General features: G+C 39.2%; 6 protein-coding genes, 2 long non-coding RNA genes and 1 other non-coding gene across 18 annotated transcripts; 5 read left to right on the top strand and 4 right to left on the bottom strand.

Moving 5' to 3' along the window:
- The first annotated feature begins 7,544 nt into the window (after positions 1–7,544).
- Positions 7,545–90,511, top strand: ANO1 (anoctamin 1). The gene is made up of 27 exons (XM_087742779.1): positions 7,545–7,733; positions 42,237–42,415; positions 46,066–46,392; positions 48,654–48,752; positions 50,325–50,476; positions 51,782–51,836; positions 54,686–54,737; positions 57,421–57,486; positions 57,984–58,039; positions 59,583–59,624; positions 63,142–63,206; positions 63,771–63,905; positions 65,290–65,450; positions 69,237–69,319; positions 71,988–72,059; positions 74,010–74,057; positions 75,187–75,261; positions 76,589–76,790; positions 77,522–77,633; positions 78,232–78,289; positions 78,399–78,499; positions 78,950–79,095; positions 80,574–80,726; positions 82,984–83,036; positions 84,719–84,903; positions 86,718–86,823; positions 87,831–90,511. Exons 1-27 carry the CDS (start codon positions 7,676–7,678, stop codon positions 88,089–88,091), a joined length of 3,102 nt encoding a protein of 1,033 aa, XP_087598905.1. The 5' UTR covers positions 7,545–7,675; the 3' UTR covers positions 88,092–90,511.
- An 11,635-nt stretch (positions 90,512–102,146) lies between these two features.
- Positions 102,147–104,432, top strand: FADD (Fas associated via death domain). The gene is made up of 2 exons (XM_009461495.2): positions 102,147–102,700; positions 103,163–104,432. The coding sequence occupies exons 1-2, from the start codon at positions 102,400–102,402 to the stop codon at positions 103,447–103,449; spliced, it is 588 nt and encodes a 195-aa protein (XP_009459770.1). The 5' UTR covers positions 102,147–102,399; the 3' UTR covers positions 103,450–104,432.
- Positions 104,433–111,051: 6,619 nt separating this feature from the next.
- LOC148057035 (uncharacterized) lies at positions 111,052–119,691 on the top strand. The gene is made up of 3 exons (XR_015701143.1): positions 111,052–112,779; positions 115,052–115,137; positions 118,917–119,691. It is a non-coding gene; the product is annotated as an uncharacterized LOC148057035 (long non-coding RNA).
- A 3,605-nt stretch (positions 119,692–123,296) lies between these two features.
- Positions 123,297–184,884, top strand: PPFIA1 (PPFI scaffold protein A1). Of its 4 annotated transcripts, XM_087742723.1 has the most exons (30): positions 123,297–124,285; positions 125,386–125,649; positions 147,114–147,215; positions 147,877–148,041; positions 148,935–149,009; positions 149,460–149,561; positions 149,811–150,032; positions 150,829–150,975; positions 151,947–152,081; positions 153,170–153,253; positions 153,822–153,953; positions 156,334–156,396; positions 157,665–157,744; positions 158,002–158,134; positions 158,783–159,006; positions 159,401–159,635; positions 163,461–163,612; positions 164,373–164,545; positions 165,336–165,429; positions 171,854–171,935; positions 172,060–172,260; positions 173,103–173,165; positions 173,711–173,737; positions 175,515–175,690; positions 175,797–175,894; positions 177,706–177,881; positions 178,455–178,523; positions 180,529–180,694; positions 181,959–182,029; positions 183,399–184,884. In XM_087742723.1, exons 2-29 carry the CDS (start codon positions 125,386–125,388, stop codon positions 182,015–182,017), a joined length of 3,699 nt encoding a protein of 1,232 aa, XP_087598849.1. In that variant the 5' UTR covers positions 123,297–124,285; the 3' UTR covers positions 182,018–182,029; positions 183,399–184,884. The 4 variants fall into 4 exon arrangements, with proteins under 4 accessions (XP_087598849.1, XP_087598863.1, XP_087598857.1 ...); XM_087742737.1 differs by lacking the exon at positions 173,103–173,165 and having other exon boundaries at positions 123,298–124,285; XM_087742731.1 differs by lacking the exon at positions 173,711–173,737 and having other exon boundaries at positions 123,298–124,285.
- Positions 184,885–187,669: 2,785 nt separating this feature from the next.
- CTTN (cortactin) lies at positions 187,670–216,052 on the top strand. 3 transcript variants are annotated; one of them, XM_087742696.1, is made up of 17 exons: positions 187,670–187,825; positions 191,291–191,374; positions 191,814–191,887; positions 193,254–193,383; positions 196,842–196,952; positions 197,643–197,697; positions 198,224–198,334; positions 199,184–199,294; positions 199,930–200,040; positions 201,278–201,388; positions 203,131–203,186; positions 204,307–204,376; positions 204,926–205,074; positions 212,373–212,462; positions 212,546–212,735; positions 213,646–213,714; positions 214,273–216,052. In XM_087742696.1, the coding sequence occupies exons 2-17, from the start codon at positions 191,291–191,293 to the stop codon at positions 214,407–214,409; spliced, it is 1,659 nt and encodes a 552-aa protein (XP_087598822.1). In that variant the 5' UTR covers positions 187,670–187,825; the 3' UTR covers positions 214,410–216,052. The 3 variants fall into 3 exon arrangements, with proteins under 3 accessions (XP_087598822.1, XP_087598833.1, XP_009459662.1); XM_087742707.1 differs by lacking the exon at positions 201,278–201,388; XM_009461387.2 differs by lacking the exon at positions 187,670–187,825 and having other exon boundaries at positions 191,264–191,374.
- A 4,336-nt stretch (positions 216,053–220,388) lies between these two features.
- On the bottom strand, positions 220,389–225,689 carry LOC148057034 (uncharacterized). Its single transcript, XR_015701127.1, has 2 exons — positions 225,628–225,689; positions 220,389–222,030 (listed from the first exon to the last, which is right to left on the bottom strand). It is a non-coding gene; the product is annotated as an uncharacterized LOC148057034 (long non-coding RNA).
- Positions 225,690–231,362: 5,673 nt separating this feature from the next.
- On the bottom strand, positions 231,363–558,133 carry SHANK2 (SH3 and multiple ankyrin repeat domains 2). Of its 5 annotated transcripts, XM_087742627.1 has the most exons (24): positions 557,834–558,133; positions 548,336–548,555; positions 538,690–538,893; positions 536,877–536,948; positions 536,171–536,279; positions 535,750–535,901; positions 534,803–534,970; positions 531,316–531,432; positions 526,309–526,386; positions 505,197–505,263; positions 484,255–484,305; positions 460,395–460,704; positions 455,956–456,125; positions 443,705–443,818; positions 395,094–395,169; positions 374,514–374,596; positions 372,773–372,897; positions 275,241–275,376; positions 272,507–272,587; positions 268,936–268,956; positions 251,509–251,639; positions 250,064–250,175; positions 246,532–248,944; positions 231,363–235,532 (listed from the first exon to the last, which is right to left on the bottom strand). In XM_087742627.1, the coding sequence occupies exons 1-24, from the start codon at positions 557,842–557,844 to the stop codon at positions 234,959–234,961; spliced, it is 5,595 nt and encodes a 1,864-aa protein (XP_087598753.1). In that variant the 5' UTR covers positions 557,845–558,133; the 3' UTR covers positions 231,363–234,958. The 5 variants fall into 5 exon arrangements, with proteins under 5 accessions (XP_087598753.1, XP_087598763.1, XP_087598765.1 ...); XM_087742637.1 differs by lacking the exon at positions 268,936–268,956; XM_087742639.1 differs by lacking the exons at positions 268,936–268,956; positions 484,255–484,305.
- LOC148057033 (uncharacterized) lies at positions 256,386–265,849 on the bottom strand. Its single transcript, XM_087742674.1, has 5 exons — positions 265,809–265,849; positions 265,093–265,173; positions 262,468–262,638; positions 261,985–262,371; positions 256,386–257,487 (listed from the first exon to the last, which is right to left on the bottom strand). Exons 4-5 carry the CDS (start codon positions 262,061–262,063, stop codon positions 256,628–256,630), a joined length of 939 nt encoding a protein of 312 aa, XP_087598800.1. The 5' UTR covers positions 262,064–262,371; positions 262,468–262,638; positions 265,093–265,173; positions 265,809–265,849; the 3' UTR covers positions 256,386–256,627.
- On the bottom strand, positions 409,025–409,188 carry LOC148057032 (U1 spliceosomal RNA). The gene has a single exon (XR_015702083.1). It is a non-coding gene; the product is annotated as a U1 spliceosomal RNA (small nuclear RNA).
- Positions 558,134–576,716: the final 18,583 nt, after the last annotated feature.

Raw genomic sequence — 576,716 nt, 5'->3', positions numbered from 1 at the left:
TAGCTATATTTACAGATACATTGCTGAAAAGTATGTCGTGTTCAGTCTGACCAGGAAACAATCACTGCTGCATGATTTTATTTATATAGGTTCAAAGCACAATGTAAAAATGCCTATATTCTTTCTTGGATCCATTCAAAAACATGGACATGAGCATACAACCATACCTGATTACCAAGACCAGCACCCATCTGTTGCAGGTGATGCCCTGTCTTGCTAAGATCTGCATACCCTGTCCCAGGTGGATGACTGCATACTAAAACATTCTTCTTCAAAATTTTCTTTCTTGCTTTCTTTCTCTCAATACCTGTCCTGCAGAAACACAGAGGTTTGAGGCTGGAAAAGTGAACACTACTGTTTCTTTAACCAGCTTGTCATCCTCAAAGTTTCTCATTCAGGTCCTTGGATATCCCTGTTTTGGAAAATATTGGTGAATCTCTCTGAACTTGTTATTGACTCACAGCCCTGGGCTCAGTTCATTGTTCCCTTGTTTCCAGGGAGTCTTCACAGAGGTCCCGACAGAATTCATGATTCACATGTTTAAACCACAAACACCTTGGAGATAACTTGTGGATATTAAAATAAATAATGTAACCAGTTTAAAAAAAAAAACCACAACCAAACACACCAAAAACCTAGCAAACACCTGTTACCAGCAGTTGTAACTGAGTATATGAAAGTATAGAATTTAAACCTACAATAGTTGTACGTGTAATTTCACCACTAATGTCTGATGACCATAGAAAGACCTTATAATATTTGTGTGTTACCTGGGAAATAATTGCTGTATGATGTAGACCATTGAGACTTGCACTATAGTAACTAAATTCTGAAAAAGCAGACATCTGATCAAGCGTAATATTATCCAAATATTAGTGCAACAGATTCTCTGCTGTTACACTGCAATCTGGTACTGTTATAACTTCAAGTCCTAACTTGCTACTTTTTTGTAAAATAATGGTCTTAAATTGTCAGCTACCCGTGCATAAAACGCACTTGTGACAGGATCACATACACCAGAAATGGCAGCAGCCTGGACAGAGTTAACAGAGGCCTCAGCATCTTCCCAGCTGCGGCCACGCTGCCAACTGGAAACACCTGAGTGGAGAGGGGCAGCCCCACCACCTGCCCTGCAGGGAGATGGGAGCTGTGGGAAGGGAAGGATCGGATCCCTGAGCAGTCACCAGGGAATAAAAAGGCTTTTGGCTTCTTCATTTGTGGTATCTGGGCTGGATGCTGGAAAGGGAGGTCAGTCTGGGCTCCTGGCTGTGGAGGTGGGATGGAGAGGGAGCACAGGACCATGGTTTGGGGCTGTAGGTGTGATCTCTGTTATCCTGGGGGGCGGGTGGCCATGCGGAGGGGCTAGAAGCACCAGCAGATCCTTCTGGATAATCTCTGAGCTTTTCAGAGTCTAATCTTCAGTGGATATCAAATCTTGAGCTGTTTTGGTGTCATATCTGCTGATAACTAATGAGGATATGAAAGTATTTAGGTCCTGGCATGTGAAAATCATTGCTGCTCATGGCAAAACTCCCATTACTGTTAATGAAGTGTTAAAAACTTGTCTCTTAGTGGGCTGCCAGTCTGTGCCTGATGTTATTCTGCTGTCTCTCTGCCCTGTAGATGTCTTATAGAAGACTGTAGCACGTGGGCTACAGTCTTCCAGTATCCAAGCCACTTAAAGGGTATTAGTTTGAGTCATTGTTAGTGCCTCTTTGTATCTTATAAGAAAAGGCTTTGCTGCTTCTTCTACAAATGGTGCAACAACTGCAGGTTCAAAAAAGAAGTTACAGTAAACACCTAGGCTAAATGTGTGTCAAGGCAGATGGTGGGTCCTATAAATGCAAAGAGTGGCAAGTTGAGTCACAAGTAAATACTTTATTCTTTTTTCCTCTGTATGATTCAAGTGGCAGTAAAGCTATAAGAGTTACCTCTGGTAAGCAATTTTCTTTTTTTAAACTTCATTGCTTAAGACCAAAAATACAAAGGCAGGTCACAGCATGCAGCTGCAGTTTGCACACGGAAGCACTGTGGGATGATTTTTGCTTTGGACTGTACGTGACAAAAAAAGAAAACCAAAGATACATGAAAACTGTTCTTATTTTTCCCATCCTGGTTACCTGAACTTCAGTTCAAGAAAGTAATCAATAGCTGCTGCTAACTGTGAGCCACATGGATCAAAGAGAAGGGAACATGTGCTTTCATGTCTAATGGAAATGGCCATGGACCGATAGACTTGTCCTATAGCAAGAAGGGATTGAGATTAGGATAAACTTTTCTAAATGCAAGGATAACCTTAAGCACAGCACCAGATTCCTACAGAAGCTTGAAACTGATGATGTCAATCTCCTAAAAATGAGCCAGGACATTCATATCAGCAGTATCTTGGGTCCAGCTGAATGTGCTCTGGGATAGAGAGGGGGACTGGATCCAAAGTCAGAAGGTTAAAAAAAAAAACCAACCTGGAGTGGGCTCAGTTTCACTCCCCCACCCCTCCAGCCAGCGCAGCTGGGCTAGCCACGGCTGTCATAATTTCCTTCCATCAGTAGCAAGGGGAGAATCGGAGACCGACTCTGACTCACATGGTCTGAGTCAAATCTGCTCTCTTGCTGTTCCTGTGAACACAGTTTACAGCATCTTCTAATTTAATTTCAAAGTCCTGGCTGGGCTTTTGGTGGTGTTACTTCCAGCTGTAAATTGCAGGGGGAAGAAGTGGGAGGTTCCTCTAACTTCTGTAAAATGACACTTGGAAACTTCAGCAGCATTAATGGGAAAACCCTGTGCATATCCATAGTGGCTAATAGTAACTAGTGAGAGCACTTTGTGGGGACGTGAGAAAGGGAGTAGTCTTCACATACGCAGAAGCAGGGGGTTTTGTCTTCTAATTTTTCTCTGCTCTTCTGCAGAACTTCATTTTTCACTTCTCTTACATTGTCTAAACTTGTGAAAATCAGTCATCCTAAATATTTATTCTTAATTTAGGGAATGTGTGGTCATCCCCAACCCACTTCTGCCATTGGCATGGGCAAATACTTGCAAAGTAGTGGATGTTTTTCACTATAGGCGTTGTTTGATTCAGTCCTTAAACTGCCTTCAGTTTTGAGCATATATTTGGCGTACTAGACATTACTATTTACAAACAGTAACATTTATCTCACTCAGCTTTGGCAAAATGTTAAATCACAAAAAAAAAAAGCAGACAGTGCTCACAAAAGTAATATTTAATATAAGCATGCACAGAAGCACTTGCAAGATTGGGGCATTGATGAAATAATGTTTTTAGCAGTATCTGCTTAATAATTCCAACACAGAACTACCCTTGACCTAAATGAGTTCATAACAAGTAAAATCTTCTGTGCTTTAGGGACATGAGCTCTATAGAAATGCTAAGTGCTATACAGCCGAAGGACTTGCCATGCTCGGAGGTCCAGCTAGCCCAGGACCCAGTGTCTGTCAGTGGTAAGTAGCAAGGAAAGGAGATAAGAAACAGAACATCCTTCCGCACAAATGCCTTTCCAACAACCAGAGGCTTAAGAGCTTACTGAGCTGAAAGTTATAGCCAGACTACTTTGTACAGTAGACACTGCTGGACCTATTTTTCATAAATGTTTCTCATCCTTTTTCAAAAAAAGCTGTGCTTCTGACTTCACTTGTATCGCCTGAAAATGTAGTGATGCTCTGTACCCATGGCTTTGTTATAGTTACTATTATATAATAATTGGCTTAATAATCTTATGGTTTCAGTATATTATGTGGAAAAAAAATCTCTTGCTGTTTATCTTAATCTTGCCATCTGCTAATTTCTCTGGGTATGCCTTAGTTTTTATAGCGTGACTTTTCATCCCCTGGTTCTTTCCCGCATTGCCTGTGATTTTAGGCCTCTCTGGAACCTGATTCTCTATCTCCTATACAACAGATCCATCAACTTTTTTTTGCCTGTGCATCAGCGACAGCCAGGGAGCGTGTTGAGCGTCGTGCCTAAGGCAAGGAGGCAGGGGGTACGCTGCTGTCACAGCCACGGCCAGGGTTTGTTTCACCATCATGTGATTGTGTTCATGCCGTTTCGGGTGGCTGCCAGGGATATGGGCTCTTATCTCCGGATGCCCCAGCCGAAAGGAGAGCTGGAGTGTATCCCTGACTTCACTGCATGCCCCTCAAAAGTGTAAAAGACTTCATAAAAATAGTTCAGAGGCAACTGCGAGGCAGAGAGGTGGTTGGTGGGCTGGTTGGTTTGTTTTGGCGTTTGGGCCGGTGGGGCTGGTGTCATGCGCTGGCATTTTCCCAGAGCGTGAGCACCCCCAACACCCGGAGCCTCTGCTCGGCTCCAAATTGCAGGAGCTGAGAACTGCATTATTATTGTTATAAGGGTACACAGTACATTTTGCAGGAGCAGACTATAAATATTTCCAGCAAGTGCACTTACTATAGGTATGGATGCCAAGCAGCACTGTCTCCTTCTTAATTGTTAAGAAAGCATTTTTGTTTTATTGCGTAGACAGTAGATTCTCCGTCCCTTTACCATTCTTCTCACAAGTATGTGTTGAGATGGCACCCTGGCTTTATCACACGCTAAGAAAGAAAACTGTAGCTGCAGTCTCTGCTTCCTATCAGCTCAACGGCCTATTTTAGCTCATGGGGCTCTTGAAAAGACAAATCATATTTCCTCTGCTCTCGTGCGCGGTCGGACTCTGAGCAGTCCCACTGCTCGGTTCTGTCACTTCAGGTGCAAGAGTGGTCCAGCCTTTGCTGTTAGTCTAATTACAAAGTCTGTACACACGCACAGGGAGGAGCCCAGGGAATATTGACAGGTAAATGAAATAGCGTGCGGAAGCAGTACAGAGTGATGGAGGTCAGGCAGCCTCTGGCCAGATGCGCGATTTCCCCGTTACCTTTATAGCTATTTCCAACAATGGGCTTCTCCAAAGCAGCTAAGGGATCTGCTCGAGCTCATCTAGGGGAGTGGGAAGGAAACTTGTTGTCCTGCCTCTCAGTACTACTGGGTGGAGCGCAGCTTTCACAGAACACCGAGATTTTTCCATTTCCACTTAAATCTGGGCCATGTCAGCCCAGGGCCTTCTAAAATAATACTAGGCAATCAATGTATTTTAATTTTCAGGACACTTTAAAAATAAATGATTGCCCATTAACACTTAAACTCCTGGAATGAGGCAGTAATGTTAGCTTTATTTTTATTTTTTCCATGCGTGGGGCTGGAATACAAGCTTAATTTTTGAAATCCTGCTTGTCAGACTAAAACTTCCTAAAGCTTATTACAAAATGATGTCATCGATCAGCTGGCTTGCCTCTGGCTGGGCTTTCAGTAGAGAGCTACCTGCAGAAAAGGTAGCCTCATCATCCCTTTGATGAAGGCACATGCTGTGCCTGCCCTGTGCGTGTGTACGTCCGGGCTGGGTTCCTACCCCAGCTGTAGTCAGCAGTTGCTCACGGAGCTTGTGGTCATTACGAGATACGACGCTGGAATCCAGCATTATTTCCAGATTTCTTTGAGTTTCACATTCGTAAAACAAATAAATGTGTTGGTCTTGTGCCCACGTTTGGTTCTGTTGCAAATCTCCATCCAAAATAAATTCATTTTAGGCAAAGGAAAAAGAGCATGCTCCCGAGTGCCTTTGATCCCTGGTTAAGCAAGCTGGTAAGTGAGGCTTCAGTTCAACAAAATCTACTTGCTTGCTCTTCTGCTAATAATAAACTAAGTAATACTTTAAAAATAGTCAAAATCCATACTGCCTCAGAAAAGCACAGAAGTTAAAAAGGAGTAAAAAGATACAAAATGTAGCCTAAAAGCATCCTGACTCAGTTTCAAAGCCGCTAGGGTTTATATTCCATGAAAGAAAAGTCTATGTGTGTAAATTCCTTTGTTTATATATTTATCTCAATGTGTTTTCTATCCCTTGTGTCAAGTCTCCAACCAAACCAGGAAAGATGCTTTTACAATTTAAAAAAAAAACCAGTCCCGCAGAGGTATCTGAGCTGTAACCTGCTATCTTTTTGGTAACAAAGGAGAGTTGAGAGTGGAATTAGGACCGTGATCTAAGCGGGAGCAGTGTCCGCTTGCCGCCATGTGGCAGGGAGCCATGTGCCCCTTGCTACCCCCCAGTGGTGCTGGGCACCCCGTTTTCTGAGCAAGGGGAGAGGAGGTCGCTCAGCCCCACAGGCCGACTGGCTGTGGCTCAGCTCACCTTCCTTGTAGCTGGGGGGTGAGTACCACCTGCAAGCTGCCACTCAGCGATGTCCCTTTTGTGGGTGCCAGGGGATCGGGAAGGGCCTGGGCGCAGCGATGGCGGGGTACTTGGGGGCTGCCGGCCAGAAGTTGGGAAGCCTGCTGAGCCTGTTTCCTTCTAGCAGAGCCCTTGCGTACTTCTGTCTTTGAACGCATTTTTGAGGGTTAAGTGCTTGTCTCAGATTAAAAAAAGAGAAAGCAGTCAGGGAATGGTGCAGATAAATCTGCGTCAGTTTTGTCAAAGTGGGTTTCTGCAGCACAGCACGGGATCAGGCAGCAGGTTTGGAGGAGACCAGGGGATCCTTGCAGGGCACTGAAGAGGGGTTTAAGTCCTCAGAGATGGGTAAGCATGGAATCCTGTTCAAAATCCTGTGCAAAAACTGTGGTCCTCCAGCTGGAGGTGTAAAAAGTGGGTTGCAGCTATTTTACACCTCACATTTCTAAAAAAAAAAAAAAAAAAAAAAAAAAGTAATAGGAAGGTAACCTGGTGGTATTCTGCGAGGGTCCGCGTTCGTTGGTGTGTACCGTGATATTCCCAGCATCCCTCGTGGCCCAGGCCCGCGGAGGGGAAGGCACCGGCTGCCCGGGGCAGGCACAGCCTCCCTGGGGAAGGGGCCCCCGGCTGCTTCGGCGGGGCTGGAGGCAGATGCGGCCCAGGTGGGGCAGGGGGCAGTCGGGGCGAGCTGGGCTGGGGGGGGTCCAGCCTCTACCTGGCATGAGGGGAGAGTTATCACCGGCAGCCACAAACGACGGCTTCGCTTCGGTAGCAGGACCAAGACGTGCTTTTTCTTTTTTTTTTTTTTTTTTTTTCCTTCTTTTATTTTTGTTAAACGGAAAGGTGCGGGAGCTTTTAACATTAAAAAAACCAAACAGGAGACGGAGCGGGGAAACGCTTAAACCGCCTTAATTTCAGGGACTGCAGGGGGCCGAGCTCCAGCGAAGCTCGCCGGCGGTGTCCCGTCCCGTCCCCCCGGGCTGCTCCGCGGGCGCGCAGGGCGCGCTGACCTTTCGCGGCCGCGCTGCCCGCCCCCGCCAGCTGCCGCCGTCGCTCCAGCGCCCGCCGCTCCGCGCCCAAGGTCAGGGCAGCCCCGCCGCTGCCGCCGCCGCAGGTAGGCGCGGAGCTCCGCGCAGCGTTGCGCGGGGGCGGCGGGGCGCGGGCGGGCGGGGAGGGAGCGGCGGCGGAGGCGTTCCTCGGAGGGCCGGCGCCCCGCGGAGGGCCGCGCTCCCGGCGGGCCGGGCCGCCCGCTCGGCGCCCTTATTTAAAGTCTGGCCGGGGGGCGGCGGGGAGCTGCGCGGTGCCGCTCGCTGGATGAACGCGCCCTCCCCGAAAAAAGAGAAGGGGGGGGGGAAGGGAGGAGGAGGAAGAGGAGGAGGGATCCTGGCAAGTTGAGTTTGGTACCAAGTGGCAGCTGGGCTGCGGGGCTCGGGTAGGAGATGGATAAGGATGAGATCCACCTGCGCAGGCTGCCGGCCGCAGCGCCCTGGGGACCACGTAAGTCTTCGGCGGCGGGGAAGGTGCGGGGATGCGATGGGGTGCGGTGGGGTGGGGTGGGCGGCCGGGGGTGCGCTCCTTCCCCGGCTGGGAAACGGGCTCTGCGGGCGGCCCCTCGCGTCTGCCCCCCCCCCCCCCCCGAGTGCCCCGATAAGGGATTTATTATTAGCATTTCATCGACTATTTTTAAAAATCCAGAAATAATCTCAGCGAAGTACCACTGAAATAAAATAGCCGTCTCCCCTCTTCCCCCCCACGCCCCCGAAAACGTAAAATAGTGTAAAGTCCTCTTTACCTACATTAATATAGTAATTAAAAGCTTGTCGAACCCTGGGAAGCCAATCTAATTATGAAAAATTGCCGGAGTACAAAGTATATGGAATAAATCCTTGAGTTGATGATTGCTGTTAATTGACACTGTGCCGCGGAAGACGAGTGGGAAAAAAAAAAAAGGTCTTACAGAATGAAATGGGTCTGTCTCAGGTTGTCAGTAATGTTTTTACAGAACTGGCTAAACCATGTATCTCTGTATCATTAACTAATGTGTGCAGCAAAATAAATTATATATATTGGAAGGGGATAATACATTCTTTGGCTGAGAAGTTACAGAATGCTTAGAGCCAAAGAGCAGATCGTTTAAATGGTAGGGGGTGGGAATTTCCTTGGCTTCCCTCTAGAAATAAATCACAGCTCAGTGTCTGTGTGCGTGCATGTGCACCCCCATATGCGTTTATATCAAGGCTCCACGCACGCACACTGTGTGTACAAAATCTTCACACACACACATTGGAACACAAATTTTACAAGCGCTGTTTACTGAACGCATTTTTCTACCAGTTTAGAGACAATAAAACTAGAACTGAGATGCTAACCAGGAACATACTGGAACACACTTGATTATCCAGCTGAATTGTATACAAATGAAGTAAATTTAGCATGGCACCATTTAGAAATTCCATGCTTTACAATCAAAATTCCAAATCTAACTGTTTGCAGCTAAGAATAGCACGGGGAGCCCTTTTCTTTACTCCTTCTTTTTGGATTCCCACGAAAACCGTTATCCTAGAGTCTACTCATTAAATGGCCAAATATTTCACTGGAGTTCAGCCCATTTCTAAAAGAAATGCTGTGCGCTCATCAAACCGTAGGCTAGCCAGAGCGCTCAGAATGAAAAGAAAACTATTTCTTTAATGTCTGACATGAAACAGCTGGGCTTTCTATCTAAATACCGGGGGACAGGGTTTCTGTATGCCACTGATCGTCCCACGTTAACTTATTTATTAAAATTAAGAAGGAGCTCAAACTTTTCAAAACTGAAATGGAAAGCAAGTAAAGCATGGGAAGCTGAAGTCTTGAACAGAGAGATCGGCAAGAGGACTAAATGCTAAAATGGGACTAGAAAGCTCTGCCATTACTCATGGGGCAGGTGGCAATTTATCATGAGGTAATCACGGCGATAGGGTGAGAGTCCTGAGAAACTGTTTGAGTGGCTCTTTATCTTTGAGAAACTTTACATAATATTTTACAGTGACATTCTCTATTTAATTTACTGAATCACCCATTAGCAGCATGAACGCTGTGTACCAGCTTCATTAATGAGTTCAAGGGGCAGTTTTGTTCTCGGAATCGCATGTTTGTATTTCTATTGATAACCTATCCAAAAGAGCCTGTTTGTAAAAGCTGTTTATAAGATGAAACTCCTGTCTAATTACATAGCAGATCCACGTATTGCGGTACAAATCCTATCCAGTTCTGCGGTAATTTTTGCATTATTGCTGGAGAGAGATGTGGAAACGCATCCTTGATGTTTTTACATGGTCTTTATACTCAAAAACCCCCTCCTGCAGACAGCTGAGGAAGTTGCTTGTTACAAGGAGTCGGGGGAAGGTTGGGGTCAGTGAGAGGATGCTAGAAGACAGGAAAATGAAGGGGAGTCTGTACTCCCCTTAGCTCTGGGTAAATGCTAGCAGTTACCTACATCCAAAGTACTATTTGCCTTTTCGCTAGCAAGGAAAAAAGTGACCTCAGTACATTATTTTTGGCTCTTTCGGTGGCATGAAAGGACAGGTGTCCTCAGCTACATCTGTGCCCTAAGGACCCAGACGTCGCAGCTGATGGCTGCCAGCTTTTTTTATGCCGATTCCTTCTGTGTGTTCTGGGGTGACGAGTGCATCTGATGAAGACGGGGAGAGGGTCAGAACCGCGGTGGGCTCTGGGGAAAGATGCTGGCATGTTGGCTTCTGAAAGGACCGCGGTGATACCCTGTCCCTTTAGAGAAAGGCTTAGAGGCACTGGGATGAGTGCTCAGGACTAAGCACAGGACTAGGAGCTAAGTCTTTACCCCCTAGATTTCAGCAATCAAAAATTCCCTGAGTGAACATCTGAGCCCTTTGAAAACCGTGAGAGTTTTTTGTCACCGACTTAAATGTCGTCAGACTATCACCCCAGAAAATGAAACGTTTTCCCCTTTTTCTTCGGAAGACGTTGTTCAATCCGGAGCTGGGACTTCCCGCATGGCTCCATAGGTTTTTCATATGTATTACCCTGCTTCCCATGGTAGCACTGCAGCTATTTCCATTAACAGTGAAACTGATGAAGCATATTAAGCTAATAATTAATCAGAGATGACAAGGGACTAATAACTGTATTGATTTAATTAGGACTTCTTTTCCAGCTCTGTAACTTGCAGTCATGCACATCATTAACTTAATATTTTAATTTGTAGTAATAACTTATTAATTTCTGTGGATGAGCACATACACAGCCGAAGCCGCAGCTCTGACTTTGTGCTGGACTGCAGCCTTGTGCCTTGGTCCACCAAATAGCTGCGGGAAGCGTGCCTTCTCCTGTCCGAGACTGACAGCAAGCGGGGCAGTTTGTCAGTCCTGAGAGCTTGTACAGAGCATCGAGGCGGTGGGAAACGGGGCATTGCGGCGTCCGAGGTGTGGATGCGCTGGTGAGGTACGTGTAGCTCTAGGGCTACACGCTGTGGTTGCATGGATGTGACATGAAATATGGGGTAAAAGTAGCATGCCAGAACAGAAGGCAGGAGCGTAACCCTGGGAAGTAGCAGCATTTATTGGCATCAGGAAGGGAAAAATATCCCTTTTGACTTTAATTACACCCTTTGGATTCTGGTGATTTTGAGAAAAGGAAATGCTTGGGGACGTGCTGTGGTTGGAAAATAAGGCTCGCTTTAAATTAGGATCACTTTGGGGAAAAGGAAGAAAGGGACTGTAACAGGCATGACAAACTTCAGGACTTTACTGTGTGAAAGGCTGATGAATGCTATGTTTGCTCATCTCCCGCCCCCCGGTTTTTAGTGGGGATACTTAGCACTCGCTGGGGCAGGCTTGGCATCTTACGCAGCTGGGTCCTCAGCAAGCCGCCCTCCCGACCAGAGCCTTCTCCTGGAGGCAAAGGCAGGAGAAGCTGTTCTCACGGAGACCATAGTGCTAAATGTATGGCTGTATCGCACTGTACAGCAAGGTTTGTGACTTCTCAGGAAAGAGACCCCGTTAGCCTCTGCACAGAGCTCAGTATCCTGCTCTGTATTGCCAAGGTATTTGTAAATCCTTGCACTGTACCGTCAAAAGGCTGAATCCTCTGCTATATCTTCATTTGCTGCAGAGGGTGGTCAGCACAGAGATGAGATCTGTGCAAGCCAAAAGCACTGAGCAGGCTTCAGAGGAGGGCCTGTCCGAAGTCCTTGGCATTGTCCTTCGGCATGATGATGGGGAGTTTGAAGTACTTAAGCTATCAAACATTCATTTCATATAGAGTTGTTGGGTCACTGTATAGGTAAACCGTTAGATGGGTGAGCTCCATGAACAGAGGCCACCTCTTTTATTTCTTGCAAGCATTTTCAGGGATTCTGAAAAAGTACTTATGTGCACATCCTCATATTTTATTATACAAGCCAAGTTAGTAATAGTGGGATGAAATAGTTCTGCTTACTTTCAGAGAGTGCAAAAGTGGTTTATCTTGGGACAATGTGTGCCGGTATGGGAATGCTTACCTTCCCGACCTCACCCAAGTTTGCTGCCAAACTTGAGATTATGGCAGGACTCGCAGTTCTGTTGTAGGTACAAACCCCAAGAGGGGTTTTACAAATGACAAATTTTCAGGAGTTGGCAACCTACGTGCCTTGCTGGGACCCTGGCACGGTGTTATTTTCAGTGGTGCTAAGTCATCTTGTGCCAGCTGTTAGATCTAAGTAACATAACGGAGTGATGTGAGTAACAGTGCACAACTTTTTTCCGGTACTTTGAAGAGCAAAAAGATAGTGGTGTCTCCATTGTTGCTGCAAAGCAATTTATGGTAAATATAGGCCTTTTAGAAACAACCACAATGGCCGCCTTGCTTGGGAGGCTCTGAACGCGCAGGAAGCAAAGCTCCTCATGCTGGGTTGCATTAGTCACCACCGCTGCTTCATAGGCTAGCCCACAGGCCCTCAAGGGAAATAGATTTTTATTTATTTGGTTTAGCCTTTGATTTGTATCCCTCATCCCTCTATTTCTGAAAGTAGTACTACATCCTGGTGGGAGGGCCAGCCCTTCTCCCTGCCCCCTAACCTCCCTGTATCCTTTAGCCTTTATCTGCAGACAGCTGACCCGTGTCCCTGCGTACATCCTCGCTTCTCGTTCGTTCTGTTTCTTTGTGCCGCACCGCGTGCTCTGCCGTTTCAGCTTGCTTTGTTGTTTCCAGTGTCTTGTCCCCAGAGCAGCGTTGCCTCTCCTCTGCGGCTGGCCCACATGCCAGTGTTTTCTTTCTTCTTCAGACTCCCACAGTTCACATCTTTGAACCTTCTACTGGCAGTCTGTCCTTCCAGCCATTACGGAAACTATTTCCAGATTTGAACTGATAAAAAGATAGTAGTAATGCTAGCTCCAATGCCATTCCTCTTTAGTATCTTTGCCTGCTTACCTTATCTGCATATCTGATTTATTCTTGGCAGCTCTGTGTCTGTGCTAGGACCTGGATGTACATTCTCATTCCGATGAGTGCTGTATTAATAATATATATAATCACTGAAATGTCCTTTCAGGCTGCAGCTCTGAAAAACAGAACCTTGGTTTTTTTTTTTAAACTGACACAAACACCTATGACTTTTTGCACGCGACTGTCAGTGCTCCAAGGGAGATTTAAAATCTGAAACCTGTTAGGAAAAGGCTAAGTGGTTTGCAGGCATTAACTGCTCTTTTTATATCTCATAAATTATTTAACTTATATCATGACATCAGTGATTACAAGATTATTCCTGGCTCCCAATCCTGCTGTGTTACCTCTGCCTCTATTTGTATCCTGTGTAGGGAAAAACTTGATGAATATCTACCAAAATGAGAAAAAAAACCTGTTTTCTAAACACACTGCAAATATTTGTTGCCTCTTGTACATCTTCATTGACGTCAGCTGATGTCCTGCTTGCAGAACAAACTTGGAATATGCAATAGGGACCTGTGGGTTGATAAGTAAGGTTCGCTAAGAAAAATTTTGTCCAGGGAGAGAGAAACACGTTTCACGGCACTCGGTTAGTAAAAAAGGGAAGAGGTTGGCAACTAAATTACATTTCCAGTGCAGATTCAGGACACATTTTTAAAAAGTGAGTAGGAAAAGTGAGCAGATACTGACTTCAGCGAGATCATAGAGGTAAAAGTAATGAATGCAGAGTCCTCTGAACACATTTTAAAACTCTTCTTTTCAACATGATATTGTGGGAGTTTCATAATTGGTCTTCAGAAGAGGACCAGGAGCCAAGGTGGAAGTTTCAGGGCTAAGCATCACTCAAAGTTTTAGTTTTTTACTGCTTTGAATTAAGGAAAGTGGCAGAAACGTGTCCAGCACAGCGTTAACAGTCACAGAAAAACCTATTCTCTATTTATGTCTGATCATTTGTACTATAGCATCTTGGCTGACGACGTACCGCAAGATATGTCAATGAACGTGCTTTGCAATTCTTCCCGGATTTTGGCAGGCAAAGATTCAAAATACGGTATGACTTTATGCTTGTGGTATGATTGCCCAGAAGAAATCTACTGCAGACTGCAAAAGATGGAAGCTTTTATGCAAATACCATTAAATTCATCACAGTGTGTTGTGGCACTATTGTCCTGAAAAGGTTTTCTACTGATGGATGCGTGTTATTTTGGCAACCCAGCAAGAGGAAAAAGAAGGGATGTGTGGGCGTACTGCATTGGCTGCTCTGTTTTTGGGAGCTGAGCATCCAGGTCCACATTAAATCACCTCTTTCTTTGTGGTTAGCATTGGTATGGTCTATTTATATGGAGAAGCTGACCTTTTCTCTTGTGTTTAACCTGGTATGGACGGTGTTGATGGAAGGTGTGTGTCTAACAGTTTGGGACGTACTGGCTGGTGCCATGATGTATCTAAAGGGGAGGTATCAGCTGTAGGACCACTGAGAGGGTAAGACGAAGCAGACCATGTCGAAGCAGCTGTAGGATGTGTGGTGAAAGCACCCTTTCCCGAGGCTCGCTAGTGGAAACTACTACATTATTGTCTGTATCCTGTGTTCCTGGCACGGAGTCTGAGACTGGTCTAAAGAAGGAAAATGGTTCTCTGTGTGTAGTCTGAATGTTGGTATGTGGTCAGCAAACCTCATCCAGATGCTTGTATCTCGCTGCATACTTTTGCATGTTCTTTTTCTGATGAATGGCAAGAACAGGTTTCTAAAAATAAACTAATGGTTTTCCCTTTTTACTTCCTGTGACTTAATATACTTTATTTATCTATATAGCTACTAGTCATCGTCATTCTTCAGCTCACAAGAGTATAAACAGAAATGAGCCTGAGTCAGAAAGTAAGGGTGTGAAAAAGCCAGGCTTTTTCCAGGTTTTTAGCCAGGTGTAGGAGTTGCAGCCCGGCGCTCGTGGAGGGAAAGGGCTGGCTCTGGGGTTGTGCCTCAGGGGTCTCGCACGTGAAATAGGCAGCACGGAGGTGAAAGGCTGCCTGCTGCCACTTTCTGTGTCTTCTTCCAAGGTGGTATGACCTTCCAGCTCTGTGCAAAGAGTTAAAAAAAAAATTAAAAAAGAGTGGATTTTAAAGGTTAGTTTGTCACTAAAATAATAAAACCCAAGTGAGATTCCAGTTAATTATTCCTCTCGCACTACCCCTAAGGTTGATCAGACCAACAGCCAAAGCAACAGTTACTTTCATTTAATCAGCTCAAGCAACATACTTTAACAAATTTAGTCTCCTAGGGCATATAGTCGATTCATCATGCTGCGGATAGTGTGCCCCAAACTAATCCTAAACTTGCATCAAATAGATCTGAAAATAAATTAATGTTATTGGGATTTTTAGGAAATGGTCTCCTTTCTGTGGGGATTGCCTACTAAAATTTAAGGCTGGTCTGTACGACGGTAGTTGTGCAGTATATTACGATATATCATATGACCTTGTATGTAGTGGAAGATAACATAAGATTACACACACACACACACACACTCTATCCATATATCTTTTCTGATCTTGTCAATACATACGTTTTTCACGTTTTCATGTGCACTATGTCTGCTTTGCTGCTTACGGGTAGCTATGCTTCCTTCCCTTCTTTCTCTTCTCATTAGTAACCATGCTTGTTTAGCTTCATCCTCAGCTATTCTTGCTGTTGGATTGCCTGGTGAAAGCAACTGCTTCTCTGAGAACTGGTGTGTAGGGTATTGCAAAAGATTTCTGTGCTTCTAAATGTTGAATTAATTAAAAGGAATCAAACCTTCAAAACCGAATAACCATCCGCCCCGGATCCATGTTTGCAGTTCCTTGGAGTTAAATGAAGGTCTTCTATAAGTAGACAGGGACAGTATTTAGTCCAGAATACGTTGTTGTCACAGGTTTCTGGGGATATGGGTGTCAGCACTGAACTAGTAGGACTATGTTCACAGGCTCTATCAATTTGTCTGTGAACAGTCTTCTAGGGCTTAGTGTTGGCATCGACAGGGACATAGATCTGAAATGTTATTTCATCTTTACAATTGCTGTCAATAATCCATTTGGCAGATAGCTGAGACCAGCTAAAAGGCATGAGAGAACAGCCTAAGGTATGTTGCAAGGACATACTTCAGTTAACAGAAACAACTATTTCTGTGCTACAGATTTGTATTTCAAATTCTGTCACCTTGTAGAAATATTTTACTTCATGTACCCTGAGATGGAAGATGATGTTTGGGCTCTCAGAATAGGAACAGATGCTGTTTCTGAACAATTGTACTTGAGGACATGCAGGAGATCCTCCTTTAGCTCAGGTGGTAGGAAGCCGGGTTGAGAGGCAAAGGCTGAACACAGAAATCACGTTCTAGCCCTTTTGTACATGTTTTAGAAGTACAAAGTATTCCTTTACCCACTGATCTTAAAGGACTTCATAAACTTCAGTGAGCCATCAGGAGAGCCCATCAACTCCTTTTGCATCGCATTTGTTTGCTGTCACAGAACTTCTGTTATATGGCAAGAATGGATATGTTGAATTTGTGGGTTTGACCGGTAACAGAGAACAAGAATTGTTCTTTCAGTTCACTTGAAATGGATTAAGCTGAGAGCAGATAATATTTGTCCAGGATACAACCATGTGCTTTGTGTAGGTGAGAGTGGAAGAAGCAGAGCAGCGTCCATCTGCCCCAAATTAAACGGGGTAAAATTGTTCTAGGTGCTCCTTAGCTAAGAATTGGAGTTTAGACTACCAGGCTGTGCTTATTTACTCTGGTGTTTACTTTGCAGGGGACTGCTGAGTGTCATCAGACTGGAAAACCTGGCCTAAATGAAATAGCTTATTTTTTAAAATTGCAGCTGATCGTTTTCTTTTGGGAATGAATCTGGTCTCTCAAACAGGCTATGAGTAATGACAGGTCATCAACTGCAAGAGAAATTGTGCTCGCCAGTACCATTCTTACACTGCTGTAATGACTTGTCTTGTTTGTGTTGCAATACAGTATTTTTAATCTTAATCATTTAAGTCCATCTGACAATATAACTGAGTAGTGGGATAATAAAAAACAAAGACCGCATATTAATTACCAATGGAAGAGCAGAAACAGGTTTTGGTTTAGATTTTAAACATTCTGTTACATACCAGAGGCAGATAAATAAAATCTAAGCCTTTTAAAGCTAATAGTTTCTAAATGGCACATGAATGAATCTAATTTTTAAACTTTCTCCTTGTAGCATCTTGCTAACAAGCTTTCAGTTAAAAGAGCCGGATTCTTGTTTCCAAAACAAGATCTTTGTTGTCTTGATAATATAAATTAATGAAAGCTTTCCCTTTTCTCTTTCTCTTCAATATATTTTCTCAAAATAGCTCATCGGGGCTGTATCCTGCAATTTGCTGTGCCCTCTGGCCCTCATCCAGCAAAGCACTTACTTAAGCATACAAATAGCCCTTGTTTTGGTGGGAAGTGGGCAAGTGAGCCCCGGACCCTCCTGTGTGTCCCACCAGCTTCCATGCCTCTGTGTTTTCAGGGGAAATCAGCACGCTTCCCACCCTGCATGGTGTTTTCTCCACCAAACATGAACAATGTTTCAAAATCCAGTCCTGATCCTTTATTTGTGCATCTATTGACGAGGTTTTAAGAACTATTTAGTTGAAGTGGAAGATCTTTGTGTTTCAGGTAGCTTCTCATGAACTCTGCTCTGGAATTCAGCGGAGATGTTGACATCCATCTTCATTTTGGAAGAGAAGCACATGTCTAATGGTAGTTGAGGAGTTCAGCATCTCACCAGTCACAGCACTAAATCTTTAAAGTAAAATCCAGTCAAAGCAGTTCCTGGGAGCCTGCGATTGATTTCAGTCCAGCAATTACTCGGTATTGACTGACTCGAGCACATTGTCCATCAAGAGCTGTCTGCAGAGACTCGGTTGCGGGAAGCTTTCATGTTTTGCAGGTGGCAAATAGAATCAGGGACCCTAGCAAACGTATTTCAACCTCAACGTGAACAACTTAATGTTAAAAAAAAAGCATTTAAATCTCATGCACTGCATGAAGGGTGTATACGTGCTGTTGTTTAATAATGAAAGTGGGAAAATAATGATTTCTCATAACCAGGTTATTAGAGGGGAATGTCCCTCCTCTGGAGTTTGGTATTTGCTGTTTTGGTTTGTATTTGGTTTGCTGTCAGACCAAAATGGGGAGCCAATTTCAGCTGTTACCCTTTCCCAAGTTTGATACCGTTGCTCTTTCTGTTTCTTTGTACCACACCCTTTTTGCAGCTGCTTTGGTTTTTACTCTTTCATTTTTAAGATTTGAAAGGGGAAGAAAAAAGGATATTAGAGAAACAGAGACTGAACTGGGTAGGGAAAGTGTTTCAGCCATCCAGAGGCAGGAAATTTGATCTCCTCTGGAACCTGAATGAGTCCTGGAGCAGTCTTGTTATTTTTATATATTTATTTCCCTGTTTGGCTGTTCTGCCTGCTTTTCCCACGTTATCATCAAAGTGGCCCCAGAAGGGACAGTTGTGAAACAGAAACTATCTGTGACTAGAGGAACAAAAACAGAACTTTTGTTAAGCTACAGATGCCTTGGTTTTAGCAAAACCAAACAACTTTAATTGCCATAAGTATTTGCAAATGTTGCCACTCTCTTCTAAATGTGTTTTAATGTTGGGGGGGCGGGAAATGGGGAAAGGCAAGGAGCAATGTCCGTGGCAGCCCCATCTCATGGAAATTTGGGTTGAGCCAGTACACCCGTGGTGGTTTCTCCCTCTTCCTACTCTCTGCCCTGGCCTGAATGCAGATAGGTTTGCAGCAGTGAAGCTAAAGGAAAAAATAGTTTCTTCCCCTGGTTCACATGAACTGCTTTGAACTGGAACAGATGTGGATGTACAGAACTATCTGCTTACAGCAACTGTTCCATTTATAACCACGGGTTTTCTATTCAGGTCTCTTTATCATTTTAACTTATTTTCTGTTTCCACATCCTTTTCCACAATAAAATATTCTTAACTAAATGGGTTTTCAGCTCACATCCAAAACCTTTGCAAGTACTATTCCTTGCATGAACTTACAATGCCAGCATTATTGTTCAGTGACTTTTTGCTAATAATGATGGCCAGTGGAGGCAAGGTTGAGTTTGGGTTTGTGGTATTTGTAAGATGGGGCTCAGAATATCAGTTTATTACCAAATTAGGGCAGAATCCGGAGTCTGATGTAATGGTGATAAAAGCTCACAGAAGGTGTTTGTAATATCTAACTTCCAAATGGCATTTCTGTTAATTTTCTGTTTTGTTGGACTGTATTCAACTTTGGTGTACAACATAAGTTTGTGTGCAACCCAGACCAAAATTGTTCCAGTGAGTACAGATAAGAGATTCAAATTCAACCACAAAAATTTGGATGGCAGTGTTGGTTTTGCTTTGTGTTTTTCATGAACTCCTACTTCGGAGTAAGTTCATTCACTGTTTGATTTGATTAAGTGCTCAATAATTAATTCTGTAAATGCTCTGCTAAGTAAGGAGGTGAGCCCTGCAGTTCCCATTGACCGAGACACAGGGATGTGTCCAGAGATGAAGAAAAAATGCATGTAGTCACAGATGAAATCAGTAGTGGTGTTTGGTTAAAACTGATCAGTTATGCCTCTCCAGTTGTGCGCTCACTTGAGCGGACCATGTGGCCTTTATTACAAAATTAGGAATTCATTTTTTTAGAGTTACTTCAGTTTCTCTGTTCTCTGATTTTCTATGGAAACAGTCAGTTGTTTGTATATCGGAGACTGTATGTGTCAAGTTCTTTGTTTTAGTTCACTGCTTTCGGCCTTGACGCAGAAGACAAAAATTTCATCAAAGTTGTGGACACAGATAGGATTTTAATCTAAACCATATTAAAAGTTGAAACCCTCCGTGACCGTGGGGTTTCTTAGGGTTCAGCCATGAACTGCCTCCCGCAGTACCTTTGGGAAGGCCAGCGATTTTTCTTCGTAATCTGAAGGCACTTTACTCTTCTGGTTGACTCAATACCAACTCTGAAACTGGATGATACAGTCCTGTGAAGCAATGTTGTGTTGGTGTTGGGATACTCTGAGGAACAGTCTAGGAAGGCAGGGTGTCCTGGTACCCCAGGCTATGGATTTGTCACAGCATTGGGTAAGAAATGCTTTGCTGTTGTCAAGTTACCTTCACATCGCTCCAGTTGCATTAAGTTAAATGAAAATAAAACTAGATATTCACAGTATGGAAAAGAGAGTTTCAAATGTACCCAACAACAAATAGATGAAGAAACAAAAGGAAATTTTGTGCTTAACCTGCTCTTAGCAAGGTTAAACGGATAAGATCTCTCTCTCCGTCTGTCAAGCTGATATGTTGTAGATGGGTTTCTGACACACAACTTGCACTCACTTAGACTCACTTAAGCTCTTGTGTAATTACAACCCCGGGGTGCACCTTTCAGTGTGAAACATTTCTCTTGCTCTTTTCTCCTTCCCATTATCCATGCGCTTTCTATTTCAATAGCTGAAGCTCACTTTATTTGCTTGGTTTAATTTTCATTTAAAGTTTCTTCTAAGAAAAAAAATACACATTCAACTGCAAATATTTCTTTAATCTCTTTGAATGTTTTTGGTTATAGTGTATGTTGCCACCACATAGAAAACCCTTTCCACATTATCCCCACAACAGAACTTTTCTCCTCAACTCTCCTAGTGTCCTTGCGCTACCCTTCTGCAGCTTTAATGAGAATTAAAACTTCATGGGAACGTACCCAGTCCACAACCACATGAAAGCTGTGGTCGAAGTCCAGTTTTCAGACAACCCCCAAAGTTGGCCAAGTCTGGTGTTTCAGTTTTGATTTGATATGTTACATAGAAGCCCTACTTGCAACATTCAGCCAAGGCTGGAGAGCAGGCATCAAGTTCCCAAAAGCTAATTGCTGTCTGGACTGAGGCAATATCTCGTTTGTCCATTCCTGTAACTTGTCCACATGAGTTGTTTTATCCTCTCTTTCACCAGAGCAGCACGTAATTTGTCTGGTTTTAATATTGACCAGTAGTAATTTCTTAATGTGAAGAATGTGCAGTGAAGGAAAATCCGTTTACAGTTATTTGATAGATCAGTTCCATTTTTGTTCACATTTGCCAGTTTTATTGACTTTATTTTTAAGGAAAAATAATTACACGGAGTCTGGTTTTAGTCGAGGACTTTTCTGTTTTACGTGAGGAACAGACAAAGACCTGTTGCATCATAAGAGTAAAATTAGGTGGGGAAAAAAGTGTTCTTTCCCTTCAACAAATAAATCAAGTGCTTCCACCGTGCAAGAATATACAGTAATGTAACACGTGTGGGCACTAAGGATAAGCAGACACATCAACAGAGGGAAATCTCTGACAAGTTTTAGGTATGTCACTTGGACATGGGATGTATCTTAGTAGACAGTCTGTCACTTTTATTCCCTAATAACTTTTGACAAGAGACAGATAATACTGCAGAGTTTATTTTAAGGTAGATTGTTTAATTTTGTGTCTGTTCTCTTTCTTTCTTTCTTCTTCTTTTTCTTTTTTTTTTTTTTTTTTTTTCTCCTCTGGATACTTTCCCTTTTTCATACCAAAAAAATAGTGCCTGGGCTATTTGTTAAGTTGGGAGATTTGGGGTAAGTAGCTGGTTATATGTGGGAAGGAAGCAATGGATGCAGAGAGCAGCTGGATGCTGTCGGAGTGTCAGTTCCTTGGCTGTGGGAGATGTGTCCCCCACTCCCAGCCCTCCACCACGTGATGCGTCCCCCGGAGCCGGGCAGGAACTCGGGGGCTACTGGGTCTCTGTCTGCAGGAAAGAGATGTCCCCACGGTTCATGTGGAAGAATACAGCTTTTTTTCCTTTTTTTCTTTTCTTTTTCTTTCTGGATGCATGTTGTTCTTTGGTCAGGGAGGCACTTGAGAGTAGTGGTGAGTGCTCCTGCGCAGAGTGGAGTGGTGGAGGTCAGTCACAGCCGTCGGGTGCCTGCAAGCCCCAAGCCTTCCCTGGCACAACCGAGCAGGCTCCCAAACCGTATGGTTGTTCAACAGTGGATCAGATGTCTAAAAACGCAGATTATTTGAACAGTACCTGTGACCAAAAAGAGATTTAAACATCGGGGTCTCCAAAAAAGAAACGGTTTGTTTGTTAACCGGTGCCTGAGCATGCTTGATGCAGGCAGCTGGTGCTTTGCTGTGTCTCTGCATCCAGCTATGCTCTCACAGCACCGAATACATCCCGAGGCTGAGCACCGCGAGAGGTGCTGAGTGCCCTCGTCTCCCATTGCTTCCCACGGTCAGAGCAGGGAAGGAGCAGTGAGTCAGAGACCGAGCTAGGCAGCTGTGCAGCAGCAGTGGCTCGCTGCGTTCTGGGGCTGGCTCATTTGGGATGGAGGGTTCAGGACCAGAAGAAACGTAAGAGTCCTCTTGGGACCCACGTGGGAACATAAGGGCTGTCCAGAGAGGCTCCACCTGGGAGGAAGAGGATTTTTTTTAAACCTCTTGAAAGCGGGTAAATTCGGGTGATGCTCTGTCTTTTCTAGCTTCCCATCATACACAGACTGATTTGTTATACATCTGTGGCATGATCGATAGATGAGGCATTGGAATATTTACTCACCAAGTTTGAAGGGCACAGAAATTTGCTGTGGGAAACGGGCGCGTTCCTGTAGGCTGGAGCTCCCCCAAGCCACAGTCCGCCTCCAGGCACGTCCCACAGCCTCCTCCAAAAAGGGGGCAAGAAGTCTTAGCCCAAACAGAAAGACGATAATTTGCCCCCGAAGAATTTTCTTTCAGGTTCAAAACAGCCGAGCTCCAGGTTGGTTGGTTAAGTGTTGTTTGAAAGGCTGTTTTTGTAAAACACATGTCATAAGCCCTTCTTAAATCCAATAAGCTCTTTGCATCGATTGGTGTCTTACAGTGGGAGTTTGACCAAGTTTGCGTGAATAAGCATTTCGCTTTGTGTTTTCTGTATTTTAGTGATGTTTTACAGCAGTGGGAGTGTGCAGCATAGGATCCAGGAACTCTTTGTTTAAAAAAAAAAAAAAAAAAAAGAGGAAAAGATCCATCTTGCCTCACTGTATTTGTACAGTAAAATTATGAACTTGGACCATGAGGGTTATAACTGTAGCATTTCTGAGCCCTTGCATCAATAAGTGTTCTGCTTTCCGTTGCCTGTGGCTTTAGAAGCAGGGATCTTACAGCAATACCATCTTTAGTTCATCAGGAGGCTTTGCTCCATTCTCACCATTCTCTTGCTTAAACACTCGATCAATCATTTATGAGTCTGCTGCATTCAGCCTTCACCTTTCCTTGGACTTGGTAGCGTTATTTCTTTCCACCCTAACTTACGCAATAATCTTACAGCTTAAAACAACGATCCTGTCATTCCTTACTCGATGCACATAAAACTTAAACCCAATCAAAAAGTCCAGATAAAAGTAAACAGATGGGTGTGTAGATGGATGCCTAAAGCCTGCTGCTATACTAAAACTTTCTGAGAGCACAGAAGAGAAGCTTATCCTTTAAACTTTCTTTATAATGCTTTATGAGGGAATAAGTTGTAGAATGTTAGCTTTTATTTTTCTAGGAAGGGGCAACCATGAAGTAAAAATCTGTCTGGAGTAAGTGAAATTGATAGTCACCAAAGTATGTGTTACAGTTTGGAAACGTCTGTGAGAGGCAGTCACTGAGAACAGGCCAAAAAGGGAGCCTGAAAGAAAAATTAGAAGGGGGGTGGAATGTTATTAAAGCTGTAATCATAAACAGAGGAGGCACTCTGATATTATTTCTTTTCTTTAAAACTGTGGTGTGAGCAGGAATTGCTGCCTGGGAGTTTGCAGCATGGGATGCAGGAACCCTTTGCTAGGGAAGAGGGGAAGATGTGTGCTGTCTCACCAGATTTATGCATTCAAGTAATGAATGTGGACCATAAGAGTTATGAACTGTAGGGTTTCTAAGCCCTATTATTAGTGTTTTCTTACTCGCTGTAACTCAGCTCCAGTAGGCAGGTAATTGATTAAAAGAAATACGGGCTGCCCCTCCTCTGGAAAATGTTTGACTCCTGACCGGTTCTGAAATGCAAAAATCCTGGTTTGCACCCAGCATCGCGTAGCGTGTGGACATGGTCTATCATCCAGCATGTAGGTGCAAATGTTTTGGAAAGGGCTTTAGAAAAGTATTTCCACCTCTGTTTTCCTTGGTACCAGCAGCTATTGCACCCTGAAAATAAAATGAGAGTTGATTCCTTTGCCTCTTAAGGAAAGGGCATACGCTACTTCTTTGGGTGGCTTCAGAAATGTTGCATTGGAAGATAGGCACCAAAGCTTCACTGAGGTCAAGGGATGGGCTCCGGCAGTAAATAAGTTGTGAAGGTGCTGGGAAGGACCCACCTTGCAGGTGACCACCGCGGTCTGTGACCTGTCACCTGGGGCGAGAGGTTGCCTGTCTGACGGCTCAGCGTGCAGGCAGGAGCAGCAACGGGCTTTCAACGCTTACTCCATGTAATTAAACACTTCGGCAGTGCCAGTGGGCAGCAGCTGTTTTGAAAATAACATGATGGAAACGTGTAGGGACATTTTGGTGGCAGTAAGCCCGTGCATACTTGCAACTGAGAGTGCCCTGCCTCCCCTTTGATGCCCCACTCTGTGCCCTCGTTTCAAATGTCCTTAAGGTTGGCTGTGTTAATGAGAGCTAATTTGCTTAACTTTGAAAAGCTGTAGTTCACGGAGCATGTGTATAACTCAGGGCACATGATTAGTCCCATTCAAAAGACTGGGTCTGCTCACGTGTTACAGCTCCTTGTCCCTGGAGCTGTTACGCACTTGCTTAGTCTCCCTTCAGCAATGTAATTAAAACCACTCTTGTTGATGGGCAAGGAAGACGGGCTCTTCTCCATGCTCTGAAGTGTTTAAATGTAATGGCAAATTTCATAAACAGTCCAATAGGCGCTGGCACGTGTTGTTCGTGAAGGGTAATCCTGACAGCACACGCCGTTTTGTAGTTTATATATAGGGTGTTTTAAAAATTTATGTTAATTTTTTGTGGAGCTCATGGATGTGTTCCAGTTGTGCTCTCTGTGCCCCCAGCTGGGGCTTTCATAGGAATTTTGAACTTAAGAATACAGGAACTGTAGATGGGAAATGGGGGGAAAAATATTTTGTGGTGTTAATACCATTTTCAGATGTTTCGTGGTATATTGAAGATTATTGTGGTTGTTTTGTGACACCTGAGGCCATCAAAGTTACATTGTGTTAGTAAGAAATTCCACTTTCTGTGGCTGGGCTGCAGAGAGTGAAAATGAAGTGTACCACATGGACATTATTTGTTGTGTAAAGGGAGGGATTGAGGGCTGTTGCTGTTGGAATTTTTTCTTTTTTTACTCCCTGTGGTGGCTTTTGCGTTCACTTATTTCATTCAGTTGTGGTCCTAGAAAAACTTACGAAGTCTTCTTAGTTTTGTCTCGGGTGACTTTCTGGTGAAGGGTGTTAAAAAAATACATTTTACTGCTATATGGGAGTATAAGAAAAAATGATACGTTTAGAGAAGCTTGAATGACTCCAAATTTCTGTCCTTTTGCTTTGTGTTGTTATTCCTCATCCTTGTCACTACTGGAACACTGATACTTTTGGAAATACCTTTACAGCTTGGTCCTACAAGTTAGTCAGTAATGAACCAGACCTATCTAGCCTGGGAGATCTTCACTTAGCATCAGCAAGACAAATGGCCTGCTTAAATATGCACAGGTTTGTGTTTTCCTCGGTCAGGATTGATGTGCTTTGCCCTTAGTGCTGTACTTACTTATTTTCAGTTTCTTTATAACGAAGGCCCTGTAGTCAAGTGGTCAGAGCAGGAGCTAGCAGTCTGACCTGGGTGGTACCCGTGACTCAAATTGCACTGAGTCAACACGCATCTCAGCCCATCCAGGCTGCAAACTGAATTATTAAGAATGACTTTAGTGAAGTTTTGCATTTGGATTTAGCTTATGTGAAGGAAAAGTGGTATTAAAGCTGTTGGAGCAGGGGAGTTTTAACTGGAGAGGGTTATTTTATTTTAGGGTTTTTTTAATCCATGTTTGTGTTCTGCTCCACCATGTATTTATTTTAAAATCTAGTTGTGCATCAACACATTCTCAATCTGAAACGTAGATCTCAGACTGAGATGTTTTAAATGTTTGAACTGAATCCAGTTTTGAAGTACCACAGTTATCTAAGAAGTACATCAAAGTTTCCTTCAGTGTTCATTTCTCATTATTATCTGTTCTGGAGCACTGATTGTTTTTCAGTATAATTAGTGTATGTGTTACCATAAGTTCTCTTTCTGATCTTGCATCAAACGTGCTCTCGTGTTTACAGAGAAGAATCTCATCCAGTATCTATGAAGCTAAGTTTTACTATGTCAAAACTAAACTTTTGCCCTGATTCCACAATTTTAGATATCAGATCTGTGTCACTCAAAAGAACTGGTTTGATTTTCTTTGAGTATGGGCACATACGGTTTGCATTTCTATCAAATTCCTCAAAGCACCCAAATGAGTTAACGGTGGCTCTATTCCTCTATGCCACCTTTAGGTTGGCCGTGGCAGGACAGTTGATCGTAGATCTAAAATAAAGCCTGCTGATGCCAAATTGCCCCACCAAAAATGTCTTGGAACTTGAACCAATAAAGTGAGTGTATTTACCCTTCAGCCTTTTGTGTTATGTGACTGTGGAGTTTTGGATCCGGTACTAGCAGCCTTAAATCTTACATTGTTAAACCAAACTTGTTGTTGCTTATCTTCCTGGAAAAGGATGTGTTCCCATGGCTTGGGATGAGAACCAGACAAGTGCAAAATACTTGCTCTGGGTAGGAATAATTAGCTGGTTAAATAGCAGTTCCTCAGAAAAGGGTCATAAACTAAGCATAAATCCGCAATATCTTATGTTGTAGGGAACATGTTGGCATATGCAATAGATCGTGTAGTAATTCTGCTCAGGGCTGGAAAAGCCTGACCTGGAGTACTTTATCCAGTTTCAAGCATCTTTTTGCAAGAAAAATGTGTATCATACAGCCTAAAGCCGAGAGAAGAGCAACAAAAATGAAAAGAAATCCAAGAAAATACGTCTTAGGAGAAAGTAGTGGAAGAGAGGCATTTGGCCAATGGGGTTTGCAAAATTCCATTTGGGTTTCTAGGTAGAATTGTTGTTTGGGGGGGAATATTCATTATCCTTGTCCTATTCTGAGGTGCCCTGTGTTAATGCTGAAATTCCTTTGTAACTCGGAGGGAAAAGTCCATCTTACAGGAGGGGAGAGGAAATAGTGGGAAGCCCTCTGTGCACGCATGGCCTCTGTGCCAGCTGCTTTCAGGAACTCCTGGGTCATCATGTCCAAATCTTTGCTATTTCGGGCAACCACATCACAGAATCCCATTCATAAACTTCTCAAGTACCATTATAAAAATAGTTTGATTTTATTTATTTATTTATTTATTTATTTTCTTTTTTGCCTCCATTGCTCTGATATGACCCTCATGCCTCTGATATGGTGCCTCATTGCTAATGATCGTCTTTGAGTGTTTTAAACGTTAATGTAGTCACATATGCACTTTATTTGTTCTTCATTGCCCTTTGGCTTCTTGAGCCCCCGACTTGAGGCAGAGGAAGAGGGTAATGAAGGGGTAGTTTTCTATTTCTTTTATAGTCATCCAGAAAGACAAGCTGCTTCTTCCATCACTGCCACCACGTCCTCAGTCATTTGGCATCTGTTTAAATTTGAGTTCATGTTTCCGAAATAGGGGGTGATGAGTACTGCAGGCAATATCCCAGAGAAATGCTGCTGTTGCTCTTTCATCTTTACTGGAAGTACCTTGCTTCATATACCCTAAATTGTCATTTGCCTTTTTCTGAGCTACGTCTCACAGAGGGATAGTTGTACTGTGATCAACTGACATGTCAGGAAGGAGTCCTGAAGTATCCTGCAATGGTAGACAGAGCTACCATGTGATGCCTCTGGAGAAGATTAGGAACAGCCTGTGTTTGAGCAGAAACCACGTTCTACGGCACTGAGAGCCCTGATGGGCTTGTAAAGGAATTACAGTCATGGGAAAGATATTTTTGTGGGTGTTCCTTGCAATCGAGAAGGCCCATTGCTTTTGGGCACAGGGTGGACAGGCAGCGGGCGTGCAGTTTGATCCTAAGGTGTTAGCTGCAAGTTGGTTTGACACTGTTTTCTGCTATTCTGCTCTGGGAGCACTCTGCTACCAGTAGTGACTAGAAGTTCTCAACAGAAAGTGTCTCCCAAGAACAAGACATAGGTGGCTATGGGAGTGGAGTGTTGCATTAACTGTTTCTTACATCATCACGAGGGGGCTTGGGCAATCCAGCAACTTGAAGTTGTTACCTATAGTAAAACCAATTTCTGCTTGATTTGCAAGGAAGAATTGGTTTACAAGGTTGTCCCTTAACTGACGTGTGAGAGAGGAGCTGATGAGGTTTTCTAGAGATTGCGCAAGAAAAATCTCAGCTGGATTTTTGGAGGTGAGGGTCATGAGGCAGTAATATAAAGACTCAGAAGATTCCCAGCTAATCACCTTCACCTCTTTCAGTAGAGGGAGTCACACACCTTCATTGTGCACAGCAAGTCCAGTTTCTGAGAGGAGGTGTTTCATACAGGAGTTTAGGCAAGAGATCGGATTTAGAAAACTGAAGAAATGTTTGGTCAGGTGTGGTTTACCACATTGTATGTGGCTATATTTCACATACTCTGAAAAGTCCAGGAAATTTATTGTCACTGGGACTTGAGCCGAAACAGCCTTATATTTGCACCTACAAAGTAAGGAGAAGGCAGAACTGTCAGTACATGGTAAAACCATTAAGTATCCTTCCCCAAACCAGAAGAAAGAGGCTCCAGCTCAAGGGCAGAATGGACTTTGTGCCAGTGATGGGGATATCGATGCATTTTAGGACTGCAGAAGCTTGGCATCCCAGCTTGAACTGCCAGCCATTGCACCCATGAGGACTGTGACCCATGAGGATGCAACCAGTGTACCTCGTTTGGTTCCTGATGATGAAGCAACAAGGCTCTGTTCAGAAGGGCAGAGTTTTAAAAGGTCATGGGTGGAAATTTTTATCTGCTAAACTGAATCAATATTTTGCAATTTGTAAATCTTACAGCTGTGTGGTGTGCCCCAGTGATGTTGGTAGATTAATGAAAGATAAATGGCTGTCTGCACAAGAAGATCCTTTCACCTCCCCTCTTTTTTTCCTAAGGCATACGTTTCCTAAGGCATAGAAGCAGCAGCACAACCAGTCACTTTGGTTGTGCTGCTACTAAGCGTTTCCATATTTAAACAGTACTCCAGATTGTTTATTGAAGTGGGTAAGCGATACGCCATCCAAACCTCTGGGAATCGCACCATAAATTTCCCAAATAAATAGGCATAAGGAGAGAAGCCAAACAGGATACAAGTGCTAAAAAGCCTCAAGATTAGCAAGATGTGTCCCTTTCTGTCAAACCAGCAAGTAATTGTTTTACTATGAAAAACAGCATTTCGGATACAGATTTTTCTACAATTGGCTGATTTTGGTGCTTGGCTTCTTAAATCTTGTTTAAAAGGTCACAGGCTGAGTCCCTTCTAAGAGCCTGAGGGCTGATTAGCAAGCAGAAAGATTAGCAGAGAAAGCACTTGATATTTTCTTGTCCAGGGAGATCCCGATAGGGTGCTGTGGGAATTGTTCCGCAGGCTGGAGTAGGTGCAGTGAGGCATTTTTTTTCCACTGGAACATCATGTTCAGGAGTGACAGGGTTGATCTGTAGATATTTTCTCCTGTGAGAACTGGCACACCAGAAACTTTGGGCTGGGTCAAGTCATACCTATGTTTATACTTCCTCCAATTTTCAGTACCACTAGAGCATCCAGCCTTCCACAAAATACACTTTTGTGATGTACTATTGTGGAACATTAATCAAGAAGACTTTCTGTGTTTCTTGAAGTTTCCTTGAAGCATCTTGTTGGACTGCTTTGTCCAGAGCTGTGCTGTGGTGGCATTCACTGTCCTTCCTGCCTTCAGTCACGAGGGCTTCACAGGCAAGAACCAGCCCTCAGGTAGGGAAGGAATAAGGGATATAAACTGTTGATCCGAGTTATAAATACTTCCTGAAGAAATATAGTTAGAGATTAAAGTTATCAGGAAAGAAGTCTTGGTTTCATATAAACAAAAATCATGCTCGTGTTTAAATTAGGTAAAGAAAATAAATAGATTCAGAAACATTACATGTGTTGTAATGTTGAAATATTCCTTCATGTAAGTACGTGTAGTTACTGACAGAGGTGCAGTCACTACCCGCGGTTCGGGGGCACTAATATCCTTGATGTATGTACTGGTGATGTAAAAAACGCCTGTACTCCACCCTGCTCTCTTCACTGCTGCTGGAGGAGCTGCTCAGATGGGAGCTGCTCCTCAGGGAGGAGGTCTGACATAGGTTTCCCTAACCAAGTCCCCCACCAGTTTGCACCCCCCCGCCTCCCTCTCCCCAGTATATGGTCTCTTACAGGCTGTAAAGCCAGGGTAATTGATTGCACGTGCATTTTATCCCAAGCATGTCTGCTGCTGCTTCTCTATGGCTCCCATATTGGCAAGAAACAAATTTACATCGCTTGGAAGGTCGTCTTGTTTTTCTCAAGGTTTTTATCATGCGAAGGAGGCGACCAGGGCTATGCGTGTGCGTTCGCTCCGGGGCTGGCTGCAGGCGATGCTCTGGTGCCGTTGAGCCAGGTGAGGTGCCTGCCCTTCTGTATGTGTTTACCAAGCACCTAGTGGAAGGGTGCCTTGATCTTGAGTTGGGCTGGAGAGTGACAGTGTGAAAATAAAAATTTGCACCCCTAGGAATTTTTTTCAACCACTGCAACTGGTTCAAATATTTTAAATATCGTATGTCTCAAATTAATGCATTGTGTAATAGCTGATCCAGCGTAACGACACCTGTTCCACCATAACCACTGTTGCTCTATCCCATCACTTCACAGAATATCTTCGATACATAGCCAGTCATAATAAAAAATAGCAACAGCTTTGGGTTCCAGACATCCAAAAGGTTAGTAAAGCAAACGTTTGAAGGACGTTACTAGCCAACTATCTGCATTAGATTTGAAATCAGTCAGAATTGCGCCACCTTCATTTATATTTACCTAGTTGCCCTCTATTCCTTTCAATACCGGTATTGACATCATTACTGTGGTCAGGGAGAAGAACTTTTCTTTCTCTTAATCAGCAATAGATTTATTGCAGGTTTAAAAGCAATCACTTCAAGGTAATTTCTGAAGAGCTTGAATATTGAAAAAAAATAAAAAATACAGAGGCTATTCATGAGACTAGAAACCTAGCTGGCAAAAATGCATCGTGTGTTTTGTAAACTGGTTGAACTAACCAACCAACATAGAGTATGTGTTATTAAAAAGCAATGAAGTTTGCAAATAGCAGTTTACAATATATTTTGAAAAAGTTTTATGGAATAACAGCTATACTAAAGGACAGTATCCATAGAAATTACTTTTCTAAATATTTTGGTAAAACAAGAATTTTTTTTCATGCAGAGTATCGTTTTTCTAAATGTTTCAATGCTTGAAGATAAGCAATATATTAAAGTTTAATTCCATTTTATTCCATTGCTTAGGTTTTTTTCACTGAACTGATAAACATTTACCAGATAAATGAACAGAACATTTTCCTTTTTCCAAAAAAAAAAAGAAGACAGCAAATGAAATATTATTCTGTTAACCAAAACAGAAAAACACAATAAAACCTTGTCTTAAGCTTATAAACTTAATCACACTTTAGAAGAAAATAAATTCCTCTCCTAAATTCTAGGATGAAACCTTGGCCCTCTATAAATAACAAGGTTACAACATCTTCAATGTCTTTCTCAGGAAATATGAAAACAAATAATGTTTTCTCTCTTTCTCTCTCTGCATTGATGTCAAATGCTTGCTCTTGGCAGGAGTTGCCATTTCCTTTCTTACCCAGAATATCTTCAGGCAGAAGATCACCAAACACGTGGATGTGATGCAGTTTGGTCTGCTTCATGGTTGGATTTTGCTAAAGTCCGAGAGCTGTAGAAACAATTAAAAAAAAAATCCTAAAACATTTTTTGGTGGAGCCTTACATTGTATGGTCCAGGAGCAACTGATACCATTCGCTTGCTGGACCATAATGGAACAACTGCAATTTGGGAATTAACAGAATTTTTGGCTATGAAAGAGACATACTGTTTGAAACTATATAATTTCTAGTTTTTTGGTTTGGTGGGTCATACGTTTATGGTGCTCTGAGTTGTTTCCTCAAGGGAGGAGGATTTATGCCTAGTACTAAGGAGAGAGCATTGAGAGTATGTCATAAGAAGAGTAAAGCCCACCTGGTGATGCTTGTAGTTGTCAGTCTCTTTCTGGGGACGATTTCTCAGAGAATAATGAACAAGACAGAAAGGGCTCTCCCTTTTGCTATCTATCTCACACTTTTAAAGATAAAATACTGGACTATAGTTGCCCTTTATTATTTATGGTTTCATTAGTGCATTAGTGTCATACATAATCATCTTAACGATTAGAAAAATTATCCTTTTTTTTGGAGGATGTCTATTTTGCCAAGATGTCTTTGTTTATACACAGGTTGAACACAATGGTCTTTCAAAATATGTCTGTCTTCTGTTCTCATGATATGAACTCATTGAGTTGGGTTTTTTTTGGGGGGGGTGTTAAGTGCCTACATGCTGGCTGTGGACATGACTGCCTTCATGCAGAAATCTCCTTCTTTAAGGGCCATACCTTTGGTATGAATTCTGAGCTCCTTTTGGAAAAGTACTGCTGCAGAACAAACAAGGGCAAGTTAGGAATGAATCCTGGAAATCCTGACAGAGATTTTGGCCCAGTTGCCTGTGACCACCTGCAGCACCCACAGAGGCCTCCACACTCTGCTTCTTTCAGTTTTACGGTCAACAGCAATTTCATGGCAATTTCCTGTCCTTTGGTCTTTGGTAGTAAATGTGGATTGACCAGTGTGCCTTTGGATAATCCAGGCTTTATAGTAAGTCTGTCCCCTGTTACAGTCTTGATAGTAAAGATCATCAAAAGCTCATTAAGGAAGAGACTTGGTGAGCCTGGGCTTGGCGCTGCTGTCAGCTTCCCTGCTGAGGGCCAAACTACAAAGAACGTCTATCTCTGCTCAAACATTTCAAGTGTGCCTTTCATCTGGGGGTCTCGACATGCCTTACCAAGGTACTGGCCCAATCCTTCCTCTTGCTGGCACTGAAGGGAAGCTGGCTTTGCTGACAGATTAGTTTTCTGCTCCAAGAATTTTGCGACCCAAGATGGGAGCACCAGGAATGCTAAGCAGGAGTATCTTATTTTCCTATAGCGTGTGCTCCTGCATCCTCTGGCACAGGGCAAGCCAGCTGGCTGGCATGTGGCACCTTCCCGGAGCGTCGGCCTCTTTGTGGTAGATCTCAGCTCTTAGAAACGAGGAGGAGACTGCCTGGTTGCATAGTCACTTCTTAGGTCTTCTGCCTCTGGTATGCCTCAACTTAGTTCATTAAGACTGGGGGACACAGGGAATGGCTTTCTCATAGATAGACAAGAGCTAATAGAGCTTTTCCCCTTCATCGATTTGCGTTCACTTGCTCAGGGAGAGAGAGATGTTGTTTCAATTGCCAGTGAAACTTAGCAGTTTATTGTCATATAACAATGTTGCTCAGCATCCAAGGTAAAACTGCAGGGGTATGAAGAAAACTTGCTAGAACTAAGCTTTTGCTCAGTGCAGGATTTTGCTTTTATTTCCTCAAATAGCACAGAGCTAGGGGCTGCACTGGGACCTTGGATGAATATCGCCTACCACCACCTCACTATCAAATCGGCTCCACCTGCTTTGGCACACCCAAAGAACGTATAGAACGTGGAGCTCTGCCATACAAAACCTGACCCCACCCAGAGTGACTGGCTCTTTCAGTGCGAACGTAGAAGAGCTGCGGTTACTGAACATGGTGACTGTAGTCAAAAAAAGTCTTTACCAGGTTAGCAAAACCCTCCAAGACATCCATGGCTAAGCCCTTGTGACTTTGATGCATGGAAATTTAAACATAAGTGCAAATGTTTTAAGTTTAGGACTTTAAATGGGAAACCTCTTGGATCAAGAGCAGCTTTGCCAGTAAGTGTGTGCTATGACTGCAGGCCCAGGTTGCAGTCTATGGCTCATAGTTTAACAGTAAAACTGATAATCTTTGGATCCTCATTTTTGCATGATTGGTATAAGGAGCTATTTGTAATAGCCTGGTAAAGGAAAATATATTTAATATTTGAAATGCATTTAGATGTCTTTAAAAGCTGCTGTGAAAGTTTAGGTGTACGTTGTCCTAATGCATACCAATACTCTTCCCCATAATCTCTTTTTTAGTATTTCTTTCCTTTCATCTTACTGCTCCTGTTGGTAACAGCTGCCTTCCCTTGGAACATACAAAGAAAAATAAATAGCATCATAACCCTTCAAAACATAACAAGCAGGATTCCTAGAGCACAGATTCAGTGGATCTTCTGTATCTAATTCATCCTCTTGTTCCCACGATACGTATAACTCAGGATATGACATTGCAGAGTGCATTCAAGAAAGTCATCGGTACGTATTTTGGAACTCAGCAGTAACTCGCGTAAGAAAGAGGATTATGGTCTTTAGTCCTGATGCATTTCAGTGAATCACACAAGTGCTTCTTCTGTCGTTAAAACTAATATAAAATGCAAGAAAATGTTGCAGGAATTATTCTGTATGTGTAGCAAACTAGGAGCAGAATTTTGCTCATTTTGTCTGTTTTGCTATGAAGTGCTATCAAATTACAGAAATAATCAGTAAAAGTTTGCAAAGAACAATCTGTGGTGGACTTGAGTCTGGCTTTAATGCTGTTTTTTGTGGAACAGCAACAGAAGCAAATCTGAAATACTTTTCCAGTGTCTGGTAGAAGTAGTGCTTGATTTAAGTATTTCAGAAATATGTCTGAAAACAGACATACTTAATAGACTGTTAAATAGTTGTTGGTAGTTGGGGGAAAAAAGTGCAATTTATCTTGGGGGGGGAGGCTTTGTGTGTTTTTATAAAGTGTGGGATTTTCCAGGGTCTAAATAAATGGGCAGTATGAGTCTTGTTATGGTAGAATTTATATTTGCTGGTCTGTTATGTGCTGTTGAAAATGCCATTTCAACCAAAATGTTCATTTTACTATCATTATGGTTTTTAGGTGATTTGCTCTTTGTTTTTATATTTCATATTTCACAAGGGTTGTGTCAGGTTAGATGTGTTCAAGCCTAGGGCTACGTACCGCAAACAGGGTAAATTAATCTTTAAAAACAAAAATAGAAGGGCAGAAATAGAAATGATGTCATAGTTGTGTGTCCTTCTAAGCTTCTTTTAACATGTTGCTGATAATAATAGATCAATAAAGCTGTAGACAGCCTTCCAGGAAAGCTGCAGCCCTACTCTAGAGACCTACCATTGATAAGTCAGTACTGAGAAATATAGCTAAGCAAGCTGGTGGTTCAAATAATTCTGCCAGGAGCTGAATTTTCTCCACTCATGTGACAGGAGTTGGTTTTCAGACCCCCAAATACTGGACACGAAGTCTCTGAATGGGCTCTGCCATTCAGCGTAATACGAAGTGCTAACAAAGTTGTCAGCATCAGCTATATTCAGATTGTCCTGCTTTAAAAGTATTTCTATTCTGTAAAGGAAACTGTCCTTCGAATCCAAATTTTATTTCACTGTTCAAGCTTTTTCTTTTGTTAATGGATTGGATCGTAACCTCCTGTTTGCTTCATTAAGGTAATACCCTGTACAGACCTAGGCTACAGCCAAGTTTTAAAATAAGTGCAAAAGCAAAGGAGATGGGTGAGTTCCAGAGTGTCCTACTTAGCATGGTGCTACAGGGGATCAAAGGGGCAGGGAGTCACCTCTCTGCAGGCGGGTGGACAGAAGGCAGCAACATCCCTGAAAGCGTTAATCTTGCCCAGGGGTAGGTCGGTTGCCTTTCACGGCAGCCCTTTGCCTGCCAGGCCAGTCAATGGTGTTAGTGCAACCTCCTGCATCTACAGAAGTAGCGCTGCTAGAGGCAACATCTGGCTGTTCGCAGCTGGAAAGGCGAGGGAAAATTTAAATCAAATGGTTACAGATGTGGATCTAATCAGTGCTTAACTTCTGGACTTTGAACAGAACAAAAGTTCAGAACATGTACGAGCGCTCCTTGGAGAGCACTGCGGTTCCTGACCGGGCTGTTGGTCTCAGGCCAGTGCCTCGTAAACAGGTGTCAGTGTCCCAAAAAAGAACTCCCCTCTTTGCCAGCGGCGGGTATCCTCGCTGGCGTTCCCGTGGCAGAGCTTCGCGGGCCAGCAGGAATGACCCATAGGTCAGGAATGAGACACGCTGGTGGGGTGGCATACTGAGGCTTCCTTGACATTTGCCTTGCCTTATTTTTCCCGAGGACGAAGCAGGGATTTCGGGCTCCAAATCTGGCAACCTTTGAATATATCAGGAGGACAAAAAAAAACCCAAAACAAAAAAGAGGAGGAAGTGATAGGTGAGTCGCTTGTGAGAATTATTTTTTTGTGTTCTTAGCCCAAGGATTAACCTGTAGCTTTGAATTTGGAAGATAGAGGAAGTAAAGAAATGGGTAAGAATGTGCTGAAGGAGGATTCTGCTGCTAGGGGGCAATATATAGTAAGCAAAAACACACTAAGGCGTTTTCTCTCAGTATCTATTAAAGTTGTTGTTTTTCTTTTTTAAAAAGGACCCAAATCCAAAAAATATCCGACATATTGCATACACTAGCATTTCTTCTGCAGAAAGAGCATAGTATAAACAAAATATACAACCTATATTTATGGGGTGGGTGGGGTTTTTTTACATATATATCTATGTGTGTGCATGACTTCCTTAATATGCTTCCTCCCTGTGACAGCAGGGTCATTACCAGTTCTGGGACCTGTGCACACCACTTTTACTTGTTAATTCATATGAAACAAATGTCTTCAGTTTAAGGAATCTAAACCCCCTACACTAGTATTTCAGAAGCTTTTTGTGAAGAACTGGTGTTATGGCTCCTTTAAAATGATTCGCTTGGGGAACTTATCCTGCATGATTCTTAATTTTCTGTTCTGAATTCTATCACAATTTTTATAAGGCAAAAAGATAAGAACGTGGACATTTAAAAGTCTTAAATCACATGGTCTTGTAACTCTCCTGCTTTGTTCTTGTTGAGAACGACTGGAACAGCTAACTCAGATGCCTTTGTGACTTTTTTGTTCTAGCCACTTTCTTAAACACACTCCCTAAAAAAGAAAATAAGGCAAGATAAGAGAAGCCAGCTTCAGCAAAGTTACTGGTTTCAGGTTGAGCAGTGAAATAGTTGTTCGTTTGTTTATATATACTCATGCTGACTTGATGATGCTCGTTTTAGAACTAGCACAGGATGTTTCTGTAAAAACTGTGTTGTGTGAAAGCAATTTTCCATTTCTTTTAATGAAAAAGATATTTTTTGCCTGAGAATATTCAGTGGTTATATGTGATTATGACTATAATATTAATAAGCTAGTTGATCAAGTCTGAGGCTAGTAATGGAGAAAATACACCCATTTCTAGAGCAGATTTTCAGTTCTCGTTCACCTGGTCACCAAAGTCCAACGAAGAAGCATTGTCTAAATGAGTAAAGGTTACAGCACAATGTGCCAGACTTCTGTGGTGGAAAATTTATTGTTAATTAGTTAGTGTTAATTTTTGCAAGAAGAGTTTGAGGACTTTTATAGCTGCAACTGAAGTTTGAACAAAGGATCAGATGTTTGCAAGTTTGAAGCGGTTTTTTATTAATTTAATCTTATTTCCCATATTGTTCAGCAAGAGACTCATTGGAGATTCAGGGGGAGAAGTAACTGGCGCAGACACAAGACATGCTGTTGTAATGCACTTGTCTCTTCTGATCTTTTCATTCACCAGTTTCTGTCCTCGTGCTCTCATCTCTGTGATTTATATAAGTTTATCTACTTTGGATGAATATAATGCTTGCTTATTTTGTACTGGAAACGGCACAGAGCTCATTGTACCTGATGCATCTTACAGAGAAATCATTTCAGAATGGCTAAGATATCTCTAACTTTACCGCAGTTTGCAAGGTCATTGTAGCATGAATTGCGGCTGGTGGCTCAGTGTAATCCACAACATCCCAAAATCTCTGGGAAAACTCCCACAGAGAGCAGAAAGGTAGCTTGAGAGTTGCTGCAAACGTCTATGTCGTCTTTTTCTTGCTCTCCCATGTTACTCCACTCCTAACAAAAAAGGGACAGCTGTTACGAGATGCGTATGGTCACGTACCCTATGGAGCTGTTCCTAAACACAGGTGCTGCCGAAAAGCCTGGTCTTTTATACCAGCTATGGAAAATACAGGGTTATTTACAGCAAATATGGGAATTACCTGGCAGCGCCTGTGCTAAGGAAGGTAGAAGTTCTACACACATCAGATGTTCACTGAATACTTTCTCAAACCTGATTCATAGGTGGGATTGAAATTGGTATCAAACACTTTTTCAGCCTTCTGTGCTCTTACAGAATGTGGATGTTTTGAGACAGGCAAGGAATGCTTTGAAGCGTATCATTTTATATTGTATATTTGGCAGGGTGTTCTGTGATTCATAGCAAATACTGGGAAATGACAAAGCAATACATAATAAAGTGTAAAAGAAGCATCGGGTGGGTCTGAGTCTATGTTCCAGGAATATTAAGAACTTCTCTTGTCTCGAAATCCATGGGTTTCTGAACATCATCAGCTGTGGATACGGAGGAGAAAGGGCTGATTGGTTATATGGCTGTGTTGAAATATGTTGAGCACTTCAAGTCTTTGTTGTAGTGTTTTCTGGTCAGTAAATAGAAGAGAGTGGGTTAGTCAATGTTAGAAGGAAGCAAAGCTAGCAATTTTCACAATACTCTCCTCTTTCAGCTCCCAACAAAGAAATTAAGATGTGACTCTAGCTGAATTAGGACGTTAATGTGCTCTGTGCTTTTCATATTACATCTACTATCTTGCCATAAATAATTCCGAACATGAATTTATTTTGAGATTAAATTATTGTCCTTATTTAATATGATTAACACAAAATAGAGATTCAAGATTTTAAGTCTTTAAAATACTCTATGCCATATAAAAAGATGTTTTGTGTTCTGCAACGGAATGCTTTGACCTCTGCCAAATCGGCACAAGTTATAATCCCTGTGCATTTGTCATTACCAAAGTGGTTTGGATGACTTTACTTAGTATTAAATCCTGACATCATCTTTAAGTATAGAAATCAAACTTCTTGTAATTAAGATTGTATCAATAAAGTTCTCACATTTCACATCTTTTCCGGTAGTCATAATAAACCCAAATTGTATGATTCATTGCTTACCTTAAGTATTTGTTCTTTCCGATATTGCCAGGCTACTGATGTGTAAACAGAAATGTAAATATATGCTTGCGGATGGGTGATTGTTTGGGCTTGCACAATAGTACTGAATCATTTGAGCAGGTCTCCTTGCTCTGTACTATGGCCTTAACAAATGCTGCTCAGAAGTGCAGCTCCAGACCACAGGGAGCTTGTTTGGACTCAATGAAGCTTGCGATTTTCTGCTCTAAACATACTCCGTCCTAATTGTAATTTCTAAACTAACACTTTTCAGTTCACAGGTCCATTATGAGATATACAAAATATACAGATTCATAGTCAGTAAAAGGTGCTTCTTTTCTAATATCCTCTGTAATCTGCTGAAGTAACTAGGTTTTATTTAGTATGTGTGTGAAAGGAGGAAAAAGGAGAGAGGACTTTTACAGCACTTAAGCTATTCCTTCTAGAAGGTTGTTTCAGGCATTCTTCCAAATAAAAATGCAGGTTGTTATGCATACGAAGTTCCAAAAGTTGTTGCATTATTAGATGAGTATTTTACAGCTATAGATTAAAAAGCTGGAGTACATACCATTCTGCAGCTGATCGTGTTTGTATCAATTCCCATGTGTTCAGGGAGCGTGTGTGTGTATGCACGTGTATGTTGGAAAAAGAGAGCATACATGTGTAGAGAATTGTTATAAACATGCTAGTCGCTCCCATGAGACAGCTGCTTTTTTGGCTGCATCTCTGTATTACCCCATAAAAAGCTTCTTTAACTATTACAAATTGTTATTCAAGTCATTTACTGAGTTTGAGGATGCTGCCCCACGTCACAAGTGTGGCATCTTTTCTGAGATAATTACTTGAGAATTTTAAAGAAAAGCCAAGAACAGCAGCACAGATCTGCAGAGATGTGGGCGTTACATGCTGTGCCCATGAAATACGTAAGCATAGTTGCTGCCCAGATTTTATGCAAAGGTGATGGTGTTAATGAGCCCTGCAGTACCTAGGAAAGCAGGCAGCTTGTAGAGTCTTGCTTGGGGCAGCAAATTTCCCAGATACAGTAACTGAAACGAAGATTAACAAACTCATGGTGTTTGTGAGTTATAGAGAAGCCTGACTACTAATTCCGGAGAAGCATGACTTTCATATTAATAATGTTAATCTTACTCTGATAAGCTCAAGAAATGTTCCAAGGCTTTGGCCACGCCTTCCTCCTCTGCTGCTGCAGGCTGTTGTCCATGCTAACTCCTGCATGTCGCCATGAAGAACCTGGATTGCAGGTTCATGCAGTGCCCTCCCAACACTGAAGTTGGGTCGGGTTTCTTGGGGCCATGTGCAGTCGAGCTCTGACCATCTCTAGGGATGGATGGAGATTTGTAGCTTCACTGGGCCCTTTCCCTATCATGTGATCACCCTTATTGTTAAAGAATTAAGATTTTTTATTTTTTTTTTTAAATGTCTGGTCATAATTTCCTTTGTTGCAACTTGCGTATGTAGCCTCCCATCCTTTTGCTGTGCACCTGTGAGAAGAATCTGGCTCTGCCATGTCTGTACCTACTCAGTAGGTAGTTGAAGGCAGGAACGGGACCCCATCGTTTTCCTTCTCTTCTTTGGGCTCTATAAGCACGGGACTCTCAGCCTCTCCTTGTGCACTCGAGCCCCCTGACCATCTTGATGGTCCTCCACTAGACTTGCTCAAGTTTGTCAATATCCTTCTTGTGCTGGGGAGCCAAAACTGGGCACAGCACTCTAGCTGCGGTCTGGCAAGTGTCAAATAAAGGAGAAAATCGCTTCCCTAGACCTGCTGTCTTTGCTTTCTTACTAATGGAGTCCAGTATGCAGTTATCCTTCACCACTCAAGATGATCACTGACTTCGAACCTGTCCACCAGGACCCTCAGGTCCTTTTCTGCAGAGCTACTTTCTCTCCGGTCCATGCCCAGTTTGTGCTTGTGCTTGAGACTAGTCTGTCCAAATCCAGGACTTCATATTTGACTTTGAGTTTCACGAGGCTGCTCTCAGCCCATGTTTCCAGCCTGTTGAGACCCCTTGAAGTGGCAGCCTTACCCTCCAGCTTATCAACCATGCTCCTCAATTTCACATCACCTGCAAACTTGTTGGGGAATGAGATTTTCTCTGTCTCTTCCTTCCACATCATCCCTGAAGTTCAACCAAATGCAGATGGGTAGTTTGGTGAAGAGGAGTAACATGCTCTTAGGGTAAGATACAGCTAATTAAAATGCAATATCTGTCCTCACCTCATCATAAGCTTAGTGGCAGCTCTAGGTAGGAGGGAAATATTTTTCCTAATGGGCTAATTCTGTACAATTTCTGCTGCTATCTGCTGCTATCTGACCCAGAGACAGAGTGTTGAACTAGTTGCAGCAACAGACTGTTGTAATCTAGCTGCTATTTGCTATTAGAGCATGCTCCTCTGCATGTTTTTGTTGTTTGTTTTTTTGGGAGCATTAATTTAGTATCCATTCAAGGCTAAATTCTAAAATTCTTGCTTTATCTTCACTCTTTAGACAAGCAAATACTCCTCCTGTGTGGTTTAAAAAAAGGGCATAATGCTGCAGTATTTTCCTTCAATGTCAAAATGAATCAAATCTTGGAAAACTTTGCCTTCTATTGCTTGCATAAATGCACATATGCAAACACTAGTTTGCATTTTATCAGTCATACAGTCATTCAGTTTGTAGTGAAATTTTTACATGAAATCCTTTACCCCATCTATATACTTAAATAATAAGTGGAAACAGTACAGATGTATGTCAGGTTCAGAGGAAGAAAACCTCAGGTTTTCAAGACTACTTAAATAAGAATGATTCAGTAAATGAGATGCAGCACATAGGTACTTGAGGGGAAACCCACTACTTAAGTTTTCTAGCATGAACAAGCACTTGTTGAAGGAGAAAATGCCTACTGAAAAGGGGAAAACACCACGCCATCTATCGTCACCACCTAGGTAGGGCTGAAGGGAGCTGTGGGAAAGCTGAGAAGGGAGGCACAGAGGAGGGTGGGAGCCCTGCAAAGGGCTCATTGGCAGAAGGCAGGAACGTGATATGTTTCAGCTTGGGTGGCTCTGGGAGGAGCAAGTGTTGGGATTAAAGCGTCTTGATGAAATTGTTCCTTTTCTTTTCAGACACAGACAGTGAGTTTCATGGGGTGGATTTTCTGCCAGAAGATCTCAACGAGGCTCCAGAGGAGACAAGAATGAGGGTGAACAAGAAATACTCCTGTCTACCTGCTGAGGAGAAGGGGATCCACATTATCAACATCCGAGCTATTGAGGATATAGGATATGACCAGCATGAGAGTACAGTGAGTAAAGGACTTGCCAGATGTGCCATAACTGGCATACTGTGCTTTACCCCTTAGCGTATTTCTCATTCTTTCCATTCCCAGGATGCTCTGAAATCCTCTCCCTCCCTTTCTCAGAGGTGCTGTGGAGGATTGCCACCAGCCACAGTACATGCTAATGTACTGGGGTTTCTTCTTTGATATGAAGAAGAGAAGCAAGGGATCCTTGTTTAACCTGTAGCATAAAAAGGGGTTGGCTATTCTCAGAGTAATCAATCCGGCAATAAGGCTGTGGCAGCCTTCAAATCTCTTTGCCCATATAGAGTAGAACAGAAAAAAATGTCTGAAATTTCATGCGAAAGCTATTGTTAACATAGGTAACGTTAAACTAATATTCTGTAGCACACAATAGAGGTTAGATTTCCCGCGTCATTAATTGTGCCTTAGTTAAATTCTTTAACACCAGTTTTAAGGAAAGTTAGTAATATGAATACCCAACAGGATTAGGAGTTGGTTATGTCATAAACACATACAAAGGAGTTTATTTAGGTGAAGGAATTGAGGTGGAGTGGGCTATATAACAGATCTCGCTGGGGAAAGATGTACCTGAAAAAGCAATACTTGATTCACTGTGCTGGTGCTTAATTAGGATGGAGCATGGAAGAATAATTCTGTTAGAGCGTAAACATCCCTCCTGCTGTGGTAAAACTGAAATGTCTTTTCTGTGTCTCATTTGCAACCGAAGGGGCATGAGCCTTACGTGGTCGAAGTCAATGCAGCTCACTCTCTATTTCAGCGTAGCAGCACTGCGAGAAAGGATGTGGCCTACGAGTACCTTTCAGCATTAATACCACATCCTTAGAAGAATCTAACCGTTTCTTTCTTTAAAACAGGACCAACAGGCTTCTTTGAGTCTTTTGGCTGCGTCCCTTTCGCAGTAGGATATAGCTATTCTTATATATTAATAAATTTAGTATCCACAGTGCAGCACCCTTCTCCTAAATTATCTGTGCGTTAGCTTTTCAACAGCAAAGTTCAAAGAAATGGGAAGAAGCTCTCATTCGCTTTCTGCAGTGTGACCTGTCCCCTTCCCAGTGGCAGTGGCTCAAAGAAACAGAGAAACTAGGGATTTTCAGTGCCACTTTCCTCCGCCCAAGGCGTGCTCCAGGAGAAGAGGGGCTGTGGCCAGCACGTACTGATCTCTCCCGAGCTCCCCAAGCAGTTAGGAGCATCTGGCACACTCACTGCTGTCATCTTCAAGAGCCATCTTCGGTCCTGCCCGTTTCCTTTATTTATTAGTCTCCAGAACAGACCAACTTATTGCTGTCCCTCATGAAGTCAGTCCAGTGAGGGTAGGAAGTGGTTGGCGTCTGGGTCTTTTGCCTGTTTTATCTCCCTGCACTTATCTGAACATCTGTCGGTTCAGCCCAGTTTTTTGGAAATTGATGTTTAATTAATTAATAAGATCAACACATCTTTAAAAATTAAATACAATTAGTTATCTTAAAAGAAATCCCAGTGTTCCTGTATCTTGTTTACAACAACTATTTACTCTGAGGCAGCATTATATCCTGAAAATCCAGTTAGTTACTATTTCTTAATATTTTGTTTCTATACAAATTTGCATAACTGAGTTGCCTGCCACAAGCAGACTGTCAGCTTGCTTTAAAAAAAATGTTCTGAATTCACAGGTGCATGCCATTAATCATGAAGCAATCAGAAAATAATAGTTATTAATGGTCGTCTTCTATATTGTAGTTATGCTTAGGAACTACATAGGAATATCTAGATAGGGCACAAACACGGGCAGCTTGTGCCCTGAAGAATGTGTTATTGCCATGGCTAAATAAGACAGATGTGGAGCAGGGGAAAGAGGGAATAGGACAAAGAGTGAATTCCATGGTGGCAGCAAATGCTATATTGTTTTATGATATTTTTATGTATTTGGAACAAAGGGTTTAGGTTAAATGGAAAAGAGAGATGGGATCCTGAAAGAAAAGGAGAGAAAAACAGATAGCAAAGGCAGCTGTGGAGCAAAGCTGTGAGGGACTGAGGAGATGGGGACCTGCAGCCAACCTGGCCATGGGCAGACACGGGCAAGTCAGGCTTTGGAAAGCAATGGATGTTCAGGCATCCCACCCTCGGCAGGTGGCTGCTCCACGCACTGCTGGCCATCTCAGGCTTCTTGCTGTGTCTTATTGCTATGCGCTCATCTGATTACACTTTCTGAATTACTTCTTCAGTGCTCCTCCTCCTCTCTCCAAGCCCAGGAAGATGGGGTTTTGCTGCTTGAATTTGTTGTCCGAGTAAAAATCTTCCTGAGGCAAAAAGGGAAGAACAGACTGTCCCTTAAAGACACTGATTTATAGTTACGGTAGCTGGGACCTGCCCTCCCCAAAGCGATGTTCAGAGAAGTATGCAAATTGTGTAACGTTGGCAGGGTTTTGATGAAGTTTTGGCTATATTGGCTGCGATATACTCTACAGTAAGCTCAGAGGTTGCTCTTTTCATCCGGGGTTTAAAAATTGGACTGTCTTAGAAACAACTGTTTGCAAATAACTTGCATTCACGGTTTTACGTATGAAACAAGCAGAAGGTGTACACATGCAAAACGGGTTTTGACCAATATGATTTGCAACTGATGGCCAATTGCTATCACTTGGAGCACAAGTCCTTTTCCCTCTGTGGAGGCTTAACATTCTTCTGTAAAATTAAAAGCCAGAAAATGTCCCTGGTCCCTGAAAAGCCACTCCTGTGATGAGTATATTTTGTAAAAACAAATGCAAGTTACTAGTGAATTTTCTTTTTTTTTTTTTTTTTTTTAATGGTCTGTGCATCTCCAAGGGTAGAATTGTGATTTATGCATGAGAAGTGATATTGAAAGTAGAAATGAATAATTGTTTGTACTTTTGTATGTTTCTACGGTTGCCCCATGCAGTTTTCAGATAAATGCTTGGACATGAAATTGTGTTTTAAGACTTACATTTCTTGCATCTTGCAACACTTAACACAGCATTAATTCAAGATGGGAATAAAGCCTTTGCCACCATCAGACTGCAAAGCAACACAAGTTTTATAAGTGGGGAAAAAAAGTGATGAACTCAGTAAGCAATGAGCCCACTTCCCTGGCTACGGTCCATCTGCATTTTTGGCCGCACTTCATGACCAGCTGGCTCCCTTCAGTCTGTATCTGAGATGATCTCTTTCTCAGATGATACAAACTTGCAACGATAGATAAGAGAAGTGAGAAATGTTTGCATATGATATTAATCTATTTGTTAGCATTGAAACGCAGATGTCTTGGGTGGAAAAGGACAGATGATCTTAGTGGTGATTAACCCCCAAAGGAGAAAACCAAATCCACCAAGTAGATGACTTATGAACTAGTGTGCTGGTGATTAGATTAAATCCCAGTCATTTTATCTATTTCTTTCTGGCCAATAAAATCCCAGCTGGCTATCAGTAAAATTGCAGGTGTTAACTTGCAAAATTGTTTTGAGTAAGTAGCATGTGGGGGCTCTTTCCATTTGCGTGCTGTTTGAAGATGGGTCATTGTGTGCTCCAGGCAAGGAGTCCTTGGTACAAGGATATGGTCTGTCTGGTGTCCGTCTTAGTGTGTGTACTCATTATGCTTCTCCTCTCTCCTTCTCTCCCCCATTCCCTGCTTCCAGTTATTAAATTCCCTATCCAAAAATCCAGATGCTGACTGCAAATATGGACTCTACTTCAGGGATGGCAAAAGAAAAGTAGACTACATCCTAGTTTATCATTACAAAAAGTCCTCAGCAGGGAAGACACTCACCAGGAGAGTTCATCACAATGATTCAAGTGCCCGAAGCACCAAGCAGGACCAGCCCCTTCCCGGGAAGGGAGTGCAGCTGGAAATGGGGGAAAGCGAACCTCACGTGGATTACCATGAAGACGACAAGAGGTTTCGCAGGGAGGAGTATGAAGGGAACCTCGTGGAGGCTGGCCTGGAACTGGAACGTGATGAGGATGTAAGGAGCCATTTCAAATGGTTAAAGATAAGGAGGGTAACTGGTGGTCAAATCCTGGGAGATGCTGAGCCGTTCCTGCGAACCTGGCTCTGATCAAGGTTACACAAGCTCAACTCTTCCAGAATTTGATTTCAGTTCTGGCAGCAGCGTCCTCGCCCACTGATTTAATTCGCTTCACAGGAATGGGCCGTGGTGTTATTAATGCCCCAATGAGGTGAAGTTTCCTACTTTTCTTGGCCAGGACTCGTGGCACATTCACTGTTGCAACACAGCTTGTTGATGTCTTGCCGCATCTAGAAGTGAGGCTTAAATTGCTCTGAACACTAATCCCAGTTTGGTGGGTTTACAGTGTGCTGTGGTTTGGATCCACTGGTAGTTCCAGTTCTGATGAAAAATACCTGATACAGACAGTGACATTTTTATACCTCAGTATAGACTTCAAGAGAATTAAATTTGTTTGGGAGGTTCTGGTACATGCTCTAGCTCGAGCGCGTGGGTCTGTATTACAGTTTGCTCTTTCCATTCTTAGACATGAACAGTACAGCTTGTAACGCCTTTCACCTGTACCCTGAAAACAGTGTATTCTATTAAAAGACCATTAGACTATATAAAAAATGATGTGTGTGAAGTACTGCCAGTATGTGATTAGTAGAAACAGGCACAGCCGTATTAATTTCAAAGAAAGCTATTACAATTAACTGATCCAACCAATATGCCTGAAACTCCTGTGAGAAAGGGTAAACATTTCTACTGGTTTTATTTACAGGATCTAAAAGTTGAGATTAAATATCTAAACCTGTGATCGGAGTGTTTAAAAAAAAAAATAAATCTGCCACCTGTTATTCACAAATTACAGACATGTACATAATGATATATATATAAATAAAATATATATTTTGCATAGTATAATGCAAAAAAACCTTTCACTTCTCCGTCTCCCAGATGAAAATAAGCCTTGCTTTATGTCAAACCTGCAAGTTGTTGTAGTGAACTGGAAACTTGCCTGTGCCAAGTCATAGATATTTAAACCCTTTGCAAGATGGGAGGTCCCCACTTATGACATGTAATATGATTTCAAATGATGCAGGAAGGGCTCAGGGTTCAAGCCAGGACACCGTAAAAGGGAGAGAACCCTGTTCTTTCAGTACAAGATGTCAAACCAGATCAGGAACGTATAGAGATGAAAGCAAGCTGCAGGGATTTACATCAGCTTCCATATCCAGCACATCAGTGTAGGGGGAAAAACCTGCAATCACTTGGGCTTGAAAAGCATGCCACGAAGTTGCGTTGGAGGCTTTACTAATTGCAAAAGAGCAAAGGTTTCTTAAACAGATGATGTTTACTAAGTCGCTTAAACTCTCTTCAATAAAGTAAATTCAAAGGGGGTTTGGAAACCATGCCTTATGGGGAGGCTGGCAGTTATTTATGTCCTCCGAGTAACTGATTTCTAGAAAGCCAGTGCAGAATATAGCTGCGTGAAAGCTAGTTATTATAATAACTGCCTGAGTTGACACAGCAGCAAGATTAGAAAGATTCATTAAAGTTTCTTTCTGTTCTGTTTGCTGAATGCCTGCTAGTTTGATATCATTTGTCCCATGGCTTTGAAATGATTACTCCCGTGGAGTAAATATGGGTGTATGTGGGAGTGCCAGAAGCAAACCCCCATGTCCAGCCATCTAGAACAGAGCTCAGAGAACTAGAGGGATGCAAGCATATTACCATTAACATTTGTCTTTTTTTTCCCTTTTGTTTTGTTGAATTCTTCCTAGCGGTTTTCCTCATTAAAATGCGTAGTGTTTTAATGCAGATACTCACATCTGTATCTGAGGCTGCTTCTTTCTTACCGCAGTTCTGGTCCTTTGAGATACTGAGCAGCTCTTAGGAGGCAGCAGGGACTCTCTCAGCTCCATTAATTACAACGCACTCACGAAATCATATCATTTGGCTGGGTGCCTATGCTTCAAATTTAACTGGCTTAGTCTGTGTGTGTGTCCATAGTTATTAGCTTTTATTTCCCAAACAAATTTTATCTGTTTAACCTTGTGGTAATTGTTCTGGAAGACAATAGCATTTTTGAGTCACATTTTGTAGCAGCTCAGCACAGAGAGGTGTTCAGTGATTGTCCTGTTAGAAACTAGCTGTCTCAAATGAGATTTAGTGTGTTGGCAGTAATAGACTGTTCCTTAAATATGTATGAAACACAAGGGGAAAAATACTTAGTTTCCTCTCATCAGTAACCTTTTCTCTTGCCTTTTTTTAAGACTAAAATCCATGGAGTTGGATTTGTAAAAATACACGCACCGTGGAATGTATTGTGTCGAGAGGCAGAATTTCTTAAGCTCAAGATGCCCACAAAAAAGGTGAGTCCTAATTTTCTTTTTTCCTCTGGAAGGCATAGTTCAAACGTATGCTCATCTCTAAGCACCTTACAATGTAGACTTTTCCTCCCACAAGCATTTTTAAAATAGTTAACTAATCTGTACAGAAAAATGAGAGTCACAAACTTGCTTTCTTGCTTGGGACAGCAGAAAGAATAAGTGGAAGGAGGAATGGAAATCAAGAATTCCCAGCCGCTACCGCTATGTGTGCGCGATGCGAGTGATTTCACACAATGCCTCATCCTCTCAGTGTGTTTTAAAAGAAGAGGTTGCAATTGATGATGAAATCTATGTGTGCATTTTGGAGGTTTTTTCTCACCCGGAATGCTAGGCAGCTAAAAATGAACATAAGAGTAACAATTTGCATGTAGTGGTCTCGCTGGGTTTAGTGACTCTTCGTGTACATCATTAGTCATATTTGCAGGAGTTGGGACTACTCTACCACAAAATAAATTACCTTTCAGAATATTTGAAATATCATTAAAGAAATGACAGTATATTTTCATCAATTCTAAATCATCTGTGATAGATAGCTACCTGTTCAGTGAGCATAGCTTAGAGATGGATTAATATTTAAACACATACTAAGTGCATGTCCCAGACTGCAGAGGGAAGTCTATAATGGAGCCAGAGACAGTCTCAAAGCCCAGCGTCGTTTATTACAACGCTAAAACCACACTTTTGGTTTGGATTTCATATTAATCCCCATTATTGCCTCACTTACCACCCATTTTAATCAGAAGCACAATTAGATAAAAAAAGCCTGTTGTGATCCTGTGGTTAAAGCTGCATTCCCACAAAAGAAAAGTCAGGGTGGGCATTTTATGGGGCTTTTTTTTTCTGTGAAAGAGGCCACCTAAGCCTGCAGGCATTGCCTGGGAGAAGCGATGTGCCTGAGAACACCCTCAGACCCCTAAAGCCCTATTTGCAGCCAAGCATCTTGCAGTGGGAGCCCTGCCCTGGATCGGCACATCATTTTGGGGGCTCAGAGAGGGAAGCTCTTTTGTGACCTGCTAACACAATTCCCGCTTTTAGTACTACAGAACAGCAATAGACAATTCAAGATATTTTGGTTCCTTTATATGGAAGAGGGGAAACTCCTGAAACCTGCACAATATTCCCAGGAAAGCCCCCTGGGAGAGGAGACCACTTCTGTTGTTTTGCACAAGGGCTCCGTAGCTCCTGCTTTTCTTTGTCCCATTGCACTGAGAAAATAGTAAATGCCAGAGGAGCGGGTGTCTCAGGGGCCAGTGCTGAGTATATCTCTGCTGAACACCCCAGCCTGATTATCAAACATTTGATAATTTGATTTGGAATCAAACACAGGCCGTGCTTTGGCTCAGAGGAAAAGCAATAGGCTTCCTCTGCTTGCCTTGGTTTGACTTTCCCATCCATCTGTGTGTTTCTGAATGTTTTCAAGAAGGTAAGCTATATTCCTCGATAATATGTTCTGATGTATTTACTTCATTGATGGTTTATTCCTTGCAGTTCACTCTCTCTTATGGATAACCAAAAAGCAATAAGCTTTTACTGTTTTTCTCTTTGCCCACTCAGATGTATCAGATCAATCAGACCCATGGCCTTCTGAAAAAGATTAATTCTGTCATTCAAAAAATAACAGAGCCCATCCAGCCAAAAGTAGCAGAACACAAACCTCAGACGGTGAAGCGCCTCTCCTACCCCTTCTCCAGAGAGAAACAGCACCTGTAAGTGAAAGCTTTCTCTAAATGTCCATGTCAACAGGCTCCAGCCTTCCTGATAGCAGCTAAGGCACCAAAAGGTGAAAGGGAAAATGAACGCCAACTCTTTCTTAGTGATTACTGTAAAGAATATTTCCGTTTTGCAGTAAACTTACTTTTTTTTTTTTTTTTTTTGACTCACTGTTGAGGAGCGAAGCTTTGTAGAGCCCCTCTGTGAAATCTCTGTGCTGCTGTTGTGGTATATAATGCGTATCTATGTAACTATACGCATCAACTGTTAGACTGCCAAACAAGATTTATAATGTGGTTTACAATAGTCTTTTTTCCATGTAAAATAAAATGCTCAGTAAAATTCGTAGCCAGAGATGTGGGTTGATAAATTTCAGAATAATTTCATTCATCTGGTGTGGGCAGCTCACACTTGTACTGCCAACCAGGGCTTGACTTTGGAAATGCTGTGAAGCATTCTGTGATAGCTTTGCCATTGATTTCAGATCAGTAAGAATAGCTGTAAACGTGGGTGTAGGAAAAAATCATAAGGTGGGGCCCAGCCAAAGTTTTGACTGCCCTGGATCGCTTTGCTGCTGCTCTTCCTTGGCCGGCATCCCAGAGGAGCAGCTTTGAAGGCTGTGTTTCTGTATGTGCCAGCTGGAACAAATAACAGTCCTAGGGCAGGATTTCTTCACTGTACATACAGGGGTTTTCGTTTTTAATCAAGGGATGCAGAACACTGGAGTTGTGTGTGTTAGTTGGGCCAGTCAATGTATGTGACATTTGAAGTGTTCTTGGACTTGCAGGAAATGTATTTATGTATTTATTTGCATGTAGGATGTTCCTACAGCAGTTGAGCCTGGTGGCTCAGAGAAAGCCCCAAGATGCTCCTTGGCTTAGGCGTGGATGTGCCTTATGCTGTTTGCAGTGGTGGCTTTTTTCAGTGAGACCAACCTGTGTCTTTGCTGAATAAGAGAGGCAAGAGTGGCCTCACAAGGTTTAAGGTACAGACAAAATGTAAAGATTATTAGGAGAAACTCAAGGCCAGCAGTGGTCGGGAATTCAACTTAAATGAGCATCAACAGTCTCTTTGTGCAGAAAAACCTATAAATATATAAAACCAGTGAAACACAGAAGCAGCCTCTTTAAAATATGAGAGTTGGGATGGACTTTCTCCTTAACGAGGTTTCTACAAGCTATTCTTTAATGTTAGCTATGAGAGATCCCCAGGAGACATGAAAATATTGAAGGGGTCAACAAGAGCAGGAAATTACTGGCTTTTTTTTTAACCTAATGGGCTTCCTTCTAATCTTTTAACAGATTTGATTTGTCTGACAGAGATTCCTTCTTTGACAGCAAAACAAGAAGCACTATAGTAAGTACTGTATATAAATAATTTATGGTGGATAGTGCCTTAGTCACGGTGTTAATGGCCCCTTTGCCAGCTTTAGTACAAGGCCTGTTGCAAGTTTGCCTTTCTTAACCAAATGCCAGGGATCGCCTGTGACATCAGTTATTGAAATTATAAATAAAACATTTCCAGCTTTAGCTTATGTAATGAATAGTCTTTGATGCTAACACGTTGCTGCCTTTTGGAAAATCATTTGGATCTTCTTTCTAGTTCACAGTTAATCTGGGGCATAGTTTCTTAGTAGATGTATCACGGGCAAGGAATACGTTTAGATTCTACTGCTGGTTCTGCCACCAGCTACTCACACCCCTGTGACTCATTTACCTTTTTTTAACTATACGTTGCTCTTTTTATAAAATGCTGGGAAATCTCCCAAGACAAATTCCAATGAAATAGCCAGGTATTTACAGGGAATATTATTTATAGTTTTGGGGGGTAATTCTCTAGAATGGTGTAAAAGTGTTGAGGTTTATGATTTTTATTTAACATTATTTAACATTATTTATGATTTTTATTTAACATTAAAGTTTACATGAAGCGAATGCAACAAGGAGAGAAAATTGCATCTTGTTCTGATTGTTTATGCCTCTGGTCACCTCTATTACGCTAGCAAATGTGACGTACACGTACACAGCACTGAGGCTGGGCTGAGCCATTACTGCCTTCGTGTTGGAGGGTCTCTCTGCTCCTTCAGTGCTAGCACGGGACTTTTCCTCTCGGAATTAAACTTCTGCAGTTCCCTTACAGAAATGAAGCCTAATACAGGAATTACGATATCACAAACTACATTTGAGTGCTTCCTTGTGACTTACAGAACAGAAAATAGAGTGGGGGAGAAGGTGTAGCCTCCTTTATAGCCACTGAAGGGGGAACTGAAAGGACAGCTCGTGTGACATCCAGGGCAGTTGGAAGGGACCATGCCAGGCAGCACTTGCTGCAACACTTTTCAAAGTATAACGTGGACTCTTTGCCCCATTCCACTGCTGCTAATCGGTGCTTTGGAATGCGACTGTGAGCATGCTTTTATCTTATATTTAACATTAGCCTTTTGGATGCTAAGTGGTTTCAAAAAGAGCTTATATCGCAATTATAGCTGTCTTTTATTGCTACGGTGATAAGGGGTGTTAGATGTCCAGCTTCCCTTTCCTGCTTTGAAATTCCAGTGTGTGGACCCCATGATGTAGTTCCCCCGTAGCTTGAAGTGCACTGATTTGATGTGAGCGCAGGTTATCAGGGCTAGGTGAGTTTGACCAGGGAAGGCAGATGCAGCAGCACGGAAATGGAAAAGAAAAAGGCAAACACTGAATTGGTTTATTTGCAATAGAACGTTTCCTTTGAGATTGAGAAAAAGCATTGCTTTTGTTTGTAGCCTTTCTTTTATGGATATATAGTAACAAAAACTTGTAAGTACAAGAAACTTAAGGGAGCAAATGAAGAGTTAAAATTCATGACAACAAGCTGTCTGAGAAGGGTAGGAAGACAAAATGGTACCATAGGACAAGAGGGTGAGCAAGCCTAACTGAAAAATGGACTGAAACAAAAGGAGCAGAGGCTGGGAGGAAGAGGAGGGATGGGGTTTTTTTAAACCACTCAAGGAACACGGGGCATATGACAATAATGCTGGTAGTATGTTGCTTTGTTTGAAATCCCTGTAAATCACCTGGTAATAAAAGACGTATTGAATGTGTCCCAGCATCATTTTATCCTGCATGCATTTCTCTTTGTATTCTTGTTTCTTAGAGTTCTGTCCTGCCTCTTTCATATGTATTTTTAAACCACAGTGCAAATATTGACCCCTCCGCCTACTGCAAAATGAACAGGAATCTAGTCACTCCCTGTGAATCTTTGATGAATAGAAACTAAGCCAAAGACCTTTTGCTTATTTAAAAAAAAAAAAAAAAAAAAAAAAAACACCACCACATTGTATAACTGGAAATCTCTCTGTGACAGCCCTTTAACTCACTGGCATTAGAAGACAACAGGCAGATGAGCTGTGGGGCTTGCCTCCTTTGCCCTTGCTCACTTCCCTGCGTGAACTGAGCAAGCAGCAGCCGAGTTAGCACACGGATTAGCGAGCATCCCCAGGGAACCGGTCCGTGACCTGCCAGCCAGGCAGGCAGTGGGCAGCAGGTGCTTTTGCCCATTGTTTTCCTCTGCTGCCCGCTCCCCTGCCAGCCTTGCCTAAGAGCATTGCCGCACTGGAGCGGCGCGGGGCAAAAGCTTGACCGCTCGGGTGGCCTGCTGAGATGTGCAAAGGTTATTTGACAATAAATGCAATAAATCGTAAAATAAATACATCTGTTTTGCCACTGAGGTCACGCAAGCTCAGAAATTTTAAGGTCAGCCTGTGTTAGTCCGGTTTCTGATAAATGGCTGCGTGCTGCATACACATTATGAGGCTGAAGCTCTGCTGAAGTCCGTGGGGCGAAGCCAGCTCGCACCATGGGAGGCGAGGGAGGAGCTGGCCCAGCACACCACCTAGGCTGGGTAGAAGAGGGCTTCTGATCTTTGATCGATGTCTAACATGAGCAAAAATAGCGTTCCTGTTGTGCGAGTGGATAAATGTAGCCCTGTTTCCCCAATCAATTATCCTGATAGCTGGCTATTTAGTTAAGCCTTTCTCTCTTGTACAGATAACTCGGCATGGAAATCTTTAAGCCTTGCTCTCCTGAATACCGGGACTTTTATTAAAGAATGATGACTTCATCGACATCTTGGTTTTGCCAATATTTGAGCTGTACACAAAAAAGATTGTGCTTTTCCCTGGCAGTATCTTAACTAACCCTTTCCTTTCTTTTATTTTACTTCTATAGGTTTATGAAATATTGAAAAGAACGACATGTACCAAAGCAAAATATAGCATGGGTAAGGAACTTTATTTAGCTTTAAGGTCGATATCGTTTTCAGGTATTGAAAATAATTGCAAGTTGTAACTGGCTGTGGAGTTTAGGTTTTTCTCCTGCTCTCTAACTTGATGTATGTGGATATAATTGTTTTATTTGGAAATTTAATTTAACTAATGCAACTGTTTGGAATTTTTTCAAATGTGAATTTATAGATTCGACTCTAAATTAAATGGTAAGTGAGTATATAGCCCTTGCAGATGTTAGTTAGGTCCTTTGCAGTAGGACTGGATGTGATATAAACCAGTGAATAATGCGTGTTCTGCGCTGGTTCAGTTTTACACTCGCTGAAGTGGATGAAATTCATTACCATGAATTTCAAGAACTGCAGTGAAAGTCTACGGATTGGCCCATTCCTTTTACGTAGTAACCTCACGTTTTTATCGTGGGATGGCTTTTCAATGACTTCAGTGAAATGGTCTTAACTGATGACTGCCCAAAACACTGTCCTAAGTGGAACTGAGATTAACCCGGTGGAACGGCCAAGGACTAAGGCATGCACTGAAAGCTGGCCCATCTCTTAGCCCTCAAAACAGTTGTTGCAAGTCAGCGGGTGCAAAGTTTATACTGCCATGGCCAGTAATTTTCAGATTTCAGCCTTAGGGCTTGTGCTCTAAGAACTAAATTAAAATACAGGTAAACATGAACTGCAAATCAGGTCACCTTAAAGATTTGTTGGCAGATTTTCCTGTTCAGCTGTTACACACTTTATTTTATATGTATAGTGACATATAGGTATATAGTTGACTGTGGGACCAAAATTAACAAATAGTTAATGGTAAACCAAATTATATAGAGCTGAATTCTCTCATATCCAAGCTTCTTAACAGACAAGCAACAGAAACAAATTAGTATGAGAAAAGTGCATGAACATGGGAGAAAATGTTTGATAACTGTTGGAATCTGTTATAGCATTCATTTGCCTATAAGCAGTTAAATAAAACAAAGGGAACTTGAATTACAGGTAGTTCTGTTCAATATTGACCCATCAGCTGCTTAGAAATACATCAAATAATAGAAGAATAAGTATGCCAGAAATTATTTCCATGCTTTGACTTTTCTGTTGAAGTAACACCATACAATGTACAATCGTTGAGTCCTTATATACACTAAATTTTGGTGTTCAGCCAGTATTAACAGAAGTACTGCTTCCCTGTAGCATGGGAAATTAAATTAATCTGTGACTTTCAGGACCCTTTTCGAGTCTGGTGCTGGATCATTTTCGTTGGAAGTTACATTTGCACTCTTGAAAGAGGAAGGTCATACAGCTCAGTTTGAATTCCTGCCTTGGAGTTGGTTACTCACTTGATTATTTTTTTTTTCTTTCTTTCTTATTTTTTGGTCCAGAAATTGGAAACACATTAGAGATTAGTTGAATAGCGCAGAGGCTAAAGGGAAGTGAAGTGTTAGGATTCTTGGATTGTTCTTCTACCCGAGACTGGCAAGGTCACACAGTATACCTAATAAAAATGTCATTAGGCCAGCCTGTCCATGGGTATACACAGCATAACTCAATCGGGTCCTTTGTGTTCCAGCGCTGGAATGCTGGGTTACAACCCAGCAAAGGTTGCAAACAGATCTGAGCAAACACAGATAATGCTGAACGTTTCTGCCCAGCAGGAAAAAGGCGGCCGCCCAGTGAACACTGCAGTCTTTGTTATTTATTCTGCGGATTTGTGAAAATGTGAATCTGTCTTCATTGTTAAATACTGATATGTAGAAGGGTACTATGTAGCTCTTTGGTCGGTCACACAGCCCTAGAAAAATAATTTATCTGCTCCCTAGTTGTTTCTGCCAGAAGCATGGAAACATTTGCAGACAATTCATAGTACTGTACAATCTTAAATAGGACTTTGAAAATTACTGATACTACAGGATACTGAGCACTCCTGGAGCAGTTCCTCCAGCAGGTGATTAGTATCTCAGAAATGTTAATGAACTTGAAAAATTCTCAAGAACAATCAAAAATGTCTCGGTGAACCTACAGTGAGCTGTTTCCTGGTTCAGAGTTGCTGTTCCTTCAAATCCAGCGCCACACTCTTTTCTTAGCAATGAACTTGATGGCTGACATGGAGCACACTGTAGCACATAATTTTTCTTTTCTTATTCCAAGTCTTTTAAATCCTCCACGATGCCAGTGGCCAGATTTCTTTTTTTCTTTTTTTTTTTTTTTAATTGGCATTAGTCAGCTTAGCTTTGCACAAAAACAAATACTTGACTTAGCTCTGATTCAGCACCCAAGACTGGTTCATTGAATCCCCAAATGTATCTTCATGGATTACACGACACCTTCAGACGTGGGTAATACTCCATAATTGGAAGTAGCTATATTAATGCCAGCAGCTGCAGCAAGAACATTGGAGAAGTAATGTGCTACAGCCCTCAGAGGTTCAGGTCCAGCCGAGTGACCTTTGGGAACGGTGCAGCGAGCTGCAGTGTCGAAGAGCCCCTCGCTGTTGTGCTCCTCCAGATTCACACGTTAACTTCTCCCCCCGGGACCCATGCTCTGGCCCCAAGTTAAGGAGCGATACCCCACCTGGGAAGGCAGGACTCCTCAAAGTCCCTTATGCCGCATACATTATATAGATGAAGCATTAATTGCTTTCAGCCTCATGCATGTCACTAATAAACGGATGTGTAAACAGGGAAAGGAGAGGGAAGAAAGAAGGACACTACCCTTTTAAATAAAAGACGAAAATGTGGTAAATATGGTAAGTATTCCGCCAAGGTCTTCGCAAAGGCTTTCCCTACAATTTCTCTAATCAATCTGAAATCTAAATTCAAACTTTGTGTGGATGATGCGTGCGTATGCGTGTTCCCATATGCCATCAATTCCAGCCATATTCTTCTTGTGATCGAGCCTTCTGCTACACACTTTCAAATCTGCAGGCTTGCCCTTAAATCAAACTGACTTTTCAGAAAATGTAATTTATTTTAATGACTAATTTCAAGTCATTGGCTTCTAATTCTTGATTCTCAAATATATATGACTTCCTCTTGCTCTCTGCAGTTTCCCATTTCATAAAATGAGTCATGTTTAATAACCTATATGATTAAAAATGAAACTACATGGAAAGGAATGAGATGGCAGAAAAATCATTATCTGACCAAATGACTGTTATTTTGAGGGAAATCTCCAGGAAGGATGATAAAGTGAGACTGTCTAACCTCGAAATCGTAAATAACTATTATGTCTTTATTTTTCAAGGGATCACCAGTCTGCTTGCCAATGGAGTTTACAGTGCTGCATATCCTTTGCATGATGTAAGTGATGTTGGAATATATTTTACATGTCTACTATCTGACACCAAGAAATCCTTAATGTGTTACGTATTAATGGCATCATCCCAAACACAAGTGTTCGGATCCTGACTCCCTGCTCACTTGTATCACGATTGCAGTAACTTCTGCAGGTGGTTTCCATCACTCTGCTCACTTTTAATGAATTCCCCACCTCTGTTCTATGTTTGACGACCACAAGTGACATTTGAACGTAACATTAGAAGAGTTGTTTCGGTGGCTTAGCAAACGAAATGCTTCTGTTACTTTCTGACCTTCTGCTCCCGAGGTCCTTGGCATCGGTGCTAGGAAACATAGTTATTCCTGGCATACCAAGTGGGTAGGTCCCTCATCCACATCCCCCTGGCATCCCCCTTGCAAGTACAGAGACATCAGTGGCTGTGTGTCCGAGCGATTGATTGCCACTAGAGGGAAAACCATAAGCAAGAATTTCAAGTGAGGTATTTTATGGGACTGGATGTGACTGCAGACCTTCTTACTGGTGAAATCTCCTTTTGAGCAGTTCAGTAAGATGTCAAGAGTGTGTTTGACTACAGTGTTCACTGCGAGGATTAGAGGGAGGTAGGGAATTTGGTGGCGCTCATAGCCGAGCTGGGGATCCCCATCCTGCCAGAGGTGCACAGCAGTTGGATGCTGATGACATCTTTACTGAGAGGTTCAGGGTACGACTAGAACTGACAAACACACTCTCTTAGCTAGACCCTAACAGAAAGGCTTGACAGATGTCAAGGGGACATGGCAGTCGTGCTGCTCACGATGTGCTGGCTGTGTGAACATACAAGGCTGTCGAGCCTGGCGCTGGTTTTCCAGCGTGGGATGTGAAGATGAAGCGTGTCTTCCTAGTTTTCTGCTCCCCTCACTCACACTGGTTTTACATGGGATTGCGAGTGCTTTATCTCAGTGTAACTGAGACCAGAACAGCCTCTTTATCTGCTTGATATTTATCATAAATGTCAGGCACTCTTAAACTACAACAATATCGCTTAGAAATCCAGAAAGGTTAAATAAACTTCTCTGCATGTACTTGTCTCACATCTTTAGACAGCTACTGATAGTCTTGTATGTAAGTTATTTATTGTCTTAGTTTACTCCTTTATCGTATTTAAAAATAACTCCGAATTAAAACCTCAAATCTAATCAGCCCTGAGTGTTTGGAGAGTCTGGATAGGGATCAGCTCTCTCAGCTGGTCTCGTCTCTTTCAAGTGGACTGAGCTGAACCCCAAATACTGTGGCAATACCACATCCTTTCCCTTGACATTTTTAGGCCACCTTTATCACTTATTCATTCCTTTTTCCCCAGTGACAGACATTATTACTCTTTCTTAATGTGCCTGACGACAGAAGACAAAGTGTGCTATGACAAATGAACTCCTAAAATACTGCATTATTTTACAGATTGCTTTTTCTGTTTTTGATGCATTAAGTGAGTGGGATACATGGGTATGCAAGATGCATAGCAGCTCTGGGCGCGACTCACTGAATGACGCAGATTTTCTTTTTTTAAAGGGTGACTATGAAGGTGAAAACGTTGAACCTAATGACAGAAAAGTAAGTTGATATAAAGGGGGTTTAATATATTTGCAAGAGTCCCAGCCTGAAGAGTCACCTGTTGGAATCTGGATGTTTGCCAAGATTTCACAGAAAATACCGCAAAAAGGTGCTAAATGCCAAGCAGTGGAAGTACAGAAGTACTTTCCAGTGTTTAAATTTGCCCAAATGTGGTATGGATATGTATAAATTACCAAGCTCAATAATGATACATTTCTTGCCATGTTGGTAAGAGTATTGACAGCATTTATGTGTAACTTCTCCTAAAGTTCAGAATATGTAATCTCAGGCCAGCTCTGATGAGAATATGCTCAGTCATATTCTGGTCTCCATATCTGACATAAATCCTGCTTCACTCCACGGCGAGCTCCGGTCTCGGCACTGCAGCCTCTGCTGAATTCACGTGCTGCTGATCTGGAGCGTGAGGATCAGAACTGGGGGGGAGGAGGGAGGCAGTTGAAAACATAAGGATAAAACGTATTGGGAAAGATAAAGATTCGGTATTTATTAGAAATGAGACATTCTCAGCAAAGCTTTAATGTGCGCTGTTCAGCCAGAAACTGCCCTGTGGATGTATACTGATGCATTGCATCGCTTGCCACATAAGTCTGTGGTTTAAATTGTGTTTTTCTTGTCTGTATACTGAAAGACATTTGCTCACTGTAGTAAAATGAGTAGGAATTATTCTAAGGAAATACTTTGCATAAGAAAAAGCAAGTTTTTCACCCTTTGCAGAAATGTTGATTTCTTAAATGCAGAGCGCAATTACTACGTACTCCCGATCACACTTCTCTAAAGAAGATAGGCTTTTTTTCTGTGTATCAGGCAAAAACTGAAGTAGAGAGGTTACGACCAGTTCTCTCAGGAGCTGCTGCTAAATTTGGGTGCTGTATATGTTGGGCTTTCAGACTTGAAACTGTGCGTTTCCAGTTTGTTCCATGGTCATGTCCCCAAAGAAATGCTGTGGACGTTCAGGTTGTAGGAAAAGCAGATCTAAAGCCCTTCAGGTTGGTCATGTAAAAATAGGCACCCAGAATTAAAGGTCTGCTGGGCCTTAATGGTGCAAATGGCTCATCAAAAGACAGCAACTGTTATTTCCTCCCCTCTATTGATTTGTGTTAAAAATACCACATACCTGTCATTTCATTATTAAGCAACACATTGCTCAACTAAAAATAGGTTGAAAGTCCATGTTTTCTCAAAGCGTCTGGATTATCATCTTTATTACTAACTTTTCAAACCTCACAAATTCACTCATTTCACAAGTTCACTGTGTGTTTGGAAATGTTTACCTTGGCTTTTGACTTCCAGTTCCCTCAAATAATCTTTTGGTGTGTTTTGGCATGTCTCTTCTGGTTTCTTGAAGCTTTCTTTAATCTAATCCAGTGCTAGGCCAGGCTCGTGCCTTTTTTAACAACAAAATTAAAGATTTGAGACATAGAAATGAAGTAAATATTTAGGGCTAGTGCGCTGATCTCCTCTAATCATGTCTTTGAAGCTGTGCTTTGAATATCAGGCTGATAAATGTCAGGATAAATGAGATAATTCATGTGTACTTCAGGCACAAATTTGGTTTGAAGTGTTGTACAAAACTGAAACATGGCACTGATGCAAAATCTCCATAGCTTTGTATTTGCCTGACCAGCTTAGATCACAGAAAAGGAATCTAATTTCCAGCACAAACTTAGCTTGCAAAAATGAAGTAAATAATAAAAGAAAGGGACTTAGCTAGTGCATGTTGAGGATGTTGAGGTGTCCCAAATCATTAATTGTTTCCCAGACATAGGCAGCTGGCCTTAAACTTTTGGAAGATGCGGTTGAAAGAAACCGATAGCAGAACAAAAATAAGATTTGCAAGAATGTTGCTGTTTAATAAAGGCCTGCCTTTAGGTTTCAGTTTCTGTTCTTACTATTGTAAGGACACTAATAAAGACTAATGATTTTGGGTTGCGGAGGGGAAAATCCACAGTCCACTTATATTTTTTGATGTCGTATTTCTGTAAAAGTAAAGAAGTTGTATGTTTTGAATGACTTGAACCATTTGCATGAGAAGTACAGCAGTTCAGCTTGGAAAGTTTGTGTTAATGATTTGGCAGGAGAATTGCACAACTGCTCTAGAAATGCTGTTGGCTGTATGACTTCTCTGTGATAAAACGTGAGAAGTAGGAATGGGTGCGGGCAGCAGCGGGACTGCCAGCCTGCCCTTCCTTGCTTTGCTGCATTTCGCTGGAGAAATGTAGGAGGCTGACATGTCAAGTTTCTCATGATAAAATAGTCTACGGATTTAAGCAATAACATCCTGCTTGGTCTGTTCTTCTATGAACAAGATTAATAATGTTGCCCTCCCTGTAATGATAACTGGTTTAGATCTTGGCTCCCCATTGCAGTTTCTTCCACAGCTGAGCTGGTTGTGCAGCCCTCACCCGCCGGTGGAGGTTTGTGTAACCGAGCTCTGAAATTTTCTGCCTATTTTTTTTCCTTTTTAGCCAATGTTCAATGAAAAGAAATACCTTGGCGGTAATCAGTTAATGCTCTCACATTTGAGAGAGCAGTAGAAGAGGAAAAAGGAAAAAGATGATGTTGTTGCTAGGTGAATTAATGAAATCAGAAGTGACCATCAAAGCATCTCCTTGAAATACCGGTAGTTGGTCCAGGAGCATCCTGCTACCCAGCTCATGTCACTGGGTTGAAGCAGGGAGAGAAGCAGTAAAAGGAGACCTGACTTCACAAGGAGATGTAAAGCTTCTCTTCCCCTGTCCCGCAGAGGAGGTGATGGCTGGGTGGCCAGTGAACACGCTTCGTCTTCTCCAGTATTTTTTGCACACGCACTGATTTTTTTTGTTCACTCTTAGCTGAACTGAATTAAGAGGAAAAATCAGATCTGAGAAGCGTTATTTATATATTTTATGAAGTAAAGGATAAGTTGAAGGTCTCAGAGGAACCTATTTTTGTGAGGGATTTAATTTTATAAATCACTAATGAGGATCATTGTTTTCCTTGGCCCGTATCCTAACCAAAAGGATGAGTGGAAATCATCGTGTTCTTTTAGTTTAAAGCCGAAAAACTCTTAAATGTAGGCTTTGAGGCACCTCTGCACAGCACCTCTTGACGGATGCTGAATATTATAGTTTGTGTAGCGAAAACAAACCAGTTTATTCTAGCTTTCTTCTGTCTTGTAACTCAAAGCATATTCATCTTTCACATCCATTCTGCTCCATACCTCCTATGGATCATAAAATCAGGACTACTCTCCCTGTCCCTGCTATAGTTATCCATCAGTCCAGTTGCTGAAGAGCCTTTTAACGTGCTAGAATTCATCACTGTATTATAGCATGCCAAATCATCAAATTTGTTTTTAATACTTAATGCAGACTGCGTGTATTGGCAGATTATGGGTTGAAACCACAAAGTGGTGAGACCAGATCCACAGCCTGAACTCTGCAGTTTGCTGGGACCAAAGGAGAAAATGCTCGTGTACGCAGTGCTTTAGCTTTTGCCTTGCCTTTCTGTTTTACAGCTCCTGTGTGAGGAGTGGGCGAGCTATGGAGTCTTTTATAAATATCAACCAATTGACCTGGTGAGGTGAGAGTTCAGCCCTTAACGTCGTGTTTCCACAGGCAGCACTGAAGCTGTGCACAGCGATGCTCGTGCGGGCGTCCCTGCGGGGATACTGGCCTCGGTGCCACCCCAGGGGACTCCGGAGAATGGAAAGTTCACTGGGGGAAAAGTTTTCTGTGGGTTTAGAAACACGCTGATGTATCCCACCTAGTGTGAAAGCTTGCAGGGGACATATTTTTGATGAATTTTGTTTGCTTATGGTGAGAGCTGAGACTCTTTGAAGAAAATGAGGTGCTTTTTTAAGAGGATTCGCTCACAGAAGATCCAAAGATACCAATTTACACAGCAGAAACACGGGGGAAAAAATTACTAGTTGGAGTGACTTGCTTTCATGGTGCCTGTATCTCTGGATTAACTCCAAGCATCATGAGAAAGAGAGTCCTCTGAGAAGAAAAAAATTCCCACAGGTCATCAGATCTTAACTTTCGCCATGCTTAATCCAGCTGCGATTCGTAATTTTAGCCATGTTATATTTTAAGAAATAGGAAACATTTCTCTCTCTCATTTCTTTTTTTAAATGTATTTCAGAAAATACTTCGGAGAGAAGATTGGACTATATTTTGCCTGGCTGGGAGTTTATACACAAATGCTTATTCCAGCTTCAATTGTAGGGATTATCGTTTTCCTATATGGCTGTGCAACTGTGGATGAGAATATACCAAGGTAAAATAAATAAATAAATAGATTCTGTTATTGGAGGCCACTAGAAACTCAAAGTAAAACATTAGCTTTCTCTATAAGTGTTTTGTCAGTAATATTTAGGGTGAGCACAGCTGAAACTCTGCCTCCCAGTTTCTAGGGCTTTGCCCTGTGCCACCCGCAACCCGACACCCCAGTCCGTCTTCGCTGGCCGTGGCTTCCCCTGGTCCGTCTGCCAACTGGCGCTTGCCGCAGTACAGTGTGCTCCCATCTCTGTCCCTCCTCACGCCCCACACGCTTCGTCTTTTGGAAGCTGTGCATAAAATGAAGCCACCTCCACACGGCCGGGGGAGCTTGCAGTCCCACCGATTTCTGCTTCCAGTAAGCGATGGAGTGCTACCAAGGGCTGAGAGTGGGCGGCAAAACTGCAGCACATTTTTAAATCGTTAGCATTTATTGTTAATATTACTTGTGGAGTTTGCATTGAAGTACTAAAAATAATTCTTGGCCGGTTGCTCAGGTGGGTGTTGGGTTTTTTTTTCCTAACTCAGATCATTATGTTAAAAGAAACCAACAAAATACTGCTAATGATAGGGTTTAGTGCTTCCCATCATAAAATGCTGAGGAGGGCATTGTGTGACATAAAGATGAATCAAGAATATACATGCCTAAAATAAGCAATTATGGTCAGATTAACAAAATCTTGATATCCTACTGTTTTTAATTTTTTAATAAGTTTTGTATTATAATATTTTTAAAGCCCTATGATTTTGCATTATTTACGCTGCATGCATCATCAGCTGAAGATGAAAATTACATAGTTTGTACAACAAGCATGAGCACTGAGTAACAAAGCAGATAATGGATATCGAAAAATAGATATATTTTTTTTGTTCATTAAAACTGCTTTGTACTGCTTCCAACAGTAGAAGAAAGTCAAAGGGATGGTCACTGTTGCTATTTCACAGCTGGAGTGCAGAGAAGATAAATTGGTTGAACTCCAGTCTCTTGATACTCAGCACTTCCCTTGTACCTTATCTATTGCTGTAGTTTGTATTTCAAAACAAGAATGATTTTTAATTTTTTTTTTTTAACTGTAAGATCCTATAGTAAAAAGCATAGAGCCTTATGCCTTTCATAATGCTATCTCTTAGCCCCTGAAACAGAAGTAGGGCTGGGGATGGAGGGAGACAGCAGCCTCGCGTGAGGATCTCAGCCCGTGCAATGGTGTAGGTTATGGACAGAGCTGCTCGCTGGGGCAAGAGCTGGGCAGCAGCACTGCGAGGGTAGTATCCGATGGTCCTACAGACAAGAAACAGATGCTGCGCAGAGGAGAGAAGATCATCAGAGCATGGAAGATGGAGCCATACTCACCGTGCTTTTTCCGTATCTTGTTGCTTTGTTGCAGTATGGAAATGTGTGACCAGAGAAACAACATCACCATGTGTCCCTTATGTGATAGAACATGCAGCTACTGGAAGATGAGCTCCGCTTGTGCGACTGCTCGCGCAAGTCATCTGTTTGATAACCCTGCAACTGTCTTCTTCTCAGTCTTCATGGCTCTCTGGGGTAAGAAGATATATGCCTTCATGTTAAGTTTTTAATTATTTAGAATACGACAGGAAGAAACAGAAGAGATAAAGTAGTATATTTATACTCAGGCAGTTAATTATATAAAGAACTCTTTCTTTCTTTCTTTTTTTTTCTTGCCCATGAAACTGTCACCCCCAAATTTATATTCTGGACTGAAGGCTAAAATTCAAAAAGTTGCTCAAGATGAATATCAAATGAAATTGTTAAGCATCTGTCATAAAACTGCTGTGTGGTATGTCAAAATTTCATTAGCGGGATTGCACAGCTTGCCAAAAAAAAAAAAAATCTATTTAGAGAGCCAGCTTCCACTTTAGAACATTACAGAAGAAATGTATTAATGTATTCTGGGGTCATGGGGAGGGCTCTGCAGGGAAGTCTAATGGCCGTTAGCGTCTCAGGACAAACCAAGATTGATTCTTGAGTGTGCTCAGAGATGCAATTAAGTTTATCAGCAGGCAAACCTCACGCATGTAGACCATGAGGCGGGAACGGTGGCGTTATAGGTATCTTTTCTGATGCTGACTGCCCTTGTACTATGAGCACATCACTTAACCTTTCTTGGCATGTCTGTAGGACTTGGTTAATAATATTAACCCTCTCAGGAAATCTTTGCGAGAGTGTCCTCAGGAATGGTTATCGAGGGCTTTTCTCCTCCCTGCTGGAGGAGGGATGGGGACCTCCTTGCTTGGGCACCCCAGCACCAGCCACAGGTGCTGGAGGAGTGGAGCCTCCCATCATCCTTGCTGAAGGCCAAGAGGGCCTGTTAAGATAAACGGGACCTGATGGGCTCCAAAAGCCATGTTTGTAACTGGGAGCCCTATACAGAGAGGCGACAGAGAACAGGGAAATGTGCGTTATTCCCCCAGCTGTGAAGTCTGATAGCCCCATGCTCCCAGTGTCGGTGAGAGCAGCACAACATGATGTTTGCCCCTCCTGTACACCTTGTTTCAAGTTAGAAAATAACCTGTTTTGGATTATGTTTAATGCTAAAAAACATAGCCCAAGTTTTTATTTGTGCTAGTATGTAGGGAACCGTTTTTACATTAACGTTCATCTGAACTGATATTAGTACAATTCAACGTAATTCAATGTAGAGCAGTGTCTTTTTGACCAAGGTCTCCATTTGAGATAATGATGTTTTAGATGCAATGCTAAGAGCTCATTGCCAAGTACTGTAAGGAGAAGGACAAGGACGGTCCTGCAGAGGGCTTTGGGAACAGTGGGGAGTTGGGAGCACTTCAGGCTCGGAGGGAAAGCTGGGAAGTGGGGGGATGCTGAACTCCACCAGCTTCATAGCAGAGAGGAGGGATCACTGCCTTACAGATCATCTGGCCATGTAGCATATAGGGAGAAATGTGATATACCCCAAAGCAGGATGCAGTGTCAGAGACTTTAAATAGGCTGATTCTCTCACGTGGAGAGTCAAGTATCGGTTTCGTTCTCCCACATTTACCATTACTGTGAACCCCACGTGGATCTCGGCACATAATGCTCTGTTGTCCAAAAAGTAATGCTGTTTGCCTCCCTTTCCTCAGCAAACAACGGTGGGTCCCTCAATCCATTTTTTTACATTCTTGGTCAAAGGAAGGCAGATTGGCAGAAGCCAGTTTCTGTGCTCTGTACAAAATCAGGCTTAATATCTGAGATAGTTTTGGAGCGGGATGTGAAATTCCTCAAGTTCTTCGGAGTCAACATCAAATTTTATTGTGGTGCAATAGCGTATAAAATAAATGTTGTTTCAAAAAGGTCTTTTTGAATTGGGAAAATCAGAACTTTTTCCACATAGTTTTGAATTTGCGTTATTGCAAATTTCATTTCTAAAGGATTTGTCAAAACGTTTTTTTAAAAAATGAAACGAGCACCTTATTTTTTAAGGAAATAGTATGAACAAAAATTGGCTGTCTCTAAATGTAGGCACACATAGAGTCTCCAGTGCCATTTGTGAGCACCTCTGCATGTAATGAGAAGTTTCATTAGGTTCACGTGCAGTTGAAGAGTTGAGGCAGACCCAAGTAACCTGCTCAGGTGACCCAGGGCATCCTTAGCATAGCAAGAAAATTAGCCCAAGTTCAGGGGTATTATGGTGAGCAACCATTTGGTCAGGCTTTCTTTGTATGGTGGTGGTATTGTAACACCCCGGAGAACTCCACTTACGGGAGCGTAAAACAGCTATAGCAGCAAACTGAGCCCCAGTCAAAAGTTCAGCATTAGACATGACTGTGGCCCAGTGCTGTTTAGTATTTAAATGGCATTAAAAATGTCAGAGAATACAGATAAGAGCATCTGGACAGTAACCTTTGGGAATTTTTAAGTTCCGCTTATGTTTACGGGCCCAGATGAAATATGAAAATGCAGGTACACTTGGCAAAGCAGCGGTGCATCGCTGCCTGGCACGTTCACCGAGGACTTTTGAAATGAGCTGGCTGTGTTTCAGACGCAGTCTTTTCATTTTGCATTGTCGTAAGTTAGTGCCATGGAAGGATTTCTAGTAGCACTGAGAAACACCATCTCATTCGCTTTCTGCATTTGTCGCTCTACGTGGAAGGTGCAGACCCTGGTGCGAGAACTGCCAGTGGTGGGGAGAGGGGAGGCAATTCCAGGACCGTGACACAGACCCTCTTAAGATACAGCTATGGCCATCCCGATTTACAGGAAGCCTATGGCTTGTAAAGGGGCTCACTTGTAAGTTTTGCACGTGAGAGTTTTGCTTGGAAGGCAAAAGAATGTCATGACCGTAGCCTGGTTCCAGTCAGGGTGTCCTTTCCTCTCTTTTCAACTTTCTTACCCTCTCCCTGCCTCCGTTTTTTTCTGGATACGAATGTTTCTGAGCACATCTGTTAATACTCACTGCGGGAAGCTCCCCTGGGAACACCATTTCTTGGTAGACTTGCCTCTTTCATAATCACTTATTTATTATACAGCACTGGTGTATTCCCAGCATCTAAATACATCCTCTGAGAACTCGCTTGGTCTCAGAGGCAGATAGACTGATACAGACCGGGATCATTCGCTGGGACTCAAGAATTGCTTTAACGAGGTTTCTTTTCTGTAAGTCTTCTCCGTCAAAAAGAAAACGGCAGTGTTTCTAATGATAAAAGCCCTTAAAGGCTTCCTCTTTAACAGCCTGCCCACCTGCAGCTTCCACACTGGCATGAGTACTCAGGCTTGGCTGTGATGATTAGAGCTCACCATACTATTATGACCACTAGACAGATGTAATTATAACACTATTAAAATGCTTTATCTTGATATCTTTGAGGAAATAACTATACCATCAGTACAAGGCTAGTTAAATCATTCATATTCTGTATAGATAAAACACAGGTTTGTCTGGACTTAGGAATGGAATTATACGCCGATGAAGACCAACAATATCATTAGTCACACATACAAATATTTAAATAAGTTTGGGTGTCTAACTTTCTTATACCCCTTAAAAAATTGTAGGCATCTTTTCACATGAAGCTGTGGATGTAAATGCCCTTTCTTCTTGCTTGCCTAGATAAAAAGGTTGGCTCCTAGCACTGTTAATCAGTATTTCCCAGACAGACACTGCTGTTGAATAAAAGAGTAACAAAAATGAAGTTAACGTGGCCCGGTATATGGTACGATATTGCACCTGCTGAGACCTTGGAGGCGAGAGCCTGCAGATGTACAGCAGGCGAAGCGAAGCACGGCCAGCACGCCTCTTAAGACAAATCCCAGAGGCTGATGTGATATTTTTGGTAAAATGTCAAAATAATTGTTAAATTGTTGTTTCAGCTGCCACCTTTATGGAACACTGGAAGAGAAAACAGATGCGTCTCAACTACAGGTGGGACCTGACTGGGTTTGAAGAGGAGGAGGTTTGTCCCTTCAGTTCTGACTCTTTGACTTCTACCGTGGCGTTGCCGATAGCTCCTTGCCCCGAGCCCATAGACATTGCCTCACGGGGAATTGCTCTTGGGGCGGTTCCATCATTTAGAAGAAAGGAAAATCCTATGCATGAACTATTTGAGGTTTTTATAGCAAGGGTATGACTAGTATGTCTTGTTGCCATAGAAACATAATTGTATAGCCACAAAATCTAACTTTTTTTGAAGTGCGTAGTCGGGTCACACCTAGCAGCATAGGCATGGAATATACAGCTCAGCCCTTGCTCCTGGGCTGATGTCAGGGTGCTAACAACTTAGGACCTCATCCATCTCACGCTGCTGTACATCAGAAATGAATGTATTGAAGTTGATAAAGTCACAGCACTGTAAAAAAGCACTGAAAAATTCCTATTAACTTTAACGATGCAGGATCAAGCCCTGACTTGGAAAATACCTAAGAAAATATTGCCAGACATGTGGGCTTGGGGCATTGGGAGGGACACGGTGTGGAGGTGTTGGCTTTTCTTTCATTTGCTAAAATAAAAACCAATATCCCTAGACAAGTTTACACTAAATAGCATGAAAGGGAAAAGGGCCGCATCTGTATGAAAAAAGGTCTTAAAAAAATCAATGAAGTTTTAGAACGAAAGGAGAGAAAATCCTCAGCCAGCTGAGAAGCTGTATCCCACCTTTCTGTTTTTCATTTTGTCACTTTACAAAAAAGGAGACACCTTCCTAGACTATAACGCAGTCCCAGCCCCGACAGCCTTGCCCTGGGCTGTACTGCAGTTCAGAGGCGGCGGAGGTGTGCAGGTCCCTTCCATTTTCCCATCGTACATGACGAGTCCTGCTACAAAAACCCTGCTGCGGGATCTGAGCTAGGACCCGCGGGTTGTACAGGCGTTTGCCATTCCGTTTGCTGGCGGGCTGGCCTTTTTTTTTACTGTTGTTATTATTAAAAGAAGTATGTCTGCCCTTGTCGTATCTCTAGATGTTCTAAATAGATACACAACAAATATTGCTCACATGAAACAACACCTCACCGGCCCGGGGTTTAACACTATGCAGCTTGATGAGCCTGGCACAGTTATTGTTCCCCTCACCCCCGTAATCTTTCTGCTTGAATTATCCCCTCTTAATATTTTCGTCTCCTCCATAATATATTTCGGTGCGCTATGGCAGCAGCCTCTATGCCGTGCGCTTTGCTAGATCATACCTATTTTACTGGGAGAGAATATAGGGATTTATTTCCTGGATACTATACTGCTCTTTTATTTTTGGTAACTTGTTGTTAGCATACATGAAAGTAGAAAGGATTAACTGTATCTTTCTGATGTCTATCCCCTTCATGTCTGAGTTCAGAGCTCTACACAGCTAAAACGGCAGCTGTTAATAAAGTGTATTTTATTTGTTTTGTGTAGTCAACTCTAGATACATGGGTTTAGCAAAGAATTTAAGCCCCTCCTATTTCTGATTTGGGTGAAACTTAAGCTAGTATCATGTTAAAGAGTCGGGGTTTCAAGTGATATACTGAAACCCAAAGTGTCTCATCTTCTGGTGGTTTTAGGGACACCTAGTTCATACAATACTTACAGTAATGTTAATAAATGTTGTAGAACATGAGCAGACTGATTTTCTCTGGTAGTGTCTAGCCATCCACTGTACCTGTGTTTGTTTCATGTAATTTTTAAAATATAAATCCAATATGATCTGCAACAGTTCAGTAATCAAATTTTTGTTTTTGTTTTTTTTTCTTGTTTTTCGTGTTTTTTTCTGGTTTCCTGAAGGAGGCAGTCAAGGTTTGGAAAACTTTTTTTTTTTTTTTAATTGCTCCTACCTTTTTTATTACATGTCTACTGATGAATGTCATCTTTTGATCTCCACCTCTTCTTTTTCAAGCATCAGATTTTCTTTAGATCTCCCACTGATTGCTTTGCCTTTACACCCTCCCCCTCTCCACTTGTTCAGACTTTTTTCAACTCCGTTCTGTTTCCCATCCGATGCATAATTGTAAATTCTGAATCTTTTGTGAATGAGTAATTATTGTGAATTCTGAATCTGTGAATCTTTCTGAATCTTTTGGCTGTCTTGTCCTTCTAAGTGTTTCCTACGCCCTCTCCTTCAATGCACACGGGTAATCGGTGGATGCTGTCCAAGACAGGATCAGGGGAAGACCCCAACTGACAGTTTTCTGGGATCCCAAAGCCAAGTATTTTGCATACTGACAGCAGATAACTGTTTCCCTCCTGAGCAGAGGATTGCTGAAATGACAGTTAATGACGTGCAAAATCTGATTTTTATCAAAAAGATAGGTGATTAAAATCCAAGCATAACGTCACGTGGTATGAGCCACGCTGCCTGCAGGCTGTGCTGTATACTCTTATGTATTAAATTGAACCTACATAGCATTGCATGTGGCTGTCTGATAGTCAGTGCAGATCATTCTGCAGTTGCTGCTGTAGAACTGTGAATGATACGGGATTTAACATTTTTTTTAATTACAGTCGACTATCAAATGACATACATGACATACCAAGTGAATTAGAATTCAGTTAGAAAACTTGGAAATGATCAGGAAATCGAGCTGCAAACAGTTCATATGTAGCTGATATAGAAAAGAAATAATTTTGCTTTTTATTAAATATGACTTATTTCACAGGATCATCCGAGAGCAGAATATGAAGCTAAAGTTTTAGAAAAGTCACTGAGAAAAGAACACAAACATAAAGAGGTATGGTAAAAATATTCATTTGTTTCACCCAGAAAAAACTTTGAAAAAGAAGGTCATTATAGCAGGCACTGGCCCAAGACTAAGAAATAGGTAAAAAATAGAGTCACTGCACATTGGGTTTAAATTCCAGATGTCTTCGGTCCTAGCATACGTGGGATACTTGGTGTATGCCAGTGCACAAGACCTGATAAGTCTAGAAATATCTTTAATAATCAGATACAGGAGTGTGGTTTAGGGAAGCTAACTGAGCCCGATGGAAGGGGCGCTCCCATTAGGCCAACAAATCAAGTTTGAGAAAACTGTAACAAACCATCTTATTCTGTGCTAGTATGAGTACCTAAAGCCTCTGCGGAGAGGTTCTTTGTCTTGCTAGACTTTTTTTTGTAAATAAAAGTATTCCTAGAGGATTAATGAAGAGTACTAACACCAATTTCCTTGCCAAATTCCAGCTTTGATAATAACTTTCTGCCTTTTAAAAACGTAACTTCCATTTTATTTCACTGAACAAGGTAGCGCTCATGTCTGCTTTTCACTTGCTTTTTACATCACCATGAAAAAGGTGCTGGCAGTCATCGCCGGGAGCCTGCATCTCGCCCACAGACGGCGCAGTCCCTGTCAGCAGCTTCCCTGCCCTTTCGCTGAAGGCTGTCATTCCTTCCCTCTTACTGTCTGTCAGCAGCAGACCAATTTGCAAAAGCTCCTTTTCTCCCCTGCATACTGGTTTCCACCCTACCAGACGTTATTCCCCCTTAACTGCAAGAATTCAGCCGTTTGTATCACCGCGTTTTTAAACAGAGAAGTAAATGCTCCAGCATAAACAAAATCTGTCAGCAGAAATTCCTCTTTTGTATCTGTTGCCAGTGGTACAGTAGCATCAGCCATGCCCTAAACTGGAATTTTATGAAAACCCTATGAAAATACAACTGCAATAACCACGTTAACATTAAATACGCTTTAAGAGACAACATACATAGATTGGACTGGCGTTAAACTGAAAGTGTCTGATTTTGTCATGTGCTTATACTTGAGTACCATTGGGCCCCTCTTAAAAGACGCTACAAAGGTGACAGTGCTGTGTTCCCGTTAATCTATAGGATGCAGCGCGTAAGCGGCTCAGCGTCACGTGCAATACCTTACTCCCAGCACTGCTTTAAAATCCCATGCAGAAGAAAAGGAATTTGGGTTGCTGCCCTGTTATCTGCTGAATGTTGGAATACAGACTTTGTTGTATTCTGCTAAAAACCTGCGACTCGCCGTACTTTTGGGTATATTAGGAATTCAGGTCTTAAATGTGGAAGACTGTAGGGTAATCGGACAACTAATGAATGGTGGCCTCCAAATATCAGAGTATGAAAGCTGAGCAATTAAGAGAGGATTTTTTTTTTTTTTAAATGGGCTATTTATAACTTTTTGGGCTGTGCTCAATTTGGATGTTACTAATTTGGGAAACGTGAGAAAAGGCGTTTTTTCTGAAAGACTCAGTAATTATCTTTCATTGGGATCTAGAGTGTTAAAGTTCAGATTCAACAGTTGTAAGACAAGTTGGAAATCTTAAAGAAAAAAAATACCTAAAGCTAAACCAGAAATTGCTCATGATTTTCAAGAAAAGTCCAATTAAAAAAAAATATTTTTTTAAAGGAAAAACTTTTTAGACATTCTTTGTACATCATAAAGGAAAAAGAAGGGCACAATCCTCAATTAAAAAGGGAATATCCTTTGCAGGACTGCTTGATCTACCCCAGGATTTGGGGCAAGAGTTTGTTTTTTGTTGTTGTTATGCTTTATTAACCTAAAGCTGAAACACAAAGCCTTAAGCAAACTAATAGAGCATTCACTTGTGACTAAACTGCTATGTACACTGAGTCAGTAGAGAGCATATAGACTAATTTAGCAGTGCTTTGTAATGCTATATTGCCCGATCCTTTTTTTGTTTCCTTTGACTGCCATCAGAAGCATCGGTATTTTCCAGAAGAGACAGCGAACAAATGGAGACAAAGAGTTAAGACAGTCATGGCTGGGGTGAAATTGGTTCTTTTTATTCAAACTTATGAAGAAACTCAAATTATGAGTAATTATGGAAGACACAAATCAATTTGTTTTTGACTGTTGAACCTTTGTTTAATATTCACATTCAGTTCTGGGTTTCTTCCCCCTCCTCCCCTTGTTTCTTCAGCACTCTTTGGGACACTGTTTCTGTGCGTTGGGAATGGCACTGCATGGCTAATCTTAGATTTACCATCCTGGACTGACGTTGCGTTTTGCAGTGGAGCATGGGCCACGTCTTGAAAGAGTTGCTTGCACTTCCTTGAGACATTGTGCATGTAATAAAAATAGAATTTGAGTAATATTTTTATGTTCATTATAACGTGTGCGTCATCTTCTGTAATGTTCCTTTTGTTGTTTATTTTCTGGTGTTTAGAAACAATTCCTGGCATCAAAGTTTAGGAATGACTCTAGATGAGCAATACTGTGCTAAATGAAATTTTCCTAGCCACATTCCGGCAGTGGCTGGTTGACCGGATTTAGGGTATCCTATAAAGAGTTATTATACCTGCGCACCTTAACTCCTATTGGCGTGGTCCATTGAATGCTACGTGGATAGTCAGTTAAAAATCACTCATATTGAAGGAATTTCAAGTCTTATCACGCACTAAAACGAGATCTTCCCTGTCAACTGTGCGTTCATCTTGGAGTTACTCAGTAGCATACTTGATCTGTATTTCAGTGGAACCAGTTGTGCAACTGCAAGGCTGCAAATGTTAACTGGGCAGGGAGAGGGGAAGAAGGAGAATTTTTCTAGGGAAAGCAAAAGAAAATATTTAACAGTAGGAGAGATCTTACTTCATGGTTTATGACAGCCTATTTGCATGTTTCCTTCAAAAAGTATACAGAAAAATCTGGTTATTTATACCCGCAGGGCAGGCGCTTGACCGATTTGAACCTAGATACGGAGTAAACAAATTGCCTGTGTGGAATTGTAACTGTAAACACTGTGTCTTTGCATCTTCTAACTGGTTGTGTATTTGCTAGCCTTTTTTTTTTTTTCCCCTTCTCTGTTTTTGTCACATACGCAAAATCACACACTCCATCTTTATTAAATGTACCCTTTTTTCCCCCAAAATTTTAGACAGATAAAGAAAAGCTGACATGGAAGGATCGTTTTCCAGCCTATTTAACCAATTTTGTTGGCATTATCTTCATGGTAAGCATCACCCGGCAAAACCTGAAATTTATGTTACTGAGTTGTTGTATGGAACAGAAGCAATGGAAATGTTAGTGAAACTGTGACAGACTTTATCAGATTGGTGTGGTTCGCAATGGCTTTTCCCCAGTGAAAAAATTCAAACGTTTTATTGTTTTATAATCTAAAACCTTTCCAAGAGCTCGAATTTCTACTTTACCATCTCTTTCCAGTAAAGAAATACGAATACCTAAATAGGGTAGGGAAACAACAGGGTATGGAAATGGAAATTACCACCACCATTGATGGGATGAAACTTCAAAAGTAGAGCGAGTCCTCTCAGAAAGTAGTCGGGAAGTAGAGAACGGCCTCATTTTTATACCAAACTTTTTTGAAAGAAATGATGTGGCCAACTGCAATCCTGATTCCAAGGATTTTTACTAAATCAGTCAAATTTGGGCTTATACCATATAACAGGAGAATTGCAAACAGAGCACTTAATTCAAGAAAAAGGTAAAATAATGATGAGAGCAGCCTTTTCCTATCTGCTGATAAAGCATCAGCATTTAACACAAATTTTGAAGGAAATAGTAATTCAAGACATGGAACAGATTGGGAGATGAATAAAAAAGCTTAAGCCCTTTCCAAAGGCAGAATACACCAGACTAACTCAGTTCATTTGTTTTTTTAGGATGGGGATTCTGTTTTGGGGTCGGTTTTTTTAATATTTGTGTTTTCAAAGAATGAAATGCCGTAAATCTAATCTTCTCAGCTGAAGAATCAGTACCTTGTAAGAATCACGTTTGAAAATTGTTCCTCTATTTAAGCAATGAAAAATTGAGTAAGATTTTGTGCGTCTTCATGTTGCCAGAAGTGTGTTGATTTAATCAGATTTAATTTCAGTTTGGGATTATGAACATAGCGAACCTGAGTAGGGTTTTCGAAGGCTTGTGTGCAGACTTAAACTGAAATACTCCTCTCTGCTTCAACCCCGCTTTTCTTTTATAATAAAGCAAATACCATGTATATATGCTGCTGCTGTTAGAGCTGAAAGGAAGCCCACTAATATTTTTAATATAAGCAAGTAGTTTACATTTAGGTGTCTTTAAGAAAAGCCTTTTGCATGTGATTGTGGCATCATTATATCATTTTTTTCATGTGATGATCACATTACTAGCAAAAGAGGATCTTTTCCCACGGTTCAGCAAAGTGATTGGAAGCCTTAATGCAGAATTGGGTGGACTTGGGATGTGGCCCAGAGATCCCATTTTTAAGGTCATTGCTAAGTCCCAAGCAAAGTATTTATAGTTAAATCTTTCATAAGAGGCTGTGCTATTCTTGTTTGCAGGTTGGGCTGACGTTCGCTATAGTGTTTGGAGTCATCATATACAGGATCTCGACTGCAGCGGCGCTGGCAATCAGTTCCACTCCCTCGGGCCGGTCAAGCGTTAGGGTCACCGTCACTGCCACTGCAGTCATTATCAATTTGGTTGTCATCATCATCCTGGATGAAGTATACGGCTGCATCGCAAGGTGGCTAACTCAGATCGGTAGGTTTAAATCCTCAACTGGTATTGGCTAGAGTGATTTTAAAGGAGAGGCCCCAAATGACTGGCTTTCGTGATTAACTTCAAACTGGTGAGCAAACCCAGGAAATTCAAATGTGCAGCTAAAGGTCTAACCACCTACTTAAAAAGATCAAAGTGCACACGGATTCAGCTTTATTTTTAAAGTTTTTCTTTCAGCAGTGGTAGTACTAATCACTAATCCAGTTATGGGCGACAGGGATAGGGGATACAGCAGAAATTCCGAAACCTAATCTTGAACTTCACTATTCTATGTCACGCAATTACTATTTTTATTTTCTGCCATTTTTATTTGGCGTAAGACATGTTGAGAAATACAAAATTGTGAGTGCAAAAACCTGTAGAAAAAATATTTTTTAATCATTTCCAAAAAGCATCAGTGACAAAAGGTCCAGAAATCTTTCCAGATAAGTTCTTGACCATCTGCAAATGATTGTCATGGGGGTCAGCCAGATGTGGAATGAAACTGGAATTACTGTTGTAACACACCTGAACGGTGGGATCCTCAGCAGATTGACCACTGACCTCAGTGAGGCCATATTGCTTTGATATATATACACATATATTTCTATAAATATATACCTCTTTGTTTAAAAGATGGCTGATGTTTTCCAAAGTCCACATTTATAAGATCTTGAAATGTTGCAGGTAGGATAATTGCTTAATGTTTCTTATCCGTGTCACATTGGTTCCAGAGGTGCCAAAAACTGACAAGAATTTCGAAGAGCGGCTGATTTTTAAAGCTTTCCTGCTGAAATTTGTCAATGCCTATACACCCATTTTCTACGTTGCTTTCTTCAAAGGCCGGTGAGTAACGCAAGAGGCTGTTCAGGGTTTCAGCTTGTTGCTTATGAGGCAGCTGTATTTGGACAATAAAGTAAATCTGGTTTAAAAGCTCCCCAGTATTGACCCAAAAACTCTGCAGCCTCATGGGATAAAGCAGGGACCTGGTACTCTGCTGTTTCAAATTTGTTAACGATAACTTTGCGCGTTCAGGTACAATCCCCCATCTATTTACCGTTGTCTGTTTACCACTCATAACTTTATATCATAGCAAGTGTCATCTCTTTTCTTGCAACCAGCATGAAAGCACAGGGCTAAAATAAATACTCCACATGGCACGTTCTGGCTAATGAAGTGAGGATTACCTTAGAGGATTTCTGCCAAGGTGTGTCTATAATATTGTAGGACACAAGACTTGCAGTTTTACGGAGTTGTTTACTCAGTAAATAGAACTTAATCTTTAAAACAAAACCAAAGATAATTATTCTCGTTCACTTTTTCAGGACTAAACATTAGGTGGTCCCACTCAAAGGCATAGAATTTGACGTAAATGACTTCAGGAATCAAATATAAAAAGTATAAAATACACATGAAGTTTCTAATTCTAACCATTGTGCCCTAGATTTGTTGGACGTCCAGGAGACTACGTCTACATTTTCCATTCTTTCCGAATGGAAGAGGTAATTGCATTTTCACCCTGTCTGTGATCGCGCTGGGTGGGAGCACCATCGTCCCCTGCCACAGGGATGCAGCCGATGTTCTGACTGCCGTTTCCTCTGTCCACCCTAGTGCGCTCCAGGCGGCTGCCTAATGGAGTTGTGTATCCAGCTCAGTATTATCATGTTGGGCAAGCAGCTGATTCAGAACAATTTATTTGAGATTGGCATCCCGTAAGTAGCGACTTTTGTTTGTCTGTTTGTTTTTAAACACGTTTTATTTACAATGCATGCAATACACTCTGTATCCACCGCCCCTTGACGTGAACATGGTTCATAGGCTACCTGCAAGATTTTTGCAGGAAGCCTTTGTCTGCTGTATGCACAGACCTGCACCCTCGCTGCAACTGCACCCAGCAATGCAGGCGTCTTTGAAAAGTGGCAGGCAATCTGTTGCTTTCCTACTGGCTAGCAAGAGTTGTAATACTGAACACGTGATTCAATTATAACCGTGTTTCACTACCTGCATATGCTGATCCCTGATACTTTTAGCATATTGTGGCTCTTGCACAGTTTTTATGAAAATAGGTATGGAGCTTATTGTGTCTGTTAATGTAAAATAACTGAAAAATGGGCGCTGTGGCTGGAATGGCACGCTAACCGAATCATCTTCATTTCCCCCAGAAAAATGAAGAAATTTATACGATACATGAAATTAAAGCGTCGGCGTTCTCTAGACCATGAAGAACACATGAAAAAAAAGCAGCGTTATGAAGTGGACTATAACCTGGAGCCTTTTGCTGGACTCACCCCTGAATATATGGAAATGAGTGAGTGAGGTGGAAAGAAGGCATTTAAAACCATAATTATTCTGACTAATTGGGATGGAGAGCTGCGGGTTTTGAACGGTAGATTTGGTGGACAGTGGATATGAGGCATAACTTTAATAATTAAAGTGTAGAGTCTCGGCCTGTGGCATGTTTCAGCCAACCGCTGGCTGCTTCAGGGATGAACTGTGCTCTCTGCTGTTCATGAGCCCTTACTTTAGCTCTACATTGTAGATATTTTCTTTCAAGCCATGTGCCATGTCGCTGTCAAGTTTCAAATGCAAATGATTAAATGGCATAAACTTGAGATTGTGAGGCATATTTTATCATCAGTTGCACCCTACATTGGAAATAAGTTACTTAATTCAGATTTGACAGTTTCCACTGCATATTCTCCAACCAGATTGTTTCTCTTTTCTGAAATCTGGACTAAATCTTCTGAGAGACATACGTGCCTGTAGACCAGGTTGTACTTGACAGATCACATATAATTGTTTTTTAAAGTAATGTATTATGTTGAGTGAGTGATATGGAAATTAAGCACTGGATATCAGCTCTATATTGCTGTGGCTGTACAACTACATTTCTTTTCCTACTTTGAATCTTGGAAAGGCTGAGAACTGTTCGACATAATTCTGTCTGCTACAGTATCAGACATTCCTGAAGGATCTGTCTTAGAAGAGCAACTTTATTTAGCATTTTAAGGAATGACTAGGCAAAAATAGTGGTAAAGGATAATGAAGTATACGAATACCTAAAATTGGCATGCCCAGTAAATGCAAAGGCAGATTAGAATATCTGATGACCTTGATGTTCAGAGTAGTAGAAACAGATCAAAATTTAATGGTACAAACTACAAGGTCATGCTGTTGGTTCCTAAAAATAAGGAAAGATGCAGTTAGCGAGATCAGCAGAGGAAGACAAAGATGGGGCTCTAACTGTACCAGGATGGGTATGACATTGATGTGATGTCCTCATCAAACAAAAGCAAATACGATCACAGGTTGTAGGAAGCAAGTTATTCCCAGTAAAGGCAGAGAATCAGGCGTGTCCCTTTTGAAGCCCATACGTTTCTATTCTTTGGAAGAGAAAGCTTCCAGTGGGATTAGTGAGGGCTCAAAACCTGCCGGGTGGAGCATGGCAAGTTTATGTAGGGCTAAGACGGTCGCTGCAATAATCCCACTCCTTCAGATCACTCCTGTGCCAGCCTTGCCCAGGGCAAAATCGTTTTAGGAGCTTCCCCATCCTTCTGGTCACTTTGCCTTGCCTCAGCAGCCCCAGCTTTTGCAAGAGGGGCAATGGGCCCTCCAATGCCCGAATGGAGCAGCAGTCAGGCGAACCACGCCTGATGCAGACAATGTGGTTTAGTCTCCCAGCAAGTGTCATCTTGTTAGAATTTGGGGGGATGGCACTGATGAGATGATGCATGCATTCGATAAATACCGACCACAGCCATTGAAATGGTTGCTTTTTCTTTTCAGTTATTCAGTTTGGATTTGTAACTTTGTTTGTTGCATCCTTCCCGCTGGCGCCTTTGTTTGCTTTGTTGAACAACATCATTGAAATCCGTCTAGATGCAAAAAAATTTGTTACGGAGCTGAGGAGACCGGTAGCAGTCAGAGCAAAGGATATAGGTAAGTGCACGTTGCTATTGTTATCCCTGTTTGTTTATTCCTGGATTGATGGCAGGATACTATTATGCTGAGTTAGTTTCATTAACAGGAAGATATTTATAGGAAAATTCAAAACATTAGACTGTGGCTTAACTGTGAACTGTCATAACTTATCAAGGCTTTACTTTTAAAATAGAAAGACCAGAGCTTTAAATTCAGATTAATATTTTATTAAGTAAACAATATCACTTTTCAAATCAAAATGATCAATACAATAGCGAAATATCTTGCATGGTTCTGCACATCAACAGTTCTTCCTGGCAATGCAGTTTTCTTGCAGAAGCAAAAATTTCTGCACTTAATAACTCTGGACTGGGCTGGAGAAATACACTTGGGAATGAGAGGAGACTCAAAAGTCTGTGTGTAAATGTATCCCTTCATCCCGACTCAGCATGAACATCAGAAGGGTGAAGCTTGAAAGTTGCAGTGAATCTAGCTGGAACTGGGCTCTGCGGTTGTACGGTGACAACAGCCCGGTCCTCCCCTTACTGCGGGGGGCTAACAGCTCTGCGTATACGTAATGAGGAAGCTATTTCTCCCAAACGTTGGTTACTTACGAGTAAAAAGGTCATTAAAATAATTGTTCATATTACAGAGCCAGTCAGCAAGAGCAGAGAAGTTTATGATCTGTTACCAAACTCAGTGTTCATTCTGGTACTGTGTAAGCAGAGTTTTTCCTTGGGCTCATCCTTGTGCCCTAGGATCACCCTAGAGTTGAAGAACACATCACGTTTTGTCATGCCATTGCCTTTACAGTGACGTTGCTTTTGCAGTGTTTTGTGGCTGGCTCATTTGATGCTGCGGGCTAAGGTTTCTCGTAGAGATGCTGAGGGGGTGTTGGTTTTTTGGTTGTGGTGGGTTTCTTGAGGGTTTTTTTTGGTTTTGAGAGGGTGTTAATTACAATTTATTGCAATTCAATCCCACTCTTGTGGGTGAAAGAACCCGACTTCTTTCAGAGACGTCCCGAAGTCAGAGACTGTGAGATGGCCACAGACAAACCAGACAAGATTTTAGGGCAGGCGTCAGCAGACTCAGGAAAGGGAGAAGGTCCCACCTGCTAAAGGCAGTGGGTAACCGCTGGCAGCAAACAGAAGTCTCTCTCTGCTTTCACTGACACTGCAATATCTTTTCCTGAAGTTCAATCCTGTACTCTGTCCAGGCTGGCTTGTGTACACCGTGCCAGAAGACCAAAGCTATATGAAGTATGAGGTAGTTATCAAGCAAAGGATTCAGCCAGGCTGGAGGAGTCTTCCAGGGATGTCACCCTGTGTAAAGCCTCCCACACCTTCCTTCCTCCTCAGACCCAGAACAGGAGAGTGGCTCATCAGGGCTGTAACCACGCGGATCTGGTAGCCGCCCTGGATTTTTCCATCAAGACTGAATCTTGCAGTTTGAGTACTTTAACTAAGGAGCCATTCTCAAGCTGTCACTAATCACCAGGAGGCTGTTAGAGAGGCCAGGCACGAGGGTGCACGACCACGTATGCTAAACCAGCACTTTATGTAGACTTCAGAGAAGCTCTTCCGTGAGGAACGGGATCTGGAGATGGGGAAGGGGCAGAGCTGTGGGACTTCACACATCATCCTCAGACTAAATCCAGAGGCATTGAACCTGAGTCACTGTGGCGTTGGTTGATATTACATCTTGTGTGCACAGAGCCCATGCTGAGGAAACCCGTATCTATATGGTTTCCAGATGCAAATGGAAAAATCCCATCGAGTGGCTCCACTGGAGCTTTGCTTTCTCGAAACTGAGGTAGGATCAATAGTGATGAGAAGGTGTAGAAACAGATTCAGATCCTTAAAACTGGTAGACCAGTACATTCTGCACCCCATGTATGGAGGTTCCAGCTCCCTATCTGTAGCTTTCTTATTCTCCTTAAGCATTTGAGAAGTTTGAATGAAATGTCATGATGTTTTTCTTTCTACCTATGCCGGCATTCCTCTGTCTCACACTTGCCTTTCTCCTCCTCAAAGAAGCTTTTAGCTTAAAATCTCTCTCTCAAAAAAAGGTGCCTAAACATAGCTTTGGAAGACAGAGTTGGGCTCCCTTTGCTTACAGGTCATTAAATTAATCTCTTATAATTTGTTCTTTTTTTATTTAAAATATAACTCTAGTTCAGCACAGTCATAAGTGCTCCTAACACTGTTCACTAAAAATGTAATTTATCTAATTTTAATGACTGGAACAGCATTTACATGTTTGTCTCCTTCCTTAGGAATCTGGTACAATATCCTCAGAGGTATTGGAAAGCTTGCTGTCATCATAAATGTAAGTAATTCGGCATGAATAAAATTTTAATTCAATAGGCTGGCTTTTCCATTCTGCTCCATTAGTTTTATTTCAGCATAAATCCCTTAAAATCAGGTGAAAGTATATGGTTTAGAAATTTTCTGAAATATTAGAGAATTGGATGCAGTGTTTATTTTAAAGTTGTGATAGTAGTAGCAATAATATAAAATAGTAAGTAGGCACTGCAGCTTTTTTCCAGAATGTTTTCATAAAACGGTTTTGCCCTTCAAACAAGACCACAGCTGCTTACTTTTGCTTTTTTGAAATACTATCACTAAGATGATGTATTTTTTAATTTCAATGCTAAAACCTATTTAGGGTCCAGTAGTCAACTGGTGGTGAATTAGTTCAGCTCATCAGAGCGCAGTGTCCCTCCATTGAAAATCTGGCCTCGGACTGCATTGCTCTCACTCAGATAGCTCTGAAAACCCATGAAAATATTTTTGTTTACTTCAACAGTGAATATCCCAGCCCTTAGAAAATTTTAGCACGCCTTAATGTATTCATTTATGTACTTATCTAACATTCTATATGAATAAACATCCACAATGATCATCCTCATTGCACCCCACCTGGGGAAAGATGAACAGAAAAAAGCTGAATGATAGCTGAAAACATGTTTGCAATGCAGCAAAGCAGGGGCCGTGTAGGGCTGATGGCCACGTGTCCATGGGCCTTCTCAGTTTTGTTGCCATTATCCAGGCTGGAAATCCCTTCATTTTGCCCACAGGTGTCTATTGTGCTATAACCAAACCATTCCTTTGGTTATTTGGTATGCTGCCTTAATTTGTCTTTACCATTTCTCCTCTTTTCCTCTGGAAATAATTTCTCTATTTTTTTTCCTCTTTTCTTCCGTGTAGTCTTTCTTTGTCATTATCCGGTGTTATTTTTCACTCTTTGATCTATGTACTACCCTCTCTGTCATAAAATAAGTAAAACATTTTGTACTGCGTTTGTTCCACATGTACATGAGATTTACGCCAGTGAGAACATTTCATAATAATGATAAATGAGAAAGGCTAAAGTTATGAAGAACTCGGCTGAATTGGCTGTCTTGCGTTTTCTGTATGATGTTTTTAGAAAACCTTTTTAAATAACCAAATAAAATGCAATTGTTGTAACCATAAAAATAAAACTGGGCGCAGCCTGCTCGTCCTTTTATCCTGATGGAGTTAAAAAACCACATAGAACTAATAATGGCCTTTTGCAATGCAATGAGAATTTAAAGAGTCAATTCACTGTCAGTTGTTTGCAGAACAGAAAAGTACTTGGAAATCCATCAGTTGGACCTTATACAATGCATCAGGGACAAGCTGTGACGGGGGGACGGGGAAACAGTGCCGTGTTTTGCTTTCCTCTGGTGCTGGGGGGTACGGCCGCTTCATCCTCTGGGGAGTTCAAGTTGTTATCCACGTAGAAATCTCAGTCGATGTGGCACTACTCCATCTAATATTCTGCAACTCTGAAGACTAAGCAGTGAATACTCTCTCGTTGCAGCCGTGAATACTCCATTTTTAGGGCCCCGTGGGCTTCAGTGTCCCCCGTTGTTTTCTGAAGCAGTCCCTGAGTTGCCTGAGTTGTTTGGGCAAGACGTACTCGAGTATATTATTAACTGAACCACTGCCTGAATATTGCGCTCACTCTTTACTCTTATGGCTTAGGCATTTGTGATCTCATTCACATCCGACTTCATTCCACGCCTCGTGTACCTGTATATGTACAGTGAGAATGGCACCATGCATGGCTTCGTGAACCATACACTATCCTCTTTTAATGTCAGCGATTTTCAAGCAGGAACAGCTCCAAACGACCCCATGGATCTTGGCTACGAGGTTCAGATATGCAGGTACTCTCTTGACTGATAACTAATTTTAAGTATTTTCACAGCTGACTAAGAATGGGACAAATTTCTACATTCCTGGGGCAGGTCCCTTGTATTTTCAATACCTTTTTAGCACCTTGGTAGCCTTTTATATCAGATGGATCCATTGCCTTGAACATCTTGGCTTACATATTAAGCAACACAAAACCTGAATAGGAAGTACTGATTATTTTGGGAAATAGAGATTAGCGTTGTTAAATTCAGTGTCTGTTCATGCAAAAAATTTTTATTATTATATATTCCCTTTTTCAGGAGAGGAGATAAACAATGATAAACAGCACAATGATGCTTTAAGGGAACAAAACGATGTTATTCTGATGTCCTATTGTTGTATCACATGCTATTGTATAATGACCATGACTGCATGGTACACCGCTCTTTTTTTTGTCCGGTTTCTATAGCAATTCCTGATGAGAGTAATAGCATCCTTATCTGCACTGGAACTTAAGATCTACTTAAGTGTCAGCGTACAGGAAATCTGCCTGTAACGATTCCTACATATTCTTTTCATTTTTAAAGAAAAATTATCATTGCCTATTTCAGCTTATGAAGCAATCTAGGTCAGTGCTGAAATGCATGCTTTGCTTAGGCTTCCTTAGATATGCATCATCTTCAAAACAAACGTTTTAACGCTTAGAATTGGGGACCAAAGCCAAATATAACAGTGAAAGCAGTTAGACCAGCAAAACTGAAAGGGGGACAATGGGGGTACGAAGAGGAAGAGGAGAGCAAGGAGGGAAGAGACATTCCAGGGGAGAAAAAAAAAAGAAAAATTACTTTGGTATACATATACTAAAAATTTAGACAAACTGACCAGGGAAAAAACCCACCTTTATAATCGAATTATTTTTTAATTTATATTCTTTATGATTTTCAATAGTGCAAGTTAATCTGCTGAAATGACTGCTAAACAGAAAAATGACTCTGAGATGAAAGAAAAAACCAACCAAAATTGCATATGTATTAGCTTTGCTTGCTTTTACTTTCTCCTGCTTTCCTTCTGGTGGTCTTTGGGCGCAGGATAAATGAGGTTGGCAAACGTTTTTAGCACAGAACTTACAGAACGGAAGAGTTAAGTGTCATGGTCCGACGCAAAAATGCCCGGTTTATTTGCTTTCGAGTCACAGCCTCTTTCTTCTTCCCATCCCATCATTTCTTCCATATTCCAGGGATTTTTAAATCATTTGAAAATAGGGAACCCTAATTCTTTCAAAATATTGACAGGATGCTGTGATTTTAAATTTAATATATTTTTCTTGGTCCCATTTCTAAGAAGTTATTGTTGATTAGCTCATAGATTTTCTGTAAGGCATACCTAAGGCAGAATTGTCACCTTCTCTCTATATGCCAAAATTTAGCTGCGATCTTTTCCTACTCATGAACAAGGAGAACACCACATAGCATAACGCACTGTGGATCTGAGATCAGTACATTGTCTTTAAAATTAGTCTGAAAAATATATAGGGTTTTTTTTTTTTACCAATCTTAAAAGAAAATAAATCATCTAAGCTGTGTAGTTTACTCCACCTTATACACAATTGATATTATTTGTACTCATCCAAGGGTATTAAGATTGAAAGTTTAATTTTGAGTAAAACTTGAAGGCTGTGGGAGGCTTTCAGCTGTGTCTTGTTTCTGAGAGGTTAATGCAGCCTCATGCTGTCATAGTGAACTTGCTTTTAGACGGTTCGATTTGCTGTTCGACTGTCGGGTATTAATTCCTCATGGTGCTAAAATTTCTGAATGACATCAGTGATTTACTGTGTCTTGTTTTGCAGATACAAAGATTATCGAGAACCCCCCTGGTCCGAAAACAAGTATGACATTTCAAAGGATTTCTGGGCTGTCCTAGCAGCAAGATTAGCATTTGTGATAGTTTTCCAGGTAGGTTATACTGCAGGCACTTTTTATATAGGAAAGGAAGAGAGTCCTGTATTTCTTCAGCTACATAAGGCAAGCCACCTTTGGAAATAAGTTATTAGGCCAAAGAAAATACCTTCTTTCTCAGGTGTTTCATGGAAAAGCAAAGAAATTTGCCCATCCTCATTCACCCTCTTCCTCCCACCCACCCAGGCCCAGGTATATCCCCAGTGGAAAAATTCATTCCCAGGGATTCCCTGAACTGGTTTGATGCAGAAGCAACGTAATGACCTTAGTGAGCAGCAAAGCACAAGGCTGATACTAATTAGGTCCCACCAATTTCTCCAGTAGGACATCAACAAATTCACTGAGGCAGCATAAATTTCATCCAACTGATTGCTGGACCTAGCCAAGAAATGAAATTTCCAAAATTTCTCAGTTAGAGTTTATCTCACATCTGAACAAGAAAGCAAAATCTTGTAATTTTTCGCTAAATGACATTATTCGATCCCAACAGTTATGCTGGTTATTGTGACACAAGTGTTTTAAGTCTGCCTTATCTAAACAACTTGTTTCAAAACTTTTATTCCTTTTTTTTTTGTCAAGATATGTATCTTTTTGTGAAAGACCTCCCTTGCATTGAATCAAGGTTTTTAAATCAGAAACATTTCACTGGAATGTATTTTACCAACTTTCATCATTTTACTTCTTGCTATTTGCTTCTGCCGTTCTGATGTAAAACTCGTAAGCCATTTATCAATGACAGTGTTTCCTTTGGACTTCTAAATGGCTGTGACAGTATTTGTACATAAGCCATAGAGACCTGTGCCTGTCATTTTTCTCTACTGCTAGCACGAACAAGAAGTTGAGGCAGGTTTGGCTCAGTATCAGACTTGCGACATGCAGCTGAGGCTGACTCAAATATTGTCCTTTCTTCATTCTTAGTTCCTACGTACACCAAAAATGGCCCCTTCCCCGCATTCATCCTTTCATGTGACCTTGCTGACATTTTCTCACAATTTCATTTTCAGAACTTGGTCATGTTTATGAGTGACTTTGTTGACTGGATTATCCCAGACATTCCCAAGGACATTAGTCAGCAGATTCATAAAGAGAAAGTTCTCATGGTGGAGGTCTTCATGAGAGAAGAGCAAGGAAAGCTGCAAATGCTAGAAACCTGGAAAGACAAGGACAAGAGAAAAGGTGAAAACTGTAACAATCACAGCCCCAGACTCTCCAGGAGCCGCAGTGGGAGCTTGTCCTCCTGCCATTCGTATCCTCTTGATGTATAGAAGAGGAGGGAGTTGAGTATGTCGGGGCATTCCACTGATACACAAGCCATCGGGTAAAGGGCAGGACTCGATTAACGGACAACCTGGTGCATGTTGAAGGATGTGCTGCCATTTTGCTCCCATCTTTGTGAGAAATGCTCTTCTTACAAACATGGAGGACCACGTTCTATTTCTGATAACGTTGTTTTTTCTTTTGCACAAGCAGTAATGCAGGGAATTTTTATATTTCATCGATAGATAACACTATTGACGTTGGTGTGCATTAATAAATGCAGGTACTTAGTACGTCTTGATAGAGATATTCTCTGAGAATTTGACCATAGCCTATTAATTAACTAACTAAATAAAGGTAAATTTTAAGTAATAATAATACTACTAATTTAAAATATTTTTGGAACCCCAGGCTTGAATGTCCGTGGGGTAGCTAGATAACCTATATGCAAAATCAGCTTTAGAGTGTGCCCTGGTATTCCTTTTGGCAGGAGAGAAACCACGTAAAGCCTACGAGACTGACTTGCTTTCCAAGACAGGGTTTAGCTCTGCTGGCAAACCTCCGTGTTTGAACCTGCAGGTCTGAAATAAGCAGAGCTCCCGCTGAGCTTGAGAGTCAAATGGGTGCGTGGGGCACTTGTGGCAATCTGCTGTGTACCCGAGACCTTGACCGGGGCACTGCTCTCTTCAGAAACATCAGAAAAGTGAATCTGGAAAAGTTCTTTTTTACGAATGAACGACTGATGTGGATGAAGCTACCTCAGTGCCCCAGGCTGCATCAGCTGTGTTTGAGCAGTCCCAGCGGCTCCTCGCTCATGGCCAGGCAGCAGCAGCACAATTTCGGAGATCCTCCCAGCAGGCCGATGATCACAGAGCATTTCGTTAAATGCCCTGAATTAACGAGCACACGTAGAGCTCCAGTGACTCACACTGCCCTGCCTAGTACTCGGTCACTATCGTTGCTGAGGAAATTCCCTTTTCCCCATTGTTTTAGCACATCCCTTCCTTAGCCAGGTTTTTCTCTGTAGCCCTCTATCCTCTGCAGGAGAAGGGAGTCTGCACCCGTTTTTCACAGCCAGTTGCTCCCGCAGACTTTCTGCTGTTGAATGGCATTTCCCAGAGGCTGTGCCGGAGGAGTAAATCCAAAACATGTCCCACTTACTGTCTTCAGTGGAAGTTTTGCCTGCACCGGGGCTACAGGACCAGACATTGTTAGTTACAGGACTTTGCTTTTGTCTTAAAATACTCTATCTTTTGTACAAGGAGCTTCCTAAAAGTGCAAGTCTAAAATCCCTCCTTATGAAGCCTAGCTAAATCCCATCAGTATGACTCCTTTTAAGCATAGTACATTTTAGTTTTGCTTTGTCAAACAATAAGCTGCACTTCCAAATAATATTGGTGCAATTAACCTCATTTCTTTTATTGCTTTGTCTTGTCCATAGCACTTGCATTACAAATATAAAACTGAAAAATAAAATAAAAACAAAAGATTTCTTTAAAGTCTAACTACTGTATGGTTTGTTACAAAACCAAACGTCAAAAGACTGTTTTCAAGAGAAGTTAGTTATTTCTTTTTTCCTTTTCTTTTTTCTTTGCCAAACTAATTTAAAGATTAATGCTAGAACTTAAAAAAAATGCCATATTTTGCTTTTGATGTATTTATTTGTTTTAAAGTATGTGATAAACTCGATATTTTTCTGTAGTCTGTCCAAAGAAGGTACCAGAAAAGAAACTATGTGGAAGAAAGAAAATTGTATTAACCAAATATTCTTGAAGCTTATTTAAAATATTGATCCAACCAAAGATTTTTATTAATAAAGGGCTTATATTTTGTTAACTCTTGTTTCTGTTGTATTTTGACTTGCAGGAATGTCACTATTTTTAAAATTTGCAACTTATGATAGCTTACTACTGTAGGCCAAATCCTGCCTGATTTATTCACACGATAAGCATAACGCCTGGTAGTAAGCGTTTACCAGCTCAGGCCCACTGACTGCAATAGGACTGTGAGTGGGAATGAATCAAGCAGAATTCCGTCGTACATCTTGGTGAAAAAGTGCTCTTCCTCTCATTCCTTGGTAGCCCAAAAGATCCAGAAGCAAGCCAAACATGAACTACCTATTCTGAAGAGAAATCTTAGGGAACTTCCTCAAAGGGAATTTCATCTGTAAATACTTATCCGAAAGTATTCCCAACTTAATACTGACATTCCTGTAAATGGTAGAGCTATATCCGAAACACATACTTATCAGAATTTTTCATTATTTGCTGAAATCATGAAATAGTAACAGTTGCTTTTACTTTCTTCTTTTGTACAGTAAATTGTTTGAAATGGAATTTTGTATATAAAAAAATGTATTACTACTTAGATAACTATAGAACTCTTTCATGGAATCATTTTTTAAGAAAAGCAAATATATACTAAATCTGTTTTAGTTTGTTTTTTTTTTTTTTCTTTGAACACTTATTTGAAATAAACTTAAATATGCAAGAGTTTCTCCTGTGGGACAGGTTCTGTTCCCAGTCCTCCTCCTGCTCCGAGTGTGCCGCTATGAGTACTGTTAGATTTGAGAAATACAGTCATTTGCCTAAAACTGGGTCTGCGGTGCCCCTTCCAGTGCTCCTTGTGTACTCCGCAGGGGCCAGAACTGATTTGTTTGCAGGTACTGACTCCTTCATTTATAGACATCTTCCTAACAATGTAGATCTTGTGTTGTAGCCGCTTCAGATACCCTCTTGGAGATTAAATGGATCCCACCTAAGATGCATCTGTCTCCACAGACAAAGGGGGATTTGGCTTCTAGCACAGACGTAGACGGCTGCACCATAGACACTGAATATTAAGTGATGGATCTTAGCCTGGGAGCTTTAATTTTCTTCTAATTTCAGTCTTAGGCATTTAGCAGAACGTAACGTTTAAGAGCTTTCACTAAGACATCTGAAATGGGCTCGTAACGAGAAAGAATGCTGTCTGCTTTGTTCATTTAAACTGAAAAATGTATTCATTATAAGAAAAAAATGAAATGGTAAAGCTAAAGGAATGAAAATCAGGGATTCCTTCAGCTGTGTCTTGCAGAATTCAGTTCTGAGGGGAAGCAGCCGAGTAGCAGAACGGCCACAGTGTGTCTGTCATGCTTTTATTGCCTTGGGGGACCTGTGCAAGCAAAGCTGGGCTCAGAACCTGACGTGCCAGTCCCAATTTTTTCTCCTTCTCCCATTTAACTGTTCTGTGAGAAGGCAAAGCATGAGGTTTCGTATCAATTCTCCCTTTCTAGCCAGCAAACGTTAATGCTCTAACTAATGAAATTTAGTTAGAAGGTGGGAATTCTGTTCCAGGATAATGGACGTGAAAACCAGAAGCAGGTAAATCACTGCCTAGGTGGTAACTGGTTTGCTTTTGTCAGTTCTTAAAAACAAACTAGTAGATACGAGCTCATTAGATATAATGCCTTCCAGAAAGAGATTTGCACTGCACTTGTGGTACTTTTCATGAAAGGTTTTTTTCATATTTGTGATGCAAGTAGAAACAAATTCTGGTTTTGCCAATAGCAAATCTGAGACAGGGTTATGCTAATAAGGATTCACTGGAAGAGGGGGGAAAAAAGAAAGTTAATACAGAGAAGCAGGGATCTGGAAGTGGCCAAGAAATAACTGAAAATACCTCGATGTGACTCACAGCTACCATATGGGTCAGGTTTGACGAAAGAGAGCAATATCAGTATTCGTGCAAATACAGCTGAATTCTGTATTGATTTGACAGTATCTCCACGATGTGCATTCAGCCTGTTCTTGGCATGCCTCTGCCACAAAATTGTAAGTACAAAACCCCATTTCCCAGCCCCGCTTTGATCAAGAGAAAAAAAAAACAAAAGCCAAACCCCACTGTATCAGTGTATTAAACAGGAAAATCATTATACCGGTTTACTTAGCCCAAGAGCAAATACAGACAATAGGAGGAAAGATCACAGCTGGAAGTGGCTGTGTAGACCATTTTTGAACCATTGCTAAAACACGCCGTTTGCTTTTTGCTACCCCAAGTCCGTGGCAAAGACACACCTTCAGCTGGCGCGTCCGAGGAGGAAACCGTACCCACCCGGTGGTGGAGACAGTACGAGTCTGAATCTTCTGGATTTCCATGTCACCGTGTTTCTAAGATACTGTCTTACAAATATTTTGCCGTCTTAAATAGCTTAAGGGTGAATAAGCCTCAAGTCAAGGCACAGACACATTTCTATTTTTAGACTCTCAGTGCTCTCTGGTCCTGAGCTGTTAATGATCTTTTTGGCTGTTGAGATTTCCAATAAGCAATAATAAAACAATTTACTTTTCATCTTGTTACCTCAGGAGTCTGAACTCTCCTGAAGTTTCATAGATCACTTGAGTCCATTTCTATTTTCCTATGAAGTTTTCAGAGTAAACAACTCTTTTTTTTTTTTTTTTTCCTTTTGCCCCTGAAGAAATCATGCCTTAAAATTTATATGGATTCCATTCAAACTCTGGTTCAATTCTTTTCACATTTGAGTACTATTTATTCCATGACCAAACACAATATGCCATTTTTATTACAGCAGAGAAAAACCAAAGTTCTTTTTTTAATCTCTTTCTTTTTTTAGCCCAACAGGCCTTTCTGAAGAAGAAACGAACTATTAATGTGGCTTCGTTTTAATTTTAAGCTCTTTCCTTAATTTTTAATACCACGCATGCCACCTGATTCGAGGCCATCTGAAGCCAAAGAAAATACTTCCTTTGACTCCCTTTGACTCCAGCACACTTTGCATGAAACTAAGCATTGCTTATCGAATGACTGGTTCCACTTATAATAAAAACTCGTGACGCTTACTTTATGGTACTTTTAGGACCCAGAGCGTCAGCTAAAGCCAAAAGATATCGATGCAGAAGAGTTGTGCAAGCAGTAGGGTTCTGCATGCTGTTGTGTTATGTTTCCACAAGGTAAAGGGCTCAGAAAATCAAAGGCATGACAGAGTCATGTGAACTTAGTTACACAAGTTTGAAGGTTCTGAGGTCATAGCTTTCATCTTGCTTTAGTACCACCCGCGTAAGAAAATTCATGCCGAAATGGGAAATGCATCCATCACAATGCTCATGAGAAAAAGAATCAAAACACAAAATACTTAGCAGAGTGCTTGTGCTGAACAAACTTAAAAGCATAACAAAGTCTGTTTTTCAGAGCAAGAGTTAAATGCAGGTAGTTAAGCAATCGTTCTTAGAGCAGAAGACAAGGTTATTCCCTATTTTTATTTCTAAAGGAAAAAAGAGTGGCCATCTTCTCTAGCTGAAAGATAAGAGATGGAGCCTAGGGAAAAGGTGCAAATAGGGAAGGGAAGAAGAAAAGGCTTTTGATGTTCTCAAATCCAAGTTAGCTGGCAGATCAGCCACAGAAGTTGTTTTTCTGGAAAGAGAATCGCTTCTTAAGGCGAGGCCATCTTGTAAGTAGGTTATCAGGTAGCGTTTGCCAATGTTTTTGTAGCTATGTGCTATCTCATCCTGCCAAGCGGTGCAATACTGTTGATCTCGTGTTCAGATGAAAGCTGGAAGGCTTCGGGCCTTTGGAAGGAAATGTATGAAAACGGTGTAAGAAATGGAAGACCCCTCCGGCATCCGTGAGGCCTTGGTGACTATGTCCTCCCCACTGATGTACTGAACTGCAAATAATACCATGATCCTCGGCAACCGAAAATAAACAGTTTTTCTAGGAACACGCTTATTTTTAATGTTGATCAGAACGATTTATAACCTCTCACATAGCTTCCAACATTGAAGTTGGGCCCTGGTTGGTACAAGCCCTTTGGTTCTGTAGTAGGTAAGTCTCTCGTGCTGCAAAGGCGACGTGCAGGTAAGCGGCTGATCTGCCTGCGCTGCCTGCCTTGAACCGACGGCAGCGTTGTGGCATCGTGGCACGGCACTCACAAGCATGGAATTCCCATCTGTCCTGGTAGGAGCATGTAATTAACTGAGCAGCTCACATTGCTTAATGTATTAATCTTCAAAATACATCTGTAGGTAAAGAAGGTAGGTAATTACACGTAATTAACCATCCAGTGGGAATGTAATAAATGTTAGCAGGCTAGACTACTCCAGGTTTGCTGCACGACCTCTCGAGTCTGCAAGAGATGGTGTGCGTAACGAAACGGCTCTGCAATCGGGTGGATTCTGGGCCACTCCTGGAGTTGTTGAGGTATTTTACTCTACTCAGGCACTGTTGGGAGTGGGAGGGAGTTGGGAGCAGGGAAGGAACAGGGAAAGTCCTGAGAGTAAATTAATGTAAAATTAAATTTCAGCTACATCTTCTTCCTGGCTTCAAAGAGTGAAAGTAAAACCAGGTGTCAGTTCTGAAATTCTACTAAACCTCTTCACTTTTCTCTTTTTGAATTTTACTTCCGAAACCAAATTTCTCCGCATCTTTATGATGCTTGTCGTTTAACTCTGACCAAAGAGAGCTGCAGAGCTAAGCTGGTAATCATCTCTGGGTCTTCTTGTGGGTAAGAAATGACAGTGAACCGCTTCCAGGTTCAGGTACTTGGCAAAGATGTAATACAGGCTACTTCTGCTTTAAAAAGCCTCACTCCAAAATCGGTGAATAACAGCAAAGCTGTATGTTTATATATATTTGAGAGACAAGAAAGGGTGAGCTTGGGTCTGATCTTGTGTTGCAAGTCATTTAATTTCAGTTGTATCTCTGAGTAAGAGCTTCTCAAGGAAAAAGAAAAGGCAGTACATGAATTTTTTTGAGGGTAGGCAGACAAAGCTGTGGTGTGTGTAACTTCCTTAGTTCTTCTAAAGTGTACAGACTGTAAGGAAAAGATATAAATGCTATATATTGTATTATATTAATCCAGTCTTCTCTCCGTCATTCACAGACTTTTCACCTTCGGGAACAAATGCAACAAGTTTCCATTATCTTTGTGTATGAAAATGAACTCCAAATTGTAGCTTAAGACTAACTTGTATCTGGCTCTGACCACAACGCTGCGGACTAGCTCCAATTAAAGTGTTTCTTTAGAGAGCAGAAAATAATACTCCGTACTCCCCCCCCCAAGAATCAAGGCAGGGGGATGACGAAATCAGATTTGCTTATTATATCTAAAGCCCTGTGAGTAACTAACCTAGTCATATCCTGTGTCACTTAATGGTGGCATAAAACTATTCATGTTTTAAAAGGAAATGAGCGCTCGGGATAATCACCGTACTGCGTTCGAGCAGACAAGGCACTCCCTCTCTAATTGGATTTGAAAAAAAACTTACACCTTCCAACTCCAATGATGGTGAGATAATGACTCAGATGGAAAATACTATACTGGCACATTCCTGAAGGGAAGAACAAAAATGCACTGATCTTTCCTCTAATGGGTAATTCTGCTGCCAGTCACAAATACCTAAGGTAATACTTGTTTTTAGGAAAAGTGTCCCCCCACCTCCTGGTGTCTCATTACCTCCAGTCACTGTAGTGAGCTCGCAACACCTGAGTTTAACTCAGGAATCAAGCAAGCGTGGCCAGGCGCATGCAGATATACTTATTAAAGCGAAATTTTAGTAACTCTGGGAGGCATTTAGAGGCCAAGCTGTTTTCTAGTCTGTGACAAGGCCGTTCTGCGGGCTGGATGCAGAGGCATGGCTGGGAAAAAGGTTACATTTTTCACACCACTTTCGTGACCACGACCAGGTCCAAAGCAGAGTCTGTTAATGCAGAAGAGATTCGAGCTGCAATATCCACAGACCGAAAAAAAAAAATTCCCTGCCGCTACTTTTTCAACTGCAATGCTGTGTAGCAGGCAATTGAGTGCTGCTGTACTCAGTAAGGAAAGGGAAAAAAACCCTTCCTTAGGTGGGAGGATGAAGTCCTGTGGTACAGGTCTATTTGCATGCTTGTAAGAAATACTTCCAAGTGGTGCAAACTAGTGCAAAATTGATCAATTTTCTGCGAAATAATTAATTTTAAGTTATCCTAACCTTTTTTATCGTTGCTCAGAATATTGTGTTTTCCCATGCAAAGAAGGAGACCGAGGAAAAACCCCTCCATTTATTTTCTATCCAAGAAAATAAATCTTAATGTGGTAAGTATTTACCTTTTCATGTTTTTATTGGGCTTGGGAACTGGCAATACAGCAGCTCAGGAAAATAAAGAACAAATTTATATACTCTTCAGAAATGAATTAGTATTAGTTTTCAAGCCTGGCAATCAGAACCACTGGGTTATTTAGCAACTTCCAGTTCGTATCTTAATTTCGTTTGCTTCGTTCTCAACCAGTCACCGAGCCCAGCGCTGCGCGATGGGGCACAGTCCCCAGTACGGCTTTGAGAGTCGATGGGTCGGAGCGAGTGTTGGATTCACAAACGACTTAAGTACAGTGGCTCTTCACCACCCTAAGGGCGGTGGTTTTGCCTTCAGACCCACGCCAGTATCTCTGCGCGGCACTGCGGAAGACAGGCGTGTGGATGTGCTTTGGCATAAGTTAACGTCAGATTTGGCACCTCCGTATCATATTCTGCCGTAGGTTTATCTTCAGGAGGAAACGGCTCAGAATAGCTGCCTCACGTGGCGATTCTAAGGTAATCCTCAGAGAGCGGACACTTCCAACGCTCTGCAGGTCAGCTTAGTCTAGTTCCAGCAGGGCCTGAATAAAATAGAACTAGAAAGGGCCCAAAAAGAGATCTAATGATCATTCACTACTATTTGGGGAGGTTTTTTATTTCCTCCCTGGCTTATTTCACAATGACATTCCTGTGCAGACAACCCTCGTTTTCTGTTTTCTCTGTTCTCCTGTTTTTCCAAGTGCAAAATTGATGTTGCAGAGCTTAAGTAATAAATATGGTTTAGAGGAACGAAATGTGCTGGTTTAACATATACACATAGCTTTATTGACATGTGAAATGTTTGTCTGAATGATTTCATACTCACATGGTATGATGAAAATTCACTACAAAAATAGGTAAAAAGTCAAGTCAGAGGTTTTTAGCTGGAGAAAATAAACAAAAGTCTACAATTTACCCTTCCCCTAAAGTTAAACTAACTCCTTCTGCCAACAATAACACAACAGAACTATATCAACAGAATTATATCAACACTTCTGTTTCAATATTAAGTTCAAGCATCTGTTAACAACTTATTGCTTGTTGTTGTTGTTACTTGGCCAGATCTTTTATCTGTATACAACCTATTCGTGCCAGAGTTCATTTTCTTTTCAATACTTATTTGCTTTTCCCACACTCTGCTTCTCATTTTTTCTCTCTTTCAACCCACAATAATTTGACATTTTTATAGGCCCTTTTGTCATGGACAGTTTTCTCCTAGGATCCTAAGTCTCTTCACAAATAGTTTCTTTACTAGAGCACTTCTTTCTACGCTAGATGTTATAGCAACAGAGGTAATATCTGACAAAAGCAACATGGATGGATCAATTCATTTGCAAAAGAAAATGCAGAAACTGTCATTTCTTTGCTGAAAAACATGCATTTTAGGATTTTGCAAACAATGGATGAGAAGCATTGAATAAGTATATTAAGAAGTTTTATAGAGATCAGTTTATTCACCGTGGGAGTAAAAAAGCAAGCAAGCAAACAAACAAAAAAATCCTGTTACTGCCCAACTTAACCAATAGGGAGGGGGTTGCATTTTTTTAATACTGCTCTTATCTTGAAGACAACAAAGAAAAACTGAGATGCTCTAATTCCCTTCAGAGAGAATGGCAGTTATAAGTAGTATATAATTGACTGGACCTCAAAAGAGAAACAATTTCTCAGCACTCAGACAGGATTAGATATGTCCAGTCCACGCCAAGAAGGTTGTCCACCCTGTGTCTCAGAACCGTCAGGGATGAGAATTTAAAATTCACCCTGGGTTATTTGCTATTGAATTGGCTGATAAGTTAGAAAAGATATCAAAGCTGCTTCATTTAAAACCACTGTGGTGCCTAAATACTCCAGTTTCTATGGACTTAGGCAACTAGAAACTGCATCCCATCGTGTTTCTCATTCCTCGGTCAAAAAGGCAAGAGTACCCCCCTCCGTAGCTGCAGAGCTTTTGAAAGCACCGTGCAGTCCACCTGGAGGGTGTGCATCTGCATATAGGTTTCTCTTATCACGACGGAATGCTTTGAATTTTGACGCCACCTCCGCTGTATGGATATTCCCCTTTTTGCTTCCACTTGCTAAAAAAAGAAACAAATACCCCTTTGGCAATTCTACCTCCCCCTTGACAATCAGCCCAGCCAACCTAATAAGTGCCACTAAGCAGCTTGTAAAGAAACAGCAGCAGACCAGCGAGCTCTCCTTGACTTGATTCCAGTTTCTGCCTCTGCAGACACCTATTGACTATCTCTTCATCCTGCATATTATTTAAAGCAACTACACCATCAAGTCTGTCAAGGTATAGTCCTGATCCATTGAGTCCTTCACATCTCTGCTCTGTAAAACCAGACAGGAGCTCCCACAGAAGCACGTCCTTTGCACCTTACAAGCCCGGGAGCAGAGCTTTACCCTCATACAACAGGACTGAACTAACAGCAGTGATTTAAGCTTTAAACATACCAAAGGTAAGCAAAGTAGGTATGAAGCAGCAGGTATGTAGCTCAGAACAAAGGCAAAAAAGAAAAATACATGTGTTAACACTGGAAACTCTACTGGTGCATGCAGCCCGCACTGTGGGCCTCAGAAAGGAGAGCGATTTCTTTGAGTATATGCATTACTATCTCTGATTTGAGCATGCCATGTACTGTGCTGAAGTACCTATGTTGCAACCAGCGTCTGAAATAGCTAGATGAAAACTGGTTCTGGTGTGTCAACAGCATGCTGCAAGCACATCCCTTGTTAGAGAAGAGGGGCTGGCTGAAAAGAGAAGGCAAGCTATTAATATTTACAGAAAGCTATTTGTCATATCAAGAGTAAGTTGTTTGACAGTAATACAGTCAGCAAAGGTGGACTCAGCAACTCGTATACTTATTAATGAGCACAAATAGCGAATCGGATTACATCAGAGGGATTGCAGCGCCTGCAGAAACTGTCAGACACTTCCACAACCCCACAGCAGATCGGAGTACGATGCGAGAGCAAAGAGGGGCCAGCCAGAAGTCTAGCTTGCCTCGGCTGGAAAACACAAAGCATCTTCCAAAGTTTCCATGCAAAATCTTCTCAGTCGCCTGTGGGTCAGTACAGCCGCACACATTTTACCAAAACGTTTACTGTTCAGCGCACGTGGCTGAATATACCGCTTTTTAAAGCAGCTGTTTAATAAGTCATGAACCCTCCCAAGCAACCTTTCAGCCGCCCCACGTTCTTTCACGCGACGTGACGGTGCACAGGCCCCGCGAAGGGCAGCCACACGCTTCGCCTTTGCGTGTCCACGGTCTCTAAACGGGTGTTTGTTGCCTGAATGTCCTGACGTAATGTAATCTGAAGGCTCGGCAGAAATCAATTTTTTATTTGCTCTCTTTGCCGTCCTCCTCCAGCCAAGACCATGAAGTCAAAAAGCTCAGTTTGAAACACTCCCAGGCTTCGAGCTCCCTCTGCAGTATTTTGCAAGGAATCGTCTTGCCTCAAGAAACCTCTGAATTATTTGGTTAGGAACTGGATCATTCATAGCACTTAAATTTCTGGGAAACTTCCACTGAAATCTGAGCTGGCCTAATAAATCATTTCTATTAAGTTTTATTCTGATGTGGAGCAGTTATGATCTGTTGACCTTGGCATAATACTTTCTTTGCTAAAGCCCTGTGAACTGCTTTCAAAGAAAATAACTGGAGGAAAGCAAGTTGCTTGGGTATTTTCATCTGTGAATGTGTCAAAGTTAGAGTTAACGGGTCAGATTCAGACATAATAAAAGGGACTACTAAATCACTATGCCAGGCATTAGGAGTGAGTTTAGAAGCATTTAAGCGATGATTTATTTTATTAATTAAATGATGATTTGTATCTTTTAGACTCCCTTAGAATTACATTGATGTACGGAATTGCTTTCACACCTCCTCGTACATCAGTGCTGAATCTGGCTGCTAAGTTCCTATGAACCTATTAAAACCTCAGTTGATGTTGCTTTCAATTGTACGTCAAGGGATAGAGAATAAAAGTATAAATTCTGCTGATTTAGACTTTCTTCACACAGACTTGTCTCTGACTTTGGCCAGCTGCCCTCACCAGGCACAACCTATGCACCATGTGATTTGGTTCCTCTTGTTTTGTAGAGTCATCTTCCTTGGCAAAATTAAAATGAGATTTTATTTAAATGGATTTTATACTTCTTATATCATTACTAGGATTTACATCTGCTTTCTAAATTAATTCACACGCTGCAAATATATTTCTCCTTGGCATGACACTATCCTTTTTATTAATGTTCTCTCCTTCAGTACAAAGTATATTCAGGGCTGCAGAAAGAAAATACACCTCTCAATGCAGGCACATCTCATCGCAGCTCAAATTCTTAGTGCCAGTTCCTCTCACTATTTACTTTACCATGAAACCCTGGCACAGGTTAATTCCCTCCAATTCGCAGCATTTAGGGACTACACAAAAATATCTCTTTTAAACAGGTTTTTATGTTTCATCTGAGAGACTGGGAGTGTTATGCACGTTAGCTGCTGTTTAAGGCTGGCATGATTAGGTGACCTGTCACCTTTCCTGGATGAGGAACATAAGGAAGGGGAAAAAAAAAGAGGCTGATGGAAGTCCCAAATTTGTTGTGAATGTTTGGATTATCTCGTTAAAAATCAAAGAAAATATTGCTAATGCTATAGCAAAGGAAATGATTTTAAGGGAATGCTCACTTGGAGGAGATGAGGTTGTCCAATATTCGTATAACCTGGGAGGATTATATGGGAAACAAATCAGTATGAAATACATGTTTTCTTCTACCCTTGTGCCCACCGCTGTGGATGCACAGATGGGCTTCATGCGTGTAGCCCGTTCCATATACTGGCTTTCTTCATCACGTGTAAGACCAGCTCTGTGTAACAGACTGGGACGGGATGCTGAAAATCTGGCGGTTTTATCTACGGAGGGCTTGCGCCTGTGGGAGTTTTAGAAATGTTTTGGGAGTAGGAGTTGTTCCTCACGTTGGAATGTGAGACCGGAGAAGGAGATGCGGAAAATGGCAACGCTTAAGCTCGTGTATCTGAGATGGCAATCTTTTTATGACAAGGACCATAGGTCTATTTGCGTGTTGCAAGAACAATAAATTAAAGGCTGTACTGGAAACAATTTAGCAACGGGGTAGCTTGGGGAATCACCATGCCAGTGTTCGCAGAAGGAACAAGGAAATCTCTGAACTACCTACACCTGCTCTGAAAAACCATTACGGTTTTTCTGAACTTTGGGGACCTACAAAACAATAGGATGAACTCGAACTTTCCCATTTAAGAAAAGCTGACAACCTTTCACCTTGTATAAAAATTGCCTTTAAAATAGAAGGACTTAACATTTGCCTAATTCTTCCCTTTTAAAGGTCAGGAGTTATTTTATGTCACAATTAATCTTTGTGAGGAAGAAAGCCCAGGCTGCAAGCCCCACGTTTCCAGTGAAAGGTGAGGGGTCTCCAGGGGCGGCCGAGGCCGCACAGGGAGGGCAGAGGCCGCTTTCCCGGGCAGCTGCCAGGGACGGACACCGCGGGAATCGTGTCTCTGTGGGAGCGGGGCTCTGAGGTGCCCTTTCTTGCTCTTTGTCAAGCGAGTCCTTTCATCCTTGTACTGCCCTCCTCTTACCCTTTCGCAAAAAAACCCAGAAAGTAACCCTTGTAGGTATATGTGCTCACAAGAACACAATAATTCTGTATTAAACGGGGAACCTACAGTTCCCCCACCTTAGGGCTCGGCCCTGCTCCTCCTGCATCAGGAGACCGGCCGCGCCGAGCTCAGCTCCCACACGCGTTTTGTATTCGGCATCACAAAACAAGCCCGTTCGCCTCCGAGGGTTTTTTTAAACACTGCGCCGTTCCTAAAACCAGTCTAACGGGCAGCGACGGCGGGAGCCAGCCGTGACAGGGGTGTCTGCCCGGGCGCCATCTTAGGGCGGGAGGGATGGGGGCGGGGGGGAACCCGCCGCCGCCGCCGTCACGTGACTTCCGGGCAGGGCTGCCGCCAGCGTTCCGCCATCGCCGGGGCCGGGCCGGGCCAGGCCAGGTCTGGTCTGGTTTCGTCTCGTCTCGTCTCGTCTCGTCTCCCCGCGTTCTCTGGCCTCCCGAGAAGTCACTCTGTGAAAACAAGAACGCAAATCCGCCCCCGGCGGGCGGGAACGGGGCTCCGCCAGCCTTTCCGCGCGGCCTGTCTCTCGCCCCGGGCCTGGTGGTGGTTGCGGTGTAGGCGGCGGCACCATGGATCCGTTTTTGACTCTGCTGCACTCTTTCTCCTCGAGTTTGTCGGACACAGAGCTTTCTTCCCTGAAGTTTCTCTGCCGGGGGAAAATTGGGAAAAGGAAGCTCGAGTCTGTCCAAAACGGCGGGGAGCTCTTCATCATCCTTTTCGAGCAGCAGCTGATTGCAAGCGACAAGGTGTCGTTTCTTGAAGGCTTGCTTGAGAGCATTAAAAGAGAAGATTTGGTCTCACAGCTAAAGCAGTTCGTAGAGGAACGAGAAGCTAATGCTCCTGATGATCAACTAGATGTGCATGAAAAACGTAGGTGGATTATTTTTCTGATTCCCCTCACCCCCCCAAGCAAGCCCAGTACATCTGTACGCATTCTCTAGCTGTGGGTATGCCCCACAGCAAACACAGCACGGCTGCCCTCAGCTGCCTGCTGTAGCTGAGCCCATTGCTAAGGGTGTTTCTGCTACTAACTGCTGCACCGGACTGTGCTGTACCCTGGAAATATACTGTGAGGGCAGCATATGCTGCAAATGGCTTTCCGGAGTGAAAATTTTTTCCCTTTTTATATCAAATGGTCACTTGGAAATCCTGCTGTGTACTTGGGATTCCGAGTATATCCAGCAGCTTTTCAGACACAGTATGACCTTCAGTATGTCTGATGCGGCAAGAGTGGTAGCATTTTGTTAAAAAAAAAAAAAAAAGAAAATTAAAAAATTGTCTCCTATTTCTTAGTAAAGCCACCATTAACTTGATATATTTCTGCTATTTCAGGTCTGCAGGAGGCAGCTTTTGAAGTCATATGTGAAAACGTCGGGAGAGACTGGAAAATGCTGATGCGAAAACTTGGCATTTCTGAAGTGAAAATGGACAGAATAGTGGCAGCCAATCCATTTAATTTGAGAGAACAGTTGGTTCAGTCACTTCGAGAGTGGCAGAAATGGAAGGGAAAAGATGCAAAGGTGACTGACTTAATAAAAGCTCTTCGGGGCTGTAATTTGAATTTGGTGGCAGACAGAGTTGAACAGAAGCTCTTGCTGCTGAACACTGGAACCAGGTGAAATCAATGTAAAAAACACTTCCGTGTCCCAGGGATACGAATGAAAAAACTAAAAGTGCCTTCTACTCTTCTGAACCAAAATCAATATCATTGGTTCTGTTGCTTATTCTACTAGTAATTTATGTGCCTTAATAGGCTGATATGTGGTTAGATGAAGATGAACATAAAAAACAATTCCTTTGAGGTCATGCTTTGTAGTTTGATGCTTCCCTTAAGAGATTTTAACTTTTAGAAGACCTAAACTCTATTCTGTAGAAATTCCCACACCTTTGTTCTACCACCCACCTTGAAAACAGAATTTGCGTTACTGTGGGTACTTTTCAGATGTATCTTCTCTGAAAATACATTCATGGGACACTTCTGAGGCAACTGTAATTTAAAATTTCATGGCGAGGTTGGATTTTTTTTTTTTATGGCCTCTCATAACAGTAGTCTGAAAGGAGGAAGGAGTAGGCCTCTTAGCTGTGTACTGGGTTTTCTTTTTGAGCAGCGTAAGATAGTATCTGCCATAATTTGTTGAATACATTTGCTCTCCATAAAAGGATACTAAGACAATTGTAACCTCAGGCCCTAAGGCTGCAGTGTAAGAGGGCTAGTAACTATTGTGGTGGCTTTTTCTTGGCAGAAAATGTGCCTGGGTTGAAAATGAACTAGTTGAAATCAAATCTCTATATCAAGTGCCTTCATCATCCTGAAGGAAATGTTCCTCTGAAAGTATCAAAGAAATTGTGTAGGTCTCACAGATGTTTACAGCAGCCTCTTTTTACTGTCATGAATGTTTTAAGATTCTTTAGTAGGAACCCTTTCATAACGTATATCACAGAGTCTGGTCATGTCTGCTGGCAGTTGCAGCTCACCTCATAAGTAAGCTGCAGTTATCTGTGCTCTTGGTAACAGAAGTGTGTACTGTAACAAAAACCTAGAAAACAAATTGGTTTCTTTTTCGTGGAGGGATCTGAAAGCCTACTGAGAGCAAAGACATAGTACTGACTTTCATCTAGTGATACGAGGTGAAGATCAGCTGTCTTTCACCACAGTTTGTTCTCTTCAAAGGCTGCTCCAGATCCAATAGCTCTTCCAAGTCCTTCGCAATTTTTTAGTTCATTCCCGTTCCTTTACATTTTTTGAAAGTGGTTGTAAGCAACTTGCAGAGGAAAGAGTTATGAACGAGACCAGATTCAGTTTTCAGCCTTAATTTGAAACAGACTTCAAAAAATGGCCTTCACGCCTAAGCTAAGACTGGAAAAATTGCACAAGCTTCAAGACGTGCAGGGCTGTAGAAGCCTCTGGGGACTATCCCCTATGCGAGGGGGAAAAGTTCTCTGAAATCATTATTGCTTGATGAGTAGGATTGTTTGTTACTGCAAACATCCTTCTAACTACATAGATACTTGAAGAGGAGAGGCTTCTTTTTTGCTACTGTACCTGCATGACTTGTAGCTCCTTTGAAGTTCTTTTTACATGGTGCCATTACTGTGAAGGCCGGGTGTCAGCATATAATATACCACTACTCTACATAAATGTTGTGATATTGACGATTTCCAAGTTTTTGTTGCAGTTGGTGCTTCTAGTTTAGACGACGACACTTGAATACTCGACTGTAGTTAATGGAAACTGCTGTAATGTGAATTTACCTTTTCATTAAGGTTTTTTCTTAAGTGATTCTCACAAGTATTTTTCTAATTGTAGCATATTAAATATCAGTGATTGTATGCAAGCAGAAGAGCAATGGGTAATACAGACGTTCCCACTTGCCTGCCCTTCAGGTGGGTACAGTTCTCTTAAGTACCTGCTCCAACGCTTGTCAGAATCGATTGTCAATTCCCGACTTCCAGTAGCAGATACAATGCTGCACTTCAGCTAAATGACTAGCTTAAAATGTTCTTGCTTCATAGATAACAGTCTTCATTCTACAGTATTTAAAGAAAATGATTACTTCAGACTTTTTCCCTTTGTGCCTCTAAGCAATCGTTGTGAGCAGAGTGGAGTAGAAGTGAAGTTAGCAAGATGAGTTATGTTTGTGGTGAAACAGCTCTGCAACAGTTCCAAGTTCAATCTGTCCAGTAGCATGTTTTTCATATCCACTTGTAGTAAGTGTTCAGGTTCACAGAAGACACATTTATCTGGAATATGAAAAGAAGTATACTGCCTGCTGCATGTAACCAGGATATTTTAAGAATCAATAGGAATACAACTTGTTAGTTGTCGCCAAATGCTTATCAGCCGCAAGCAATATTCTGCCTCAGAAGATAAAAAACTCTTGCTTCTTTAAGATTTGTACATAGTGGATGTTTTACTGCATATGAAAGCAATGACCTAGACTGCATCAATCTGTGCAGTACCTCAGGGCCAATTAAAAGCTGGTTTTATTACAAATTAAAAAATTGATTATGTGAGAACAAAATCAAATGGAACAAAGGGAACAAAAATTTTTTATTGGGCGGAGGGGTAAGGGAAAAGGGTGCAATTTGTAAGGAAATGTGTTGTCATCCAGTTAGCAATCTTTTCTTTTCAAATTAAGTCTTTTGGACTCAAACATATACCTCTTTTTATAACTTGAATTAAGGTTTTATATTGTATAATTTTGTGCACATTTCATTAAAAAATACTTCCTTAAACCCAAAAGAAATCGAGCTTTTTTTTATGTTATGAGATTGCTGTCTATCTAATTGGGAGAAGGTATATATTAAGGACGCTTTTAAAGCAAGGAGTGGTGCTAAACAGGCATTACTTTACCAATGTCCTTCTTGGAACATTTAAAAAAAAAAAAAAAAAAGCAAAAAGCTTTGTCACTGAATTTCTCAGAAGTGCTAAAAAGGCTATAGCTTTCCTAGCAGGAGTAGCATTTGAATGCTGTCACTCAGGGAAGCGTAAGAAAAAAATATTCTCTGCCAGCCCTCAGGAGCCTAAAATTGAGTCGCAGCGCAGCATATACCTGGGAGACAGGCCACCTGTGAGTAAGTCCCTTACAATTGTTTTCCTTATTTTTCCTCTGCTGGTCATGCTGCGGTGAGGATGTTGTATTTGTTTTTTAATTAAATAAAAACATAGCTTATTCTAAACCTGTTTGGGCTTTTAGGTGGTGTGTTCAGAAGTTAAATTGACGGAGGCTTCGGTGTTCTGTGAGGTATATACTGGCACTGAAGCGTTAGCGCGCGCTTAAAGCTTTGAACGTGTAGGACAAGTAACTGAATTACCCATTTTATCAAATTCTCTATGATACTCTGCAAGAGTATCTGCCTGTGAGGAATTACTAAAACCTTTTCCTTCTGGTCTCTTGAGAGTCTTGTTTCCTTACAGTCTTGAGAAAACAGCACATGAAAACATGTTGAGAGTAAAAAGTGTCATCTCGGGAGAATTCTCGTTTTGGAGGATTGTCTTCCCCTGTCGCTTCACAGTCCCTTTCAGTACTTACTTGCCATTTCCTATGATTTTTGAAGATATCAATTATGTATCGCATATTAAGTTTTTTTTTTTAATTGGATTATTTTCATTACTGAGTTAAAAGCGGTTTTCTAGACTTTTAATTAAAAATTCCTTTTATACGAATTGGTTGTCATGAATGTTTCCAGTGCAATGCTTTGTTTTCCTTTTTCTCCATTCTCTAAACACAGGCAGCTGTATTTCCTCCAGCCTTTGTTTCAGCCCTAAAATAATTGGCTACTTTCTGAAATCTAATTGCTTCATTTAATTGTCTAACGCAAAAAGCTTAGTAACGTGGTGTATCTCCGAGCTCTCTCTGGCACTCAGCATGTTCTTAATTCAGGCTTTTTGGCAGAGTATTTTTCAATTTAACTTTATTTCTAATCGCTGTCTTTGTTTCTTTCACGATTATCAAAAGGTAGTTTGTGTTACTCTTCCCATTCCCTGCATCCATCACCTATGTCCTTAAAATGCATTCCAGCAAATATTTTTCAAAGCTGTTTTCCCTCTTTGATTTATTACTTCTTTTCTCTGCCAGTGTTTTTATTGCACAGATGCACTGGTAGAATTACAGAAACGAGTTCACTGTTTCAACTGTATGCCATAAAAACAGAAATCGTGGGGGTGAGATGTGGGGCAGGGGAAGGAGTTTGCAGTAAAGGTTCAAGAACTTTTGAAGAATCTTATCTTTGTAAAAATTTTCGTAGCTGAGGATTACTTAACATGAAGAGGGTGTGTTTCAGTGGGTTCTGGGAACTGTAAGTTAGAGAAGAGGAAGCACAGCTTTGCTCAGCTGCCACAGAAGTGCAGATCAACGCAGGCTTCTGCGTGGGAACCTGCATGGAATAAACTTACAGGCACTCTTAATTATTAAATGGGCATAAGTTTCGTGCACGGAGCTATTTCTGCTACTGTTTCATTCTTGGTAGCATTACACACTCATTTCTTAAAACAGACTAAAAATAAAACAACGCAAGTTTGTTCCTGTAAAATTTTGTATAATATGTTATTAAAATATGTTAAGTTACTAACACTGGTTGAGTTTAAATTTGGCAATTCCTGTGATTTGATCAGCGTTGGAAGTTGAAAACTTTTTCCAAACGTGTTTTTCCAAATACGCTACGTGCACAGTTCTTGCGTGGCCGGTAACGTAGCTTTCCTTTCTTTCAGCTTGGGGTTTAGTTTGTCAAAGAAAAGGGTAATGCCGTGTTTCTGGCAGGACACAGTACTTAAGACCGCTTTCAAAGTAACCAGCTATTGTAGCCAAGTTAAGGTTTTTGTATGTATTCTCTAAGACTCTGAAGAGATTGGTGTATAAAAAATAACATCTGTAAAAGAGGTTTTGAGGATTACATCTCCAATACGATGTAGTAAGTACCTTTGCTAAGGAAAGCAGCTTAATGTCAACTTTGTATGTCTAACGTTTCAAAAAGTTGTCAAACTGGCATTTTTATTTGCTTCATAGTGTTCAAGCCTTCAGACCAGGCTCTTGTGCAGTGTGAAGTTACACAGAGATAAAATTCACCATTGTCACCAGAGATGTAAAAAACATCCAGCTGGGATTTTCTGTGGCAGGCATGTCATTTACAGGGGAGCCTGGTTTTAGAGAACCTTTACATGAAGCAATAATCTTGCAATTAAAAATGTTCACAATTTTTATAATGTTGTTTTCTTTTCCACTTCTTAATTCCGTCATTCCTATTGACCCCAGCAGGACTATGAACTTCCAAAAATAATTTAATAAATGAGCACTTCTTATTGTAGTCTAACTTTTAAAAGGGTTTTAACAGCTGTTCTGCAAGCGTACACACTACCTGTGGCAAAGATTTGTCCAAAGGGATGTATGAAGACTGCGTTTCTGTACAAAAGGTAAGTGATTTTTGTATGCAAACCTGGTACCAGATTTTAGGTACAGTGAGCACATAAACCATGAGAAAGGTTTGGTATAAAAATTAAGCTACAAAACTTTTCTTGTCATTAATGTCTTGAGGTTTTGAGTATTTACAGGCTTTTCACTTTTGAGTTCTACTCAAAATTAGCTCATCTTTTTCCCATTCTTTTCCAGAATTTGTAATATTTGGTTTTTTTAAAAAAACCCAACATTTTTTTAAGGACGTCTGTTCCACGTCTGTTAAATAAAAGAACTAAATATGTGAACCATCGAGCTAAATGCTTATCTTTTTTTCCCAACCAGTGGTCTCCCTGAGAGGTGCTTCCCGTCGCTTCTAGGCACGTTGCCAAATTTTGAAAAAAAGTTGCAGAGAAAATGGGAATTAAAAGGGTGCAGCACCTGGCAGGTCTGGGCCCATGGTTTCTGGGATCCACATCCTTTTTTTTTTTTTTTTTTTTTTTTTTATGTTATGCTCAATGTGAGCAGAATTTAGTCACAGCTTCCCGGCTGTGAAGTCCCTAATGCAGGAAGCCCTGGATAGCCTGAATTACCCCCAAAGCCATTATTCCCATGGCAACCGCCATGCACGGCAGTACCCGGGGCGTGCGGCTGCAGCACGCTGCCTTCTGGCTACCCCAGCAGCTGAATCATGTTTGGAAGCTGTTACTAATTGTGAGATTTGCTGCAGCCTCCGGTCGGTGACCGTGTCAAAAATGCAAGCTCCGAATGCAGGAATGTAAAATGAAATTTCTTGACTGAATTCTCTGCTTTTGGTTCCACCGCCCCATTGGGACAGGGCGTGCGAGAGAGCGCAGGGCTAGAAATTAAGACATTACTTTCAACGTTTTTCTAACCACCAGTTTAGCACATGGTGCTTCCATTTCTGTATCCAGGTTGAACGGTAAAACCCAAACTTGTGTGCCTAACTGCATGTTTGTGCATGAAGTAGCTAATATATATGCAGATGAATTAAAACTAATTAGAGCTAAAACCAACAAAGTGTACATTTCTAGCTAACGGCTACTTGCAGCTCTGTTATATACCACCTAAATAAGCGATTCACTGTGCACCTGCTCCTACAATTTTCTGTAAAATATATACTACTTTTTACAAAAAAATAGCACTTTGATGCTAAAGAACTTCGTATCTCCATACAGTACATGTGATTCTTTAAATCGAAATGTCAGATTCCACATCTGGTCTGTGAATTTTACAGGATATTAAATGTTATGGTACATCTTAGATGACTGTATTTATAACGCCCTTCAGTCCGTACAGTATTTTTTCCTTTCATTTCCTGGAACTTCATCGTTACCAGCACTCCAGCTCTGACTCACTTCGAACCTTTATTTGCAAGATTGAATGAAACCGAATGAGTAAATAAGGATTTAAACCCCTTAGTTTCACGACATAGATTAACATAATAAAACAGTAACATGAGTAAGTAGCTTAATGTGAGCAAGAGGCACGCACAAACCGTGTACGTTGATTGCAAGAGTAACTCTGTGGATGGGACCCTCATTTTCCATCCTGCATTCAGTACACGAATAAAGTGTAGGAAGGAAGGTGTCCAAGGCGCTTCGGTGCTCAGCCAAAATCCCAACCAGTCCTTGAGCTCCTCAGCATACATAACCAATGCTTGTGCTCCCTACAGCCTCTGTGGGTAACTAAAAGCAGCTGGAGCATGGCATAGGATACTCTGATGATGATTTTCTCCCTAGGAATATCTCTTCCTTTATACTCATGTTGCTTAAAGTGGGAATGGACACGGGCATCCTCGTCAGAGTGAGAAATCATCAGCCCTAGAAATTCCTGAATCTCCAGTTATCATTTCTAACAGATAAGCTACTGAGTAGTGTGAAAGGACCAGATAATTTTGCAGCCTGAAAACCAAAGCCAGATTTCACCTGTCTTTACTCCTGTGACTTAAGGTTTGCAGAAGTGTATAGATCAATAGCCTTGAAGTAGATAACATCACAAAAACAGCTGGAGCACGTAACCAATTTTAGTATCAATCAACACCTTTGAAAATCCTGAGTTTGCTTTTGCACATAATGTAATGCCATTGTTTGTGCATTTCCTAGGTTAGCATTCTTACTGTTTTGTAGAGTATTATTCTTAGGGATGCTTGCATTTAGGTTGAACTGAATTTTTTAAGGGTGACTGTTTTAATAATCGGTGACTCAAACAGGATTGTGCCATGTCTTCTGCCAGAAGAGGCCTCACCAGCAAAGTCTGATGGCTGTTACTCAGGTCCAGATTTTGGGGAGCTCAATTTGTTTTGTGAGGTCTGAGAAGTTCTCACAGGCTAATTCAGAGGAATTGGAGAAAGAATTATGGAGCAATTAGATCACAGTTTCTTTTATTGAAACAGTACCTGAAGTGCCCCATAGGCTTGTCCCATTTTCTCCTTTAAAAAATTACTTTCATCCCCTATCTCCCTCCTGCAAACTCATACCCCCCCCCATCATTAAATGTTGAATAATTGTAACACACAAGCCTGAGGAAGGGCAAACACTGGTTTTCTTGGTAGTTTGAAGAGGGCTTTGACATTTCTTGAATCATCCCTCGTTATTCAGGCAGCCTGTTGCAGTGGTTTTTAATGTAGTCAAATAGGATAAAACAACCTCAGCTAGGGAAAAAGGGGTACTGATGGAATTGCCACAGTACCTGTAAGCAGGTCAGGGAACATCCTGGTTTTGAAACGTTATCGTGCCAAATGTTAGAGCAGCAGTGGCCGCTTCCTCTTCCATGCAAAGAGGAGTCATGGGAAGCTGCTGGCTGAAGAGTGCTGCCAGCTTCTTTCTGTCACGTATTTTGGTACTACAAAGGTGGCATTACTAAAGGCAGATGAAAAAGCCTGTAATCACACAACCAAACTGAGCCCTAGGAGCTGAAAAACCCTTCTTTTATACACTCGGAAACCTTGCTAAGAACTGGTGTATGCAGGCTTTTCTGCAGCATTTTAGCTGCAAACTGAGAGAGGTAAGAGATGCTACCTCTGTGAGCATTTAAAATTGGGACTCAAGAACCTTCCCCATTGCGGCTACTGGCCACCCTAACCTTTCTGCAGAATGTGTGATAAAACAACCCAATCCAGCAAAACATCACTGGATTTGGTACCTAAAACTTTAAATTGTCACTGCAGATTTTGGCTGGCATAAAAATTGATGGTTCTGTTTACAGCAAAAATCTGGTACTGCAGAACTTATTGTCATTGCATCACTTATACTGAATATTCCCCTTATTAGATGAATATCCACGGACATGTAGCAGGTAAATGCTGAATACTTATGTGAGGAACATTACCTTTTGCACACCGCTTAAAGATATATTAGAATCAAACTTGTGCCATGTTATTTTGGTGTGTATATAGCGTGTGTATACATATGCATACATACACACACCCTTAAGTAAAGTTATTTGATATAATCTGGAAAACAAGACTTTCCTGACAGGGCTATTTCTCAATACTGCTTCTCAAACTTATGTCTATCACTTAGAAGCTGTATACTATCTGCAAAGAAATAATATCCCTGTGACAACCCCCAGGAGCAGCCCTAGTTTTGCTAGAAACAACTGTGTTGTATTTCTGGGCCGACACTAAATATTAAGTACGAATTCAGGGCCACCTGCTGCATCTTCAAGATCAGGCAGAGCAAAAGTGGTTTTAAGCCACTGTTTTAATCCACAGATTTAAATGTAAGAGTTGGCTGAATTCCTAGTATACATTAGAGCAGTCATCGGTTACTGTAATTTTCAGCATTTTCCTTCAATCTAATATTTTGGGTCAATACAAAACCTGTGATGCTGACATGAACGCTCTGTTCTCTTCCCTGTTACTTCTGCTCTTGCAGGCAGCAGCTGTAGACACCAAAGAAATTATTTAACATAAATTATTTAACAGGCACAGTGCAGTTTAGAAACGATATACCTGACCAAAGTGAATGGAAGAATCCTTCCTTCTCGTTCTGCAGACAGTTTCTGGTGCCTCTAAATGACTGCAGCAGAAGTTAGGTGAGTCCCTGCCATTTCAGTCTTTGGCTTCACAGGTAAAAACTACAAAGAACGAGCTGGCGCCAAGTTCCTCGACGGCTTTTGTGGCAAGGGCAACAGTTCACTAGACCGAAACGGGCAAATTAATCTCACCTTGGCTAGACTTAATATTTCACATTTGTATATGAAGAAATGTTAATGATTCCTGGAAGTTTTAGGCATCGGCATTTAAAATGGTTTAAGGGACAAAGGGAAGTTGTAAGTTTATTTGGATTTGTGAGAGGATCTGACCTGTGTTTGGAGTACTGATTGATGGATTGATTGATTGTATGTAACAGGAAAGGAAAAAGTGACCAATATTCCTCTAGCTCCTTGTTCAAAAGCCTAAGTGTATTGTGGCAGCTTAGTTTACAGGCCTAAGCTAGAACCTGTTCGTGAGTCAATATTTATGTTGACTCTTTTAAATGTGAATTACAATGCAAACAGATGGTATGGTCAAAGGGTCTTTAATATGATCTGTGTTCAGGAGAACAAGGAATTTAGCTTTGAAATAAATCATTTGCCCTTCTTGTTATGGCACAGACGAACAATGCCAGGTCTGCTCTTTTTTCTCTTATGAGTTATTCCCCTTTATATCTTACACATGGCTTTCAGCCATTTCCTAAATGTTGGGGGTTTTTTTTATTCTCACTTTGTTTAAGGATTAAGTGATTGATGTGGCTTAGGGACAAGACAGCCACAAGGCTTTTTCAGCTTTTGTCCACCTCCCTAGAAATAATAATTTCTTAACCGAGAGAAGGCAGAGGACTACCTTTCATGCCTTTTTCTCGTTTTTTTCTCTTGCAAGCTACACACCATGTAATCTTACTTTCAGCAGCTAGATTGTAAATGGCTTTTTATTTAATAACTGCCAGCATTAATTAGTTGTAATTTGATAAAAGCTATGTAAATACCTCCATACAAAGGAGCAAGGCATTCGGGCAAACAGAAAAAGGCAAACAGAAAACTCGAGTGACTAAGAGTATTATCTGGCACAACATAGGGACAAATCTTTTCTTGGTAGCTAAGATGAGTCAAAAGACTACACATGAAGACCTTGGTGGCAGCTGAGGACACGCTGGATCAAACCTCAGGTGAAGGTAGTAAACACACTCCTGTAAGAAGCTTGAACTCAGAGGAGTGACCCACAGGGATCAGTCAAGAAGCACAACCTGCTTTATGTAAAGTCTGACTCCAGTTAGAGCAGCCAATATGAACTGTGGTGTTCACGCTCATAAATGCCTGTATGAGGGTGTGCGTGGAAAGAGTCCATTTTCACTGTTACCCCTGCTATCGCCGCTGCCATCTCCGCAGGATGCCGCTCTGCCATGAGTTTCTGTACACACCGCTGCAGCGTGGGTACCGCTGTACGCACAAAGCCAGGCCTCACTGGGGACTTGGCACTTGTGTCTTTGGGACAGACAGAAAGCCATGTTATGCCAATATCAAACAGGAGGTTAATATAATTAATTATGGCAGCATTAGCTTCAGTTTCCAATGTTAAGTACTGCTCAGCAGTAGCTATCTGAAGCTGCATATGTCTTGCTCTGTTCTTAACAGCCGGTATCTTTTTTCTAGAAGGGGATGCAGAAATTGGCCACTTCAGTTGAGCTTCAGTTGTATAATTGAGAAATTGCTATTGAAGTCAGGAGAACTAGGTATTCTCTCTGGAAGACATAAGTATTGTACATAACAATTAATAACATTGATGGAGGAGATTTTACTAAAGTACACAGCCTTTATAGCTGAGAGGAGAATTACTGGTATTTAGACTCTCTACTATGCATACTGATTGCGCTGGATCCCCTAAACTTCTAATTCCAAGGGCTGCAGTGATTGCTGCATACAATTTCATGCATGCAATGTGCGTGTAATGAAAGGTATGTTATCACTTGAAATCTAGTCAGTTAAGGATTAAAAATAGGCTTAAGTGCTATATGAGATCTCTTTATTTTTTAAATGCTTTTATCTGCTTTACTACAGTAAGAACGACTAATAATAGAGAATCCTGAGTACATAGAAATCATGGTCCAGTTTGCTTAGTGCCTACTCCAAATCCACTTGAAATAGTAGGAGCCTTTGCATAGCAGACAAAGTGAAAAGAAACTATTTTTTGCCTTCAAACACTGATTTACAGGAACAGAAGTGTTACTTCACATGCAAATCCTTTTTACTCTAGTCAGACTATTTTTAAAGCTCATTGCATATATTGTTAAAATAATACAATCTTTTACTATTTTTTTTCTCTTAACAGGTCTCTAAAAGCTGAAGCCTCGATTTTGAAATGATCCGCATAGAAACCAGCTCCTGTTCTCTCTTGGGGTCTTGCGAAATAAACAGGTGAAAGGCTAAATGTCTATAAAGCTCACTCTGGGATCAGCGCATGCATATACAAGGTGTTTTGGAATAAAAAGAACATAATTCTTTTTTCTTGGTAATTTATTTTTTACATATCCTGGGAGATTGCCATGGCTCTGAAGCTCTAGGCTCCAGTCTTGCAAATACAGTAATTTAATCCCAGAGTAGTTAAAATTAACAAAACAGGCAAACCTTGGACTGCTTAATCCAAAGCAATGAAGCTGATAACAGCACTGCTTATTTCTATGGATATTCATGTTCATTTTACTTGCTTTCCTACAAACAAGCTGTGCTGTTTCTCACACGTATCCAGCATCCCAGCCCAGATTAATCTCACGCTGGTTTAGACATCTAACCGCGGCTCCCACGGCAGGAGTCCGGCTGCCCTAGGCTCCCTCTGTAGTCAATGAGAAGAGACAAGCATCTTGAGCGGGTGATTCATGGACCACACCAAAGATCTGAATCACGCCCATGGAGTGGCTCTCTTGCTCCACTGATTACAGGGACAACTGGGGGTAAATGGGTTCATGATGTAGGTGGTCAGCCAGGTGGAATGTATCCAAACCTGTTCTAGTTAGTCAGGAGCTGCATTATCACAGCTGCTTCTGAGTTCTTGACTCCAGAGAGTTTCTTCTTCCCATATTATTCACAACTATGTCACATGAATCTGGCCTTTCCTAAAAGCATTCTTTAAAAAAAAAAAGTGTAGCTAAATAATGCACAACCCTATTGCCCTGAAATTATAACTGAATGCACTTTTAGGTAGATATCTTCCGTAATAGTTCCAAACAAACTATTTGAAGATGTGCTGAAATCAGTACATTCACTTAGTGTAGACTGCGTGTGCATCAGATATTAGGGGTATATTTCACTCCGGATTGAAAGAAATGGTACTTTGCTTTAGAAATTCTTTCTAGCTCAAGGGGATTTCTGCCACTGTAAACCCATACAAAAAAGACAACAGCTGCAATAATTCTGAACTGCAAATTGCACAACTAAAGCTGAAACTAAGCTGAAAAGCTTTTCAAGTTCAGCGGGTTTGTACTTGAGTGGGCATATCCAGTTTTCGTTGCAGGAATAGCAGCTAAATTTGGAAAATACTTATGGTCTTGACATAGGTATGATTCCCATTAAAATAAATAGTGTAAGTTCATCTGGTCTCTTAAGAGTTTTCTGCATGTCTCCAGTTTTCTGTGTGCTTTGTCGAGTGTTTTGTGGAGACTTTTCTTCCTATCAGATGCACTAACTCCAACTCAAAACCCTCTGAAATTTCAGAGCAGTCAATTCTGATTTGATTTACAGCTGCCTAAATCTGACATAGATCCATATAGACCTATATTATATAAATAAAATGTCGATGTAAAGAACTGTGTCAAGGCATGGTTTCTAGACGTCATGGCTTCTGTTGCCGAAGGGCTGACACATTTACTAGTGCACTTATCTTTATATACGGGCATAACCATTAATTACCTCCGTCCTCTTCTCTATAGGCCACCTTCCAGCCACCTTCCCCTCTCGTTCCTTCTCCCTGAGGCAAAGAGTCTCTTCTGTCTAGCAACCTCTGCAGACATTTGTTACGGTAACAGAATAGTTCAGGTCACATCTATCTACTGACAAAAGAATAATCAGTGCTGTTGGCAAAAATCCTGTTCTTTCATCTATTCATTTCGGTACAAAATGCCTGAAATGTGTTCAGAATGCATTTTGCTGATAAGTCATTAAGTCATCTATAAAGCACAAAGAGTAAATAAGGTACTGTGGGCTCGACTCAGAAGGAAAAAAAAAATGTGTAGGCGATCCTGGACTATTTTCAGCGGAGGTTTTGTGCTAGCATAGGGTGGCTTTGAGGCTCACAAAGGAAATTTCAGTACAAATGAACACGAAGCGCTCTGTGGGCAGGATGCAACCCTGCGCTGCTGTGAAGCGAACGGAGGAGCGCTTTGCTCCTTCGCTTTCTGGTGAGAAGCTCTTCCTCAGCAGCAGGTGTTTGTCCTCAAAACCACCCTGCCGGCAGGGAAGGCAGCTCGGCACGGCCGGACCCCGACACCTCGCCGTGCAAAACTCACTGGCAGGAAGAGGTTGCTGTTTTGCTGAGCTTGGATAAACATTAGGATCTAATTAATCATGTGACAGGAAAGGAAAGCTTTTTTTTTTTCCCCTCCTCCCTGTTTTTAACAGCTTTCGTTTGAATTTCATCATGGGGTTTTGAGGTGCAAAGAGATATTTAACCTGGGTCTCTGAACTGATTACTTTGCTGTCAGCTGATTTAGAGTGTGGCTCTTTCTGGACATGTCTACAAGTGTTACGTCTCCCTAAATGACATGGACGGGGAGCCAGACCTCTTGCTGAACTTATAAAAGAGATATCATACTCATTTAGTTAAAAAGACCTGAGCTGCTAGTGCTCTTGATGTTGTATGGTGTATCTTGGGTTACATGCCCAGGAGGAAGAAAAAAAGAAACCGTTTCCTTGTACTACAAAGTAAATCGGAATGCTGAGAAATATTTTGGTAGTTTGCAGTAGATACCTGGGAGTTCTCCTGACTTGATTATTCCATGTGTATTATGTCCAACACAGAGAATTATGCAAAGATCTGATTATTCAGTCATGTTTGTGGCATTTGAAGCCCTGACCGTATGCTGATCCAGTCTGGGCTATGGTGGACTGCACACAGGGACAGCAATGGCTTCAAAATCAGGCCTTTCAGATATTTTTGAGGCGCCTCAGAAATTCTGCTGTATCCACAGTCTGGGCTTTGAGTGTAGCATTCACAAAGCGAGGTGCTTAACGAAGGCATTTGCAGTATGTCATGTGGGAGGCATATTCCTTAACTAGGATATTCTGGATTCAAGTTCCCTTCTGGCCTAAGCCATCCTTTCGGGCATGAATAAACACCTAGCTCTTTATACATGAGGAGCCAGTGCCTCCCTTTCATATAGCAGACATTTGTATGCCATGGGAACTCTATTCCCACCTGAGGCTGAAACCCATTTTTCAAGAAAGTGCCTAACCACTGACATTTCCATCTCTCCTCTGAAACTTGTGTACAGAGTGATACATGATTTGAAGGTGACAAAGATAAAGGTGACAACTCCTTGAGGCTGAGGAGGGTCTACAGCTAAAGCCTCTTAGATAGGAAGTCCAACCACAGATGAGAGGAGCTGGGAAAGTTGAATGCGAGAGTGTCTGTGCCTTGTTAACAAACTGGTTGAAGTGAAGATTAATACATAGAGTTCATTCATATTTATTCTCCATTTCAGAATTGTGTGGTAGGTTCTTTGCTTTCATAATGAAGTGTGATTATAGTTGGTAGTTGGTACGACTACTATTTTTGGTTTTAACCATTCAAAGACAAAACAAAACTTAGTTTCAAAAGAAAAAACAGCCATGTTCCAAGTCATCCCAAACTGAGAGAAAATGTAATGACATCTTGAGGATCTGGGTGAATAGCGAGGTTCACTTATGAATTTATTCTATATAACCTGGGTCTGAGATCAGTTAATCTGACTGGATGTATTGCAGTGTCCAGTTTGATAGAGATTCTATCAAATTCTATAGAGATTCTAAATTCTGTGCCTATTACGGTGTTTAACCTTTTGCCCTCACATTCACAAAGTCTCCATTTGACTCATATGTTAAACAAAAATCAAATCAGGCCAGATTCTTTCTACTAATGTTATTGCTTTTCATTTTTTATGTGTGATGAGTTGAAGTGAAATTGTGTTTGTTCATGCAGCTGTAAATTCCACTTTATTTTTCAGCCTTGTTTTGGTTTTGCTTGAACACTTTATTTTGAAGATGCTGCCCGGACAGCTCCTTAGACTGAAGTCCTCTTTATCCACAGAAGTGGTACAGCAAAAGTAATCGAGATGAAAGGTGAGGATTTTGCCTTTCCTGGCATGCACTGTCCACCTGAATTCCGACGTGGAAGGACTTCCTTGACTTGCAACATTGATTAGGCAGAGCCAGGTCAAACAGTTTCAACCCATTTGAACTCTGACTCCCAAAGGATGAGGACAAAATAATGAACACTGTCCTATCTGTAAAGGTATCTCATGACTCCATCGCCCTCACCACCACCCCTGACGCACCCGAGAAACATATTTACAGGGAACAAAAATTCAGACCGCAGTTTAGGAAGGGGCAAGGCACAACCTATAATGAAGGTGAAGTCTGCAGTGAAGACTTGGTGCTCGGCAGTGACCCTGCCACAGGGAAAACCTCAGCACTGGGAACCAGTTGCTTACGCTGGCTCTCAGATTCAGATCTCTGCTGCCATGCTGGAACTGTTCATTGCTTGTCAACTAATGGCAACAAGATATTTCCCTTAAATTCTTGAAAATATTTTGAAATGGGTAGGTTTTGTAGATTTTCAATTTCTTTTCGAAAAGTAGTTATGGTCCCAATCCTACAAATTGTTCCCTTCGGAATTCTGAATAAAATTCTGAATTCTGAAATAAATTTCTGAATTCATTGAAGCAACTGCAGTGTGGAGACTTCGGCTGGGATGAAATTCCAGGCTCTTCGTTGTCAGTGGAAAAAATGTTGCTTTTCTGGTAATAAAGAAGCCTAAGAAATACCTGATTGCAATCAGTTGATGGTAGCTTATTTTAGCATACTTTAATTGTTACGCCTGCACATTTTATTTAAAACTTCATCATGCAATAGTTCAGGCAGTATAGTTCAGTTGCAGGTCTCCATTTGGAGAATGATAGAAAAATGAGCATTTCTTAATATACCTTTACCAGTTTGTCTGTAAAATATGGTTTTCCTCCTCTCAGAATTAACATGTAATGCTCTTCTTTGCTTCAAAAGTATTTTTTGTGCAAGTGTAAGCATGAAATCTAGAAACTGTATAAACTGGACCTAGAGCAGAGCAGTGGATGTAATGTCCGAAATGGCTGTTCTGCCAGTACAGGTGGAAAGACTATTTTGCCTTCAGGGCATTATCTGAAGAGCTGGTGTCTAGACTATTATTCATAAATGATTTCACAATGAAATCAGTAATTTTCAATATTGAGGGCTTTCTGCTAAAAATTAAGCAGGCTGTCACTTTGATACTAGACTTGCAGTATAAGTGACAACAAAATGAAGATGGCAGGGGGGAAAACTTTAATCTTGAAAAAAGTTACTATAATTTTTCTTAAAATAATAAGCAAGAGGAATTTCTTTGATTTTTTAAAACGCTTTTCAGTTTTTAAAGTCTCACTTTATTAGATTGGTATCAGTTTGACTTATTTATATTTTATATTACCCTCCTAAATATTGCATTATAGAGGAAGGAAAGAATTATCTGAAACCCTAGTCTGAGAGGTAAGGAGATACCATCTCTGCTCTTCTGCCAATACATTTTCATGCTATGTATTTGCAACCACACTTAGAAAACTGGATTTATTTTTCACTTGCAAATGAAGAGTTTAAGTATTTTTACTAGTGGTTTGCTTAACTTTTCAACAAGCAGGTCAAGCTGGCAGGGTATTTTTGTTTTCTTTAAAGAATCAGACAAAATCAGCACCTGTACTGTATAAGGAATACAGTCGTCGATGAATTGCATGCGAGTTACAGAAGACAACTTTGTTGATGCGGGTAAAGAGAGAGTTTGGGGCAATGAAATAGAAGCATTTATCTGTAGAAATGTGCTTAGAAATAAAGAGCTGATTACGTTCAAGGTAATCTTCAGGACCTAGTTTTAAGCATTAAGTAACTACCTTCATTTGACACCCAGAAATACGTTGCTATGATTCATAAGCATGGCCCAGATTTTGCTGATAGTTCTACCTTAATGCGAATTCTGTGAAAGAAACCCTCAGTGTGGGTTAAACCCTCAGTAGCAGGTTGAAGGAGAGGGCCAAGTGGATGATGCCTTCCTTCCTCCCATCCCATGATAATTTTAAGTAGTTTATGTTAAAATCGAAGCTTATAAGTTTCTAAATATATCAAAGCTTATAAATAATAGCATTGAGCTTTACTGAGACTATTTGACAGCACAGGCTAATTCATAATATTGGGAGGTTTCCTCAGGAAGAGGACAATTGATTTGGGAATTTTTTTTGCTACTCTTTCTATATCGAAAAGTCAGATCTCAGTATTTATTCAGTTACACTTCAATGGTGTATTACTCAGCGTTAAACCTGTGCTACCCAGTATTTGGCAGAACTCGTGATTTGAATGTGCCTTATAATATTTGGCTTTTTCCTTAAAGTTCCACCTCCCAGAGTCATGTGATTATATCCAAAACTTCAGGAGGGGAAAAAAAAACCCTAGACCTCATGGCTATAGAGGAAAAGCTTAAAAATGTGGCCTGAATTCACCCTAAAGGCTCAAATACCAAAGGGAAAGAGCACAATGTAGTAAATTCAAATTGTAAAGATTTTCATATTTGGGGGAAGAAAGAGTGACTCATTAACAATCCTTTCTATCCAGTGCTAGGTGTCGATATGTTGTGTTTACAAATTAAGTGTCATATAATCCAGTCACAAAACTGCACAACCTCCAGTGCAGGGACTGCTGCTTTTTGGCATGATGTGCCTCTGTCTGTGTAACTGGCCCATGATGCTTTTCAGAGCTTTCCACTATAGAAGCAAGAGTAGGGTCCAAAATGCAAATGCTTTATTCATAGTACTGACACAAAAAGAAGAGAGAAAAGAGATATTTCTAAGCTTTGCCTACAAACTCCAACCTTACTCAGGTGCATGGAAAAAATTTTAGCAACACGATCATCCAGGAACAGAGTAAAAGCTGTATAAACACAAGTGGAAAACATTTATATGCCATTTTGGAAACAGCTTACACAGGAAAAAAAACAGTTCTTTTGTCAGTGTAGCCAAAGCCCGTTTCCTGTGGGGAATAAGCTACGCCGGCGAAGTCACCCCTCGCTGGAGCTGTGCTGGGGACACAGTGCCACCGCGTCCTCACAGGGCGAGGCGGGAGAAGCCTTCGTCGCCCACGCCGGGCCTTTGGACAGCACACAGACCTTCTCTGCATTCGTGGTGGAAGACGGCTCATTACACCGCTTCAACTGTTGTTCTCTGTGGCCCGCAGACCCAGTCAGGCGTTGGCTCCTCCAGCTGCTTTACACACCAGAGAGCCGCTAGTCACACCGTTAAATTGGTTAAAACCATCACCTCACAGCTCTGCCAGCCGTAAGGCTTGAACACATGGCCTACCACCACCACCCGCCAAATATTTTTGAGTGCACGCTGCAAGGGTGCAGGTGGAGGGCACTGGCGGTGGGCTGAGGCCAGGGGAGCAGGTCCAGGATGAGAGAGCAGGCCGAAGCGATGGGAGCGGGCTGAGGGATCGGGGCAGGGCCCAGCTCCTGCTCAGCTTGCGATGCCCGCAGCAGGCAGCACGCTGTAGGCAGGAGCGGGCAGACCCGCCTGGCAGGGCCATGCCGCGACACGCAGGCCCGGGAAGGACTGCGATTGCGGGACGACTCTGGCACAGGCAGCGGTGATGACTCCGGTCCTGCCCTGTTGCTCAGCCCTCAGCGAGCACGCCTCCTACCCCGGGGCTCTGCTCCAGAGACGTGGCAGCCCTCCTTTCGGGCGGACACCCGTGGGCGGCGGGAGTATCGCTTGTAGGGGAAGGGAAAGGGCGCTCGCCCAGCCCGGGGGAGCGGGTCTCGAACCCGCGGCCCAGGGCGGTGGGGAAGGAGGGCAGGAGCGCCCGAGCCTCCCCGCGCGGTGCATTCTGGGCCCCGCACTGATTTATGCAGGAGCCGCAGAGGGCGCCGGGAGAAGCGGGAGGCGGCGGCGCTCGGTGCTGGCGCGGCGGGCGGGCGGGCGGCGGGTCGGGGGCCGGCGGCGACGGCGATCGGGGCTCTCCGGGCGCACGGGGCCTTTGCCGCCCCTTGAGGCCGCGGCGGCACCGCCGGGCCCAGGCCGCCGCGGGACGCAGCGACACCTACCCGGCCTCAGCCGGCCCCTCGCCGGCCACCACGGACGTGGAGGCGGCGGCGGCGGCGGGCGGAGCCGGGCCCGGCCCGGAGGGACGCGAGTCCTCCCGCCGCGGGGGAGCCTGCCCCGCCGCTCGGTAGGGGCCGGAGGGAGGGCTCGCTCGGCCCTCGCGGCGCCGGGGCCTCCGCGGCCGGGCTCGCTCCTCAGGGGCTGCGCGGAGCCCGAGCCGGCTGTGCGCGGGCTGCCGCCGCCGCGGGGCCGCGCTCCCGGCGCCGCTGGGGCCTCGGGCGGGGGGACGGGCCGGGCCCGGCGCTCCCCGTGAGGCGCGGCGGGGAGCGGAGAAGCCCCGTCTCCTCGGCCAGCAGCTTTGTTTGTCGGGCCCTGCCGCGGAAGAGGAGCGGCGAGAGCCGGGCGGCGAGGTACCGGTGCCCCCGTCTCTCTTCGGGGCCTTCCTCCCCCGCCTGTGCTTCCCGGGCGCTGCCTCCATTCCCGGCGGGTTTCTTCCACCCCTCTCGGCTGGATATCTCGGCTCCGGAGCATCGTCGGTGGGAGCGGCCGGAGCGAGAGCGGGTGGAGGACTAACACGGGGGAAACAACAGGTCTCCCTTCGCCTCGCCTTCCAAAGCGATACCAGCGCCTTGCTCTTGGGATTATAAATGTGTGAACTAAGACCCAGGAAACTGGAAGGAGAGCCTCCCGTTGGAATTAACCGAAGAGAAAAGAAGGGAGGCTTTTCCAGATCCTGTACGAGAAAGCTCATGCTGTTTTCCCATGCTGCCCATACTCTCTTTAATAATGTGATTGTGACCTGAGTGGAATTTATGAGCGATGAACTATTGAAGCTTATTGCACCACTGCATCAGACTACATTTTTTTTTTTTTTTTCCTCAGCACATGATTCCCCCATCCCAGCTGTTGCAGGACCTCTGGGCTGGTAATAGAGGGATGGGAAGCTGAGACAGTTTATTTTCATATTCTTCTTTTCTGGGGACTTGGCTAGTTAGCTGAAGCTGCTGCTGCTTTTTACTGGATCTGCTCTTTTCTCAGTAGGTTTATTTGTTTTCATGTGCACGGAGTGTTTCAGTTAAATAGACGTTGGACTAGAGCTGAATGGATGCTTTGCAATCTGAAAGGTTTTTTGGGGTAACAAAAAACTACTAAAAACAGAGAAGAAGTGGTACTGCAGGAAACCTGGGGCCCGTTTTCCAAGCCTTTTTATTTTATTGAGCAAGGTAAATAATGTAGTGGTGTTGAAAATACAGTTTATTGTAATCATGCATGAAAATGTTATAAAGCACTTCAGGCTGTTCCAAGCCTTTCAAGGGACTGGGAGATCCCACTGTAAGGGTCAGAATAGGTTTAATTGTTCTTTAAAATGTTTAGATATGAGTGTGAAATTTAAGGCTGAGAACAAACTTTGGTACCTGAGAGGTTGAGAAAAAACACTTTTTCTGATTTGCCTTAGGTTCTTGTAGGTTTGTGATGTTGAGAGAGGCTGTCTGAGGAACTTTGGAAGGCTTAGTGGCTCACTGAGGGTGAGCAGTAATTATATTAGTGTTTTTTCTCCATGCTTCTTAAAAAACTTGATGCCCTAGCCTCTTGTAAGGATCTGTTAGGGTCTCCTAAAATTTAACAGTACTACAGTATTTACGTGGGCATTGTTAATTGTATTCATACTCTGCCTTGAATTATTTTTGCTTACCTTCACTTTTGTTATCCACAGTGACAGCTGCTACGACTTCATAATGAATTTTTTGCCTTTTATCTTCCTTTACCTGTGTATGTTCTGAATTGGACTATTTGGATTTACCACTAATTTACATGCATCACTTTTACCATAGACTTTCCACAGCCAGCATAAGCTCAAAGTACTGTTTTAGATACTATCTTTGTATGTTTCAGGTGTTGGAAGAAGCAGATAATGATTCTCAAAATATGCAGTGTAATCAGTTACTGGTTTAAGTGTATAATTTTTGGTGGCATGCTGCGTGCTTATCTTTGTTTTTTAAAGATCTCAGCAGCAGTTTACTCTTAAAAAATATAAATCCATTAAAATGAGATCGCAGTCTGAAACGTAGCTGTAAAAATCTGGTTTTGCAAGAAGGCAGAAGATTCTCATTATGAAGTGATGCCTTGATTAAATTGTATACCTTTTCTCCTGCAGTCTTAATGAAATAGTGGCAAATGCTAAGGTGTTGGCAGCCTTTGCTGATGCTATCATTGGGAAAGCTAAGTTGGTATTATGGGTAGTATCCAAAGTTCCTTTGCTTATCCTGTTTAGATTTGTTTGACTTCAATTTATGGTCTTTGTTTTGTTTTATTTTGTTTCAAGATGATGTGTGAGGTGATGCCAACCATCAGTGAGGCAGAGATTCCCTCTGGGGGAAATGGAGGCCATGGTTCAGGTTCCCCGTTACAGTCAGATGCTGATTCCCATTTTGAGCAATTAATGGTATCCATGTTGGAAGAAAGGGATCGCCTTCTGGAAACACTAAGAGAAACTCAGGAGACGCTAGCATTGACCCAGGGCAAGCTACATGAAGTTGGTCATGAGAGAGATTCCTTGCAGAGACAGCTGAATACTGCACTTCCACAGGTATGGATGTTTTGAAAGGAAGGTATCTTTTGATAATTTTTGTATTCTTTGTGGTTTTTTGTTGGCTTCTTGTATATTTATTTTACTGAAGAGTCAGGTTATGTTAGGGGAAGATCCATCTAACTTAGTACTTTCCTGAAGGATCTGTTGATGCGTGCTTGCTTTGAGAAAGATATAAAAGCAAGGCAAGCGGGGAACATCAGCCCTTTCCCTCCAGTATGCTTTCCCAGTTTCTGGCATTTCTTTGGCTTAGCTTGAGCGTGAAGTCTTATCTACATCCTTTTGTTTAATAGAACTTGATGGACTTTCTTCTGTCACTAGTGTTTTTTTTTTTAATGTTGTTTCTAACTGCCTGATTCATTCACATGCTTAAGAATTGCACACAGGCCATCCTGGGAAAGCAAGCAGGTCATTCTGGTACCATTATGGACTTTGATTTAAAAACTTGAAAAATTCAAGACTGCAACCTTGTGAATACATGCTGAGTTGTCATGGCAGTGTAGAAGTCCGAGTGTGTTGTTTAACTCATGTAGTTCCTTTTGGAGGGTTTGGATTTGTTTTGGTTTTTTTTTTTTTGGTCTTGCTAGAAGTTACTAATTATTGACTTTGGGAGGATGCAGTGTACCAACATACAGCCCGTAGTGCTAAATGTGTTAGGGCAGTAGTGCGTAGTTAGGAAAGGTGATTGGTGTCTACAGAACTTCTCGGGTTTTATCCATTCTAGTTAAAAAGAATACAAATGAACTTTGAACACTTTGAAAAGCAGTTGATTGTAGGCAAAGCAGAGGCCGCTTTCAGGTGTCAGTTAACTGTTGATAGCCTTATGCTTTCTAGCATGGTTGGTGGTTGTCCCAAGTATGTCATGGTGATGTTATACTTGCATACGTTATTCCAAGAATACTTACTATTTTTACAAACAGTTACATATCCTTAAATATTGTAGTTACTGTTTATACACTTTAAAACAGTAGTTTTAAATACTTCTGTTTCCACTGCTCTCGTTATAATGTAATCACTGTATGACTCTTGGTATGGTAATCGGTACTGGCAGTTACTCAGGGTTAGAAACTAAAAAGTAATACATGTTAATCTAGTTGTGTTACAGTGGTATGATGGAAATCAGAGTTTCCAAACCTTTGCTGCTCCTTGTGTTAAATCATGTGCTGCAGGCAAAAATCATTCTTTGTTTTTTTTGTTGTAATAATTGTGGCTTCTCTTTAGCCACTATTTCAGGTCTGCTACATTAATGGATGCCATTAACCAATTGTATGATCTGTAAACTGTTATACTTGAATTTGTGGCTAAGTAGAATCACCCAAGCTCTAAACCGTACTGTTCCTTTTTTCCCTTTCCAGTTCTCAGCTTTCCTTCCTAAATCTAGTAAGCTACTTACATGTAAACGTTTCTAAAAGATTAATGCAGTTAAAAAAACAATTCCCATTTTCAAGAATGTCATAATTGTATGGTTTCATGTGAAATCTGTAGGAAAGCAAGTCTCACAGTTCAGCTGAGAGAGAAATTTTACTGTAATTTTCTATAAATATACAGCAGTGTATGGATTTTTGCAGGCGGCTGTTGAAAAATGCTGTTGTCATGGTGTGAAAACTGTGCCACTTTTGTCCTCAGTGGTGCTTAGGCTCAATGGTTGTGGAAGGTGACAATTGATCATGGTTTCCAAAGTAAAAGTATTTTATTATTCTTGCTACAATCAGAAATAACTTCTGTATTTGACAAGTTTTTGTTGTTGTTATGGTAAAGAGTCAGTTACTTCATAGGTGTAAATTTCTGCTGAGGTGAAAAAAAATTTTTTTTTTTTTAATTCTAAATAAGCATTCACTAGGAAAACTTTGTGGTGACTGTAATATTTGAAACTATTCAAACTTTTTAGTTAATTATTTCAAGCTGAGCATTCTTTTGAACTGCTGTCTCAAATGACCCGTTCTTTAGCTGTGGATTTCAAGGAGGGGTAGAAGCAGGATAACTTGAAATTTACTGACAACTGTACATTTTTTTCAGGAAAGAAGGGATTTAGTAGTCTACATTTTTTAAATTTTTTTATCATAGTCGTTGCTTTCAATTTAGTAGAAAGAGATGCGAAGATCAATTTAACTAGTTGTACAAATACTAGTATAATTGCAGAATTACTAAATCACTATGTAACCAATGTATCATTTCTCCCTCAGGCTTGGCATGTAGCTTGTAACATGTCTTTGTAGTTGATTTTGGAGTACTTTATCTTAAGGAGTATTGAACTGAGTTGTTTGTATGTGCACTTTTCCTGTTTTATATATTTAGCTGAATCAGCCAGTTAGACCGTTCTGATGCCTGATGGAAACTCCTTGTATAAAAGAAGGAATGCCAGATTGATTGCTTCTGTACTAAAACTACTTCTCTGTTTTTAGTATGAAGGCACTCAATTTCTAATGGCATCTGTGTACGTAATTCCTTACATTCACCAAGTTTCTGTGTATAGGGAAGAGGCTCGTACTGGTATGTATGTAGGTACAAAATGGCAAATCGGTGCTTGTGTGTTTGCATGTCTTGTAGATTATAAAAGTAAATGCAATTTATTCTGCAGCAATGGTGCACATTCTCTGAAGTGTCAGAGAAGTAGACTTTTCTAGTATGCTTGTAGTGTGGTGGTCAGCTAGTAATTTAAAGACATCAGTTCTAGCTCACATATCCCAAATAGCTGTTTCAGGTGTAAGACGACTTTTGTGTGGATGTCTAATTCACAGAGAGGAGAGCATTCTAATCTTATATAGATGTGCTTTATCTGTTACATTTACAGAGTAAAACTGACAAGTTTTTCTTGTATGGACAGCTGGAAATGAAATATATCAACATTGCCTTGATAAAATAACTGGATTCTTGGCAATGCTTTTTGTTTTCTGGGAGTTACCTTCTATTACAGATTACCCTAGTCAAAGTGTACTCTGACCTTGGAAGATGAACTTGATGAAATCAAATTGCTGTGCAAGAACTTAAAATTAATGTTATTCTTCCTAGAATTTTTCGCAGAAAAAATGAAAATGAAGTTTTTACTTTGAGAACTTAAGAGAACTTTTATTTTTAATGTAAACACATTCAGTTATGATTTAATTATGGTCTTAGTGGATTTAATTATGCCCTGTATGTGCCTTCTAGAGTGTGTTCTACACAATTCAAGGTTTGTGTACTTAAAATTTGTAAGTTAAAAGCGTACAGAAAAACATGTGAAACCTGTGAAACATACAGGATGCTACTGCATGTAAAAGTTAAATTTTGGACTTAAGGTAGATAAGGTCCAAGTGACCACCAGTTCTTGCTATTAAGGTGTTGCAGGCTTGGGTTCAATTTGCTGGTAGAACTTCATGTGGAAGCTTCTGTAAATGACAACAGCATGCTTGTTTTGGGTGGAGAAGACTAGAGTTTAATTTACAAAGACTCTGGTACCTAGCACAAATAAAAGCAAAGTTGATGAATTCACAGCTCTTATCGGGATGGCAATTTTAATATGTATGTTAAGAATTTTATAAGCTGATGTACAAATATTATGCTTACATAGTACAGCAGTGCTGTTATTAAGATCCATCTTAATCTTGTGCTTCTAATCTTTTGGTCTTAAATTTATCATACTTTATTTTCATTTCTATGCAAGGTACGTAAATTAAAAGTTAAAAGTTTTTTCTGTATTTGTGATGGTCGTGTTCAGAATTTCTGTATTTGGCAAAGTATATGTAGGGGCAGATGAGAACCTTCTGTCAGAGGCTGTGTGTGTCTGTGTGTAAATAAGAGCATTTTACTGTAATGTGGAGTTAAATGTGGAAAAAAAAAAACAACCCAAAACCAAACTTGCCTATAATTTTGGTTTGGCTTTGGCTTTACTAGGTTGCCCATTGTATCTTAAAGTGAGTCCCCAGCAGGCCATCTTTAGTTGCATTCTATCTATAGTAAATATTTTATCACTACTGCATGCTTCAGTTAAAAATCGTTTGTCTGTTTATATTTGTATTCAATTAAATTCAGGTATGTTTCTATAGAATGATCTTCCTTAGACAATCTCAGAAATACTGTTCGATGTCTCACATGTGAGAAATATCTGAACACTTGGCCTGAAGACTGCCCTGGTATTGTTTTATAATTATGAACTTAAGGATTTAGTCGCCATTTTAATAATGGTGTTATTTGGATTTCCTCCAGAGAAGTTTTAAATAATACAGGATGTCATAGATGTAGAAATGAGGTTTTGTATTGTACATAATATGAAGAACACAGTTGCAGAAAGTACATTAAGTAAAGGGCTTGCCAAACTTTGCAACAGCTGAAATTTCCTTAGCATTTTAAGTGCAACTCCGTTCACAGTATTCGGAACAGTTCAGCCTTGAGGTGACATAGCTTATACTTCTTGCTCCAGCAAGATGTGGTACTGACTTCTAAATAAAAGCCATTAGTCTCAGCAGTGAGCCTGTGTGTCTAGAAATGATAGAGATCCAAAAGGATTTCAAACGTGCAAATGTGTGTCAGAGCAAACATATCCTCCACTTCTCTCATCCTGTTCTGACAGCAAAGATGACTCTTTCTGTTGCTTTTTCAGACAACTGTAATTTTAGTCTTGTCTATGTTGAGTTGCTAAATCTTACTTGCCTCTTACTGTTAGTAAATTACTGGATAGATTGGTCTTTATCTACACTAGTTTAAGTCAGGTGGAGATAGGAGTTAATGTTTAGAATTCTTCACTGACTATATCAATAAACCTCAATTTCCCTAACATTTCTTTCTTTGCCAGGCATAGAAACAGCCAACTTTTGTCCAAAACCTTCAGAATATGAAATTATCTGAAAGTATGCTCTATGATTGGGCAAAAAGAGGAGTAGCTACACTTCAACAGTATAGTGGAGTGTATTGAGGACCAGGTCTCTAGCGTTTGTTCTGACTTCTTTGTTTCTCATTTAAATATGTTTGGGTGAGTTTGTTTATTGAAACATCCCACCCCTGCCCAGCAGACGTCTGCTTGCCTATTGTGAGCAACTTGCTGTTTATACTGTGCTTTTAATTTAGGTTATCTTGATTTATAAGTAGACCTTTTAGCTAGATTAGATTTAGAATTAAAGTTTTCTTGTATTTCAAGGTGAACTTTAGTCCTGTTATGATGTCCCATCAATCCCTTTAATAAAAAGATTTTATGAAGTCTAAAACTGTTGTTTTTGTTTTCCTTAGTTTATTTGTAGGAAGAATGTTTTGGTGACTACTCAGAGATGCTTTTTGTTTGTTTTTAATAGTGATTTGTGGATGTAGCCCTGAAAGATGAGCTAGTGATTATTTTTTCCTCCTCTTCTGTTACTATGTACAAATGTCTGATAATGGGTTTATTAATGTTTGGTGTGCTGTAGTCTAACTTGCAGTCTAACAAGCAGGCTGTATATAAGCTTGGGTGAAAAGAGCTGTAATCGAGCTGTTTTAAAAATATATAGTATATTTAGAACCAGGTGAACTTCACATATATACTCGTCTATGCTAACTTGCCTGTCGCTTCTTGTACAACAGGTAGTGTTTATTTTGGTATTCTGAGAATTCTTTATCTGCAAGCCCTTCTGTTTTTTCTCTGTTCTTTTTAAGAGTATAACTAAAAACAACTTTAAAGATGTTTGTTAGCAAGACTTAAAGATTCAGTGTGGCTACATAGTTCCAATTCCCATCTAGATGTTTAAAAAAAAAAAAAAGGAAAAAACTCTTGGATTTTTTTTTTTGTAAGATCAATATGAATTAAAAACACATTCCCCCCCCCGCCCCCCCGGTCTTAGTGTTTTAACATTTTAACACACTGGCTTGTGACTTTGATTTCTCCTTTCTGGTATTTATTTAGGAGAGATGAATGTTGGTTTACTGGCTATAGGATTTGATCTTAGAGTTAAGACTACACATTTGTTTGTGTTTTGATATATGTAGATGCCTTAATGGTTAACAATGTCGTGGGAGAACTTGAATCTTTGGAAAGAGCATTTTAGCTGTCTGTCAGTAATTTTGTTTTTTGCACTTCATAAGTTGGCACCGTGTCCCAGTACACAATATACTTCACACTTTAACTTGATTTTGCTTTTTTAACTTTCCTGCTTTAAAGGAATATGATAGAGGTCTTCATGTAAGCTGCTTTTAGCAATTTAGGCAGCTTAAGTCACTTTAAGTCTGTAAGGCTGACTGGTATCTGTTGACATATATTAGAAAATACTTACCACAATCTCTTGCACATATGGATCTCAGGCTACAAATACTGAGAAGGGATAAATATGTGTTGTGTGCATCAGGTAATCTGGGTGTTCGTAACTTTCCAAGTGTATTTTGTTGTAAGCCTGCCTGTGGGTTCTCCAAGTGTCAATGGGGAAATGTGTGGCAATTCTTGCCAGGAAAAATGTTTTCACATTCTCCAGGCTGAAAGAATTATTATTTTGCTGTCGAGTGGAGTGGGTTTTTTATGCAACTTGATTTTTTCACAGGAGTGCATGGAAATACCGTTTCTGCATTTTGTAAACTCCAGATAATTCTGTAGTGAGCTGAATACATATCTGTAGGTCGCTTGAGGAGATTACTCTCCTAGTTCATATATTCCAAATTGGAGGAGTACTGTGATTACAATACTTGTTAAAGTTAATGCTCAGTTTGATTCTGATGTGTTGCTTTCTTGTAGGTTCTCTGTAAATTGCTGTGAATAGTTGGTTAACTTGTTTTTTGCCCATGACCTTTATCTATTTCAGACTTTACCTTGGGTTTCATAGAAGCTCCACTGAAAATCAGCTCCTTTTCTTCTGATCGGCATGACAAGGCTCTGGGGCCCGTTCCTTCAGTGGCTAGAGCTGTAATATTTTTAAGAGCTTTGTTGCTTAATCTTCTCTTCTGCTTTTCCACAGTGGCTAGCCTTGAACTTTGCTCATGTGTTTGTGTTCGTGTCTACTCAGGATATGGTTTTTGAGGATGGTAGTGAAAATCTTAACGGGAATATAATTTTGGTTGCATTTAAAATATACTATGACTTTTAATGGGTACATATGAATAAGAACAGTTAACATGTTTTCCCATAGTTCATCTCTCTTATGGTTATGTTTTCAGAAATATAAATTTTTAGAAATAGTATTTTGTTTTAGAACTTCTATGAAGCGTTCCAAGTTTCCTTAATGGAAAAGTCCTTACGCTACCAGTGTTAGGCATAATCAGATATCTTCAGGACAGATCTTAAACAAGGACCATCACTTGTTCAAAGGGCCGTGTGGACAAAAGCTTGAAAAATTCGACATGCACGTCCTCCTAGTTTTGTTGAGGAGAAAAAGACTTCCACTTGGAAAATAAGCAAGTCTTCTCTATTTGTTGCAACAGGAAAATGGGCAGCGTTTGGTTCCCCCCCGCCGTAGAACAGTAGTCTCTATTTGGATATGCTCTGAGCCATGCTGTGTTGTGCCTTACTCCTATTGCTAGAACATGGTAGAGTTTGGTATTTAAGTCTGTTTCACATCTAATTGTCTAGAAATATTCTGAAGCACAACGCTTGCTTTTTTTAATCCTTCCTCCCATATAAGTAGGTATCAAATTTGGTTCTGTTCAGTTTAATTTGTGTGTAGGGAAACATTGGTTTTAAACGCATATTTACCTTTTTTAAAGAATTGTGGGGTAGAGTATCTGGTAAAAATAAGTAAAGACTGTAGACCCCGGGTTAATGAACTCTTTACTGTCGAAAGAAGTGTTTCATTTTCCCCCACCTCAAATTTACAGAACAGCATACAGTATAAGGGTCTAATTATATAAGCTTAGGTAGCTGAATAATTTACATAGTTTAAAAAACCCAAAACAGCACAAAGTCACCTTAAGATATGCAGTTTAAACAAAGAGTTTTTGTGTTGACCTATACAAAGTTTCGGCTGACTCGGTTTATGGTTAAAAGATCTAACTATGGATGTTCATATAAAGAAACTACCTTGCAGTTGGTTGAAATTTATTGATCATTGTCTTCTCACCAGTGGCAGTTTCCTGTAATGAGAAATGGTGTTTATTTTGAATTACTTGAAAAGGAATTTCAGCTGCCCAAATCCTTGGTGTAAAAGATAAAACTTTTTTTCATGTGGAGAGGGCTCGCTCAGTAAAGAGGATCATAAATTCCTGTTATTTTAATGGTACTGGATCCATGGTTATCTCAGTAAATAGTAATCAGTTTTACTAACCTGGTTTAGTATTGTTTCTGAATTTTCAAGCATGAGCATGAAACAAGCCACTGAAAAGGGAGAGAGAGATCTGAAAGTGGAATTGCTTGTTTGTGTTATTGTGTGCTTCACACAGAATGCTTGATAAGAAAGTTTTCTCTGTGTAAATTGTTTTGAAAAAGAAAACTGGGGGAAAAGGGAGTTCTGCTGTACACGTCTGAAAGGATCTCTGTCTTGATCAGTGGCAGGGTTTAAATTGTGGATTTGTGGGTTTTAGTTGCGGATTCTCAAATGTCTTATGTGAACCTATCATAAAAATAACTTAGCAATATATACTTTTGCCAATAGGATGTCATAGTCAAAACTCTCCTTTTCTTTGCACTCCTATCCATAAATGGGGAATCTGCTAGCTGAAATGGCGTTCTGTAACATGGTGGGGTTCATGGGTCTCCGTTAACCTTGCTGAATGAGTAAGACTGCCCCTAAATTCTGTTACTAGCTGTGCTTTTCACTGTAGTTTGTGCTTGAGTAAGACTTGTGGATTTACTGTTCCCAATGGGAACCTGAACTCTGTGTAATTTTATATTCTTTTAAGGTTCTGTTGTGTATCGTATTTAAAGTCCTGACTGATGTCTCATGCTTGAGTCTCTTGTTTCTACTAGGATTTAAGACGTGGGCTACCTTTTTGTGTTTTAATTTGGAAACCCAGAAGTAAAAGAAACTTTTGACCCAAATCAAAGGTCATTTAAAGATTTAAATGGGATTTTGTTGTTCAAAGAGCTACCTGTAGTACTAGAAGTTCTTCAGATAATCTAATTATGGGTGTAAAGGCTGACTCTGCACCTGAGAGACCAAGGTTGGAACAGCAGAGTGTGTATGGAGGGCGGTCTTGGATAGATGGGTGAATCTGGTTGGGGTTTTTACATGTTTATGCGTGTCTTAAGTAAACTTCTAACTTCAGAGTATCTTTTCTAAGCTCTCTGTATTTGCTGTATTACATTTGGGTGAATGACTAAAAGTTTGGTTTAGATAATTTCAGGGATGCTTCAGGATACCACTGTGAAATTGTTTTTTTGTTTTTTTTTTTTTTGTTTGTTTGTTTTTTTTTGTCCCTGAGTAATATATTTTTCATGCAGTATTATCACCTTTTTGTAGTTCATGGGGAAAAGGCTTGGAAGGTCCTAACATTCTTTTAGCTGTGTGTTGAAGAACACGAGGCAGGTGCATCTAGTAATTTCTTTCTTTTAGAACATGCAGCTTGAGTTTTCAGAATGTCTTTTGAGGGTGTGGTTCAACAACATTATCTTCCAAAAGCTGAGCCTTTGTTTTAAGAAATCTGGAATTACTTGACTTCATGTAAAGTGGAAATGAAAAAGCTTTTTTAGGCTTTTAGCTTTCACTGCTTGTCCATGGAAGCTTGTCCTTTTCCCCTCCTGTAATTTTAGTTATGCTGATACTTACCTTGGTGTAACTCTGATCCCTTGTTGGAACTGTAGTCTTTGGAGACTGCGTAACACTCTTCTGTATTTTGTCCAATGGTTATAGAAGATCAAGTCCTGGGAGGTAGTAGAGGAGAAATGGGCCAAGCATGTCTTTTGTCTCAACTGAGTAGGAGGCTGCAGGGTTTCCTGGCTGCATCATCTTTCCCTTTTGTAGCCCAGTGTGGAATAGGAGCTTCTTCCTCTCCTCAGACCAGGTTCCTCACCCGATCCATCTTTTACTTCAGCATATGTTACTGGTTACAGCATATTAACAGACTGTCCTCATCTCGTCTTTTTTTTTTCCTTCCCTGCCTTTTAGCATTATTCGTATGCCTGGTTTTGTTCTGTGATGTAATGCACTTTTTGGGTTCACGTAGTTATGAAGTTTGGAGCTGTTGATTATGGATATCTTTTGTGGCAGACAAAAAAATTACTTTGAACATAGAAAAAGCTCAAAAAACCCCCCATAAAACAACACTTTCACACTTTATCTGTGTTGCTGAGTTAAGCTTTTCTGTGTTTAAATATCAGACTTGTCTGTTGTAAGATCTGAGACTCTATTCTTTCTGCATGGGCATTAGAGTTGCCTTTATTTGTAAAAATCAGGCAACTTTTCCATGGAATGGTCCAGTTGCATTTAGTTCAAATATTGCAGATTTAGATAGTTTTAGCTTCAGTTAGCGCAGTAAATTCACTTAGTATGTAAACTGGGGTGACAGAGTACAAAGAGAAAAACAAAATGTAAAGAGCCTGTAAGTTGAATTTCCTGCTGAAGGCATGTATCTGTCCTCATCAAGTATTACTTGCTTAAACAAGTTTGAAATTATAAGACCGAACTGTTCATCACTTGGCAAAAAAAAATAAATAAAATATATATATAATAGGAGAGCACTGACGGGGGACGTACATGTTGATGCTTGTTTAATGAGGATGGCTTGGCCAGCCTTATTAAGATATTCCCAAGCACTCCCTTTAAACATAGTGTGAAAAACGTACTTTACAACTAGTGGCCACAGAACTAAACCTGACAACTAGAGGCCAAGATGAATAATTAGAATAGGGCAGGGCAGTGCCTCAGCTGCTGCTTACAGTTTTTGCAAGCAGAAGTATCTTGTCACTGAAATAATCATGCATGAAGGATCTTGTCCTGGGTCTATTTCTAAAAAATAGTGAAATATTAGTCATGTGAGGATGAATTTTTTACACATGCTAGAATGCATTATTTAGGATTAAATAATTTTTAATTCATAAAAGTCATAGGAATTTAATATTAAATGTCAGCTGAGCCAGAATTGTGCTATTTCTTGTGAGTGCAGTATGTTTGGAGTTGATATACAGAAAAAAACATATTTTTTTTTTTTCCTTGCCCAAGGAAACTGACAGTTCAGTGTTGTTTACACCTTAAGATCTCGCTATAGCTTTTGTAGTAGCTGCTTAGCCTCCATAATGGGGGGGGGGGGGGGGGTCCTAGGAAAAATACTAAACTTGTTAAATTTGCCTAGCATATCTTGCAGTTTTTTTACGGTTTGGTATTTTTGAGGAACATTGTATATGGTGGAATCCTGTATGGGATCCCAGGAAATCTTGACCAACTTTATGTGGAGAGGAGGAATGTCAATGAAATCTCTATAGTGTCATGTTAAAGATGGAGACTGGTTTTGTCCCATATCTGGTCAAACTGGTAATGCAAGATTCTTCCTCTTTAATTAAGTACAACTGTATTCTCCTTTTGCCATAGTGGGTATGGGTGTGGGTAGGTTTCTTCACTGACATGTACTCCAAAAATGGAGATGCCTAAAGCTATAACTAAGAAGTTGTGCTACTACTTACTGTATTAGTTACTAATCAAAATAGACTAGGCTGGAGTGCAGGAATGTGGTAATTCATATTGTGAAACCCTTAGAATTCACTGATTCAGAGCGTAACTGAGAGGCATTTGTTTTTCTGACACCCCCTGAGTATTGTAAACTTATTTCTGTGTTAAGGTAAACTATTCTTCTGGAATATTTGTACTTGGACTGGTACAGTATTGGAAAGGATTACTCTGTTACTGACCAGTCTCAACAGTCACAGTTCTGCACAAAGGAGCCAGACACATCCCAAGTTGAAAAGCCTGTTTTTCAATGATGACTAAACTTTTCCTGATACATATTTTAGCTGATCTTGTACATTTTTCCAAGCTGAACAAGCTTGGTATGGTTTTGAATACTTTTGTGCCATATATGCCCTTTCAGGGGACGTATTCACATACATTCAAGAGCAGCTAAGGTGGAACTCTGCATAACCATGACAATGAAAAAATTCTAGCCATGTGATGGAAGAAGGTTTTCTGCCACCACTGCACATGAATAGATGCTACGTTTCATGCAAGTCTGAAGAGCACTTCTGTGTTTCCTATGCTTGCTGCTAGGCAGCTGTTAGCTTACAGCTGTTGTAATGGTTCTGCTTTTGGACTTCTTTACTCAGGAGAGTCACAATGTTGCCTGAGTAGGGACAACATTTTCAAAGTATTTTTACAAAGACAAGAGAAGAAAATAGTGTTTCTAGTTAGTGTTCAATATTTGTTAGTCCTCTGTGCATGCTGTTAAGTTGCAGGGTTCATAGAATCATAGAATGGTTTGAGTTGGAAGGGACCTTTAAAAGTCATCTAGTCCAACTCCCCTGCAGTGAGCAGGGACATATTCAACTAGGTCAGGTTGCTCAGAGCCCCGTCCACCCTGACCTTGAACATTTCCAGGGATGGGACATCTACCATCTCTCTGGGAAACCTGCTCCAGTGTTTCATCACCCTCGTTGTAAAAATTTCTTCCTTAGATCTAGTCTGACTGTACCCTCTTTCAGTTTAAAACCATTACCCCCTGTCCTATCGCAACAGGCCCTGCTGAAAAAGTCTGTCCCCATCTTTCTTATAAGCCCCCTTTAAGTACTGAAAAGCTGCAATAAGGTCTCCCCGGAGCCTTCTCTTCTCCAGGCTGAACAACCTCAACTCTTTCAGCCTTTCTTCATAAGAAAGGTGTTCCATCCCTCTGATCATTTTTGTGGCTTCCTCTGGACCCACTCCAACAGGTCCATGTCTTTCCTGTGCTGAGGACCCCAGAGCTGGACGCAGGGCTCCAGGTGGGGTCTCACCAGAGCAGAGGGGCAGAATCGCCTCCCTTGACCTGCTGGCCATGCTTCTTTTGATGCAGCCCAGGATACGGTTGGCCTTCCGGGCTGCGACAGCACATTGTCAGCTCGTGTCCAGGTTTTCATCCACCAGTACCCCCAAGTCCTTCTCCTCAGGGCTTCTCTCAATCCCTTCATCCCTCAGCCTGTATTGGTGCCAGGGGTTGCCCCGACCCAGGTGCAGGACCTTGCACTTGGCCTTGTTGAACCTCATGAGGTTCACATGGGCCCACTTCTCGAGCTTGTCCAGGTCCCTCTGGATGGTATCCCATCGCTCAGACATGTCAACCACACCGCTCAGCTTGGTGTTGTCTGCAAATTTGCTGAGGGTGCACTCGATTCCACTGTCTCTGTCATTGATGAAGATATTAAACAGTACTGGCCCCAGTATGGACCCCACTTGTCACCGATCTCCATCTGGACATTGAGCCATTGACCAGTACCCTCTGGATGCGACCATCCGACCAATTCCTCATCCACTGAACAGTCGACCCGTCAAATCCCTGTCTCTCCAATTTAGAGAGAAGGATGTTGTGGGGGACCGTGTCAAAGGCCTTACAGCAGTCCACATGGACGACATCCATAGCTCTTCCCTTGTCCACTGATGTAGTCACTCCATCATAGAAGGCCATTAAGTTGGTCAGGCAGGACTTGCTCTTGGTGAAGCCATGTTGGCTGTCTCGAATCACCTCCCTGTCCTCCATGTGCCTTAGCATAGCTTCTAGGAGGATCTGTTCCAAGACCTTTCCAGGCACAGAGGTGAGGCTGGCAGGTCGGTTGTTCCCAGGGTCTTCCTTTCTACCCTTTTTAAAAATGAGCGCAATGCTTCCCTTTTTCCAGTCCCCAGGGACTTCACCTGACTGGTGTGACTTTTCAAATATCATGGAGAGTGGCTTGGCAACTACATCAGCCAGTTCCCTTAGGACTCTGGGATGCATCTCATCAGGTCCCGTGGACTTATTTATGTTCAGGTGCCCCAGGTGGTCATGAACCTGATCTTCTCTTACGGTGGGAGGGACTTTGCTCCGCCAGTCCCCATCTTTCCGTCCATCCACTGGAGAGGTGTGGGAGGAGAGGTTGCCAGTGAAGACTGAGGCAAAGAAGTTGTTGAGTACCTCAGCCTTCTCCTCGTCCGTTGTACCAGTTTCAGTCTTGCTCATTGGGGAGTACGCTTTCTTTGACCTTCCTTTTCTGGCTGACATATCTGTAGAAGCCCTTCTTAGTATTCTTTGCATCCCTTGTCAAATTCAGCTCCAGCTGCACCTTGGCTTTCCTGACCCCATCCCTACACAACTGTGCAGCATCCCTATACTCTTCCCAGGATACCTGTCCCTGCTTCCGCTGCCTGGGCATTTCCTTCTTGCCCTTTAGTTTGACCAGCAGGTTTCGACTCACCCATGCCAGTCTCTTGCCTTCCTTTCCTGATTTCTTTCACCTTGGTTTGCCCCCCGAGTTTTGTTTTTTTTTTTTTTTTGGAGAAAGCCTTTGGGAAAAAGTAAGTACTTTGGTATAGTTGTTCACTGGTTTGATACGTAATCTTTGATACACATCTGTAGCTTTAAAAGTAGTTTAAAAGTCTCTGTTAAAAAGGCTACGGTGAAAATGGGTAGTGTCCACTCTGGGTTAACTGAAAATATACCCTGTGTGATCTACCATACTTTGAACAAGCCTCAGATGCTGGCAGTGATTTGTTATGGTTGATGAAAAGATTAACAAACTAGCTGGAGAAAAAGTATGGATTCTTAATCTTTCAACAGTCGCAAGGCTAGTTGCCCTACAGGAAGATGCTTGGCAAACTGCAAGTTGTTAGACAGCAAGAAGGGTAACTGCATGAACTTTTCTGACTTATTTAAACAACTTCATGTTCTCTTTCCTTAATTTCACAGACCTACAAAGAGGCTGCAGGATGCAGCTGTGGCTTAGCATTGACTTCCAGCGTATTACCAGCTAACAGTCTTGTAGATACCATTTGTTGCATATATGACTATTTCAGTCATTGTGTTGTATGTAGGTCTAATTAATGGTGGAGCTTGGAAGATGCTCGGAGGTCAGCATGTGTACCTTGCAGTGCAAAGTATGGTATATAATCAGTGATTGTTGGCTCTCCAGTGATGCACAAAGACACACTTTTGCATGAGGCTATGGCCCTAGTCTTGAATACATAACTGTTGTATGTTATGTTGTATGTATGCTTGTATACAGCACTGTTTTGCTGGGTTTAGAGAAAATCAAATGCAAGAGTATAGGCAGTAATGATTTTGCTAGTCTGGGTGGTTTATACAGGCTGTAGTTAATGATTTGAGCGTAGGTGGCTCCGGTTCGCCTGTCTCCGACCTGTGCTTTGCTCTGTGTACTGGGGTTTACAGGCTCACTTTCCAAACTGTTGTAGCATGTATAAAGTTTGAGCATTGATTAATGTGGCAAGGGGAGCACCTGTGATGCTTCAAGGAGCGAGAGGCTGAATCCAGCCATGTTTGGGTTCCAGTACTTTTACCCCCCCCACCCCAAATAGGAAATGTCTATCAGAAATGTGTTAAATCGGGGAAGGGGACATACAGGAGGGAGAACGTGGAACTGATGTGTTTCTACTTCCCTTCTCATGTTACTTCTGCATTCCTCTTGCGAAGCTGCCAAATACCACCCTTCATTTATGTTTTCTTGCATGTCAACATGCAGCGCTTCCTGCAAGCTCCTAGCAATGAAGCCTGGATTTAGTGCTTTGTAGTTCAGGCTCAGTGAACGCTGCATATAAATTTAAGCAACTCACTCAGGATGGTAATTGGAAACCTATTTATTACCATGGAGACTTGGCTTTACTGTGAGCTTTTCCATTTTGCTATTGGACATATGTTTGGTACCTACTGGCTGTGAGTTAAGAGTTCTTTTGCTCATTACTTGTCAAATGTGAGGCAGTTGATTGTACTTTCAGCTCCAAAGTGGACTGGAAAGAGAGAGTTTCATTCCAGAGCGATAACGTTATGCAACTGTAAACAGTTTAAAACTTAATTGCCTGTTTAGGATCGAGCAGCGCTCTAATGGCAAAGCCTAGATAGGTCAATCCAAGAAGTAACCGTGAAGAATACCCTACTAAAAAAGAGGGCTGGAATGATAGAAAGTTACTCAGGTTTAGTATTAGTCACTGACTGTCAGCTGGCAGCAATATTCACATCAGTGTTTTCATGCAGTGTTACAGTTTTTGCTAGAGGAAAAAAAAGGTATGCTTTTTGAGTTAAGGAAAACATAAACTTCTGAGAGTTGACCAAAGGTGGTATTAAACATCTTAAAATATCTCAATGCCACTAGTTGGAATGTGAGAATTTTTTTAATAGTAAAAAAATCTGCACCTGTGTTTTGGTAGTGGTCTTTTGAATTATGAAACATATTATACATAAGGAGAAACAGGAAAGGAGGTTGATGCTTTAATGATATTATAAGCCACAGTGTATTCTCACTCTGGCGGGTAGTTAGCTCTAGTTGGAAAAACAGCTACTTCAAGCATGACAAACTTTTCAGTGCTCTGAAACACAAGAGTTTGACATAACCATATTTTAATATTACTTGAAGTATTTTCTTACATTCTCTTTTAAGTTGTTTTTGAGAACAAAAGATAAATTTAGTTCATAGAACCGATTCTCTTAATGCTTGAAATAAGCTTTATGTTTCCAGGTTGGAAAATCCAGGCTGCTTGATACTTAGTGGAAATTAATTTCACTAGGTGAAAAACAAAATATTTTTCTTTACACGCTCTAGGCTGATTTTTCCCTTTCCCATTAGCACATGCCAGAGATACGGAAAGGTTGAGAGCAATCTGATTTATTACGTGGAACAGGGAAAGCACAATTCGTGTTGGTTGTTGTTTCTTCTGGATTTGTTGTTAAAATGTGTGTAACTGCGTTTTCTTGGAAGGCTGGATTTAATTATTAAACCATGTCAATTCTTTTCAGTTTTAACTCTAAAGACCCTTTAACTATTTTATAATTCTGATGGTTAGCTTAAAAAAACAAAACCCAAAAACAACCAAACAAAAAACCACAAAACTGGTATGACTTAATGGGTACAAAAATTTGCTTGCTAGGAACTTCCAAATATATTGGGGATATTGGTCACTGTGTGCTACCTGAAAACTGTTAGGCTTAAAATGAGGTGGCTATGAAATACCCTGTTAAGCTTAGATATTTAGATTTTCTTTGATTGTTTTGTTTAAGACTGTATATTTGTCATTTTCATGCATGCATCATTTGGAATAATTGTGGTTTATATGTAGTGTAAATAACATGACGGAAACTTACCTCAGATTCCATTGGTTTCTCATCCCTGATGGCCTGCACTTTCCCTGGTTGTTCTTCTCATGCTCTCTTCAGCCTCTCAGATTTTTGAGTGGGTTTTTTGATATGCAGGCTACAGGACATAATGTTAATAGTAAAACAAAATATTACTTGGAGACGAAACAGAGAAACTCCACTCACATTTCTCGTAGAGATGTTCCTAAAAATGCAACAGTTGCATCTTCATCCTTGTATTGCCAGAAGATACTACTTTCATAGTGTTTAATAATATTTTCTTTGATGAATTTAAAATATGTTTCTTTTCTTATCTCTCTTCATCCTTTAAATAAGCTTTCTGGTCATGTTGTTGCCTGTAATCCATGATTCCTTATGCGCTCAAGAATGGTGTTGCGTTTTATTGTGGAATAAATTTTTTTGCTTGAGCAAATTCCAGGCAAACTTACAGTTCTTTTGTCTGTAGAGCCTCCCTAATACACAGCTTATGTTAATAGACTTTCAGGGATCACCTCTGTTTCTTTCAAGTTTTTCCCTAAGTTAAATAGTCTTTCCTGTCACATAGTATTTATTGGTTTGTAATGTACTATCTGTGGAACCTATAAATTACGCTTGTAATAAACATGTAGAGAGGTGGGGTTCAGTCTCTTCTCCCCAGTAACAAGTGATAGGACGAGAGGAAACGGCCTCAAGCTGCGCCAGGGCAGGTTTAGGTTGGATATTAGGAAAAACTTCTTCACCGAAAGGGTGGTCAGGCATTGGCACAGGCTGCCCAGGGCAGTGGTTGAGTCCCCATCCCTGGAGGTATTTAAAGGACGGGTAGATGTGGTGCTTGAGGACATGGTTTAGTGGTGGGCTTGGCAGTGCTGGGTTAACGGTTGGACTCGATCTTAAGGGTCTTTTCCAACCTTAATGATTCTATGATTCTATGAAGAGAACCGTTCCCTGAAAGCTGTAATATTCCTGAACCGAGATTTTGCAAGTAACCAAGTGGCTGTCACCTCAGACATCAGAAATGTACGGGCTTGACAGCTAGGCACTAGTTGATCTAACTTTTGGAAGGATGTTTATGTTGTGCCCTCTAAAATACTAAAGGTTGAAGGTCAGTTCTCAAGGTTGATGTAGAAGAAACACTATTGCTTTAAAAAAATCATGGAGTTTGTGGACAAAAAAAACCCCAGAAAGTGTATTACTGAACAACAACAAACTTGTTTTCTCTTAATTTAGCTTTTTCTTGAGAGTATTTATTTCTGGCAGCAAGAGTGTCATATTTGGAACATTCAGTTGGTTCAGAAAGTTACTTTCTTCAGTAAACATTTCAATTTAGTATAGAGTACAAGTGTTTGTCAGTATGTTCTAATGAATATTTACCTAGTATATTCAGCCCTCTCCGACTGATTCTTGTAAGTGCTCTGAAGTGCTTATTCTGAGTCCCATTCTTGTCAGTCCTCAGAGCCGGGTATTTATTATTTTGATGGCAACCAGAAGCAGAGCAGAACTTGGATCTGATGTTCTCAATCTTCTCCTTAATTACAGAAAAGTAATACAGCTTTGTGGATAAGTAGAAAAGTTTCTCAGGATTTTTCTTTTTCCTTTAATTCTTTCTGTATATTCATCTAATGCCAAAGAAGAAATTATGAGACAACTCAAACTTTTTTGAGATGATAAAGTTGCAAGTAGTTTCTCTTCTTTTGAACTGCTTGAGGAAATCACAAATTGTCTACTGTTGAAGGTAAGTATTAAAACTAGAAAGGACATGTCTTTTGGCAGTGTCAACTGAAACTAAAGACATTCAAGTGTTTTTTATTAGGCAGCTTAAGGGACTCAAAGCAACTATATTTTGTCAAAGCAAACAGCAATGGAGGTATTACGCAATGCCAGAAATATGTGTCAGTCTGTTTATGCAGCAGCAATATAAATTCCTGTGTGCATTGTTCTTTTTTGGGTCATCTGACGGTGTGATGGTTCGTGTCATAATTATGATATATTTGTGCTACAATTTATATTTACATGGAAGTATGCAGTGGAATAGAACTGTATGTACTATAATCACTTGAAGAGCGAATAGACTTCCTTTCAAATATACAGCTGTTTTTCAGAAGATGAAGCTCATACATGTCTTAGATAAGAAAAAAGTATATTAGTGCTATACAGTGATTTTAAGTTGAGAAAGGATGACGAAACAGTGTCTGGTGGTTTTTACTGCTTTCTTTATCCTGTTCTCAAGTCTTGAGGTAGAGACTGGAAAAATATAGAATGTTCCATGTCAGCCCGATGTCCCTTGGAGAATTGTGTGATGTCGATGCTTGTAAATTTTGATGGTGGCATTTTGAGGTTTGTTTTAATTATTTTGAAAAGGGCAAAAACACCACCAAGAGAATAAGTTCATGTCAAGCTCTTCTGTGAATACTATTATAGATTATTATATATTATAACAGACTGTGAGTCTATTAGTACTTCTACTAGTTTCAGTAGTACTTAATTATCAAATACATAAAGATAGATAGGGAAGGCCTGTGAAGAACTGCAGCTTTGGAAATGTGTTCTGGTTTACCTAAGCTTGTATGGGAGCAAAAGGGATGTGTGTCATCAGTTGCCTGGGAGCCTTGGAAGCTCCCACAGGTGGGATATTGAAAGTACAGGAAAAGTTTGGAAACAAAGGAGTGTTCTGCAGGGAAAGCTCATAGTAGAATCAATTTTTCCGGCAGCTTCTGTGAAGCTGGAAGTAGGTTTTTTCCTTTCTTGGTTTTCCTTGCACTCAGGAATGTTTTGTAGTTTGTTTTGTGAGTTTAAAAGTTCCAGTAGCTGTATTTATAGACCAGGTTGTTTTAATAAGTGTATTTCCAGGGATTTTTACTTGAAAACACAGTGTATTTCCCCAGTATGTTGTTCTTAGTTCGCCATTTGTCTTGTTCATCTTGTCTTGATCATTGCCAGTTCAGCTGTACTAATCTACTGTTTATTAGACATGACTCTTGTTTATTAGTGTTTTCCTCATTTTAGACAATAGGGAGGACTAATTTATTTACTAGTGTTTCAATGGTTTCTTATACAAGTGCTTCTGAAGTGTTCACTGGCCGTTGGAGTGGCCGATGCGTATCTGTTTTCGCATCCTAAGTTGCATTGATGACACAAGAGGTTTTTTTCCTGTTTCTTACAAAGCCTTCTTTCTAAAGCACGGACTTGTTCACATTCATGCTTACTGTTAATAATCTGAACCACGTTAGAAATTCTTACAACTTAAATTTTACCAGAGTAGGGAGGTAGATAAGGTTAGGCTCAGTACTTCCTTATAAATGTGGTGTATAGTTGTATCTTTTATTCTCTCCAGAGCATGCTCACTGAGTTGGTGGAAAGTTTAAATGCTTTTTATATTGGGTATTTTTAGTGAGGCTGTTGAGAGAGTGGAAGTAGTTTAGGATGTAGTGGCTCTTTCAGATGCTCAGTACAGTTCTGTCTTCCTGACAGAAATGCAAAAATTTATAAATATATTCTTTGAATTTGACTAATCGCAATGTTCAGAAATGTTCAAATAAACATGCCATAACTGCTGTGAGTTAGCTTAATTCCTGTTCCCTGATGACTTTTCCCTCTATGTAGTATTTCACTTTGGTTCAGTTTTGTTTGGTGAAAGCTTTATTGAATTTGAAGGGGAAGCCTTCTGAGGGCTTTGAGCCCAAGGGCTTGGCTTCTAGAAAATTCTGATTCTAATCCTCTGAGATTTCTAGCAGGACTGTAGGGAAAGGATTGTTTAAGTTCCGTTGTGTGAGATTTGGAAGTAGGTAAAATGAAATCCCTGTATGTAGCTTAAGTGGATAAATACCTATAAAGGTCCGAGTCCTCCAGTGGTGAAGCTTCAGGGATGCTCTATTACTATGAAGTAGTAACCTATGTGTTCTGGTAGATGCTAGGGTTATGCATTGTCTCTCACAATTAGATGAAATTAAATACTGCCTTGAAATTTGCCATGTTTTGCTGGGTTCTGTTTTTGCTTAGTGCTCTGTTTTTTTCATGTCTCCCTCAGCAGTCATAAAAAAAACCCAAAAAAACAAACAACCCCCAAAAAACCAACAAAGTGCATTACAAATAAGTTTTTTCCCTTTGCTTACCAGGGATACCCCAATGCAGATAAGTGCCTTGAGAGACAAACGAGTTCTCAAAAGTACTGGTCAAACATCTTTTATCTTTACATTTGACAGTGTAACGGTTTTAAGTGTTTGAACTTAAGCCTGCTTAGCATGACTAATACAACTGTATTGGCTTTAGACATCTGAAACGAATACTTCAAGAAATAATGTCAAGTGTTCATATGAATCTGCTCTCACTGTATCCTGATATTTGATGTGCTTATATTTCTGCCTGGTTTATTTCAGGAATTTGCAGCGCTTACGAAAGAGCTAAATGTATGCAGGGAGCAGCTGCTTGAAAGGGAAGAAGAAATCGCTGAACTGAAAGCAGAAAGAAATAATACGAGGGTTAGTTCCTTGCCTTCTCCAAGATTACCGTTGTTAAAGCATCCAGCTACATGGAGAAAAGCACTGAATGCTGAATTTGAAAAGCTAAAAGTATTTTTTCCCTGATATTTGCACATGAATCCCCCTGGAAGTGCGAATGTGTGTTGATTAAGAAAGTTTGGAAGCTTATGCACAGCTCCAAGTACTGCTGTGCAGAATCAGGAAAAGCTTGTAAGACTGCACTGTTATCTGTCATTCAGCTTTCTTGTTAAAGTTTTGTAATAGTACAACACCCGAGATCAGAGGAATTGAGCGGGCAAACTGTAGCGATCTGTTCCAGCAGCTTGCACTGCTGCCAGCAGAACAGTTGCTCTCCGATGTAGAGCATTTCCTATGTGTATCCTTCTGACAAGCATGCAGTTCCTCAGATTGGTGGTGGAACTGAAAAGACCTGGTTGAGTAGAAACCTCATTAAAAACTGGACTGAAAGAGAGAAGTAGGAAACGTGTTAGCTCTGATATGACTTTTAACACTGGTGAAATGTTAAAAACAGGTCCTTATGCTGGATGCAGTAGTCTTTGGCTCTCAGATTTGAAGTTTAGAACTCAAAACTTGATGTTTTAGGAGACAATTATGCAGAACAGGAATAAACATTGTTCCTTTTTTTTTGTTGTTGTTTTAGCTATTACTGGAACACTTAGAGTGTCTTGTCTCCAGGCATGAGCGATCTCTCAGAATGACTGTTGTAAAGAGACAAGCTCAGTCTCCAGCAGGAGTTTCTAGTGAAGTAGAAGTTCTCAAAGCACTAAAATCTTTATTTGAACACCATAAAGCCCTTGATGAAAAGGTAATGAAATATGGTAGCTAACATCTTCTCATCCTGTCCCCTCTTTCTTCTGTCTGGACCATGCAGTTGTTCATACTAAAGTTGTAGAAGTCAGGTTCTCAGAACTTTTCTCTGTATTAAGATAGTAGCTTTGCCGTAACTGCCCTCCTAAATTAATAGTTGCACTAAAGCAAGGTGCTGTAGGTTATTCTAGTACTTCATTAACTGTGCTAATGTCAACTAAGTGTAGTTCAGGGGCAATATATTTGTTGTAGGAATGCATACATTTGCTTACCTGTATAATATCAGGATTTAGCCTTCTGATTATGTAATACAAGAAATGGAGTAGAGAGAACAGGAGGAGAGGAATCTGCTTACACTGTAGTATCAAATAAAGCTGAATTAAAGGAACTCCGCCCTGTAGTTGTGCCTGATGTTGGCAGCAGGATATGCAAATATTATTCACAGTAAAGTTTACTGTGAATTTTGCTGCCAGCTCATAGTTTGCCTAACTTTTGTGACCCTTGTATATAAAGCCTGGCAAATTATTTTAAGCAGAATTCTGTCTCTTCTTCCGTGTTGTAAATAAGCAAAAGCATACACACTTTGTGCCTTACAAAAGGATAAGCAAATTCTGGATATGTTTAATTCTTGCCTAAATGTACAGGTCATGTTGAGATCTGATTTGCTTATGACAAAAAAGGAAAAGCTAGATTTTAAGATACGCATTGTTTCTCTAGAAGGTTTTTTGTAGCATATGTTGTAATTAGTACTGACTCAAGATTAAGGAGGTTTCTAAGTGTAATGGAAGTAGTGACATTTATTATCTGAAAGGGCATGGCAGCATGGCAATAAGTGAAATTGATTTCTTTTTAATTTGAATTATTTCAAATTATTTGAAATTACTCTTTCAGGTAAGGGAGAGGTTACGAGTAGCACTTGAAAGATGTAGCTTATTGGAAGAAGAACTAGGTACTACGCATAAAGAGGTAGGTTTCTTTTTTTAAGTCTTCATGTATGCATTGTGGGTGTTTAGTCAATATTTGTACACAGTAATTTATTCAGTTATTAAGGTTCACTTTCACTTCTTGGCTTTGAGTTCCCCGCCTGCTCCAGATGGGATACCTATAATTTTTAACGTAGTCACTGTGAAAGAGCAGGAAAAGAAAAACAAAACAAAAAAAACCCCTAACACCCCCCCCCCCCCCCCCCCAAAAAAAAATCCTAAGAAAGAGAGTTCCTGTGGCTTTAAAATGAGAATTTTTGTGTTGTGATGGCATAAGTTTTTGAGTGCCTGTGCCATATTTTATTAATACATACCTCGCAGTAGAATCAGTAATTGTTGTTTTGCTCCTTTGCTTTTGCAGCTGTTCCTTATATTATTAGTGAGAAAGGAAATGACTTGAAACATATGTATATAAACTCTTCTTTTCTTTTAGTTAATGATTCTGAAAGAGCAAAATAATCAGAAGAAAACACTTCCAGATGGGATGCTGGATATAAATCATGAACAGGAAAATACACCAACTACAAATGGGAAGGTACAGCTATTTACTTCTTTTAGCTGATGTCTGATTTTTAATCATTAACTATAATATTTTAATTTGAAACTATAATAAAAGATTTCTGAATGATCATTTAAGTAAAAAGTCTCGGTTACCACAATTTCAGTGGTAGTCTATCCAATAATAAAATTATCTTGGGGGAGGGATGTTTACAGGTAAGTAAGTTTGTTTTTCAAATTTCTATGTAACATGCAAATACTTTTTTTTTTTCTTCCTGTTTAATAGCGATCCTCTGATGGTTCTTTGTGCCACGATGAAAACCTTGCTAAAGTGATTGAACTCCAAGACATCATAGATAAGCAAAACAAAGAGCAGACGCAAATGAAAGAACGCCTTACTGCTTTGTCTGGCAGAGTAACAGAGCTGGAAGAAGATCTTGACACAGCTAGAAAAGACTTAATAAAATCTGAAGAAATGAATACAAAGTTACAGAGAGATGTACGAGAGGTGAGGAATCAACTATCAAAATTTGGGTAGTCACAACTGCAACTGCTTTATACAATTTCAGTGTCATTTGTGCTCGGTTATACCTTTATACTTTTGAATGTTTTTGGTTTGATAGGTGAGAAGAAAATTGTTTAGAGCATGATGGTGCTATTTTTTGTTTAAAAGAGCAGTCACTTAAGAAAATTTGTCTTCAGAATAAATCTATGACTAACTAGATACTTCACAGATATATTAAATTTGACATTTAGCATTGCGAACTTTAACCTGTTCTTGAAAAGATGCTTGGTCTAGTCAAATTCTAAGCTTATTCATGAAGTTTAAAGTTTTTATTTTTAAAGATGTACATGGTTGAGAAATCATTTTAATTTCAGTGGTGTGATTAACACATCCTGTTACTGATCCATCACTAATCTCCAAGGTCCTATGTATTGCAATGTACTATATCCTTATTAAATAGAAAGGGAGCTTAGTTAAATCCGAGAACACTCTCTGACCATCCCCAGGAAGTAAAGATTTGCTGTGTTTGTGCCGTTGAAAAGCAGATCTCTGGTGTAATGTAATAAAGACCAGTCTTTTTAAGTATTCACCGTTTTAGAGAAAAAAAAAAAAAGGCATTGAATGTGTAAGCCTAAGTGAGACTATTCTTTCTACTTCATTCTTTTTACTGAGAGAAATAACAGAGTATATCCAATTTTTATTTTTCTATTATTATTTTTGATTTGTGGGTTTTAACCCCCAATTTGATCACTAAATAATTATCCCTTACATTCTAAATTCTGTCTTGTGTCTTGCATAGACGATGGCCCAAAAGGAAGACATGGAAGAGAGAATTACAACTCTTGAGAAACGCTACCTCGCTGCACAACGTGAAGCTACATCTGTGCATGACCTCAATGATAAACTTGAAAATGAAATTGCCACTAAAGACTCCATGCATCGACAGGTTGTAATTTGAAATAAGATAAAGTACATTTTGCTCAGTATAAAACTAATGGAAATAATTAATGTTCATACTGTACTAAAGCACTCTTCTTTTAGGAAGATATCACCTCTAATGTTGCTATTGTTAGCGATTGTTTTTCAGTAACTGGAGGGAGTGCATTGTACAAAGTTTTACCCTGGAAATGAAGACGAGACAGTTTACCGGAGAGAGAAAATAGTTTTAAGCATTTTAGTGCACTTGATCATGGTGCACCAGGGCTGTTTTCCCTATTAATTGTGGATTTTTAAGTTATTATATGTGTATCCAAGCATCTTTAGTTTCGTATGTGAGAAATTACTCATTCCAAGCTAAAACAGTTTTAAAATTTGTGTAGGGTGTAGTGATTTTTATAGCCTATAATAGAAGTAAATGTTGCCTTACTGCTGGAGGAAATTTGACATACGCTTGACATGAAGTAGTCCAACTTAAAACCAGAAATGTTTTCTTAGCCAGTCACTTTCTAACTAGAGGAAGCCAGGCAACTCTTAGCCAACAAGAGAAGTCCCTTTTAGTATGATTTTTAAAAGAAGTCGTACATACTTTAAATAAAAATAAATTTTGCGGTAACATGCATAGTGTTATTTAAAATATGAAGCAATTTTTTCCTTGATGTAACTCCGTCTTAGCACAGCCTTGACATTGAAAATTCACAACTTAGTTATGGTATGGGAAGCAGCATAGAACATGTTTATTTGGTGATATAGTTGCTTTCAGAATACACAAAATTGACTGCAGAAAAAAATTTGTAGAGAAAAAAGTCCTCTCATGTAATGAAGGGAAGGATGCCACATCTTTTGATTATGAAACCAGTTTTGGACAGTTTGTTCTCCATAGGTCTAGTAAAGGCAGTAAGCTGTATCCTTACCTTCCTCTTTGATGAAAATTAATTACCATTTTAACACTAAACGTTTGCTGACCATAATCCTGTGTAGAGTGAAGACAAAAACAGGCAATTGCAAGAACGACTGGAACTAGCTGAGCAAAAGCTGCAGCAGACTTTGAGAAAAGCTGAAACTTTGCCGGAGGTGGAAGCTGAGCTGGCACAGAGAGTTGCAGCGCTTTCAAAGGTGAGTCAATTGGACAGTGTCCTCAAGACTCTCTTCTTTGTTGGTGTCCTGCTACAAGAAATCTATTCTTAAAGTGTTGCGTTTGTTACATTGGGTTTCTGGTTTTCCTCCAACTAGTTCAGAAAATGTTTCTCCTTTTCTTCATTTTTCTGTTCATCTCTATGAACACACTCTAATTTACTTTTTTTTTTTTTTTTTTAAATTTCTGCTCTTTGGAACTTGAGCAGGTTTTCTGTTAACTCTCTTACATTATGAAAATGTCTCTCTGAATTATTATTTTGTTGCTTTTTATTAGAATTCATTCAATAATAGGCATAAAGTCTTCTAAAACAAGAACTATTTCTGAAGGGGAACCCCAAATTTCTTCCACTGTTAACCAAGTGAGGAATAGGGGGAGAGAGAGAAGTAATGGTACTCATTAATATTAAGATTTTTAGAAGACTACAAATGGAATAATGAAGTCTGAAGAGTTATATGTAGTAACTACAAATGAGCCTTTTCAAGTGTGTGTGTGTGTGTGTTCTTTTCAAGTCTCAGTTTCATTTCTTTCCCTGTTATCTTTCCTGTCCCTAACTGGCTCTGTAGTCTGACCTTTTGTCTCCTGGGAACTCAGCTGCTAAAGATGCTAAAGTATTGGAACTTACCACCAAGCTTAGGAAGGTAGAATTTGTATATTAGTCCTTGTTTCTGCTTGCTGCTTTCTGCTTTGTCATGACTACTAACAAGGGGTCATATTGTGTAGGCTAGTGAGGAAAAGCTGAAAATGCTTTTTTTATTTTTTTTTAAATTTTTTTTTTTTAATTCTTGGGGATTTGAATGAACTTCTGCTGTTGCAAGCTCATTTGCAAATAGTAGTTGGTTCATCATACTTAGGGGTGACAGGCTTCATCGTTTTGTTACTTACCATATGAGCTCTTACTAGGTCCTTTCAAGTGACAGAAAGGCATCTGTTCTGCATTGTGTATTACCATAAATGGCAGTTGCGCAAAGCATGTTAGATATATTATTGTGCTTCAGTGTTTCTACGCTTCTGAAGCCTTTTTAAAAAAAAAAAGAAACAAATTCTAATTTTGTTTTCAAATTGACAGGCTGAGGAGAGACATGGCAATATAGAGGAACGACTGAGACAGATGGAAGCACAGCTAGAAGAAAAGAATCAAGAACTGCAAAGGGTACCGTACATATTTTTGGCAAAGATACAAAGCCGAAAGAAAGAATCTAATCCCCTTCAAGGCTGTCTGCCATTCAGGAAAACTGTTTTTATTTCTCATCTCTAAAATAAAGCCAGAGTTTAGGCTGGCTGATAGGTGGGAGATCTGAGCCACTGTACTATGGCTAACCTTAAATCTCAAGAAAAAGCTGGAAGTCTCCAATCAGTTTCAAGTATGTTTGGAAATGCCTAATTGCTAGTCATATTTTCTGATCAGGAGGCAGATCAAAAACTTGCTGAATTAAATGACTATGGAAAAATTGGTTCCTAGGTTATAAATAATGGAATCGCTTTTTCTTGAAGTGTGAGCTCAGATTTTCAAGCTTGTGATCTTGAAACAGTTACTAAAGTCTTAAGTGTCTCTTACACTCCCTTACAGAGTCAGGGGGGTACATGCGGTATTCCTTTGGAAAAATATTTCTATTAAAAAAACACATTTGGATTAAAGAAAGCTTACTGTTTTTATAACCTGGAAATTGTTATAGATATTGTGAATTTAAAGTTATTTCAGCAGCTTTTATGTATCCTAGGCTAGACAGAGAGAGAAGATGAATGAAGAGCATAATAAACGTTTGTCAGAAACTGTTGATAAGCTTCTGTCTGAATCTAATGAAAGGCTTCAGCTTCATCTCAAGGAAAGGATGGCTGCCTTGGAAGATAAGGTAACAAATCACATTCCAACATATACATTAATTAGAAGTTCAACATTCTGTAGTGATTTGTGTATTTTGCAATGTGTCTGTAACTCTAACTTCAGTAAATGAATACTAAATCCTTATTAATAAGTAGTTTCTGCTAAGGCTGTTTTCTAGTGTGGATTTTGGAAATAAGTTCTTAAAATGCATTTTTTTTTTTTGAGACTGTGCCTGAGCATTGTACTACAGTGTTGAGCAGACATCTTTTTAAGAAGCTTTATCCTTTCTTAGTTGACTGGTGTGGACTGCATAAATAGGCTCATCTAGTGTAATACAGGAAGTCTAAAGAATTAGGGCTAGAACTTTGACCTTTTCAGTTCAGTTTCTTTTATTTCCCACTGCTTTTTTCCGTACTAGTTACCCTGAGTCATTGTGGGATTCTTGCAAGTTGAAACAATCTTGCATTTTCTTCCTGGTTAGATCATTTTGAGACAGGTTATATGAATGTAAATGGACTGTTCCCTGGGTTGTCAATGCACATCGCAGTGCCTTCCCCTGTATTCAATTCATCTTCTAACTTGTGACATACTTTACTCTGTTTCTTTCCCTTCTGCTTTTGGATCTAGGTCCTTACGGATTTTTCTTCTATGTATGTCTTTTAGGATTCCCTTATTCTGCATCAAACAAAGCAGTGTCTTCTAAAGTAGTACTTTGCTTGATGCTGACTTTGAATTGCTTTGTCTTGGATTAAAAAAAAATACTTAGTTTCTTTTACTGGAGGGTGAAATGACCATCTGGGGAAATGTTTCAATAAAAGCTGAGTGGTTTTTGTTTCAAAGTCATGGCAATAAAATGCTTCAGTTGCTATATATAATGATGTATTCAGACTTCAATAAATGTTTACTTTCTCTTGCATTCATGTCAACTCAGTTCTTATCCCTAAATCATCAGTCAGGCACCTGACATGTCTTTCCAGAATTCCAGGACTGTGCTCCCCTCAGATCATTACAAAGATTTAGTTCGGTCTTTTCTCTGCTTTCGCACTCTTGGAGCTGAGAGGAATCAGGTAGTGCGGAACAAATGTAGGTCCTACTGATTCTCGTCCTTTGAGTTAATAATAAAGGTGCTTATCATCTGGCATCTAAGGCTGCAAACTTTGTCTTGTGGTTTTTAGTTAACATCACAATTTTCAAGATCACCAACTGCTCCTAATGCTTCAGAAATTCTTGTTATGGGCCTTTTTATGACATCAGCAAGGTTGCTCTAGCAGTCTTTATAAATTCAATTTCTGAAAAACAGCTGACTGCATTTTTTTTTTTTAAATGCTTGAATATTGGGAGGGTGTCTTAGGGTTGACACTAACTCCCCTTTACTCTCCAAACCCTAACTATGTTCATGATTAATGAGGAAAATCTAGTTGTCCTTCACAGTAAGTAACAGCTTCTAGAAAAGTATTCTTTCTGTGGCTTCCAGCTCATTCTTTTATGATAAATTGGGAAGAAACATGCAGGTAAAATTTTAAGATTTTCTTCTGATCACTTGGGATTTTTTCCCGGAATGATTTATTTGTTCATGTATGAAACTTCATTACACGTTTAAGATGCAAATAATGGTATTACTTACCTCAAGGAAATATGTGTAGGAGAAAGTCTTGGCAATGGTGGAAAAGGAAAAGAAAGTGACCCAGTTATAAGTTTCCTATTAGAACGGGGAATCGCTGAATTTTTTTTTTTTTTTTTTCTTGGTATCACATGCTACAGTCAAATACAGTAGGTGAAATTCTTTGGTTGTTGTTGATCTCAGATGTTTCTTAATTCTCAGATGATTCTTAGTCCGAGTTTGGAAACTGCTTTGAGATTGTAGTAGTCATAAGTATTTATATTTACTGGAGTTGTTTGGAAGTGATGGTATATCTGTAAAGAGGACAGCTCTGGTGTTAATAAAGGCCTGTAAGTCAGTGAGTGTTGCAGTTCTGGAGGTACAGTACATCCAAGAAATTACTGTATAGTAATTTTGTAAGTCAGGCAAGTGAAAATAAAACGAAAACCTGATGATAACAGCCAGTAATGCCTTAGTAACCACTCAGTGAATTACTTTGAATTATTTTAGCTGCCTAATTATTCCTTTTTTTTACCAGTTTTGTCAAACAGAGCTTTAAAGGGCTGGTATTGGTACTGAATTTTTGTGGAACTTGTGCTATTACTAAATCCATTATTTAGAGGGCTGTACACCTGAAAGGATAAACCTTCAACTATAATCAAAGTGAAATGATGTAAGCAATAAAGTATCGGTAACTTAAGATGCATCTGTATAGTGTTGACTGAAATTTTTTAATACTCATCGTGGTTATGGTTTAAGAGTTGAAAGCTTGTATAAGTAACGTAATTTGTGATACATTTTATTTTAGAATTCACTTCTTCGAGAAATTGAAAATGCAAAAAAACAAATAGAGGAACTTCAGCATGAAAAGGTATAGTACACATTTCTGAAATATGATATTGGAAAATAATTGCTGCATTGCTATATAGCAGGAGCAGATTTGAATTCCCCCATAAAACCTAACATTACTTGGTCTGTTTAAAAGTAGGGAGCTGTTATTGCTCATTTTACGGTATTGTGTGCCTCAGCTTTATGATGATTTTACAGGTAATATGCAGCTTTTTACTCAAAGATTTAACACACTTCTGAATATGTAAAGTGGCTGGCTATATTGGCAATTTGCCAAAGTTTGAAGATTGCATAAAGTTGTTATACTGTTGTATGTATGACCTTGAACAGTAAAAAGAAAAGAGAAATACTTATAATGTTGGGTATTTTCCCATAAGTTTTTTTTCTTAAAGCATTGGGTATCATGAAATGCTTGTTCGACCAATAAAAAATATTTAAAGTTTTAAGTATTAGTGGTCAGGGAGAGAAATATTTATTAGACTTGGCTGTTCCTTTGCAATAGCAGCTGTCTGGTGTTTTGCTTGTCCTGGAGCTGACAAGTTCCCTTCTTGAATAATAGTGGTGGGGCCTTTCATTTCTTTGCATCCTTAAGCAGTGGCAGTTGATTTTGTGGTCACGCTATCTGTTCTGAAATAATACTTGTTATTGCTTATTAAATCACAGGTGTACTGCATCTCCCCAAATCATTCTAGTAAGTAGCTAGGCCAAACTGTATAGCCTGTGTTTCTGTAATAAAATGAAGAATGCATTCAGAGCATCTTGCAGAATATGCTTTCAATTTTTGTATGTGTAGGCCAGCAGTTTTCACACAAGGCACAGATGTTCATCATCAGCCATTTTTAGTAGTTTTTCATTGTTTTCTCATTCATTGGATTTCTCTGTTGTTAAATTTTGAATTTCTAGAGTATGTAAAAATGTCCAAGTTAAGTGAATGCATTTAGAAACTTTGGTGCACAGAGCTTGAAAAATCTTGTTTCTTATTATATATTATCACTGAATATAGTAAAGTTAGTAATATGTGAATTTTATTTAATAGCTGCTTTTAAAATATACATTGTCATTACCTAGTCACGGTGTAGAGAGGCAACAGAATTATTCTTGGATGCCCTTTTATGATGGTGTGGCATTGTTTGTAGCAAAAATAATTTTTTAATAATGTTTTAAAAACTGTTATTTCTGAATTTCGTAGAAATGAGATCAAATAACTAAATGCTAGTTTATAGATCAGTATTTGACACTGATTTTTTTTTAAAGCATATTGTTATGTGTTTTATCTATTTATTTTTACAGGATCAACTTGTATTAAATGTTGAAGCATTAAGGGCTGAAAATGACCAAGTGAGACTCAGAGCCACATCACTTCATCATAGGTACCAGAACTTAATTGCAGTTCAGTTTTTTCTAATTTCTTTAAAGTCACTTTGCTAAATGTAATTTTGTCTATTATGACTGAAAATACCTTAGTCCTAGCTATAGAACATGTTCTTTATAGAGTATATAAGGCAGTTTTCATACTGCATAAAAAAAAGGCACTGATGGGACAGTAGGAATCATTTGGGTGGGTTTTTTGGTTTGTTTCCCCCTTTCCTCTACCTTTGTAAGGATGAAACGTTTCTTTGTGTTCTAGCCGACCAGACTTCAGATACCCTATGACATCTTCGTCTGTGGCTGACAGTCATACAGACTCCTATGGCACCTCGTCAGTGTTAAGGCGTCCCCAGAAAGGACGTTTGGCAGCTCTCAGAGATGAACCTTCAAAGGTAATAGAACTCTGAAATTAAAATAAAAATAAAACTTTGGCAACAAAGTAGATTAGATGAGGCTAATCTATTGCAAGGAGTTTATGGAATAGGAGTACCTAGGAATAAAACTGCTAGATTTTGTGTCGTGTTTTACTAGCTAATGCACAGCTACTAGTATCTTTAATTGTTAACAAATGCAAAATTGGGCTTTTGAAGCCCAATTTGTTTTAAGTATGATAAGCCTGTAAAATATAATTTGAAACAGTCCTACTTTTGTGCCTGTATACTAATCTATCATGTTGCTGTTCTGCATGCAATTTCAAGTCCCTTTCAGGACACATAAGTACATAAAGCTGATTCCAAAATTCTCATTGGATTTGATAGCAAAATTCTGCCATGATTTAGAGTGTATATAGCCAAGATATGTGATGTTTTAATTTATTCAATGTGGCTGTCCATTTTAAAATTTCACTTAACTGTAAGTTGCAAAGTTTTCTACATTATAGCTTTTTTTTTTTTACATTTCTCTAAACATTGCTGTCTTGATGGATGCATCCAGCATGTAAGTGGGCTTTTTAAAAATTATTTTAAACATCTTGAAAAACAGTAGAAATGTTATGTTTTTCCCGATTGAGTGTGGATTTTTTTTTTTATTAATTCTTCTAGGTTCAAACTCTGAATGAGCAGGACTGGGAGCGAGCCCAGCAAGCAAGTGTATTGGCAAATGTGGCACAAGCGTTTGAAAGTGATGTTGATGTGTCTGATGTTGAGGATGATAGGGAGACTATATTCAGTTCAGTTGATCTGCTATCACCGAGTGGTCAGGCTGATGCTCAGACTTTGGCCATGATGCTTCAAGAACAGTTGGATGCAATCAACAAAGAGATTAGGTATGGTCTATCTGCTGTTAAGCTTTTGATAAAAATGAATTTCTGTGACACTAGAAGTCCTTTTTGTGTGGTTACTCGGAAAATGGTCGTTGCCCATTCAGTTTCCTGGGGGCGGGCTGACAGAAGTAACTAGTTTGCTTATGCCTAAGTACCCTTTACAGGTTGTCTGTCTTCAATCCCATTTATGGAATGGATTGTGTATTACTAGTTTGACAGAAATCCACGATGGTCATAGCAGTAGGGTTTACCACTTTTTTCAGATTGGATTAGAAGATTTTTCAGTGTAGCTGTTTTGTCTGCCAAGTGCTGCTTCTTTCTAATGCCTGAGTCAGCCTTTCTGTTTATATGGCGCTTGTTTGAATGTCATGTTCCTTTGAAACCTTTTTTCTTTCAGACTTATACAAGAAGAAAAGGAAAACACAGAGCAGCGTGCAGAGGAGATTGAAAGCAGAGTGGGTAGTGGAAGTTTGGATGCCCATGGCCGATTCCGGTCCATGAGCTCCATTCCTCCTCCCTATGCAAGTGGTTCACTTGCTGGTTCTTCCCCGCCTGGCAGTGGCCGCTCCACCCCAAGGCGGATCCCACATAGTCCAGCTCGGGAGGTGGACAGACTAGGTATCATGACACTGGTAAGTATCCATTAACTTCAATTTTTCAGAAGAGTGTTCCTTTTCTCTAGGAAATGGGTTGTTCGATTTCCCCTTCCTCTCCTCCTTACTCAGCTGTATTTTTCCTTTCTCTAGGTTTTTCTACTGCTTCCTTTCAACTTCTATAAAAAGTGTAAGATACAGTCATAATGATTAGGAAAAATGTTCAGAACTCAAGTCTATTATTTGGTCAACATCTCGTGCCTAAGTATTCCTTCTGTTGTTACAGTCTTTTCTTCTGACTCCTCTTCCTAGAAGAAATAATGTTTTCTTTTCACCCCCTGGTACAGCAACTAGTTTCTCCCTCAGCTTTAAACTTCATTTTCAGCAGTCAACTATTCCACTAAATACTCATCTAAAAATTGATTTGCATATATTGCATTAATCTGGAAGATTATGAAGGTATCACAGCTGTTTTAACACTAATGAATGCTAGTGTCTTGTTTTAGGCTATTAAGACTGGTAGGTAAAAGAAATATCTGGTAGACCTAGTAGCTGATGAAGTAGTAGCTTGGGCATAGCAGTTCAGCACGTAGAGAAAGATGGATCCATTCTTTTGACATTCATATCACTGCTTAGAAAAATTAATCTTTCTAGGAGCTGCTTTATGCATGTAAACCTATCTGTAAAAACAAGATACAAGTTTTCCACTTTTTTGTTTTTACATAAATGTTAGCCAAACCTAAGTTTCTCATATTTGGAATACCTTTCACTAAGGAGCATCTTGAATACAGGTATTTATTTGCAAGCGCTCTCCAGCAAAAGCTCCTTGTCTAACTTAGCTCTATATGCATTACTTTGTCTCCAGATTTGCATGTGCATCGGGAAACTGTACTTATTAGTTGTACATGCAACACCATACTTAGTACACCTTATTGTCTTGGATTACTGCGCTTGTATCATGCCTATGCCATACCAATCAGTAGACAAGGAATGCTATCCATCACTGTAAGAGCAGGTGGGCTGTAAATGACTGACTTGGCTCATTTGGGTCTCTTACACGAGTGTTTAAAACCAAATATTTCAGCTAACTACTTTTGTTGGCTTTTTAAAATGAATGTGTACGTATACCAAAAAGTCTACTTTTTTCATAAAAAGGAATCATTTTGGCTTTCTTGCATTTAAAAAAAAATAAATCATTATACTAGCTCTAGCTGTATATCCAGGGTCAAGCACACTTCTTTTACAGAAACTAAAAAATTTCAAAATGTGGAGTGCTTCATATTCTAACTTTTCACAGTAATAAGTAGTTAAGCTAAGAACTTCTCTCATAGAAAACCATATACAAATTTAAGTACCTATTTTCATGAAAGCTAGATCAGAAGAATGTTTTATGTTACATTTTAACATAGCTGAACAAAAGCAAAATAAATAAGTTTACTTTAGATCGTAAGAATTGTAACTCAAAGGCACTTGATCCACTGTTTGCAGTTGCATTTGTCTGACGTTTTAGTACCTTGCAACTGATTTGTGACAGCACGAAAACAAGAAGCTGTGCTTCTAGAATTGCAGAACAAGAGTTTTGTAGAAACTTCTGGAATGGCTATTATGAATTATCAGACTGAATGAGTTCTTGTGGGGTTTTTTTCGATGTTTGAATAGAAAGGTGCGTTAGTTTATTAGGATGATGGCAACATCAGCTTCATGCTAACTGTACTACTGGTGTTAGGCAGTTCAGTCAGCTGAATACCCCTCATGATTAAAATTAATTAAAAAAACATCAACGTGATAAATTGTGAAACCTACAGCTCTCTTGAACAGTTCTCGTGGACAGTTTTCATTCCATATGGTAAACATTTTCATTTTTGTGGTTTATGAGATTTAATAGATGAAAGATCCGGCAAGGGTAAAATGAGTCTGCTGCGCTTTGTCTAAGAACTTGAGGAGGGCCTACGTGATCTTTAAAGGTCCCTTCCTACCCAAATCCTTCTATGATTCTGTGAACTTATGATTTATTAACATGATACTCTATGGTCAGATTGAACAAAACTTTACATATTAATGCAGTGTAGCTTGCATGTATTCTAAATCAATAATTATTAAAAGTTGTCGTTTGTGGGAGGGAAACAACACACAAGTCCCCTGCCAAACTTCAAAGGGGACTGACTTTATTTTTCGTTATGGTCTTTTGAAATAATTTGTCACCGAATACAATGGTAATTATTAAACAAATTATCTCAATTAAACTTCTGTCAGCATCAGTCTGAATAACTTGATAACTTGTTTATGTAACTCAGGGTCGCTGCCTTGCTCTGTGCGCTGGCAGAGGTGGGAAGTACCGAGCAAGTGAGAACCGGTGGCTTCTGGAGTGGATGGAGGATAAAATAAAACCGGTGGTAGTCTTGCTCAGACATTCCAGCACTTTAAACATAGTAGAAAGAACAGAATACTGTCACTGTATAGAAATCAGCTATTGCTGGCCCTCTGTCTTTCACAGTATTAAAGTCTGGCTGCTTTTTATGCTATGTAGGAAACAACAGCAGAAATTGGTAGGGTGTGAGGAGGGACTAGTGCAGACAACGCATTAAGCCTGCTATGGCTGTCCTGTAGGTTATATAGTTCAAGGCAAGTACTTGACATAAGACTGGAAATCCTCTCACCTTTTAAAAGCAACACCTTATGCCCCCATGTACTTCACTGTTTTTTCTTCCTGAAGATAATGCACGTTTTGTGTGCTAATTTGCCTGTGGTACCAATACATTGAAGTATCTATGGTACTTTTTTAGATAACCAACTGTAAGTCTTGGTTATTTTTTTTGCTTTGTTTTCCCCTCTTCAGGGATACATTTAAGTAATCTGTGATTTGAAGAATACTTCATACTCTGTATCTTTCTCTGTGCCATTGCTGTGATTGTTATTTATATTCTCCCTAATATATTTTGTCTGAACTAGTTGTTTCAGTTTACAGTAAATACGACTTTTCTAAATTTCTTTTCTTTGCATGCATCTATCAGCCTAGTGATTTAAGGAAACACCGTAGAAAGGTAAAAGTCTTTAGTTTATTTACGGGTGTGCACCTTCATCTCCTTCCCCGTCCCCAAAGTCATTAATGGATAACAGGAACATTAAAAAAAAAACATTTGCAGGGCAACCCTTTAATAAAGCAAGATTATATGCTCTTTGATATTTAATGTAAAATGGTTTATCATGTTAACATAAGTGGGGGTTTGTTTTGTTTTGTGGGGTTTTTTTGCTTGGTTTTTTTTGCTGGTGTGGGTGACTGTTGTGTTGCTTTCTGTTTGTAACCACTATTTTGCAGTCTTCATGAAACAATATTTAATTTTAAAGATCTATTAGCACACACACAAATAAGTCTTAGTTTATGTTATTCAAACTTTGAGATAAGCCATAGCCACAGGTATGTAGAAACTGACTTCACAGAATTGATAATCTTGCTAATGATATGTGTTTAGACAAACAGTGAGAATCAAGATGCCTTATTTTCACAGGACTCTGGTTTTCTGTCTTTTGTGCTTGCTTAAACTGAAGTTGGGTATATTAGTTTTATGATGCTGAAGACATTACTTTAGTTCTTAGCTCTATGAATGAATAAAAGATGAGTGCTACTTGCTCATTTCACTAGCTAAGACTGAAATTTAGTAGTTTGTCACTGAAGGTAACAGAAAATCCAGAAAGAAGTCAAACAAAAAATAGGCAACTGCAGAATGGTAAGGGCAAGAGTAATCCTTTAATACTGAAATAAGTGATTTTTTTTTTTTCCTTTCAATATTTTGTGTAGCGTTGATATTGTGTTCGTGTTTTGGCATTTCCAACTAACCCCTCAAGTTTTCATTCATTTTCTGTTAGTCTCCAGCTTCTAGAGAAGAGGTACGAGATGATAAAACGACAATAAAATGTGAGACATCACCACCTTCTTCACCTCGATCTTTGCGTTTGGACAGAGTCCAAAAAGGAGCTTTGCATACAGTGAGCCAGGAAGATATCAGGGACATAAGAAAGTAAGTAGCTGTGAATAAGTCAGAGCTACCAGTAACTTAGTAGTGCAGATCATCAGAATAAAATCCTAAAACTGCAAAGCTGTTCAGCCTGTAGGATTTTAGTTATTGAAGTGTTTCTCAAAAGTAGAGTATGAACACATAAATGGGTGACTATATTACGTAAACAATAAGAATACAGATTTTATTAAGGATCGGAAATGGCTTTATGTGAAGAATTCTTCTGGTACTCAAGGTCTGCATTAAGTTTTTTTTGTGTTTAGGAAATGAAAGATGCACAATTCCAGTCGTCTTTCAAAGGTTGGAATTTAGCTATAAATTTAGAAATAAGTTACAAAATTACCATCATTTTGATTGACAGATGTTCTTTTCAAAGTGCCTAAGTATCTGAGATGGATTCCACTCAAGTTTTTCAAACTTCCATTGTCTGCCTCAATTTGTCAGGAGCTTGTGTTGCCAACTTTGGCCTCTCTGAATTGCACTTTAAACACTTTTTGTAGTTCCATGCTATAGTATATAAATATTATATCCCTTCCTTTCTTGCACGATTTAGTTGTTCCCACTGTTTTTTCTGTTTAATTTTATGTATTTCAGTAGATATTTTTTTTTCATGACTCATTAAAAGGTGAAATTAGATGTCATTAGTGAGTTACTGAGCTTTTGTTAACTTGCACAGAAACCTGAACTTGTCTCTCTCAATGTTATTCCAGTGAATTTGTTGTACATGTGCTCCTTTGACTCCTTTTTTTTTTTTTTTGTAAAGTTCAACAGGCTCACAAGATGGGCAAACAAGTAATCCTAGTAGCAGCAATAGTAGCCAAGATTCCCTTCATAAAGCTCCCAAAAAGAAGGGGATCAAATCCTCTATTGGCCGCTTGTTTGGCAAGAAAGAAAAGGGACGACCTGGACAAACAAGCAAGGAAACATTAGGACAAGGTTGGTTTGCCTTTTTTTTTTTTTTTTTTTTTGCATAACAAGAGAGAGGGTGAAAGACTGAATTTTATGATGTATGTATCAGTATGTGCATATTTGACTGATTATTTTGATGCTGATGTACAGCATTTTTTGGAACTAGTGACACTGAATCTTCTGGTAGGTCCTTTTGTGAGTGTAGGATGCAAGCTCAGCTAGTCAGGTGTTGCTGTCATTTAGTCTCATCTAGCCAGGTTATTGCAACTTATTGAACTGTTATGGCTTGTTTTGTGAAGCAAAAGTTTCAACTGTATCTTGGAATTGAAAGAGGCTTTTGCTAGTTTTGACACCAACAGTCACGTCTTCACTTTGGACCCAAAGGAATTCCCTTGAAACGAACCCAGCTGGCTTAGTAGATGCTGCAGTTACCTTTCTCTCTGGCACAATTCTTTGCATAAGAATCAGGATCCTTGATGTTGACACCAACCATAAGTGATCTGGGAACACTGAGAATTCCTCTTACAGGTGGCTGAAACCTCAGGTTCTCAGTGTGACTCCAGCTGGTTTTAGACAGCACCTATTTGAGTCCTTACCAATCTGACTTTCCTATTTTTATACACCATTTTGATGGGTGTTAATTCAACTAGAAAATAGTGATAGATGGGCTTGGAGGTTTGGCTTTGGATGTTTCTGATCGGTAATATTAAAAAGGATTAAATACTTTTGTTCAGGAAAGCAGTAGTGATTTTTGAGTTATAACTGGCCAGAATTGAGAAGATAACAAGACTGGTTTTTGGTTTGTTTTTTTTCGTAGTTGGCATGGCAGAAGCAGATAGTTCCTCTCAGGATGCATTAGGTCTCAGCAAGCTTGGAGGTCAGGCAGAAAAAAACAGGAAAATGCAGAAAAAGTAAGTTATCGAATATTTTCAATCCTCTGTTGTTAAGATACTGCTTTGTTTAAAAAGGCTTTGTTTTCCTTTTTGTTTTGTTTGTTTTCAGGTGTTTTTGCCTAGTGTGGTGTTATGGCTAATAAGTCTCTGTAGAATTTTTTTTTTTGCTATTGTTTTTTCCAGAACATTAATAGTAGCATAGGTCGTGGTAAGTTTGAAATGAATTTCAGTGCTGAAAGCTTATTGTTGAAATGCTGTAATAAACAAACTTGGAGATAAAAGTGGACTCTTATCAAACATTCCCCCAGATTTGTTATATTTAATACCTGCTTTGGGTTTAATTCATTGGGAAGATTTCCCAAAGTTGTCTTTGGCTGTTACTTGCTCCAGAGTGTGAAAGAGTTGACAGAGTGAAGGCGTGAGATGTTCTGTACAGATGTCCTTCTGTATGCATTTGCTGGTTCCTTTCTAGCAGGTGACTCTGAAAGTCTTTCCTTTTGTGTTGCTAACTGCTACTGTGTTGACTATTTTTTTTTTTTTACTTCTGTTTGTCTTGACTCTATCATATATTTTAACAGCTAAAATCTTTTTTCTTTGCGCCATATAGCCCTGATTTCCTGTTTTTTTAATAATTTCTGACTATTTCCTTTTTTGTGGCACCTTTTAGATAAGCAGTTACCTTGTCCTAGTCATGAGAATTTTTTCAGTGTGTGTCCAAGACAATCTTTAGTTTAATGTTCACCTTTTGAGTATCTATTGAATGCTTTGTTGTTCCCAGGCTTAGAAGAGATGAAGCAAAGACTATAATCATAGGTGAACAATAGATATTGCTACTAGTAGAAATCTTGGCTTGATGCTTATATGGTAATACAGGAAACACTTACATTTGTGTAAGTAGGATCAGGCATTCTTTGCATTTTTCCACCCAAAGCTGAGCCATATACCTTGAACTTTTGTTGCTTCTGTTCTGTTCAGCTGTCTTTACTCTGTGTCAAAAAAGCTGACCAAGATCAGACCTGTCTTGCTTTTTTACTTCTGAAGACAGAATAGTGAATGTTGAAAAGAAAGCGTGCTTATTTTCTCCTTGCGAGAGAGATTTCTTGCAGTACCTAAGTTCTGTTAACAAATAAGAATAATGCCTGGTGACTGCTAATGAAAAGCAGCAGTGTGTTGGTTTGAAAAGTCAGAATGGAATGTGGTTTTGTTTGTATAACAGAATGCTCAGCTGTTTTTCTTCAAACTGTTACACTGAAGGCAATCGTACATTATTATGATCTGGTATTTTCCCTTTTCTACAGGGCTTTAAAGTCATACTACATCTTGTTTGGATAAATAGTTTTAGTCTGGTCATATCTAAATAGTGGTAGGCCTGTTCTTTGAACAATATAGGTCTCTCTCAATACCAGCAACAAATTTCATTCTAGAGTAAAACAATCTATACTGTCTTGCTTTAATAAATGCAAAAAAAGAGGTTGCAGATAAATCAGGACTTTTCTTTGTCAACATTCTGCCTTTCAAAAATGTACTGGTATTACTTAAAGTATACCTCATGGCTGCATGTTGTTGGTTGCTTTAAAAGGCAAGTGTCTATATTAGACAAATGAAAACTTTTAGTTTGAAATTGCCTTGCCTACCTACTAAATTTGGGTACGTGCTTATTCACAGGAAGATATATATGATTCAGATATTTCAGTGGAAGTGGGTATGAAACAAGACTGTGTTGATGAAGATATGTATCATAACGTTTAGTTTTGTTACTCTTAACTGCTGAGAGCGGCAACCGCAGCAGGGCCCTTTGAACTTCCATGAGAAGCAAATCACCATTTTAAAAATCCCAGCAATGTAGTTTAATCCAGCTGTTTCAGAATCCTGACAGGTATTCTGAACATAGGCAGCAATGTTATCATAAAGTGTCAAAGATCCCTTGCTGCATTCTTGAGATGTTCATTATAAAAAAGAAAAAGCGGTAAAGCTGCTCTGAATTGCTTTTCGCTTTGATATTGGAGGAGGGTGGGCTTAAAACAAATTCGTGAGGCTGACTGTTCACTTATAAAATCCTGCGTTCAGCGAAAAGAATTCCAGTTACCTGAATGCTTGGAACAATGACAGCTAGTTCTATTTATAGTTGTCTCTAATCCCTATTTGCTTGCTTATCTTCCTGATTTCTGCATGCATGCGCACAAACAGACCGAGGGCCGTATTCGATGTCTTCACTAACAAAACCCTATTTATAGTTACAGAATTAAATTACAGGATATGTTATTTGTCTGTTTTTGTATGCCTTTGAGTTCAGTTTAATCCTAGTTTTATATTTTTCCCTCATTGTTTTATTTTCCTTTTGTTTACCATTTGATGTGGTAGTGCAAAATCAGGGTAAGTTTATATTTATTTTATTAGGATTGTTGTGAAATTATGATAACTCTCATTTGGATTTTTTGGCAATATATTAAAAGCTCTAACTTCTTTCAAAAAAGTCTAATTATAAGAGGAGATACTAGGTACAAAAGAATTTATTGTGAAAATGTGTTGCTGAAATAAATCCAGTGTTGTCTAGTTCACTGTGAATGCTAGTTCAATGTCTTGTCTTAATTTGCATGGTGTGAATTTTTATAATGGAAATATTAAACCCTACTTAGATGGTATTAGTTTTGTAATTTGGGTTTTGAAAGTTGTTCAGCAATAGTAGATGTTTGTGGCAATTCATTTCCAAGGTAGATATGTTTCTGTAAACCCTCGCTCTTTGTTTACTGAATTTAAGTTGGCTTTAGTGTTTTGTTCATGCTGTTTATCTTCTTTGTGAGTTGTACTGTTGACAGTGTTTGCCACAATTATATTTGTGCTTTTCTGTGTACAACGCAACAAACTGAATACTGTATTAATCAAAAAGGAAGGCAACCCTAAATTTAAGATAACTCTCCTTAAAAAAAGTTACACACAAAGCTTATTACACACCTGAAATCAATATACGATAAGGATATTAACTTCCCACTGATGCTCTGCCTGGAATCAGTCTATTTTCATCTCATGTTTTGCTATTGTTGCCGTTCAGTTTTACATCTGGCAAGTCTGTCATTTCCAGCAGTATCCCGCTCTTCACCACCTTCCCTACACTGTTTTCTCTACTCTAAACTTCTTCCAAGTCAGTTATCTTCAGTTGCATCCAAGAAATCTGGAATGCAGCATTCCCCCTTTGGCTACAAGTTCTGGATTTATCCATTCCCATGCTGTCTTAATACAAGGACAAAGTGGTGTTGCACGGGGCTGCTTTATTTTCCTTGTGGGGTTAGGGTATGCTTGCCTGCCAAGAGCCATTCTAAATACAAATACTTCAAATGTTTTTTAAAGGGCCTTGTGTGTTCACTACTATATCAAGCACCTGCAGTTTTGACATCATTTCTCATCCCATATGACCACAGTTTCTTTGTTCTCCACAGCTGGTGTTAGATGCCTTTTGACTGTGTCTAATGACAAGTGTTCCCCTCTTGCAGCAGCACATTTGGTCTCCTGTTCCCAGTGACGTTCAGCCAACTTTTTATTAAGTCTGTAGGCACCTATCCCTTGTTTTTTATCACCTAAGAGTTATTCCAGTAGCCAGCTATTCCTTTGACATTCTTTTATCCTTCATGGTGCCAGCTTTATGCCGTCTGTTAACACTGCCAACACTACTGCAATATTCTTTTGTTTTTCCTTACAAAGATATGAAGCTGGATTTTGCACCCACTTCTTAAATGGTGTAATTGGATGGCCTGTGAAACTAAACTGGCATGTCAGCTGTGATCTTCATATAATCTGATCACGTGTTGCTGGAAGGCAGTGAGTTTCTTGGTGAAGTTGGAAGGGAATTGTTAGAAAAGTGAAGTTCCCCGCTATAGGGGAAAAAAACCATTGATGCATCATTTGCAGATAAAACAGCAGCTGCCTTTGAATTCTTCCCATGCCTGTGCTACGTCTTGAGCCTTGTGCCTGTGCTACGTCTTGAGCTTTCAGTTGAATGATTTCCCGTGCAAGCGAGTTTCTGTCTTTTCTTCCATGTGAACAAATTCCACAATTAATTTTCTACTTCATGGATGCGTTCCTCTTAGGATCCATTGAATAATTTCTGCATGAAGTTATCTCATAAACATTTTTGGTTTTGTTTTTTTCTATTTCTACATGTTTGCCTCCATCATATAACACTTCCTTCCAGCCACACAATGGTTTTCTGCATACAATACCACCATGAGTTTAAAGTTTGCATCATAACCTCTCCTTACGCTTTTGATACATTCCCTGTACTGCTCATGTCCAAGTGATTTGCTTTTTCGTGGTTAACTTGAAGTATGCAGGGAGACTTAGAAACCTAGCAGAAATTACACTGCAGTTTTCTGAATTACGTACAATACCCCAAGCAGCTTTATAAGCGGGGGGAGGCAGTGATTACATGCTCTTGTGGGGTCATCCTAGTTAAACCTCAGGCTGCTTTGGGCATGTCTGTGCTCTTTCATCGCTTGTGGGCCTCCCTCACTGCACGGTCATGTTACCACAACCACCGAAAAGGAAGACAAAGACACCAATTTTGAAGTTAAACTACTTGGAAAAAAACATTGTATTCCTTTCTGGAAAATACAGTATTAAGCATTTTATTCTGTTCTTACCAAGCAGTATTTTATAATATGTTATTAATTTATTTCCTCATTTTTTTTAATGCTTAAACAACAAAGTGAAGCAAAACTGAATGTGTTCAGGGCTAGTGATTTGTGGGATTAACGTAACGTGTTCCGTGGTAGCAGGAAAATAGCTGATCCTTTATTCCTAATTTAGAAATACACGTATCTTTTTGAAGAGTACAAATATATATTAACTTTTACGGTCTTCCCTTCTTTGTTAGTGAAATCTAGCTGTTGAGCTGCTAACGGCTGAACGCTATTTCCACCTTAATTGTTGGGTCTTAAAATGAGTACATTAGAATGGTTATTTGTAACCAGTTACCTGGCAGTTCCTGCCTTCCTCCTCTTTTTTCATTCCTAGGCAGCACATTTAATTAGGATAAAGGATCGGGAGGTTCTTCTAGAATAATAGGAATTTATTGACATGCAGGTGGAGAAGTACTATCTATTGATAAAACAGCTGCTAGTATATTTATTACCTCATTCATTACTTTTTATGTTTAGTTATCTACCAATATAACATGAGGATCCTAGGTATGCTGGCATGTCTGAAAGAGCTGCATACTGCATGTCTGTTTTGCATTACTAGCAAAGCAAGCTACTAGTCTGTCAGTAACCCCTTTTCAAGATGTCTTGTGTGGTAGTTTTTTTAATATCTGTAGCTTTTAAATATTTTATCATCGCAGATGTATTTAACGATCCAATTCTGAAGGTGAGGAGACTGTTTGTTTTAAATTATGACTAAATTATAAATACGTAACGTAGGATCCTGAATCTGTAGTATTGCTGCTTGTCTTCTTAATTCTACAGTTGCAGGCATGAATAAAAAGCATAAAACAGTAAAAAGTGTCCAATGAGGTGACGTTGTTTTTTCTAAACTTCTGAGGAGAGTGAGTGGAGACTTAACCATATACAACTAGCTTTCAAAGGCAGCTTAAATATGCCTTTTTCAGACTTTACCCGTTTTTGCGGACAGACGTATCCAAGCAACATTGCATGCTAATACCCATAACACTAGTTTTTTTCCCTTGGTTTATCAAACATTTTTGGCAGCAATTTATAGGGATCTTGTGAGCTTCCATTGTTTCTGTAAGCTGAATTGTCAATATTAAACTTCAGTCTCTTCTGTTTCAGAATAACAAAGGAAATGGTGTCATCATAGGAGATGAAAGCTGAATTTCAGTACACAGCCTTTCAGAATATAATTGCCAAAGCGTGGCGCTCCGAATATAATGCTTGTCTGAAGCTGTGCCCGAAATTCTGACAGGCTTGCTGTTGCAGACTGAAATTCACCAATTAAATGGTTACTGGCCAGTTTCCAGTCTTGACAGCCTGATGGACAGTACCGTTTCGATGGCATGGGTATCTGATGTACTCATACACTTCCACAGGTTTCAAATCTGCATGTTGAGGAAAAATGACTATTTTGGTTCAGTCTAATTTGCTGAACAGAAAATTGCAGCAATTGAGAATCTGACTGACAAATAAGTCTGACATCTCCACTTTGTGTTGGCAGCGTTGGTTAGAGCGTCAGTAGCGGTTTCAGACACAAATTTCCGAAAGGCAAGACCCAGCATCTCTGCCACTCTGAAATTTCCTATCCAGTTCAGCTTATGTCACTATGTAGTCCTTGTACGTGTGCTGTGGCTGCCTTAGTATGTATATCATATAAGGCTGAGAAAGGAAGAAAGCTAACTATTGGAAAGAAGACAGTAAAATGAATGCAGTGTTTAAATTGTAACAGCTAGTTATAACCAGTTTCTCTTTGTTATTAATAACTATTTCTGTAATTGTAGGCATGAGTTGCTTGAGGAAGCCAGAAGACAAGGTTTACCTTTTGCACAGTGGGATGGGCCTACTGTGGTTGTGTGGTTGGAGGTAAGTGGTCCTTCCAAAATAAATAAAAAATAAAAACCTCAATGTACAGACGTCTAAAGAATTTAAGGTTTTGGAGCCAGGAATGTTTTCCAGATTCTGCTTACTTCCTTTTTTTGTGTTTCAGCTGTGGGTTGGGATGCCAGCCTGGTATGTGGCTGCTTGCCGAGCAAATGTGAAAAGCGGTGCTATCATGTCAGCCTTGTCTGATACAGAAATACAGCGTGAAATTGGAATTAGTAATCCTCTGCACAGACTGAAGCTGAGGCTGGCCATTCAAGAAATCATGTCCCTAACAAGTCCATCTGCCCCTCCCACCTCAAGGACGGTAAGGAAAGTGTTCCGGCAATAAACATCTTTTAGAACCATTAGAATTTCCAAAAATTCTGCCATAAACATGTAACTGAAAGGATTTGAGCGTCAAATAAAAATTTCCGGAAACATGAAATTGTAGAGAAACACATTATTTAAATATAGGATGTTTCTTCCTTTCATGGAAAATAAATGAAGGAATAACTACATTTTATTTCTTAAGGGAAAGAGAAGTTTATATCAGTGTAAGTATATAATCCAGAATATTTGGAGTATGTGTTATTTGCCTCATTTTTTGGCCTGAGAAAAATTTATAATACAGATGAAGTATACATGTGCGTACAGAAATTTGTAAAATAGTTGGAGGCTCTTTTAATCCATGTATAAGGCCATTAACTCTAAATAATGATTCAACCTACATAAACGTAGGAGTCCACCTGTCTCTCTTTACTATAGTAAATTTAGACACTTAAAGTTAGTGTGACTTCCCTCTCGTGAGTCTGCCTGCCCTGCGATCTGAAGTTATTTCTGAGATTCCTGGGATCATGTACTAGACTACAAATGCATTTTTCGGATCAGAGCAGTGTCAAGTGTTTGCCCATTAATTACATCAGTGTAAGCTATTTATCACATTCAATTTTGTTAATATCTTTGAAGAAAAGTGATCCATGTTAATAGGCTTTTATTCCATGCCATTACTTTCAATACATATACCTGTACTTAAGACTTTAGAAACCATTGCTTTTGCCCATGCCTGCTCCTTACGTGTACCGATTGCTTATATGTTCTGCAACCTCTCCTCTTTGTTACTGCTTTCCTTTCACTGGATGGGATTGGTTCCCTGTGGGGTCATATTAGACCACGGGAAATGTCTGGGTAACACATGAAGAAATGGAAAATCTTACAGCCACACAACAAACGGTTAGTTTACAGTGTTGCCACTTCTGTTCTTTAGAGTGCTTTTCCCACTTTTTTGAACATTTGAATCAAGTGTCTTTTGGTCTTTTTTTCTTTTTCTTTTTCTTTTTTTTTTTTCTTCCCCAAATTAATGCATTAAAATTCTGGATCATTGCTGCTTCTAATTATTAACCTTGTAACCTGCATCTTGATAGTGGTTTGGTTTTTTTTTTTGTAGAAGGGGGGAGAAAATCAACATTAAGACTGTAAACAAAACTCTTTCTGATCCGTAAAATGGAGCTCTGACTTGATTAACTAATAGACAAATTGAATTACTTGCACAGAAATTTTTTTCCTCCGGAAAACTTAATTAGTAGATGGGTTTTGCAAACTCTCATAGGAAAATGAGTGCCTTGTATATTTTTTTACAATGCATGATGCTTGCTTTATCTAGTTTATTTTTGGTATGCAGTAGACTTAGTCTTGCAGTGCATCATTAACTTTGATCTCCTTACTAAACTGAAATACTAATGTGTATGTGTTCTTTTGCTTTTCTAACCACGTAACAGGAAGATGAGGAGGGCAGCTGGGCTCAGGTTGGAAACTTTATGTAATATTATAGACTATATGTAAACTGTCACAATAATTAGAGCATGAAAGAATCTGTTTTTCCTTTATAGCAGTTTCTTTTAGTGGCTCTTGGTGTGGCTTGGGGATTGGGAGAGGGGGAAACTACAGGCTTATCTCTTTATAATACATACTTGGAAGATACACTTTTATATTTAGGTGATTTAAATATTTTAATGTTTTCTAGAACTTCCAAGATTTGGTGGTTCATCATTGAACATTTGTAAAATACTTTGTTACATAGTACATCACAAAAAAAGCTATGCATAACAATTTTGAATAATAAGGCTGTTAAGAGAATATTCAGAAATCTTTGTTAACATTAGCTTTCTGAAATATTTGTCGTCTAGCTTATGAATCACCAAAATGAAGTTACTCTTTCTTAATAAGCATTGTTGTATTCTATGTATGGAACATACTAGATCAAATTTTAAAGTAATTGCATGACATAAAGTGTGTTTTGGTGGAGGCTGGCTCTCTGGGAAGCCAGAAGCCCAACAAGAGTATCTGCTGTGTGCAGAAAGTCCCTGTTCAGCCCGGCCTCTATCACAGGTGTGCTACCAGACATACCGAGCCAAGATAGTTAAGTAGATTTCTGTGCACTAATTCTGTAATCCTCCTTGATGAATTGTTTCCCCTTAGAGTGGTGACAAATCCTAATTGTATTTTCAGGCATTGAGATAGTCACGTATTTTATACAGGGATGTAAACAAAGGCAGGATTTGCCTGTGACCCGTATCTTTGGACAGTATAGTCTCTTCTTGCTTGGCTGCCCTCCAGCTTAAACCTGTTTAAGTCCCATTAACTACATCTCAGATACTCATTTGCAGTTTGTCAATGATAACAATCATAACTTGCCTCCCTGTTACACGAGTAACCTGCTCTTTCAGTCTGCTACCTAGCGATGGCTTGAAGAAATGCACTTCTATATGGCTTTGCTCCTTTCTAGAAGATCCTTTCTCTAGAGAAGAAATAAAGCTTTTGATTTTTAATTGCACAGTAAAAATGAACTATTACCCTTGACTTTTGAGAAAAAACGCCGCTGTTTTTCGTTGCTCAAAGAATGATTAAATGCATAGTTACAAACTCTCTTCTTTTTAAAAGTTTTCTCCAAAAAATGCCTGATGATTTGCAGGTCAAAACTGCAAAAGGATTTTTGGGGGTTTTTCTTGGGTTTGTTTTGGTTCATTTTTAGGATAAGGACTAGCACTTAGAATTGCTTGTTCTTCAGTAGTGGGTTTTTATAATTTTTTTCCTTACTTGATTGGGATCAGTTTCTGAAAACAGCTAATAAGTGTATTAAAAAAAGCCCTGCAGTTATTGTTTTGATATCTTGTATTCATAGGGTCATGTGAAAAATAAGAAACCCCCCCCCCCAGTTTTCAAGAGATACAGTATTTTTAGCATCTTAACAAAATGAAATTCTATGGCTCTTGCTATCAAAACAGTATAGATCAGTCTTTTTTATTTTTATTGGTTTTTGCATATTTTTTCATACTCTTCAACATGAAATAAATTAAGGCAGTTTTACTTGCTGATCTGAATATCTAAACTTGCTTTTCTTCATGAGGTTAACTTCTTCAGCAAACATCCATGTAGTATTCAGTATTTTTATTTGCTTATCTTTACAGGCTAAAAATTAAGTAAGCATTGTTTTACTTTTTCCTTTAAAATATGTTGTCTAAAAAAGCTTTTCTCTTATATTTCTCATTTTAATAAGCTTATTCCTTAATCTTTTAAAAACAGACATTAGCATACGGTGATATGAACCATGAGTGGATTGGCAATGAATGGCTCCCTAGTCTGGGGCTCCCTCAGTATCGCAGCTATTTCATGGAATGTCTTGTTGATGCTCGAATGCTGGATCATTTAACTAAAAAAGATCTGCGTGGGCAACTTAAAATGGTGGACAGCTTTCACAGGTAAATAGATTTAAGTTGGAGACCTAACTTACAGTAAATGTTTCTGATATCTGTAAGTGTTGTTTTTTTTTTTTTTTCCCTAAACTTGTTTTTCTTTTCTAAACAGAAACAGTTTTCAGTGTGGAATTATGTGCCTACGAAGACTGAACTACGATCGAAAAGAACTTGAAAGAAAAAGAGAAGAAAGCCAGAACGAAATTAAGGGTTAGTGCATTGTCTTGACCTCAGTCTAGTTCTAACGTGTTTTCACTGATCTGCCTTAAAATTAAAAAAAAAAAAAAAAAAAAAAAAAGGCATTAGAAGGAGTAATTACTTCTAAAATATCAAGTGTTAAATACAGGAGATGTTTCTGGATGTAGACCCCAAACAGTGAATTATGAAACGTATCATTAAATCATTTGCTCATGCAGAGATGTGCTACAAATGCAGACGTTTTTTAAACTCTTACTGCTCTGAAGTTTGAAACAAAACTAAATATTTTAGGAGGATGAGGGTTTTGGAAAAGTGGGGGAGGGGTTTGTTTGTTTGTTTTTCCTGTTTTGACATAAGAACTTCGCATCTATGTGATTTTATTGTTGCTTGTGGCTGGTAATTTTTATTACCCAGCACTTTATGAAAAACTATCCAGGTGACTTAGGTATTTATATCTTCAGAATCATGGTGATTATTGAACGATACAGGAGAAAAAAAAAAAAGCAAGATTGGGAATTCAAAGTATTTTTCAAGACTTCCCATAGAAATTTTGTCCTCTGCCTAATATCAGAAGTCTTTCTGACATCATGGACTAAAATTTTAAGATTACCTTGTACACAATTTGCTTAGGAGGCTCTGTGCCCGCTCTTCCCCTTTCCTTTTAAAGTGTTAATACCTTTTGGTGGTTATTCTACTAGTTGTGCCTGAGAACATTCCCAGGAATTGCAGCTAACTGCCACGAAACAAGCCTGTGTTGTGGCTGGTAAGCCTTTTTTAGCCTCCTAAATGCCATGGCTGTATCTGTTGCCTATAAGGAGTCGCTCCTTGGAACATATAACTCTTGAATGCCTCCTGGGAATTGTTTGGGAAGAGTGCTAGTTGGCGTAGGCCAGAAACATGCTGTGGATCATTGTAACTGTTCAATTGGTATAGACATTCCTGAGTAGTATTAAAAAACCCCTACTTGTAAGAACATAGTTTTTGTTTTGATGTTTGGGCTGAACATGTAAATGCTGCTTTATGATGTTTTTCCTTGATAAAGTTCTAAGATGAGAGTATATTGACTGTTGAACTGTTAGAGCATGAAATGCCTTCCAGCAAACTTCAAATACGTTTACTTTCCACTTCAAATTTATGACTGGAAAAGTGTAGTAGTATGCAGACACAAGCTGAAGGTAAGTCTGCATTACTAAAATGAACACCTTCAGAACTTAAACGTAGATAAGGTTATAAAACTAATAAATAATAAAGCTTTAAACAATAATAAATAAAGATTTCTGTTCAAATTCAGTAGGAAGTGCATGAGAAACTGCTATAAGAATTTTCTTTTGAGTAGTAACTTTTTTTTTTCCAAAATACTGATTCTGTCTTGGGTGAGGTCCAAGCCCCTAAGTGGCTGTGTAAAATAGAAGATCCTGTCTTCCCCATCTGCATGAACACTGTGCCCAGCTGAATTTCTCAGAGCTGTGACTGTAGCCTCCCTCTGTAGGCAGAGAGGAGATTGAGCGAGGACTATTCCTTCTGGGTGCAAGGAAAGCTACTGTATGGAAAGGATCCAACACTGAGCGTTGAAGTCCAAGCATGAAGTTTTGTTGCCAATTCAGAGCGTTTCATGCACACCAAAAAGGCAGGGGCAGACTGGATCGCAACCTAAATGTTAAATAACACAGTTCCTTGAGGACTACTACTTAACAGCATTTATGATGAATTGCGTATATGTGAAAATCAATCCCAACACAAGCATACAGATCAAGAAAGGACCATGGGTTTTTTGTTCAGAACAGTTGTATTGTTATAAATCTGGCAACTCTTTTTCTCCATAGATGTCCTTGTCTGGAGCAATGAAAGAATGATGCATTGGGTAGTGTCCATTGGTCTTAAAGAATACGCAAATAACCTTATAGAGAGCGGAGTTCACGGTGCACTTGTGGCCTTAGATGAATCATTTGATTACAATGCATTAGCTCTCTTATTACAAATACCCACTCAAAACACACAGGTAAGCAAGAAGTACTTACTTTAAGGCCGATAGGATTTTCCTCCCCTCTAGGAACCTTAAAAATGGAACTGAATGGTTTTTCTCTTGGGTAACTGCATGTCTTTCTCTTCCCAGCTCTAGAAACTTTAGAAATGGAAAGTTGTCTGTAATCCTATAAGAGAAAAACATAGAACTACGCTTTTCTTACTGTTTTCTAATTGTTAATGACAGTTCTGGTTGATAAATTTGCTTGAACAAAAAATATTGTTTGAATATACTCCTCATAGCCCATCTTCACAACATTAGTCTAAAACTCATTTTTGTTGTTTGCTAGTTTTTATTCCAAAGTAATTAAGTTTGAGTCAGAAATTGTGAACTTTCATATCACAACAAAGGGCAGGGGGAGCTGTTAAGTCCTCCTTAAACTTTTAATAAGTTACAGCTTAGTACTTGAAAAGTTACAATTTATGTTTATTAATCTGATAAGAAGGTATTAAACAATTTGGGTTATATTAAGTTTTAAAAATTACTATAGGTTACTAATTACTAATCTTTTGGAATTAATTTCCATTTCTTTTGTATTATAAACTTCAGGCTCGTGCTGTTCTGGAGAAGGAATTTAATAACCTTCTTGCTATGGGCACTGACAGAAGACTTGATGAAGTAAGTTACTTGAGCTGTTGACCCATTTTGTGGTCCTGGGAACTTTAGCAGAGCTGCTAAGTGAAAGAATTTAGCATGAACCTCTTTCAGCTATTGACAGAATAGCGACAGAAATCTTAACTTGAAATTCTTTGTCTTCAAGAGTTTCCGAATATGGCAGGTTTTGTGTATTTGGGTAAGATTGCTTTGAATATGAAAGTATTGAGATTATTTGCAAGGGGTTTTTTTTGTAGCTTGCATGGTTAATGTCTAATAGCAGCACTTTGGGCTGAATCTTCTATCTAAAATGTGGGAAAATTAGTGACCAGTGTTGCAGATGAACAAGCTATAATACAGAAGGGCACTGTATAGCACACTTCAAACCTTTGTCCTAACAAGCAGTATTTCAAATAATTTCGAGTGTTTTTCAAGAAAGCTTGTGTTGTTAATATCTGTTAATACTGGTATAGATGACCACCAGGTATGTTTGCACATCAAAGTAATTTCTGTCGGGCAGCCTGTGATCTCGCAGTGTACAAACTTCATTCAAATGTAATGAGTGTAAAACTAACAAACTAGGTGTGAGACTTTTTTGTAGACCCTGTGAACCCATAGCAGAAAGCAGAGTGTTACATATTTAACCTTTTGAGTTGTTCTATGCTGTAACGTAGTGAACAGTTTCAAGCTGGTGTTACTTCCCCAAAGAGAGTCCTAACCCCGTGCTACCTCTTCTTTAGTGCTAATGGGAGGTTATGTAGTAGCACATGGAGGCAAAAGTGGTTCAGGTCAAGACTAAGGTGTCAAAACCCTAACATGGTTAACCAGGTGAGGGAATCAGTCCATGATATCTGAGAAACATTTGTGCTAGTATGAGGAAGAGGATGGGGGACGGTGAAAGTGCTGGCTTAAACTGCTTTTGGAGCAGTGAGGCGAAGCATACACCAGTATGTTGAGGAAGAAGGCTGCTATGACAAACCTGGATTGGGTTTGTGTTCCTCTTTTGCTTAATGGACTAGTTGCAGCCCTTTTGTGGCGCATCCTGACAGCTCTGTTCTCAGTATGCATCTCTACTAAGGTTTTAATAACATCATCAGAAAGCAGCTTGATGGTTTTCTAAGGTACTTTCCCTTAGTGATTTCAAACCGCAAGAGAGCAGCATTGAGGGAACGGTTGTTTGTTCTGTTCTAGCGGCACAGGGCAGTTCGCTGATCGTGAAGATCTCTTCAAATAATGCAGGCACTTGTCTCCTAATTCTAAAAGGGGATAAATTTTAGGTAAAATGGCATTCAAGTGATTGAACTGTTTCTAAAGGTGAAGTTGGCAAATGGAGCTGCACAATGGGTATATTTGCACTGACATAATAGACGTTTTTGGAAGTGGGACTTAAACTGTTCTATTTAGTAAGTGCAATATTGTATTTCTGAAGTGGAATATTACTTCAAAGATGCAGATGTATTAATGGGGGGAAAATGTACCTGGGTAATTACAAGTTAAGTTTACCCAAGTGCTTAAGCAAAACACTGTGCAGCAATATAGTATTTACTATGCTTTTTCCTCTCTATCACTTCCTGTAATTTGTAGCATGAGAAAGCACGATAGCTGTATCATCATTCCTGTAAGACAGAATTGAAGGTTAAAAGCAATTGTTCAAATTGAGCCTCTGTATGTCAGTGTTCCCAAAGCAGTTTTTATGATCTGCTCCACTCCTCGTATCCCCTAAGAATGAGTGATGTGACACTTACGAATTACTGCAAATCATGAAGTACAAATATTCAAAGTACAAAATGTTTTCCTAAATGTGCCAAGCACGTGAATTTCCATAGTTACTGAGCTGAAGAGCCTACGGTCTAGCAAATGAATACAGATTGTTGTAAATGAAGACCTCTGCTGCTGTTGCACCTGAACCGTTCTGAAAAGTTAACTCATTCGGTGGTGATACATTTAGTTAAGATTGTCAGTAATCCTTTTAATGTCAGTAACAATCCTACATTTTTTGAATCGCTAATCATGTTTATCAATATAACAGGATGATGATAAGAGCTTTAGGAGAGCACCTTCATGGAGAAAGAAGTTTAGACCAAAGGACATAAGAGGTTTAGCTGCTGGATCAGCAGAGACTCTTCCTGCAAATTTCAGAGTTACAACCTCAATGTCTTCACCCTCTATGCAGCCAAAGAAGATGCAGATTGATGGTATTGGTTTTGTATTATTTTAAGCATGAGGCACTTTTTTGCTTGAGATTACAGGGGAATTAAGTTCAAGTTACCTTTTTGCTGCATAAAAGCATCTGCCTTGTGCATGGTTGTATATATAACACTGTGTTTAACCATAGGGTGCTTTATAATTTCAGGAAGCTGTAATAGGTGTGGAGTTTCTTTAGACTTTATTGGAATAACAAAACGAGCATTTTAGTTAGAAATAAATTTGTTTTAATCTAGGAAAACAAAATTCCATTTTATGGAAGTCTTTCAATCACATGATGCATAATTTCTAATTAGCAGCAATTAGACCAATGTAAGTACCACTTCTGAAATGCAGTAATATGCATTAAAATTATGTGAGTAAACTCCCTCAGATAAATTTGAGATTATTAAAACTTGAGTAAAAGGTGCATTACCACCCTTGCAGTGGTCACTTAAGTATTGATCATACTTGAAATCATTATTTCATTCATTGCTGTGTACTTAATGATCTATATGTATATGTGTGCACACACAGAGATATGTATTAAGAAGAAACAAACAAACAAACAAAACCCAAACAAACCACAAAAATCCCCAGCTGGAAGTGGAAGGTGATCACCTGTCATGTAAGGTGCTTAAAAACAGCCTCTTCATTATCATGAGAATAAACTTTTACTTGAATTTGGTTTACGAAACACAAGTAAAAATAAATGGAAAATTTGTTTAATTGGAACAGACAGGATGAGAATTTCAGGATAATCTGCCAGAGTTGTCTCAGGTTCTGAAAATTGTATTTATGAGTAAAGCTCAAAGAAGCAACCTTTGCACCTGATGTTACTCTCTGAAATGTGAGCTGTTTTAAATCTTAAATATTGTCACTAGCACAAAATATTTTCCAGAATTCATGTGGAAAATTCTGTAAATTAAAGTAAGTGAATTCTTTACCATGTAAAACCTCTTTCTTTTTACGATATTAAAAAAGCCCAGAAAATAAAAATATATAAACTATATAAAATAGAGAATAAATTACTTATAAAATTACTTTTGCCAATTTCTGCGTGCTAGCTGGCACGCAGACTTTCTTAGAATTATTTTTGTTAGCCACTGAAACTAGAAGTGGTCAATATATAAAATGTAAAATAAATTCTGCTTTTCTAACTTGTAACCTTAGATTTGGGTGAGTACAGTAGCTATAATCAAATTGCTGTGAGATTTTTTTGAGAACTAACATGCATGCTGTGTTCTGCATGTCTTCCCGTGCTTCTTGAAATAGGCAGTGTATCAGGAACACAAAGATTGGACTCTGCTACAGTAAGGACCTACTCCTGTTAAAGCCTTCTCCTGGTGAGTAAAGTTGATAGGTATAATAGTAAAGCAGCTATTTATGAAATAAAGCGTCAGGTATTTTAATACAGTGAATTTACAGACTTACAAAACTGTTTCAGTTTTTCAGGGTAGATTGTTATATAGAAAATCTGGAGCTTATTTCCTACAATGAAGACTATGAGTGTTTAAATATTTACTTTTGTAAATACTGTATTCTTTTTGAAGTTTTTCTTTAAACAGCCTCAAAAAGGACCCGTACTAAATAGCTGTGTAGAAAGTGTTGAAATCAAAGGTTGGATGAAACAGCTAGTGAAAGTGGGGAGGGGGGAAGGGAACTAAATTAGGCATATAAAGGAAAGAAAATAATTTAGTGTGTGACACTGCAGTTCAGATTATTGATCTTTCAGAGTCTTTGCTTGGTCAAAGTTATCCTACTACAATATACTTCAATATTGAATTGTTACAGGGGTAATTGCATAGTTTTCCAATTCTTAGATACTTCATGCCACTGTGATTGCTTAGGCTGTCGGGTTGGGTTTAGCTACCCGCAGCCTAAATTTGGGTAGCTGTGAGCAGTGCTGGCAATAAAAGGCAGCTTGATACCACAAGGGTGTTTAACACAGAATACGTGTATTCTGGCTTATGAAAGGTATGTAGTCCTGTCTTACTCCAGGATTTGGAATGATTTTTCTGCAGCCCCTGCTGTATTTGCTCATGGAACAGTATTTCTCTTGTTTTGCAAACAAGTCTGGAAACTAATTTTTTTTACTATATTGGATTAAAAAAAAAAAAAAATCCTGTGAATCTTTCTCTCACTAGCTGGTGTCTTCCATGGGCTATAAATTGCCTGTCCCTTCTGCTTACAGCTTCTCTCCTTTCTTCTCACCAGTAACATCCCTACCAACTCCTGTACGGGCTGCCTTTTCTTCAAATTCTGAACCTGTTTGCATATACAAGTTTAGTTCTAGGGAGTTCTTACGTATGAAATGTTGAGAAGGGAAACTCTTGCACATAGCAGCTCGGATCATGTGGATCTGTCAGTTCATAATCTCAGGGGCTATCTTAAAATTTTTTTAGTTTCAAGACATTGAAGTTTTAAGTCTTCCTCTCCCCCAAATTCTCCCCGCTGTTTCAGGATCTTCTGTAGTCAGATGAGCTAGGATAAAAGCTTAAGAAGCAGAAATATTTGACCTCATGTGCTTTATTTTGCCTTGCAACTGAAGATTAGAGAAGGCAATAAAATTGTATACATCATGGCATGGCAATAATTCGATGCATGACCGCTACACTATTGAGCTGTTTGTGAGAAACTTAGAATGAAATGTTTTTAAAAAAACTGCTAATGGATTTTTTGTGTGTTTTTTGTTTGTTCTTGTTGTTTTTACAGTTTACCCACACTATTTCTACCGGTGATATGCAGCATTTTGAACATTTGGAACCCTTAACCTGTTAATACTTGTGAAATGGACACTTTGAGATATTTTATTACAGAGTTTTTAATTAGCAAATAAATTCATGAGTACTATAGAGAAAATATTTTAGAATCTAAATGTTTCTTATATTTATGTGTCTTCTCATTTATATAGTTACTTACTTTTTCTGTTTCTATTCAGTCTACAAATCAAATCATTGCTGATTTTTTTATTCTAATTTTAGTCTTTCCAACTGAATGTACTGTAATGCTTGTATGTATATGTCCCTATAAGTAATATAGGGTTTTTGTAAATTATGCAGTTACTGTAATTATCGTTGTTTTTTAATAATGAAACTGAAGGTGAAAAGGATTTTAATACCTTTGTAAAAGTATCATGCCACCAAGCAGTATATATTTTGTCTTTTGGAAATGTTAGCTTAGATCTGAAAACAAGTCCAGCTTTTTTTCAGGTAAGCATATGTTGTTGTAGAAGGTATGGTACATGATTGTTCTTCTTTTCAGAACTGTACCTTTCCACAAAGAGGATTTGTCAAGTAGTGGGAATTTGTCTTTATTTAAAATATAACTTGTTTTAAATGCTGGGAGGAACTATAACACTACGGAACACGTTTTAGAAGTGATTGACTCGGTCATAACACTCTCTGCTGTATTTGTATAGCGTATCTTCACAGTGACTGAAAACAAGCCATAAACCGAGAACTGTTTTTTATTTTTTTTTTTTTCCTTAACTGAGGAAGATAGACTTCAAAATAATTCCTGGGCGTAATCCACAGGCCACAGAGAGTTTTTGTCCTAGATCTGTTTGATTGAAAACACTTGTGGAAAGATGCTGGGGAAAGTAGTTTTAATGGACCAATCACGAAGCACTGCAGTCTCCTGTCAAATGAGTAGCGAAAGATGAAGGTACAAGGGGCTGAAAACTAAAGCAGTGCAACTTCTAATAAAGGCCTTACTTTTCTTATGTAAGTCATCTTTTGTGTTTTGTAAACTTGTTCTAAAGAGTTGTCCAGACTTCAGTTTTGATGGTTGTAGCCATTTTGGACTGTGTGAGTAGAAAATGTATCCAACACTTGCAAATGGCATATTAAAAAGCCAGCAAGAATCTGTTCAGATGGTGCATTATTTATTATGCAACAATATATATAGCATGTCTTTTTTTCTTATTTTGTTTTCCACTTTTAACTTGCTTGTAAAACTGAAATTCATTGTTACTGTTCTGTTTTTCTATTAATCTTTTGTGTATTTTCAGATTATGTAACAATATGTACAGTCTACTTTTGAACTATTTTTATCACAGTATTATTTATTGCTTTCTTTCAATAAAGTACTGATGCATTTTCCACTGCCAATAAAACACTATTGAAAAGCTAAGCTCTAATTGTATGCAGGCAGATACTTTTGCGGTGAGTGGATAGTGTCAATAAAGCATCTTAACGATTGTGTGCTGCCCTGTAGATCTTGTTTCAAATGATGACTTTTCTCCAGTAGAAAAGTGTCCCATTAGATGTGATGTTTTCTTTGGAATTGTTCAAGTTCACAGGCGTTAATCGGTTTTTGAAAACCAGTTTTCATAAGAAAACTGCTTTATTGCCTATTTCTACTAGTTGTTAGAGCTCTGATTTACTTCTAAAAAACGGTAACAAAAACTATCACGCAACTTCAGTGTACTCTGGTCCACGTGATGAAGATTGAAGTGCTGCTTTCTACAGCAGCAATGGTTGCTTTGTTAATAAAATGAGATTATGACTATGATGATATTTGGGGAGAAACATAGGAATCGAGGGAACCAATACAAAATTGGGTCACAATAGGGCTGTTTATGTCAATTTGCATATATTGTAAACCATTTCTTGTGTAGAAAAGAAGACAGAAGGATAAACTTACAGAATAATCGAAGCAGTAGTGAAGCGTATTTCATCATGTCCTCTAGATCAACAGCAGGTTGTGGAATGCATGGAATGGAGAAATATTGTGATTGATGCTTTAAACATTGTTCAATAATGCATCTCTGTTTGTCTGGCTTGTCTATATGAGTTGCTATCTGATCATTTGCAGTCTCTTTTATATTTTCAGAGAATCTATCTTTCTAGAAAAAGCTAAAATGAAACTGCAGAAGGAGATCCTGACTCACTGTTCAGCTGAACTTCACTGTTTAGAAAAAAATTGCATAGACGTTTCTGGTCACTGATGTGATAGTAGGTGTTCAAAGTCATGTATTGTTGCTTCTCAGAAGTGAAAACAACGCGGAATAGACTTGTAAAATGTGAAAAGAAAATACGTTTATTATTTTAAGGCTGTAAAACCTTAACTGTTATGGAACAATGGAATTGACATGAGAGCTAGAATAAATGAGTGAAATAGAAAAAGCTTTCACGAACTGGCAAAACTGTGTGTTGACTTCCTTCTGAATTATACAGCAAAGCTCTCGGAGAAACTGAGAAAAACGCTTCTCACTCAATTTTAATAAACCCCCCTTGGAAAGAAAAACGTGCATGGGCATGTGTAAAAGGCATATGGATATTTTACAGGAATCTTTGAAGCTTGGTTAAATACAACTTTTTGTAAATTCCCAAATGTCTTTAAAGGCTTTAGTTGGAAAGAGTGCTATAAAAATTACGTGGTTTAAAATGTGAGAACCCTTTTTATCTGCAATAAGGAGGTGGGAGAATTATCTGAGAGAACTTTAAACTTCTGATTTTTGCATGTTCAGAGGACAGGGAATCTCAAAACAGGTGTTACAACTTCATCTTTCTCCTTTCAAACTGATGTAGAATTAAAAGACAAGTTGCTTTTGCAGTGTCTTACGGACAGTAGTGATTTATCGTGCCAGAACTCGGAGCAGAGCACATGGGAAGTAGTTCAAAGCAGAATTTATGCTTGGAACTATGTAGACAAAAGATTGGGGTGTCAGCAAAATTAATTTTCAGGTAAATAAAAATTGACGCAATGTTATGTTTGAAGAGTTATTTGAAGGGTGATATTTTTGTTGAAACTGAAGAGTTACTTTGCCTTTAAAAGGAAAGTGTTTTTTCCCTTGATAATTCCATTTTCAGGGTTGTCGTTTTGGTGCACTGCTTAAACAAGTTATTCTGAATTTTATTAATTTCATTTTTTGTTAATAGTAATTTTTGCAAAACAAAAAAATTGTAGTCTAATTTAGGTAGCAGCACCTTGTGGCTTTATATGGCATGTAGGAATGGATGGATGAAAAGTGATATATAAATGGGGTTGGTATTCCTACCTGCAAACAGGGACAGGTAAAGACTCTCCAAAAGGGCACAGCAACAGAGCCAGAAGTAATGCCAGAAGGATCAAGGTTCTCCGAGCCTGCTTTCTCCTGTAGCAGACTTTAAGAGTAAGTTTAGGCCAATTTTTAAAACATGCTACATTCAGATTATAGGGTAAATTACCCTATGTTGAATACAGAAAAAAATTAATTGAGCCTATTTATACTGTGAACTGACTACGTTTGGCTTTAGGTGACTGGAGGAAGCTGTCCCACTAAGACTGGGAATTAGTAAGTCGTGTTCCTCCCTCCAAAGCTAGTGAAACTGTTCACCTGGATTTTTTCCCCTCTTACCGTTTATTACAGTTTGAGTGTGTATATTTATTTGTAATGTTTTTTTGCCAGAAATCTGAGTCTGTTTCCCCAGATATAAACAAATATATATATTTTTATATATATATTTATATATCTTAGATTTTTTTTTTTATATATAAGATATAAACAAATAGTGGGCAAGTATTAACTCTTGAAGTTCTAAGGCTGTGTTTTAAAACCCCATTGTTCTCCTTTTGGCATCTGTTTAATTTAGATAACCCCGTGAACAGGCAAATGTGAACCTTTTGCCCATTGATAAAGAGATGGAAACCCCTCAGGATGGCGTAGTTGCAATTCCCAAAAGATGACGGTGCAAAAGTGAGTATTAAGATGCCAAAAAAAAAAAAAAAAAAAAAAAATGTTCAGAACGATACCGAGTCCGCTGCAGGCCTTTTTTAAACTCCTGACGGTGCATTTTTGAAGTAGTAGTGCTTGGTCATCTAACTCTCCCCAGCGATAGGGAAAGGAGCAGCTGCAAAATAGATTTTAAAATAGATGTATCTTCCCCCTCCTCTTTTATTTTTTTTAAGCCTGGGCGGTGCTCGCCCCCGCGGCCGTGCCGGCAGCCGCCTCCCGCGGCGCGGGGGCGGGGGCGGCGGGGCGGGGCGGGCCCCTTCCCACCTGGAGCCGCCCCGCCGTGCGGGAAGAGGAAGTGGGAGCTCGGGAGAAGCGGAAATTGCAGCAGCAGCCGCCGCCGCCAGCCCGGGAAGCGCCGGCGGGGAGCCAGGGCAGCGGCGGCCGGAGGAGGAGGAGGCGGCGGCAGCCGGCGGGCGGCAGCGTAAGGGCGGCGGGGAGGGGGCGCGGGGGCTTCGCCGTGCCGCTTTGCCCGCTGGAGGAGCGGGGCGGCCCCCCCACGCCCCCCTTTACCGGCGGCGCGGAGCGACGGGAGAGCCCCGGCGGCGGGGGCCGGCCGGCTTTGTCGGGCCGGGGAAGGCGGCGGCGGCCCGGCCGGGAGTGCGGCCGTGCCCGGGGTCCTGCCGGGCCGGGGAGGGGGGCGCGGCCTCTCGCCGCAGGCCCGGCCGCCCTGCGGGCCGGTGCGGGGCTTCTCCCCGGCCCTCTGCCCGCGCAGCTCCCTGAGGGGGCCGGAGGGCGCTGCCCCGGGCAGCCGGTGGCTCTGGTGGGGAACGGCCGAGCCAGGCTTACGTGACTCCGTCTCTTTCTTTTCTTTTTTTGTTACACTCTGTAAAGCTGCCCGTAGCTCAAAGGCCCCAGAGCTGGTAACTCGAAAGAAGAACAACCATCTGCTGTAGGACTCTCGGGGGGCTCGGAGAAGGCAGTGGTGGTGAGGGGGAAAGGGGGTGAGCCGCACCGTGGCCTGCGAAGGTCGGGCCTGAGGTTATCGTCGTGTACCCAGAAGAGAGGGATTTCCTTGCAATGTCCTTTTTCTCTGGTGCCCGACGGTGCTGCCGGGGGGGGGAGCGGCAAGCTGCCGGGGCAGGCTGCGGTCCCCAGCAGGTAGCCAGGCCAGGCTGCGGTCCCCAGCAGGTAGCCAGGCCAGGCTGCGGTCCCCAGCAGGTAGCCAGGCCAGGCTGCGGTCCCCAGCAGGTAGCCAGGCCAGGCTGCGGTCCCCAGCAGGTAGCCAGGCCAGGCTGCGGTCCCCAGCAGGTAGCCAGGCCAGGATGCGTCCACAGTGCCTCCATCGAGCATTGGCGTAGGCTTAAAGCTGCTGCTTGGGTGTCTGGGCTTAAAGCGTTGGCATCCCCCTTTATTCCTTCCCGGAGTTTGTCCGTAGGCCCTGGGGAAGAGGGGAGTTCCCAAGGGTGCCGCTAAAGGTGCTGGGTAGGATGCTGTGACCGCTGATTAGTCATAACAGCGGTGAAGAGCAGAGCTGGCCAGATACATTCAAAGCATATATTTAGCCTCAGTTTGCGTTTGAACCGTAGCGTTTTCTTTTTCCTTCAAAAATTTGACCATGTGAGTCAGTGACTCATAAATAGATCATATCTCTCCACATTCTGCTTTGGAAGAGATGCTAGAATAGCAAGCTGCTGCGGAAACCGGGCTTATTCCTGTTAGCTCCCCACCAGCAGTCGGAGGTCTTGCCTGAGATCCCTTGTTACTAGGCTGCTTTGCTCCCTTTTGTAATTCACTTTAGAGAATGCAGGGTTGAGGTGTGGAAAAATGTTGGCGTTCATGTGCATAATTTAGGAAGAAATGTGGTGGATTCTGGATTTTGTAAGGGCGTGTGTGTGAAATCCTTCTTTCCTTCATTATTGTTTGTGAGAGTTTGAGGAGGAAGCAGAGAAATCTAGACTTAAGGATCTAGCTTTTGTTCTTTTAAATGCCCAAGCACAGCTGAATGCACAAAACAAACAAAAAAAAATTCAAATTAATGCTTGAACAACTTGGGGGAAAAAGTTGTGTTTCGTCCAACTTAATACATAGAGTAACCATATGTAGATGTACCTGTGCTTCAGCTCTTGTTTAGAAATGGAGTTCAGGTGATTTGCACAGGGTGGTGCAGCATGAAGGGAGCGACCATAGGTTTGCGTTTCGTTGCAAAGTTAGAACTTGGACCCCACGTCGAGTTTCATTATTGAGCTGGTTTGATGCTGCTTGCCAATGCTTTTTTTTTGGTGAGAAATTTGATTTGAAGGCATCATGGCAAACTGAAGAGTAGGAGCACCCGAGACATGATCGCGTGAGAGAAGCCTTTAATCAGGATGTTCTAAGGAGAATGATAAAATACCAACGTACTAAAGGTTTTTATTATAAACATGTAGTCTTGTAAGTTTTCTGGATATTAAGTAATTTAATAAATGCTAGTTCCTTAATTGCCATAGGAATTTGGAGATGGGAGACCTGAAGAAGCAGAAGGGAAAATGTGCTGCTACCGTGTCAGGATGTCACCTGCTCTGCTCTTACAGCCTCCTTCCAGGCCGCTCAGTCATTTGCCACCTTGGTGTTTAACCACCAATTTTTCAGTTGCTTTTGTTCTTGTTACCAGTCCTGAAATTTCTGCAATGCTCCATAAAACTGGCTTGTCGGTTTATTCTGTCAGGCTATAGAGCAAGCGGTGTTTTTTTTCTCTGTGCACTTTACCGATGGATTATTAGTTTTGCATTTGAAAGGGAGTTTTCATTCCACCTACTGAATTCTGCTTGAGTGAAGGAAGTAGTCCATGATAATCATCCTTATAATCTGTTCTTAATTAGAAAGATAAAGGTAAGTGGACAGAATGATGGTATGTTAAAGAACTGAACTCTAGTGGAATAGTGATGAAGAAAATAAATCCTTCCTGTGACTTATGTACCTGAAAAAGCTGGGAGAACCCAAAGCTTTTTTTGTTCTTTTTGTTTTGCTTTTTAGAAGTTATTTGTTTTGATTTACCTAGAATAAAGGGTATAAAATACAGCTACTAGGACTAGGCAGGTCAGGTATTCTGCTCACTAGTCATGCTCCAAAGCGTTAATTAAAAGTGTCCAACTTGTTACTCCACTGAGGATAAGGTTTCCAGAAAGTGAGATGCCCAAAATCATTAGCCACTTGTGCTGAATGTTGTTTCTAGATGTTATTGCTTGCCTTTTTATGAGTTTTGCTTCATGCTGTCAGTACGCCAGCACTCGCTCTCTGTTTCTCCTGAAAGTCAGACAAGACACTTGAGTTTGTGTATGTATTTTACAAGGGATTATCTGGGAAACCCAGTAACTCTTCTACTCTGTTGTTGCAGGCAGGTGGACTAATGTCTACATTGCATGCAAATTCTTATAGTTGTTTGAGTTTCTTTCATAATGCTGAAACTCATTACACAACAGAGGAAACATAGGTTATACTGCCTAATAAACAATATCGTGCTCATCATTAACAATGGCTGGGGAAAAAAACAACTATTCCTATGCCTTAAATATATGCATCAGATCTAGAATTAGTGACAGTCTTCGGAAGTGGATGTTGGTTTGGAGACCTCTTTGAAGAGAAGTCTTTCAGTGCAGCGAATGAAGAAAAGACATATTAATTTGGGCAAGGAAAGACTTCCTTGTTCTCTTTGAAATCATGTCAGTGATTGCTCCTAACCTTTTTGCAGTGCCAACAGGAAAACTAAAAGGGGTTTTCAAGCCCGCTTGAGAAGGCAGCCTAGGAGCCAATGGTCAAATCTACTTACACTGCAAATATAGCCTCTGTTTATGTGGTTAAATAACATACTTTGAGAATTTTGGATTGTGTCTCCATCAACTTACACATAACATACAACGCGTTGACATGTAACGGGAGTGTGACAGTGCTGCTTCTGATGGTGTTGCAGATGTGGAAGGCTACTGCAGGCCACACCATTTCTGTCAATCAGGATGACGGAGCTGATGACTGGGAGACGGATCCTGATTTTGTGGTACGGCTTTTGAATTTTATTGACTCAGCAGAAGTGTGTTATGTAACGCTAGTTAAAGAGTAATTCTTCAGGGCGGGGGCTATGTCTCAGCAAAATGAACAGATAGGAGCAAGTTCCTGGAAGGAGGGAGAATTCAGGGTTTGTGCTTGCGAGTGATTAACAAAACTACCTTTTCTTGGCTGGGTACTGCAAGGAAGTCTGTACGGAAGAGATTTGCGTCAAGAAGCAGCAGCTTCTTGGGGCTGAATGTGTGCTCCGTGCATTTCAGCAATGGACAAAGCACAGGGCTTGCAGCAGAAGAGAAGTGAAGGTGGTCTTAACTGCTTTTCTAATTCTTCTGATCTCACTGACAGCTGAAGGCTTTTGCTGTCAACTCTAAAGTGCAGATAACTAGGAATGTCTTTGGGTTTTTAACTCTTTTTATGTGTGTCCTTTGCAGAATGATGTGAGCGAGAAAGAACAGCGCTGGGGAGCTAAAACTGTGAAGGGATCCGGCCATCAAGAGCACATCAAGTAAAGCAGCTCTCTTTTTAAATGTATTAATAAGTCACAGTCCCAGGCGACTTTTAATCAACTCATGTTCTCGGTTACTTGTATCTTCATAATTAAAACGAGTCTCTGTAGAAGACTGATTATTTGCCAGATTGCTCGTCTTTCAAATATGTTAGTATCTTCAGATTTGAAATTAAGATCTGAAATGTGGTGCAGGGACTCCTAAATCTTTCTTTGTAACTGGAAATGTTATTTTTTCCCGCCTCTTTATGTCTGGAAAGTTTCTTTGTTCTGTTTTGGTGCAAGGGCCAGTACTGCGAGGGGAGAAGTTTGTGTTGGGTGACCTGAGCAGCTCCAGTTTGGTACTTTAAGGATACATTTGGTTCCTTAATTCTTAGGCTTTGCTTAGTAAACTGCTATCAAACTCATAAAAATTCTGGCAAAGTAATAAATTGAGCCCTCTGGCAGAAAAGCAAATGAATGCATCGCAGAGGGCTATGTGAGACTGAAATGATCCATCTGCTGAATCCCATACTTCTTACGAAAAGTGGCTAAGACTTAACTTTAAAGCAGTTTCAGGAAATCTGTGATTGTGATGCTCATTTTGGTTTTGCTTGTGTATTGCTGGGACATCAGCCCTCGTGGTATAAAGCTAAGAATAAATGTCACCATTGTTGTGAACGGGGAGAGACTGAACTATGCGGTTTACCTCAGGGCTCAATTTTATTCTGCCCTATTTGGAGTGCAGTGGGGACGCCTACTGGCTGAATTACGCCTGAGGAAGCTTTAAACTCGGGTGGAAAGTGTTTTAAGGTACAGATTACCATCTTGATTTGTCCTTCTTGTATGTAGCCTGCACTACCGTAAGTTCAATTCCTGCGTATTGCCAGGGAACACTTGGGGAAGAAGAGGTGCATGTCTCCTTATTTTGCATTACAGTTGTGTCCAGAATGCTGAGTTAGAATTAGAGTCCCGTTACCATAGGGACTGTATGATAAGAGATGATCCCTATTCTGAAAAGTTGCCATCCAAATAAAAAGCGTTGGAAAGAACTGAAATTAGGACATGAGAAGAAAGTATGTTTCAGACACATAAATTCTAGGTAGTTGATTGTTCAAATAGCAAAATACCCTTCCACGTTAGTCTTAAAACCAATGCTCTCTGGGTTTTTTTTTTTAGACAGTGTTTTGCAGTGGAATAAATTTTGTTTCGTAGAATACGAATGAAGTGCTCTGTGCATTGAAAAAATGGAAAGGGCTTGAAAAATACAAGTTCTCCAACTTTTAATTAAGATGATATTTTTATCATCTTTTTATTTTGCATCTTTTTGAAGTTATCTTCTGAAACTTTCTTAGTAAAACTTGCTGCTTAATTACTGTCTTTAAAGTATTCATCAGCTGAGAGAGAACGTATTCCAAGAACACCAGAACCTCAAAGAGAAGGAGCTTGAAACAGGACCAAAAGCTTCCCATGGCTATGGAGGGAAATTTGGCGTTGAACAAGATCGCATGGATAAAGTAAGTATGAGTGCTTTCCTGGGATGATGATGTAAGCCTCACCTTGCCTTGCCGGTTGCCAGCACAACTATATATGTGAGTTAAGCTTGTTGAAGGTGCAAAGTTATTCCAACTTTGCTAACTTTGGAGACGCAGAAGCTCAGATCATGGCATAAGCTATATACAGTGGTGGCTCATTTTGAGGGCAGAAGCGTCGCTGTTACAGTGCTCGAACAAGAACACTTGTAACCACTATTACCCAAATCTGTCAGGCCATTGTGGTCTGTTCCGTAATTAAATCAAGATGCTCCTACAGAAAGAATTGAACTAAAGTACCTGAAGCATCAGGAACAAGTATTTCAGGTGGCAAATTAGGCATCTGTGAATGATGAGGAGAAGTTCTGGGATGTGCAGTAGCCCCACATGTTTTTGATGCTTGCTCTGTCTTTAGAGCAAGTATACTTGCTTATGTCCTGGGTGGATTCCCCTGGAGTCAAGATTCAGGTTTCTAAAAGTGTATTTCTAAATTAAGGAAGTACTTCATGCATTAATAAATCCAGTATTGTTTTTATTTCGATGCCGTGCCAGCTCTTTTATATTTTTTTATATATATATATGTATATATATATGCCAGCATATAGAGGTTGTCAAAGAATGAAGAAAAGAGTGTGCTTCTGCTTTTAAATTAGAGGGCAGCTCTCAAACAGTGGTAAACTGTGAACAGTGACAAGTAATCCAAGTATTGAAAAAATCATTGTACTTCAGTCAGATGGTAATGTTTTACATAAGGACTTGATGGCTGTTTCAATTACACTCTATTAACAAAAGTAGTGATTCCATTAGCTATGTGATAATTAGACAGGCATATCAACTTCTGGCTAGTTTCTTTCATGTACTCTGTTAAAATAAGAGCCAAACTGTTTCCTGAATAAGAATGATTTCTCTTTCTCTCTCTTTCTCTCTCTTTCTCTCTCTTTCTCTCTCTTTCTCTCTCTTTCTCTCTCTTTCTCTCTCTTTCTCTCTCTTTCTCTCTCTTTCTCTCTCTTTCTCTCTCTTTCTCTCTCTTTCTCTCTCTTTCTCTCTCTTTCTCTCTCTTTCTTTTCTACTAATTTGACAGCCTTAAATTTTTGCTGAATTCCTGTATTCCAGAGTAAATTGCTGCATAATTCTCAATGGGCCTTTGAAATAGTCTAAACTAACCTTTGAATATGAGAAAGGAATTGCTGAGCAGATTCAACCATTAGGCCTGTTCTGCCGCTGCGTAGCTCTCTAGTGTCAGCAGTTTATCCCTCACCTGTGTCCATGTGAAAAAAGAAAGAAACAAAAGTGAGTAAAGTTTCTTGTAGGCCAGAATTAATCATCAGGAAAAACATGATGGTCATGCCCATCTGACTGATACTGATGGCAGGAGACGTTCATAATTTATTTTTTTAATAAAGCTTTCTTCCTTGTAACTATAGTTCTAAAACCTTATCACTGAGATCTCTCCTTCACAGGTATCTGTGGCTCTGTGCAGGTGTGCTGGTATTAAGGCTTGACTCACCTGAAGTAACTGAGTTGTTGATGCAGCGTTGTTGATGGTGCAGGTTTTTGCTGCATTTAGGACAAAACCTTGATGCTGACTTAAAATGAACAGTTCCATCATTTGATATGCCAGACCTCCATAACTGATGTAAAATGTAGCAGAGTATTGTGCTGAGGAATTAGGAGGGCGATTTACTCCGAAACACAGATTTCCAAGAAAAATCTTTTTCTAAGTCTTTTCTAAAAAGGAATGTGTTGCAGTGCTTGGGATTTGATGAAATGCAGAAAGTTCTGGTACCACATAAAGAGAACAACGTGCTTAAACCTTACCTACCTCAGTTGGCATAACAAAAGAGGGATCATGTAAAACCACACAAAACCTAGGATTTTCAGAGCATGTCTTCCATAAATGTAATGGGTAACGGGAAGAAGAAAGGGAGGTAGGAGCCTTTTCTGTCCCATTTAACAGTTACTCTGCTATGGAACATCTGCAAAATGAACAGGAGTATGACTGTTTCAGTCAGGAAAAGGAAGGAGCTTGTATATTGCTTGTAAGTTAAGGTAATGTCCTATTATTGACATCCTTATTCTGTTACCTGGCAATTACTTCAGCCATTAGGTGCGGTAATGTTTTGCTTTCCTCAGTGATGGGAATGTTCCCCCCCAGCACCTCTAAAAGCCAAGTTACTTACGGTTTCTAGACACCTTGTGTCCTCAAATTAATTCACCTTGGTCCAGCTGCCTGCTGCTGGTACGAGATAAGCAGTTTCTCATTCCTCAAAGGTCAGAGCTTGGGGCAGGTGCTTGGAGGGTGCTCTCCTGCAGCCGCAGATGCCGACTGCCCCGCGCACAGGGACTGGTGCTGGAACCTGCGGTGCTGCAGGTGGTGGTGCTGAGTCAGGAGAGGTGCTTGTCAGAGGGTGCAGCCTCTCAATCTGGACACGGCTGCGTGCTGCAGGTTATAGGGTCGTCTTTTTCTGCCTCTGACAGGAACTGTATGCATTTGAGCAACGTATTCAAATGTTAAAGTGGCAAATTGCAAGTTGCTGTGGCCAGTGCTCCGTTTTGGCACTGGACAAGAAAAAACCATTTTTTGGCTATGCTATGCAGCACCCATCAAGGTGCTAGGCTCTAACGTTGATTCCAGGATGTAGAAGGGTATCCTAGCACTAGGTTAGTGTAACACTAGCAAACGCTATCTCAATGTACTTTCAGGTGTGTAATTACATATCCTTGTGTCTTACCTGAAGCCAGTGCCAGTGTGATGTAACTGCACCTCGGCTTGCTGTGTTCAGCTTGGGTTCCAGGGACAGGCTCAAATTGGAGACTGCAGGGCTGGGATGCCTTTGGCATGGGAGCTCTGTCTTGATGTGGATGCACCGCTTCATGTTGCAGTGCCATTTTGCAAGTGAGGAGAAAGTATAGAGAGGAGATACCTTATTTGGATTTATGCTGAAGATCAGGGTGCCTCCTTAAAAGAATGTCAATGGAAAACCTAGCTGTAGTTGTATTTGGTTGAAGTCTAATATCAGCTAAAACAGATCTGTAGCTATGTGTCTAAATACAAGGCTGTGTATTTTATCTGGAACTAATCATTATTTTATATCCTGCGTGAACGCCAACAAGATCCCATCTGTATCTTTCTTGTTTTCATTCCTGTGGTTTTGAAGTAAAAATATAGAGCATAAAACATTCTTTATAAAATACAGTCATTGCTGTCAGACTCTTTCTTGGCACTTCCCTTGCCGAGGCTGCATTGGTAGCATGGCGACCGTCTTGTAAAGGCTTCTCACGTGAGCAGCAACTTCCAAGGAAGTTAGTTTCAACAGGAGGAGTGGCAGTGATGCATGTTTGTAACGAAGCTTATCCTCACGTTACTTGGTTGCAGTGTTTTCTCTTGCATACAGAACTGTATAGAAGTGCTGCCTGTTTCTGAACTTTCCAATTTCTTTTAGTCAGCTGTTGGACATGAATATCAATCCAAGCTTTCTAAGCATTGCTCCCAAGTGGACTCGGTGAAAGGGTTTGGTGGCAAGTTTGGAGTACAAACCGATAGAGTTGACCAGGTAAGCCATTTCATCTTGTACTGCACGTGCTCAGTGTAGTTGAGTTTTTCATTTTGTACGTACAGCTGAAAAATTCCAATATCTTAAAATGCTGGTGTGGTCTGCTCTTTCTGCTGTATTTGAAGCTTAGCAGTAAACTAATACTGACTGTTACGGAGATAAATTCCTGTTTAAAGCAAAACAGAAAAAAGCCCTTATGAGAAATCGAGTTGAGTTGAAAAGAAAACTGAAAAGAGATGTTAAACTATGCCTTTTAGCCAGGCTGTGTTCTTTGATGAGGATAAAATCAGCATGAATGCTACAGAAGGAGGTATTTGGGGGATGGTTTGTCCTGTATCGCAACAGGAGCTACTGGGCAGGATAACTGGCGTCCTGTTCCAAGACTGTGTAACAACCCCTGCGTGGAAATGGTGAATTCCTGTTGTACTGAATTGCTGAGCCTGGCAATGTTGCTAGTACAATTTGCTTTGGCAAGGGATGACAAAAACCCTTGCCATGAATACATGTACTAAATTATCATGTAAATGAGTATGGCCTATAAGTTAATTAGGTATTTTTGCTCCTGATCAAGAAGGTCAGAGAAGTATGGAAAGACACAGGAACTTTCCGTGCTGTTTGTCCACCGAAGTGCATGCAGTTTTTCTACTAATATCTAACTCTGTCACACATGCAATTTTATTTCTCTTCCAGTCAGCTGTTGGGTTTGAATATCAGGGGAAAACTGAGAAGCATGCCTCCCAAAAAGGTAAAGTGGTGAGGTGGTTGCCTCTGTAGACACACATTTTTTATAAATCATAGATCAGATCTCTGTTCTTTCACTGTTTGTAAAAGACGTTGTTTAGTGAGGCCTCCACATGCCGTTCTCAATGAATCAAATGTTGAGGGGTTTGGGTGGGAGAGAAGATGAAAAAATGAATTTCAAAGCAATTTCATGAGTTGATGAGTTTTTAAGACAAGGAAATAGCCTGTCATCTTGAATCTTACTTTTCTTTTAGAAGTGAGGTTCAAGGACATTTTAGAAAGACTGGGAGTTGTTCTTTGCTGTATTGCACCCTGTTGGAAACAGGGAGTAGATTTAAGAGGAACCGTCATAAACTACAGGACTGTTGTCCATCTTATTTTCTGTGTTTAAAATTAAACTTCATTTTGTACGCTGAAGAATTATATTTCAGTTCTGAAATAACTTTTTTTTTCTCCTCAATTGCTAGGATATGATGTTTCTATTAAAAGCTTCTTAATTTCATTTTTATTGTGCTTTACTCTCAATGCAGACTACTCAAGTGGTTTTGGCGGAAAATACGGAGTACAGGCTGACAGAGTGGACAAGAGTGCGGTGGGGTTTGATTACCAGGGTAAAACTGAGAAACACGAGTCACAGAAGGGTGAGTAGACACACATGTTGCTGGGTTCTTACTCCGATGTAGTAAGCATTCATGATAGGTAGTGTTGTAAAATACTAATTTTTTACATCTGTTGCACTCCTGCTGAAAGTTAACACTGAATAGAAGTTACATTGCCGAAAACTTTGACTTCTCAAAAAGGAACCTAAAACATAGGTTCTGACTGCTTTTGACTGATGATCCAACTGCCATTACTTTGAAAGCAGGGCACACAGGTTTGGAGGTTTTTTGCAACTTCTTTTGAAAAGCTGTAGATTAAGACTATAAGCAGTTTAACCGCAACAGAGAAGGGTTTCTGAAAGAATCAGCTGTTTGTAGATTAAAACATTTATCAGAGTTAGTAGTGTTTAGAGTTAGTATTGTGTTGCTAATCAGGTTTCCAGGAATATCTGATCAAAAATCGACCATTTTATTGAAAATTTTTGACATTTTTGCCATCTGTTTTCTGTTTATCTCAAAGAAATGTTTGCACTGTAGAAATGCTAAAGTGAAGAAGGGGGTGTTTGTTTAAAAGCATCCAGGCTGTTGCTGACATGGTTTTTGAAGTTCACTTTGCTATAACTGTCTTAAGAATTTTATCAAGGAGTCAAGTAGCAGAATTGCTGATATTGCCCAGCAGTTGAACTGCATATGATGCTATTTTCTTCTCCATCCTGAGACAATGTATTCTGAAGAATTTATGACTTCAGTGTCTGCAATCGAGATTAACTGGGGATGTCAGTGCTTCTTTTAAAACGTAACGTAATGTAGCAGGTCTGATTATCACAATTTTTCAAGGTAATATTTTGTTATTGAACACTTACAAACAAAATTCTTCACTCTTATCTCTAGATTATTCCAAGGGCTTTGGTGGTAAATATGGTGTTGACAAGGACAAAGTGGACAAAAGTGCTGTTGGCTTTGAATATCAAGGCAAAACGGAAAAACATGAATCACAGAAAGGTTTTTATTATCTTATTTAAAAATACTAGTTCAAATCAATCCACCTTTTAAACCTGCAAAAGAATATTTCATTTGGGTTTTTTCTTTGTGGTAAATGTGTGTTTGCCCTTTGTGTATGCAGATTTTTATTTCCCGTAAATGAAAAGGAAGGCATTGTAAACTGTCCCTGAGTTTCACAATCTGATTTCCAAGGGACCTTATGTCCATATGGATGTTATTGAAATAAATTGAAAACAAATATTGGAATAAATATATAATTGCACAGATCTATGGTATTCAGAGGTAATATCAAGTCCTTCATTATTTATATATCTACGTTGCACATTCATATATATGTGTGTGTGTGTTAATGGCTTTAGGTGGAAAGTGCATCAAATTCTTCAAATCTCAGAATATTACTGAGTCTGTATGCTGTAGTCTTCACTGGATTTGTGGTGCTTCCTTGCATCGTGATCCTAGTTACTGAGTGGGTATCCTTCCCCTCTGTTGAAGTAGCGTAGCAGGAGGAAAAAAGAGTGTAAGATAGTATCGTTAATGACAGGGCAGCTTATCCCATACCATGTTACTGTTTTTTTGTTAAATACTGTTTACAGTCATAAACTGCAATAATGTTTTCTGAAACTTCATGCATACAGATTATGTAAAGGGGTTTGGAGGCAAGTTTGGAGTGCAGACAGACAGACAAGACAAATGTGCACTTGGCTGGGATCACCAGGAGAAAGTGCAGCTTCATGAATCCCAGAAAGGTATATCAGTTCACAATTCTTTCCCAGTCTTTCTGACTTCTCTCATTTTGACTTTTCTTTTCCCTGTGTGGACCCTCCTCCCTGGTATCGTTGGCCACAACGTCACAGTAGCTGACATGAATCTCCTTTTTCTGTGTCTGAATGATTTCTGTGTATTGGTTGTACTGGTGTCTGCAAAGCAGGTTTAACACATGTGATACTGACTCCCTGAAAGTTCCGACTTAGTGATGAGTTCTCAGTGGAGAAGCTTTATGAGTCTGCAGGTAGCCTGGATTATTTTTTTCCTTTTTCAGTTGAGTTGTGCAAACCACAAATTAGCAATTTCTTTGTACTTTCCACAAATAATCTCCCTTTTCTGGTGTCTGTTATGTATACCCCTGTTTTCACGTGGGGGAAATCTAATATCTAACGCTGTTTTTTCTCATTGCCTGTGAGGTACCTATTCCTATGAAATACTGGTACCCAGAAGAAAAGTGGCAAAATAACGATTGTCCTGAGCCCACTGCCTGTCACCACTCTAACTTAAAGAAATTAATTTTTATTTTTAAAATTAAAGACATTAAAAGTGGTCCTCAGAATATTGTTCTGTTGTATGGTCCAGCAGATTTGTTGTGAGAGGATTACCTGAAGCCCTTTTTTTTGTGCCCTGATTTTATACCATATAATAAAATGGCTGTCCTAAGGCAGCAGTCATAGCTCTTAGCTGAGAGCTTTTTTTCCTCAAGCTGTACGGCAGCAGGAATATTCCTTCTTCCTTTAAACAGTGCTGTGTAGGAATATCTGAAGGATAGTCTCTGTGGACCCTATTTTAACACCTCTTTAAAAGTCAGATCTGTAGTGTACAAATGTTAACCACGCTAATGAAGGAAGCTCATTTTATTCTGTTGTATCCTTTTGTATCTTGTTTTGGTGAATATAAGAAGTGTGTGTTTGTGTTCATAATGTTGATCAAATGCAAGTGCATTATGCAGTATGTATGAAAAATGTTGAGAAGTGCTTTTTTCTGTGACTTCAGAATGGTGTTCTTACATCTGATAAATCACGTTGACCTCTTCTTAATCTCAAGTGGCAACTTCTTTTGAATTTACTCTTACAAAAGTGTATTGAGTTTTTTTTTTCACAATCCCAAATTATTGGTAATTGAGAAATACTGCAAAATAAATTATTTTCAGTGTCTCTGACTAAACTTCTTTATTTTCCTCCCTTCATTTTAATTTATCACATGTGGCTTTTTCAGACTATAAGAGTGGTTTCGGAGGGAAATTTGGTGTACAGACAGAAAGGCAGGACCCATCTGCTGTGGGGTTTGATTACAAGGAGAAACTAGCCAAGCATGAATCTCAACAAGGCACCGTTTTCACTTGTTACTTTCTTAACAGTGCAGCCACTTCTCACACAGTCTTAGATAGTTGTCTGAGTAGATTGATGCTAGTAATGTGCAGACACTTTCTTGCGCTTCTATTCCTACATGATCTAGCAACGTTCTTCCATTTTACTCTTAAAATGTTACATAAAGCAAGCCTGTATTCAGGAAACAGATACCCAATGTTTAGTTAACAGCTCTACAACATTATGCATTTAGTTAATAGCTATACATACAGTGTGATAATAATGACATTAGTATGTCTAGTATTATTAGTATGATGTTAATGACGTCGTGCTTACCAGTTTTAGAGTTTAAATGTGAAGTTTTGCCTGGACAAATTGGTGGAAAAATATTCAGATAAGGACCATGCATGTAACCGTTAACAAGCAATGGGTTATGGCAAGATCATTTTAAAATGATTGTAGTCTTTAAAATAAGAAGTAGGGAATGTTTGTGGTTCTTGGGTGAGCAAATACTGTTATAATGCTCTCTTTATTCATTGTGAAATAGTTGGGGTACAAACCATGAATTCCTGGTTTTCCGTTATCTTAAAGTGAGAAGTCTGGATCAGGAAAATGTAAGTGTAGTATATTTATTCTGGCTGAAAATATATACAAAGCTGAAGAAAATGAGGTTGTTCATTCTGATAGCAAATATTTTTCTGTGCTACAGTGACACAAATTCAAACTTTTAGAGTGTCAGATGTGCCTTAGCAGAGCCCAAGTACAAACAGTAAAATAGCTGGCTAGGGTTTTGGGGCTGAGAGGAAAAGGAGGCATTGTAATTGTATTCCAGGGACGTATAGGAAAGCCTGTCCATTTACAGAGTCTAAGGGCACATTCCTACAGCTCACTGCCACCAGAAGGAGGTGTTTTTCCAGCCACACACTCTTGCTGCTTCTGTTGTGCTGGCTCTGGTGCTCGTCAGACATTTCTCTGAGTACAACTCACTAGAAAGAGCAGAAAGCTACCCTTTTTAGGGTTGGTTTGTTGCTTTTCTTGTTAGTGCCACTAGTGAGTTAAACTGATCTTGGAGTATAAAAAGTGCTAGAGTCAGCATCAGGTGAGAGTAAGAGCGTGCAGCTCTGGGGTGCTACGGAATAGCATGGCCACCCCATTTCTGCGGTGGTGAGTTGTTGCAGGCTCGTGCTGACTTGTGGAATTGCCCCTTTCCATATGTAGAGCAGGAGTTATAACCAATGACTTTAATGTTCATCAGTTGACTATCACGACCAAATCCACTGGAATGAGCAATTTGTTATATTTTCCTACCATTCATAGAATTTACCAAGTTAAAGAGAAAAAAACACCTCTGTGGTCACCGAAGACTGGATATCGCTCCTTTGAGCAAAGCAAAATGGCTTAGGTTATATGATTACTGCAGAGGGCTAAGAATTGGTGCTGTGAAAGGCTGTGTTACAGAAGTGATGCATTAGAAGGGCTCATCCCTTATTCCTTGCTTGATACCTTATCAGTCCTCAGCTTAATGTTTACTCAGAGAATGCATGTGGCCCACAATCTGTCATCTGCTGGCGTACCTGAAGGCTCTTGCAGTTATGTATCCTTTCTGCATCAAAAAACAAGTTGCATTTTCTTTGGCGGCTGTCACTGTATCTCTGCATGCGGCTGAAATGGCTATTTGCATTTGAAATGGCTATTTGCATTTGGCAGAAAGATAGGAGGGACAACAAGCTTCCTACTCTAACCTTTTTATGCTGCTTTTAGATTATTCGAAAGGATTTGGTGGGAAGTATGGTGTACAGAAAGATCGGATGGATAAGGTAAGTTGCTTAAAAGACCCGTGACATAAGTAGTCTGTAGGGATACAAAATAGTCTGGTTAGATCTGTACTGTTCAACTCTGTTTCTGGGTACTTCTCCAGTCTAACAGTAGAGTTCTGTGCCTTTCTAAATCTTTATACATGCAAGTTTATACACACAGAGCTGATGCCAGTTTATACACACCTGTATGTGTGTACATATGTGTAGTGTATATATATATATAAGTGGGGAAAACTAAAGCATGGATATGAAAGAATAGCAACATTTATATGAAGGAATGAGAAAATCCATTAATTCCACAATTTCAGTCATGTCTTCTAACAACTAGCTAATGGCTTGTACCTTGAGGATATCCTTTTAGCGAACTGCTTAAAATAGGTGTCTGGTATCTACCAGCTTTGCCTACTTTGATTATCAGGGACCTTCTCTTTAGGAGAATTTGTTTTAGTATTCTGTAACAGTGAAAGATAGGGCAGCTGATACCCCCTTTCTACCTCTCCATTTTTAAATTTGGAAAGCTAGAAGATTAAAAAGTCCTCACTGAGATTTAGCTACTGAATAAATTTGCTCTCAGCTTTGTGTAGGACATTTAAAAGTGAGAAAGTAGAGGAGTTTGAAAGTCAGTAGGATTTTTTTACTTGTGGCTTCAGGACTCAAGACCATTCATTTAAAAAATAAACCTTGTATTTTGAATACTGTTCTCAAAATACTCCCTCTGTTTTAACAATATCTGCTTCTTGAAGGGAACTGGACGCTTTTACCGTGGTAGAAATCCTGCACAATGTGGATTAGAACAGCAACAGCTAAACAAATGTTTAGGACATTGCCTCATTTTTAGTTCTGATGAGTCATCTGTTCGTAAACTACGTTTTTTTAATTAATAGAATTTAATGTGTTTAAATCTGTCCCTGAAGATTAATTCTTATATAGTTTGACTTACAGAAAGGATTATTCCATTTGTGGAAGAAAGAATCAAGTGTTGATTCTTCCTGATTTTGTTCTGGTGTTCTGAAAAAAGCCATAGGGGCAATGTCATAATAAAATGTCACAGATTGAAGCTGTCTGAATGTCTTCATGAATTTGTGTTTTTTAAGTGCACTCTTTTTCTCCTTACTGATAGAATGCAGCAACTTTTGAAGATATTGAGAAACCAGCATCAACTTATCAGAAGACCAAGCCAATAGAAGCTGGTAAGGCATTGGCCCCAAATCCTTTCGTTGGCGGTGGTAACGTTCAAAAGCCCAGGATATTAGTGTTGATGTAGAAGTACTGAGTAGGAAGCATCTAGAGGGAACTGCTGTATTTGCAGGTCTCTAGCAACCGCAACTTTCTCTCCTTCCTCCCTTTAGAAGTTGTTTTGGTTCATTGGCTTTTGGTTTGTTTTTTTTTCCTTGAGGGTCATCAGAGTTGAGGAAGGGAGAATAAAAAGCATCAGAGTGGAGAATAGACTGAGTAGGGGAGCAGAGTGGTAGACACTGTACCACGAAGGAGAGGAGAGAGAAGTGTTGAAGAGGTTTTTATGCAAGAGAGAAGTGGTGCACAAGAGGTTTGGACTTGGAAGGGGAGAGGGAGAAAGAAAGAGAGTAGGACTTTCCTGAATGGGCTGTGAGCTCAGAGAGCAGAAAAAAAAAAAACGTGTTCAACCCTAGCACGAATTTGTACCAAAAACTCATTCCAGGCTACCTTTATACAGAACCATAAAGAACAACATTTGACTTCAATTTTTTTAAATGTTACAGTTGCTAATAAAACAAGCAGCATCCGAGCTAACTTTGAAAACCTAGCCAAGGAAAAAGAGCAGGAAGACCGAAGGAAGGCAGAAGCTGAGAGAGCACAAAGAATGGCCAGGGAGAAACAAGAACAGGAGGAGGCTCGAAGGAAACTGGAGGTCAGTAAGAGTCAAATCCCATTTGAGCCGCATGTCTAGTGTGTTTCAATGCAATGTTGGGAGAAAAGAGAATCTTTTTAAGAAAAGATACTTTCCTTCTTTCCAGCTGGGTTTTACAGCCCTTTGTGTGTATATGTGTGTTTGCCTGTGTTTGTACCTGTGCTTTACCTGTTTGCGATTCCAGCCATCTATCAACATGCACCATATGTATATCAGACATCAGATGGGGTGATGGGGTAACACTTAATAGTGTATAGGTTTTCTATTTAGCCTATCCCAGAATACATATGCTAGTCTTGAGCACTAATCTCTGCAGCCTGACCTTTTCCTACTGTTGCCTTTTCGTAATGCCAGATTCCCTTGAACATGGAGGTGCTCATAAAGGGAGAGACATGTGGTCTCTGAAAGGCCCTATATGTATGCTTGTCCGAGAAGTTTAATACCACGGTGATAGTTGGTGATGCTGGTTTTTTGGAATCAGTATTGTGGAAGATGGAGGTGGTATCACCCATTGGTATAGCACATGCCCATGAGATGAGGGGAAATAGTCTTCCAAAGTTAACTGAATCTTAGTTTGGAAATTAAGAAAATTAGTTTAGCATTGACATGGTTAAAACCTTCATGATTTCTGTGTTATTCACAAGCAAAATAATTCCAGGAAGTGTTTAGTCAGAAACTACATCTTGTCTGCTTTATAGAATTTGCATATCTGGTGAAACTCTGCTGCTGTGATGGAAGGACTAGTGCGTTAATTGTAACTTGTCCTTCATGTCTTGTTCATTTGCTTTGTTACACGATGCCTGAGATGCCTTATCATCAGTAATCCTGAGGGCCTGCTCTCTGCAGCTGTATAATCTTTCATGCGAGCTGCTGTAGCAGTGTTTGTCCAGAGCCTCTGTGGCAGTTTCCCTTGTGGTCCCATGCTGTTATTCTGATTTCATGGCCTCACACTTGTAAACTCTGATATTATGGCAGGGAGTGGGAAGCAATTGATGCTGGTGTAAGAATAGTCCCTCTTTTCCCGTTCTCCTTCACTGCTTGTTTTACAGATATTAGTTTATACTAGAGAAGACTAAACATAGGACACAAAAAGACTGTAGTCTTTTAAATTCTGAATAAATGCTACTTAGCTGTACACGTGCCCTGAGACTTAACAGCGAACCAGTATGCAACACTGATGGCAAAACAGCATGCTCCAACTAGTGCTAATAGTGTCCCAAGCAGGGATAACCACTAGGGGGGTTGAGTGGGTCCTGAGGAAAAGTGTATAGGACCCAAGGAGATGCACGGGAAAAACAGTCATCCTCATCATCTTCATCATTTCCACTTGCTTCGCTGAAGAGACCCTCCCAGAAGGGAATGCTTGTCTCGGACCCTCGTCACTGCTCTTCCTGGCTTGCTATGAGGGAGTTTTCCTATTTCCTTCCTTCTTCTCTCTCTCTTTCTCCTCTTTTGTTTTTATTTTCTGCCAAAAGTATCTTTCATTGTTAGAGCCAATGTATGCCACTAGCTGCAGACACCACTAATAAATCTTGTTGCATATGGACTTGTCTCAGCATCATCTGTGAGACATCTGGCATCGAAGAAAGACTGTCAGATGGTTTCTCAGATCTGTTTGGTCCTTCGCCTGACAGCAAATGGGGCAGACTCAATGACTGCTTTCTCAGATGTGGTAGATACTTCCCCTTAGCAGGATGCTGCTACAGGATACCAGGGTGTGGTGTTCATCCCATTCCATCAGTATGGTCTCATTCATCACAAATTTAGACTTGGTGTAAATAATTTGTTTTACAAGTATGAAAAACTAAATGCATGGTAGGCTTACAGTAACCAAGCTCCGATCTTCCTAAACTAAGAAAAATACAGCAGTGAAACTGCACATTACTTCACATTAACTAAGGCTAGCCTAAACCAGCATGCCTGCTCACGGCAGCACTCTCGAACCATCTTATTCCTTATTCCTTATGCCAGCAAAGCATCTGTATAGTCACACAGAAGTGGAAAATTAACCCTAACAAATAAAACATCTAGTTAACCCAAATCTCCTGCCCGGTTTGTTGGTTGGCTTTTCAGCTCTGCTGTTCACAGGTGTGCAGGCCAGCGCTGCTTCTGAAGTAGCTCTGCAGTTTTGCTGTGCTGAAGCTGCATGGCTCATGTATCTTGTGTATAGTTTGATTTCTGAAAACCACTAACTTCCTTTTGAGTTCTGTTTGAAATTTGGGAAATTCCAGCTTTATAGAGTGAATCAAGTCTCTCCATCTAAAATGATGCTGCTTTTTTTTTTTTTCCCCCCTTTCAGCTTATTATCTTTTTTGCCTTATGGCTTCAAGATGTACAGTGTGAGCATATGTTCACTGCATACATGTATCATGAGATGAATGGGAACTCATCTTTGTGTATCAGTGATTTCTTCTAATGCTGCTTTTCGTCCCTGTGTACTTTGTGGACTTTTAATACCTTCCCCCCAACCACTATTTGGGTTTCTTTACTGTCCTGGAGAAAAACATGTTACACCTTTAATACAGCATCTGCCACTCTCTTAAAGCTGGGAGAGGAAGAGATAAAGAGCTGAAGTTGAGAATTCAGTCTTTTCTATTTGATAAGGTCAGCAAGCCTGCTCCAGGGTTCCACTCTGTTAGTCAGCTTGAACCGCTCTATGTCATTCTCAGCATTGGCACCAGCCTCCAGCACTGAGCCACACAGAGAAAAGCTGAATGTTTGCCTTGAGGAGAGTCACTTGGTTCCCCTCTCCTCAGAGCAGTAAAGCTGAAATGCATCCAGTCCGTACAGTTGCTCTGGGAGCTCTTCAGATGAGAAAAGTTGAATGCTTCAGCCCGTATTCACTCAGAGCCACAGCAAAATGCTGTCAGCATGTGTCACCACCTTCTTCTGGTGTTGCCGTTCAGCTGGTAGCCCCATCGCTCCTGTAGCTTTTGCCAGGCTGTCTCTGTTCCTGAACTACAGTCCACTGTTCCCAGCATGTTTCAGTGTGTTTAAGCTTATGCATTGCCAGTATCTAGGTCTAGCACCTGGTTGTTTCCCTAACAAAGTGATTTTTCGTTCCTCATCCTCCTCTGTCCTTGTCCTTGCCACCAACGCTGCAACTCTAGTCAAAGAGCTGTAGTCCCTCAGCTCTGGGGTCTGTTCCATGGGGTGATGAAGAATGGGAATGAATACTCTTTTTGGATACAACCCAGGGTCAACCTTGAGGTATACATTGCTCTTGAAAGTGCAGCTTCGCTCCTTCTTCAAGAGATCTCCCTTTTCTTGGCACTTGTTTTCCTCTGTCAGCACATTGGATCTGGATCACGTTAGGACTTGTGCCTTATAGCAAGCAGCATTGCTGTCTTTGAAGGATTTAATTTAGTAGATGCTTTTACAGTTCTCCAAATAAGGAAGAACCATGATATAGGTTGATGGATATCACGAGTGTTGCATTGTTAATAAGGCCATTCTGCACTCATGAGATCACTTTGGACAGCCCTTGCTTCCAGTTACTGCTGAGAATTGCTAAGAAGTATCGGTCCCAAAGGAAAATGGACTTTCTCAGCATTCATCTTGCTCTTTCATTTCTTTCTCTGAGGTGCATATTTTCACCTGGCAGTAACTCCATTCCATCATCACTACTACTTCTTCATGCTCAGGCAAGGTGTCTGGTGGTTTAAGAAATTCTTAGTTAGCCTGTCTGAAGCTTCTTAGGTCATCCTCAAGATGCTGATGGTACTTGCTAGACAGCACTCCTCAACCAAGGACTGTTAGTTCCTTACTTTGATTTGGTTGTTTCTAGAGGATTCTACAAAACACCAGTCCCTGTAAACATTGCAGTCCATCCTTGAACACCTGGGTCTTAAAGTGAATGTTCTGAAGTAAAGAACTTGACTCATTATCACAGAGCAGTTACCAGATGGTACGAGTTCTCTTGTTGCAGGATCCCAGGATGCTTTATCCTTAACTCTTAGGCAACTACCTCATGAAAGTGTCTCTCTCCTAGGGCATGTGGCAACTCTGATACCTCATACTGATCTTTTCTGTACTTTATCGATGTTATTTGCTCTGCACCTTTGCTACAAGCAGGTCGACGTTCCTCAAGATGCAAAGAGGTACTTCAGGTGGTGGCAGATGTGTCTCCAGGGGCATACCCTTCACGTTCCCTCTGTCTTGACAAGTAGGGATATCAGTATATTCTACAATACCCTGTGATTTCATTGGACCACAGTTGCATTTTCACAAGGAGCAGCAGCAGCTATGTGCCAGTGCTCTGGAGAGCTGGTCCATTTGGAGGACAGAGCTTTTCTACTTGGCTTATGAGCAACGACGGTATAATATGGTTTAGGAGAGATCCTCTGTTCCCTTGAGGCAGAAGTTGCCCTAAGCGATACATGTGGGGAGACCATGACTCTGAAGTTCCCACGCGTCAGTCCTTCAGGTCTGATAGATGAGCTGTGTTGCAGTCATCAGCGAGAAGTGGTAAATCTGCTCTGGTGGCCCTGTGAATTTTTTGAAGGGTTGCACAGCTGACACAGAAAGTATCGATGCTTCTTTTTCAGAGGAGGTTTGTGTCCAGGCTTGGTCTTGGGTACAGCCCTGAGACTGGCCAAGTGGATGGGTGTGTGCATTTCTCCGGGTACCTCTGCGGCCAAGCGCCATGGTTAGGGTAAGGCAGGACAGCATCCTTCTGGATGTTGTCCTGTGCATTTTGGTCCTGGGCCTTCTTTGCCTTTCAGTGACTTCTTCAGTTCTCTCAGCCTGACCTGTGTAACAGTTTGTCTGTCTCACTCATCTCAATCTTGAAACAATCCACTTAGTGCTACAGATGCTGAATGGCTCTCCGTTAAGACTATTCCTATTCCAACTCAGTTGGAGCCGTTTTTTTTTTTTTAACCAGTAAGGAGGAGATGGCTGGTCATATGTATCTTGCCAAAGTAGTCAGGCTTTCTGCTTAGTATTCCCTTCCGTTGCATGGGTTTGTAGTCTGGCCTGAGTAGGGGAAGAAGTTCAGCTTCTCCACTAGCTCTCTTGCCATTCATTTTGGGTGATCATATGCTCATAAGTAAGATCTGTGGATGGAGGGTGGTGAATTTAGGCTTTTGTTACCCATTTCAGGTTTTCATTGAGGTTTTCTCCTGCTGAGGAAACAGTTCTCCAGAAGGGTTTAAATGTAGTAACACAGGTTCTCATGAGTCATTGAACTGTTATGTCTTCCCCCCTGCCCCCCCCTTTCTCTCTCAAAAATGACTGTCTTTCTTTACTGTTATTTTTGTTGTAAGTGTGGGTTAAATTCAAGCCGTTATGCTTGATTTTTCTTGTGCTTCATCAAAGATTCTGTTGCCTGGACACATTTGAAGTTTTTTTCCAAAGCTGGTATTTAAATTTCACCGTAACCAGATGATTAATGTTCTTCCAGACTGAACATCTCCATGGTTAATTGTGTGATTCTGCAGACACTGAGGGAGGGAGGACAAGGTTAAGGGGAAACTGAAATGGCACTGGCTGTGCTGCCCCTTGCTCACAAGCCAAGCATGAAACGGGGAGGGATGTAAGCACACCATCCACAGATACTGTAAAGGTTGGGGACAGACTTTGACTTAAGTGAACTTAAGAAATAAAGTGAACTTCCTTGCACAGACAAAAAGTTCTCTCACTTTAAGAAAGAACGTGGGCATACGTACTCCCACAATGGGAATGTACATATGGACTGCATTCCTTCAAGAACCCTGTTTACTGGTAATCCTTTTTCTGTTTTGCTTTTCACATGTCACATAGTCAAATGGTGTTCAGGGAGCTCTTCTTTAACTGCTGGTTTGAATCAGGGGGTGCCTCGTGATTTAGCTAGCCTCTGCGACCTTAGAGAACAAGGCAGGATGCTCTTTCACATGGAGCATTTCTGTGTGGAAGAAACCCAGCCTGAGGGGGGACCATGCAACTTAAATGCTTTATGGCAATTATGCTGTGGCTGTCCTAAACTGTAGTCTGGATTGCACAGACCCATTTCCTAGGACAAATTATTCAAACCGTTGCCATGTTTGACATTGTTAATGGATTGATACTACTTTACTTGTCCCCAAACTTAGATTTGACTTCTAATAAACACTTTGCTGGTGCTTTTTTATCTGTAGTACAGGAGTTAAAAGTGGGGGAGGACTGTTTGCATCAGGACATATTTTTTCCAGAGAGCACAGCACTAAGCTTTGAATTGTCTTCAAAGCTGGCTCTGTTCTCAAGACACGCTCTGCTTGCTTTGTTAGATGTATTTTTCCTGAGCTGTGACAAAGGAAAGGAAGAATTTTTTTGTAACAGAGTCCTATCACTTCACCTCTGGACTACAGTTTCTCCTGAGGATCCTTTGGGGAGTTACAGCTTGATGGACCTAAACAACTGGAGTGCACAGTCTCCCATAGGACCTATTCTCTGTTCTTTTTTACAATAAAGAAGAAAGTTTGGCCCTAGATCCACAGTTTTCTTTTTCCCTATCGTAGAGAGGCAAAATGAAATAGCTAGCTTACGGTCTTTTTTTTTTTTTTGTGCAAGTAATGTAGCATTTCTTGTGCTATGGTATCCTGGCTTCCGAATGAATGGCTTTCTAATGATGATCGTGGATTTGCCCTCTGATTCACAGGTGGGATGGCACAGCATGAAGTGTTTGAGTCCAGAACACTTGATTCAGATCCACGTTCTTTGTGTCACAGAGTACAATAACAATACTGCTTTTATCTCTACCACATACAACTCTTCTGAACGTTTGAATCCCCTCATTGTCAGTATGGAGGACTTAATTTTGTCCGAGCTATTCAGTCTTTTGCCTTGGCAGGTGTTTTGCAGACCTGCAAGAGCTTGCAGGACCATTTTTCATCAAAGGTAATATATCAGTTGTATAATTAGAACGTGCAGGCTTCAGGTTCTCTAAACTTATGCTAAAATGGGACACGAGGCCCAGCCAGCTAATGAACAGAATGAATATATTTAACACAGAAACCCTGCAGCTCCTATGGAGGCGTGCCAAAGAACATTGGGTACTCTGTTTTTAAACACATGTATGCATACATACTGCGCAGGTTTTGTTTCTTCACTTTTTTCTCTTCTGCTTTGCTGTATTTCCGAGGCTTTGTTGTACAGCCAGTCTAAACCTTCAGGTAGGTCTAACGATCCAGCCAGTCCAGTCCTCTTCTGCTCCCTGCTCGCATCAGTTCATTGCAGAATATGCTGTCTTTCTTATTGGAGAAAAAAGAAATTATTTCTTGTTCAGTGTCACGACATCAGTGATTAAACTGCACTGAAGTTTTTCTTTGTCTTCAATTTAGGAACAAGCTAAAGCCAAAAAACAAACTCCGCCGCCATCTCCTACCACACAGCCAGCTGAGCAGAAGGCACCCTCAAGCCCAGTCTACGAGGTTTGTTAGAATCACTTTCAGTACCTGGTTTTTGATCCTAAGTGTAGGAACCTTTTTACAAAACCTCACCTGTATTTCTGCAGGACGCAGTTTCCTATGAAGCAGAGTCTGCCTACAAGAATTCCAGCGCAACGTATTCAGCTGCGTGCGAGCCAGAATCCGGCTACAAAGCTGCAGAGTCGGACTACCAAGAAGCAGTTAGTCAGCGAGAGGCAGAATATGAACCAGAGACTGTCTATGAAGTGGCAGGGGCAGGAGACCAGTACCAATCAGGTAGAGTGTTTGTTTCTGATATGAAACCCTTTAAGATAATTTCCTTGGGCAACGACTTAATGAATAGTTGTGCTGATAGCACACTGTCCTAGTTTTCTGAAGTCTTAGTCTGATGAGACTTTTTAGATTCTCCGTCAACAAACGTTAATTAGGAAATTAAGATATGGCTAGAGCAAGGTTGAAATTACTTAACCTTTGTGAAATGATGTTGGAATAATTACAGTGCTCTCTAGAGCGTCAGTTCAAAAAGAAATGTAGGGGTAACCATTTCCACCCTGTGTAATGCAGCTCAACTTGAGAAGAATATGGAGATTAAATGCGTGTTGAGCCAGTGCTGGCCTACCAAGCAAAAAATTCTGTCAGCAGTTCTTGGACTTCAAAATTGATGTGATGTGTTCTGTGCCTATGAGGGAGTGGAGTAAGGGTGTCTGAAACTAATGAAACTGAAAGAATACATTCCCATTGTATGAATGAATTCCCATTTTTCTCATCTCTTCTGGTTATTAAATGAGGGGTGAAGAACGAACCTGCTTGCTCTGGTACGAAAACCTAGAGATTTTAAACAGGCCCTTCCTCGCCCCCAACACGCACCCTTAACATGATATTAAGTAGTCTCTTAGACACTGATCTTGCGTTCAGTTGTTCTGTCACATTTTACAAGGCTGATCGTTTTTATTTTATACTGTATTAAATGCCTACTTGTGAATGCTTCCTATCAGGCTTTAATTGTGTGTGATTTAGGGAAAAATCCATTTCAGAAGGCACGTCAGCACTGCTGAAAACTTGCATAGTTTGTTACCTGCTTCCTGTGTGGGTTAGCGGTAGAATTAAAGGAGGAGCACCATAGCAAAGAACTCGGGGTGATAGGTAGTGTGGTTCATGCTTTTAATTTGTTTCTTCTCTCTCTCAGAAAATGCTTATGACGAATATGAAAATGAACTTGGAATTACAGCCATAGCCCTTTATGATTATCAAGCTGGTAAGCAAAGCTCTTGTTTTTAACCTTGTCTTTGGAAACTCTGTTCCGCACAGATATGTCTGGATTTTTCCTTTCATCTTGTAGTGTCTTGTAGTGATCTATGAAATTAAGATATGAAGAATTAGGAATTTAGTGATTTAGCAATAGCATTGAGACACTTTTGAAAACTACTAGCCACTGTTTCTGGAAATGGTGGGAGTTCTCAAAATCTTTTTTAACGGAGTGTTAACACTCTTGGTAAGCCCATGGCATTATGTAGTCATTTAAAATCTTGACAGGTTAATTCTGAGGAGAGATCAAGAAAGTAAAGTGGTTCTCAGCGTGTTAGGCAGCAATTGTTGCTCTAAGTTAGAAATGCACTCAAAATGCAGCAGGTAGGAACCGACTACCTCATCGCTCCAGAGCATGAGAAAGCGTCCGTCTTTACAGATTGTTGTTGCCCCGTGCCCTGATGGGAGAGAGGGAGGTGATGGTGTTACTTTTAGCGATGGTGGGTTGATAGGTGAGACGGTGGACTGCTCTGGTGCGAATACTGAGCCTCTTCAACTCTCTCTCCAGCGGGTGATGACGAGATTTCCTTTGACCCAGATGACATCATCACAAACATAGAAATGATCGATGACGGCTGGTGGAGGGGTGTCTGCAAAGGCCGATACGGGTTGTTCCCCGCGAATTACGTGGAGCTGAGACAATAAAGACTATTGTCTACTGGTTATGCCTTAATTCCCCAGTCAACAAATCTGACTTAATACACTACAAATCATGATGCTTTTCTGAGGATGGAGGGGTATATACATATTGCTTTTATATTTAATACTTTGCTGATGCTTTTTAAAATGTTTATGCCACAGAAATCGCTAATATATTGTAACTACTATGTTCTTCACTAAGGCTCTTAAAATGATTTTCATGCATTTGGAAACGTTTCTTCTCTGCCAAATTAGCAATTGTCATAAAAAGCCTTTTTGAGGACAGTTAGCTGTCTGTCGTAATATTGCATGTTTTACTCATAAGTGAGCAGATTTACTTAGTGTTTAAGTCTAGTTAGTCTTCCACTAAATGTTTTCAGCTAAGAAAATCATGGCTATGCAGGTTATTTGCATTTCCACTAAGCGGGAGTGGGGAGGACTGGGAAGGTGCATAGTTTTTTTTTTTTTCTTTTCTTTTCCAGATAGTGTGTGAAAAAGCAAAGAGAATGAATGCTTGAAAGTTGCAGTTAAACAAATACTGTCCAATATTTATGGAATATTAATGTTATGAAGGAAACAGTCTGGTTACTTTTTCCTTCTCTTTTAAAGTGAAGTTCCTTGGCTCTTGCATTGATTATTTTTTTTCCCTGATCCTGCTCTTCCTGTCCATGTTATCCCAGAGGAGGGCTGCAAACACTCTAGCACTGATTATCCCGAATTCCTTTACTTTTTGGTTTTGTTTCGCCCTCCTCTTTCCCAGGAAAACTTGAAAAAGTTACTACACAAGCATTGAGTCACTCAGTGAGATTCCTACTTGTTCAAAGGGCAACTGGCATCCCGATCTGTGTGACTACCTGCAGGAATAGTCTCGTTGCTTTAAACGGGAGAAAAAAGGCAGGATGGAATCGCAGTTGTGTTCTGCGTGCAATACATCCTTCGTTCACACAAGGAATGGCCTGCTGTGCAGTAATGACATTTTATGTAACCATATTTGAGTCAAGGAATGCTAATACAATTAATTAGATTTAAAACCCATCTAAATGATCTCCATTTTTAAACCCTACGAGAGCCAACTATACTTCTTGTATGTTCAACAGAAACTGCCAGTAACGTTCTACTAAACAACAAAATTAAACCTGTTCTTTGCCAAAACTAAAACTGAAATTCTTGTTTTTCTAGAAAGCTTGACTTCACTGCAGAGTTAGGGTCCCTACCAAAGATAGCAAGTTGCATCTAATAGTGCACATGTTCAATGTATGTACTGTCTGTTTCCACCTTCCGATCAAAACGGGAATGGCAGAACTGGTGTAGTAGCTAAGAAAGAACGCAAAGAATTTTTATAAACTGTAAATTTGGACCAACGGAATATAGAAGACCTGTATAAAATGGTAAAATGTATAATGTATCTACAAAGAAGGCATCATGTTGAACCAATTCTTGGATGGTTGGGACAATCCTTAATGAATGTCATATGTGTGTCATGATTATATATATATTTTTTTTTTCCTTTCCATGGTCTCATTTCTGTGTTGTATTTGCATTACTAGGGTTGGGTTTTATATGCAGTTTATTTTATCCAATTTTGCATAGACACCTCATAGGGATATGATTTTTGTAAATTAAATATTCAATAAACTTTTTGAACCATTTGCATGGAATATTTTTGTATTTTTAAATTGCTTTGTCAGTCTGTTACAGATAGTTCATCTTGTCTCAAGCTTATCTGGGACCAGCTTGCATACAAGTCCTGCTTCCCGCGGAGCTGCCGCATGATGCTTGGCGCTGTCATGAAGGGCACCTACTTTCTTCTAGGTTGCTGCTGCCTTCCATGTACTTCCCTTTCTCACTTGCGTTGTCTTTTACTCCTACTCCCATGTGGAAATATTTAGATCAAAATTAGACTTTGGGTGAACTTAAAGGAGAAAAGCTTTAAAATTTTTTTTTTTTTTAAACATCTTAACATCAGGATCTGTTTTGTCTTTTGTTTTATGTGCCTGTTACTTCTGCTAAAAATACCGGTGAGCTGTGGTTTTGGTGAGAAGAGTTGCTACTGGCTTTTGGGAATACTGATGGCTGCAGGACACTGAGTGCTCTTGAAAACACGGCCATCAGTTACAGTCAAATAAACTTCTACATCACTTTAAAGCTGTTCTGCTCTTGTTCGTGATAAGGATCCTTAGGTCAGGTGCTTTCCAAAGCTTTGCTCCTGTAAGCCTTGGCCGCAGAAGGGCATCCTGCCTTGCTGTCTGAGCAAGCCCATCCTGTACAGTTTCTAATCCTGAACTTCTCCGAGAATCAAATACTTGATTCTTTGACAATGCGCTGCTGGAAATGCTAAGAAAGAAAATCCTAACACCCTTTTTCTAATTATTTTTTTAATGCTACTATATTAACAGGAAATCCAAAGTTTCAGAGCTCACTGCCACGAGTCCTAAAATAGTGAGAGCCGTTGCTTTAGCAGGTAACTAAAACGCGCGACTTGAGAAGAAAACGTGCACGTACAGGTAGGCTTTCTGCACTAGAGGGGGTGGAGGGTGGGGTTATTAAAGCTTTCCGCTGCTAAAGGCAGCTTTGAGGGGGCCGGTGTGGGCAATGAGCCTGTTGGAGAAGCCCCTGAGCCCTCCCTGGGCTCAGCCTGGTGGCAGGATGGGGCTGGCGGGGAGCCTGAGCAGGTAGGGCAGTGCCGTGCAAAGGGCAGCTGCTGCACTAAAGCCTTTCCATGTTTTTTGGGTGAAGGCGTGGGGTATGGCTGCAAGGTCTGGGGACGGGGGCTGCTGCTGCCAGAGGCACTGAAAGGAAAATGGGCCCTGAGGAGGCTGCCACAACGCCCTGCCTGGCAAGAAGTGAGCTGCTAGCAGGGAGGGGAAAGCTCAAAGGGAAAGAAGCAGCGGCACTACGCGTGAACTCACTGCGGGTAGTCTTCATAAACAGCATCGTGGGGAAAATACCGCGGTCCTGTGTCCATCTCCTGTGTCAGAGAGTAAGACAGGGAGGAACTGAGTTACTGGAATAACAAATCAGGTGACACTATCAGCAATATTACGGGTATTAAGTCTTGGGAGCTTATTCATGGATTGCCTCACCTAGTGGAGAAACTTTCATCTCTAAGCTACCAATCTCACTATCACAGTGTGGCAAGATTTTCTGTACCAGATTGATTTGGTATCTTGTCGGTGTATTTGGGTAGCAGTGTTGTGACTGTACGCGTGCTACTATGAGATTAGATGTAGTCAAGTCTTGAAGTTTTAAGATCACTCTTAGTCATCAGCAGTAATTGCTCACATCACCCGAAACGCTTGCTCCTGGGAAAAACCATCCCAAACTATCTGCATTTACCATCAGAAGGGCTGGCTCAGCCCTCCTCGTGGGTAACTAATGCGAGCAGCAAGCAAGCCCGTTAACTTCTGTTAATGGGTGCCTTACTGATTCACCACCTGACTTTGGGCAAGCCATTTACTTCCCTGGCACCTTGAATTCATCTCGTTGCTTGTTAATGCAATCCCGTTGTCTCTCCCAAGCATTGCGGGGCTTCAGCTGCCAGAAGGCAGCAGCGGCACCGATGTTATTCACTGTCTAATCAATTGATGATTTTACACTTCTGAGTGTCATTCTTGTAAATTAATTATAATTAAGCACATAGTAAGAACACTTAAAGTGTTTTTATATGTAAACATTTTATAGTATAATATTTCATTTGTCTATTTCTGTAATAATTGTTAGTGACAATAATGAGAGAAGGACATAGTTTGAAAAGCGGTTACGTGGGAGGTGGAGAAATTCTCACAGACACGAGATACCCTTGACTGTCCCGCGGCAGAAACTGCAGCTGCATTAAATTCCCCCGGCTCGGATCCCCTGCTGCAGGGCGCTCGTGGCCATCGATAGCATGGATGGAAAGGTTCACATCATACAAACCGATGGTATTTCCCTACATGCGCACATTAGTCCTGCTTTGTGCCTGAGGATCTTCTCATGTTAATTACAGGTAGCTAATTGCCTTCTTTTTACTCACTGAGTAAATTGCGTGAATCAGATCTGCCTTTCCTGCTGGCAGCAACTTTACTCTCGCGGAGAAAGAGCTCTTGGCTAACGCCACATCGCCAGCCAGCATCTCTCGTACGACGATGGAGGTGCCCTACCCATCGAGCAGGTCACGCAGAGGCCGGCTCAGTAACGGGAGTGATGAAGAGCCCCTCTGCAGCGCACAGGGTTAGCATCTCAAAGTCTTTTTTAAGAGCCTGCCAGAGCTTTACCAATGCATTTCTCGGATGCATTTTATCAAGCCTCTCCTTAAGCGGCTGCTTTATTTTTAGTCTGCACAGATGGCAGGCTTAAGAGGATGGTGAAGAATGCGCCTGCATCCAATTTATTTTATATAAAGCCTCGAAGCTGTGGAGTATTTTGCTAGGTTTTTATGCGCAATGGGCCATTACCAACATGTTAATTTTGCCTAGATTTTCAATAGCGAGAATCAACCTAACCGGTTTTTGACTTTTAACCAAGGAAGGGGAGTGGGAGGCAGGGGAAATTACAAAATGAAGCACAGGGAAGTTCCTCTGAAGGGGTGGTTTGGCTTAGATAAAAATGCATACCAGCAAAATTTTATATTGCATGTGGTCTGAATGTCCTCTGCAGTTTTTCCTGAACCTGGAAGGCAGGCTGTCACCATCATCTCAGCATATTCTAGCTCTCAAGTCCCTTGTCTATCAAGTAGAGCAAACGCTAGTTACCAAGGATATTTATCTGAAGCACCTACTTTTAGACGAGTGCTTTTGCAAATGCAGGCTTAAAGCCACCTATGATTTTCTGAGAGGCTTCAGCCTATAACAGGAGCTTCCAAAGCGCAACCTGCAGATGGTTAATGCCCAACCAACCAGTCAATTCCTTGTGGCATGAAGTTCAAGAACTGCTGCCATCTCCTGTAGTTAGTATTCACCTTGCTGCAGGCTTTCTACATTTTTCAGGGATGTGGAGCCTTCAAGAGTCAGGCTCCAATAATGTAGGCCTGTCATTGCATGCTTGTCCATATCTAATTATCAACAGGATGCTAAAGATGCAGTGCTTAATTTTTACTAAATTTGAAGAAGCTTCCTCAAGTTCTCCTCACGTTGAACACATTGCTTCTACCGTGATTTATAGACACTGCTATCAAGTTAGTTGGCGAAAGGGAAATTGATGTATTAGTCCATGGAAAGAGGAAAAGAACAAAAAAATCGATCTCAACCATGCAATGCTAAGTGTGCAGAGTACTGCCTTGGATGGCTTCCAAAAAGGGAATTTGAATTGATCAAAATAGCTCTGACATTTGTCCCAGAACCTGGGAAGCTTGGACAGAAAAGAGGCAATGCATCTTCAACTGCCTGGAGCAGCAAGGGAACTTAAAGAGAGGCACATGGTGGTCTAGTGCAGCTTGCCACAAAAAAATCAGTTTAATGGCCATTTTCTAAAGGCCACATGGAGGCAGGCAAAATTAATTTAACAATTGCTGTTATTTAAGTAGCCAAAAAAAAAATCTAGCTGATTCAGCTGTTTCCATTATCTAAGCCCACTGGAAATGAGAAGCAGGGGCTCCCTGCGAGAACAGGAGCTGGCAGCTACCTCTTGCATTTGAGCTGGCTGCTTGCATGGCAGCCATCTATCTATACGCTTACCTAAAAAGAAAGAAAGAGACACTGGTACTTCAGAGTTAAAAGTACCAGCTTGTTAGCCCTCAGCTGAGGCATGGTGCCAATCTGCTCCATAAAGGCACCAAAAAGCAGAAAATCACACAGCTGCATGGTTAGATCCCATCACCTCATCTCTTTCTGGAGGCAAAGGAGGATGGCCAGATCTCAGTTGAAGAGGCAAAGGGTGGCTTTCGGTGTCCCTGTCCTCCGCCAAGCTCTGCCGGCTGCTGCTTGCGGCTCAGCCCAAAGCTCAGGGGATGCCTACACCCGTTTTGGCTGACCATGAACTTCTAGCAGAATTCCCACCATAAAAATAAGGATGATCCTCAGAGTTAGGCTCCCACGACTTCCCAGGTCAGCATTTTCAGTGCTGAATTCCAGATTCGGGGTTCTAGATGCTGAGGCTGAAAATTCAAAGCTAAACACAGTTAACAAATTATCTAGATGGCAAGCTCCACTGCAAGAGGAGCCCTAAGTGAAGCATAAACTTCAGGCTAATGCCAAGTCAGGAGCTGGGGCATCACAAAGAATCTGATTTAATTGATTTTAAAAGGTTTGTAAGGCCTATGGCTACAAAAGCTTTAGAGAAGTTGTGCAATTTGCTTTCTTGTCTGTTTTGGCAATGAGGCCGAAGAGGCTAAATAATTTTTAAACCTTTGCTCAAACTAGTTGTGAAAGTGTCAGGTAAAAAGCTTTATCGTTTTTATTAATAGCAATTTTTCTCACTGTTTTGATGCTAGTAAAGCTGTCATCGAAGAATTATTAGAACTTTTTAACTGGATAAAAAAATGTTTTGCTTCAACAGCATCCGTGATTAGAGGCCAGGCCAGGCAGCAGTCAAATGTAGGAGCTCACGTTGGAGGCAACGAGGCAGGAGCAAGCACGATGCCAGCACCCACCCCACACCCGCATCATTCCTCTGGGCGGAAAAATTTTAAAAGTTACATTCTTTGGTGAATTAATGCTCAAAATCTTTAGCTCACAGGATGACTCTAGCCTAAAAGGAGTCCGTGGTAATTTTATAGCCCTATGGGGTCATTGATTAGTGTTCAAGCGCAGTATGAATTACTGCATGAACAAATTACTCCACAGCTGCTGGGTTATTCAGTGGCATCAGAGCTACCGTGCTACGAAGAGCAGGACTGCGCCGTCCTCCACAACTCGTGGCAATGCTCCCTCACCTCATGAGAGTACAGGAGCAGTATTTGCCACAGTCACAGAATGGTTTCTCGTGTTAACAGCCTTCAGATGGTCAAACTTGGAAAGCAATATAGCTCTTGGACAGTGCATAAAACTTTGCTTGGGTGCAACAGCATAAGATAGGAACTAAAAACACATCAAAAGCGAATTTGTTTGACTTAGAGCAAAGTTGTTACACTGAGGCTTATCTTTTCGTTACAGGTGCTGCTGTCCCGTGTGCCTGAGGTCTTTGATGCGACGTTTTTGCTGGGGAGGTTGTGCATGACACCACCCTGCTGTTCGGTGCCTCCTCCCTTTCCCCAGCGTGAGATCACCTCGCCTGGCCGCTGCTGCGGGTGCTGCAGGGTGTAAGTGTGCGCCGTACCTGCAAGCTGTGTTCGTATTGGGGAGTTACCATCTCAGCTGCTGGCGCGGCTAGGCATTTCGCACAAAGTACAGCATTTACTAACTTGTCTGACCTGTTTCCTTCTTCAAATAGCCGGGCTTCTCTGGATGCTCAGTTCTATCTGCTCACATGGGGCTTTTTTGTGTTGAAAACGCTCGCCGTAAATGCAGATGCTGTTACAGCTGTTTGGGTGACTGCTTTAAACTGCACTTCTTTTCCCAATTGTCCTCCCAGTTTTCACACTGTGATCTGAAGAAAGCTCCAGGTGATAAGCACAATCCTCTCTGCATCCCTCTGCGTGCCAGCATCCTCTTGCAGCGTCTATGGTTTCTGATTTCTGTGAACTCCTGGCCGTGGCTGTGCTGTCCTGTCCTTCCTTGGCAAGATAAGATCACGATATGAGTATGATTTAGATGCTGGCAGCTAGCAGGGCTAATACAAAATCCCTGGGCAGCGGTTAGAGATATCTCTATTTTCAGATGGGTAGACCGTTGCTGGATAATATCACTGTGAGAGAAAGGTCAGCTGAGCCAGTTCTACCTGCAACTGTTCAAATAGTTTTGGTTTTTCATAAGCACTTTTGGCCAGCCTTGTAGTTGATCTCTCTGTTAGAGAATATTTTGGATCATATTTACATCTACAGTGACCTATGACAAGTAGTTGCTGTAAGTGAAAGTGATGTTGTGTTGATTTTTGTCAGGAAAGTCCACAGCCTAGCATTTAAGGTAAAAAGATGTTAAATTAAAGGTCTGGGTTTTCTGGAATAAAGCCTACAGTGCCCATGCCTAGTGCCAGTAATTAATGGCCTTTCTTTGAAAGCAAAGCATACCACAGACTAAACTTCAGGCAGGTGAGCAGAACTACAAAGATGCTCTTAAATTTGTGTCAGGTGTTTTGTCAAATCTTGGACAGGAATCACCATTTGCTGAAGCTTTGGAAGAAAGGGAGCTGCTGAGTGCCGGGGCCAGAGCCAAGGAGCAGCTCGTTGTTTCATGGGTAGGCTCATCCTCTCAACCACCATTACCAGAGCTCTCATATTTCATGGTAGAAACCAAGAAGAGCCAAGTTACCCTCTTATACAAAACCAAAGGTAAGCACTTTTATATGCAAGATCAGCTCACGTTCCTTTGCCTGCCATACTGAAAAGCAGCAGGAGAGAGTGGCTCTGTCCCCAGGTGACATTTCTCAGGTCTGTTGGCCATCTTCTCCTTCAGCATGCCATTCCACACCCTAGCTCACCCACTTAATTTTCTTCAGCAATGTATGCTCAGTTAACCCACATGGTACTAGATAATTCTATGCTCATTTACATTTGTACTGCTTCTAACATTATTAATGTTGCTGCTAGTCAAGCGTACGTGTTCATCTGTGTCAAACAGCTCTGGACATTGGCCTACACACATCCCAGCCTAATAAGCATTAGTAGCTTTATGCTCGAGTTCAAGATCAATTATTATTCCCAGGCACACAGAACGCTGTTACCATTTCTGGTAAAATATAAACTACCATATGTATCATCTTACCCTGAATTCGTCTATTTATGCCAGCTAGAAAAAAAATGTTAATTAACTTAACCCCCTCTTAGGGCTCTGGCTCCCTTGTGTTTGCACAACAGTTCAAGAAACCTTAACGTGGTCAACAAAGCACTGAAAAATAAAGGCAATCAAAATCTTTCTTAATGTAGCAATATAAGAACTCAAATACAGTCTGGTAGCATTCCAAGTTTATAATAACATTTCTCTGCTAAATATTGGGTGTTATTTCTTTGCGGTCTGCAAACAAATTCTCCAGTGAGCTCCTTCTACCTGAGTCTACTGCTTTTAAAATTTCATTGCTGCTAATTTGCACTTGAATAACCTTTTCTTTCTCTAAGCCTTAGATGTTAGTTTTGGCCTTTGGCTTTTCTAGCTGAAAACTACAAACAGATCCAAATTCAAATGTTCCTACAGCATTGAGGTTGTAGGTATCCATATTATAAAGAAAATGCTCTTTGTATTACAGGACTCTAAACTCATATTAGAAATGGTCGATTAAATCCCACCCTGTATTAGCCCTGTTGCACAGACATTGTTGTTCTAGCGTTTGTCTCTGAATTTCATAGTTAGGTGTATATGACAGTACAAATGTCCAACCCTGACCAAATTAAGATCACCGAAACATAGGCTGGAGCGGTACCTACTAGCCTAGGTAGTAATTAAAAAAGACAAATCATAATTGAAGTCAGGATTCCAGCAATGTACACGCACTCATGAAAAAAAGCAGCAGCAGGGGTTTACACCTAACAGAGCTTGGCTACAGCTCCAACGCTCCCGCTCTGGACAACTCCTTTAGCCACCGCTCTCCACAACGTTTACTCTGTGTGTAGCACCTATCTCCACACCCTCGCCACCTCTTCCTCCCGCTCTCGAGAGCGGTTCCGTTTCCCCCGCGAGCGCTGCGCGGAGGAGCAGGGCCTGTGCTCAGGCTGTAGCTCTGCAGCCGTGGTGGGACGCGCCCAGCGGGTCCGCGGCCAGGTCAGCTCGGCTCAGAAGAGTCCTCTGCTCACTTATACGCATCATTAAAGTTAGCTAATACATGGGGTTGTATGGATTTTGGTTGGTTGGGTTTTTTTATTTAATAACTCAGATCATCTGCTAGTAATACCATTCCACTGTGTCTTACCACCTAGGATGCATATACTTTTCCTGCATATAAAATGGTTTTGATCTATGCCCAGAAGTATTCACTTAGGCAGATCATTTTTTAAATTTTTGTTGGGAAGCAATCACAGAAAAATATTTAATCTGAAGCAGAAAGCACTAGCAGAAAAATAAGGAATATCATATATCCAGGAAGAACAAGAGATTAGTCAGGAAAAAGGAACTGTCCTGAGTAAAAAAAAAAAAACCAAAAGAACAGCGATAGCTGACCAGCTTAGTGACAGGATGGTTTTCGTTTTTGAGTGTTTCCACTTTTCTCTTCATTAATGTAAGTAACTGTCAGCCACCTGCCTACCTCTCTGCTTGGCTGAATTCCCCTGTGAATGCTGTCCCAGGTGACAAACGCACTCAAGTGCTTCTGCAAACACTGCTCGGATCTCCGATAGTCTTGGTGCACCATCGCTCTTAGCGCGCTGCAGAAAAACGTCACCAAACAAGCCAGCACTCGCTGCATCTCGATCATGCAATGTCCCACCAGTCTTCCCAACTCAAATTACCCAGCACAGCTTCTCCAAAAAGCACTGAGACTACTAACGGGGCTGGTTTTCCTCTTTGCTCTGCAGTAGGCGGTGTTACAACCCCAAATGTTCAACAGTTCTTAGACTTAAAACCAACCAAACCAGAATGAGTTGGTTTTCTTTTGTGGGAGGTTTTTTTTGAGCCTTCATTTACAGTTCAGGGATAAAGCTTATTCTTATAATAAACCCAAGAGTCTCAAATAATTTGAGTACTGAAAGCACAAGTTTTACCTAAGTGAGCAAATACAATGAAATATTGCCACTATCCAGCTGGATGACAACACTGATATCCTTATTAATAGGTTACTCTGTCGCCCTTTAGGGGACAGTAAATCATCCACAATCGCACCTTGGTTTCTGTTTGTTTCTGAATATGGCTTTAGCCTTTCAAATCTCTGAAAATTATTCTTCATAGGATTTGTTACTGTGGTTAACCAGACAGTATTTTTCCTATCTGATGAAGAATCCTCCAGTGAGGAAGTTTCCTTCATCTGTTACTTAATGGTGGAAAAAAAATAAGAAAAATCAATGTTTTGCTAAAAATTAAGCTTTCAGGCTTTATGGAAATTGCTACAATTTTTCTGCTATCCTTACATACAAGCTGAACTAAAAACCCAACCCCAGTGTTTGCCCCATAACTTCTATTCTAAGGTGAAGGGGGATGACACAACCCAGCACCAGACAGCTTAGAGGATGAGAAGAAAGCAAACAAACAAAAATATTCAAGCAAAATAGGTTGAAATTAAAAATCCTTACCCTTAAACAGTGCAAGGAAAGGCTGAGACTTCCAGCTCCAGAGCTCTGACCCCAGCTCTTTCCAAGGAAGAGATGAGAACCACCTCACTTCATGGTCCTCTTTTATGAGCCCGGGGCTGAACCACACGGCCAGGCAATAAGCAATCAATCAAGAGGGGGGAGGTTGAAATGGCTCGGAATGGTGCTCAGGTGCCTTTGGTTGTCATCATTTATGTTCTCGTTAACAGGGTGCTGGCAAAGGAACTGGTGGTGAATCAGCCCTCACCAGATGCAAGACCATCACTTTGATTTCAGTAACTTCCACCTAACATGAAATACATCTTGCAGAGAGACTGGCTCGCTCAGGTGCTTTGACATAATAGAGAAGGAAGCACGGTGCATGGCCGTGTCGTGTCTACCTGGGTGCAACTATGCCGATGCTTGGGTGCAGCCTCCCAGGAGAGCCTTGCCCTTCCCTGGGCGAGGGTTAGCACACCCTCCGTCCGTCCTGGTGACGGGAGGGCACCCTGTCACCGAGGGACGTGTCAGAACAGAGCCAAGGCCGCAGAGCCAGCTAACAACATCTGTCAAGAATAGCTTACATTCGTTTCTCTTTAATTCAGGTAATAAAAAACCTGGTGTTTGCTGTCCTGGCTTTTATTTCTTACAGAGATCTAGGATATGATGGTAGCTGTGATGTAATACACATAAAAACGCCCAGCTACAGTGGGCAGGGTGTGAGTGATGCCAAGCTCAAGTCTTTGGCTGTTTTATTTATTTCTTTTTAAAAAAAGAACAAAACAACCCCTGAAAACAAACAAAACCGGACGGTGAGGAATAACTGGTAGGGCGCTTCCTAACAGCAACATCAGGGCCGGATGCTTGGTTCCCCAGCTGCATAATCTCGAGTTTAATCCCTGATGAGTTGCAGCTCAAACACCCACTTTTTGCTAGCCAGAGGATGCGCTGCCGTGCAGAGGTGGCAGGATTTTCTCTTTCCTGAGCAAACCCTTGCTAGTACACGGCCCCTCTCCCCTGAAGTTTATTAACGCTGCAGCCTAGCGTTAGGTTTTACATCTCTTAGATACATATCCTAGCTTTTGTTTCTCTGCTCCAGTGCTTCATCTAATGCTTTGGTATTAATCTAATTATTATTTTTTGATGTAAAATATATAATCACTTCCTGTAGCAGGCGTAGTGGTCTATGGCAGCTGGGCTTCCCAGTTGCCAATCCCTCGTCTCCCGCCCTGCTCTCTGATGAATAAGCCTCCTCCGGTGAGCTTTTGCAGCCTCTCCTGTGCCAAAAGATTTGAAATCCCACAAAACGAGGGCTTCACATGGAAGGTGCCACCCCTCAGCCCGCAAACGCCTCAGCCCAGTGAGGAGCCACTGGTTCAGAGCCTCCATCCATCTTCTCCGCTAAGGGGGCTTGCCCCTGGGGTAGGCTGGGCTCCCACCACCCTCTTTTTCCCAGCCCAGCCCGTGGCTTCGGCAGAACGGTTTGCACAGAAGGTGCCCCGGGGTAAACTGCATGCCGTGAGAAACACACACAGGACTGCTCCTGAATTTATGACCTTTCAGCGCCTGGGGTGATGAACTCCCACGCTATTCCTTGTAGGAGACTATACCACAGCCCCACTCTTCTCACAGTTAGGACTTTCTTCCAATCTGAATTTATTCATTGCCAATTGGTAACATGTTCTTCTAGCACCGATGTTCCTTTTAGCTAAAAATCCCTCTCCTGGCTGTTCACCCACTCATGTGAGTGGGAAAAGCAGACATCTCATTTCAGCCTTCTATTTGCTCGGTTAAATACACCGAGTCATTTTAAAACCTGCTGTAAGCCCCCAGTCGCAGCATCTCGCTAGCAGCTGGTTCCCACTCCTATCCCAACCCTACCCGTTGCAGATGAGCTCCTGTGAACGCCCTCCAGCCCACTCATATTAATACAACCTTCGTTCTTGTTGAAAACGCCTTGCCTTTTTCATGGCTATGTATTGTGTGTGTCTTCATCAAGACAAAGTTTTCTCTTCCTTTCTGACACCCCCAACAGATCAGTCCTACGGGCTCACGGCGAGAATTTCCGCGCGGTGCATTTTGTACAAGCAAATTTTCCCTGTTTCCATTGCACTGGTCTTTCAAGTGTATAATATGCTATATTGATCTTCCCTGCGAATAAACCAGCCTTGTCCTCAGCACTGACAGTTAATACACACAGTATTAGGTCTAGTATTAGACCTTTAAAGGTATTAGACTCTTTAAAGGGTTGAAGATAGATTGCCTAACTGCACTAAGGCAGTAGGAGCACACCCATTTGAGAGAGAAATGACTAGAAGGCAAGGTGTGCAAATGATCTGCTTGGAATACACATAGCAGGCGAGGAATTTTTCTCTGAAAGAAAACTTCTCTCAAAATTGCAAAGTATCTTCTGCAAGTCACCTACCCTTGTTTCAGGTCTTCTCTGTAATGCAGAAAATTAGCATGATGAGAGATTTCAAGTGACCTCAGGTGAAAGGTACAGCATGTAATCTGTTACTGGGTCACTGTAAAGTCTTACAAGTGGATTAAATCGACCTACAGAATGTTGCGCACGTTAAAACTAACATCCACTGCTTTGTAAAGAAAGGAAATTGCTGAGACAGAGCAAGTGGAGAATAGGGGATACAGCACGGCTTGAAGTAAAAAATAAAATTCTAATCACAATATTATTTTGTGCACAGCTGGACACAGAGCTCAAGTTTGACGACGTTCAGATATAAAAGAAGTTATTTTTGTTCATTTTTCAACACTGCTTGTGGACTAATAAGTGTATCACACTTCAAACTGTGTTTCAGCCACCTTTCTATCTGTTCTCCTCCAATGAGAGATCTAGAGAGCTCACCTTGACTTCACCACTGCACATCTTAAAAGGTCTGATACCACCTTCAAATAAGACCTCAAGGTGCACCAACAAGGTCAGAACAAAATGAGAAATGAATGACATGGTCACAGTAGTTCCTCACGACACCTTTTCTAGGGGCGGGTTCGGTAGGGACTACCATGCTTGGCAGGTCTCAAAATTCATTATCGACAACGGAGCGCCCGTTTAGGGAGCTGTGAATTCTTTACACCATGGTAATGAGGCAACGCTTCCCTCGGGATTTGTTTTGAAGAACGTCCTCAAGGAAACTGAATCAAAAGTTTCAGAAGGCTGTGCAGCAGAGAGGCTATCTCCTCTCCCCCAACCCTCAGTTTCAGCTGTTCCAAGGCTTTTTTTCAGAAGTTACAAGAAATTGCTTTAAATGGCTTTAAAGTATATAAGGAAGCTAGGCGATCAGAGACAATTAGGTAATGCAAAAATATCAGTGGAAAAATAACCCATTAGAACATGAATTACATTTTGAGATTTCTGTATATTGTATTCTCTTCAGATTTTCAAAGCAAAAAGGTACACCGCAACATTGAGTCCAATACATTTTTAAGCACATGCAACACTGGTGTCCTATTTGTACATTGATTTCTAATGCTGTCCAAGAACCTTTACATTAAAAGCATACAAGAACTCACGCACACGTGCACGTACTCCTTCTAGCATTAGTCCTGAGGCAAAAACTAAATTTTACTTGAGGAAGCACACTTCAGTTCTGGGAAATAACCCCCCGGCTATTCTGAACTGATTCCTAACCTCAATACCTTGCACTCTTTTGCAGTTTGGATCTGCAATATCTGCTGTTCATCGGATTGCAATGTTTGAAATTGTTCAGAACAGTCCAAGATTTGCCGCACTGGAGACAAAAACTACATTCCCATTAAAAAACATGCTTGATGCAGATGAAGGATCATATGGAGATGCTAACGTTTAAAACATAAAATTGATAAAACATAACCACGTATAAACTAGAAAACACATTACAGTTCTTTAAAGATTTCTCATTCAGTGTATAATTTGTGTCATTATACAGTCAGCCTATTTTTTCTGACTTAAATATTCAGGCCAACTTACAATCATAAAAAATTTGCTAAAATGACTTCTTGTAGAAAGAATGACAATCGGTTAAAATACATATTTTAAAAGATCTTATATTGCTCTGAGACTATGTCCATCAAATTCCACTAGATGTCAGCGTTATAGAACCAGTTTGTTACAGCCTTCAAACCGTAAGTCCACTTGGTTTTTTTATTACTGTTACCTTGTCTGTGAAATACAGCACATGTCAACTACACGGATTACCAAGCAAGTATTTATGGTAGGAAACTGAACCCAGCACAACGGTCTCGTTCAATTCTTTCCCCCCTCATTTACTTGATTTGAATAGAGGACTTCAAACCAGTCGCAAAATGCCAAAAATGTTTCAAAATAAGACGTAAATCATTTCAGTTTTTCTAACCATTTTTCCTAATGCAGCGACATGGACTTCTCACTTCAGAAACAGCACTACAAGCTCTCTTTGCCAGGTACTATAACACCGTGAAGATAAAGCTCTTTATGTTAAATACAGTGTAGTTGATCCAGGTTGAAAACTATAAGGCACGTACTTTTTTTTTTTAAACCACATGTTCTGAAGTATTGTTACTATTGTGTTATTCTGGATGGCCCATCATAGCTACTGTGTTGGTTTTTTTCATGGTTTTGAACAAAAGGAATGGAAGACCACAAAATGCAGAAAAATACAGAAAACCAAGGACGAAACAAAACACAACACATTGATACAATGTACACTAAACCAGCAATGATTAAATCTTCTCATTTCTTTGACCAACAAAGCGTTGACAATTGCAAAGCATTCTTTGTTTTGCACTGTAAATACCTGACGTTATTTAGATACACAGCTGTTTATCACTGGATTGCCACAATACCTGAAATAAAAAAAGGCTGTTTTTTTCTTCTATCTTTTTTAACAAAACAAAGCTGCCCGGTAATTGTTGTGGGAAAAATATGAGAGAAATAATAGGTAACCACAAAAATGATGAACTAGAACAACATCTGAGAAGAGAAAAATAGTTAAGGAACATATGAAACCAAATGGCAACAGTTCTAGGCATTTATTCCAATATCTTAGAAAATAAAAATAAAAAATATTCTTCATTGCATCACCATTTGAAGATAGAAAAACAAATTTTTAGATTAAGCCAAAGGAAGATGTGAATTGTTTTCTTTTCTCCCCCCCCCCCCCCCTTTTAAGCCTTGTTTATTCACAGTACAAACATACCCTGCTGGTACATTTCTTTAGCCACAAGACGCACACAGGCTGACAAGGAGCGCTGCTTCCTTTGCTCCTCCGTAACGCTGCTCTGCCCCACAAAAACTCCAGCCCCCCCCAACTTTTCAGTGCCTTCTTAAACGGCAGAGCAGACCCGCAATCGAGTGCCTGATACGACCAGCAGCGCCGAGCTGAGAGCATGCATCCCCACACACACCCTCAGCCAAGGAAAAAAAAGATTCCATGATTATTTGAAATCCACCTTAAGGCAAACAGACACGTTATTTTTCTACCTCTTGCTGAAAAATGTTACTTGTCAAATTTCAAACATGAATCTGAAATTCAGGAAATGAACTAATGGTCGGCATAAAGAATGCTTTAACCAAAAAAGAAGAAATAAAAAGGAAAAGTTTTTCCCAACAATAAATCAATTATTTTGCCTTAATTCGATCTACATTTCGTTAAAGCATTTTATGCGCTTTCAATAACATCAGATTGCAAGTTTTTTGGCAACTTTTTTTTTTTAATAAAAATTCAGACAGTGTTCTCTGTTTGCAATCAGAACCACAACCTTAGTGCAATATTATATTTATTTCTTACAGTAATTTTGGTTGCCATACAAGAGTATTAAGGATTGGGGAAAAGTGCAAGTTACAGGAGCTTGATTTTTTAATCAGTCGAAATAAGAGGAATTAAAGCACAAAAATTACAGCAACATAGATAACGTGAACACAAGTTGTTACACAAACTATAGCGAGAAACATATTAATATCTAGAAAAGAAAAGAAAAAATGTAATGGAAAAATTATCAATATTTGTGGCTCATACACATAATCATCGCCAGATCAACTGGGTAATGCTTTTTAAGAACTGAGAAAAAAAATCACTATTTTTATTAACTTAAGTACCACAAATAATTAACTTTTGTGATATGTAAATTCTGTAAATCAACAGTCACATCTAGTCATTTTATAATATATGAATTAAACTTAAAATGTTCTCAGACACCTAGGGAAAGGAGTCTGTGCAGTTATACACAATTTACATCTTGTAAGATTTTGGTATTGTATACACAAATATTACAGAAACTAGGCATGTAAATGCAATTTATTTAAATTACAGTATATAAACAAAAGTTGATCCTAAAACCCAGAATATCATAACGTATTTCATAGATCTCTAACAACTTGGTTTTCACTATCATAGTAGCATGAAATAAATGGGTCTTCTCTCCTCCCCCCAACATTTCCAGACTGACGAAAATACTCGGAGGCAACGTCGTATCTGTTACTATTGCTTTCTGCAGCAAAATCATCTCAGAGCTAGAGACCAATTCATCTTGGCAGAGGTGTATTTTATTGGTGAAAGTAGGCCCTCTCAGGTCTCCTTACCTTTACTTTGTAAGACACAATGTAAAAATAAACTATTTCGTTAGCTCTTTAATGTGTTAAACCTCTTTTCTACTAATTGTATTGTACCTATTCTTTCAGTACCTGAAAAGATACACGAGCAAGAAACACACCGGTGTAAGAAAGGGATTACCATCAACCGCAATTTACCGTGTATGTCAGCACTTGTTCAACGTAAATTCAACAAGAAGGTTGTGATTAAAAAGCAGCTTAAAAGTCAACTTCTACATTTTCTTTTACTACCATATTTTCTAATGTATTTTCTGGCACATGTTATAGAGGTAATATCAACTGTACCCAAAGAAATAAAAAAAAGAGCATGGCATTAGTGGTTTATTTACTGAATTCTGTCATATCACCAAATGGAAGACAATGATGGCTAAATTACCATTTTTACACTTCTTGAAGTATTTGATGGCCTCAAGTTGCCTGTATCGACTATCTGAATGAAACTGCCATTTTCTACAACGCCTATGGAAAAATTCAGTACTCTTGGAAGTAAAATGCCTTAGTACTTGCTTTTTATTACAAGGTTACTTGGAACTTTCAAATACAAATATAGCGTAGTAACAGATGTTAAGTCAAAAGATTTGTTGTTCCGTAAAGGGGGCAGGAGGCTAAATAAGTTGCTTTTTATGAGTATCCAATGCGTTGGTAACTATAACCACTTTTGAAGAAATATTCATCCTCCTTTGTAGAAGTTCTAGCAAAGATAGAAAATATAACACAGCTCTGCTGGTTCAGATGCATCCAAATGAGGTTGATTTTAAAAAGGTCAAGACTTTATAATTATTCCACAGAAATAGTAGTAAACCACAAAAGTTTTTTTTTTTGTTTTTAACTTTCTAGCACTGAAGTGGCACAAAGGCTGCCCAGTAGACCAGCCACTTATTTTCTTAAAATATTGTGCTTATAAACTATCTGTACAACTATTTAAACTTGCAGTAAAGAAAGATATTTAAAATGCTAAACTTTATGTACTCATACTAGGGCTGTTGCAGACCTAATTAGACACTTGTTTGTGAGCAAAAATAATCACAATAAAAAAATTAGAGATAGGCTGGACCATATCAAGGACCATATCAAGGAAAGAAAGTTCAGGTACCTTGCAAAATGTAAGAGAACCTGAAAGTATGGTAGGTAGGCAGTCTAGCCATCCACGCACAATTTACCCACCTTGAACATCTTGAATATTATGCTAATAAAGACCTAAAAAACTCACAGATATTAAGAGGTGTTAATTACAAGGGGAGTTCAAACATGCAGAGAGAGACTTGTTAACTTTAAAAAAAAAGAAAAAGTCAGATTAACCAAATCTGTGTGTTTCCCCCTGCTGACTGAAGTCTCCTGGAAAGCTCTCGAGCTCTGCTACCCTGCCACCCAGTCCATGCTCGGCCGCAGCCGCCTGGTTTCCAGCAGGGTGCATGCACCTCTCCTGCGACCTCACTACCAGCCGTGCAAAGAAATCGCTGGAGGCCGGTGGGCAGCGTCCAGCTCCCCCTGAAGCGCTCAGTCTGCTGTCCTTGTCAAGAAGCCAATACCTGTTAACAGTGATAAAAATGAGAAACTGGATACCTACCCAATTCTCCTGGCCCTTGGCACACAGGCACTCTGAGACACTATATACCTCTTTCCATCTTGGCATTACCTTTTTACCTTTTCCGTTTTTTTTTTTTAACAAGTTGAAACATTACCATTTCTGCTAACAGGCTGAAATCCCTCGCTCACTTAAAATACTGGCAACCTTCCCACTGACTTCAATGGGAACATTCATCTATCTTTTTCTTCTTTCTTGGCCTGATGTTCAAAATAGCTAAGCACTTACCACTCACTGAATTAAACAGCATCTCTCAGGGTTCAGCATATTTGCGTATCTGACTGTGAAGTCCAAAAGATGCGTCTGTACATAACCCCAAATTTTTACTGGCTTGTCGAGTTCATATTGTGACTTAGCAGTAGTTTAGCTGGTTGAAAACTGGGGGTCTCAGGTTCAAACTAGCTTCATTTTGTTGTACCTCTAAGTGTGCATTCCTCCTCAGTTTCTATGCAACGTCTGCATCGTCTTACAGGTCAAGTCAATGGAGCATGTATTGAACTTGTTCTGCCACCTTGGAAGAGTGCTAAGTATAACTGCAGAAATAAAGAAATACCAGGTAAAACAGAGCAAGGTTACCTTTGAATTAATTCCAGCAGAACAACCAGCTTCACTGCCAACAAATCAGAGAGCTAAACTAGAAAAAAACAGTAATATGAACTCCTGTACCTGCCTTAATATTGTGCCTCTGCTACTAATAAAAATGGGTTAGAATGGTAATGAAGCAATCTGTCCTCTTAAAATGAACTAAGGGTTGGGGAAGGAAGCCTGCTCGGAGACTGAATGTCAAGAAGACAATATAGTGCTTTTCAATAAAAAATGAAATGCTTGCAATTTTAAATTGAAAGAAAAGTGGTATGTAATGGTTCCAGCAGAAGGGCATTATCAAGATTTTTCAAATCAATGTTTTTGAAGTTAACAATTTTCTCTCTCTCTCTCGTATCTCCCCACAACTTTGAAATAAAATGGCCCCACTCGTGTAACATATTTAGATTTATGTTTGGGCATGTAGCATACAGTCTGCATTACCTGAGTACCAGGAATTAAACTGTTTTCCCCCTCCCCCCCAAATTTTGCTGGCACTCGCAGACAGACAAGGCATTTGGGGTATTTCAGTACCAGCCCATCTCTAGTTATCAACAGAAGTTTGTGAGGCAAAATAGCTATTCTTATCTGTCCAGCAGCTGTTTCAAAGCTCTTTCTATGTTCATTCTGTGCCCAACTCTAGTCACTCCAAGGTCTATCAGATCTTCCTTTTGTAGATTTGGTAAATGAGTGCCATCTATTTCATTGTCCATAAATGTTTCTTTATGTTCACCTAAGTTTAGACTTTCCAACCAATCTGCCACATCTGGTTTAGTCCACAGGTGGACAGGCTTAGTTGTAAAAGGCTTATTTGAGATTGGCTGTTGTAATATTGAGGGAGAAGGAGACCTGCTGCGCCCTGTGGTCAAGCCAAATAAGTCCCCCGAAGGGGGCTGGCTGGGTAGGCTAAATACATCGGACAAAGTTGGAGAAGGAGATGAAGCTGAAGCAGAAGCAGTCAGAGGAGCAGGCATGATGTCTTTATTAATCTCTGTTGGTGAAACCACAGGGCTTGGAGCATGTCTTGCTCCTGAGGTCCTACTGTCATAGTCTGGGGACCTGCTCTGCAGTGTGATCGGCTGGCTGGTTCCAGGTCGGACAGTAAAAGTGATTGTTGTACTTCGTGTACCTGAGACAGTACTCATGACTTCCGTGCTCCTGAAATTGTAAACAGACATGGAAAGTTAGATATATCAGCCACCTGCTGAAAGGTTGTCCATATCAACACGTGGTAAATACGGTTTTGGAATGCTTGAATATTTTCATTTTTTAATGAGCAATATCAGGTTAAAAGTACTAAAACAGTATCATTAAATCTTTCCCATAAAACAATCATCAATGGTAAGCCATAGTTAAAAACAAACCCTTTGCTTATGAGCAGTTCAGAAAAACACCTTCCAGAGCACATTCTTCCTTTTTAAGGCTACACCAAATTAACTCAAGGTTAAACAAGAAACACCGAGCAGAATAAGCACACGGGCACTTTGTGCTCCCCATGAAGTGCAATCAGGAGTTGATCTTCCCTCCATTGTATGGAGGGGTGGGATCCTTCGTTCAGTTTTAACCTACCAGTTTACACACTGTTAGATAACACAGCTAGTAATAGTAGTTATGGAGAGTATTGAAAGCATATTACTAACTTGGATTTTGGATCTTTGTGCATCTACTCAGTGATTTTTAGGGTATGTTTGTATTCCCATTCATTCACAGAACAGGCTCCACAAGCTCCCCTTATTTCCCTTTCTGTTCAGCTGGTCTTTTCGTGCTTTAAAACTGAAGCAGTCCTTCTAAGGTTCATCAAAGGACTTCTGTGTCCATTTCCTTCTACACAGAAATTACACTTTGGCAGGTTCACTACAAAACTTAAGGAGATAAAATTCTTGTTACTGTGCATGCCCAGAGGTGATGTAGTTGCGATTAAGTCACCGGCACCTCTCTCTTGCCTAAATGAAATTTCAGATTACAAACTAAGCAGGCATGAAATTTGCTGAGAGCCTAGCTCCGATGCCAAGGCTGACAGGGTGGGTGAAGGAGCAGACGAGTCTGCTTTCGTCTATTGGCTATAAAAGAAATTTAGAGGCAGAAGATCCAGGTTCAGGTCTGCTCATATCATAACACGCTTCACTCCGCAGCCCTTACTTCTCATCAGAAAACTCTGCCAGTCAGCCTGTGCACTTCAGGATCTTCCACTGAACCCTTGGGTGCCTGAAGCTCCAGAGTTTTTCATTTTTAAAATACCTTGCCAACTAGGAAAACCTTCAGACAACTAATTTCAGGCACTTCCAGACCAAAGGAAGGATTTGTTTATCCTTGAAGTGATGCTATGGACTCCAGAGAATGATCTGGAGGATGCCGTAGTTAGATTTCTAAACCAGACCCTGACCAAAGCCCTCTGAGTGCCAGATTGCCACTGGGCCTGACCCGTCACAGCAGAACTGAAGATGACTTGGGTGCGCGATGTCAGATACAAATGCTTTCATTAATGCTGCAGATTCACCACTGTGCAGAAAAGATCTCACAGAGCCAAAGAAAGAGCGTGGTTCTGGAGCCCCTGTATTTAAAGTGCTGTTATGGCAGAAACTGCGGTCTCTCCCTAAGTCACTGCTTAAAGATTTTGTGTTAATTGCCACCAAATGCATCTGTTCTCTCTGAGGTATGTCCCTCACCACCGGATTCGCTTTATAAATGAGAGGCCCTCTCCTGCTCCTCTGCCCTAGGTAATCACGATGGCTTTGCTCCTTCCCGTAGGGTACTGCGACCGCTGGGAAGGAGGTCGTAGCATGTAGGGTTATCCTGACTCACGGGATCTGCCCCCCAGTGCAATGCAACTGTGAACGCCTACGGAAGGGGAGTGACTTGACTTTGGTTGCCCACATCCTGAATACAAGAGTGGTTAAAATTTTAAATAAAAAGATGGTGGTAGCAGCATTTCCTCGTCATCTACCCTAACCCGCTCCCCCTGTGAAGTACTCATGCCTTACCAGAATGAAGAAATGTAGGCAGCTAACCTGAGGCAACGATAGCAGGCTATTAACCCCTTTCTCTCATACGAGCCTTACTGCAGTCCTGGTGGTACAGAACTGGAGACCTTCTTCAGTGTTTCCTTGGTTTGCTGCTGGCTGTTGTGCGCCCTGTTAGATGCATACTCCTCGCATCACGTCTGGGGCTTTGGCACATAATTAACAAACCTAGACATCAGGTAACCTACAGCACCGCTACACCGAGATTCGGAGCACGCTTGTGTCACAGTGAGTCTCATTCAAATAAAGCTCCAATACCGTGTTATTAGAAAAGCACTAAGAATAACTTTTTGGAGAATGTACGTGTTATTCACATGAGCAAGCCCACTGATTTCCCACAAATTGTTCCATATATTTCAATGGGAACAGAGGGATCTTTTTGAGAGTTGAAAGATCAGTACTTCACTTAAAACACAGTAGGAACAACACTTTGAATACTTATGTCTTTGTAATTTAACAAAGAAAGGAAACACTTGGCAAGGTTTTGAGTGTTTCCTGTGATTTGTTTGGAGCTTAATGGCTCTCATTGTCTTCCAGGACTGGAGCTAAGCATTCTTACAAATAAAAAGTCTACGGCAAGAAACTATTAAATTTCACTAACCAAGGGAAGCAAGTTATTTCTACCTACTTTAACTTAGCATTAGGAGTCTCACACACTTTAATAAGGCGTGATATAATTTTAAATCAACAAAAAACCTGCTTGGAAAATGGTTGGGATAATGCTGTCCTAGTGATTGCGAGAAGAGCAGGATGAGCCTCGTATAAATGCGGAAATGTCTCCCTATCTCTTTACTTGCAATTACCCTTTACTTAACTTTCCTGTCTTGCAAATACTAGAAATTATGGTTTTGTATTCACACCCATTGCAGTAATATCAAATGGACGATGAAAACCTATCTTCTATTATGCTAGATGCTGAAAGATCACTTCTGTTATTTGACGGACAACTCCAGGCTCAGGGTACACTTTCTGCTTTGTAACTCACTTTTGCTGCATCTTCTCTGTATGGTTCCTTTCATAGACTCCCTGCCCACCCTTGTTCAGGAAATCATTGCCATGGTTCCTTTAAAGAAGGAACCAATTAAGCCACTAAATTAAATTAAGCCACTAAATTAAGCCACTAAAACAAAATCCCCAAAAGTAAACTGTGTGCTCGTATTTTAAGTGTTCCTTAGACTAGTGTTACCTAACCTTCTCCGACCCAGGGGCAGCAATACCTGGCGAGCAAAGCAATACAGGCAATGTTGTACTTTGCGTTCTGTCAGCCTGGATCAAAGTAACGGCTTCGCATGGCTACAAGCAATGTTAAAAGATCTGTGGGCATCTTGCTTTCTTCAAGCCGTAGGTTCAGGACTACTGACTATTGAAATACATCTCTGGAACACAGATTAGAAAATTTTTTATTTTAGCTGACTAATGAGGTTTTAATACCAGCTCAGTTTAAAGCCACATCAGCACTAAAGCTTTTATAAATATTAACCCTTTTATGAGAAAGCTCAGAGCACTTTGTTAACATTAACAGACTTGCTCCTACAGCAACACACCTTCTTCAAGAAAGTTATTAGCTCTGCTACACACTCGGGACCACAGACAAGTGACCATGCCCCCACTGCTGCAACAGCGGTCTTGTTTAGGACAAGTTTTAACCACAGCAACTTGAGGTCTCTGCTGCCTGCAAAATTATTCGGCAACCTGCGAGACGGAGTTTCTGTTTGGTTCCCAACTGCTGTGCTTCAGCCGGCTCTGCTACCCGCTCCACAGCCTTCACGGCACAGACACAGCCCTCGTGAAGGTCATGCAGAAGCCCACAGTTGCATTTCCAGGCTTTCAGTTCAAAGTCTTGAATTCCAAGATTCATTTTTTCTCTTTCTTTTTCCCTTCTCTCATCTGCCATGTCAACTCCAGGTTATAGAGACTGCTGTACTGTAATAGTAACCCAAAGAAAAAAACATGGCATATTTGTGTAACTCCTATACATCCTAAATTATAATTTGTGACATCTCCAGTACAATCTGTGATGCAGATACAGCCTTGAAACCATCAGCTGTCTTGCATTTTACGGCTGATTGGTATCCTGGTCTATAAGGAGCAAGCACATTCCAGCTGGAGAGCAGGCATGTTTTTGTTGTGTTGTGGGTTTTCCAAATTTTTAATAAGAGCAATTTCTTATGCCTTATTTGATCATCTGTTATACTAAACATATTAAATCCATATTAAACCTGCCTAAACCCAAATTTCATTTTAAAAAGGTGAAAAGTCTGATCATTATTTTAAATAAAATTTGCTCTGTTAGAATCAGCATATGGTAGTAATTTATAAACATTTGCTGCTGTAAGACTGCACTGATTGCAATGCCCATTATGTTGCCTCACATTAAAATCACAATATGTAATTCCTATGTCACAATGATGCGGTCTCCAAGTATAAAAGCCATCAACACAGCTTGCAGGCAAGAAATTCTTTTACATTTTAAATTACATTTGCAGGACTCAAATTTACTGTTAACTTAATATCAGAAGCAAATCAGGGAAAGATGGCACGCTGCAACAGCTCCTGTGAGCCTCCCATGTAAAAAAACAAAAAACCACTCTGCTCTCATGGGAGCTGTTTTATCCTGCAGCTTGAGAAAAGACTTGCTCTTTCTGACAAAGCTCTCCCATTGTGTCAGAGAAAAAAATCTTTACGACCAAGAGAACCAATGAGTGAAATGAGTCCCTATACAGAGATACTGAGAGAAATTAACTTTTTACAGATTTGTGAGAACACACAAACCCAAAACTTTGCCTTCATCTCTTATAATATTTTTACTTCATTTTTGGACTGCCAAAGGAAAATTGTACGGTAGGAAAGTAAGACAATAATTGTCTGTTTTGGGGGAAGATGAAGAACAAGGGCTGATGTGATGACTGGCAGTATACAGAGCTTCTTATAATAGTGTTATTTGAGTGAGAAGAATTGAGAAATGATTAGTGTCTGTTGCAAGTAACGCTGTTCAGTTGGAGCGAAGAATAATCATTAAGGTCTGTGGGAGTCTGTTCAAGAACAACAGCTTCCATGGGAATGGCACAAATGTCTGGAGACCGGCAGTAAGGGAATGGTGCTGATGAGGGGCAGAGGACCAGCAGGTGGCCTCAGCCCTCTCTCCTTGGAGAGCTGCAGGGAAAAAGGTCAAGGGAAGCTGGAAGGAGAAAGGGAGAAATCCCACAGCTTCCAAGGATGAAAGACTCAACAGTGACGACCACAGCGATCTTGATCATTTCGAGGGCTAGTTTGTCTTTGAGCCTCACACAGGTATGTAAAAATGCACTAATCATCCCTCCCCACCCCTCCACCCACCCCAAAACACCTTCCAAAAATCCAGAAGAATTTGGGCATATTTGAAAAAGCATGCCCCTTATTTAGGTGCTCAGGCATCAGGAATCTGGTCTTATGTGCTCATGTTATAAAAACATTTGCTGAATACTTCTCTGATGAAAGTGGCTTTTATTTCAGCTCGAGATGACATCCTATTTCTGGTTTTAGAATGGCTACCATTTCTGGATTAGGATGATCTAATCCACATCGCGCTTTGTAACAAAGCCAACACCAAAATCACTAAAATGCAATAACAATGAGTGAGCGTTAAAAAGAAGCAGAATGTACAACACAGAATACTCTGTGCTTTATGGTCGTCACTTACTTCATGGCACTTCAGCATGACCCTCTTCTGACAACAGCAGTCATGAGAGCAAATAAAAATGACAAAATGGAATGACTGAAACACTGCAAAAATTACTGACAAAGCAAGCAATCCTGTGAAACTGGCTGAAAAACAGTTAACGAAATGAAATGAATCTAATGGGACAGCAGTAAACTGAAAAATCAAGGCTTGAGAATTATCCCACAAGATACGTATTTCATCATCTGCAACACCCAGACATCCTTTACACTAAACCAAATGTAGGGTCACTCCCTATGCAGAACTCACTTACTGAGTTCAGTTCTGCCTCACCTCGTTGTGAAAAAATAGGAACTTTTCCAGATAGTCATAAAAAAAAAATGCAGAGATGGACAAAAACCCTGGCCATAGGCAGTTTCACTTTTAAAACTTGCTATGCCAACACTGTACAGGTTATTTTTCCTAGAGGACTTGATCCTGCATGGTTAAGCATCCTCCATAACTCCCACGTTTATAATGAGCATTTCCCAGTACCAAGAGTGACGCCCAACCTGCCACAGAAGCCATGGGGACATTGTGCAAACACAGCCGGAGAAACATAAGCACCGTTTGAAATAGAAATTGTTTCTCCCTATGGCAAAGCTATCGATCACTTTGCTACGGTGATGGTAGAGAGCAGCAGCAGTTGCTGTTCATTATTCCTTATTAGTACACCGGAGTCGTGGTGGAAGGATGCTGTTTTCACTGGGGGCTGTGGTTTTTTTCTCCTTCGCAGCCACTGGCTCTATTCTGCGTTAATCACGCTGACATTATTCAGTCGATCTCGCAGGCTTGCACTTGATCATTACGTTGCTAAGCGACTGCTGGGTTCAGAGACAGAGCGAACACTCCTCCCTTAACCTGATAAAAACCCCTGCATTAGTCGTCTTCCCATTTCTTTTATCAGCTCCATATAAAAGTCAGTAGCCTCTTAAGTGAATTTATAGCACCGCTATATTTATAGCATCATGGTCGATACTGCAGTTATGCCTCCCGTCCTCCCCGCTCTGCTTGCTGACAGCAGAGCATCACCTGCCAAGCCGCAGGGCTCTCCCGGGCTGGGTTTTCCCATCTCTGTACCTGTGCATATGCAAATTTGGAAATGGGAATCATGATCAAAGGTCATCATTAGGGATTTAGCGCTGGGTATTTGGGTTAAATAGAGCCCCGTATCCAACCACCCTCAACCTTTTCTCTAAGGAAGGATGGGCAAAAATGGAGGAAGTGACAGTCGGATGTTGTGGCCGGACTACATGGAGAGACCAGATAAAAACCTCTATCACCAGGACTGATCTCCAAAATTTCCTAAAGTAAATAATGGCCAAAATTGGGAGTGGGATTAGCTCCGGTCTAGAACCTTCTGATCAAACCTTTTAATTATGCTTCTATTAGTACAAAGTAAGCAGGCACATCCTTTCGTTCCTTCCTCTTTTTCCTATCCCTACCAGTCCCCTTTTTCCTATCCCACGGCTGGTCACTGCCGCTGAGAAGCAGATGGTTTCCAGTCAAATGTTTGCATGCTCTATTTAAAAAACCTTCAAACTCGGTGTCTCCATAAGAACCATGGAAAACTATAAATACACCGTGTAAAATTATTGCTAAACCAATGTGCAGAGAAAAAAAGCAAGTCTAGGGTCATTTTTTAATGTAATAATTGAGAGAGAAATGCTGCTCAGTACTGTAGAACAATGTCTTCCTAATCCTCATTTATCAAAATCATGAAAGAAGATATTTTTATGGGTTTCTGTAGCAAGCCATTACCCAACTATCTACAATTTAATTCATCGCTATGCTACCCTAACGGGGTAATTGCCATGAGTGAACTACAATTGTATGTACTGGCTGTGCAAAAGTAACTCCTAGTGATATTTAGAATTGCTGTCTGGGCTATAACTTCATATATGTTCCAATGAGCAAATATGTATTTTTAATTTCATCAGGCTGCTAGTGCTGTGAACATAACCCAAGCGAGCCTGTGAACAATGTTCCTATTTATAACACTTCCCAATACTTCTCTTTGGCTGAAGGATATGAACAGGCGTACTCATTTTTTATCACTTTTCCTTTAGCAGAGCTAACGAGTTGTTCTTTAATTTAGCAGAATCCCTGCTTTCCATGAGCTAAAATTCCTTGCTCCCTTTCTAATGCTACCTCACAGAAAAGGGCTACAAGCTCTACAATTGGTTGTCCTAGGATTTACAGTATTAGAAAAAAGTCAAGAAACTCTACAAATTTTAGCTTGAAAATTTAAATATTAACTTTAATACTTGGAATTTTGGCAAGATGGTATTCCTTGGTCATAATACTTGACAGCTTTGTGAAAAAATGTGTCAGTCGTGCAATTGGGCTAGAAAGGCTGTACTTAACTTTTTAAAGGATAAGGCAGGAGTAAAAGCAGTAAAAAAAGCGCCTTTGTCTGGGAAGCATTTACCATGCAACCATCGCTTCTGTGCAGGCACCTTTGAGAACGGAACTGAATTTAATGCAGACAGTTCAGGGCATAAACATACGTAACGCAACAAAAAGAAATTGGAGCATTTTCTCCACTGTGATAAATTCTGCTATTAGCCTTTTGCTCCCTCTTTCACACTCTTTATCAAGCTCAGAAATCAATCCTCTCTCATCCGTCCCCGGAACGTGGCGCTGGTTAAGCTGAGAGAGAGGGGAAGGTGCCAGCCTTGCTCCAGGGGCAGCCGGGAACGGGGCGCAGCACAGCCAGGCAGACACCACCTGACAAACCACCCCTGCTTTACAAGCAGGGCTTCTGAGTCTACAAGTGATCTTCTCAATTTACATCGCTCTACCTCACTCTTGTTAAGATGAAAAAGAATTGCCTGCAGCACCTTTTAAAACATACTTTTAATATCTGTAGATAGTTGGATCTCTTCTGCTGTCTCTGATCTATTACTTAGCTTAAAAAAGAAATCCTGAGTGACCTTTTCTGATCATTTTTAGTATCTTCAATTCACCTAATTTTCTGGAGCTCAATTAAAAAATAATGTAATTCCATCCATTTTGAAAACAGAAGGAAACAAAATACAGCCCTCTTACCTTCCGTTCCCACCAGGAATTCTGTGGAGGTGTCATTTTCTTCCACAGTCAAATGGCAGCCAAGAGTTTTGCTGCTCTATGCCACTGTCGACTTTTCTTATTTATTACCTCATAGGTCTTGCAGTATTGTTAGATCCCAAGATCCTCTCTCTAGTTTGCAAAGACTCCCCCATTTGGGTTTACTTTTCAGGAAAGAAGTAGGATTTCAGCCACATTGAAATAATGCTTTGTGTGGTTTGGTTTCCAAATTGAGTCTCTGTATTCCATAATGAAGACTATGTAATTTGCCAAAGCTGAGTTATAAGAATTAAAAAAGCTAAAGGACAGAAAAGCAACATAACTTTCTAACACTGTCCAAGTCAGACTTTTCTCTAAAATGTAACATATATGGGACTACTCTTGCTTACATGATAGTTTGCTTTTCTCCAATGAAGTGATAGTTTTCCAAAATTTTTTCCAGCCTTTATACTTGTTTAAATGACTTTTCACAAAAAAGATGTATCTCTCTTTGCTTCTACTTTTCATTTTCCTCTCAGTAATGATAATACTTTGACATATTTACAGTTCATTGTAGTTGCTAGCCTCAATTATTTTCTAATAAAATAGGGACACTAACGATCTCTGCTGTAACCTGGAAATAACTATCAGTTTAAATATAAAAGATGATAAATAATATTATACATATGAAGCTAGAGGCAATACGTTCATATGGCTTAACAAAGAAAGATGAGCAAGGTCTAGCAAAAATAGTATTCTTGAAGACATAAGAAAAATAATATGAAATGAAATTGTCAGAGACATCTGCAAGACAAGACTTATGTAAATTCAAGCTTAGTGCACAAGTATTGATTTTATGCTTGCCTGAGGCATTTTCAAATGTATAGTGTTCAGTTGCCGTGCTAACTTTGTTTAAAGACTCTCTTCATCAGGCAGCCAGTATATATTGTTTTTCTTGTGCAGTTTTCATTGGTTTTTGGTTTTGTTTTGTTTTGTTTTGTTTTTTTTTCATATATTAAGGCTTTTCCTGTACAGACAACTCAATTTCTACTCCATTTAGTCAAGTGCCACTGACAGGAATTCCGGAATTGCAGTGTTTTTCTTCCATCTCCATTCTAAAAATTGTATAACCTCCATGCGTCCCTGTCACGTTTGATGACTTCCACCTTGCAGGAAATAATATAACCACCTGACGCTGAGGCTTTTGATCACGCTGTTTTCTGAATAAGCAATTATTTGCAATTAACAGAGCCACTCTTCCCCTAAAACCAAATTATCTTCATGCATGCAAAGAACAGTAGCTTTTCAAAGGCCAAGTTAGTTATTATCCAGTAGAATAAAATTGACTTAGATGGTATCTTTTTAAAAAAAACAAAGTCAGCACTGCATTTCTGCAAAAAATGCATTTCTATGGAGCAGTCCGGGCCAAACAATATGCAATACCTCAGTAAAAGGTACATTTAACTGCTGTATGTAAGGCCAAACCAGTCCACAACACAAAAAGAAATACCTCAGGCTCTCAATAGAACTAACAAAATTACCTTTTTTTTTTTCGTAAGCGTGGATTTCATGATATTATATCCAAATTCCACAGACACGTGACTACACAATTACTTGTACATTTACCCAATGGTGTCTGACTACGGTAGGTTACTTATCACCTAATTACCTTTCAGAAACCACTTATATGCAAATGCATTGCACTACACTACCAGGGCTGCTGCTGTTGGGAGAAGGGAGCCATCCCCTTGAACCTGTAAACATCAGAGACTATTCACTAATGAGCGTGCACGATAGCAAGTAAGAACTTAAACCCCATAATACTAAGTGGTAGAGATGCTAAATTAACTTTTTAGTAACAACATGACTAGTGCAAAGTGATTTCGATGAGTGATTTTCTAAGATAGCATTATACTTCATGATAAAGTGGGTTAGCAGAGGTATCGGCATGAATCAAATGACACCACACAGTGAATGTGAAGTAAGCCTAGGCAAAACCACTTTTTACCTGCTTGAAGACAAAATAAGTTATGGGACTGAACAAAAATTAAATTATCACCACATTTTAAAAGAAAAAAAATTTAAGAGAAAAGTACTACTTAAAAAGAAATCTAAGTAAGAATGAAAACAATTGAAAGGTTTGTGGAAACTGTCTTTGAAGTTAGAGAAGACTGAGAAAGCTCCTATCCTATGGCGTAGACTACAGAAATGTTGACAATGTAGGAAATCCTTCCCCTCTGTAAAACTGTTTGTCATAGATTATTCATTAGGCAAGCATATACAATAGAGAGTACATTCTTCTTTAATCTATGTGATTTACAGGGGAAGTTAGGGAAGGAATGGAAAAAAAATCAAGCCTTTATTATAAAATTATTTGGTTAATTACATTTACCTTGTACTGAGACTTGCAGTTTTTGTTCCAGTAGGTGACTCCAATCCTTCCCCTGGCTTTGAGGATTTCTCTCTGTTCATTTGCTGGAGTATTGAGTTCAATTCACTAATAACATTAGCCTTTGGGCCTGAGAGAATTGGGCTTTTCACCTCCGTCATGTCACCCCATAGCTTAGATGTCCTTTGGGGAACAACTTTAGCCATATTGGGCTGTGCACTGATCGGAGGTGGGGGCGGAGCGGGAGGAGGAATAACAAAGCTGTCTACAGTTTCTTCAATTAGCGCGTCCTTGTAAAGTGCATTGCTTTTGTTGATTATGGGCTTCATTTTTGGCTTAGGAGGTACTGGGGGTTTGTCCACCAGAAATGTTTGCCCATCTGCATAGACTGTACAAGTATCCACGTTCTCACCCCCTTCTGAGGATAAGGTAGAGATGCTGGACACCGTTGAGATAGTGCTGGTTGTCTCTAAGTGATGGTCACTACTACTTCGACTGTCTACCTCCTCAATCCCAGAGTCAGTGACGTTATCAAAGCTGTCAGGGGGTGGCAGAAAGGAGGCAGGCAAACAGTTTGAAAGACCCACTTGCTTTTTACTGTCTAAGGAATTTGTTGACTGACTGGGGGCAAATGGTGCGGGTGAAGGGGTGCCATTTTTTCTTTGCTTAATCAAGTCTGTTAGAGCTGAACCGGGAGCTGCGCGGTCATCGGGGATATCAAAGCTGTTGGCAAACTCTAAGGGGGGTGGTAGTGGCTCAGTAAAAATAAACTCTTCATCAATATCAACTGATGCTAAGGGTGGTGGAGGGATGCGGAACGGCAAGATGACAGGGTCGTCGACAGAGCTCGCTGCTACAATGGTTTTGCAGGGAGATGCCGGTGGCTCGGGTGCAGCAGGCACGTTCAGCTCACTTTCTGCTTCCTCGCTCTCCTGTGGCCTCTCTGGCGGGGAGTTTTCAGGGTTTGGTTCCATTTCAGCTCCCTTTTCCTCTTCATCTTCAGGCGTATCATCTGACTTTGCTGTATCCACCGTATGAACCATTAACAAGCCAGCTGACTTTTGCTGTGAAGTATCCACAATGTTAATCAACATGTTTTTCTTCTCCTCAGCTTTCTTTTCTTTCCCTGCATCTGCTTCGTACTTGTTCTCAGTCTCCTGCCGTCTCAATGGGCCACGAGTATTTTGCCTAGTGACAGTAGCAGTAACAGGAAAAGTCGTTTCAATATTGGGTCTCAGCTTTGTATCGATGTAAAGTGGTTTATTAAGGTCAGCTTTAACAGCGTCTCCTTTGCCGGGAATCTGCTGTGTTTGTTCTTTCATGGCTCTGTCCCTGGCAGAGAGAGCGAGGGCTAGTGGTGAGTTTGGATCTAATAGCTTTCCCGTGACCGGGTGAACGTAATTATCTGAGCTGGATGCATTCGTGGACTTAGCTGCCACTGTACTGTTTTCAGTACCTTTCGTTTTGGATGAAGCATTTAATGTCCTTGAATCACTTTGATTGCTGGGTTCACTGCTATTAAACAGATTTTCAGGCTCTCTAGGTGCGGGAATCGGAGACGGTGACATAAGCTGTCTAAAACCATCTTCACTACTAAACATTGCTTCATCGGTAAATTTAGATTGCCTCATACGTGGTGTTGGTGGTGTTAGTCCAACATCCTCATCTCCTAGGTCTGTGGAAAGGAAGGCTGGAGAATTACGCCTTGCCTCCAGCCTCTTTTCCCTGTCCCTCACTGCTCCAGCAATGGCTGCTGCAAATGGACTGCTGACACCTAAGCTATCGTCGGGTCGGAGTTGCCCAGGTTGCTCTGAAGACTGAGGATCGATTTCCATGCTGCTCCCTTGGCTGCTTTTCCCACTGCTGCTGGTGGATGGCTCTTTCACAATAATTGTCGGGATTGGAATAGAGCAGGTCTTTTCTGGACTGTCTTCGACATTGGATTGTTTCACCAGCATCCCCTTCCGCCTCGCTGGTTTGGCCGGCACGTAAACTGCTTTGCTTGCAATCTTCCCAACCTCAGAATATGGGTTTTCTGGCATCTGACCTCTCTTGTTCCTGAAATTTGCCTGAGATGCGGCACTCCGACTGTACAGGTCTTCAGAGTCCAGAGAGTATCGGTCCAGTTCTCGTCTGAAATAGATCCCTTTGTCCCTTATCATTGTTCCCACATTCTCAGGCCTAACCAAAGAAATTTTTGAACCTGAATTCTGATTAAATGGAGGTTTAATAGTTCCATAGCTCCTTGATGTTGGGGATTTGGGAGAGTTGTACAGAGAGGGAGAAGGTGGTGGTGGTGAAGGAGGTAAGGACTGTGGTGGTGGTGGGATATCTTCAGAGGTGTCAGGCATTGAAAGACTTCTGGTAAACTTCAGCATAGGAGGAGCCAAAAACTGCCGTTCTTCCTCTGTTATTCCTAAAAATCAGAAAGTATATTTAAAACACTGTCTTCCACTGGGATCCCTCATATTGTATCATTTCTGTATCCAACCTCAAATGCCAGGGTGCACTTCACGTGACATGATGCATATGCAAAATTATGAACGAGGTCTTTTGGTTGATTCCTACCATAAGCATTCTTTCTTGTTGAACTTCCAGAGACCCAGATGCCAGAATTAAAAACGATGCTACAGAATTTTAATTAAACAGATCATTGATGTGTAGGCAAATGTTTTGGTTTTATGTATCATCGAGGTAGCTGTAGAGAAGCACATTTTCTTTGAAAATTATTGAACAGGGAAGACATTCTGTGCAGAAGAGTAGTTTATGCCTTACTCTAGCACTCCATAAATGCATATAATAATGCAACTTAGAAACCTAATGAATTTTTAAGATGCATTTGAAACTTAGCAAAGGGACTGCGAAGATACTATTGGGGAAAAGTCATATAGTTTCATTTCAAAAGATGATATTATATTATTGCAAATATGGCTTTTAACATAAATAAACTGGATAATATTGGGATAATTTAGATGCTAATTTTACATCAGCATAATGCATTTCTAAATTGATAAATATCACTACTATGATTACTACCAAGAACAAAGCAAGCCCATATTTGGTCTGCTCTTTTTTTCTCTTTTGTAAAATCATCTATTGTTACTCTTTGGAATGAAAAAGAAGTGAATTTTATTCAATCAATCGATCAATAGGGATTCCTTTGTAAACTACACAGCATTACAACGCTTTTGCCTCAAAAATAAAAAAAAAAGGAATAATATTTTGCCCTAGGTAATGCACTGCAAAGGGCTTGTACTGATTTTTTTTCCTTCTCACCGCCTTTCCTTGTTAGAGGGAACATCCTAAAGAAAGGAATTAAATTATAATTCTATAATACTTGCCTACTGCCATCAAAGCAGAATGTGGAAATTATCTCATCTTACACACAAACTTCTTTTCTCATGAACTTTGTATAAAAATTAAACAGTCATTCACTTAGATAAAGATGTTGGAGAAATATGCTTTAAGAAAGAAGCAAAGTTACTAGAAGTATGTGATTAATGCACAAGCAAACTATACATGAGAAGCATTTTACCTATAGATTTTTGTCTTCTCATTGTACCCCGAGGTATACCCAGAAAAGGACCTTGAGGACTCCCTGGTACAGTGGGCGTCATCACAGCAATACCCTGTCTCTCATACATGGACTACAAAAAAGCAAACAAAAAACCCCACAAGCATTAAAGCATGCAAGTCTTTCTCTCACATGTAAATAACTCTTCTGTCATATCCGCTAACCCACTATCTCTTTTAGTTAGAATTCTTATGGAAAATAACAAAGTTGGTATTATTTTGGGGAGGAGGTGAAGAGAAAGGGAAGGCTGGGCTTTATTTACATGTTATTAAAATGACAACAGATGTAAGGGGCGTTAGTTGAAATTATTTACAAGGAAATATGTTAAGTTTCCAGCACGTTTTGTGTGCTGTAAGAAAAACGAAGCATAAGTAATTGCATTTTGTTTCATTCGCTTCCAAAACTTTAGCCACACACTGCATGGGCATTAACGTTCAGTCTGCACCCAGCTGTATGCTCTCTTCACCTCTGAAGAACAAACCTGCCCTTCCACAGGCTCAGGGCATCTTGCGCAAGGTTACGCTGGCAGTCAGCATCTCAGCTAGGAACTGAGGAATGCCACCTGAATCCCAATGCACTCAGCTGTCCCTCCTTGTAGGGCATCACAAAACTATTTGTTTTCTGCCTCTTAGAATAGCCTTAATTTCTTCCATCCCAAGCCGCTGAGAACAGCAAAGTGCTTGTTCTATCAGGACTGATGCTCTTTTGGAGGGCTAGGTAATAGAACAATACATCTAAAATGCAATAAAACCAATTATTTTTTCACGTGCAAAGTTCTGTAAGAGCAAGTTCTGCAACTAAGTAATCCAGTTTCAGAGTTCTGGAGTTTAAATTTTTAATACATGCTATAGTATTAATGTCCATTCTTCCCTTACACATCATCATGTATTATTTAATCAAGATATTATATATGCCATTAGGAATAATAAAAAAATGCAGTAGGAGAAACCTTCAAATTAGTGGAAATTGTGTGGCTGCACTAACTCTGGTGCTGGAACTGAAATAGCATACCTTGACTTTCAGCAAAGTTTTTTAGCCTGGGTTTAGTGTCGTACTGACACCTTCAAGTTCAGAAATTACTGGCGTCTCACCAGCTCAGATTACAGGCAGAGCAAGTCCACATCTGTTTGAATAACACTGAGGCAGCAATGTGTTGATGTGACGGTCTCAGAATAAATATAAGGATATGAGAAAAGTTTTATAGGGGTACGTAGACTTTTCTGTTAAAAAACTATTATTAGAAATACAGACTAGACCATGCCTTAATGTTACAAGACAATAAAAGTAAAGTGATTACATAAAGCATTGTTTGTAAATTTGTTTCTCTTGTATGCCCTGCATGCTGCCAAAAGACCCCCTCCAGCCAGTTTCAGAAGCGAAAGCAGTACTTCATAGCTATCACTCACATTCATATCTGTAGCTGAGGGAAAACATCTACTAGAAGGCCGCTGTTTGATAGTTGCCACTCTTGAGTCCACAGTTGCATTGTCTGCAATTCTTGATGGCTTGGAAACTGGAACTATTTCATCCACCTTATCTGTAATATAAAAGTATTCAGTAAAATAAATATCATTTGTCCAAAACCGGAAAATTTAAGTATTGCAAGGTCAAAGGAAGAGATTTACTTTTCAAAAAAATGCAAAGAAAAAGTTTTTTTGGCATTTTAACAAGGCAGCGCTTGAGCATCATAAGTCGTGCAAGCCGAGCACTTTTTATTGCTGCTACATAACATGCATGCTTTAGTTTTAAGCCTGCATGCATTTAATGTTTACTTAGTGTGACTCGAAAAACAATCCTCTTCTTCAAACCTTCAAAATGTGAAGGAAGAATATCTATATAGAAATGGAAAGAAGACCTTTAGAAATAATGAATCTGTACAGCACTGTTTCAAATAGAGATAAGCAGACTGTACTTAGTCATCAGAATTTCAGTGATATTTTGGACAATGACAAGTATTCCAGAAGTGCTCTTTTATGCCTATTCTCCTTAAATAATCACATCCTAATTTATTCACACTCTTCGATTATTAGATTAACTGCATCATTGGTTTAAATGAAACTTTCATATGTATTTTCTATTTTAATAACTGCACAGTCTGGGAATGTATTTAGTTGTGGTCAGAAACAGACCAACAGGCAAAGTCCAAATCTGAACAAGAACTTCAACATTTGGATTTGGGATTCTGATCTACTGTATGATGTGATCATAAAACATAGGAAAAACTTTAATCAAGATCTTCTGAAGTTTAGAGTGCTAGTTTTAGCCCCGCCTCCAACTTTGGTCACAAACAAGGTTCATCAGTATTTAAATAACATTACTCCCTCAGACTGAAGACCTCAAAGTACCATATAATAAACTAATTATAGCCTGACAGCTCCTTTATTGCCACTTACTATGAAACTAAGGCATGGAGAAATTAAATGACTAGCCTAAGCCAGCAGAATAGTTGGATTTTTGAACCTGTACTAGAATCCAAACTTGAATCATACCAATGCGTTTCCTTACTATGCCTTCCATTGCATTTGCTTTCCTAAGAAAGCACAGACTGCACTGTAACATACTAATTTAGTGTCTTTTCCTTTGAAGTTTCACCAAAGTAAGGATTAGTTACATAGCCTGTGGTATTTATGTGAGTGAAATACCTTAGCCTGGCTCCTAGGCTTCCACACTGTGAGTCAGAGCAATGTTACTTTTCAGCAATTAGATCCATCTCCCAAATGGCTGGTTATTTGCTTCAGCAAACAAGGATAGCTACTTCATTAGGATCCCAGAGACTTAAAAAACCCCAGGTTTTTGGTGGTTTAGAGATGGTGTTACTATGCCAAGTATCAGATTTAGGGATTTAAGTTTTACCTCTCACTGGAGAGCAGCGCACTCAGGGCCCTGGATATGGATATGGATGGGAATAAGGCAGGAGGAAAAGAGCTTTTGATGCCTCTAAACAGTAGATCTGGCTGATGCAAGGATGATATTTTAAATGGGAGAAGAAGACAGGGAAGAACTTTTAGCCTTCTGGTTAGGAAGAAGGTTGTCCTAGAAGTGGATATTTCAGTGTCACAGAGGGTCAGGGAGCAGGCAGGACAGGAAAGGTTGAGCAGAATCAGTAAGCTGAACACTGTTGAAAACTGTCTCACAAGAGTAGTGTTGCTGTTTCTTTTCAATTGAAGTTAGCATTCAATTCTTTTCATTGGTCTGCTTTATTTTTGTGTGTTTTAAATCATCCAGTGGAAGGAGAAAAGGAAAAAAATTCTTAAAATCATCACACGTATTCAAAAATAAAACAAACTTCAAGTCACATTTCATAAGACTTTGTAACACAAACTGTGAACTTCAGAAAGAAAAATATCTGCACTTCTGCTCAGCAAAAGGCATCAGAAAGCAATGGTGTAACCATGAACATTTGACCTATACAGCAAAAATATGGCTAGACTGTAGAATCGTACTCAGGGGATCTATCACCAAGAGCTTCAACTGGGCAGAGATTTCCTGTTAAGTCTCTCCCACCCTTTTTATCATCCCAGAAGCCAAACAACTGGTTTTTGGGATACAGAAAGAAGGAAGTTTTGGGAACTGAAGCACTAGGTACTCAAAATCTGTACATAAGAAATATAAATATACCATGTAAGAACTGATCCCCTTTATTTTTAACAGACACATGTAACCATATACCCATTCAGACAACAAAAAGCTACAGGGAAAGAGTGATGAGGCTATGACAGACACTTGGAAAGCATGAAAATATTTGTTTGGGGATGAAACATACATACCCTCCAACTGCACTGATTTTGCTAGACAATGCTAGAAGTCAGATCCTACTTTTGGATCTGACCAAAATATCAGTTGGTACCAATCCTTAATACCATCTACTATTCCCAGTTGGAAAAAGCTTTGTTTTGTGTAAGTGTATTGCAGGTTTCTTGTCTGTAGACGGGTTGTCAGTCCTCCTCACCCTATAGCTGCTCCCATTCAAGTGGTGCTTTGTGCCTTGCCAAGTCTAGCTAAAGCACTGAGAAATGGGAGAGGAGAGAAGGTTAAAGCTTAAGCTGCTTTGCAAGGAACTCTTTAGGGGTTCCTCGCGTAGTATTTCCAGTGGCAGCACTGCTACCTCTGCGAGCTTCTTCTTTTGCTCTACTGCTGTTGATCAGAAAGTAGAGTTGATCAGAGGTAGAGTGGACGTTGTAATTTTAAAACTACAACAAAAAAATTTGAAGCTACAGGAGCAGCCAGTGTGTGGAACGAGATTTATTCTAAATGGCAGCAGCTACATGGCGGGTCCTGCAGAATACGTCAAAATCTTAGCATCTGGCCACAACTGCACCACACTTTTGAAGTGAAAGCACTCTGTAAAGTAATAACATTCTCACTGTATTATCAAACGTGCTAATTAGGCCAAGAAAATTAACTGGCTGAATTGTATAGCTTCATTCAAACTCATCCCAAAGAAATAAGACGTAAGCATATTGGGACAAACTTTCACTTGTCTTTGCCTTTAACTAGGCTGTTCATATCCACAGCACCAGTGTGCAAACCATGTATGCACCAGAAACACATGTTCAAAAGGCCGCACATAGTGGAATAATTTGTCAGGCTTACTAATCGGCTTCTCTCCAGCCTCCTTGTGATCTTAAATACTCTGCAGCATGCATTTCTCATACCAACGAGAGGGGAATCTTAGAAGCTTGTGTTGGAAATTCTCTGAGGATACCTTTACAAACAGTTTTAACAAAAGAGATAGATATAAAAAAGCCACAGAATGGATGCAAAAATTTGCACCTGGTGTGAGGTGTGTCGACAGTGTGGCCAAAGAAGCACGCCTTCAATGGTATTCTTAAAAGGAACGCAGCTGGATGTAGGTGGAAGGGAAGAAATAGTCTGTAGTGGAAAAAGCCTACATTGGAGGTTGGCCATGCCAGCTGCATTTCATCGTTAAACCGGTCGTTTAGTAAAGTACAGCCACAAGCACGCACGCACACACACTTATAAGGGAGCAATTTGTGGCTGACTGGTAGAGTAACAAAATACTATCTGCTTATTTTGAAGAACTTCAGTCTTGCAGAAAGACAGGGAAGAAGAATCTATGGCTCACTGGACAGAGAGCGCAGCTCAGCTGTAATCATCGAGAGGATTTTTAGGCCTACAATGATTCTCTAGTATTTGCCAGAGGAGGAATTCATCACTGCTTTGCCATATAAAATCTTCTGAACCTTTACGAGAAGTTACAACGGTATGTTGAGAGTCAAACACAGGAGCCATGCTACACCTGTGATAATTAGTTACCACTGCTCAAGGGGCTCCTGGTAACAGCATCCTTTCGGAGAACTGTCAGGGATACCACATGTATAAGCCAGTCTGATGCCTCTGCATGCATATAGCAATTTGAGTGCCACTATATTAAATTCCCCCGAGAGAGGCAGCACCAACAGATATAAAATAATTTATTGCAAAGTGCGTTTCCATCTCCCCTGAAGGTTACCAATTGCACCCATGCACTGCTCAGGGTGCCAGCCCTCAGGAAATTAGATGGCCTAAAGGCACAGACAGGAGTTGCGTTTTATCAACATGTAGGTCATCTCTGATGAAAAGCTCTTAATCACAGACATAGTAGCACAGTACCCAACAGCATGTCATGACTTTTACATTCTCAAGAGGTCTGGCTGCTAGGCAAGTTGCTTTTTTTCTTTTTCTTAAATAATTAATATCTGTGATAATTACAGGGGACAGACTCCTCCTAATAGATTTGTTGCAGGAGATGGCTCTTATCCCCGTAGAACACATTGCTTAGTGACTCCTGTTTCAAATCCCCAGACTCTCTCAGAGGAAAAATTATAATGCTGCCCATCAAACCACCAGATCCATCATAAAAGGAGCTTTGAAAATGAGAGTCAGGTGCCTAGATAGATCTGGTGGCACATCACTATACAGGCCCCAAAAGAGAAATATGAGGTATGATCCTGGCAACATTACTTATTGTACGACATAGCCAAGACATGTGGATTAGCTCCACCGAGGGTCTTAGAAAGTGAGCTGGTCAGACCCACAGAGGATAAGAATGATCATGATCCGGTACAGGCTAACCCCAACACCTCAGGCTGGCATGCCAGAAACACCAGGCAAAGACTGATCGAACACAGTTTTGGAGGCGAGTATTGCCAAGACCTGTATACTTACCACCAAGTCCAGAATGCTTGCTCAGAGGGGATGGGATAATGGAGAAAGAAAACTCAAAAAACAGCTGCCTCAAGAAATGACTTGTATTTGTAAGAAAAGCAATGAATGCCTGGCACAGAGTAAAAAATGCTCGTATGAAGTTAAAGTGAAAGAACAGAGGCAAATGTTCTTCAAATACCAGCAGCACACATCGTTAACAGTGCAAATATAAACTACAAAATGTTAGACTAATCTAGTCAGCCAGAATACAATGTTAGCCAATGTAGGAAATGGTTGAATTCTGCCACTGATGGCCTTATGGCTAAGAATTAAAAGGACAGGCACATTAAAAAAAACCCTAAAAATCCTATGGTGTGGTTATTTTTTCTTCCCTCCCCCTTTTGCCTGGCGTGTAGGCATGGGCAACGAGGCCCTCTCGGTTATGGCTCTCTGCAGCCGGCCACTGCGACAAGGCAGCGTGGCCTGCGGTGGTTCTCGAGAGTCGCTCGTCCCTTCGGCCCCTGGTAAGCACACAGTGGAGGATGCCACTGCGTCCTCACCAGTCCATGTCGAGGCACAGGTTAACTCGACATGAGGGGTGGCTCTTTGGGAGATGCGTGTTTCAAGGACCTGCGTCCTTGGCTGCTTGAGGAAAGCTAAGATCTCTGACAGGTAGTTATGGATGGCTCTTGTGGAGGTAGCCACAATGCCCAGCTGCAGCTCCATACGGCCCATGGACTGTGACATGAGACCCATGGACTGTGCATGCTCCCTCTTGATATTTTCCAGCAGCTGCACAATCCTACTGTTGGTTTCCATCAACAGCTTCTCTCCCTCTGTTAGCTGGGGCTGCCCTCTCCAACCCCGATCCCTAGGGACAGGCTCAACACCGCGGTGCTCTTCATTCATTTCATCATTTCCCTCCTCCTCAGGAGAGTCACTTTCAAACTGAGGAGTCCTACTGAGTGACTGATCCCCGGGAGACTGTATGTCCATGGTACACTCCGGAGTCCGCGCTGGTGTTTGAAATCCCTCAAAATCCTCCCCAACGTTGCTGTGCGTTTCAGACGAGGACAACGGCCACTGCCAGCTCTCTGTGGTCCTAGCCGGTGAGTCTTCGTCAGAGGCAGGCACCGAAGATTCCTGTTCTTCGGCCGGTGTGGACGGCGAGCTCCCTCGGAGACGGCTGGCTTGCCCCGAGGATCCAGGAACCTCCCCATCTTGTTCCCCAGTGACATCTGGCAATCAAATAGAGGAGCAACAACCACTGTATCTGAGGCCAGGCAGATGGAGGTATCTACATGCATTGGACAACACATAGAAAGAAGCCAGTTGGGAAGCCAGAGTGTATGTGTTTGGGCAAACGGAAGGGCGGACTAAAGTTTAGTGACTGCATTGGGCACGTGGCAGTTGACGTTATCAACGGCTTTTGGTATAAATGCACACTGTCCTGTACCCATAACACACACAGCCATGCTGCATCCCAAGGCAGGAACTACCAATTCACCTCATCGTGACTGTGACAGGAAATGTCCGTGAACCTATCAAAAAGCTCACCTATGCACTGCAGTGGTGTCAGTCAGAAATCCCTGGGACGAGCTCAGGGCCAAGTGTCCAATTGAGCTTCCTGGGGTGCCAGATGTGCTCCACCACTGGCTGAGGGCAGCCCTTTGTTGTTCTGAAGCACTGCTGGCTATCTTCGCTTTTGTCCGACGTCTCACGTCACCCCCACCCCCAGTGCGCTCTCTCCCAAACCACTGCTGCAGCACGAGGGCAGCCGTCCACAGCATTTATCCCGCGAGCAATGCCCTCCCCAACATTTGCCGGATTTTCTTGTTCTTTTCTCCAAACAGTAGGTAATGCTATCTGAGGGCATTGCTCGCCAGGATCTCATAGTCTTCTGAAAATAAACTTAGTTTTGCCCTCCCCTGGCTACCTCTTCCCTTGCCTGAGGGCACATGGTGGAAATCTGGGTGCAAGTGCTTCCCTGTGGCAGGTCAGTGTGCAAAGAGGCATTGTTACAGACGTTAATGAGGAGGATATTACGTATGTGCTTACTCTAAATCCTCCCCTACATAAAATGCACTCCCAAAGGCTAGAAATGGCTAAGCTTTTTGCACCCACAGCAATCACGGGCTCATAGTAGAGCGTGATCTGCCCAGCACCATTCTTGATTACGTGAGTCAGTGGCCGTAACTCTCACCCTTTCCATGCTTCAGATAAAAAAATGAGTCCGCTTTGTTTTTTTTGGGGGGGGACAATTTGGTCATCAGAAATTAATCTGGGGCGGTCTGGCTAAAATGTTGCAGTAGGGTAGCCCAAAGAGCCTGCATTCCTCACACTCAGGCAAGGGATACGTGAGAGAAGCGCTGTTGTCGGGAAGACTGTGACCTGAACAGCAGTGGCTGACTGTTGCTAGCTGGCTGGCTGTGCTGCTCACGCTACAGTGGTCTGAATGCCAGATCAGTGTCATGCCTACTCTCTGGCATCCCAGCCTTGAAAAATGTTATTCTTCAAGGATTAATTTCTGCTCTTTGAAATACTTGAGATGCTGCTCTTCAGACCTCAATTTGAAGCTGTAAGCTTACATCTGGAAGGTGTTGCTGAGGTCATGTTAAATGCTACTTCTGGTTCTGTTTATGAATCAGGGTTTTTTTGTTAGATTTTTATTTTTTTTATTTTATATGGTTTTAAATGAAAGCTCCTTCTGACAGACCCAAGGATCCCTCCTCCTATGTATCAGTCCCTGTCTACCCTAATCCTAATGTGGCACTCATTATTTCTACACCCAAGTGCCTCCAATATTATACTGCTCTAAAAGGGATTCTCTGTGGCTTAATATAATTATGATTTTTTTAAAATGCTAAAATAATGGATATGATTTGTGCATTTAGTATATTCACTACTTCAAAGTATTCACATTCAAAGTATTCACGTTCTGTCTGTGTCTGGCTGGACTGTCCAGTTGCATGTTTTATGGAAAGTGAGGATGAGATTGTATTTGTAAAAAGGCATGAGCTCCTTATGAAAATGAATTTTAGGGACAAACTGTCATGCAATCATTGGCTCTTCCACTCCATGGAGATTTGAAAGGGGCCGTGTATCAACCTAACTGTAATAACTGCTTCTTCCTTTGCAATTCTTCTCCCCCTTTGCCTAATACAGCCGTAGCTGCAATCCTTCATTAACAAATCTCTCTTAACAACTATAGTGTAGGACCATGAAGTTATCGCTCAGCATTTTCGTATTTGAGTACACATGAAAAAAAGAACAAAAAACCAGGGGACCTATTTTTACCACACATAGCAAACACACATTTCAGTTAAATTCTATGGAATCGGAGAAAGATAAGGGATCATAAATATTCATTCTGGTAGAGCCACTGGTCATACAAAATGTCTTTGTATTTCTTTTGCCATGTCATCAGAAAATTCCCCGTATTTGAAAACTCCATTTTCCTGACAAGTGTTCTAAACAGAGCCCACCTAGCAATTGGTAAGTAACAGAACCAAACTAAATTAGAAGTAAAAAACTGAAGCAAAACAAAATAAAAAACCTCCAAACCCCACATTAATTTATGAATATTTCTGTAAATAGTATCACTGAGTTTAGTTTGTTCAGATTCAGGGGGATCATAACACTTTTGTTATTTGTGCATGTTTACACATTTGCCAGAGGCTTGCGAAAAAAAGTTTCTCTGAAAAACATAATAAATTTCTGCAAAGTTCCTAATTCTCTATAAAAATTTACCAATTGCTATCTTCCTAATCAGTATTTTCAGCCTTTCAGAGCTGAAAGAACAGCATCTGGCATAGGTGACCAATAACACAAATGACAAATGTACAAGCAAACAGTCTGTGAAAACCCATGGGCAGAAAGTTAATTGTGGAAACTATTGGCGAATACTTATGAATAATGAATACATTCACAGGTTTTAGGATAGGTTTGTTAACTTGACTAGCAATGAAAAGGAGGAATATTCATAACTGTTATTATTTGTAACAAAGTGTTCAACGACTCTAGCAACTCCGGTTTCTGGAAGCTTTGTGAAGCATTGACGTAGGGCACGGGGAAACCGAGGGTGCGTTGCAGGCATGGCCTTACACAAGCTTTCATTCACTACAGAGCAATCATGGGAAAACTGCCTGAAGGTCAATGGCTGACATCACCTTGATGAATGTGTCAGTCTCTGCCCAGTAAATCCATTCCTTGATGACCAAAGGTCGCCCTAAATTCAGACCGGATCTTAGTAAGATGATTGCACCAGCAGCTAGGTCGGTGCTGTGGAAAAGGTGTGCCAGTTACAGTAGGGGCACTGGAAAACTTGGTTTGGCCAGAAACTGTCCATATCAGCCAGAGAAGAGCCTGACTGCTTTGAACAGCTGCCGACACTAGGATTAAAGCTGGCTGAAAGAGTTACCTCAACTAACTGCCTTTGCCTCATTTCCTTGGCAAAGGGGTGACTTCTTAAAAAAAAGAAAAAAAAAAGAGAGGGCACTAAGACTGTCAAGTCAAAATTGGCTATGGACCAAACTATATATCTACATGGTTGATCTTACTTGGTTGTTAATTGGCTTGAAAAAGAATCCCTCTCTTTTAAAACCAAGCTTTAAATACAGTGGGTACAAAGAAACACAGCTAGCTTCCTTAGGTGTGAAGCAAAGGGAAGAGGTCAGATTCTCTGATCTTTCTAGTTGTTTCCACCTTACACACCATTCCTGCATGCAGCATTTTGCTCACAGTGATATATACGACTTACAGGCAAAATAGGTCACTTGTGTCTTTTATAGATATCTTTAGATTTATACCTAGCGATACCAGCCAACAAACTGGCAGTCTCCAGAGTCGTGACTTGCTTCATGTTCCTAGCCTCATGTCCCTTGCTCTGACAGGGCATGACTCCCATTTTGATCCTTAAATGGCCAAGTAAGGGAATCAGAAAGGAGCATGCATATGGGCTAAAGGAGATATAAACATCTGGAAGTCAGTGACCAACTGCACTTTAACTTTAGTGTTTGATCACTGAGAGTACTATGCAGCTATTTCCAAAAGTCACATGGGACTCACAGGTTTCTGAAGACTGTTTTTTGTTTTATCTCACTGATTCTGTTATGTTTAAAGAAAAAACGAGATCTGTTATTAAAGTGGTCCATGTAATAGTAACTAGTGAACCTTCATAAAAGTCCTGGCTATCTTCCTTTCTTTCCTGTTAGACAGGTCCTCTGTTTCTGCAGCGAAGCCCGTAGCTGGCTGCCTGGACGGGTGTTTGCACTGGCTGATACAGAGCTTGGTCTGATGTGGTAGATCAGCAATTGCTCCTGGTGGCCACAGGAGAACTGCTCCATCTTTTGTGCCTGCAGGGGTGATCTGTGGTTTGCCCGATCCTGTTCTGAACATGGTGATTAGAAGCCAGGATTATTCCAGCCTTTAGGTTCATTAATATGTCCACCATTTTGGAGCACTGCTATACCGTGCTGTTTCTTTGCACCACAACATTCATTACCAGTGAGAATCCTTTAAGTTTGTTATTAGACATATTTAGGATTGTAGCAATTATGGGTTGAGATACACAGAGAACTGAACAGTCGATTCAGCTGTAAGGATAGAGGACTGAGACAGAGGCCAAGAACAGAGCAGGGCTTTGGATATAGACAAACTTTAGAGACATCAGAGGTATTTCTTTAACTTTTGTTCACTGAAGAACATTTGAGATTTATGCCTGTGTTGTGCCTTACCTGCCACTTGGACTGGCAGTTGATCCCTCCCCTGAGATGTGCTGCTCTTTAAGAATCCCTCCTTTTGAAATCCCACCATTTCTGTTTCACCTCTGCTACTGGATCGTTGCCTTTTCCATTATCTTTCCTTTTCAGATTCCCCACCAGTGGAGCTGGACGTGAGGGGTGGGGTACCGTCTTCCTGCTGACAGGTAGGTGGAGATGTTCCTTGGCCACAACAAGTGGGCCAGGAGCTCAACAACAGCGGTAACACAGTTGGGGAGCTTCCTGGGACCTGCCTCTGCTGCTCTGGACCTGGGCCTCTGCCTGTATCTGCATCATGCCTCCTGGGGTGGGTGCATTTTTCAAACTGCTTAGGTACCAAGGTGATAGATGCCTTGTAAATACCTAAGATAGATACAGACAGAAACTGTACCAGGCGCAATCAGTTATGCAAAACTTCATACAATGCCAATTGCACCTATATGCTGTAGTATCACCCACCTTTTCTAGCATCTGCAGTCAACCACAGTCAAATATGTGGCACATGTATTTTTCCTTTTGAAAAGTGATGGGAACACAGGACATTCATTCTTCCTTGGTGTCAACAGGTCTAGGCACATAGCCCTTAATGTCAGGTACTGCATATGCACATATTTTGTTCCATCGCCTTCCCTAAATATGAGTTTGCAAGTTTAGTTTAATTTCTTTCATTAGCCGATAAAATTTGTTTCCTTGTCAATAATCTGCAAAAATCAGTTACTTAAGCAGTACTAAAACTAAAGGGGTAGTCTTTACGTGTGCTTATTAAAAATGCAGAGAGATTTGTTTAAACTACACAAAAACATGGCTGTGGTGTTGCTTTTATCTTATGGTTTGATTTTTTAAATTTCTTTTAACTATAAGTACCTTGTTTTTAACATAAAGACCAGGAGTGATAATGCATATAATTGTAAGTTTGCATGTCTGAAAAAAAATAAGCATCTAAACCAAGTCAGTGCACTTATTTACATTGTATTCCTTTCAGATTTTTGTCACTTCCCATATATATGCAAAAGACCTTGCCCTGCTTAGTTTGTAAAAGAATAGCTGGGAAGTAACTTGATAAATATTTCAGGGTGAATGTCTGTGGGTGGGAGGGAACTATGTAAAGGACAATTTGGGTAAACAGTACGTACGGGAATCTAGACAACGCTTTCAAAGAAGCAGATGAACAAAATTCTAGAACAGCTTTCCAATACTTATGGGGTGGTAGCAGAAAGATGAGAACCTACTGATTTCGAAAGAAAGCTTGATCAGACTATACAAGTTCATATGTCGCTTGTCATAGAAGCAGTTGTACTTGATGAATAGATCTCTAGTGGTTCTGGGGAAAAACAGGTGGCTCCTATTTGCAGACGGTGAAAAATGGATCTCTGTCACATTAGCTATGCCCACTGAAAACTAATGTCTTTCTTTTTAGCTATTCAAATAGGAATAGATGTATAAAAATTCGTCAAAGAACAAAAGTAGGTAAAGTATAACTAGGCCTTCAACATACTGCTAAGAATTTAAAAAATAACCTTAGCTAAAGCGTTGTTTCAGAGTAAGATTATTAAAAGTTAAGATTCAAATCCAAATTTGTTGTTTATGATCATATTTAGAGGAAAGAAACAGCAAGCTCAGCCTACAGTTATGTCATGTAAATGTATAGTTAAAAATATTCAGAAATTGAATGATTTGAGTTTTCATTTAGACAATTAGGCTAATCCTCATAAATCTGCCACCACAAGCACATTTTAATCTGGAATTAACTTCTCCCTGCCCCAGCCCAAATGAACAATTTGCAGGATTGTGCTTAAATCACAATGCCAAAATCATATATTTACCACACTGCAAACAACAGGCAGAGAATATTACTTTAGCGGTTAGTATAATGAGGAAATAACAAAAGTGCCTTGCAATACAGTCAAAAACATAAGCCATTTGAAACACTTTCCTTCTATGAAAATCAAGTAAAAATACTTGTATGTTCTCTGGGATACTGTAAACTCTACAAAGTACACTAAAAATCCAAAAAAGGGAAAATTATGTAAAATAAATCAGTAAAACATAAGAACTGTTTAGTGACTAAAATTAATCATTTAACATTGAGTATCTATAAATACCATTACATGATTTATGAAAATGATTTGTATGTATTCACAATAAAGAACTATCAAAACTTTCTTGAAAGAAAGTCTTGTTTGTGTTTCTAAGGCTGAAAATATCTTCACATTAGTACATATAAGTCACATTTACATATCATAATCACACCATCAAAAGTAATTTTAAGGAAGGCAGAAAATTGATATGTTCAAATTCTTTCTATAGATACAATTTTCAAGTACCAGCTCTTTAACAGTATGTTCAGTTAAAGAAATAATTATACAGGCATATAAAATGCACCTGCAATCCTGAAGCCTTACAATTCAGCCTACCTTGAAAGAGGAATGGTCATTGTCTAACAGTGGTTTCTGTTTAAGAACAAAAACAAAGCAGAGAATATAGTCAATACCCACTCCTACCCTGCAAGCCAGGTGGAATTTAAGTGGCACTCTGATGTTCTGTTTAAGAGACAGCATTTGAAAATTTGGCCTAGTCACAAAAGAAAGACAATCAACCGAAAGAAACCAAAAAGAAAGGTGGAGGACCTAAGACACTTGCAGCCTTCTCTGTTCTTACACTTACTCTCATGCTTCCACACCGAGGGGAAAAACCAAACAAACTATGATGAATTATCTAAAAGCATTTATTTTTAATTATATTAGAAATTAATTAACATGGGTATATGAACATTTGAAGAAAAAAAAAGAGAAATAGCAGCAAAGGGAGTTTTGAGATGAGGGAGATAAGTCCTTCATCTCCCTGGCTCCTGAAAAAGAGAGAGAACACATTAAAAGTGTTGAAAAAGTTTTCCACTGCCCTAACTGTACTGTGTTGGGAAACACATGCAATTTTTACTGTTCCTCAAGCACTCATGATTTGGAATATGTGGTTAGACATTCAATTAATAATATCTGAGTATAGCAAGTGAGATTCACATATGGCAATGTATTTAATTCATCTGTTTCCAAATGCTACGAAACCCACATTTTCTTTAACACTTACAATTCCTTTTCCAACTTCTTTTATACCATTGTCTTGTTTGGCTGATGCAGAAAGGTTTTGAAAACCTTTTCAGTTACTGTCCTGTAGTAAAGAAAAACGAGCATCACGAAAGGGCGCTACATACTCAAGAATAAGCTGATAAATTCAAAATAATACTAGTGTAAATGAGAACACCCACAGAGAGACTCAACTGACCTCTGCTCAGGATTCCCAGTGTTTTCAAAATGTTAGTTAAAGCTGCCCACCTCAAGCAACATAAACACTGGTTTGAAGAAGTGTTTAGTACCGAGAGTTACCTGTTAATTTAAGATGCTGTGCCAAAAGTTGCTAATCACCACATTGCCAGCTAGGTGACAAATTTTTTTCAGTGGAAAACATAGGGTTAGCATTGTTCTCCTTGAAACATGCCAACTTTCAATACTTTTCTCTTACAAAGTGTTTTAAAAGCATATATGTTGTAGGCATGGGCCTAATCCTATACCTTCTTACGCTGCTGTGGACTCCCCACAAGTTACACTAAAGTCATAAAACCTGTAACCTTGCTACATCAACAAAAAAATGGGGCCCATGTTTTTTCACACATATACTTCACAAATTCCACCCAGAGTCACTGCTTTATGCTTGTGAAAAATGACAACCTGATGACAACCTTTCTCTTATTATTATATTGCTATCTCATTAGAATTTCAAATATGTAATGCAAATCAATTACTTACAAGGATACCCTTGGAGAATTCTTCATTAAGTCTGATGCCTCTTGCTCTCGTCTTCTACAATACAGTGTCTGGTGAAGATGAGAAAACCTTCTTCCTACATAGAAGCGCTGCAGATGCTGGAAACTATCAAAGGAGTCGACGTTGTGAGTGCTGTAAAAGTTGCTTTGATGGTATTTCCTTTGTTTCCTGCAGACAAATCTCCATCATCAACTCCACCACAGTGAAATAAAAAAATGAATTTTGAACCCAGACGTCTTTGTGAGTGGCTTCTTCAAACATAACATAACACTGTAAGGTAATCCGCTGTTTGGCATTCATTTATATATATTTGCTCTGCAATTTCATTGTTTCAGATGCCATTAGAATGTGCCACCTTTGAAACAATGGACAACAGGAATGGGATGAAGTGTGAATGCTTATTGCAGACAGAGCTAATAATATTTCTTTTGAATGCCATCAACTGATATTTTTCTATTGAAATGCCACTAAGACTTGATGCCAGGTAACAATATTCTGTGTTGATGATATCACAGTTATTCTGTATCTGAGAGGTGGTACTAGGATCTAAACTGTTCAAAGGAGGAAAATCCTACCTTTGTATTTGGTACTGTAGCCCACATCAAAACCCAAAGACCAGTATCAACACATATCGAGGGATTATTTTATCTTGCTTACCATATCAAATCTAAGAACAAACAAACCACTTCCTAGCTCACAACCAACACTTGTGTGACACTGTCAAAGCAATATTTATTAATGCAGAAGAATTATTTATCTTGTCATTCCCATTTCACTATGAATATTTAGCCTGATCTATTCTTAGTTTTGTACTGTCTCTTAGAGGATTTTTATATTAGGTTTTTTAAAATTAAACACTGTCCATTTTAGCTTTCACTGAAATTCCCAAATTACTCACTGAATCAAACCCATTTCCTGGAAGTAAAAAAAAGCTTAGGAGCATGAAACTTTTAAATCATGTATCTAGACATTTACAGATTTTAGTTTATGGATGTGTTCCTTAAGTATCATACCATTTAAAATTCTCCATCCACAAGAAGTTATCGATAAACAAGTCAAAACAAAAACTGAAGGAAAAACCCTTTAGAAACAAGCTTTTCATGAGCCACATAAACTTTTTATGAACAGTTAAATTTATTATTTTAAAATATTAATTTTGAAACTCTAATGACACCTATTTTATGTAGTGATGATGAAAATTATGACCCAAAAAAATGCATTGGGAGTTTCATAAATTTTCTTTTAATGTTTTAGAGTATTTTCAAATCTTCATTTTAATTTGCTGCATGAATATTTTGGTTATTCTTCAGTATTAATGGGCTAACTAGACATTACCTAGAATTATATTTTAAGTACTGCCCTCAAAAAATTGCTGCTACAACTAACTGTTAGTTTACACGTTGCCGTAACTTGCTCATTCAACAATTCTTGAAAACCTACAAGTCACAAAAGAAAAAAGAAGGCATCTTCCCCCTCCCCGGTATCCCACAAAATCCAGAAAGTAGTTTTACTATTGAAAACAGATCCCCTCCAAACACACATTTTGAAGCTGGATGCTATCTCTCCAAGTCAGGCAACTACAGTGAGCAGAAAGTCAGTGGCACAGATGAAGTACAGTCTACGTTTTAGTAATTCGTGCTACGTAACTGCAGCAAAATGATAGTACTGCCCATGCCATACTGCTGTGAACCTAAAGATTGTATTACCTATCTCTTTAGACACAAATGTCATATCTTCTATCCTGAATACAAAAAATACAGCCTATGTCCTTCCCTTCTCCTGTCCTCCCAATGAACCAGAACCCCTCTCAAAAGGCAACCAACAAAACAGTCAAACAGAACCACGAAAGCCATTATTTTTATCTTAATGCCTCCCTCATCTATGGCCCAAAAAAATGAATTTTTGGTTGACAGAAGACGCTACAATAACAATGTAAATATTTTTCATATGCTGCCAACACATATTTTTCAGAAAAATACCAGTAGCAATCTGTGAATGGAGAATAGAAAATATCACTAGCTGGAACCTCTGTTAGCGACCTGAAAGGAGGTCAGGAAAGAGCAGAAAAATAAAGAGTGGAAAATAACCTGATTTTGTCCTGTTTAATGTTAAAAAGCAAAAGCTTCGCTGTTGAGAGAAGACACTGCCTACAGCCTAGCTTTCCTTTCCGTGACACTGAACTTTGTCGAAGAGCAGGACGTAGACTGTTTTACCAGCTATCCCCCGGGGGCTCAGGGAGGTTTGAGACTCTTCCTTGGGCTAGACGCCATGAGAACGTGCAAATGACACAGTCCCTGCTCAGGAGAGCTTACAATCTAAGAAAGCAAAATGACATAGAGGAGTATGGAAAAATACAGCTAAACACAAACAAACTTTGTATACATGTATATACAGTTACATTTATAAAATCTAATAAAATAGCACCACTATTTCTACCTGCCCCTCTGCCTAGCCATCGTTACTTAGATGAGTGCTTAGTAGGGATCGTAGGGGAAGTGGGTCTTTAGGAGAGATTTCAAGGAGAAGGTAGTGGCCTTATGAATCAGTTCAGGGAGGGCACTCCATGCATACGGGACAGCGTGGAAGATGTTCTATTGAAAACTTAAAATTGTGCAGAGCAGCATTTCTCCAGGTCAAAAGTTCAAGTGTTGTGTGCAAGATCCCTGTTTCCTGAGACAGAGACAGTGTGGTTATGGGAGTAACATTTGGCCATTAGAGAGACAAGCGAAATCACTAACGGAGGACTACACTGAGGATATGTTACTGGCCACATATTCTCTGTGGCTGCCAGGTGGCACAGTAACTGTGAGGAGATGATATGGAAGGGTTTGGAAAAGAGTTGGATACAAAGAAGGAAAAAAGGCAAGATGAAGGAAAGGAGACAAAAGGAAGAAATGTGGGGAATATTTTCAAATGTAGTCTTCTGTTTGAGTTCTTAGTGTGTTTGCAATTTATTAACTAAATAACTAAAAAACATATACAATAATTAATGTACGTTTGACACCATAAAATAAACTGGACCATATGCCAACATTTACATTATGTTATTATCCTTCACTATGGAAAGGTGAGAAACAGGTTAAACAAGAGACAAAATGCTTCCCCTTACCCTTCTTCTTCCGTACTGAAGCTTGGAAATAGAAAGGGAATGAACTGTGAATCAATTCTGAAGGTAATTTTTATATGCTAAATCCTCGTCTGTCATTTTGAGCATAAACATTTTTCTTCCATCTGAGAAGTTAGTCTCTCCCTGCTAGCCTCTACTATGCATGTATCTATCAAACCGCAGCAGATAAACAGCTTGGCAAAAGCACAGTTTATCAGGGTTTATTCCTTAACTATGAGAAATTGCTCCCCTGCAGATACTAGGGATACACGTACAATTTTTTTTTTCCTAAATTCTTTTTTAAAAACAGTAATTGGGGTAACTTATTGATACCAGGGCTTTCAAACTATGATAATACTTTGCAGATTGAAGTGGAAAGGAATCATTAGCACATGCTATCTGCCATATTTTAGATTAACTCATTTGAAAGAGAACAACTGAGATGGTCTGCTCAGTATTATGGAGGACAGAGTAGCTAAAACCATGTCAATAAAACCATAAGTAGAGTTCAGAGCCAGGCAAAGGAAGCGACTGTAAAGACTGCATGATGTATAATTTTTTTTTAAAAAAATGATGTTGTTTAGCTTAGCTAGGAGAAATTACAAAAATATATACTCTAAGGGAAAACAAATGGGGGATTTCTATTTATCTTTTTCTTCTATTACATAACAAGGGACAGTCAATAAAATTAAAGGCATCACATTTAAAACCAATAAAAAGGAAATACATTTGTACACAGCACATAATCAGCCTGTGGAATTCTTTGCCACGAGACATTATTGAGACCATGAGCTTCTTTAGTTCAGAAAAAAGATTACACATATATATTGATGAGAACATCCACAGTGTTCATCTATACGTACTTCCTATTTAGTTTGCATATATATGTTATGAAAATGCTTATTCATTAGATAGTTTAATGGATTTAAAAATGTGGGTGTTCTCATAGTTCATACAGATGTCCAATATATACACATATACATATAAAGATATATAAATTATATATAAATACACACATACAATCTGTGTTTTATGTCAGAAGACAACTTTTAACTGATGATAGTAAGAACATTTTCTCTTTGGAAGCTTGTTCAGCTGTTGTGCAATTTAAGAATTCTTGTTCCTTCTGATAATAGCCCTTTTACAGGGCAAATATTAAAATAGGTAGACCGCAGACATTATTTATAACAGTAGTCATATTGTTTGCTAGGGTGGCAAATGTTCAGCGTATTACGGAATTGGTATTTACAGTCTTGTTTAGGAAGAAGACAAATTTCTGCCATGCTCTAGCGTTACTACAGCTTTATTAAGGGACACACTTCTGGAACATGCTTCAGGACTATTCTTCAGAATAGTAAAGTCTTGCCACTGTAATATTTGCCCCATCTGGATAAAGATATGGATGGGAAATGTGCTTAAAGATTCAAGTATGTCCCATGGCTGCTAGTCACAAGAGTTGCAGTGATTCCTTGCAGCCGATGAGAATAAATAGCAGATCAAGTACTATAACCTGAACAGGAGGGTGAGAAAGCTGAAATACGATGGCCTTCATTGCAGAGGTGACTTTACTATTAATAAGCTATTTTCCTTATAGAAAAGAGTGCTGCTTCTCTCTGCTTTAAGAACAGTATCTACTATGTAAGATTGAAAAGTAAGAGAAATAGAATACCCTCAGTTTGAAAGCGATTTGCAGAAGGGATAATGAAGGGCGAAAAATGGTGCCTAAGTATTTCTGTCCCCTTGGAAAAGTTTGTTGATAAGCCAGCCAAGTTTTACAACCTCCTAGCACTCTATGAAAGGAAAACAAATCAAAACACCCAAATCCAAAAAGTGTCTCCAGAAATAATATTTTACATTTTAATCCTGGAAGAAAAAGTATGGAGTATTCACAAACTGTTGAAACCTTTAGTCAGGCTCCTAAACTTCCTCACACAGAAAAGTCAAATTTTCTGAGATCTGTTAGAGCTAAATAATCAGATTGTTTCATTCAGTCTTATGAGGAGCAGCTGAGGGAACTGGGGTTGTTTAGCCTGGAGAAAAGGAGGCTGAGGGGAGACGTTATCGCTCTCTACAACTACCTGAAAGGAGGTTGTAGCGAGGTGGGGGTTGGTCTCTTTTCCCAAGAAAAAAGCGATAGGATGAAAGGAAACGGCCTCAAGTTGTGCCAGGGGAGGTTTAGGTTGAATATTACTGAAAATTTCTTCACCAAAAGGGTTGTCAAGCATTGGAACAGGCTGCCCAGGGAAGTGGTTGAGTCCCCATCCCTGAGGGTATTTAAAAGACGGGTAGGTGTGGTGCTTAGGGACATGGTTTAGTGGTGGACTTGGCAGTGCTGGGTTAATGGCTGGACTTGATCTTAAAGGTCTTTTCCAACCTAAATGATTCTATGATTCTATTATTTTGGTCTTCATTTGGTTGTTGTACCATAGAGAAGACAGTAACCACTTCAGCACCCCTTTGTTGGTAAGAACTCCCACTGAAGCTATGTGACTTGACTCACTAAAGGATGGATGGGGTCCATCTGCCCCAGAAAACATTGACTTCCAGGGGAAAAAAAGTGGCCACAAGGCTTTGATTCCTTCCAGTTGGCCTTCATATGAGTCCATGCCACAAAAAAAAAAAACCGATTATAAAATGTAAGTATTTAAATCAATGTAGGATTACATGGAAAAATGGTTTTATTATATGATAGACTCTATTAGTCTGCAATGAGGGATGTGGTTTGTTTTTATACCCAATTATCACTTGCTAAACACACTGTTCTAGTGTAATACCCATATATAAATATGCAGTGGGCTTTTCTCTCTGTATATATGGTCCATCCATAACATATTTACCAGGCTAGCTGCAGAAATTCTACTTTTTAATGACCTAACAGATTAAAACCAGGAAGAACAGAACTATTACCTTCCTCACTTCTAGAAAATAAATCAAAATTCCCAAAGAATTATGCTCATCTAGAATGTGGATGATCAAGCAAAGGAATCTACAATCACATTTCTTAAAATTAGCAAATAAAAGACTGAATGCTCAATACTTTTTTATTACCAATAGTGAGAAGAATTAAGTTTATATCATGCACAGAAGTCAAAGTGATATGATAATATGCACTTTTTCAGATCAGAGTCTAATGAAAACAAGTTGAAGTTGAAGCTGCTTTAACACTGTCAGCTTTTTAACAACAGCTTCTGGCAGCTTACCTTTATCCACTAATGAGAGGCCACAGAAATTTAAAATAAAACAATATTAGATGAACTGAAAATTTAGAAAGCAAAGCTAACAAAATATGATACGGCATTACTTTTTAGTAGATGTGCCAAACTTTGATGATGCATAAAATGTATCAACATTCTCTTGCGTAGCAGTAAAGGCACAAGTTTAAACAAAAATTATTCATGCAAATCATGCATATTTGAACTTTCCAAAGATGCAGCATTCTTAAAACCTTTTCTGTTCTATATACTGTACACAGTGCCGTTCCTTTTAGTCAATTTAACATATATACACACATATATATATATTTTTTTTTACATTTCTATTATGCCAGCATGCTTGTCAAAAAACACTTTCTTACCAAGCTCTTCAAGCTCTGAGGTCATTGACTTAGACCGCAAGGTCAGTGCAGTGGTTGGAGCTCGCTTAGGAGGTGGTGGGGCTTTGCATTAAACAGAAGGATATACAGTGTAAGTAAATACTCATCTCTAAAACACTGTATTCTCATACACAATTTCGTATTTATTTAAAAGAATATGCTACATTAAATAAGGTAATAATAAATACATGCATAGAGAGGGAAAAACTCTGAGATGTTTTTCATGTACTGAATTTCTATACCATTTCTACTTTTAGTGTAGGTTGTTTGACACATCAGCAAGCTTTTATGTAACAGGATACATAGAAACATTTAAAGCTAAATAACTGTGCACTTCTGTTTTTCAGTAAGAAAAGACTTTCTAGAGAAAGTGCCTCACAGCAGTTGTGCCCCTCCTTCTAAGAAATGTACATAGCTAAAAACCTCCTGGAAACCAGCCAATCTCTGCCAGATTAATTTCATCTTTGAAGAAACTGTTAAATCTGAGAAATACAAGAAAGAAGATTCAAATTTATCTTAATAGTTATGGAGAGACTAGGGAAAACAGGTGATCCTCAGAATAAATAAGATCTGAAAATATCAAGGCAATCATCTAGCACAGAAACTAAAATCCAGCAGGTGTTTTAATATCCTGATAACCAATGTTTCTGGCGGTCAGAAAGGAACGTAACATCAGAAAAGATTATGCCAATGTTGGTAGGAAAGTTGGAGATTTCCAGTAAACAGAAATGGCTCTGGGACACAAGGAAAAATTAAGTGTTTTGGTCCATACTATATACATCAGGCTGCACCATTTTGACAAAAGGTGGCAAAGCAGTTTGAGGGCAAGAAAGAGTGATGGAGGAAAGAAGTAGACAACGTTCTTCCCATATCACCTATATCCACTATGTCAGCGTCATCCTTTCCCTGTTAAGCTCCATCATCTTCTTACAGAGGCTTGAATGACAGTGTGTCACAAGAATGCGAAAATATAGCTCAGGTTCAGTGCCAGATATGAGGCTGTGTAAGTACTGCACATATTAACCTCTGTCTGAGGTCTGCCCTTGCCCAACTAGAGAACTGACAACAAATCTGTGAGGGCAACTGCACAAAATACTGGATTGTTAAATGAGGCTGGGTATCTGACACTGGCCTCACCATAAAGGAGACTGACGGCAAGAAAACCCTTCCACGCAGTTCTTAAGGTACAATGGCCATAGCCAGGTAACAAGAAAGGCTACTAACTCGCAACAAAAAGGGATAAGATTCAAAAGTGAATGTTTCTGGCAAATAACGCATTATCAACAGAAGGCTCTGGAAAGATGACAAAGAACTGGGTTTGTTTTTGTAGAAGCAGCTTCCCTTTGGGTTGCATACAACAGCACCTCTACTTAAGGCCAATATGACACATCCCAAAAGGCAGAGGTGAAAGGTTTGTTAAAATGTGTGAATAGTAATTCTATCAAGCTAAAATAATGCAGGACCATGTTTGGACATTATTCACTTTAACATAGCCTTTTTTTCCCCCCAAGGTGCTTTATTTGTTTTTAAAAAATAAGCAGTAGATGTCAAGAACGCTCATGGTGTAGCCAGAATGTTTTACTCCTGGACAAAGAGGGAGCCCTCAGGTGCCAGCTTCTAGCATGCTCTTGTGTTGAAGAGCCAGGCGGCTGTGAGTGACAATTCAAGAAACTGGTGGGAGGAACAGGAATTTTCAAAAATGTGATGCTGCTGTATTTAACACTAGTTAGCAGCAGCAATCTGTTCTGCTTAATGGTAATTATGAGGGCCTAATGACTTCCCAGAGTAGCTTTTATCTGAGCAAACTCAGGGGTATCTAAGGTGAAGGAAATAATAGTGCAAAATCCATTCTTCTTCTGTCTTTTCTTTTGGTGAAGTTTTGGTGGTGTTTTTTGGGTAGGTGGGTGGGAAACACTGAAATTTTTAAGGGAGTAGCCCAATCTTATGATATAGATTAATCCCCACTAAAGTTAATATAAAAAAAACGCCTAGGCTTTTAAACTGGAAAAAAAACCTTTTCTTGTTTGTATCCAGACAATTCTTTCCCAAAGTTTTTGTGGCACAGGATGCTATACTAACCTCTCTTGGAGTAGCTGCTTTCTTGCTAGCAGCCAAGTGGCAGAAAAAGCAGCTGTAGATGTTTTCTGCTTATGGGAGGAGGAGGGATTTCCCCTGGCTGGAACAACCCCTCTACTTTGAATTCATCTAGAGGAATTTTCCCATTACAATATACTACTTTTTTTCTAACAGAACTTCAGTCTGAACATATTGCTTAATTTTCTTCTTACAGAGGTCCTTTCTAAAATATGTTTTGCAAAATCTTAAGTTCTCAATGATTTCAAGAGGAGTCAAACTAATGTCATCTCAAGTATGCTTGGAATTAATTCATAAAAGATAATCTGTTCTTTGTGCTTTTTCTCTCTCACTGCTGCAAGGAATTTTACTACAAGATCTTCAAACCTATAAATGTAAAAAGATCCATAAAGATGAAATTTCATGGCATGCATGACAAGACAATGTTACCCTTTTTGCCACGTAGTAATGCATAAGTTAACAGAATTAAACTACTCTAAATTAGAGAAGGGTATTTCAAATTTTAAAAGTGAAATCTGTAAGTCAGAATTTATAAAACAGTAATTTTGCGTCCATACTCTGGACGTCCATTTTCTGTGGAGCAAGACCAAAAGGACTCCATTAGGAAAAGAGAAAAATGTACCTTTCTTTCTAGCTGTGTCATCTGGATCAAGATTCCTGGTTACTGTGACAACCTTAAGAACTAGGTGATTGCCCCCTTGTCGAATCATGTTCACCACCTGCCTGTGGCCAACTTTCACTACATTCTCATTATTAACCTGCAAAGAAAGAAAACAGTCTTTTAGATCAAAATTCAAAAAAATTCTGTTATTTCAGTTTTAAAAACAGAAGGTGGAAAGAACAGGAAAATATAGAATTTCTAATTACTGTCTTTTAATAAAAATACATATTTAAGAAACAGCATATAGCTGACATGATAACAGGAAAACAAAGCCAGCTCTTCATGAAATATGCAACTAATTTCCTTACAATTACTAGTTTAAAAAAAAAAATGTTACAGAGTTCAACCAAATCTTTCCCTTTACATATATTATTTCCAACAATTAGTGTGCTACAACTCTGCATTTCATACACTAAAAATACTTTCTTACGTGACAGACATTTTTCATGACTGCGTTGTCTGCAAACGTTTATATGCATTTTATTCTCTTTAACACAACCAATGAGATATTAAGAAGCTTTTCTTTTCAGATCATCCAGGAACAAAGATTTTCACTCCTGAAGTAAATTCCCATGTTCAAGAGACATTCTTTTATTATATGCACTCTCCTCACTTCCCAGCATCTGATCCGACGTCCTGGAAGCAAAGGCAACAGGGCCATAGCAGTCCAAAAGAGTCTTCATGGAAAAAGAGGAGTTAACTATACGAAGCTCTGACCAGCTATTATGGTCATGCCAATTAAACTTTAAACTACACTGCAACATTAAACTTTAAAATGTATATTCTCTGGGTAATTCCTAGTGCTACATCATTTTCACTGTATATGTCTTTCCATAATATTAATTAATAGACATAGAAGAAAGCATAGGCATAAAAACTGTAAATAAGCATGGATAAAAGTGATTTATTTATTCATTCCATCTACAAGAAGTCACTGAAAGTTATCTGAAATCTGAATGATAGCAGCATATGAGACTGAAGTGCTGCTCATGCTCTTTGAACATAAAAGATATTGAGGAATGGAATCAGTGAAGAAAAGATGCTGCCAGAATACATGCTGGGAATTTGATTTCTATCCAAAATTCAACTGACTCAGTTATATTTCACTGAGATCACTCAGTGCCTTCCAAAATGAACAGTCATTTTCAAAGTAAGTGTTTCTAGCCTCCTCTATTTATTCTGACAGGCTGGGCATCTCACACTCTAAAGAATTTACAGTTTAGAGTAAAATCTCTCATTAAATATTATTGCCATCTAGCAGAACAACAAGCACGAGCAGACCCATTCCAACTTGAAATCGGTTTTCCATCCATTGCATCAAAGGAAAATCTTGCCTTTTTTCAGGCTTTAGCTGAGACAAAATGCATTATGATGAAATAACATCTTGGTAAACCATATTTTTAATACAATGCTGCAGTCAGAAGTCTCAAAGCATGGTCCATGTGCTATGCCTAAAAGCTTGAGATGCTTTTTGAGATGTTTTTATAGTTTCATATACAGTGATGTAGGTGTAACACATGGTGGACATCCAGACCTGTTGAGCAGGCAAATATGAAGTTTCTTATTCTGTGGGTTGAGGATATAAAAGAATATTGATTTGAATAGGACTGTTGCTGTTTTGTTTTATTTTACACCTTCTTAGCACCTGGTATTTAATTCCAAGATATGGTATTTATTTAGCTGGACCGATGGCATCTAAATTTAATCTAAAACATTTTAGCAGAGTTATCCATTTACTTCCAAATTCCTTCCAGTATTGAAACCCCATCCAGGTAATTCTTTTCCTCAGCAAAAAAGTTCATGCAATTAAAAACTTCAGAATACATCTACTCTATCTTTACTGGAATTAAATTTTAAGGTTGGAAGCCAGTATGGATTAGAATATATCCACTAATGCTGTCAAAAAATAGAGACCTCCAAAAAAATCAGAAGTTAATATTAATCAAACACATGTACACTTCACTAGTGTAAAGTGATAAATGTGTAAAATGATAAACAGCTTATGCAGCATACCATCTGTTCGCATCGTTATGTGCAATGATATTTAACATTTAGAGCAAGAGCAAATATATACGACACATTTTTTAAAGCTGTCTCAGAAACAGAACCTGTAAATGACTGTTTATAGCAGCTTTGTTTAAAAGGCACAGTTACAAAAGCTGGTACCAAAAAGATTTATATTGCAAAAATAAAAATATTGATAGGAGATCTGAAGATTATTTAACTCAAAGAGTTTACAGAAATACTTGATAACAGAAGAATCATGAAATCACCAGAGCAGTACCTCATCTTCACTATCTTTAGCACCTCAGTGGGTAAAACTGTAGCATGATTTCAAAGCAATAACATCGGAATTTTCAATAGCTCATAAGGAACTAGGATTTCAGTGACAGATTCTCTGTTTCTTCTAACTTTCTTCAGTATTTTATATAAGCCAAATGACTGTAGAAATGGTTATTAAACAGTAAGACATTCTAGCAGGTTGGTTTGATAGTTTTAGTCTGGTATTATTCAGCAAAACTTTTTCAGATGTGAATAATTTGATGAAACTGTCTCTCTGCTTCCACTTCAAGCTTTGGCAGCCGGGAGATGACTACTGCATCTCATCTAGGCTTTGTACACAAGCTGAAGAAGGTAAATTTTCATAATCAGTGAAACAGATATCTATTTCACCTGTACCAATTAATTTAATAATCGCAGGTGTACTTGGTATTAAATGTGATCATTCTTTGAAACATTAAAAAAATATTTTTGTTCTTAGTGGCAAAGTGTTTAGAAGGGTGTTCTGTAAACAGTCAAACTAGCAAAGTTGGTTTTCAGCACAAATTTGTGTCTCTCCCTCTTCTTCAACCCAATCTTGCAGCATATCTTCTGTGATCTTTCACTGCAAAACCTTTAGTTCTTCTTTTCCTTCGACTCTTTCTCAGAATTTTCCTGCACAGAACTTGCTTTCCCATGTCCTTCATAAATAGGTGAAAATAGATTATAGAAATAGATATGTGCTGCGGCTGGTTCCATGCTACATCAATGGCAACTGGTCAGCCAACAAGCCAAATGCAAGGAAAACTGTCCCTTGGGACAGCCAACAATTTCTATAACTCTCCCCTCTCCATTCCCAAATCTCAGGAAAACCCTCAGAACTTTATGTTCTTGAAATTCATACTTGATCACCATTTGGTTAAAACTGGGCAGTGGGATGGAGTTTACTTTGAAGACTTTGAGAGAATTTGAGAAATAATTTATGAAACAATATGATCTCATAGACCCAACGTCTTTAAAAAATACCCTAAACTGGAAGCCTGAGCTATCACAAGCTGAACTTACTTTTTGGGTATGTATGAAATGTTCTTGAAGTGTTTAAGTGCAAGAACACGTGAATATCAACATTTTTCAATGATATGTGTCAGTGCTTTTTCCACCTTGTATAATCAATGTACACAGGTTTTTTAGAGCAGTACAATGTTACAAGACAGGAAAATTACGACTTAAGAGCTGGAGACAGAAATGAGAAAAATTCATAGCAGACAATTTTTCTAGATAAAATAATTTGCTAGTAGTGTGCAATGCATTTTATTTCCATGTCTTGAAGTACTATCAGCCACATGGCTTATACCACCATTTCTCATGTACCTCATGTAATGTAACCCTTGTGTGAACCACTTGTGAAAAGGATCAAATGACAGTGAACAGAGTCAAGGACAGCAGGCGAGAGACAGTGCTACCTAGCCTTCGCCCCCAGCGACTGCACCATTACTAGTTAGCTTACAGCTAAAGGCAGCTAACACAAAAGAAACGCAAGCAAAGCAACGCTCATGCGTTGGTCAGTACTTAGAGGAGATACGGATGGACCAGCTCGCAGCTCTAATTGGAGGTATACGCAGCTGGTTAATCCAGGCACTTCTGGATACATTTAAGACACTAAATATTCATACATGGCAGCAAACAATACTTGCCATAGCCTTTGCATAGTTAAGAGGTTTCATTCCTTTCTCCTAGCTGGTGGAATCAGTTGTTCATGTAGTTGTCATTTCATGGCTTTCTACAGCAAGGCAATATACTTGAGCATGAAACATTCAGTTCTCCAAGACAAAAAGCAGTGCACTGTGTCTCCTTTCCACCCTCCACCACTGCAACCACAGCAGACACGTTCCTGCTCCCTCCAACACCCTCTCGGAGAATTGAAAGTGCATTGGGGCTTGCATTCGAAGTGCTTCACAGCTGGGACTCACACCTGCTTAAAGCTCCAAACCAGAGACGATGATCAACAACGACGTTCCTCTTGCACAAAGAGCTTTGAATAGCGGCAATAAGAGTTCTCTCTCCAACATAGCCATTCTCTCAAGAGATGATTCAAAAATATGGAGCAAACCAATGACAAGGACAACTGACAGTCATAAATCTCACTATCTTTAATATCCAGGTCCACCACTCTGACTTTATTGTACTGATATACATAGCAACATCTAAACCCCACAAAACCCAATAAAAATCATGAAACTTAACATGAAAAATCATGAAACATAAAAGATGATATATGAACACCCATGACATCAGTAAATTTCTCCTGAACTTTACAAAGAAAAAGATGCTCCTGGTGAGGCAACCTTATAATCCTGATAATATCAGAGACAAGCACATAGGACTGAGAATGACAACAGCTTATGAAATGGAAGAAGTCTAGAAAAGGATAGGATACGGTAGGAATTGGTTTACAGTGATATGAATGGAAAGCAGTAAAGTCATTTGACGGGTGATTTCAAGAGATGTACTCTAGCTGGAAGAGGTACCATAACAGAAGGCATGAAGCCAGGAGCAAAGGAGGAAGGCAGAAGCAGCATTGAACAGGAGATGATTGCCAAGAGCACAAAGGAGGGGAAGCAGGTATCTTCTCTCCTGGTCTATCTTTACAAAGACATTCTACGTAATCTCAAAGGCAGCAAAGAGCTTAAACATGATGCAATAAGAAACAGGACTACAGCAAGATGCAAGTCAGTGTAACCACACAGATGCTGCTGAGAGGCACAGAAAATTGTAAATTGGTTGTTTCATGTATAATTACATTCGCACACCACTAAATGATCACTATACTGCCTACGGGGCAGCTGGTATTTACTTTAGAAGCAAGGTTAGAGATAGAATTACCTTGAAATTTGTTTCCTGAAGATTAAACTTACCCTCTGCCCCCCAAATAAATGTGTACTTCCGTATCTTAAAGAAAATGAAATAATATATTATTCTTTATAGTACTTATTCCCCACAGAAGCTACAATTGGGTGGGTCTCCATTCTTTTGCCACATCCTACCGCCAGGCAGTATCTGATTGCAAACAGACTCTTCACTGTGTAAATACATGCATTTAGTTTACTTACATGGGCAGATTTAGGACAGGAAAGACCAAATGCTATTATTTAAAATGTCATTTTTTTTAAAAAGACTGCATTGATGAGTGTCCTAGAGATGCTGGGGTAGATTTTATGGATATTGGGACAGGCTGCATGAAAGCATTTTTTTCTGAAATTTATAACTATGCAATGGGTTGAAAAGTAAAATAAAATAAAATAAAATAGAATAAAATAAAATAAAATAAAAATAAAATAACCTGCATATTGTAGGATAGCAGATGCATGAGCTGGAACATATTCACCAGAGCAGCCTTCCCGTAGGAAGGTGCAAAAGAAAAAACACTACCAGAGAAAGAGACCGTTGCAGAGTTTGTTCTATTAATAAAAAAAAAAATTAAAAAATCTTAATTTCTTCAATGCATCATCCTAATCTTTCCATTATCTAAACATTCTCTCAGTGGAAAATTTAGTCAATCATTTTCAACAGTAATTAAGTAGACAAAACTCAATCATTCTGCTCAGAATGACCATTGGTGCAACGGTGAATAAATTCACCTTGCAGTTGTGAACGCACATTCTGTCAAAATAAGCTTCTCAGTTCTTCCTATCCATTGAAGTACTTGAAAAAAAAACCAAACCCCAAACCTGTTACACACACTTACAAACCCCTGCCTACACACTTTTTAAAACTCCACCATTTTTTGTAAATATTTAACACACGCTAACCCAATTACAATTTGTACCAGCAAAATAAATAGCACACAAGTAATTTTGTAGGCTCAAATTCTACTTTTGCATTTCAAGTAACTACACAGTTGTGCACATAACACTCCCTAAGCATGTCACGAACCAGTATGCATTTCCCATCTGTGAAGTATTCTTATTCTGTAGACTAAAATGTGAGACAAAGAAAGACACAGTGACCTAGACAATCTTTGGGAAGTTCCTCGTTGGCTCGTTGTATCTGCAGTGCTAACCTAGGGGTCAGCTGCAAGACTCATTCACAGAAGACCAGCAACTAGTCGTGGTGTCTATGGTTGTGCTGGCCTTAAACTCTCTGTGATGGCCTGGAGCAGTATTTAGCACAAATTTAGACACTGTCCAAAATTTGCACTCTACCAGTATATTTAGTGTCAAAAATCCTATTATTTGTTTTATGTCAAACCCCCTAAATTCATTCTAAATGCTGAATGCTTTTACCAATGCTTGCCTTCTGTTGTCAGTATTGTAATCCGGCATCATCAACAGGCACATGAACAGCACGAAGTCCACCTAGAAAGGTTTCTGCACAAAAGCAAATTTTAACAAATTCTGTTGGCTGTGTACTTTTTCCAGAGTATTACAGGAAAGGACTGAGTGAATACATTTGCTGATAGAGTTTGGAGATCCAAAAGAGAAGGCAAGTCAAAAAGCTCCAAATCCAAAACATGTTTTAGATTTAGATGGTATTTTATGTACTTATAAAATGCATTTAACCACAAACAATCTCAAGATTCCTTGCCTCAAAAAGCTGGCACATGAGTTTAATCTGTGTCTTAGATTAAAATAGAAAGTAATAATATATGAGTCCCATAATGGAAATTAATCTATGAATTTGTATCTCTACACCCAATTATTCACATCATAATATAGAGGCTTAAGCAAACAAAAGCAGACGGCTTCAGTGCACTGGGCCTCAACTACTCAGTTATTTGAACAGGTCCCGAAAAGGCCTTGAACAGTCTCTGGAAAATTCCTGAAAACTTACTAATGCAAATGGGAAGTTAGTTTACATTCTGATCTCCAACACAAACATCTCTGAATGTTATTAGTATTTGACCATATCCCATTTAAACTAATTTAGTGTAAAAGATGCTTCAGTGACTTCATGCACTCTGTTGACCTAAAAGGCACTATTTAAAAAAAACATTTTAAAAAGCCTCACAGAACCAGGGATACAAGCATGTGGAAACTCCAGCTGAAATCTTGCATTAGTGAATTTTTAATGGTAATCCACCTGCTCATACATTTGCCTGGATTGGTGGCCTTAATGCATGGGAGGCTGTAAAGAAGATGAAGCTGGTGAGCAAGGAATTGGACTGGCTGATCTCCAGAGGTGACTTCCACCTCAACAGTTCTGTGATTCTGTGGGGTTTCTTCAAAAGAAAAAGTATCATAAGGAAGCACCTACAGCCTTCCAGAAAAAGAGCTACATATGAACTACAGGAGAAATATCAAAACCACTAGTAGCATTGCCACAGTACAAATTTCTTTGCATAAACTCAAATATTATGGTAAACAAACACGGTATAAGATACCTAAAGGAAAACACCCTGTGGAGATACTATGTCTTGAGGTTTTAGATTTCCTTCTGTGACCGCATTCCCCGCCATTTGCACATGGGGGAATATCGTGCCTTTTCCCTTGCAGCTCCCGTGGCAAGGCAAGGTTGTACTGCCTGGTGCTTGCTCCCAGCAAAGGTAGTAGGACAGGCTGAAGCGCAGTCTCCCTGGTGAAACCCAGCCAGGCAGCAGATTTTTCAATAGATTTACCAGTGGCAAAACTGTCGTCTTCTGAGCTGCAGCATGAATCTGGTCTCTGCCTAGAGATAGCTGAGCCACACTGGTGAGGAAGGCTTTAGCCTGCATCTCTTCATCCCCTTGAGTAGCACCAGTACTGCAAATCTTCAGCTGCACTTAGGAACATCTATTTCTGACAGAAGCATTGGAATGAAGAGGCATCTCAGATCATAAACTCCAGACTCCTTTGTTGTCATGGCAACTGCATCACATAATTTGTTTCTTAACAAAGCTTAAGATTTCTTGTCCCTGTTATTCTTGTTAGGTCCAGAACCTCTGAAAAGGACCTTTTTTCCCTAATTTCCATCTTAGGTGTGACTAGTTTATATCAATCCTTTTTTCCAGTGCCAAACTGCCAATAGCCTAAATAGCTATTTCCTCCCTACTCTCCATGCACTCTACTAACAGATCAGGTGGGAGTAACGTCCTGTCTCGGCTAAACAAGCATTTTAATAATCTATTATGACAAAGAGTCCAAAACCCGAATGGAGCACAACAGCTCTCCAGCACTTCAAAGCCAGCTTTTAATTTTTTTTAAATGTGTCTAACTTCAGTCAAACTAGCTTATAAAGATGGTCATATGTTCACCTGTACTTCACCTAACCTACACTGCCCTCGTGTCAGTGTCTGACCTCTCTCAAGAGAAATGCACAACTCGTTTTCTTCTAATAACCTGCTAGATGCAAGTGGGGAACGTCTGCACTACCGCCTTCTCACAGTCGCTGACCTGGAGCATAGACATTTTTGAGTATCTGAGAGAGTTAGTTACACATGGCCAGTGGAAAATGTTTGGGACTTTAAGTTCAGTAACAAAATATTTGATCCTAATGTTGGTTAAAATCTGTAAAAGCCCTGACTTATTTCCACAAGAGTCAAGTTGTGAATTTTGCTCAAGTGACCACGTACATATACGTGCAAACAAACACAGCATAACAAGAAAACACAACTGAATATTTTAATGGAGCTTCTCTTATCCCCAGTTTACTTCAATGAAGGGCATTCAATAATACTCCAGGCTTACTAGAAAAAATAAGCAATAGAATAATATATCAAAATGGTTTCTCAATAATGTCTTATTTTGTCCCATTAAAAACATTGCCAAGTAACACAAACAGCAGTATTGTTTCTGTGCAGAACTCAGTGGTTATGTTTGGGGTCAAAGTTGAAAGAATACACTACAAGAAAAGCAGCAGAGTGGAAGGTTGCTGTTTCTCTCTCACCCATGCCACGGTTTAAAAGGTGGAACCATGTTAAACGAGCATTTTAATCTAAAATTTTGCATTTTGCATACCTATACCTAATCTGAAAGCTGTTGAAAAGTAAGTAACTACTGTCCTCATGAGGCTATCTCATACAGAACATTTAAACATCACTCAATTACTTGGACCCATTCCTATTAAAAATAATTGTCTCCATTAATCAGTACCTGTTACTATTTTGAATCATTTGGTTTAAGTCACATTTCTTAGGAGAGGTTCAATTAACTTTATTGCAGTTGATTGAACTGCAGTGTACCGCAATCAATTAAATTACACTTAGGACAAATTTGTCCAATGGCTTTCAGGTGCAAAAGGTGGCAGTTTTTCATGTCGTAAAGTTTTTTCATTCTCTTAGGAAAAAAATCAAGTGAAATGTGCACATCTGTTTTGCTCTCTCGTACACACACCTGAAAAGGTTTCAATTTCTGAGGAATCTTCGGAATAGTATTACACCTAACTGGTATATATTGATACAAGGCAGTATGAGGTTAAGACCTACACTTGATATTTTAACCTGTTTTAAAGAATGTGACTTATATTCACTGAATATTTAATGGTCCGGGAATGTCAAAGATGATCGAAAGATGTGCAGTGGTTGTCTGGGCAGGTGTCTGACCAGTCCTCAATTTCTGCATGCTCAGAGTAGTGATCAGACAGGAGGTTTGCACCTGGGAACAAGCTTTAGAGGTCCCCAGCTAGAGAGTCTGGGCACAGTTTGGTCCGTAGCTAGGAAGAGAGTCTGGGCACAGTTTAAGATTTCATCTCCTTTCTCTACCAAATCTCTCTCCTCTTCCCTCCCCCGGTCCTGATAACTTAGGAGCATGCCAGAGCCAAATATGTCATCTGGCTGGTTCACAATGATCCTTAAGAGGCGGATGACCCAATATAATCACAGAGGTTGGATTTGGCATTCACCTCACCTCTTGCCCTAGTTTTGTTGGCATTGTATCTATTTACTACTCCTTTTGTCTTTTCAGCATGTACTTATGTGGTATATCTGAGTTCCATTAGTACCTGATAGTTTGTCCACTTTCTGGCATGTTTGCTTCTTTTTGCCTTAAAATAAACTCCATGAAGATAAGCTGAGAATTAATTTTTTTTTTTTCAAATTCCAATGCTTTAAAAAAAATATGTTCTAATTTGAAATTCAGTAAAATTAAAATGAAGTTTGAAGTGCAACAGACAGTATCTTAACATTCATTTCATGAACATGCCTCTTGCATTTAATTTGTTCTCAGATGTTATTATAGCCTATAAATTATGATACACAGCCAGCACCAAAAATAGGGTACCAAAAATAGCAAACTGGAGGTCACCCATATACTAATGAAACGTCTCTAGCATATCTGCCCTTCACAGCTGAAAGCATGCATGAAAATCTAAAACTGCTTAACCATTGCAGCCGGATCTGCTTTTACCTCATTTCTGACATATCCACAGTCATCCACCTCTGCTGGGGTTTGTTCTGAGCAAACTGTTTTCTTCACGTAAAGAAAAGAAATGCAACCCAAGCTGCACATTCAAGCAGTGGTTCTGCAGTGGAAAAGCAACAGACTCTTATGCCTCTACTCTCCTCTGCTGACCACCGACCCCCATACGAGTTTGCCACTCAGCAGAGTCACTAATGCTTTGTGAGGCCCTTCTGAGGAGCTGAATCCAGTCAAAAACCAACCAAACAAAAAGGATGATAATTTTAATCTGGATAATTTAAGTGTAATGGTTAACACTGCATGGTTTCACAAACTGTCATTGTGATCTGACTGCTGGACCAGCAATGGGCAGCACAGCAGGCGGAACGGTGGTCGGTTCGGTTGACAAGTTGTGGACAAGCATCCTTTCGGCAGTACGGTACTAGCATATAGCCCTGTTGCACCCCTCAGCTCTTCTGGAACAACTCTTTGCAGGGCAGCATGAAGAACAGGATCCATTTTGGACAGACTGCATTTCTAAGCCAGGCCTATTCCTGGCGCTAGCTCACCGAGCAGCTTCACAAACAGCTTCACCTGCGCAGCGGAGCGGGTGCGTGGGGACAGGAATGAAGAGCAGAGGAAGCTGAAGCCAGCGTTACTGCTGCAAGTGCTCGTGCAATTACGCCCTGGGAACAGCACTCATCTGCCACACTCTGACCTTTGAAGTGATTAAATGCTTCAGACCCCAATTAAACAATTCCCAACCTAACACTTTATAAAAACATGAGGCTATGTTCAATCCTAAAAATACATCCTTTTTTAAAATCAGGAGTACAGTGGTATTATGCAAGCACTGAGAAGACAATAGATCTTTATTTGAATTCTGAATGAACCACTTGATAAGTATTTACAATAGGTAGAAGATAGCAGGCTGAGCCCTTCTATTTTTAAAACTGTGCATACCTGCATTAAAGGCCATTAGGCAGAGAATTCTAAAATATGTATCAAAATATAGATCTTTTTATGAGTATTAATAATGCAGCCCAATATTCTTTTTCATTAGGCAAGCACACATTAATCAGGCAACACAATTTAGAATTAAACATCATACATGTAATATAAACTGACCAGTTCTGTACGCGTCAATGATATTCAGCTGAAACCTTTACAGAGATTACACAGATATATTGACAGAATGTGTTGTCATCAAGTACAGTCTGTATTTCCTCCTCCCACATATAGTCACTTTTCAGAAAATGCATCTGCACTAGGAACAATAAAAAATGTATTGCTCATGTATCATATTGCTCTTCATGTAGGAAAGCCTAATCTTACAGCATATAGAGATAATTCTTTCTTAAAGTCATGTTAGCTTTAACTACACTGCCTTAAACTTGGAATCACTTATAAGTTTTTTTTGGAGGCCATGTATCAAGCTGTTAAAACTCACAGAATAGCTAGGTTAGGATATATATGATGGCATTTGCTACACACAAACCTAGAAGAAAACGTAGTAAAACATTTATGTCTTTAGAGCGAGACTTGTAGGCAATTATTTTGTTCTTCAGAGACACACGCTGCAAGGAAATAAGAGCTACATAAGAGAACTCTAAATAGGTAAAACAAATGTAAGCCAGTATTCCTTACTCAGGCATGCAATACACTCGCTGTTTTTATGGAAGAGCACAAACAGGACTGCTTCCAGAAGCAGAAACCTGAACAGGAACAGCTCCAGCTCGATTTTTCAACCACATAGACTGTGCCTCATTGTAACGCACATTTTACTTGACACCTGTCTTCAGTGATTAATGTTGGGAAGGAGTGTGGTTTTGTGTTTTTATACCTATTAATACATTGCTATCTATATGGACGGGTGTTTTAATTTGTCACCCACCAGACCCATCAAGCCTGTGCCAAGTTTTGCACCGTTTGCTGATCTAAGATCACTGGACCGTTTGACTGTTGTTGGCCCAGCAGAGCCATGCAGCTGACCTGCACTGCAGAAAGGCATCCTTTGATTCCACAAAGTCCAGATTTGATTAACTTTATGCTCATTAACTTCAACAGCACTACTGACTAAAGAAGTGGTAAACAGTTTATGCTTGCAGACCGTTTTGCCACGGCTATGCCTGAGAACAAGAGTGAAGGAAGACTGAAGCCTGGGCCCAAGAAATGCTTAAGCACATACAGAATAATCAAAGTCACATAAAAAATGTTTTCTTTGTTAGATTAGAGGTAAGAAATATGCATCAGTCAGTTCAGTCATGAACTTGGTGATGTTAGGAGTGTCCCACCCTAGTTTAGAAAATCACTAGTTGCACTAACCATACTGCAGTTTCCTATTAATTGCCAGAAGAATGTGCATGTTTTATGCAAGACTTCTGAAACTGAAAATAAAAAACAAAAGAGCTATCAATCATAGAGTCATAGCACACCATAGTTACAAAAATGGAAATGTTTACTTTGAAATAACCAACCAAACTAAATTATACATAAATTTTAAACTATCTATAAGCAAAGAATTGGAATTACTAAGGGAAAAAAAAAATCCACTCCAGTTGTAGCAGCTTGTTTGCAGAAAGAATTGGTCCTCCATCTCAGATTAATGGCTCCTGGAACTCTAACCATGCAGTGTTAAAACTCAACTACCCAAATTTGCTTGCTTAGAATGTATTCCTTGCCTGGCAGATACAGTTTGTTCTAACTGCTATTTATATTAAATCTAGTCTTGATAATTTTGGTTCTTTGTTTAAGAAGACTAGATAGAATTCCATTATTTTGTTTCAACGTTATTCTTCCTTTAGTACTGCATCAGACTTGCACTACAATCCCAATTCAGCCTGAGACTTGCCTTGAGACCTTTAAGCCTGTGCTTTGGTTCAGCAGCCTTGAAAGGGGGAAAATACCTAATCCACCGTAACACACCTAACCAACCATCAACCACTAAGGCCCAGTCCATGGAGGTGAAAAGCTCTAACAGATTTGATTAGGAAGCACAACACATTATAAAAACCAATAATGGACAATCCTCTAATATCTACTTCTGCTGAGGAGTATCAGAATTCACCAGATGTATTCACAAGGACAACAAAATTCCTATTCATCCTACTTTGTAAAAGAATATCGGAATGTGTAATTACAATGTAAAATAGACACCAGCCACAAATGCAGTGTTATACAACATCAACTCAGCAAAAACTCAAAAGCAACGAAAGACGACTTTTGCAGTTCTCTTTAAAGAAAACAAACTTGTTTATAAGAGCAAATTCATTAATTCATAATGAGTCTTTTTGTTACCACTTCAAAGAAGCGACGCTCTAATTTACTTACTATCCACACCGAATGACTTTTTCTCATCTCAAGCAAGTGTTTAAGTGCAAAAAGCTTCTCTGTTAAGAAGGAATGATTTACTTTGGGTAGTGAACAAGCATCATGGAAGTATAACAGCAGAGTCCTCAAAGCATTTTGTCATAACGAATAAGAATCACCAACAAACCTTTCATTAAGTTTGATTTTATTTGTAAATAGTTAGAAGTAAAAATCTATTTTTGTATGATCTGATGACTCATGGAGCACGAGGAAAATTTCTGGCCTTTAAAGCGGCTCCACCTAGCCTACACAGAACGCTAGTCCTGAGGCAATATCCTTGCAGCAAAAGGCAAAACCAGTTGAGCAATGTTTTGCCTTATGCATTGCTCCGAGTCTGTGGGTGCCTGCAGTGGCAATGAGATGATGCAGCCTGTCCTTTGGAAACATTTTCTCCACAGTCAAATTCTGTATCAAAACAAGCTGGAAACACTTCTTCCTTTCTAGTGGCCAAAAGGAACCCAAACCTGCCCTCCTCTTTCTTTCAACACCTAAAGTTAGCAAGAAAATTGCCTGCTTCACAAACAGAAGTCAGCTGTGCAACGTATTGGATGAATCAGTGCTGTTACGCACTGACATTTTAGGAACACACTGAATAGCTATACGACCATATAAAAATGTAGCAACTCATCAGAAGCATATTATTGAAATAAACATGCCACAAAACTGAACACAGACACTGAGGAGAGGGAGACAAATGAAGCACAAGTGAAGATAACATAACAGGTTTTTCAATTAGAAAATGGCAGCCTCTTTCGTAAAAACAGTATTTTTGCAGACTTGTTATCCTGCTGCTTTTCTCTGCATTAAAGTAAAAAAACTCAAACCCAAAACATTCACAGATAGCAAAACCCCTAGTAATCTTGATGCTATGTTAAAGCTTTTGGAATTTGATTTAAGCCTAAAGCAAGCAAGGAAAGATCAGAAAAGGAACTTAGGAAATATGTACAGCAAAGGAAGAATGGAAAGGGATGATGCTGCCATAAACTGAAGGGCAGAAATGCCGGGTGCTTCCAAATGTAAGGAAGAGAAGCTTGGATTTAAATACCAAATATTATGCAAATCCCTTATCATTTAAATTAAATTGCTTTGTAACTAAGTGTTGTAGAACGGAATTTAAATGTCAACCAAGTTCTTATGCAAAAGTTTAAAACTTAAAGGCACTGTGGACAGAGCCAATATTTTCCACAAAGTTCTAATTGTCAAAAGCTGTGCCTAGGTGACTTGCATACTACTCTTGAAAGTGAGATGGATGCCTTCAGTGAGACTTAGGAGCTCAGATTCCTGAAGCACTTAGCAACCTGCATCCCACTGCAAAGGAGATAAAACTACCCAAGATGTTGGGACGACTCCTGTGAACAGCTGATGTGCCAAAGCTTAATCCTAAATCATGACCATCAGCGAAGGGCCAGTCAGATGCTCACTCCTGACAGCAATACAGATGGCAAGTTACGCATCGCATCCCAGCCACCTTCCCGAGCGCTGAACTCCCTCCTGGGCTACTAAATCCTGTTTGGCCAGCACCTGCAAGGGCACTCCCACCAGACCCACTGAAGGATTTGGGAATCAGCATGGGCTGAGGACCATTTCCAGGAAACACGATGGATGCAGCTGCTTTGCTTTGGAGGCTGATTCTAATTGTAGGATAGTGCATTGTTCCATGCCAGTAGCCACCCATGCCAGAAAACTTTTAATACTTTAATTTACTAGTGTATGTGAATTTTACATGCTAGAGATATATCTGGGAAAAAGAACTTTGCATTTTGCCAAACACGCATCAAGTAATCCCACTAGTAGTTACTGGTTTCATTTCATAGCTAGCAATAACAATTTCTTTAATGACGTTGCTCGCATGGCTTTGCAGTGTGATACACTCACATGGAGACAGAACTGTGAGAAAGAGGTACACTCACAAGTCTAATGTCTAAATTTTAGATGACTTTAAGGTAGTAATTGAGTCTCTTTAATTCCATCTTTTTCTATCCCAGCCTCTTAGCTCTTTCCTTAACTGCCCAAATTGCAGTAGCATCACAACTGGTTTCTTTCCAAATACCTTGACCTAAATCAGTTTTGTCCCAGTTACTGACATTGACAAGTCAGTCTGGCAATGGTAGAGGCACACTTTCAGTGTATCCTAATACTCTTGTAATTGATTTCCAGGTGGTTTTTTTTTTTTTAGCCTACAAGGAAGCCAGCCATGAAAGATGTGATTTAGATCTCGAAGTCTGACTATGGTAACATGAAGCTTCAGTTCTAGGAAACTTGCTGTAAAAAGTAACCTTAACGTGCACTACTCACTCTTACTAATGTGCACCCCAAATCCTGCACAGGCAGCACTGATGGGATTGCCCCAGTCTGAGGCAGAATGTCTTCTGCCATTGGGTTTCATTATTGCATGTTTGTCAGTCTTCGTAGCATCTTCCTGCAGAATGCAAGAAATTCCTGATCCATAACCAAAGCTCCTGAGAGCTTCTGAAATTAAAAATATTTTTAGACATTCTAAACAGATGCTGTCTGAAATAGTTAAGTGATCAATTGTTAATAATATATAGTTTCTTTCACACACATATAGAATATACGCTTATCAGTTAGAATACTTTTCTTACTGAAGAAGCACAATTTTCTCCAGAGCAATAGAGAAAAATGTAGGTGTGCATTTGTCAATGTATAGATCTACTAGAAATAACTCCGTTAATAGGCATGGGAACACTAAAAACTGTGGTGTTTAGAGGCAGCAATTTAAAAATAAATAAATAAACAAACCAGACAAAATATGCCATTAATTAATCCTTAATGTTTTCTAAGTGGGGAAGAGCAGCTATAATCTGATACAACCTTTACTTACTCCATCAAATGGCTAATCTTGGTATAACAGGCAAGGGCTACATAAAAATAACACAAAAGGACAATGGACTGGGAAAAGAATTCAGTCTTCTCAACAACATATTAACTCCAATTTTAACGTCGTCTCAACAGAAAGCTTTAAAGCAATTTTGCTTACATTTACATGGCAGTTCTTTCTCAGTGTTCTTGCTCAGAAGGAAAGAGTTGGAAATGTTATGCACCTGGAGAGACTGAATCTCATTATTTTATTCAGAAATTGACTTTATCCAAATCTGGAAAAACTGAGTTGTAAAATTCACTGGTTTTGTATGTCAAGGTCAGAGCAAATATTTAGGGTTTCCTAAATTCCTGTGCTATCCCTACAGGCTTGATGGCTGTCTCTTTGGGAACCCCTGCACCCCCTGTTTAACGTGGTAATGCTCCTGTGCCTCCTTCCCACGTACCATTTTATCCACACTGACTGTCCCTACTCCTCTCCTTTTGATCTTAAGATACTGAAGGGCACTTCATCCTTTACCTCATTACAATTTATTCTGAGGACACGTCTAGGACACAGAGAGAGAATGATTCCCAAGGTGTGTGAGAGAATACTGCATTAGAAGCACCTGAGCTAGCACTGAGCAATCTGGCATACCTCGATGATGCAGCGTGACACCATGCAGAGACATGAGCTTGAATCCTGGAAGAAATGCAGTCATACCAGCATGGTGCTGCCCTCCGGCTAATTAGCACCGCATCAACACGTTTTTGTCACTTCTGTTTTCGGAGCTATTACATTCAATGCCAGCTCAAGGCTTTTTCTACCACAGGCCATGCACAGTGTTAATGCGCGCACCCACAGCGGTAACATTAAATATACAGGGACAACGGTCAGGGACGACATATGGAGATTGCTGTTGAAGGTGCTAAGTGTAGCTTTCAAAATTTAATCAAAATCAATATGATTTTGTACACTAATGACTACAGTATTCTCAGAACATAAGGGATTAATTAGCTAAGGCATTCAGGAGTTACCCCTCAGCAGCTGAAAGACACAGATAAATGTGATTATGTGACTGTAAAGATCTCACCTCTTACTTGCTCAGAATTCTGATTTTGCAGCAAGAGGAAGAAGGGTTAACCCTGTCATTTTGTGACCAGATTTTTCCTTGGCTTTTGAGAAAAATATTTATACTACCGATACTCTAAAGAGTCTAGACACTCCTCACTACTCCTTGCATCTCAAACTGCTCAGAAAGAGAGAAAGCTACCAAAATCAGCTCTCACTCTTTCCCAGTACACTCACCTTTTCAGAAATAAAGTCAAAGATACCATTAGACATGCAGTTCCTAGTCATTAATGGAGTAAAATGACTTTTTTCCCCCATGCAATCTGCATTTTAGAGTTAAAAGAGACTTTAAGTAAGATTGTAAATCTGGAAAGAGACATCCCAGACCAAGCTTTAATTTAGCTAGCAAATGCATACTTAGCTGTTTTCTGGTATATAAGCAGTGAATATGGTTTTTACTACATTAAACTGTAATACAGTTGGGCTGTTATAATGTCATTTTACCTACATGGTATCTACTTCATCTTAGCTTAGTATTTTTCTGTTTTCTCAGTGTTCTTTAGACTGTTACAATGTTTTAGACATATGTCATTGCTAAGTGATAAATTTCTGTGTGAAAGACTAAGAATTTGAATCTATTTGCTTCTTACATTGCTCATTATTTAGAGTGCTCTCTTTTTTTTTCATTTTGTTTTGTGAAGTGGTATGACTGTATTAGGTCTATAGCACATACAATCAGTTTCCCATACCAGCATTAGCAAATAATTTTTAAGACGTCACACTTGGATTATGGAGTAATTCTTTACTCCAACAACAACAAAAAAAACCCACTCTACAGGCCAGAGACTTCCAATCGTTCTTAAAGATGACTTTCAGGTTAAGAGATCACTGTAAGGAGAAAGAGACTGCTCAGATGTCTTCATGAGCTGAGATACAGTGTTCATAAGAGAAAGATCTAGAATAAATGCTTTCCTGGCTAGCTTTATTTTCAAATATTACTCAGAAATTGAGGATACGTGAGAAAATAGCAAAAACTCTTTGGAAAGTTGTCCTGTGTCTATGGAATAAACAGGACTTCCATATGTAGGAAGTCATGTGGATGCAAGAACTCTAAAACCAGACATTCAGTCACTTTGGTTATAGATCAAAGACCTAGAAAACATGATGCAGCCTCCTCAAAGCATCAGATTCTCAATTTACCTCCTAATATGTTTCCAACATTGCTCCAAAATAAATAATTATTATCATAGAATCCGAGCATCACAGAATGGTTTGGGTTGGAAGGCACCTTTAGAGATCACCTAGTCCAACCCCCCTGCCACGGGTACAGACATCTTTCACTCAGTCTGGTTCGTCCCATAAACTAAGACACAAATATATGTCCCTGATGCATATAAAATAAAGCAAATATATTGAAACTTTAGAAACCAAGCCAATATTAGAACTGTATCATTACTTACCTGCACCAAGATTAAACTGATAATAGCTCCGAAATAGGGAGGATCTTGGGGTTAGCTGCTTAGCGATTGAAACTTCTCTCTTTCAAAACCTGAAGGAGGCTGAAGGGTAGGGTAACTTTTTCTGATTATTTATAACTTAAGGTTTTCCATCATGACAGTATAATCATAATGTTACTGGTTACAAATCAATCAACTAAAATGTTACCCTATTTTGATAATATGACTCCTGCTATGCATGGGAAATATATTCTTGTTTGACAACAATCCGAGTGAGTCTGCCTGAATTCTGAGCTGGAAGAGTATTACATTAAAGCCTTACTCAGGTGCCATTAAAGTCTATTACCATTGAGGATGGCTCAGTTCTCTGCACTGCAGTGAGGGACTCTACAAATTCTAGATCCTTCTTATTAGGCAGGAATATTGCAAATACAAAACATTTTCCACCATCTTTATCCCACTCACTTCAGTAACATCAACTAAATAATCAGGGAAACAGGAGTGAAGTAAGAATTAGGATCAAACTCATAACATTGAGGAGTTAAGCCATTAGCTAACAAAGCATAACTGATAAGTAGGACAGAGTCTGTTGTCTTCAGCCAGAAAGATACATTCCCAAAGAAGAGGGTGAAATGGAAAATTTTTAAAAGCCAAAAATAGAAAGGAAGGATGGATTGCAGGTTGTGATAAAAAATGAAGGTTAGTTTCCTCCATCTGGAAAAGCTGAAGCAATCTTTCACTTTTCAAACCAGTATGGGGAAAGTAGTGTATTTTACTTTTTTACTTCTTGCTTTGCCTCCTAAGCAGGAAATGCAGTTGTATAATTTTTAATTTTTTAAAAAGTTTTATATACTGCATCACAGCTCCAACTGAAACAAAGTCCTATCAAATCTTTCCATCAGGAAATCATAATTACCAACTGGGACCTGGCTTATCAATTATCTTCTTTGCTCCAGTTTTTGTTCCACTGGAAGAGTTACAATCATTTTGGCTTGAAGTAATTGTGCTACTTTTACTTTTTTCCTCTTTGTGCTTTTTTAAATGAGTACCGCCTGTTTCCAAAGCTACATGGGCAACTTCTCACTTAGAGTACTAGACTGCTTGTTACTCAGCTATCTCTGAGCTGTCTCCCTATCCAGCATTCCCACTGTTGGCCCTCAGGTTAATAAAGAACACCCTCACTTAACTACGTATAACTGGATTTATTTCTTTTTTTGTCTCACCCCAGGGTTGTCCCATAATTTATCAAGAAGAGAGGAAGAATTTTCTTTGACATAACTGCAGCCCATCTGGGAGGTTGTAGCAGATCTAATGTGGCCGAAAGCTATGATTTAATACAGTATGATGACAGTTAGTAAAAAGCAGCAAATGACAAAAACCTCACTGAACATTATACAGTTTCGGAACTGTTTTCACTATAGATGCTGTATTAGTTAAAAGCTTCCTAGATAATACTTAGTCACAGAAACAATAAACGGTGGTTACTTATTTGCTTTCCCGTTGTCGTGCAGCAAGACACAGATTAAAAAGACAGACAAAGAAAAAGCATGCACTTTGAGGTTTTGCCAGTATTTTCGTTAGTGGCCAAAGTCAGTGAACTGCACTTCGTCTTGTCTTTTATGTAAGACTAAGGATGAGTCATGCAAGACTAAAATAAACAGCTTTTTAGAGGCAGTCTTGCTAATAATAGCTGCTACATCTTTACAGAGTCTTCCCCACTTGGAACTATTCTATTCCTAAAACAGTAGGACAGACCACAGTACACTCACAGCTGAGTTTCACCTCAGCTGATTCTACCTTAGTGATTTGTTTTCATGTTGATATCAAAACTGATAATTCACACTAGACAGTGGGGCACAGCAATTTTAGAAATGTGCTATCACAGAAACATTTATACATCCATTAATCCTGCATGAGAGTGATACCAAAAGGAAGGAAGATTTCTGACTGCAGTACTAACCTAGAAAACAGGAATAGTACCTATTCCTAAAACATAAATCATGTCTGTACCAAGAGAGGATAGTTTCAACATATGCATCCCATAATAAACACATGAATTATATTTTGACACTTTGAGAAAATTATTAAACCATTAAATGTCTTTCATGTGTCATTGAGTAAGAATGAGTATAACCATCTCCAATGTTTTTTATACAGAAAATTCAAATATTAGATATATGTAGAGTGCAGAATACTACACAGGTAATGTTACCTAAGGATAAAACCTTTCATAGCACAGCAAAGCTCAATAAACAAAATGAAAGGAAAACTTCCCTGAGTTACAACTGGACCATGAAAAACTATTCATGCTTATCCCAACAGACAAGCTCTTCCTGCTTGAATGTGCATCAGACATCTGTACTGGATTCATGTTTCTCTGGAGTTAAACAGGTGGTTTTCAGACGCTGTCAAGTTCTCCATCCTCTCCATAACAACAATCACCTCCTTTTCCTTTGTCTTAGCAGTTAACACAACAGCTGAACAATCGACTTGATATATCGGTGCTTATCCTCAAGACAGCCTTTCTGTTATCTGATCAAGAATCAATCACTCTTTCTGGGTTTGATTGGCGTTCTGTACAGTGAAGACTTATCCTAGTTAGAACCTATCTCTGCATCAGAGTTGTTTTAAACTTAGTCAGAATGATAATAGTTTTAAAACACATTTTATAATTGTTCAGGGAGGAAAACAATTTTGTAGAAAAACAAGAAAATGCCCTGCAGGTTCAACACAACTGATCTTTCATTACAAGCTTCAAACAGGATTGTTGTCAGGTCACTGAATTTTGTCCTTCAAAACTGACAACCAAGACTGGCTGTTATTAGAAAAACATTGTCAATGGCTTTCTCTAAGATTTAAAAACCCCATTTAGCTTTTAGTTTCATCTGTGGAGGTCTTTTAATTATGTAGCCAAACTCGGAAAAGCAAAGCAACAACAGATTCTTTCATGGCTCTCATAGTCCCTATCATATCATAAGCACATGCCATTTGTGTTTTATCAGAGACACCAAAATTATTTAATCTGCTTTCTTGTGCACTTCTGAATTATTTCTGGCAAAGAGAAGTATTGAGACTAGAAAGTGAATTGTCCTGGCAGCAAGAGCAGATTCTTCCTAGCCTTTAAAAAAAACCAAACAACATACATATAAAGTTGTATATACATGAAAACTTGGAATACTTTCCACCCACGCTCATTGTGTTACACAGGCAACAACCACAATCTAGGAAGTATCAGGCACATTGTTTTCATGCAGCGTGCCTTGTCCGTACAGATGTAGTAAACCTCAGATTTCTGATCATGTAGTGAAAGAAGGGAGACAGTACGCAGCTTTTAGTAGTGGAAGAATTGTGCATCCCACATACCTGCAAACTTGATTTATATCTTTACACCTATCTTTCCTTTGTTTCACAGAAACTTTAAGATTAAGCATGGTTGTCAAATTCTTTTTCCTTGGTTTTAACATACTGTGTTATAGAAGTTTCTTCTAAAACAGTCATCCACTCAGTGAATTAGAAAAGATGACTTGGCATATTTTTCCTCACAAACCAAAGGCAAAATATTTCAGATTACAGTTAGAGTGAAAGGAGAATTTCCTTACTAAATAAAAGGACCCAGCAACAGCATCTAATATAAACTTCCAGAATCTCCTCCCCATCAGCATCCAAGAAGGAAGACAGCTGCCCTGAGTATTCATATTAGATACTAATTCGAAATAATCTGCTAAATTAATGAACTAAGCCAATGAACTAAGTTAACAGGCTGTTAGCAATTTTCTCACAAGTTTAACTTGAAGCAGAATGAAAGATGAAGATCAGAATGGCTGTATTCCAGTAGACCACTCAACAGGTCTACTGTTAGGGAGGCCTACAGGTCTACTGACAGGAAGGCACCTGCATGGCAGAAAGGAGTAGAGATTGTCTTCCAGTCTCTGCCTTCCCAAAAGTCTCTCCCAGCACACCGTATGTTTCACACAGAATATCCCAGATGGATGCTTAAAGGGTTCATTAATTCCCCAAACCCAGATTTCTGAGGATCTGTGCAACTCAGACCTTTGTAAAATAGGAAGGGACAAGTAAGAGGCAGAAAAAGCTGGGGGAAAGGGAGTTAATTTAAGATGTGTGTGCAGGGATGCTAATAAGCATTAGGAGTCAGCAACAGCTCTGACTTCCTTCCTTTGGATCAAATGCTCAAGAATTGTCTAAGTCAATTGAAATAATTATCAGTACACAAATTACATTTTAAATACAGCTTCTCTTTTGTGACATCAGGCACAACTTTGTAGTTTTAGTTTTGCTAAGAACTGCAGACTGTATTAGTCATAACATTAGTTACAATGATCCTTAACCTTTAAAGGAGCAAATACATGCTCCATTAACATTTTTGGAGGAAAATCTTCATAACACTCTAACAGCCAGAACAATCCATCAGTGCCTCTCATCTTTACTTTCTTTGCTTTATTCTTTTGCTCTACCACTCTCCACTTTGCCATCCAGTGCACTCTTCTGCTGCCAAGACACAGGTAATCACAGGAGCATCAACCACAGGGTGGTAATGATACATTTTAGACTGTTAACTCAGGTTGTTTTGTTTTAGATTAACAAAAAACAGATCACAAAGCTCCAGAAGAAAGCACAATAATAAAATATGGCCCTTCCTAACTGCAGTAGCAAGAGAAAAATAGCCAATATGAACAAAGTTCTCAGCTATTTAGTGTGTATACAATCCCTTCCCCTATCTTTGCTAGACAGACCACAGTTCAGCTAACAAAACGTAACAGGTCACTTGGGAAGGTTCCTAATTGTTTCGTCTCTATCATTGAAAACTGTTTGTTTGTAAAGCAACACACGTTCTACCTCCAGAGGGTTAGGTGAGTTATAGGGTGTGACTCAACACCAGGCCAAACTCCACCTCTACCCGCAGTTTACTACAGAAACTGCCAGCAGACTGTGCTGGTCCTTCTCCCCACAAACAGATTATAAACAGATGAAATATGTGAGAAACATGCAGTCCACTTTCTAGGTATTAGAAACACAAACGCAGAAATGGTTTGGCTGGTGAAGGACGGCACTAGCTCTGATGTTATCTCTGAACTTTTCCTCAGTAACATGCACAAACATCCACGGTATTGCCCTAGTAGCAAGATGGACAGAAATGGAAGCCTAATTTATTGTATTTATGCTAGACTAGCAAATGGAAATATACAGGTTCTATTTTTCAGGTTACTGTAATGAATAATATTCATTCACTCACTCCCTATGTATTGGGTCAGATTGAGGCTGCATATACAATCTTATGAACTTCAGCTGACGTAGAATACAGTTCACTCAATTCACAGCAAAATGGGAAAAAGGAGAAGTATGCAAATCTCAGATGTCACAATATAGTGACAAAAAAAATGAGATCTTTTTTTCAGGTTAGAAATGAGAACATTTTGAAATGAGAGATGAATGGGATCTGGGAAACACCTGCTTCAGGAAGCATGATCAAATCCTACTGCATTTGAAGATAGAGCTTGAGAAGATCATGATGCAATTCATCCAAGAGAGTAGCCTAGCAAGATCTGGAAAATCTAGAACGAATAAGCAGCATTTCTGGAGTAGAAAGCTGAGGGAAGACGTAGCGACAGTAGTATGGGGAAGAGCTGGAAATGGTGAAAAGAAGAGACAGGGGAAACACCGAGACAAGAATGAAAGGAGGAAAGAAGAAGAGTTAAAGAACAGAAAGGTGTGAAGGGTACTTCATGAAGGAGAGAGAGACTCATAAGGAGAAAAGGAAAATTTATAATAGGCAGCATGACTATTGAGGCCACATAGTACCCCAAAACAATAAATACTTTTCTTCATGATATCATCTCACAGTCCTGCTTCAGAGCAAAACATTAACTAAAGACAATTATTGCACAGGCTCAAAGAAAAAAGTTGCCAGAGATACAAAAATGTTTTGCAATTGTGTTAACCTCTCCTCTGGGAATCTCTGTTGTTCTTTAATACAGCACCACACAGTAACAACAGCTAAAAATATATCTCTGCTTGCCATAAAAGCAGTGTTCATAAGGCTAAGAGCTTCCACCGATACACATCATCACACGAACCACAGAAGAACCTGTAGTCTTTCTCATGCAAATTAATTGTTACACTTCAGAAAAAACACACTAAAATACAAATTCTTTGGAACATACATAAAAATTTGATTGGTAGGTAGCAGAAAAAGAAAGTAAAATTTGTAATGCAGATTTATGCCTCCTTCTATCATCATTTAAGGTTTCAGCAGTGCTATTTTACCTCTTTTCCAGCTCTTCTCTGTAAGAATAGATGGAAGTCAAGTGAATAGAAGGGAAAGGAATAGTAAAGTCCTATGCCTCTCTGAGAACAACAAACAAGCTGTAGAAATAGATATTTTCTCTTCTTAGCAATGACTTTTTACTAGAAGTTTCCTCAAATACACCCCTTTTTCTGCACAGTCTCTATAACAAACTGAAGAAGGCAGCTTCCATCATTAAAACATTCCTAAATTCTTTTAAGTTTTTTTTTTCCTTATCACTGACCCAATAACAAAAGGTTCTGACATTTTACAGTGGCCTTTGAGGATGGCACAGATCATCTACAATCAATTTTTAACTTCCATCTCTGCAGCATCTTGACAATTCCTATCCATACTAGAAGCCTTTGTCACTGAAGAACTATTAGAATATATGCCATCCATGAAAAAATAATAAAAAATTACCCATTGAAGTATCTAGTTGGGATTTTTTTAGTCTGTGGCTCTGAAAGATGAAAAATATATGAGAGAACACTCATTCCAGAAGCGGCACCTCTCAGCTCTCAATGTACTGTCACATATATATTATTATCTGGGTGCCAATACTGGAACCGGCTTCAGAGAAGCCACGATAATGAAGGATGCAGCTTGGACCCGGTGCAGTCCTAGTATGCACTTGGACAACTACCTTATGTGTAAGCCTGAGTTGCTGCACCCTCATTACTCTGGTGCCTCAACTATCTATAACATAATCTTAATGGAACCTCACCTGTCTGTTTGTATGTATACACATACCTACGTATACAGATGCATATATATGTAAGTACACCAGCTGCCAACAGCACGAGCAACTGCAGCAGATACAGTTCAGCTGCTAATTCCAGAGACATGACAAGGGGCTATGAATACACCCCCTTGACTTGATACGTGACAAAGTAGAGCATGATACTCTTTGCAGTACTAATTGGTCCTGATCATCCACACATTGGAAAACCATGCACACTTTAAATACTACCAGAAAGGATGAAGAAACCGCTGCGGTGAGTAGATAACTACTGTGTTTGTACAGATTTGCTTTCTATGAGTCTGAAGAGAATTCAAAGATAACTGCAGAATTGATTATACTGGTCTAGTGACAAAAGGACAGATTGCACGGTCCAAATTAAAGAGGATGGCAACAGCTTCTTACGCAGCTGCAGCTAGCAAAGGACACCAGGCCACTACTGATGTCTGATACTGCCGAGATAGCTGTGGATCCAGAAGGATGTATTAGCATTTCATATCTACAGACTTTGCTTGTACTTCTTATTCTGCGTCACATGTAATCATCTTATCACAACCTTTAGCTATTTCTGACCTAATTTTAATTTGTGATCCTCTCTGCCCTAATAATGTAAATGATGATATTCCTTTCATCTGAAGCATTGAGATAACTTAATGAAGAACTAGGCAATAATGTTATCCCTATATTCCCGCTGCCTATGTCATTTCACCTATGTTTTTAGACCCTTGTGATCTGCTTTTCTTCTAAATGTGGCTTCTGTTTGAAAAAAAAACTAGTAATTTTCTGCAAAATGTGGAAAATTCTTTAAAGTTATTTCTTAGGGAGTTTTCAGTTCTCCAGACACTGAGGTGGAAGTGGCTAGAGGGGATATCCAAAGTATTATTGATTTTGAATTTCAAGAATCTGCATATTTTTGAAAATCGGGCCCTTAAGATATATATCATCTGGCCTTACTGTACATTGTGGGGATAAAAACCAAGTTATTTCTCAATACAGAAAAGGAATCAGGAAAGCAGAAGTACAGCAATCTCTACCTACAGAAGTAATGAAAAGTTTTTAGGGACAAGGCCTCCCCAGCACGTTCACATCATTATGCCTTAATCAAAACTAAAATGTGTTAGTTCAATTAGAGTAATGAATGAAAGCGTAGCAGTTTCCGTGCATTAACATAAGCAATTGTATAGAAATACAGATTCTCTAAAAGTGTAAGAGACTCATCTGCTTTTGACTGCTATCATGTTGAGAGGAAATATGAATAAGAAAATATGTCACTGTTTAAGTGTGTCTGTGAGCAAATGCTGTTGCTGTAAGGAAGAGTGTGTGGGTGGAGATGCTGGAATCTCTTTGGGATCAACGGCTGCACTATCACATATAGAACTAACACTGTTGAAGCAAGTCCACAAATTATAAAATAACATTTATTTATCTTTTACCCTATTTCTTAAGTAGTATTACGGATCAGTATTTGTTTCCCACTAGATAGCATGCTTGTTTCTCTTTAATAAGAAACGAATAACAACAGCTACAGCAAAGCACGTAACATCCATTTGGCTATCTTAAACTTTCACCACAAGAAAGTGAAGGTGTCATTTACAATAGATTAAAAGAAGACTGACTGAAGTCCCTGTGGTAGTAGGAAGTAACTGAAATAAATTCCAGCTTTGTTTCATCTTCTTTGAGAATATTACTTAATTTGCTTCACAGATAATTCCCCATTTACCAAGCACAAGAATTTTGAGATGGATACTGAAGACCAACATTATAAAAAATGTGCCTTGGTCCACGGTAGCTTTGATTTTTCAAAAGGCATGAGCAAGTCCAGACTTTCATGGAAATCCATAAAATGTGCAGGTGAGAACTTTTTTGATGGGAGGGAAGTTAATCTATCTAAATGGCTAATTATAGGTATGTGCATTTGCAAATGTGAGCTCAAAAATCTACTAGCTAACTCAGTTTAGTAGTAATTTCAATAGTCAAAACAGTAAGTTGATTACTATTTTAATTATTTAAATAAAGAAAGCATCTGTTTCTAAGATAGATGTTGATACTGTGAAGTACCGGAAATGACAATATACACATGCATACATATATGTGTGTGTGTATATGTCTCTTCCCTAAAGAACTGTCTAAAAATGACCAAATTCTGAAGATTTGCTTTCTCCAAAATAGGTTTAAGAGAAAGGAAGGGAGGAAGGGAGGAAGGGAGGAAGGGAGGAAGGGAGGAAGGGAGGAAGGGAGGAAGGGAGGAAGGGAGGAAGGGAGGAAGGGAGGAAGGGAGGAAGGGAGGAAGGGAGGAAGGGAGGAAGGGAGGAAGGGAGCCCCTTTGAGCAGATCCAGAAGGATTCTTTTATATCATGTATTTTAAGAGAGATAATATTTCCTTTCTTCCCAGATGAGAGTTTCTGGGAAGTCATCTTTTCAGTAAATGTGAGCATAAGACCGTTCTTTTGCATTACAGGTTTAAAAACCGCCAATCTATGTGTCAAGACAACTAATAGGAAACACATCTTTTGCACAGAAGGGCATGGCGAGCAGCAGCATCAGGCTGACAGACAGGACACCAAACACTACAAACCCAGACACTGCCTTCCTCCTTAGGGCAGCACCGCATGGCAAAACCTCGTCTTTGTCAGTTACTCATCTGTGAAGTGAGAAAGTACTTGTTCCCCTTTTCAAGTGTTGTGGCATCTACTGTTGGAAAGCAAGAAGATCAAGATCTGCAAAAATATGTTTGTACAATGTAAAATCTAAAACCAGATCATCAGTACTAGTTTATTTTTCTTCTGAAAAATCTTTGCTTAATATTAAGCTGTGGAAGCCAGAGACTGCTACCCTGAACTGACGCTTAGGGCAGTAGAATTGGGCATAACTAGACAAGAGTGCTTCAGAAGCTAAATCACAGTGCAACAATGAAAAAAAGCAAGGTGTGCAGATGGTACGTATATAATGGAAGGAGCAGGGTCAGAAAAAATATCAGGAAAAGAGAATGACTTTATTACATAGTTTCTTGCAGTGTAGTTAGTAAATAATTTATAATTTGTTTGAAATTATTACTAACTTAAAAATAAAAAATATAATTAAATGATACTCTAAAGATTTTTTTGCAGTTAATAAATTTTTAAAAATATAAGCAACAAAATAAGCTAGTCTAGCTAGATTTACTTGGCCTAAAGTAACACAGTAATGTTGCATATCTTAAACTCCTTTGGGGAAGGAATAAAAAATTGGAAGTTTCCCATGATAATAAGTAAAGTTAGAGATATTCTGTTGAATAAATTGATAGAAACGCAAGTAACAGCAAGATTTGCACTAAAGGAGCCCTCCTGCACAAGTACCAAAATGTGAATTTTAAGCTTACTGACTGCACAATAATTTCAGCATACATATGTGAATTATGATTCCTTTTAAAATAAGAAAACTCACATAGATATTGATTTTATTTCAAAGAATTGAAATCATTTGCCAAGCTCTATTTAGAGGGCTAGAATAGTCCTTTCCTTCATGACCCTTACATTGGCCCTTTTGAAATGAAAACTGCACAGTATAGTAGGAACTGAAAATCCAAAAATGTGCCAGAAGGAAAGTAATCTTAAAATAGTGGTGTTCAATTCTTTATTATTTCTAGTGTGTTTTAATGGTTAGCTGACTACAGACTTTAAAATCGGAGTAAGACATTTAATATCCTGGTCCTCAACTACCATGGCAAAAATGGCACGGCATTTGGCTACTAAGTCAACAACAGGTTAGGTTGTCATTAGAAGCTGATCAATCTCTTGTGAGCTAAAATTGGTTACTGCTCTTTCTTTAACTAATCTGAAATTAATGAATGGAGGTGAGAAGTAGTCAATAATAGCTAAAAATAATCTAAAAGTAAAAACATACTCAAACAATGACTTATTTATCTTTACATTCATGTAGGTATATGGAAAAAACAGTGAATAAAGCAAGAATTTTTGTGGGTCAGTATCTAAAACAGTATGACCATAATTTGTCCACTACAAATAGCACCGCATTCACTTTCAGCATGGTACCTTGTAGACTGATTGTATTTCAGCAGAGGAAATAATCCAGCTGGTATACTTTGATTATGCATTTTAATTCTACACCCTCTCTTCCTTAGGCAGAAAACAGATGCTTTGCTTGCTCAAAATTTCTTGCATATCTATATACCTATATCTCCGTTAAAAAAACCAAAACACTTTACCAATTCTTATTTGATGTAACTATATGGAATTCATATGTATATATGATACATATTAGAATTCCAAGGTGATGGCAGCAATATTTATTCTTTTGTCAATCCTGTTAGCAGTCAGGAAGAAGTTAAAACTAATACTGAAAATTCATGCTAACTGGATGAATGAAGCCTTAAGCAACTACTTATTAGTTACTGCTCTTGGCAAAATAATCCTCTGCAGAATCCTTCTTGATTTTAAGTTAGAGCAAACATATCAAGTAGCAAAACAGACAGGAAAACAGAAGGGCTCATCTTTGTTACAACACGCTAAGGTTTCATTTGGTAATGGTCAGAAGGGAATGACATTGAAACTCTTCACCATTTACTATTTTCCAGGAAAATCGTTAATGCCGGACAAGCCAAAGCAGCCATATCCAGCAGCTGATTCCCTAAACCACAATGATTTCCACCATCTCTAATGAAGCTATGACCCATGCCCACAGTGATAAAGACACCCACGCTTCCTTTCAAATGCATAAATAGTTAATGGCATAAACCTCTGTACACCTATGCATAGGTTTTGAAATTACTCCTCACCTATGCTAGTACATTTGTTTGATAACACATACCTTAAAAAATAGCTATTATCCAAGAAGTATTATAAAAAGGCTTCTGAGATAATAAAACAAGTCCAAGGAGGAGTCCCATTTGACATTGTTGCAGTTATGCTGTCAACACACTTTTTTAAAAGAAATGCTGAAAATAGCAGATTTGAGAGAGACAACAGAGGTCGTTCAGAACAAGGGAAAGGTCAGAATAAGAAACAGAAGATCACTAGAGAAAAATAGAAAAAGGACTGATAAAAACTGAAGCTTGCTTAGAGAATAAAGCAGAAACTGAACAGATCTAGAAAACCCTTAAAGTGACACAGCATTTCAGCTGTATGCAGACCCTGAATAGCAGAGCACTGCTGTATTGCTACAGAGGTGTCAAAAATTATTTTGGCCACAGAAATTTATTATGGAGATGGAAGGCAAAGAAATAGATACATTCTGAAAACAACGTAAAGCAAGAATTATTAATTCTGGGTATCACTTAAGGGCTAGAAAATAAGAAAGTGAAATAAAGTTTTTAAGCTTGTGAAAGTCAAGACAAAGGAAAAAATACTTCGGAACATTTGGAGGTGAAAAAGAAGGGTTTTGGTGGGATGTGGAACACACATGAAAGAACAGAATTATCAGGACAAAAATATTGAGGACACAAAAAATTACTTAAAGAAACTGGGCAAAAAACGTATCAATTTGCAGCAGGAAGCTTATTTCATCTTTCCCAAGTCAAGATTCGATTCAAATGACAAAGACAAAACTAAATACTATTCTGCAATTGCAGAATGTTAGTTATTTTAAAGATGGTAATAAAGGAAAGAATAAACACCAGCTGAGAACACCGGCATAACAAAGATACACTGAAATGGAGGGGACTGAAGCAGTGAGGATCTCTTTGTTCGTTTATATTGATTTTTTTCCTGAATATTATTAAACCAGTACTGTTTATCACAAGAAATTGACCTTTAGAATCCAAACAAAAAAAGCAAAAAAGTCCACATGAAATAAAGAGAGGTACAGTATTAGTTTCTCAAACTCTCCTGTATGGAACACATTTCAAACTGCATTGATTTATTAAATGGAATAAGTTACATTTTTGCCAAGATATAGGTTGAGTTAAAATACCACTGAGCTGCAAAGTAATGATTTAGTAATATTTTTGCAGAAACTTAGCACTACCCTATAGAATCCACTCCAGATGGCACAAAGTCACCCACAGCAGCAGCAGAATTTTAGTTATATCCAATTCAGACACATTTAAGGATGAGGAACTCTGGCCTATTGCTAACCTACATCCTTATTCTATGTACTGTTGTGGTTAGGAACATATTTGTACACGACAGCACTTAAGATTATGACATTTAACAGAACAAAAAGATGGTGCTACTATAAGAAGTAAGCAACATGGAATTTTGTGTTCAGAATTAACTTGTTGTAGATGCTGGACCTTGTAATTAACCAAGTCTGTCTTTTAAATAAAAACATCTTGGATATAAAATAGTATGCCATAAGTTTCTATTGGTAACACTATAGGTGAATTTGGGAAACAGGGGCATGACATCAGCCTGTGCTGCTGATCCCTCTGTCACCTATATACGTCTTTTCCCTTAGTACTGCTCCCTTGGGCTGATTTAAACAATAACCTTTTCCCTTCCTCCTCTCCAAAAAGGCAAAACCAGATGGAATGATCGAAGCCATTTTATTTTTTCAGATGGGCAATCCAATTTAAGAACTGTAACTTTGTCTCCTAAATTTAATGATTCTGCTATTCATAATCTTATCAGTATAGTTTTAGGAGAATTTATATTTAAAACTTGCTTTTATGTAAATACACAGGATCTGAAGGTGAGTTTCTCCTTTCAGATCAGCCCTCTCAATTTTCTAAATTTAATATTCCATGCCAAGTGCTACAGGTCACTGTATCTTTTATTTCCCACAGCTGCTGCATATCACATTATTGTATCTGATCTCTAGAGCCTGTTAGCTGCGATTCATTTATACAGAGATCAGATTATTAACAAAAGGCCTGATGCACAAAACCAGTTTTCATCAGTAATGTTTCCATCTAGATACGTGGAGTTTTAATCATTGCTATCACTATCTATACCTATGACGACTTCAATGCATTTAAAATCTGCTTAATTTGTGTTTGAAGAAAACACAAAAGAATGTTAAGTACATTTTTATGGAGTCTTCTTGCCCCCTTGAGCTGGAAAGCATCATGCCAAAGAGAGTGTGATAATATACTTGGGGTCCTATTTCCCTTTCCAAATTACCTCTACAGAAAAGGTAATTAATATTCCTGCTTCTGGTATCATGATCTACGTGAAATAGGAATTGAAGTATTTTATTTCATGTTGACATTTCTGTGTCTGGTAACTGAAGATTCTGTAATCTACCAGACTATGTCAAAAGCTTAAAAACCATCTGATGTTTGGAACAAATGAAAAATACCGTGGTCTCATTTCCTGCAAAGCAACGAACTTTCGAGATGGCAACAGATCCTCGCACCACATTGTGCTGCTCTCTAGCAACAGCATCGACAGGTTAAACATTTCACTCTTGTTCTCAAAGCTGCTTACCTCCATAGCTTGCTCTCATTCAGAATTGTTTGGTTGTTAGGTGCAAATCACGGTACCTTCTTTAAAATCAGCAATAAAAATGCCACAGGCAGCACGTTGGAACATCAGTAAGCATTTAAAAACATCTGCTGTAATCACGAAACAGTTTAAATGAATTTCATTATCTTTATTACTCCTGAAATCACTAAACTGTCTGCAGATCACTTTAAATATAATTTAAGAGAGTAAGTGATAGCAATCACTTTCTCATGGCAAAAGATGGCAACAGCATGTGGTCTTTTTTAGAATTAGTTTTCACCTCAGAAAAGTCAAATTCTTAAGCACGACGTAAATTTCAGAATATTAATAGGTTTACTTAATTATTTGTAGTAAAATAATTTTTATATTGCTTAAAAAAAATCAGAGAGATACAAGCCATGACAGAAACCCCTATAAAAATGAAGCTGTGAATTAGTCTGCTATAGAAATGGAAAAAGCCCCACTATTTGTCCCAGCCAGAGAGATTTTGCTAGCAACGGGAACACTTAGCCTCATGCTTCCTATCACTACCAGCAAATAAACTTTCTTTTCTAGAAGTATTCAATAAAAATATTCCTCCACTTCCATTATTTATTGATTAAAGTTGACGTCATAGTCTATTTATTTATACACCAAGATTTTCGCAAACATTCTTTTTATGAAAACGCATAATCCCCTTAAAATAAACCCCGAGGTCACTTGTTTATGCATAGCTCTTGGGAGCTAAATTAGCCTTTGCTTGAGAACCCGATGAGAGCAGCAAGCCAGTCCGGGAGCAGGAGTTTTCCCCACGTGGCTTGTGTCTGACAGTGCGGAGAAGTGCTCTAGAGCTCCTGAAATGATTCCCTCAACAACGCGTCTAGGAGGACACTAATCACTGCGTGATCTGCTTCTATTGTACGACACTCTCCATGGCTGTAATTTCTAAATCTTGATGCTGTTACACATATTTGATATCATTTTATGATTTCCAAACAAGCTTGATTGCTAATATCTTAATTAGGATGTCTAGATGCAGAAGTGACAGCAACACCTACAACAGCACGGACCTCCAGGAAGAGAACTTTCCCCAGGATGCCATGGCGAGGCTGCATCCAGTATACAGCCTCGCTCATTTTTTTCCAGCACAAGTATTGCTACATCATACTTTAATTACTGCTCTGACTGCAGAATAGGCATATCCAGGGATTACTCATCTGTTGCAGGACTTTGGTATGAACAAAGTCAGAGGAGCCAATCAAGCATCTACCATTATAGGTGGCTCAATTAGAAATAAGTTTGGAGAGGCAGTTAATGATTGAGATTAAACTCATTAGACTGCACCTCCTGTTTACAGGCTCAAAATACATTTCAGGTACATTAAATCTAACCTGTTAGCACCCATACTAAGACACTGGCATTAGATTTTTATAAATATATCAAGACTCAAAGAAAAACTAGTACCAAACAGGTTTCTGTTTTTGTGTACTACTGTTACTGTTTTAATGCCTAAAAAGTGCAGTTAAGGCATAGTACCTTAAACACCACGGAGACAACTTCATTGAAATATGTTTGAATATTTTAATAAGTATATGAAGTCAGCATTGCAAACCAAGGTTGGAATTTAACGTTACAGTTACTCTTTTACATCCAACTGTATAAAGAGCATGGGGTATGCTAATAGAGAGGTTTCTGAAATGCCCTAAACCAATGTGGGCAAATTACTCGTCCCTTGTAAAAGCTATTGAATAATGCAGGTATTCAAAGGAAGAGCTAAAGGCTCACTACAGAATACTGGCTCGAATACTGGTTTCTTTTTCTTCTCCCTATTGTACATCTCAACTAGCCTTCTCCGAATACGAACTGAGAGTCCTCAAACCTACGTACTCACCACTTGGGAAAAAAAATACATATGTGACAATTTCATGATTCTAACAACTTTTCATGATTCTAACAACTTTGTGTAGCACTGTGATTTCACTTAAGATCTTCTCACCATGTTGTTCTCCAAAATCTGACGCAAAAACAGATTACAATAATAAAACCTGTTCATTTACAGCTATAGCAAAGATGACAATTGAATGTTGATCAACAGCAAGAAAATATTTTATGTTCTGTTTCATCTCTTTTGCTGCTTTCTATTTCTCCACCTCAGCCTTGCATCTCTATGACAATCATTATACAAACTACATCATTCTGCAGCCCACACAGGCAGTTAACAATTTATCCCTGTTGTCTCAATCATATCCACTTATCAAAATGGCAATCATTCTTGCTTTGAGATTCTGATAAGTGAATATGAATAATTAATTTTATCCCTTGAGTCTCAACGCTAGTTTCCACTGTCCCTTTAATTACTTGGACAAACAGGTTGGGATCTTCATTTCTGTGCCTATTAAGCCACAAATCTTTTAATGCAATCAAAGAAACAGTCCTAATACCCTTGATCTCCCCATAAAAACGTAAGTTAGCAGTGAATCATATCGCAGTCTTCCACACAGTACACTGTATTTATGAAATTTCAGATATGTGTCAGCTACTTCACTTGCATCTGTTGAATCTACAAGCAAGCTGATAATACACCTGATGATTAGCTGTACAGTTAGCCCTATTAAAAACCCTGCTGCTCTTGTTGTTCAGTGTGTATTGCTCTTACAGTAGCGAAATCTCTCTCTCTCCCCATTAAAAAAATCCCATGCAGTAGATGGAAAACTTCAATCACTAGAAAAATCAATCCAGCTTTTGCATGAATTCAGCTGTGGTTTTTTTCCTATTTTCCCTTTCAGTGAAAAGATTTAAGTTGTTACTCAGATCCCTCTCAAATACCAACATGTCATCTGTCACTAAATATGTTGTCTGGCTTTCCTGCTGACACTAGGATTTCTTTCAAGCTCGAGACCACATGATGTATCAAATGGCTCACCTTCACAAAAAGATAAAATACCCTGTGGCTAGCTTAGTCAAGATCTCCAAACAGGAGCACAAATGAAAACCAGCATTTGTATTATCACTGTTCATTTAAGAAAAAATGTAAGCTTAAAAGTGAATTTCAGTATAAACAAACCACCTTGGATTGTTTCATTATTTGACCATGCCTATATGGAAAACATATCGTGCTCTAAATAGTACAGTCTGATTAATTCAAACTCCTCTCATGAAATTAATATTTAACCTGAAAATGCACTGGAATCCATTGAAATTCACAAAAACTTCAGAAGGGTTACTTTCATCTCAGAAAGAAAGAATCAATGTATGAGCTGTCATTTTGTTATTTACAGAAAAAGCCAAAACATTCTATTAGATCATTTATCAGCTTTAACTGATATAAACCATGATGCATCCTTAAAGATCTCCGAGAGATTTAAAATAAGAGAATTGCGGTTTTCTATTCCATTATGCCTTCCGAGCTCAGAGAAACTGCAAATATTATGCTTTCTCACATCTTATTGCCAAAGCTTAACCCCAGGTTAAGTGGATCCACCTTTCTTAAACAGATACGTGAGCTCAACACTGAAAATGGTATACCTTTTGTCCCAAAGCATGTATTTTATATGATTTATAAACTTTGTCCTTATTATATAACAAATTATTGTCTTCCACAAGGCAATTTACATTTTTAAAAAAACTTATTTTGCGCTTATTTTTGCGCTAAAACCAGGACATATGTCTGACATTGCTGCTATGTGATATACATCAAAAGCTCATTAAAACAGTCACATTTATTTCATTGTTTAACACAGCTGGTAGTCTAAACAAATCTTTTCCACCTCATATTCCAGAAAGAGTCTTGTAACAGAATAACCTCCAGAGAAGGAGGTTGATTTAATGGTTTGGGCAAAGGCCGCAGCCACAGCCGACGTGTGGCAGAGCTGGCAGCAGCAGGACTCACCCTCCCTGTGGCATTTCCAGCAATTTACGGATGTGGCAGAATCTGTGCTGTGCCCACAGCAAGGTGCACCAGAGAGCATCCCCGCGGCTTTGTGGACAAAGTGCTGCTTCACAGGATTTGGTCCTTAATTTCTCCATACATAGTTCCCTTACTGATGGTGGTATTTCTTCCCCCTCAACACTGTATTTCTAACAGACTAAATGCATTATAAGAGAGTCAGTCCAATAGTACCATTTTGAGGGCGCTAAGACGATCCTTTCCTTCATGCACAGGATAATTAGACAGAAAAAATAGAAGAATTATTAACAAAAGAAAAAAAATTTCGCTGTTATTGTAAGTGCACTTCTTGATCAGATAGTAATAGCACACAATTACTCCATAAACGTCATGGAATGACATTAATGAAAAGCCAGTGGAATATTTCTCTTTTCCTATGCATACCACAGCCAGCTAGCTAGGTGCCCCAGCTAGCTGTGTGGCTTGACCAAAAAATTGTGCTTCTAAAAGATGAACCAACAGAAGAGAGAAATCAAATGTTCGTTTTCTTCCTCTCAATAGATATAACTGGAGCATATTTAAACTTTTCATGTGTGAACTTTTCATCACAATTTGTTTTAGGAATTTGGAGGAGCACATCAGCATTAATTACATAAAACAAATAACAAATCAGGCTCCCTGAAGTCTCTGAAAGACATGGCCAATCTATGCATAGAACAATCTCGGTTCCTTCAGTGTAATCTAATGTTTTGATTTCCTGCTAATAACTCTATGGATTTGTGACAAACTGAGAGCTTAAAGGGGTCAGTGTATTATAAACAAGCTGTTAATTTACCTTGTTTGATTACCTAAATATGACCATATAAATACTTGAGAACAAGCAAAAAATCTAACGTATTAAATGGGAAAATTAATGAACATGTGAATTCACTCTGTCTATCACATACTGACTTCAGTGAAGCCAGGATCCTACCTTTACATTTTCAGTGACAGGTATTAACCAAGGACACATGGATTTAATTAGGTAAAGAACCATTAAAAGTGATGAACCACGCTCAGCTGGTAAGGAGAAAGACAGTTTGTCTTGTCACTTATTAACATATACTCACTGACAGGAATTCAAAATTTTAAATAAGCGACTGATTTTTAGCAAAAATTTCCTCTATGCTTATAATCAACTCTATGCAATTAGGGTACATTCACTAAAAGAATGAAGGAAGAAGCAAAAAGGAATTTGGATGACAACTTCTTTGAAGGCATCACTGATGGTATTATCTGTCCTTCTGGGACAAACCCAGTGGCTTTAAAGAAAGGTGCACAACAAAAAAGGGCTAGTATTTAGGTACATGAGCACACAGCTGTGAAGCAGTGAAAATCAGCCCACAGACTTATCCACTGTGCCGTAACAATCAGAAGACAGACAAAGAAAGTCAGGAAAAAAATCATTTGGACAGAAAGCAGTCTACAAAGAAGTCACATCTGATTGATCTGGGAGTGGCCACTAGGCATTGTTTGAAGTAAAGCACCATATATACTAAAAGGAGTTATATAGACTTAAGGATTTGGCCTGAAAAAAAAAACCCAAAAAAACCCCAACCCTTTTTTCCCCTGAACTTTCTTCTAAGAAGCTAAATAAGCAATTTAACATTTAATGATCCAAAATATTTTTGGTGTGCATGCCAACACACAATAAAAAAGTCCAAACCATGAGAAACACCTTTTCTCTCTTTTGCTAGGTTGGTACTTCAGATAGCTACATTTATACACTCATCTTGGTTTAACACCGACTATCATAGCACAGAAGTGCAAAAATAAACTGCATAGGTTACCTTACAGTACCTATAGTCAGATCCAGCAAAAGCTGTTGGAGATGGAAGGGGAGAGGTGAAAAGATAACTAGGCCAGTGATGAGCCTCGCTGTTAGATCTGAATAGAAACACCTGGTTATACTGTATTGGGAAAACCAAAATTTGACTCAATTTTTCAAGTTTTTATTTGACAATACTGTCTTATTTTGCCTTCTTTTCACAACTACAATCACTTAATTATCATTTTTTGCTAAAGGAAGAAATAAAACCCAACCAAATAACCAAAACCAGACTCACTTGGAAAGAAAATTTTAGTCAAGGACCACTTTCTGCTGCTGAAATCTTGTAAGGACTTCTTGGTTGGTTTGGCTTAATTTACTCTCTGAGGAACCTATTAGGAACAGTAATTATGAAACACTGAGGATGACTATCAAAAGGGAGTTAGAAAACCTGATAGAGTATTCTTCTTACCAGTAAGATTAAGAAAAATAAGGATCTTGGCTGTCCCAGGAAACAACGTTCAATAAAATATTAATTTGGTTTTTTTTAACAGATTGAATCTCATTGTTTTCATTTATCTGTTCACTAAAGCTCCTTTACCACTGTAATACTTTCTTCATGATGCACATTCGTTTTAACAAGACGGCTGCTGCCAAGCTGAGGCTCTGCCTATCTTTCTCCCAAAGTGAAAGGACTACCTTGGATTTCTATCATCAAATCAACCACCAGTTTTTATTAAATTTGTAGGAACAATGATCTTATGACTAATGACTTAAATATAATGACTAGATCTTATGACTAATGATTAGATCTAATGACTTCTGGCTCTGTCAAATTTGCATGAAATTAACCAATGTGTTGAAAAATGGGGAGGAGGTTGAGTAGTGATAAATGGCTGAATAGGCAGACATGAAGACGGCAAAATTTGTCCCTTAGGAAGCCAGTCTAAAAATAATTAAAAAAAGAATCTAAGTGATCAATCAATTTATTTTAGATTTCTTTGACAACCGTTTCTCTTCAGAAGAGGAATCAACTCCACAATCAAAGTGTGCTAGCAAACAAGGTGCAATTTAAAGCAGTTTCATATCAGCAGGAATTAAGCCAACCTAGTATTAATGAATCTTGCCACCCTTCCTCATTGTAGGGAGCATATGACACTGTGCATTCTAAATCTTTTCTCCAGTGAAGTAGGACATAGGTGGAAATAGAAAACGTGTATATTGTTGAAGAAAATGCTACAGTTAAACTGTGCTTTGCAGAGCAAGTGAAGATTATCTGAGGTTTGAAGGAGAGGGGTTCTTCAGTAGAAAAACGCATTTGGGATGCAGGGCACGGGACTCGTAAGGAAGAAAAGATTGCGTAAGTACACAGGCTGGTGGAGGACCAACACTCCCAGCTTCCTGACGCTGGTTGCCAAAGCCTCTACAATTAGCAGCTATCAAAGCAAATCAGGCCTGGGCACCCCAGCATAGAGCTGCTACAGGAAGGCGGCAACCACCCTTTTCTAAAACTCTTCCTAGTAACGGCAACCACATATTATAGTACTAGGTGTGGAAAATAAGATCTTCTACAACAAGAAAATTGGTTATTAAACAAGCCAGCCAACATCCCCTCCTCACCACCACAAAAACATGCAATGCAGATAGCTAGTAAAATCACTTCAATGTTTACAAACAGCTAAAATAGATTAGCTGTTCTTTTAAATTTATGTGAAAAAAAAAATAGAACATCTACTTCATGGTAAGATTATGATAAAATATTTTCCACTTACCAGCAAACTCTGGCTATACATTTTCTCAAACAAGCCTAAGTAGAATAATTACATATTTTACCCCTCATATTGCATTTGATTTATTCAGTTTCTCCGCGTCCCTACAATATGAAATTCAACTAAAATTTGATCGAAACTAAGTCAATTCCAACCTAGATGCTTAAATAAAAGCAAAACACAGCAGCAAAAGCGTATAGATTGAAAAGACACTCAATAGGCATCTTTAGCTAGATACAATAAAAAGCAGATTCTCTTTTTGCCTGAAGAATCTAAGGCATTAGAGACCAGCCAAAATTTAGATGGGAGGCACAGCAAGACACTTTCTGCAAAGAGACCTGAAAGTTGGAATCTAACTACTTCTCCTAGCTGATGGGTGATTTGTTAACCAAATGCACTCCTGTAATGTAAGGTGGTTTTCCTAGACCTCTAAAGATGCAGACACGTGACAAATACAACAAAACATTCACAAAGAAAACTCTTTTCAATGCACACATTTTACTGCTTCTTCTGAATCCGCAAAATATGCTACATAGCCTTGGCTGGCATTTATTAACACAACAGGAGAGACTTCGGGGACGGACAAACTGGGGAAGCAAGTGAATGGAGGAAAACTGGGAAAAAGAATGCAGATGTGGGGGAGGACTCATATGAAACATGTGGAGGAGCTAATGACATCGTTAACACCAAATTAAATGGAGTTTTAATGAGCATTTCCCCCATAGGAGATAAGGCATTAAAACATTACTTGCTGGAAGTAGTAACTAGATGAAGATTTGGTTAGACTTTTCTGAATCTATGAGATGTAATTTGTCTAAATGGAATGTTTTGAACAAAATGCCATGATATAAATACACAATATTCTGTAATCTGCCAGATTTTGCCATCACCCAGAAACAGAACTTTTTATCTGAACCTCTCCCATAGGATAAGATGTGATGTGGCTGGTAAAACAAACAACTGGGACGTATAAGTACATATCAAATCAGTTTGAAAAGTGTTTTTGGATTACATAGCTGAAGTGTTAATTACTTTTTTATTATCATTACTTTTAACTCCACCCTTTCCTTTTCAAAAAGTAAACATTTCTAAGCTGGGAATTCTGAACACCAAAGAATGCTTAGTTAGCTATTTGACCCACAATTTAAACGGGGAGTCACCAAATTAAAGAAACATCTCCCCAAAACTGGGTGATAAAATCCACATTCTTTCAGGTTGGTTGGGTGAAGCAAGGAAGAAGGGAATTGCTACTAATTTTTTCTGTTCAAACTTAAGTAGACCATGCTCTGTTGCATGGTGAATACCTAAATGATGTTAACTTTCTCAAACAAAATGCTAAAGAAATGCTCATCAAAACTGAATCTTCAATTTAAGTCAAGGCCTGGAGCAATTTTAGGTGGGGAGAAGACAAGTGACCCTGTGAAGGAGACTTTTTTGTTGCTGTTCTAATACATGGTTAGATGTGGGGTTAAAATGTGGATGTGCAATTATAAACACATTCCAAGTATGAAGGGTCTTTATCACAAATAACTGAAGAAACCAACAGTCACACCTAGGCAGTGAGTTTACAGAAGGAGCTTCACTCAAATACAGCTACATCCCTAATATGCTTCCAGGTGTACACCATCTTTCCCAGCCTGCAAACCCAGCGAGGCTGTGGCAGTGGGTCAGACGGAAGTACTCGGGGGAGACCACGCAGCAGCAGGAGGAGGCAGTGACCTTCAGGAGCACCCAGGACCCAGAGGAGCCCCGCTCCCACACCTGCAGGGCTCAACACAACTATCTGCAGATGACATACTATTTTGGCCAGCTACAGCTGTGTCCCTAACTGAGAGGCACCCACACTGGAGAAGGCAGGTCCACGCTGGAAAATGGAAAATACCTGGGAGTAAGGGAGAGGGAGAGAAGGTGTTCGGAGGCAATTTTGCTCCTGGCCCTCTGAAGACTTCAGGATAAAAGTGTTACAGATGGAAAGCTTGGCTCAGTGACTCCAAAGCAAAACATGCATTGTGAGACTTTCTGATTACCTATGATTGAGAAAGAAAATTGTAAGACGGTCTATTCTTAGGAAGGAAAAGAGATTTAAGTAGTGTTTTGAGGCCAGAAATTCAAAAGGTACCTACAGAATAGTGGCCAAAAATAGCACATTGGTAGATGGTATGGAGCACTTAGCCCTATCTATGTAGACCTTCCATTAACTGGTTTCTTCAAAATTGAATTTACACTTCAAAGGATTAGATTTGCAGGTTGCCATTTTAGCACAGTTAAATTTTCTAATATCAGTAGTCATAAATTAAATCTAGTTCAGTTCAAAATCTAGTTATGTATTTAATTCCATTAACTTCCTGGCACAGAAAATTTACCCAGGCAATTATGAACTCTGTACCCTTGTAGTAACAGTATTATTTATTAAAAAATGTTTTCTAGAAAAGTCATGTCTGTCTTTCACAAAAATCAAGCAAGTTTCGTATTTTTTCCCCGTGGTCTTTCCCATTTAACTCTTTGCTATTCATTAGGAACCACGAAGTATAGAGCAAAGATTGATGGAGCCAATCTGTGTGTAGTTCTTAGATTCATCTTTCAGCTTCTTTCATTTCTATTTTGCCTGTGCTGATGAACTAAGTTAAATTTTCTGGCTAAAGATGGATGTTATACAACACAAAAGTGCTGAAATACGCAGCTGAGTAGAAGCCAGATCATGTTTTATCTATATTCCATTGTAAATTATTAATTCTTATGACTTATTAATGCATATTCAATGCAGAATTCTTTAGATGCTTAATAAACATTCTACATTTGAACAAGATTTTAAATACTACTTTTCTTTAAATGCAAAGCAAAAATAAATAGGATATGTAGTATAGTAGCCATGGCATAGTAATAATGGCCTCTTTTTCTATCTAATTCTCATATATCTAGTCAACCTGGGAAAAAAAATCACATGACTATATTTCTTTTGTGTATTAAAGATACATAATTAATCTACAAATCTATTAGAAGTACCATGATTTAAAATTAACAAGCTCAAGGCACTAGGGAAGTCAAATTGTCAGCAACTTTTGCCCCATGGCTTATCAGGTAACAGATACTGCTTTGAAAGCAAACACACAGAATCTGAGCCTGGAACTTCCATTCTAGCTTGGCAGTATCACGACTTTCAAAGGACAGCTGTCATATTTTCAACGCTCTTTTGTTCAGAATAATTAGACTGCATTGAGAAAACATGCTAAACTTTAAAAATTCACAAATAGAGAAAAATATCAGTGTGATCTCCACAAGCTCTCTATCATCTACCTTTTGGAGCCACATAGGTTTGGTCCCATATTTAATAAAAATACATCCATCCATCTCTGGGTTTAACACTACTGTTACACAACTTGCACAGTTTTTCAACCTGTGAAAAATTAGTTTAAAGCATATCTAAATCATAACAGTAGACAGTTAACAAGAGGATGTGACAAGAGAAATAGGTGGTATCAGTGTGGTAGAGAATGGTCACATTTCTTCAGATGGGAATGAAGAACATGCGTACGCCTCTCCAAATGCACATTACTTTTTGTTATTAAAAGCGAGTAAATGAATCAACATGTAAAGCAGCACTAGGACAGGACAGATGCAGTGAAACATAGCATAAAAAAGATTGCAGCTGCTGCTGATGCAAGAAACAGCATACAGGTGCGTTTTTTCTAATGTTTTCTTTTAATTTGGAAACGATCTTGGCTCAAAGCACTCAGGAACTGCATCTGTATACAGACAACACTCATGCCAAATTCATCCTGTTAACACAACCGCTTGGCTGTGCTGTTGATACAACTGTCTGCAAAATGGGTCTTTAAAATGCATCCCTGGAATGATCTGGTTTAAAAATTATCCATTTTGAGGCAGGGTATCAAAAACTGCAGCAATGAGTTTTACTGCAATTGCTAGGCTTAAACCCATAGCAACAATGAATGAAAGGCTCCATTCTCAGCCTTCCCTCTGCAACCTTATCACAGATACGGCAGTTACACACCTTGAAGTCGTCTTATTTTTTTATGAGATTTGATGACTACACAGAAACGCTCTGTTAGCAGTCCCTTACTGCAGTCTGATCATCTCAGCTGGTGGGGGCTTTGCCAATGTATCACAGAGGCACAATAATGTAAAAGGAGAGGGTACCTTTAAAGCATATTCTAAAGTGCTGAGGATAACAGCATTCTTACGTCTCCTCCTTCTGTATCTACCTGTTGCTCAGACTTCAGGAACAATAAAAATTAGTGCAAACTTCATAAACCTGAAACTATGTTAAAAAGGGGACTCTGGATTCCATATATTGCTTGTAGCAAACAGCATATACTTTTGCTTCTACTCACATAATATGTGAATTACGTACACACTTCTAATAGGAAGAGAAAGGAAAGGTTAGTTATTAAGGAAAAACTGGGACGCAGAAGAGATTATTTGTCATTTATCAGCATGCAATGAACAGTGCAATTGCTGTTTCAGCATCCTTTTAACTTTCAAATAAGGAGAATTATTAGTATATTACACTCTTCCTTCCTCCCTCTTCCCTCAGAAATGCTACTTTGAAGTTCTGCTACATTATGTCTGGTATGTTAACACATCAACATACTTAAGAGCCTGAGCTTCAAATCCTTCTTCAAGGCTTTCAGTTCAATTTTATGCCTAGTGTTTCATATATCATTAGGTATATTTTCATCCTTCCTTGGGGCAAGAGAGTACGACTGGATACCTCCTTGACATACACACCCCCGCAAAACAGTTCGAAATCATTCTGTAATTCTTTCTTACCTGTTGGGTTAGAAACTGTCATCATGGAATTAGTAATATTTGCCCTACTCTTCAACTAAGGTGATTAAATCAGTTACTAGCAGAAGTAGGTTTAATTCTGTACCTATTAACTACAGGTAAAAAAGAGAGAGATGAGTTACAGTGTGCCCTGTTAGGGGTGTTGCATCCTTTAAGGCATTTTTCCTGCATTAAGAAGGAAATTTCTTAACATGTATTGTGATTCTGTGCAAGAAAGGATTATTAACTCAAAACCTAACTCCTAAGCAATACTTTGGTCAAAAAAAACTCCTGCTGAATTATTTAAAACTATTTGGAAAATAACCCATTCCATAAGTATTTAGGCAGATAAATATATCATATGACATTTTTGTATCTTTACCAACTCGTTTAAGTGACCAAGCACTATAAGCAACTCCTGGCCTTTAATTACCAACAACATTTAATAACGCTTGTTTATATGTTTGTTCAAACTGACTTCATACTGGGCTGAGACCTACTCAGTGCACAGTAAAAAATTCAAAGGCAATTTACATGATTTTTAATTTCATGGTATGCAAAGTACCCAGTTGCACTTCTACAACTTACAACTTAGGGAAGGCAATGACATTGACCGAATAAAGATTACCGCAACTTCACTGCACAAGCCCGAACACGTGCCTTGACGTTCAAATGCGCATCCCCTCTCAGTAACAGGAAGCAATTACTTCTATTTCTTCTCTTTCAATAATACATTTGCATCTGCATAATACAGTTATATGATAGATTATTGAAATTTTTTGACACAGTGTTTGTAAGCATACAGGCTACTGTGGGCTCAGTGTCTCCTCTTGATCCTACATGCTTACTAATTGCAGAGGAAAAAAAGGTTCTGTAATTAACCTGCTGGGAAACATCAGAAATCTTTAAAATTCCCACTCTACATGCAAATAACTGCCATCTTTCCATTTTACTAGAGGCTATTCAGACTGCTGTCAATCTTAACAGGCTGCGCAGGTCCTAGAAGAGTCAACTGCCACAAAAATCAGCAGATCACTTGAAGTAGTAAGGAGGTGAACAATTGAAAAAAAAAAAAAGAAAGAAAGAAAAAAAGTCTTATGTCTTTTGTAGAGATATCCTGATTCAATGATCTGGTAAAATTTGTCAACATTCATAACAACAACATGATCTGGGTTTAGAAGCAGATTTTCAACACGTCTTGATAACCAGCTCTATAATCTCATGAACAAGAAGCCTTATGACATTTAAATATTTTTAAATTGGAAATGCAAGGAAGAATGTCTTTGAGGCTACAGCAGCCACATACAGCAACCCAACAAAAACATCTGAAAGGAGCTACAATATTAAATTTACCGCCAAAACACACAAATGGCAAAACAATAACATTCCAATCAGAAAGCTTATTGGCAACTAGTATTTAATTTGAGATATTTATCTAGCTTTTTATAGACCTATATTTCATTTTGTCACAGGATTTTCAAAATAAAAAATGGTTAAGAGAACATTTAACATACTACAACTGAAATAATGCTTAAGAATACTGTTGTTGATTTAACAGTGTATTGGACTACTGCCAAGACTAGAAGCTATATTCAATTAGTTTATGAACATATGTCTTAATGTGTTTAGAAGAACCGGGGTGCAATTAAATTCACTAAAATTGTTTAGCAGATGGAATCAAATTAATGTGTTCCCGTGTCTCATGTTCATATAATTGTGTTTATTTTATTTTTGCTTACAAAAAAACCAAAACAGCTATAAACCTAAAAACAGATATAATTTTTTTTTTCTGTCGAGATTCAAAGATGAGTATCAAAAGTTGTCTCGAACTCAAGGAACAAATTTCTATGATCTGTATTTCCTCAATTATGACATACACAGTGTAGAACATTTCTAGCTAGGAGAGCAACAAGTTAACTGTACCGTGATTGTATTTACCTATCTTTTGAAATGTGCAAGAATAACTAATAAAGATATACACCTATTAAAATCTAACACCGCTCCAGAAGGAGGAAGACAACCTTTTCTAACTTGAAGTATTTGTGGCAACCCTAAGCATACAGTCCACTTCAGTTCACCTGTGACAGGAAAACTCGTTAAAATAATTAAGGATAAACCTATAAGCCACCACATACTAGGAAAGGAAAGCTGCAAAGAAAAACCCCGGCATGTGTCTGCTCTAATTCTGGAGTATGAGGGGAGAATGATACATCAATAGCTGAAACTCCCTGACAGTTTACTCAAATTTCCAAAGCCCTTTTGACAAGCTCCATGCAAAAGACGATTAAAACACGAGGTAAAGCCATGAAGTAGAACCTGGTTAAGAGACAAAGGAGAAGGAATGAGTCATGTCTTTTAGTGCCTTGAAAGAAAGTGTAATGATGTCCCACACTTCCACAATGGAAATGAAAAAGAGGCTGAGTAGCAAAAAGGCAAACCACCATAGCAGACAACCGTCCTTAGTCAGAGTTTGAGCTTACTGAAATTTCAAAATGAAGCTAGCAGGAGAAAGTAAATGGGAAGACTAATACCAGAGAAAATTTAATTTATGGGAATGGAGGACATTCAGCACTGACAACAAGAGACCTGTGCTTTATTGCACAAGTATTTCTGTTCGCATTTTCCATTACATGACAACTGAACTTCATCGTAAATGAGAAGGAAACATAATAGAAAGTCCCCCATTTATTGCTGATAGGCAAACAGATGATAACAAAAGCAAAATATGTCTATTACTGAGTTCCAGACTGCGCGGAGGCCCCCGCTGTCATCAGGATGGACCTAAAAGCTCTTTTGAGAGTGCAGCAGTGCTCTGAGAACTTGTGGTATCAGTGTTGCTTAAATTGAAAGTATGTGTTACGGAAAAAAAATTAAAATAGTTCTTTTACAGGACAGACCAAGGCAACTCACACGCCTTTTCACAGAATTCAGAGTGAGAAAAAGAGGGCATTAGGTAGGGCAGATGCCAAGCTGTTATTATATGAAATTGCTGCTTCCCAGTTTCAACTGAATGTCTCTCACACAGCGCTGCTCAGAACTGCATTTACCTTTCCGTGCTGCACAATTTCTGCAGCTGCAGTCATCCTTCACAGACCAGTATCCCTGGCTCTCGTGCCTCCTCTTCACCCCCAGTTTATAGTTCTCAGCACTGGTGCACAACTTTGACCGCTGCCCTATTACCTTTTCATATCCACCAATTCAGTTGACAGCTTCTTTGTATCTGCCCTGCATGAGGAGTTTTCCTCTGTCTGAGCAAGCCCTCTCAGTTTCACATTAGCCAAAACTTAATGAGCAAACATCTTCTAATCACTGTACAAAATCATTAATAATCTCTGTCCATCCTGAAAATTGTATTTTGTTCACAGCTTCTTGTAGTCAATCTCTTAGCCACCTTCCTATCCAACTTTTTCCACCTTCAATAATAATTTCCGATGGAATGCTAAAGCAAATGTTTTGTTTAAATCCAAACAGATTGACTGTCCTGCATTACCTTGTTTAAGAAATCGGCTAATCTCTCTCTCATTAGTCTTCACAAACTAGCTTGAAAAAACCACACTGCCATTTATACCACTACCCATTTGCTTCCAGTTACCTACCTATTCTTTTTACAATTCTGGTTTAAAACTTCATACAGAATTGACCATCAGAAAATCTGTTGGCCTATAGTCGGTCTCACATTTTGTCTTTTTGAATACAGATGTTATGTTCGCTGTTCACATTTCCTGCTGGACTATACTTGGACTCCTGAGAAATCCAAGCAACATAAATACTGTTTACCAGCTCTGTAGTTGCTTGTCAGGCTCATTTTCAGTAGGTACCTAATCACCCACATGCACAACATGAACCTTACTGAAAGCTGACGCAAAGCAGTCTTTTTTTGTTTCCAGACCTAAAGAAGAGGTAATACTACATGTTGAGGGAGGTGTGAACATGCTATATATGTCACAAATATTAATAAGAATGAACAATTTTTTTTGTTATTTGTTGAAATACGCCTTACAAAATGCAAATCATAGTGGTTTCTGACTGTTTTGCATTCTTTCTATTTTTAATTTTCCTTACTTTTCAATCCCCTTTCAAATCTTTGTAGATTCTCTACTTCCTCTTGTATCCTCCCTAAAGAGCTTATTCATGCAAGTAAAGCTGCAATCTTTTCTACAAGCTTTTGACACAAGCCTCTCTCCTCTGTGTTCAAAGCTCTCCAGACCAGTTAACCGTACTATTTCATTTTCTGAATTTTTCAAAGCTTGTCTTTCTAAAATCCCAGTGTTTAACCATGTTAGAATTGTTCGGGTTTCTTTTAAACTTGCTTGTATCTGTTTTGCAATCTGACATAAACTGGTGCAGCTCGCAAGCTTGCTTAAGTTCAAGACTGCTCTATTGGACCAGCCTTTCCCCGAGACTCTCACTCAGCACCCAAAGTCCATAAATTTGGGATTTAGAAGTCTCCTATAACCACTCATTTCCCATGGATTTTGATTTCCTCCCTAATGTTACAGAAACACACATATATTTGATACCAATATCTATTTTGACATATGCAGAGGTCAGTAACAGTCACATCAACACTATTTTACTTCAGTTCTTTTGCTCTTCATGAAAGCAGTTTAAAACATTCCAATGACCAATATCATCCCTTTTCTTTTTCTACAGGAAATATTCGGCTATTTTAAACTGTAGCCTCACTCAGGGCTAATTTCTCTGACAGAGATTCTACCTTTCAGTTCTTGGTTCTCCACTTAAAGCTGCTGCAGGGGCTGTCCCTGGCCAGGCGCTGGCAGCGGGGGCTGCCGGGGGTCTCTGTGGGAGGAGGTCAAGGCTGCTCCGTGCCCAGACATGGCTGGTTCCAGCCAGTTCCAACGTGGACCCACTGCAGGACACAGCTGAGCCCATCTGGGAAGCTGGTGGTGCTTCTGTGAAAACGTATTTAAGAAAGGGCAAAATGCTGCACAGGAATATGAGGAATGAAGAAAAAATGTGAGAGAAACAGCCCTGCGAGCACCAAGGTCAGAGAAGGAAGAAGAGAAGAGATGCTCCAGGCAGAGCAGGGACCTGTGGAGATGACCACGCTGGAGCAGATTTCCACACTGCAGCCCGCAGAGGACCCCACGCCAGAGCAGGTGGATATTTCCTGAAGGAACTGCAGCACGTGGACAGCTTGCGCTGGAGCAGGTTGATCCTGAAGGAACTGTAGCCCACGGAGGACCCTACATGCTGGAGTTGGTGCAAGAAAGAAGGAGCGACAGAGATAAACTGTCCTGGACTGACCCTAACCCCACATCCCAGTCCCACCGTGCCGCTTGGGAGGGGGAGAAGCTTAGAGGAGTCAGGAATGAAGGAATGAAGTTGAGTCTTGGAAAAGAAAAGGGAGGGGGGAAGGTGTTTTAATCTTTGTTTCTTACCATCCAAGTCTATTTTAATGGGCAATAAATTAAATTAATTTTCCCCAAGTTGAGTCTGGTTTGCCTGTGATGATAATTGGTAAGTGATCTCCCTGTCTTTACCTTTACCCACAACCTTTTTCCTCTTATTTTCTCCCCTTGTCCTGTTGATGAGGGGGGGTGAGAGCAGCTGGGTGGGCACCTGGCAGCCAGCCAAGGTCAACCCATCGCACCCGTTTTCCTGCCCATCATGACCATTATGTTTTATTTCTAGAATGCTGTTTGGTGTCCTGTATCAGGTGGCCCAATTCCTCCATTACAATACAGAATGTATAAAAAACATTGCACTTTCCTCTATCTAAATGTATTGGCTATCAAAATAGATAATTTACTGCTACATCCTTTTCGTGACACTCACAAAAGTCTTGTGTTGCTGCATTCTCATGCACCTGATTTCAGTGTCTTTGTACACTTGTAAGCTTCTTCCAGCCTTCTTTGCTAACTTTCTAATTGTGCTTTGCATGTTTAGTCTTGATGCTAGACAAATAGTCCTGCAGCTATCTAGGTGATATTCATCCCCCCCAAAAAAGCCACCATCTATATCTCAAGAAAATCAAACATCCCAAGTCTCTTCTGGTAATATCATTCCCTTAAGACTATTTTCAAAGACATTGCATGATTCTGAATTATTTCTCTAGAGGAATCCCACTGAAGTTCACCTAAGCTGCAATGACTTAGAGCATTTTTCACACCCTGGCATACCTGTTTCAGCAAGAATCTGGCTGTACTGTTTGTTCCAGCAGTAATAACAATAAATTGCCTCTTTTCTATTCCTCAAACACAAGTTTGTATTGCTTCCTTTTGCTATCAACACTGTTATCTAGATTTTCTCCTAACAGATCTATTTACTCTTTTCATGAGCCCCCACTGACAAAGATCTCTTATAGGTGGCATATTTCAGATGGCTATAACAGTCTGTAAAGTCACCCTCAAATTTCATCTCTCAAACCATTTCTAACTTATTGTGACTCTGATACTGGACACATTTAATGATTGCTTTTTTTCTGATCTCTGTGGATTGGTCTGTCTTTCCTTGCACACAGTGGGAGCTTCTGGCTTTTCCCTCTCATTTTCTCTAAGAGCAGAACTATTCCACAGCTCCACTTCTCTGCCTTATTTTCACTGGTCATATAGGACAGGGGCAGAAAATAAGATGGAAAAGCTTGTGGGTCAAGGGAAGGACAGGGGGATCATGTGTCAACTACTGCCACAGGAAAACCAGACTCAACTTGGGGAAATTAATTTAATTTACTGCCATTCAAAAATAAAGTAGGATGATGAGAAACAAAGACAAAACGAAACACATCTTCTCCCCACCCCTCCTTTCTTCCCAGGCTCAGCTTCACTCCTTCAGTCCTGACTTCTCTACCTCCCCTCCTGAGTGGCACGTGGGGGATAGGAAATGGAGGCTGTGGTCATTCTATAACAGTTCGCCTCTGCCGCTCCTTCCTCCTCACATTTTTCCCCTGCTCCAGCGTGGGCCTCTCCCACAGGATGCAGTCCTTCAAGAACTGCTCCAGTCTGAGTCCTCTCCATGGCCTACAATCCTTCAGGAAAAAACGCTCCAGCCTGGGTCCCCCACAAGCCACAATTACTGCCAGAAAACCTGCTCCTGCATGGGCTCCTCTCCACAGGCAGCAGCTCCTGCCAGGAGTCTGCTCCAGCGTGGGGTCTCCATGGGCTGCAGCTTCCTTCAGGGCATATCCACCTGCTCCAGCGTAGGGTCCTCCATGGTCTGCAGTGTGGATATCTGCTCTGGTGTGGTCCTCCATGGGCTGCAGAGGGACAACCTGCTTCTCCATGGTCTTCTCCACAGGCTGCAGGGGAATCCCTGATGCAGTGCCTGAACTACCTCCTCCCCCTCCTTCTTCTCTGACCTGGGTGTCTGCAGGACTGTTTCTCTCACATTTTTTCTCACTCCTCACTCACATCACTGTTGTGCAATATTTCTTACGCTTCTGACAGAGGCACTGCCAGCATTGCTGATGGGCTTAGCTTTGGTCAGGAGTGGGTCCATTTTGGAGCTGACTGGAACTGGAACACGGGGGCAGCCCCTGATCTCTCCTCACAGAGACCACCCCTGCAGCCCCCTGCCCCCCTGCTACCAATACCTTGCCACATAAACCCAATACAACCATTATCTTCACTTGCACTTCTGGTCCGTGGATCTTCTCATTCCATAGCTACGTTAGTTGCCACGTCACACATAAATAACTTGCACTGGAAATGACTCAAGAATGACGAACACTCCACAGCTTGCACTATGTTTCTCTATTGCTTGCATATTTTGGCACTTTCTGCATTACTTTTCACATTTTCCTTCTAGGGGAAATGGATAACAAAAAACAAACCCTACCAGTTCCTTTACAAATTTCATGTAAACTCCCCTGTTTGTTACCCTATTCACTGACTATTACTTACTTCCTGCTTAGCTTTTTAAAACCCACTGTATCATTCATCTCTATTTCTTAATTAGGTGCAGGGACCAGACCCTAATCTTCCTAGCTGGAAGAAGTCTATGAGGTCTTATTCATGAAACATCCCACAAGGCAACACAAACTACCAATTGCTATAAACCTGTGTCATCTCTTGGGGAAAAAATACTCTCCATGTACCACTACCAAACACATGCAGCAGCAACTCTTGAATTCCTACACAGAGGAATTTCTCTGTGCCATACAGTCTTCACACAAGTGTTTATCCCTGACCAGGAGGAAGGAGAAAATGGAGGAACACTTTCTTTGCACATCTCATGCTCTGTCAAAACAGTTGCTCTGACTGCCAGCACTCACTGCCTTCACGACTGGCATATTCAGCTGGTGTCAGCAATACCCATAGCCATCAGCTGCTTGAAAAAAAATAATTTAAGCATGAATGAAAATGAGGTTCACAAAGACAAAACAAATTCTTCTATTTTGCCATAACATTGAGGCCCATGCAGGTCATCCATGGCGTTGGTCTCCCTTTTAGAGCCCCTGTGCAGATGCCTGCCACAGGGCTGAGCGAACAGCCATGCTGGGATGCCAACTCTGGCTTGGTCCAGCACCCAGGGACAATATAGCAACAGGCTAAGAGAGTTCCCAAATGCAGACTAAATACTTCTCTGGCATTTCTCTTAGTTGCCATTTCAGGCTCTGAAGAGGCCTTGTACCTATCTTTATCCCAGGACAGTTTCTTAGCCTAGCATCATATTCCTTGCCAATTCTCCATTCCTCAAAATTCTTAGCACAGGCTTAGCCTCCGCCTTCTGCCAGTCCCAGTCTTTCCAGTCTATCCCAAGTCCCACTTGCCTTATACACTCATCCCCACTTCCTTTTTCTTCATTGTTAAGGCTTTTCACCTCCTCTACCCCTCACGATCCATCCCATTTTCTCTTTATCCATTCTTCATTCTTACTTTCCCTAGTTCATCCTCTCTCCTTCCCCTAACTTCTTCCCTCCGTACACATATGGGTCCTAGGTTATCACTGCTTCTCTCTAGTTCCCATCTCTTTTCCGCAGCTGTTTACAAACTCATCGTTCAGTCAAAACTGCTCCCTTGCTCACAGCCTTCTAACCAGGTGTACCCACAGTTCAGCTTTATTAGCACTGCAGAAAAGAAGGCTGAGACTTCCACCAGATTTTGAAAGGTCAACTGAGGAAACAAGTGCAATTAAAGAACTGACAAAAAACCAAATACAGCCTATAATTTGGGTATGTTTTCAGAAGAAAACTTCTTACTCAAAAGCATAAGAGCACTACTGTTTTTCTAATCAAAGGTCACCAGAATTTAAAAAATCTTTTAAAAAAATCAACAAAAAGCAGACAACTAACTAAAATAGAAAACTTCAACTCAAACAGTCACAGTTTCAGGAAATGCTTAATAACTTTAGTAAAGTTTCTAATAGTGGCGTGTATCTGACAATACTTTATCATAAGGTATAAGCAATCTCATCTTCTAATAAGACATAAATAAATGTCAGCGGTGATTCTACAACATCCGCAGGCTTTGTTAGAGCATGAGAATTTCACCAGGAAAGATATTAGAAGATGAGCAGTAAGGAAAGTGCAACTTGTTTCTTTTCTGCACCCAAAGCACAAAACCAGCTAAGCTGCCTAAGAGTTAGCTACATTCCTAATTAAAGTAGATAACATAATTACCTGAAGAATATAACAGCATTACTTAATATACTTTCAATGAGTATTTGTAGAGCCATAAGTAAGCACCTTCTTTAAAAAACATAATCTAACTTGTCATTTTAAGGTCTTTCAGAAAAAAGGTGGGGGTTTTTTTGGCATACCCATAGATCTGAAATGGAAGGATATTTAATATTTGGTGTTTTCATCTTAGCCCCAATTTACTTAGCATGTGTTACTCCATCACGATTTAATTTGGACAAGAAAACCGCATGGCTGCTCAAGCAGTAAATTTAAAGTGTAAATGGATTCTTGGCTGCTGATGGCCCAGTTTCTGCTTCTGTTTCCATAGAAACCCATGTAGGAGTGGCAAGAAGACATAACTTAAAATATGAACTTAAGGGTTTACTTCCCCCCTTTTACTCCCTCTCATTCTAACTCCATCTCCAAGCAAATGGGATGTAGTTTAAATTCTTAGCCCCTTCTTTCTCATCCTTCGATTTTACTCATGTTAGTATATGAAGCAAAAATCACACTGGACAGCAATTTCCTCTGCTAAATTACAAATTCTGGGCTGCAAAAAGCGTGTACGTGAACAGGAGGAGGAATGCCACACTCTCACATACCTCACACAGCTGTGTTTGGTACCATGTCACAAACTGTTCCTGTCCAGTGAAATTCTTACCTCGTACCTCTTACTGATGGATGGATACTATAGATGGTAGAAGAATCATCTTTAAAGTGAGATGTACAACACTCAGACCTGCATAGGAGGAAACTCTGTGAAGCCTCTGGTCAGATACTTCATATAGCTAAATTAACGTGCTAGGCTAATAATAATTCTCTCATTTATTAACCATCACTCCCACAAAAATCTTCAACCTTAAGATTCAATTTATTAATATCTATCATGAGACTCAAGCATGGTGTATTTCCTATAATAGTATGTCCTGTAATAAAAAAAATCACTTCATGAACATAAAAATTTAGTGAGTTTGGTCATTAGAAATGCTTGAGCCCTCAGATGTGACTAAGCAATTCTTTAAAGAAGTGATAGGGACAAATGGGACCTTAACTAAGGTTTCATATTAAGTAACAGACAAGGATCATAAAGGATTCAGAGACAGGTACAGTGTCTTGATCTCACTACTGGGTATATTTAATAGCAAGCAAGATCCAGTGAACACACTCTTAGACTACTTTGGGCAGTTTTTCATACCTGAATCTATTCAGGTTCTTGCAGAAATGAGCCCCACATTAAAGAAACAAATAAACAAACCTCCCACCTCCCAAAACAAAACAGGCTAGGCAGGGAAACAGAGGAGGAACCAGCAAGTACACAAAGGCTACGATCCAGTCATCTTCCTCTGTAGAGTCCTTTCCTACTCATCAAACACAAAGAGTCGTTCTCCCTCCCATAAATTCTAACACAGTACACTACTAAAATACAAAATTCATGAGGTTTTGCAAACCTTTCTTCCAGAAATGGTGGAACTAGTCACAGTACATGAACCCCTCTTCACTTTTTCTTTCTAGCAGATGTCAGGAAATCTGAGCGAGTTCTTTTCCAGAAAAAACACTTGCTAATAAAAATCTTATCTTTTTCTGCTTCAATTTACATATCAGGCTGTTAAAGCAATGCCCTATGGACTGCTGGTATTCTTTGGTGGGCAACAAGGACAGAATCTTTCTTCACCTAGCATCAAAAATAAAGAAAGTAGCTACAAAGGGGACATCATTTCAGAAACTAATTAAACTTGCCTTCCAGAACGGATATGGCCTATAATAATCAAGCCTGCTGCCACATGGTAAAAAAAATTTGAAAAATAAATAAATACATTTCTAGCAATTTTCTGAGCAAAGAAAAGAGTATGCTGTGATGAGTTGCAGAGAATTTTTGATAGGAGAAGCAGAAAAATGCCTGGAAGAAACCTAGAGAGGTCTTGCAATCTGCCTTCTGTTGCAGTAGGATCAATTCTACCTAAATCATATACGGCAGAGGTTTATCTCACCAATCTCTAGTAATGAAGGTTCTACTCTTTATGCTAGCAGAATGCTCAAATACCTTAAGTAACTTTCCATCAACAAATAATTTTCTTTATAAACTAAAAAAATGTGAAAACTTTTCAAAAAGTTGGCACTCTTCAGTATTTGCCTTTCTCAATAGATATCAGTGTATTAAAAAATGCTTCTCTGTTAAAACAGACTAGTCTGAGGGCCTGAATGTGGACAAAAAATATTTCTCAAGTCTGTTTGACTTCCTCCCCAGCCATTCTCCAAGAAGTCAATCCCTGAAAGACTGGCTGCTCTAGTCTGACTGGAAACGTTAGGTGTTTCAGGCTTGTAGCCAGAGTGGCATGTGGCTTTGATAGGAGGAAACTCTAGGTAACGCCACCAGCAGACCATAGCTTCCACCCTAAAAAACCACCACCAACAACATGAGGTTGATTTTGTTCTTGGTTTCCTCTGGGCTTTCTTTACATGATCCACATTTTTCTTGAAGTTCGATGTCCCTACTAGACATGTGTCTCCAGAGGAGGAATTATCATGCTTATTGCTCTAAACAGAGCGATTGCTATACTTGGTTGCCCATTAAAAAAAAAGGACAGAAAAAAATTTTAGTTGTATTTCTCAATATTGCATAGGTTTTTGTTGCAAACACATAATATTTTTTGACTCACAGAATCATTATATTATAAAACAGACTGACTGTTTTGTTGAGACCAGGATTTCTAACAATGTTTTGCCTGAGAATTCCAGGACACCTAGATCTTGTGCAGATGTCTAAGGGTAGAGATGTATTTCTAGATTGCCTTTGGATATTTATTTTTATTTATACAGTGCCTGTGGTACTTCATAATTAAAGTAAGTGAGACATCAAAACCTATTGGGGTATGAGGGAATAATTATGCATCAGAATATAAGGAAACCAATTAAGCAGCGAGCATCCTTCAGAAAAAAACCCTGATGTTTCCAGACAATCAAGCTTTTTCCATATTTGTACAACACAAATTAGACAAACAATTCTTTGGAAAAATCTTTGAGATGCTATGGCATATAATGCAGCTCAAGCTAGCAAAAACTGACTGTTCAAAATAGAAGTCACTTTCTAAAATACTTGCTAACCTCTAGGTGCTACTTATTTGTTTAGCTGGTGTTCAGTTGTAAGATAATGACTGTGACACATATTTTTTCTTACACTATTACTCCCAAATATGAGAATTGTAAAAATACCTTTCAGGTGAATACATGCTAGTCATAGTGAAGGCTTCGCTGTACCTATCTACAAGCACAGCAATTTTTCTGGTGGCACCTTTCAGACTCAGAATACTGAAAAGGATGATTGTTGGGTTTGGAAATAACAGAACATTTTCCTTGACTCCTATGTGTGATAGAGGGAGAAATGTTCTCTGAATAAAAGCCACCCAGTCTGGGATCTACATCCAAAGTATTTTAAACCTCATCAATCAGCAAATCCATCCAAAGTTGAAATGATAAATAGAACATTAAATATGTTTGAAGAAAATACAGCAGTAGGGTATGATACCTCTGGCCTACACATTTATTAAAGTGAATTCCACCAGTTTACAAACTGGCTATTACATGAAACTATGTTGAATACCTAAAATTGACAACTGAAAGGAGAGCTGTAAAATCTCTGATGAAAAGGTAGTATAAAAATCTATATAGGTGACCTCCAAATCACACAAAATTGTTCATGTTTAACGCTATACCAAGTATTTAACAAAACCTACTAAGAGTTTATTTTTTTGCTGTTTTGTACGTAAGTGTGCAAACAGCTTCTCTTCACCCCAAACTCAGTTTTTGATACTAAAAATACATCAGTGGATACAATAAAAAGACAATTATAATTTTGGTGCTATTATACAAAGGGTAGCAAGTCTACTGCTAGCTAAAATGGAAGATGTTAATATAGCCAAAGACGCAACACTTTGCATTATGTATTACTAACAGATCTTCGTGTAGAATGATGCACAAATATTTCATACAAAGCAAATACACTTCGTAGAAAGTATCATGATCTGAAACATGCTCCAGTAAGTCAGATCACATCTGAAGTATTCAAAAGACACTTGATTATGTCCCATTAAGCAGAAAAGAACCAGCATACATGCTGAGTTGAATTCAGTATAAATCATGGGTTTTGCCATCCACTGGGACTGGCAATTTAGCTTTTAGAGTGAAACCCCTGTTTTCCTTTCATCTTAGGTCTTGAAGTAAACAATCTCTACTGCCACTTTTCCTTCTGAAAATATACCAAGAGGTACCAGATGACCAATAAATCACTGGAGAACTTTACATGTTCTTAGAGATCAGTAATTCAGATATAAGCCATTTCCTTATTTTAAACAGGGATATGAACGTTGTCCAGATACGAGCAGAGTTTGAGGTAATTCTTTTATTCATTATTAACCTCAATGTATGAAAATACAGACTGCTTCATACGACATCTTCAAATTTCCTATATGATTCTTACACTTTTAAGCTTTCCCTTCCCTCCTCCTTTCCACACAAAAGCATTACGAGTTCAGAGAAGACTTTCCTGCCTGTGTGCTCTAGTTCATGCTCTATTACTTCTTTCGCAGAGGTAGAAACATGAGCCTCTGTTAAAACCTACTGGAACAGCAGCACGAAGCAGACTTGAATCTACAACTTATTTACTGTTGAGCTGTACTTTCCCTAAAACTTCTTTCACTAGTCTCTAATTTTCAGTTTAATTTTGCATGTATTATATTATAGGGTTTATAGCACCAGTGCTGTGTCAGCAGAGTCCTCTTAGCAGATAGACAGTAAATGCTGACAAGAGGAGCTTTTCTGCTGGCATCAGAGCACTATCTCTTTGAGCAAACAGCATAAACTAGCTAAGCAAACAAAAGCTCTTTCACGTCAGTAAAGCTGCAGCAACGCTGCCAAATTTACACCATATCAATGTCAACCAAGGGGCAGAATTTTTCACATTGAGCTGATGTGACCAGATCACGAGAATGCTGTAGTACAGATGAGAAAATTACTGAATTTATTTTGTGACAAACACCTTTCACACTGTAACAGGGACAACTTCCCCACTAGCATCAGGGGTTTTCCACTCAAATTTCATGCTCATCCAAGTATTTATTAGTGCTAGCATTTCTACGCTCACTAACAAACAAGGCTTTGACCTCAATCTAATGAAACAGCAAAGATTTTAAAATGTCTTGGATTCATGGAAGCAGAATCTGGGGATCTAACATGACCACGTGACCAACCCAAACCTCAACCACTTTTGAATACCATTTATTCCAAAACCAAGTTCTTAACTTTTTTTTTTTTGTTTTAAACTACTACAGTAGTCACTCTACTAAAGCAAAAAATGCAATCGAGTACAGCCTTTTCCACCACCATCCAGAATGGCATAATCCATTAATAGAAGTGCATTCCATCCATTTTTCCTACCTCTCCATTTCCCATAAAATGGCAAATCTAGCACAATATAATTGCAAGAAATGTAAAATAGTATTAAATTCCTCATGAAAAGGTCAAGAAAAAAGGTTAAAATGTAGACCAATATTAAATGTCATCCACAGGACTTAAGTAAATGTCTGTAAAGTATTTCCCTACAAAAAATTATTCTGGAAATATCTGTGTAATTTTTTTTCACTTTTATATCAGGGTACTAATGTATTCAGACTCATGGATTCAGTTCCAGAGAAAAACCTTTCTGTTCCTATGAAAGGAGGTAAGTCAGCCTGCTTGGTAAAAGGAGAAACAGAACTCTCAACTTCAAAATCAAGGATATAATAGTACAGAGAAGTCACATGAAATTAGGCAGCTGAACGGAACTACTGACACACTAACAGTCAGGCTCCAAGAAACGCATATTAGAAGTAAGCATTTTAATTTCAACTTTAGCCTTGGGAAGTTTGAAGTACTTGACACGTGAGGGAATGTTTGATTCTTTTTCCTAGATTAGGAACCTCCTTTAGAAATGGTTTGTACCTCTGTTGGCTCCATGTCTATCTGTTTTTTACTATAAAGTCACTACAAAACCCCCCTTCAGCCCAATAGCTGTACTCCAAAGAAAGAGAAAGCCTGATTTCTTTCACATAGTGGTAAAAGAAACTTGTCACAGATGCCTCCATTTCTTCCATCCTTCCCCTTTTGCAGAATCAAATATCTCACTCCAGGACACAGACACATGTTGTTTTCTCCACATGGCAAAATGTTAGAAAAGAAAAGGCCACTGGACAGAGACCACACCTGCCCCAGGGAACATTTAGACCAAACAAAAAAATCCAACAGTAAAATTCAAACCTGCCTCTGGCTGCTGAAAGTAAAGGCTGCCAAATTCAGATTCTAATACAAAATTTTCTCTTTCCTTTCAGTACAGAAAAATATGAGACTCAAAAGCTGTAATGAAACAAACCTCCACAACTTTAATATAGCAATTAAATAAACAATGCCCCAAACACCAACTAGAGACCAATATCCTGTCATTCCCTGTTGCTACTATGTAAGGTGATGCATGAAACCTAAAGATGCCAATTGGGTAGCACCTTTATTCCAAAAATTATACTAAATTACATTTTGTATGCATTACGTTATGTTTGTATCAGCTAGATACTCAGAGACATGCATACCATGAATATTTTTGCAGTCTTTCCTGATCAATATTAAATTTTTGTTTCTTTAAAAAGTAAAGGCTGGTCTTCCCACCTATTAAAAGAGATGTTTCTAAGCCAAGAAAATTTTATAGCCTCTACAGTACATCCTAGACCTGCATAGGATATATTACAAGAAATATAAATCTAGATAGTCTGTTGAGATTCCTTTAAGTCAGAATATAAAACAGGTATCAAGATGATCACCTAGCAGTGCAGGTGAGGTAAAAGTAGATGCTGCCTGAGTTATTTTTTCATGTTCAAGATAGAGGCTTTTGTATTTACTAGTCTAAATTAAGGCCTTTCCACATTCCATTTAGAAAACAAGCTTTTTATAAGGAATGACAAAATAAACATTTTAATACCTCCACATCCAAAATACTCCGTGCATCAACAGAATGTAAACCTTCCCTGCAAATAACACATCGCAAATAAAATTACAGTGCAATCTCTTTTTTGGAATTCTGTTATTCAATTACATATAACTATGGAAAGGTTTAGCTTTTTAGAAAAGTGTTTTTGCTCCAGTAGCTCTTAGTAGGAAGCACAATACTTATAAAATTAGTGTTAAAATGTAATGGGCCATTTCAACTTTCTATCACCAGTATAGAAGTCCTATTCCTCTACTGCTGGCCTCCATTAGCTAGGACTGGGAATGTGACCACACCAAGAGGAGGACAACTTTGGAGAATCCACCTGGAGCTTTAAGAAGTGGATGAGAGAGACTAAAGATCAGTGACCAATCCATTCTTCAAACACAAGAGAGCAGGATGTTAGGAAATGAGTCCCATCATCCATCCCATGTAATTCTAGCAAGCTTCAGGTCACATGTAGCAGTAATAAAGCCTACTAGCTTTAAAGAGAACTTTCCCTTTCAGCAAGTTTGATAAAGATATGTAGCAAATAGAAGTTGTCCCCTATACATGTCCACATCCATTATCTCTATTGCGTACCAGACTTAAAATGAAAACTATGCTTTTGAAATAGGATTGCAAAAGTTTCATTTCTAAGCTAGAGAAGTCATTTTTTCAATATACCCAGTTTGCAACATAGATAGGACATGACTGTAATACACAAATATATGATCGTATTTATGATTATATAATGATTTTTCTGACTTTACAGAAACCACTTGGGTTTTTTTATTTACTGTTAACTTCAGCTTTAGGTTAGGTATGTGTTAGTATTAATTTCTTCATTTATGTTCAGTTATTTAATAAAGGTTCACTGTTGCTGCATGAACATTTATTTAAAGAGTATTTAGAAAATACTAGAAGTAGGAGTAAAGGAAGAAAAATCTCTGTTGCTATAGCTAAAATATGTGCAGTCTATAACCACCTCCACTAGGTATCTTCCTACTCCTCCAAACCGGTAATATTCTAAGTGTCTTCCCACTTTGCTGAGCTGCACATTTGAATCTCCAGCAAAATTTAATAGGCAGGTTCCCAGGGTCAGTTCTTTTCATCTCTAGCTAGTTACTATCAACAATTTTAGTTGATATCTGTATCTCCTCACATTTAATGTATTTTAAACTCTACTAGAAATCACTGTTAAGATTTGCTTAAGAATCAAGTCAACTACACTTGCTAAATATATGCAACTCTTCAATGGACATATGGTTAGTTCAGAAACGCAACCGAGCCCATACTTTTAAACACCACGATCTCTAGAAAGCACTGAAAAAATAAAGCATTCAGTGACATTTCTGTTTAGAATAGTCCCAGTCACAGGTAAAACTAGAGAGCAGAAAAACATAATAGTCACCTTTTTAACTGTAAAATAGTCACATGAGCACAAATCATCATCAATGTCAGGATGCTTAAAAGCCATTTACATCCTCTAAATGGTAATGGAAATAAACTGAGAAGGCAGTTAAATAGACTCAGATTTTTAGTCCTCAAACATTAGTAGATTCTACCAGCTGTCTCAAAAAACACATACATTCTCTCTTGATAACTTGACATCCCGAAGATAGGGATGCTGTCATACCATAATCAAAAAGCAAAAACGCCTTCCTCTAATGCCAGAAGAATATAAACCCTGCAGCTTCCATGCTCTATAAAATTTGTGGCTTTGTCTGATATATATGTATGTATATATGTACATATGAGTGTATCTATATATCTGTACAAATATATTCATACACCCAAATCAATCAATCGATCAGTCTCTCTCTCTCTCTAAACCTATCCACATTTTATAATACATCTCTGGGCAGGAAAGCACAGAAGAAATGCATTTAAAAGCTTGGTATACTACAATGACGGGGAAAAAAATTCAATGTTCTTCCCACCAGGTAGTGAATTAAATGCAAGAATTACAATACCATTCTAATGTTAAAAATAGAATTCAGAAGACTTTCCCTTCTCCTGCCAAACAAGCCAGTGAAAACAAATGAGCTACCCCCAAAAATCACAGCATGTGACATATAAGATTTAACATTATATGATTACTTTTTGGTGCAGAGAAACCTAAAAAACATACTATTTTTTTTCTGGAAATAGAAACTCTTTTGTCACCCAGGTTTTAAATGTGACATATTTTGAAGGGCTGTTATTCCTTAAACAAAGACAATCTAAATAATGTCAAAATCAGGGGCTAACAACTACGAAAATCACAAGTTAAAATGGCTTTTACATTTGTAATTTTCTAAGGGTGACACCTTTCATTTCTACTTCTTTCGGTTTCTCAGTAGGTTACCATAAGGTCAATGTCAATACTCAGTAAAAGAACTTGATTCACACTAAATGTGGGAAGTTATTCTTTATGTTATGTATTGGATGTGGATAGAGAAAGTCACATTAAATCCCAAAGGTAAATGATGTGTTTTTAGGCCAGTATAAGTTATGTGATAGAAGTCAAGATCTTTAAGAATAAATCTCATTCAAGGCATAGATGGCAGCTCACAGTAATAATTATAGAAACAAGTTACAAATGAGATTTCCCTAACCACCTACTTAATTATGTTCTTAATGTTTGTATGCAGTAAAGGCTAGCCTTTGTATTCTTTTAACAACTTTATTTTTATATGCTTATGCATTGTAGTTTCATAATCATAAAGATGTTACAGTCAGGTTTGATAAATCAGGAGAACAAGAAGTGTAGGAAAGAATAAAGTGTTAGTTTTGTACATTTCTCTATGGAATAGCAATTGCGGCCACATAAAATGCTGAAATCTTCTGTTTAGGTTTGAATCAATGTCATACTGATGGATTCGGTATTCTGGAAAGCCATTGCCATTCCTCTGAAATTGACCTAAAAAGCTTAATTTAACAATACAGATCTAACCAGCTGTCATGTTACATACATAAACAGAATAAGTAAAAACATCTGCAAAAATAACAAAGCATTCCAATTTGGGGTTAGAAAAATGAAAGTGTTCAAAAACCTGAAGGTAAGTCAACGTCTCTCTGTAGACTGGGGTCTACCTATTTGAGCTAAAAATCAGGTAGCAAGATTTATAGGAATCACCACAAGGAGCCAAACCACCAGTCCATCTCACCTAGCCTTCTCTTTCGAATAGTATCTGGTAACTCACTCACACAGTATCTCACGTAAGAGAATCCAAGAATCAGCACATGTACGCAGGTCTCTCCCAGCGCTCTGAGTCTGGAGTGGCTTAGTGATCCAGAAGTTGCATTTAAACCAGGTCTTAAGACTCACCAGTGGACCTGTCCCCTTTCGCTTCTTCCAAGTTTGTCTGTAATTCTGGCCTCTGTAGTGATCTGAGGCCTTGTATGATGTGGACAAGTGGATTTAAAAAACAACAACAACAAAACTGTAGCCTCAAGAGTATTAGCCTTGGCGACCATATTGTTTCCAGATTCCAGAGCCAGTACATCTTCTCAGTGCTGTCCTGCCACCCGTTCACTGAATCCTGTGCTACTTCTAACACGGTACCAGCCTGTGCTGCCTATACAATGATGACCCCAGTGACTTTTTTTTGCATCTTTGGACAAAGAATGTCCAGGAAAAAAAAAAAAAAGTCTCCTGATTCCAAATCTTTTACTCAAGCCATTTCAGAACACACATGATTAAAGTTCCACAAGGATCAAACCCCTTGCAATATTAAAACCAGAAAGAGAATCCAGGACTAGTTTGAAAACCTGAACTGAACCTGAAGATTTTACTTTCCTTAGTTGCTATGAGTAAGATAAACATTGGACAGGTGCATGAGACTTCTTGTAAGAGCAAACGTCAGCATAAGCTGACATTTCAGCTACTTACTCTTTACGTGGTCTCAAGCCATATAGAGTCAGAGAGATTAAAAATTCTTTTGCCAAGCAAGAGCAAAAAGAGCAGCAAAAAGGTAACTGAGCAATTGTATGCTATTTCGCCCTCTTTTCCTCTTTTGGAGGACAATGATACAGTGTTGGTGTCCTTCCAAAGGCACACGTGATTAAAAACATTACACCTTTAGCAGTTTTGCTGCATGTTGCAATATAAGCACAAAATTCACTTTGGAATGCCATCTTGCTCCTGTGCAAAAGTATTACCTTCTAAGAAGAGAAAAAAAAGAAAACTAGAGAAGACCAACATTTTTTTCTAAGTTCCATAAAAACAGAAAGGTCTGAAAACTATTGTGGATTGTAACGCATTATTTGACTGCTATGATTTAAAAAATGTTAATTAAAAAAAGACAAAATAATGAGTTTAGAGAGAATTCTTCCAATTAGTCAGCAGCACTCCACATTTGTATTCTAGGGAAACAGAAGGGCTTGTGGTTTTGGGTTTTTTTTAAGTATGAAAAAACATAGCCCTAGTGTTAAAATTTTTATAACATTCCTGGGCCAGGTGTGAACTACCTACACTTCAGGACTACAGAAAAACTTGTGCCTACTGAGGCCATCAACACTGTCTTGAAGTCTCATTCTCCTCCCATGAGTGCCATGAACTGCCTAGGCACTGTCCTTCAGCTAAAGCGGCTAGCCAGTATTTAGGGCCTTCGAAGGGTATTTATGTTAAGGTATCAGTGATTTGTCAGCTATGCTATTTGGAATAATTATTTGCTATGATCTTGCTTATTTACAAAAATAATGAGTTAAGCTGTATTTCCTGGGAACACAGTAGAAACAAACAGCAGGTAGTTTCCTTACTCAGAAATCCCCGACTGTGCCACAATTCTGCAAAAATGATATTTTAATCTACATAAACAGAGAAAAACCTAAACTGGACCCAACAATAGCTGTCTCAAGATATTCTGGCCCCACTGACCTCCTGCAACTCCATCTTGCCCTCTTCGTTTCCTGCTGCAGCGTCCCAGCCCTATGTTGTTTTGACTTCAGAGCTGAGATATGAGCCTTCTGGGGAAAAGAAAAATAATACTCATCTGTATTTTTTACTCCATATTCATTTTTTCTTTTAAAAAATACTGGATCAGTGCCCTGCTGAGCTGTGGGGTGAGACCACCTCAAATTTCTATCAAACAATCACAGAATCATAGAATCCTAGAATGGTTTGGGTTGGAAGGGACCTTCAAGATCATCTAGTTCCAACCCCCCTGCCATGGGCAGGGACACCTTCCACCAGACCAGGTTGCTCAAAGCCCCATCCAGTGTGGCCTTGAACACTTCCCAGGGATGGGGCATCCACAGCTTCTCTGGGCAACCTGTTCCAGTGCCTCACCACCCTCACAGTTCCTTATCTCTAATCTAAATCTACCCTCTTTCAGTTTAAAGCTATCACCCCTTGTCCTATCACTACATGCCCTTGTAAAAAGTCCCTCTCCAGCTTTCTTGTAGGCCCCCTTCAGGTACTGAAAGGCTGAAATAAGGTCTCCCCTGAACCTTCTGTTCTCCAGGCTGAACAACCCCAACTCTCTCAGCCTGTCCTCACAGGAGAGCTGCTCCAGCCCTTTGATCATCTTCGTGGCCCTCCTCTGGACTCACTCCAACAGGTCCATGTCCTTCCTATGTTGGGGGCCCCAGAGCTGAATGCAGTACTCCAGGTGGGGTCTCGAGGGGCAAAACCCACCACATATGTATTTTAAGCATACATACCCAGGAAAACTTAGACAGCTCAAAATGACAGCCATGCTCCAGCACACTGAACGAGGAGCTACCCTGGGTAACAGGAAAGGCTCAAGAGGAGAGTGTGTCTAACACCCCACACTTCACCACGCAGACGTACGTACTTCCACTTATGGGGTTTAGGCTTGAGCACTGCAGATGTGTGAGCATTCGAAACAAGCCATTAGCATAGAAACAAGCCAGAGAGTATTCTTCAAGAAAAGCAAGATTTTCACTTTAATCCAATTTAGAATATGACTTGAGTCACATTCTGAAGAGGGCCCCTTTTGCTCCCTGCCTCCATCTCAGTGAACGTTAACACTAAATGCATTAAAACAGAGCTGGCATGGGATCATGGGCATCCTCACAACCAAATAAAAAGCCTTCTGGGTAAAATGGTGGTCTGTTTTGGAAAGAAAATACAATGGTATGGTTCTGCACCCTAGGTTCTCATAGGAAATCAAATTCCTGGAGCAACCTAAGCAGAATACTGGTTTATTGACCCAGATGAGGGTCAGGAATGGGTTATGTCCCTGACTTCTCAGACTGCAAGGTTTGGCTATCATATACATTCCCAGAAGTATATGACTGTTTGGAGGTGGAATGTCATACCTGGGAAACTCCAAATATCCACAGATTAGGTGGCAGCTGAATGGGGTTTGAAGCAGGTAATAGTGAACATGAGCAGCTAACGCGAGCCACAGGTAAGATACATGCACTCAAGTTATTTATAGCCGTAGCCCTTGACACCAAAGGCTGTGGTTCAAAGGTCCCGACCATTGGTGTGTGCACTGGCCGTCACACAGCAGGACCATGGTCATGATCACTGAGGACATGACTGCACTCATGCCCACTCACCCAGCACACACGATTTCAGGTGTTGTCAGCTTTATGCCTCTCTCTGAACTTTGTGCCAGCTGAGACAGCACACATGCTGCCAGTACCGGTTGGGTCATCAAAAAATGTTCTAAAAAATTTGAGCCACAGAATCAACTTTGTGTTGATCAAGGGTTTGTGTCACCTGGATGTAGCAGTTTTGATTTGGCACTGGGAACTCTGAAAGTAGATTATTTGCCCACCTTACTGGCATTAAGAAAGAAAGAAAGCAGTTAAGTCAAAACCTGAAATCCATTGGTAGAAGAGTTTGGATGTGCCTTTTAAAAGGACAGATCTGCTCTATAAAAAAAGCTTAATACAGGAGTTACAGGCTGAATTAGACAGACCCAAGCTGGACAAAATATTTTTTCACTATTTCAAAAAATCATTTAGTATAACAAGGAGGCTGGAACTTGCATTGTATCTTTAAACAGGGAGATTTAACCCAGCACAATCAGAAACTGAAAATTACAGGTGTGTAAATCTCAGCAATATACTTATTTGGGGAAAAAAAACCAAGTCATGTAGAACTGGAAATAACTGCAGTCCACAGCAGCTGTACGTATCGATCACAGATTAAAATATCTTACACTATCTCAACAATTACCTTTTACATAAGAGGCAGAAGTTCATTGTTTGAGAATTCTAGCTGCTTCACCTGATCTTCCCAAAATCTCTCTCTCTTTAAAGGGTTTTTCCTCATGCATTTTCAAATCTAACAAAAAATATTTGATACCTATGAGGAAAAAATTCAGTCGAATCAGACTTTTTTTTTAACTCAGCTATTTTTCTTCATCTCACTAATAACTATACATAATGTGATAATCACATTAGTGCTTTTGACTAAAATAGTCAGTAATATGATACAACTGAAATGATTATTAGCATTACTGATCAGGAGAACGACATTAAACCTCTGAATATTTAAAAATACAGTCATTTGATCAGATTAGCGGAACCAAAAGGAAGTCAAAGCTCATCCAAATAATATTTATCTGAGTTTACTTCATACTACTATGATGGATGTTGACTGAATAAGCAAGAGAAGTAGAGGCAAAGGAGTATGGACAAGGCTTAGGAATAGAGCTTGTCAATCAGCTCCTGGACTGCATTTGGTTCGCGGGAAGAAAAAAAAAATAAAAAAAGTTAATCAGCATGGGAAAAGCAAATCAGTCATAGCTAATAAAACCGCAAACTTTGCATAGCATTTGATACACAATAATACCTAACAACTACTTTGCACTGTAAGACATTGAAATTATGGAATAAGCATCTTACAAAATATGGCATCTTCAATCTCCTAACAGTCAATATGACCAAGCACTGTGTTTATGAGGGACTTCTAGAAAACATATATGGCAAGGTCTTGGGCACCTCACTAAGTCAGCTGACGGTATTTTGGGGCGGTGGCGGTGGGGAGGTGGAAGGGTCACATTTATATAATGCCAAGCTGAAACACAAAGTGAAAGGTGCAATGTTCACAGAGATGTTACAAGTGTGGGAAGCAAGTTTTCTTAAAACTAAGATACTAGATACTAAGTAACACGCTGCAGATATAAAACTAAAAATAAATCCCAGTTTTTCATTAAGTACAAACTTACTTTAGAGCTTATATATACTTATGTATACGTATTATACTTATGTATAAGTCTTACATATGTAAGAGCTTATAAAAGACTTCAAATTTATTTCTTTAGCTGTGTTTGGCTAACGTTTTTCATATGCCTTAGAGTAGTTCATCTTTCACTTCAGGCTACAATTACATTTTGGTCAAAGATACCACACTCGGTACACTGTAATCCTCTTCCGAATTCTGTGATGGCTATGGGCCTCCTGTGACCTTATTTTTTAGCAGTTTCCAGTTCAATTCCTGTTCACTGAGAGATTAAAAAAAATCTAGACGTATTTTGATAAAGTAAAACTTTAAAAGTATACGAACAATATTAAACTTCTGTGAACTTTGCGTCCTCAGACGTGCATATACAAAAATGTAGCTTCTACTAAATAACTTGTATTTTATCTCACAAGAAGGGAAGCCGTACACAAGGTAAAACACAGTCTAAATACAGAAAGTCCTTACTACAACGCATGCCATTAGTACCACCTGTTTGTATGGTTCATCTAAAAAATGCTTATTCAACTACCAAGTCCTGCTGATGACCACATACACAAATAGAAAGATGTATTCTTTTATGCCAAACCCTATCATCCACATGTCAAAAGCAACCAACAAACAAACCTCAGAGCTCTGTAATAATAATATTGGCAACATTACCAAGCTAAATATGCAGTGAATGGCATCATCTTTTTTCCTTCCCCAACTTCTTTTACATGGAAAACCATACAAGAAAAGCCTCATAAGAAGTTCAAGATGTATCTAATTTTAATCTTTTTTTTTTTTTTTTTTGCTGAAAAGACATAAGCAGACTAAGTGTGCACATGCAAGTAAACTTCAAAATGAGTTACTTACATAATTAAATTTTGTACAGTGAGGAGCTTAATTGAACTAATGGGAAAACTTTGGTTTTTGAATTTCTGATGTTGAACCAGAACCTGCATCTTAAAAGCTGACTGTAGAAAACTGGGAAAGAGATGGTAATCAGAGCAGTCAAACCAAATACCACAATACAAATACTTCCAAACAAACACTATGCACACAGTACCACCAAAAAATTGTACTGAAACTAGAAAACAAATGCTCTCTGACAAAAAAACCACTTGACAGATAGAACAAATAAAGTCTTAAGTCAAAATGGAACAGCAGGTAAATGCAAACCTGTATTTCTAGGCTTGGAAACATTTGTAAACTTTCACGTTTTGAGGACTATTCAGTAGGTTGTCCTGTCTTACTGAAATACATAATGTAGTAACAAAACCAGCTATTTCCGTTTTATCGTGGTCCATACTGATCCCATGCACAGAGCAGAAAACCGTGGGATGATTTTTCTGATCTATTTCTGTAATAATTACACTTCTATCCATTCACTGCGGACTTGAAACTAAGGATGGAATGCCACAGTGATTTATGATTTATGCCAATTTAACCCATCTGTCCCCCACAAACAAACAAGCAGGGATGCCTCCTGAAAACTGTTTTCCTCATTGGGGTCAGAGCCTATTCAGCCTGGGACTGGGCTACAAAGTAAGGCTGCTTTTCCTCAAAGCTTTTCTATGCAACATACTCCTAAGGACTGGCAAGAAATTTAATATTGAAAGAGTTACCACTGGGTGGGCTTTCATAACAGAAGACAATAAATACATTACTGAGCTTTAAAAATCTGGATAGAATGTGATTTTAGCAGTTATTTATGCTTCTGATAAAGTATCCTTGCCATCCACAGAAGTCAAGAGGTGTCTTGCAGTTATCATTGAGTTAGGAGATTGCTTATATAGTAAGTTTACTCATTTTTATACACACCTTTTTTATCCAGACAAAGCAGTATTTCTCAAAAATGTTACTTTAAATGCCTCCGATGAGAAATAATGTCTTCATAGTTAAGATGACCGCAGTAATAACAGTTCTCTCCGCATTTCACATTTTTAACTAATTGTAAAACTGGTACTCTTCCAATAAAAGATGTCTATCTATTATGGTCCTTATAAAACACGCCAGGAAAATTTAGATTATAGCAGGAAGCTGGACTTGGCATTAAACTACATCTGTTTTGTGATAAAATACACGGAGATAATTATAAGTCTCTGATGCTATCAGATAAAGTCTAATTTTTAAGACACTAGTTTTGGGTTGTTTTTTTTTTTTGAAGGGTAAAATTTAATTTAATAAATGACAAAATGAGAAGACATTCAAGAAATTTGAGAATGGGATAGCAAAAAAAAACAAAGCAAGCAAAAATCCTGTCTCTGAAGAGAAGAGAAATTTATGTTAATAAATAGAAAATCAGTTAATGGAACAGTAAAATAATTGGAATTTGATTACATCAAATACCACTGAAATAAGATGTCTGATGGAAAAATTAATGTTTTCTATAAAATTGGTAGTGAATGCTGAGAACCTACACTTGCATATCAATTGAGGGAATTTAATAAATACTTTCAGTACAGGAGATAATGAAAACTAGACAAAACATACAGGAAGAATGAAGGACAAACCCAGGAACACCAAGAGCTGGATTGCAGCTGGGGTTTTTTTGCTGTTCCCCATGGATCTCCCACAAAGGCGAACACAACCTCTTGCAGTCAGCCACAGTGCTTCTTTCGTCCTCTGCACAGGTCCGCAAGTGACCCAGAGGTGGTGTTTCCACTCGCTGCCCTTCAGTTTCAGCGGTCTAGTTCAGAACAGAATCACAGAATGCTTTGGGTTGGAAGGGACCGTTAGAGGTCATCTACTCCAACCCCCCTGCAATGAGCAGGGACAGCTTCAACCAGATCAGGTTGCTCAGAGCCCTGTCCAACCTGACCTTGAATGTTTCCCGGGATGGGGCATCTACCACCTCTCTGGGCAACCTGTTCCAGCGTTTCACCACCCTCATCGTAAAAAAATTTCTTCCTTATATCTAGTCTGCATCTACCCTCTTATAGTTTAAAACCATTACCCCTTGTCCTGTTTCAATAGGTCCTGTTGCAATACCCCTTTAAGTATTGAAAGGCTGCAATAAGGTCTCCCTGGAGCCTTCTCTTCTATTGGCTGAACAACCCCAACTTTCTCAGCCTTTCACTTCTAGGACATTCATTTATTTGTTGACAGATTTATTAAAAGTCCCAATGTGGGGGTGGAGCAGGAGGCGGAGAAGAAGGAAAGGAGTGGGCCAGGGAGTTACAGATTGCCAGCATATTTTTCATTTCTCTCTGCGGGAAGCAGAAGAGCAGGAGAGGTGCACGCTTGAGCTGCCTTGCTGCTGCCTGCAGCGCAGGCGCTGAGCCTGGCATGCCCCACAAAGCTCTCCCGATCCCTTAGCAACCTCATGGAAAGGTTTGGGGCACCTCAGGCCTCAGACTTTCTCAGGAGCTGGCAGCCTTCTCTCCCCTGCTGCTACCTTGATCTAATGAGAACAAACTGCCTCTTTTCCCCTGAAAACACAGAAAAAATATTCTAGATGAAGAAAAGGAGAAAACCAGCAGCTTAATCTATATTCACAGAATGAGAATATATATATATATCATATTCTCAGGATAGAGATCTAATCATGGAATGGGTGGGATGCAGCTCTAATCTCTTTGTCAAGCAGAAAGCAATATATATATGTGTGTGTGTGTATATATAGCTCTCTCTCTCAAGCTATCAATCCATCCTTCAAAGGTTAATATAGGGTAACAACATCTTGGAGTCTTATTAGCAGAAACGTTACCCATTTTATCAAGTTCATGTGAACATTTCCGACTCAGAATAAACCTTTCCAAGGACTGCAACCAAAGTGCAGCCTGCAAAAGATACCTGACTTGTAACTGGCTCTATTCAGCTACTTCATGACTGTTGTAAAGGGGAAGAAACAAATTTGCTGGTACCATCTTGAGAACATGGATAGTTGTAACGTACTGAGTGCGCACCAAATGCTGACTGTGCGCCATTTATGCTACCAATAAAAATGAACCATAGGCAAATAATAAGAAAAAAAGTGTTAACAGTGTTTAGCAATGAAACCTATAGATATTGCAAACCAGAAAGAGTTTGGGAGAAAGCCTAATCCTAGCAGGTTCAGACAATCCCACCGCATTCCTGTGTGCAGTCATTTGCTATCCCTGCACCGAAGTTTCTGCTCCAGCTGACGCAGAACAGCCCGAACATAACGTGCACCTTCACAGCTCATTTACTTGCCAACGAGCCTGTACTGTAGCACCCACACCTAATCCCCGACACCTTACACTTCTGACGACTGCAGTGTCAGGCCCTACCCCTAAGTCCATTCCTGTTTAAGAAGTGTAAATCCATTGTCTAAACTTCAAATTCAGATATCACTTAATTTTTACCGAAGACTAATAATAATTATGGTCTGAAAAGAGACTAATCACAAAAGCTAGTACTCATAAAGGTCTGTCAGCACATTGATGTGTTTCTGCAGCATAATATGCCACATTCTCTTACCTAGAAGTTTTAACTTTCTTTTAAATAATTACAGCTGGAGAAGGCATTTAATTTGCGATATAAAAATGTTTCAGCGGGTTTTTTGGATTGAGCTATTAAGATCAGTAAAATAGTACCTCTGGATTGAATAGCATTAATGAACGTCAAAACAACACAGAAAGTATCTATAAAATGAGCGTACAGTTACCTGCTATTAAGGTATGGTCATTAACAGAACTCATTCACTGTGGACTTTTTAGAATTTCGGAAGGAGAGAGAATAGGGAATAAATTGGGAACAGCGAGGCAAACCTTACAGTACGTTTCCCAGCGTCACCCACAAGCCTGCCAATTTAAGCTAGAGGAAAAGAAACAGGCAGCAAACTAACAAACAGAAAGCAGATCTAGGCTGACATTTTGTTAACCTATTGCACAAGAGAACTGAGAAGAAATCGAACTGTTGCCTGCTGTAGTTCAGTAACAAACAGGTATACTGGTAGGGAGCACAAGGCAGACAGGTCTCTGATCCCATTTCGTGGCTCAGGACCAGCCCATACAAGCAGGAATATGCTGCTGCAGCTTGAACTGCAAGTGCTACTGCTGGAACAGCTTTGGCAAAACGCTTAGCATCGGCACTGATAACAAAATTGTACTAGTGAAACAATCTTGTGCTTGCTCCCATTCTGGGAATAGTTCTTTCATTTCCTTTTCCCTCTTTCCAGCTCTTCACCCCCCTAAGTAAAGGATAAAGCTTTTAATCTTCTGAACTGCCACCAGTGTTTTGTCTCAAAACAGTTTTGCAAAATTAAGCCCCCAAATCAACAATCACACAAATGATTATACAATTTACACTATCAAAAGGAAAAATCATCTTTAGTTACTAGCTTTTGTAGCAAATTATTTCACAAATTACAATTCCCTTCCCTAAAGGATTCAAAATGTTATGCTAGAAATACTCTGGTAGAAGCGGACCGCTGCATTCCTGCAGCTTGTAAAACGGTTGGAGTGGGTCCTAAATGAAACGTAATACAACAAATGACAAAATGATGAGTTTTATCAGGACAAGGGCAACAAACGTACATCGTTACCTTTAAAAGAAGCTTCATACTCATATTGCTAGTTTTGCATTTAGATAAAGCAGCTGGGGAGAAATTATATTAAACATATAGATTTTCTTTTTATGTTGTATATTGATTGTAGGTAATTAGATTAAATATACACGAATAGCTATTTTGAGCTGGGCCTGCAAAGGCATTGTTTTGGTTTTGAGAACTTGTTTAGATACAGTTAGCTGCAAAAATAACATTTTGACAAGCGCTACTGGTACAGATGAGAGCGCTGAATTGATTAATACGTTAAGAGTTATTTCAGCAAAAAGGCTGACGTGGGCAACTGATGACCCAATCCAATTTTCCACTTGCAGGACTAGCTGCATCTTGCTGAAAAGGGCCATCTCGAACGCAGTTGGAGCCTGTCTCTTTCCAGCCTGAGGCATGACCCGAAGGCTCAGTGGCAAGGGGTGCAGGCCAGCAGAGCTGCCTCGCTTTCCCCCTGCCTCTGCGTGGGGTTTGCACACCCTGGGTGTACCTCCCGGTCGGTGGCAACGTTGCTTGGAGACAGTTGCTGCGTTACAAGTCAACCAGCGCTGTAAAATAGCACTACAGGCATAATTTGTTATACTCTGTCAAGATGAGATCTTGTACTTATTGACTGCTCAGGGCTTTCTTTCCTCACTCTTGCAGATTAAGAGATTTAGGTATTTAGGAGTGAACGATTTAGAAAGTTTTCTGTCCTTACTGATACGTTTTCAATCCACATTTAAACTGAAAGTAAAATGTTTTCAGACACCTTTTGAAACTGCACTGATTATTTCTCAGTGTTGAATTTTGCCCACAGTATTTTTCTAGTGGTTATACAAAAGAATGTGGAAGTTGTCATTATACAGGACAAGAGAAATATTGAATCCCCTTGCTCAATAAATAAAAGACATATTTTACAAATTAGTAGTTGTATTTTGTTCTTGCTTAATATTAGGATACAAAAATTACTTTTCCCCTCTCTTATGAATACAAATCTATAGCATGTGTCAGAGCTACTTGATGTAAAACATGAAGAATTTAATTTACTGCCACTCTTTCTGTCCCCTAATAGCTGGCACCCCGGTCATATTTCCAATATTTTTTGCAGCTTGTATGCATGTATTTTAAGTCAACCGTGAAATATAGCCACAAATACATTTAAAGAACAGAAAACAGAAATAAAATTAAAAGTGGCCAGCCTTCATTTTTGAACAAAAAGTTTGAAAATGGCTGGATCTTGGGTAGCTGGCGGTTCAAATTTCACACCCACAGTTCACACTTCATTTGCCTGAGAGTCACAGAATGGCTGAGGCTGGAAGGGACCTCTGGAGGTCTGGTCCAACCCCCTGCTCAAGCAGGGCCATCTAAAACCAGCTTTTGAATACCCCCAAGGATGGAGAGCCCCTTGACCTGCTGGCAATACTTTGCCTAATGCAGCCAGGATACCATTTGCTTTCTTCGCTGCAAGGGCACATAGCTGGCTCATGTTTAACTTGGTGTCCATCAGGACCCCCAAGTCCTTTTCTGCAAAGCTGCTTTCCAGCTGGTCAGCCCCCAGCATGTACTGGTGCCTGGGGTTATTCCTCCCAAGGTACACTTCCCTTCGGCACCTGCAACATAGGTATCTAATGCTATTTTCGTTACCCATTGTTATCGCAGAGACAAGACCATGACTGGTAGATAAGACATAGGACCTCCACGATACCTAAAGCCTTCTGGCGTAAAAGACAGAAGCTAACCAGGATACCCTAGGGCATCTAAAACGGTGCTAGACACCCGCATTTAGTCAAGAATAGTCCCACCAGTGACTAAGGTAGCTGCCTGTCCACTTGGAAGCAGACATACAACTCTGTTGAAACCCATCTGTAAACTGGTCCTACTAAAATTACTGCCTTCACACCCACCATGAAGTGAGACTGGAGCTTCCACCTACACGTGAGGACTGGACTCTACATTGCCTGTTTGGAAGACATAAAGCAGGAAAGCAGACTGTAGGTATAACTATGCAGCTGAATGCCAACACAAGTGAGAAGGTATTCTTTCCTAAGTAAAACTGATAAATTTTCATGCAATCAGACATGGATTTAGGTACCTTCTGAGTGCTTACTGATTGGTATGTGACCTACTGTTAAATGCTGTAAGGTACCCACGCAACTTCCTAGGAGATGTTTCAACACAGAAAGTTTCTTTCAGAAGGCATCCTGTCATTTTTTCTGCAAAGGCAAGATACATTCAGTGAGATAATTAATATAAGCTGCTCCATTTCCCTCATCTTAGAAAAAGGCTTGAGAAATAATAGAGAGACACGACGAGACCAAACCATACAGAGTTTATACATATCTTCCAGTAGGAGTTGCAGTTAATGATCAACCCAGCTAAGTTAGGAAGATTTGGAATTGGGGCCAGGAATTTCTCTGCCCTCTAAGGCTGAAGCCACAGCCACCCAGCATGCTGTTTTTGTTAATGATCAGTAAAAACAGCAGGTGGAGATGAAATCACCAGTTCATCTAGATTTATTATGTGGTCTAAAAAGGAAGAGGGGAAGGAGAGTAAGACAGGCTTCTTGGAAACCGTTATTTTGGATAGAGACTAATCCACCCTGTCCTTTGTGTTTCTGGCATGCGTGAGGTTGGCGTGGGATGGCATGCCACTGACGGAGCGCAAACCTCTGGGTCCCAAGGAGCAAAAGGAGGTGCCAGGCAGCAGTGGGTCAGGCAAAGCAGCCACAATTCATTGTGCATCCTTAAACTCATTTATGAGTGGCCTCTATGAAGAGCTAGACTAGGCACTGTATGTTTGGTAAGATGTCTGAAAAGCAAATTTTTCTATGACTTGATATTCTCTGAAATATTTTAAGAATGCTTGAAAATCCTGTTAGATCCTTAAGTGAGCTCCAAATGCTTTACTTTCTTTGAATTATGCCTAAGATTAAATCTGATAAATTGTGTACAGATTTAACAGGACAGTTCACAGCACAGAGCTCTCTAAAACTTCACTCCTTTTCCCTCTCTTTTGAAAACTGTTCATTTATTTCTACCCTTGATTTCTTATCCTTTACGTTAGACGTTATTTTTTCTTACTACACAATAGCCTGTTTTTTAAGCATGTCTTTCTGAATATCCAAATCAAAGCTGAAAGAGTCAAGATAGTTATCTATGTAATCACTGACTCCTTCAAAACACATGATTTCCCTTTATTCATGCCATTTTGACTCTTAGAGGTGCATCTTTTTTTTAACCACATTTCCAGTGATTCTATTCTTTGTGACATTAGTACCAGCTCTCCAGCAGTGGAAACAAGCTTCCTAGTTCAGTTCTCAGGGTCAGTGACGCATTTGTTACATCCCATTCCTCGGCTATCAAGGCAGAGCAACAGATAAGCAATAGATACTACTTCTGTTCAGAAATTTCATATCTGAGTTACCCGTGGAATATCACCTTGTCCTGATGATTTGTTACTGCTCATTTTGTCAGTCAGTTATGAAACCTTTCTATGGTGTCTCTGAAACCAGACATTGCTCCTCAGGGTAGGCTTATGCTTAAATTGATCTAACAGTAAACGGCTATCCTGTGGCAGTGCCTGCAGTCAAGAGGCTTTCTAGGTGGTTCTTGATGGTTAAGCTGATCGCTGACCCTACAGTTTTTATTTCTTTCACTTTTCAGCCAGACCCACAAATTATCACTTGCGGATGGCAGCACTAACCCGAGGGGGAAGGCAGGAGCTTGCACCTCAGGACATAGGCATGGTAAAAGACCTACAGGCCGGACCACAACTGACCTAAGCAAAATGCAAAATTGCACCGTTGGTCTTTATTTTCAGTGTCCTGAGGAAGCAGCCGTATCCCATAGTTAACACTACCGCTAAGAATTCACTGAGGTTTTCATCTATGGCATTCTGTTTCAAAAGTGCTCCCTTCTATAGGTCCATCATCTTTCAGGTCTGGGGACCTCTGGCAGACCTTCCTACTTCTGGTAGATTTGAAAGAAAAAAAAAAAAATCTATCGTGAGATTTTATGCCTTCAGCTAGTTCTTCCTCAAGATCTATTCTGGTGACCCCTACTACAGTTTTAACTATGCAGGATTTAAATTATTTTCTCTCTTCTCTGTTCACATTTCCAATTTTCAAACAAGATTTCCTAATTCTAAATGACACTCTTTAGAAGCCATTTAACTATGCTGCCTTTTTTGATGGCTGCATTCCTGATAAAAAACAAGAAAGAACGGAAAAAGAGGGCACATATCTTTAGTTTTGAAAGGTGTCTAAGGCAGGCCAACCTGTATGGAAGGGTGCTAAATTGCCAGTTCCCAAGCAAATGGAAATACTTGAACAGCTGAAGGAAGTCATGTTTAGTTGAATTCAGAAGGATGTTTTATTGCTTGTAGTTTAAACTAATTATAATTTTGCAAACAAGATATTAATCTTTTGCTTAGCAAGAATGGAATTGTTTTCTCACCTTTAAGCTTGCTGTAGCAAGGGTTAGTCTGCAATATTCTGTATTACTCTTCCTCCAGAGCAATCAATCTACACAAAGCGTATCCACACAGCTCCTTGAGCAGCAAGCCAGGACAATTTTGAGAGCTTTCAGGAGCTGGCCTACATCTCTCACTAAATTGATGAGGCAGTCAGTCCCCTGTGAGGCCAAGTCTTTACAGAAATATTTCATTATTTTCAAGTTTATTCATTACTTTTCTGTAGACCAGAGACCATGAACTCAGTCCTCTTAGAACTAATCTCATGAAACAGCCACATTTATTTTCAGGCTAAGTAAACCAGTACCCATTCAGAGAAATTTATCCAAAAGACCATTGATGAAATTAGAATATTTTAGTGACAGACTGTGAGTCACAAATGCATGATTCCCAACCGTTAATTTATTAGGTCATATAACAGTGAAAGAATTTGATCATAACATCATAACACAGCTGTTTTATTTCAGATGTGGAATGAGTCCAAGTATTTGATAATTATGCTGCTTCAATTAGTGGCGACTGGAGAGCTAGTTAAGTGGTATTGTTTGCTCCTAGGCAGGAAGCCCGGGAAGCTCACAAACAAGCCTGAGGACGTGCAGGTTTACTGGGCTGACACACAACATGCTACGTGAGGCCACAGCATGTCAACAATATGTGCCTTCCTTTCCCACACTGAATACAGTTAACAGCAGTTAAGCATAAAATTTACATCTTCCAGTAAAAGGGTGAGGAAGGAAGGCATGAGAGGAGGAAGGCTGCTGGATGTAATAAAGTGGCACTAACCTAAGCAGAGAAAAGCAGCAAAGGATATCCGGAAAAGTTGTCTGGGCTATGTAGAGATCTCAATCTTTGATGAAGACTTTCAGAATGTGACAGCGCTGATTAGCATATCAGCAGTGTTAGTAAAATAAATGTGTTAGCGGTCTTCTGGGTTTTTTTCCTGGAAATTCAAGCCCATAAGCTTTTTTTCTGTGCTCATTTCTCTGTATTAGAAAACAACAGTTTATTCATGCTTTCTCTGTCCTCCCTTTATCAGAATACAGTTGTCTTATCCTTAAGGCAGTGATGTGCTGTCAATATTTTAATAATGATGTCACCGTAACTCAACCATCCCTAGCCCAGCTCATACCATAACCCAACCTCTCCCCAGCTTTCAATACAGCATTAGTGTTCTCTGATGATCTGGAAATCACTCCATGGAGAAGTTATGAAGCATTAGCTTTTGGTTCACTCAAGAAAGCCTGCAGTGCTGTATTATATTGCTACTGCAAATCTTTCACTTCTAGAAGAGACACAAGGATGGAGAAAGGCTGTCAGCATTGGCCACTGTGGTTGCCATTCATATTTGACCTTGGCAGTGAAATAGAGAACAGGGGAAAACAAAGAATCACACGTTATCTTTTCAAGTTGCTGGAAAAAATGTAGAAGGAGAATCATATCTCTTCCTTTTTTCACTATCACCTCTTTAGAAAGTTTATCCATATCGACCTAAACAGTGGATAGCCTAAACAGGCTACAGGCTAAATAGCCTCAATAGGCTACCTAACGCATACTTCTTCACTGAGAGGGCGGTCGGTCACGCTTTTAGTCATATGGTTTAGTTTTTGGTAGGCTTGTGAGGAGCAGGGAGTTGGACTCCATGATCCTTACGGATCCCTTCCAACTCGAGATATTCTGTGACTCTATGATCTGTACATTTTGAGGGGCACAGAGGAGGAGAAAGGGTGAGCAGGGGAGGTTACAAGGCGCTCTCTGCTCCACAAAATCCTACTCATGGTTGGCTAAGATACAAACGGGTTAATATTATTCCCCACCACTCGCATTACTCACAAGAATCCCGGCAGACTGCCAAAACTGCCATATAACATGAACAGCCCGAAGAGATGGATACATATGGTAGCTGAAGCAGCTACATCCAGCTCATGCCACCACTAGTATTAGCAATGCTGAGTGAAAAGGGATCTATCTGGACTGCATGTCTCCGGGAACCCCGAACACCTGAGGGACATGACAGCGCTTCTCACAGGTAGTTGGACTGCATACTTGGACTCCCATTTCTCAATACCAGCTCTCTGAATACTATTGGGTTCTGAAGCCTAATTTTGACGACGAGCTAAGGTGCACCAATTTGGATATCTCTGCTTGAACTACAGGGTTATCTATAGTAACTGAGAGAAGAATCAGATGGTACGGTTGGCATTAACATTAAGATGACAAGACATCAGAGGATGAAAGGAGAGTATGGATTCTACAAATACAACGAAAGGTTTTACCTTTTTAAGAAATCCTTCAAAAATGAGGACTTTAGATTAAAAAAACGATTTTTAAAGATTGGTCAGAATTCTCAGATACTAGGAAGTGCTGGATTTATGCTGTTTTCCACATATAAACAATATGTTACAAGCCTTACTTACATATTTTACTGTTGATAGATCCTCGAGTGATTCAGTGCCTTGATATACAGCCATAAATCTGACAATTTTCAAATGTTTAATTTTTCGAAACATGGACTGCCATTGGCTTCTTACTAGTATTTATGCAGAAGCACATGGACTGGATTTATCCAGTCCAACTTATGTGCTTTCCTGAAGTGTCTTCTGAGCATTTTTGCCCCTAAGCTGGGACAACCAGACCCTTGCTTAAAGCCCAGCTGCAGTTTGGAGTCCTTTAGAAAGATATCTTGTCTACAAAGCCATTGTTTTACCCTTTGAAGAAAAATGTACTATTTTTTTTTGACTTGGATAGCTCTTAGCAATGCAGGCTGATTCAAAAAACTTCACCTACTGAAAACTTCTTAAAGTGAAGTCCCAAGCAGCCTTTCTTTGGTGTTTATTTTTTCTTGAAATAAGTTGGTATGCATTTTCTACATTACATAGTAGGTTTAGTAAATGCTACATTTTAAATGTTTCCGCAATTCTAGCTCTAACTATACCCTTCTTTCTTCAGCCACCACCAATATCCTAAAAGCACAACAGAGCCATTCAGTCAAGCTGATAATTTGCAAATACAAAGTTGATCCTCAGATTGATATCTTGAAGCTTTATTCTGCCTCACAAAATATATCACAGTCTGTTACACCATTGGATCAAAATGTCTAAGTATGCGGATGGAAAAAAAAATTGTAATCACTTCTCCCAATTTTCTTGTTTTCTCTCCAGTTCTTTCAACTTTTGGGATTACATTTATAAGGGTTTTTTTCCTGATTTTTTTCCCTTTAGCAAAAAGACTGACAAAAGAAAAGAAGTATGCTGGGACTACATTTTATCTTTTCTGGTCTCTCTGCCTTTCTGATAGCAGTTCATCCACTATTTGGTGAATCTTACTCAAAATCGGAGTACAGCACTCAAAGTTTAACTTATCAAAGATGAGTAGTGGGCAGTTAGATACCGCTAGATCTCACAAAACCTCATAAATACAGATTATATATATTGAAAGCATCAAATATAAATCAAACCCTTCTTGTGCTAGAAACTTGCAGAGACCAGGAGGATCCTTTGGTAATAGGTTTATTGAGCCTACCTTAAGTTTTAGTCCTCCCTGCTGATGTATGCAAATTCTTCGTAAAGCAAACACTCAACTCTGCAGGTTGTGCCGAATAAATATCCCATTTTATAGTTAGGATACGAAAGACCAGACAGGCAGGAACCTTTCCATAACTACAGCGAAAGTTTGGGTTTGAACTCCGTTCCTCCAAGATCCAGCCTGCAGCACGCACTGCAGGAGAGCCCGGTGGGGTGACATTTTATAGCAGCCTGTCTGAGACAAGATAAACCTTCAAAGAATCATACTCTGGTTGCAAAGAGTAGCGTCAGGAGGACCTGATATGTAATTTTTTAATGTCTATAATTGTAATGAGGCAGTTGCCAGAGTAAACTTTGTTGCAAGACAGTTCTGTGTATGCACAGGAGACAACAATAACCAAAAAGTGAATCAAAACTAATTAAAATAATAATTCAAAAGAGACACTTCCTCCAAAGATACTATTACAGAACAATAAAAGAAGATGCTGTGCAAACATGGCATGTTTTATTGAAGGCAGTGCTTCTCTACTCAGAAACCTATGGACTGGAAATCAAAATCAGAAGGGGGCAAAAAACTGTTTCTGATCTATAGAAAATGATGAAATCTAAATATTAGAAGGAGGAAAAAGAAAAACTCAAAGCAAAAAAACAACGAACCATTGGTATTTTTCCATGAAGACCTTTTGAGGACAGAAATGCCAGACAACTGTCAAACCAACCAATATGAGAAATTAGCCAATAATACTACCAGACTCAACAAGTATGTCTGAAAAAATATAAAGCATACTACTGAGACATTGCTCACTGTCAACTCAAAATACGAACACAGTTCAGCATTAGGTTAAGTACTATACATATTGCTCCCTATTGCCAGAGCCCAACAAAAACAAGATTTAATAAAAGACAATGATGAGATTTCAAGAAAACGTTGAGAAGTAGATATCTATGTACTTTTTCCTTACTTTACAGATTCATAATAAAAATATTTAAAGACGAAAATTAGAAGTTTTATTTTTAAATTGTTTTTTATAAGATAATGACAGAAAAAAATCTGGGGATTTAAAAATAATGAAAAAATCATGAATGATGGAAGTACAAAAATGCAAGAATTAGAAGTTTAAAAGCTGGCAGCACTGGAAATGACCAGAAAGTGATTCATGGCAACCAAACATGCCTGTTTAAAAACTCAGTACTTTCCAAAGGTGTGAAAAATAGTCCAACCTAGGGTATTGGAGAAGTGTGTAAGACCCAAACTGTATTCATCATTTTGGAAAGACTATTCTGGCTGTACTCTTTTCCCTTGAGCTATAGGCCAGACCTCTAAAACAAGGCTGTTCCTGTACATTAACTTAATCTATGTACCTTAAACAGTAATCTAAGCAATATAGCAATGGAGCAAACTGACTGTGAGATGCATCTGCTCTCTATTTTAGTGAAAAAAATAATTAAAAAAAAAAAAAGTCAACCCCCAAACCCTATCATGTATTAGCAAATGTTTAAACAACCTAAATCTCAGTTATGCTGGGTAGTTCAACTGCAGTTACACACCTTTCCTAAGTAAGATCACATTAACTTAGGAAATGACTACTAAGGTTAAAAGTTTACTACCTCTCTTTTCCAATCACAATTTTCCGAAGCAGACCCACGTGTGAATTCGCATCATGCTGGTTGAATGATAGCATTAATTTCCTTCACCTGCTTATACATCAGCTGTTTAAACTCAGGCTGGCTTCTACAACAGTTTAAACTCAAGTACATAGCCTTTTACTGTGAGCGAGTGAGCAAAAACCACCCTCCAATTCTGTTGACTGAGCCACAGAAGTGGTAACCCTGCAAGTGGGTTCACCTTAATTCTAGTATCTTCCTTCATCTAGTTTTATATACTTCTCTCCTGTAAATAAACAGAATTTTCTAAAATGTGGATTTGCACAATCATACCAATTTGAAAGTCAATACTTAGGAGGGGATCATGCATCTACCAAAAACTGTCATCATGTCACTGATCTGGTGTTTATTATGAGTAACTGTGTTGAAAACTCTCTGGGTGGATAATTGCCTAGCAGCATCATTTTTGCATACAAGATCACTAAAAAAAATTAAATAACTTTTACACCTCACTACATCAAAAGGTCTTTAGAAAAAATTAAAAAAAAATTAAATTGGATTAATGACATTCATTTGTACAACAAAAGCAGCAAAACAGAGTATATAAAACTACTTAAAATATCAAATATTTTTTAATAAACAGAGAGGGAAGCTGATGTTTAAATAGTAATCTAGCAATTAGATATGGGTTACTACGCAAATGAAGGAGGAATTTCACTTTTTAAAAATTCCTCGGTAATGTTAGAAAGCCAACAATATTCCTGTTCACAAAAGGTATTCTTGATGAGTTTTACAGCAGTTTAACATATTGTACCAGTTCTCTGTGTTCCAAACCGTTCCTGTTTTCTACTGCTAAACACAAGAACTTATCAACCACATAACCCCTTCAGAGATGGAAAAAATCTATGTAAACAGACTTTCTATTCCAGTGACAGTCAACATTAACATTAATACATCCTAATCTGTATGAAATGCATCTGACTTTTATTTCACTCTCCCTTGAAGAAGGGGGGGAAAAAAAAGTCAGTGCCTAAATTACAAGATTTAATGTAGCCAGAATTTAATTTACCTAGATTAGGTGCATTTGAATAGTTCATAGAGGATCCAGCCACCACATACAGCCATCACAGTATTTACCCATCATGGGAAAGTTTTGAATCACATGTTTCCACTTCCAGTAAACCAGCTGAAACATGAACACTTGGATAAGGCAATTATAATTAACACAGAAAGCAGGAACTTTGCCTCACAGAACTCTACAATGCTGCAAGTTATCCCAACTACTTTGCAAGCATGTCACATTGCAGGTGCTGCACATGGCAGCAGTAGCCCATTTTGCATTATTGGCTACCAGGTGAGACACGGGCAGTTTCCTTAACTTCAGAGCTGCCGAAGAGAAGCATCCTGTCTCAGTACTGAGGTCCTAACACCTTTACAGGTGGAACAAGACTTATCTAGAGGAAACTACCTTGATCAATATGCTATGTAAGCACAACGGAACACAGCAGTACACCTTCGGGAGACCCAACAGGACAAGTTCAAGCACCCAGAGCTGGGCCCACATCGTAAGAATGAAGCAAAACTACTAAAGAACTGAACAGCACTTCTGAAGAGGTTCGCATGGCATAGGGAGAAGAAATGGAAAAAAAGTTGCAGAGAAATGAGACTTGGGGATGAATAATCCTAGTCTTTGATTCTTGGACAAGAGGTGCCTACATCATTTTCAACTCTGAAGAACAACCCATTTGTTAGGTGTACACTTGATTTCTATTAAAATATCTCAGAACAGATTCTAAAAATGCACAGGGAATTATGGGAGCCAAATACCTACTCACAGACAAAACACAACTTAAATTCAATTCCCGATCCGTACGTTTTTTGTAAAAGCCAGCCCCATAATAGGCACAGTCAATTAAGCAGATTTAGTTATAAAAAAACTAACAAGAAACTTTTTGAGAAAATGCTTACAATAAATGTTTTGCTGGTCATTTAAAAACAGTTCTCTCTTAATTTAGCAAAGTGACTCATAATAACCCTCAGTGTAAATATATATACCAAATGCACTGTTAACAGCTTACGAGTTTGTCAACAATGACTACTGCCTCACACAAATCTATCTAGTGCTGAAAAGCCAAGCCACAGGTTGATTCCATTAAAAGCAATAGCAGTTGCTTGAAGCCTGTTAGAAGAACAATTCTAAAAGAAAGAATTGCAATAAAAATGCTAGAGAGATTTATATTGCGAATTAACTTTGCAGCTTATATTTATTCAGAAGAAAATACAACATAGGTAACACAGGACTTTGGTATCTGCCTTGTAGACCTGCTTTTGGGAGTACAAAGTGTGAGCTTCACACATTTCCACACCTATTTTCGCATGTAGGCTGGCATCAACTATATGCAAGGTTACAACATTTTGTTATATGACATCAGTGCAAGTCCAAGCCAAGTCTTTATAAAAAGGCTCTTCTGCCATCTTTAATGCCAATTCTTTCGCAACTATTAAACTAGCAAATCGTGGGTATTTCATGGTGAAGTTTATCTCTGCAATGACTTACTCTGCCCAGGATTGTCATGATTCTCTCTTAACTCTCTTCTTTATTCCAGTGAGTATCTAAACAACCATGATATGTGTCCAGAATCAACCCTTTTTGTTCCAGGTTGTAAATAAACTCTTCCACGGCTTCTTTTTTATGTACATACATGCTTTTAAATTTTCTTTTCATCAGCAAATAACGATACATTTAGCTACCTACTTTCATCCTATTTACCCATTCTTGAAAAATTCCATTAAACCTTTGATGTATTTGCTAAGACAATTTTCAGTGCTCAGATCAGCAAAGCCTTCAGAGACCTTCAAGTCCAACCACATCCAGTACCCCATAACAGAAAAGTTGCCACTTGCCATGAAGACTATCCAGGAGTTCCTATCTTGAAAACTGGCAGGCAAAACTCTCACCGTGAAGAAATAATGTTTGTGTAACAAGTGAAAACTTTGTACCACAAGATGAGGAGAACTAGAAATCCAGCTCCCCAAATTACCACCCGAATATATGAAGCAAAAAATGAAGCAGTAGAGAGATAAAGGATTATTATTCTCTATTCTTATATACAAGAGTCTCTGAAGAGATTCATATTAGTGTTACAATAGGATATAAAATGTTATTTCTAATCTGATCGATTTAAAGTATATTTCAATTTCCTTATTAGATAAATTTGCTGAGTCCCACAGTTGCAAGCCGTAGGAAATGCTTTGAATGTAGCAGAACACAACAAGGCAGGGATTCCTTGGAAAGCCGTCTTCTGTCGTTACCTTCTCTCTCTGGTCTCCTGCATAGTTGTACAATAACTTCAGAGCAGCACAGCAGCTCTCTGAGAGGAATGACCACCCGTCTACTGTGATCAAGCTTAGCACGCCTCCAACACTGAACGTTCCCATCTATTAAAATCAGCAAGCTTTTCACTAGATCATTTGTCAAACTATGTTGCCCTGTCTATCCTGCTTTTGATCACTTCTATTTTCTATTATAGAAGATAGACCCCTATGCTGTTCGTACATACCCTAATGTTGTCTGAGGACCTGAATTAGACTGAGAGGTAGGTTAGAAGTTTGTGATTTTTTCTTATATCTACAGCCATAGCAGGATGAGAAAAGGAATAGGGAAGGAAGCCTTCTCCTGCTTTTTTAAGTAATTAATGGATTAAATTTGAACCCACGGCCACTCTTCTATACAGGACACATACTAGAAATTGAATGCAAAAGAAATAATAATTAAAGGAATGCAGAGCTTCTGCTAGATCAGATGCAAAAGTTCAGAATTTCCCTAAATCAAGAGTGTGTCTGCAGTTCCAAGCACCCACACAAAAGCACTGGGGAGCCTCTTCTGTATACCAACATGAAGTGATTTATCTAACCCCTCTGAAACATCTAAAACAGTTTCGGAATCCCATTCCACAGTATAGCTTAAAAGATTATGATTTTCAGGAAAACCTACCAAGAAAATTAAATGAATAGAATACATGTCACGTTCTAGAGTTTTCATTTGCTTTTTTAGATTCAGAGATAATAGCAAAGCTGTATTTGCATAGTTTGAGACCGCAAATGAAGCTTTTTCTTCAGAAAACTAGAAATTTTGGGTGGGGAGGAGGAATGGGTAGGCAGAGAGGGTAAGGTTACTGCTCACGAAGCATGTGATTATCAGATATCCAGCAACTTCCTTTTAATGTCTGGACAGAGTTGTGGTTCATGAAACACCACTAGCAGATGAACTTAGCTTTTCAGCACCACACAAATTGATTGCCAGCTTCAGAATAAGAAAAAAAACTGGCAACAAAACACATGTAGACACACAATGCAACTCCACGTTACAGTATTTCTCCTGCTTGTAAGATGCTTACAAGCCCAAAAAAAGGAAAAAAAAAAAAAAAAAAAAAAAAAAAAAAGAAAAATTCCAGGTATTACATCTACTGCAGCACTCAACAACAGGAATTTATCAATTAATTCTCCACCATTTAAAACAACTCATCTGTTTTCCTTCACCTGTAATTTTGCAGGTTTGTAGCAACATCCCACAATTAAAAGAAATTGTACGTTCTCCCCTAAAATACCAGGCACAAGTACTGTTTTTCATATAGCTCCATTCCAGCAACCAGGTTTCCATAGTATCAAGAGACTAAAAAAAGCCAACAGGCTTCAGAGAAATTAATTTTAATATATTGTCTTCTGGAAATCTCCAAACTATACCTTAAAAACGGCATTTATTTATATGGTGTTATTAGTCTTAACACCTAACCGCAACACCTAAGCTCTAGAAATGGAAGAGTTGTATTATTCTTGTATTATTCGAACTGAGGATAGACAGCCATCTGCAAGAGTCAAGACCATCCACAGCTGTGCTTTATGTGAAACACTGGATGGCCAAGATGGCTGGATGCCACTGGCTGCCTTCTAGGTGGCCAAGAACCAGCTATTTATAATAAGCAGCTTATCTTTAAACAGATTTGCTATTTTTAGAGGCTTTTGTAGTAGGAAGTCAGGGAAATACTGGTTTTCATACTCAAAAGAAGTCAAAAAGCTCCTTGTGGACAGCTCCACACTCCACACAGTCTCATGAGCTTCAGCAGAATCCCTCATAATAGAAATGTTAGCAAACTTGTCTTAAAAATACTGTGACATCTAGGTCAAAATGCATTAAAACTGATAATGGAGAACTGAACGGACACAGAGCTAATTCTGACTGTTGCCATTGTCACCAAAATTCCTTCCAAATCCTCCTCTCAAAGAAGCATAAAAATCAGTTCTCAGTATCAAATAGGTACTTGTTACATTTCTGGGAAATCAGACAAATAGCACCATTTTCTCTTGCACCTTGGGATTACAAGCCCAGAGTACACCTCATGTAGAATGAAGGCTAAAGGAAAATGCTTCCCAGTTTTGCTCACAGCCTGGTTTTGTATGTATGACAACAGCAAAGTGATTTCATTTTTGTCTGCTTTTCAGTCTTATTTTAAAGCATTTTATTTGCTTAGGCGTGAATAACTGAGCTCCTGGAAGAACCAAATTCTTCTTTGTCTGCCCATTTCCATCTATGCCGAAAAGGTAACAGTCTTATTAATGTATTTTTAGAATTAAACAAGATTGGTCCATCTTTTTTATGATCACACTGAGCACATTTGGAATACCATCACTTCCTACAGGTTAGAGGCTGCATTTAAACAGATAAAAAGAACAATTCAAAATAGTTGTCATTTTTCTACAGTGCTTTTGTGCAGATCCAAAGCACTTTGAAGGAACAGTAATTTCATTCAGCTGCCATCACCCACTAAAAACATAAATTAAGGAAAAAAACCCAAACAAACACAAACCCTCACTCACTAAGTTTAAGTGGGAAGGAAGCAAAATACTTTTCCATCAAGCAAAAAATTAATCTGCTGGGTCAGAGACTGTGCAGATACACCAGACTGTTCAACACCTGTACCAGAGGTGCTCTTTTTCCAAGACCCCACTGTCCCACTTCTCCAATACATCTGTAGTTACGCTTAAGTGGAAGAATTTCAAAATCAAAACAGGAAGAAAGTTTCCTTTGGACTCTGACAACTTGCATTTTAAGAAATGTCAGGGGTACGCTTATGCTTAATAGACATCATATTCAGATGTCACCAAGAGGATTATGACTAACTGGTACACAGAAATTACCTTTTTTCTCTAACGGTTGGTTGATCAAACTATGTATCGATTAAATATACAGATTTAAAAATACTGGTGCCCAGCCTAGATGTGCAAGGTCTGCTGTACCTCAGATTGCAGGTTAATGAGAGCCCTGCTACCCTTACAATAGCCATGCACATACATACACACACACAAGAACTTTCAGTATATATTACACATGTATCTGTGTGTGTGTGTGTGCTGAAACATTGCAGTACTGTTGTAGTTTTGGTAAATCTCTCATCATTAAAAAGATGCAAGAATATTGTTTGTACAGTTGAACCAAAACCCAAACTAGATGCTGTCTAGGAACAGAACAGCTCAGAGTGCGCTGCAATGAGCCTGGCCGATCTCCTGCTTAACAAGCAAAAGGGGAGGCTCACTGCATGGGCAGGAGGAGCAGCCAAATGGGCAACAAAAAAACCCTAATGCAAGACAGTGAACTAAGGCGGACCTTACTCTTTTGGTCCACCAAAAGGCCCTAAGTGTGAGAGGTAAAGACAGCATACAAAAATGTGAGAATATTGTTGGTTTTAATTTCTTCCTCCTACACACAATATTAGGGAGGCTCTTACTAAGCACTGCATCGAGCTGGCATTCGCACTTTTGGGAGGATATGAACAAACTTTCAGAAAACAACTGCAAAAAATTGCAATGTGATAATCCATTTTATTACAAAGACACTAACAAAGCCTCAGTTTATTTCGAAGAGAGAAAAAATATCATGGTCCGCATGTAGCTGCCCAAAAAAAAAAAAAATTAGATTTATATCTGGTAGCAGAAGCTAGTGAGGTTCACACTAGGAATAAGAGAAACCGCAGCCACAGGGCAATTAATGAAGATTATCTAAGGATGGGAAGGTTTCTCTATTGCTGAAAGGATTTAAATCATTAACAGATGGCTTTGTAAAACCACTAATTCATCCAGCCATTGAATACAAATGTAAGCCATAACATTGCTATGCTTGCCAAAAATATTCATAATGACTATAGTCTAAGTTAAAACAATGAAGTTAAAAGCTTGCTTTCCAGATCAGTTTTGAAGTTTGTATAAAGTGTTTACTGGAACAAAACAAAAATCTAACCTATTGCTAAACATAAATCTAAAGTTACTTGTGTGTGTGCATGTGTATTTAAAAAAAAAAAAAAGTATTCCAGATATTTTAAATGTCTCCCTAAATGCTTATTGTTACTTCCTACACGCAGTGAGAGGACAGATACCTTTATCTAATACAATGATAAAATAGTGCTGTCTGTAATAAGATTATGTCTATTTTCCACCTATCACTACTTAAAGAAAAGTTTGTACTAGTAAATTCTGTAAGCTCTTGAGGATAAAGAAATACAGGCTGTTCTACTACAGACTGTATTGCATGTTTTAGTACAAGTACCAACTGAACTGTTCTGCAGCAAAATGATGAGATTTCTTCTATTACCATCTCTGGTTTTGATCCTCAAATCACACCTTGGATTTTGCCTATTTTTTTTTTCCTCCTTTTTTTTTTGATGGATAATACACTGGTTTTATCTAGTTTACATTTTAACTGGAATGTGAATAAGCAGCCATCCTATTGTGAAGACAATAACATTTCAATTTATCTGGAAAAATAAGTGATTTTATGGCACTATAATGCAAACTGCAATGCCTCATTTAGAGAACAAATGCATTATTCTGGTAAAGTACTGCAGAATTAGTTTCACTTTCTAAGTATTGATATTATAATGTTATTGTTTGATATGAGATATACTCTGTGGCAGACGAAAAATCCCCACACATCACATCATGCAACACCTGCAAAACAGGTGCACACTCATGGGTACAACAATAACACATAGTTAATAAGCCACTGGGCTTTTATTTAGTAAGATAGTCTATATCCCAGTAAAAACCCAGAAAACTATTCTGAATTATAAAATCTCTTCCACTTTAACAGATCACTTTATTTAAAGATGGTTATACTTGTATACATCACCAAAGCAAGTCTCAAAAGGAAACACAACCCCAGCTTAAAGAATTCTTTAAGTCGAGTTGTAAGGCAGCACTCTGAACGGTAGTGTTCAATGGTTCCTCTATTTATACTTAGTTTGACTACTACACTAAACAAAGATAAGGAAGGGATAGGCACGTAAAGATTATTCATAAATAAGAGATTTAAAGTCAGAGCTAACACATTTCTTTCTTGCAAGTATTTCAAGTAACAAATCAAATCGGCTTATGGTTTGATTTTTTCTGATTAAGCATTTACAAACTTGCACAGGTGTACTATAGACATCCAGGCATTCCAAAGAATTAACAACGACCTACAATGGCTTTAGAATTGGTGTATACATTAATGATGATTGTCGTTTTTTAAATTCCCTTCTAATGGAAACCATAATTTTTAGATTGGAGAGCACTTGCACTAATGCATTGCTTTACTTTTATCTGTCTTTTTAATTGGGAAGATACCAAGATTCAAGAAAACATCAGCCAAAAACCTGAAAAATAGCAAATAGGGCAAGCTATACAATCTCTCTCAGTTATAACAACCAATTCATAACCATACTCCATTTCTGATTGTTTATCGAAGCTAAGAAAAATCACACGAATCGGCAACTGTGGAATTGCTTATGAAAATCCACATATAATGACAGCTGTCTCTAGCTAACTGTTTCAGCTCTAAAACTACTCATGCGCTTTTCCAATACATTTTATTTGTGCTCTATCCACAAAAGCCACTACACGCATTACAATTTTTATCACAAAAAATACGACTGGATTTGAATCAAGGAGAAAAACCATGTATTGTCAGAAATGACAACTAAAAGTCTGCGAGCACTATTTCCATGGGCAAGTTTAACATTAATCTCTGAAGTCTCATGTTAAAATTAATTGTCCAGGTTGGACAAATCAGTATCACGTGGCTTTTCAGAAAAAATGCAAACTTGATAAAAACTCAGTCAAATGAAACTGTGCCAACCCTGTTCCAGCTAATATCTATTCTGTTACCTGCTGAAGCAAGACAACGCCTTTTCTTCCTTTTCCGTATATATCTTTTATTTGTTCTGCTCAACACACATCATCTTCAATGCTGAACTACTTTAGCATGCTCAGTAGCTATTGTTGAAGTTTCACCCCCTTCAGAAGATCCAGAGACCATAATTACACATGAAGCAATCATGCCTTCTCTTCACCTACTCTCATGCTTCCATAAAAAGGACCTATCTTCCTGTCAAACCTATCTTTCCATAGTGAGGAGTAAGGGAAAAGGTTCCCCTTATCTCCGTGACCCCAAGCCACCAAACCCTCCTCGAGCAAGAGCAAAACATCTGCTCTCCCTTGCATTTTGCCCTCTGCCAGACTGGACTCTCACTTCCCTGAAGCCTGATGCTTGCTGCAAGTGTTATAAATGGGACTAATTAGGATCCTAGTTGCCCGTTAACTCTTTTATTATTCATGTGACATTTATGATAAATGCATTATATTACTTACAAATGGTTGAGGTGGCACTTACACACAGCAGCATAAACTTTAGAGTCAGGGGAGAAATCATTTAACAATAAGACAGACTAACTACACCAGTCATGATAACCACTTGCTGCAATGCATAGTACATTTAACTCTTCGCAGTTCAACACAAGAAATAAAGTAGCTTGGCATTCCTAGAAGTGCAGGTGGGCCAGTCATTTATATTTCAACAGTAGTATCTTTTGCATCGGTGGAAATATCTTCAAAGATGGCTTTCTATAGCTAGAGAGTATTGTGCACTGCACATGTAGTTCATAAAATAGAAAAAAACCCTGCCTTTCTCCAACACAAAAGTCTTCAACAGCAGCAAAGTTGTGATTTTTCAGGATTACCATATCCTCTCAATTAAGTTGCAAAATGCAGAACAGAATAACCCCGATGAACATAAATTACACAGAAATAGATTTGGTTTGCATGTAACAACTGCTTCTTTCAGAATTAATTACAAATATGCTGGACTGTGTAGAGTATGGTTTAATGTCCTGATTCAGCAATGCATGTGCATGTTTAACTGCTCTTCTAAGCTAAGGCTAGGAGTAAATTGTCTGGACAATTCATTATAATTCTTCTTTCATTTGCCAAAAAAAAACCAGTAAAGCTTTGTGCAGAATCAGTTACCCAGACTTCTTGCATGCCTTCAGAGATCTTAAAAAAATCCGTATGCATACTTATCATTCTGTAATCCTCTCCATTAAATTACACATTATTCACCATCAAATCCATCCGTGAAATCAGCCAGTACACATTATTCATACTTCCTATAGACTAAAAGCCTAACAAGAAATCAACTTCTAAAAATAAAGCATTGTTTAAAAAAACCCACACACCTAACGTCAATAATCAGTTTCGAAAGCGTCCTTGCACAGATTTCGTATCAGTACAATTTGTAAGCTATTGTTTAATAGTTTGCTGAATGCTTATTCTTAAGTAAACAAACAGTAAGAAAAATGTACTTTGAAGGCACAGATAAAAACGCACATCTATTTACTTTAGAAGTCTGCAAAGCCTGTTCTTTCATTGTTACAATGTGAAGAAGCGGTGCAGCTATTTACATTCAATCACCACGGGAGTTCAATGCACCCAACAAATAAAAGCTGCATATTATATCCTCTCCCGAAAGCAAAGGCCAGCTCTGCAGAAATAAATGTTGGAGCACCAGTAAATACTTTAACAAAACACATATGTGCCTGAAGAAGAAAAAATAAAATAAAATCAATAGATCTTGCAGACAAGACTCGGTCGATCCATCCTAAAAGACTTATTTTCAGATACCTAGTTTCACAGAATCACAGCATTGCTTTGTTGGTCATGAAAAGGTTGTGGGGGAAGATGAAGAAAAGCCCAAATCATGATTTTGTTGCAAACTGCCCAGTAACACTAAAAAGGAGTACCGACTATTTCAACAAAACCTAAAATACCAACCAAAAATCCTCCAAAATATAAAATGTGAAGAAATTTTTGGTATGAATGAAGAGAGTATTTAAATATACCCTTCTTATAAAGTAATTTATATTGCGATAACATCCATTGCTTATTTTTTTGTATGATTGTATTTACAGTGCACTGTTGGAAATATGTAATTTCAAGCCAAAGTAATTTGCTTTATTCTCCATGGTTTCTAAACAGCACTAGATCACTGATATTTCTGATTGCAGAAATCGTTGCATAAAAAGTCATTAATTCTGGTGACTGTAAAAATATTTAGAAGACCACAGAATTGATAGCCTACAATAGATATTGACGTTAATCTAAATTTCAATTCAATAACGCAAAGAAGAATAAAAACTCCCGAATTTCTCTGATAGTGTATTACCAAACAACAAAAAGAACCAATAGAAAATTCCCAGCCAACCTGAACATTGCTCTTTTTAACTGCTTTCCTAAATGCTGCATGAGATTTTAAAATAGATAAAGTGAAGTACATTATTGGTGTTAGTCCACTGAACTTCTGTTCAGAAGCATCACACACTTTTTCCAAAGTAAATTCTACAAAGGGAACATCACTATTTCCCCAACAGAGCACTGAGAATCAAATTTCAGGATCTCCTACCTCGATCAAAAAGTCTCCAGTTCTCAGGCCAGCTTGCCATGCTACTCCCCCTTCATCCACAGATTCCAAGTACTGCAAAGCAGGAAAGGCTGGAGTTGGGGTGAATTCTTCAATTGGTGTGTCAGCTTTAAAAATAAATACCACATTAAAAAAAGAAAGTTATGGAGTGCTTGCAAATACCACTTGACTAAAGGCCTATTATTGGCCATTCAAATTGATGGTTAAAAAATGGTGGGTGCTAAAAGTAAGAGGACTCTGCCTCAGAGGATATCAAGATGCTGGGAACAGAGTGCAGTCTCTCTGCAATAGCAATCCACAGGTCTTCAATTCAGAGAGAAAAATACATGCTTCTTTACTGACACAAACCAAATCAAGCTGTATGAGGCAACAGCTGGATTCTGAGTATTCCAGGATATTCAGTATTAGTTCAAGTAACCCTTTTGTATGCCTAGCAAAATGCTTGTAACTCTGGAAACATCCAACTAAAAATGAATTAGGTACTGTAGCCAGAAGAGAGCATCCAGCCGAACTGGGGGGATGGGGTGGGTGGGAAAGGATGAAAAAGATCAAACTGAATTTTTCTCCCAGATGTAGATGTATATTACAAAGAAAATAACCGAAGAAATCACTTTTTACTCAAGGAGGCACAGCAGGCCTTGGAACAGCCCTCTCTCTCTCTGTCACGTACACGTACAAGCAGAAAAGTCCTTGGGTCTTTCACCTGAGGTGCCCTCACTGTTACAGAGAAAATCTGGGGACAATTGTTGGGCTTACTCAGAGGGAGTAACCTCTGCTCGATGCACAAACAACTCCTGCCGATGGGTTAGGTAAAAGGTAGCACTATTGGCTTTCCTAGTAGAACTCCAAAAATTTTTATTTAGCTAAAATTAGAAAAGCTTTTACAACACTGAAAATCTATGGTGGCACTGGTTTGGGGGTGAGGGAACAGGGAGAGCAAAAACGATGTCCCAAGAATGAAGATATGGAATAATTTTCATGCTCAAGCAAGGCAAGGGAGAACCCATGTAAAATGAGGGGGAGCAAGAGATGGGACATACCATCATATTTTTTTTTTTAAATACAAAAGGAGCAAACTGGACTGAAAGTTAAAAAGCAAAGCATTAAATAGAATGCTTTTTTTAACTCTTAAGAATGCCATTATTGTAGATTTTAGTCTACAGAAAAGTAACATGCAGCTTAACATATGAACAGCTTTTAAAATGAGCACACTACAGGCCATGCAACATACGTGCAGCTTCTGAAGATATAAAAAAAGATCATATTTTCATACTAAAACTGCACCAATGTCACCTTGCAGAAGATCCACACCTATTTTAAACAAAACATCACTCTCTTGTCTATCTCTATTCGTAGACCTATTTAAATAGACTGACATTTGAAATAAAGAAGCAGGTTTTATAAGGAAAGCAGGTTTCCCATAGTTAGGTAAACTGCATAACAAAACAGATTAATGACAAAATAATACATATACCAAGACAATAAAAATACAGACAAAACTTTCTCCCCACCAAAACGATTATACAGTGCTTCTCCCATGTAAAAATGCAAACTGCTTCAGACAGAAGCCACTAAAATCCGTCTGAGTAGTATAGCATACAGAGAATCCTGTTGTCTAGCAACCAAGTGCACCAAGAATAATTCCTGCTTATATTCAGAGATGTATAAATTTCTTCATGCCAGTGCACATCACACACACACACACACACACAGAAGCACATACCTTTTGCCCCTCTGAGCACAAATCCAAATCCTTCATTGTCTTTTTTCTGCAGGACCACTGCCTTTTCTTCTATTATGCAGTCACTGTAGAGAGAATTCCGAGGATAGCGACCATTATTACATCCCTTCATCACCACTGTAGTAGCTGCTCCTCCAGTGTGCAGGTTCATCATCATCACAGCCCGTTAATCAAATAATATTGCAGTAACCAAGCATGGGAAAATAAAGAACAAATAGTAGCGAGGGGAAGACAAAGACTAAGCTTAATGATAAAAGAGAACATGACAAAGCAACTTAAAGGGAATAAAAAAGGCAGAGAGGAAAAAGAAAGAAGAAGAAATCATGCATGGTGGTTTGTGTTCTATATGAATGACTGAATGAACATGTGATCATGTAATCTGTGGGCTAGCCAGGACTCTAAAAGGAAAAAAAGTAAGTGAACTGAACGACAGTATCATTAATAAACTCCTCAATCGTGGATGTACCAGATGCATCTTCTAGTGAAGCCAAAATGAAACCAACCAGAAGAAAAATGAGGCAGCATTTTAAATTTAAAGATAATAAATTATGATTTTATATTAGCTAACTAAAAGGCACAAATATATTCTGAAAGCTATGCCTTGCATCAAAAGCCCTTTTTCAATCCTATTGAATGTTGCATGCTGCAAGAATCCCACATGATCATCTGACAGCCTACAATGCTAACAACGTGCAGCTGCCTTGGCGTCATCAAGCACAAATTTCCACAGCATCAAGAATCTGCATAATTGAAATAGTAACAAGGCATGCACAATCAGGAAAACACATTTCTAAGGAATATTTCCCATCTTCTGATAAACAATTAATATTATAAAACAGGGAGATGGTGTAAAGGACTATTTATGTAAGCAGTATGTCCTTAAAGAGAAAGTAGCCTTAGGAATCTTACTGTCATTGGCTAAGAAAAAAGTAGATGGTAGATGAAGAAAATGCATAAAATCCACATTAAAATGGGACCTTTCATATACAGGGAATGCTCTATAAAAGCCTTAGGTTGTTTAGTGTCTTTCATTAAACATTAGGTTACTAAAAATAAGCTCAAAGTAAAAAAAAGAAAAAAAAAGATTTTGAACGCTCTTTTAAGTATAAAACCATTACACAGCACAAGTTGCAAGACGTTCTTCTGAATAAAGACAGTGTCAGGGGTTAAGCATTCATGAATCGTAAGCACTGCAAAACACGCTGCTAGGTTGGCTTTAAAATACCTGCAAAACTATTTAAGACAGAAGGAAGTATGAGCAAGTTTTCCCTTCTTTTCTTAATGTTTTACTAGCCAACTATTGTTAGCACTGGTCTTGTATAGAATCTAGTCACTAAAGCATTCAATACAATAAGAGACCTGATCTGCTTCAGTGCCTTTAATAATCCAGAAGGGGAGGAGGAAACTAATTAAAGAGAAATTGGTGTGACCTTTTTATTTAAAGCTCTGAACAAAGACAAGGATGATGATATCAGGACACCAACGGACAGCCTCCAAACTCCAGATCTTTCGTGTCTCACAGACTATCCTCTTGGTGACTTTCCAACTCTAACCGCGGGATGCAACTTCATGTTGCTGCTAAAGTGATGGTGTAATTATGTCTTCCAAACTGCAAAGTAGTTAAACACCACTGAATGGAATAACACATGAATTAAAACTACCACAATGGTGACTTTCTGAGCAACAGATGATCTCCATAAGTATCAACAGCTTTTGGATACTGTCTCTCAACTTACTATTATTTACTGTGTAATTCAAACATTACCTTCTCTTACAATTGATACCCCTGCTATGGAAAGGATATAATAAGAAAACATCTATTTCTTGAGAAAGCCAAACACGCTCCTGTTCAGGGATATTGGGGTGGGATGGAATATGCAACCCTCAGAGCCCACACTGTAACACTGAAGCCCTCCATCAACGTCCTAATGTTACAGAAAGTGAACCTACAAGCGTACCGGCTTATTTTCTTCATTTCACCACTGACATTTTCAAGGTCAGGCTCCATACTTATCCACTGAAGAGTCAACAGTAAAGCCGCCTCCAGCATTTTTATTAATACACGGTCATATTAATAAAACTCATTTCCTTAAAGTCTCCTTGTAAACAATCAATAGCGTAATAGAAGTCAGAAGGCTACTTTTAAGAACCTAATCATACAAAGTGTTTGGTTCAAAGAAAACCCCTCCTCTCCCCTACCCAAATCCCACTCTCATCTCAATTCATTAATATAAAGAATTCAGAAGCCCATTAGCTGGGTACCTCATCCAACCTTGCTCTGATTCTTTCATTTTTGTTGATAAAAACCAAACAAATTCTTAACATCATTCCTTAAAAAGCTGAGGCTGAAGTTGCAAAAACAGTGCTCGGAAAACTCAGGATCAATTCACCTGATCAACGTTAGGCATCTACACCTAGAAAAGAAAGCACCTAGGGTTCTTTCACAGTCAGCTAATGAAACAAACTGGCATTTTCAAGTTACGCTTACTTCATCCTAATGTAGAGGGCTATGGCCGTTCAGATTAAAAGTATGAAAACCACCTATGATTTTCTTTTCATGTACAGCACATATATTGCAGGAACTACACAGTTTTATACTTCAGTTCAGACACTGAAAATGGGAATACTAAATTGCCAAAATTTCATGAAGTTTTGTGTTTTACATGCAAGGGGGAGAGGAAAAAGAAGGGAAGCAGAAGCGCAACATGAATTTTTGGTAACAAAATGCACAAACTGATCTCTATTATTTGACAAATACAGCTTACTAATATACTGTTTCAGTGATGTACTACATAAGGAAAACTCCATCACAGCCTGTAAAGCAAAAATGTGGGTTTGAAAAAATCAGATGTGTAGCCCTTTCTTCTCATTTACATGCTAGGAGAAGGGGACCTGCAATCATCTTATGGCATGAGCAGTTTAAAATTGTTTAAAGCAATCACAGAAAGCAAATTGATTCTCTGCACACACCCCAGTGCTGCAGAGCTAAGAACTAGCAGGAGGAAAAGGATGAAAACCAAACACGCACACACAAATGAACTGAACTTACAACCTCCACACCCCTTCTCCCAGCAAACTCACTTTGCATCCCCGAGAGAAGGGGGCAGAAGGGAGGAAAAGAAGTTTAACCTCTGACTGTTTGCAATATTGCTTTTTGTTTGCTTTGCCATGACAGGGTGCTCTTATCTCAATGTCAGACTGGACCTCTTTGCTGAAGACATGCTGAAGGTCTGTTCACAGTCTATCTGGTCCTAGCAGGCAAAGCAGTGCCAAATGTAAAAGTAGGTCAAAATTTCTCACAATGAGCCTTCTTGGCAGCATTTCTTTGATCCTGAAGGTGTTGTAAATACTTAGCAACAGAATGCATATAGGGTACAGCTACCAGTGACAAAGGCGACGTTACGTTACAAGCCTGTTCAGAGGTCTGAGCTCAAGCAAGAGGAAGAGGCATTTCTTCACAGATGCTTTGGGTACAGTGTAGGGCTCTACATGAGGCTGAACAGTCCCTGCTATCTGTTATACACCACATTCCAATACGTAAAATCCTTGAAGTCCATTTCTGTCCCATCTCAAACTGAAATTAAACAGTGTCCATTTCAGAGATGAGTTTTCAGAATATTACTAGTTCCCTATTATGGTAATAAAATGAGTAATTTTAAAATCAATAGCTCATTACTTAAATAGGGCACACATTACTTTGACTTTGGGCTGTATATGTCCAAGATTCATTGCATACAAAGTTAAATGCAAAATACATCCTATCAAGTGCAGAATATTTCTGCATGAAGTACAATCTTAAATATAAAAACTTCAGGCCAAAAAAAAGTCAATCTAAAATCACTTTTGCTTTATCCAAACACTAAATATTATAAAACATACTTGTTCATCAGCTCATGTAGCTTCTCTACCGCTGTAAGGCTCAAGAATTGTGCAGAGCTATTCGAATTTCCATAATTTTACAGACTTACCAATGGAGAAAGGAAAGAGAGAGATTTACCCATGGCCAGGCAGACACCTGAGATTTGAACTCAGCACTGTTGTGTTCAACATAACAACCACCATTTGTGTAGACTTTTCAGGACAGCAAGAATTTCTACTTTTCTAACAGCCCATTCAGACAATACTTGAGGAAGGAAGAACAGTAAAGTCTTTTATAAAGACCTTTATGAAGTCGGAAGCACAGGCTCCTGATGGAGGCAAAACCATGAAACCTAGCTTCCATTTCACAACTAGAATAACTACACCCTATGTTAAAGCATGACTTACTCCAAAAGTTAAAATACTAAATTACAGAGATGGAAACTATCAGGACCATAGAATAAGTTTAGGCAAGTTTGGATAGCATGTATCACGGCTGATTTCAATCTGAAAAACAGCATGTAGAGTACACCCCATTCTGGAAATGATCATCATTATCTGAAAACAAAAATGGCTATTTGGTATATTGTCAATCTCTCCTAAGGCAGAATAAAACCAAATCTAAATAGGAATTATTTTAATGATTCTCTCCAATCATGCTTCCCCTAGAAAAGTAATCTAGGTCTAACCTTTTCAGCTTTAACAAACTGGACTACAGCCTCCCAAGGAAGAAAAGTTATCTAACAGATCACACATGAGATTGAAACAACCAGAGTTACAACCAAACGAGCAGCCTTCTCAAGGCCACAAACCCTTCAGTCAGACAGCTTGCTCCATCCTTGAGTGAGAAGTTATTCTCTCCAAGTTCACCTCTTTCAGTTGGCCAAGTAAATCCAAATCTCTTCATCAGACCTTTTTTATGCCCTCTCCTCAGTACTCTTGCAAATTCAATCACAGCTAGCTACATGTTAGGAGGATCAAATCATAGCCCAACCATAAAGGAAATGCCTTTTTTATACTTTACCAGATGCAATAAAACAATATCTAAACCATTCCATAAATTTATATACAATGTCTGAAAGCAGTCGCATTAATTCCTTTCAGGCTGAGATAACCACCAATTTATGGTGGTTACGTTCAAGCCCATCAAAGGGCATTCTGGAAATCTATTTAAGAGGAAGTCTTTACTGCATGTTCCAACAGTCAATCCCTGTTAAAAGCACATAAAGAATATTCTTTCCAAATATTTCCCTTTTTTGGGAAGTTACCTGTCCTGATACCATATAAAATGGGAATGATGTCTACAGCAGATCTTATCGTAAGCTATAACAGACTTCCAGTGGAAAAACTTTTGATGTCATTGCTGGAAGGGGTCAACGTTACTATTTATAGTCATCTACTGTAATGACTCCAGGAAAATTGGCTCATCCTAGTAATTAAAGCCTTCAAGATTAATGTAGCCTCTGTATGTGATTGCTCAAGTTTCCCAGGCATTGATCATCCAGCTGTAGGTCTTACAGAACAGCTCTTTGGTAACATGTGGAAGAGCAGTCACTTGTTCAAGAGGTATTAGCTACACCAGTGAGCACAGTTCTTTGCACAGCCAACAGGAAAATACATAGATGGGTCCCTACCTAACCCACTTACAACCCAAACACAACCAGCAAGATGTAGTCAACCGTACATTCAAACTCATAGTAACCTCTCTGTAATATGTTGCTGTCACATGCAGAGTTTCCCTCACATGATGACGTCTTTCACTGCATTGCAATGCAATTTTTCTTAAGAATGTGCTTGTTTGGTAAATATATGATATAGCTTTGAACAATGACATGTTATTATGCTAACAAATAATTCACAACCAGGTGCTACTGCTTTTGATAGAATCTTTTCTTAGTTTCTTATGATAACATCTTAAATTACCAATAATAATTTCCAGCTATTTTGGTGAAACACGTTTTACCATTTTTCAGAATGCGTGTTTATTTTCTACATCTTGCTTTTTTCAACTACTTATTCCCACTTTCTAGCAATGCTTTCTGTAAGCACAATATACTCTTACAGGAGATATTCAGTAAACATACAATTACATATTTTGTCCTGCCTTGTGTCAAAAAACACATGCACAGATCTTACTCTCTAAAACTGATCAATCCTGCCAATATTATTTCAGCCATATAAGATGCATCTAAATGATTCTCCTTTAGAAGGTATGTTTATCTGGAAGTTTATAGCAAGTTCTATTTGGGAGGAGGGCAGTAAGAAAATATTTTCAAATAGATTGTTGATAAGTACCTCAACATTATACTCAAGGAAGACACAAGCTGTGTCATTACAACAGAAATACTGGCGAACAGTTAACTTTAAGTTGATAAACTCCTTATTAGGTAGCTGAAGATAGAAGTCCAAGGAGTATAATGATGGTACAATAATTAAAATATGACAGAGAAGGGATGAACGGAATCACGTAGAAGAACAAAAACCACAGGGTCATCCTTTCTGCTCTTCAATATCTGAGGTCAAGAGATTCTCACAATACAGTATCTAAGTAAAAATATTGTTTCCTCTCTTTGCAGTGTTTGGACTTTCCCCTTTCTTGTCTTTACCCCAAAAAACATCAAAATTGTTTGTAGGAACTCACAGATGTAATTGTTTCTCGTTTCTTCAGACAGGGTGTTGGGGCACAAGCCTATGTTTTCTTCCATTGAGCTACTGTACATAAAGTGGAGTTAGGCTGAAGCTGAGCTGTTTCCCCAAACAATGATTTCATTATCATGATCCAGAATTATCACACAAGTACAACATTTACTGTTAAAATGGAACTAGGTGAATTAGAGGTCATATTTGGAGGTAACAAGGCTGCCCATCCATAAAAGCTAATATGGTTCTCAAAATACCCTTTAGTGTCTTCAAAACAGCTACACTGGAGAATAAGTATTATTTCATCAGGCATTCACAATGACAGCAACTCCAAGTCATTTTGCTATTTCACCAAAAAAAACAATCACAAAATCAGAGCTGCAAATGGATATGCAGCATGGAATAAAATGCTTAGTACTACCTCTGGATTCCAGCTTCACAGGCACTCTCGAGGAAACTGCACCATCCAGCGACAGTATCTTTACCAGCACTTCCAACAGTTGGTTGTGTGTCAATGCCTTATTGGCACAGTTGGCACTCAAGCAAAAAAACAGAGATGGAAAAAAAGACCAACACCACCACCCTTGCGCTATTGTTCTCTCTGGCTTTATTTGTAGCAAATAACTTCAAATTGCAATAGAAAGGACATATTCTAATACCTCCTCAGCCAAGTTTACATTTCCTCTGCGGCTGAATGGCTAATGCGGCATAGTCAGGTCTTCCTCAGCTGGCTACGCTCAGGCCAAGTAAAGGGATGGGAAAAGAAAAGAGGATGCTTCAGCAATACTCCTATATACTTCCTATATCCATGTATGTCTTTTAGATCTCCTGTATCAGTGCTGTTTCTACAGAGTTCAGTCAATGTCACACAGAGATCTATGATCAAGAGAAAAAACAAGGCTGCATATTTTCAATTGAAATTCATTTGTTGATGAAAGAGGTATATGCCAAATTGTAACATGCTGTAAAAGACATTTAGATATTCTCTAATTCCTATATTGCACAGGTGTATATTGCATTGTGAGGAAATTACAGGCTGCGGTAAAACTTAATAGGGCATATAACTTCTTCCACTTAAAAAGGTGTTTTGTTCACACTTTTAAACAAGTAATCAAGCCGTCTCTATTGGATTTTGAATACTTGATACCCTTGGTAAAAAATGAACAGTTCTTCACTAAGCTACCAAAAAAAAAAAATCCAGTCATGAAGTGATTCAATAAGAATTAGGAAATCAGGATTGTGCTATTTTTTCCAGCCTTGTGATTGACAGAGTTGCCTAAAGGATTAACCATGATTATAAAGAAGCAACCTATGTTAAAGAAAGTAACAGTATTTTATATATATATATATATATATAAATATATACATATAAATACTTCAGTGAATTTATGCTATAAAATATGATGAGAAAAGATGGGTTTTAAAAAAGAAACATTAAATTTTATGACAATTTCTTTATGTAGAACCAACAAGAAACTTCCTCTTGCTAAGTATGTATACCAGCCTTTAATTATACTTAATATTGTATTCTTTAGTATGTAGGAGAAGGGAGTAGGTAATCTAAAGCAATACCCAGGTCAATTGATTTAGCTAGGACTATTTTTGTTTCTTGACGTTTTCGCCTTAAGTTGCTGAAACTGTAGCCACTAAAGTAACATATCGATATGGCAAACCAGGAAGTCAAACAACTTCCTGGAAATATAAATCATCCAGTAAAAGCCTGATTTTATATCATACAGAAATCTCAGAATAGGATATGAAGGAAAAAAAAAACATCAGTGGTAAGGTCACAATCCTATATATATATATATATATACACACACACACAATATGTATATGGGATACATATGTACCCATATGTATGGATATATGGATATCTGTATATGAATACATATACACACTATATATACACACACAATACAATGAGTATATATAGTCTTTTTTTTAAGAAAACTGTTATTATTCTCTTGCATCTGCACTGGTAGGGAGAAAACAAAAAAGCATGGTGGGGTGAGGAGGGTGGTAAAGTGCGATTAAAAAAATAAAAGCTTCATTCCTCTATCTTAATTAATTTCATTTGTATTTTAAAAATAACTAGTCAATTCAAGTACCGCACATGACGAAGTAAAAACTAAACATGAAACATTTGGGCAGGTGTCCTTCTAGTATAGAACATGAGAGTTTTATAAGGCACAGTCCTTCAAACCTTTTCATACAGATGTTCCATCAATCACATTAGTATTTTGGCCTACAGCACACTCCACTTATACCTGATACTTAGTAGCAATTTTCAGTTGTAATTATCAAGCATTTGAGCAATCTAAGCCCGCACTATGAAAATATTAATATTCATTGCTCATACTATAAGCCTTGAACAAATAGACTACAAACACCTGTGTTTAGGTAACTAGAATATTTATCCACCTTACTTTTTAGGTTTGTATTTTTCTACTCCAAAGCAGCTGCAGTTCCAGCCCCTGCTATTGCCACCAAGCTACACAGAAATAGGAATTTTCTCCCTAAGCATCTTACAAAGAATTTACACGAAAGGAATAATAATAATGATTATTAACAACACTGCTTTTCTACATAGGTTTTTTTAATCAATAATTCTCCAAATGTATTTGCTAAAGGTGTTCTGTACTATCACAGACAACCACAGTAACAAGGAAAAGAACGTGTTCAAGGTCAGCAAATAGGACAAATAAAAAAGGTAGAACCAGGGAAGTAAACCCAGTTCTAAGATAATGGTAGGAGTGTACAAAACCATAACTATATATAATAATAAAGATTTTTCTTCGGCTGATGCAGCATCTGAACTAGCTCATAAAGCTTGCTAATCAATCTCTACGCTTATCTCAGAGTTGGCATACATCAGACAGGACTTTGAATTTTTCCCTTCCCTTTTTCAAGGGAGCCACTGGAACATATGCACACCCATGCTGGGTGGGACACATGTCAGTTCTCGGAGCCCAACAGCCTGTCTCTGCCAAAGGCCAAATGCAGAGAAGGGTGGAAGAGATGGACAAGCACAGTTGGTGCTTCCCCGGAGTACTCCACCAGCCCCCAGCCAAGCTGCGCTACTTGCTCCCCGTCTTACTGAAAAATGTGGTACATCGTATTCCTTTCTTCTTGTACAGTTTTGTCATCATGCTTTGGCACATGTACATCTGTGGTGAGACAGGGGATTATATCCGCCTTCCTCAGGATCTCTTGATTCATGTTTCTACAATAGACTTTAGTCACACTTTTAGTAAAAAGAAAAAAAAAAAAAGTGTTTTAATAACACTTTCAAAATGTGTTACAAGCCCTTTAAGGTAGCAGTTTGACATTGCAGGTGTTTATAACAATAATTAAACTCACTCTGCATATCAGTATAGTAACTTGATTTGCTCACTCAGCTATTCAGAGAGTCTAAACATACTAAAGGCTAAACATAAACAAACTATGAAATAGGGGAAAGAGACTAGTGATTTCAGGACTGGTGATAACCATGAGTTTCAAATTAGCTTTAAGGAATCCCTCAAGGTTTCCATCACACCCTGTTTGCTATGATGAGCAGGAGGAATTACCGTCCTCCTGTCCTGCATTCCTTGGAAACTAAATACAGCTCTAACCACAAGAAGTCTGAGTAACCCTGACTGTTCATTTCAGCTTTATAGATGTCAGTACAGTACTACACTGTACAGAAACATATAGGGCTTTAATCATCACTGTTAAAATTCCTGTAAAATTTTATAACACTTCAGTATAAGGCATGTTACAAGTAAGTTTCAAGTCTCAAAACAAATGAGGTATTAACAAAGGCACAGAGGAAAGTTTTTCTGGAAGCATTTTCCCACTTTTTTTTTTTCCTCCAAGAGCTTTAAAAACACAGTATAGAGTGAAAAACTTAGATTTTCTAGGATTTTACTGAAAAGAAATTAAAGGTGGCTTCAATTAGCATTTAATTGGCACATATCCCTTTAAAAATCCTGACTAATCACCATATTGTTTTACAATCTCATTAACGTCAAAAAGGAGGTGGCAGCTCTACTTTTTCTTCTGAAATATATTTCCCCTCTCTCCATTTCTCTAATTACACTAAGCCCTTGAGTTATTTTAAGCCTACTTCAAATTTTGTTTACTTATCTGCAAAACAGCTTGAGAAATGTCCATCTTAACAGCTTTCCTGTCTAACAGTATCATAATTTTCAGCAATTTTGTCAAAGCATGGCCAGTTTAGCCCACAACTTTGGTGGCAGTGAAAAATCACTGACTTTACAGATACTAGCCGATGAAGAGAGAGAACTCTGCTTTATTTAAATTGGCAGTTACTTTCCTTAATTAAGAGAATGTTGAACTGGAATCTCTCCTTATTGCCCCCTTTCCTTTGACATTCAGCTATAGCTTGCTGGTTGCATTAACGCGTAATTTCTGGAGAAATGAAGCTTTTATTTTGTAAGTACTGGAGACAGTAAAAAATTTTGGTTTATCATTTCAACTCAATTGAGTGAGTCGCTTAAGATGCACAGAGTTTAATTTTAAGTGTATTTCAGAATTTATGATATTTGAAGTGTTTACAGTAGAGGTATAAACCACCTCTCCTATAGCTACAACTGTTCTACAAATCTGACAGTGCTAGACTATCAGTCTTCGGAAATGCTAGTTTAAAGCGTCACACAGTCTACTCAGTATCAGCCCCGGTTTTCAATTGTAGCATTAAACTCCTAATTCTGAGACCTGTTATCTGTGCCCAACATGCTTTTTTTTATTTAAAATTAGAGAAATTAGAAGACACGTGGGTAACAATCTTTTTTCCTAAATATGCAGTTACTGCTATTTCCTAGTGCACATATTTAACTTAACATTCACTATTCTTCTGTTCAGAATTTTGCCATGAAATCAGTTTTAGTGAAATGCTTATCCATTAAAGCACATCTTTCGTTGATATATTTCAGTCTAAATTAAGCCTTCGTTAGACATTATTTCTCCAGAATATGGGATGAAATTTTATGTCAGAGAGAGCAGGCACCCCCAGCAATATCACCAGCTATTCAATTGGTATATCTGCCAATCATTCAAACCTAGCATCCCCACCTGCATGCCACAACCTCTGAGGACAGAGCTAGCATCTGTCTCTTGGCTCAGCGAAAGAACAGTAATTTCAAAAGCCTTGGATAAAGAATCGCTCTATCCGCCAGGTTCTTGGCATTCATCAGCAATACAAGGTATGGGTTTAAGTGGAAGCAGTCTAACACACATGGGACTCAAGCCCAGAACTTCTTTATTCCAGGTGAACAGCCTGACACCAGCTATTGCTTGCTTTTTAGCAGGTCCCTCTTTGTAGGGTTTGACCCCACCCAACCAATAAAGAAATACAACTCCAGCCCATCTATTTGTCCCAAGACAAAACAAGACCTCCTCCTCCCACCAACCTTATGTTTTGCACAGTGGCAGTGACCAGCTTTACTTAGAGCATGAAAGTCAACCCCTTTCTGACTTCTCAATATTTTCTTCTTTTGAGAGGAAAATAAGACATTTGCCTTGTAGATCAAGTTCTGTAAATGCAATAAATATTTGTGAAAATTTGGCGGGAAAGGGGGGGGGGGGAGCGGTCTAAATCATTGCTCCCACTGGAGGAAAGCCCACAGTGCGAGCTCAACAGTTATTTGTTCCTTTTGGCCTGCCAAAACTTAAAAATGCATCACTTACAATCAGAGGCACCATATGTCGGCTTTTGCTCATCTACTGATTAGGTGAGAGGAAGGCAGCCAAAGGTGTAGTGGGGCAGGGAATTAAAGGTCACATAGAGGAAGCTAAGTCATCACAGTGGAGGCTAGGAGACACGAATGTGAAACACTAATTGTTAGAAACTTAATCATTCTCCTTTCCCCCGAAAACCAAACATTTTAATCTCCTGTTTTCCTCTGCTCTATCCTTGCCTCTAATTATGTGGCTCCTGTTTCTAACTAACCTGGTATCACACCCTCACAATCTTTTCTTGCTATCCTCACCTTCTGTCATTTCCACTCCTTTTTCCTATTTTTTTAAAAGTTTATTCTCATTTAGAAAACTTTATTCCTCCCCATGCACAGGACACAGGCTGCTGCTTTCAGTTCTGACATTTAAATCTGTCTTGTCCCCCAGCATCCAGTCGGAGGAGGTACAGAGAAAATACTGTTGAGCTCGAGAGTATCAGTTGCTGTGCAGGAAACGGCACATCCACCAAATCGCGGCCCTTGCAATCAGGACCTTCTGTACCCATAGTTACACAGTTAGGTTTTCACTAGCACTAGAGGTGGTTCCTTAAAGTTTTTCAGAAAGAGCATTTTAATTTTAAGTTTGGGAAGGGCTATATATATATTTTTTTCAACTCTGGTCTTGGAAACGGTTGGTCTTTCTTTGCTAACACTTTACCACTAAAAATTTAGGCAAACATCTAGCCCAGAAAATGTCTGACAAATTTTAACCATTAGTTATAAAACCATTAGTTGCTAAAAGCAGGATGTTACTGAAGTGCTTTAAACAAACTTCACTATTAAGCAGCAAACAAAAATGCACTTACAAGTTCATGGGGACTCTTACCACTCACCATATAGTTTTGCATCTTCCTGTAATTGTATTAGACTTTAATATTGCATCTTCATGCAATTATATTACAGGTTTCAATGAAGAGATACTACAGTTCAGATACATACACACACACCCCCTTTCTACCTCCTATTTTAGCAATTACTTCAAGTATTTTCTGTAGTCACCATCATAAAAAGCTCAGTCGTGGCAGCACACAACAGCAGGGGAGGCAAAGTCCGAAGTTCTTTAGTAGCAAGTAAGATCATTTTCATTAGTAATTAAATAACTGTAAAAGAAAAACTTCACATTTTACATCTCCACCTGTTCTACAAAATCTACAATGCCTTAATTATCACTTAAACATATATATAATTTTCCAAATTGTATTAAATTATATTAAAATTAATGAGGCACAAGGTATTAAAAATGAGCTACCCTCGTCTTTCTGCCTCACACATTAAGAGCAGTTCAGCACTATCAGACTATTGTACTCACAGAAAATGAATTAATTAAGAACAGGCACCAGGTAAGCCCTACAAAATATCTTTAGAAATAAAGTTACAATACACACACACACACACACACACACACTATTTTACACACTTTGCTTTTCATAATTTGGTTATTAGAACTATGAGCATACTCAAATATTTTTGCTACTATCTCCCAGACAAAAACTGAGCTACATATATATGTAAAAAAGTTAAAATACTACTGTCTTTACTTCTTTCCACCAAAAAGGAAACCAAGAATTTTGTTTAAAACCTATGCCTGCAGCTAAGAACAACTGTAAAATCACTTTCAACTTATTATCAATGTCTCAATCTCAGAATAAAGTAACAGAAATAATGAATTTATATTTAAGAATGAACAGTATCCATTTTAATATCCTTACTCCAGTTCCTTCAAGAGACCAGCTGAACAGTACAAACTTCACAGAAAACATTAGTACAGCGAAACTGGTGCCATGCAAAAGAAAACAAACAAAAAAAAAAAGTCAGTTATGTCAATGCAGAAAGACCTATTCTCTACGTAACAATACTTCTCTCAGTGTCTCCCTCACTGTTCTGCACACCTAGGGAGAACCCACGTGAAAATGTGGCCAGCAGGATATAAAAAATAACAACAGCTCTTACACATTCCTTCAATTTTTGTAAAGAACCATTTGCCAGGATTTAACAGATTGCTGCTGATGGCTGTACACAAGCAAGCAGCACTCAGCAAGTACATACGCTGGATTCACTGCAACACGGAAACGGGACCACTGCCAAGCCATAACCAGAAAAAGGTCCCTTAGCTCCCTGTTACATACCTCATGACTTGCAATGACCAGAATTCTTCGAAAGGTTTCCATCCATTTTAGATACATATTTAAAGTGATGAATAATTGCATTTTTCCAGACGGAAGACAATACATTTATGTAAAATATCCACATGAAACCAGATATCAAACTAGATGAAAGTATTTCTGCATCAAATTGGGAGCTTCCACTAAAAAATGTGTAATTACTGTGTAACACACCTAATGCTTAAACTATTAAGACAGCACATTATTATTATTTACATCACAACTTTGGCACAAAGACTGAGGTATTCAAAAGGTAGATTCTGTGGATTAAAAATGAATAAAAAGCACTACACAGCATGTTGAATTACAGGGGCAGACAGCTTCAGCTGTGCCAAAGAGTCTCTCTGAGCTCTCTAGGATTAAACCTTGTACTGCTCTATCCGACAGTGCAGATGACAACATCAACAGAGAATTGCTGGGATATACAGCTGAGAAGAATCTCTCATTTTTGTTACGTGTCTGTACGTAAATTGGCTTTTCAGGAGTGCTTCTGTCAGCTTCTATGCTCAGGAGACATGGATGCTGCCACCTGACTCCAAGTAGGGACATTAGGGTTAATGAATTAAGCTTTTAATTAAGTTTTCTTACGCATACCTCCCAGACTACACAATCCAATTTTCTTTTTTCTTCATCCAGAAAAATAGAACTAAAACCAGAAGGCAAATCAATTTGGTCCCGTCATTAACTTTGTAGCAACAAGCCTTTGAAAAAGGTTACTCGTTATTCCATCCTTTCCTGTGAGCTTCTTAATACTGCTGTAGCCACAGGATGTCAAGAAAAGGTACCAAGAAAACTTCTCCCATGCAGTGATTAGTACCAGTTAAAGTGGTTAGGAAAAAAAAAAAAAAAAAGATGTGAAAGTCAATTATACGGTGATGAAAGGGAAGACACAGAAGAGGCAGGAAACCCTACATTTATATCATGCATTTCATAATTGCATTGAACTTGGCATTCAATTATGCTATGGACTTTTGCTATTTCACTATTCTGGTGGGGGTGGGAGGGAGACGATGCAATTAATGCAGTAGTAAAAGTTTCCACTGTTGTGTTCTAAAGCTTCCAAATCCATGAAGGCAACTGGATCATGTTTTCCACCAAATCAAGTTTATAATCTTTACATAGTACTCAAATTGCTCATAGTTTTCATATTCTGGAGACATAAATAATAAGTTACCAATTTATCATCAGTCACATCACATTTAAAAAGGTGCTAACATTTTACATTTGAAATTAAACAACTAAATTAATTTCACATATTTTAATTTGATAACTAAATTTTTTCTCTGATTTTTCTCTGATTTTTTGTCTCTGATTTTCTCTGTCTTTGTCTCTGATTTTCCTGACTGAACAATTCACTGTCCTATCTTGAGAGAATTAATCAATTCCCTCACTTCAGTTAAAAAGCAGATCAAAATTTCTAAAGGTTTACCTATTTTTTGAAAAATAAAGATTTTTTTTTTTAAATTCCAACATCCCTTCTATGCCTTAGCAATGATTTCTGTTATTAAACTGGAATTTGACCTTGATCAAAAAGGATTCCATGAAATAACTGATTTAAGACCTACAAATAATTTTGTTTGTATTAAAGGTAGTCCTGAACTTTAACTAGACTTCTAAAGAATATTTATAATACTTTGGAAGCTTTTGCTTTGCTGGTCACAATATTGCCCATCTAGCCTAGACAAGACAGACCCAAACAAACATTTTTCCTAACAACTCAATGTGGCCCGCCCCCACCCCAGCTCTCAAAAACAATGTCCCATGGTTGTCCTGACCACTGCTGCCCACAAATACAGGGAAGACACAAAACTCCAGACATCAAAGCAGTCTTACATTACCTCCTTGCAACTCTGTTGGTATATCTGCTCTTTAGGATAAGGGGTAATGGTTTTAAACTGTAAGAGGGTAGATGCAGACTAGATATAAGGAAGAAATTTTTTTACGATGAGGGTGGTGAAACACTGGAACAGGTTGCCCAGAGAGGTGGAAGATGCCCCATCCCTGGAAACATTCAAGGTCAGGTTGGACAGGGCTCTCAGCAACCTGATCTGGTTGAAGATGTCTCCACTTATTGTAGGGGGGTTGGACTAGATGACCTCTAATGGTCCCTTCCAACCCAAACCACTCTATGATTCTATTATTTTTCCATGCCTGCTCTCTGCTCCTCTCTGTGGCTCTAAGGCATGTCAAGCAAGCACAGCCTCAGGCCATGGTGTTTCCTGGGGTCTGACACCATGGGTGCTGCCTGCTTGCTCCGTCTGGGGAGGCAGAAGGAAACTATGCCCGTCCCACTTGCTGCCTCAGCCTCCACAGCTGCAGCCTGAGACAAATGTCTAGGGACATGTATTTACTCCTTTTTGTCCAATAAGAGCTCCTGCGAGCCTAAGAAACTTCACCCTCTCTCACACATGTGGCATTGCAACAAAGCCTATCCTTTCCTTCAGGATTTGTCCATCTGCATCAGATTAAAGGAAAATGATTGAAAGTAATTATTTCTTAAAAGGTTTTAATAAAATAGTAAAGGAATCCATGTAAAGGAATGTCAGCAGTAGCAGAGTATGACAGCTGCAAGAGACCGCATCATTTTTGCATAACAGAATTAATGTATCCCATCAGCATTTAAAGCAGATACTACATTAGACTTGGTAGTTTCAAATATTATATTTGTACGATATTTAATGACTATTTGTACTGGCAAGCAAGTGTCACTGCCTTTCTACATACTAGTAAGCATACTACCTATTTGCCTGAAGTATTAATATATGGATAACTGATCTCTTATGCAAAGCTGAAACAGGATTTAATGAACCTCCATTACTCAAGCTGCACATTTTCCTAAAGATGAAAAATGCCATGTACAATGTATTTTCCTGCATGTGAATAAGCCCATTAATACAGATTTCTGTTTCTACTCAGCAATTTTTGCCCTTTGGGAGGGGGAAAGAAAAAGAGAAGGGAGCAGACACTTCCCCTCTCTCGCCCACATCATCTCCATACAGGAACTGGATCGGCTTTGTTAATACTTTGGTTTCAAAGCTCTTCTTAGAACACAGACACAATTGCCTTCTGATAAATGTTTATTAAAATTTAGCTGCAAGCAGTTAAATCTGTTTTACTATGTTCTTCCCTTTCTTTGATAGGAAATGATAACAGAGAAAACAATCAAAGCAGTATAAATTTGGAAATATTGAGAATTGCCGTTAGTTTGACATCTTGTTTGCCTCTTTTAACAATTCCCCTCCCTGATGAAGCCCATGCTAGGAATTAAATCTGTACATACTAACAGACATACTAATCTCCAGTCAGATTCATAAATGCAAATTCTTTTTCTTTACTGGCAATACGTAAGCACCAGTAAAATTACCATTTAGACGTACAAAAAGCTGATTTGCAGCCTCAGTCAAGTATCTGAAAAGCAACTTTGTGTGCTATTGCAGTTCTAGGACAGCAAGTCCTCAAACTCTATTTTGTTTCAGAAAAAACAAACAGAACAGTGTTGCACTGTATGTCATGTTTGTAAAAGATGAAAAGGGAAGTTTACCTTTCATCATAGTATATGTTCTCTGTAAATACATCATTACAGTAAGTTATTGTATGTGTTTCAGAGAAACAAGTGCTTTCTTTTCCAGCAACTAACTAGGTTTGGAAACTCAGACACCAAATCCATTTTTTTAGTTTTCCAAGTATTATTTTACAAAAATTCTAAAATTACCATTCTTTGCTTAAAAGTGTGTTAAGCAAGTCTATCTTTCCATTTTTTTCCTTGGAATTTCCCATTCATTCTACCCTCTCCTAACTTCCTTTCTCAATTTCCACTTGTACTGCTGGACTGCCATTATTACTCTTCAAAAATAGGTCTGCTGGGTTTCAGATTCTCTGTGGAAATTATCCTTGAGTTTTCTTCAAAACGTTGCTTTACTCAGGAGCTGCCAGGAGAACTCTGTTGCTTTGCCTCTTACTGCTCAGACAATTAGTAGATATCAATGCCAGAATCAGGAACAATTGCAGACATACTTCATACCTAATTTCTCAATAATAAGGCTGTACAAAAACTACCATTTTATCTGATAAACTGTCCTGCTCGGCTGTAGTCCTGAATCAGGTAATGTAAATTTTTTCAGAGCTTTGCTGTTGCACTGCACAAGCCAAATACCTTAAGAGTGAAAAAACCCCCGATCCAAAAGTAAACCAACAACCTCCCCCTTTCCCCCCCTAAACCCCCAAACATCTCACACACTTTCCGTGACTTCCCAAAAGCAGAAAGTATAATCCATTCATCCCCAACAGCTCACTGGTTAAAAGACATATTTGAGTGCCACTGAGATGAGGTTCAAGCCCTGAGTCTGAATACAGCTTTTGGCCACCTGCTTTAAAAATGACCTCTCTAAACAATAAAGCATTGCCTATTTCAGAAAAGCGGGTGGCATTGTTCTCTCCCAAGAACGGACCTGAATTTTCTTGGGAAAAGGACAACAAAAAATCCAAATGCTTTAGAATCCATAGCTCTCCCACCTCCAAAAAAAAAAAAAAAAGTTTTGATAGAAGTGACATTTTCAAATGAAAAAAATCTTTTGTTACAAAGTAGAAGTAGGTTTCCAAGTGGGACTATTTGGTATCTCCGAGGCAACAGGCTGTGGCCACAGCTTCTAGTTTTACAGAAACAACCCTATCCATTAACACCAAAATACAGAGACAAGGCTATGAATTTTATAGGATAATGATCACTCAAAGAATGTTGTGAAAAGCCAACTCTACTCACTGGAAATGAACTAGTAACCAGTTAGCTTGCTCTGCAGAACAGTTATATGTTTCATAGTACAGGCTAAGAGCTTCTCTTGACAACTTTATCGTTATCAGACTACCCGGTCGATCACATTGTTGTCCAACGGTGCAAAGCTCTGGTAACTGATCATGGCAGGGGAACACGCAAGATGTTGAAATGGGGTTTCTCTATTCCTAAGTCACAGCAGCAAGAGCTGATGCCCTATAGCACACCATATACAGTAACACTAAGACCAGAGCGATGGGATGATCGTAGCCAACACACAAACCTGTGCTTCCTCCCACCATGTCACCAAACCTTCCCTCTTCATCCAACACTGCAACACTCTTTCAAATCACAAGTCAAGGGACTGCAGATTTACATGTTTTTCAAATATTTCCAGGCGGTATGCAGTAGACAATCAGCAGGCCCCCTGCCTTTCAGAGCTCCGCACACCGACTGTCAGGAACACAGAAGGACATCCTGGGTATCCAAACTACTTCAGCTGATTTGAACGCCATCCTCCCTCCCCAAATTGTTTACCTCACACATAAACTATGCATGACCCTCAGAACAAGGATTAAGATCACGTAATAGAAACAACAGTTACCACATTTTCTTTCCTTTTTTTAAAAAATAGCGTGCTACATGAAACTCTGCCATCATTGCTTTACACATTTCAGAATTCTTCTCCTACAAAAAAGGTGGTTTTGTTGAAAACTAAAAAAACCCCAAGCTGTAATTAGACAGTAATGATTCCAGGATGCCACCACAATTTTCTCAAGAAAACACCAACAGCTAACTTAGGTTCTGCACTTTAAAGATCATCCCTTCTACCAGAAGTTGGCTGTATGTCCGATGTATATGCATATGGGAGAAGAACCTGCTTAAAAATCATGAATACTCAGCAGGAACTGCAAATAAATAATCTAATTCCTAATTTCTAAATTCCTCATTTCTAACAGCCTAATTTCTACTTAGGATCTAAGATACCATTCAGAACAATGAATCACAAAATTTTATTTTGGTTTTCTTGTCAGCAAGTATGATCCTGTGAACAGATATAGAAGGCCTGATCTTGTGAAGTATCCAACAACTTAAGTGGTCCTTGACTGTAGAAGCAGCTGGAACATACTGCTTTGTGAAATGCCCATCTCTTTCATCACTCATGAAAACAAAATAGTGATACTTATTACTTCGTTACTCACTATTTTTGTAGACCCATCCCATATGAAAAAAGTTGTGTGAAAACCAATTTAGATGTAGAACAATATCTTGAGAAGCTCTGTTTAGTAATCCGCTTTCCACTTCCCCTCAAAAGTCTAAACCAAAACTAACAATTAAATAAAACCCAGAAAGGTTTTGTAAACAGATTGCAACCAAAAAGAAAAACTCTTACCTTGAAGCATCAAAGCTGTCATAGGATCCAACTGTGTAGTGTCTAAACAATTTCTTTGTTCTATCTGTTCGTGTTTCTGCACAAAGAAAAGAGAACTTTTAATAATACTCCTGTATTTCTTAATCAAGTGTTGTGTTAATTTGCAGTTTCAAAGTGGAGATTCTGCTATACATCAATAAAAGAAAACTTACAGTACTCCATAGAATCACAGAATGGTTGAGGTCAGAAGGGACCTCTGCAGATCATCTTGCCCAACCCCCCTGTTCAAGCAGGGCCACCTACAGCCAGTTGCCCAGGACCGTGTCCAGACGGCTTTTGAATATACCTAGGGAAGGAGACTCCACAGCCTCCCTGGGCAACCTATTCCAGTGCTCAGTCACCCTCACTGTAAAAAAGTGTTTCCTTATGTTCTCTTACAGCAAATTAACATGGTTTCAAGGCGTTTTGAAAAAAAAAAATTTACTCTGGAGTTAAGACATTCTTTTATCATACCATACACATCAACTGAATAAGGAGAACTTCTTGTAGATCATGTATCATATCATTCACAAGTTTTAAAGTTCCATCCACATTCTCAGTGGCAAAACCTTTCAAGTCCAGTCTTTGGTTCTTTTATAGCTTGGACTAAGAGGCAAAATACAAGAAGAAAGAAAGAAGAAAAACCACCAACACATTTTGGAACGGTTGGAAAAAGAGCCAAAAGAATGCAAACCAGTATGTTTTGTTTAAACACACATACACACACAAAACCAGAGCTATTTCTATAATTTTATTAGGCATATGGAGAATGGGGTAGGGGGAAAAGTAGCTGCCCACATTCATCGCCATCAATCAAATCTCACAGGAAATAGTGCTACGAAACTTGTACTACCATTATATAGCAAAAGCAAAAAATCCAAACAACTGGGGGATATGGGGTGACACAAAAAAGAAAGAAAGCCCGTATTTGGGAAACATGAAGACCAAAGGAACAAGATACAACAATACATCTACTAAGAAAGGCATTTAAAACCTTAAATAGCATAAATATGAAATTTTAATGTTTTTCTTCAGAAAAAAAAATATCCATCCCACATCTAGTGGCTGCAGCATTAAATCAACCTATAGGACCATGAACTTTATGTTCACAAGTATTTCTACAATTCACCAACGTTAACACTGGTTTAGTATGGGTATAACAGTTAAAGTACTTTAGAACCGTATCTATAGAACGACAGACCACAGAGCTAAACATCTCTCTTCCTCTAGGATTGGAAAGATGCTTTCTCATTTATTGCTTTCAATGGGTACCTACAGGAGCACCAATTACTCCAGCATCTGGGAAAGATGCAGAAGCTACTCCAGGATTTGGTTGCTTCAGTTTGCACAGCAAAGAGCATGACCTAAAAGGCTTTCTCTGAAAGGCTATCAGTGTGTGTATATATATATATAATTACACTTCTGGGGATGGACAAAAGGACTGTAGAGGAGGTAGGTAATCCATTGTCACATTCTTCAGAATGACAGGAAAACACATACAAGCTTACTTCCAAAGAGGCATTCAAATAAAGTAAAACTTTAACAACAAAAAAAAAAAAGAGTAAGGAACCTTCTTTGGTAGCTTTATGTATTACAATAATTGTTGTTCAAATACATCAATTTTCTGAGTCTTACTCAGCCTTTACCACAATAATATTTCAGCATATTCATTTTTCCTCAATGAGCATCTTTAGTGCAGCCCCTTTTTATATGGCTTCTGCATTCAAGGTAAGATGCTGATGCAGAAACCGTAGGTTTTGAGATAGGAAAAAGTCTTGCCTAAATACAGCTTGATCCTCAAATGCAATCACATTAAGTTAGGCTAACAGACATCAAAAATCAAATTGAAAAGTTTCTGGTTTAGATTGTGACCATGAAATTCTCATCTGCATGGCTGAGGAATTTTTCATTGAAGGACAGCCTGACTCCATCCAAACAGATTTTAATAGCTCTCCAAGCTAGACACAGCCCTCAAGGTACACCATCTCTATGTCACAACTTTTAAGGATGTTAAAAATTACTGTGAGAGGTAGTGCTGTCAGATGACCACGTGCTAGTCTGCAGAGAAAAAAAAATACATCAGAGCAGGATGACAGGCTTTAAACATGGCCAAGGAGCACACTGCAGAAGAAAGTACTGGGAGGCAGACTTTGGGAAGAAGGGCTGACAAAATGCATCTTTCCTTGCTCTAACCAGTCTAGCTGACACATAACTGGATTGTGCCCCCAGTTGGAGACATAAATACAAATACATACATAATACAGAGGAATTACAGCTGAAAATATATATGCAGGTTGCAGCTGGCTAAAAGAGTAAGCAAGTTATTTCTTCATAGCAGTGCACCAACGTGCAAGATACAAGAAAAGCAATACTAAGAAAAAAATCTATATATTTATATAAACTTTTGTGGAGACTAGCCAGCCTCCTTCCTACAGGATGGCCAAAGAGGGAGAAAATCCCTATTATAATTTGAATCCTACTTGATAGTTTTGTATAGGCTTATTTTGTCCCATTGTCATTCACCTACAACCTACGTTTTCTGCCAAAGAGGCCTTACCTTTACCCCTGGTTCCAGCTCCTACTGCCCTTACCCCCCTGCGTTTCTGGAACACCCAAAAAGGACACAACTTGGTCCAGGACTCACCTAGCACCTACCTAGACACAACCACAGCTTAGCCAGCCAGCACGTTAGCTGCAAGGCTGGAGGACAACACGCTGCCTTTCACAGAATAAGAGCTGTAAGTGTAGTGAGCAGCATCAGTACCTAAGGCTACATGACAGCTGCTCAAAGAGATTTGGCTTTGAAGTAGCTCACTGTACGGCTGTACCTCTTAATGTGCTGTAAGGGGTTCAGTGAATTTTATGGGTCATGCCTTTGTTGCTAAGTTTACAAGTTTAGCTTCAAAATCCAATGCCCTGCTGTGATGTGGAATAAAGTGACCTGCATGAATTGCAGTCTGTTCCCCATTGAGCAACATTCTTTTCCACACTATCCTAAAAATCAGATTAATATCAAGAGACATAATCAGAAGAAACACAGAAAAACAGAAACCTGGATTCCACTTAGAGTTTACCACTGGCCTGTTTTCAGAAGTCACTTCTAAATAATTAAAAGAACAAAGTATGATGAAGAATATTTTGGAAATCGTAAAGCCACTGCTTGAGCCTTAAGGAGCCAGATGTTTCTGCTGCAGAAACTGTTTTCTATAGCATGATATTTCAGTGCTATTAGCGAATACAAAGTGGGTGGGAGGAACGGAAAGGCGCAGTAAGACAGATAGCTTTGTTCAGCTACTTAGTATTGCAAAGCCAGCATTCTTCAGCTGCAGCTTGTATCTGCTCCCTGTCTCATCCACCCCTCTACTTTCCCCCACTTCTTTGTGTGCAATCATATTCACAGGGATTATTTGGGAAACCATTAGCCTTACAAATCCCTGAACTCAAGGCTATGTGGTACGTTTCCCAGGTTGCTCTTTAAGTTCTTTAACTACCCTCTTTCCCTAACCTCTGACTCAGATTCCAGTCTGTCCTATTAGACAGCATAAGTACAGACATCCAAAAGCAGGGGGAAGGATCAGGAATCTGCCATCATAATGAACTGGATACTGGAGAAAAAAAAAAAAAAAAAAAAAAGGTTCCATTCTCTAATTCAACTAAGGAATACAAAGAACCTATAGGCAATTTTTTACCAAATGCTTTTCAAGCCATATATAGCATAATAGCACTATTATAGGTATAATAGCACCAAGGCGTTAGTTCCAGGTTTCACTGGATTTTTACCCATTCTTATGTCCCCCAGGTTTTCTGAAGACCAGCACTTTTAATTAGAGTGCTTTGGAGCAAGTTAGGACCACCTAAGACTAAATCATCATTTATGGAGTCTTTACCTGCAGAATCCTTTGAGAATTTCTTTTTAAACTTGGTTGCAGACAGATTAGAAAGACTAGCAAGAAGATACAGACAAGAAGGTCTAGAAAAACATTATTTAGCAGTGTATACATCACTGCATTATTACTGAAAAGAACATCTGTCACCACAGATGAAAAGTCATTGCATCAAATTGGATCAGTTCAAAAGTTATTCTAAGAGGTAGAACAAAACACCAGTGTTTGCAAAAATGGTATAATTTCCTTTACATTGAGAGAAAAAGGGAACATTGGTCTGTCATTTGAAATTTGTAGATTTCTTGAGAAGCCCATATTTTACTAGAGTTCCTCCATTGTATTTTTTCCTCATATCTATAGTTGGTTAGAAGACTTTCTCTCTGTAGGCCTTCATCCATCTCTAGGTTACAGCAATAGGACATACCGAGGCATGAAGCATCAGGATAAAGGTCATCGCTAACAACTCAGTTCTCACAGTACTGCACTGCTGTTCACAGAGTAAAAACCATTTATGTGAAAAGGAAGGCTCCCTCTACAGCTACTGAAATTATTTTCCATAAGAACACAACATCAACATAAAGCTCCCCACTTTCTGCTACAAAAGAAAACAGGGGAAAAAAAAAAAAAAAAAACAACAAAACCAAAACCACCTAAGAGGTTTTATTCACATCGATTAATATGCCATCTAGGAACAACGCGAGTCCTGGTATGATGAGAGACATAGAAGAGTTTACAAGGAACAAAGTAACGTGGCAAGTTTTTTCCTGGTCTGTTCTCCACCGAAGCCAATGGAGTTGCAGTAGAAATAAGCTATTTGCGCTGTGCAATAGTGGTAATACAAATAATAAAGCCCTAGCTGTTTCTTTATTAGAATCATTTATTGTTATAGATATTTCAGTAAGCAACAGACTCAAACCCTGCCATTCCAGAATGTAATTTATAGGGTCCGAAGAAAGGTGAACATTGAGAAGATGCAGGTGAAAAACATTTTCTCCTTTTCTTCTTCCACCTTAGGAGAAGTGATGACATATGTATATGACTTCCCTGTAGCATCGCTGTGTTAGTCTCATAACTGACCACAGGACTCCAACAGCGCCTGCAGACATTATCAAAAGCTGAAAAATCACTGACATGAAAAGCAAGAAATAAAATTTGGACTCTAATCCACAAAGACAGATAACGCCATTCTTGCTCTATTTCTTCAGTGATTAGCACATAACTATTGCAGATATGTTAGAACAGACAGCCCGATTACCACACTGACACTATTATTCGTAGTAGATTGCTTACATATTTGATATTGTTTGGAAGAGTAAAGAACTAGGGGGAAAAAATCCCAAAGCAACTGTCTTCATTCCTTTTATTCTTCCTCCTGCTTTTCGCAGGGTATTTCGGCGGCCGTGTTTCCTAGGAAACTGCGAGGGGTTGCTCTGCCGGTGGGTATGTTGTCAGACTGCTTGCCAGCACTCTGGGAAGGGTTTAGAGGCATGTCCATAGGATGAACAAAGGAAATAAAAGTGTAACAGCCTAATTTAAGTGTGATATTGGAAAGGCAACACAGAGCAGCAGATACCCTCCAAATATCACTGATTGTAAAAGGTAAAGTCAGGTTATACTGCTACTCCAACCTAGTTATCGCACTTGTTATGCTAGCAGAATTTAAGATAGGGTTTCAGTCTGTTCTAAGCCAATTTCCAGCATAAAGAAATAAGTCTGCACACTAGGAAATGCTTTTTCAACCCAAACATAAAAAAAAAAAGTAAAAAAAATCCCAAAGTCAGAGCCAGAGTCCTTCCCTTTGCTCTTCAGCCGGGCACAGTAAATTAAACAATTTAGCACCATCCCAAAACATGAAGCTTTTCTTTCTTCCTTCTTCCCCACTGACATCTGAGAGATGTGTCACTAATGCAACAGATAGTTACAGACGTTCTTTGCTATAAGAGGTTCAGGTACAGCACTCTGCATGTGTCTGATGGAAAGCAATACCCAACAGCTGTCGGAGGCTAAGGCTTTCACTCTGCACTTCCTTCTCCTTCCCGTGCAAAAAATGCTTTCACAACTATTTATGTTGAGGGTTAGACCAAAAGTTACTCAAAGCTGAGGAAAGCAGTCTAAAATTCTTTGTTACTACCAGGTACACAGATAATAATACATAAAGGTAATAGAAGTTCACAATTCAAGTGCACTTGTGCTAGCCATTACCTATATACTTATTTTGCAGCAAGACAGGGCACGTACCTTATGAGCCTTTCCTGAAGTTGATCCAACAGTATCACAAAAAATTTTGACCCCCCACAAAAAAAAAAAAGGGGGAGAAAAACTATGCGGGATTGAAAACATCACTAAGAAGAGCAATTATTTCTTCACCACATGCGCATTCAAAATATTTGCCATACTAAATGATGCCAATTTATCTCTATTGCAGAGCAAGCAACAAGCAAAAAGAGGTAGCAGGTTTGTTAGCAAAACCATGCCTCAAAAGAACTAACTTAAAGTGGATGTTCTTATCCTAAAACTTGTTTAGCACCTGTTCTTTCCAATCTATTAAATAAACTAAGAACAGCATTGCATCACAGGGCCATGCTGCTGTGGGATAACCAATACTAACTTATGTGCTTGTCAAAAAAGTGCTATTTTACATGACCAGGCTAATGAAAGACAGACATAACTTACGTACCCGCTTGCTTCACACAAAGGCCATAGACTACAAATTGCACCCGCAGTGTTACTATCAAATCACAGCATAACTCAAGCTCTGTAAACCTTTGATTTAGACGTTAATATAATATACAGTATATGTGAAACAATGTATTAAGGAACATTTAGCAAGCCAGAAGCATTTTGTCACTGAAAAGCCACCCTATTCCTTCCTTTCTGTGTGTTGTAAGCATAACCATCATATTTGTACTGATTTAACTCATTACTACTTCAGTATGCGTTTTGCTTTTGAGTAACAAGTGATTTTCTTGATAACAGACGTGCTATGAACTTTGCTCCAGAAAATAATCAAGTTAAGAGAAAAAAAAAAAAATAATCTTCTTCATACCACATACTGTGAAGTCAATAACTTTTCAGTAAAACCTCTCTTTTCCTTATTCCCTTTCCTCCTTAGAAAATAGAGATTCATCTGAACTGGGGTTTTCCATGAAATATGGTACATTACAATTTTGATAAGGGAGAAGGTTTTTTCAGGCCTATGATACAATTGTTTAACATAGTATTTCATATTTCATTCTTTGAGCAGTCATTTGAGCCATAGAAAAGATTAAGTTCAGGGATCTTCCTCCAAATCAAGCAGAGTAGGATCTTGGATTCTAAACATCTGTACAGAAAATGTAAAAATGTGATCAAGAAATACAAACTGAATTTGTCTCTTTGATCACAGGATCTTTCTTTTTTAAGAAAAGAAGTTGTTGCGTTGAAGGGATCAGAGTATTAGCCCCTCCTATGTGCTGTCTTTAAAATCTGTACCAGGATTTCCTTCCCTCCCTCCTGAACATTAGTATGTATAATTTTGAAGCTGGAATGAATAAAGAATTTGTAAGATTTGTAGGCACTACACGCAAGTACAGCCTGCTTCTCTTAAAGGGGTATTAAAACTCATAAAACTGAAATCTGCAGGCATGTACCACCCAAGAATTCAGAAGAAACTACAATTACCTTTTTCGTATCTTTGCAAATCTGAAGTAATAACATGGTCGCTTCATTAGAAGGGATAAACTATGAGGATCAAGAAAAAAGAAATATATGATGAAGGCATTATAAATTGTAAACTAATGAAAACCTTTAACTCATAATTCACTTTTCTTCTTTTTAAGCTTGTAGATGATTTTTTTAAAACCTCAGCGTTCAGTTGATGTGGTGCTCTCAGCCAATTTTTCTTTCATTTGAGGCTGAGAAATAGCAAATATTATGTGGTTTTTGAAGTTTTCCAGATTTGAGAATAGACATAAAAATGTCTCAAGGAGGACTCCTTGGCTGGAATAGCAAATCCTTGGATGTCTCCCTGCCTTTCCTTTTTTTTCCTTGCTAACTCCTATTTAAAAAAAAAAGAAAGGAAGACTGATGTTGATTCCCTCCTGCATCCTTAGAGAAAGATTAGCTGGAATATAGTGAATTAGCTTACTCACAAAGGATGCTGAAATGGCTGAGCAATGTAACAAATCAGCAAATTTGTTTGCAAGAGAAACCTTAATAACTGAAATATGCAAGTGAGATCTACTGGAGAGGGAGTTATAGAAGAACATTGGTTTCCCATGTCATTAGTTTTCCCTTCAATTTATCAAAAAGCTCACTTATACCTGAAAAAAAACCAGCAAGCATTTGTCGAAACATTTGCTTCTTATTCTCTAACATTGAATAAGGCTTACAGAGCTGAATAGGGGGAAATCAGTATTCTTTTAACAATTTTACCAGCTATGTATATAAGTCTGTTGCGAAAGTTTAAATCTGACTGGAAACGTAACTTCATCTGCTTGTATTTGCATCTTATGAAGAAGCAAAGTTTTATATGCATTAAAATCAAGGCGGATCTCTGAGGTAGATTTTATTTCAGAACTCAGTCTTCCCTGCGTTAGGCAAACTGTTGCTAATCTGTTTGCAGAGCAGGCACAGAAGACAGAGTTTATTCTTGCATGGCTCTTCCCTCATTTGCAGAGTATTTCCAAAACGCAGTAGCGATCACTTGATCTTTCCCCACGAAGCTCTCCTGTTGGGCTCCTGCAGGCCTTCATTCCCTCTGCCCCTCATTTACGACCCATCTGCAGCAGAATAGTTAATCAGCCAACTGCAGATGCTGCAAGGCAGCTTTGCGTCCACGGTCTCAGTTGAAACAGAGGATTAAATTACTCACTCAATGTCTGGAACAGACACAGACATAGGTCTGAGTGATGTCATCAAAGGAAACCAGTTGGGAGAGGAAGTATTTTTTTCTCTCTTTGCCCCAAGATTTATTAGGTTTTATAGACTTCGTTGCTTGTAAAGAGATGGATGTTGACCTGGGCTGGTAACAGACCTCAGAGATTCCAGCAACCAAGGATGGAGTTGGTCCATTTGCACGTCTCGATCATTGCTGAAACATGATGTTTTTGCAAAACCAGGTCCAAAATAAAGCAACTTCAATGCACTTTGCTTAACCCTTTATGCAGACTGGCAATATGTAGCATATACTTTATAAAAAACAGTTCTCATGTCGATTCCAAATGATTTCTGAACATGTAAATAAAGGCATCTTGGTTTTCCACTTTAGGCAGAACAAAGAAATCTTGATTTGTTGCCTGCTGGCAATATCATCTGTTGCAAATATCACTTATCCTGAAGGTCAGGATGGTTTGTTCAACTACAAAGCTCAGGTGGTCTGATGTTCCAGTTCTTTGGAACTGATTCATGGTACAAATGTTTGTAATCATAACACCTCATTTCATGTTTTTCTTCTTTCCTGCAAATATCCTAGTGAATGACTGCAGTGTTCTTGCTGATTACAGCAGCATAATCCAAAATGATGGCCTTTAACAAAGGGCAGGAGTCAGGTGAAACTTGGCTTAATAGTTTGCTTAATAGCAGAATTTTATTTTTCACACTTAGTAGATGCTAATTTTGAAGACCGCAACTTGCAATGCTTCTACACATGCTTAACTTTATGCAAGCACTAACTTCCAGTATTTCAGTAGATGTCATTCATTTTAAGTCAAGAATACATGTCTCTGAGCAGCAAGGGTGATTTGAAGTTCCAAACCACTACACTGCAAACAGAGACAACGTGACAACATCCTTACAGGTGGGAGCAAAGTTGAGACTTTACAGGATTCATTGCTGGTATGCTAAAACAATGCTCAGTTTATCTATATTTCTACTTATGGCCCTGAAAAAAAAAAAAAAAAAACCCAACAAACCCAAAGCAACAGGCAAACAAAAGTCAACACCCCCTCACCAACAAGGAAGAAGCCTACTTTAGGTCCACATCCAACCTAAAAACCCAGGGAAAAAAAAAAATACTTAAAAAGAAAAAACTTGGGGGGGGGAGGGGAAGGAAATCCAAGTCATATTTTAAAACTTGATGTCTACCTCATTCATCAATTAAACACTATTTTTCTTATAGTTACCACTACTCTAAACTGCTAGCAGAATTTGTTTACTTCTGCTAAAGAGATGAAGTTCTGAAGCTGTAAGCCAACACAAAGCCACATGAAACTGGATCAGTACAGGCAACCATTGGGAAGATGCAGGTTGCATCTGCAGGGCAAGTTTCCTGCAAACGTTCAAGAAGTGACAGTAACTGCCACCTTCCCTATTGCAGGTATCCTCAGATGTCACAGAGCAACAACAACAACCACCACCCATTAGAACAGCCTTCTAATTTTGGTCAGTTCTAGTTATTAGAGTGCCAGCTTTGGTATTTATTTTCTGATGAGAAATGACACTATGGAAACCATTTTAATCAATCATTTCCACAGGGTTATAAATCTGCCACAAGAACCTGAATAGCAATCTAATAGAAATATTCATTTCAATATTATTACAGAGTAGCAGATAGCAATTTTCAGTGACTTTGCCTTATATTTAGGGAAACTCCATTAGAAGTTTGTGAAGGAACTCTGCATTTGTATGGCAGGAGCTGTGGTCTAGTCCACGTAACACAGATTATTCCTACCTGAGACATGTTTACAACCACACAAAGGTAACCAACTGCTCTGAAGAAGGTCATTCTGCACCCTAAGGTGGAAAGAACAGATGGAGAACTATTTTGGGCTGGGTTAGGAAAAACAGGCCCTGAAAAGCCATTCTTCTATTCAATTTCAAAAATCATTAATTTTCATGTACAGCAAGTTTCCACAAGAATTATTATGGACTTTTATCATCAATGGTGATACAAATGTTTCCCCTCAATTTCCTCCCTTACGGAAGCCTCATTCAAGTCTAAATCTTTGCCAGCTATATTCAGGATCAATGATCTGTCAAATTCTCTCACTTCAATAATAGATAAAATTTTGAATACATAAGAAGCCATTGTCTGCTGTGCACAGGAGCTTTGTGAGAAGTTCCAAGGAATCTCCCCATCTTTTTCACCATAACACTCCCTGACTCTCACAGTGGTTTCAAAGATCTTTTTCCCAGGTTCGCAGTTAGCTATCAAATCAAACTACACGTAGTTCTCTCCCTGCCATCAAACAGGCCTCCGACAGCCCTGAGAGGCCAACGGGGATGCCGAGAGAGCATTTTAAATACTTTCTGCTATATCAGCTATGTGGAGAACTCATTTGACCTGTGCAGAACATGCTGATTTCCCTTTCATTTACCAAGGGGCACTGAAGTCAATGAGCTGGAGCACTCAGTTCTCTTGGAATATTTCAGACATTAGTAAGAATGTCTCAAAAAATAACTTTCTCACCCTGTCCTGCATATATATTGCCCTTTTTCTTGACCCTCTTCCCAAATCTTACCAAAGTTAGTCACCCTAAGATCATGTAAGCATTGTGTGACAGGTATTCAAAAGATTTTAAAATGAAGATGATTTCTAAGAACAAGACAACACTAAATACAAATCAAGTAAAAGCCAGAAGTTTAAGTCTTCACTCAAGTATCGTTTTCTTCCTCTGCTTTAACTGCACATATAAGTATTACAGCCTGAATTTCACCATGGATAAAATATACCTTTGCCAAAACCCAACAGACATACAGAGGAATACTCTGCGACTTCTACTGTAAGGGCCTCAGAATAACTTATAATTTAATATTATTACTTCAGTCAGAGAGAACAACTAGCTCAGATTAGCAGAGCAGAATGTTGCTAAGCAATGTTGTACCGGAGTTTACACAGGACTGGGGAGGGGAAGATACGGGTGGAACCAGGAGATGCGGATGTGCACGGTTCCCTGTTCAACAGGAAAAACTCCTTCCTTGCCACTCTGCTGAGTGTGTCTAAAATACAAAGCCATCACAACAGCAGAATTACTTAGGAACACCGCACCACTTTTAAGGAAACGGAAGTACAAAACTTTATCAACTGAACTTGTGATGCTTTATCAGAAGATACAGATACAGCTATATGCAGGTGTTGTTACAATACAAATAATATAATATACATTATATAATACATAAAATATAAAAATAATACATAGATATGGTTAGAGATACTTCATATGGATGGCTGTTAAGTAACACAAGTTTCAGAGTCAGGCCACAGGCTAATTAATTTTCAAAAAGTGAACAACTACCACATCTAAAATTGTAATTTGACCATTGGTTTGAAAGCCTACAGCCAGAGACCCTACACCAGTATTCAAAAAGGCTAGGATGACTGCAGGTTGAAAGCAGGAAAATCTGAAAATATTTCTACTTTTAAAAAGTATAGAAGGTAGTTGTCCTTTCAGCATTGTGAAGACAGACAAGAGCAATTACTTTGAAAGACCACACTTGAAAATCTATGATCTGTTGCAACCATAAACACTCCTGGAAATTAGAATAAATTGCTGGGAATGCCAAGAATAAAGTTTTCATAAGAAAGCACTAAAAATAAGATTATTAAAGAGATATTATATGTTAGGCAGTGCATATTAAGAATGTACAAGATATTGAGAAAAGCAATATAGTACTGTGCAAAGTTTTTAAAAGCACCCATATTTTCCAAGCACTTTACTGACTGAGGTCACTGCTCTCTTTATATAAAACCTTTCCGTTTCCCCCCACCATCACATCAAAAAACAGTCATTCTTCATTAAAGCTATACACAATACCTCCAAAATGAACTCTCTTCTTGGATCTTGACTTTTCAGCCATAGTTTCTAACCAGCTTACTTGAGTTTTGTGTGCTTCTGCATCCTCATGAAGAAAAATATCCCAGACATTTGATTTCAAAATGTACTATTTTAACTACATAAAAAAAGTTGAAGCTTCTCAGAACTGTTGGATTTGACAAGTGTTCTAAATCTTTATACAAAATGCTGCTGGAAACAATTCTTACTTTTTAGAGAAGAGCAACAATAAAAATCTCAAATCAAGATGACCACAAACAAGAAGTCTTATTTTACACAAGTTATAGGCTGAGACTCAAAGCCCACATCCTTTCAGTTCCACACTGTACCAAGAGATTTTTTTCCCCTGCTGCAGGTTTCCATGGAAATGCATCAGTCACTAATCTAAATAAGTGCGGGTGAAGGACGCCTGAAAACCTAGAGCAATTACGCATGCCATTAGAGGAAAAGAATATGATTCAACCCAGCTATTAGAAATGTGGCACAGCTATAACTTCTATATATTGTTGTAGTGTTCTAAAAACAAAACTGCTTCTTTATTTTTTTTTAAACCCACTCTTTCACTGCCTATAAGAGGGGAAAAAAAAGAAAAGCATTAAAAATACCTCTCGCGTAACAAGCACACAACGAAGTCACACCACATCAGTTGAAAAAGACAACTGTGGTTAATAACACACATTTGTTTTGCCGTGAAAATCCATTGTACGTGAAAACTTGTCTTCCCATTACTGGTCAAAGATACTTCACTTTAGTTATTTTGATGAGCAATAAAAAAGTGAATACTTTGATCTGCATTAAAGGGCTAATGATCCTTAAAAAAATTTGATGTAAATATAATGTCTGATTAATGTGTTACTAAACATCTATTTGTAACCACAGCATACATGTCAAGCATAGGTGGGTCTGTACTTACAAAGATAAGTGCAATTCAGCACCCGTACTAACTTTGTGTATATAGCGCATATATATACACATACATAAAATATAGCAGTACGGGCACCCATTCTTCTCTGTTTGCACCCAAGCGCTTATAGCTCTATTACATGGCGCATACAAATCTCCAGAGACCCCCTGCCAAAGTTTCACCTCTGTCACATAGCGTATACTTCTCATCTGGTTCCTGCAACAGGCACACGAGCAGTTTGGGATATATGTCACCCAGCTTTCTTGTCCTCCGGCTGCTTTGAATCATAGAATCGTCAAGGTTGGAAAAGACCCTTAAGATCATCGAGTCCAACCGTCAACCTATCACTGCCAAGTTCATCTATACCATGAAAAAAATAATTAAGCGCGAACGCAGTCCCCCACTACCACAAATTATGCAGTCGAGTTTCCCGCATTTGGGGAAATCACAGGGGTCAGCACACCCGGAGTGCAGGGGACGAGCCTCGCCCTGGGAAAACCACCTGCCTGATCATGGTGCCTCCCCTGCCAGGTAAGTTTGCACCCAACCTGTTCCTCCCTCTTGTCACACAGGAAAATACTGAATCATCTGGAGCAGGGACTGTGCTGTTGCATATGAACAAATGTTTTGCCATAAAGGCAGAGAGTTATTTCAGACTATTTGAACTTAGTATTACTACCCAGTTATTTTTCCCCTTCCCTCACTCTCGAAGAATGAACTATTGTAGTACAACTGATCAGAGGAAACACTGGGCAGCCTTGAAAAGATCCAGTTTTAGGATTCCAATGACAGTTTTGTCAAGTTCTGATTGTCTATATTAGGTTTTACAGAAAATGTCTCCCAAATGGTTGTAAGTACATATAAAAGTGAGGTTACTGAATAAATACTGCTTTTTCAAAGTCTGGAGCACAGATATGAGATCTAGCATCTATGCTACACGCACATATGCCGGGAACATGTTAGCTGTAGTCCCATTCACAAGTCTACTTGAAATTACTGTGATTTCAGCCAATAAACATTGCAATTAGACCACAAGCAGTTGGATCTGAGAAGGAGGAAACACACCTTTGAAGGAAAAGACCTCTTAAATTTTTAATTGCTCTCAAGTCTCTATTCTGCATGAGTGCTGTTTCCAGACCACAGCTAAGCAGTCCCCATCTGCTCTAAAGTACTGGGTACATCTAGTGAAGCAAGCACTCAGGAGGCAGAGGACTGTTTTCTCTTACATGCTTAGGGTTCTCCTTGCTGACATCAGGGCACCATCGGGAATAAAGTCTAATTACTTATATTCGAATTCATAGGATGTAAAAGCCAGAATGAGGGAAATGAAAGATAGTTTAGACTAGCGGAGAAAGCAGTGTGAAACAAGACAGGAGCAGCAGCAGAAACTGCATAGGAGAATGAGACTACAGAAAGGAGCAACGGGTAACGAAGCAAACAAGACCTGTAAGAGTTTGCTGGTGGAGTGGACCCTACCCAGGGCCAGGACCGTAACCTGAGACTGCTTCTTCCAAACCTTACAAGCATTCTCTTGTACAGCTTATTCATACAGCAGATGACACCATACTGTTCCTAATCTGCTGCTAATCAAATCACAGAAACAAAACACCTCAGGTTTGAAACTCAGTCAGCAGTTCAGATACTGCCTCTGGCTCTCCTACAGGCTATATCATAAGCATTTAGATTTTAACCACCACTCCTATTTTTTTTCCCCACAGCTTCACTATCTCATTTCAGCAGTTATGGGAAGCCTGGAAAACCAAGAACATAAGACCCCTATATTTTGCATCAATGGCAAGATTTATGACTGCAGAATAGTCAAGTCTAATGAATCTAAGCAGTAAGTTCATGTAATTTTATATATGTATCCTGCATGTCCCTGCCATTTTGTTACCCATGTAATACAAACACTATGCAAGAGCTATATATGCAAACGTGAGGGTATAGACAGTAACAGTTCTAGCTGTGTATTCAAAAGATGTGCTGCTTGAAAGAATGATTACTAAACATGGATATTAATAATAATAATTGACTAATGAAGAGTAGCTTTCTTGTCCATCACAATGCTATGAAAGGTGAGGTGCATTACAATGAATATGATGGAAAATGTCATGCAAGAAGAAATAATTATTTGCTTTTACATCATTAAGACAAACACCCACAATTTATATGTATATATTTTTTAACATGACTGTCAGGATTAGGAAATTTCATTTTGAAAAAAAAAAAATTAACTTGCAAAACCTAAAAAGCTGGTATCTACCCAACCAGGGAGAAGCAGCTAGGGAAATCCCAGCAAAGTATAGAAAGCTGCATCTTCTAAAATGCCCAAAAGTACCAGGCCTATGTTTGTCCTGAAAAAATGGAAACAAAGAATGTAATTTTGACTCGGAAAAGTAAATCTTTTGAAAATTTCATTATTAATCCCATATATTGTATTATACTTATAATACAAATTTTTCTGCAGAAAAGTTGACCTTTGTTTTCTGAACCGACATACCAGCCTTCAGACTCCTTTATATGTAAACCCACTTAAAACTACACAATGAAATACCTGAATGTGGCCTTTCTAGTCCAAGGAGAACAGAAGATGATTCACCTATGTATTTGGTATATTAGCCTAACAGACTAGCAGAGAAAGAAATAATGTTTTCATTGTCCAACTTCAAATTTTGGGGAAAAAAAAAAAAAAAAAAGAAAAAGAAAAAAAGGAGGGTATACGTATACATTAAGAACACTAAAAGATCGTACTACAAATCAGCTTGGATATGTACTATTCTTTATGTTAGCTTTCAGTTTGTTAGTTCTAACACTTGCACTTAAATGCCTTTTCTTCATCTGCTGAAGTCTTCAAAAAAGCAGCGGAAAGTAGGTTTTCCTCCTCAAATCTGACAATCTTTTATCTACACCTCAAGCCAGACCCTTTCAAGTTTCATTTTCTAACATTTAGTCCAACCTAGATTGAGAATTTATTGTAAAAGTCACAGTAAAATTCTTTTTAAAGTTAAGATTTTAGACCTCCGCTATGACAGAAACTTTAAAAGTTTTATTTATAACACACTTTGAAACACTTAGGAAATACAATGCCATGAACAGAACACTAGAAAATTACATGGCTTTAAATCGTATGCTGATTAAATTGAATAGTGACTTGTCCAGTTATTGATCAAAATCCAGTCTCACTTCAGTGAAGATTAAAGCAAAGAGTGTATGATGATACGCAAATTTGGAATCTGGAATAATATTTGAACATGTAATTGTGGGAATATATAAGTATTACAAAATTTAAGAATCTTATTCCTCAAATAATGCCATTCAGATGAAATTGCCTAAATTTAAGTGAAAATCATCATTGAAATGATCACTGTGAACAGTAAAAGACAAGCCTAGTACAGCAGATCAACATTAAAAAAGTCACTACTACTATCTAAATCTTCAGGGTGTTTCTCCTCAGAATACCACTGCGATTTAGAGAATTAGGTAACTGAGGCACAGGGAACGTAAACAGCATGCCAAAGACTACAGCAAAAGACAAAGGGAAGGCAATAAACTTATTTTGAAGTAGTTCAGCTGAAAAAGCATTTGAGCTTTAAGTTCATAAGATAAAAATGTACATTTGCTAACTGTTACAGAAACGCCAAAACATATTTTCTAAGCCACCCAAAGGCTAAAATAGCAGGAATGGCAAAAAAATTGTTATCATTTTCCAGATGTTTTCTGTAAGTCTAAATGACTAATTCTTGGAAGTAAATAGCAATATGGAAATGAATTCTCTTAAGGCTGATATATTCCTGAAACTCCATTATGTATTATGCTTAATGCCTATAAACTAATAAGAAAAAACTAATTATGTTGCATCTTTGTACTTATGAGATTTTTAGTTATGAGATTTGTAAAATGTTATAACTGAAGAAATCAAATACTCCAGTTATAGTACTCATGTGAAAAAAAAATCCAGGAGGCTGACTGACAAGAAGGGATAGAGACAGAGGAAAACAGGAATTCAGATGCATTACACATAGCCAACAGTTACTAACGACTCTTATGTATCAACCATACTTAAGCAGAGAGCACCATTAAGTTTGTCCAGCGACTATGCACAATCCTGGTTTTATAAAATTGGTAACAATAACCTCTGCTAAACTTAATCAGTAACCAGAAGAGGACTAACAATCTCCATGAAGTTTCAGCTTTTACACATACGCCCTTAGTATTTCAGATATAAAGAAAAAAGTCTGACCAACTGTAGGTTTCAGAATACTATCTGCTCAAAAGTGTTACAGTTTGGTAGTCTGGTCCTGAGCCCCAGTGACAGAGAAGTGCTAGTCAGCTTCACCCCAGAAAGGGACAAGATGTAACTGGAATTGGCTCTTGAGCATAGGGAAAGAATTGCCCATCCCTCAGCTCTCCTTTACGGGGGCCCAAAAGCAAAGGGACAAATCAGTGTGCTGAGTTGGCAGCTGGAGGCTGCAGATTTACTACTCTGTTCCACAAAGCATTTAAGACTAGAAGAGTTGCTCCCAAACAAAATGAGAAGGAAAACAATGGAGAGGTAATTCTGCAGCCTATTAACCTATCATGATTGATGGGGTTCTCTAGAATCAGAATGCATTTTTCTTCCCCCATCTTAAAGAAAAATAACGTCAAAGGCTTAGTGAACCTCCCAATTGACTTAGTGAACCTCCCAAAACCACTTTAAAACTTGCAGCATTTCCTGAAAAGGTAGCCTTGACCTAATAAACCCTTTAATGTTGTGGACTTTGTGACATCTAAAATTTGACTGGGAAAAAAAAAAAAAAGAAGACAGAAGTGGAAAAGATTTTGAATATAGTGGATTGTTGTTTTGTAGTGGTGTGTCAAACACAGGATGCACTTGAGATACATACTTAGTAGGTTTATTCTTTTCTAAAAATGTAATTGAATATATTAAACCAACCTGGATTAGCCATCTCTCTGTATCTGATAATCTCACTCCCTCCTTCTCACCGTGCTCCCTCTCTCCTTATCTCTTTCTCGCATATAAATTGCATCTCTGCATACTCAAACTTAATCCTCAAAGAGACCATGCAAATCCAATCCTCCAAATAATCATAAAAAATCCCATTTCATTCTATTTACCATAATCCTGCACACAGGCAGTACAAGAAATAATCACCTAACAGTGATAATGATTTGCGCAGCTTGCGCATTTGACACTCAAAATGATCTAACTGGTTAAACAATTATGCTTTAATACATCACTGTCTAATTAGTCTTTACAGGACTGCTAGGGCACAACAAGTTACTGGCATACATATAACATCACCATCATTTTAGGAGAGAAAGGACATGTAACTGCTTTTAAATAATCTTCCCCATCACATAACCTGAAGGTGACAACTTGTCACCTCAATAACACTATGTCGTCAGAATTTTAAGATAATATTGTTTGAAAGAAGTTGTCTCATCTAGAAATGGGTAACAGGAACAAGGTGGCTGAAAGCAGACTTGCTATTCACAGTTTATTATTTATAGTTAAATGTAGTTCTGTCAGCTTTAAGTGCATTTTATCAGAAAATGATCTCATTAATAACTCAGATTATTAATAAGACCCCATATATTTCCACAAATACTCAGACCTCTGTAGGATTCTTGAGGAAGCTACCACAGATTCAGAGTGATTTTTTTTTTTTAAACCTGAATTCCTTATTCATCTTGACTTGCAATCACAAAAATCAATTGAGAGATGTTAAATGCTGACAGCACTAGCCCAACTCCACTGAGGTGTTTTCAGGACTGATCAGCAGGGTGTTCCTCCCAGAACTGAAGTCATAATAACACTTATTTTTTCAAAGCTTTTTATCAACGAAATGTCATAAACCGAAACGCTTGTTATACATAACTATTTCTAATCCTGCCTGTAGATACAAAACACTCACAATAGGTAGCAACTAAAACAACCTGTCTTTAATCCAGGGATATTCTTAGTAAGGCCAGTAATCTATCATTTCATGTTAGTAGTGTTTACTTTACTAAATAAGCTTCAGAGAACTGATTTTTCTCCCCAGATGTTGTGTTGAAGGCCATCTGTTTTATGTCTGGAGTAATACAAGCCATCATACATTTTGCTCCGAGAAAGTGAAGCAGAATGGTCATTAGTTAGCCAAAAAAGGAATGAGTAGTTTCCTGAATACGTAATTAGAGGTCTAATGAAACGGACTTCTTTACGCAAAAAGTCAGAAGGGTAGAAATTAGCGGGAGGAAAGAAAAGGTCTCATCAGCTTTGTGGAAAGTACAAATTATAGAGAGGCGAAAGATCCTCTAGATTTTATAAATCAAGTACAATTTAAATGTGCATTTACTATGGATATTTGGAATATCCTGGAATCTGGACATGAGTTAGCAGGACAAAGGTTTTCCTGTTTTACTCACACAACTGAAAGCTTGAGAAACTGACTTGACAGATGCAGAATATTGTACTATAGCCACAAAGTAGGCTAATACATAAGTACTCAATGCAGACCGTATTAACACATACAATGTTTTTCTTATAAACATCAACAGATTTCAAAGCTCATATTGTGCTCCTAGCCAGCATTACTGAGGTGCAGCTCCACAGCTTCCCCTCTACTACTTTATTCCAGGAGTACTCTCCAATACATACCTTTGATAACTCACAGAAATCAAGGAAAATAACTCCTGCACGCAGTGGCCATACTTCTCAGGATGAGCCTAACACTGCACTACATGCAAGATATGCCATTGCTTTTCAGCTCTGAACAAAGTCTGCCAGCATGAAATGGATTGCCACATTAGGGCCTACCTAGTGCTCAGGCACAGGCAGGGATTTCCATACACAGTACGCAACAATGACGACAACATTGCAACCTTCAACAAATAAATGAAATGCAGGGGGTTGATTTTAAGAGAAGCATTTCCACTCAAGACCCTCTTGCTTTACAAAAAAATACTTCAAATATTCACACAACATGGCTAACGTGAATTTTTTGGACGTCTTCATAGGAACAAACGCAAGAGTGACATTAGGACCAAAATATCAATACTGTCTTAGTGAAAAAGGATAGCAAAAAACCAAACCAAAACAAATAAACCCTCTCAAACCCTGAAGAGCTCCTAAAAACGGAAGAAAAAAAAAATAAAAAAAAACAATAAACCAAGCAGGTAGAACTATGCACATGCCTTTTCAGAGGCATTAGCCATAGCCTATTTGACTTTAAGTTTTATAAAACCAACTCCACAAACTGGTTAGCTCAACCACACACTAAAGAAAACAAGGCAAAGGATGTAATTTCACCTCCACATAAAACATGCCCACATCTCGAGTACTGTGGGCAGTTCTGGTATCACAGCAAAACTAGATTGTACTTCATTTATTGGTTGAATAGGAATTTATGTTAAAAAGATAAATGATTTCAAGAAAAACAAAGGGGGAGATTTTCTTAGTCAATTTACACATTAGCAGTTAAAATACATTGATATCAGGACAGATTCTAATTACTTGCAAAAATTCGTGAAGGATTATTATTAAATCTGAATCTCTTTTGGAAACAAAAAGTCTTCCCCTTCCCAAAGCATAGTTTATATGGTATGAGAGAAGGACTTTATTTACAGCTGGGCTGCTTTTTCAACTGACAGTTAGGAAGGCCAGGACTCAGGATTTTCCCAGACCAGGAGTAACCTCTTGTTTTCTAGGCTTGTTGAGGCTACTAAGAACTACCACACAGTATTTTCTCTCCCTCACAAAAAGGGTGAAAAGCAGAGAGCTGCCAGGTAAGAGAGAGTCCTTTGACAGGCCATCCCGCAGAGTGCTCTGAGGCCATTACTCCTGCTCAGGATTCAGAGGTTTCTTGCAGGTGCTAGACCTGGGTATACTAATAAGACATAAAACACCTTTTGAAACCTACTCACTATGCTTCATATACGTCTCAGTGCTGTAATTATTGCATGGGAGGAACAAGGACAACTAGATGACATTTTTTTCATTTTACTGTATATAGTAGTTTTCAGGGCTTGGGGTTTATTTTGTTGTTTTGCTGTAGATATGTAGCAGTAAGTAGACTCAGAAATGAGAATAATTTCTGACTAGGAATCCAGGAGGCAATTCAGATTCCTCCTTACATTGCTAATAGCTAAACTTCAGTGTCATAGATGCAAAAAAAATGCCTTTATTTCCCTCTGAGGATCTACCCTTGTATAAAAGAACAGAAGTTTCCTATTTATACTCTTCATACCTTTGAGGTGTGACTATTATTAAGCTAATGGGCATAGTTTTATTGCATGGTCTCAATACATGCTCAAATCTTCATTCAGTCATATGCATGCAACTATATGGAAACAGAATTTGCCTAAAGGTTTATTCAGCTATGCAATTTGTAGCTGCAGCTAGGGACAAAGAACCCCAGAATCTGATTTATTCACTTATCAAAAGCAAGGCTATGGACACTGGGAAGCCCAAAATTATGCCTTTGATCACCGAAGATTTCAAAGACATTCATCAAGACAATAGTGGGTGACTTTGTGTTATTTCTACTCAGTTGAGCACAGTAGTGATAAGATTATATCACACTCCAATCTATTTTATAGTTTCACACAATAAAAACCTATGTCACTTTCTTACATGTTTTTTTTTAATTTTCTGTACCAGTTATTCATTTGCAGAATTATTTTCCCACTGTATAATATCTTGCATGATCATTAAGTAGCTATTAGTATTGCATATTATACTTTGGCATTTATGTTGCATATAAAAAGATTCTTCAACCACTCTCTTTTAATTATTTCTAATTCACTAAAGATATTTCCAGTAAATTATGCAGTGATGAAATGTTATTATGTTTTTTAAACATAATTATTAATAGTGGACAAGACTATAAAAAAATGATATGTTACTATTTATGTTGGACAGCTACAATACAGACGGTATCTTTGCCACGCAAAAACAACCTCTGATCCTATATGATGGATTAAAAGGCACAAGAGACCCAACCCTGAAGAGGGCTTTTTGTATGACATGACTTTCTTTTTTTTAAGGGAACTTTCTCAGGTAAAATGAATATACACAGATATCTATCACAAGTTTAAGGAACTCAACTAAATATTCCCCTAATATATACATTTTCCCTTCCCTAGCTATTTCCTGTATACCTTAATAATTTTTAAGTTGTAATATCACAACAGTTGCAGTATTTTTCAAATGAGAAACATGTATTCCTTTCCTAGGTGCCTGCTTGTACCTGAAGAAAACAGGAAACAGTAGATTCTACTCACAGAGTTAGAAAAATCAGAACTTGCATTAATGAAAAAAAAACCCTCACGTTTTTCATTCCAGAAGATGATGCTTGCAGGAATTCAGACCCCACTGACGCAGAACCAGCAATACAAGAGCTGTAGCCTGATAATCAGGCAACAATCCCTCCAAATCTATCCAAATCTTGGCAAGGAAATGTTTCTGGTTTATAGCTCAGTTTTTTCCCTGCTTTCCTGCTCCCAACAGAAAGGCTTACAATTATGCCATATTTTCCATATTTAAAAACCCCCAGTATAGCAATCTATGGAGGATTAGGAAGGATCCTACTTAATAACTCACTGTTCATTTACTCCTACTGAGTGCTTCACAGGACACAACAGTTTTCTCTGATTATGTCTTCCATGATTTATCACCCATGTACCATCTATACTTGGGTAAAAAAAAAACAATCCCCCTCACACAGCCCCCCACATAAGCTATTGAAAACAACTGCAGCAACACGCAGGCAGACAGCGGATCAAGAACCCAAAGTTTACGTGAATTTTCACTTTTATACCATCCACATGGTCTCCCTTTAACATTTATTCATCTCCCTCAGACATCATCCAGTGACCCTTTGGTCTCATTTTCAGTGACCTCCAGGCAATATTTGCCACATTTTTTCCAACACCCTACATCTGGCCAAACACGTAGGGGAAGGACAAGACAGGTTTACCACCAAACTTTCCCAGACATTATCAAAACTTCCCTTTATCCTGCTCATACCTGTTCTTCCCATGTCGCCATCAACACTGTTTAAGCAGCTTAAGCAAGTTATCGAAGCTTTTTGCCTGTAACACACACATCTTCTGTGTTACATGAAAATAAGCAACTCCCTTGGCTTTATTTTAAGATATCTATTTTATGAGTGCACTCCTTTCATGCAGAGGAGGAGTGATTGTAGCCTAGTTGAAAGGGACTGGGAGTGAAGCAAGCATACAGTGGGATGAAGGCAATATGAATTATATTTAACATGTTTAGAGCACATGCTGTTTTATACCAGTAAAGCTTTGGCTTATTTTTTTCAAATGAGTGTATTTTTGTGTTATTAGTTTTCAAACAGTTTGCATACCGCTGGGACACAAATCTTCCACGCAGGTAGGATAAAAAAAAAAAAAAAGTATCTAGTCTCTCCCTTAGCAACCAAGAGAGAACTGAATCAGAGAGGTCCCTCACACTGTTGCTGACAACTAGCCTGAAGGAAACAATTTGATAGATACTACAGCATCATCAATACAAACCCATGACAGACCACCTTTGCCACAGGCTGAAAGCGGAACAGGCAGAAGCATTCCTTTCTGCTATTGACCTGAGACCATATACAAAGGATTTAGGGGCTGGAAAGTGTGCAAGAGGAGATGTTGTTCAGCAGCACAGGCCGTTTACTTGGGAGAGAACACTGATTCCTGTTCTAAGGATTATCCTGTAAAAAATTCAGATGAAAACAGTGGGTAACGTGTGAATGACAGAGCTTCCTTTTTGCGTGTGAAGCAAGAAAAGGAAAAAAAACCCACAAGTTATAGCTACACAGACAAGTTTTCTGGTGAATAAGTCTGCGATAAGAGCATAAAGATCTGAACAGACTGGATGAGAGAGGAGAGTAAGCGAGAGCAAGAGACAGACAGTAGGACCTGGGAAAGGCAGCTGCCACTGGAAACCAGTAAGGCATAAACGCCTTTGGGCCAGATGAAGCGATAAAACCACAGATATGGGAAGAGCTACAGGAAATATACTGCTTGGTCAGAAGAATGCCAAGCACTCATGTATTAGGACTGTTACAATTATTTCTAGGAAGAACCTGTCTTCAGAGAAGGGTATAAAATAGTACTCAGGAATTAAGCTCAAATATTGACAAATTAGGAAGAAAAATACGGAAACTCACCTCATTTTTTTTTTTTTTTCATTTTGTACAGCATAGTTCCTCAAATACATTTAGAGGGTTATTATCATGATTTTACAGCTCAAGATAGAAAAAATAAATGGTCAATAGCTAGGAGGCTTCTAAATAAAAGATGCAAGCTATGCTGACTTCAGATGACATGGAAATATTCAATAAACAGTTTACTCCATTCACACTTCAGTCCCTTATGCTCACATTGTTTCTTCTTTGGCTTAAGAGGACTGCCACCTACTGAGTTACCCTCACCTTTATATGTTATTAGGAAAAAGATTAATACCTTTTACTTTTTCTTATTTATACATAAAGACACAAAAAAGGTATCTAAATTTGTAAGGTTTAGAGTGTTGAACATCATTTTTCTTTGCTGCAGAAGTTGGTTTGGTATTAAACTGGAAATTCCTTGTAATAACCAGTTCAAAACTGTAAGGTTCCTGGGTTGCGACAAGGGCATGTTAGATATTAGCACAGAGAAAGCCAGCAAATTAATAATCTTATATCTGAAACAAGCTGGATACCCAAAATCTCACCAGTCATACTGAAAAATTCAGGTAGCGCAGACAATATGAAAACCAGAGTGTTCTACTTTAGCGAGCCCTTTCCTCTGTGCCACTGAGGCAATAAAAACAACCGGCAAACAAGCCCAGAGAACGCTGTCTGCAATAAACTGCTGTTACTCAATGGCACTCACAGAGCAGTGTTTATAGCCACTTGAGATACTTCATCTCTCATTTTGAATTAGAACAAAATAGATGAGTCAGATCTGAAACACAGCTAAGAAATCAATGATGACTGCTTTTATTCATCCTAAAATATGGCACTGACTGAGGTAAGGCAACTGCCATGCAGTCAGTTAGTACTTACAGCTTTTGCTAGAACAATATACTTTTAATTATTCCATACGTTCTGCAGTACTGTGATAGTTTTGCCACAGGTTTTATCAAGAAATGGTCCTCAGGTCTAAATGGAATTTCTGATCGGCTTCTGAGAGGCAGGTTATCACAGTATTACATGCACGCCTTGTCCCAACCCTAAAAGGCACAACATGAGTAAGTATCTGCACTCATCCTCTGATTACCAGAGCTTTCCTGCAGTTCTACTCCACAAAAAGAACTGGCGTTGCTGATTGGTTGCTTTCAGTTTTAAGTGCTTTGAAGATGTGACCTTATCTAGAACATTTCATAGTGATTGATTATCGTCTCCAAGGAGCGTGAGCAAAACACATAACAGATTCATTAGTCTATAATCTAAAAACATATTTCCATATACACTAACTAGAAAAGTATTCAAAAAATGTTTACGCAATATTATTAGAGTTCAAGATAAACTACACTGCTTAGAAAGTGCAGCCTCTGAAATAACAAAATACAGTAAAATGCTTCCTTCCCCCCTCTCTCCTACTGCCCTAACACGTCCTTTCTTACGTTTTTATATTTAGGCAGAAATAACAGTGGACTGAGATGTGGCTGAATACGAATTAAACATTACAGATTATTTTCTCCTTAACTTCTGTACCCAAAGAATGCCATCTAGTGACCGTCTACTGAACACAAGAATTGGTATCAATAATGCATCTCACTTCAACTGTTAAGATAACATATTACACTAACTATGATGTGCATGTTCATTTTGTTACTCTTTTGTGTGTGTGTGTGTGTCCATGGATAAGAAATAGAAAGGATAAGTTCTTAACCAGAGTATTTTTATTCAAGGACATCTGACATCTCGGCAAATTTGTCACTTCCTCCGTGCTTCAACTACTCCATCCAGAAGGTGGCTTCTGTCTCACAGAACATTTTCAAGATAATTGTCTCCGTATGCGTCTACGAACTGCTAAACACTGAGGCACTTATAGTTTCCCAGTATTTTCTAGACAGGAAAGATCCCATTTTCTCTTGCTACCCAGCTTCTCTTTTTTTCCTGAAGACGAAATATTGAGATTACTTCCATACCAGTTTAAAAAAAAAAAAATATATATATATACAGCACTTTCTTCATCTAAGCTATTTTGTGCTGTGACAATATCTCTTACACAGCACATTTTATTATAAAAGACAGATGATATGACGCCTTGCCTGCACTGAAACTTGCAACACAGTTGAACACAAACCATATTTTACAAAGATCCTAAAGGCAAGACTTTTCAGCAAGACCTCACACCATATAATAAATATTATAAAATGTTTTCCTCTCCCAGAACAAGACTTAGTCTTATATACTAAGCTGAAAGAAATATATTAGCATCTAGTCACTTATTGTCTGATAAGGGCGTATTTTGTGACATGCTACTGAAGACTGTAATATTTGAGCGGTTTGACACTTCCCTTGCTAATCTTTACTTCCCTCCTTTAGAAGATTAGGAGTATGTCCTGCTGTGTGGCTAATGCTCAGAATAATATCATAAAGTGTAATATACAAAATTATGCAGCATGCTGATAAATAAGAAGTTCAGAAAAACAGAATAGCTTCATCTGAATAATATTACTAGATGTTTCCTATTTGAAGAATATTCCTGGTTTTTGCCATTGCTTTTCTACTGATTTTGGATAACAGATTTGGCTTTTGATTAACAGGCTAATTCTTACAATACTCTTTTTCAGATTAATTTTGCCTTTACTTGAAAAAAAAGTAATCTTTGGATGGCGGGTAACAGGGGCAGAGATGAGCAACTGCTGCCATTACCTTCAGGAGCACTCAGAATACGGGCCGGGCTAGTATGATGCTAATCACAAGCTTTGTAAGCAATACATGTAGAATCAAGTCACATCCAGTCAATCACAGGAAAACCTAACCTCACTAGGCATGTCTCATTAGAAGACTTGCGTAACGTCATGTTCTATATATAGTTTGACAGTTTTGCACAGTATCAGGTGGAAAACTGCAAGCTATGCCAATTTATAATTAATAATAATCACCATTAAAAGCTCTGCATTAAAGTTAGATAGATCCATCAGAACATGCACAGACAAAACTACAATACCAGGTAGATTTAAGGAACAGTTGTTACCATCCTTTTTCATTACCAGGTAGCAAATTAAGATAAATCCCTAACACAAAATATGACTATCTACACAGGGATTTACCTTCCTCCACATACACACATTATAAACCACCAGAAAAAAAATGTACCAAACACTTCTGCGTTCCTTCATTTTGCTAATATCTCTCCATTCATAGAAATTCACAATACTGTGGTTTTACTGCTTTGTAAGCTAATCAATAGAGCAAACCAAACACAAACAAGGCCTGCAGTACTTTCTGGATAACAGTTGTAAGGGTTGATACAAGAGGTCTCAAAGGAAGAAGCACCTCCTTGTGCCTACCTTTGTGGAATAAGGCAGCACACTGGTGACCTTATCTGAAGCGCAAAGGGAATTCAAACAAGGGGCACAGAAGAGATGTACACACACAGTACCCAGAAGTTAAAACTGGAACATGAAATTCAAGCTTTGATTATATCTTTTTAAAATTCTGCTACTGTCGGTAACAGTAATTGATTTTCTGTAAGGAAAAGATGCAATCAGCAAGTTAAGAATGCAGGGAGGCTTTTGAATATTGATATTCCAGACAAAGATACCAGAACAGTCAGATTTACTGAGAAATAAGTTCCTAAACAGGTGCTTGAGATTTTAATATACTAATGAAGTTAGCCGATTTGCGTAATACAAGTTTTGAACTTCAAGAAGCTTTGACTTAAATGCTCATCAAATGCATATAATAACAACTCAAAATATGTTCTTGTTTCTGAAACGTTGAAAAACCCATGAAGGAGGTACGTTAATGAGCACTAGGTCATATATTATGTGCTTTGAAATGGTAGCTGAAAGTCAAACCATAAATCTGCCACTTAGTGACAGGTTGCATCATGCAGAGCCTGCACTGTAAAAGGTTTTTCCAGGGATAAGCTGAAAGTTCTGGTTTAAAAACACAAAACAACCACTGTCCTCCCAAATGCCTCCCAAAACGAGATTCCAGCAATCAGAGATAAATGGTATTTTAAGCCTACCCATTTCAGTATCCAAGTAATCTGTTTGAGCTATCTGAAACATGATTAGGCGAAAATCCTTGTCAGGGGTGAATCTTATTAGAAAGCCCAGATCCTCTTCCCTGTGTACAAGAGACTACCTGTGATACTGCTAGCAACTATTTTCTTTCTATTCTATTCCATTTTCTTTCTATTCCATCAGCTTGGCCAAAGAATGGATGGTAGCAGCCTGTTGTACATAGGAGTCTGAGACACTAAATCCTTAGTGAGTTTTAAACTGGAGTTCAAATAGCCTGCCTTATATAAGGGAAATATATTTCACTGAATTAACTCAAAGCGAATAGTGGTAGCGCAAAAAGGTAAAAAAAAAAAAAAATCTGCATGCGGCTTTCCATAAAAATTACTTGTCAGCCTACTTGCTATGACTGTATGAAAAATACAGTTTGCTGAGCTGGTGGTTAAACTTGCACCACTTTTAATATAACTTGTGCATTGTGCAAGGTTGGAGTAAATGTGTGAACCAAACAAGTACTGCTGGCAGAGTCCCTCAGAGCAGTCCCCCAGAACTGCATAACGCATCAGGAAAGACTCCGATTACTCTACCAGAAATGAGCTTTTTGTGTGTGGCTCCCCTGTTCCCCTTGTATATTCTTACCTTGAATACGCAGAACTGACTGGAATTTCAGTGAAGTTTCCTCCATTGCCTGCTCCAAAGCCACAACAACAGCGGCACAGAAAGCAGGAGACCTGGACACAGAGCCAGTGCAGGAGAGGAGAGGACTCAGCCTAGCAAGATATTAGTCCCAGCCATTTACTGCATGCATTGGACAACAATGGCAGTGGATTCAATAGCAATGCAAATTGACCTGACCACTGAACCAGGAAAACGTCTTCCAGATAGATGCTTCTAGAACAAAACCTCTTTATTTCCTCACATCCTCTTTTCAGACTAGGATGGCGCCATCACAAGATGGCGACCTGTTCTCAGCTGCATTTATGTTGGCTTGAGGAACATCTATCAGGACTATCACACAAAAGTCACGTTAGTTCATCATTCACATGAGCCTACAGCATGCACGCTCTCAAGCTGACATCACTTGCTTCTTTGTCTGTTTTATCATTTAATTACTTCTTTAAAATATTCTGCTTCCTTGTTTGGTTCAGGAGAATATTCTGCATTTGCTCGTCCACGTTACTGCTTCAGTAGATCACTTCCACAGTTGTTACCTTTGGATGCAGCATTTTGGATGCAGCATTTGACCTGTTGATAAACATCCTTCTCCCCAGGATTAACAACAAAGCACCCAGCTACCACAAGTGCCAGCTGTGCTGCCACTGGAGTCCCTTCCTCCTCACCTTCTTGACCAAGCTTCACTCACGCTTTTAGCTCTGTACAAACAGCCTCAGCCCCTGCCAACACCAGGACAAGGGCACATTTCTTCCTTTACTTCCCAGCTTCTTCCCCACATAGTCCTTGAAAGCTTCCTTTCCTTCAGATGTGGGCTGTGGAGAGGTGCCTTGGCGCCAGATGAGGCCCACGACCACCAACGCCTCACACATCCCGCCCACGCTGCTCCAGCCACCGGGCGACCGGCTGCACCTCCACTTGCCCCATCGCCCTCACTCCCCTCTTCCCAGAGCAGAAGCAATCCTCAGCCCACACGTTCCTCAAGCCATTTTCCTCCAACTATCCCTCCCGACACCCTGCCTGGGAAGCGGGAGGCCGGAGCAGCAGCCTGTTTTCCCGCCAGGCGGCCGCTGACAGGCCAGTCTCTGCCCTCACATGCCTCCCCCTGCTCCCCAGGACACCAGCAGCACAGGCCCTCATGCCATGCCAAGGGACCCCTCAACCCTTTCATCACCCTTCAGCTTTCCAGTTCTATCAAGTAAAAGAGTCCATTCCCAAATGAGAAAATATGGTATGATGCTTCCTCAGGAAAAACACGTGTGCTTTCTCACATTGGTATAACCTATAGGTAGATTACCACTAAAAGAAGCATGAGGGCCTACAATCTCATGTGTGCTTTGATTTTTTTTTCCCTTTTGAAACATCAGTTTTGAGCCCAAACCTATCGTCATTTAAAAAAAAAAAAAAATCACACACATCACACACTCTGGAGATATGACTATTTCCTACATAAAAAAATCAGTAAAAAGTGGCAGCAGATGAAGAGAAACTATACTTTTCCATATTCAGCTTTTGTGTACTCACAAAGCTTCAACAAAACAACGGAAAAGCCGGAACACAAACATCGTTTTTTAAAATAAAAAGGGTACTACAAATCAAAGAGTAAAAATACAAGTAAATATGTCTACATGTACCTTTACAATTACATAGTATTTGTAAGAATACCTACCGGATGCTTTTTCAAGTTTGTTTCTCATAAACAGCAACTTGAAATGCATCCATGCCTATAGCTGTACTCAAAAACACTGGAAGAATCCCAAAAGTATTTGTGCTTAATGACTCTCTAACAAGTATTTCAATATTGTTTTCATATAGTACAACATAAGCAATTGGATACTGCTTTTAAAGGAAAATTATTAATATCTTTTGATTCTAAGTGTATCTGATGATAGCTTTTACACTCTGCCTTATTTATTATTCTGATCAATCTCTATGAAGGATAATCAACTATTTACTGATTCTTTACTTTTAAAAGATTCAGTAATAAATTAGACCAAAGCAGCAGGAAGATTCTCACACTGGAGTCAATGGTTAATAAGTGACCTTTTTTAACTTTTTTTTTTAGATTTTTTTAATAAGTCTATTAATTTTCAAGCAATATCCAAAAAGTATCTTAGATTTCATAAAACAGATATGGCAGCCATAAATCTGTGTACTGTTATGATTTAAGAACATAGCTATGCAAGACTTCAAGACTATTGCCAATGTCCATTTCCCAACCAACTGGGACCAGAAGCTAAATTAACTTCATACGGCAAAACAGCGGTTTCTGATATGTTAGAAATATGCATGAGACATACCTATACTAGGCCTCCCTTTTACAGAAAACAGTCAAGTTCAGTGTGGTTTAAAAATATCCCATATATGACAAATTTCCTACCTAATTTATCAAAACAGCTTTTCAAGAACTTTCTTAAATGTTTGGCTGGTGCTTTAAAACCCATTAACCTAAGCACTTCCAATTAATTTTCAAATGTGACTTACAAGTTGCAACGTCCTACAAAGTAAGTTTAGGACTTCAAGAAATTCTGAAGACTTACTTTTGAAGAAGAACACTTAGAATACTTTTCAATCTTCCAACTCTATCTACATGGTGAAATCTCACTGAATCCCAAAATCCAGCAACTATGGTGTATCTCATATACATGATTATAATTCACCTTTAGGTTAAAGTATTTTATATTTTCAGAACTGAACCCTAAAACAGCTATCAAAAGCAATACTTTAGAACACCTTGTTAGAGGTGAAAGTTCTAATTAAGTAATCAGTATTACCTGCACTTATTAGATAGCTAATAAGATATATGCTAATAAACTCAACTTCCGTTTAATAAGGAAAAGAAATTCAGTAACATTAGATAGTTCTCTTCCCATAAAAACAGAAGCATGACTAAGCACGAACTTGCTTTCAAGATTACTTAAACTTTAGACACATCAGTCATTATTTTAGGAACAATTTACACAGAGTTTTACACACAACCTAACATAAAACCAATATATAGCTATTTAACAGGTTAGCGCCACTACTAAACGTACGGTTAAATACACACACCAAACAGAAGGGAAGGTGGAGGTAGTGGTGCACCGAAACATATAGAACTAACAGCACTTGCAACCATGTCAGCTATGTTGCTTCCCAGGTGTATGTTTTTCCCTACTTATCAGTCCTATAAACACTTCCCACCCCAAGCTACTTAGAGGCATTAAGCCCTTGTGTCAAGGTCTGGGACTGTGTCTACATGTACTACTAAGCATCTGTACTTTTTAACAATATTGCAATATGTTTTGGGGGAGTGGGGACCTGAGGACATCCATTCCTAAGAATAGCATCTTCTGTACTGCAGCAGAGAAGGCATCCTCAGGAGATGAGAGATGATGCAGAGAGAAAATGAGCACCAGGCTGCTCAGCAGGAATAGCATTTTCCCACTCTGTTAGACAACCTCATAGGCATAAATTAGAAAAGACAAAAACTAGGGATTACCTACTTTTAATTGCAGAGCAAGAATGCATGATCCTTCTGACAATCATTTCCACCTTCCTGTTTTCCTATGGACTCCGCCATTGTTCCCATTATACAAGACATTTGCAAGAAAATAAAACTCTTCCTCTTTCATCTGTCCATCTGCTGCCCAGAAAACGGGTAATACCTCACCATGTCAGCAGCATACACCATGAAAATTGCATTCATTTATAATGAAAGAATTAAACCAAGTGAGTAAGAATAACATAAAGATTTTAAGTGTTCAGAGGAAAACAAACGACACCCTTAAAACTTGTTTTCTAAAAATGAAGCAAGAATGAGAGGAGAACAAAAAAATGCTCACCTGATTTACCTGTTTTCCTAACTAATTAACAATTAGGAATTTCAATTTCCTTGAAATTGCCTTGCAGTGCAGGCTTCAAATAAAGTATGCCCTGTCAAAACTCCTCCCAGTAGCTTTCGGTACTGCTACATTTCTAGATGATTTTTCACTTTATTTTCTTATTTGAGTAAGCAAATAAAAACAGAAAAAAAAACCACTAGAAAGCACATGTGATTTTGTGTCCTCTTACCTGTAATGATGATGTCTGGATGCTTGGTAACTAGTTAAAAATGGGTGAATAATTATAAAGCTTAGGTGTGTCATGTCAGAGGTTAAGTGCCACTCCTGAGCTAGTTAAGAGGATGGGAGCAAAGGAGGGGTCTCGTTCTCTGCTGTTTTCCTGAGAAAAGAGAAAAGCTCAGGAGAAAAAACTGAAATAAGCTGAGCTGTGTGGTGATCACAGGAATGGAGGGAGGAAGGCCCAGAACTGCCCCAGAGCTACAGAAGCCTTGATCATTTAAAAAAAAAAAATAATAAAATGTTTATTTCACAGCCCTAGAAACAGAAATGTCTGAAGATACAGAGTTTTAAGTGTTTAAAATTAGACTAGATATTGAGACGTTATCACGAAAGAACTACAGCAACACTGCAAGTCCCTCTTCCAGCCAAAGGAGTTCCTTATCTCAAGACTCACTGTTTTACTTCTTAGCCAAATTTTTCCTTCTGTCTGTGAGCATTACTTTATCAACAGCTAACAGCCTACATCTAGGATCATAACAGTACTTACCAGTAAACAGAAAAATTCGAAGGATTACATTTCTCTTCCAATTTTGCCTTGTACCTCTCCTCTGATTTTAGCTAAGCTTTTCTTCCTGCAGCACTAATCAGGGCGCTTATCTACAATTTGCCCTCTGTTTTCTGGGGCAAGCACGTAGCAAAAATCACCATTCTTTCTATTCCATTTTAAACATCCTCTGGTTCTGAAAAATAAATAAATCCTGGCATTGTTTTTTCTCATAGTCTTTTGTTCACTGCATGTAACTCTATCCTGTCTTTGGATGACAAAATCTTAGCAAGATAGGTCTGTGATTTTTGTGAAAGTGCCTTGGACAATTCCTGTATATATATATATATATATATATATATACACACGCACTTACTCTCAACCAGAGGCCTACTCAACATCTTCAGTCTTATATGACACCGAACCAAAGCATAGGTTTTATCCTGGCAAATGAAAGGAAAATTATAATCTATAGGGATTTCCAGTCAGGAATATAATTGTTTCTTTTTTCTTTTCTAAGTGTCGACTAACAAATGCTAATATAACATTAAAAAAAAAAAAAGTTTTCTAACTTATCTGAGAGACAAAATATTTAGAATGGAAATAGTAGCTGCAATTCAAAAAGTTTTTATTCTGAATATTTTCTTTAGAAATCTTTTATCATGGAGTTTAATTCTGATGGCAAATAAATAACATCATGAAGATTCCCTTCCTTCCTCCTGCTTCCTCATTTTGATTTCTTAAATTGCAATAGCAAAGGATTGGCTTGCATCCCTAAATTTATGGGGTGAGCTAAATGTCTGAAGCACACAGACACACTAAAAAGGCAGAAAGGTGTCTGAAGGTGTTGAGTGCAAGTGGAAATGTTAATACCATAGACATTTGTATAGTTAGGTGATATGAATCTTTCCCCACTGCAGCTTTGCTGTCTGTGTTCAATCAGGTAAACTGCACTCATACTACAAAAGCATCATGGAAAGGATTAATTGTCTTTAAGTGCCTTATAATTGCCACCAGCTTATTACTGCAAAGTAGAGGGTGCTTGCTAGCTCCTGCTCTTCGATAACGGCTGTGTTATCAGACAGCTGACTCAGGCTGTAGTTCTATGCAGTATCAACTGATGGGACTCCAGTCCTTTCCATTAATCATTGATCATTTTTCCAAGTGAGTCTGCTTACAGGACAGCCTTAAAAACTAACAAATAACTTTTTTTTTTTTTTTTTAAAGCACTATGTTTTTCCCTTTCAGTCCAAAGCGCAGCCACACAAAACTTTGCACCTCTACAACTGTGGAGCAGAAACAAGGAGTAGAAAAAAACCTGTAGCTGATGAAGAAAATAATGTTGCACAAGATTTGCACCCAAAAAGGATGTGATTATGCAGACAACATTGTACAAGATGGAGATGTTACTATAAACTTTTCAGTTCACTTAGCAACTGATAAAATGATAAGTCTCTGTCTTTTACACAGCCATGTAAAAGCATCTGTAAGTATGTCTGCACTAATTTTAACTTAATTTAAAACTTCAGAGAAATGTTGGGTTATTCTTGTCCTTAGGTGCTTTCCAACTGACAACCTCCAAAGCGCAGATGTGCTAAAATTGTGAAACTCCTTCCTTTCCCTTCCCTCCTGCGGATATACTTTGGCAAAGACAGACTCATGGCATGGATCATTTTTCAACATATCTTCCTCCTTTCCACTGCCAAGATTTTTGCAAGCCTGTTATCAATGTCGCTGGTATCTGACTGGATTGGTTTTGCCAATCCATTTTTGTTTTGACCATGCATAGCTTTAATAGCATGTATGAACGTTTCCAGCACACACTGAAACACCAATACTCTCAATCTTTCATTATGAAGTGGGTGCAAAGACTTCTGCTCTTGTTACCTAACTTCAGTTTGCCATCTCCTGCAGTGTGTTCTTGCACACGAACGTGTCCAACAGAGCAGAAGCACTTTTCTTAGCTCATATGATCCAACATTTTAACTATTCAGCCAAAAGGTAATGTTATAGCTTCTAGAGGTTTACTCCATGAACTGTAATTTTTTTAACGTAAGGAATTTTTAGATAAATGAGACAAGGATACATTGTATTTAATTTCCTTAAATTACTAATATGTTGTACAGGGAATTCAATATAATTCCTTTTATTATTTCCAGGAGAGCAGCCAAAATATGTAACTATTTTAAATGTCTCTCTGGATAACATTAAAGCTTGACACGTGTATAACATATCTATAAGCATGAAGTAAAGACCCTATGGCTTCCCGTGATTTTCGTATAATCATAGTTAAACTTCTGGTTACAAAAAAGCCTCAAAACAATACACTGAAGTCCTTTTTGCTTGTAAATTATCCACAAAATTGTCTTGACTTGCTGCCATTTTTTATATTTGTGAATTGTAGCCTGAATGGAAGGTTAAGAAAGTCGCTGGGCATCTTTCACTTCAGATCAGAAAGCAGAACCAAATTTCCAAACTCGGTTCCAAATACAAACATGCTTTTATAAATAATGTAACCAAGCTCCATTACCATTTAAAATTCAATACATTTTGCGAGTTCAGAATTAGAAACATTTACTCAAGTTTGCCTGTTTTACCTGAAGACAAATAACCTATTCCTGGCTTGAAAACTAAGACTATCAATATTGATACGATGTTCTTTCACTTAGCTAAATAAATGCACTCTGGGATATTGATAGTCTGAGTAAGCACAGCCCTGGCACAGCAAGTTTCAAAGCCCAGCACTGGAGGCATAACCTTTGAAACCACTGCCACAGAAAAGCTGCTGCAACGATGCTGACCAGTCCCTTCTGACTCTGCCCTGCAGGCACAAAATGGACAGTGGCAGATACCAGATACCTAAGAACAAGACAGAAAGCAATGGGGGGGGGGGGCTGTCATTGTGTGAGGTCCCTAACAGAAAAACTCTCTGCCAGCTCTGTGACCCTACTGAAGGTCACCTGAGATACTGGTCAGGTCTGGGGCTTCCTACCTAGATCTGATTGACCCCAAGATGAAATGTTGGAGAGAAAATGATTTTCATTTGAATCATAGAATCATAGAATGGTTTGGGTTGGAAGGGAACTTTAGAGGTCATCTAGTCCAACCTCCCCCACAATGAGCAGGGACCTCTTCAACCAGATCAGGTTGTTCAGATCCGCGTCCAACCTGACCTTGAATGTTTCCAGGGATGGGGCATCTACCATCTCTCTGAGCAACCTGTGCCAGTGTTTCACCACCCTCATTATGAAAAAATTTCTTCCTTATATCTAGTCTGCATGTACCCTCTTTTAGTTTAAAACCATTACCCCTTGTCCTATTGCAACAGGCCCTGCTAAAAAGTCTGTCCCCAACTTTCTTATAAGCCCCCTTTAAGTACTGAAAGTTTGCAATAAGGTCTCCCCGGAGCCTTCTCTTCTCCAGGCTGAACAACCCCAACTTTCTCAGCCTTTCTTTACAGGAGTCGTGTTCCATCCCTCTGATCATTTTTGTGGCTTCCTCTGGACCCACTCCAACAGGTCCATGTCTTTCCTGTGCTGAGGACCCCAGAGCTGGATGCAGGGCTCCAGGTGGGGTCTCACCAGAGTGGAGTATAGGGGCAGAATCACCTCCCTCGACCTGCTGGTCACACTGCTTTTGATGCAGCCCAGGATACGGTGGGGCTGCGACAGCACATTGTCAGCTCGTGTCCAGGTTTTCATCCACCAGTACCCCAAAGTCCTTCTCTGCAGGACTGCTCTCAATCCCTTCATCCCTCAGCCTGTATTGATGCCAGGGGTTGCCCTGACCCAGGTGCAGGACCTTGCACTTGGCCTTGTTGAACCTCATGAGGTTCACATGGGCCCACTTCTCGAGCTTGTCCAGGTCCCTCTGGATGGCATCCCATTGCTCAGACATGTCAACCACACCGCTCAGCTTGGTGTTGTCTGCAAATTCGCTGAGGGTGCACTCGATTCCACTGTCTCTGTCATTGATGAAGATATTAAACAGTACTGGTCCCAGTACGGACCCCACTTGTCACCGATCTCCATCTGGACATTGAGCCATTGACCAGTACCCTCTGGATGCGACCATCCGACCAATTCCTCATCCACTGAACAGTCGACCCGTCAAATCCCTGTCTCTCCAATTTAGAGAGAAGGATGTTGTGGGGGACCGTGTCAAAGGCCTTACAGCAGTCCACATGGACGACATCCATAGCTCTTCCCTTGTCCACTGATGTAGTCACTCCATCAAAGTGTAATTTGAAGAAATTACACTTGAAAACACTTACCAGTCTGGGTTAACAGTTCACAAGGCAAGATGAGACCCCAGAGTTTCCCTTTGATACCAATCTGATAATAAAATTAGCAGAACTTTCTAGCAGGGAGGTATTCCACGTACATGGTTCGCACTACAGAATAAAATCGACAAGTGGTATGTAATGTAATAACCGATTGGGCTTTTTAATGAATCAAAATAAGATGCTTGTTTTCATGCTGCTTCTACTATGATCAGTTACTGTCATCAACTAGTGTATTATTAAGCCATTTTCTCACCACCAGGCGCTGGCGGATCTTTTAGCAAGCTGGAAAAAGCCCCTTTCCATTCTCTTTTGTTGCAGGCAGGTATGGAAGCAAAAAGCAGTGACATAATTTAAGATCAGAATATGGATCATGTAACAGCTGCTGCTATTTAGGTATCATTTTCCTGATCACTTCCAGCATTGCCATTACTATAAGTAGATGCTCTATCATCTTCCTTAAATTAATATGAATTCGATCTCAAATAACTGGGGAGTGTTTCAAAGAGTTTTCAGCTTCTGTTGTCAAGTCTTTTATCTGAGCCATTAAAAATAAGAGGGGAAAAAACCCAAATGTGTCATTTAGTACAGGAGAATACAGAAGAAAATGATGACTTATCAACACTTTCAGAATATGCATAGATCTGAGACTTGCCTTGCTTTATGTCAGCCATTTTAAGTAAATGGTTTTAAAAAGTGTTAGGTTATGCTAAATGAAATGAGTTAAATGAAATATGGCACTTTAATCCTGATATATACCCAGAATGATTTTAACAGACATTGTATTCTGGTATAAATAATATTTGCACAGGTGCATTAGAGAATCCGATTAAATAGAATTACAGAAAAAAATTGATGTAAAATAAAAATAAAGGCTAAAACCTATTGCCACTATACTTTAAGATATTGATAGGAAGAGAAAAGATCAAGTATATTTGATCATAGGATCATAAGATATTAAGAAGTACCTCTAATCAAGAAAAAAACCCTATTTGTACAGGGAAGAGATGTTACTATCAAAATATATATTCTTTATGAAATTTGAAATGCTTCAAAATTCCAGAAGGTGAAAGCAAAGGATTTTTGCCTACTAGCAATCATTGAGATATGCCAAATTGGTTAAAACTCAAATAACTTGACTCTAGACTTTGATGGGTTGAAAAAAACGTGTTATATATGTAGTTTCCACAAGAACAACTAGGAATCAAAAAATTAAGTACTATTTCTAGATTGTTAGCACATTGCATAACAGGGCTGCTCAAATTCTGCCACAGGCTGAAATACCCTGCCTTAAACTAATAATTGGGCTTAAATTCCTCAGAAGGCTGTATCACTTTATAAATCATTCACTTTATGCCTTTATCTTTTTCACACTTCTAAAGTAATTCGTAACATGAGACATTTTTGGGTATCTATATATGCTCTCAGGCTTTAAAAGTGGCTTCTTAATGTTAGATGGACTGTGATTTTGAACAGAAAATGCAAAGACATCACTGGAAATGAAAGGAAGATGCTATAATGGTAATTCTGTTCTTTTTGAGACACTCCTCAGAGTTTGTACTTTTTTATCCTGTACGGTTTGATAGACATTTTTTTGAGGAAAAAATGCAGAGAGAATCAGAAAAGGAAAAAATCTACACTTGCATGTCCGATTTCACACATCAGCAATCCCAGATGCATTTGAAGTGTTGAGTTTCCTAACATGTAAATTTAATTTTATATTGCTGTGCAATTTATTTTTAGACTATTTCAATGCTTTAGAGAATTGTGTTGCTCCTTTTCAGCTGATTAGAGTTATTCCTAAGCGGCTCTTAGCAAGCATGAAAATCAAGAGTGAAAGCGATGAAGTGCATGGCAGCTGAGATGCCGAGACAGTAAAATATTATGAATTAAAAAATACTTATTCAGAGATAAAGATGCAGACAGGCTTACATCCCTTACAAGCTCTACACCTAGGCTTGTATTTTCTTTCTTTTGAATTATTTTTTCATGGTTTTGCTTTGTGCTGTTCTCAAAAAATGGATAAATTATGAAATTATTATCATGGAATACTTTATTTTACTCTTTCTTGAAACCAAACTCATATCATTAGCAAAGGGAAATCACTGTAATTTGAGAGAGAGAAGCTGTCTGGCATTAGCTGGTAGACTCAGTCTTCCAAAGCATTTCTTACAAATAATACTACTATTATAGTAAGAAACTTTTATTGCGACTTGGTCAGAAGACCAGGACTGCAAGCAAGCAAGGTCTTTCAAGGCACCCTCGGCCAGAGAGAACGCACAGGACCAGGTTGTGTGGGAAGCACATGACTCCACCCTATAGCTAGCTTGCAGGCAAAAACAGCTCTCAAGTTACCTCTGCTTCCAAACCAGCATTGTTACCGAGCGATGATTCACTTCGGAGCCTTTTCCCAAACTGCTGTTTATCATTGCTGAGAACACAAATGCTTTGCTCAGCAGAGCTAAAGTGCAGAAACTTAGTGAGCTTCATTCTTTAAATTTCCATTACTTGAGACAAAAGCGGAGTTGATTCACATCCTCAGCTACAGGGAGCTGTCACAATTATTTGAATATTACTGCACTGAGCTCCTGTGTCAGCTGGGTTTTGTGGACTGGCTTGCCAGCACCCCAGATCTAATTCTTTGCATTGACTTTTTTGTTGAAGTGTTTTTCCCACTGTCTGATGGAAGGGAATGCCGTTTATGCAAAAACGGTGTGCAGCACGCTCCTGATCTTTCTAAGCCATAAAACAGAAGACAGCTTCTTTGCAGGTGATCACTGTGGTGAGTTTTGTCATCTATTCACATCTTTCTTTTCATTACGAATTTGGACATGGGAAACATATTTTGTGGCAGCAAATCACTTACCAAAAGAGGAAACTTTTCAGAATCATGTGAGCCATGTGGTTTGTTGTGCAAAATATAGAAGCAAGGCAGAGAAGAATATTTCGGAGGTCAGAGCTTCGGACAGTAGCCTTCAAGGCAGGGGGACTTACTGAACAGTGTTTGACCTGTCATTTTGAGCTCTGGGTACCAGGGTTTGATAGCTGGACAACGTTCCTCAACAGGGATGGATAAACTTCAATGAACACGTCAGTTTGACTGCATGTCTCACATTTAGGACCCTATCTGGGATTACAAAGATACAATATCAAGCTCTTGAGCTTTCTATCTGTTTTCAAATGGCTGAATTTGTATCCCCATCATACCAATTTTAAAATGAGAAGCCCTCTTACACGTGAGGCAATCTTGCACTTTCAATTTTTTAAAAATTGGGTTTATATTCTGTGCCATATTAAGTCCAGCCATTGCCAGCACTGTTCAGTCAGAACATGTTTCCAAGCTATCAGACTTCTTAGCTCTTTACACAACTGACACGAGAATGTTTGTGATTAACTTTCCTAACAAAAATGTCTTTCCCTTCTTATATATATAAATCATTTTTACACTGCCTCCATTTAGTCCTTCCAGGTGCAGTAATGTTTTGTCCTTAGCTGCTGCTGTTCACGCCAGTTTAAGTTGCACAATAATTTTGTCACAGATACACAGGTAACTTCTATTCAAGGTGAAATCATGTGGAAGGAGCATTTATCAAAACTTATTATCAAAAACCTCGAGGTGCTCATCTGGTCAGATAGCATCTCTTATTTGCAGGCTCTTCTGTCTTGTTGAAACCCTCTTCCTTCCAGTCGCTTTCAAAGTTATTTCGTTTATAGAATTTTTCAGAGTTCTAATAATCTCTAAAATGTTTCCCTCTGTTCTTACAGTTCTCTTTCTGGTTAAGTAACTACCCAGAACTGAGCCTAACAAAACAGGAAGAAGTTTTAAAAAGGTTTTGTTTATTTGGATCATTTATAAAAGGTAGGTAATTAAGAAAAGAGGCTGGATGAAAATATTTTTTGCTTTATATTTTTTTCTTCCAGTGCTGATCTTTACATGCATAATTGTATGCGATTAGGGAGTGTTTTTACAGCTGATCATATTCTGGCTATCTATTATGTCCAAACAGCAAATTTGGTAAACCAAGACTCCTGTCCTTCTAGAAGGACCAGAGCTACAACTCACAAATTCCAGTTTTACATGAGCTCCAGAACTAATATGTGGATGCAAACTGAGCAAAGCCTCATCAGTCTTTAAGCATATCTTAAACTGTCCATCTATGTAAATGTAGCCCCTGCCTGCCAACATCAGGTGACCCATAACTTACAGGAAGGAGAAAGGTGATGGCTTTATCCAAGTGTAGCTAGCTGAGGGACACATCTATTCCACAGCAAGTCCGCCATCAAAGACCTTGGATGCACACACAAGCTGTGCTCTGTCTGGATGTCAGGTTGAGATGGGTGCACATTTTTCCCTTTTCTATTCAGGAAAGAAATCCATATATGTGAACACGTGCTCCATCATGTCCTCTGGGCTTGATGATTTGGGGATGGGGACTCCCAGGCTCAGCACATTGCATTTCTGTTCCACACTGGGATGCAATGGGGTGCGCACACACATACAGACCACATTTCTGTGGTATGCATTAGGGTTCATCTGCCTCACGGAGTACACCCAGTAATGACACTTCTTTGTAATATACCTACCACATCACTACCCTGAGATGCTTAAAAATGTAGAAAAAAAGAAAGAATATAAAAATTTAGTTTTCTGGCACCCATCCTTCTCAGGAAAGGTTAAACAGGACATGTTTGAAATTAACTAGAAGCTACGTAAGAGCATAAGCTGGGGAAATTCAGTTTTTTAGAACTTCAAGCAGCCTACATATGTCCGTATAGGACACAGTCAAGGCTGCAACTTGAGCTCTGGCGTGCAGCCATCCATCCTGTTTCCCTGATAGTGGGTCCCTGGCACAACTTCCACTTAAGCCAACTATTATTCTTCCAAACAGTACCCAGATATATTTCAGTGGACAAAAAATGTTGGTGACTGTTCCGAAAGGCACCATGGAGTAAGCAACCTTGATGTTGCAGGCAAGGGGAAGAAAGCTTTCAGATCCAGTATATGCCAAGCCACTTGTCTGCAGAGGAAAGACCAGCCACCAGCTACTAGTACAGATGTAGCTCCTCAATTCACAGCAAGGCAACTTCCTTTTTTGCAAGAAGTAAATCCATTTTCTAGCAGCCTGGCTGACTAGATTGTCTGGGAAGGTGTTGTGCTAATTATAAAAAGGGATGGTGGAAATGAGGAACAAATCTGTTTTTATTGAATGCACAAGGTGTTAAAAACTAAGTATATGGAATAAAGAAAATTCTGTACTTCAGAAATAGCTGCCTGTGTAGCAAAGTATTCATTTTATTAACACAGCTTTGACTTGTTTGGTAACTTCTGAAATCTAGAGGGAATGTTGGACAAGGAATGCTGCAATTTCTGCTTCTAACATCTCTGTATGATTACATAGGTAAAAAGAAATGGGCAAGGGAACTACACTACACTGGATAATCTGTCATTATATTTTCAAGTTGCTGGAAACTCAGGAGTAAGCTGTACCGAACGTTTCAGTACAGAGATTTTGAGAGAGAAATCCCAGGTTAGATGCTAGGTAGAATCTGCTCAGAGCACCAGTGACACTAGAGGTCAGCATGGGCGCGTCTACATTAGCATTTTAGTCTGGGCCAGGCATGTGCTTTGTAAGTGCTGCAGCCCACAGGACTGAGCAGACCTTGGAGTTCGCAAATTGGATTCGTTCATGGAAAAATAAGCTCTTGAACAACTGCTAATGGTCGTTCAAGCCACATGCCCCATGAGATCTAGTCTGAAATAAACTCCCAGGACTCATATGGCAACTACAACTACTAATAAGGTGTACCCCAAGGCCACAGGATAGAAAAATGCACGGAGGGTGTTACTGAATGAAAAATCACCCCAAAGAGGACGTTAAAGATGAGCATGGAACTCAAGGAAAGGTGCGCTGAGCAGGCCAAGAGTTGAAAGACAGCACAAATTACTGAAAGACATGCTGGGTCTGCCTTCACTTCAGTATCATTTGTAAAATCTAGGCGTTCTTCAGGCACGTCAGTAGGGAGGAAGGAATAATAAATGGTAAAGACAACATGTAATTGAAGATAACTTCTAGCTTGAAACCAAAATGAATACGTCACCTCAGTTATGAGCAATCAGATAATCTATATCTCTGAATTCTGAAGGACACGGAGTATAAAATCACAAGTCTAATAGAAAGCATTTTTGTAGTAAATCTCTCAAGTCGGAGTAATACCTTATGATGGAAGAAAAGCAGATGGAAATAGCTAAACTTAAGTAGGAGGAAGAAAATGGCATCTTCCATTGGTGGGGCAGCTGATTTTATGGATGACAAATTCTTCTGTACTTCATTTCCCATTGGAAGGTATTAGGTAGGAATTCTTACTGTTTTAAGAAGGATAATTAATTTTAAGGGGTGAATAAACTGGTAAAATTAAAAGCATTGCTTTTTTTTATCGGTAGAAAAATTAAACAAAGCTATGTCACATAGGGTATTCTCACTGGCTGCAAACTACTGCTGCCAGAGATCCAAGACGACCAGTGATTCTCTGCAGCACCAACAGCACGTAGCTAATAAATCCTGTTAAGATGTCTATTAACCCAAGGTAGTGCCTCACATTTGCATAGATTTTAGTAAAAAAACATAGTATATTTTCACATATTTAGGAATACAAAGAAATTTAAGAACGTAATTGGTTCATTACTGAATAACATAGGAAAACTGTCAATGTAGAAAGAAGAGATATGTAACATTTGTATCCCGTGTTTGTACAGGGAAAAAATCAAGATGTTGCATCAATCTCATCTGAAGGAATACTCTCACTCTAAGAATAATTCTGGAGAATGTTAAAAGCTGGCTACTAAGGCAGCACTTTTTAAAATGAGATGGTACAAAGGTTTTGTGTCCAAGAATTTTTTAAAAGCAGCAAAAGAACAGAGCAGACCACTGATAACGATTTTCTTTGCCATTATTCTTTTTTCATTAGATCTCAAAATGCCAAGGAAACTTCTGACGACTGAAAGGCAGCAGGTCCTGTGCCAGTGCTATTAAAGGGCAAATGAGACAACCTGGATAATTAAAAGCCTGGCATCAATCCTAGCAAAATAATGGAATAATTCCTACAAGTCTCAATTAATGAAGGATTAAAGAAAGGATATAGAATTAATGCCAGTCAACATGATTTTTTTTTGGAAAAGAGAACTTGCCAAGCTAGCGTGATATCTTTGAAGAGATCACAGGAACCAGGTGCTGTTCTGTACTGCCTACTTCCACTGAACGGTCTGGATGGCAGTGAAGTTCCCTGAAAATTGAACTTGTCTTAGAAGTGAGATTATACATCAGCAAGACATGAAACACCTGCCCGCCAGTTTTACTGGGCATGTAGTGTTTAATTGTGGTTTGTTTTTTCCAAGAACTATTTCTCTTTCTTTCATTCATGGCGTGCAAATGACAAGCTACTATTAAACACAATTATTCAAACTTAGTAGCAAAGGGAAGCTGTTAAAAGAAATGTTCCTAAATCTCATGTATAGGAAAGAATTGTTACTGCGGTGCTGGTCTGAAAAAGGCTGAGTTTGAGATTCCTTTCCTACACATTAAGATGATCTACTTTCTAAATCATTATCATAAGAAGTTCTGCTGCTTTGCAAAGTCCATGATGCAAATTCCTGCAACTCGCACAAGTTTGTGATGTTTCTCAGCTGATGTTCTTTCAGTGATCCCAGCAGACCTAATTTAATTTCTAATCATTTCACCATGCTTAACACATTTTTCTAAATTACTTTTGCATTTGTACTCAGAGGGAGTACTGGGTGATTTTTGCTTAATAAAGCTCTCCTCTTTTATTCCCATTGTTTCCTATGCAAAGGGAATGAAGCTAACTTCATAGAGCAATTCAGCGATCAGCTGCTTTCAGTCCACGCGATATTTCAATAATAATATGGCACGTACTTGGATTTCATATATCTCATACTCACAGCTCCAACCTCTTTCACATTACACAGAGAAGCACTGTACCTCATTTGTGCCTTCTGGGTGCAGGACATTTTTCAAGACAGCCCAGCAAAATACGTGAGTGCACAAGTTTAAAGGTATAGAAAATGTGCCCGTTTTGTGCTTATCTAATTGTATTTTCATCCTTTTTTGGAGTAGAAGAATGGTATATTTAAAGTCTTTAGCTATGTTGCCATTATTATTCACGCTATACTATAAGCAAACAGGAAAACAATCAGAAAGACAGTAGTATGCAATAGGTATAAATTAGAGTACATGCTCTGGTGTTTTGGCAGGCACGTGGCATACGTTTTCATAATTTCACATCAGAAAATTTGTAAGATGTTTCTGTTGATATTCTTTTAACACTTCCAGCTTTGGTAATCCTTTTGCTGTTCTTGTGACAATTTTTTTCTTAATTTTCCTTTGACTGATCAAAGAAATTTTTGCTTGAAAACAATCTTGTCATATATTAAAGCAATCGTGTCATATACTGAATTTACTTCCTACAGTATTTCTTGAAAAGATCTTTAAGGATTTGTGACAAACAAGTTTGGTTACCTTCCCTTCAAAACCACTGTATATGTCTAAAGAAGTTGCAAAACTCCTTTCGTATTTTAGAACTTCACTTAATGCCCCTCCCCAGAATTTTTGTCAGATTTAGAGACAAATGCAAAGCTCGAATTTAATGCAGAGTTGCCATGATAGACTCAAGAAAGGTGTTAGTGATGACTGACTTATCTAGACGACATCTTTCTGAAGTCTTTCAATCAAGTGACCACAAGGTTTTATTGATGGATCTTCAGAACAGTTCACATGTCGCTCTTCACCAGCTCATGTTCCACACTGAATTTATTCGTCTTCCATAATGTTTCCAACAAATGAAATCACACTGGAGTTGCAACTTGTTATTCTCTTTTTACATCTAGTATTTGAGAACTGCACTGCTCCTAGATTTGCCAATTCCAACCACAATCTTCCTCCATCTTCAAATTCTGATTTGCTCTTAAGCCCTTTGAAGAGCTACACAACTATTGTCTCTCTATTCTCAGAGCCTAAATCCATTCTCTCCAAATATTAGATCTGGTTTTGCCTCCTTCTCTTTTTCTCTCTCAAAAGGGAAATAGAAATGGAAGTATAACCTTTTCACACAGTGTTTAGTTATCTAGAGCACTGTCCCTGATGCCTCATTCCCTCATTCTTTTAAAGTTTTCATATTACAAAAGCTAACTTTTTGCCTCCTCTTCTGCTCATCCCTTAAACTCTATTTCATCTTATCACAGCTGCAACGATAACCAATGAAATTAAAATAATTATCAAATCTTATAAATATTTCCAAATCCTTACTACTCTGGAACTATTATCTTGTCCAGTGCATTCTATTCCATTCTATCATGTTTATACAGAGGGTATATATATATAAAAAAAGAAAAGTATACCTGTGCAGTTTATAATGACATACATAAAAGAATAATGTTCGCGAATGAATGATACGATGCATAAATTTTAGTGTATTGTCTGTGCAATGCCAAAAGTTCTTAATCAATACATCAGAGATCCAAAACACATCAATAGTTAATTTAAAACTGCATACACTCCTGGAGAACATTAATTATATTCTCAGAGCTCATTTATAATGAGCTTCTAATTAGAGAGGATGTCCTCATATCTTAGTTCTTAAAAGCAGAGAAATTATGAGATGGTAGGTAATTCTTAAAATAACATGCTTCAATGTACACTTCTTTTTCTTTTATTACACCAGAACTGTAAAGACTCCTTGCTTAAAGCCTCTTGTGTTTTACTTACTTATGGCAGCACGAGTGTACGACAAAGGAGGATTCTATTTCCTTTGTCATCAGTAAGGATGGATATGGGACATCCCACTAATGGACGCCTCCTCTAAAATTTAGTAAAAGGTCAACAGAGGGACCTTTACTACTATGAACAAGAGCAAAATACATTGTATGACTACAATGATTGGGAGATGACTGACCAGTTTTTCTTCCATTATTTAATTGTCTAATTAGCCATTCTCCCATACTGTAAGAAAATAAAATGCAGCATAATGCTTTACGAAATGTCTGCGTACAGTTCTGTGTAAACAGTTTCGCAGTACTTCACAGTGTAGCCCTCATGAGAAAGACCGTTTGCTTGGACGGCATCCAGTAAAATCTGATCAATAAACCCATCTTTATTTTTTAATTCAGCAGCTCAGCTTTATTTAATTCTCCAGTTTCTAGTATTGCAGAAACGCACTGCTGTATACCAAACACATTACTGCCCAGGCTGCCTCTCTGCTTGGACAGACACATTGCATTTCTCATTGTTAGGATTCAACAAGAACTTGATCTGATTACCTGGTTTGCTTTCATTTGGTTTACACTGAACTTCTTCAACGCATTCTGCAGGAAACCATCCAATATGTCCCCGGGTGCTGCCTTCCCAGAATCCACCTTCACCAATGCTTAAAACTAAATACAGAGAGACATAGGAAGCATTAGACTTCTTTCTCATCAACTCTAAGTATCAAGATTACTTACACAACACGCTCAGTAATAATTGAATATCATGTTGGTAAAAGCAAACCCTGTACGATAACTCAAATGCTGGTACCTCAAAAATGGGCAGAGCAACCTTTAAATGCGACCCTCCCTGATCAGTCTTTGGAACCTCTTCCCAAATTTATTTTTGTCAGAAGTTTCCTTGGCCCTCACATAATTCTCTCCATTTTCAGTTTTCTCATTGCTGCTTTTATCAAGCATGAATGCATGGCCATACTAAGTCCAAAAAAATTTGTCTTGCCTGTTCAAATTAAGCTGAAGTGCTGAACCCATTGTAAAACTGAACCCACACTGAAATTGCATTTTAATAATACATATTTTGATATCTCTTATGTTTTCTACTTCCTAAGGAAACATGCTATTTTATTTAGTGGGTAGCTCCAGAGATTTGTAATGTAGGTCGAGTAACATGATTTAATGGTTTGAGTACACAGCAAACACTTGAATATCCCATAGGTGCGATACACAATGTAGATGCCTTTTGAAACATTTCAGTGATTTTTCTCGGTAGAAGATAGCAACAACAGGGAGGAGAATGATTTACCAATAGGAGAAAAAGCTTTGTCCTGTAGTTCTAATTATCTTGATATTAATCTTAGGACTCAACAAGGATTGTGACAAAAGACTGCAGAACAACAATCTATGTTTTTACTAGTAAGCAACTGGAGATGAATTACAGTAATGAAAGGATCCTAAATGCTTGCTAAGTATTATGTCTAAATTAATTTTATAGAAGTTCCTACAAATCACTGTATGTTTAATATATATTAAAAGAACATAAATGTACTATTAAAAACATACTATACATTAATATTGGAACAAAGGTGATATTATAGATTAACAAAAACACGGTTAGCTCTAGTAAATAGGTTAAGTGGGAATGTAGCTCAGTCATACAACACGGGTCCTCAGAGTACATCTGTACAAAACACAATGTTCAGGGGAAAGGTCCCTGAGCTACCAAAAATAAGCCCATGAAGTCGAAGCAGCACAGCTCCATTAGCTGTGTGCTAGCTAAGCCAGCCAAGCTAACTGGCCCTGCTGAAAATCAGGGCTAATTAGCCTAAGCACATCTCTTTGCTAATGTATGCATATGGTTTTCAAGACCTGGAATAATCTCTCTGCAGGGTATTTCAGTATGGTAGGGATATTAACTTGCTCAGAGCTACTTTGATGATCTTCAACACAAGCACTCTGTGCTGTTAAACCATACCTTATCAGGCTTTAAAATCGTAGTCCCTGAGCCTGACCGCAATTCAATTCTGTATCAGTGGAATTGCTGTGACTCAGTGGCATTGAATTTGAACTTGATTTGCACTACTACAGAGTAAGATGAAAATCAAATCAATGATAGGGCAGAAAATCGATAAAAAATCTTGGTAACACTAAAGAGGTAGAAAGAAGGCTGGTTTGACACACCAGGATCTGTAAAACTGCATTGGAAATTAAATGTTTACCTAGTTTCTCATTAATGCAATCCTAAACTATTTGTGGTATTTCTTATGGAGCATGGATATCTATTAACATAGATGTTTGTCAGAAAAATGTTTTTAAATGTGTCAATGTTAAGTCCTTTACTGTAGTAAATTCAGAGATACAGATTCCATGAACTGCATATTTATACATCACTGTTGATAAGAAGTACATATTAAGCCGCAGGAAATAGAACCGTTAAGGCAAAATCCTACACCTGGATGGGTCCCAAATGCACAATTTATCAAGCACCTTTCTGACATATTTGAGGAAACTATACCTACCCAGGTAGTCATGGGATAACGGGGGAGGGCACTGACCTTGGAAGACACCAACAACCCTACAGTGACACTTAAGCTGAATAAAACATTTTTAGCATGCCCTTTCTTTTAGTTACGCAACACCTACTGATATTGTTAACATAAGCAGAAAATATTTCATCTCTACGTTTAAATGCAAGCAAAAATGAAGAAACCAGGTCTGTGCTTTATTTGTATTAATAAAATAAATAATACCTAAATTAAAATATTAATAAATATAAATTTGGTGCATAATTAATGTAAAACATGTTGACAAATTCCAGTTGTTCTTGAAAATGTTTAAAGCCTGTGCACATTAACACACAAAGTCAATTTGATAATTCAACGTGACACAAAACAGCAGCCTATTCATTCATCCAATATATACTGAGTAGTCATCAGCTTCCAATATATTTTTAACAACGTAACCTCTGTTCACATAAGAACAGAGTGCAATTCTTATATATGAGATACGGAAGTAGGAAAACTTAATTAATAACATATATAGATATTATAATTCTTGTAGGATCCTACTGTACATCAAATCATAAAAGTGAGTGTAGGACTTCAGCCAAAAGACATTTCAAAATGTGAGACAGTGAAAGATTCCTATTGCAAGTAATTAGGGTTTTCTGAGGAGAGTTTTCAGCACTGAATCTCAGTCCTGATTTCACTCCACAAACTGGCAAGATAGGGAGAACAAAAACTACTCAGAGATTGAGAAAGACTTTCCTAATTCAGTATTCTATTAATCTGTCAAATCTGCTAATTTGAGGCTCCAAATTACATGGATATTTCCATCTCCAAAAAGCATTTGCACTGTAAGAAGGAAGTGGGGTATTTCACACCCATACAGTAATTTCATGGGTTTATGGTAGCAGCAGCTGATCAGACATCCAAATCAAGATGGGGGGAAAAATTTGCTTTGTAAGTCCATCTGTGAGTGCAAGGCGAAAAGGGATTACTACAGAGCAAAACCAGTCCCACTTTAGATGATTATTACATGAGTTATTAAATATTAGCGATTACTAATAGCAAAAGCAAAGCAAAAATACATGTAGTCCAGCCTGAAGACGTAACATCTATGGAAAAGAGGTAGAAGGGGAAATGAGGTGTTGCTGGAACGCAGCCAGCCTTCACTATTCTGGTTCAAGCCTGTCTGGAGATTATATCTACGAACAAAATGACGGTACCTTTGGACTTACTATCGAGGAAAAACATCATTCTGGGCACCAAGAAAGGAAGGGAAAGCCTGATGGAACTGCAAGAGGCACAAAGATGACCCAAGAGGGAAACGTGGGGTAGCCAGGGATACAGCTGATGTGCAGAGCCAGAGCAACATTGTGGGTGAGACGGAGGAGAAGCACATATGGCCTAATACTCAAAATGTAGAAGTTGAGATCTAGATGGTTCTGCACTACCAAAAAACTTGAAATAATCTTTTTAATACATCTCAGGTGGCACCATTAATAAGAAATTCTGCAGCAGGAACCAAAGCCATAATAATCTACATATCTATAAAAACTGGGAACACTTCATGTATTCCAATGTGCATAACTGGGAACGGAAAGGATAAATCAAAAAACGTAATTTATCTTTTGTCCCCATGAATGCTTTTTTGGAATGAGGCCTTAATTTCTGTCTTTTCCCTCTCACAATAGTGCTTGAGAGACACGTTGTAATAGATAATTTGGTACCAGCAAGAGATTTTCTAATCAACATTTTCCTTCTGAAGGACATAACAATGGTAAATCAAAGGATAACTTTCCTAAAATTAATAATTAAGCTTTATCATTTCAAGTATTTTTTCCTTTCGCTTTTAGTAAAAACAAAAGATGTTGTTGCTATGGCAAGAGCAGGGCAGAGTCTCTTTACACACAACATGAATTACAAAAAGAATCTGATGTTATAAGAGTAAAATTAAGGTTCTAGTAACATCATGAATCCTGATACGACTTTTCACAACAAAAGTATAGTTTACAACAAGAATTATGTTCAATTATGAGAACAAAACTGCAAATCAAAATTGTACAAATACCAAACAATTGAATAACAGGAAGACACGGAAAAGCAGGTGTCTATCAGGGTCATATATTTTAATGTCTTTAAAGTATTACGCTTAATATCAGCCAGATTCTGCTTTGCCAAAGTCCAGAGAAGAACCCAAGAAAATTATATATAGTGCCAATGGAGCACAGGATGTTTTGTCTCTTGCAACATCTGTAAGTTTATTGACAATATATACATTGTAACTAATATTAATATAACATACTCATCTCAAACAGCTTAATTACTCAATATACTGTCAAAAAAACAACAAAAAAGTTTTATTCTTCCACATTACAGCTCCCTTCATTATGCCACAATCAAGAAATAGAGTATAAGAATATTTTTCCGTCAAATGATGGTGCATACTATTTCCAAATTCCTTGTGATACTGAAATTTCAATGAGTGAATTAGTCTAGACAGTTCTCTGCATCTGAAGAGCAACTTGACTCAGACTTTACATACAACATAAACGAAGGTCAGCACAAGTTACAACTTAATCTTGCTCTCTTAATATTTTTCCTTGCTCTCTCTTGACACTTTTTTAAAGATATTTTTCTTAAAATGTGGTTTTAATTTTACTCCATTTCTTTATCTGCCCCTCCTTGTTCATGATGAATATCCCTCCCTCCCTGTGATTAATGATGAACAGGATCCGTCTGTTCTGCCTCATGGGCAGACCACTTCTGGCATTCAAATACTTAATCAAGAGAGAGTGAGATAACTTGAGATCAGTGCACCACGACTGGGAAGGAAGTCACTGTCTATCGCCCCGACGACAACCACATGAAGGCCTCCAGCATGCAAACAAGTGACTCTGCCCCAGCTGCCATGCAGAAGATGGTCTTGTGCCGTCCATGTACAACCAAGAAGGAAAGCCTTGTGTATCTGCACTTAATGATTTTGTATCATTGACCTGAGCAGTCAGATTCGACTGCAGCTCCACAGGCATTTCTTTTAGCGGAGAAGCAAATTCAGCAGTTCTTTTCCATCTTGGGCTGTGGGACCTCACAGAGAAATCAAATTAGGGAAATAACATGGACGGAAAACATCCCTCACGTTTTAAACTTACGTTTAACTTCCAGTTTTGCCTCCAAAACAAAAGTGTGATCCAGTTGTGGCTGCAAGGAGTTTACCTTTCTGTAATTCAGGTGACTTTGCTGGTTTATCTGAAAAGGAACCTTACCTACCCGTAATTCAGTATTTAATTGTCTGACTTATCCTAACAGTTAACAGCCATACCCTGAGCTTACTGCATGTCTCCTGGTTGTGTCCCATCAGTCTCCATGGCCACCCACACTGCAAGCAGATGGTAAGACTAAGGAGCCTTAGCTTCAGGTTTTGGGTGCACGTCACAGCCCCAACCACCGTGGCCACAATCAGTGTCAGGCTAGATCCTGACTTAAAACAGCTTTTTAACTTTTATCACTGCTACTTTCTCAAGAAAGAAACAGTGCAAACAAGGCAAGTTCAGGAAAAGGACCTTGGGATGAAAAGACGACAGTGACTATTAACAGAGCAACCACTCACTACATCAAAATCTACAAATACAATAATCTGCACATAATCCTCTAAATCTGAGGAAATAGGGCTCAACTGAAATAGAACTGAATGAGCTGTGCTGTTCAAGATTTGGCCCTGTATATTTTTTTCCCTTCCTTTTTTATCTTTGCCAACAACTTTCTATGACGATCGTCTTTTTCCTGTTAGTTGGGTGTCTCTTAACTAGTTTGGGGAAAGTGAAGGAGAGAGAAAAACAGAATAAGAAACAAATCTTCTGCACTGATTTGAATTTTGGACAGAAATTCAAATCGAGCATTGGAAAAACCCATCAGTTTGCAACCTTTATTACCATCTCTGTTGAGGAAGATGTGGACAGAGTCAAGTTTGCTCTTCTCCACAGTGATGCCCAAACTACAAGTCAGGGGAAGACAGAGTAGAGAGCATTAACCTGAGAAGAGGTCCCCAATCAACTTAGATCTGGAGCCTGTACTATTTTGTCAGACTATGCTAGTGTGCTCATATGCCATTCACAGCTCCTCTCGGTCTTCTGGTACTCCCTGTCTACTGAATGTTTTGGGCCAGTTACTGACTACTGAGGGAAGGCTGGCTTTAATTAGTCAAGAGCTAAGACAACGGGGATTTGTGGATGGTTTTATGTCTGAATCACTTTCTTGCAGCCTTGACAGCAGAGCGAGCTCTCCTGCTGGAGCGGGAGCAAGGCCCTGTCTTTGCTACAACACTGATATATCAGTTTGAAGCACAACGCTCTCCTACTCTTCAGATACAAGCAACTTGAAGAAATGAATTAGGTTATTATCTGTGATGAGTCATAATTATTTATCTTAGGAATTTAAATCAAACTGATCAAGTCAGGAGACAGTAAGGAAGCAAAATAGACCAATGAATCTGGGTAAGATTAATATTCCATTTCACATTAATTTCATCCGTCATATAAAAGTGTAGCAAAACAACGCGTATGCAAACCTCTTAGGTTAAATTTTGCTGCCCTATTTATTCACACAAGGTACCAAACGCCCTTGAAGAAAGAAAACAGCATTTCTGAGGCTTTTCCCTTTCCAGTATTTTATTTACTAATCTAACAAGTGCAAAAGCCCGGGAGACCAACTTTCATTCTGCCCACAGGCACTGTCGGTTGGCAATATCTTCATGCACAGCAGGGGTTTAATAATCTTTCTTTTTCAGAATGACTTACAAGTAGATTTGACAAGAAATGAAAATGTTCGCGATATATTTGGATTGCCCTACTGGCTGAGATCACGCTGAAATAAAAGTAGCGTTGCAAGGGTCAGTATTTCTAATGCTGAGAGCTACTGACTTTCTGCCTAGAACAGATGCTTGAATCACTACTACTGAATTACTACCGTTTCTCTGACCCCAGAGAATGTAGCTGAGAACAGACCTCAGTTGTGGTAAACTCTTCTGAGATGTGCAGACTGTGCCTGCACAGGAGGCATCTCAGAAGGTTCATGAAGAAGTCTGTTGGAGCATATTTGAGATACTGAAATAACTCCCCCTTTTTCTAGATACTAAGCACTAGAAAATTTGTTTAATCACAGTAAGAATTAAAGAAACGAAGAGTTTCTCAGAACTAGCCCTGTATTCTGTTTGCCTTCAGGTGAAAGAGAGGAGATAGTAATATCAGGGCAGGCAACAAAAAGAAGAAAGGAAAGTAAAACTTTGCAGTTGGAAGCCACCCATGGACAAACTATACTATGATCTGGGACCTGAAAATTGGAAGAAATAACTAGAAATCACATGGCAAATGGAAACGCTGTAATAAAAACACATAGAAAGACAAGAAAAACAAAACTGTGAGCAGGGTGAGACTTCAGAAGTTCTCAAAGTATTTGTATCAGGCAGCCATGTGGTCCTTTTCTTTCTAGGGCAGTGAGGGACAAATCATATGCATTTCAGGTATGTTTTAATATAGATTCTGAAAACAATTTGGATTGTTTTGTTTCTAAGTGACCGGGGATCGTCTGCACCATGTTGGTTGGTACCTGGAACTTGTATCTGTTACCTTTCCAACAAGGTATGCTAGCACAGATTTGAACCACAGGCAACCTGGAGGATGCACAGATACTTCTGTATTGCTTTATCTTCACGACACAGAAAATCGCTAATTCTTCGCTCACAAAGAACTTCGAAGCATTGCATTCTCTTCATACATCTGAGTTTTTTTATAAAAGAAGCCACTTGATTTCCAGTGTAAGAATTAATTTTAGCAATGCAAAAGGTGATTAAAGTACATTTTACAGATACTTTATATACGCGCACACGTGTGTGTGTGTGTGTTCAAATTGTGGCAGATTTATTGCTATGGACTTTTAGATATAAAATGAAGAAAGAAACAAAATATATTAAAAGTGTTTCAGTGAAGAATGAAGATAGCTTTTCTTCATTTATGTGAAAACATAAGATTAGGGTTGCTCTTGTACACATAAAGACATCAGATTTATTTCTACAACAGCCATGGCCCTTCTCTCATGAGTGGCAGACACACAAATGATGTCAGTATGTATGACTAACAACTAAAAATAAAGCAGATATTTTTGTACAGGCTACGTAATATCCTATTAATACAAGACCATTTTGTTTAGTTTACATTTTCTTTGGACCTTGCCCATTCACAGCTTTCTCTGAGCAGTTTCCTTCTATCATATACTGCGAACTATTGTCACTCATGCACTTCCAGTGGTTTTAGAAAGAAAAAGAAATCTGCCTCATCTTCATCTGATGAAAGCACTTTTCCTCAAGAGTTTAGGAATTCATCCCTCTCCATGACCCTTCTAATTCTTCCAAGTTAAAAAAGAAAATCCATAAAAACATTTCCCAAATAATCCCTTTCTCTAATATGTTGTTCTGGGTTTTTATCCCTGTAATAAATGCCTTGCTACATCTTTACTGTGATTAGTCTCATGGGATGTACATGTGATGAGCATCTCCCCAGGGTCAGACTGAACACGGGTCAGAAGCCCTTAGCAAATGCTAATACACGTTTGAATCCCCCAAAGCCACCCCAGAAGCCGGTACTTTGGCATCAGTGTTTTATACAGAACAGTGCAGCTGCCAACTCAGCAGAGGAGCGAGGCTAAGACAAAGCTTTTATATTTCTTAAATGTGAGGCCAAGGTGTTTCCAAAGTAAGGAAAAATTGAATTCCACGGGATTTAATGTTTCATTTCCTCTAGAACTGCACATAGTGAGTCGCTGAACCCCAAACAGGCAGGTGTACACCCAGAAAATCAAAACCACAGTGATGACTGGATTGTAGTCTTGCTAAGCAAGTCTCTAAAAGACAGAAAATATATCTGGTACCAAGTGGAATTTCTGCTCAGAAAGAGAAAAAAAGCAGGACCTCCTTACAGCCAGCAGCTCTGGCACTCGCACAGCACACAAGAAGTACTGAGGATTATAAGAGCTCTACTGCCTGTACTTTTGGAGGATGGAGAGGGAGCCTATAAGTCTCTCACATTGGAGTAATTTTTTTTATTCTCTATAAATACTTACATTTTGACCAGAACAGAGACGCGAATCCAGATTTAATTGAACCTGGATTTTTGTCACATGTTCTAAGTTTGAATGGCTTCAACACTGTTACACAACTGAGACCTTTTTAAAGCATTACTGTCTTTTTACCTGGACTCTTCCTTCTCTACATGACCATGTCGCGTTCATTCTGACACATTTTTTGTGACAACTGAGGAACCATTGGCACGGTAACACAAAATAGGATTCGATCTTGTTCTGAAAGTTTTCTCTTTCAGTAGCAATGGGAGTCTGTCACACGGTGCTCCAGCCTTGCCATGCAAATAGCCTTAAATGACGCTCCACAAGATTTCATCCTAAGTAGTAACACTGACAACCCCTATGTACGCTTCTTCTTTTTCCAAACTTTTTCTAAAAGAAGACTGACATATATAAATACCTCACTAGACTTTACTGCATCAAAGTTCTATAAAGTGCTCTAAAACAAGGGTGCCTGCAAATGCTAGACCTCTACCAGATTTTAATTCGATGTGCAAATCATTGACTTGAAGCTGAAAAAAATTATCCCTGCAGGGATGATTTGATGTTGGATGGGCATGTCCCCCTTTTTCTAAGAGTAATAATTAATTTATAGTCAGCTTCAGTAAACATAGATTTTCCCTATAAATAAAGACGCAAAACTCACAGGCCAGACACGATCTCATTTTCTATTTCAGCATTTTGACATTCGTTGGTTAGTGTCCCCCACAAAATTCATTGGTCTCGAGTTTAGATCATGCTATTGTAAGAAGATCTGAAAAGCAGACTAATTTTTTCTTGCGTTGTTTTCCAGTTACTGTCATAATAACTTAGAATCAAGGGCTCCTGAACTATTTTTTTTTAAATATTAAACTTTTCAATGAAATTTAAATCCCTTCTTCTTAGGATATTTTTGCATATAATAGTCTCAAATTCTAATGTAAACAAGCAGCTAAATAATGAACGCCCCTGGAAAATTCAGCATGCCAAGCAACCTGTTGCATTGTTTCCTCTTTTGCCAGGGAAAACATTTTCTGTCCTGTCTTTCTCCGTAACTGCCTGGAGTCTCTACTTTTTTATTCTGGTGACAAGGATCTATGTTGATCTTACATCCTCTACATAAACAAAATATTGCTACATCTTTAAATCCAACAAGTCAGTTGAAGACAATTGTGTAGGGATGCAACGTCCCCCAAAGAACAGATGATGGTGCTCAACCATACTCATTCTTTTATCCATTGGCACCTCCTAGACCTCTGTAAACACACACAGTGTAGAAAGTTATTGCGTACCACTCATGACCCCCAAAATTTCATCCTTTGTAGGTACTGCCAGTTCTTCCTGGTGGTGTTAAATTTTCTGAGATTATGAATAAGCAAAGAGTTCTGGGCTGTGCTTAAGCCTTCCTTTTTTTTAATCTTTTTTTTTTTTTCCACTGTAAGCAACATTTTTTTCATTTTCTTGTAATTGACCAACAAGCAGCTTTCTCAACTGTTTTGTTTCTCCACCCTTCCACTGAGAACTCCATACTCCATATAGAAGACGCCAAGCCTTCAGATTTTAACCCAGGAACCAGTATTCTTTTGTAAAGGTGTGAAAAGAACACACTTGCTTTTAGTTTGCTTTACATTTTTGCATGACAGTTACTCATAATGCAGCTTTTCCTCTCTGTAGATTGTACCCATTCTTTTGACACTTGAAAGCTTTTATGGAGTGGTATTATGCATTACTTCTCTTGCATTTATTCTCATGTACTGGGTGCTTGCAAAGCTGGTTCCCAAACCATGCAAAGCTCTGTCAATTTTGTTTTAATTTGAAGATGACTTCTCCTTTTCATGACTTGAATTTTATTTGATATTTGGCATTGCAAAGAAATCCTATAACCTCAGAGCTTTGCTTGCCCTCTATTAATTTTACTCTAGCCTAGATATCTTCCATTAACTGGGAACTTTTTATAATGTTTTATGAAGTGTTCATATGGGCTATTTCAAAAGTTCTTTTGCTCTGTTTTCTTTAGATCATAATCATTGCTTCCTACCTGACCAGGGCACAATCTCCCAGACTGCAAAATTATCTTTTCAGCCTGCAGACATCACTAGCTCTCCTAAGTTTAACCTTCCTCCTTCATTCTTGCACTTAAAATGAATCTTGCATATGTTTAATCTTTAAGTGCAGCATTCTTCAGATTTCTGTCCTACACCTTCTGAAGGCTTAACAAAAATTATGAAACCCACAAACGCTTCAAAATCAGCCACATCCAAAAATAAAAATACAAAAATACCTTCTAATGGCTCCCCATTTTTTTCAAACTACTGTTTGCAGGCTCAAGGGAGGAGATCTTTGAAGTTTTCCTTTGTAAGATAAGTAGTTTCAGTTGCAAGGGAATTTTCAGCTGCTTAACACTTTTATTTAGGACACTGCATTTATTCCCTTTTATTTGCTTTCCGTAACTGGTATTTGGTTCGTATTGAGCAGAAAGTCTTTGTATTCCATGACTGGTTTTACCTGGATGTGCAAAACCTCAGCTGAAACTGCGTAACAATGCACCCTTAGGAAGGTCAATCCCGTAAACCACGTTGCCCACTTTCTCAGCCGTACCTGGATGTACTTACTGTCTTCAAAATAATAACACAAAGTTTGGCCTTGATTTTAACATATTCTTAGTTGGGAAGTGCACCAGTGGACAGAAATTATACATGTACCACCACGCTTCCTCCCCACAATATTTACAGTAAGTTCTACCTACCTACTTATCCTAAGTCTCACAAGGGAACTTTTTCTATTTAACCACTAAATTGTTCCTTGAGCAAAGGGCTTGAAACAGACTTGAACTTATCCCTGTTTCCTTCCTGAGCTGCTTAGATAGTTGACATATTTACAACCTTTTAAAGCCGTGGAGTTGTATTTCTATAATGACTACAGAAGAAAATTACGTGCTCTGTGTGAAAGACAATGCTGCTATTACTGCACATATTTCTGAATTTTAGTAGTACTTTGAAGTCACTTACAGTTAAAATGGTAGCTGAATATGCATTGGTTACAAAACAGAACTAGGAGCAAAACACCCTGTAAAGGAACGAAGGCATAAAAGCACTTCTACTGAACAGATTTTTTTCTCCCTAAAATAGAAGAGAATTTTAAAATAAAATTTCCATCTAGCAGAAGAAAACGTTTATTCAAAATTAATTACGTACTCACCTTTGACTCTATCTCCTTTGTGCAGATGAATTTCCCCTTCTCCTTGAGGTTGATATGGCTTTACAACAATAAAAAGTCTTCCAGGTACAGCACTGTAAAGCTTGCGTTTTGGACCCTGATAATCCAAGGCAGACAGAGTATCCTTGTTGGCACTAGGATTGTAAACGGCACTGAAAATTGAAATTAAAAAACATTAACTGGTTATTTAAAACGGGCAAATTTAATCATTTACCATCACATTGACAGGGTTAAATTAAGCAGTGAATAGCATAATTGTCTTCCAGTAAGACGTCTAACCCTGCAGAAAAAATACATGTTTTTCATCCTAAACACATGCATTAAATGGTTGAAATCTTTCAATATGAAACATGATCAATATTCATCTGATCATGATGGCCTAGAAAACACATAACACTAGAGATTTTAGTTTTTCTGCAAATTAAACTTGCATGTTCACAGACCCTGATGAAGTTTAAAATTGATATGCAAATCATACATTACAAGCATCACAATTTGTCAGAAAGACTTTAAAACGTCAGTATTTACAATTATTGTTGGGAACGGATATCTTTGTAATATTGTAACATTAACTGAACAATCAAGACAACTGAATTATTAACTGCATGGACTGAATTATCAAGTTACTTCATCACTCCGAGGCCTGAAGCTAAATTTTAGATCTGTGCAAAGCATGGTTCTTATGGCTAACATATTCTCTAGATCATTTCTTACTGATGGCAATCAATAGCTCTCTCAATGACTTCAGAGCAGTATGCCCAGATAAGTCATAGGTCATCAAACAACACACAATCTACTTATGGTGTATAAAGAAGAAATTATTGAAAGCCAGTGAATGATACATCAGATCATTATTAAACCTCCTGAAAAATGAGTGAACTGTCAAAAATATAAGGTGAGAAAAAGGCAAATGTTAAAGAGGGTGGGAAACCTATAGGAGATAACATAACAAACCTGCAATACACTACTATTCGACTTTTGAAAAAAAAACATAAAAACTTGAGGTCTTGCACAGAAAGTCTAGAAACAGAAAATATTCATGAGAAAGAAGAACAGTCATAAAGATTTATAGGGAAAAGATAGAGTGCCAAAGGAAGACGAATGGTTTAACGGTGTTCTAGCATCGTAACACTTCGCTTACTTTCTTGTAAGGAGAAAGAAAAGATCTCAAACTGCTATAAGCAAACGGAAATACGAGGGCTGGGGTTTCCTGTTTCTTCGCCCTTATTTTTTAACCAATATCCTACAAAAAATAGGAGTCAATAAGGTTCTCAATCTAGGTAAAGAAGTTGTCTGGTAAAAAAACAAACATAGTGGATCGTTCGTATCAGGAACACTTCCATTTTCCTGCAGTAACTTCTTTACCATTTGGAATAGCATCCCCCTTTCACCTCGTCATTCTGTTCTTCTGTTACTGTGAACAGGTGCTAATAAAGATAAGCCGTACTGGAGTGTTTAAAAGTGAGCTCTGGTTGCCCATCTGTGAGGGAGTTTGCATCTGAAACCTCAGCCAACTCTCGCAGTTGTTTAAAGGAAGACAGGAAAAGATGACGTTTGGGTTTCAGTTCTTTTGCTCCATTTCTTTTTCCTTATAAGCGAAGAAACAGTCATCACCATAAAAAAAATCCAGATCTATAAACTGTTGCTACACATCCGATTTCCACTTGTATCAAGCTGTATTTTAAGCCTAGTCTGGTAGCAGCCAAGTAGCAGCTATTCACAGTGTTATGTCCCAGCATCTTCTTTAACTCCCGTCACAGAAGATTCATTCATTTTCTCTCTTACTGAAAGAGGAGGGGAAAATGGCACATTTAACCCTCGCGCTGAATGCATCATTTCTGATGAGACAGGCTTACTAATGGAAATCAGGGCTGCAACATGGGATACACCGTTTCTTAAAAAAAGATCTTTCCTCTCCGGCCTTGTCCCCGGTTTGGGCTCCCAGCCCAGCAAGTCCCATGCCATGAAGGAGCAGGAGGAGGATACAGAGATTTTGGAAGGCGTATGTACGTGTTTTCCTCTCACCCAGAAGAAGGTGGCCGTCCTTGATGGCTCAGCCCTGACTGAGGCTGTGCTGGCACCTCCTTTCACTAATCGCAGTGGGACAAACTCCACAGGAAGGGCTCCAGTTCCCCTGCCTCCCCTAGCTCCCCCCCGCCAAAACCAGTTTGGTATGAAAAACAGCAGCCTCACAAGAAGATAAAACACCTGAGCCCCACAGGCTGTGAAGATCACAAGAACCCCTTCCAGCATCACTTCCCAGCCCTCTCCTCTCCACAATACAAACCCCACAAACCTCATGGACCCTTTGCCGTACTCTAACCTCCTCCGTTAATTAACCTACCCTTTCTGGCTGCTTCTGCTCCAGAACCCAATCCACTGCTATGTCAAAAAGGGCTTTTTGATCTATGGGGAACAACAGCTTCGTGATGAATGTATTATTTGCAAATAATAAGCAGAGACAGCAACAATTCCCACATTTAGCTGACAGTAAGTAGGTGGCCACACAGTTAAACAAAATCTGTGAGGAAACTGCCATGTAAGGTGCCATTCATGACTGCAAAACGGGCCTGTGGCAAGAAAAGGCATTGCTTGCAGGAAAAATTATATATAAAATCCTTTTAGCTGTCTTTAAATTTAGAAAGCCTCCAGGTCTCTTCACAGTACTTGCACGTACTCTGGACATCCCTGAAACAAGTCTTGATGGTACATATGCAGCTGGGTAGCAGTTTAAGTAGCTGTGATACTGATGCATTAAGAGAATGACCAAAATTTTATTTCCACAAAATTTCAGGCATTAAATTGCTTTCCACTATCATTTGTGCTAGTTTTCAAAATCATGTGCTTTCAGAAAGTGGAAAGAGGAAAGTGGCTGAATTAAGCTAAAGCAAATAGATGTTTGCTCATTCAAAAAAAATTTTTTAATTGTTCCCTCCGCCTCAAAGGATTGTTTATACTTCAAGAATTTGGAAGTGCATAATCCCAGGAATATTGATGAAAAGGCACTTTTTATCCTTTCCAGCTAAAATAATCATCGACCCTAAGGTAAAACCATTGGCATGAGAAACTTGTGTCCTGTTCCTTCCAGCGATTCTTACATTTCAGACAACTTTTTTTGCAATGCACCGTATTTCCACCCTCAGGCAGTATTGTTACTCTCACAAATAGCGCTTGTCAGTTTGGGTGCCTACAGCCAAGGAGAGAAGAAGAATGCTCAAGGTAACAGGTGACAGCTTCAACTACACGACATTTTGTTTTACTTACTGGAAAATTCAAGTAAAGATCCATTACACCTACAAATGACAAAAAAAACTCCAACAGCTGCATTTCTTAACAATATTCATGGCCTCTTCTACTCTTGAATAGTGGATGGTTTTTGATATTAGGAAACAGGACAGACAAAGCCTGATATTTTAAATGACCATTGAATTAAATGTGTTTGGTCAAAACATTTAAGCTCTAATTCTCTCCAGCAGTACTCAGCTCTGCCTCCCTTCATTTTTGCAGCCCTGCAGTTTAACCCCTCGTTCTGGTGCAGCTCCATCGCTTGCACACTTGACAGACGCAGTTCCCGAGTCCTCCTGGAAGTGAAGCTGTAATTGTCTATTCACAGGGTGGCAGCTTCACACAGCTGAAGCCCCCATTCGTGATCAAAACTCAAGACACAATCCTCTGTTTTATTATATTACTTACAATACCTACATCACTCTAATTAGTCAGGATTTGCTCTCCCGTGGGACATAGCTGCAGGATATTTGCAGAGAGTGCCTGCTACATCGCATTTGTAACTGAAGAGGAAAGGAAGAGCAGCAAAGTCACAGGGAATGCAAAACCCTGCAGCAAGGATAATCATGAAAGAAGCCCATGACGTCTATCACCACCATCTCAAGAAGCCCCCTTTGCTCTCGGCCAGCCTCCTACACAGCCCCACTTATTCCCTCCAGTTATTCCCTCTATTTTACTCTTTGGTTCAGCACACATCTACGGAAGGGAGAACTTAAACAGTCTCTGCTTCATCACCCATGAGCAGCTCCAACAGGCATGACCAATAGTTTCATGAAGGGACCAAGTATCTCAGAAGCATTTTAGTTTGCTGTTAAATGCAATCATTATTTCAACTATCAAAAGATCTTGAGAACTAGCACCTCAATTTGGAGGTGCAAACTCAGTGATAAGCCACTGCTGAGCTTTGCTGAGCTTTAAAGTCTGCCTGGCTGCTGGAGCTCTGTGAGGAAACAGCTGGCTTCGACCGGAGCTTCCAATTAAAATAGTCACACTCGGACATGTTCCACTGTGCTGAGATTATATTACCTATATATTATAGACTGCAAAATGGGCATCTAAATAACATAAAAGAACATGGCAGTCCAGCATGATGACGTTAGGGATATCTCATGCTGTGCAAATAGTCAAAAAGTCACCTGATGTGCCTGTGCTGCTGCCGTTTGGCATCCTCTCCCAGCCTGTTTAGGGATGGCGACCGGCTCCGGGAGGACGGAGTGTAACTCCCCACAGTTTTTACAGTTCCATTAGGATTATTCTGCATCTGTTGAAGTAGATGAGGTGAAAGGCTGCGGTGTGAAGAAGCAGAGGAGGAGGCTGACCACTCAGGGAGGTTGTTGATGTTCAGATTGTTGTCGCTGTTGGAACGAAGCAAGATCCGAGGTGCTGCTAAGGTGCTGGGGGGTCTCCGCCTTCTGTTTGAATAGGTGGGAGCCTCTCTAAAGGGCACTGTGTAAAGAAAGACATCCAGGGTAATCTCAGATGATTTCACCATTCATATGCGTTTACCACCCCATAAAAAGATTTAGCAACATATGGCATTGTTTCTTCTGCGGAGACAGAAACTCTACCTTGCCTGCATAGCTAATTGAATTCATAATCTTTAAAATATCATTAAAACTGAAAACAACTGGGCAACATTAACCTGTTTACTGGCTTTAGTAAATAGTTAGGCAGCACCAGCGGCATGAGTCTGCTGAACAGTCTCAACTATGGTCTAGGAAACGGGAAACACCTCATTATTGCCAAGTTTAAGTCTCAAAAAGTTCATATTCATGCTATGTTGTTATATTCAATCAGAAAGCCACAGAACAGGGCCGACGGGCAGAATTTTTCATGTGTGGTCTTCTAACTTGCTTCTCCCATTGGCACCCGAACTGGGAGAATTTTGTTTCATCGCAAGTTCAGGCCTTAACCTGAAGTCTCTAGTGTTAACAGTCACCTTATCCCCATCTTCCAGGTTAAAAATTGAGGACATAGATTTTTCTCCTGGCAGAACTCTATTACATTGCTGTAATCCCTAGGTATTCCTCTCTTTCTAATCTAGGCATTTCTACCGCATCTATTACTATTGTATATAGAGCATATTACCCGAGGGTAATACACTCACTTCGTCACGTGCTGTGTCCCAAAGAGAACATGACTGTATCCAAAGGCTGCGATATACTACTTAATGAAATAATCATAACAAAACAAAAGCAAGGGCAATAAAAACCTAGTGCAAACTAGAGGGCCCATCCTTTCATCAGTGTCATTGGTACGGTGCTGCAGTCATACGAGAATTCGTACAAGCAGACACTACATAGTCCAGATCTCTTTTTCTCACTGTAGTGGGTCAGTTCCTTCCAAGTGCAACTTAAAAGGCAAATTTCCTAATAAAAGGCATCCAGCTATCACTAGATGCGATGGCATTTCCCACCCATATTATAAGGTAATAAAGGATCAGACCCCGAGAACTCATTCTTGCCTCGGTCCCCATTCATGCAACTACTCTCATTAATTTATTTCAGTGGAACTCATGGGGTCGCAGGGTTTGATTCAAGTGCACATATTTACATCTGAAAAGTCGCAGTAGTATAACTGACAAAAGGCAGCCAAGCATTATTCTGAGGACTTTATTGAGCTGTTGTAATTTTCAAAAAATCATATTTCAACTGGGAAAGAAGCCCCACAAAATATCATCCTACATGTCTAAAGTGCCAGTAAGTGCCATTTATAAAGTGCCAGAAATGTCTACGCATTCAATACCTTTCAAAAACACACAAAAACCAGAATAAGAATGTCTGTCATGCTGTGCAAGTAAATAAATTCACATAAATATGAATATACATAGGAATCAATCTGTCCTGCCTTGAAATACAGCCTTTAATTGAGAGAACACAGCAAAATTTAAGGTTTCAGAGCAAAACTGAAAGCATATTTATAACATAAAATAAAGATGGAACTGCAAGTAAAAGAATGGTTTATATAATTTTCACCAGAATCAGTTTATGATTAACTAACTGCAATTCTGAATATTTTAAAATAGCATCCTTCGGATATCTAATGAGCTGAAACTTTCTCTGGTAAATAGCTCAACAACATCAGAAGGGAGAGAAAGAGCTTTACATTCATTTCCATAATATATCATTTGAAACAAGGCTGAAATAAGGGAAGTAGTCATTAAAAGCTGTTAAAGGGGATAAAGCATCGAAGTCCAATATTTATGCTAGAAGCTAACAGAAACTGTCTAATTTTTCAACATTCCGAGTTTTTCATATTTCATATTTTTTAAGGTTTCAAAGCAGCAGAGTATGTCACTGAAAGCACCCTGGTGCTTCAAATGTCACAGTAAAGACCTGGTTAGCACTAACTTACAGAAAACTCACAGCACTTCTTTCCAAAATTGACATATACAGATCCTCTAGATGGATGTATACAACATAGATGTGTCGTTTGTGCATTCCTGCATTTTTGGCATTTGGAATACAGCTCTAGAAATTATTTCATTGAAGAGTGGGATCTTTCCCAGGTACAATAAAGCAGAAGAGCTACCGTAATAATTTCAGTAAAGGAGAAAGCACATAAAACTGAATATAGGGAATGTTTTGCACACACAGGTTTGCTACCTGAAGGTCTAATGCTGTTCCCTTAGGGTCACCAAAGTTCGTCTTGGACTTCAGTAAAAATTGGATCTGAGCCTTAGACTTTAATTTTTCATGAACTTAAGCAGGTAACACCCCAAGCAGACTGCCAAGCCTCCCAGCCACAGACTAATAAAACGAAATATTGCCAACATTTTGGGGATGTTTACTGCAACTTTTGAGAGGTTGGTGGGATGTATTCTGGCAGGAGTGGGAGGGAGCGCAAGGGGCACGGTGCTCGGGCACGGCGACAGGACGGACGGAGAATCGCTGAGCAGGTTTATACCGACAGGTTTTAGAAAACACAGAACTGGCACATTTATTCCTACTGAAAGCAGGGTATGTTTTGTATGTATACACCCTCTCCAGGTACCAGACTAAATGAATTCTTTTTCCCTTACATACCTTAGAGGGATTTTACATGACCATTTAGGCGTTAGCTTTTGCTTTGCTATTAATGTTCTCTTCTTAAGGAGAGAACTGCAAGCAAAATTAGCCTTTACTACAGAAAATAAACAGGAAAGGGGACAACTAATTACACCAATTGATGTGTGTCTAACACAAATCTTTTATAGAAAGAGTTAAAAATAAGCATTTCCGTGCCTGAAGTGATTAATATTCCACCCAACTGTTTCTTTTCCTCAGCAATCTGCAAACTGTAAGTGGGTGGATATTTTTTTAGCTGCTTCTTATAGGCATCATTTATTTTATCTTCACAATAAAAAAATAACTACAACACAAAATAATGAAATGCAAATGTCCATGCTTTAACCCCTGTTGGACACTGTTTTTCCCTAATATTTCACCATGTTCAGAGCTGTAAGAATAACTGTTGCAAAACTTGTTTGGGAAAAACACTTTATATAAAATGACATGAAAATGTCTGAACTAATTTCATGCCCCTAAAGTTTAAAATTATCATCCCTGAAAGCATACCTGAAAGTACCATTGAACCCTTCCTCCAGCTCTCAGAATTCTATTCCTGGCATTTCATACATCTGAAGGGGCAATTCAGCACCATTCACTGCCAAAATTCACCTAGGAAATTCCTTACGTGTCTTCAAATGCATTTCTTAGGGAACAAAAACATTTTTACAACTACTTGACTCTTCAGAGAAAAACCTAAAATGAATAAAGTCACATCCAGCCTTAAAAATCAGTTGCCTAAATGGACTGTCTAACACAAAATAATTTTGAAAAAGAAACTGCAGGAATTGATTAATTATAGAGTCACTAAGCCGATCATATTAAATGTACACAAGAAAACACCGGTCTGAAACATCAAAGTGTTCTGCTTTCATTGCTTACCTTCTTTCTTTGTGAAGGCATTTAACAAAGACTTCATTTTCCCTTTTTACTTTAGCAGCAATCCCCTCATTATATAACCTTTGCTGGGAAGAAAGAGGCAAAAAAAAAAAAAAATAATAATAATAAAAAAAAGCAAGCTACCCAATTTCTATGTGTTCAGGCTGCCTGCACCCTGACATAAGCAGCAGGTTTCTGGGCACTGTGTAATTGCGAGCATAGCTGGGCATGCAGTACCCAGCGTTCTGGTGACAAAGCCCACCCCACATTCTGTCTGTCAGCTGGGAGCCAACTGTGCATAGACTGGAGCTGCTCAAAAAAAAAAAAAAAAAAAAAAAAAAACTTGCTATCTTTCACAGCATTAGTCATGTGAACACCACCGCCACAGCCTCGCAGACGATACTTCTGCTTCTGCGAGCGCTGCGTTTGTGCAGGAGCGACCGCCGGGCTGAGGGAGGTGCGGGCGGCCCGAGCTCCGATGGGGGCCAAAAATTCCTATTTGCACAGGGCAGGGGGGAGCGAGGTGGGCAAAGGTACCTCGCAGCGGCGCTCCGCGGGCTGCGACGGGGGAAAGGAAACCTCGACAGAAGGGAGAGCTGCTGTAGAAGTGCGTTTAGCTTTTAAACTTGCACAGCTGACTCTCAGTGCGCAGAGGCTTTTTGCTATTTGTTTGCTTTTTGCTATTTATTTGCTTTTTGCTATCTATTGGCTTTTTGCTATCTATTGGCTTGCTTACTGCAATGCTCCAAAGAGCCAATTTGAGGAAAAGTACAAATCACACCAAGCTTCACACAATGACTACGTTAAGAATGGAGACAAAACTGCCACTAAACAGATATCTTAAGATGGCCTATATTCCAGTCTGAGACAGATGAGATACAAGCACAATTATTTTCCACTCCCCTTCCACTGCACTGGAATAAAACAGAATTTCTTTTTGCACAGGGTAAAAATATGAAAATTTGACCAAGCCTTTTTGCTAAATTCAGTGCAGACACCAGAAAATAAATGATGTGGCCATTGCAGTTTTTAAAGTACTAATTCTGAAAAAAATTTCTATAGCTAGCTATGCCAGCCAGTGCAAACATACTCCCAGAGGAAGAGCAAATAACTGAAATGGGCAGATAGGAAGCAGGGGGGAGATGCTAACAATCACAAGAATTTCAAGCATAACTAGCTAAATGTAAGATACAAAGATTCCAAAGAACAGGAAATTCACAGTTTAAAAAAAAAACAGAGTAACCTACTTTAAAAATGGTCTTCAAATAGTATAAACTATATAACAGTTAATAAATATTTATTCCATTTCAGACATCTCTGCTGATCGCTAATGCATCTATTTTGAAAATTAAGTCTTTTTCTCACTGAGAAAACTGCTTCAAGACAGATAGAAAATGAATTACTTAAATGGATTTAACCTCTGTATGCATAATGATCTCATATTTAACATAACACTGAAAAGAATTAGTAAGCATAAATAAATTGAATAGGTTAAACTTAATTTAACATTCCAGTGTTTACATAGTTATTACTTTATAAAGAAAGGAATATTTCCCTAAATTAATATAAATTTACACTTTGGTTCAATTTATTTTTAAAAGCGACTGTTCTTAGCAGGTGGAAATCTTACCAGAGCGAATGTCAGACACAACATATGTACATCATTAAACGTCTTTATTTGACAGGAAGAATTTTCTTCTTAACTTTGAAAAGATGCAAAGCTTTCTAAAGAATAACTTTGAACTGTTATTCGCTAACTTATAAATATGTGCATTAATTAGCTCCCCAGAAAAATCAATATTATTTCCAGAACAAGAACTGCTACGCCAGAACAACCGTGCCACTAATTTGAATTACAAACTTCTGTGCATTACTTTTTCTAATGTCTTAATTCAATCCCCCTGATTATATTTGGAGCTACAAATGACAAAGGAGCTATACTTATTAATAATATTTTACATTGCCATAGTGCTTTCTAACTAAACTTAGCCAATAGTACGTGAGGGCTCGTGAATTCTGCATGAAAACCTCAGTATCTGGCAGTACTCCTGTTTCGATAGCCAAATGGAGACTGACAGAAGCGAGTTTTATGTTGGTGGTTCCTGAAATGCTCAGGAGAGAGACTGAAATCTTAATTTTTGCTTACTGATGGGGCCGAGATAGTCCTTGGTAAAAGTTAGGCACACACTTGCTGGTAATCCTTACTTTTAGCAACAACACGATAACATAACAGCTGTGCCGCCGCACGGCATCTCCTTGGCTCCAGGCATCGCTGTAATGCCCATGGGCAAGGGTTTCTTAGGGAGCGCATCTTAATTTTACACAGTGTAGGGCAATATACTTTATTGACGATACAAAGCATAGATTGACCCCCGTATACTTCAAGAGGAGAATTACCTGTCGTGCCCACAGGAAAAGAAGAAAATCACTGCCTTGCTACGCTCAGTCTGTGCTTTAATAACCAGAGCACCAGTCACAGAAAATTACACACAGGCTATAAGCATTAACTACCTACAAAGGGGTGGGATCTCAGTGTTGCTCATGTTTCCCTAAGCAGAATGGCCTGGGTGTTTTACTGAGAAGGTGACACCGGTATAGAAACCTGGGAGTCGAATCCTCAGACTGCCTTTTCCTTTATGTAGTTGTCAGTGTTTCAAAGTCATGATAGCCTAAGCACCTAAGCACAGCAGTTAGGCGAGGAAAGGGTTAACTCAATTGTGCTCATTCATGTCTGTTCATATACAGTAAAATAAAAACAGACAGGCAACTCTAGTCAATCAAAATCAATCCCAGGGGGTATTTTTATTAGATTCTTGCCGGAGCTGTAGCATTTCATCATATAGAGGTTTCTAATCAGTGTTATAAAAACATAAAAAATATTAAAGTCACTTGAAATTATTGAGTTTCATGGAAATTGTGGGAACTCTTTCTGATCTACACCATCAGATATATCACCTGATGAGTGATCATTTTATTCCATTTAACTGTCTGTCTTTTCCCCAACGCAGGAAATACAATTTCTTCCTACATGGCAGAGCCTACTGCAATAAACACTATTGTACATTTGGAAAATATGACAATCAAGGAAGTCAGTGAACTATTTGCAGCTGCAGTTTTTGATTTTTTTCTAATTTCCACTAATAGCTTATTAGAATTTGTTTCTTTTAACTGAAATCCTAAAATCTGGGGTGTCGGGAAGTTAAAAAAGAAAATATTCCAGCAGCTTCCACCTTTTCCTGAAAGATTTGATGCCTCACAATGGTAGTCTTGGTATTATTAGCTCAGGACAAAATCCTAATAATTTTACTATGCTAGCACACAACAACAATATAACCCACAAGCCATTAGCATCCATTATCTGAAAGTCATGAAGAACCTTACAAAGAGAGGTGAGGTGAGCCCTCATTTCCCTACTTCTTCTGTAGGTGCTCAGGAAAACGTGTGTGAGCTCGGCATGGGGATATCTCTGAGCAGAAAAGGCCACCTTAAACAGAAATCCAAACATGGGCTCTTAAGCTAATTTTGCTTAGCTTTTTTTGTACATTTGTAACATCAGGCTCCCAAATTTTATAGGTATTGCAGTCCATAGCTCCTATTAGAAATCTGTGGAAAACCAGTGACTTACATACTCTCGGGGATCTATTTTTAGGCACTTAAATGCCTTTAGAAAAAGCAAAAAATTATCTGACCAAATCTACGCTCTTACTTAATCGTCCTACCAACACACCTCTAAGGGCAAGGGCTTCTCAAATAATGGTAGAATACAGTTATGATTGCCATGCTTTATTCTTTTTTGATTTTGTCCATTTTGGAGCTCTTGCCAGAAAAATCCCTTTGACTTGTACACACATCTAGGTCTTTGTTAAAAATACAGTTCTTAGCATGTATAAATGCACTTCTCTCCACTATAAAATAAGCTTGCCGTATGCTAAGCCACCAAATGGAGAGTTAGACAAGAAAAGACAGATTCAAATATAGACTGTAAAGTACAAAAAGACTCCTGAAAAAAAAAAAAAAAAAGAACAAGCTAGGCCGGTACAGTGCTTCTAGATTACTTATTCCAGAAAGCTACAAGGTGGTCAGGAACACAGGCAGTGGTGACAGATTCAGAAGGAATCCACCTCAGGGAAACAACTAAACCTATTTTATAAAGCAAAGCGGGGTTTTTTAATTATTTTTCTGAAAAAAAATCTGGGGAGTTTGCTCAGGAAACTGCAGTTAAATCAGCACTGAGAGAAAAGCATCCGAGCCCACTCAAAGGATGCTCAAAGAGCCCAGCCTTAGCTGACCTAGCATTAGTATCTCTCTCGCCACATCACTGTTAGCATCTTCTTACCACCCAGCTACTACCAGTATCAATCAGCTCCTGTTAGCAGCCTTCAGGCAGTCAGTCCAAGTTTGAAGGGTAGGATGGGGGCAGGAGACTGTGTGTAGGAAAGGACAGCAGAGGGATGGCTCAGGAACAGATGGCAAGAGTTATCAATTAGAAAGAAAAACAAAAAAATAGCAGTGCAAGCTCCATAGCCATGTGCCAGACACCCCTTCCGTCACCTGGCATTTCTGCTACATCGCCATCCCCAGACTTTGCTCTATGTGACAGGGGCCAGTCTCACTCTGCTCTCAGGAGGAACCTAGCACATCCACAGAACTTGCCTAAAAAACAACAATGAGGAGTTGGAAGGCTTAATTAGAGGCAATTCTTTGTGTGGTGGAGTGAACTGGCCACTGCTGGGCTCTCCAATTCTGCAGAAAACACTTTACATAATTCCTGTTATTAGAAGTATTTTAATAACTAAGCATGTGAGGTGTATGTGTTTGTAGGTACATTTCCAAGGAATGTAAAAGCTGATGAAAATACAGTTGCCACACATAAATGAGCTTAAAATCATGAGAAATGAAAATCAGTCCCTCTTTCTTACCATACTCACGTGATTATCAATAAGCCTTCGCTAAGATTACAGCAGTACTGCAAGAATAACATTCAAAGAGCTGCATGCTTCTGCAGAAAGGAGACATGCTCATCTTAAGGCTTTACTTTCAGATGCTTACACAACATCAAGAAGATACAGAGAACCCTCTATTTAGATCACATTTAAAAAATGCTAAGTATTGCTTAAAACTTGTTGTGTGTCAGAACAAATGTCTGAAATCTCTTTGACAGAAGAGAATAGGTTTAGAAATTATCATCCAAAAGAGCCTGAATATCATGGGTTTACCCATCTTTAAAAAAAATTCACCAGGCTCAATGTGGCAATACCCGCAAGTATCTGAAGCTCTGACTGCAGTGGTACGGATACACAGATCGGAATTTACCTGAGAACCGAAATAAAACCTCTGTCCCCAAGGATGAGAGGCTGCTTTGTAGCCTGCGGTTGCGTGAGGAATCTGGGTCAGGGGTGCGGATGGAAGCGGAACAATGGAAGGTTAAAAGGTGGGAAAATGAAACCCTCCAATTTTGTGTGAAAGGCTGGAAGTGGGGAGGAAACAATGGCCAATAACGAGGGAGATGTCTTGCAAGTAGCAGCTTGAAGAGAGAGAAAAGCAAATGCAATGAGAGAAAGCTACAATAGCTGAAGCAGAATTTTAAAACATGATTGAAATCTATCAGCGATGTCGAAGAAAGCAGCCTTTTTGAATAAAATATGTATGGCTCACTTTCATTCTAACAGGTATACTGCTATAAAGAAAAAGCAACTTATCCAAATAAAAACTTGTATTTTATGTAGTTCTGTTTCTGCAGAGTATTCTCCCTCAACCGGAGCTGGGTAATGGGAAGGCCAGCTCTGACAAGGGTTTCTCAAGGTTTTATACCCTGGAGCACCCATAGCTCCTCATTTCTATTACGCATGTTTGCGTTGAAAGTAACATCAAACCTTACTCTGAATAATACAAATAACTACAATAAATTTTTTTATCTATCTTCGGTACATTTGTGCACCCCGATAACAAATAGTTTTCTCTGCTGTTTGTGAAGACCTTTCCACTGTAATATGGCCAAGGAAAAAGAAAATCTTTTAAAAAAGTAAAGAGTTTTTGTGAATCCTTTCAAAAAAGGCAATGGGTGATTTGCAGTAGATAAAACACAAAACCACTTGTTTTAATTGATTTGATTACTTTTTGATGGCATTTCTTTAAACACAGACTGGGCTGATTTCAAGGTCTGTTTTCATCAGCAAGTAGAACTCAGCCAGAATTGTTCATCTTTATACAGCAGCAGACTATTAGTAACCAGCTACTTACAAGTGTCGTTGAAGCAAGAGATTAACAACGTGTACGGTATCTGGACAGAAAGATCTATTTAGCTCAGAGACTGTCAGCTTGAACTGAAAGCATTCAAGTGTGAACCTCTGAAGCTGCATTCTTTTACCTCCAATAAGAAGACAGAAAATACAAATCAAATATAATTATATCCCACTACAAATTCTTACGCTCTTTAAACAAGCTAGTGAAAGGCTGGTGCAATTTTCTCCACTAATAACACGCTGGAAAATCTAGTCCTGATGCAGCACCACTCAGAAGCATTGAATAACACAACAAATTAATTTTGTTCTTTGCATTATGTATACATTGAGTTGGGAAAAATATCATTTCGCATCGGGGGGCTGTGCATATCCCAACCCACGTAGTTTATGCTGGGAAAAAAAAAAAAAAGAAAAAAAAAAAGAAAAAAGCAGTGTCATTGAGAGAGAGGAGAATTTCATGGCTGGTAGCTCCTGCAAACAAAGATGCCTGATTCTTCTTTTAATGTCTGACGCTGATGGGCCTTGGATGCAGTATACAAATTTGTGGGTTGCAGTCTGATGTTGCAGAGGAGAACAAAGACAAATGAAACTACACAAGATGCCAATATTGGATTGCATGCTGTTTCTGTGTTCTGGTGTTGTACAGAAAACAATCTAATTTTGCCTTTGTGTAACTTTCCTCCTACCAAAAGCTCTCAACGAATTCCTTAAATCATTATGTTGTTCCAGGCTTTATTCAGTGATTTGATTTCACTGCTTGAATCTAAGTGTGAACCTCTTTAGTAAATAGTGGGACAAAGCATCTGTGCTTCCAAAAGTGTTGGTGGATCATGTCAGTTTTATTTAGAATAACACCATTTTCATAACTGAAAAGTGTATATGGCTCTCAATGGGGGGAAAAAAAAATTGGTCTCTCGTAAATGTTACAAAATATCTAACTAGCCAAAGTGGTCAAATGGTGTGCCACAGGCACGTGCATTATGCTAGTACAATTTATATAGACAACTGTAATGATTGGGAGGGTGGGAGGGTGTTGGGTAAATTTATGTGTACTATTCTAGGCATCAGCCTGTTGGATCCAATTCTCCAGGCTTCTTATCTTTCAGCACTATTCCCCCAGCACATCAGATATGAAATGCATCCGCTCTGCTCTGACAACATTTTACAGTACCTGAGAAGATGATAACGCAAGGTAAGGATGGAGAAGTGCACCTACTATGAATGCCAGCTTTATAGCCCATCCTTGGCTCAAGTGTTTCTCAAACATACAGTTACTCCTGATTTACTGCAGGGCAAGTGACAGAAGAAACCAAGCCATGACGTTAAAGTTCATGCATGACTGTGAGTTAGCCCAAGGCAAGAATTACAAGAAAACAGCAAAGAAACAAATCCACAATAACTTCTTTTAGCTCCAGCTCCTCCCTCTTCTTCAACACTTAAATCTTGGTGTCCTGCCATTTTTTCCAATCTCATTTTCCCTTCTTATGGCTACAGTTACCTTTTACTGCTTCCATCACCAGTTCTCTAAGGATAACCTGCCTGCTGCCCAGAGACAGCGGGAAATAAAAGGCGCATACGAGTGCATCAGGAGAGAGAATTAGAAGATAGCACATCATGGCAAAGTTACATACAATTAGCAACGAAGACAAATGGATAGGGATAGAACGGGGCGGGGGCAAGAAACCAGCGTATGAGGTAGCTCATCTAGAAGAGGAAGATCTGTAGGAGGTCGCATCACATACATGTCTAACAACAACGGAAAAAAGTCATCCAATCTTCATACGCCAAAGTTTAATTGTGAAGAGAGGAGGGAACAATCAAGTAGTTAGTATGACATTGCTATATCTTTTTAATACCTTGCTGCACCTTAAGGGTAATATTTTCATTGAGAAAATAATACATTATGTTACTGAGGAGACATAGCGGGGCTTGAACTGTCAGCAAAGGAACTACAGAACTGTGAAAGCTTTTCACTCTGCTGGTTGGCTTCCCGCAGGTGCATGCTACTTTATGGTGTATTTAATGACAAAAACGTGCATTACCACTTTCATTCTTATTTCACAGTAGAGCAGCAAAAGGAGCCCATTTTTATTCTGGCAGAGGTACTATCAACAAAGCCATAAACTAAGCGCCAAGAGAGCTAAATTGTTGACTCTGCAGCCTCCCTGAAGCCCATGAATCTGCAAGTAGTGAGAGGAGAATTTAAGGAGAGAATACTGCTGGGGGTTGTGAGTGTAGAAAAAGCCACTGAGAGCTCCATATCCCATAGATTTGCATAACAAACTAGAAAGCAAAAAGCATTTACATAATTGTAGATGTAGCTTCTCAAATGTGGAGTTAGTGAGAACCATCATTATTGCACCCCAGGTTATCCTCTACACGTGTTTTTTTCCCCTCCTATCTAGTATAAGTGATCTTCAAGAATTCCTCATTTGCTCTTACTCTCATCATCTCAGTTCCAAAGTGGACCTAGCACTGTGGGCACCAAGTAAGTTATACTCACACTTTTGAGATTATGCACATTTGGGTTACCTGAGTTGAGAGTCTCTCACTGCGAATTTCCAGTCGTCTTTTATGTTACAGATAGTAGAGACACAATGCAACCATTCAACCCTCAAAATATCTTCTCTTCTAAATAGAGAGCAAGCTCTATCTAACATCATGTTATCAAGCAGGATCTTTAAAAAATAAAACCCAATAATTTAAGCTGATAATTGTCTCGCTATCCTTAGTTCCATTTAGACATTTGGTGTTAAAAAGAAACTAAAACATTGCTGACTTATTCATTAAAATAACAGCATTTTAAATTATATTAGTAGCCTACATTTCTTCATCTCAAAAATAACTGTTAATGAATCATGCTGGTATAAATAAGAAAGGATAAAAAAAGAATGCATCCGCTGTAACAGGGGGTTATCTTTGTACAAATATGTAGGTGTTTGCAGCATTTGTAATGTTCTCAGTGGTTAATCCCATTGAGAAAGGAAGGCTTGCTCACTGAAGAGATTTTGAGGTGGATTAATAATTCAATACTATGCCTACTTCTGGTTCAAGACATTATCACTTGCATTTTACAATGTTTGAAAATGTTGAGGGAAGATTTTTTTTCCCCCCGTGTAGCCCGTTTCTTGATGTTGCCTGCAGATTAAGTTTTGAGGTGGTGCACTGACAGCTGAGTTTAGATTTTCTTTACAAGAATACAAAAAAGGGCTCTCTTGTTTATATAGATTAGTAAGTCAGAGCAGGTAAATAAGATCAACTGAAAGAATAAAGAAGGTGCAAGCTTAAAACCCATTATCAAAAAGTAATCTTATGTGCATACTATTTCAGAAATATTACCATTTATTCTTATGTTTCTGGCAGCCGCGGTAGATATAGCTACATGATATTCATTAATTCAGCGGAAAATGCGTGGCTGACATCCAAGACAGTACTATGAAAATAGAAGTGTTCTGGATATTATTTGGCAGTCACACCCCCGGACATCATGAGTACTACAATAAAATTTGATTTCCGTGTTCAAGTTTCAAAATAACTCTGTTTTCTTCCGGACAAGAAGTGATGCAAATAAAGCTAGTAGAAAATGGCAATGCACATCCCTAAAAAAGAATGGGATCAGAGAAAGGAGAGTAATTGTATAAATGAGCGAAGTGCATATGTTGTTCTCTACTAAGTCATGGCATTTCAGGTGCAGATTCTTGATGTTTCAGAACAATTGCAGACTGCGTGTTTAGGAGAGAAATCATTCTCATGATGGTATTACCTGTACACATGCGTGACTACGGTATGTGTCCACCAGCACTTTCATTAGAGGAAGGATCATTTGGCACTAACCACCTAGGATCTAGCCTGCTGTCATCTGCAGAAGCACATCTAAACTAAGTTATGATGATTGTGCTCGTACATTCAAGGGCACAATTTCAGGTATGAGAATTTTAAGTAATAAACTATGTCTTTATAAGCAAAAAAAAAGTGCATGAAGAATACACTATGTATCAAAAGAAAAGCTCGTAAGACAGAACAGATAAAACAGGATAACACAAAATGTGTTTCAGGTATTACATTAGGACGCTTCAGTTGAGAAGCAAATTCAAATTACTTGCAATATTTTTTTGTTTACTAACATTTGTCATAGAGGTCTAAAACGAAGGACAGATCCAGCCCTCGGCTCTACCAGTGGACACCAGACACAGTTTCACTAGGGATTTGTGGTGCAGCAGTCCTGCAAGCAGCCCGCAGCAGCTTTGGCTTCTGAGGAACCACTGCTTCTAGACAACGTACAGGTGACCACAGTCCCCAGGACGCCTCCATTGCAATGGGGCACAGAAACACGTCAAAGATTATTCGCACCCCCATGCCATGTTCCCAGTGGAGGTCAGGAAAGCCTAAGACCACTCCCTCAACTGGCCGATGACTGGTAGAAGGGTGGTGAAACAGAACAAGAATAAGTGGGAATTTATGAAGTTGGGGAAAACTTTTATAGAATCACTGCAAGAGTAAATTTTCCATAAAGTCTTAATATCTTTTTCCTGGTCTGGAATTTGGTAAGAAATTTAGAAATGACTCACCCTAAGTCCCCTTGGCTAGGACCATGCTTCCTTCATGCTGGGAAGCTGCAAGGAACATCAAAGGAATTATCAAGAGAAAAGAAGGAGGAGAAATAAATGGGACTCACAGGACACATCTGAGGTCAAGAAATAAAGTATAAATGGAAGTAGAAGGACTGGAAGAGAGGAACAAAATACACTGAAATTCCAGTGATTCCCAGTGAATCTGGGAGATATAATCTGAGATTTTCAGTGGAGAAAATGAAAATGGATTACTGCTCTGCGATGCTTAGGAATCACAGTACTCAATGACTCAGGAAAGTGTATGTCATATAGTATATAAACAAGAAAGCAGCGTATGTTTGGATGCTGCACATTGCATGAAGGAGTAGGGTGACACTAAGCAATTCCTACAGCCTCTTCTCAAATCTTACTCAGTTTCTGAATATGACACCAATTTAACATAAAGATTTATCAAACCATATAGCAACCAAAAGCAATACAGTAAATAATGTACATAATTAAGATGCAGGAGTGACTAATTAGTGATTTAAATTTATGTAGGAAAGACTACAAAAAGTAAATGCTCTGAGCAAGCTCCTATACCATTCACACAGTCACAGAGTTTTGACATTAGCTTAACTTGGAAGCGATGCACCTTTTATTCTACAGGTTGTTAAGTAATGAATAAATGGGAAAGACACAGCTGTTTAAATCCTAGTCTCAGTAAAGGTGGTATATCTTTTCCTATGGACTCTAATGAGACCAGAATTTCAGTCAAGAAATAAAGGACTGATGCAAGATAGAGGACTATTACAGAGCAATAGAAATGGACCTGTGTAGGATAACTAGAAGAACAGAGCAGTACAAAAGCACAGCAAGTATTCCCAAGTATTTCTCCTCTCCCCCTACCATTCCTTTGAACAATCATAGCTCATGAATTTTTCTAAGCACATAACTGGGAAGAGCAAACAGGGTGCAGCCCTGGTTCGCAACAGGCAGGTAAGCTGGAAGGTAGCTGTCCATAGCCCGTCGTGATCACAAGTCACACTTCAGTCTGAAAGCTGTACAGAGCAGTGCAGTTAATCCCTAACTCCAGTTGCCCTGTATTCTAGTGCAACCTACACTTAGCAAAATAAATGGAGAAAAGCAACTTGCTTCTTTGGTCCATCAAGGGAGTGGAATAATCTGTGGAGCAAAAGTGAAAAATTTCACAACTGTGGACAGAAATCGCCGTGAATCATACTTGCCAGGGTAGAACTCCAACAAAAGAACAAGCCAGTAAGCCTTCCATTTCACTATTCAAACACCGTCAATATTGCAATAGACAAGGTTCAAAATATTAACTAGGAAACTCATTTTTAACTAGTGCTCTACTGGTCCGTTATCTAAAGGAATGGGCAGGGTTTTCTTTTACTTAGTACTTTTTTCAGCTTACATGATTAAGACGCTTAGCATTTAAAGTTTGTTAGGCTTTTTTAGAAGAGACTATATGAGAATTTCTGATCATTAACTGACAGGAACGGATAGCCTTTACTGAAAACACGTATTGCTAGTGGTAAATAACATCATAAACAAAATACAGATTATTTCTCCTTATCATCACCTTACTCTGTCTCAATGTGGATTTTATTTTGGAATCGCGCTAATTAAGCATTACCAACCGATTTTAACCTTCATCTGTGTTCCTCAAAGGGCTGAACTGTCAGGGCTTTTGTTGCTATGCTCCATTATGGCTGGGAAACCTTTGTCTGTAAATGCAATTGATGTTTCTTATCTATTCTGTCACTCTCCTTTACAGAAAAAAAGTGAGGGGAAAAAAGCAGCTATCTCCTAACTAAAGTTCTGTGCCTGATGATAATTTTCTCGGGTTTTACAACATTACTACTTTACATCTACCAATATTCTGCATTTTCAATATCCACCTAGTGCGAGTGGTGCCTAGAGTCAGTGACAGAACAAATCCCCCAACACACAACTGTTAATGCCAGGTAAGAAACACATCTTCACTAACAGGGAGCACTGTAATGAAAAGACAGGTAAATATGTAAAGAAAAAAGAGAGGGAAAAAAACAAGGTCTAGAGGCTGGATTAGCAGTGATGAGTAGACCCTATAAGATCGTAATGCATTTCACGCAGCGCATAAGGGTAGCGTAAGAATGGGCAGTTCAGGAAACTGTATGAAAAAATATGGAAAAGGAGATAGGAAATGGAAACAAAGCAGAAATTTAATATTAATGGCAATAATCACAGACAGATATTTCTGAGTAAATGGAGGTACAAGCACACACTAAGGACAGAAATCATGACCTCTCTCAATGGCAAATGGGCGGTCTCAATGTTCTGTTGATTTTAGTAACTTCTCAAAATACAGCACATTCAGAAAAAGTTTTTAAATAGCACAAGTAAGACTTACCTAGCTTGATAGTACATGCTAGAAACACTCAGGCAATTACAAGAATGCTAATCATATTGCAAGATCATATTCTGAGCTATTCATGCCAAAAGCAGGTTAATCTAAAGCAGCAATTTTTGCATGCATTCATGCAAGCCCCACACAGCTAGTGGGAATTTCAGGCATGATCACAGCAGAAATTTCTTTGGAGAACCACGACCTCTAAGGTCCTCAAGCTTGTTAGGGGAATAAAGTTACGAAAGGAAAGAAAACAAATATTATAAAACAACTTTAGTTTTTGTTTCATTCAAGAACAAGACTCATTTTTCTCAAGCATCAGCAGGGAGCTTACTTATTACTATCTTCAGGCATTAAAAATTAGTGTTCCTAATAAGCTAGGAAGGACATTAAAATCATTTTTTAAAAAGAGTACAAGCACTAAGTAATTCCTGTAAGTAACATAAGCACTTGAGCGCAGCAAGCGCAGAGCAAAATCCAGCAAGCACTGTTGGACTTGGGCATTTCTGCAGCATATTCCCAGACCAAAGAGCAAAAGGGAACATGGTTCACGTGCGATTTTTGAAGTCAGGAGGGTCTGGCGAGGCGAGCATTATGCTATCCTTTACTCAAGTACTCCATGCAGATCCACCTGAGAAGTCTCTACACAATTTCTGGGTATGCCAGGTTGTCATTGCTCCGGATAGTGAAAGGTTACCACAAATGCTGCTAAGGGATGGTGGACTTATCTCTAAGCATCTTCTCTTCGTCCATTTAATTGAATTCTGAAAGACATACTTCAGTGGGGCACAAGCATACAACCAGTTCAAAAAAACATCCTAAAATGTACCTTTCTACACCATTAGGCATCAACTACCTGTAAAGATCTAGTGGTTTTATGCCCCTAGTCACATGGTCTTTAATTGTAGTTGAAGTAATTAGTTTTACCAGTCTCCATGCAGGTACGCTTGGAGTGGCACTGTAGCCCCTCCATCTGGGGAAGATCAGGGGCTGTTAAAAACTGCTGTCTCAGGAAATCTCACGGGAAAAGAGAAAGGGAAGAGACAGAACCACAGCTTTTACACATGCAGGATGGGGTAAGATAGTTAATTAGAAGGTTTGTGGTGGATCGTAATGCGTTTCACACAGCCAAACAACCCCCAGACAGCCCAAGTGCATTTGAGTCAGTAATTCTGTTTGGTTAGTTACAGGATGATGCTGAAGGCGCCTTTAGAACTGGTGCGGCAGCATTTCCAACATCGGTATTTAAATGTTTCCCGCATTTAAAAATATCATTTAAGAGGGTTATTATTAAATTTACAGAATAACTTTCATTTATTGCTTAGATTTTTAATTATATTGCCACACAAAAAATCATTATTTGTACTAGGCAATACCTTAAGAAATCATCATTCAGCATTCAAAAGGACTGCACTTTTCTTCATAGGTATTTAAAAGCTAGCTCGACTAAACAAATATGTTTCATTTGCGCAGTATTCTAGGAGGACTGGAAAGAAAAAAACAATTAAACTGTACCCTACGGAAAAATAGCTGCTTCTTTATTTTTCTTGAAAGTATCTAGATCTACACTAAGAAAAATCTTTCAAAAATATATCCTAGAAAAATCAACATTTTCACCCACTGTGGTCTGAATATTCTAATCCTGTCCAGTAGCATGTATCTCTGAAAAGACATCATTAGATAATTTTCTGTCCCATAGCAACCACTTTGTTTTCTCAGGGAAATAAAACATTTTTACATCCTTAGGCAATACCTTTCTCTGCGTGGTTTCCTAAATGAAGCTGTTTGCAATCTGAAGCTACCATCACAATTTACACTGGGCTTCACAGAGATTTATAGCTATTTGTGTGGAAAATAAAATGCTAGCCATAGGCTTTTCTAACTGTATATACGTGTGCATGTGCATGTACACAGAAAGCGAGAGAACATTTCACATTTTATATAAAAAGCCTGGATTTGTTAATAAAATATTGCTTATTTAAAGTAACAGATTCAAGTTATTAGATGCATTTACAGTATTAAACAATTATCTAAAGGAGCAATGGGAAGAAGAGAGAGGTAATGTTTTAATGATCTGAATGCGCAATGATAATTTAGGTCTGACTTTGCGAAGCAACAAGAAAGTAAATAAGACACCGGGGACTAGAAGCAGCTGGAGAGGATCTTCCTCTAACTGTCACAGCTGACAACTGCATGGTAATCCAGAAACTTCAGGGCTGCTGGCCAGAGCCACCGGTCCTCAAACGAGGGTTCTCAGTACTTTCCCAAAGGTCTCTGTGGAGCGGCTTTTTCTTAAAAGGCTTTTTTAATTATTAAAGCACACTAAAGTGACTATACCTATTTTGAATAATTTACTGATGCTGTTTTACTGTGCAAGTCACTGCTGAAGTTCCCTACAGGCATTACACAGAAGCAAATGTGAAGAGAGAACTACACAGCGTAGTAGTATGCCACCAAAATAACAGGAAAAAAAAAAAAAAAAAGCCATAGAAGCAGACTTCAAACTACACGATGACTTACTGTAATCATGTGAGGGCTTGGGTGCTGACCTGAATGTTGTCTCCATTCAAGCATAAAAGGATTATCATGAAAGAAGAATTCCATTTTTTTTGTTTGTTTGTTTAATTTGGCAACCCTATCATGTCATTTCATGACATCAAAATGTTACTGATTTAAATTTTGACAATGAGGGGCACCGGAACATGAAAAACTCTCCCAGGGGAAACTGGAAATGCTTGAGATATGGCAGGCTAAAGAGGATGCAAACACCCACACAAAATGCTGCAGGAAGATAGTAAGCTGGAAAAATAAGATTCAACTAGCTGTTGTACTACACCAGATCTTTAGCAAATCCCATTTCTCCAGCCAAATTTTGAAAAATAAAACAGTGAGGAGGTTACAAAGGGTGAAGCTTTGAATTTTCATAACTGTTCATTAGGATTGCTGATTTCAGCAAAGATGACATGTTTCCATCTCTATTTACCCTAGCTTTTGAAACCAAACACAGAAAGATGACTAGTAGGAATCCATTTGTTCTCTTTGTACAATTTCAATTTTTTTGTCATTAAGCTTTAATGTAAGGAAAAGACATGATCTGAACAGGGTTTATTTCAATGATGATGCAATGTGATGGGTGCACTGCATAATGTCATACGATATCAAAAGATGTGTCCTGGTGTAACCTTCCTTACACACAGTGAGAAGCCTCTGAAAATACAGAAGTCACCTAACAGCTTTGGAGCTGTTACTGGGAAGTTGTCACTTGCTTTCAATAACTGAATAGGATTTGTGACTCTCTAGCCTTAGTGGTCCAAGTTGCTCAAGTGCTTAATTATGAAACTATGCCTTCATTAGCTTCTGAAAGGCTCATCTTTCTTCTTTAATTTATTAAGATTTTTATCATATGAGCACTGAAAGGAACTGTACAAACTAGACTTAAGGCGAGTTTTGTGCTCCTTCATTTTGGGGCTGACTCAAAGCTGCGCTAATTAAACCAGAGCTCCCCAACGGGGCTTCTCGTTCCATCAGTCAGGGACGCCTGGATGACGGGGACAGTTCCGTCACGCTTTCGCTCATGCCGTGCCTCCTGAAACAGGGAGGACTGACGTAAGAGCTTGCTGGGCTTAGGGAACTGCTAAACCATCAGTTAAATCGGGTCTGGATCAGCTCAAAGCTGCTAAAGAGATACAAATTAGCGTAAGCAGGACTAGTAGTTTTGCTCATTGCTTTTGTAACCATTTGGGCATTTTCGTTTTCAATACTTTGTATAAATTCCAAAAATGCTTTGTATAAATTCCTCTTCAGTCGCACGTTCATAGCTTTAAGAATTAGATCAGCTCTCTGTGCCTTTTTTATAGATATAAGATGATGCCCCATACTGTGTGTTTATGAACATTTTATCAGGTAAAGATGGAACAGAATTAGGAACCCATGAGATTTTAATTCCTTGTTAAGCAATTGTGATGGCAGATTCTGACAAGAACAGAAAATGTCATAAAACTAAGCAGAACTAAGCAGTCCTCAAGATAATTTCCAACTTCTAATAAAAACAGAGCACGGTACATCTATACATTTCATTACAAAGGCGGTAACCATGGTAGAAAACGCAGCATGATTTGATTGTGACAACCTGTAATCCTAGTTATACCACAGTTTGAATAAAAATTTTAAAAAATCTCCAGAGCCACTACATTATAACTTTAAACCAAGAAAAACAAAACCTAATGAAACTGCATTGAAAACTTCCTATATTTTAGCCAGGGCTCAAGGGAAAGGCTTAAAACGTATTACAGCACACCACCGCTTTAGCTGAAGTAACATAAAATGCACTTGAAAAGATACCTGCCTGGAGAAGAGAGTACTCGGGGGAACTATGAGCAAATGATGGTGGGAGATTGGAGATCCACTGTCAAGTCTCCAGGCACAGATAACAACTTCCTACGTTGGGCAAAGAGTAGCCACTGCACAATACTTCAGAGGTTCACCAAACTGCAACATTTTCATAAAAATTTTGACTTCGCTGATATTGAAGTCTCCTCCAAACCCAAAAGAGTGTTGTTGGAAATTTCTAAACAGCTCGAAGGGGGCCGATGCTGCGTAGGCAAACTTAAAAGCTGTCAACCCTATCAATATTGCAGTTACCAGGCACCGCCGGTCTTCGTAAATGCCAATCTAACAGAATCTGCATCCCAACAATTTCTTATAGTAATGTGTAACTACACACCAAGTAATCTTTTTTTCCTTTGAGACATAACAGTGACAACTGATAGTAATTAATTTTTTTCTAACTGAATGTCTCTCACCCGGAGTTTAACTGACTTATCTTCGAACATCCTCCACAATAGAGAGGCAAATTCTACTATAAGACGAAGGCTATCCCATATGATTTATTCTTCCAAAACGTACTGTGCAAGCATTTAAGAAAACAACCAATCTGTCTTATGTCTTACACTCATGATGGAAAAAGTATTGGTTAGTTCACCCCTACTGATTTTAAAAGTTTATTTGGTTTTTAGCAAACTGCGAATGTGGCATTTGTTGCTCCAACATGTGTTTAAGTTCTGAAAATACTTCCTTTGATCCAGCATCAAAATATTAGTCACGCTCATTTCTGAAACTCAGATTCACAAAGAGGTAAAGTACAGATAAAGTGACAGAAGAGTACAAGCAAATTCACCTAACATAACAATAAAGTATGTTTAACTTTTCCTTTACACTTCTGATAATACTAAGGACACTGCAAAAGCTAAGATTTGTGTTCTTTTGTTGAAGTATTTGAAGCATTTTATTTCAAGTTTTGAGAACTTAATTACTCTAAAATGGCTTCTGTCACTCACTGCACCATAAGAAATGGATATGCATATACCCAGGTGTACGTACGCATGTCCACAGACAAGTGGGCTTGCCGTAGGCATACTACAAGAACTCTTTATGTAAGCTTTCCTTGTCTAAACTGTTCTTGATAAACATTCTACACGAATAAATACGGTGCATTTGAGCTCATATATTCTACAACCATTCTCCTACTTTGCAGAGTCCCTGGAATTCTGCATGGCTCGTGCAGACACCTTGCAAATCTCAGGACCATTGTCTCAAGTAAATTCTGAAGTCAGGATGTTGAAAAGGACCTCTATGCCCAAATTCTGTTGGCTTTGAATAAAAATAAAGCAACTATTTTTTTAGTACTTAAAAAAATTCCAGTCTACATTGTTCAATGAAATTTGGAGTCTTCCTATTAACAACTGAATTGTAAACCACATTAAAATACCAATATACTGACATAAAGTAACATGTCGATACACATTAAGGAATAACCATTCTCTTAAAAGAACCTGTATAAAAAACCCTATCTGTATTCATAGAAATATTTATACATAATTAGTATCCTATTTATTACACATGAAAAATCTTAAAATCAATGTGTTTTAAGGTTTTCACAAAAAAACACAGTGCATCAGAATTAAATGGATGACACTTTATAGTGGATGGAAGAGAGGTAGACCGAGAACTATTCATGGGGGACTACCCCACTTATTGCAATGAACATGTTAATCTGTAGTTATATAGTTGAAAAAAAAATAATCTTAATGCATATTAGTCTCTCTTTTGATCTATTGTTCTGACAGCTTATATTTTTAAATTGCTAATTTGGCCCATACCATAAAACATTTCTTTTTGATGCAGAAGTTTTCTAACCAAAGCTGTCCTTTTCCTGCTGCACATTTACTCTCCTAGGAAAAAGGTAGGTAGGACCATGTAGAGCAGGCTCCCTGTATACAGAATTCTTGCTGAAATGTCATCGGCAAGACGACTGTGAGATCAGGTGCAGAACTGCATTATTTTCCTTCGACAACATAAAAACCCAGTACTCCTTACAGTGACACCACTCTTAAAGTAAGAGTGCTACTCTCAAACATCTCGAGAAAATACAGCCGCCTAGCATTCAGTTCGACATACTGACTGGCATAATACAGCGTTTAATCACTACTTCAGATGTATGACTTCATATATATGGACATAGTATAAAACATATTAAGAAGAGATTATTCTATCAGTCACAATGAATAGCATCTTACACTGAAAACACCTTCTCTGTTCCATCCATCTTTTCAATGTTCTGAGGCCCACATGTGGAGTTCAGAGTTCATTTGGAGCCCAAAATCTTTAAGAGACCCTCTTTATCTACCACCAACTGAAACAAGCTCAAGCCAGCAGAATATGGGTCTGTGAAGCCTTTCCTTATGGGAAAGCTATGCTCCTAAAATACCTCTGTGTTTCGTTGATCTTCCTTCACCAGGAATAAAAGCACCAAAATCAGACCTTTCTACTATTGCCCCCAAACAGAAAAATTACCATGGTTTAACCCTTACCTGCCAGCAACAGATTCCAGGGACTTCTACTTGGATATGGAAAGCAGGATCCTTTATGAAGGGCAAGGAACGAAGGCAACATCAAAAAGAAGTTAGGTGTCAGAATTTGATTTTACGTGGAAAATTTGAAAGCAGAACTTTATGTAAGCGAAGCTCTTCTGATGGCATGATTTGAAAATGGAAAAGTGAGCAAAATAAACATCTAGAGGAGATGAGGAAGCAAACTCTAGTTTCTCCTAGTTCCTCCTACTCTGCCGTCCCTGCCACTTTGCACATGAAATGAGGAAATGAAAATGAGGCAATGGAAGGTACTGAAGAATGTTAAACATGATTAAGGATGGCAGAGGAAGGTGACACAGGGTTTGAAAGACTGGAATATCTTAGCGATACACCTGGAACAATGGGAAAGACTGCTTTAACTGCAGCATTTGGAATTACATGTGTGAAAGTCAGGGACCGCTTTCTGTAGCGGTGGACCAGACACCAACAGCATCCCCCACCCTGCCCTGGTAGCACTGGAATAGCAGAATCACCATCACAAAAAGATCACTCATCTTTCTGGAAAACAGCTTTTACAGCATGTTTTGTAATTATTTCAAATTTAAATCACATCTTCTCAAAATATTTTTTCTCTTTTTCCTCTCTATTATTCTTTGGTTATATTTTGAGAATTCATATTGTACAACCCAATACTAGTAAAAAACTAACTCTTCTAAGAATGTGCATTTCTGCCAAATATTTTCTCTGCAATTTTCAGCATCTCTACATCAAATACTATAAAAAGTCCACAAAATATTCATAGGACTGTTTTTTAATATTTATGGAATTCTGTTATCATAGCTATCAATCTGTATCTGCTTTTTAAACATTTGCACACCTCTGTGCCTTGTTTACTACACCTCTACAATTTCACACGCTTTCAATCTTTTATCTTCCGAAGTGTCAGACTAAGTTTCGTTTAAAAGCATTATTTTACAATATACTTATCTACAGCTTATGTCTGGATGTCTGTAAAGTCAAGGGACACTGCTACATTTGGGGCGTTTGGAAGAGTTGTATTTTATAAGACCGTTTTGTTCAGCAGCATGATTCCATATTTTAGGAAGTTCTTTCTAACCACACTCCCACGGGACTCTCAAATCAAACACCATTTTCCAAAGTATTTGATATGCCAGATACATCCGTGGAAGTTGTTACATTTCACATTTGACCATTCCAATTAAATATTTTGTTTAGAATGGCCCATGACATAAGTTTCAGAGTTTTGATATTTTAGGGATCAAATTATGATCTTGAATAGATGCCCCATAATTATAAGCCTAACCACAAGCAAACAAGAACAATGGTTGTGCTTTAATTTTTTAGCATTCTGGAATATAAAAGGATATTTTCTAATAGGCTGAAAAAGTAGAAAAGATCTGCCTACCCTAGGGACTGAAGCAGGTGTACATTAAGATACTCAAATGCCCCTTAGTAAATTAATAAGGGAAAAAAATGAAAAGGTTTTCCTACTAAGTGGATCATGGGTGGGTTTAAGTGTTGCTTCAATTATTACAGCATTCAGTGTGTTTAGATCTACCTATATGAAACATTGCACATATTATACACAAGAATTGCATGTATCTGTGCCTCAAGGTTGCTTGTGCAGGATAGGATACTGCAATTATCCCTTGGGCACATACTAAAGAGTAAGAAGGAGGTGCAAGAAGGAATCAGTGCTCTGAGTCGGTAAAACAAATTAACCTTAGCGGCAGAAAAACAAAAAACCCCCTGTTTCTGATAGTTTTCGGGAAGCTTAAGCAGCAGGTACGACAATGTAACACTGAAATCTTGAAGGGGAGTCCCAAGGAAAATAAGCTCGCAATGGAAAATTGGCAACTGACTTTTTCATTGTAATAATAGGTATTCAAACGGAAAAGGAGAGAAAAAGCAAACATTGCCAATATTTTGGCATTTGTAGGAGTTATCCAAAAAAAGCATATCTGGGTTCTCTACAGCTTTAACCTGAGAAAAAAAATGCACATTAATGCTGCAAAGGAGCTGACACTTTTCATCTGCAGCCCACTCAGCCAAGGAACATCCACTTATATACCCTCATGCATTATTCACCAGGAAAAGTGAAATAATCTACCAGTGGTTAAGCAGCTCAGAATCAAATGCAAATCAAGGGAAAGCAGTTAAGAATGAGGATCATTCACAACCTGCTCTGAACTCCTGACACTCCTCCACGCCGCAAGCCCGGAGGCTCCTGCAGGAGCCGCACAAATCGCTACAACCCCAATCCCGGCGGCTGCAGGGGTTTGGTGCAGCTTAGCCTGACAACTGGCCTGTTTCTGTAGTGATGGCGAAAGCACTGACCTGTGCCCACGCTTGGAAAAGGAACTTGCTTTATTTGTATTCAAGGAGATTCTCACTGCCTGTCATTAAAGGTGGGTTCTTTGGCACACACCTGCGGAAGACTGACTTTAATTATTAAGAGGCTGTGTTTACTGTAGCACTGACTACAATTATATTCACGCTTTATCCGACTATGGAATTTCAGACATACAATAGTCAAGAAGAAAAACAAATTTAAAGTTATGTAAAAAATTTTTCCAATGAGGGAAGAAGTTATTGCTGTCACCATCTTCATTTTTAATAGTAAGATTCCATGGGAATTACCTTAGACCATGATTTATAACAATTATTTTATTATCTTTAGGAGTATACAACAGTAAACATTAAGATCAGGAACAATAAATTAACTTTTAAATCACAGTGAGAAACTAAAAGCCCAGTTAGCCGTTAAGAAGTTATACACCATTGCTTACAAGCTAATGTGAACAGTAGAGGCATGCATAATTTTTGCAGTTTATACAAATTACCCTGGACAAATTTTCCATGAAATCTACATAATCCTTATATTATGAAGTATTTCCATGTGTCTGAATTTGTTATCATTGATGCATACTCCAGCAGTTGTAAACCCCATTCATTAATGTTCATTATCAGAATTTAATAGCTTTAACCCTTCTGGTTTTAAGGACAATCATTATGCTGTTCGTAACTGGGCAGTGCAGTTTTTCCCCACAGATTGTACACAGCAAAATAGTTTTCAATTTAATGGAAACTGATGATTATTTTTCAGACAAGACATTTTCAAGGAAAAAAAAGTTAGATTTAATCAACTAGTTAGTTATTTCAACAATTGGTTGAACTCAAAAATTCTGTTAGCAACCCTAGACCTAATCTCATAAAATTACAGAATGACAAATTACAACAGAAAACATTCTTGTCATAACTGTAAAATTAGAAAGTGTAAAATAATGAATAAAAAAAAATTAAATATGCCTCACTCTGGGCAGCAAAAAAACCTTCATTTTTGTAATCCTTTCAGATATATATTTGACTGTCAGAAAGCCTAAGACAAAAAAAAATATCCTAAATGTCAGATATTCCAGGTACAATGAGGAAAATATGCTGTTAACAAAGAAGAAAAATCAGACCAATAATCACCTCCACCTAGAATTAAGACGAAATATTGTTTCAGTAAGAATTTGGCTAGTATCCTAGGATATTCACACACTTTTTAAATGGTTGGAAACACTGCTGACATAAAACACTATACTAGCAGCTCATTTTCCTCTAGTTCAATTGTATTTCCCTTCACGGATTTTCAGTTAAATTTGCTCTATTAGGTCTGCTGGACTAACATCTGGAGCGTGACAACTACACTGTTGTAGAGATTGTGTAGTGACAACACACCGCTCAGTCAAGGGAAACAGGACCCCAGGTCAGACTAGAATAGGGTTAGGCTCTCACTTTATGGAAATTACCAAGACATTTTTAATGCTCAGATAATCCAAACAAAAACTCTACTTTCATGGTGGCTTCTTGAAGATTTCCACAGAGAGATCTATACTTTCGCCTAGGAAGACCAAGCACAAACACATTCTCAAAGAATGTTAACCTCTGATTCTCAGGATCCTAGGTACTTCAAACACGATGCTTTCACTATAAAGCTATATTAAGTTTTCCACAGACTGTTTGGAGGCATTTCTTTGTCAAAAATAACCCCTAAATTTAAGATCAACTGAAATTTAAAAAAATCCTTTACAGTAAGTTATGTTAGGTCACTAGCACATTGTACGCACACACTCAAGATCCTGAATTAAACCAATTATTCTTTAGGTTGAAGAACTGAAATCTCCTATGCTTCTATTGCTGATCCAAGATACAAAGCAGTAGCATTCTAGAAAAAGGAGATTAAATATGCACCCAAATATTTTGTGAAATACTTCAGAACTGGCATCTCTTTTCACATATAAACTATACTGACCTTATCCCAAATCCGTAGTTGTTAAAAGAGAAAATCTTGAGTATCATTAAACATAGAGATCTGATTTTGATTTCAAGCTTCTTTTGGGTCAGTGCTAAGTGCACTGATTTTTCTACATGTCTGCAGGGGAAAAAAAAAGGTAGGCCCTAATGGCTTTATTTTATACATGTGTAAATCTTGACTCCGGTTATGTGTGTGTGTGCGTGCAGTTTTATGCAATTAAAAGATGTTCAGCTTTGCAGAAAATATTCTTTATCTAATGATAAAAGAAGTTTAACTACTGATCTGGATTTTATCATTTTACACACATCTATTAAAATCTTGCCACATCAGAAGCAACCCATAAAATGTTATTTAACACAGAAATATGAAAGCTATTTGAAAAGGACACCCTGTAGCTTTTATGAGATTAATACAAATGTAACGGCTCTATCATGAAACAAAAATGGTCAGAGTATATATGTGAGTTGTCATGACTAAAACCCATTTCTTGTACTTCTACATCTACAGATCGGTATAAGGAAGTTAAGTCATAGATTGATATTTATTTGATAATGATCTCTAATAAGTCCATCTGTGTACTAGCCTGACATCCCATGAAACTAATTCTGGACTTGAACACTTCACCTCTTTAAATAGCTCTGCTCACTGTAATGACTTAGTAAAATGCTGATCTTGGGTGACAAGGGCTCACATATGAGTTAAGAAACATACCTTATTTTACCACTCATGTTCACTGACGGTCAAATGACTCGATCCTACACCAGTGCCACCCAGTATCATCATGCCTTGCTTACCCAGTCCCTTACAGGCGCCTCTCATGTAGCAGAGATGACTTTGGCATTCCCAGAGTCAATTCTCAGGAGTATTTACCAAGAAAAAAAAAAAGGAAAAACTTGCCAAAATTCTGAGACTTCTTTAACATGATATGATACTTGGCTGACTTTTCCTTATTGCCTGGAAGCAATTCAACCAGAATCGAGAATTTAATCCTCCACAACATGTATTTTAATGACTCACTGTTTTCCTATTTCTTTCTAGTTTCCACAAAGCTTAATGGACTTGAGCATGATTATTAAAACACTGCAAACAAAAAAACCCTTTTCTTTTCTCAAAAAAAAAAAAAAAAAAGAAGTATATGACAAAAACAATTTCACTGTAACCAGTAAAGGACATTCTAAAATTAGAGCCTGTTGTGTTAGGGATGGTAGCAAAGTGTCTAAGCCATATGCTGGTGTAATCTATAAAAGCTAGATACAAAGCTTATGTCACTGTAACTTACTGTTTCAGAAACCAGCATAACTGCTATTGTACATGAACCCAGTATTAATCAAATAATTTTAGATTTTAATTTGCATATAGCACTGGATCAGTACAAACATTTGGATATCAGAAGTACATTACAGTTTTATCTTCGTAGGTCAAGAACCTGCTGTTACCAAATACTAAATATAACTAAATGGGGAATCTTTGGTTTTAGACAACGCTTTACTCCCAACTTACTCCAATTTTTCACTTAGACAGAAGATGCAACTCAGAAGAGAAGCAGATTTTTTTTAATCTGCATAGATATTTTTCAGATTGCATAAGACACGGTTCACCAGCTGCCAGAAACAGACTTAATAGATTTTGTCTTTTTACTTCTCCAAAAGGAAACTTGAACACACCCTAAGATAAGGCACTAGCCTAAATCCGTAATAATTTATGTGGATTTTATCCAGATTTACACTTCTTTAATGCAGAACACGATTTGTCACTTGCATAACAGAGTTTAGACACCAGAAAAACTTCCCCCATCAATTGAACAATTTCCCTCATCAGCTGGCACAGAATGAACTGCAACTGATTATTTAGACATAGCCACGGGTGGAAAACAGAAACACTAACTGTTTTGCAAAGAGGAAAGTACGCAGGGCACAGTAATTCCTGGGTACCTACAGCAGGCGCGGTGGTCATTTCCAGCCCGCGGGATGCTCTACCACAGTGTTCAAAAGGAAGCGCCGTCACCATAGCGACCAGAGCATCACCCTGCGCAGGGACCCTGTTCTCTGAACCACTGGCAACACCCCAGACTTAATAACAGATGCTCCATTCTTTTAACTTCTAATTATTTGCAGCAAAGAAGCAGATCCGTCAAAAAGGGGGAAACCCTAGACTATCTTTTGGATAATTTTTAGAAATAAGAACATGAAAGTCAATCAATGAACAAATCCCAGATTCTCTTTGGGAATGACATATAATTAAGTCCACCATACGATCAAAAATTTCTTAGTGAGTACTACTCCCTCCAAATCTCTGGACATGCCAAAGATTACACTTAATTGCATAAAATTTCTGCCAATAAATAACTTTTGAAATGTACTCTCTAAGATAATAACCTGCACTCCACAGAAGGATGAGAAGCACTGTTAATCCACAGGGATTTTGACTCAACTACATCTTCTCTTACTTAAGCTCCCTACAGCCCAGTCAGTTGTCCAGTTTTAAGGCAGGGGACCACTGGGTTTAAGCACACACCCCCAGTAGATCGTATGGCTCCTCCTCTGGGGAGAAAGAGCCATCATGTTCCTCAGCATCTCCTCACTTTCTGCAGATAACTGCTTGATACTGAATGCTAAATAAGAATGCCCTGGAACACCCATGGGTGAGGGAGAACATTTCTGAGCCACTGGTACTTGAGAGTCCTTTCTTCAAAAACCTAAAAGCATTTTTCATAGAATTATCTGGAAATAGTCAATTGACTGATGGAATATAGCTAACAAAATGTACTATTACACTTTTTATTTTATTTGGTTTTATATGCATCATCTACTGCCTTGATTTTTAATTCCATGCCCTCTCAGAAATGGAAACTCACAGATATATCCTCCCCTTCATTTTCCTGTAATAATATCATAGCAGTTTTCCCTGGCTATTCACAATCTCTTTGTTCCCTTCACAGCTTTTCCTAGTCATAGAATGAAGAAATATGTAAAAATAGGCCACAAGAAACTAGACACACTTGATCTGCATAGCAAAAATAGAGCTCTTTAGCACCTGGCATTCTCAAGAGTGTTAATGAAGCCGACAAGATAAGCCATGCTTTGACCCAAAATAAAAAGCTTAGCCCTCAAAAGAAGGGTAAAGATAAATTTGAACTAACGCAAATATTTCCGTGGACTCATGGCCTCTTTTGATTTCTCGCAAGGTGTGACCCCAGGTATCTGGACAATGCTACGTCGACAAGCAGGAGGGATTGGGTTTCTTTTTGAAGGCAAAGACAGTGAGCTGGGATCAGGCTGCACAGCATGAGATACAGCACATGTCTCTGTGGGATGGGGGCACGGGGACTCTCGTCTCTGCAGGACCATTCACATAGGTGGCACATGCAGGAAGAAGACAAGTAACGCACATGAAAACATAAATTTTAGTCCGCTAAAATTTCCTGAGGTCAAGATACACATGTACCATGGTGGCTGCAATCCCAGAAATGCTAGAAGTACTAGTCACTGGGTGTGAGTTCAAAAAAAAAAAGGAAAGAGAGACTCAAAGGGCAAACCAGCAAGCTGACAGTCTGCACTTGGAAGGCTTTTTTCAGGAGCAACAAATAATTTCTTCAGGATAAATAAACGATTTATGTTAAATTATAGATTTGATAAGGGACATTTAAAACTGAAAACACATCACAGAATTTATGTTAAATTTTGCTATCTCAGATGTTCCAAAGAGATGTAAGAGGCAGTTTCCCAAGTAAGAAATGCTATAATACAAAAGATTATATATAGAGAACGGAAATGTATCAAGTAGTGGGTTTTTTTTGTAAGAGAATACTTTAGGAGGAGGAATAAAATCTGGGTTTTTTATTTCTGTAGTTTCCTTATTTCTGAAAGCCAAACAGCTAGGATGGTATCTTTACTAGGGTACTGAAGTCCTAGTCTACTGGAGTTAGTAGAAATATATAATTAACAGAAACCCAGAGATACTCCTACACACATACAAATAATACAGTCTCAATGTTCTAAATCTTCCTGCTTCTTCAGTTCAATAAATCTTTTGTTGTTTTTATTCAGCATGGATTTCACCCAATTATAGCCACTCTGCTGGATAATATTGACTCTGCAACCTCTTCTGAATCAAGACGCTATCATAATTCTGTCTTTTATGAAAAATTCTGAACAATTTCAGCAACATTACATATAAAACAGAGCAGAAACCAGTCTTTTGACTTCAAAACCTGCATATGAAATTATCAAGTCACATATAGAAAGGATAAGGGAAAAAAAAATAAAAACAGAATAGAGATTCACTTAGAAGACAATCTTGTTGCGCACCAATAGGATTCCCAGGCGTATAAACTACGCTGCCCTGGGCAGGCTGTAGGAGACTGGCGTGCATGGCCCAGTCTGGTACTTGCAACTGTCCAGGTGGAGGATGTTCATCCATGTATCAGGGAATGAGCAGAGAGAGATGCCCCAGAGAAAGAGGTGCAAAACAATAAGCTCATTCCATAACCGGTTTATATATTAGTATTTATATCTATAGTTACACCCAAATACAAAAATAGGTTTAGGCTGGCTAGTAAATAAAACTTTGTCTAATTGGTTAACTTGGAAATTGAAGAAATGAAAATCGTCATCCCTTAACAACAGGTGCCATCCATAAATTCTGTCTTACATTACTATGTTTAGAAATCATTTACATTTTCAACTATTCCTGAAAACACACAAAGCCAGATAACTCCAAAGTAATTATTTCTCCGATACCCTTAAAAACCAGTTACTCTAACAGCCAGATAACTCCAAAGTAATTATTTCTCCGATACCCTTAAAAACCAGTTACTCTAACAAACAACATATACATCCTTTAGGACCACCACTTGCGACTGGAGAGAACCACAGAAGCCAGTAAACAAGATATCCTTCTGATTCAGCTGCCCTCAGAACTGCAAAATACAGAAAAATAGTCTAAAACTTTTTTTTGTCAATGAAGTGGACATCTGGCAATGAAACAAAAGAGGGAAAAGAAAAATCTCCAAACACCAGCTCATTAAAATAGAGATGGAATGACAGAAAAGGTTCAAGTAGTTTCAATGGCCTTGGACTTTCTGGGAACTCTGTCCAAGATCCTAAAGAGATCTGATTTAAATACTCGGGAAGGGTTTAATCTGAAGATATCTTCCACAGCGTGACAAAACCTTGACTGCAAAAAGATACAGCTTATCCTGAACTCCAAGGGAAAGACTGTCAACTCCGGCATAGCCCAGGAGATTGAGATATAAATGGAGTAACAGCAACAGCGTGAAATATTGTGAACAGTGTGAAATACAGTGTGAAATATTACACTCATTACAAAGCAGTATGCTTCAAAGCCTATCCCTTTATCAAGCCTCATCTATAATTTGACAACAAATGGTCTTCTACGAGGATACTATTTCCTTTTAAAGAGACTGCATATTACCAGATCAATTTTCATGAAAATTCTGACATTAATACCTTGTTATGAAAATCAGACTATTCATAAGATATTAAAACAAATTTTTTCAGTGAAGCCTCGGTTCTTAAGGTAAATTGCCAAACTATTGTATTTTGAATGGAAAACATAACATCAACTTAATTTTCATAAATAATCTAGTTTGGAAGAAAACCAGTATGTTTAGCTGTTAAAATGATATAAATATAAATTTAGCATACTAGAAAGAGGAGTTCCAAGTAAGGCAGTCACTGAAGTGTAATAAAGCTGTTCAAAAGGGAGGATATCAGCTATTACTAAAAAGCACAATTTTAAAAGGTTATTTGAACCGATCTAAAGGAAAAAAATTATCCTTGCAATCACTAAGCTGATACAAATGCTTAGTTTTATATTCATACAAAGTTTTTTATTCAGACATATACTTGTTTTATATGATCGGCAATGTAATCAAGTTGCTTCTGTATTTGGAAGGCTATCCTCATGGAAATCCAATTAGTCCATGGAAGATGTTCCTTTCCGCAACTGGGAGTTACATTGAACCTAATTATTTTCAATAATGCAACGATTAAGATATACACTGGCACATAAAAATCCACATATTCAGAAGTTACAAATCCACCCCCCTTGTGCCATTAGTCTTAACTTTGTAGTCTACTGGTAGCCTAATCATATAAAGGAAATTATTGGGTGCATAAAAAGGCTTGTGATGAAGTGCTCAGCATAAGGACCTACATTACATCGAGAGTTTCTTTTTTTTCCCCTTCCCCTCCCTTTTTTTTTTTTTTTTAGTCCATCTCTGTATTTACTTTGGAAAACGCAGGAATTTTCTTCAGGAAGCATTTCTGTCTATTCTTTTCAATCTCTATTTTGCCTTTTTTTTTTTTTTAACTCTAGCATTTATTTCATGCTCTTTCATCTCTTTTTCCTGTGTTCTCACCATTGTAAATGGGAAAAACAGAAAGCCATGGGATTCTGCACACATCTCTCTCTCCATTTGTCCTACCTCTATTTTTGACCTGGCTTCACTGTTTCACTGTTTGAAATCCCGCATAGCGTTTGACACAATCTTAGAGAGCTCTTGAGGCTCATGTTGAAAAACGATTTAAAGAAAAGACATTAACTTTTCAGGAATACTAGAAGACTCTGTGACACTTCAAACAATTTTTCTTCTGAACTACCCCTTGTTGGGCTGCCTCATATCTTACACCTGCATTGAAGGCTCCCTGCCTTATCATAGTATGTGTGGGCCCTCTAATATTGGTGTTGCCATCCAAACCCTCCTGTTTTGTTACATAGAGACCTATATATATCATGATTGAAATGCACTGATCACATACTTCCAAAGGGCATACCTTCTTAAAAAAAGCACCATTATAGAAAGTCTCGGGATACAGCTTTTAGTGGACCCTGAGAAAAGTTAGCAGGAAGGCGCTTAAGATAGTACTGATCAAACGGCAATAGAAATAAAAACCACAAAGTCCATGACAGTTTCGTATATTCAATTTAGACCTCCATCCAAGTTTTACATCTTCTCCTCATTTTTTCCTCTCCAAAGGTTGAGATCAGCCCCTTGTTGCTAAGAAAGGAGACTTTAGAAGAGAAATGTGGGCACAGAAGCAGTAGAGTCGAGACGACTGAGCTATACTCAGGGTCCAGTTGCTACAGCCAGACAAGCTGATACTCGAAACAAGATATGTCTGTTTAATAAAGGGGTAATCAACTCTAGAACAATTAACAAATGGATCAAAAAATATCAGATCACAAGACTAGGATACAATTTTCCAAATCCCATTTATGTTATTGCAGGTCTTTAACAAGACAAAATGTTTTTTCTAGTTATAATCCAGTTCAAATTGGAATTAGTTAATATAAATTCTGTAATCTGCACTATGGAGAAGGTCAGACAGCATGATCACATAACCTCTTCCTCTAGTTTTATGATCTATGACCTATAAAATTGAATCAGAGATCACTGAACAAATTTCAGATCCCATATAAACTCAAAAGTACTACTTTCTTTTTGCATCCCCTCAGCCTAATTCAGCTCCTTAACTTATTCTAGTACCTGCCCTTGTCCCCCAAAGACACCCTGGTGCGGGATCAGGCACCTCATCTGGAAGACTGAATCGGAAAGCAGACTCCCAAGGGATGGGTCATCTGCTGACCATTTCCAGTGACTCCAAGGGGAGCTACAGGGGTTAGAAGGATCCAGCCACCAGGTTAAACACCGCTGTGAACTTCACTCACAGGGAGTAACTGAAAATCTTTATCATAAATTCCAGTTTGGCAGAAATACTAGTTCAAAATTTCAGCATTTGAGAGTTCTGGGGTACTTGCATTGCTGTCTGCTCATAACATGACCCTTGATCTGCCTATTTAGCTCAACGGCATTATCCTTTTATGTATTTCACTAGAATTTTTGAGGATAGTACAATCCACTCAATTACTTCATTTTTTTGTAAAGCAAGAAATTAATCTTATTTACTTGATAACCTGTTCGATATACAAAAATATGTTCCATCTTTGTCCCCAGTCAGAGCAACTATCCCTGGTATACTCAAATTGTTTTTCCTACTGATTATGCTTTAAGGCTTTACTTCTTTTTTAAATTCAGTGACTTGCACTAGTTCTGTAGATGGCTTCTGATTCTACTCCCCTGTACACTACTACCTCAAGGGTCTCAAGCCAGTGAAAGCTATTAAAAAAACAAAAGCAAAAAAAGCCAATACCGATGAAAGGACCATGCCTTATGGCACGCATATCCTTTAAGAACATAGAAAAGGTAAATTGCCCCTACTCCTTGATGAACCAGCACACTGATGATAGGAACATTAGCAAAGAAAAGCACAGTTCCCAACCACTGGATATAATGGTCTCAGCCTAGAAGGAAGCAGAGAAGGTGAGAAGCTTTTCTCCTGATGGGGAGCTAGTGGACTAGGAGCTAGCTAGAACCCACATTTGGGGGAAGCGGGAGCTGGGGGCCCTGGAAACACTTCCAACCATTTGGCTCTGAGCATGAAGACAGGGGCAAGACCGAAACACCTACCAGTTCTCCCCCTTCCTTTCCCCACCTTCCTCTGCCACCCTCCCAAACATCTCAATCATTTCTAGGAAGAAGACGTGGGTAAGCCAGCGAGCCCTGCATGACCTGCACCCACTGCTCAGACCATGGAGTTCTTGCCCGAGACCAAAACTAGCTCAAGGGCACTGAAGATGGCCTGGGACTCCTCCGGCAGTTTATTTTCAGCTAAATTACAAGGTTCTTCTTCTTCAGTCTGTAAAATAAACTGTAACAGGAGTAGCTGTGGCAATCGTTGCCTACCTGGCAAGTGGCAAGGACACACTACACACTGGTTTACAAAACCAGGCCATATCATTCTGAAATCTACTGTACTTACATCAGCAGTTACGTATGTCATCAGTTCTATCCTTACTTTCCTGCTCAAAATTTAGAGTAAGCCTAAGAAATCACAGGCAATGACCATCCGCTACATAATTTGCACTACTCTGCATGCAGTTCCACGTTATATGCACAGAATACACCGAACTTCAAAGGCCAACAAGAATAACCAACTTCTGAAAATAAAGTTTGAACTTTGAAATAAAACCAATTACTGCACAATTTTGTACTAATACACACACAGAAAAAAAAGACTTGTGATCAAAGGGAAAAAGAAAACTACTGTAAGTTTTTCAAGCTCTGTCCTACATTTCGGTATGTAATTACATTAACAGATCACAATTCCCAGTTTTCCAATTTGTTTGCTAGCACATAACAAGACTGAGCATATGACATTCTATTCCTTGCAACCCTTCGGAGAAAAACAGATAAATAATAGCAACTAATGTATTTCATACCAGTCAATATACATTTGGTTGTAACCCAGATTACATTAATGTCATTAATGTTTTTTTTCTATGGACGTGAGAAATAATTATTAATTCAGCAGAGGTATTTGAAAGAAACTGCAAAAGGGAACATGGGACTATGACAATCTACCAAACAATATGCATTTAAAATGTGGGCAATGAAGATCTCGGTGTCTTTTCCATCCTGATTACACAAACATCACCCTTTTTCCACCTTAAAATGCCCACTAGCATATGAAACAGGTTAATGCTATGCCCATTCAAACGACAGATATACAAGACTACAATATGTACTTGTGTCCCTTTTGCTTCTATTAAGTAACATGCGATAAAAATAGAACAAGTCATTGCATGCTCCTGACAGTTTTGTAGATTTTTAAGTCTTTTGATTTACTGTCTTTTCTTGGTTTTGCTTTTATCTTTCTAAATATGCTTTCCCCTAACTTGAGAAGTATTGTGCAGGCATTTGATTTATGAAAATCAAAATTACTACATGGTTCCCCAAACCAAAATAAATAAGTAAACAAACAGAATATTCATTGGGACAGCTAGCATTTAATAGAGACACTTGCAGCTGAAAATCCAAGATTGCTGACCTCAATCACTCTGATCTAATTAAACAAAATGGGTTAGAAAAGCAATTTTACCACAAACCAACTAATATCCTTGTGTTTTGAAAGACCTGTTCTGCTTATTCTACAATAAAATGAATGTTTCTTAAGATGTTTACAGTCACAATTCCTACTAAAATAAATACTTTTACTCATACTTGAAAAATGCTTTCTTTAACAGCAATTGCCCAGTGTGGAATATGTATATTTTAAAGGATAAGCCTACCATATTAGCAGATTTTCAATATTTAAAAAAAAAAAAAAATCCATGTGAAAGCACAGACAAACCATCACATACACATATCTCTGCATAATTATAGAGGAATACAGGAACTCTGACTTGAAGCCTAGCAACAGTATCCAAGTATTAGTTAGTCTGCTAATCAACTACCAAAAACTCGCACACCAGCTCAATGTGTTTCATTTTTCTAAAGCAAAAAGCAAACAAAAATAAAACAAAAGAATCCTATTGCTTCTAGCTTCAGAGCTGCTGAAGGACAAGATGTACAATATAAAACAAACCTTGTTCACTTGAAGAAGAACAACCCATGTCATTTAATCCATCTGAAAATTCATCTCATCACAAAGAAGCAAGGCAAAAGAGAGATTTAAAAATAGGTTATCCAAGTCAAAGGATTATCAGCTTGCAACATACTTAGTATCTGCATATCTATATCTAATGAAAGCTTCAATATTCTTATATATATGATTGGGGTTTGTACCTCCATCCTATAGAAGCGATAGTAAATTCTGTATAGCAAATGCTTCCTAAATCTGCTGTGCTCATTTACTCACAGACAGCTGCAGGCTGGATGAAAACAATCAGGGATTAACTTTTCTATTCATCACGTCTTTTAATCCATTACTTTCTCTTAGTTTGCAATAAATAAACATGTAAAGTTAAATACATTATAAATGTGCTATAGCTTGTTAAAAAAAAGGAAGTTTAAAAAGGGACATTATTATTATTTTTTTAATGACGCATATATGTAATGCCTTCCTCAAAGCAGAAAAGAAGATGGAACAAAAGTCACTGAGCTGCAAGATACTTCTCGGTTCCAAAGACTTTCAAAATAAGTGATAATTAAAATAAGCTGCTTTAATGTTGTTATTATTCCTCAAAAAACTAATTTGGGGGCATGATGAATTGAAATAATCTGAGAAGCTATATGAAGTATTCCATACTGCTTGTAAAACAAGTTTCTAAGTACCTCATGGTAATAGGTTTTCTTGCTTTATGAAAAATATTATTTTAATTTGTTTCAAATAGGATTACTTTTTAAAGGATATGGCAATTTTTATTCACCTTTCAAACATCTGTCAAGAAAACAAAAGGGATTCCCTGATGTACAGAACCTCAGAAGAGAAATAAATGCAATGAAATCTGGATCTTGTTTTTAATCCTTTAGTGATATCCTTTTTTCCTCTCCTCTGAATCCTTTATCTTTTATGTACAATTTATTCTTGCAAAACTGCATCATCCCTGTGTGAAATAAGACTAAAGTGAACTTTCTCTGTTAATGACAGCAAGGTGTCTTTTATTGTACTAAGCCACAGGAATCATTGGCAAGGCTTTTTTTCTCAGTTTGTTTCTGAAAATAGCAGCACCAAGTCAAAAAAACTAGTTATCTGTGCTAAATACTTTTCATGCCACGGTTTTGACAAACTGGTCACCCAGACACCTAACGTACTACCTGAGATGGAAAGATTAATTGGAAATTGATGGTGGGAAAAGGAGCAAGGTAAGGAAGAAGCGACGTGCTGATAGAAGAAGGGAGAACATGTGTGAGAGAACCCACACAGATTTGAACTTTCAGAGGAAAAGGTCAAATTTTTTAATAGGATAGAATAACTAACAGATTTTTATGCTGCTATCATGGCTAAGCGGAAGCAGGTTCTACAAAACTCCAGTTTGCTGGGAGACGCAAGGGCTTACAGCCAAAAAGGAACAGAACTGCTTTAAGTGCAACCTTGCCTGCACGTTTACACACTGGAGATCAGAGTCAGGAGAACAGTCAGCGGGTTTGGATTCCAGGTCTTCCCCTTCTACGAATTGCCCCTCATTTCATCATGAGCTTCCTCTGTGGAATTATCCAAGAGACAGAGAGCTGCACCCATCCAGAACGAGGATGTGAGAGAAATCAGACTGAAGGAGCAACATGGAGACAAGTAGGTAGGGCCGTTGTGGTACATGCTCTTCAACCACAGTCCTGCTCCTCAGAGCTGTCTCAGAGTACATCTATGAGCTCTGACCCCTCCTGATGGTTTTGAAACTCTAAATGACCTTATCTATCTTGAAACACACTCAGCTTAGCCAACTGCATGGCCTCTATAGCACAACTCTACGTAGCTGAGAAACCTTACTGGCAAAATCTCCTCTTTCTTTTTTTCAGATGCCTCGGTAGGGAGTCCTCGGATTAATCAGGTTGCCAATGGCACCTTGGATACAAACTTTTATCTATTTTGTTTCTATAAAAGGGAAACAGACAGACTTCGTCTCTCTGACTAAACATATACACTCACATTGGCCTTAAGTAGACGTCTTTATCTGGCAAGATCTGAGCGAGATACCCAGCCACTACACACCTTAGACAAACATCCCTCTCTTACAGTCCAATGTTACATTACTCCAGTAACATGGGTCATTATTTTTGCCTTTTTTGGCTCTAAAATAGATATTTTTATGTTTTCTTCTTTTTACAGAACAGTGTGGAGTCTTACAATTATTGCAAAGAAGCTTATTTTATATATGCCTAGTTTTTCAGTATTTCAACACCTTTGTCTAATACAAGTGCTTTATAATTAAATAAAAAGAAAAAGGAAGGACAATCTCTGTGGGATTTGTCTGTAGAACAAAGATTTAGTAGTTCTGCTGTAAATTAGAATTTTCTACTGCTAGAGGATACCCTGGTCATTTTGCACCTGAGCTGCTTCTCCATCATCTTCAACAACAGGGATAGTCTTAGCATTACGATCTGGCATGGATCCAGGCCAAGAAAAAAAAAAAAAAATCAAAAAATACTCCCTCTAAGGCATGCAATTCAGCCTCTTCTAAACTGAACAATCCCAGACTTCACGTATGGCTTAAAATGGTATTCTACTCTAAATGCCTATGAAACATAAGTGGCAGGCAAAGGTGGAATAGATAATAAGTGATATACCCAGCACTTAAGCATATATATATTTATTTACGTGGAGCTCTTGTGGACCAGTGTGTTGAGATGTAGTGCTTTTGCTGTCGGCACGCTGCAGACTCATCCCTTTACTCCACAGGCAGTGAAACCCTCCTTCTGCGGAAAGGTTGAGCTATGATCTCCGCCACTGAACAAAGCAGCTCATTCACCGCAATGCATGGCACAGGACCATGAATCATAAGCGTTACATTACTGCTGTTAGATCCTTATAATTGCAGTTTTGGCAACATTACTTGAAACAGCTTTGTGACTACTGACAAACTGGAAGACACCCACGTAATACCTTCTGCATTGAAAGTACAAGTGACTTCCTACTGCAGTAGTTTGGGACAACAAAATTATCTAAGAATAATGTTAATTAGCACATGTCAAAACAGATGGACACGGATAGCGTAGTTCCTCACTATATAAGATTAGAGATTTCAAGCAAATATTATTTTTCATATTTCAGGTCCTTCAGTTTGAAAAATGTAAAAACTTGTTTCTGTCACCAGGTAAAAAACTGCTCTTGAAACTACTAAGTTAGGTCCAGCCTCCAATCACTCTCACCAATTAAAATTTTCCCATCCTTAAGACAACATACCCAGGAAAGCAGGTAGATTCTTTTTGAAAAAAATAGTATTGCCACTTATCTTACTCAGCTGTATATTAGGCTTGCATTTAAAAGTATCTATAGCTAAACATACTGTGTATGAAGATCACAAAGTGAAAAGATTAGGTCGGAAATCTTCCAAGAGCAAGGTGGAGTTTTTTCCAATGAATCAAGAGGAATGTGGAGTTTTTCCCAATGCATCACCAGCCCCTCCTTCCAATGAATGCGATTGTGAATAATCATGAATATCATTGACAAGCTTACTATTAAATGCTTGAACAGCTCATCATCTACCAGCTTAAACCTCCATAGAAAAAAAAAGAGACCCACCCAAAGCTGCACATATTCCAAAGAACTTCCCACAATTGTAACTTATTAATTATTAAATGAGTTTTAAATAATTACAAAATATGAAGTAATTACAATTATTACAATTATTAAATGAGCCTAAAATAATAACAAGGTTTAATGAACTTCTTCAATAACAAAATGCAATATCTAACCAAAAATACACTTTCTGAGGGATGAAAGATGAAATGTTTCTCAAGAGACCTCATAGTATGATCTATCCTTCTTATCTTCATGAGGATACTTCTCAAGCTCTTTGCTATTCCTTCCCACTCCGTTGCCTATGGGCTCTAAGAAGGTACATTACTCAAATGATAAATGTTGGAATACATCCAAAACTACAGGAATATAGTGGATAACCAGAGAAGTAAGATAAAGAAAAGCCAACTTGTTGAGGTTTAAATGCTGACATTATTCTGCACATTCATCATCATACTAGCTCTCAGGTTTTCTGCTCAGGATACTGTTCTTTGATTTTTTTTTATTTTTTTTTTTTAAACTGGGAGACATTCCAGACATAGACATTTTGGTGACTTCACTTTTTTTTTTTAAGTAACAAATCTTAAGGGACAAATACGCGGCTAAATTAAATTAGCTGGGAGGAAACATCATAACATAATGCTTATTCTTTAAGACAAATCTACTAATTCGAAGTTACATGCAAGCCACCACAATCTTGCAAAAAATGCAAGTGAACCATGGAAGCATCAATATTTCTGTTTTTCAGTGGAAAAGTGAAGGCATCAGGAAAATTCGGAGAATCTTCCCATAGAATATATTTCTAAGCATTTTTCTAGAAATCACCAAATTCTGCAGAAAGATTTTACAGGCAGCAATAATAAGTTCTGCCTAAAGCCTCAGCCACGTGGCTGTCACTTGTTTCCTGGACTGTCTCATCCATCGACTTCATAACTACATTCCAGTTTCTCCCACATATTGACATAACTTGGAACCTGCACTTGTCGGGGGAAAGGAAAAGTAGTGAGGAACTGGTCAGTCCAAGAAATGACGACATGAACGTCAAAGTTGTTTCACTTAAACCAGTTTAGAGGCTACTGTTCGTAAGTGTACTTCTGTAAGTGTTACTTTTACTTTACAGTTACTCACACTGCAAGTGTATGCACAATTAATACTAGCAAGTAATTCCTTTACTAGTTTTTTTTCTTTTATTGTACACAACTATTTTTAAGAGAACAAAATTCATTTAGAGAAATATAAAACATAATACTGTGTACTGTCTATGTGCAGTACTTGTTCTGCACTGATTCTACATGCAAGCCAAACTATCAAGAACTAACATGGCAGAAATAAAAGGAACATTTGACTCTGAACAACCATTTCCTTTCATTTCAGCATCTTCATGAAGTTATAAAACCATTAGCCATATGTAAACATAAACACCAAGAAGATGCTCACCCTATTAGGAATAACTGGTTCATTTTTAGGTTTTTTTTTTACATCAGATTGTTTATAAATACAGAAGGATGAAGACTTCTTAAATGGAAAAGAATTATCCCACTTTCTCATGTAAAAACCTTCCAAATCACTACGAACTTTTATGCAGATGTTATGACTTTTATGCCATGTATCCCCAGTTTTCTCGATGCGTACTGCAAAGAGCTGAACGTATCTCAGTGCTACAAGAATTCACATTACCACAGAGAATTTTTAACTATGTCCCTGCAGATCATATGCAACCAGGAAGGGAAATGGAAAGCAAGCCTTAATCCAGAGCAATTCTTTCACAGTCCTAAGTTTCATGTGAGCTGGCCTAGTTTTCCACATAAATTAAATGCTATCAAGTCATAGATTTGCATCACTGAGTTAAAACAGTGCAGGCAACTCAACAGACCCTCCTGCTTCAGATGGAATGCCTTTTTTCATTCAACTTCAGGATGTTCCTGTGGAACATTAATTAACTTGAATTAAAGCATTTTAGTTCATTTTAATTACACTGCATTAGAAATCACTTTTATCAAACTGTTTTTTATTTTAATGGCAAAACTCTCGAGTAAAAAAAAAAAACCTTTAAAAAGCCTTAAGGTTTTTTGTCAAGGGCCCTTAACGCCTGTCGCCAGCCTTCATCCAGTGCCACACACCAAACTCGGGGAGAGGAAATGGTTTTATGGATATGGATAGACAGTTTCTGCCACATATTCATTTAACTGCAGAGAAGCACAGTCCTGTATCTTCTTCTGACCAACTATTCCTACTTGAGAACTGCATTAGGCTGATGCCAAAACAGGCCGCAAGAGCCAGTTTGGCCAGGTATGTGGATGTGTATTTAATCTGTTCCAAACTGGCTAATGTATACTAATAAAGCGTCTACCACTCTTTTGCATTACTTATCAAATTTTCCTTTTCAGAGCATATGTTTAAAACATTTCAGCTTTTTCCCCATCTTCATTTTTTAAAGAAAAGTTACCTTTACAATCTCCCTGAAATGATACTGTCATCAGCCCTGTAGTCATATCTCACATAGAATCAGAGTTAATATCTTTGCAAAATCTGGGTTTAAACATGTATAACTTATTTTCAGTGTCTATAAATATTTTGCTTACCAATATCAGCTTCCCTGTGATTCTTGATATATTCAGCAAGCTCAAAATTTCCCGCTATTATAGCCACCTAAAGGATTGTAAAATAGTTACAATTAATATATTGCCATCACTTATTAAGTAGGAACATATGCGTGTTACATTACTGACAAACATCATACACATATATTTCATGTCACAAAGTGGAGTAACTGTGTATTACTTCTATTCTGCAACTGCTACACACAATACAGTTCTGAAACAACGTTGAGAAATGGTATCTCAATCTATTTATAAGCAGCACTGCCAGTCCCCCGGCTCCCCATTTACTAAGAAGGCTGTGATCATGGATGTCGCAGGAGACTGCTAAAAGTGCGGTGGCTTTTCATGTTGTGGCAGTCAAAACCGGCAGTGAACATTAAACACAACATCCCCAAAGCTCTGGGAGCTATACTGGTGTGCGGAGAATGCTACAGGAGCAGGCTCGGAGAGGCACATTTAAGATATTATTTCCCTTTAATTGCTCCTGCCTCGCTACTTACCTGAACAATGACACCAGGGGCTACAGTGCAATGTACGTGGGGTAAGCGGGGAACAAGTAACAACAACTACAAGTATTCAGGTACCACGAAGACACCAAAAAAGACGAAAAAAAGAGGAACTGGAAAAGCTTATTGCATATGTATGGAATTTAAAGTGTTTTAATAAATATAGTGCTAAAATAATAATTTTCTTTTTCATTTATTTCCTGGTTGTTGAACACAGATGTGTAACTACCTCTTCCAAATTCTCATCTAAAGGCACTTAAAAAGAGAAACATCTCCACTGGATATGAGGAAGGTGATTTGATTATGCCATTGCTGTCTCCTCTTTCTTCTTCTATTTTTGCCCTGAATATTCAGCAATTGCCTTTTCTGGCTCCACTTCGCAGCTTTATGTTATAACAGATACTGTTCCCCTAATGGCACTGTGGCTTTCCTGATGTAGGTAAAAGGGAGAAGCTGGGCTCACCGTTCTCACTGAAGCTTCTGCATATACAGGGTGCAGGCCAAAAAAAAAAAACACCACTTAAAAAATCTTGTTTAAGGACTCCCCTGGCTATAGGGCTACTGTCAGTCACCAGAAATGATTGAAAACTCAGAGAAATTTCTGAGCTGAGGACCAAGAAAGATTATCCTCTGGTTTGCACCACTCCGCAAACCTCAGGGAAGAAGAATAATGCAAAGGAAGACTAAAGTGCTGAAATGGTCTTGGAGAGGTGTATGAAGTACGGTTAATGTGAGTCATACCTCTTCAGGTAACAAGCATAACACCTTATTTCTGCACTCACCACAGGAAAGTGAATGGACAATTTTATTTACTAGCAACCAAAACAAACTAATACGGAAATCCTCCAACATGAAGACTTTACACACAAGCAACAAACGACAGACAGAAAATCTTGACTATGATATATTTAAGAGTTTCCAAATCTGCTTTTAATGGTAGACTCAGAGCAGGTTTAAATCACAAGTCATGGCCATTACATCCATTTGACCTAAAAATAAAACAATTGCACATATTTTCTGCACTTTTCATTCAACATTGATTATTTACACGATGCCTTCTTCTGCCATTAGTGCATCTCATGTAGGGCTCGGGGTAGACTTACCATGTACCCTACCACAACACTGGAAGAAGTCTCATTGAAACGCAGTACTAGGAAGACTATTTGCTACAGGCTTGGGTGCAATGCCTTAGAAAAAAGAACTCACTGCAACACTCCTAAATAAAACTAGATGGGATTGTTGAAAGCCAGATTATCCCACTCTCTTCTCCCCTCTACAGTCCTCCTGGTGACTTCATTTTAAGGCCTTTCTTTAGACCTGAGACTCCGCTTGTATTAGTCCTTATGCTTCAAGCCATTACTCGTGAATCCCTTTCTGTACACAGTCCTGGAAATCCTTGAGGAAGGACCCAGATTTAAAAAAATGGTTTCAAACACAGCAAAGTAATCTCCGGTTTATCTCTTGGTCCTAAGCAAGCAATAGTTGGTCTATAGAGAGACAGACTGATTTAGTTTAGGTTGTAAAGTTGGCTGGCTAGTAAAGCACAAGAAGGATTTTAAAGAATTTACTATATTTTAAGTGTAATACAGTATCAGAATAATTTTTTTAGATTACCAAAGTTTAAAACAAACAACTGAACATAGCATTTATCATGTTTATGCCCTGAATCCAGGTTTTCCCCCCATTTTTTTTTTAATGCTTTTCAGGTTCTGTCTTTTTTTCCTGGCTAATGGTTTCTTGTTTCATTAAAAATTTCTATCCAACATAAAGACTAAATACACTAATTATGTTTTCTTTTAATTTCACCTGTATTTATTTCATGGCAGAAATCCTATTCCACATTTGTACAGCACCTAGCAGTTATACTCAATACACGTATACTTGTGTTTTAAAATAATCCTCAGTGGGCAGCCACGAGTATGGCATGTGCAATATAATCATTTTTGTCCTTTAAATAATTAACTCGCATATAATATCACCATACTTACTAGTGATAATCATGTAATTATTTTCTCATTACAACATTAACAGTAAGAAATGCTTTGCTTTGGGCACTTCTCAGCTGTGTTACGTCAAACGTTGATGGATTCTTGGGAGCAAAATGCATTACTATGAATCAATAATACTCGTTTAACTCAATCCCGCTTCTGCTTGTAGACCGCAGTTGAAAAAATAAAGTGTTTCTTCTCAGATATGTAATAAGGCTTCTGCATGCCATAGTATCTGCAAAGATCAGGGAGGTCAGAGACGGAGGTAGATTGGTGCACTGCCACCTCATCGCCGACAGATGCAATTAACCATCTGAACATTGCTATTTTAACCATTAGTAAGAAAACCTTTACTCCAGGAACTACTCCTGAAATAAACTCTCAGCATGGATAATGTATCAGAATCTGGCCCCCAGCCTCCTCTGTACAGGTTCTAAAGTGTAACTCCTGATTCGCCCTGGCAAACAGCACTATGAAAGTAACAGCGGACTGTACAAATACTCTCTCTTTAACTTCACATTCTGCAGCCTGGCTTGGTTCAGGTTCATAAAAGCAACCTTTGTGTGTAGATCAGGGGTTTTCTCTACATTATAAGCAAGCAATAATACCTCTCTTCAACATTCCCCCTAATTAGCATGTAAAATTCAAAGAGGGAATTCACCAGTGACAGGCAGCTTGCTAGACAGCAGCCATGTTACTCAAATGAAAGAATCTTTGATACAGAGTCGATTTTAAAACTCAAGTATAAACATGCTGTTCAAGTGATAAACACATTTTATTACTTGAAAAAAGATATTGCCAGATATCTAAGAGACAGCTTGACAGAGAATTGTTCTTGTACTTGCTTCTGAATCAAGCACTAGATTCAGCAAGCTCAAGGTATCATTTCTCTCAGTTTAATTTACTTCAATTCGCTAAAAACAGTATGTAAAGTTCTAACAGCAAAAATGAAGGAAAAATATGTTAAGATCTAAAGAAAGCAAGAAAAAGTAAAAAAGTACAAATATTTCTTGGCATAACATCAATGTACTTCACTTGAATTTGATGGGTAAAGAGTGTGGGAGAAAGTGAAGCCAGAGAAAAATCTGAAAGATACAAAATTATTCTCATTCAAATTTACAGCTCCAAACTACAAAGCACAGCAACCACGGCTTCTGTTTCCATCAAAATTTATCCCGAACCAAAGTTACAGGGTGTTCAAATAAAACTGTGAGCACGAATGCATTAGGGCAAGTGCATGGTCTTCACAAGATCCAGGGCTTGAACCAAGTTAAGGTGGTGTAAAGTCTCCCCTCAATTAAGATGAAAACTAAATCAGAACCTTACTGAAGTTCTATAATTGTACTAAATTTCTTTGTACTTTAGAAAAAAAAATACTAATATAGTACCTTCACAGAAAATACGCTTCATAATTTACATGTTTTTAAATAGCCATATTTTGCATTTCAGGACGTTCTGTAGTCAAGTGCTAGATTTCTAATTGAGAGGTTATGGCAGGAAAGAAGGGTTTGTTTGGGGTTTTTTTTTTGGATAACAAGACATCTCTTCTTGACAGCGAAAAAGTAGCCCAGCCAGCAAAACTACAGTGAAAGTTTTTTTCCAATTCCAGCAGGAACTGGATTCCGGTCATCAAAATGCATCACATGCATGTTTACAGACATGAAATATTGCCATGAAAGGCTGGAGGTAGCACTTTACAACTAGAGGCTATCTACAGACTCTGTTATGCTGAAGCTTCAAAAATTGCAGCTTTTTGAAAACTGCATATACAGCAGTCTTACTGTAATTCACATTCTTTCATTCCTGCAGCAAAAGTCCTTTCATTTCATCCTTTTGCCACACACAAGACCCTTATCTTACATCAAAAATCTGCACGTCCTTAGTCACACTATTCTGCAAACCTGATAAAACCTGTTTATGCATCATCTAAAAAAAAAAAAAAAAAAAAAAAATCACTCATCTACAATTTCCACTAAAACCTGCACTTTTTTGCCCTATTTTTAAAGGGCGTATTTACTTTGCATCAGCTCCAGCATCAGAAAGGCTGCACCTGCGGCATCACAGCGCGGCGTCAATCCAAGTCCAGCTGCAAAGCACGGCTAAGTAGTTCAAGTGCAGTTCTTTCAGACCCAAACCAGGATCTTTATCTGCTGCACTGACGTGTAGTCAGGATCTCTGCCATATATTCAACTGTACAATACAGAGATCAGAAACTCTCTTGGGTTTTTTTAATCATCATTAGAGGCAATTTTATATGAATGATGGTAACCAAAGCGAATCATTTATCAGCTCCCTCCCCTCCAAGTTTAACTGACCCCACTAAGGGTGTTAGCACGGGCACCTTATTATATTCAAGTTACATTTGATAACATACATGACTGACCTGAATAAGTACATACAGTTACAACAGGCAAGTGAGAAGAAAGTAAGGCTAAGCAGGAAGACATATCTTAGTAGGAGGTAACTCATACAAAATCAAAAGAAAGTAAGGCAAACCCATGCAGCTAGACTGGCGGTATCACCGCCTATTTCCACACCACTCTGTCTTCATAATGTCATCGTAACAAAAAGTTAATGGAGTCACTGAAACGGGTCACAGCTGAGACACCCTGCGAGGGCTGTGAAGCACTCAGCCACGGGGTTAACGACTCTAGGGGCAAGGCAGCTGAGCGGAGACAAGAGCTGGTTGGCACTGCCAGGGTCCGTGATGCAGAGCGTGACCAGAAGCTGTCTGTTTATACGGATATTTGCTCTGCCTGGGTAGAAGCAAAGCTTGTTACCATCACCCCATCGTCTCACTTACTGTCTCACAGACAGATGTTTCTTTCAAATGATGCAACTGGTTACAGTGGCTCACTATTTGCCATGCCAGGCAACGCCAGATGCTCTGCCACCAATTTAGCGAAGAAGGGAAGGAGTTTAATTGACACTTGGCTAGTTGCTATGGATGGTAACTAAGTGACAGCTCAGTGAAGTAGAAACTTGAATGAATGAAGTAGCTGTGACGCAGAGACTGGGGGGAGCAGGCAGGAGATGGGGGCACCACACGGTTGCCAGTCCAGCACAGGGCACTGGGCGAGGAATGAAACTGGTGTGGCACCTTTAGGAGGGTATTTCTTTCTCCTGGCATAGCATTGTTCCTGTCCTCTGGTTCTCCGATATTTACAGTCAGAAATGTTCCCTCTGGATACAGGCAGTTTTTAAGTTGGCTTTCAGAAGTCAATTCAGAAATTAAACATTTGACGCATCTGGTTAGTTCTGCTTTCCTGAATCTTGTTCCCCCAAGATATTTTGTTTAAATGATGGCAAATAAGACTACTTTGTATAAACAGTGAAACCTGACAGATGTCCAGTTACAGGTTTCAGTGCGACAGTTTCGTAATGTTTTCAGACTCTGGACCAGATATAAGTAGCAGCACTGACTCACCAACGTCTCTCTTCTCAGCCTCACAAATGCAGTTGTCAATATATCAATTCCTTACATTCAAGTATTTAGATTTTTTTGATTGTGATTAATGCAGTGTTTTGTTCCTTTCGGGAAATTGGAAATTATATATACACTTTACCTGTCACTAACCTTTCACAATTGATTTTTTCCGCTCTTGAAATGTATCACAGGTAGAGTTTATATTAAATTAGAGCAAGATCTTTGTAGCCTGTTAGCAAATACAATTTTAGAGCTTTATAGGTTAGTCCCTGAAAGGCAAGCACCAAAACTAATGCTACATTATCGCTCTTTGGAACAAACTGCTCCACGTAATAAGAAACAATACAAAAAAGACAGAAATTGAAATCGTCTCCTCTTAAACCCAGCCAATGAACTTTGCCAAACTTTCCACATGGGAGTGAGGAAAGCATCTCTCAGCTCATTTCTGTTTCACTCTCAATCAAGGCTGCTGCACTTCCTTCTGCACACGCTTCAATTTGAGACCAGGCGAGACGTAAAGCTTTAAAATGCTCTGCCTAAATGGAGAGCAGAGGAAGCTGCTTGGGCTGCCCAGTTGTAGCTGCAATTCACAATAAGCAGTTCATGATAAAACAGTCAGCACTCCCCCCCCCCCCCCGCCTTTTTCTCCCTCTTCTCTTCCAGACAATTTCACTTTCCTGATGAAAGTACATTTCATTATTCTTTCCTTCAGGGCTGATGTTTCACCCTTCCATTGTCTCTGCTACCCAGCAGTGCTCACTAAATGATGGTCTTTCAAGAAAGCTTGAAAGAGCAATGAGTTCAGGTATGGCACTATACATTACAGGAGATAGCTCTATCCCAGAACAAAATGCGACTTGAGTCTTGGCTTTGCTCAGTCTCAGCCAAGCGGCAGAAACGCAGATGAACATTCAGGATCCTCTGAGGTACATCTACCCTACGTGTTCCCGTTGCAGGTGGAACTGAAAGGAAGAGGTGATACAACCCTGTGAATGAGACTAACCATAAGACTCTCCAGAAATTGCCTTCCACTTAAATCACAGACTTAGAAAAACATAAATTATGTATTGTACCACTAAGGACTGTATTATTTTAACAATGAAGAAACACCATTCGAGCAGTCACAGCCGTTATGCAACAGGATTCACAATCAGCAGAGGCTCGTGAGAAATGAACACAAGTGGTTTAGGAGGAATGGTTGGGATCACTTCCTTAACGAAAAGACCACCTGAAAAGCTCTTCCATGTGTCATAATTAGGATGTGTTTTCTTAATATTGGAAATAGAAGAAGTGTTATCATTTTTAATAAGCATAAGTTTCCAGACAAAAATCATATCAACAATTCACCCAATAGCTGCAATATCAAGAAAGAGGTGATAATCCAACAGCAAGGCAATCTCTAAACCATTCCATTATAATCATCACTTTTGGAGACAGAAACCTTTCTCATTTGATATGAAAATCTAATGATGCTTACTGTGGGGCAATGAAAAGGCAACATAGTTCAACTTCAACGCCTTTCTGCCATGTCCTGTCGAAAGAAAGGCTCTCCCTAATAAAACGAAGAGGTAAAGGCTTTTTGGAGTCTAAAGCCACTTGGAAGTTTGTCACTGTGTACCATCAAGCATGCAGTAGTCATCCACCAGGACATTAGAAAGCTAAATTTAGGTTGTTAAGTGCGAAGACCCTGCTCTCATGTCTGTGCATGCCTGTGCAGCACACAGCACGATGAGGTCCCATCCCTGATAAACAGTGACACAAAATCATGCAGCATGCTCTGCAGACTCCAAAAAAAAAAAGAAAAAAACAAAACAAAAAAAATCTTAAATCGATATGCATTCGTGGTTCTCATATATGAGCAGCATGTAGATTTTAAAACTCTCTTCAGTAGTACAGATGGAGTTCGGTTTGGAAAAGCAAGAAGCAATCTGCATTCCAAATTTCTTTTCCATAGGTGTGGGAGAAAAATGTACTTAGCAAACACTATTGGTTTCTTACACAATTTCAGAGAGCTCGTACATGAAGGTGTGTTTATTCAATAAATACATGAACATATCTAGAACTCAGTTTCCTTTGGAAATACATTCTTTTGTGATACCTTAGGAAAATGTTGAATGAAAATTTGAAAAGTATTGTTCTGAGCTCAAATCACAACATAGACTTTAGGTATTTTCAATTAGAGAAGACATTAAGATTTCAATAAATACCACAAAATGGGTGTTTTTCTGAACCAGTTGGAAAATTCCATACAGTTACAATAACTATATAATCTAAAATAGAAATGCTGAATAATCATGAATTCTGTATTTTACTTTCCAAAATCAAAGGGCAAAGTATCACCCCACATTTTGTAGCTGTATTCATTATAGTTGAGGTTTGACTTTAAGGCTACAACATTGTAAAATAAAACTAGCAGAAGCTTCTTAGTTCACCTCATTATAGAATAAAACCAAATGCTTGATTAATATACTATTAATATCACTAATTCTCTCTTTCTAACAGCGCTCCTGAATACATATAATATGGATGACATGAAACACGACCTCAAGAAGATACATATATTTACATTATGGAGACACACATTTACATTTACACTCCAAAACTTTATTAAAAAGTAATCAGTTTTGAAGTTGAGATGTCATACATCCAATTAGAAATATGTCAGAAGCAAATTACTATTTTGAGAAGTTTATAGTTGTGTAATATTTTGTACATATAATAATAATGGATTTGTTGAAAATATATCAGAACTGAAAGGTTTTATTTGATAAAATAAAATTAATTGATAAAATTAATTTTATCAATTCGAAGCTTTATTTCAGGTATAACATTTTCAAGTTTCAGTAAAACTCACCGAAATAAGATGAATAAGATATATATAGAATAAAGAAAAGCAGTAAAATTTAGTATTTTTTTCCTTAAATAATAGTCAGTAAAGATTTATATTAAACGCAGAAATAACCCAGGACAATAAAATGCTGGCAATTTTCCTAAATTACTCTATTGTAATGTTATGAAAGAATATAAGTAAAAAAATCATACTCAGCATTTTCATACATGCTTCTTTCCTGGACAGAAAATAATTCTTAACAATTTCAATTATAATACAAGCTTAATATTATGCATTCTGAAAGGAACTAACTTTGTATATTAATATATCTGATGTCCAGTAGATGGCAAAATATCAGCAACCATCACCTTTAATCTTCTTGAAACTTGCTTAATTTAAACCCCAAAGTATATATTTTTTTTCTTTCTAGTCTCCACTTTCTGTTTCATCGGATAGTAGGATTAGCTTTACCTTTTGGATGTTTTCTGTATGTTATCTGCTTGAAAGACAATTTCATCTTCATCAGTTCTTGATACAACAAAGCACAATAATGTTACTATCCTTTAAATAGTCCTTTAAAGACAGTTTCTTCACCACTGAATTTTTTTTCTCCAAAAGCATGCTGCTGCTACTGTTCCCAAATTTGCCAGCACATGTTAGCATACTGTGTACAAAAATCTCTTAGCAACAATATCTTAGTGTCTAACATTTTCCTTCTTCCAACTATGATTCATGGAGCCATCTGTAGTCAGATATTGACATGCAGTATCTTAAAATAGATACCTTACATTTGCTCAACAACTAGTTTTAGCATCTGAAAATATAAATTATGGGAAAGGGCCAATATTTCTTTGAGGCTCTTCATCATTCCCTTGATCATTTTAGCACTGTTTAAACAAAGGCTTGCCACGATCACTTCGCCTTAGTATTAAGGTCAAAGTATCGGTGCCTTCCTGAGCGCAGCAGCAGGCAGCTCGGCTGTGCTGGGTGCAGTCCCTTACGTAAGCCCTCCAAGCAATCTCAACGGCTTCCCAGGTGAGGACCATCTCATGCTGCTACCCTGCCTATTTTTTAATAGTAACCAAAGACTAGGTCTTTAAACTTCAGGCATTGCTACATTCAGCACCAAGATCTAAGCATTTTTCACACCCTTGGAGCGTAAGCCTCATGGAAGGTGCCCCACAATGGAGGGGACAAGGTCAATGTCTCAGCTGGGCAATGACAAAGAGACTTGTGCAGCAGAGGCTACTGTAGGGAATGCAGCAACGTCCCACACTGTTCAGGGAATGGAAAAGAAATTACAACCATAGCCTCCCAAGCACTGTTCTTGCCTCCCAAAACTCTTACGAAGTTTTCACTCAGAAGAGAAAGCATCTTGTTTTCAGCTACAGCAAAATATCTATTAGTAGCTAAAGACTTTGCGTAACACAAGTTATTTGTTCCAATGCAGTGCGCAATTTTTGGATAACTTAAAAGAACAGCACGGTACTAAAATCAGGAAACGTTAATTAAAAATAATCATATTCAGTAGAATAGATTACATAGAAAGATTCGGTGGCATGGCTTTGAAACAATCTTAAGTGTGAGGAACACACTTCCCCAGTGAAATCAAACAAATTTTTATCCACTTGAAAGGAACTAGCATTTTACCCTAAATATTTTTAGTAATTAATATTTTAAAAATAAACAAACATACAACAATGTGCATCCAAATACACGGTATGTATTTAGCTGAGTATTATCAAAAAAGTATGCTGCAGGCGTAACAGTCCTGGCACATTTTCATTGCTAAAATGCTGGTTTTGCTTGCAAGAGATTTTACAGTCCCTATGGCTCTTCTGAAATACACTCAGTAGCCATGAAACAGTGCCAAAGCGGACTAGCCTAGTGAATTCAAGTCAAAATTAAGAGAAGGCTATCCCACTGAATGACCTCTTTACGTCCTGCAGTGCTGTCTTAGCAGGACTCTATACTGGAACAACACCTCAAATGCCTTTAGGCAGCCTCATTCATTTTCCAGTAATGTTACTATGATTTAAAAAGTAGAACCTGTATTTTATTTTACACTGTCCTTTCATAAACATACACAACTGCATTCTTAAAACTTAACTACTCTTATTCATGAATAAGCCATGACTGAATACCTTCAGATTAAACTAAGCCTGCATGGACACCAAGATAAAAAATGTAAGTCCTTTCCTCACAACATGCAAGCAAATCACTTCTAAATCATCTCACTCTCTTGGCTTTGAAATGCAAACTTAACTCCTTTGACAAAAGGATCCGTTGTTATGCAAAAACCAGCTTGCCAGAAAGCGTTGAACTGAATACACCGCAAGGCGATTAAAGTTACCATGAAAGATGTCGATTAAAGTTACCATGAAAGATGTCGGGAAGCAAAAAAGGAACATGCAGGCAAATTCATCCCAGGCACAACTTCACGGCATTCTTTTGTTTCCTCCTGTTTCTTTAGATGAGAAATAACTAAGATTTTTATGTTACCCTACTTTGTACAAATTGTATTAAGCCTCCTCCACGGTCACTGCATGTATTGGGAAATTTAATGTTTATATCTATTTTAAAAGTAGGGGAAAAAAAAAAAAATACACCTTCTTTCTGCTTCTCTGCTAAAATGCCACCTAGCAAGTCATTCTCAAGTAAGATGCATTTTTCTACGCTTGTGTTTTAATAATTAATATGGAAAAGAAAAAGCAAACGGTGTGATACACACACATTTACAATTACAGACCCATTCCACGGGAAAATCTAGCTCAAGCTGGAAAAAGCCATCAAAAGCCAGTTATTACATAATCCTTGTTACTGCTACATGGTCGAGCAGCAATTTCAAAGGAGTATTTACTAAAAGCAGATAAAGCCAGGTTGCAGCATCAGATGAATCAGATAAGACACAGCCAGTAATAAAATTGACTTAATTTTCTTCCCCCCCGCCCCCCAATAATATGCTAAGTCAAAAAGCCATGAAATGCAATCTTCTTCAGCAGAACCCTTTTAGAAAAAGATTGAGCAAGTGTGCTATTTGCTAGATTTTGCTTTCCTTGAAATTACAGTAAACATCAGGTTATACAGAAAATTCAGCTCAAGTGTGTATAGGTCTGTGCTGCTGCGGGGTAAAAACTTGCCCCTCTGAAGGCAGTCCTACCTCATAGAAAAGCCAAAATGTGCTATATTAGCAGCTTCTTCCCCAAACACTTTAAGAAAGATGTCTTCCTACTCACAGCAGACAGTGGGTACTGCCCACCATCTCACAGTAAAAACTGTTCATGGGATTCAATTCTGCAAACACTTAATAATACAGTGTTGCTTAAACTGCTAACCCAAATGGCTGGAAATGCTTTTTGAAAGCCCTTAGGATAAAATGCATTGGGTTAATAAAATACTATAATTATTTTACCTAATACATTTGGTGGATTCATTCCAAACTCTGTGGGTTAACTATAATAAAACCTTTGGAAACAGCGGCCTCATAAAAGTCAATGAAATAACATACTCTGACGAAGACGGACACAGGACGGCAGTGTATGCCAACTGCTTGTCACGAATGTTCTCTCCAAATGGCAATGCAAGAAGATGCTAAGTCTATCCTAGAGGCATAGATCCTCCATTTTTATAAGCAACAAGAACTCACTCAGATATTGCCAGAAATGAACACTGAATAGCCTTTATAGCCATACAAAAGCAAGAGATCATGCAACCACATCCCCCATCCATCATAACTAGGATCATTAGCCCATACTCGCAGGCCTGAAGTGCCCACGAGTCCCACTCACAGCTTGTGCTCAGCACTGCATGGACACAAAATAAAAATATCACCGTTGCCCAGAAATGCAAGTGTAAGTTCATAGAATTATAGAATGGTTTGGGTTGGAAGGGACCTTCAGAGGTAATCTAGGCCAACCCCCCTGCAATAAGCAGGGACATCTTCAACTGGATTAGGTTGCTCAGAGCCCCGTCCAACCTGACCTTGAATGTTTCCAGGGATGGGGCATCTACCACCTCTCTGGGCAACCTGTGCCAGTGTTTCACCACCCTCATCGTAAAAAATGTCTTCCTTATATCTAGTCTGAAGTTGTGACAATCCTTTTGGATACAAGCAGACAGAGGAACACAGGAGAACAGCAGGGCACAGTTGGGCATCCTGGTCATCATGGCAGAAGCACCCTCAGCACAAAAGGTGGATTTCAGGTTCTCTGATATTCCTGGTTCATTAGTATTGACTAATTCACTCAGTGTCACTAAAGCTATTACACACACATAATAGCAGCATACAAAGTGTAATAAGGTATTATGTTTATAGAGAAACTGAATGGTATTAATATCTCAAAATGACATGGTTTAACAATAAGAAAAATTTAAATGCAGCAGATTACCACAAGCATGCTTATCTATGAGTTGTGAAACAAATTTCCCATAAGGTTTAACCTTCTTATACCACACAAACAGGTACAGGAATCAAGAATTCAGAAAAGGACATCATCTCTCATCTCTCCCGCTGTTAAATCTGGAGCAGGGTCTGATATAATATACTTTTCTGCAAGAACACTGAGAAAAAAAATACTGGTTATCTGTCACTCTCTAGATGTTTATACGGTGCCTGTCATTTCCATTTCAATACAAGGAAAACCCTGGCAACAACGCAATACAAATAAATGGACATTTTATATTAATCTTGTTCATATAGCTCCCATCTTAGGACTAACGGGGGTTTTTCATGTCTTAGAGACACAACATTTATTCACCCCAAATTTGCTCTAAACCAATAAAAATAGAAAAACGTCTTCTGATGGACACAACAATGAAACAAAGTGTTTCCAATAACAAGATTTACAGTACTCTTTAGAGCTAGAGAAAAAAATACGCACAGTTGTCACTGCTGACCTTTTTACAAGGATAAGACATGCTGTGTGTGACTGCTCAGCTATGATCAGGCTATTTAAGAACTTACCCTTGCTGCCTTCTCTTCTAGGATACAGTATAAATAAAATCGCAGGAGCAATATTCAATATTGCTATCAAAATCCTATAATTAAATTAAGATTATACAAATCTCCATTGCCTCTTGCAACTTCACCCATGACAATTAATCCCATCTGAATCACACACGAGCTTTTCTTACATTGAGGCAAGAACTGGTAGTGACCTTTACAATTTAGTTTGCTTAATTTGTTCCCTTTTATAACCTAGTTTCAGTTGCGTCTGAGCTTTTGGAAGTTTACCCATTTGGTGGAAAAACAAACAGATTGGCTCCTAGCTACCTCAGAGACACTCTGTTTTTCCCAGGGAAATCCTGCTGCATGTGAGAACATCTGAGGCATTTCAGCTGGACACCCCTGCCTGAGTGGGGAGAGAAAGCGCAAAGGGGAAGGAAAGAAAAAAAAAAAAAGGGTCTCCGATCATTTGCATGAAGCACAAAACAAAAGATGGTTAAATGGACCCTCCTCCGTAAGTTCACAGTCACATAACAACTGTGCAGCAACAGCAGCTTTTTTTAAAAAAAGACACACTCTGCAGTAAGAATTTTTAGCTTCTCCAAGTGTGGCAATATTTTGCCCTTCTCAATAAGAGATAATCATATCATTTAAATTCTTTATGTTTGCCTATATTACTTCCATTTGTCTGCTCTTCTGAAAAATGACAGGGGTCAAGACAAAGGTTAGGAGTGATCAGCCAGCACTACGCAAACCACCCCTGGGTCAAGGTGAATGAATTTTAACCCCATTCTGTACCCTTATGTATTTTTCTGCTCCTGTATCTCTTACTGTATCCAGCCCTTATCAAGCCAAGTGAGAGTATTAGTGAAAGCCCCTTAGGCTGAGGTCCGAATTTTCAAAAGTAGCTGCAATATCTTCAGAAGTAGTTGAGGCAGAACCATCTTTGCCGTCTTGTGTTTTCAGCAAGAGTATTACATTCTGCTTTGTTATCTTCTTGTCACCAGGTGTATAACGAACCAAATATTGACCTTTGGTAATTGTACTTCATGTGCCAGTGAGGAGAAGCATCTGCCTAACAGTTTGTCAGTACTTCAAAACTGACAATAGCAGGAACTCTGCTGACACTCGAGGTCACCTCTAACTTGCCATCAAGCACTCTCCTGTTGGAAGCGCTACTTGGAACAATGCCTCGTATCTCTACTATTCTCAGGAATATTCTCATTTGACAGCATTTCCCCTAATTCCCTAACAGATAACATATCATCAGCACCACAAAGGCATAAACATGCCCAAGGCGATGTGTAAAATTCCCAAAAAGCCTTTTTCTCAAACGAGAACGTGTGTTCCTCTGCACAAATAAGCACTTCAAGGTAAAGTGATGAGAAAACATATCATAACTAATCATTGTTTGCATCTGGATATATCACCATGAGACCTATCTTTTTTTTTTTTCTTATTTTAATTATGTCTTTTTAAGAAATTACATTAAGTATGCCTATACATATACATACTAACACATTTCTTTATCTTTAAAGGAAAAATCCATAGTTTGTGTTGGCATGGTCACTTGTGTAGATTTAAAAATGCTAAATGCAATTCTTACTAATGCCTCTACGTCTCAGTCTTAAAAAGCCATTCTGTAGAATTTTTTGTTATACTTATTCTAGTACTTTTGGGGTTTTTACATGATTAAAACCTTAAATCTTTCCCTATCAATATCTAAATATCACAAATAATGAGTAAGTGTAAATTAGACTGTACACTCTTCCATGACAGATTGTCCTTTACTATTATTTCTGTACTGCAAAACACAACATAACTGATCAACACAAGCAGGGACCTAACATAAAAAAAAATAAAACAACCAAAGCAAATATGAATAAATTCCATTTGACTCAAATCAGGACAAAAGCTGGAAAAAGCTGAAAGTCTGACTAAAGGCAGAAAGCATCATGAGAAAAGAGCTATGTTTTTTGCCAGTAATACACAATATTCAATGATGCATTCTTCACACAGGTGCTTCAGGAAAGGAATTAGGATGAAAATAAATACTTGGCAAAAACAAAGTCCTTGTGTAATTCGTATGCTCCATTAACACGGCAGTTACATATTTTAACATCAAGAGAGAAAACATTACTTTTTATTTGTAAAGATGCCTTTTGGAGGCACCAGACAGAGATTTTCAGTTTTAAAATTAGCTTTCTCAGAGTTTCACCCTTTCAAAAACGAGTCAGAGACAAAAAATACCTGAGAAAAACTTCTTGACCTTTGCCTGTAAATTTCATCAAAAAGATTAAATTCAAAATTATAATAAACTAAATCAAAACTGGGGTTTGGGAAGCCATTATAGCAATATGCCAGATAATAAACAAGATTAATTTTTCCCAGAGCACTAGCAGGGCTGGGAGCATTGCATGCACTTCCACCTTGCGACAGCCCCATCCTCCCTGGCCTCCCAGCTCAGTCATTCCAATCCGAGGCTTCCTCCCCAGTACCACCACCCAAGCGAGACTCCCTTTTTATACAGTCAGTCCCAATTTCCCTCTAATCTGACTTTCTTTCTCTTCTGCCCTTGATGATTAAAAATCTCCCCAAGACCCTTATCAATCTTGGTCTTGCTCCATTCACTCTACTCTTTCAGGCTCAGGCTCCCAGCCCGAGTCTCAGTTTTCTTGTACTTTCTCACCCATCTCCAAGCTCAATGTTTACTTACCCCAGTTGCGCCTGTCTATATTCCCCCCAGCCAGCTCAGCTTCCAAATAAGCCGTCTGGTTTTGGAGCCCCTGTATTTGAGTCAGACTGCAAACTGGTTTACACTGCCACGTTATTAACGTGGAGATCGCTGACAGCATGCAGGGCAATTAAAGAAAACAAAGCAAAACAAAGCAGCATAACACAACAGGGGAGATGGGACAAGGAGAGGTGGGTCAACAGAGTTTTTCACTATGAGCAAAACAACACATGTTTTCCCTCACCCATATTCCGAAATAGCTGAATCATTTTGTTTTTCCGAACAATGCCGCCTGAGATACCAGGCATGGAAAATTTCATTTCAAACGATTCAAATCTGGCAAAAACATGAGCAATTGAAAACAGATGTACAGCCAACATGCTGAAAGGAACAGTTCTACCTGCAGTGGACCTGGAAGGTTGCTGCTCCTCCTGCCATCTATGTAACAAAAGTGCATTAATAACCCTTGCTGATTTGGGATAGCAATGGTCAATAATAAGGTACATCGGAGAGAGAAATCATTCTCAGGTACAACTCTGCCATTAAAAGGTGTCACTAAATGGTTCTTCTGTATATTTGAACACATATGCTTCAAAAACACTGACTAATTATTAGCTCTATTAGCTCTAAGCTTGAAAGTGCTTTATAGCCCATATGAAAACATATGAATTATTCATATAGAGCTTCTGCTCACTAAAAGAAAAAGGAAGAACATGATAAACAAGGTATATGTTCATTTTAACTTACACAACAGAATTTGAACAGCTTGTAAACAGTGCAAAACTCTGATATTTCTGAGTTACTGGATTAGTATTTGCCAGATAGGTAAGAAATTATTTTACATTAATCTAGGAGCACACAAAATGTGTGGAAAACTAAGTAGCTATGGATGTTGATAGGATATCATGGCTTTTCTGAAAGGATATTTTGGGAGGTTTTACTAATAAAATAGAAACTGTAATGTCAAAAAAAAAAAAAAAACAAACTAAAACCACTGGAAACTTTAAAGCTAACCTATAGCTGGAAGAGAAGTTACAGTTCAGCATTTCATAAGCCAGTATATGAGAGCTGTAAATCGATGTACTGTATGTTGGTGGCAAACATCATGTTTCAGCAAGCTCTATCATAAGGTACGAATGGTATGGAGGCATCAGCAGTACTTACAGCAGGCATGGTTGAGGGCACGTCCAAGTTCAGTGCTACAAATGAAAGCACAGACCTGTTCCGATTTTAGTTGCTTCAAAAGAAAAATGGCCAAGCATAATGTATATAACAGTGTGTTATTAGCTAGCACTTCCAGCTCTGTAATGCCGATGGTTTTTTTCCATCTGTTAGCACAGAATAATTAGTGTATAAAGTACTTAGATTACCCAGCCAAGACGGGATGGATAAGTAAGTGATTAATAAACAGAATTGGCAATATAGTATAATGATGAGGCACAGGTTTCATCTTAACTCTAATTGCTAGTCAGCCTTTAACCGAGCTGCACAGTACACACAAAATTCTCACACTTAGACCGAGGACGGTGATGCAGGAATTGCCGTAATCTACTTGGAACATACACGGGGAAGACGGAGAAGATTCACCGCACATCCATACAAGTGTTAATATTCATTAGCGGGGCGACCCCACAAAAACCATACAGAGACATTTCTGCTGACCCACATTCTGTTATTGCAGAGTACATCCCATCAGCAGCACAATCTGTTAAGGTTGACAGTCACAGACGAACTTTCGGCTATGGGTGACATCAGCTGTACTGAACACTGATCACTAACTTAATGGGCCCCAGTCATCAGCGAGGATGAAACATATTCCTTCAAAGGTAGCTAATAAAAGCTTAGGTGTTGAATTGGGAAACAGAGACAAGCTTTTTCATGGCCTCAACGCCTGGCAATGCCATTCCAACATTAGCTCTGCTGCACACCGAAAAGGCAAAAAGGACAGCCAGATCCCAGGCAGAGATGTGTACACAGTGTGGGATACCTGAAATAAGTGGCACAGAGTTCAGCCCAGACTAGTTTTCCTTCCAGATGATCCAGTAAACCCATGCTTGTTTTAATAAGCACTGAGATTTGGTAAGAAGTGAACACATGCACATCTTTTTTTGTTTTGTTTTTTTTTGTGGTAAAATTACACTACATTCATTGGACACTAATGCTAGATACAAACTCTGCTGCTCATTTTCATCAAAATAAATAACGCTTTGGCAAGCCTTGAAAGCAACACACAAATTTCTCCATGTCTGGATACTTCTGTTTTACAGAATTGCACAGTTTTCATATCATCAATTTTCTAAGCAGCAATTCAAAAGAATCATCCTTTTAGATTTCTGAGAAAAGAACATAATGGAGGTTACTCAAAGGAATAGATGCTGCAGCTACAACCGTTCTCATTATGTACATATGAGATGCTTCGATGTTCTTTGCTACTGATTACATGAGTAAACATTTTTAGTATGCAAAATCCTATTAACTCAAGGGGATTCTGCATAATTTTATAACAGCTCCACTTGTGGTGTCTGAACGACTGGGTCAGCAACAGACAGATGGCAAAGAATTAATTCTAATGCTGCTTTATTGCAGTGCTGGCATCAGGGTTTCCTCTACTCACTGCATTCACAAAAACTAGAACTTTTCCTAGATTCCCTACACCTAAAAGTAACACACCATAGTGTAAAAAGATGGAAAGTAATTTCCTTTTTGGATCTAGAAAGGAGAAAACAAAGCCAACACAACTGTCAGTCCTTCTGTCCATACTAGGGGGAGAGTGACCAGTCAAAAGCCCAAGCATCAGAAGCGTTAACATATATTAAATAACTAGAAATCAGATTTTATTCCCTAGGGACAGGAGATAGTTCACTGGTCAGTAACTGCACTTCCACAGCTACACCCTTCTCTTGAACTTATTTCTTCTGTCTCCTGTGCTCACTTGATTTTATTTCGTTTTGGCTAGTCATCATTCACTTCTTGAAGCCCTACAACTATCAGCACTAGCTTTTACAAATATTTTCTTTTTGCCTTTTTCCCCTGTATTTTTCTGTTCTAAGAGGAGAAACAAGAATGTTGCAGCAGTCAGAACAATGAGGAAGACAAATGGAAACTATTCTACTTGCCATTTACCCTCCCCACATAAAATCCTAAAACAAAAGGAAAAGTTAATCTCAAAGACAGAAAGTAATAAAATAATCTAATCTCTCAAAGTAAAAAGATGACACTGGAACCCATCCCTCCAATAATTAGGGTTTTCTCTTATTCCAGTTTTTACTCACTCCAGAATTCTAAGGTGCGGTGATAAGTATTATCCAGTACTTAGTGAATTTGTGCTTAGCATATATTCAGATGGCAAACTATGAGCAGTCCGAAAATGGTGCCTAAAATTAAATTATTAATGCACTGTTTCCCCAATTTTGGGAAAATGGTCCCAAAAGTAAACAATGACCTGGCTGGGATTTGCAGGCAGAACTCTTAAGCTCTTGAGATACACAACTTAGGTCCAGAAAACCTTCAAAATATGGAGATAATTAAACTGATATAGAAATATTTGGCTGAGGTTTTTTTAAAAGCCTGAAACTCAGAGCTGTTATCTACACATAAACTTTGAGGAGCCAACGCAGAGACCCACATGGACATAGTTAATAATCCAGCTATTTCAAAGCATGAGAGAAAAGGCAGTCTTCCTTGAATTCTGTGCCAGCATTATCCAAAGTGGGTTGAGGATGTAATGGGAAAGATACAACAAGCAAAGGTAAAACAGCATTTCTTTTGGTTGAAAGACTACCTGGTTTTGGGAAACAGCCCCGTCACGTTTCACAACAGAACAGTTCCTTTTAGTGGTACTGTGCCATCATTCTTCCAGAAGCGCTGTTTTATGTAACTTGAAAAAAATTCTTTCCAATCCTTTTTCTTAAAACATTACAGCTTTCATCCCTATTTCTCACATGTCAGTTTGCATTATGAATGTTTCTCTGAAATCCAGGCTAATTAAGACTGCTTCAGAAATAAGGGCTTAAGGTTGTCAACCCTTTGGACAAACAATTTCCTGCCATTTGGATTTTTAATTAAGCTTTCTGAAAGTACTTTAATATAAGAAAATGGTGAAAAAACATCTAGTCAATTTTGACTAATCCAAAGACTTCATTTTCTTTTGGAGACATAGATGACAGCTTCAACTTCAACTTCAACTACCACTGATAGTGCATTAAATAAACCCCATCCCTGAAACTTAGCCCAGCTCTTTGGCCTCACATCCAAGGAAGGAAGAGTTCTTTCTGGCTAAGTCAATAGGGGCCACGCAGAGCCTAGCTGCCCAGTCACTCCTTGGTACTCTCGTATGTGGGACTGGAGATGATAATCACAAAGCAAGGCACATCTGACCACAGGACACGAATGATTTCGTGTTTTGTCATCAACAGCTCATATAATTCTCAAACTCGTTGGCAGTGTCACTGGAACAGCTAAGACCAAGTGTGTTTTTTCTCTCATTCCTGATTATTCCAGGACATTCATTTACTGCATTACACAGAAGCCACAGTTTCCAAAATGATAGTTATCTTACTCTACAGATGTTTTCAGCCTTGTGCAGTGTAACTTCTCCACAAAACCAAGTTCATGTGAGATTTTCTTGCAAATATTTTGAGGGGGCATGGATATTTTTTTTTTACCTGAAATGGAGACTGGCTGTTGTAATTCTTAATCTCCTTGTTGGCTCCCCGGAACAGCAGCACTCTTGCACAGCTCTCCTGAAAACGGTAGAAGAGTAAACTTGTTAATAAGGGTCTTTAGTTACTAAAGAGACATTGTGGCTATGAGTTGTGTTGCTGTTTGGTATGTATTTCCTTAGATAAGAAGTAAACAAAATAAATAAATAATCTGAGAAATTAAGTTATTAAAATAGTACTTTACATATGAGAAGGCTTTAGGTGCTTTTGCAGTGTGTTAGAGTAGAAACAACATGCAAGTGTAAAAAAAATGTAGAGGAATGCAAGAGGTAAACATCTTATTAAATTTTTAAGAAATTGTACTGTGGAAATTCCATACTTGACAAATCAGATTTTGCAGAAAATGTGTTAGTTCAAAATGAAATTTGACTCTCATATGGCTTCTGCCTATTTTGTAGGGAAAATAGTACTGTTCACAGTACAGTAAAGAGTACCTGAGATGAATTATATCCTCCCCTACTGCTAAAAAGTAAACAAAGCAGTTTTACCACTTGCATGCACTTATTTTGGTTTTTTTCAACCTATCTTCGATTTTAAATGTTTAATGTACGATTATTTTTTTAATGTACTTGAAATTATTTGTTCTGGCTATACACACTGCACTGACCAGTCTTACCTTCTCTTTTTTCCCCCCAAAATCCTAACAGTTACGGCACAAACCCAATAAAGCCCCCCTAACAAGAGGAAAGTACAGCTTCAGGCCCTCTGAACTGAGGAAATCTGCAAACGAAATCCGCTAAAACCAATCTTTTTGCACCGACATAGTGTATTGCTTTAGTGTATTGTACATTGCGCTGCTGTAAAATATGACTGACCATGACCTGATAGAAGTCCTCCGTGGTTCTGGCACGGTTCTCAGAACACTAGACTTTTTGATGATTCATATATAGGCTATGTTTCCTGTCTGTCATCTTTAATGTTCATCTCAGGACCTTATGCAAACCAGCTCACATTTCAAAATGTTTTTATGTTCCCTCATCATAAATATTTCTACTAATTTTGTTGTGCTTTCCAGATTTCTTGTCATGTTGTGTTATGGAGTTCTACCTAATGAGGTATTTCAGTGTGCTACCTTTCAGTTTTAACAGTAAATTTGCAGCCAGAGAAAATAATTTAGCTATTTCAGTGACAGAAATGAAGCTTATTTACTAGACTCTGAGCCATAAGTGAATGCGCAGAAATTATGACTGAAAATAATTTTTGTCATTGTGGTTTCTAATTTATCACACCAGATTCTTGATCCCGTTAAGTCTCCTCCAACACAAGGGTGTCCTAAATAGATCTGGGGAGGAGGCTGTCCTACCCTTTCACCAAGATTCAGTGCTCCAAAAAGATATCCTTTTGTTCCCACACTTTCTATTCTGTAAAACAGACTGAAACAACAGAGTGGATCATACCTCAAGATGGTATATTAATAATCATCTCAGAGATGGTAATTTTTTAATGATATATAATTACTTGAGGTAGTCTCATTTGCTTGCACTGAAATCTGCACATTAGATGTGTTCTCTGTATCTCTAAACATAGGAAGACCGAGAGCAATGTGTAAAATGTCAAAATGCTTTTCTCATTTTTCTGCTTTCTGTGTTAGCAATCATTCATAAGAAGCAAACGTGCTGCAATCTAGACGAAGACCTCAGGGTTTTACAAAAAAAAAAAAAAAAAAAAAAAAAAAAAGTTCTTTTCCCGGTTACTTTTCCAAGAATTCCTTTTTGACCGACTCCTAAATGATTCTAGGTTTGCACACTACATTATATTCCCATAATACAACCATTCCGCTATTCCACCAGGTGCTGCTCAGTAATCAGACTGGAAATGCTAGTAGAACCATTTCGCATTAAAATGCCCAATATTGATCATGAACTTGAGGAAATAAATAATGATATTAAGAAACATACTGTATTTATTGGGTCATTATTCATCTGGTTATCGGAATAAATAATTCAACACTACAAAAGCAAAAGAATTACACATTTAAAAACTGCATGATTTACAAATTTAAGCCGTCTGCAGTGTAACAAAAAACATGCAGAGTGATTTATTTATTAAATGGTTTTGATAAGAAAGGTTTTGACAAAAGTGGTCAGAGTTGTTCAACATAAGAATTTTCAAGAAAACTTGTTTTGGATGAAGTACTGCATTTGTTTGTTTATTCTTTTAAATCAGAAGCATTCTTAGCTTCATCTTCTCTCCCTTTTGTCTCTTCCCCATCCTTCCAGTACTAAGGGGAACAAACTACGGAGAATAAGCAAAAAAGTCACCATCAGAAATTATTTTGATTACTTTTCCTTTCTTAATTCCATGGAAATTCCACATTTTAGAGCTCTCCATTGTTAAGGTGCTGCTTACGAATGCCATAACTCCTGATCACAAATATTTTAGCTCTGACAACCTAGGAACTTCTGATATTGAGAGCTTAATAATGTTCATTCATTATATCATACATAAACTGAATATGCAGTAGCTTTTTAGACTTCATAAGATTAAAAAGAATTTCACAGAGAAGTGTGGGCTTGTCAACAGATTAGATTCAATTTGTTGTCTGAGAGCTAATTACCTGATTTAATACTAAACTGTTTTCATATAGAATCCAATCCACTGACTGAAAGAAGGCACACTTCATCCCAGTGTTATTTGCAAAATACAGAGGCATAAGATCGGTCTAGATTTTATTCAGTTATTGGACGTCCATGAAATAACTTTAAAAAACAAGAGTTTATTCAGATCAGTACTTAGCTGACACTCAGGAAAACAGAATTACCAACTTCAGAAAGTATCCCAAGAAAATTCCCCAGGGGAGACTGGAAGGGAAAAATCAAATGGGTAATGACTCCATCTACAGGAATCAAGAGGTAAAAAGGATACTGCTGTCCTTCCCATCCTCTCCATCCAGAAAAGGCTAACCCCGTTCTTTCCACATTAGCTAATAACAACTTTCAATAAAAGGAACACTGAAAAAAATCAGCATAGGTTACTGTTCACCGCACCCTGAGAAAAACATTTTATATTCACATATACCTGATTAAGGAAAACAGAAGCACGACAGTATAGTCACAAGATGGTAAACTTCTATTCACAAAGCCAAGCTTAATGACTATGAAAACATTTGCAAATTTGTAGATGCAATTTCAATTACAGTCTCTAAGTCTTCTACAGAATAATTTTTTCCTCTGAGGTCAAGAGAAAAACACATCTCTACATGAAAAATACTGTCATTCTACAGGACTATTCTAATTTCAGCGTCATACTGCATAACCTTTACTGAAAGTGCATGATCTTGTAAATAACTATAGCCATGAAAACACTGCAATAAAACAGGTACAAAAAACCAGAGATGAGTTCATGTTTTTAAGTTTATATGTGCATTATGGTCCGGGCTTCAAAATTCTTACTCAAGAAAAGTAAATGAGGTTAAAGTGAATATTTTTAAATATTTTTTTTAACAGAAGTGCTTATAGTTACACGTGTTAAGCTCTTGATGTGAAGCCTAAACGCAAAATTTTTGTTGAGATGAAGGTGAATTTCATTTCTCTGCAAAATTTTCTAGGAACTTTAACAAGTGACAACTGGGAAAAGCTTTGTATGCTGACAGTCACAGAAGCCATCCAAGCTGAGCAAAGAAACTATTGCTAACCTTAAACTAGTTGATGTAGGTACTTGACAGCCTGCTGAAGACACTTGGTAGACAGTGAGTAAGACGCAGTCCATAGGGGTACTACTCCCGCTGATATGCTGCGCACTTCAAATAATCAGCATTAACGGGGAAAATTTGTACGGCTAGACTCTTTATGAATTGATATCAATTATGGCATGCACGTGAAGTCAACAGTCTTGAAAAATGTCAAATTATTCCCAAAATTCTATTTTTTAAAAAGTTGAGGGTACTTTAGACCAAATTGAGGAATCTGTCTTGACAAGACTTCTGGAAAAAACTGAGATGGTAATTAATTAAGAAGCAGATGCTTTAACAGATGTTTCACCAGTTACCGTCACATCTCATGACTTGTGTTTTCCTAATTTAATGTAACATCATACGCGTTGTGTTTTAACATAGTTGTAAAACTCATTCCCTCCCCGTCCCATCCATGCAAAGAGAGTATAAAATGCTATCAAATCAAATGGTTCTATAATTTGTAAATGACTACACAAGTTGTAAACAGCAGAGTATCCCGTATCTTCTGTATAACTTACAGATACATTTCCACAGTGTTTTCCAAGTATTTCTTATTTAATTCTAATTTAAAATCCTAGCAAAACAGCAATAAATTCTGAATAGGAAACAAATATTTAGATATGATACAAAAAAAAAAAAAGCTGATAGAAGATGGTGTTGTTTTATTTCCTAATTAATATGTGTACTCTTGCTACCTACAATGAGCAGCCCTATTCATAATCAGTGAATAAAATACTAATACTATAGTTTTTAATTATGTTCCTTCTAGTTTCTAAGACTACTGTTTAAAACCTCTAACACTTCATTGCATATTACATAAAACAAATGAAAAATAATGAGCTACGTTATTCTTCATCAGTGTAACTTGCCTCTATAGATCAATAATAATGGGAAATTTATCCTAAAATGTATTTATTAAAAGCGATGAAGCTGCATCTCAGGAAAACCTAACACCAAACCAGTAAACTTCTTCAACAGAAAACTCAACAAGCCTCTGTTTCTGTGGATGGACATGAAAGATTTAGCACTTGTGCCCCAATTATGCCTTTTTTTCCTGGCTATATGTCATTCTCTTACAGAACTGGTTTCCAGGATCCATGGGACTGGACTCCCAGGACCCATCTTCTCCCGAAGCAAGACATCCCACCCCACTGAACCACACAGAGGGGACCCCAGGCACTCCTCAGCTCCCGCCAGGGACCTTTATGTCACTGAAGGAGGATGGTATGATTCTACAGTGCTGGATCTGCCAGTAGAGAAGGTGTGTGCCAGCTCACCTGGTTGTACAGGGCACAGATGTGCAGCGCTGTGTTTCCCGAAGCGTTCTGCGCACACATATCAGCGCCGTAGAAGAGGAGGTGCTCTAGATGTTGGACGTGTCCGTATCGGCAAGCCTGTAAAGAGATGCATTCATATCTTGGTTATTATACAATCTAGGCAAGCATTCCATGTAAAGATTTTCAGCAGAGAAGATGCTATTTTACTTGGGGTCTAATTTTTAGAACCACCCCTGGACTGAATGGGAGGACTAACGCCCAGATGTGCAGACCCGCCTGTAAACGCCAAAGTGTGCGCACTTCAGGTACAACAAATCTGTGCATAAGTTTAAGAATCTGCTTATTTGAGGAGCAATTTAAGGTATCAAGAAAATACAAAGTTTGACACTTTTTATCCACTAATATTCATAACTGTCAAAAGTGACAAGCAGACTAACAGAAAATAGGGGGTTTTGTCCTAGTAATCTTCGGAAAGTTGCCCACTAGATGGCACTGAAGATGATCAGATTTCTAAAGCTTGCCTTTAAGGTGTGAAAACAGTTTGTGGAAATCTGGCCGAAGTTCAAGTAATAATCTTCTTGATACTGTGATGTCAAGTAGATGCACAGCATACACAGGGCACTGATCCAAAGGAGGGAAAACCTTCAAGAGTTACTTTATCAGTCACACAAATAAAATGTTAGATGCTGAATACTTGGAAATAAACCTCTGTGAATGAGACTTCAGTGAACTTATGCTGATTAGCAAATAAGTTTGAGAAAAATCACTGTATTTCTATTCATCAGTCTCATTTACTTGACTACCTTCTCTATAGCACACCAACTGAGCATCTCCCAATTTGTAGTTTTTAACTTCGTATCATCTCAGATCAGTATCGTTGCTGTATAATAACATGGAATTAAAGCTGAAAGATAGAGGTATACGAAGGCATTCACTCTGTCTTAGGTACCTAATTACTACTGACTTCAGTGGGAGTTATAAACCTACACATCTTGCAATTTGGATCCAAAAAATTAAGTCTATTGCTTAATACACAAATTAAATCTGTGACACATCCCAAATCCCAGCCTAGTATCCTAACCACTACAAATTTTCTTTCTCCATTTTCCATTTTCAACACACAGAAAGGGAAAAAACAGTGTTTACTAAATAGTTTATTCATTTACAAGTTATTTGCCAAAATAATGGAGACATGATGCTAGCTGTTATTAGAACAGGAACATTTTAATACTAAGCAACAGAAAGCACGCATCCAACAACAAGCAAAGGGAAAAACAGTACCAAACTGTAACTGTGTTTCTGAGTGTGCGGGAAATTAGGGAAAAGCACAATTAGCTGTAAATTACCAATTCTGTCTAATCTCTGAAAGTCACTCAGCATCTAGGTATGAATGTGCAGATGTAATTATTAAAATAACTCCTAAAATACAAGAACTAATTCCAACTTTCAATTCTTACTACAATAAATGGGACTAAAACCAGGCCCTTTCTCCACTTTGCTTCTTTTCCTAGAGCGGGATTTGCATCCTCTTTGCCAATCTGACAGTAACGCTTACTCGGCTTATGGGGAGGTGCTGAAAGACAGCCAACGCAGGGGAGATGCATTTGCCCTCGTTACAGGGGTCTGCGTGGTAGGTGAGCTGGCCAAACCGTTCATCTGGGCTCTCCGGTACAGTCAACGGAGAGAGACAGGTATCTCCAGAGGATGAACCGCCACCTTACATTTTGCCCTTTACTATAAGGGTAACCCAGAGGCTTAACTTCTACAGTTAAAGACTGTATTAGCAAAATGAAAAATATACTTGCTACTAATTACGTCCTTGCCATGCAAGGTAACTTTGCGTTCTTCACACAGACGTCAACATACGCAATTGTATCATATCACCATCTTTCTTAATTCACTCAGGAATGCTTGTATTATTGATTAGTGAAAACAGATTGCCCATAATCCAGATGTAAACATTGGTGGTTTTTTTTTTTTTTTTTTAGGATTACAACAAATACAATGGGTTTGGAAAGCTCTGTTTCATTACGAGAAATAATAACCGTATGTGTGTAAGCCTGGGTTTTCAAAATAGGGATTTTTTCTCTATATTTTCAGGGAGTCCAGATGGGGTAATACTTTGACCTGTACAATCCATTTCCTCCACATCCTCAGAAATGATGGTAGTAAATTAGTCATTTTTTTTCCTACTAGAGATGCATCCAAACAACCTCGATCTTCACACACTTACATAGCAAAAAAGCTCAGATCCCTGCCCAAACCTGGGTACCAAAGCTAACTCCCATTACTTTTGAAGAAAAGAAGTTGTGTATTAAAAAGATTAGTGCACAGAAATGACAGTGAGCCTAGATAACCTAAGCAGCCCTGTAAGGTTGATTACTCATATCTTTATTTATCTGATCATACTACATCAGTTCCATTTTTTATGAGTACTCAAACTCATCCATACAGGGGTAAAGCACAAAATAGCTGCAATGTTAGGACTGCTAGAATCTTTAAACTTTCTAAATTACTGAGTTTATCGCTATGCAAAGATAAATTAATAGAGCATTCTTGTAATGCAACAACTGTTGCATAATATTCAGACTTTTCTGGAGAAGACAAGATAAAAGAGTTCAAAGAAAAAGTTTTTCAGAAAATGCCTTACCAAACATTATAGGTCTTTTTATGAGATACAATTTAGGTCTTTGGTAAGGAGGAAGGTCTACCTTTCCAAGAGATGTGGTGAAGCTGACCAAGATGTGCCAGCACCTGATGAATTCTGGCACCATCGCTGGCTCAAAGTATCATGAGCACCATGAACTTCAAAAGATTACTTTTTTAAAATAATTTTTCTTTACAGAGCACATTACCACCTTTATCTACACACTGAATATGTAAGAGAGGAAAGGAAAACCCATATACAAACAGCAAAAGAGAAATCATTAGAATTCCAGTTTCCACACAGGAAATTCCAGGGAATGAAAACTGACTCAAACTGTGAGTTTGTAAGAGTTTAACATCCTTCAGTGCAGCATATTGAAGGATCCTAGCAGCAGGATCCTGAATCTAAATCTTCCTGTAAAGTTCACCAGAGAGAAAGGAGAAAGTACCTCTAACAAACACATAAGGAGCATTACCGAGGATACTAAAATTGGCATCTAACAAAAAGATCGAGTTACATTTTTTTATTGAGGTGCCACTAATAGGATGCTAAACTTCCAAGAGTCCATTACATAAATATGACTAGTGCAATTTCTGCAGCAAAATCCATAGTAATCAGAGGATTTCAAAGTTACAAAACTCCACTGGAACAGTTTCCACTTCTAATTTACCATAGCAGGATGCAAAGTAATAAGCAAACAGAAAAGGAAGAAATTCCATACTTGTATGTGCATGGACTTAACATATCCAAACGGCCTTCAAAACAGTGTTTAACCATAGAACACACATGGCACGTTTCCTCATGCAACTTCAACTCCAAACAAAAAGTAATCTTTCCTACCTGATGAATTTCTTGCCATCCATTTTCATCTTTGCAACCGACTGTAGCGTGTTCGTGAAGTAACAGTTCACAGCAGTAAGGATCCCCTCCCACAATAGCAGTGTGGTACAATGGTGTCAGGCCACAGCTGTCTTTGTAGTTAGGAGATGCTCCAAGCTCTAAAAGGGTCTGAAAGCAATCACAAACTGTGAAAAATGTATTTTGGAGGGACTTCTAACTATAAAGGGACTTTTCTACCTGAAAAAGTATTTACAAAGTTGATATTTGCCATAACACATATTTATAAGCTGATGGATGTGCTGCGGCACAAAGTAAGTTAAGCAAGGAGTGACCTCAGAAGAATTAGGATCTAAAGGAATCTACGGGGATAGCAAGGAAAGGGTGAGTGGCAAGGTCCAGTTTCCATCCTCTCATTAAGTTCACAAATCTCAGTTCTGAAAATGCCGCATCGCCTTTGCAACACATTCACCTCTTCAGTTACAAGATGCTTTATCAAAAATGTCATGCAATTTGAATATCTGTCAAAAGGAAACAAGCAAAAGCCATACACATAAGACTTAATCTAGAATATCAAGGTGATTTAAGAATACCTGTTAAAATACAAAAGAAAACAGAAGAGACTGTGTTAAGATATAATGTGTAATCTATGCCACTGCCATTTGCCTTCAAAAAGATAAGCAACAATAACGCTATTCATATTTCTTCAGACAGATCTTTCCCAATCTATCAATGAATAAGCTTAAATTTCACCACTTTTTCTTCCTAAAAAAAAAAAAATCAGAAATTAAAAGGTCCTTTATTGAAAGCAAATGTTAAGATTTGAAAAGCACAAGAAAGCATATATTAAATAATGCATTGAGGACAATACAGTAATTAACTGAAAACATTCTCCTTTATATATTTTTTTTTGATAAAATAATGCATAATTTGCTACTGAAAGCATTTACCTTGAGGGTTACTTGGTTCTTGGCTCTGGCTGCTTTGTGCAGAGCTGTCATTCCATCTTTGGCTCTGAAGTCCAAATGTGCTCCTCCATTTTTCAGAGCTTTTATCACTTCTACTGTATTGTCAAGCTGAACTGCCAAAGTTAGGGGTGTTTCTAAAGAAGATAATAGCATGTACTTGAAAAAAAAGATGAGCAAATTTATAAAATAAAGAACATTTGCTTTAAAAACGGTAAGTTAAAAATGCTGCTCAAAGAAAATCAGAAATTATCAATTTTCTCCTTTGGACAGCAAAACCACACAGACTCCATTAGCCTCAAGTTACAAAGGCAACAGAAAGAATGCGTAAGATTCAGCCTGTTAATCAATTTAGGTTGAAGAAACCCAAGGTACTACTTTATGCTGCTAGTTTTATTGTTCTGACCTCCACTTTCTAGGTCATGATAGTTTGGGTCCAGTCCTCGGTCCAACATCTTTGTGATTTTTTCCACTGAGAGATGGTGCACATGATCCATAAATTTTCTCAAATTAGCCTGAAACAAAAAGAGTGACAAACGAATCATCCTTTAATTTTAAACAGAAATGTTTAACTGCAAGTGAAATATTCTGTCAATTGATGTCAATATCCATTGATATCATTGAACAGTAGCTAATTCGCATTCATGGAGAACCTGACTTTATATCGAGAGCATAAACCCTACAGTTTACAATGTTCAAAAGTCAAACACAGTAAGAAGATTCCGGTTTTCATAGTTTTAAGGAAAAAATGACTGAAAGATTCATGCAGTAAGAAATTAGGATGGTGTACGGTGATCATTATTATTATTTTGACTTGCAAATGAGTCTAAAGACACAGATAGGCAATTTTGCAGCGTGCTGAAAGCACAATGTATTTACAAAGTTCATTTAAAATTGCTTGTATACATATGGGAGAGTCAATCATGAGACTTTTTCTATGAGAGAAATTCCCAGATCACAATTCACACATCCCTCTTGGCGCTGGAAGCACATACTGTTTGTTGTTCAGCAATCAGCCCAGGTGGTAATGAAGTCCTACTTATTTCCAGTTTCTCAGACACATTGCTTTGCTATGTCAGCAACTGCTAACTTCTCCAGTAAACTGAGCATACCTTCGTATGAAGCTTGGCCAGCTGTTTTTCATCAAGATTGAACTGTTTGTACACTCTTTTCTTGTATCGAAACTGAGGGAGGAAAAAAAGAATCAATTTAAAATGTTCTATTTTGCTTAAAAACTCATAATATAATTTTCTGACCTTACCAGAAAGTTTCATATAAGATGATGTAGCTTTAGGCAAAATTCAAAAAAAGGCTTAGTGTTTCATTTTGAATATTCACCAATAATCAGCACTCTGCTTAACATAGTGGCATCACAGATTTACAGTTCATGCGAGCAAAATTCATATCTTGTATAAATATACTGAAATCAGTGGAGGTATATGGGAAATTAGATCAGCCTCTAGAATCTACATAAATAAGCAAGAATTACAATGAAGAGAGCTCTTCCCTAAGGGTATCTGTGCACTTTCATTTACAGTCTCAGGCAGAAAGAAGAACTGGGAAGGCACATTAAATTAAAAAAAAAAAAAAAAAACAGATTTCAATATATCAGCTTAGCATTTCTGAAATTTAAAAAAAAAAAAAGTTCCTGAAAAATCCCTTAAGCAACATAGGCAGAACTTACACATGGAATAGTTCTCCTGATGTTTAACAGGACTGGTCCTGTGAATGAGGTTCAGAGGATTACCTCTTTTTTGGCTGAAACTCACTCACGTTTTACCCTGAACAGTTTGCTACCCTATGGCCAGAGTAGCAAGATCTATGGCAAAAATCATGGGGTTTACATAGTTATAATTTACTATTATCTAATCGTACTATGCAGAATTCAAAGAATTCAGCAGGTCTGTTGGACAAGGAACCTGTATTGAATGAGGCTTTAATGCCAGCTTTTCACAAGACCACTTTTAACCCCTGAATTGCAATCCTTTAGCTTCAGTGAGAAGAATTTTGCAAACAGTGAACACTCATGAAACAGAACATGAATGAAAAAAATAGTGGTTATTTAAACTGCTTATGGCTATAACATGGACATCAGTGGTCGAATCTCAAATAAACTTCTAGAAAAGCTAGGACTTGAAACCTTCTCTGGACCCTGGCTCCTTTTTCTTGGGTTTGTGTTATAGTGGACTAAGTCTATTAACTGCAGATTATTAGAGGTCGATGCACCACCATACAAGCAATACCAAAATTAATTAAATACTAGTTTCATGCCCCAGTTTCCTGCTATACTGTGTTTCAGTGTGATCTGGCTCTGCTCCATGTTTGCCCAATGCCATAACAGTTCTGCCCAGTTTATCTCCCAGCTGCACATGAGCAATGCAGCGGGGGGAAATTCCAGTGTCTGTGTGGGACACATACACACCCTCTCTTCCCTCGCTGCTTTCCCAGGAGACAGCCAGAGGAAATCTGTGCACTCTGAAGGAGGGCACAGAGGGACTAGATGGCGGGGGGGGAAAAGGCTTCACTGAGAAAGATCCTCTTCTGGGGAGAAAGCAAAGGCTGGTTATTCAGCAGCTGCTACCCTATTATTGCAAACGTAATCAGAGACTCAAAAGCTTAATCTAGAACCTTACATTTCTCTATTAAATCACAGAGCAAGATATATCTCCCGTGTCCTCAGCAGAGGAGAACTCCAAAATCAAATTTCCCAGCAGGACAGATTCTTTACAGCCTTTCGGGGATAACACATGGAACAGCTCCACCGAGCAAGCGAACGCCAGCACTTCTGTGAGCAAGGGTTCACGTTCACGCTTGCTGATTACTATTTCCCAAATGCAATTCAGATGCAGGTAGAAACCTCAAATACAGCTTACTGTATAATTTGTATCAGAATACAAATGTTTCACATATTAGATCTAAAAATACCTCTAGTGAAGGAACTCCTTTATTCACTGGCTGTGGGTATTCCCTAAGAAGTCGTTCCTCATCCAAAAACTTCCCATCTCTACCATTGCTTGCAGGCTGGAACAGCCCATAATTCAGGACATCTTTCAAACTCTGATTCAAAGTGCACAGAATTCGTTGCTTTGCAACCCACACTGAAGCTTCTGGGTTAAATCTAATGCATTTCTGCAAACAGAAATTATTAAAAAAAATCTAATTAATGAAAAAACATTTAAAAGTATCTTACATACTAAAATTTACAAATGTCATAAATATATACAAACATACATAATAAGCCTACAAATCCCATAACAAAACATACATCAACAGAATTATATTTCAGGCACGCATTCCTCTATAAGTACTAATGCACAAGTACTGTGAAAACACAGGACGTTTCAAGTCCTTCCACAAACATCAGAGATCATATCCTTCTTCAGAGAAAGAACTCCTTCATGGCAAACCTGTTTGAAAAGCCAAGTGAAAGGGATGTTACAAGATGTTTAACCATCCACTTGATTCTAGGCTGTTCTGACAATCAGTCTGATCCGCAACAGTTTCACAAAAAAAAAAGGGTATTCAGGTAAGAATTCTAATTAATTTTAAGCTACATTTATCTTAGGGTAAGTTTATGGGAGGAACTATAAGACATGAAGCATCAGAGGACTTGAAAACCTTGAAAATTCTTTCCAGTTCCCTACTTCTGACCAAGTTAGAATTTAGGAATATAAAAAATTTAGGAAGTTTGCAATTGTAGCTTACGTTGCAGTCATTGGCTACGAGCTACCAGCAGATGGCAACACCTAGAAATCGATTTGTTGCCTCTCATGCGGGTTATGAATGTACGGTGCTGCTGCCTCACCCTGTACTGGACCATGAGAAGGGCTCGTACCAAGCTGCCGTGGCAGAGCCACAGCACAGGAGTCCCTTCTTTGCCCGCTCAAGGGACATCCCTGGCCGCTCGTGATGCAACGCAGGATGCAGGGATTGCACGGGGGCCAAAGAAAAATTTTAACAGATATATCTTTTTTTATCAGTACATTTCCATGAGTGTAGCTGTAATTCTGGCTACAGTAATAATGTCAGTAACTGCCCTTCAGGCCTCTTCTGAGGACCTCTGCTACTCTTCATATTATAGTTGTACACAGAGATAAGAGAACAGAAGAGCATGTAAAAATAAGACTGATGTTTTATGAAGAGAGTGAAGCGTTTCCTTTAACTTTACCCACAGCTGCTTCTGCAGTGCTCACCTCTGCAGTATCTGTTGGCATCTTTTTAAAGTCCCGAGGCCATCCATAAGAAAATGGTTGCAGTTTGTCTTTTAGAACTAAACATATTTATCCTGGCAAGCTCTGCATACATGTGAAAGTAATCTCTGATCCCATATACACAAATCAAATAACAAATTCATTTGAATATTTCAATTCTGAATTTTGAAGAGCAAATTCAAAGGCAGAAGTCACAATATTTTATATGTTCACAGTGTCTTCTTGACTGTTCCAATATTACGTGGCAAATATTTTCAACAGTAAAAAGTACAACCAGGACATGAGGGTCTTTCAATTTACAACTGTTTTTAACTGAGCAAACACTACAGTCAACCAGTCCTCCGTATATATTCACTTTATCGGAGCAGAGATGACTAGCTGGTTTTGAATATCACGACATAGTGAAGTAGAGGGTTTGGCTCTGTTTCTGTGAATTAATCGTCAGATATGAGGACTATCAATAGACACTGATACTGAGATGTCCTCTGAGATGTTGCTGACCAGCAGTGCCACTGAAGTTGCCATGATAGCATCTCACAGGGGTTTGCCCAAGGAAGCAAGGCAGGCTCGTGAACACTGGGTTCTGCCCAGCTCCACTGCTCCTGGGCGTGAATTACTAAAAATTACCACTTGGTTTGTCTTTCATCGGTTCCTGCACAAACTGCACTTTTTCAGATATGGGTCAAGTACTGACGTTAAGACATTTCAGGGTATGTAAGGGAAGAGGGATAAAACTTTCATTGCAATGTGCTCAGGTCGTGCTTTGGCCTAGGAAATAACAGATACCTTTAATCCTTTACAGTCTTAAATATAAAAATATAATCAAATGAGATATTAGATTTTGTCGCAAATAAAGTTGGCTAGGAAGCGGTTTTCATTCCCCTTACATATTTTACATTTCAAGGTGTTTTGTGAGAAGTTGAGGGGTTTTAAATGGCGGAGGGAAGGAGAGAGGGAGACAGAAAGAACACCATAAACAGTATTTTCATTCCCGAATATCCCGGTAGTTAAGGTACTGACGTAGCAGCAAGGGCAATCTGTTTTAAATCCCTGTGTTCCTTCAGCTCTGAACCTCACTTGCCCCATGACTCTTACATGGATTCAAACTCCAATACAAAGTTCAGATTCAAACATAAGCAGTTGTCAGCAACTCTGAAAAATTGTCAGTTAAAAGGATGCTATGAGCTTAACTTCTACATGCTGTATCACTGTGCACTGACTTGTGATTCTCCACACATCCTGAAAGATTATAAGAAACGCTATTAAAACGGCAAGAAGGAAAGATAATTTTGAATTTTCATGGATTTTTTTTCCAGGGAAGTCTTTCTTACATGAAATTCTTACGTGAAACAAATTATTTTTTTACTTGTATGACACTGCTTTGATTTTAACAATACAAAACACTAATTTCTGGTTGCAGTTTAACTAAGTCTGCTTTTTTTAAATGCACCTTGACAATTCAACGTGTTCAATTTTGTTCAGTCTGCTCTTGTGTTCTATCTGTTCTTGATTGCATACGAATATTGCAGATAATGGTGTGTATTTATAATTCTCAAAGATTTGCTAAATTGGCAAAATTATAAGTAATTTCAAATTTCTTCGGAATACATTTCAATGGAAAATAAATCTTTCTACAGTGTTTATGCACGTTACATCAGTAACACACAGTATTTATCTTCTGAAATATTTTGCTTTCCACAGGTCTGACATTGGCACGTTCATATAATGCATGAGGACAGGACATAATATTTTAACCACCTTCACTGGACTGAAACAGGAGTGAGGAATTCTTTTTGTGCAGCAGCTCGAAGGCTTAGTTTAAAATGAGTTATCTGATAACTATAGCACTCTTGTATTTCTAACACACTAGCTACAATATTTTATAGAGTCCTCAATGGCAAAATAAATATGGAAACACTTTGAAACTAGTAATTTCACAAACTAATTTATTCTCAGCCCTAGCTTTTCTAGTGATTCACAAGAAAGAAAAATGCACTTATTTTAATAAATGTTGATCCCATTGGTAATTTATCATGCATTAAAATCAGCGATGTAAAAAGCAAATCAATAACCAAACAACTGCTTCCTACCAAAATTTCTCAGACTCGGATAAGTGAAACTACAGAGAAAAGTGATTATTTATGCTGCCCAGGAAGCCAGGCAGGATAGAGAGGGAGGCTGTTACCACTCTCTCGGAGGCAGCTGCTGAACAAGAGGATAAGAAGGACCACTCAAATGCTGCGTAAGGTGTACTTGAGATCAGCCTGCCCCTGGAACACCTCCCCTGTGCCTCTTCTCTGCCCGTCTGGCAGCCCTCCCAGGACAGAGACCACCACAGTCATCATCGCCATTGTGTAGACGAGTCGTTACCTACTGCCACACTTTCTACCCTGAGAAAACGTCAGCTGAATCACAGCAGAATGTACACACACATTGCTTTAGTTATGAAATAAATAAGAATTCATTAGATGCACACGGTGTGGTGACCACAAGAAAATGAGACAGTAGCTGAGTCAAAAAAGCTGGACAACTTTTTCTAACCTTCAATGACTTACTACCAAAAAATAATTAAAAAATAGGGATAGTTTAGTGGCAAAGAACTACAGAAACGCATAGGAAGCATAAAGATATTTTGCATTGACAGATGTGGGATCTACTCTTTCCACCCTTTTTGTTGCATCCCAAGACCAGATAAAATGTGATAGTTTGTCTTGAAGGCTAGCTACATACACTATAAAAATTGCAACAGTTTTTTCAAATAAGAACCAAAAAAGAAGCCCCGAGTGGCTCAAAACCACTGTCAAAACCACACTAGGCCACTCAAAATCCAGGTCTAGCAGCAAGACAGCACATCAACATCGGTTGCTGAAATGTGAGACTTGTGCTTTTGATATTAAAGCTCTTTGGAGCATGAGAGACATGGTCAGTTATAGTCTTGCATTCCTGCACACTGGTAAGAGTAAGTCACTAAGCACAACAGGACTGGAAGCAAGGGAAAAATATAGCTCACCCACTCCAGCTAAAGGGAAGATATTAATTCAATGGGAATAATGTTCATGATACAGAATCTCTGAGGAATAACATTTATCCGTTCAAAATCTATCACCCAACTCATCTTTTCCATCAGACTCACGAAGTTGTCAATCACACAGAACTGCGCTGCGACAGAGGAACCATGACAAACAGTTTGTACAGCAGCCTCCAAAATGTGATTGTCAGAATATCAAAATACAAGTTATTCCTTTCAATAGAAGACGTCGATATTAAAGATGTGACAACCAAAAAGTGGAAAATGCAAATGAGAGTTGGGTATCATGAAAAAAGTGGAGCAAGTTGCTCATTTTGATTTGTGCTCGGTGTTCAAATTAATTCTTGGAGGCACTGCTTTCCTTCATCAAAATGCATTCAGAAATCAGAGAACTCATGAGATGAAAGGTCAAAAAAACCAGTCTGGCCACACCATCATCAGCTGGCAAGTCAGATCACCTGTCCAGATCAAGGGCATAAGAACAGATGTCAGCAGCACCCACAGTGTTTCCATCCTCAAACTGAAGATCCAAAGAAGGAAGATCAACTATAAACAGAAAGCAGCAATGAATAATCAGTCACAAAATGCGATACAGAAGAATAGTTGTGAAAAGTTGCAAAGGAAAACCTGGAATAGATCTGAGGCAGCGGATGGCAGTACAAACTGGAAACAAGTAAAAATGGAGGCATCTTAAGCAAAAATGTGACTCAAGCTGCAGTTGCAACAACTGGGTTCCTACCTTCATAAGATAAAAATTGCACAAACTAAACAAGTGTTTTATCTAAGAAAGAAAAGCACTAAAGGAAAAGATTCTTGATCCTAAAGGCCAATGAATACTGGAAAAAGTAAAGAAAGGATACAAAAGTATAAAAAGCACTGCAGAAAACCAAAAAGTAGCTACAACTTAAGCTGTTGCTTTACCAAGCTGCCACTTACCAAACAACTTTTTGCATGGAAAGTCCAATATACAAAAACCAGGGGAGGGGGGAGTCAGTAAATGCTCATTACTGAAGTGGAGCAGCAAAATAGATGGGCAGAAAACATTTCAAAGTAGTCTTCAGCAGACCCAATCCCATCTCAGCATCACAATTTAATAAAACGTATGAATTTGAGCATTTCGATTTTAAACATAACCCAGAGGGAAAGTGTAAGTATAGGATAATACAAAAGAGCAGAACAACGACCATGTACTGGTAATAAAATGATGAAAACATTCCTTAAAACAATTGGCTGACAGATCTGTTCTTGAAGACTGGGAGAAAGAGCAATTCTAAGCCCAAAACATTGGACATCACTCTCAGAGTATCATGCAAAGGAGATTTTCTTGACAACAACTACTGGAGAGGAACGAGACTCCTTCCAGTTCTAGGCAGAATCACTTGTGATATGTTCCTACATGGGCTGATAAAGGAAAGAGATACAAGAAGACTTACCCTGGATTCAGACCAAAAACATCCAGGGAGAGCTCAGATATGCCAGGCATCACAGAGGAAAGTGCAGACATGTTAGTTCACATGGTTTTCTGTGTCCAAAAGACATTCGACACCATGCACAGACACAGTTGCCTTTAGGCACAAGGAAGGCAGTCGCCTTGGGCAGCAAACTGCTGGGGGCTGTTGACTGCCAACTTTGCTTACCAAGGAGGAAAGATGCAGATCTGTCACCAAGCGGTGCCGCTGACAGCGTGACACTGAACTTCGCTGCCCTGGGGATGAAGCATCCTCACGTTAAGGGAAAACACAATTAAATATTGCCTAAGCTGCCAAGAAGCCCTGCGCCACTATTGCAAAGAGAGGAGGAACCAGTCAGTTACTGTCATTTCCATCTCAATAGCAAGTAGTAGGGGTCATCATCAAGCCAGAGCCCTCTGGGCTGGATGCACTGCAAATAATCTTCTGGTCAAAAGAGACTACACCTGTGTCCTGCCTCCATAAAGGATCTATTAAAGCCGAGCCTCCTGGCTTATTAAATCAGGAAATTAAATGCCAGATGATATAGCTTTTTTACCCACTCTCCTATGCACACGTTTGTGAATATGGAGGGCTTTCCATGCTCTCCATTCCCTCAGTAATTTTACTGAGCTCAGGAAATCTTTCAGTCACTCATTTAAATATTCTCCACCCTCCTGTGCTAAGGATGACACCTGAATACAGATGACGCACAAAAGCAATAAGAAATTACTCTTTCTACAAAGTATTGTTTCAATACATTGGATTATCATCCGAACTGAAAAGGAGACAAAAAAGAATTGATATAAGAACTGAAAAGTAAGTCTTCGTAAGAGCTTCGTATGCGCTTGTCAAGGTTTACATTATCTTTAAAGTTTCAAATGAGAATAAAAGGGTAACAAGTCAGATTTCCTAACATGGGTGATAATTTATGAAATTTTCTAGAGCAGCACATCCTACTTATGATGCTTGGTGCTTATCTCATACGTGCGATGAAATAAAGGCAATTTACACCACAGTCACTGCAGATGAGCAGACTTTATTCCTAGTAAGTTTAGCTAGGGGCTTAAAGCTCCCCAGTGGGTTGAGTTTTATCTAAAATCCTAAACTTGCCTTCTTTTAAACAAATATATTCTTGATCATACTTTCTAAAAACCAATAAAGAATAAAAACATAAAACTAAATTATGTCATTTCATGCTTCTTTGATTAAACAGACTAAATTTAAACACCTCTTATGTTAAATTAATTATAATTATACAGCAAATGGGGTGTATGTTGGATTTGGCTTGTAGCTATAAACACAGCTCACGAGCTATGATCTTCTCCAAACTTTGCTACACTACATTTAAGCTATCAGCCTTCCTTTTTGCAAACCTGAATCCAGATTTCACTTTTCTGTACAAGAGCTTGTGGGCTGACAAATTAAATCAGAAATAGATCATCTGCTATAGAACTGTTTAAAACAATTGAGTTACTTTTCATTAAGAGTTTATTGAAAAGGAAAAAAATGCAAAAAGTAAAGCAATAAAAAGGAACAAATGAAACACAAAACCCAAAATACTTTTTGGTTTATTTCATTTCCTGCACAAAATGAATTTTAAAAAAATATTTGTTTCAACAGTGTCAATAAATAACTTATTATTGATCTAAAAAATAGAGCAATGAAATAAGAGGGCTTCAGGAGGCTAACATCTCTGTTTTTAACAGCAGAGTAAATCTAGCAAGTAAAGCTAATCTTTCCATTTTACTGGATCTATTCATTAAGCACTGAACACAGTCAAAGATATAGCAAGCTGCTAGGATTATCAATAAACTCCTAACCATGTCCAGTTAGAGCTTGTCTTGACAGAGGACTTCACTACAGGCAAAATCCTTTTAAATTTAAGATGTACAACAGTGGACTTCAGTATTTCAATCAATACTGAAATGAAAGACCCAAGGTGATGACTGCTTCAGCCAAGATGTAATAAAAATCCCATGTGTGGCTCACAGCAGCCTCAGTCCTGCTCTGCCCTCTGAAGTTGTCCTGTCCAGCTGGGTCCCACACCACTTTCTCTTCATAGAGGTTAATCTCACCCCATATAAACTAATGGAGTGGTACTGTAACTTTGGCAGCAATCCACATCTAAAAGAATGTTTTAAGTACAAGAATTTAAGAGAAAATGCTCCTAACTCCAGCACAGATTTCTCTGGGTTTCTGCAGCACTGTGTAGATTAGGCTTTAAAAAAAAAAACAAGAGCTCTACAACCACACCTGAGGCCACACTGTCAAAACAGCTCTTCCCTGTCAGCCTGGAGACAGGCCATCTCTATCATTCTAAAAATGAACTTAATTAAAAAGAAAGGAATAATTTCGTCTGAGATAGATCTTCAATGGCAGCACAGTATGATGTAGATCTTAAATGTCAGCACAGAGTGATGTATGTAGCGCACATCCATAAAAAGAATGTGTTTTTATAATCATCTTTGAAATGAAAAAAGTCTGATGCCTACCATCAATTGAAAAAAACGGCAACAGCATTCAAGGAGGCCCAGGGTAATTTAGATAATTAATCGTAAACTTAGACAGGTTGTGGTTCTAGATAGAATCAGTAAGTAACTCCCAAGACCTTCTCTGGGATGAGCTTGTTATTCCTATCATAGCACTTGTGGAGGACAATGATTCTTTTACTTACAAAGTTACAACAGCAAACTTTTCCAACTTTATGCTCCTAACATTCCAGACATTGAATTTTACACATTCAACCATAAAAGAAACACAATTTAGTAGTTCCCTGTGAAAAAGAGTGATGAATTTGGATTGTAGATTTCTAAGACATAAGGAACAGCCGAGATTTTTTTTTTAAATTAGAAAAAAAACCCTTTTATTCTCATTTACTCAATTAATCAGATGTTTTTTAACAAATGAAAAGTCTGTTCAATTCTTTCTGTAAGATGTGAGAGATTAACTCTTTTGTTGAAAAGTCTGTATTTTCATCCAATAGACTTAGCGATGTGAGATATAGCCATAGCCCCACAAGTCAGCCTGCAAATGACTCCTCTAGGAAAATCAGAAAAGGTTCATTTTTATCCTCTCTGATATGTTTCCAGTATAAGTGGTGAGGAGATGGGAGAGAATAAAATAGTGATTTCATGTCATTGTAGAAACTGTGGAAGAGTACGATGCCACGCTTTATTCTTCCTCCAAACAGAGTGTTGATTTCTCTGAGTGGAAGTGTGAGAAACAACACCGTGTAGTAAAGGCATAGCAGCAAAGGAGGAAGGAAAGTTTTCTTTGTGCTTCTCTTTCCTCATCTTTATTCTCTAAAAGCCATCAGCTATCTATCAAGGATATCTTTTCATGGGAGGATGACAGAGAAATGCAACTAATATGGTAAAGAGAGAGAAAGAAATTGATGACCTCCTGCTAGACCCCGGTCTAGTGTCAATCACAAACTATCTCATGAAAAGAGAAACTAGAGAAGACAACGGGCTTATATATGTATGAGGCTTTTGTAGAGATAATGTGATTTTGGGGTTCATCCCTCATCTTCTGATGAGATGAGATTTTAGATGCCCAATTCTCTTTCCAAACGCTCAAATGCCTCTGAATGCAGATCAGACAGGTATTTTGCTTTATGATCACAGCTTTCAGCCAATTGACATACTAAATGCACTCTCTTGGATGGGATGGTGCCTTTAGTTTAGGCAATCCGCCAGACATACCACCAGGGTAAAAAATGTAGACATTAGAAAAAAACACAACATAAATTTTGCTTGTACTATGACAAAAAATTTTAAGAAAATAGTACAGATTTACCGCAGATTGAAGCCAGCAAAGCCAATCATTTAATTTTACTTTCTTTTTTTTTTTTTTTTTAATTGTAATGCAATATGCCTTACCGTTTGCTGCAGATCAGGTATTATAATTCGAATCACTAATGTGTTGCTCTGACTATCTTCCATTCTGCTGCTTGGCTTTTCTGCAGTTGCTCTAATTGTGTCATAAATAGTTTCTTCTTTGGAGCTGTCTGATTCAGATTCAACAGAATAGTCAGAAAAGCTTTGTGCCATTTCATCTTCACTTGATGTTGGGCTACGAGGCATGTTCAAGTGTTTTATCCTGCCAATACAAAGGAGAAAGAGAAAAAGGTAAGTTATAGTTAAAGTCTTAAAAATGAATCAGCTACAAGTTTTGTTTTCTTGGAAGTAACATGCATTTAACAACAAAGTTATATGTTTTATTCTCCTTTTGTTTTCTCCTGAAATTTATGTGGGTAGGCAGAGTGTAATGGAAATAAATCTGGCTACCAATTTACTACAGAAGAGGAAGAAGGACAGGAGAAGGAAAAAGAGTAATAGCAGGGAAGATGACCTTTCTTCCAAGGCACACCCAGCCTCCCAAAGGATCCAGAAAAACTCAGCATAATTACCAGGTTCTCTGCTAAATAGCACTGTTGTAAACTGTACTTAGAACTAGATCTGGGTTTAAAGCCTACTTCTCCCAGTGTAAACAGATATTTCAGGAAATTAATATAGGTGCTAAAATAACATCATCCTGTACATCGAGAAACTGTACAGGTGAGGCTGCAATAAAAGGCAGGATTTTCAAATAGCCGCATGAACCAAAAAAGGTAATACTACAGGGAGCCAGACAGATGCAGATGCTGCTTTGCAGCTCATACAACATCCTTTAATATCAACATTAATATCAACACTACCAAAACCTGTCTATTATACACACAACGTATACATACAATACAGATTTTTAGAAACACTTTTAGTCTGTGGTATAGATCAGGCTAAAATGAAAGTAGTGTTTACACCAAAGGAAGGACATTAGTATTCAGAGGTCTCACAGTAAGAACAGCAGAACATTTTCCTTCTGGGTTTTTCCAACAACAGCAGCAAAAGACTTCTTTTGCCCCGCAAACTAAAGGCTTCTTCAGGAAATGAAAATTATTATTCTATGGAAAAAGGGGGAAAAAATTTATACTGGAAAAAAATGAAGACCACTATAAACTTTGCATTGCTTGGTAACCATATACTCTTCCAGTTTTCAGAAGCCAGAAAAACATAAACATTATTTTTCATATTTTCCATAAGAAACCTCCCAAGAGAACTTCTCTGCTTTTTAATAAAAAAAAAAATAATCCCCAGTTAAAAGGAAAAAAATAAAAAAAACCAACCACCAATTCCACTGTCAGCCCACATTAAAAAAGACATTAAAGCAAAAGTAAAGCACAGAAGGATGAACTGACTTTGCCAAGGTCACTCGTATACCAGGTGACTGTACTGAAATATCCAAATATACGTTTTCCATAGTGGTCTCACAGTCAGATCCCCCGAAGTAAATACAGTCAAACAACAGCAGGGACTAAAAGAACATTTTTTACCACTGTGTTTCATGATTTAGTTTGAGCCAACTAAATATCACAACCAGATTACTCATTCCTCTTCGCCGTCCGGTCATTTATACTGCAATGATTTCAAAGCAGGCATAAAAGGCTACGCCCTAATACAGCATTTTAAGGTGACCATATGTCGGAGCCAGCGTTTACACCAGAGGACAGGCAGCAGCAAGGCAGGCCTAAAGCTTGAGGTCAAGGGCAAGCATTTCCAAAGCACATCACATACCCACATCATCAAGTCTTATTGTTATTTCTGATGAAGGACAACTCCAGTGTTATTACCCTCAGCTATAATTACTAATGAAGACAAAAACAGTGCATTCAAAACTCTGAAAGCATGCCAGTTCACAGCAGCTTAATGCAAGGCTCTATTTACAAAAGAAAACTCTTGAGGGAGTATTTCATTTTCTTACTGCTTCACTGAACTGTAGATTAATGCTGCTCTCCAAAGCACCTTAAGTCAATAAAAAGCATAAACATTTGAATGGCTTCCTTATTTATCCAATACCAATGGTAAATCACAGGAAGCCAAAATATAGTAGGTCAATACACAGTATTTAAGAGCATAAGAGGTATAGGGCAGCACGTGTGAGGAAAAAAGACATTAAGACCATCACACGGTTTGTCTCTCCCTAAAGCCATTTGAGAGCACAATATATTCCACGGCAATGGACTCAACTCTTCCGACAGAGAGCAGTAAACTGCAATTATACAGCATACAAATAAAGAGTTGAATTAGGAAAAAAACTTCCCAAGGTTTTGGCAAGTGGATTTTCATGCAAAAACTACCCAGAAATATCACATTATGGAATAACAAAGGGAAATCATTAGCTGAAGAACCAACTCCCAGGTATCAAGCACTTAAGTTTAATAAATAGTGGGACAAAGAACTCCTTGGAGGCTCATCAACAAGGCACAAGTCACCTAATTTTCTGGAATACAGATAAAAAAAAAAAAAATGCACAAGTAACCATGAAAAGGATAAGGAAAGACTGTATCTACAGTGGCAAAAAGAACAGAACCTATGCCCCACCAGCACTACGGAGAAGCAGATCATTTAAATGTCTTTTTTAAATAAGACACTCTAACTACTGGAGAAACCAAATCAGTACGGATCCTAGTGTAGGGCAGAGCCTGCCAGGGAGCGGAGGTCAAGTATGTCTCCCAAAATCTACAGACATCTTAGGGCAATTTGGTTGTTTGGCTCTTAAGTTGTGAAGACATGGAAGATACCGCCATTGGTTAACCAGAGATGCTTGCTATCATAGCTCCCACAGGCAAGTTGTTATCTTTTAGGAATTGTTTCAGTTTTGTCCCCAGGATATACCAAAGACTTTTCCACGACCAAAGCTATTACCTTGGGAAAAGTAAGGCAGGTTGCCTGGCTTACCTAGGCTTGTACAGCAGAAGAAAATCTAGCATCTTAGGCTGCTAATTCCCAGTTGGCAATTCATTGGTTCAAAGGATGTTATACAGCTAAAAATATAGATGAGTTTTTGTTGACATGATTGTCTGGGATGCCTTCTTTCATTTTCTTAAAAAACACAACAGATAGTACGCTTCCTGTAGTTAAGCTGATTGTATTTTATAGCAACGCGATACATCAGTGGCTGCTTTCGGTATAGAGCAAGGGCTGAATGAAGAAAAGTTTCTCTGTAAATGAATAAAAACAGATTTCCAATGATCGCAGAAGTAAACTCACAATGGAAACTACCACCACAACAGTCTTTGCTCCACCTCACGTCCTCTGTCCTCATTTTCAACTCCAGCACCTTGAGGTCCCCGCGTGTCCCAGCCCCGGGCACTCGCATTCCCCGGCCCCTGCACATCCCTTAACAACTGGCTGAACAAAGCAAGGACGAGCTCTGGCTGGTTAAACGCCACTTCTGACACAGGAAGGCCGTACAACAGCTGGAAGATGAAAGAATAAAAGGATGGCTACATGCCATTATTGTACTTTTCCCTCAGCACCTTGCCCTTTAGCTCTGCAGGAACACCAGGATGTTCACTCTGCCTCTATGGCTATTCCCAGGTTATGTTTCTCAGGCCAACAGGGCAGATGAAGTAAGTTGAGCTCAGATTGCTGCCTTCCCCTCACAGATGCTATTTTTAGATTTTTTTTTTTTCTCTATCCAGCCAGCAACTTTCACAAAATCTGCAGGAATTTCTTATCCTGCCATTTGTTACCACCCCACCATTAATGAGAGTTTAAAACAACCTATGAATAAATGAAAAAAAAACCCCATGGGCAAGTAGCATGACCCTCTAAGAGCACATTATAAAAGACTGGAATTAAAACAGTGCACAGGTTATCAAAAGGCAAGAAATTCAACTCCCAGAGCTCGCTCGCTCTCTATCTGAATGCTGTGCTCCAGTGAGTGCAAACTGGCGTGGCTGGGGAAAAAAGTAAGAGCAGCGACAGACTTATCAATTTTTTGGAGCCTTATGGTTGTTAAGCATCATACGAAAAGCATTTATTAAATATATATGCTTAAATTTATTTTTAACTCTTAAATATTAGAAACTTGATATTTACTAAAGGGATTAAAATATCATTTTTATGGACACATATTGGACAGGGTATCCGCATTAAACATAGATAAGATACACAACGCACTTGCCCGCTATGAAAATCACATTTTAAAATCTTCAACTTAATTACGGCTATGTGCAATTTTGTTGATCCTGCAAAGTAACAAACCCTCCTATCCAGTTTCATATTGGTAAATACGGAACACAATGGTACATACACACACAAAAACCTGTTTTACGAGATGCGTCCCACATAAAGTCCTCTCCCTATTGTATCCTATGCCAGAACTGGCAAATAGGAGGAATGCAGGTGTGTTTGTCCAGTTTGCCTGGAGCAAACCCAATAGTGAAATATATCTGACAACCACCAAAAGCAAACAACTATGAGCACAGAGATCCCGCAGAACAACACTGCGGCTGCGGCGAAGGCTCCCCCTGGGCTTCTGCAGTGGGCAAGACTAACATATGGTGAGACAGAAGGAAATGTACCCCTGACACCGAGACTTACTTTTGGTAGGGAAATCACATTAAACGGTGCAACTCTTTCTTCCCCGATCTGTGAGATTTTGGTTTTGGTTTTGTTACCGTGTGAATGTAGGCTAGGGTCTCACATGAGTGGCCATTTCGGACTAATCACAATAGTTATTAGTTCTCCTCTCTCTAAAATACAGCTGAGGCACATGCATCGAATGTCTTGTCTAAAAGGCCAACAAAGCTAGATCTCAGAGCAAGGTTTCAAATTCAAGGGCCGCCAGCTCCTAGTCATGATAAGAACAATCTATTTATATAAAAACATTTATTTGCACAATAACAGTCCTGTTGCCTGCAGGGAGAAGTCCTCTAGACTGCTATTGTCAGAGGAGTTAAAAATGTACCTGTGGGAATATCTCAGATACAAAGTCGGCATTGTTACGGGTTGAATAATGCCATTAACCAGACTGTGAGAAAAGTTTGCTGTTAGAATAACAGCAACTGCTAGAAAGAGGTATTTAATAATTAACTCTGAAGAAAAACTATTCAGGAAAGGGATTTCCACCTGTGTAAAACCTGCCAGAGCTCCTAACACTTGGATTCTGTGGCTTTATTCGGGATTATATACATCAGCTCAAGAACCAAGTTACTAAATTAAAATGCTGGAGAAGATCAAGCATTGCCTTTTCTAATTATATTAATATTAAAACAAAAATGCATTTCAGACAGAACTGAAGATGGGGGGTACAATCCCAACGCGCCATGCATTTCACGCCTCTCCGCAGTTCTGCAGAAAAGCTCGCGTAGAAGAAAATCTGAATTGAAGACCAACTCCAATGTGCAATTTGCAATTTGATGGGGTCAATCTCCACTTTGCACTTTTACTTTAAAGCTGGCAATAACCGGCATTGCCTCCCAAAGAAGCGATCCCACCCTCCCTCGCTCCCCAGACCACTCCACTCTTGCCCCCAGACTGCTTTAATCTCTGCACTAACACGAACAGTGAAGCAGAACAAAGTATCAATCCAGGTCAAACACCAGATTTTTTTGTTTTGGGAGGTTAGTTTCAGCATCCGTCACGTCTCTGAACTGGATCACTATGCAAATGTTTGCATAAGCAGCAGGAGGAAGATGGCAGAGGGCCAGAAGCAAACAGCCAGGGCATGAAAAGGGCAGAACCACTATTTCCAAAGGCAGTATTAATGCTCGCCAGCATAAAGTGAATCTAAGACACCACTGCCTAAGCGACAGGAGAGAAATCTACATAAACATGGCCATCTGATTGACTCCGATGAAAATCTCTTGATTATTACTACCGAAATACCATAACTCCGAACAGGACAGCTTTCTGAAACCCACTGATACAAAATTCATCCAGGCAAATGCAAAACCTAAAAGAATACATTTACAAGAAGAAAAACAGGATGTGCAGAAGGAGTGCTAACCCAGGCCAGAGCAAAACCTCTGGGGAAATGAGGCACTTGGAGCTCCCCCTGTTCTCCCAGGCCCACCAGATGAGGAGGTAGCTTTGGCATTGATGTGACACCACATGAAGCTGCGCTGGTCAGGCTCCAGTCCTGGGGCCTTCTGCAAAAGGGCCAGCACAGTCTCCAATGCTGATTTTATCCTGCTAGGAAAAACGGTGGCCAGGCAGCAAAACGAAGCACTGTTCCCTTGGCATGCCCTCAAGTGTGCCCTCTCGGTCAGTGCCAGGCAATGCCCCTCGCATGGAGGACACGCAGGTGAGGTGCTACCAGGCTCGGCACTCTCCGATCTCTGCAGGCTTTCACGCTACTGAAACGTCTCCCTGCTGCACTGCAACGCAGCCCACGTGCTATTGCAGACACTGACTTAGAAAGGTGAATCACAAAAAATACTTTCTTTGGGCACAGGAGCTCACAAGATATCCAAGGGTCAGAAAGGTCCACTTCACGCCACATGGCCTCAGGGCCAGGGAACACCTCCTGGTCCAATTTTATTTAGAAGTACAGATGTAGTTTCAGAGACCGAAAAATAAAGAGCGATGATGTATGAAGGCTCTAAGAAAATTAATCTGTTACCCTGCAGTTCCCATGATCCACCTCTGTAAAATGGGGCAACTGATTCTTGAGTCTCCTCTAAAGCACTTCCACTCTATGGAAGAAAATGCTAGAAAATCAAATCACTTACACATTATTCAAAAAAATCCCCCTCCATGGAAATTACCTAAACAAATTTAATCATACACTATTTTGCTGTTCACAACCCCCATAATTATGGTTTTATTCCCTACACACCAGTCCTTCACTTAAATTCACTTTGGCTACACTGTCTGGTAATGCATTTTTGATCTCTCCGTTAAATAACTGAAACACACAAATAAATATTTTAGAAGATGTGTGCTGAGGCATAAGTATTAACCTACCAGAATGCCAAGCAAAATTACTTTTCTCTGAAGCTGCTGTTTCTCAGCGTGGCATCTCTTACGTCACAACTTAAATATTGATCTGAAATCAGTATTGAAAAATCAATGGTCATATCCATTTATTCTCACTGGCACCACCAGAAGATTCTTCTTACTGCCCTGCTTAAGGGGCAGATTTATGCAGTCCTTCATTTCTTTGCTAGGTGATCTGCACAGGTAACAAATTGTTTTGCAAAAGTACTCAAGAGTGACATTTTTTCCTTTTTTTTTTTTTAAGGAAAAAACAGAAGAAAATTGAGTGAAGTAATTGTTGAACCTGTTCCTTATTTCTGAGGCAGCTTGTTATCCCTTGTTCATGTATATTTGCACAGTACAGACTTGCCAAGGAGAGGCTAAGCTCCATTAACTTGTGGTATTCAGAGTCTTAAATACCAACACCATATGATTAAAGTGGGTCTTAAGATCAGACTGTAAGAATGTAATTTTTCTATTTTATTTTTTTCTAAACAGATATACTTCACTATTAGCACTCCTGTGCACATAAAAAAATCTACACATGCAACCTATTTCTGCAAATACAGGGTAGTTTTCTAAAAGTTTCTTCAGTTTCCAAGTAGCTTTGGACGCTAAAATTCTCCTTTGTCCTCTGTCTGTTCTACTAGTATTTATTTTCCTTGTAAACTATTCAGCCGGTCCTGGTATCTTCACGGAAAGGCTGAAGTTCAATCAGGCAGATGCAACGAGAGATTTTGGGGAAGGATAGATACAAAGAATACAGGAGACAATCAACTTATTGTACTGAATGAGCAAGGCTGGAAGACAGGCAGAGAAGCAGATGTAGAAAAAGCTTAAAAATACTTGAAGTTCAACATGAGAAAACAGAAAAATGTTTGAAGTAGGAGTTGGACATGAGAAAACAGAACCTGCTATAAGAAAGAGGAACCAAGTGTAAAGATTTAGCACAGAGTGGCACAGCCAGGTTGGTTAAAATGGTTAAAATTTAAAAAAAAAAAAAAAAAAAAAAAAAAAAAAGATTCAAACATATTACTAGGGGAAACATAGCAAGTATTTATAAACGTTAACCACAGTGAAGTTTACAGTAAAGGCCAACTCCCACTGGCAATATAATATCTTAAGTGCCTTCTTTTAAGCACCTGCAAGGTTTCCAGAGCAATTCTGTCTGACCTTTATTTAAAGGTCATTCTTCCAGACAAGGAATTACGGCCAGCCCCGCGAGCCCCAAGGCAAGTAGCTTCTAGGCTCTGTTCGTTTCTATAGCTGGTTTTAATATGGCCTCTAGTTTTTTACATGTATTAGAATTTGCGTTTTCCAATAGATAGACTAACAAACAACAGTACTCATAAGTCTTTCTTTAAATACTGGTTGCAATGGATACTATAGTTTACCTAGGACAAAATCATAATGCACTTTGAAGTATTAAATAAGAGACCGGATCCCACAGCAACTGCATACGCTTACTTGTAAAAACAACCTGCAATTTGAAAATTCATCTGTTCAGGATGTATTAATCCAGAATTCTAAAACCCTTTAAACAGATGTTAAGGAAAAGAAGCTAAATAAGTAGCAACTAAATAACTAATTCAAATATGATGAAAAACAACAAAACTTTTTAAGAAAATGCACCAAGCGTATTATCCCAGATACCAAAGCTCACCAGCGTCCCAAGTCTGAGATGTGTCGTCTTGGACTCATAAATTCAAATAAGTACCTCTTTCTAAGCAAGTAGGGTTGGATCTGTCATATAATCTTTATATTGTTGATCTTGCTAGGAGCAAAAATATATAGAGTAACTTTCTGAGATCCTTTTCAAGCAATTTCATATCTTGCACGGGGAATCAATCATGCGTGCAATCCCACTGCAGTCAACAGAATTACTTTAGGAATAGCTCCAACAAGACTTGACCCCTACATGTTGTATTCACGAGCAAAACAACAGCCAGGGTAAGCTATGAAAAGCCAACATGAAACATTGACGAGTTTATCCAGTTCTGGATCCAATAAGGTATTTCTTCATAATATGACAGCTTTTCAGTTATCAAACCAGGAAAAGATGCTACGGATTCAGCTGTTACACTGACTCTGTCCCCAGTCCAAAGTACAACTTACAAGTATTTACTGTCATGATGTCATGAAGCATACTTGCATATAGTAACTGGAGATTTCAAAGTTGCAAACTTCAGCAATGCCAAAAAAAAAAAAAAAAAAAAAATTCCCCTGCAGCTACCTAAAACGAGAATGATACAATGTGAGTAACTAGCTATGAATTGTTCTCTATGTAATTTGGAAGTATTACACCACTTCAATTTTAAAAAGTCATTACCTATTTATAAAAGATGGATATAATGGTCATTTTTGTTTCCCCAGAAATGTTCCTTACAAAACAGAAGCATGTAGGGCAAGCCATTTTATCTTCTAGTCTTTCTGTTTCCAGCCTCTGCTTGCACTTGACTATGTAAATATCAAAAAGATTATAATATGTTGGAAGGGAAAGGACATAAGAGAATTTAGAAAGATTTACAACAGGAATTTGAAAAAAATTCAAAGCTTGTTGAACATATTTACCTCAGGTTCATCTCCCTGGAGGACAAAGCAGCTTAGTTGCTTGTTAATTTGCATTTTATGCTTATCAACCTTTTTCCTCTTTATCCATAAAGAAAACATTTTTGTGATAATTCAAATACAAACATAATTAAATGTTAACAGAGAAGCACTGTTGCTGCCTTGTCATGTAGATTAGATCAGGTCCTGAGAGCAGATAAAGCAGATTCCCTCTTCTCCTTACATATGGGTTAGCAGTTAGAGCTTGCTATGAAGTTTAACCTGAATTTTCTTCAGATGCGATCCTGATGGGGGCTACTATGTTATTTTAATTTATTTTCTGTGTTGCCAAAAATAGTCTCATTGTTTGCATTGTTTTAATCCAAGAAATAATATGCCAGTTAAAAAAGCAAAGCTTCAAATAGATGTTCTATTTTTCTTATAAAATGATGAGTTATCTTTGTCCAAGAGCTGGCTGAAAAAAAATTCTGTTACCCTTTCTTGTTGTGTGTGTTGGGTTTTTTTCTTGTTTAGTTTCAACGAATTCATTTTTATTTCAACTCAGTGGGAAACACCCCTTGAAGTTTGTAGAGGACACCGGGTATCCAATGTCTTCAGCAGCCTGCTAGGTGCGATTTGGGGGCACAGATCTCAGACTCTCCAGGTCTGCAAATGTGGGGCAGTCCCCTGCCAAAGTGCCCTGTAGTCGGAGATTTCCAAATTACGCCACTCCAGTGCAGTGCTCTAGGGGGGACACAAAAATAAAGGAGTTTTGTTCAAAGCCCAAAGAAACCAAGTTTTGAAATACAGAAATCCCACACAAAATAGAATTTTTTCCTCTATATAGATCTGCTTAACTAGAGCAGTTTGCAAGCTGTCAAATGCAGAGACCAGTTTCATTGATCAGCGTCATTTGTAGTTAGGTTTCATTTGAATTATTAATATGAGGGTGCAGAAATCTCAGATCAGGAGCAGTTGTACAAACATAGGTCAAGTTGCGACCATTATTTTTCACCACCATTGGTAAGTATATTGGCAATACATGAGGCAATACAGTAGGCGAATAAACATCTACTTCAGTTGCTGCCTTAATTTCTGAAGAGCTGAGCAGGAACAAGCCCTAGCCTCAGTTAGGACCACTAAATCAACTGCGCAGAGAGGAGGGAAGAAAGGCAGAAGGAACTATAAGAACTGGCCTTCATGTACTTAATTTTTTCTTCATCAAGAGGGAAGCAACAAACAAATGGTGACCCAGAAAGGATGCACACACTGTAGAAGAACTAGGGCAGGCGACCAGCCCTTGGTTTAGCCAAACTCCAGTGTAAGCAAAGCTGTGTGCCATGTCCTCGCTGTCTTTGTGCCCATCTGTGTCTGTCTGCAGCAAATATCCCTGCTTCCCAGTGACAGATGGTCTCTGGGCTTCTCTTAACGGCAGAAACACTTACCTGATTTTTTCAGAGGAAATTTTGAAAAAGAAACTCTGCTGATCTTATCTGCATCTTGCCTACTTATTTTCCAACCCAAGGTAAGCATATCTTGGGCTTTAATTTATACTCCAGCCTGTGCAAGCAAGTCTGAGCTCATAGCACAATTAAGGACATTCTTTAGGATTGTGTACATGAACGATGATGGTAACGGCAGACTGGGGAAAAATATCTGCAAGCTCAGAAAGGTTAAGTGATCTGCCAAGATGACCCAGGCAGCACAGTGTTCTGTAGAAGAACTGAGAAATAAATTATTCTCTTGACCTTTGAGATTTTGATTCAGCTCATTGTAATGATAAGAAACTCATTTTTACCAAATTATAGCTAGCCAATATTTAGACAACCAAGACACAATAAAACTGATGAAAAGAACCAGTTTTCCTCACTGACTACCAACACTTAATTGTTGCCTTCAGTAAACAGATCAAGAAATAAAAGATCACTTCTTAGGCAAGAAGAAAACAGAATGTGATACATGTTTATGACTATTATGCAGAAGCAGGGAAACAAAAAATATAAAGAATACTAATGTTTAAAAATACAGAAAAATTCATAACAAACTCTTTGAGCTTTCATTCTTTAAATGCCAGGTGTAGTTTGGAATTTAATACTAAAAATAAATAGCATGCTAAATCACCCTGGGATAACTGCTGACAATACTTTTGATTTAGAGACAGAGCTTAGAGTACCAGCAGTACTGTTTTTCTAAAGTATCCCTCTCTCAATGCAGAATCAAGACAAATATCAGCTTCCATGAACACAACGACATGGATTCTTTCCTGTGCCTTCGATTCACAGAACCATCAAGTCATTTGGGTCAGAAGCATCTCCAGAGGTCTTTAGTCCAACCTCCTGCTCAAAGCAGGTCCAGCGATGAGATCTGCTTGGGCTGCTCATGCCTTTATCCAGGTCTGTCTTGAAAACCTCCGATGGCAGAGACTACACAATGTCTCTGAGCAACCTCTGCCTGACTGTCCTCATGGGGAATAAGATTTTCCTCATACTCAGTCTGAACTTCTCTTGTTTCAACTTATGACTCTTGTCTCTCATCCTTCTGCCATGCACTGCTGCACAGAGTCTGGCTCTGTCGTTTCAGTATCCTCCCTGCCTGGGCTGGCTGATGCTCCCTGAAGCCATCTCTTCTCCAGGCTGAACAAGCCCCTGTCCCTCAGCCTCTCCTTGCAGGACAAGTAGTCCGGCCTCCACCTTCTCGGTGGCCCTCCACAGAACCTGCTCCAGTTTGTCAACGTCTTTCCTGCACTGGGCGGGGGGGGGGGGGGGGGGCGCTATCCAAAACTGGACACAGTACTCAAGATGCGGTCTACCAAGTGGTGTAATCACTTTTCTCGATGTGGTGGCCGTGCAGCTTGCAGGACAGCCCAGGTTGCTGTTAGCTGCTGTTGCTGCCTGGCACACTGCTGGGCCATGCCCAACTCACTGCCCACCTGGACGCCCCAGTCCCCCTCCTCAGAGCTGCTCCCCTGCCACCCGGTCCCCACCTGCACTGCTGCAGGGGCTCTGCCTTCGCAGGTGCACGACTTAGTAGTTGTCCTTGTTGAACTTCACCTAGCTCCTGTCAGCCCATTTCTCCAGCCTGCCTCAGTCCCTAGGGACGGCAGCCCTGTTCTCCCAAGTTTGGTGCCACCCGCAAACTTGACAAAAGCACGCTCCATCGCCTCCTCCAGGTCAGAGATGGAGATAAGGTCATTTTGCCCTCATACTGATGGATGTAACAAAGCCATGACCAAACCATTTACAAAAACTTGACCCTACGAAGAAGGGCAAGGTGAGGACTAAGTTTAGAAACAACACTGGCAACCACGCTGGATGTATGGACAGCTTGGTCTTACTAAGGCCAGCAGCAAAATGCAGCACTTGTATCTGTGTATTACCTTTAAATAGAGCTGTAAGGGTTAAGATAAAACCAAAAGATTAACCTACAACTACGGCTTAGTTCTGTAACCCCAAAGCTTCTTGAAAGTTAGCGTATAAGCAAACATACATTTTGCAATCAATATGGTCTCACAGATTTACACACTGCAAAATATACTCATATGTATAAAGTTTTTTCAACCATACAAATGCCTGCTGGCTGTTAAACCTACCATTGATAATACGTTCTTTTCTTGTGCTTTTCAAGGGGACATCACATATAAAATTACCATTGACTGAATCTATAGTTGTATGAACAGTCCAGTCTATCGTTTACAACTGAGATTCAGGTAAATTTCAGCATCACCAAAAGTTCTGGATTTGTTTATATCACTTGCAGTGATTTCTTTACGAAGTGTAATTTCTACCTGTTCATGTAGGTCTCTAATTCAGTCACAGGCAATGTAAGTCCTAAAATGAGGCTGTTGGAGAACCAGAAATACTTTAAACGGATTTATTTTTAATTGACTAGATTTCATGTTGATTGTACTCCTGTAAGACCTGATTAAGTGAATTCATTACCATTTATAATTTTATCACAGCATATTTTGGAGATTCCAGCCATGGAAATTATCACAGTCTAATCAAGATATGCAAACTGAATATAAAAGTACTTTAAAAAAATAAATCTTGATTGAATCATGCTATAAAATATTTCTAATAAAACCCCACATCTCTTGAATTCCAGGCATACTACTATCAGTTTCTCCCATTAAGAAAGTATTTAGTAAAAGTTCTTACTGAATGCTCCATAGATATCGAGCAGCTGCTGATACAGGATTTCACAGTCAGAAACCTTTGCGATGGCCACCCACATGGGATGACGTTTCCCTAGGAATGAAGAGCAGCTATCGCCAGGAATACCATACTTGAAAGGACTCTTAGTTTTCTGTAAAGCTGGGGGCTGGGGCGACCCCATGAGATGCACCCTCTGCTTTGCTTAACTTCCTTCTATTTTGCTGCTCAAATACTTCCACATACTGTGTATGGCTAATCTGAACAATTTCTATGCAGCGCTCGTTTCCTAACACTGCTGTTGATGCTGTCAGAGCTACCTATCCCTGCACCTCATTATAAGAGAAGAGCAACGTCTAGGCATCTCTGCTTACCATGTAATGCAGCTGTGCAGGGAAGGAAATAATTAAGCCCATCATGTGAACCAAATCCTTCAGGACATACCCATTAATGAGATTTACCAAACCCACTCTCTGCTTTGCTGCTTGAAGGAACGAAGGAGGCAGAGACAGAGTGAGAAAAGCCCTTCTTTTCAGCGTTAATATAAAACTAGAAATATATTTTGTTCAATTCACACTTTTAAAGGAAAGAAGCATTAAAAAGATATTTGCCATTAGGTTTTACGTCTGTTTCACGTTCTCCCACGGATTTTATTTAGTCTGCCTCCCAGGTGTTTTTTTGCACTTGCCTCACCTCAAAAGTTTTCCTCAGGCCTTAATAAATCTAAACTCCTCTTCTCCACATGGTTTTTCAGCCACACACAGAGAGTGATCATTTCTGACCCTTTCGTGGTACTGGAAGCATATCAGAATTTAATTTCCTTATATGCCTTCATTTTTACTTCATAATTTTGACACTTCTCCTGTCTCTCCCTTAGGCCACAGGGAGCCACCAGCTCCTCCCCAGGTTTTTGTATGAGGGGTTGTCTCCTAACTTTCCACCCAACCACTGAGTCACCAGGGGCTGTCCTCTCCCACCACAAACCTGCAGCTATCAATATGCCTGACAGCTGCATTTCCTACCATTATAGCTTGTCTTTTCTTGCCACGCAGGGCTCCCCCCGCAGCTACGCGAGGCGTGCTAGGCACCAGAGATGCACCACCACTGCCTTGGCAGGAGGACCATCGGATGGTCCTCAGACCATCTCTTCTCGCAGCAGCACCCAGGCTGCTGACTTGGCTGCCTGGATCCACGCAGGCACCCAGGGTGCAGGGCTGGATCCCCTGCCTTCTAGCCTGAGGAAGGCTCTTCAGATCATAGCAAGTGAGGAAGACTACGTAGAAAATAATGTTTTTCAATATTAAAAAGAACCAAATATATGTATATATAATTACAATATTTATATATTGTAATAAAGGCTGTTAAATATATAGGTATGTAAAAAAACCCAAAAACCAAAAAACCCTAACTTAAAGACCCAAAACCAGGGACTGATACATGCAACAAAGACCTATAATAATATTTTTAAGAAAACCACAGAACGGGGATGAAAGTTCCATTTCACTAACTACTCAAAGCACGTAAAGCGCACAGGGGTGTTTACAGCCTATATCAAACATCACTGTCACTGCTGGCTCTCACCATGACACAGCACAGCGTGCTCAGTCATGAATGTCTGCTTTTCACATCCGCAGTGACTGTGACTGCTGTGAATGTAAATGGGAAAGAACAACATTAAAAAAAAAAAAACAAGACTGAAAAGGTAAGCAAAGGCCTTACACAATCACATCTATATTTTGAACTATATTTCAGCATTTATACATTATCAAAGCCAGTTATGAGTAACTGTTGTTCCTTATGCTTCAGACTTATTTGAAAGGTAGTTCAGGCATACATTGATGTGGTCTTCCTGTTTCCCACAAACAGCTTAGTAGCACTAGGCAAATAATTTTAAAATTGAGCAACTTAAGTTTATTTTCCTGTTCTTACAATTATTTCACATATTTCCTTTCACAAACCACACTTTTTCACGTCTGTATCCAATTCGAATGTATATGTCCCTTATCAGGGAGTGACAGCGTGGGCTCTGACGGATTATTTTGGTCATGCCGTAGGCTGAAGACCAGCTTAAGTCTTGAAAAGCTCCTAACCACAACTGCAAACTCACTTACACATTGCAGCCAATAAAACAATTACTCACATCAACTCAACACACTGTCATATACAATACTTAAAATCCAAATTTGCACACCTGTTTCTGTACCATTACCTTTCTCTTCTGATTGGCATAAGTATTTATCTTTGATAGTGGCACTACCACAGAAGCAAACAGTCAATTATTAAATGCCTGATAAGCTAGAAAATTTTGTTGCACTGGCCTTTGAGGTAGACATTTTTTTTTAATCTTTCGCTCCTTTTTCCATTTCTACAGACTACTGCTCCAAATTATACTACTTCATGTCACCACACACTTTGCGGCAATCCCTTTCACACATTCTACATACTTTTTGTATTTTCACTCTCCTTCCAGTGCTCATCCAAAGATACTGTTAGGACTCACGATCTTATCTTTTCATAATGTGCATTAACATAGACACCTGCAGCAGCCAATGCAAGAAAAGGCACCTTCAGTTTCTCTTATCACAGAGAAAATGAGTTTTTTAGTTTTCAGATCATACAGCAGTATCAAGCTTTACCAAAAGTAACCTAATTTTAAATCATTGTGCTTTTTGTTCTAGTTTTCTGATTTCTGAGTTTAAAGTTTCTATTTATTTTCTAATGATTGGACTGGAAGCCAATAAAATAATTCTAGTTTAAGAAATGGTTTTGCATAAAAAGTTGTAAGTAAGTCATCCAGAGTACTACCAAAACTTTTTAAATTGTGTTTCACAAGAAAAGATAAGATTTAAAAAAAAAAAAAGAAAAAATAAATAGGTAGAGACTAGAAGCCTTTTTGAATAGAAAACACTGAAAATGCAGCATACACATCAAGTAAAAATAAAAAGATACAAGGAACATGGTTGTGGTGTATCACAAGAGGCTCTACACTGACTCAGCAGCCCATCAGTTCTCACCTAACTGTATGACACAGGCATTACAGTACAAAACCCCAGAAATTCCTTATCCAAATCTAACATCAGTTGCAAATTTACAGTGAACTCATTAATAAATTGCTGCCAGAAAAAAAAAAAAAAAAAAAAAACAAACAGAGTTTTTAACATGTCTGATACATGAAGTAGTATAACATTAGTCTACCTGCTGGTTTATATTTAAAGCATATTCGGTAGGAGGAGGAAGAGAGCTGTTACGTGTGAAGATAAAAGTTAACAACATCTGCCAACTGTCTTCACTACAGGCTACAGTTAAGCCACAAATTCCTCTGCTCTGAGATCATTCTTGTAATCCACCCAACACTGTAAATCAGGGTGAGGAACATCTTCCTTGTTGGAGATCAAGCAGGTTTTTCAAGAATTTTGGACCACCTGTTTATTGAAATACACCTTAGCAGAATCCAGCAAGACACACGGTTGAAGTCCTGAGCTGTAACTGTAGGTTTGCCCACCTGACATGAGTAGCTTAAATGATTTGTCTGCAAAATTAGTTTGGTGCACTTACTTGTCAATATACAGAAGAGAGCAGCGGTGTCAAGATGATCATCAGAATCTCTCTCTCTCTCATGTCAGATTCCTGTAAAAAATAGAGAGAGATGTAAAGAAGATTGACATGTGGAGAAAGAAATTAAGTGACCTAATGGCCACCCTATTTAAAACGTATAAAGCAGAAACGCTCACAGCACAAAGGGGATTTTGGTATGTTAGTCTGCAAGAGAGAGAGGAAGTTTATCACATTGCAAATTTCCAACATATTCATCATGCTGTAACATAAATATTATGCATAGCTTCACAAGGGCAGAGCCTGATTTCACTTCACTCACTTCAGAGTTATTCTGGCAGCATGAAGTCAGTACTAATGCAAAAAGAGGCTCTTTTGGTTATCAAAAAAGACATAATTTCAGGCCAGATCTGACAGAAGGTGAAAGAGGCTGCTCTGCTGTTTCCCACAGACATTTTCCTTGATTTAAGTCTTCCCAAAGCACTGAGCGTCCCAGGCACATGCATTTGCTGAACAACCCAAATTTGGGCAGCAAGATGCTTGTTTTTTCCCCAAGTCCACCTGAGATGCAGAAATTAGGGTCTGTTTTTTCCAGTGCCCCGAAGAGATTCCCCAAATCAGCAGACGTGCTGAGCGTCACGGTCCAGCTCTCGGCACAGTAAGGGATAGCCTATAGCTAGCTAACTGATAAGCTCTGAAGTGTGTATGATTAGGTTCAAATTTTATTGCCTTCATTGACGGGTAGAAGCTCATGCTGAAGAAAGTTTTGTTTATCCTGTATTTCTTCCTTTTACAGGTATAAATGGAAGGGAAAAAACAGAGATTTCCATTGAGAAAGCACATTTGACAAACTTTTTTACTTTTTGGTGTACTCTGGTGTACAGTACTCCATCAAAAAATAATACTAGATTATGTTACATCTGCTACTTCTAACCACATTAAGAGGGCTAAACAGGCACTCTCTATTAGACACAAGAGAAGTGTAAACCAGTCATGCAGCTCCAGAAAAAATACAGAACATGACCATAAGTGAAACTGGAATTTCTCAAGGATAATTCTGTGAACATCACTGGCACCACACCATTTACTCCAATAGAAATAAAAACTGACTTCACCTCAAATTCACCCCTCCTTATTCTATGCTTTATTAGACCCTTCCTGCTGTGCACATTCACATAATAGTTAATACTAATATGTACACGTATACTCAAACATTTAAATATATTTTCAGTATATTTAAGCCCGTTCTTTATTTTAAATAAAGATAGACTTTGACATATTTTACTAAAAATAAACCTATCCAAAAAGTTTTAAGTAGGAAGAAAATACTTACAAATCTGACAAATCTGTCTCTGGCACCTGCATAATTCTGCACAACTATCTTACAGCAGCAACAAAAAAAGCTATTGAAGGACATTTCCCACACTGAACTACTGTATTTTGTACCACATAGAAGTAAGCGGCATTTGCGATTAAACCTAGTAGGTTTTGCATTTTTAGAGCGGAGATATAAATGTGATCTCCGCAATCATGAACGTCACAGGAAAGGTAGGTAAGGAAAGATCATCAGCTGTTTCTCACAAGACAAAAACCAGAATCCATACAAGGAAAGAAGTCAGCAGATTGAAAGCAAAGCAAAATCAACTAACCCAACAGGTTTCTTAATCTCTGAGAGACGGGATAAACTGCTTCCACTTTTGAACCATCTCCTTTACACGCACCAGCTTTCAGTTTCTAAATGGATCCAGAGACACAGGAGGAAGAATTACCTGGGACTGGAAATATCCATCACAGATGAAACTTTCCAGAACTGCTCACAAACACTGACACATCTGTTCAACCTATTCCAAAAACAAGCTTTGTTGGGTTTAGGAAAGATTTATAACTTGGTCAGGTTTGGATAGACACTGCTAAGATTTACTAAAGGTATATCCACAGCAATAGCCTGAACCTTAAGCAAATATTTTGGGACTTTGTTGGTAAACACCACAAATAACAAAAGCAACACAAATGTTAAGCACTCAGCTACTAAATACCCCACAAAACTAAAGGCTACAGAAATTCCTTGCAGGGACTTTTTGCACTTCATTGCAGAAGAGAGGAGAATGCCAGCAGTTTGTTCTGTTTGGAGGTCAAATTCTTCTATTTACAAAAATAACCCAGCAGCATGACTCTATTTTGTATTTTGGATGTTAACTTATTTTTCACAGTACTCTCCAGAGCTAACCCTAAGGATAAGAAAGCAAACGTGAAAAACAGTGGCCTGCCAGGAGCTAGGAAAAGCTCTGTAAATGAGAGTATTTGTATATTGCAGATTCACAGAAAACAAATTAAATTGTGCCCACACTGGCTTCTTAATGAGGCTGGGTGAGGTTACACAGTTGATGGTTACACCAGCGTTGGAAAAGTGAGCAACTGTCCCACCTTCTGTTTCTGCAAAAGGATCCTCTTAACCCCCATAGGCGGACAAAAATTACTGAGTCCCCCCCAGATCCTGTTTTTTTCCTCTCTTCAAGCACAGGATCAGTAGAGCAGAAGCTTCTCTTCTCCTCAGAGGCTCCAATGCATCCCTAAATAAATCTCTGTGCCGTGAAATCCCAAGTTACTCGCGCATCCCTAGCACTTCCAACCGCAACAGGTTTCTCTTCCAGATGCTGCTGTCACCTGTGGCTGGGCAAGAGAGCACGGCCACGCACAGGCTCATCCCTCAGGCAACACACCGAATGTGACAGGCAACATGCCTGTCCCTCCGTGGGAGCTCTAGTGTGGGTCTCTCCTACACCTAATCACCCATTTTTAACACGTTTGTAAGAACATAAAACCTTCAGAGATTTCTGTTCCTTTAAAAAATTCAGCTGAAGTAGAGCAATAAATTCAAAAGCTGTTGGAAAGGAGAAGGAGAAGGATAAGGAGGGGAGAAAAGACTGACAGCATGGTCACATAAGCCATTTTCCTTATCAAATCAATCTAAAAAATGCCAAACCATAACTCCAAGCCAAAACAGAGATGAATGGTACGGTTAGTTATTTCCACATGATTCAGTGCTGTGCAGTGAAGACATCTGACATTTTTGCAGCGTGCAATGTAGCAATAGGTACTTGGTTCAGGGAGCAGTATAGCTGCAGCCATGCAGTATTAATAGTCCTCTCTCCTCAGCTTCTTATTGCTGCTCCTTTCCCCCCCGGCGAATTAGCCAGGACGCTGCCTCCCAAACACAGTGTGCTGCAGCTGCTTCCACTGCTGGAGGAAAGCCTTCGCTGGACCAGCGTGCTGCAGAACAAACATTCCCTAAAGGGCACAGGTCAAATCTTCCCTCACATTTGGGAAGTTTCAAAATTAGAAATGTTCCAATATTTGTATGAATTTTAACAAGTGGAATGAAAATATCAAAATTTTCACCTTTCCTTTTTTTGTGGTAATATGTACGTTTAATGAATCTTCCACGCGGGAAGATAACCTTGTTTGTGGGCATTTCTCTGTGCCTAGGTGCACACCTAGGAAAGTAAAAGTTACTAACTAATAAGAGCAAAGCTCAAGTAAATTCAACTACTGAGTAGATAAGGCATGTCTATAAGCTCCTCGGCAGACAAACATGCATTTATTCTGCCAGTATTCTGACCCGCACAAACACAAAAATCATACAACCATATTGCTAAACTCGAGTGAATATCTCTGCATAACTTCTTAATACTGTTTCAATGCCAGAGCGGCCCCAGTTTCTGTTTCTGAACTGGCTCCCAGCTGACGAGCCAGCTTATCTGCACAGATGTCTGCACAGCCACAGAGAAATACCCATCTCTGTAAAATTTATGAGGATGGCACAGAAAATGGATCACACTCAAATGAAACACTCAAAAATGAAGCATTTGGGAGCATTGAACTATGGGATCCGCATGTTTTAATTAATACAATTGAAAACGACATATTTCATTAATTTATCCCTAACTTTTCTGAACACAAACAGCCCTTACAACCTTAATGCTATCACAACACCCTTCCTTCTCTGTTTTCACATACACAAAAATGTCATCAACCTTGAAGACCCTCTTATTTGCACATAAGCTCACATTACTAGCAGCTTCTGAAATCAAAGATAATTTATATGGGATGCCTACAGATCGTGAACACCAGAAGAGTTCATGTGACTACGGAATACTTTACACAACCCAGTTTAGTAAAAAACTGCTAAACAGCCCAGCTATGCTACATGAAAGTACTAACTGCTGCTTTAACAGTACACTCATATAATTTATAGAAAGCTAAAGGCACTTTGCACTGCAAGGCTCCAGGCAGTCCATTAGTTTACTAATACTCAGAGACTCCCAGACATCTTTAATACTAACAGACCCCAAACAGGCACACTGAATTCTGCACTTTTTTCCCCATGTTAAACTGAGAGCTCAAATACCGAGGTACGTACTAGGACCGAGGCTTGTGTCTCTGGCACATACATACATGATGGATTCAAATGTTGCTTGAGAGACTTAATAAGAAAACCTGATTCGATTCCAGCTCAGCAAAGAACAAAGCGACAAGCTGAAAAATCAATTTAGCAAGGGAAAAGCTATCTGAGATTTTGAGAGACTACTATCATCTAATTCCGCCATTATATAAAGCCAGAGCAAACAAAAAGTCTGTTCACAAGGTTGAAATGCGAACAGAATCAGGAAAACAGTTCGAGGAAGTGGAAAAATAGTTATTTTATTCATCAGGAGGGACCATATTTGGGCATACATTTAAAATTCAGAACAGAAAGAACTCCACATGGACCTTTTTAGAACTAAATATGAAGTCTACAGCTGCTTGAACACTTACTGAAATGAATTCATACATTTGTGACTCTTGGTTTTTTGCTATGCTCGACTACTCTAATCTTTTTTTCCTCAGCAGTCTAAACTTAACGGCTTAAATGCTTGTATATTGTGTGGTAGCAGAGAATGGTCTTCAAAAATGCCAGATGCTTTGCAGCTTCAGATTATTCACTACTTATGGCAGCAAGTTCATGCTAACAGCAAAAAAAAAAAAAAAAAAATTTAATTCATATTGTCCAAATACCGACAATATAAATATGTACTGCTAACTTTATATACACTAAAGACATAGACAAACTCCACAGTCCCACACATTGCCTCTTCAAAGACACTTAACAGACACAAGAAAAAGGCAGCATCAAGAATCTGGGCAACAGAATATAAAATGAGACAAGTTAGCACAAAACCAGGGATGTTCCATGTCAGTGCAAAGCAGACGTACAGAAGAGATCCCTCAGCCACCCCTTCCTACTCAGGCGCTAGATGGCTTCTTCCAGTTCCCTGGACTTGGAGGAGGAGGGAAGGCAAGGTGCAAAGTCGTGAGTAGGACATCGTCCCTCCTGTCCGAGCTGTGCTCAGGGTCACCTCACCGGCCAGTTCAGCAGACCCAGATCATTTCCATGACAGACTCTGCCTGGACCGTGCAACAGCAGAGGACTAAACAAGGGCTATTTTCACTTTTCCTAGAGTTTTGTGCAATGTTCATGACCCCACTTGGACCTGTGTTACAGCTGACTTGACTTTACTGGGCCTTATTAAACCTGTTTCCAAAATACTTAGCAAATTAAACAGTGGTTAGACCTCACTTAGTAGTTTTGACCTGCATGCAAACTGCAGATCTCTTGACACCTTGGCCATGCATAATGCAGGAGGAATAGTGCATGGGTTAAGTTAAGAGTATATGCAAATCCCTGGCTGGAACTCAGTGACACACTTTGCCTTTGCTCCAGGGCCACACAAGCTGAGCACCACTGGCCAGAAGATTATGACCGCTTGCAGTTGGAAGCCAAGAGGTGTGCGTGGTGCTATAGCACAAGCATATGAAGCAAAACCTTTTGACAGCAAGAGCCAGGAATCTACATATTTGACGTATGAAGCTTGATCAGCCTGAATAAATGTGGAGTATAGTAACCCATTAGTAAACTCATAAGTAAATGAGTTGATATAAATATGAATCTGTCAGGATCTGAGAAGTTTCAAACTTCACTATCTCAAAATAAGCTGAATGTAACTAGCTGGTCCAACCTAGGCAGAATTCAGGTCTGTCATACAAATATTGCCCACTGTTAAGCAGAAAACAAATAGTCAGGGGCTTTAAATAGGACAAGCACAGTAACAGCCAAAAATCCTTCCCAAACACAAAATGCTCCTGGGCAGTACTGCTGCCTGGACACTCGTGCAGAACTTCTAACCCAATGTGTCATTGGGCTGCTTTACACCAGAGATTTGCCAGGTACAGGAGCTATTGTAGGAACCCTTAGGGCAACAGCTTTCTAGATTTCCCTCCTCGTCCCATAAAGTGGGACAGCCACAAATTCAGAGCATACCACTCATGGCTGCTGGCTTCTCTGACAGATTACTTAGTGTAGTATAACCTTCATTAGAAAGGTCTCTTTAGGGAAAACACTGAAGAGTCAGGATCAGAAGAGCTTGCAAGATATTTAAATAGCAGTTGTATTCCAAACAGTTGGACTGACAATCATCTGAAGCCGAGCATGGTTTAACTTATACGATGAGGGTTCTTGAGACCTCTGAGCATGTCATCAACTAGGGAGAATTCAAATAGGAAGAGACCACATGAAGCAATTTTTTCGCCTGGCACTTCATTAAGGGATGGTCCGTAGCCACTAAAACAACTGCAGTATATGCAATACTCAGACCGAGCACTAAAGTCAAGCTCAAGAATAGCTTGACTAAAGTCAAGACTGAGCACTAAAGTCAAGCTCAAGAATAGAAAGCCAACAATCCTTTGCCATCCCAAAAAAAACCATCTGGATGTCTTGCTAATAGTCCATGTGAAACCTATTTGACACCTATGTTCAATATTTCTGAAATGAAACATTTTCACTCCAAAACATAAGCTTATGGAGACTCATATTACTAGGAAAGCCACGACATATAAAGAATAATATAATTCTAAACAGCTTAAATTCTGAGTTTATGATAATGAAACAAAAACTAGAATCAGATCCTGCATTTTTGTTGCCTGTTTGTAGTAGGTCAAAAAAAATGTTCAGTTATGGAAAGAAAAATACCTCCTTCCTATGCTTACCTAAACATAAAATGGCAATATAATTAAAGTAATAAGTATTACTGCAAATTATAAGCAATCAGTGATGAAAGAAAAATGTGTCATCCTCAGTTCTTGGCTCATAATTATTTCATTTCCCAAATGCTGCAAAATCTATGATAACTAATAAATAATAAAAGCTTTTCGAAAAGCCAGAAGGTGCTCACCTCAGATGTAATTTATCATGTAACTCATCAGATCTGCCAAACTCAATGAAGTCAATCCTAAATTTTGCGCTGCAAAATTTCTACTTTTTTGTTCTGTGAGAAGGTGGACAGCTTTGAAACTTAGATTCACAGAAAGGCTTGTACCCATTTTCTACCTATACCTTTAACTGGATTTTGAGCCTAAACTCAAAGGAAAACCTATAAATTGTATTTACCAAACAGAAGCGAACTGTTTGTTTATTTAGACTTCAGCGCACTCAAAGGCTTGTGAATGTTACCAGCTGTTGACCAAAAAGAAAAAAATATTTTCAAGAAGTGAATGAAATCCACAGATTACAGTTACCTAAAAGGAAGAAACAGCCTTAACCTCTCAGACGAGCAGAGTACTGCACTTGCCATGCTTTCAGCAGTCCAGATGGCTCCATTTTATTTACATGTACCATCTAAACAATCACTGCTGCGTTGTGGAAACACTTGTTACCGTTTTGACAACAGGAGGGAGATTCCTCCCCCCAGTTATACATCACAAATCACTGAGGGCAGCTGCAGCCTCTGTTTCTTTATCATTCTCTTAAAGACAGGAATTTTAGTGAAAGACAGGGATTTATTAACTTTCCTGGCTGAGCTATGGTAAGTGAAGACAGATGAAAGATGGAGTAACGAAAGGGAGAGAAACCGGAGCTGTGGCTGACCTGTGCAAGGAGAGCCAACCCGCTCAGAAGTAAATTATTCAGCTGCCAGGCTTTGCAATAAACTAGCTTATATCACGCTAGCAGTATTTAAAGAAAATAGAAATGCAAGACAAAAATGTAGCAATATATTTCAAATAATTTGATTAACCTGTCATGGAAGATTAAACCGTTCTTACTAAAAATACTATGACAGCCATGTCAATAATAAAGAAAACATTTGTGCAAATTTAAAATTTTGTTAAGGTTTAGCAAGTAAATCACCATGCATATAACAAGCTACAAAGGCTAAGAGCTGCTGCTGCGTGACCTCAAGAAATTCATCAGGCCTAATGAATCTGATGGTGCACAGTCTCTTCCTGGAGAAAATGACAAGCAAAACAAACAAGAAAAAGTGAAAAACACACACAACTGAACAATTATGTATGTTGCTTGTCAAAATACAAGTTGTTCAGCTTATCCCAGATCACCAGGGATACATTCTTCTGGTTCCATTAACACGGTACAGGGAAAGATGCCCTTTAAATGAGCAGCGTGTGAGCCTTTCCTTGTAGCAGATTTCAGGCAGACTCCTGGAGGGAGTGTGCCTCCCCAGTGCAATCACTCGATTCAGGAGGATCCGGGACATAGCTTCCTAATCCAGCCTTGGATTTACCTATGAAATGTGGTGAGCTGGAAGGGAACCAGATGAGGAAATAAAAACACAAGAAAACACGAGCCTCGTAACATGCTACGAGCACAGTTTCCAATGAATGAGCCTTAACAGAGTAAGTAGGTATAGCAAGTAACAAAACATTCCCATGAATTTTTTGAGCTGCCTAAATGGGATTATCTCCATATACGTTGGAAAGTATTCAACAAGATTAGACTCATTTATATTACAACACATGTTTATGTGCTTTGACACAGCAGATAGGTAGAGCAGAAGCAGATCTTAGGCATCTGTACCAACAATACATTGTCTTTTAAATGAATAGTTTTACCCTAGGCTAGGATTCTCTTCTTTCTGTTATGAATACAGATAGCAAACAAGCAAGGTGCAATGAAACTGGAAGCACAACAAATGGAAGAATACAGAAGCTTTCCACAACTTACGAATTCATAAGTCTTTACACATTTTGGATAGCCACGTGGAAGCAATGCATTAAGATCACAATCTCGGTTCAAAACAACCAGGTTTCAATTTTGAGTCTCATTAACAACCCACCATCCCCAGGGAAGTCACTGTTCCCAGGCAAACACATCTTCTCTGGTAAAGGGATGGGAGAAAGGAGAATAAAATTGACAGATGTACACAAACCTCTGTGGAGATCTCAAGTTAGACGAATAAAACCCATGCCAATCAACCAAATTATGCAACGCTTATTTACTTTCACTGGAAATACCCTGAAATTTTCATGACAAAAGAATTACAGCAGGAAAAGAAACCCCTAAGAAGGCAGCCTCTGATATTTTATGTAAAGGACACTTGACTCCAGCTGTCTCCAGCTGAGCACCCATGAGACGCAGCTGCACCGTGCTGACTCCCTCTCATAAAACACACCACCTCAGTGATAGTGTTACCTGTGTTTGCATGCCATTACCGATACCAAGACATGAGCTTTGGACTGATGATGCACTGGTTTTACTCTCTGCAGTAAAGCTGTTGCACTGGCGCTGAGTTCTGGCAGGCCGCTTTGCACCTGTCCGTCTCCCCGCTGCACAGTTGCACCTCCTTCAAGCAGACAGTGCGATCCCTATCCCCATGAGCCTTGTTTGGCTTTTTGCTGGTTACGTGCCTAGATAGACGTGGCTGTGTATACCACATATGATGACTTGGCCCATTTATTATCAAGGTATTGAATTTAAGGCCTGCTGACTCAGGTTCTGTGGAGAATTAAAAAATATTGTCCCTTCTCTGAATCACCACAGAGATATTGAGCACATTAGTGGAACTTCATTTATTCACACCAACAAAGCATCGGAGCCACAGATATAAAGTCCTTGCTCATGTAACATATTGCAGTAAACGGAGTTACACCAGGCATCAATTTCTTTCTTTGTTTGAATTTTCCAGTAAGGATCTACTGCAGAGAACATCAGCCAGTATTTCCACAGGGGATTTATTTGGCACTGTATCCCTGCTCATAGTATGAATGTAATTGAGGATCTCCAATTTTTACAAACCTGGATCTGTCTAGAATATAAAAAGTGTAAATACAGTTAAAGAAAGCACATACATTTTTCCCTAACTTTCAAATACAGGTCACGCTGCCTTTTGTCGTGTGTTTCTTCTTCACAGCTTGTTCCCTTCCCTGGTTTTATCTGCCTATATACAGGTTAATTAGTCTTGTCCATGCAGCCTAGTTTTGTTATCCACAAATTTGTTTGTTTAACCCCATAAATACTGTGAAATAATACTAAGAAAATTTATCCCCGAAAAATAAGATCTTGAAAAAGTCATATATACCTATAAAAAGACACTCAGCTACTACAGATCACTAAACCAGCTCTACAGAGATGTAGATTGCTATATGGGGAACTGACCTTCCATGCAGAAAAAAAATAAATGTTAATATGCTCCAAAGCAGTATATGGCCATGTAGCCTGTTAAGTGAATTCAGATATTGATACACACAGGGTAGCTGTAACCTCTATTTGAGTGATCTTCACCCTGAGAAACAGAGTATTTTGATTCAAATGCAATCTCAGACAGAAACAACCCTTCCCTTCCTCCCCCTCAAAATACAAGATGTATGTCTGTCAGGAATTAAGCAAAGCTAATGCTGCACGGTGTCACCCTGACCTAAGCTACAATTCCGAGGTGCACCACAGACTTAAAAAGAAAGAAAAAAAAAGTATCTGGAACTGTGAAGAGCACATTTGTGCATGTGAAATACAAAAATATTCATTTGCTGAAAGATGTATATGGCTTCCATTAAGCAATTCCTTAATCTCTACGCGACTAAGTATGCTTTTCTGGCTACGTGGAAGAAATAAATAAAAGCAGGGAGCACAAAATAGCTGTAAAACCACTGTTGGTTGTCACCCACAGAGTAAGATCTGAGCAGCCTGACCTCTCTGAGCTGCCCTGGGGGATTCCCAAGAGAGCTCTTCCTCCAAAGAACAGCTCTGGGTCTTATTTCCTACAGGGAAGGAATCACTAGCTGTCCACGGAGCTACATCAAACAGCAAAACTTACGTCACTCTGAGTGTTTCCAGCTTAATGTTCAACAAGGTCTAGGAGAAATCTGAAGGGAGGAAAGAA

This window comes from Nipponia nippon, unplaced genomic scaffold (assembly GCF_047370975.1).
Source record: "Nipponia nippon isolate SJK-2023a ecotype South Korea unplaced genomic scaffold, ASM4737097v1 scaffold_10, whole genome shotgun sequence".
Taxonomy (NCBI): Eukaryota; Metazoa; Chordata; class Aves; order Pelecaniformes; family Threskiornithidae; genus Nipponia; species Nipponia nippon.
Note: the sequence above shows the minus strand (reverse complement) of the source record. Positions and strands in the feature narration are given on the sequence as shown.

Bases quoted from the DNA above. Each gene is read 5' to 3' on its own strand.
- ANO1 (XM_087742779.1), top strand. From the start codon at position 7,676: ATGGATAAGGATGAGATCCACCTGCGCAGGCTGCCGGCCGCAGCGCCC. The intron at 69,320-71,987 runs GTTTGTCCCTTC...CTTATTTCACAG, and splicing joins CTGGGTTTGAAGAGGAGGAG to GATCATCCGAGAGCAGAATA. The intron at 84,904-86,717 runs GTACTCTCTTGA...CTTGTTTTGCAG, and splicing joins TACGAGGTTCAGATATGCAG to ATACAAAGATTATCGAGAAC.
- FADD (XM_009461495.2), top strand. From the start codon at position 102,400: ATGGATCCGTTTTTGACTCTGCTGCACTCTTTCTCCTCGAGTTTGTCG. The intron at 102,701-103,162 runs GTAGGTGGATTA...CTGCTATTTCAG, and splicing joins ACTAGATGTGCATGAAAAAC to GTCTGCAGGAGGCAGCTTTT.
- PPFIA1 (XM_087742723.1), top strand. From the start codon at position 125,386: ATGATGTGTGAGGTGATGCCAACCATCAGTGAGGCAGAGATTCCCTCT. The intron at 153,954-156,333 runs GTAACAAATCAC...ATTTTATTTTAG, and splicing joins TGGCTGCCTTGGAAGATAAG to AATTCACTTCTTCGAGAAAT. The intron at 175,895-177,705 runs GTTAGTGCATTG...TTTTCTCCATAG, and splicing joins AAGCCAGAACGAAATTAAGG to ATGTCCTTGTCTGGAGCAAT.
- CTTN (XM_009461387.2), top strand. From the start codon at position 191,279: ATGGTGTTGCAGATGTGGAAGGCTACTGCAGGCCACACCATTTCTGTC. The intron at 212,736-213,645 runs GTAGAGTGTTTG...TCTCTCTCTCAG, and splicing joins AGGAGACCAGTACCAATCAG to AAAATGCTTATGACGAATAT. The intron at 213,715-214,272 runs GTAAGCAAAGCT...CTCTCTCTCCAG, and splicing joins CCTTTATGATTATCAAGCTG to CGGGTGATGACGAGATTTCC.
- LOC148057033 (XM_087742674.1), bottom strand. From the start codon at position 262,063: ATGGTGGGATTTCAAAAGGAGGGATTCTTAAAGAGCAGCACATCTCAG. The intron at 257,488-261,984 runs GTAAGGCACAAC...TTTGATTGCCAG, and splicing joins ACTGCCAGTCCAAGTGGCAG to ATGTCACTGGGGAACAAGAT.
- SHANK2 (XM_087742627.1), bottom strand. The intron at 534,971-535,749 runs GTAAATGCTTTC...GATTGCTTTCAG, and splicing joins AGAACCAAGTAACCCTCAAG to ACCCTTTTAGAGCTTGGAGC. The intron at 248,945-250,063 runs GTAAAATGCTTC...TCTGATTTTTAG, and splicing joins GAGAAGACAAAAATCTATAG to GAATAACAGAGGAAGAACGG.